Genomic DNA, 559,692 nt, shown 5'->3' with positions numbered 1-559,692 from the left:
TGTAATGTAAATTTAGTCCTCCAGTGAGCCAATATGTCTGGATAGTCTTCCCTAACCCTACTTTCGTTGCCGTAGGGAGGGCATAGCATCTTCTTTTTAGTTTCTTAACATTTAAAATTATATAGTATACGAAAACCTGTTGTTCACGATGAAGTATTACGCAGTTATTTTTATCAGTGGGGATGAGCCTCGGTTAATTACCACACCCAGGGTCCCATCACTTTTGCAGAGGATGTGGCAAACAGAGCTGTGCACTCATTTGGATTGCCTCATACTCCAGGGCCTATTGTACTTGTAAAAATACAGTGTTTCTAGTTCATGTTTCATTTTAGGCAGTTTGAAAGTAAGCGGATTCTGGGACTTAACCTGGTGGTCCAGTGGTTAAGACTCCGTGCTCCCAATGCAGGGGGCCTGGATTCAATTCCTGGTCAGGGAATTAGATCCTGCATGCCACAACTAAGAGCTCGCATGCTGCAACTAAAAAAGATCCCACATGCCACAACTAAAGATCCTGCATGCCGCAACTGAGACCCAGCACAGACAAATAAATAAATAAATAAATATTAAAACAAAAAGAAACCAAAAAAAGTAAGCAGATTTTGTCTAGAGACGTAAGAATTATTTTAAGCATCTAAGTGTAACAGTGGGAGGTAGAGAGAGAATATTGATTTGTGTGGAGTTGCCTCATGTTTGCCAGTTGTCCATTCAATAGATGTTTTTTTTTTTTTTAACAGACGGCTGTATGTGGGTGGGTGTATAACTTTCATTTACACATGAAAGTACTAACTTATTATGAAAATGTCAGTACTGTCAACTGTGCATTCCTCAAAGAGTAAAGGTTTTTTATGGCATGTAGGTTGTTCTTTAATATATTTTTGTAAGCATTTAATAAAAGCTATGACTTATTGAGCACCGACTATATGCCAGGCACTTTATATAGGTTATTATTAACCCTCAGAATAATCTTATAAGGCCGCTTATTATTTGTGCCCACTTTGCAGATGAAGACGCTAAAGCTCAGAAATACAAATACATAGTAAAACCAGATGAAAAACCAAGACTGTTTCGGAGCCCAAAGCTCTTGCCTTATCACATACCATCACTGACACCACCACTCCCTTTCTTTTTCAGAGTGAGTGTATATGTATGAAGAAGGAAAGAAGGGATGGGGAGCATTGCTGGGAATCTCTTGTGAAATTCTGGTTGGCTCCAACATCCTGGTGGTAGAAAGAGTATGGGACTAAGGAAGACACTGGGTTATATCTGAGCTCGCCGTTAATTAGTTAATGATCTTGAGCTAGTCATCTAGGCTTTCCTGGCTTGCTTAATTCATATGTAAAATGGGGGGATTGAACTAGATTTCTAAGTTTGCTATACTATTTTAAAATTCTAGGATTCTATAAGCACAGCCCTGTCATGGGCTCAAAAATATCTATGAAGAGTCCTATTAAACGTTCTTTTAACTGCCCACAATGTTAGAAAAATCAATATCTCTTTGATTTCATGAGCACCCTTGATAAAACTGTGTCAGCCTCTAACTTGCAAGGCTGTGTTCTCTCTTGACCCTGTCTTGTAGAGGTGATTTTGGGTGTGTGTTATCAACACACAGATAATGAAGGAGTAGACAGTGTGATCAGCTCCCTCAGTCTTGATGTGATGTGAATATTAGGCTAATAGTCCCTGGCTGAGTGACCCCCCCAGCACTGGAGTCTTTGGGGGGATTGAATTTAAATGTGTTAAGGGATCTTTTTTTAAATTGAAGTAACACTGGTTTATAACATTACATGAGTTTCACGTGTATAATGTTATATCTTGACTTCTGTATATACTACAGTGTGCTCACCACCAAAAGTTTAGTTTCCATCCATCACCATACAGTTGACCCCCTTTACCCATTTTGCCTTCCTCCCAGGATCGTCATTATTTTAATGTCATTCTCATATGAATATAAAATGAACACATGCCAAAGATTTCACTAAACTTGTTAATTAATGAGGGAACCAGTACGATGTTACAATGAAATAAAAGGAGATTCCAAAGAGCAGTTATACATGTAGGCCATCAGGAATGCTAAAAGTAAATTTGCTTAATATATGCAAAACACTTCTACAGAGGGGTTGGGGGGAGGGAAATCAATTTCACTTTCACAGGAAAAATCCACTTACATGTCCATAGTTAACATTCCTTTGCATTGCATCGTTTATCTACAATTTACAGAGCTGTAAAATAGTTTAAAGATAATGACAGGCAGAGAATAACTTGAAGGGTGCCCCAGACAAGAGACCTAGTGATCTTTTTTGCCCATTTCAAAGTCATTCATAATTTTTGTCACCTCCTGGGAGAGGTCTCCCCTGTCAGCGCATTCTAAAAAGGACCCCTTCTTAGTTTCTATTATAGTCCCCTGCTTACTTTCATCATAGCACTGATTGTTATCTGTAGTTTTTTGGTTGTTTACTTATTTATTGTCAGGCAATCTATGCCTGCCCCAATCCCATATGCAAACTCCAGGAGGGCAGATATTTTGGTCTATCATGTTCCTCATTATACCCTTAGCACATGCCACAGTGCCCAGTATCCAACAGACTCTCAATCAATGTTCTTCTACAGACTGTGATAACACCCAGTTGATCACATGAACGCTGTACATCATCCACATGTCAGTTATCAACTTATTGCCTCTCAGCTCCAAATTCACCTTTTGTGCTTCCTCTGTGTTAATGGAACTAAACTCTGTAAGGATTTCTCCTTCACCACTGGCACCATGTTAAACATTGCCAGTAGAGGGTGCTGGAGGGAAACTGAAAGAGGAAGGGGCTTCTCTTCCTGGTTCTGGTATACTTGGTTTCTTTGTTGTTCCACTGATGCCGCAGGCAGTTGGGGGAGGAACATACATCAGGCTCTTAGGCTCTCTGGCTCTCCGTATCCACAGGTTCCACATCCACAGATTCAACCAACTGCAGATCAAAAATATTTTAAAAAAAAGAAGATTCCAGGGCTTCCCTGGTGGCGCAGTGGTTGAGAGTCCGCCTGCCAGTGCAGGGGACACGGGTTCGTGCCTCGGTCCGGGAAGATCCCACATGCCGCGGAGCGGCTGGGTCCGTGAGCCATGGCTGCTGAGCCTGCGCATCCGGAGCCTGTGCTCTGCAACGGGAGAGCCCACAACAGTGAGAGGCCCGCGTACCGCAAAAAAAAAAAAGATTCCAGAAAGTTTCAAAAAGTTAAACTTGAATTTGCTGTGCACAGGCAACTATTTACATATAATTTACACTGTATTTATTTCTATTTACACAGCATTTACTTTGAATTGTAAGTAATTTAGAGCTGGTTTAAAGTATACAGAAGGATGTGTGTGGGTTATATGCAAATACTGCACCATTTTATAGAAGGGACTCGAGCACCTGCAGATTTTGGTATCCTGGCAGGGGGCAAATGGGAAATGAGTGCTGTATGAGAAAGATAATTATCTTTTCTAAAATAAGAAGATAATATCTTACCTACCCTTTTTGGATTAACTCCAGATTCCTAGATAAGCTTAGAGTGATCTGAGAGTAGAAGAGACTGTGCCAACTTTCCATCTGAAATCTGGAGTCTGACCCCTCACGGAAGTCCCATTACCACTTTACTGTGACCCAGCCCAAAAGCCCATGAGGGATGCTATTGGACAGAGAGGGCCTGGGGAGCCCTGCCAAGCATCCTGCTGGCTAAGAGAACAGCTGGAGTTTTCTAGACATCCCCTCTTCCTTCGAGGGCTTCCTTAGAGTTAGCTGAAAGACAAAACCAGTTAACCAAGGGGTTTTGCCAACGGGTACAGCATGTGCAAAATGTCACAAGAGATTGTGACCAAGGACTAGATGGGGATGTGGGCATCTCAACAGACGCCATCCTGGAGAGATAACGACATCTGAGGACCAGACAGGATGAGACATTCAGCAGATGTCAGTGTTGGCAAGTAAGGAATGACAGATCAACACTCCTTTGCACTGTCCTTTAAATATCTGGGAACTTAAATGCTACCCTAAAGAGAAGCAGAGAAAAGGAGATTTTTTTTTTTTTTTAGAATTGATTGATTTTAAACTTGGGATGACAGGAAAATCCTGAATTGACCAGGAAAATCCTGAATTGACCAAGAAAATCTGGAATTGACCAGACCAGTTTTCAACCAGTGAGCAGACTGAGACCTTAAGATAGAAACTACGTTTAGCTATAGAAAAATAAAGACAGTTACTTTTGGACCATGATTTGTGGACTGAAAAAATGTTATACTTGCTACAAAACCTAGCCAATTATTATAGAAACTCCAAAGACTTTACACAAGCTATCTGGACGTGGAATCTGGTCTGCATCCCTATTCCTCTCACTCTCCCACTTACTCTCTCCTTGCTGTTCCTCAAGCAGGCCAAGAATGCTTCAAGGACTTTGTACTTGCTGTTTGCCTGGAATGTTGTGACCCAAGATATTCTCATAAATCCTTCCTCATTTCCTTCAGATGTCTGTCCCAGTGTCACTTCCTTGGGGTGGCCTTTCCTGTCTACTGTATCTATACTTATCATTCTAAAATCCCCTCACCCACATTTATGTTTCTTCTAGTACTCATCGGTATATGAATTATATATTTATCTATTTGGTTACATGTCCGTATTAGTCAGCTTGGGCTGCTACAACAAAATACCATAGACTGGTGGCTTAAACAATATATTTTCTCACAATTCTAGAGGCTGGAAGTCCAAGATCAAGGTGCTAGCATGGTCGGGTTCTGGTGACAGCCCTCCTTCTGGTTTGCAGACTACCTTCTGTTGTATCCTCACATGGCAGGGAGAGAGAGAGAGGGAGATGGAAAGATGGGGAGAGAGAACTATCTGGTGTCTCTTCTTATAAGGACACTAATCCTATTGGTTCAGGGCCCTATACTTATGACCTCATTTAACCTTAAATACTTCCAGGAAGACCCTACCCCCTACCTCCAAATACAGACACTTTGGGGGTCAGGGCTTCAACTTATGAATTTTGGGGGGACACATTTCAGTCCATTCTATAGAGTAAGCCCCATGCTGTGGGCTGGAATGTTTGTGTGTGTCTCCCCCCTCCCTGCCCCCAAATTCATATGTTGAAATCCTAATCCCCCTCATGAATGGGATTAGTGATTTATAAAGGAGGCTCCCAGGAGCTCCCTAACCCCTTCCACCACCTAAGGGCACAGTGAAAAGTCAGCAGCCTGCAAGTGAGAAGAGGGCCTTCCCCCAGAGCCTGTGCTGGCACCCTGATCTTGGACTTCCAGTCTCTAGAACTGTGAGGGATAAATTTTTGATGTTTATAACCTATCTAGTCTGTGGTATTTTGTTATAGCAACCCAAAGGACGTAAGACACCCCACAGTATTTATACAGTGAACGAATGGATAAATACCCTAAATAATATTAATAATATCCAAGATCAATTCAGTCCTTAATATGTGCCAGACACAGAACTACTATAGTAGACACTGTGCTAAGAGCCTTAGGTATGTGATTTAATTTTCACAACAGCCATATAAAGTAGATATCACTGTTCCCGTTTTACAGATGAGAAAACTGAGGCCCAAAGTAGTTAAGGCCTCATAACTTGCCCTCAAAAGTGGAAAAGGCAGGAAGCAAACCCAAGTTCTCCCAACTCCAGAGGCTTTGTGTTGCCCAGCATACTCTCCTGCTCTCACTGCCCTGGCATTTAGGTGCATTTATATAGATGCAGGACAAGGACTATCAGAGTATGGGGAGAAGGCTGAGTATTTCTGGTTAAGATGAATCTGGGTAGGGTTTTTGTAGAAAGTAGCATTTGCACGGGGGAAAAAAAATTAAAGAAATGAAGAAAGGATTCCAAAGGAGTAGATAATTGTGCAATATAAAGCAATATATTTATTTAAAATAAGACACTGATGAAAGAAATTTCATGTGCTATAAGACACTGATGAAAGAAATTAAAGATGATACAAACAGATGGAGAGATATACCATGCTCTTGGATTGGAACAAATCAACATTGTGAAAATGACTATACTACCCAAAGCAATCTGAAGATTCAGTGCAATCCCTATCAAATTACCAATAGCAGAACTAGAACAAAACATTTCACAATTTGTATGGAAACATGAAAGACCCCGAATAGCCAAAGCAATCTTGAGAAAGAAAAACGGAGCTGGAGGAATCAGGCTCCCTGACTTCAGACTATACTACAAAGCTACAGTAATGAAGACAGTATGGTACTGGCACAAAAACAGAAATATAGATCACTGGAACAGGATAGAAAGCCCAGAGATAAACCCACGCACATATGGTCACCTTATTTTTGATAAAAGAGGCAAGAAGATACAATGGAGAAAAGACAGCCTCCTCGATAAGTGGTGCTGGGAAAACTGGACAGCCACATGTAAAAGAATGAAATTAGAACACTCCCTAATACCATACACAAAAATAAACTCCAAATGGATTAAAGACCTAAATGTAAGGCCAAACACTATAAAACTCTTAGAGGAAGACATAGGCAGAACACTCTATGATATAAATCACAGCAAGATCCTTTTTGACCCACCTCCTAGAGAAATGGAAATAAAAACAAAAACAAATGGGACCTAATGAAACTTAAAAGCTTTTGCACAATAAACAAGACGAAAAGACAGTCCTCAGAATGAGAGAAAATATTTACAAAGGATTAATCTCCAAAATTTACAAGCAGCTCATGCAGCTCAATATCAAAAAAACAAACAACCCAATCCAAAAATGGGCAGAAGACCTAAATAGACATTTCTCCAAAGAAGATATACAGGTTGCCAACAAACACATGAAAGGATGCTCAACATCACTAATCATTAGAGAAATGCAAATCAAAACTACAATGAGGTATCACCTCACACCAGTCAGAATGGCCATCATCAAAAAATCTACAAACAATAAACACTGGAGAGGGTGTGGAGAAAAGGGCACCCTCTTGCACTGTTGGTGGGAATATAAATTGATATAGCCACTATGGAGAAGAGTATGGAGGTTCCTTAAAAAACTAAAAGTAGAACTACCATACGTCCCAGCAATCCCACTACTGGGCATATACCCTGAGAAAACCATAATTCAAAAAGAGTCATGTACCACAATGTTCATTGCAGCTCTATTTACAATAGCCAGGAGATAGAAGCAACCGAAGTGTCCATCAACAGATGAGTGGATAAAGAAGTTGTGGCACATATATACAATGGAATATTACTCAGCCATAAAAAGAAATGAAATTGAGTTATTTGTAGTGAGGTGGATGGACCTAGAGTCTGTCATACAGAGTGAAGTAAGTCAGAAAGAAAACCAAATACCGTATGCTAACATATATATGGAATCTAAAAAAAAAGAAAAAAGGTTTTGAAGAACCTAGGGGCAGGACAAGAATAAAGACGCAGATGTAGAGAATGGAGTTGAGGACACGGGGAGGGGGAAGGGTATGCTGGAACAAAGTGAGAGAGAGGCATGGACATATATACACTACCAAACGTAAAACAGATAGCTAGTGGGAAGCAGCCGCATAGCACAAGGAGATCAGCTCGATGCTTTGCGACCACCTAGAGGGGTGGGATAGGGAGGGTGGGAGGGAGACGCGAGAGGGAGGAGATATGGGGATACATGTATATGTATCGCTGATTCACTGTATTATAAAGCGGGAGCTAACACACAATTGTAAAGCAATTCTACTCCAATAAAGATGTTATAAATAAATAAATACAGTGTTCATGTGGTAAAGTATGTGTATAGAGGAAAAACAGTTGTCAAGTATAAATTGAAAACCTAGTGAACAGTGACAGAAACCTGGAGGGTACTTGCTATAACTGCAACATCAGCATAGGAGGGAAGAGATGGAAAGAAAGGGCAGAAAGATTGCACTGAATTGTGCTGCATATTACTCAGAGTTATCAATGTGCTTTTAAAGGACCCATCTCCACAATTCTTTAGCATTTGATGAAGAATAATCCAGCCACTCCTGGGGTTGCTGTGTTGAGATGGTAGCACTTAGAGAAGGGTAAGGGTAGAAAAGTGGATTTAGGAGTTGCTTCATAGGTTAATCAGGGCCAAAAAAGTTCTGGTAGGAACTCTCTAAAGAAAATACTCATAAATGACAAGTGTTATGAACTCAAGGCAGAAGAGGGAAGAGCAAGTCTTTTGTCCTTAAAGCTAGATTTTTAAGTAAGAATAGTTAGCAGACAAAATTGAGGCAAGTGAGAAGAGGCAAGGTGTGGGAACAGGCATTACCCAACCTGGAACTTCCCTAACCCCAACCTCTCAGAATTACTGGAAAGCAAATTTGCCTGGGGCAACCACCTGGTGATGCCAGCTGGTGGCTAGTGCAAGAACTACAGGCAGTTCTACAAGAATCCATATGTATGTTCAGAAAAATCTCCATTCTGCAAAGAAGCACAGTTAAAACAACGTCTTATGGAAAATATTTGGTTGAACCAGACCACTTAAAACGTATGCAACTTAATAACCACAGCACTAACAACGACAGAAAAACCCCGATCCTAATAAAAATACAATTAAAAGACAAGTTTAACCCCTATAAAGAAATAAGTAATTTGGGACTTCCCTGATGGTCCAGTGGGTAGGACTCTGTGCTCCCAATGCAGAGGGCCCGGGTTCCATTCTTGGTCAGGGAACTAGGTCCTGCATGCATGCCACAACTAAGAGCCCGCATGCTGCAACTAAAGATCCTGCATGATGCAGCGAAGATGCCGAGTGCCGCACCTAAGACCCGGCACAGCCACAATAAATAAATAAATATTAAAAGATGAAATGAGGGCTTCCCTGGTGGCGCAGTGGTTGAGAGTCCGCCTGCCGATGCAGGGGACGTGGGTTCGTGCCCGATTCGGGAGGATCCCACATGCCGCGGAGCGGCTGGGCCCGTGAGCCATGGCCGCTGAGCCTGCGCGTCCGGAGCCTGTGCTCCGCAACGGGAGAGGCCACAACAGTGAGAGGAAAAAAAAAAAAAAAAAAAAAATGAAATGAGTAATTAAATATTGGGCTTTACTTTTAAAAAAATGAAGCTAGCTTGATGTAAAGGGTATAAGAACAGGTTGAATACACACAACTATATATAAAATAGATAACTAATAAGGACCAACTGTATAGCACAGGGAACTCTATACAATAGTCTGTAATGACCAGTATGGGAAAAGAATCTAAAAAACTGTGGATATATGTATATGTATAACTGAGTCACTTTGCTGTACAGCACAAACTAACAACATTGTAAATCAACACTGTACCCCAATAAAAATTTTTAAAAAATAAAGAACAGGTTGAGGCTATTGATTTATGAAGACAAGAATTCAATATACAAAAATGAAGTAGAATTCCACCTCTTAGACTGAGGACGTGGCTAAATCAAGGCAAGAGAAAAACATGGGATGAATCATCAGTATTCTATACAGTACTGTATTTCTCTGTGGCTTGTGTGTGCATCTATGTTGCCATTCGTCTGTTGTTACTTAGTGGAACAAAGTGGAGAAATTTTCGTGGAAGAAAACATTAACCTACAGGGTAAAATTTCATATGAGTCAACACAACTTTTGCCTATCACTGACATCATTTCTCTATTAGACAATCACATATAGGCTAATTTGCATGTCAGAAACACTTGTAGTGGAAGAGCTTGTAAGTCACTTTCCCTTCCCCAACAGTCAAGGAGAGCTTCACCTACTGAGCATTCTCCCCACCAATCAATCCCGCACACTCCGCTCCTATGCTCACGTTTCTTCCAGTATTCGAAACTTAATTCCACCTCAGGCAAGCTCTTTATCACGCTTATTTAGCTGCTATGAATCTCAGACCACACAGCCACATGTACAGAAAAATGATTTTCTACAAATCAGCTTGATTTCTCATGTCATGCTTCTACTCTGCCAAGTTGACAGGAAATTTATCACAGTCATTCTTGGACCTTTCATATCTCTTCCTGGGAGTCATGGCAAGGTTATGTGGCCTCATGCAGGACCCACATTTTGGGGGTCCTCAGTCTACTGTCCATACTCGCCTCTGCAGAGATGGCTATTGTCGCTCTCATGTGGTCCTTTCAGATCTGGGTACTGTCTACCAATTTTTGTGCTTCACTTACAGAATGATGGTTTGTTTTTTGCTGCTGGAATCTCTCCCAACCCCGGCCAGGCAGCCACTTCCCTAGGTTACCACTCCATCCCTCTGAGGCCTTGCCACCTCCTTGGGGCACTGCCACCAAGAGGCATGTAGGATCCCTGCTTCTCCTCCACTGCTAGGGACATCTCTTCTTTTTTAAAAAAAATTTATTTTATTTATTTATTTTTGGCTGCGTTGGGTCTTCATTGCTGTGCATGGGGCTCTTTTCTAGTTGTGGTGAGCAGGCCTCTCACTGCAGTATCCTCTTTTGTTGCAGAGCATGGGCTCTAGGCGCGCTGGCTTCAGTAGTTGTGGCACGTGGCCTCAGTAGTTGTGGCTCGTGGGCTCTAGAGCGCAGGCTCAGTAGTTGTGGCACACGGGCTTAGCTGCTCTGCGGCATGTGGGATCCTCCCAGACCAGAGTTCGAACCCATGTCCCCTGCATTGACTGGTGGATTCTTAACCACTGCGCCACCAGGGAAGCCCGGACGTCTCTTCTTAGACCCTGGTAATCTGAATCCCTCTTCTTGCTTCTCTGAGATAACTTTATTCTCCCTTTACACCCTAATCTCCCTCTTATCAGTTAAGAATCTTATAGTTGTAAGCAACAGAAAATACAGTTCAAACTGGCTTAAAAGCAAACATATTGGCTCAAATGACTGAAAATCTAGATGTAGGCCTGGTTTCAGGTTGGGATTCGGTCAGTCAAAAAAATGGATTGAAGTAGATTTCTATGTTCCTGGTCCTGTTAAAACTAGTGATATAGGGGTGAGCAAGTGTTTTCTTTGCCCCTAGTCAAGCTGACACATGGTACAGAGACAGCTGTTCATCCCAAGCCCTGCTCAAATTTCATACTTGTGAGTAAATTAATGATTATAGCTGTTTTAAGCCACTAAGTTTTGGAGCAATGAAGTATCATCAGATTAAAGTTGAATAAATATGGAAACGACTGTTAGGGGACACAAGAGGATCTTCTGGGGTGCTGGGAATGTTCTGTTTGAGCTGGAGCTGGTTACGTGAACACTCAAGCCGTACACTGACTCTGGCACTTTTCTGTATGTTATACTTCAGTGTAAAGTTTCTCGCTACATATGTCAAATTTGAAATCTTCAGAAATCGTTTTTTCATATTATTCCATTTTTCCTTTATTATTTTTATATTTAATACATTAAGTACAACATATTTAGTTCATACAGACTTCTATAACATATGTTAGGTATAAAGCATAATATAATAAGTAATCCTAAACCTACCATACAACCCATAACTAATTACCTGCATCTAACTATGCATCCTTCTGTGATCCACGCCCTCTGTGAAATCTTTAGAAATCTTTAACTCCTCATTAAACCTGTTTTTCTCAAATGCTAAATTTCAAGATACATTATTTTCTTCAATTTTAGAGATTAGAGTTCCAATTCGAATTCAAAGCTACATTATAAATAGTTTTTGTGGAACAATTAGTTATATGCCCGATATGTGCTAGGCACCGAGAATAAAACTGAACACAAACACAGCTCTTGCCCTGGTGGAGCCCTGTGGCGCGGACCACATTGAAAAGGTATCACAACCCAGATGTGGGTCCTTCCCAACAGGAAGTTCATTAGAATGTGGAAGCTTATAAAGAAAGGAGTTAACCCAAGTGAAATTGAAACTAAGACCTGAAGATTAAAGGTGAGGGGAGGGAGAGGGAGCTGGGCAGAAGAAATGACAAGGGTAAAGGTTCTGCAGTGAGACAAAGCAGAAGTGAAAGCTTGCTGAAAAGTGGAGCGGGCAAGGCAGGGAATGGTAGAAAAGGAGGCTAGGGGCATAAAGAGATAAAGCAGGCCAGCAAAGACCACATTTCAAGAACGAATTTTCTGGTGGAAAAAGTTTATCCGTGGTTATCAGTGGCTTTCAGACCTGCCTGCAAAGAAGTTCTAGGGAACAAAATCTAAATTCAGGGGTTCCCCTTGGGATAACAGGATGTCAGAAATAACCTTCATACAGCAGTGAGATGGGACCTTACCAATTCCCCCGCTACCACCGCCACCTCAAGGGGTGAGAGGTTATAGCAAATCAAGGACAGGGTTTGGAAGTGGAGAGGTCAGGAATCACTGTACAGAGGTTCCATGCCTTGAGCCATTGTTATTCGTGATTCCTCTCTTTCCCAGGCACGCACTTCTTAATGTCCAGCCAGCTTCTTTCCTCTCCCATCACACACAGATGGCCATGGTCTTCCCTTCCCTAGAGCATGCTCTCTCCCCTTCCCCATTCCTTCTTTAAACAGAATGTAGTCTCAAAGTGTTCCCGGGACTCAGTCTTTCCTTGAATTAAATACACATCATTGTTAGCAAACTCAAGTTCAGCTGCTCTCCTCTCAAAAGCCAATAATCCAGGGACAAGTGTCAGTAGAAAGGAAAGGTGCTTTAGTGAGAAAAGCCGGCAATCTGCAGAGAAGGTGGTCTCTCACATCCAGAGACCAACTCTGAAGATTCTGCTCAGCCATGACAATTTTTTTTTTTTTTTTTTTTTTTTGGTGGTACGCGGGCCTCTCACTGTTGTGGCCTCTCCCGTTGTGGAGCACAGGCTCCGGACGCGCAGGCTCAGCGGCCATAGCTCACGGGCCCAGCCACTCCACGGCATGTGGGATCTTCCCGGACCGGGACACGAACCGTGTCCCCTGCATCGGCAGGCAGACTCTCAACCACTGCGCCACCAGGGAAGCCCTGGCCATAGCAATTTTTAAAGGGAAAAGGGGGAAACAATCTCAGTTAACCATTAAGGTAGGAGATCAGATTCTTCACCATTTTTCCATTGAGTGTAGACCTGCTGACTTCTTCTGATCTCCCTTTGGATGCTGTCTTGCCTGTGTGGTCTGCCTGCAGATTCTCTAAGGGGAAGCTACAGGTAGAGTCAGTCATTCTTTAACTACTTAATTCTTCACTCTTATCTCCTTTTTTTTTAAAAAAAATATGTATTTATTTATTTACCTTAACTCCTTTTAATCCAGGAAAGGAATCAACAGGTTAGGCAAGGCGTTGTGTACATTCAGTAAAGGAAAAATCTGGAGTTAGGTTAAATGCTGCCTAGTGATCTCATCTTTATGATTAAGGTCTGAGGAAAACAGAGATGAACAAATAGAAAACGGACGAAAGAACTGCTTACCTGATCAATAAGACTTAGAGACTGAACAGATAGTAGATGAAGACAAAAATTTGAAAATAGTGCTCAGTTCAATCAAAGCAGTAAAAAGACTAGTTGAATCCACTTAAAAAGGTGAGGTAACATGAGGGATGGGGTGGGTTGCAGACTCAAAGAATTAGACAATGGTGTAATTTATACTCCTAACGTGGGTTCAGCAAAACCAACCATTTCCCTTGGAAAGATTTGGATTTAAAGTCCCCGGTTGGAATAAGTGACTGACTTTTAAAAAGGCGAGCGCATCTATTTTTGGTGCTAGAAAAATAACCCTGGAATTTGGATCCTGCCTTGGGCCAGAAATCTCTGGCAAGAAATCAATGCAACTTGCTTAGGATGGGAACATCAACTCATTTTGAGATGCTATAACAGTTCCCTTAGTGTAGTGTGTTCATGTATTTTAGCCATGGGAAGATTTAGAATTAAATATAGACAAGCAAGAGACTAAATCCACAGTATTAACACTTTTGTATTAAATTTAAGAATAACAATCTGTATATTTGGTATTCACAGTATTTATAATGTTTGAAATAATTGGGTGTAGGAGAATGGCTGAGAGATTAGCCTCCCGATTCCAACTTGAAATGTGTAACGGGGTAACTGACTTTAGATTTGTAATTTATCAGTGAAAGATGTAAGAGGATTTTATGGTTTGCAAGCAGTATAGTATTGGAATGTTTAAGAGATTTGTTATATTTACAAATTTAATTTAGTCTGTAAGTACTGAGAATGTTTTGCTTGTCAGGAGAGGTGATAAACATACTTTAAAAAAAAGAAAATGTTAAATTTATTAATGCAGTTTAAAGCATTTAGGGAAAATTTAATTAAACTAAGCTTGTAAACATAACTGGTTGAAGGAAGTTTAGTTTGTTCAACTTGAGAATATTAATCAAAGCCCCCATATTAAAATGTACTAGACTTATTAATAGAATAATGAGATTTGTATTTTGAATTTAAAGGCTTAAGGAATATGGCTTTAAATTTTATCATTTAAAAAATTGAATATAAGTTTAAAAATCATCTTTTCTTTACATATCACCAACCTTCCACCTCTCCTCCATGGACCTCAAGCTAAAAGAGCAGTCTTCATTTTTTCCCTATGAGTCCTTACTATTCAAAAGATTGATGAAAAGGAAAAAAGAGAGCTGTGATGAAATCCCAAGGAGAAGAAAACTGGGAGAGTGGAGAGGGAAGGAGAGCTTCTGAGACCATTAGGCCAATTTAGCTGGATCAGCTTTTCCTACGGGGCTCTTTATGTATAAAAAACACGTGTGTTGTATCTTTCTGTGCCCAGGGCTCCCTTACATAATGTAACAGTATTGTTTCCAACAATTTTCAGTTCAAATGTAATTGATTTCTGCTACAATATGAATGAAACAGGCTTAGGGAACTAGCCTGGAAACTATTTGACAAAATTGTTTTGATTGGAAGGGAATTCCATAACATTTTAGAACTATTAAAACGCGAAACATTTGTAACTTTGAGGTCAAATGTTGACTCACAAATGAGAGAAAAATGCAAGAATATCCAGGCGGAGTATTGTGAATTAGCTACAAATGACTTTCCCTGAAAGCTAATGATGCATCCTTTTGTATATGGCACACTTTTAGAGTCTGTGAGAGCGAGTGTATGTTAGTGTTGCTGCTCTCACTAGAGCTTTTAAAGGACTATAGCTAATTTAAGTGTTGGCAAGGTGATATTGTAAAGTATTAATTAAAGTGTTCTCTCTCCTCAACCCCTATGAAAAAAATCCAATCCTGAATTGGCTTCTGGAACAATACAGACATTAGGTTAAAAACAAAGGAAATCTAAATAAACGTTGGACTTAGTTGATAATAATGTATCAATACTGTAACAAATACACCCAATTAATGTAAGATGCTAATAATAGGAGAAACTGGGTATGTCTGTGGAGGCATACAAGAACTCTTGTACCATCTGCTCATTTTTTTTCTGTAAATCTAAAACTGTTCTAATAGTAATGTCTATAAGTTAAAAAAAAAAAAAAGAAAGAAAGAAATCAGAAGACTGATAACACATACAAGGCAGGATTGGGTTGAAACTGGGCCGGGACATATGAAGAGACTTCTGAGGTAGGCAGCAAAGTCCTATTTCTTAACTTGGTTAGTTGTTACATAGATGCTCACCTTATAATAACTCATTAAGTTATACATTTTTTCTGTGTGGTTTTCAGTATCTGTGGTCTCATTTTTTTTCTTATAATATAAAAGCCAAAAACAAATAAACCAACAATGAGCTTCACCTGTTCCTTTTTACCTGTGTTGTTGTTTTTAATGTGGCTACTAGAAAATTTTAAATTACATATGTGACACACATAATATTTTTATCGGAGAGCTCTGCTGTCAAAGCTTCCAGTGTCAGAATATGTTACATTTTGCCTTTGTGTGAACCTTTCATGCAAGATGCTTGTCAGGCTCTAAAAGGGCAGAGAGAAGGGACCTCGCTGAAATTACGGTGACTGGTCACATGATTTTTTGTGCCAGCTTGCCTGGAACGTAGATCATTGACAAAACCAAGCCCCTGTGCCCGAGGCACAGTGAGTCCAGAAACGTCAGTTTGGAGCAGAGAAAGGTTTATTGCAGAGCCAAGCAAGGAGAACGGGAGACCTGTGCTCAAAAGACCCAAACTCCCAGATGGTTTTCAGGGAAGACTTTTTAAAGGCAATATTTGGCATGACAGCTGCAGGGTGTATGACTTTCTTCTGATTGGTTGATGATGAGGTAACAGGGTGGTGTTCTAGGAATCTCAATCATCAACCTTCTGGTTCCAACCAGTCTGGGGTCTCAGCATGTAGTTACCATCTTCCACCTGGGTGGGGGCTTTAATTCCTGCAGAAGATATGTATCAGATTGATAGGTATTGGGTTGGCTAAAAAGTTCATTTGGAAAAACCCGAACAAACTTTTTGGCCAACACAGTATATCCCTTGAGGAGGAACTGGGACTCGGTGTTATCACTGAACTATTGTTTCTTGACTGCTTTTCCTTTTGTTCCTGGATTCCCTCACTTCCCTTAAGATCATTACTGAGACCTGTTCAAGGGCAAGCATTGTGGCCAGGCTTAGATCACAAAATGGCTTAGGCAAAAATGGCTTCTCTTATATCAAGAAAGCCACGCCTATTTCTCTTTCTCTGGAGACCCCCTACCCTATCTGCTAACAATGGTGAGGATACTAGTTTTTGAGGCCGCAAATGAAAGCTCTGTGCACCATCTGAAGATGCTCTGTATTCTCTGAAGCAAACATAAAATTATTGCCATCGTTTCCATATTTTATTCTTAATATTTCTACACATACTTGCTGTCTCACACCATCACTGGAGAAAATAAAATTGTTCTTAAGTCTTGGGTCCATAAATGTGGCAATGGACCAAATTAATTGGCTTCTAAGATAACGCAATCCCCTGCATTTCCATCTGCAATTTGGCTTTTGTGGCATGCACACCAATTTTAGCATCTTCCCTGGCTTATTTACAGATAAAAAACACTTGCTCTCTTAAGGAACATTGCTTTGGCTATTTCTTTGGCAGTTTCTGTCATATGAACTACTTTCTCTGCAGGCAACCACTGGTGGTTTCTAAGCCCTGTTATATTGGTATTTTAATCTGCAAAGTACTGCATTAAAGAAGTCTTTCATTCAAGCAGCCTTTTAAGAATGTAATTGCTGCTATTTCGTCTTGTTTGAACATCTTGTATAAGTACACGACAAGGCAACTCCAGAATCCTTTGTCTGCCTTGTGGTTTGTCTTTGCTTGAAGGAAAATGATGAAAGTGGCCTGTTATCTTTCTGTTTACAGTCAGTAATTCTGCTTCATTAGGCTCCATGCTAATTACGTTCAGAAAACACAACCGAAGATTCATGGCCTAAATGGAATTAAATAACTAAAACCCAAAGGCAGTTTTAGAAGTTATTTTATTTAATGTTATGAATCTTAGAACACTAGACAGTTCTACAAAGATTAGAATTATGATATAATCTAATCTCCATTATTCTGCCTTGTTATTTTAAAGTTTTATAAAGCTTGTTGATTCAGAAAAGATGATAGTCTTCCTAAAATTTTCTAGTTAATGATCTCTCTATATTAGAAGTTTCTTAGTTTTCTTCCGTAACATATAGAGCTTTCAAAATCCTCATTAATTATTGTAACATTTTACTCTACAACCTAAAAATATTCATTTAGACTTCAACTGAGTGATAGGAATTAAAAATCCAAAGCACACAAATTTTTTTTTGCTCGAGTTACATTAAAATGCTTACTTATATTTGAAAGTACGTATTCAGATATTAATAATGACTCTGAATGATATGTCTTGTTCTATTACTGACATTATTAAGCTGAGTAGCTTTAATGGTTAGCTTTGCAGTCACTTGCAAATTGATCATATGCAAGTTCAAATGAGAAATGAGATTAAAGTTGGCATTCTGCTACTCAGAATGCCAGAAAGCTTTTGACCTTCCAAAGATCAAAGCCAATGCCAAAACCAGATTTTGGCCAAATATTGTGGCTGAAGTCAAACTTTGATACAACCCTCATTCCTAGGAAAAGTACAGGCATGTAGGCAGGCAGCAAAGGGTAGCTACCATAGACAGCTACAGTAGAAAGAAGTATTTTTTGCTCAAATTGATATATAACAGAATATATTAATATAATTAATACAGAATATATTATTAATACAGAATATATTAATATAATTAATACAGAATATATTAATATAATTAATATAGAATATATTATATAATTAATATAGAATACATTAATATAATTAATATAGAATATATTAATATAATTAATATAGAATGTATTGATATAATTAATATAGAAAACATTAATATAATTAATATAGAATATATTAATATAATTAATATAGAATGTATTGATATAATTAATATAGAAAACATTAATATAATTAATATAGAATATATTAATATAATTAATAGAGAGTTAGGCCAGGAGTCAGATTTGATGATCAGGGCTATAGAACATTCTTGTCAATTAAGGGGAAGTTTAGATTAGACCCACCCTTTATGAAAAGTCTGCTAAATATCATACCTATGGTATGTATTTTCTACATGCAGCCCAGATGTCTGCTAGTTTGATGGGCCCTGCTAGTTAGTAGTTATACCACAACCTGCCCCCACTCTCATCAGTGACCCCAGTTATTTCCAGAAGACACCCAAAGGTGTGACTGTCATCTTCCTTCTGTTGGTTGGTACCTTGTGTCCGTGGACATTGTCGATACAGCTGCTGGGAGAAGACCCACACCCAGCAGGGGGGTGCCCAGGACTCTGCCAAGGACACTGCCTCTGCGTTCACTCAGATTCCAACTGAATGGTGTTTGCCAAGGGTTTGGGCAGTGGTGGATGTGGTTTCCTCCAAAAGCCACTTTCCTTATGTTGAAAGCCCCTCAAATCCCCCTTGAACTCTAAACTTTCAGTCTCTTTAGAGATTGAAAACTGGTCACTATTCTATCACCTTTCAACTTCCTGTTTTTTTTCCCCATTACTCAGCCCTTCTCCTAGAAACATCCGCCCACCTTCTTCCAGTTTAAAAAAAAGAAAAAAAATGCCTCCAAATGTTGACAGAGACAAATCAATGCTAGTGTGTATAGAGGATAGGGGGCTGAGAATAGGATATTATTTCTAGCCGTTCCCAAGTTTGGATGTTATTCTGGTTTTCTGTTGCTGCATAACAAGTTGCCACAAGTTTGGTGGCTTCAAACCCCCATTTTATTATCTCACAATTCCATAGGTCAAAAGTCCAGGTAAGCTCCACTGGGCTCTCTCCTTAGGGTTTCACAGATTTTCTCTTCTGTTACTATCTGGAGAAAACTCTGCTTTTAAAGTGCTCATGAGACCCACCCAGATAATCTCCTTTTGGGGAAATGATATCTCATCATAATCCCAGGTTTCATCCCTACTCGAAAGGGATGGGATTATGCAAGAGTGAGGGTCATTGGGGGCCATTCTTAGAATGGTGCCTACCACATAGGCATCAGAATTATCACTTTGATCAGAATCAAATTTACAGATTCTCGGCCATCCCTCTTCTTCTCTGAGATTCTGGTTTAGCAGAGCTGAGCAGAACTCCGGAATCTGTATGTTTCACAGGTTTCCAATGTGATTCTGAGGCAGTCTTTTCTGGGAGAGAGTTGGGATATCAATAAGTAGCCCCAAAGGGTCTGCTATATGTATACCATCTTTTATCCTCACAATAGCTCTGTCATATAAGTCTTGTGTTTCTTCCATTTTAGAGGAGAGGAAACTGGGATACAAAGAGTCTAAGTAACTTGCCCAACACCTCAGAGTAAGTGAAGAGCTCAGGAAGTGTGGTTTACACAACTGCATGGTTCATCATTCTTTTCGAAATGGATTGATAACCCTAGAGTCTTCTGAGAGCCAGGTAGGTAGACTTAAATTTAGAATAACCTGGACTAGGAATCCCAAATTAAGGGAAGTAGTAAATGTACTCAATACTTGTCAAATTTAACTTATGGACCACCCAGGGGGACCACTCTAGGTAGGTAATAATGATGCAGATGGGAGTGAAGATAGAGAAAAAGGAGCAAATTTGAAAAGTATGGAAATGTGGGACCCTCTTCTCTCACCAAAGACAGCCCGTCAGAGCCAGGTGAGGGATCATGGGAATTAGGAAGTGGTGATTAGACATGGAGCCTACTGTGCCAGGTTAATGGATGAGGGCTTTGTAATGCAACCCAGTATCTTTATCATAATAAGATCAAAGTAAGGCTGAGATGGGGGGTGAGAGGCAGTGGTAGGAGGTGGGGTGAATGTCATACACAGATCAGATGCAAGCCACTGAGGGGATTTACTGTTGCCTTCTCAATGGGTCTGATTAACTTTGGGACAAAGATCAGTTAATATTTTTCCTCTCCATTCTACCCTTTGGTTCCAGAAGCTTCTCCCAGATAACCGCATGGCTTATTTTCTCATTTCGTTCACGTCCCTGCTGAAGATGGGGAGAAAAAATTACTGGTGATAACCAGAAGGTTTGAAAAATAAACCCAAGTTGCTCTTTTGTCTAGTTTTTTGGGAAACGAGGAAAAGGGAATTAAATCTGTTTTCAATTTTTTTTTAAGTTTCTTTCTTTTTTAAAAAAATTAATTTATTTATTTGACTGCACCAGGTCTTAGTTGTGGCATGCAGGATCTTTAGTTGCACCCGGGATCTTTTCGTTGCAGCACGTGGGATCTAGTTCCCTGATGAGGGATCAAGCCCAGGCCCCCTGCATTGGGAGCGTGGAGTCTTAGCCACTGGACTACCAGGGAAGTCCTGTTTTCAAATTTTAAACTTTTATTATTTCTGCTATTGCACACTCATCATTCACTATATTCCGTGCATTTTTTTTTTAATTTATTTTTTATTTTTTGGCCTTCCCTACTGACTCATGCTAGGCTTAAAGAATAACAATACCATGAACACCCATGAATTCAATATCTTGTTTAACAAAGGACTATTACCAGTGCCTTTGTAGCCAAGCCCACCCTGTGTGCCTCCTTGCTCTCATCCCTCTGTCTTACCAGGCATAACCGCAATCCTGAATTTTATGCCTGTTGTTCTCTTATTTTTCTTTATGATTTTATCACATATCAATCTCTAATCAATATATTGTTTAGTTTTCTGTATTTTTGAACTTCATGTATGTGGAATTACATGGAGTCTAGTCTTCTGTGATTTGTTCTTTTTCTCACCTCGTGCTTTTGAAATGCAACCAACTTCATACTCATACCTAGTATTCCATTTAAAGAACAAGCCACAATCTATCCATTCTCTTATCAATTGGTTTGGGTAAATTTCATGTTTTTTACTGTTGCAGACATTGCTGCTATAAACATTTTGCCTCCTGATATTTATGTTCAAGAGTTCTTTAGCAAATACAACTGGAAGTGGAATTGCTGGATCATAAGTTATGTGCATCTTTGACATTATTAATTAATGTCAAATTGTTTTCCAAATAGGTTGTATCTACTTCTACTTCTATTAGAAGAGTACACGAGTATCCCTTGTTCCTCATCTGCAATCAAATTTGATATTATGAGGATTTAAATTTTTTGCCAATCTGGTGGATGTAAAATATTTCATTTTAGCCTTGTTTGTTTGTTTGTTTTGCGATACGCGGGTCTCTCACAGTTGTGGTCTCTCCCGTTGCGGAGCACAGGCTCCGGACGCGCAGGCTCAGCGGCCATGGCTCACGGGCCCAGCCGCTCCCCGGCACGAGGGATCCTCCCGGACCAGGGCATGAACCCACTCCCCCTGCATCGGCTAGACGGACTCTCAACCACTTCTCCACCAGGGAAGCCCCTCATTTTAGCTTTGATTTGGTTTCCTGGATAATAATGAAGGTGAGAATCTTTTCATATATTTCTTTCCATTGGCTATGCTTTTTCCTCTCTGAAGTCCCTATTCAAGTCTTTTGCCCGTTTAAAAATTGTGTTGTCTCTGCCTTACTGATGTTTTGGAATTCTTCATATAGAGTCTGTTTCAGGATTGTTTATTCAGCTTCACTGGTCAGTTAGTTTCAATTACTATATAATAGGGCAAGTATTCCTACTTTGTTCTTCTTTTTCACGTTGTCATATAATAGGATTAGCTTACTAGTTTTCACATACGCACACGCGCACTCTTACATGTTTTATATCTTTCTCCATTTATATGCTCTTGTTGAAAGGTAAACTGAGGCATATTAAAATTTTCGAAATTTACTTGAGCAAATATAGGTTTGAATGGAGCACCATTAAACCAGACGTGGTTAGAATCTGCACTCTGCTAATAGGAGTTAGGGGGAAAGACTTTTATAGAGAAGAGGTGGAAGCAAAGCAAGGAAATTACTGGCTATAGCTTAAGTGTTTGCATTATTTTGGAAAGGCTAGTTGGCTGTTTGTGATTGGTTGTCGTTAGGTTTCAATTTCTTAGCCTTGAGGCATTACAGGCTTAGGTTCTGGTTTGCTTACAGAGGCTACTAAGGCACTAATGTCACCTTTGTCTGATGTCCTCCTTGTTTAAGTCTTCCTTAATATTATTTAATTTAATTTAATATTTAATATTAGATTTATATTTCCTCTATAGAGGTCTTACATGTCTTTTATTAGATTTATTTCTAACTAAGTTTGTTGTTGTTATTATATATCCTCTTTGTTACTTATATATACAAATGCAATTTGCTATTGTATACTGATTTTGTAGCCAGAAACTTTGCTAACTCTTTTATTAATTTTTAAACTTTAATATCTTTACTTCTTTTTCTGCCTTAATTTGCTTCTCTGTTCACTTGACTATAAACTTCTTTATATGTTTATTTTATGTTTAATTTCTTGTCTTGCTCTAGGAAGTTGTGCCTATTCTACGTTTGCTCTATATTTTCTTTTGAGCCTCTGAATCCTACTGGGTGTCTGAAACTTGGTGATCTAGTCTACTCTTGCTAGGTTATGTGAAATAACAAACAACCAGCAAGTCTAAGTGGCTTACAACCACAGAGGTTTACTTCTTATTCATCTGACATGTTATTCACTGGTCAGTCTGCTACACATCTTCATTCTGGGATCTAGGTTGGAGGAGGAGTCCATTCCTGGGACAGGCTAGTTTGTGTGTCAGAGGAAAAAGAGCAACGTGTAACTGCTGGAAAGCTCTTCAAGCTTCTGCTTGGATGGTGCATACAACACTTCCAAGTACATTGCAATACGCAAAACAAACCATGTGGCCAAGTCTGATGTCAGGGGGGTGGAAAAGTATAATCAAATCACAGGGAGAGAAGAGAGAATGATAGGGAACAATAATACAATCTACAACACCTGCCTTTTTGGTTTTTTTGAATAGTCTCTACATAGAATTTCTAAACAAGATCTTTTGGTAACTAATTCAGAGCTGCCCCTGCCTGGTCCCAATTATATGCTATATCCAATTCAAAATAGCTGAGCTGGATGATTTGTTTATACTTTGGTTGTACATGCTCTTGTACCTTCTACATGTGGTTTTGTCTCACCCCAACTATTAGACTGAAGATGATTAAGAATCTGCTGAAAACAATGAAAAACACACATACCCAGGGGTGCTTACCACTTAAGGGAATTTTTAAGAACTCCCTGAATATCATGCATGAGCTATAGGTCCCTGCTATTTTTGCAGTTGCCTATTAGCACATCAGTATTCTCCACCAGACTACACTGTGAGGTCAGGTAGCATCTGTTTTGTTCACTGTTGTGTCCCAGGGACTAGCACAACATTTAGCATATAATAGCCTTCAAAAAAATGTATGAAATGAACAAACAAACTAAACTGGCATTAGATTGCAAGGCTAGAGTCCCAAATCAAATGAATAAGGTCAAGTTAGTAGGATAAGCTATAACCATTAGAAGCCCAGGATAAAATAGAGATAATATTTATACTAAATCAACAAAGTCTTTGGAAATTGTCTGCTTCTTTTGTGTAAAGCCATTAAACAACAAAAAGCCTGAATAGATTGAAGCTAGCTTCTAAGTCAGTGTAAGTGAAGTGTTTTGTTGTTGTTTGTTTTGTTTTTTCTTCCCCTTTTTCCTTCAAGGGTTCGTAGGCAGAACTTGTCAGGCTGGTAATGATTGTTTCTATTTTATGTCGTATCCCTCTGAGAACAGCACTATGTGAGTCCCCTAAAGGTAGACAGCCTGGATGAATGAATGGGTGCTTTTAAGAACCAGCCTCTTCTGTATACCCAGAACCACGAGCAGAGGTCAGGCCTGATCTCTGTGGTGATCCTGCTGTCTGCTTTTGGTTAACTGTTTTCATAACAATGTTTTTCCATATGTGGCATGCTTCCTATACGTAGGGCACATTTTCTCTATCACCTCCCATGATCAAGGACAACTATTATGTGCTTATTTATTTATTCATGCAGTAAAGATGTATCATGTGCCTACTCTCTACCCTGTACTGAGACTAAGGTGGTAAGCAAAACAGACATAATCCCTGCCTTCCTGAAGAATTCTACTGGGGAGGACAGTTAATTCAATGAATTATTTTCAAAAATTATGATTTGGGTTATGCTGGTTGAAGTACATGGTACTAGGAGGGTAAGTGTAAGAAAATGGACCAAAAGTAACCTAAGGAACCAGGGAAATTCTTCCAGGGAAGCAAGGTTTCTAGTGAGTTCTAAAAGATATCTGAGTTAAGTAGACCAGGAACCAGTTCTTGATTCACTAGGCTATTGTCAGGATTAAATGCGTTAACTTATGTAAGTGTCTGGCGTAAAGTAAGCATTCAATGTATGTTGGCCCTTATTGTTATTCACTGGAATATTCAGCAATATCCATTGTGCCTCAGTTATTTTTCAGGTTCAAAAATTCTCTGTGAATCAGAATTATGCTACCTCAGTGGACTTCAATCTGCTAAATTTTGTTTCTGAAACATAGCCACTTTTTGGCTTTGATTGTTGTTTATGTGTCTTGTGTAGACAGCACAGGAGAATCTGGCTAAATTTCACATGACAATGTGAGATGTACAACTCCAAGCCACATACTGTAGTTATAAATTGTATAATATAATTTTTTTCTAATCCCGTAAGAAATTCCATAGATAACATGGCCACATTGATAGAAATAGAGTCCTTGAATCTTAAGATAGCAAATCACAGACTTATTTCAAAGTTATTGAGGCACAGCTCTTTGTAGTGTCTTATATCCAATCAGTTTTAATAGCATTTTCATCTCACTTGACAATATAATCCCATCCGTCTCAGAGCTGCACAGTATCTTAAGTCACATAACTTTCCTTGACTGTTTAATGAGGATCTTTGTGGCTGAATTTTGGGGAGTGCTTTGAAGTCTCTTTCCAATAAAGGGAGCACTAAAAAAATGTACAGGGCATAATTGAATGGTCTCAGGTTGTTGTAGAGATTAGAAGCAAAAAAAATGCAAAATATGCAAGTAGACCTGACAGAAAAAAACAAAACAAAACAAAAGACCTCTGAAAAGAAGAGGACACCTTTTAAATTACAAATTATTGTTGTTTTCTGAAATTATACTCTATTCTAGGATATCAGTCACATGCCCTCCTGAATTTTGAACATTTTAAGTTCTAGTTTTCTAACTTGCCCATTATCCACTCCTTGTCAATCTTTTTGATTTTCAAAGTATGCCAGAACTTTTTTTGTCAGAACTTTCTTTATAGCTGTTAAAAAAAAAAAAGTCATAGATTTTAGACCAATTTTATATTTTATTTATTTATTTGGCTACGCTAGGTCTTAGTTGTGGCACGTGGGATCTTCATTGCTGCGTGCAGGATCTTAAGTTGCAGCATGTGAGATCTAGTTCTCTGACCAGAGATCGAACCTGGGCCCCCTGCATTGGGAGCATGGAGTCTTAGCCACTGGACCACCAGGGAAGTCTGTATACCAATTTTATTTACATCTACATACAGATACATAGAAAAATACTATAAGACATTAGTCATGGGTCTCATTGGGTTCTGGAATTAAGGGAAGCTTTTATTTTTCTTGTTATCATTTTTCTGTTTATAATATTAGTTTTGTAAAAAAAAAAAAAAATGTGTGTGGTGTTGGTTTTCTAAGTGGACCTGGATAATAGTTCTCTGTCCTAAGCAATTCCATCTGAACATAATTCACTTATTTTAAAACAAGACAAAGCCAATCAAAAAGTTACCTGGCAGAAGAAATATTAGATTTTATTGGAAAATCCCCCAGTTCCAGAATGCTTTGCTGGTCAAGGGTTAGTATATGAGTTCTACAACTTGCCTTTACATAGTTCTTCAGGGCCTTCCTTACCCTTGGATTGATTCATAATTGAGACCAAGTTTACTTTTCTGGAAAAAAGGAGTCCACTGCTCAGCAGGCTAGCTGCCTTCAGACTGGCTACATTAACTTTACCTATCCCCAGCCTAGCCAAAGAATCAATAAAGGCTGGTGGTATAAAGTCATAAATTCGATTTCTATATCCCAAATCACTTCCATTCTGGGCTGACCTCACATTGGCAGTCTGGTTTGATTACAAGGTCATTTTCCCACATGTTGTATTCAGCCGTTTGAAAGGTACAATGTGTTGGTTCAAATCTGATCCTTGGGGAATATTTGCTCATTTTTACAAGCAGCTCCTCTAGTTGACATAATTCAATCCAATGGGAAGTTGCTCCTCAGGGAACCCGACACGCCAAACCTCAGGGTTGTCCCAACTGGGTCTCCAGGTGCCCTGAGGAAGGCTGCCCGGAGTTCTGCTCAGCCAGGCTGGAGGTACTCAGGCCCTGCTCCCCCTCTCCCCCAATTTCAACTCAAACCTTTAAGAGCAATCAACAAGGAAGTCTTTGTACTTCAAACTGTTCTCATTTATGATAGCTCTAGTGTGGGGGGAAAAACTCAACCTGACAGATTTGATTGAAAATTTCTCCTAAGCCCCAGAATAGTCATTTTTATAATAATAAATTCTTTCCATTACTCAGAACCTTAAAACTACGTTAAAAGCAACGGATCTCATTGATTTTAATTTCAGAGCTGAAAACCAGGTACACTAGCGATTTTATCTAGTAAGTGAAGAAACTGAGGTCCCAAGAGAACCAGGTGGACTGGCCCCAAGTCATATGAGTAGTTCTTATCGGAGCTGGGTAAAAACCTGATCTCCGACCCAATGCCTTTCCCACTGCCTCATTCTGCCCTTCTAATCCCCTTATCAATGCTGGCTAAGGGACTATTGTATTCGATATCATCATTATTAATAATGATCACTACCATTTATAGAGCCCTTTGTAGGTGCCTGATGCTGTGTATCAAACTCAGTCTTGACAACAGCCCAGTGAGGTACGTCTTCTTATTATCCCACTTTATAGTCGAGAAAATTGAGTCCCAGAGAGGATAAGTAACTCTCCCAACATTTTAAATGACAGTGCGTAAAAGGCAGGACGAGATTTAAATCCAATTCTTTCTGACCCCAGAACCCAAGCTTTGAACTATCTGTCACTATGGCTGGATTTCTCAGAACCTTCTTTTCTTACCAAAAGATATAAAAGTATCTTTTAAAGGCTCTTGGCCTTGAAGGCTTGTTATCCTACCTGACATATCAGCATCATTATCAGGCCCTAGGATCTCATTTTAATGCTCTCTCCCAGCCCACAAGTTAGAATATAATTCTTTTAAAAGAGGCTCCTTTTTGTTGTAAGGTAACTAACCCCCCTTAGTCCATCTTACACTAAATTCTGCTCTTTGGGGGATGCGCTAGTAACAAAACCACAACGGAGTCCACACAAAGATTTCAAGCACCCTAGATTGGTAGTTGCTAAAGACAGCATTTAAAAAGCCAGGGATGGCGGGGCAGAGGCTTCTTGCCTGGGAAAGACAAGAGTATGGGGCCCATCTGGGCTGCCCACCAGATCCAGGCAAGCGTAGCACGTCGTAAATAACCTCTTACACAAGCTTCACTGCCAGCTCAAAAAGGGTTTTGAATGTATTTGGTTTGCTTTTAAAGAGAGTGTGAGCTAAAATCTGTCATTTAAAATTGCCCAGAACTCATGTCACAAGAACAGGTGGGTCTGGATTGAAAGCAAAATAAATGAGAGTCTGAATTTACCAAAGCAAACATTATGGAGTGATTATTTTGCTTTAGAACAGGATTACCCTTGGGACTCTTTAAAGCAGGGCTCTCCCTTACTACAATTAAGATGTAAATTTCTCTATTCAAATTTGGTTAACACTCCTGACCTTTCAGGAAAATGCCTGTTTTATTAAGCAAAAGATCCCTTGTGCGGAAGAGCAAATTAACGGTTTGATTCTTTCTTAGAAATACTAAAGAAGGTCTGCAAAGCGTTATTTCCTTTTCCTTTCTGAATGTTAAAGCTGTTAAAGAAGTCTCTTTATGGGAGAATTTTTGTTTTTAAATATTACCCAATGCTCTTTCCTAAAACATACTTATTAAAGCTCGAGATCAGGAAGAGGTAACAAGCCTTGAGATCACATTTTATCTGCTGCTGAAAAGCCCTTTATCAGTAGGTGGCGCTCTAAGAATGAGATTACTATCTTGTGGAGACAATGAAGTCAGTCTAGAAAGCAAAATTCCACCCTTTCTGGGGCACCTTTTTGAAGGAAACAGCTTTGACCTGCCCCGTGAGAGGGCTCCTCTTCCTGAGCTGTCCATCTCTGCACCTGCTGTTTGCACAAAAGGATGTCCACATAGTACCCTTCTTAGAACCACAGACTTTCAAGGCTAGAAAGGACCTCTTATGTAATGGCTTAGCTTGCAGCCTTTTGGTCCTGGTATCACAGGATCTGTAAAGCCTGGAGGAAATTTAGAAGTCATCTTCAACTCTCTCGTTTTTTTGATGAGGAAGTTGAGACCTGACATGAAGGACTGATCACCTGGCTAGTTCTTAGCTGAGGTCATCTAGCTAGTTCTTAGCTGAGCCAGGACAAGAGCCCTAGTGGGCTTGCTCCATGTCCAGTGCTTCCTGGCTTATTGGTGAACATTATGGGGGCATAGAGAGTGAAAAGATACCAGCCTCTCTTTACACTCATGATATAGCCACTCTACCAGGACTCATTACAAATGTCAGCTGATGAGTCTTTCTCTCCATGCTAACTTTCTCAGGTATCTTATTTCTGCCAACCAAATCATCATTTCCCCCATCGCCCAGATTCAAAAACCTAGGTTCTCTATTGGCTAGTCCCTTTAGCATGATTCAATGTGTGTTTGGAAACGTTCTGGGCTCCAGGGTATAGACGTGAACAAAACAGACAAAAATCTCTACTCTCATGAAGGAAACAAAATAAAGAAATTAGTCAGTTATATAGCATGTTAGTGATGAATGCTAAGAAAAAAAAAAAGAAAGCAGGAAATAGGGATGTGAAGTGTTAGGGAAGGAATGGAAATTGGGTCAGGGGAAGCCTCACTGAGAAAGTCACTTTTTTTTCCCCCATTAGATATTATTATTTATTTTAATTTATTTATTTACTTTCTGAAACATAATTATTATTCAAGAAAATAAGATTTTTATACTGTTTGGAGAAAGTCACTTTTGAGCTAAGACTGAAGGAAGGAATGGAGTTAGTTGTAAGGCTATGGAGAGGAAGAGTATTCTAGGCAAAAGGAACGGCAGGTGTGAAGGCTCTGAGTCAGGAGCAGGCTTGGAATTTTTAGAAACAGCAAGGAGACCAATAGATTATTTATAAATTTTTATCAAGTACAGATTTTTTCTTCATCAATGTAACCCACTTCCTCATTCATTCCTAATGTCATCTCTTTAGGCTAGATTCCTAAACCTGGATTCTTACAATTCTTATCTAATTGGTCTCTTCACCTTGAGTCTCTTTCCCAGGATGCCAGATCTTTAACTAAATGTAGTGTGGCATCCTGGGCCTGCTTGGGCCTGATCATGTACTGAATAGTTACCACTTCCATCTGATGATGGAGTGTTGCTGTGTACGCTCAACTTTATGGCTTGTCAGGTCAGATAATACCTAGTTCATTATGGACAGTTCAGGTCACATGGCAACTTGCTGGACCATGGCTAAGCATTCAGTCTCTACTAAGGCCCAGTAGAAGGCAAAGCCCTGTTTCTCAAAAGGAGAGAATCTATCTGCAGATGATGGCAGGGTTTTGCTCCAAAATCCTGAGTCCATGCTGTGATTCACCTATAGGTGCTGCCAAAGGCTCCAAAAAGCATTCCTATCTGCCATTGTTGCTCCAAACACCATCGGATCTGCTGGATTGTATGAACCAACTGGTAGAGTTTTTTGTGCAAGACGTTCTCTTGTTCTGTGCTCCACTCAAAACTGGTACCTTTTGCTCTATGGTAACTTACTAAGGCATTTCTTTCCTCTTAAAATTTTTTTCCTTCCCTCTCTATTTTTCCATACTAGCTTTAGAGACTTGGAGAAGTTAGTTTAAATTTAAATAAATAAATACATAAATAAATGAATGAATAACTGATGAGTTTCACAGAAGGAACTTGGAACTAGTCCATTCAACTCCAAAATCTATGTACTTAACCACTATACTGTATGCACATTTGTAAACTGTCCCCCCCGGCTTAATATATGATGAACATTTTCCTCATAATATTTTGTTTCTCATAACATTAAAAACATAAACATAAAAACATAATATTATGTTTCCCATAATATAAAAACTTTTCATAAACATAATTTTTGTGACTGTTTAACAGTTAGTTGTATGACCTCTTGGCTATTGAAAAGACAGCACATTGTCAACATCTTTTTTCATGTATTCTTATCTGGCTTTCTAATTGTTGACTTAGAATATTCTTGGAATGAAATTGCTAGGTTAAAGGTATGAACATTTCTAAGGCTCTTCATACTTAATGCTAGATTTCTTTCCACAGTGATCTCAAATTCTTTTGTTTTGGGCATCTGTTGCCATAGAGATTATATGATCTGTGGGGTCAGATATCATTTCTAAATTCCCAGGTCCTTTTGCAACACAGGGGATAGCTCTGCATACATATTAGGAAAGTAGTAAATAGTTGACTTGATTGGAATGGTTGGAATTGAGTAACTTGAGTGCCTTGTCTTGTGTGGAGGAATTGAAACCCAGGTGCATACTGGCTGGATGAGAAGTGGAAACTATTCACTTCAACCAGCTTGATCCATGTAATTAAGGGGAAAAGTGGACATAAACACAGATACGTGTCACAACAAAAAGACAACCTACTGAATGGGAGAAAATATTTGCAAATGATATGACCAATAAGGGGTTAATATCCAAAATATAAAAATAGCTCATACAACTCAGCATCAAAAAAGCAAACAACCCAATTAAAAAACGGGCAGAAGACCTGAATAGACGTTTTTCCAAAGAGGACATGCAGATGGCCAACAGGCACATGAAAAGATGTTCAACATCGGTAATCATCATGGAAATGCAAATCACAAGCACAGTGAGATTTCACCTCACACCTGTCAGAATGGCTATCATCAAAAAGAACGCAAATAACAAATGTTGGTGCGGATGTGGAGAAAAGGGAACCCTCCTACACTGCTGGTTGGAATGTAAATTGGTGCAGCCACTATGGAGAACGGTATGGAGTGTTCTCAAAAAACTAGTTTCTCAAAGAACTACCATATAAACCAGCAATTCCACTCCTGGGTGTATATCCAAAAAAAGCCCCCAGAACACTAATTTGAAAAGATACATGCACCCCAATGTTCATAGCAGCATTATTTACAATTGTCAAGATATGAAAGCAACCTAAGTGTCCATCGAGAGCTGAATAGATAAAGAAGATGTGGTGTATATATATATATATATATATATATATATATATATATATATACACACACACACACACACACAATGGAATACTACTACTCAGCCATAAAAAGAATGAAATTTTCTCATTTGCAACAACGTGGATGGACTTGGAGGGCATTATGTTAAGTGAAATAAGTCAGACAGAGAAAGACAAATACTATATGATATCACATATGTGGAATCTAAAAAAATACAACAAACTAGTGAATATAAGAAGAAAGAAACAGATTCACAGATACAGAGAACAAACTAATGGTTGCTAGTGGAGAGAGGCGAGGAGGAGGGGCAATAGAAGGATAGGGGACTAAGAGGTACAAACTGTTATGTTTAAAATAAGCTACAAGGATATATTATACAACACAGGGAACATAGCCAACATTTTATAACTATAAATGAAGTATAACCTTTAAAAATTGTGAATCATGGGCTTCCCTGGTGTCGCAGTGGTTGGGAGTCTGCTTGCCGATGCAGGGGACATGGGTTCGTGCCCTGGTCCGGGAAGATCCCACATGCCACGGAGCGGCTGGGCCCGTGAGCCATGGCTGCTGAGCCTGCGCGTCCAGAGTCTGTGCTCCGCAAAGGGAGAGGCCACAATAGTGAGAGGCCCGCGTACCGCAAAAAAAAAAAAATTGTGAATCACTATACTGTACACCTGTAACATATAATATTGTACATCAACTATACTTCAATAAAAAATTATAAAAGCAAAACAAAACAGATATGTGTCCAATGTTAACAGCAACTGTCTCTGGAAGCCACAGCAGACACTGTCGGTTTCCCATAATCCAGTTCCCAGCCCCCATTCATGATCTCCTTAACCCATCTACAACTCCATACTCCACCACCTTCCAGCCAAGTGTGGCCACAGGGCACAGCTCTGTCCAATGAGATGAGAGCAAAGTCTCCTGGGCAGGACTCTCAGAGAAGCTTTTGTGCTCTTGATTTTAAAAGGGCCATTTTCACTTCTTTCCCCTTCTTCCTGTCCAGAACACTACATGATGCCTGAGGATGCAGCAGCCTTCTTGAGATCATGAGAGGCCAAAGAATAAGAACAAACTGTAACTAGTTAAGGCTGGTAAGACATGAATATTAACAACTGAGATAACACTTACACATTGCCTACTTCACTGTTCCAGCAGTTCATACGTATTAAACTATTAATCCTTTCAATAGGAGGTAAAGGATATTATTGGTTTTATTTTATTTTATTTTATTTATTTATTTATTTTTGGGTGTGTTGGGTCTTTGCTGCTGTGCGCGGGCTTTCTCTAGTTGTGGCAGGCGGGGGCTACTCTTCGTTGCAGTGCACGGGCTTCTCATTGCGGTGGCTTCTCTTGTGGAGCACAGGCTCTAGGTGCATGGGCTTCAGTAGTTGTGGCATGTGGGCTCAGTAGTTGTGGCTCACGGGCTCAGTAGTTGTGGCTTGCGGGCTCTAGAGCGCAGGCTCAGTAGTTGTGGCACACGGGCTTAGTTGCTCTGCGGCGTGTGGGATCTTCCCAGACCAGGGATCAAATCCCTGTCCCCTGTATTGGCAGGCGGATACTTAACCACTATGCCACCAGGGAAGTCCCATAACCATGTTTTGTATTAAGAGACTATTGGCATCGACATGGCCTGGGGCAAGTGGTTTAATCTCACTGGACCTATTTCTCCATCTGACAAATAGACTAAACCAGTGACTTTTTTGTTAGTGATCCACAGCAGAAATATGATTGAGAACAACCAATCATGTATGTGTTTATGTGTGTAACTAAAAGTTTCATAAAATAGCTTTACCCTTAGAAAGACAGGTTTTTTTTCCTTGTCTTTTGTTTGTTTGTTTGTTTTGGCTGCACCACACAGCTTATGGCACATTAATTCCCTGACCAGCGTTCAAACCGTATCCCCTGCAGTGGAAGTGTGGAGTCCTAACCACTGGACCACCAGGGAATTCCCGAAAGACAGTTGTTTTTTTTAAAACAGAAGTTTTAGGTTCACAGCAAAATTGAGGGGAAAGATACAAAGATTCCGCCACCTGACCCCACACGTGCACAGCCTCCCCCATTATCAACATCCCCCGCCAGAGTGGGACATTTGTTACAATTGCTGAACCTACCTTGACACATCATAATCACCCAAAATCTATGGTTTACATTAGGGTTCACTCTTGTGTTGTACATTCTATGAGTTTGCACAAATGTATAATGGCATGTGTCCACCATTATAGTATCATACAGGGTAATTTCACTGCCCTAAATATCCTCTGTGCTCTGTCTATTCATTCCTCCCCTTAGGCCCTGGCAACCACTGAACTTTTTACCATCTCCATAGTTTTGCCTTTTCCAGAATGTTGTATTGTTGGAATCATACAGTATGTAGCCTTCTCAGATTGGCTTCTTCCATTTAGTGATACACATTCAAGATTCCTCCATGTCTTTTCATGGTTTGATAACTCATTTCCTTTTTGCACTGAAAACTATTCCATTGTCTGGATGTACCAGTTTATTCATCCATTCACCTATGGAAAGAATCTTGGTTGCTTCCAAGCTTTGACAGTTACGAATAAAGCTGCCACCAACATCTGTGTGCAGGTTTTTGTGTGGACATAAGCCTGCAGCTCCTTTGGGTAGATACCAAGGAGCTCGTTTATTGGATTGTATGGTAAGAGTGTGTTTACTTTTGTAAGAAACTGCCAAAATGTCTTCCCAAGTGTCTTTACCATTTTGCACTCCCAATGGAATACATGAGAGTTCTTGTTTTTCCCTATCTTTGCCAGCATTTGGTGTTGTCAGTGTTCTAGATTTTGCCCATTCTAAAATATGTGTAGTGGCATCCTATGGTTTTAGTTTGCATTTTCCTGATGACTTGTGATGTAGAGCATCTTTTAATATGCTTATTAATTAATTTATTTTTGCTGTGTTGGGTCTTCGTTTCTGTGTGAGGGCTTTCTCTAGTTGTGGCAAGTGGGGGCCACTCTTCATCGCAGTGCGCAGGCCTCTCACTATCGCAGCCTCTCTTGTTGCGGAGCACAGGCTCCAGATGTGCAGGCTCAGTAGTTGTGGCTCACGGGCCTAGTTGCTCCGCGGCATGTGGGATGATCCCAGACCAGGGCTCGAACCCGTGTCCCCTGCATTAGCAGGCAGATTCTCAACCACTGCGCCACCAGGGAAGACCTGACCTGCTTTTTAATTGGGTTGTATGTGTTATTTATACATTTTGGATAACAGTTCTTTATCAGATGTGTCTACTGCAAGTATTTTCTCCCAGTCTGTGGCTTGTTTTCTCATTCCCTTGACACTGTTTTTTTGCAGAGCTGAAGTTTTTAACTTTAATGATATCCAGCTAATCAGTTATTTCTTTCATGGATCATGTCTTTCGTACTGTATCTAAAAAGGCATCATCATATCCAAGTTCATCTAGGTTTTCTCCTATGTTATTTCCTAGGAATTTTATAGTTTTGCATCTTATACTTCCACCTGTACTCCATTTGAGTTAATTTTTGTGAAGGGTATAAGGTCTATATCTAGATTCACTTTTTCACATGTGGATGTGAAAAAGTTATTCCAGAACCATTTGTTGAAAAGACTACTTTTACTCCATTGTATTGCCTTTGCTTTTTTGTCTATGATCAATTGACTCTATTTATGTGGGGGGCTATTATTTTCATCACTGCTTTACAGATGAGAAAACTGAAAAACTGAGAAGAGGTTAAGTAACTTTGCCAATGTCACACAGCTAATAAGTAGCAGAGCCAAGATTTAATAATGAGTTAATAAGAGCTAATAAATAGCAGCCTGGTGCCAATATCCCTGTACTTAACCACTGTGCCATACTCCCTGTCTAGATAAACAGACCCAGTTTGTGTCCTGGTGTCATGTTTGAGCAGTTGCACCATTTTTGGACAGCCTATATTTATATTTCTATATATGAAAAAGATATCTCTATTTACTTGTATTTCTTATTATGTGTGAAAAATAAATCTCTATTTAAGCCACTATTGCTTAGGGTTTCTGCTATATGTAGCAGAATACAGTCAGTCCTGATATCCAAGCCATCAGTAGCTAATACTCTAAATCCCTTCTATGTGCCTTCATAGTACATCACTCCCCTCCAACCCCCCGCCCCCATTAGAGTGTTAGCTCAATGAGGACAGGGGCTACAGCAATCTTGCATATTATTGTACCTTAGTACAATGTCTGGTACATATTAGATGCTCAATAAATATGTTTGAATAATTGAATAATTCATAAATGATTGATAGCTACAATTGTGATAAATTGAATCTCCTGTTCATGCTTTACTTAGCATCACGCTAATTTGCATTCTCTGTGTATGGGCTAGCCAAGAGAGAGGACGGTAGTTCTGTACTTCATGGTTATGTCAGTCTAAACTGGCATTATAAAAATATATACTGTGAATGAGTCATCAAGTCCATGAACTATTGAGAGGTAAGTATATTTTTTGGCTTTTGTTTCCCTTGCAGTTTTTCTGTCCCCTTTCAGCTTCTTCTTTAGCCATCAGTTTCTTACTTTCTTTTAATTCCATACTGCTTCTAACATCAGTTTATCCTTCTGATTTGTGTATCTCAAATATGCTCTTAATTTCTTCCTTGTCTCTCCTTATTTCCCTGGACATGCTGCATGGTTCCTCTCCACCTCTGATACAGTGATTTCTCTAAGGCATGAAGAACTGTTTGCTACCCTATAATGTACCCTGCCTGTGCCATCCTCACCACTCATTTCAATTTCCTGGTATGATTTATTCAGCAATTAGACCATCATCCACACTTGGCTTTGCAGAAAGGCTTAATACGTTTGTCCTACCCCTTTGGGGACTGCTGCCGATTACCATCCAGAGAAGCTCAGGTCTCCATTTTGCTGATTCTTCACTGGAGCCAGATCAGCCACATGAGCCATTTTGTTTAATAGCAAATTGCACTATTAATTCTCAGAGTAACGTGCAATATGTGGAAGGAGTCGAGTGCCTCTGTTGGCAGGAAGGGATTCTGTTTCTCCCTTGTAACACAGCTCGTTTTTTCTCCCTGTGATGCAGTGGAGGGAGCATTGGAAGACAGGTGAACTGGAGCAGAGGCTGGTCTCATGGAGACGTCGGCCTTGACGTCGGCCTTGAGCAAGCCATTAATCCTCTTGGGGCATCAGTTGCCTCCCAACTCTCTAAGATAACATCCAGCCCTGTAATTTATGATTTTATAAATAAGAAATGGCAAAATAACTTTTAAAAGTCCATATTACAAAGGTAACCTGAATTAAATGTTAGGAAAAAAACCTCAGACTTTCCCCATAACATTTATTATAAAATTAATCATATTCCATCTCATAGGTGGAGTTCAGAAAAATAGACTGTAAGAATCAAATAACAGGTAACATCAGAATCCAGGATTCAAGGTTGGATTCATGGCAGGGATCAAGTCCAACCAGTGACAGGTGAGGCACAGGGGAAAGCGCTTCTAAAAGGTGAACTAGGGCTTCCCTGGTGGTGCAGTGGTTGAGAGTCTGCCTGTCGATGCAGGGGACACGGGTTTGTGATCCCGGTCCGGGAAGATCCCGCGTGCCGCAGAGCGGCTGGGCCCGTGAGCTGTTCCGCAAAAAAAAAAAGGTGAACTGAGTTTTGTGTCTTTCCTAGTTCTGCTGTTTGTGTTCTCTTATTTCCTGACCCCTACTCTCTGCTCTCCTTCCTCTCCCCCTAATAAATATATATTCTATATTTGTTATTTTTGTTAAATAAAAATGTATTCTGTTTTTTGGCAGGAAATTTATAAAATAAGAAAGTATGTATTGTTTCCTTGTTCTCCAATGATCATATTCAGGTGTGTTGTGCCTTCCTGCACTATAGCAATCTAATTAGTAGCTACAATTGCTGTGGCCCCAGGTCAACAGGTGAATGAGCTCCTGACACTCTCCACTTCAAGGTTCCTTCCAGGCAGTGATGCCAATTGGTGGAGCAGATGGAACATCACAAATATACAACCTCATGATCTATTATCTACATGTCGTCCATCTGAGTCAGTAGGAGAAATGAGAACATCATTCAGAACCCAGAAGCTCTGAAGAGCACAGGCTCAATTTAAGCCATTTATACATAGCTCACACATGTTCTCTCTCCTACACAAACCTCTCCCAGACCCCTTCCCTGATCTTGTCCCAACATGTAGCCAATGATACCATGTGTGGCTTTTTGACTTCACTTGTGTGGAGTTGCCTCATTATGAAGTAGTGAGGCTGTTGTGATGGCTAATTTTATGTCTCAAAACTATTATTATGTTTTAAAATGTGCCCAGATATTTGATCCAACATTATTCTGGATGTTTCTGTGAAGGTGTTTTTTGGATGAGATTAACATTTAAATTGATGAACTTTGAGTAAAGCAGATTACTCTCCATAATGTGGGTGGGCTTCATTCAATCAATTGAAGACCTGAATAGAACAAAGGCTGACCTCCCCCCAGCAAGAGGGAATTCTGCCAGCACATGACCTTCAGTCTCGAACTGCAACTCTTCCCTGAGTCTCCAGCCTACGGGCCTACTCCATCAGATTTTGGACTTGCCAAGCCCCCATAATCATGTGAGCCAATTCCGTAACATCAATCTCTCTCTCTATATGCACATCCTGTTGGTTCTGTTTCTCTGGAGAGCCCTAATATAGATTTCCATGGTTAGTCTTGCACATAGAAAGCTCCTAGGAAGAGAGAAACAAACTCCTGTCCTTGAACTGCAGGTACAGATAATGGAAGATTACCCTAGTGCAAAATTTCAAGTCTTGGAACCGGGACCTTAAGCTAAGATGACCTGACTGGCTGAGAAGCCTTATGTGATAATATTAGTTGTTTCTAGCTGCTGCCATGGGGTGTAGAAAGCATTGAGCCTGTGATTCTGTGCTCCTCTGACCTGGCAGACTCATTCAGAATGGGCTAAGTTTAGGTGCACCTCTCTGGATAAAAGAAGAGGGCCAAGTTCACTCTCCTGCACCCTTGTCCTATTTATACTCTTTGTGCTAATTCAGGAGTAATCCTAAGGAGAAGGAATTTTGAACTGAGTCTCAGGTAGTCATGCTTACTTAGTCTAGGATCCAGACCAAATGTTATGGTCCAAGCATATGCAGTAATGCTAAGTCCTACAATTGTCCATCTCACATGGACCTGGTGCTCCTTTCAGTCAAACTCCAAGTGCTCTTGGCTACCTTCCCTTCTTGGTCATAAGGATGCAAAAATTCTGAAATTTCTAGTTTCCACCTCCTTATTTTACCTGTTTTTCCATCAGGTCTTCGCATTTTGTAACCATTGCCTTAAATTCAGTGTCCATACCTACACTTTATTCTTGAATTCTTTCCCTTCTCTAATATGATTGGTTCTTCCTCTGATCAATGCTGCTTATTCAACAGTATAAAGAAAAACAAAAATCACCTGTGATTTACGTACCATTCAGGGATAGCTCCTATTAATATACAAACCTGGGCAACAAGGTGAATGGTAGTGCCCATTTGTTTATCTTGAAAAACTGGGGGAAGAGCATGTTTCAGAGATGGGTGTCAGGGTTTAGGGGAAATGAAGAATCCAGTTTTGGACAAGTTTGAGATATCTGTTAGATATCCAGGTGCAGAAGTAGAGTGAGTGATTTGATATAGGAATCTGGAGTTTAGGAGAGAAACCCAAGTTGGAGCTAGAACTTGAAAGTTATCAGTACATAGGTAAAATGTAAAGTCACGGGCAGGAGAGGTCATCAAGGGAGTATAAAAAGAAAAGAGTAGAGGTTTGAGGACGGAGTTCTGGGGCTCTACAATGTCTAGAAGTGGGAGAAGAAGGAACCAGCAAAAAATGACTGAGAAAGAGTGAACAGTGTGGTAGGAGAACAAGAAAGAGTCAAGTTTCAGAAGCCAATGAAGGAAGAATTTCGAGAAGATGTAAACCATCAACTCTGTCAGATGCTGCTGATAAGGTTTAGAAAATGAGGACTGAGAATTGGCCAATGGAATTGGTGACATGAAAGTCATTGGTGACTTTGACAAGAACAATCTTGGTGGAGCAAAGCCTGATTAGAGGGGATTCTGGAAAGAATGGGAGTAGAGATTGGTACTGTGAGTTTAGATAAATCTTTCTAGGAGTTTTGCAGAAAAGGGTTGAGAGAGATGGAATGTGGGATGGAAGAGGACATGGTGGTCAAAGGAGGATTTATTGATTGATTGATTGATTGGCCTTGCAGCATGCAGGATCTTAATTCCCCGACCAGGGATAGAACCCACACCCCCTGCAGTAGAAGCATGAGCCTTAACCACTGGACCACCAGGAAAGTCACTTAAATGGAAGATATTACACTTTTGAATACTGATGGTGATGATCATAATACTGTACTCCATTTATAAATGTACCATAGTTTACTTAACCAGTCCTGCGTTAGAACACATAAAATTGTCTCCAACTTTTGCTATTATAAATAATGCTGCAGTAAACATTTGCACTATTTCAGATGCAAGTGAAACACAACTTGAAAAATTACTGGCCGTCCCTGGACCAATAAATGATAATTGATCAAGGAGGCAGTGTAGCCAAAATTCAGCCTCTGTACACCTATACCAAATTGAATCTCAGAGACAGAGTTTTGACTGAAGTAGAAAATAGCTTTATTGCTTTGCCAGGCAAAGGGGGCCACAGTGGGCCAATGCCCTCAAAACTGTGTGTCCTGACCTGGAGGGGGTAGTGAGGAGTTTTATAGTGATGGTTCAAAGAGGAGGGCTTGATCAGCTCGTGGACATTCTTTTGATTGGCTGGTGGTGGGGTAAGCGGGAGAGATCATCATCAACCTTTTGGTTCCAACCAGTCTGGGGTCTACATGCTTGTAGGCAGCACACAGTTAACTTCTCCCACCTGGTGGGAGTTTCAGTATCTGCAAATCAGCTCAAAGGTATTGTTCTGTGTATCCCTTGAGGGGGAAACCAGCACCTGCCCCAAGGCTGTATTATTGTTTCCTGACTGCTCCTCCCTTGCTTCCATATCTTTCTCTTCCCTGATTAGCAATTGTTTGAAACTGCCCTTTGGAACTCAGGGGTAGGTTCATGGAGGGTGAATGAAGCCTATTTCCTGCAAACAAGAAATGAGGGACACAGAAAGGCTTTTGTGTCCAGGAGCCCCACAGGGTCCTGCTGGGTTTCAGCGGGAACTCTCACTGGCCCCATTTGGGTCAGGTGCCCAGTCCTGCTTCCTCCAATCGGTGCTGGCTGAGATGAGTGATAAGATGGCATTTCAACCACAGGAGGGGAATTTCCACAAAGGTGAGTGTGTGGTAGTTGCTCTGCACAGTTTTCCAAAAAAGGTGTTTATTACAACATCCTTGAATACCAGTCATTGTTTGCAGTCCTAATTCTTAGGATATATTCCTGAGTGAAATTAATGGGTCCAAGAATATAAACTTTTTTAAAAAACATCTTTATTGAAATATAATTGCTTTACAATGTTGTGTTAGTTTCTGCTGTATAACAAAGTGAATCAGCTAGATGCATACATATATCCCCATATCCCCTCCCGCTTGCGTCTCCCTCCCACCCTCCCTAAACCACTCCTCTAGGTGGTCACAAAGCACCGAGCTGATTTCCCTGTGCTATGCAGCTGCTTCCCACTAGATATCTGTTTTACATTTGGTAGTGTATATATGTTTTAAAAGCTGTTGCTAAGCTGTTTGCCAATCTTCATGCCCACCTGCTAAGTATTAGAAAATCATTCCATGCTCCTTTCCCATCTCAGCGCTGACTACTGTAAAAAACTCAAGTATTTGAGAAGTGGAAAATAGTTTCTCATTGTTATTTTGATCTTACTAAGATTAGCTTATCAGCGAAGTTGAATCCAAGCGAAAATTAGCATTAACCAACACGTGCTCTAACAGTCCACTCATGGGCTACTGAACATGGTGGAACTGAATGATGCTGCCGCCACTCAGCAACTCTTTCCCCCCCACTCAGCAGCTCTGCAGTGGAGTATTTCTAAACACAGCCTCAGAGACCTGTCTCCTTTTACAAACCTCCAGCTTGTATTGTTGGAGAGCACAGGCAGGGGCAACTCCATCCACCTCAGGGTCTCAGCAAAGAGAAGAGACCAAGCAGATGCTTGGGAGCCCGTCTCAATGCACTAGAAAGTAAACTTCAGCCTCTGCTTGGGATTTCTTTTTTTGTGTCCTCCGTTCACCTCCGTGACTTTTGCTGTCAGTTGAAAGAACATGCCAGAGGCCGTGGAAAGCAGCAGCCGATAGTGGCAACACTGTAGGTCATCCCAGCTCAGCCCCTTCTCCTTCCAAGGCACTTGTTCAGCTGTCAGTATGATCCATGGGGCCTGTTTCCATTCCAGGCAACTCTAGACCCAGCAGCCCCTGACCCCCTAACACATGAACATTGTTCCTAGACTATCCGCTGCAGTGAGTGAATTCCTTAGGAGTGAAAAATGGACCTTTATTCCGAAAAGGAGAGAGGAGGAAGGGAAATAAAGTTTCATCTTTAAAAGTTCCTCTTTGGGCTTCCCTGGTGGCGCAGTGGTTGAGAGTCCACCTGCCGATGCAGGGGACACGGGTTCGTGCCCCGGTCCGGGAAGATCCCACATGCCGCGGAGCGGCTGGGCCTGTGAGCCATGGCCGCTGAGCCTGCGCATCCGGAGCCTGTGCTCCGCAACAGGAGAGGCCACAGCAGTGACAGGCCCGCGTACCGCAAAAAAAAAAAAAAAAAAAAAAAAAAGTTCCTCTTTAAGTCTGCAGTTTATGGGACCTTTACAAGCTCAGAATTATATAGAATTCCATCCTTCATCTCACCACTAAATTGCGAGGACTTAGATCCTATGGCTCCCCACCAGAGTGTATTTTGATTCCTTTATTGCATTTGGGTAAGTCTCATGACCTCTGTGCTTCCAAATTTGTAAAATAAGGAGAATAAAGGGTATCACTTTCCTGGCTGTCATTAATACCTCTATGAGTGGATTTATATAGTGTTTGCTTCTAACAATGAATAGAGCATTGAACAACTAAGGTGCACTGCATGCTATCATTTCTTTTGTGACTTTTTAGTAGGTTAAAAATTCAGAGGCCTTGAAAAAGTTTAGAAAAATAAACTCCCTCGGTATTTATTAGCTCTGGAGTGAGACAAACTTGGGTTCAAATTCCAGGTCTCTCACTTTCTAACTACATAGATCATAGGCAAATCCCTTAACCTCTCTTGGCCTCAGTTTCCTCACCTACAGAGCGGAGACACTAGTTGTATTTACCTCATGAGGTTGCTAAAAAGTAATACATGTAAAATGCTTGGCACATGAAAAGTGCTTGATATTGGTTGGCTATTATTATTTTAGAAATTATTTCTAGGTAGAGCTGACTCTCTGGTGTGAGATAGACCTTGGTTCAAATGTCAGGTCTCTTGTTTACTTAATGTCTCTGTGCCTCAGGTTTCTCATCTGTAAAATGATGTGATAACAATACCACCTAACCTCACAGGGATGTTGTGAGGATTAAATGAAATAATGTAAGTAAAGTGCATGGTACAGACTGTGTGCTCTATAAACATTAGTAATGTTACTACTGGTCCTTCACCTGGGCCCACCCTAATGCAAACTTATAAAGCTTGGGAAATATGTCATCTACGCCCTAGTGCCCACTCACCTGTCTCTGCCATGAACTCCTCTCCCTTTGATATTCCCTCTTTCCCAGGTGTTCATCCATATGTTCTTTCCTCAGCCCCAATCAAAACCCAGGACAAACTCAGAGAATAAATTTTAGTCCATGAGACATCTATCTCAAGGGTGTTTGCAACTTAAGCCCTATCTTGAGTGGTAAAACAAGGCTCTGGCCACTATCCCAGGAATTGTAGACATCAGCAACCAGGTAGGTATGTTTCTCAAGCACCTGGCTTCTTCAGGGCTCTTAATGGTGCAGTACTTTGTTGGTGGCTCTTGGAGAAGGGCAGGTCTGAACAGAATAGGAATTCAAAGTCAGGGGTACTAAAAGATGACATATCAGTTAGGAATTGTGTTCAGCTGCTAATAGCAGAGACCGAACTACAACCAAGTAGGGGTTTATTCTCTCACATACAAGAAATCTGTAGGCAAACATTTTAGAGAAGAGATGGTATCTCTGTGACAGCATTAGGGACCTGAGTGTATTTTTTGCTATTCCATCCTCATCTGCAACTTCTCTCTTCAACGTAGCTCCATGGGCCCAATATTGCTACTGGAGGTCCAGCCATCACATCTTCTTTCCAGAAAGGAAGAAGAGGGAGAGCAAGGGTCAAGAGAGAGGCCTCATCCTGCTGAGCTGTCTTCTTTAAGCAGCTCTCCTGAAAGCCCCACCCAAATATTGACATTTATATATCCCTAGCTGCAAGGGAGGCTGGGAGAAGGAGACTTTTAGCTAAACATATTGCTGCCCTGAATAAGATCAGAATTCTGTTACTGATGAAGAAGGTGAGAAAGGATGATGGGTAGATACCTGCTGTCTCTAACACAGATAAAATTTCTTTTAAACGTTCTTTGTTTTGTTTTGATTTCTTAGGGCTGCGTGGGTAGGCATGCAAACTCACTTGTCAGAGTTAGGTCAGCACCAAAAATAAGTGGTTTTCCCCCAGCTGATTAGTTTTCTTTTAGCTATATCAAAGGTCTGGATTATAGGAAATGAAGGGGAAAAAAAAAAAGACATAAATTTCTCCCACTATTCTTAGCTATGCCTTTAGTTTCTACTTCCTTCTTGGTAGTTTCATTGCAATTTGGGTTTTTACACCTGAAGTTGCTCCTATCAAGGTCTCCTTTGGTCTTCCCATTGTCTAGATTTAAAGGTTCCACTTCAGTACATATCTTTCCTGAACTCCTATAGCTTGGCACCAATGACCACCCTGTGGTCTTGAAATCATTGACTCCCTCCTGCTTCTAGCTTTCAATTCTTTTTTCATTGTCTCCCTGACCCCCAGGTCCTATCCCAAACCCCTCTTCTCTTCTTCCTCCAACACACTTCCTGAGGAATGTCAGTCATTCCAATGACCATATGCTAAAGCTACCAAATCTGTACTTCGAGCTCAAACTTCTCTCTTGAGATCTGGAATTATATATTCAAAGGCTCATTGGACATCTCCACTTGGAAGACTCAGAGATCCCTCTAGCTTAAGTTCAAAACCGAGCTCATCATCTTTCCCCTCAAATCTATTCCCTCCATCTTTTTCTGTTGAGGGCCACCTCACCCACTCCAGGTACTCATGCGGAAACTTGGAAACTATTCTTTTTCTTGTCCTCCCTCTCCACAACTGATCTTAAAATCCCACTGTTCTGATTTCCTTCATATCTCCTGAATCTGTCACCTCCTCCTATTTCCCCTTTCATTCCCTGGGCTCTGGTTTGCATGGTCTTTCTCAGTGCCTTTTTTTTTTTTTTTTTGGCCACATCTGCTTCCTTGGCTTGTGGGATCTTAGTTCCCCAACAAGGGATCAGAACCTGGGCCCCCAGCAGTGGAAGCAGAGTCCAAACCACTGGACCACCAGGGAATTCCCTTTCTCAGTGCCTTTTGTAGTAGCTCCCTTACTGCCTTCTCTCCTTCATCTCAAATGCATTCTCCCCACTACTGACAGAGTTTACTTTTTAAATGCAAATATGATTTTGTTGTTTCCCTGATTAAAGATGTTCTTTGGCTCCTGCTTAGGCAAAGATGGAATTTAAAACTGTAACATGGCACACAGGGATCTTCATGATATGCTCTATTTTCCTTGTCTTGCCTAATCCCCTAAGATTCTCTCCTGAGTGTTCCACCACCAAATCTATAACTGAAGTCCTACATTTATCAAATATTTTAATTCATTCATCAAATGAATGTTTATTGACCACCTACTGTCCTGGGTATGGGGATACAGCGGTGAACAAAACAAAATCCCTGGCTTCATGAAGCTTCCATTTCTGGTGGGTGATGGTAGTGGTGGTGAAAGGCATAAACAAATAAATAACCTGTCAAGTGGTGATAAGTGCCATAAACAAAAATAAAGAGACTCAAAAGAGTGTTGGAGGGAGGTTGCTATTTTACATAGGGTGGTCAGGGAAGACCCCTTTAATGAGGTAACTTTTGAACAGGGACCTGAAAATAACGAGACGGGGAGCCATGAGGATATGTGGGGAAATGGCATATGTCAGGGAGGTTGCAGTGATTGCAAAGGCTTTGGGACAGTAGGGTGTTTGGCAAGAGCATAAAGGAGGCCTGTATAGCAGGAGTAAAGTGAGCAAGGGGAACAGTGGCTGAAGATGAGGCCAGAGAAGTAGAAGGGAAACCAGATCATATAGGTTCTTACAAAGCCATGGGAAGGATTTGGATTGGTCTGAGTAAGATGGGAAGTCATTGGGGAGATTTGAGACAAAGAAGGACAAGATATGACAATGTTTTGAAATGATCTCTCCAATGCAGTGTGTGGCATCCACACTGTAGTGGGCAAGCATGGAAGCAAAGATGCCAGATGGAGGACCACATAAGTAAATTGGGCAACAGATAATGGTGGCTTGGACAGGATGGCTGCCATGGAGATGGTGAGATGTGGTCAGAGTCTGTATATAATCTGAAGGTAGAACTAACAGGATTTGCTGTGGAACTGGATTATACGAGAGGAAGAGAGTCATGACTCCAAATTTATGGCTTATCAAGCCACATGGAATAATATGGCACCACTAAAGCCATAATTATGAAGACTGAAAATATGAAAAATATTTATGGTAAATGTTAAGTGAAAAGAGTACAATTCAAAACAGTATTTTTTTTTTTTTTTTTTTTTTTTGCGGTACGCGAGCCTCTCACCGTTGTGGCCTCTCCCATTGCGGAGCACAGGCTCCGGACGCACAGACTCAGCGGCCATGGCTCACGGGCCCAAGCCACTCCGCGGCCTGTGGGATCTTCCCGGACCGGGGCACGAACCCGTGTCCCCTGCATTGGCGGGCTGACTCTCAACCACTGCGCCACCAGGGAAGCTCCAAAACAGTATGTTTTTGATGATTCCAAATCTGTACATTGCCAACAAGTGGTAATATGCCAAAATAATAATAATTCTGTGATAAATAAAATTTATTTAAAAATTTATCAGCCTTGGGACTTCACTGGTGGTGCAATGGTTAAGAATCTGCCTGCCAGTGAAGGGGACACAGGTTCGAGCCCTGCTCCGGGAAGATCCCACATGCCGCAGAGCAACTAAGCCCGTGCGCCACAACTACTGAGCCTGCTCTCTAAAGCCCACGAGAGACAACTGCTGAGCCCAAGTGCCACAACTACTGAAGCCCATGCACCTAGAGCCCGTGCTCTGCAACAAAGTCAAGCCACAGCAACGAAGAGTAGCCCCCGCTTGCCACAGCTAGAGAAAACCCGCACGCATCAATGAAGACCCCACATAGCCAAAAATAAATAAAATAAATTAATATATATATATATATCAGCCTTAAATCCAAGGGTAACAGTGGCAAAAGGTTAGTGTGCCCTTTTCAGGATTTGGCCATCATATAACTTCACAAATTAGCTCTTTTGATCTCATTGCATAAGAAATGGAATCACAGAATTTAGACATGAACAGGGCTTTGAAGATCACCTAGTACAACCCTCTCCTCTTATAGAACTGAAGCCCCTAAATGTTAAAGGGTTTCCATAAGGTCACACTGCTAATTATGAGCAGAACCCAACCTAAAGCACAGCCTACTAATTCCTCACACACTAGTCCATATAAATTCTTGCATCCAATTTTATTTTCTGGTTTTAAAATTATCCTGGAAATATGTTTCGTATAGTTTACTCAAACCTTGTCTCTTGGTGATTTATTCAAAATCACTATACTCAGACTTGTTTGCATGCAAAGTGTACCCTATTTTCAAAGTCGAGACGCTGTGAAATGTCTTTTGCTTTGCAAAGCCTTGCACAATATGTAAATCCTAATATTAGACCTTCAAATGTGGAAACTTGGTAAATCCCATATATGCATAACAAATGCTTACTCCACATTTTTTCAGGGTCTCTGATTTATTCAGCAGGGCAAGTTATTAATAACTCTGTAGTGTTGAGTGAGAGAAAGTTACCTGTCATAATAAATTTGAGTCTGGAAGTAAGTTAAGTCAAAAACTGGGAAAACCCCACAAAACCCACAACAACCTATTTTTATTATATTTCCATCAATGTCACATTCCTGTTACCAAGGTTTTTGAGTGAATACTAAGGAGGAATTGGAGAGAAAACCCCCAATAATAGGATTGGTTACATATCTTTTAGAGGTATTCAGATACTGCAGAGAGAGAGAGAACAATGAGTGTTGAAAAGAATGTAGAACCAAATACTGGTATTACTGGATTTATGATATTGAGGTAGTACTAGGTGGTAGAAAGAGCTTTGGGTTGGAATTCAGCATACCTAAGTCCCAGCCCCTGTTCTCCCACTAGGATGAGCTAGTTTACTCATTCAGCCTTGAATGCCTAGTGCTGACATTCAGTCTACAAATATTTATCAAGCTTCAACTATGTCACAGACTGCTGCAGACACTGTGAGTGGCCAACTCAATATTCATCCCCTCTTCTTACTCGCTCACAGATCCCTGGGTTTTTGAGGGGAGGTAATGTGCTCAGTTAAAAAAAATCTCTTTCCCAAGCTCTCATGCAGCTAGGGGTGATCATGTGACACAGTTTGGGCCAATGAAATAGAAGCAGAAGATGGCTGGAGATTTACATGGAGGTCAGAGGTTCCTGGGATGCAGAGAAGAATTGGTTCCCTCCTACAAGGAGTTCAGAATCTTGTTCTGTCTATTACCAAGTTCTGTGGCAGAGGAAGGGTACCCTGCTCAGCCTGTGAGGGAGAAGAGAAAACTGAGAAAAGTTATTGGAGGAGGTGATACTTAAACTGGGTCATGAAATATCTCTGGGCTTCTCTTTCCTCATTTATAAAACAAGAGGAATGAACTAGATCCACTATTTATGTCTTGAGTTAAAAAAAAACCCAGTGATTAAAAAAAATCATAAACACAGAGGAAATTGAAAACAACAACAAAAAACACATTCTATTGGGAGCCAGGGCAAAGAATGAGCTGTATTGCAAACCATGGCCCCAAGATGTACAGAAGTCATTTCTATTAATTTGTTTTGGACTCATTTTTTAAAATCATTCTTCCTTGGGCCAAACTCAAATTGCAAAAATTCCAAACAGTGAAAAAAACGACTTTCCTGTTAATAGAGGTGAGAGAGAATGGAAGGAAGTGAACCTGACCACCTGAGAGAAAAGGAGGGGGGAATTAACTTGACAGCACCATGACCAGAGAGAAGGAACTTAAGAAGGCAAATGCAACTTTGACTCTCTGTTACTGGAGATGAGAACTAATCTTGTCTAAAGCTTTATTGTAAACAAAATGTTTCCATATCCCTTATCTTATTTGATCCTCACAACAACCTGACAGAAAGACATTATTAATATCCTTGTTAGACAGAGAAGAGAGATGATGGGATCTGAGCAAGGTCAGGCAGCATAAGTAAGTGGTAGAACTTGAACTCATACTCCAAATACTGTATTCTTTACATGATTCCAGAACTGCATAAAAAGAAAACATTTGGATGTCCCCTAACAGAAAAAAAAAAAATCCATGCAAATATTTCCTACACAAAATGGTCAAAACAAAAATCTTGGTTAAGGGAGCAAGTAGACAATTTTCTACTCCAGTCTTTTATTACAGCTATTATAATTTGAAGCCAAGAGTGGGGAATTTGAAAGTGGAATTGCAGGAGGTAACTACAGAGAAAAGTGCCTTACATTAATCAGGATAGGCTAACTGCTATAATAAAGAACCATTAACTCTTACCAAAATAAAAGTTTACTGGTCACTTTCAAAATGTGGCTATCCCTGGTCACGTGACTGGGTGTTTTTTATGTGAGTAGTGATTTAGATATTAGGGTCTTTCCTGTATGACACCACAATCTTTGCACCTGATCTCCAATGTCACTGTGGAAAGAGAGTGAGCATAGGTCACACTGCATACCTAAGTCTTGGCTCTGCAGAGACACACATCACCTCTTCTTTCATTTCATTGGCCAGAACTAGTCACCTGATCCCCATCTAGAGGAACGTGAGGCTGGGTAATGTAGTTCCTGGCTGGGTGGCCGCTTCCCACTACCAAGGGTACATAATGGAAGGGAAACATGGATTTTTGGTGGCAGCTGTCTCTGATGTAGTCTTCAAAGTAATCAGGCATGTGGTTCTTCTCAACCTACTAAAACCTAGAGAGGCCTAAAAACATCGTTCCATTGCAGCAATCTAGAAAGAAGGCATTTTGTACCAGGGATATTTGCAGAATTAGAGGTGTATTGCACCATCCTCATTGGCTCAGATAAAATAAGCAAAGCAAAAGTAGCTAGAGCCAGAGCAATGCTGAGAAGTCTGTGCTTTAAAGATGTGTTGATGGTTACCATTTGGTACCCGCTTCATGTGGTAGTTTTTGAAGCACAGTGTCATTGAGGCTGCATGCTAACCATCTCCTGTGCACCCCCTAGACCACTCTCACCGTTTTCTGCTCTGCTCTGTGCCCTAGGAGCTTCCCTATATGTTCTACGTTAAATGGTTCCATTGCCCTCTGCACCCTAGATGGATTTGGCCAAGGGGAGTCCTTGCAGGAGACTGGAGGGAAGGGACAGGGACTTATGCAACCCCTACCACCATCCTATTCCTGCAAAGTCCCTCTACTGAAGGTTACTGCTCTCTCTCAAGGCTCCTTGCTCTATATGACCCTCTCTTCTTCCAGGTTCTTGTCATCTCTCCTCGGGTCCCTTCAGTCCTAGGTGTGGTAACAACTCCTCTGTTGCTAGCGCCAGGATTTCTGCACCATCTTTATGGTCCCCCTGGATCCCATTCACATTTTCATCCTTAGTTTCTTTGTAAACATATTATTCTAATTTTATTTTACCATTTGTTTCCATTTGTTACTTCTTTTTTTATCTGTTAACATTGTGGTTCCAGCCCCAAGCAGCAGGCCTATTCTCTGTATAAACTGCAAGAATCCTTTTTTATTCTTAGCATTTTTAAATAAGCCTTAGAGATTTGGGGCTTTAGCCTCTCGGACATTATGGACATTATTCTTACTGGCCTTTGCTAGTCTTTGTACATTCAGATTGGTTCTGTGTCCCTCATCCCTCCTCTTGTACATGCCCTTTGAAAATATGAGCTCATCAGCCCACTCTCCATCCAGTCACATGTCTCTCATCATTGCTCCCTGGATCTTCTAAAAGAAGAAATTGCTAACAAGGCAAGTGAAACATTCATCAAATATTTTGCTTTTTGCAGAATGAGAGTTCCATCAGATATGAAAAAAAAGCTGAATTAGGACAAACCCAGTACAGGAGGTAAAAACTTGTTTTGAGATTTCCTGTTACCAGAGAAATCCAGATACATTGGATACCAGAATTCAGCTGTGCTTTGTCCAGTTCTTTTTCTCCCTGATTATTTTAGAAGTCTGTATTTGACTTTTCAGTTTTACTTGTTTCTATCCCAGTTCCAAACTGAGTCATCTCCCTCCCCCAATTCTCTCAAATCTCCAAGGAAGATTTTGTTCAATTTCCAGTTCCTGCTCCTAGCCTACACTTCTTTGATCCTGCCTAGCTGAGAAGCAACTTTCTTCTAGCCTTGACTGTACGGAACCCTCTCTTCCTTTTCATTTTCCTCTTCTTTTTATTCTCCTGAGCAGCAGTGTAGTACAGTGGTAAACAAAAGAGTTTTTCAGTCAGATAGAACTAAGCTTGAACCCTGGTTCTGTTGCTTTCTGAGTGACCTTGGGGTGGTTACTTAACCCAATTCTCAGTTTCCTCATTTATAAAATGGAGATATAAAGATCCTACATTTAGAGAACTATTATGAGGATTCAATGAGAAAATGAATGTACAATGTGTGGCACACAGTAATCACTCAATAAACCTCGGTCATTTTTTTCTTATAACCCTCTGCATGTCACTCAAATACAGGGTTGTAAATTTGATCTGTTGTTCAAAGTGGGACCTGAAGTCTTTATATTGCTTCCAGAAGACCCCATAAGTGTTCTTGTTTGTTCATTGCCCACTGCTGCCCATTAATTACTTCTGGTTATTGCTCTGAATAGAGAATAGTCACTAAAAATATGTTATGCAGAATCAGATCCAATCAGTATTCATGGAGTACTAAAATCAGGTATTTTGCTCATAGATTTTCTACCAAAAAGGTTAACGCCACCACAGAATCAGACACAAATAATGAGTCGCTTTGTTTTGTAGTACTGTAGATAATCTTCAACTCTTTTATTCCTTATTCTGGCTTGACATGCAACTTATCCTAACCATCTGATCCATAGATGATCTTTTCTAGTAAGATGGCAGTTTTAAAAATCAACCATAGGCACATAAAATTTAGATGGGAAGGGATCATTTTGAAGTCAGTTGTTTTCAGAACTCTTTTACTTATCAAAAGACAGCACTTACTTTGAATATAATTTCAAAAGGCTTTTTTATGGTGATTTGTTTCTTGATAAAGCTGTACATTTGTTCGGGTTCTATTTACCCTCTAATTCTGTTCCTGCAAACTTGTGCCAGCTCTTTTCCCTCCTCCATGGAGACCTGGCCCAATTTTCGTTTCTATGGGCATTCCAATTTTCATTTCAGCTCTTTATGCTATCCTTGTCACCTGGTTGATATATCTAAGTTTAGCCACCTCCAATTGTTTTTTCCTCTTTTTAAACTTTTCCTATCCCTTCATATATTCCAGGACAGTTGCCTCTTTTTTTCCCCTTTTGAAATGTTGTTTAATACTCTGATAATTTTGGGCCTGGAAACACCTCTGAAAGTTATCTACTTTGTTAGGAATGTTCTTGGCTGTAAGTAACAGGATATGCAAATAAACTGGTTCAAACAATAGGGGTTTATGTTTTTCAAGTAACTCTTGAAAGGCACTTCCAAGACTGGAAATAGGCTATCCTGGGCTTGTTTCAAAGGCTCAAAAATGCCATTGAGGACCCTGGCTCCTCCAATCTTGCTGTGCTGGATCTTTAGTGTGCATACAATGTCTCCTTTCAAGGACCCAGACAAGCTGCAGCAGCTCCAGTTTGTACAATCTCACATCTCAGAATTCCAAGAAGAAGGAAATGGATAGGGCCCAAAGGTCCTTCTCATGCAGCTTTCTCTTTTATCAGGGAGGACTTTTCCTGAAAGCCTCCAGTAGATTTCCTCTTAATTCCATTGGCCATAACCTGATCACAACCTTACCTTTAGATCAATTAGTGCCATCGCTGGCTTAAGCTAATCGTTATCCCCTGAGGGTGGGCACATTGACACCAACAAACAATTGGGGTTCTGTTGTTCAAGAAGAAGGTGAAAGGACTGCTGGATAGGCATATATTTTCTCCCACCACCATTTATAGATGAGGAATCTGAGGTTCACTGAGGTGAAGGGCTTTGTTAATGACCACGTACCTAGAAAATATCAAAGCCAAGACCAAACCCTTGGTTTTATGTTCTAGAGTTAATTTCTCTATCCTATGCTCTTTACCATAAAAGTTCTGGGGAAGAAGTAGAAGTCAGTGAGCAGCCAGGTCAAGGGGAATTTCTGTTTGTATTTCTAAGTCTAAGACTAATAGGGTGATGAACTTGTCATGTCCCAATGTGTGAAGTTATTTCATTCATACACTCAACAAATATTTATTTTCCTCTTACAGTATGTTAGGAATAGTGGTAGGTGCTAGGGATACAGTTCATTTGGTTCATTTTCATAATTGCCTCCTCAAATATTAAATGGAAATCTAGGGGTAAAATTATAGAAATCATTGTAATTGGGGAAAGAGGTAACCTATACATTTCTCAAATCTATTTATTTTCCTCTTCCTAGTCACATAGGAAGACTCCATTTCCCAGACTACTTTGCAATTGCAGTTAGGTTGGACCATGTGACTGGCATGTGGCCAATGGGATGTGAGCAGAACTAGTGTATGCCATTTCTAGACCTGGCTGTAAAACATATTATACTCTTTTTTCTTTTTTTTTTTTTTTTTTGCGGTATGCGGGTCTCTCACTGTTGTGGCCTTGCCCATTGCGGAGCACAGGCTCCAGACACGCAGGCCCAGCGGCCATGGCTCACAGGCCCAGCCACTCCACGGCATGTGGGGTCTTCCCGGACTGTGGCACGAACCTGTGTCCCCTGCATTGGCAGGTGGACTCTCAACCACTGCGCCGCCAGGGAAGCCCTATACTCTTTTTTTTAAAAAAATATTTATTTATTTATTTGGCTGTGCTGGGTCTTAGTTGAGGCATGTGGGAGTTTTGTTGCCGCATGTGGGATCTTTAGTTGCGGCCTGCAAACCCCTAGTTGTGACATGCGAACTCTTAGTTGCGGCATGTGGGATCTAGTTCCCTGACCACGGATCAAACCTAGCCCCCCTGCACTGGGAGCATGGAGTCTTAGCCACTGGACCACCAGGGAAGTCCTGTAAAACCTCTTGTACTCTTGACAGGGGTCTCAAGGTTAAAGCAAGGCCATCTCTGCTAGTCATTTTGCCAGTTGTTTGGATTGTGAAATAATATCTCCTCCTTTTCCCCCTTTAGCTTCATATGATTTAGAAAACTGATAGCTGTGGGGGTAGTCTTGAACTCTCATAGCTTTTTTTTTTGGCTGTACGCGGGCCTCTCACTGCTGTGGCCTCTCCCGTTGCGGAGCACAGGCTCCGGACGCGCAGGCTCAGCAGCCATGGCTCACGGGCCCAACTGCTCTGCGGCATGTGGGATCTTCCCGGACCAGGGCACGAACCCGTGTCCCCTGCATCGGCAGGCGGACTCTCAACCACTGCGCCACCAGGGAAGCCCTCTCATAGCTTTTTAATTTAAATCTTTCCCATGGATTCCTTTTAACTAATAGCTTCATCTTGTTTTACTTCAGCTTCTTTAAAAAGAGGAAAGGTTTTCCTCTTTAAAATCTTAAACAGAACTAATCTTCTATCCAGGGAGGATGGTCTAGAAGTAATGACCTTGTTAGTGGAGGTTCAAGCCAGTCAGAGAAAGTGGAGAATTGGGTTGAGGCTCCTATTAGGGCTTAGGCTTTAGTTATTGCTTAAAACCCTTTCATTCTTGAGATTCTATGTTTTCAAGCATTCATCCTGTTTCTCCCTCCTAACACCAACAACCCAATGGGGACAGGAAAGAAAGCAATAACAAGTGACAAGATAAATCTAAGCCTTTTAAAGGTCTAAGCTCCTCACCTTTAAAATGGCAATAGCAAACCCAACTTCACTGGGTTGTTGGAAAGATTAATGACATAAAAGATAAGATGGTCTCACAATAGGGCCTAGAATAAAATAAGAGCTTAAAAATGATGTTATTTAAATTATTATGCTGTTGTTGAGAGACCTCAGAGCGCAGAGGTTAAGAACCTGGACCGCCTGTATTCCAATCCCTGCTCAGCCATTTGCTTTTTATGTCACTGTGTATTACACATTGCTCCAATCTCACACTGCATGTTGTCCCCATCTGCAAAATGACAATAATGATATTAACTCTTTCACGAAGTTGTTTTGAGGATTGAGTTAAGCACCCCAAAAATCTTAGCTATTAGTGTAGAAGTTCCATCTCTTTCTCAAATGTGGCAGCATGGCACCAAATAGCCATCATGACTCAATATAAGCCAAGTTATATTGGCCCTTTTGAGTTCTTCATATTAGAAAATGGGAAAATCTTTATTCTGGTTTTCTACATGCAGCTTACTCTTGCTGTGTCTTTTAATTCTCTGTTCAGTGCTTGATATTAATAATAGGTTCATAATCAATTCTGTATTAAAATTATATGCCTATCCTTCTTGATTATATATACATAAATGTTTTTTCATATGAAATGTTTGGTTTTGTGACTGTTTCACATGTTCTAGTATCCAAAAGTGTTAAATCATTTCTAAAATCCATCTAATACTTGTGTGAATAAAAACTACATTCTCATAGAAGTTGAAGAAAATGCAAATTGTTAGCCTTTGAAAACTTAGTGTACCATGAAGTTGTACACAGTGATTCAGTGTTAGCTATTGGCTACATATAAAACATCTCATAGGGCTTCCCTGGTGGCGCAGTGGTTGAGAGTCCGCCTGCCATTGCAGGGGACACGGGTTCGAGCCCTGGTCTGGGAGGATCCCACGTGCCGCGGAGCAACTAGGCCTGTGGGCCACGGTTCCTGAGCACGCGCTCTGGAGCCCGCAAACCACAGCTACTGAGGCCTGCGCGCCTGCAGCCCATGCTCTGCAGCGAGTGGGGGGGCCACCGCAATGAGAGGCACGCGCACCGCGGCGGGGAGTGGCCCCTGCTTGCTGCAGCTGGAGGGGGCCTGCGCGCAGCAGTGAAGATCCAATGCAGCCAAAAATAAATAAATAAATAATATATTTTTTAAAAAATCTCATAAGTAAGCACTGGAGATTGAGTAACAGTCTTAACTAATGTGTCATTAAAATGTATGGGAACATTGAAAAGATAACCGATGATAACAAGTGACCTATGTACTATAGGGAAAGGTTATCCAACTTCTAAGCCATTTATAGCTGATTTGAACGTAAAAAGAAGATAAACTACAATACTTTTGAATCTTTTGAATTGACAATAGAATCAATTCCATTAAGTCTTTGTAATTTGTTCTAATAACACACGTGTTCAAGCTAGCCTGATATGGGTTTCATTAAAGATAATCTATTTGTGGAGATTAAAACCAGGGACAGAAAAAGCAATAGATTGACTCTCACTCCACTTCCTCAGTTTAATAGGAGTCAAGTTCAAGAGGACACAAGAACAACAAAGTCAGTGGAAGAACCCGCAGAAACCAATTATTCATGAGCCCTTGTGTTGCTCTTATCTACCTAACTCAGGAGAATGGGAGACCAGTATTGGTTATTACAATACAATGAGTTATGTGACCCTGGAAATTGTATAGAGTTGTGGCTTTAACATAAAACTAGAACTGGATTTGAGTCCTGGCTCCATTATTTCCTGGTTGTATGGCTCTGGGGCTCACTGCTTCATCTCTACAGTGTCACATTTTCCTCATCTGTAACATAGGGATAACATAAGAAGTATGAGAATTATAAAGCACTTTGCAATGGATTTGTGAAGTAGTAAGTGCAAAATAAATGTATCTATTGTCATCATTATGTTTAATTTTCATTAGGTAAGTTACCTTGGCTCTCTGGGCCTCAGTTTGTCTCATAAGTCAAAAGGAATATGACTCTTTGTACTCATCTGAGGGTACCAGGCTGCATTAGATGACCTTCCAAGGTTATGTTTTTCTTGGATGGATATATATATATATATATATATATATATATATATATATATATTCACCTACTTGTCTTGAGAAGAGCATAGGATTAAGGCTGATTCCATAATGAATCAGGAAATGCACAAAGCCAGCCCCATGATGGGGTCATTTTGATAGCTCTCTTTTCCTCGCACCTCATATTCAATGTATTATTCATTAAACAAATACATAACAAGTATATATTGAGTGCCGGTTGTATGGCGGGCATTATTTTAGGAACTTGGAAAAAAGTGATGAAAAGTCAGACAAAATAAAAACTCAAAGTTCTTGCCTTTTTGGAGGTCATTTCCTACCACCAGAAATGGACAATAAACAAACAAGTAAATGAATACCATGGCAGCAAGTCCTGGGGACTGTATCTTCAAACTATATCTCAAATCTGACCACGGTTACTGCCTTTCCTGATACCAGTGTACAGACCACCATCATTTCTGGCCTTGGTTACTGAGCCAGCCTCCTAACTGGCTGCCCTGTGTCCACTCCTGGTTCCCTAAGGTCTAGTCTCCACCCAGCAACATATGGGGATATCACATCATATCACTTCCTTTTGAAAAGCTGCAGATGGCTTCCTATCACACTTAAAACAAAAGTCAAATTCTTTCTGTACATGATAACCTTTGGCAATCTCTTCAAAGTCTTCTGACCACTCACCCCCACAGAGAGGTCTTCCCAACTACTCTTTTGAAAAAAGGTCACCAATCCATCTCTCTTTAGTCCTTTATCCTGCTTTATTTCTTTTCATAGCACTTATAATCTCATGGCATTCCATAGTTATTGGTTTGCTTGTTGATTGCTGTCTCCCTGCAGTGGAATATAAGCTCCAAGAAGGTCGGGGCTTTGCTTCGCTGCTGAGCCTCCAGCCTCTAGCACTGTCTCTGATCCACTGTGGGCCACCCACACATGAGGAGCACAGGTTCTGGAGCTGGATGGCCCAGGTTTGAAGCTCCTTCCCCTCCGTTGTGAGATCTTAGGCAAGTCCCTTAACTTCTCCTCATCTGTACAGTGGGGATAATAACAGGCATGTAGATATAAGGTAGTTATTATGAGGATTAAATCGGTTAATGTTTGTAAAGTGCTTAGAACAGTGCTTAATGCATGATAGGAGTATGCAAATATTTGCTAAATTAAAAAAAAATCTGTGAAACGAATGATGACATGAGGCCTACCTATCCACAAACATCTTACACAGCCAGACTCAGTATCTTGAACTCTACCATTATTGATGAATTAATGAATTTGTTTTACTGCTTAATGAATGCTTATCATATCCTGCCTTTTATTGTCTAACTTTCCCCTAAGGATATATGTCTTATTTCTCTAGCTGGATTGTCAACTGGTAGAGGACATGGACTTTTTTTTGGCCATGCCACATGGCATGTGGGATCTTAGTTCCCCAGCCAGGGATCAAACCGGTGCCCTCTGCAGTGGAAGCCTGGAGTCCTAACCACTGGACCAGCACAGAATTCCCCAGGGACTTTTTATTATCCTTTGAAACTTTCACTCTCCTTCTAGCTAGCACCTCCCCTTACTCTCCCTCTCACGCCCCCCTCCTCATCCCTGGATACACACACACGGCACCTATTCTTAAGAAATATTCCTAAAAACATAGCACCTCAGGTATGGAAGATCCCTTAGAGCCCATCAAGTTACCATCTGATTTGTGAGTCCCTCTACATCTCTGCCCAAGTGGCTGTCTGCTTTTATGCTTTCAGTTACCAGGAACTCTTATTTTTTAACCAACATTTTGTTTTACTACAATTTATTGACCACTTACTACATGCCAAGTACTGCAATAAGTGTTTGATATGCATTATCTTCTCTCATCCTGACGACAACTCCAGGGTATAAATATGGACATTATCCCATTTGCAACTGAATTGCAGGAGCTCCGTAACGGAACTGGGTTCTGAGCCCAAGCTGACAGTCTGACTACTACGTATTACTACACTGCCCCTAGAAAATTCCTCCTTTATATGATTCCTTTGGTACTGGAAAGCTTCTTAAAATTTCCTTTTAATCTTCCCTATCTACATAAGAGTATCTGTTCTGATATATCTGTTTATCCCATCGCTATGAGCCTTTAAAGCTGGGGATGGAGTCTTATTCATTTTTGCATCTCCACCATCTAGCAGAGCCTGGCAGGTAATAAGCATTCAGTAAACGTCTACTGAACTGACCTCTGTTAAAATGTGAACAAAGCTGGGAGGGGCTTGCTAGGCAGAGGGCAGCCTCAGCCCTTCCTTCCCCTCCCCTCTCTCTCAGTCAGCCTCCCTCATGCCTCGTCAATGCCACACTGTTCAAAAGTTTTCCAGGATGTGGATTTTTAAAACTAAAGATTATAAATAATAGTCACAGAAGTGGACTCTCTTTGGCTCTGCTCTAGTCTGTGAGAGGAATTCAGAACAGCAGTGGGTGGGTGGCCAGAGGAGGAGCGGCTCTGATTTATAAGTTAGGTGAACTGAAAAGTTTGTACATGGTGTATGCACACAGACACACATGTATCCTTTTTATATACAGAGAGAAACAAAGCGAAAGATTTTTCCCATTTCTCCTGCTTTAACCACAGAATGTTGTTTTAGTTTGCTGGAGTGGGTGATTATCTACTCCATAGAAAATTACTGTTTTGGTTTTTGCTAAAGGGTAGTTTGTTCTACAGTAGAGAAGTTCAAAAAGACTAAGTTTCCAAACGGAGTATTTTTGTCATATAGCAGAGCACCAGGGCGTGGAAGAAAGGATGCTTGCTGGCTTGGGGGTCAGGAGTCCTACATGTACACCCTCCTTTGCCCTGGGCAAACTATTGCATTGGGGGCAAGTCTCCTTTCTGGGTGTCAGAGTCTTGCCTGGGATTATTGCTCACCTATAAAAGAAATGTTAGGGAAGTAACCCTTATCTCCCGTTCTCTACTCTGTAATCCGACCTATGGTAACTCTTGGGAACCAGGAGTGCAGGTTTGGGGGAAGATGGAGCTAAGACTCAGCTTGGCTGCTTCATGCTGGAGATTGAGCCTCTGGGAGCCCCCGTGTCCTCCTCTATGAACCTGGTAGTAATTGTGCCCACTTTCTAATGTTGCTGTAAGGATTAAGAAGGGATGTGTGAGAACACTTGGTTCGGTGTTTGACACAAGGTGTATGTCCTTGACAGGCGTTAAGTATAAGAATAGTAGCAATGACAGTAATTATCAAAAGAACAAACTGTCAAAAATTATCAAAATAACAGAATAATTATCAAAAGAGCAATAATTATCAAAACCATGTGCCAGAAAAGAGATGGGAGGTACAAAGCAGAAGACACAGTCCCTGACCTTGAGGAGACAAGATGTATAAAATATGAAAACAATAAAAGCCAATGTGAATTGAGCACCAGGAAGGGGTAGAGAGAGGTGATATCAGGATTCAGAGGCAGCGAGAGCCCCTCAAACTGACCTGGTCCACAGAAGCTTCCCAGCGGTGGTGGGAGAGGAGCTAATATAATAAATATCTGGGTGCCAGGAAGGAAGATGGTGAGATTTCCAGGAGAGGATGTAATGGGCTCTCAGAGGTCAAGACACAAACTGCTTTGACAGACCAGAGGGTTTTTGATAAAATATAAGTGGATCAAAGCCCTGTCTGGCTTTTTTCCCAGGGACTACAGATCAATAGTCATTGTTTTCTTTCTATACAAAATTCTAAATCTGAAATTTACTTCAGTGAAAGGCTGGCTTTGTGCTGGGGATTGTGTCAATATGGCTTGAGCAACGAGATGTCTGCCCCCTCCTGGGGTGTGTGTGTAACTTATGGACACAGCCTGGACCGGCTGGGGGCAGGGGACAGTGAATGTGCTCACAAGAGCCAATGCCAGCTGTCCAGCTGGCCAGGGCCTCCAGGTACACAGAAAATTTGGCTGGAGAGTACTGGAAGGTGAGTCCTTCTTGCTATGTCACTTTTATGGGCTTGCACTATTATCGGTGGCTTGGATCCCCTGTGGTGGCCACCCAGGAGGCCACGTGTCCAGAATTATTCTGTTGAAGAGGGCTTGAGTCTGTGTGTTGAGCCTCACAGTTGTCTAAGATTCGGAAACAGTGTAAGTTATTAAACACACACACACACAAGACTAGCTTAGTTAGTATCTAGTTTCTCCCCCCACCCCTAGGGTCTCTCACTGTGGTCTAAAGGACAGTTGTTGAGTAGGCCCATCCCCTGAGAGCAGAGACTGCCCAGGAACCAGATCAGGTGACAAGTAAGCACGGTGTTTGTGCTTACCAGGCCCAGACGATTCAGTGTCTCAAAGGGTCACGTTACAATTGCAGAATTTACAAAACAAATTTCCAAGGACAATTCTGAATTGTGATCCTTGAATCCCTCAGCCAGATTAAGGGTATAAAATAGGGCCAGAGTGTGGGAGAGGTTTGTTGAGAAGGTACTTTGGGGAGGTACTGTGCAAGTCCTGTCTATTTCCCTAGGAGGGGAGGGGAGTTCAACCTTCTTCACCACAAGTTTAGGTCAGTCACAGCCACAGTCAATTTTACAACATTTTCATCACCCCAAAAAGAAACCCCATACTCATTGGCAGTCACTCTCCATTTTCCCCCAAGCACCTCAACCCTAGGCAACTACTAATTACCTTTCTGTTTCCATAGATTTGCTTATTCTGCATTTCATATAAATGGAATCACATGTTGCATGGTATTTTGTGACTGACTTCTTTCACATAGCATAACTGGTTTCAAGGTTCATCCATGCTATATCATAAATCAGTACTTCATTCCTTTTTCTTGCCCAATAATATTCCATTATATGAATGTACCACATTTCCTTTATCCATTTATCAGTTGATGGACATTTGGATTGTTTCCACTTTCTGGCTATTATGAATAATGCTGCTATGAACATTGGTGTACAAGTTTGTGTTTGGACATATGTTTTTATTTCTCTTGGGTATATATACCTAGGAGTGAAATTGCTGGATCATATGATAACTCTATGTTGTAACCTTTTGAGGGACTACCAGACAGGAGACAAATATAAAATTGTGTTTTGATTATGTCACAAGTTGTGCTTGTTCAACGTACTGACCGCAGTTGAATTCATCCCCCACCTCACCTCAGCCACCCTCTGTGGTCAGGACAAGATCACTAAGTGAAAGAGAGAGAGAGAGAGAGAAAGGGAGAGACAGAGACACACAGAGAGAGAGACAGAGACAGAGAGAGGGAATAAGCAAACAGGAGGCTAAAAACAAGGCACAGAGACAGCAGATGAGACCTCAGGAGTGGTCAGAACTGGATAAGAAGTGGTTTGGATCTAGAGGTCTGTGAATCAATTGAGCTAACAGTATGTACTTGGAATTTAATGTAGCATTTAATGCCTGTGTGCCTACTGTGTGCCAGGTGAGGCTATGATTATGCATACATTGTTTTACCTGATCATCACAAACTATGCTGTGGCTATCATTATCCCATTTTACAAATGAGAAAACTCGGGCTCAGGTAAATAACTTGGTCGGAGTCCTACAACTATAAGTGGCAAGCTGAGATCAGAAACCTGTCTGTCTGACCCTGAGGCCAGTGTTCTTAACCACTATTTACCTCTCAGTTAGCCTGGACTTCTGGGCTTCCCCTGCTAGATCCTGAATTACTAGTTCTGCATGCCTCCCAAAACCCTTCTATGTTGTGTGGTGCACTGGTAAAATGGTCCTCAAAAAGGGGGTGGGGACAAAATATGTAGTATATGCCAATTTCTATGGTGTAAATATTCCCACCACAGCAGATTTCAGGCTACTATCACTTTACAAACTAGCTCACAAAATTCCTGAATATTTAACAATTAGCTTTCATGAACCAGTATTAGCAACTTAGAGCATATCCCTGCTTCTATGCCTTTGAGTTGTGTGGACCTTTGTGCTTAGTCTTTTGAGTGTGATGACCAAAGTTCCTGGATGACATGCATCCTTGAGTGTTCTGGTTAATTGAAGGGTTTAACCTGTAATACTAACTCAACAAACCATCTTTTGGGGGAAGACATGCCTGTAAAACCTGGTGTTTCGTGACCCGCAGAAATAGAAGCAAAGTCATATTAAAGAAATGCACTAAATTTGTATGCATTTTCCTCTTTTACCTCTAAGTAATAGTTAACATATTTTAGGCTGATTCCAGAAATGTCAGTTATAAGCCAGTGACCATATGATAGAAGCTAAAATTGAGGGAAGCCAGATCTTCTTCAACACGGTATTTCTCAAACTGGGGTCTGCATGTTCCACCAGAATTAAAAAATGTTGTACATATTTTCTTAAAAAAACTTTATCAGTTATAAAGATAAAGGTAAAATTTGTGCATGATTCGCAGCCATTTAGTAAAAAGGCTTTAGTTTTTTATGGGAATAAATTCTTGGTGGGGGGAGAGGGGAGTAACAGCTTTTTCCTTTAAAATGGGTGCGTACACCCTTAGAATCTGATCACCTTTTTTTTTTTTAATCACCCTTCTATATTGTTTCCAGATTTTTTTTACAGACTCTTTTCAGCTTCTTTTGTTTGCATACAAACAGGCAACTGGTGACAACCCTCAGCTCTCATTATGTGACAGATCAGTGAGAGCAGGATAAATTGGCAATCTGTAATCCTACAACCAATTTCACGTGGTTCACCAGAGCAAGAGCTGCAGGAATGGTGTTTCCTAACTGCTAATGACCAACTTCATTATCACACCACCCTGAGCTAACATTTTGCCTTTGGCTTATAATGGGAGTCATTAGATTCTAGAAAATTCCCTGTTTGTCCTGTTTCTAAATTTGATTTCCCGAGAATCAGAGAGAATACAAATTCTTCTGAGCTTTGTGTATGACAAGCGAACGTGTGAATGAAACAATAACCTGCATCACCTCGGTGCTGCCTGAGTTCCGCGCCTGATCCAACTGAAAGGAGTCAAGCTCCAAATGGACACTGAAGCTTGGGCTTGCTGGTATAGCACACGTGGGGTTTTCCCTAGGAAGTCAACTAAATAACACTCACATTTTTTCCCTTCTCTCCTTTCCACTCTTCACTTCCCCCTGTAATGAAACAGCTTAAGCTCAGCACTTTAGCTCTCTGGCAGGGGCAAAGCGCTTGACAATTTCATTCTCTTGTGACCCTCCGATCAAAACGTCTCTTCTCTCCTTCACTTGCTTATTCCATAAAGTGCCTCTCATCAAAGCTATTGTATTTCACAGAAGACGCAACTTTCTGAAAACAACATGCCCTGAAATGATAGTTCAAAGATGCATTCCTTAAAAAAATATGGCAAAAGTGGCACTTTAAAGAGAACCCAATCACATTGTAAGTGGATCTGGTCCTGTATTCAACAAAATAATTGTGGCACAGTCAAATAGCAGGTTGCTAATGCCGTAGACATAAAATCATCCAATGAATCAAAATGAGGGTCAAATCTTCCCCAAGTAGTCATTCTCTTGTTTAATGTCTGTGCTCCTTCTTCATAATGAACCCAGTAATGGAAGGTTTAAATGGAAATGTTCAGTAGCAATTTAAAAATATTGATGGAGTGCCTGGTAGGTGCAAAGCTACTATCTATCCACTTTAGAGACACAGTTCAGCATGGACATGACCTACAAGGCACAAAACTCTAACAGGTGATATGGGGTATATGTGTTGGTGGTCCCTTCCCTCAGAGAGTTTGCCATGTAGAGTAGAAGAGAACTAAGTATAGAAATAACCAAAATCAGGTAATTAACCATGCAATGTATATTCCCTGAACTCCTCTGATGGGCCAGGCACTTTGCTACAATGATTGAGACACTGGTGAGCCAAGGAGAACTGGTACCTCCCTTAAGGGAAAATGCAAGTGTTAAAATTCTGTCCTTCTTTCAACAAATATTTATGAGCATGTGCTATATGTCAGTTGCTCTTCTTGGATCTGTGGATATAGCCATGAGCAAAAACAAACTCCCGATTCTCACAGAGATTATGTTCTATTGTGGAGGTAGAAAAACAAGCAAACACATATACAGTTTCAGGTAGGAGTAAGTGCTATGAAGAATATAGAAAGGGGTCAGTGGATTAAAAGTGACAGAAGGCGCTACATTAGATAGAGTGGTTGGGGAAGTCCTCTCTGGGAAGACCTTTGAGCAGGGACCTGGTTGTTGAAGAGAGAAACCCATGCAGATCTCTTAGTTAGAGGGAGTCTCAAGTGTAAAGGCCCTGAGGTGGGAAGGAAGCTTGGTGTGTTTGTGGAAGAGCAAAGAGGTCCCATGTGGCTGGAGAAGGTGGGACCAGGCAAGAGGGAGTTGGAGAGGTAGCCGAGGTCAGATCGTGTGAGGCCTTGAAGGCCTCGGTAAGGACTTTAATTGTTGTTCTGCGGGTTATGGGAAACCAGTGGAGGGTTCTGAGCAGGAGAACGATCTTACTTGATATTATTTTTGCATCATTCTGGATGTTGTGTGCGGAATAGATGGCTGTGTGGGAAACAGCAAGGGTAGAATGCAGGAGGAAGCTAACTCTCCTCCAAGTAAGAGGAGAATCTCCTCCCACCTGACTGCCTTGCATCTTGGGACCTCAGCTTTTCCTGCCTTAGAACTTGCATAAACTGAACCGTTGGTTCTTCCTGAGTCTCAAGCCTGCTGGCCTTTGGACTAGAATGAGGCCATTGACCCTCCTGGGTCTCCAGCTTGCTGACTCATCCTGTGGATTCTTGGGACCTGTCAGCCTCCATAATCATGTGAGTCTTTTTGTTCTATTCAAGAACAACTAATTGGATGAGGTTCCCCCAACATTAGGGAAAGACAATCTGCTTTAATCAATCTACCCATTTAAATGTTAGTCATCCTAAGATACCCTCACAGAAACATCCAGAGTAATATTCGACCAAATATCTGGACACCGTGTAGCCCAGTCAAGTTGACATATAAAATTAACCATCACAATACTGTTGGGGTGCCCCCAACTCTTTTTCCAGCCCCATCTATCAATCACTCTTGTATACACTCTACACCCCAGTTGAACAGGACTCCCAACGCTTTTTAATCAGGCCCACCCTCCCTTCCTTGGTCCAGAGGGGTCCCTGCCCCCGTCTCTGCCTGTCCAGCTTCCTGCCCACTTGTTGAGGCAAATGCCACCTCCTCCCAAGCAGTTGGGGTCCTGCTCTCCTTACTGCTCTGTTGTCTCACCTCTCCTTTGTCCCTCCTTTGTTTTATGTCTCTCTTAGCATTTAACACACTTCCGTCATATAGCCATGATTACATGTTATAATTGAAGTGAGATACTTAGCAAGAAACTATCTTTTTCTTCACATTCTTCTGAGAGATGTTCTAGGGAGTCACCTAGGAACCACTGGAAGGATGGAATCCCTTGTGAAGTTCTTCTACAGGAATAAATCGCCTCTGGCAAATGGTTTGCTGTCTCTTGCTTCCTCCTCTGGAAAGTGAGGATAATGACAGTACATACCTCAGAAGGACTGTTGTGGAGACTAAATGAGATGATGATGTATCGCAGTCACCAAACACAGGATGTGGTGAAGAGTAAAGAGGAATTGTTGCCATGGCCACCGAGGAGAACCTCCCTCTGAGAGGTAGATGAATGGCTCCCACGAGGGGAGTTTCGCACAGGAAGGTGGAGCAAATAGGTGGGGCAGATAGACTGGAAAGGGTGTGAATTGAGAAATACATGTTTTGTTCCTAAGATTGAAAAGGAACTGGTCTGTCCCCTCTGTCTTTCCAGGAAAAGGCAAGTGGTTCTGGATAGGAAAGAAGTTGATGCTTAAATGATTTCGAAAAAAACCCTTATGGGGCAGCTGGACCGTGGAAGGCGGAGGATGGGAGAGAAAGGGCTGTGCAGGGAGCTGAGGACCTGGGGAGGCTGAGGCATCCTGGGTCCTGCTTAGCTTGGGGGAGGGGGAGGGAGTGGAGCTGGCATCACTCAGAGGACCGTATCAGCCTTCTGACACGGGAGCTGAGCTGGGCCACAGAGGCCAGCACTGACATGGGAGTGAACTGGTTTGTCCTCTCAGGACTCTGGCAGGCCTTGCCCCAATCCTATTTATTTACATTTTTTTTTCATTTCATTTATTTAAATGAACGTATTTTGAAAGTCTAATACATATGCAGAAAAGTGTAAAGATCAAAGAATAACAGCTCAGCGAAGTTTTATAAAGTGAACCCATCCCTGTAGCTACCACTTAGGTCAAAAAATAGATCATCACCAGCAACCCAGAACCCTTCTGCCCTTGTCACTCGTCTCCACCCCCATCCCAAGAAATAATCACTAGCCTGACTTCGAGAGCATAGATTAATCTTGCCTGTTCTTCATCTAAATGGAATCATACAGGATGTGTTTTTTATGCGTCTGGCTTCTCTGGCTCAAGTTATTTTCAAGAGATTCATTCATTTATTAAGTATAAGATTATTTCATTCATTCTCATTGCCGAATAGAATTCTACCATATGAATATGTCGCAGTTTGCCCATTCTACTGTTGATGGACGTTTGGGAAGTTTCTGGTTTGGGGCTATTGTAAACAATGCTATTATAAGCATTCTAGTACATTCCTTTTGGTGCCTATACCTTTGCATTTCTGTTGGGTAAATACCAAGAAATTAAATCCTGGGACTTAGGGAATGCCTATGTTTAGTTTTCATAGTAAAGTGGTTGTGCTAATTTATACTCTCACAAAGAGCGTATGAGTGTATCCATTTCTTCATAGCAGTTTCTCTACAGCGTTGCCAATACTTGGGGTTGGAAGACTTCTAAACCTTGGCCATTATACTGTGTGTGGTAGGATGACCAGCTTTTAATAGCGCTGCAGTGCAGCAGTGGAAAGTAATTGCCAGAATGGGTCTGGCCCATTACCCCTGAGGTCCTCAAAGTGAGATGTGCTTCCCTAAGAAGGCCACAAAACAAGAGGTAAGAGGAGGAAAGAGAACTTCTATTGCATATATTTTAAATTTATTTATTTATTCATTAACTTTTGGCTGCATTGGGTCTTCGCTGCTGCACACGGGCTTTCTCTAGTTGCGATGAGCAGGGGCTACTCTTCGTCGCGGTGCGCGGGCTTCTCATTGCAGTGGCCGCTCTTGTTTGTGGAGCATGGGCTCTAGGCACGCGGGCTTCAGTAGCTGTGGCTTGCAGGCTCTAGATCGCAGGCTCAGTAGTTGTGGAGCACGGGCTTAATCGCTTGGCGGCATGTGGGATCTTCCTGGACCAGGGCTCGAACCCATGTCCCCCTGCCTTGGCGGGCGGATTCCCAACCACTGTGCCACCAGGGAAGCCCCCTGCATATATTACAGCTTTATTGAGATATAATTCATATACCGTAAAATGCACTCATTTAATGTATACAATTCAGTGGTCTTTAGTATATTCATAGATATGTGCAACCATCATAGTCAATTTCAGGAAATTTTCATAACCTCAGAAAGAAACCCCATACTCTTTAGTGTTATCCCCACCAGTCCTAAGCAACCACTAACCTACGTTCTGTCTCTATAGACGTTCCTAACCTGAACTTTCATATGAGTGAAATCACGTTCTGTGTGGTCTTTTGTGACTGGCTTCTTTCACTTAGCATAATGTTTTCAAGGTTCATTCATGTATAACATGCACCAGTAGTCCATTCCTTTTTATGACTGAATAATTTTCCACTTACGGACATACCACATTTTGTTTATCCAGTCATTTTTTTGGTGGACTATATGTATTTTTAATCATTTAAATAGTTGATGTTTTTTGTGTCTTGTAATATGACACACTGTACTAATATATAATTTAATATATTAATATAGAAGGACTCATCTGTGATTTATAAATAAGTAAATGTATACATATATTCATACAACCTCAGAAAGGCTTTACTGATAGGAGTTCACAATCAGCAGTGTTTTAAGATTCCTGCTTTAGAACAAATGTTCTCTTTCCCTTGGAGGTTAAAAGTTAAATTGACTTTTAACTTTTGGGCTGCCTAATTCCAAGAGTTTGTTCATTTCAGATACTCAAGGTGGAAAAGGGAAGCAAAAGAGTGAGTATTTCTGCTAATGTGGCAAATGAGAGTTCCAGCTAGTTAAATTTAAACTTAAAAAAATAAAAGAAATATGACCATATTTCTACCTCGAATGTTAAGGAGCTGTTCATTCTAAAAGTATTCTCTCTCTAGTAGCCTCTAATAGCAGAGGCCATGTTTCTCTCAATTTTGTGTCTTCTCAAGTCCAGCCTGGCTCTTCTGTCTGGAACACCCTTTCTGCTGTCAATGATCTGGCAACGCTTAGGGAGCACCCAGCCTCCTCCAGGAAGGATCTCAGTCAAAGCCCTTTGGGGTGCAAATAATAGAAGCTCACTCACTCTAGCACAGTGGTTGTCTGCGGAGGTGCAGCTTTGCCACCTCTCCCATCCCCCAGGGACATGTGACATCGTTTGGAGACATTTCTGATTATTACAACTAGAGAGTGCTATCGACACCTGGTGGGTCAAGGCCAGGTAGAGGCCAAGGATGCTGCAAAACATCCTACAGTGCACATGGTAGTCCTCAACAAGAAAGAATTATCCAGCCCCAATGGCCAGTAGAGCCAGTCTATGGCACAAATAGTGCCAGCACCCATTTCCCCCTGGCCCCCCCGCCCGCCCCCCCCCGCCCCCCCCCCCCCCCCCCCCCCCCCACCCCCCCCCCCCCCCCCCCCCCCCCCCCCCCCCCCCCCCCCCCCCCCCCCCCCGCCAATCTCTGGCTTATCTCTCCATGTAGTAGCCTGGTCTTTGCATCTCTCTGGCAGTGAGTTTTACTTTCTCCCCCTGTTTACAGACTGGCTGTCTGTTTCTCTAAGCAGCAGTAGAGGGTGACCTCCCACAGCTCTTAACTTTCACAGGTTCTTAGTTCAAGTGAACAGTAAAGACTAACGGAGCATCCCTGAACCCAATTCCAAAGGGGAGAAACCAAAGTCATCCAGCCTAGGAGAGTATCCACCTCTTCGATCCCATCTGTTATGACCGATGGCAGGATCACTTGTCCCCACATCTTTGCCAGGTCCTATTCCTGTGGATCAGAAGGGGCAATTTTCAGCGAAATGTAGAGCCTGGGTGAACATACTGTGGTTAACTGTTTCATACTGCCCACCCACACTTTCTAGAAATCTTTTTGCTATACTCTTTTGGCTCCTCTACTAGACCATAAGCCCCCGAGGGCTAATCTCTATAGCTCCAGTGCCAAGCACGGCACTGGCACATTGTGGACCCCCAACAAAGACTCCTTGAATGAAGGGGCATTTACTCATTTGCTTCCAGATATAAATGATCATGGAAACCTCTGTTTACAAACCTCTCAAAACACTGCAAAACAAAATGCAGTAAGTAAACAATGACAACAACCAGTGAGGGTCTTGAGGCACATCCTTTGAACAGAGAGAAAAACAACCTGAAAAGGGCTTGCCTAGAAAGTTACTGGCAGTGGAAAACTTTTCCTTCTAAGACAATCACTGTCAGTCATGGGCAGGACAACTATACATATGAAAATATTGGTGTCAAACCTCATTATGGAAGATGACTTAAAACTTCACTTGGCATTTCCTTCCATTATTCTTAAAACCAGAACTTCTTTACATAAAAAAGAAAAAGACCACAGACATTGCTAGTCTCGGAAACAACTCTGTGTTAGGGCCTCTTACCAACAATCTTCTCAGCCCAGGCTTTACTATCTAAAACCTGCTTGTGAAAAAGTCCCCTGTGTTGAGGACAGAGGATCATAGACATTAAAAAATGAAAACAATATTAAATCACTGTTGTGAGCTGAATTGTGTGCCCCCAAAATTTATATGTTGAATCCCTAACCCTCAGTGCCTCAGAATGGGACTGTCTTTGAAAATAGGACCCTAAAGAGAGGTGATTAAGTTAAAATAAGGTCATTAGGTGACCCTTAATCCCATCTGGCTAGTGTCCTTATAAGAAAAGGAGATTAGGACACACGGAGACACAAGGGATGCCCATTTGCGGTCACAGGGAGAAGGTGGTCATTGCAAGCCAAGGAGAGGGACCTCAGAAGATACCAACACGGTCAGCCCCTTGATCTTGGGACCTCCAGTCTCCAGAACTCTGAGTAAATAATATAGTAAGTAAATAAATAAGTAAATACATTTCCTGTTGTTTAAGCCACAGTGGTGTTTTTCTGTGGTGTTTTGTTATGGCGGCCCCAGCAAAGCTAATACAATCACTCTCCTCTAATGGCTTCCTCATCCTTTCAAGTATAAGGACTTTTAATTTTATTATTTGCTTATTATATAAATTTACTTAATTCAACCGGCAAAGGGACAAGCACAGAAAATTTAACTCCATAATAAGTTTATCAGACATGCCCAGAAAGAAAGCCTGAAAAAACCAAGGATTAGGACCCATCCTAATCTAGGATGACCTCATCTTAACTTGATTATGGCTACAAAGACCCTATGTCCAAATAAGGTTCCCACTCACAGGTACAGGGGTGAGGACTCATATATATTTATGTGGGGTGGGGGACACAATTCTACCCACTACAATGGCAAAGCTTGAGAGGAGTTGAAGAGTGATTGTAAGAAGCACAAAGAGTCTTCTGGAGTGCTGGGTGACGTTCTTGTTCTTGATCTAGGTGCTGGTCTATACTGTGGTTCAGCTTATGGGAATTCATCCAGCTATTCCCTTATGACACGTGCACTTTTCTCTATGGATGTAATGCCTCAATAGAAAAAAAATTTTAAGTCACTTTAGTTTAGAATTCACACTTGTTTATTCTTTTGATTACGTCTCTCTAAAATGTTAGGGAAAAGCAAATCTATCAGTGTCTTGAAATAAACAAAAGAAGACTGTAATTAGATATATCACCATGGGCTTGATTTCTCCCCTGTATCTGTAATCAAGAAACTCTATAATGAGTAAAAGCCACAATGGATTCAATATTTTAAAACTGATATCTTTCTCTTCATAACAGCATCTATATAAATTTGAAAAATATTTGTACATAAATGTCTCAAGTATTATATATCTGTTTGTAGGTTATGCTTGCCTGCCATACGGGTTCACAGACATTTGTACTAGTTCCACGGCCACTCTATAGTCATGGGTCATGGATCACTTGTCTACAGCCCCTTCAGGAAAAATGTACAGTGGTGAAGAGCCTGGAATTTAGAGTTAGTCTATCTGGGTTAGAATCCCAGATTGTCATTTTTTCTGGTATAGGAAATTGGTGTGTGCCTCATTTTTTCCACCTGTAAATGGAGTGATAATAATAGTATCTAACTTATAGATTGTAGTAAAAAGATGAGTTAATACATGTTAATACACTGTAATTGGGCCTGATTATATATAGATATTAGCTATTATTATTATCAAGATTTGTACGCCAGAGTGAGGGTCCAAGGCTGGTAGCTGCCCTGCTCCTGACTGGAGTAGATCTTAGGGGTACCTATTACTCCAGGGGAGTCTTGTTCTTTTGGCTATTGTGAATAATGCTTCCATGAACATGAGTGTACAGATATCTGTTCCAGTTCCTGCTTTCAGTTCTTTTGTGTATACTACCAGACATGGAATTGCTAATCAAATGCTAATTCTGTTTAATTTTTTGATGATTCAATTTGCTAATTATTGATTTTTGAGCTGTCATACTATTTTTCCACAACAGCTCACTGTTGTATATTCCTACCAGCAATGCACAGGTGTTCTCATTTCTCCACATCCTTGCCAACATTCGTTTTCTATCTTGTTTGTGTGTTGTGTGTGTGTGTGTGTGTGTTGGTGTGTGTGTGGTGTGTGTGTGTGCTTGTTTATACGAGCTGTGATGGTTAATTTTATGTGTGAACTCACTGGGCCACCAGTGCCCAGATAGTTGGTCATGACATTTTTCTGGCTGTTTCTGTGGGGATGTTTTTGGATGAGACTAACATTTAAGCTGGTGGACTTTGAATAAAGCAGATTTCCCTTCATCACGGGGCTGGGTCTCATCCAATCCGTTGAAGGCCTGCTTAGAACAGAAACGACTACAAGTAGTGGTGAATTCTCCAGCAGTTGGCTCTTGGCTAGAACTAGAGCACTGGCTCTTCCTGGTCCTCCAGCCTGACAGGCTTGAACTGGAACAGAATCAGCTGTTGACACAGCATCTTTGAACAGCATCATCTGTCCTGGTGCTCCAGCCTCCCGGCCCACCCTGCAGGACTTTTGGACTTGTCAGCTTCTATATCACCTGACTCAATTCCAGAACAAATATGTAATATCGTATTGGTTCTATTTCTCTGGAGAACCCTGACTTATATAATAGCCATCCTAATGGGTGTGAAAGTCTCATTATTATTTGAATATGTATATAAGCACATGGCATATACACACTGTATATAAAACCTTTATTGAGACTTACCATGAGCCAGGTACTGCCCTAAGCACTTCACATGTCTTAACTCATGTGATGTGCACAGCGGCACCCTGAAGCAGGCACTAGCATGACCTCTAATCTATAGAAGGGAAGAATGCCCTGAAGCAGGCATTAGCATGACCTCTAATCTAATCTATAGAAGCAAGAACATAGAGGTTGAATAACACTGGTCTAAAGTCATGTAGCTGGTACGTGATGATTTGAACTCAGCAGTCTGGTTCCGGAATCTTTGCTTTTGCCAAATCATGCTCAGACACCTTCTGTTCTAGTAGTTGTACAAGTGGTTCTAATCATCTTGGTGACCTCTTATGCACTAGATTTCCCTTTCCATCACCTCCCCTCTTCCTGAAAGTCCTTCTGTACTTCTGTTCCCCCAAATCAGTCAAGGCTGGGTGCTACAGTATTCCCTACTGTGGCTTCTGGTGTCAAGGGGAAGAATGATGGTTTCTGGTTCCAACAAAACCCTGAAAATATGCCCTTGAGAAAAAAAAAATTAGGAACTGCTGAATCCTTTACCCTGGAAGGGGAAAAGTTAAATCGTTTAAAAATGAAAATTATTCCCATAGTGTATTTCAGCCAAATAATTAAAGTGTACTCATGTATTAATTACACTTCAAGACTCTCCTTGCCCTGCTTTATAGGGTTCTCCTTTTTCCTGGGGTTAAGTGAGGACAAGCTTTTTGAGGCACTGAATTCCAGTTCAAGAAAAGCCTCACAAGTCTGGTTAGATGAAGATTCCCAACCAAAAGAATTGCCCAGCCAAGCAGTTAAGTCACTTTCAGAAGTTACTAACTTCCAGCTGACTTTTGTGGAAGCCATAGCTGCAGTTATAACTCACAGGTTTGATTTTTTTAAAAGATCAAACTCCCCTCCAGGAAAAATATATCTAGCACTTGACACTTGGAAACAGTACTAAGTCAGATCCCTCTCTTTAGAATTGCTGCAAATGTTTTCACATCCAGTTGACCTTACTGTGTCCCATCTTTCAAAACCAAAGCCTGAATAATTTCATCAACGCCATTTGGTTTGACCTTGATGGATTTCCCAGTATAATTGTCTTCTGCAATGTATCTTGGGAACGTGAACTCCCCCCAGGATGCAAAGCTTTAGCTACTGCTAGAGGCGCAGCAGGGCATGTCACATCTCGAATGGTATCAGAGACTTTTAAATCAGAGAGGGCTCTCAAAAACCATCAAATTATACTCCTTAACTTTACAGATGAGGAAATGGAAGCTCAGGATGGTCATAGGAAGACACTGAAGGATTTTAAACAGGGATGGGCCAACAGGGCTCTTCTGTTGAACTCACTTATTAAATTTATGGATGAGACAAAGCAAAGACTCAGATTCCATTATAGGTTGAACAAACCAGCATGATAAAACTTAACAAACAGTAATGATAAAGCACTGCTTCCAGCTGCAGAACCAGCAAGGCTATCTAATAACCTGAGGATAGGGAACAGATGGGGTTTGGCTGACCGCAATCTCTATATGAGTCTGCAGAGACAGTGGCCAGCCAGATGTTTACAAACCTAATTAAATTCTAATAATGGCACAATCACGTTGTGTTAGTATATGGATGCATTCTAGAAGGACACATAAAATTGTTCATGGTAGTTATCTCTGGGCAGTAGAACTAAGAGGAAGAGAGGGCTGTACTTTTTACTTTAGACATTTAGATATTGTATTACTTGACTTATTTTATGAGGAATACTTTCTTAATTTTGTAGTAAGCAAATCTTAAAAACTTAAAAAATAGTGATTAACAAAACCTGGAGCTGAAGGAGAGTATCCAGATGAAGGAGAGGAATGTGCTAGATAGAGTATATGGGATGTCTACTGTCTAGTCTTGGGTATCCAAGGGACATCAATAATTTTAAGTATCATATTGATCACGGTGCTGGAGGGGGCTGTGAATCAGGTCACAGGGGGAATTATTGAGCAAATTTAACTAACTTCAAATTTTCAAAAACTCAGCATGTAAAACAAACTCATTGACTGTCTCATTCTGAAGAGCTGGTCCACGGAAATTCATTTGTTCATTCATTCATAAAATAGCCTAAGTGTAACTTCCTTAAAAAGGCATTTGAGAACGTATTTCCCCTAGCAAAGAACTGGGCTACTTTCAGAAGAATGAGCTGCTTATTCTGAAACGTATTCAAGGAATGGTTGGCTTGAATTTCAGAGACAGACAGCTGCATTTTTAAGGAGGATGGACTAGGAAATATCTAATGATTCTTATCCATTTATACTTATACCATTTTCCTGCTCAAAAATACTGTGAAGGCTCCATAACAATGTAAAGGAAGGTCAAATTACTCACTGTGATGTTCAAGGCCCTTCAGAATGTTGCTCCAATGGCCTTTTCCAATTTATCTTCTGCCATTCCCCATTAGACACCCACTTCCCAGTCTCACTGGTCCATTTGTCAGGTACCTTCTTGCCTCCTTGTCTTTTCTTTTTCATACTGTTCTTTTCTAGAATGCCATTCTGGCTTTTCTTGACTTAGTGAAATGCAACTCATTTTTCAATTGGGATCATCAAATACTACCTTCCTTTAAGGCTTTCCCTCTCTCCTAGGTATTACTTTTCAAAGCTGACAGTCGCTGGTAGGAATTCACAGTCATACCAGTAATTTAGAGCTAGGGTCCACTCTACTTGGTTGGTCAGTGCCCACACGATAGTAGAGGTTAAAAATGTAAAACACCACCCTGCTGTCACTGTAATATATCTAATATTGCGTTATGGTTAATTTTCTATGTTCCTGTATCTGCTGTTAGACCTGGAGCCCCTTGAGGTCAAGATCATGTCCATTCAAATCCAGAGCCCAAGGGCTTAGTAAAAGGCTTGTCACTCCACAGCTATCTGGAAATCTGAGTTGAATGGATTAATGGACTTTAAATAGCTCTGGTTCTAACAGTCACCAGCTGGTTAACATTTCCAACTTCAGAAAGCAGTTACCTCCTTCATGTTTAGAGACTTTAGCTGAAATTGGTATAATATACCAATGCAGTATGTCTTACCACTTTAGAGGTCTTTGGGAACATCCTGAGAATACACCTAGTTGATGTAGTTAAACTTTCAAAGAGGCAGAGATAGCTATGATCCCCATTCTCAGAAGGGGTAGAATGAGCCCTAGAGAAGGAATCTACTATATAGGACAATCCAAATTAAGAATCCAACAAATTTGAATTCTGTTTATGCCAAGTGCTGGCCATGTGAGCTTGAGTAAGTTATTACTGTATCTAAGCCTCAGTTTCCTCATCTATATAAAGGGGATAAAGATGGTTGTTGGAAGGAGGATTCCATAAGATACTGCATACAAAGTACTAAGCCCAATGCTGGCATGAAAGTAGATATTATTGCAGTGTTCTGGATTTGGCAGCTGTAAAAACAACCTTGGATTCATGAGCAGCTACTACCTGTTGTACCTTCCTCGGCTTCTCATAATACATATACATATTTCTACTGCCTGGTTCCTAAAAGGCATTGTAAGATGTTGAATACACTCAAATATATATTTCAATGTTTGCAGCATTTAGATTCCAAGGAATATGCTTTTATGTTTGCTATGTTTTAATGTTACAGTTTTTGCCTTAAATTCAGCAACAGATTGACTTGACCCATTTGTGTTAAGCCCTTTACATGAGCAGAGCATTGTGGCTTGCACTTACTCAAATCCAAATTAAGATCTAAATCTGAAGAAAGAAAATCACCTTTTTAAAGAACCAAACTCCATGAGGAGAGAAAGTAGGCCAAGCACCTGCTGGACAAACTGTTAGAAGGGATCCATCATTTCTTTTAACTTTTGTTACTTGTTACTGGCACTAAAATAAATCCATTTGTGCCAACACCTATTATTTACCCACTTCCAAAAAAGGTCAGCATTCAAACAATACAGAAGATTCTGGATAGGACCTCATAATAATGATTTTTCTCATGGAAAGTTTAAGTTCTGGTTCTGCATATTTCTGGCTGTGTGATTTTGCCATACCTCAACCCTTTAGAAGACTAAATGAAATATATATATATAAAATATTTATACTATATATTATATATACTAGTAATTAGTATATATAATATATATATACTATATACTGTATGTATATACATAATACATAAATATATACTAATTACTAGTATATATAATATATATATTCTAGTAGATTGTATTATAGCCGTTCTAGTGGATGTGTAGTGGTATCACACTATAGTTTTTTTTTTAATCTTGCATCTAATATTTATTATCTAACATCTTAGGAACTTCTTTTGTAATTTTTAAAATTAAGTATAGTTGATGTACAATATTTTATAAGTTACAGGTGCATAATATTAGTGATTCACAGTTGTTTTTTTTTTTGTGGTACACGGGCCCCTCACTGCTGTGGCCCCTCCCGTTGCGGAGCACAGACTCCGGATGTGTAAGCCCAGCGGCCATGGCTCACAGGCCCAGACGCTCCGCGGCATGTGGGATCCTCCCGGACCGGGGCACGAACCCGCGTCCCCTGCATCGGCAGGCGGACTCTCAACCACTGCGCCACCAGGGAAGCCCCGTAGTGAGTCACAATTTTTAAAGGTTATACTCCATTTATAGTTATTATAAAATATTGGCTATATTCCCTGTATTGTATAATATACCCTTGCAGCTTATTTTATACATAATAATTTGTGCCTGTTACTCCCCTACCACTATATTTTCTCTCTTCCCCTCTCCCCACTGGTAACTACCAGTTTGTTCTCTGTATCTGTAAGTCTTTCTCTTTTTTGTTGTATTCACTGGTTTGTTGTATTTTTTAGATTCCTCATATAAGTGGTATCATACGGTATTTGTCTATCTCTGTCTGACTTGTTCCACTTAGCATAATACCCCCCAAGTCCATCCATGTTGCTACAAGTAGCAAAAATTTCATTCTTTTTACGGCTGAGTAGTATTCCATTTTAATATTTATATACTACATCTTCTTTATCCATTAAGCTGTTGATGGACACTTAGGTTGCTTTTATCCTGGCTATTGTAAATAATTCTGCTATGAACATTGGGGTGCATGTATCTTTTCAAATTGGTGTTTTTGGGGTTTTTCTTTGGATATATATGCAGGAGTGGAATAGCTGGATCATATAGTAGTTCTATTTTTAATTTTTTGAGAACCCTCCATACTGTTTTACACAGTGGCTGCACCAACTTACATTCCCACCAGCAGTGTAGGAGGGTTCCCCTTTCTCCACATCCTTGCCAACATTTGTTATTTGTGTTCTTTTTGATGTCAGCCATTCCGACTGGTGTGAAGTGATATCTCTTTGTGGGTCTGATTTGCATTTCTCTGGTAATTAGCGATGTTGAGCATCTTTTCATGTGCCTGTTGGCCATCTGCCTGTCCTCTTTGGAGAAATGTCTATTCAGCTGTTCTGCCCATTTTTTAATTGGGTTGTTTGTTTTTTTGTTGTTGAGTTGTATGGGCTGTTTATATATTTTAGATAGGAACCCCTTGTCAGTTGCATCATTTGCAAATATTTTCTCCCATTCCATAGGTTGTCTTTTTGTTTTGTTGATGGTTTCCTTTGCTGTGCAAACACTTATAAGTTTGATTAGGTCCCAGTTGTTTATTTTTGCTTTTATTTCTTTTGCCTTGGGAGACTGATCTAAAAAAATATTGCTGCGATTTGTGTCAGAGAATATTTTGCCTATGTTCTCTTCTAGGAGTTTTATGGTGTCATGTCTTATATTTAGGTCTTTAACTCAGTTTGAATTTATTTTTGTATATGGTGTGAGGGAGTGTTCTAATGTCATTGATTTACATGTAGCCGTCCAGCTGTCCCAACACCACTTGTTGAAGAGACTGCCTTTTCTCCATTGTATATTCTTGCCTCCTTTGTTGTACATTAATTGACCATAGATGCTTGGGTTTACTTCTGAACTCTCTATTCTGTTCCATTGATCTATGTGTCTGTTTTTGTGCCAGTGTCTCACTATAGTTGTCATTTGCATTTTATAATGATTGGTAATATTGAGCATCTTTTTATTTACATATTAACTATTTGTATGTCTCCTTTGGTGAAATGTCTATTCAAATATTTGGCCAGGGCTTCTCTGGTGGCGCAGTGGTTGAGGGTCCGCCTGCTGATGCAGGGGGCATGGGTTCGTGACCCAGTCCGGGAGAGTCCTGCGTGCCGCAGAGCGGCTGGGCCCGTGAGCCATGGCCGCTGAGCCTGCGCGTCCGGAGCCTGTGCTCCGCAACAGGAGAGGCCACAACAGTGAGAAGCCCGCATACCGAAAAAAAAAAAAAAAAAGTTTTGCCAATTTGGCAAATATTTTGCCAATTTTGTCTTTTTAGAGCTGTAAGAGTTCTTTGTATACTCTGAATATAAGTTCTTCAACAGATATGTGATTTGTAAATATTTTTTCTCAGTCTATAGCTTACCTTTTTATAGTCCTAGGTGTTTTGTTCTTTTTGATGCTACTGTGAATGGAGTTGTTTTCTTAATTTCATTTTCAAGTTGTTTGCTATCAGTATACAGAAATACAACTGATTTTTGTATATTGATCCTGTTTCTTGTGACCTTGCTAAAATCATATATTAGTTCTAGTAGGGCTTTTAAAAAATTTTTGGTGGATTCCTTAGGATTTTCTACATACAAGATCTTATTTTTTAAATTAGGGTGAAATTCACATAACATAAAAATTAGTTATTTAAAAGTATACAGTTTGGTGGCATTTAGTGCATTCACATTGTTATGCAGTTACCACCCCTATCTACTTCCAAAACATAACACCCTCAAAGAAAACCCCATGCCCATTAAGCGGTCACTCCCCATTCCCCACTCAGACCTCCAGGCCCTGGCAACCATCTGCTTTCTGTCTCTATGGATTTGCCTATTTTGGAATCATACAATATGTGACCTTTTATGTCTAGTCAGCATGTTTTCTAGGTTGACCTGCATCGCAGTATGTATCAGTACTTTATTCCTTTTTAAGTCTGAATAATATACCTTTGTATGTATATATCACATTTTATTTATCCATTCATCCATCAATGGACACGTGGGTTGTTTCCTTTGGCAGTTGCGCCTAAGCACTTGTGACAAGTATCTCTTCGAGTCCCTGTTTTCATTTCTTTTGGGTATACACCCAGGGAGTGGAATCAACATATTATATAGTAATTCTGTGTTTAATTTCTATAATGTTATAAATTATTTCTATAATTTATTTCTATAATTGTATTTTTTATTGAAGTATAGTTGATTTACAGTGCTGTGCCAATCTCTGCTATATAGCAAAGCAACTCGGTTATACACATATAGACATTCTTTTATGTTTAACTTCTTGCTTTCCACAGCATTTGCAGTATTTTACATCCTCACCAGCAATGTATGTGGGCTCCAAATTTGCACATCCTCACCAAACCTTGTTACTTTCTTTTCTTTTTTCATTATAACCATCCTAGTGGATGTGAAGTGGTATCTCATTGTGGTTTTGATTTGTATTTCCCTAATGAGATCATATTTTGTAACTCTATATATTTTTAGTTGTTTTCTTAGTGATTGCTTTAGGAATTATGTGTCTTAACTTATCATATTTTACTCGAGGTTATTCCTGACTTAATTTGAGTGAAATATAGCAAATTTGTTTCAATATATTCCCCCCCTTTTGTGCTATTATTCTCATATACATCATACTTATATATATTATAAACCAGGTAATACAGTGTTATAATTACTGCTTTACACAGTCTATGTCTTTTAAAGACACTAAGGGAAGAGGAGAGACAAAATATGTTTATACAGTTTTTTATATTTACCATTTGTCTCTGTCCATTCAAATTATCATCTGGTGTCATTTTCTTTCAGTCTGATGTACTTCCTTTAGCATTTAGTTTAAGGCAAGTCTCCTAGCAACACACTCCCTCAAACAGTTTATCTGCTAATATTGTTATTTTGCCTTCATTTTTGAAGGATGGCTTTGTTGGATATAGAATTCTCTTTTGACAGTTTATTCTTTCAGCACTTTGAATGTGTTATTCCACTGCCAATTGCCCTCTGTTGTTTCTGATGAGAAGTCAGCCATTAATTGTACTGCTGTTTTTCTGTAGGTGATGTCATTTTCCTCTTGCTGCTTTTAAGATTTTGTCTTTGTTTTTGGCATTCAGTAGCTTGGCTCAGGGGTTTTACAACTTCCCGGATCTAAAGATTAAAGCACGCAGGCTCTGAATTAGCCAGGGATGTGTGGAGAACTTATCTTGCTCTTGTGACTCATTTCCAGGAGCTCCCTATTAAATTTCTGGGTAGTCCCCCATTCTGCCACTCACCCCAACCAGCTGTTTAACTTCAAACTATAGTAACTGTGGGCTTTCCCTGTTTGTTTCCTACCAAGTTTGTTACTTTTACTGACAATGTGCTGGGCGCAAGTTTCTTTTCCTCCACTCCAAATCAAGCCTCCTCCAGCAGCAAAGCTGCTGGTATTTACAGAATACCCCGCCTACTATGCCATGAGCTAGGTGGGAGGAGAGGTGCAGCTCTAGGCAAGAATGCCATGGAGTCCTTCTGTCTCACCCAAAGTTCACCAGCTTTTCATGAATAAATAGTTTTTCTATTTCCTATTTGCCTTTAGTCAATTTCCAGAACTCTGAGATGATCATTTTCCAAAATTTAGTCCAGTTTTATTGTTTTGTTTTTTTTGGGGGGGTGAGAATTTACCTACCTCTTCTCTCTGTCCTAGCCAGAGGTTTTGCCTACCCATGCATTATTTTTTAATACTTTTGACACAGAGAGATAAATTTCTCTCCAGAAAGAATGACACCAATTTGTGCTTCTGTCAGTAGTATGTGAGAGTGCCAATTTCCACATAATTTTTCCAGGATTGGATAATAGCTTTAAATAAATCTATCGTAATTTATAGGTGAAAATCTTACAATACTACAAGTTTAATTTAAATTTCTCTAATTGCTATTATATCAAGGATCTTACTCAAGAATAAGATGAGGGCTTCCCTGGTGGCGCGGTGGTTGAGAGTCCGCCTGCCGATGCAGGGGACACGGGTTCGTGCCCCGGTACGGGAAGATCCCACGTGCCGCGGAGTGGCTGGGCCCGTGAGCCATGGCCGCTGAGCCTGCGCGTCCGGAGCCTGTGCTCCGCAACGGGCGAAGCCACAGCGGTGAGAGGCCTGTGTACCGCAAAAAAAAAAAAAAAAAAGAATAAGATGAGATGATATTATATGTGTTAAAATCCTCTGGATGTAAAAATTTTCTATAGAAATGCAAAGCACATACTATTATCTTGCAATACTTTAAAGTCTGACTGCAAACCAAATTGTTCTCACAAATCCTTGTGTTCAAGATACTTAGGATAAGCCCAGAAAGATCCTTGCTGTATATATGGAAAACTCAGGGTTTAAGGCATGAATCATACTCATCCTTGGGGAACATTAGTGATGATGTTCCAGAAAACCAAGGCTAGAATAATTTCTTAGTAAATGCAGGAACTGCAGGATTTGGCAGGAAATTGGGGGAGGGAGAACAAACCACAATTCCCCCTGACAGCTCGGAGGTTGCAGACCAGTTCTGATATCGATTTAACATATCAAAGTGTCAAGACAACAGTTCTATGACAGTGTCTTATGACCTTCCAGGAATGATGTATGAAATGCGGAAGTGCATTCACCATTTCCTCTGAAGGGAAAAGGGAATAAGAAGGAAAATCCTTAGAAAGTCCATAAAACCTGGAAGATGAGGGCATGGACTTCTTTCTCTTTATAACATAATATATTTTTATTGTAGAAAACACAGAAAATTCAGATGTGCAAAAGAACACAACATCTATTCACAGTCTTGTCACCCAATGATAACTATTGTTATAAGTTTGTGTATACCCTTCTTGGTTTTATATATGGGAAAAGGAAAGAGAGGAAGAGATATTTCACAATCCATGTGAGTTTTTTTTTAAACTCTGCACTTCTTTTTAGCCCTTCAGTTGGGAGAGGAGGCTGCCAAGGAGAAGTCAGCACAGTGGAACCCGAGCTAAGACACAGAATCAATTTTTAAAGACCATGTGGTAAGATGCTGATGAAGAATCTATGTACACTTAGATAATGAGATGTTCCATACCTGGAAAGATAATATCAGTATCTGTAGTAGGAGGGGAGAAGTGTGGAACAACGAACCATGAGTGTGAGCAGTACTTCTCAAATCACCTGTGGTGATGGATCTGTTTTAAATTTCCAGTCCATGCTAGACTGATGCTTTTGTGAAATATTTTAAAAATTATGCATTGGGATGTCACAGCAATTTCAAATTGCTATAAATTACTGTAAATTTCCGAAGTTATTGCATAATAAATAGTTGGAAGGCCAGCACAGGTCTATGGATCACACGTTGGGTAGGACTGTTGTAAGTACTTGTCTTGTTACAGCGACAATTTAGATATCACTAAGGGTAAAGACAGTGTGCTAGCAAATGTTTAACTGGTTCTCTGGGGGGGGAAAACCCCTGATTTTAGCGTTTGATGATATCCGTGGTGTAAATACTCCCACCATGACAGGTTTCAAGCTACTAAGGTGAAGTTGATGAATACAAAGTAGAGAGAGATGAGTACACATTGTCTGAAGCACACTGTTATATAACAAAACTTACAAATGGGCCTCTAGTTAATGGAACCTTCATAAGGACAAAAATAGAACGTATGATTTTTAAACCAGCAGAAGAAAACCCACTCTATTCAATGGAAAGCAGGAAAGCAAGATAAAAAGAAACACCCTTCCTTTGACCGGAGTATTTCTCACATTATACAACCTGCCCCTTACGACAGAAGACAGAATTCACTTTCCAGCTTTCTCTGCAGCGTAGGTGCAGACATGTGACTTAGGCTCAGCCAATCAGATGGCTTCTTTCTAGACCTCTATTCAGAGGAGAGCATCATGAGGAAGCTTTGTGTAAACCTTAGAGACAAAGATGTCCAGATCTTGGCAAGTAGCAGCAAAAGGAAACTAACATCAGTTCCAAACCTCATTAGTGAGAGCTGAAGAGTCTGTGGTGAGTGGTGGTTGCCCTGGAGGAGTTCCCAAGGTGTGGTTTGGGGACTGGCACCTTGACTCTCCTGGAAAGTCTGTGGGATTCCTAATAGCCTTAAGATGCCCTTTTCTGCTTAAACCATCAACAGTAGATTCTGTTGTTTGCAACCAAGAACAATGATTGATACGGCATCTGTATCTCATTTTAAAAATAACATATTTATTGAGATATAATTTATATACCATACAACTCACATATTTAAAGTGTATAATTCAATGATTTTTAGTATATACATTAGCATTACTTCCTAAAAGGAAGCAGATATCAACTCTCTATAAGCTACAATATTCTAATAGTAAAGCTGGAATGGAAGGTGGTGAGCTTCTAATCACTGCAAAATCAAAATCAGGAAATTGGACTGACCAACTGTTAAGATGTTGAAGAGGAAACATCTGCCCTGGATTACATGGTTTCCAAGATCCTCTTCTAATCTAAGATTCTATTCATTCATTCGCTCATTCATCCATCCATTCTTTCTTTGTTCCAAGAAAAATGTTAAGAATCTTACAGGGGGCTTTGCTGGTGGCACAGTGACTGGGAATCCGCCTGCCAATGCAGGGGACACAGGTTCGAGCCCTGGTCCGGGAGGATTCCACATGCCGCAGAGTGGCCGGGCCCATGTGCCACAACTACTGAGCCTGGGCTCTAGAGCCCGCAAGCCACAACTACTGAAGCCCATGTGCCTAGAGTCCATGCTCCACAACAAGAAAAGCCACCACGGTGAGAAGCCTGCTCACTGCAGCGAGGAGTGGCCCCCAACCACTGCAACTAGAGAAAGCCCACACACAGAAACAAAGACGCAATGCAGCCAAAAAAAAATTAATTAATTAAATAAAAATTAAAAAAAAAAGAATCTTACAGGAATTTACACAATGCCACAAGAGAACACAAATTAGAAGAAGTGAGAAATAGAAACAAAATAAGCCAGGTTATAGATATTAAATGAAGTCAGGAGTTAGGCAAATACAAAAGGGCCTGTCTTACCAGCCTTTGTGTTGTTAGATGTAAACCCACACATCTGGCTTCCAGTTTTCCAGTAGTCAAGGCCAAGAGGGAGACTTGATCAGCTACAAAATTTACAGTGTCCATTAGGCACAATTCTTTTTGGTTCTAAGACCAGAAAGAAATGTCCCCTGATCCCAGCCACACAAAAGTCACTCCTTTATATGACAGTATTTCCTTTTCCAGTTCCCCTTTGGGCTTTTAATCACTTTTGCTAACTGCCTTCTCTCTCATATTGGTTGGCACTTGGGAATGCTGACAGCTCTGAAGCTGAGAGCTATTGCCCCACAAATGAAAATAATAAAAATGCCTTTCCTCCTGAGAGTCCCAACACTCAAGTCCTCCTTGAATTGGCTCTTATGGTGATGCCTTTTGGGTGATAACCACAACTACCATTTATTAAGCATCCGGGCACTTTACTGTCTTGACCTCTAGTCTTCATAATAATCCCGAACAAGATAGCATTTCCCTGTTTTATATATGGGGAAACAGACTCAGGGAAAATGGTCTGTTCAAGGTCACAGAGCTGGTAAGCAGCAGAGCCAGGGTTCAAATCTAGGCCTGTCAGGCTCCATAGGCTGCCTTCTTTCAGTACAATCCCACTACTGTTTCTAACGTTTTCCCTGATGATAGTTACTTTCTAACTTCTTAGAGCTTTATCTAAAGACCTTCATGTTAGTTAGGCTAAAGTTAATCTGCTGTAACAGGGAGAGCCAAATGTAGTTTCTCTTTTATTTTCTTTTTAAAAAAATTTTTATTGGAGTATAGTTGATTTACAATGTTATGTTAGTTTCAGGTGTACAGCAAAGTGAATCAGTTATACATATATCCATTCTTTTCTTTTTTTTAGATTCTTTGCCCATATAGGCCATTACAGAGTACTGAGTAGAGTTCCCTGTGCTGTATAGCCGGTTCTTATTAGTTATCTATTTTATATATAGTAGTGTGTATATGTTAATCCCAGTCTCCTAATTTATCCCTTCCCCTGCACTTATACCCTGGTGGCCCTAAGTTTGTTTTCTACATTTGTGACTCTACTTCTGTTTTTTATTTTTTTGTGGTACACGGGCCTCTCACCGTTGTGGCCTCTCCCATTGCAGAGCACAGGCTCTGGACATGCAGGCTCAGCTGCCATGGCTCACGGTCCCAGCCACTCCACAACATGTGGGATCTTCCCAGACCAGGGCACGAACCTGTGTCCCCTGCATTGGCAGGCGGACCCTCAACCACTGCGCCACCAGGGAAGCCCTGTACCCTTCTTTTTAGATTCCACATAAAAGCGATATCATATGATATTTGTCTTTCTGTGTCTGACTTAGTTCACTAGTATGACAATCTTTAGGTCCGTCCGTGTTGCTGTAAATGGCATTATTTTGTTCTTTTTTATGGCTGAGTAATGTTCTATTGTATATATATACTACATCTTCTTTATCCATTCCTCTGCTGATGGACACTTGGGTTGCTTCCATGTCCTGGCTATTGTAAATAGTGCTGCAATGAACACTGAGGTGCATGTATCTTTTCGAATTATGGTTTTCTCTGGGTATATGCCCAGGAGTGGGATTGCTGGGTCATATGGTAATTCTATTTTTAGTTTTTTGAGGAAACTCCATACTGTTCTCCATAGTGGCTGTACAAATATATGTTCCCACCAACAGTGTAGAAGGATTCCCTTTTCTCCACACCCTCTGCAGCATTTATTGTTTGTAGAGTTTTTGATGATGGCCATTCTGACTGGTGTGAGGTGATACCTCACTGTAGTTTTGATTTGCAAAATGCAGTTTCTTTAACAATGTAGGAGTGTTTTTTCTCTCTCATGAAGAAGTGTAGCCTTGAGTGGTCTGGGCCAGCAGGAAGGCTTTGGCACTCATCACATAGCTTCTCTCATCACCATAGATCAGGTAGTGGTAAATGGGAAAAAGAAAAAGTCAATCAAGGACAAGTAAATTTAAGGAAAGGGTGTAGAAATTGCACACAACATTACTGCTCATATATCATTGTGATGAATGGACCATTGTAGCCCATTCTTCAAGGGCTACAAGGAACTCTGGGAGATTTTGGTTCTAGATGGATGATCAAGTGCCCAGCTAAAATTTGACGTGTTTGTTTGAATGGGGGTGAGGTTCTCTAACCTAAAAGAAAAAGGGGGACACAGTCTGCTGGGAATGGTTACAGGCTCCATCACAGTCCCCCTAGGAATAATCTTCATCTTTCTTCTGAATTCTGAATTTTCCCATGAATCAGCATTCAACCACCAGTGACCGGAGAGCCTTTTTGCTATTTGCTTTATATCTTGCTGAGAAAAAGATGTTGTCTCTTGTTTTTTGCAAGTTTTATTCCTTTTTTATTTCTTCCCTCTGCCCTTTAAAGCAAAGCCATTATTTACATAGAAATTTGGAGCTAGAAAAGACTTTCTGATTTTACAGATGGAGAAATTGGGATTCAAACTGAGTGACTTATCCAGGGTCACTCAAATAGTTAGTAACAGAGGTAGGACTTCAACCTGGGTAGTTTGGTTCCACCCCATCAGATGGATATAAGTCCTTCTCCACCTAAGCCCCTTCCTTTGCCATTTTTTTTTTTTTGGTGGGGGACAATGGCAGGAAAATTAACAACACATCTGGACAGCTCTAAAATTTTCCTTAGAAAATCATTGAAGATGAGGCTAATCAGAACACAGACAAAACCTTCCACCTGGATAAAGCACAGTCATGCTCATTTGAAAACTTGTAGAAGCACTCCAAAATAACTCCTAGTCATTTCCAGGCTTCCTACAAATCCTCCTGACACACCTGAAGGTATCCTTCCTAACCAGTCTTGTAGTCTTGTCTCTGTTAACTGACCTGTAAAAGGTTACTGGAAGCATCAGACATTCCTGCTCCTGTTAGCACCCAAGATAACACTGCTTTTTCTCCTTTGCTTTCTACTTTTCTCAGCTCAAATTCAATGCTGCCTGAAAGGCTGGAGGAATTCCACGAGCTCTAGGGTCCGGATGAACTAGCTCCTCAACAGCATTGAGATCAGATGGGCAGCCATCAACAGGGCTGCTCAGCCTGGCATTTCAAAGGCTGGCTTTTCTTCACTGAAGAGGAGAAACAAAGAACAGAGGGAGGGATGCAGAGTGTGATAGACACTCCGCTCTAGGGGTGTATGTGTGAGGGGATGTGGGTGCAGTGTGTACAACAGGTGTGGGTGAGGGTGTGAAATGGGTCTGTGTATTGTACAGAGGAGAGAAAGAGAAGAGGAAAAGAAAAAAAAGAGGAGAAAGAAAAAGAGGAAGAAGGACTTCCCTCGTGGTCCAGTGGTTAAGCCTCTGTGCTTCCACTGCAGGGGGCACAGGTTCGATCCCTGGTCGGGGAACTAAGATCCTGCATGAACCTCGGAGCAGCCAAAAAAAAAGGAAGAATTCTAGAATGTGTGTCAGCAAAGTAAGCTTAAGGGGAACACAAGCGGTAGAGTGAAAGTGAGACAGCAACAGAGAGCAAGTAAGAATGTGTGGGAGGAAGGAGGGGGAATAAAGCACAGCTGGGGGAGCTCTTGATAGGGAGAGGCCCAATTTAAGAGCAAATACTCCTTTAAGAGACTGGCTGTCAGCCTGTCTGTCCGTGTATCAGTCAGTCACTGGCAGTGTTGTACAGGCTGTAGGAATGTCAGATGTTTGGGGGTCATGGTCCCACCCACAAGGAACTTATAAGGAGATGGGGAGCTCCAGGAGAAATACCTGAGGGCTCCAACACAAGGGGTAAGTGAGAACGAGTATCAGCTGTGGGGCAAAGTTGTTAGTTTGCTGGGGGGCAAGGGTTGGGGAGGGAAGAGGACTCTAGTCCAGCACTGAGTTCAACAAGAGGGAACTGTTAAATAAATTATAATCTGCCATATAATGTACCACTAGGAATAATGACATAGATGCATATTGATTGCCATAGCAAGAGATCCACAATTTAATGTGAAGTAGAGAAAAACCAGCAGGTTGTGAAACAGTACATATGGTATGATGCAATTTTATTAAAAAACTATACGTTTACGTATATGGAAAAGGATACATGTAGAATTGTTAACAGTGATGATTTTTGGATGGAGGGATCTTGATTTCCTTATTTATTTTCTTTTATTTTTTTCAGTAGGCATGTATTTATTTTACCATCAGGAAAATAGGAAAGAATGTGTATGAGAGAGAGAATGAGAGGCTGTGGATGGGATAAGAGCAAGTGAACATTTATCAGTTCTGTCTTGGAGGGTGCAAAAGGCTCTACTTGAAAGCCCAGAACTAACCAATGACCACCCGTGGCTGATCAGTGACCAACCAGTGATGACACCATTGTGTCTTCCATCTCCCCCTCCCCCTCCTTTTCTCCTACCCTCCCTGGTCCCCTGCTTCCCCCTCTCCTGGCACTGGGGGACAGTCCTGCTGATCTTTGGGAAGGTGCCCCCCTAACCCTGTGCTGAGTTGGACCCAGATGGAACATGCCCTTGACCCCAGGGAGGAGGAGGAGAAGGAAGGAACAGTGGGGTTCCCTTCAGGTTTTCCCTCTCCATTTCCCAGGAAGCAGAGCTGAGCCAGACCCCAGGGAAACAAGGACACACATTCTCCTGCTCAGATGGACTCAGAAGATGACTTTGTCCTGCCCCATGTGACACCTAGATTAGAAGTTCTTGTGGAGAAAAACCAGGGAGCACGTTCTCGGCAGCTGACTAATCTGATTAATTCTTTTATAGTTTGGGTCTGAGGTTGGCTCACACCGTTGAGGCTGTCTGCCAAGTAGGCAGGGGTAGCTCAAAAATCAGCACACTGCGGGGCTGGTGTAAAGGGAGACTGTGATAAACACCTTTTGGGGCTAACCGATCTCAGAAGGTGGACTTACTTTGGGCTCTTCTTGTTCATCTTGTTCAAGCCCATCACTGGGCATACAAGTGAGTTTTTTAAACTATGCATATCAAACAGAAAAACAGACCCTACTTAAAACACAGTTGCTAACAGCTGCTTCTGCTTGCAGTGATATACATTCTCTCTAGAGCAGGTAGCTTTTTGGTTAGCAAAATTCAATTTAATTAGGAGCTCAAGCAAGCACCCCTCCCTGTGCCCCCTCCTGCCCCAACCAGGGGTGGTTGAGAAAGTGACAAGAAAGCAGAGAGAGTTAAACTGTCTGATAAGAAATGAATAGAGGGAGATGCAAGAGGGAAGAGAGATGGGAACATATGTATATGTATAACCGATTCACTTTGCTATAAAGCAGAAACTAGCACACCATTGTAAAGCAATTATACTCCAATAAAGACATAAAAAAAAAAAGAAATGAATAGAAACTTTGGAGAAGGGAGAGCTTAAAAATGAAATGGTGGCACCGTAGAAGCTATGGAGAAACATGCCTAGAAAGGTCCTAGTGTCTAAGGTGGCTTAAGGACAACTAAAACCAAGTGTATTTTATATTCAGTGGTTTTGTTTTTGAATAAGTTCTGAGACTTTGTAGCCCCCTCGGTCGCTCTATTATAAAGAGCATTGTTCAAGTGACAGAGTGAAGCACCAGTGGTTTAGAAATTGGGTTCTGGGTCAGGCTGCCCAGTTTGAGACCCGGCTATGCCACTTGGGGGCTCTGTAACTTTGAATAAGTTCCTTTACTTCTCAAAGCCTTAGTTCTTTCACCTGGAAAATGAAAGTAATGGTATTTGTGAGGATTAAATGAGATCAGCTGTATAAAGCACTTAGTACAGAGCTTGGCTTATAGTAAACGCTTAGTGTCAGTGGTGGTCGTGGTGATGGTGATGGTGATGGTGATGTTGGAGGAGGAGGAGACAATGATAACACAGCAGCTGTAGCTGCTTTATATAGTCTTTCATTTGCCAGTATTTAATATCAACTAGAGAAACCATAGAAGACCTAGCTGGACATTGGACTTTAGATGAATTTGTACAGTGGTTTTCATAGTGTGGTCCCTGAACCAGCAGGATCAGCAGCCCCTGGGAACTTGTTAGAAATGCTGGTTCTAGGCCCCACCCCAGATCTACTGAAACAGAAAATCTGGGTATGGGTCCTGTAATCAGTATTCTAAAAAGCCTTTCAGATGATTCTGGTGCCCACTTTAAATTTGAGAACTACTGAAGTCGTGAACGCTGCTTTAGTGACTTGCAAGAAAGGAGCCACATTGCCAGTGGGTTAATTTTTTTCACACGTGTTCTAACGTGGCCAGTATACAATCATCATAATTTCACTGCATGCGATTATAAATAAATATATAGTGGAGTCAAAATTTATCCAGGTGTGAAAACTAGTACTTCCGTTTTCTAAAACTGATCTCATCTTGCTCTGGAGTTCCCATTCTTCTGGGGAAAGTCTTTTTCAGTTTAGCTCATTGATTTACTTCATCAATTCAAAGTTCAAACTCCTGTTGGGGAAGTATTTTGTCCTCCCCTCACCACCTTTCTAGGATGGCATCTGGTGCTAGAGGGAGCTAAGGCAGCCTCATGGTAGCAGGGAGAGGTCTTTGCACATGCTGGGTGTCCTCCCACCGTGGGTGTTTCTTATCCCTCTGGGCTCACAGATGTGACTTTGCTCCAAGACTCTGGGCTCCGGCCATTCCCACCTGCTGCTGGAAGCTGTGATCCCTGTCACAGTTTGCCCCACTGTAGCCTTGTCATCCCAATCCTACTGCCTAGACCTCCTTGGATCCTGGTGACCTGGACAGCAGACAGAGCCCAGACTGCTTCAAACCAGGGAGGAGGCAAGGGAGAAATGCAGTTAGTAAGAAAGGACAAAAATCAATTTATCCCATGGCTATTCACCCTCCTCCCTCTCTTCCTCTTCTCTCTTTCTTCCTTTATTTCTTTTTTAAAAGAATTATATATATATATATTTTTTTATCAAAGTATAGTTGATTTACAATGTTGTGTTAGTTTCAGGTGTACAGCAAAGTGATTCAGTTATATATATATATATAAAAATAAAACCGATTCTTTTCTTTAATGAAAAGCCAAAAGGGAAGACATCTGTCTTGGAAATTGAGATTTAATAAAAGCAGGTAATACTCGGGGAGGACCTGGTTGCTAAAATTGCTGAAATATTCAATTCAAGATTATTCCCAAGAGCTCAAGGTCTAGGTTATATGACAAGACACATCAGGAATTCAATTTTCTTTCTACTTAGGTAGAACAAAAATTAAAGTCTTGGTAATTTGGGTTTAATATAAAACCAGACCTTTTCTAGTTATTGTAGGACAATCTCTTTCTCTTCACTGCCTTCTAGAATATGTACTATATTAAAATTTTTCATTTATTTAGCACTTCTAATAAGCAGTGAAGACTTATTTAATATTTCATTTTTCTTAAGTCTTGCTTCTGTTCTACAGGAGTTATAAGCTGCTCAAGGGCAATGATTGTAATAATGATAGCTGATAGTAATTTGAGAGGTTGCTGTGTACCAGGTTTGTTAGGCAGGGTGGATTAGGTTATGCTGTAATAACAAATGACCTCAAAATCTCAGTGGCTTAACACAATAAAAGTTTTCTTACTCATTGTGTATGTCCACTGGGGTCATCAGGCAGCCTCTGCTCCAGATAGATTCCCTGGATCCAGGTTGGCAAAGGGACCTGTGCTCCCACAGTCTCCCCAGCAGAGCGAAGGGGATGTGGAAGATCGTACAGCATCGCTTAAAACTTCTGCCTGGAAGAGACATTTCAGTCCTGCTCACATTTCATTGGACAAAGCAAGTCATACAGTCACACCTTACTTTAAATTGGGAAGGTACAAACTTATCGTTGCTTGGAAGGAGGAGAGAGAAAAATATTTGGGGAGTAGCACTAATGATTGTACCAGGCAATATGTTAAGCTCTTGATTCATGTCTCCATCCTTACAACTCCATGATGGAGGAACTGTATTAGTCTCTTTTTATAATATGAGAAACCAAGGTCTCATGATTTGTAAATGGTCAAACAGGATTCACAACCAGATCTGCTGGATTCCACTATTTGTGCTTATAACCAAAAGGTTATTCTGCTTCTTAAAGTATAGTGAGTTAACTTTTATTGAGCTCAGAGATTATCGAGGCACAAAATCTAAGTGTTTTGTACACTTTATCTCATTCCATCCTCACAGCTTTGTGAAGTAGATTCAATTACTGGTCCACGCTAAGGGAAACCAAAGCTTAGAGAAGTTACAGTCTCACAAGGAAACTTCACCCTTCTCTAACTCCAAAGACTATTCCCTCAATCTACACTGAACTGCACTGTTTCTCAGAGTGAATGTTCTTTATGAGAAGCACAGGGTGCTTATTCACTGCTGGCTCCTGGACCCCCTACTGACCCACTGAATCAACCTTCTAGGGAGGGGCTTGGGAATGACAGCTCTGATGTTCACAGGAGTTTGATATCAACAATCCTCTTATCACTCTCACCCATGGTTGTCCCACTGCCCTGGCATGGCAGTTTGCTTCAGGTGGCAACTAAGCAAGCAAAAAACAAACAACCCTCTATCCCACCACCAGACCAAAAAGAGATGATCATTTCTTTGCCACTTGGCCGGCACTTATGGGAGAAGATGAAGAAATGAATACATTCAGCACCGGGCTCCTAAGCAAAATCCCCACCATCAACACTTTTTAAGACTTAAAGCAAGAAAGGAGGGGGGAAAATGAAAATTATTTCTCACTGAAATTAACTCCACAATTTAAGTCATAATTACAGAACTCATTACTGACCTAAAGCAAAATCAAAAGACATTAAGCTTCTGTGAGTGTATACGGTGGGTCCCTTTCTCCCTCCATACCCTACATGAAAGCAGCTAGATTCTGATGCTCTGAACACAGAAAGGGCAGGTCCATTGTACACAGCTGTGCAGGCTGAGCAGTGCATGATGAGGATGCCATTCCCATAGCCTGTGATGTACCTGCCCTGAGGAAGGGTCACAGGTGTGGTTAAGGGACCTGATTTCTGAGCCCGTCTTGGGCTTACACCTTTCTAGGTGGTGTGGCTTGGGCAGACTCTTAACTTTTCTGGACCTACAAAATGTCATGATTTTGTGAGGTGCATTATATGGAGATTTTACTGATTAACACATTTACTGAGTACTTTATATGCCCCAAGCCCTATTCCAGTACTTTGTCATATAAATTTCAAAATAACCCCCTGAATTAGGTACTATCTCCTTTTCACGGATGAGGAAACAGGCACAGAGAGGTTAAATGATTTGCGCAAGGCCTCCCAGCTGCTACGTTATAGAAACAGGATTCAAATACAGGCGGTTGGCTCCTTAGCTCAGGTCTAAATAGCCCTTATATGCTCTCAGCTCTATTCTATGGTACCCAAAGGCAGCAGGTGTAAAACTTGGCATCCAGAATGAACTAGTCCAATTTACTTGAGCAGGCCAGACCACAGTCAGTGGTAGGCTCAGCTCTAGGTGATTTACTTTAAAAGAGGCGTGGACTAATTGGAGGTGATTCAGAGAAGGCTGGTTAGTACAGTAAGGAAGCTGGAGCCCTGTCATCAATAATAAACTCACGGGCTTCCCTGGTGGCGCAGTGGTTGAGAGTCCGCCTGCCGATGCAGGGGACGTGGGTTCATGCCCGGGTCCGGGAAGATCCCACATGCCGCGGAGCAGCTGGGCCCGTGAGCCATGGCCGCTGAGCCTGCGCGTCTGGAACCTGTGCTCTGCAACGGGAGAGGCCACAACAGTGAGAGGCCGGCGTACCACAAAAAAAAACGAAAAAACTCACACTTACTTAGTGCCTGACTATATGAAGTGCTTTACCTGGATTGATTTATTTAAGCCTTTATGACATCCTTGTGGAGTAAGTCCTAAAATTATTCCCATTTGATAGAAAAAGAAACTGAGGCACAGAGAGGTTAAATAATCTGCCCACACACAGCTAATAAGTATCAGGGCCAGAGTGCAAACCCTGGCAGTGTGAATCTAACCTGTAATTTAAATCAGTCCTGTGCACAAATCACAGGGGGATCCTGTTAAAAATGCAGTCTCTGATTCAGTAGATCTGGGGTGAGTCTGAGATTTTGAATTTCTCACAGTTCCCAGGTGATGCTGCTGGTCTACAGGCCACACTTTGAGTAGCAAGGCTTTCAACTACTCTGCTTTACTGCCCCCCAGGTGAGAGGAGATGGGAGGAGCCAAGAGAGTTTAGCCTTCAGGCAGCTCAGTAGGTAGAGTTGAAGAAGGTCATGGCTGTCCTCAAGTATTTAAAGGACCTCTGTGTGAAAAGCAAATCAGACTTGATTTATAAGCCCCAAGGGTCAGAACGACACTGACATATCCCTGACCTTGCCCCTGAGCTTCAGACTTCTATATCTAACTGCCTACAGGACCAGCCCCCTGGGTGTGTCCCTCAGGCAACTCTAACTCGATGTGTCCATGTACACCCATTGACTTTCCCCTGATTTTCCACCCCAGTCACCCACATCAGGAACTTGAACCATCCTAGACTACACTCAGCCACCCCAAATCCCATCAGCCGTCAAGCCCATTTTACCTTCTATTTCTTCTTTTTTAATTTTTAAAATTGAGATATAATTGACATATCACATAGTATTCGCTTTAGGTGTACAGCATAAGGATTTGATATATGTATATGATGTATGTATATATGTATTACAAAATGATTACTACAAGTTTAGTTAACATCACTACATATAGTTACAATTTTTTCTTCTCATGATGAGATCTTTTCAGATCTACTCTCTTAGCAACTTTTAAATATAAAATAAAGTTTTGTCAACTACAATCACCATGTTGTACATGACATCCCTAGGACTTATTTGTCTTAAAATTGGAAGTTTGTACCTTTGGATCCCTTTCACCCATTTTGTCCGCCCCCGACCCCTGCCTCTGGTAACCATCCATTTGTTCTCTGTATCTATGAGTTAAGAGTTTTTTGGGTTCCACATATATGTGATATCATACAGTGTTTGACTTATTCACTTAGCACAATGCCTTCAAGGTCCCTCCTACCTTCTATTTCAACACATCCTCCCTCAGTTTCTTTGCCTCTATCTACTGTGATCCTTGAGTCCCTTAGCATTTTTTTACCTGAACTACTATTATAGCTTCTACACTGACCTCCAATCTAATTGCAACTCCTTTCTCCACACTTTGCCAGAATGATCTTTCTGAAGTCCACACCTCACCATAGATGTTCTTATTTTAACACCTACCCACAGCCCCTCACTGTTCTCAGGATAAAACCCCACCTCCTTAGAATGGCCAAGACTCTTCTTGGCTTGTGCTCTGTGCACTGTTCCAAACTCATTTCCTTCCACGTCCTTGCACACTCACTTCTGTCCTACCTGGTGCTTAGTGTTTTCCTCAACACCTCCCTAATTTTCCTGCTTCCAGGCCTCAGCCAGGCTAAGTCCAACCCCCTGGAAAGATCTTCACCTGCCAACCTTACAAACCCAAGCTTCATATAGCTATTTCTCCCTTAGGAAGCCCTTCCTACCCTTTTCCTGGGTTTCTAAGTATATTCATTTTAATATTTAGCCTATTTAATAGTCTTTAATGTTACTGTTTTTTAATCTTGAAAATAGAAACTTTTAAAACTTTTTTTTTTTTTGCAGGGTCTTTCATATATTAGGCCCTAATATATAAAAATGATCTGGAAATGTGTCTGTCTCTTTCTGGGGAGTACATAAACCAACTGTGTTTTATTCATAGGGTATCCCCACCATCTTACACGCATATTTGTTGACGTAAGGTTGCTTGTGGAATTATCTCTGACTCTCCTCTCACTTTCATACCCACATCTAATCCAACAAGTCCTGTTGGTTCCACCTTTAAAATAAATTCAGAATCCAACCACTTCTAACCCATTTGCTTCCTGGGCAACTACAGCAATGTCTGCACTGGTCTCCCCTCCCTCGCTCTTCCTCACCCTTCTGTTCCCACACAGCAGCTGGGGTGATGCTTTGAAGACATCCGTCAGCTCATGCCACTCCTCTGCTCAAAAGCCTCTGGCAGTTTCCCACGACTCTTAGCGTGAAATCCAAAGTCCAAAGCGTGGCCTTGAAGGTCTTCATGCTCTGCGCTCACAAGCTTCCCTGACGTCTTTCTCCTGCCTTTCTCTCCCGTATTCACCACTGTCCAGTCATCCTGGCCTCCCTGCTTTCACTCAGATGTGCTGAGCAGGCTTCTGCTTCAGAACTGCGCGCTTGATGCTCCTCCATCTGGAATGTTCTTCCCTCAGATATTTATAAGACGCCCTCTCTCACTTCAGTCGGGCCTCCAGGGTCACCTCCCCAGGGTGGCCTTCCCTGACCATCTTTTTAAAACTTGTACTGTCCTCACTCTCAATCTCCTTGTCTTGATTTATTTTCCTCATAGTTCTTAGTACTATCTGTTTTTATCTTTATATATAAACTGTGCATCTCTCCCACTAGAATCTAAGCTCCTTGGAAATAAGTCTTTATCTGTCCTGCTCTCTGTTGTGTCCCAGGACTTAGAACAACGCATGGCACATAGTAGGCCTTTGACAAAGACTTCATGAATATTTATTTCATGAATAAGACCAGTGAGTGGAAGACTTTGTGTCATGGGAGGCTGAAGATGGAAAGTACTGGCTCTGGATGGGGTAAATCCCCTGTCATGGAGACCTTTCATTCACAGAAAAGCTGGGCAACAACTGTGTCATGGGCTTGCATACAGGAGATTTAGAGCAGCTGGGGGGCTGGACGGGACAGTCTCTATTACCCCTCAAGGCTTTGGCTGTATTCGGTTTCATGCACCAGCAAATGATCCTCAGAAGAGCCTGATGGGCACCCTTGAACTTGACTGAAGGAGCCTGGATGCCAAAAAAGTCACAGTTAAATGCTTTTCAACATAAAATTTATTTTTTCAGTTCTTCAAGGAAATATATGATTATTCAGTAAATTCAGAAGAAAGGGGAAGGAAGAAAACATATACACATAATCCCCCTGGAGATGATCACTGTTAATACTTTGGGGTACCTGCTTCTTGTTTTTTTTAATGTGTTTTTTAATGTATTTTTTGCTGTTACTTTATATAGTTATATATTTTGTATACTTATATATTAGCTATCTATTGCTGAATAAGAAATCGCACCCAAACTCAGTGCCATAAAACAGCAACAGTCATTTATAATCTGTGGGTCAGGAATTCAGGAGCAGCTCACCTGGGACTTCTGGCTGGGGTCGTTCACGTGGTTGCAGTTTGACTGGGGCTGGGACAAGACTCCTTTCAATGGCTTCTACATTCATGAGTCTGGTGCCTGGGCTTGAAGACTCAAGTAGCTGGGATTCCTCAGGCATCTTTCTCTCTTTCTGGTCTGGCCACATAATCTTTCCAGCATGGGCTTGGGGGACAAAATGGACATCTAGATGGCAGCTCAGGTTTCCAAAGGTACTTGTCTCAAGAGAGAGAACCAGGCAAGGTTCTTTAATGAGCTAGTTTTGGAAGTCAATAGCATTTCTGTCACTTTTATGGGTAGAGGCAATTACAAAGTTCCACCAAGGGAGGAGGGTTAATGTAACATTGTGAAAAAAGTATCTGTCCATCTATCCATCCATCCATCATCTATCTGTCTATCCATCCATTCTCTCTCCCTCCCCCCCACCCCAGCTTTGGAAAATCCAATGCCTATAAGTTATAATCATAAAATGTTTCCTATATTTAACAAATTTATTATAACATAAGCCTCCCCTCAAACTATAAACCCTTTTAAACATTTTAATTGCCAATAATATTTTGTTCTAATTAATTGTACCGGGTTTTGGACCTATATTTGGTTTCTAGTTTTTTTCCCTACTATAAACAATCATGCAATGAACATATTTATTAATTATGAAGCTTTTCCTTCTTTATCTCAACAATCGGGGATATGAAACTATTCTATAAAATTACTGGTTTAAAAAGTATGAACATAGGGCTTCCCTGGTGGCGCGGTGGTTGAGTCTGCCTGCCGAAGCAGGCGACGTGGGTTCGTGCCCCGGTCTGGGAGGATCCCACATGCCGCGGAGGGGCTGGGCCCCTGACCCATGGCCGCTGAGCCTGCGCGTCCGGAGCCTGTGCTCCGCAACGGGAGAGGCCACAACAGTGAGAGGCTTGTGTACCACACACACACAAAAAAGTATGAACATAAAATCTATGTTTCCCTCTTCTAAATAGGATAGAAATGTTTCTTTTAATATTCTCAGTACATATTACCAAATTAATTTCCCAAAGTGTTGTGCGACCAATTTATATTCCTGCTACAATGTACGCAAGTGACTGTTTCACCTGACCTTAGAAATTACCACTAAAATAAAATGGTTGCTAATTCGACAGGCCAAATAAGTATCTTTCGTTACATTTCTTGAATTACTAGCAAGAATGAGCATGTTTGCCTCTGTCTGATAGCCTGCAACATTCTCTTCTTACAAAACATTTTATAATTGAAAACGTAAAGCATTCAGAAAAGTAGAGAGAATATTGTAGTGAACCTCCATGTACCCATCATCCAGCTTTATGACATCCAACCCATGGATGGATGGATTTCATCTATTACCTGCTTACTCTGCCTCCTACATTAGATTATTTTTAAGGAAATCCCAGATATCATATCATTTTCCTTATAAATATTTCAGAATGTACCTCTAAAAGATAGATTTTTTATAAAATATAACCATAAAACCATTATGACACCTAAAATATTATTCTAATGTTAATACCAAAATATTCTTTAATGTTCAATATCCAGTCAATATTCAAGTTTCCCTGCTTGTCTCAGAATATTTTTTTAAAGTGGAATTTGCTTGATGTGTATCTTAAGCCTCTTTTAAATTTATAGATTTCTCCCCCTCTCTCCTTTTTTTTTTGCAATTTATTTTTTTAAGAAAACAGGTCACTTGTCCTACAGAATTTCCCATATTCTGATTTTTGCTAATTGCATCCTTCTGCTGTTCAATGTTGCTCTGTCCTATGTATTTTTTGTGAATTAGTAATTCGATCGATAGAACTGGTCTGGTTCAGGTTTGAGTTTTGGCAAACAGTAATTTATAGATGACATTGTACACTTCCATTAGGAGCCATGATGTCTAGTTCTCTCTTTTTGTGATGGTAGCTGCTGTTGATGACCATTGCCTGGAAACATTGTTTCCTAAAGGGCTTTGCAAAATGGTTATTTAAAAAATGTTTTCATCCCTTCTTGATTTATTATATGGAAAATATCCATATAATATCCATATCCATAAAACATAGTTTTCTTCATCAACTATTTGGTTACCTCGGGGTATATAGGAAAGGCAGGTTAACTGCTTGATTCTTTCCCTTTATTTACCAAATTTCAGAATTATGAGTTGATGTATTAGTTTGCTAGGGCTGCCACAACAAGTACCACAGACGGGGTGACTTAAAAAACAGAAATTAATTGGGGCTTCCCTCATGGCGCAGTGGTTGAGAGTCCGCCTGCCGATGCAGGGGACAGGGGTTCGTGCCCCGGTCTGAGAGGATCCCACATGCTGCGGAGTGGCTAGGCCCGTGAGCCATGGCCGCTGAGCCTGCGCGTCCGGAGCCTGTGCTCTGCAACAGGAGAGGCTGCAACAGTGAGAGACCCGCGTACAGCAAAAAAAAAAAAAAAGAAAGAAATTAATTTTCTCACAGTTCTGGAGGCTGGAAGTCTGATACCAAGGTGTTGGCAGAGTCGGTTTATTCTAAGCCTCTCTCCTTGGCTTGTAGGTGGCTGTCTTCTTGCTGTGTCTTCACATGGTCATCCCTCTGTGTGTGTCTATGTCCTAATCTCCTCTTCTCATAAGGATAGCAGCCATTTTGGATTAGGATCTACCCCAATGATGTTATTTAACCTTAATTACCTCTTTAAAGGTCCTGTCTCCAAAAATGGTCATGTTCTGAGATACTGTGTGTTAGGACTTCAACATATGGGACGCAATTCAGCCCCTGAGAGTTGATTTCCTATCATTCTCCAGAGGTGACCAGTGAGAATTTGCCCCCCTAGTATCATTATGAACTCATGGATTTTAATGTATTTGATATACTTTAATTAATTGTGGTTATTATTCTAATTGGTGCTTAAATTGTCCCATCTTTGACTAGTGGAAGACTCTTAAAGTTGACTCCTGAGTCCTTTAGACATAGCACAATTGTCTTTGATAGATTTCTTGTGTTTTGGCATAACAAAATGTTCCAGGTTCATCTATATATGTCTTGCCTCAGACAAAGAATCAGCCATTTCTCTGAGTAGCCTTGTTCCTTTTCAGGGGAAATGGCGATCAGGGCCCACAATATAGGTATAAGGGATGCTCAATACTACTGGGTTGGTTATTGAAATATTCATATTTTTACAAGTAAAATGCCAAAATATTGATGGGAGGTGATGGGATTATACAGTAACTACAAAACCCAAACTCCTAGAAGGGTGGGAGACAGTCCTTTCCTCACAGCAGATCTGCTTCACCGATTCACACTTTCATTGCTGTCAATGTCGTTTGGCTTTATAAGTATGAACTGAGTGATCCCTAAGGCCAGGGCACCTGCAATGTGCTGGAGACCCAAAGATGAGTAAGGCATGGTTCCTCTTGGCAATTTGTTTTCAATCTAGTGGATGTACCCACATACCATTATTTTCTTTGGGTTGCTTCAATTATGTTCAATTACTTCAATAATAGGTCTAACATTGGTTGAGTGCTTCAAACCCTGCTTCTGTGAGTTGCTAACAGGTTTAAATGAATTAATCCATAAAAAGCACTCAGCCCAGTGCCTGGCTTATGGTGAGGGCTCAGTAATGTCAGTATTTGCTGGTTAACTGCCTGTTTGCACTCAGATTCCCCCCTGCCCTTCTCTTGCTCTGCTCTGTATTTCAGGGAACAACATTTTCCCAGCTCTTTGACCCTATAGCTCCCAGGGAGGTTCAGCCATGAAAGATTTTGGTGGAAACCTGGAAGACAGGATTTGGGGAGAGGCCAGAGTATTTCTCCTCTTTCTATCTGCATCCTGTGGCATCTCCTCCATGGCTTCAGGTCAGACCCTGCTGTGTTTTCAGCCCCTGCAGGACAGCCTCCTACTGTCCCTCCAGCCCTAACAGTGTCCCACTGTTTCTAATGTCTGAGTTGCTTTATGGGCATCCGTTTGGTGTCTCAGCTCTGTTGTCTCCTGGATCACTTATTTCCTGTATTAAATTCTGGTTGATTGAAAGACCTAGAGTGGTTCATGTTTCCTTGCTGGAAGAGTTAGATGCTAATGTTAATATTAGTATCTCATTTAACTGTATAATCACTCTATCTGGTGAATTCTATTATTATCCGCATTGTATAGATGAGGAAACTGAGGCAGAGGGAGGTTAAGTCACTTGTCTCCAGTCAGATACTTAGTAAGTGGTGGAGCCAGTATATGAGTCCAGAAGTATCTGTCTTCAGTCTGGTTTTTGACGTGTGTGATTAGGTAAGACAACCATCTTCCCACTCACTGTGCTTTAAGAAACCTCTTCTTATGCTTTCTAGCCAGTTCCTAACCTGAGGAGAGGCACCTCTTGGTATCTTGGGGTTATTTCTCTTCTGGGGGTTTTTCCAGGCCATTTTCTCATGAAGCTCCTCTCCCTGGAAATTCATGAATGAATAACATGTCATGGTTCATTTCTGCATTGTTCTGTTTTAGTGATTTATTGATAATTTAGAAGGCTTTGCTATCTAATGTACAGGCATATAACGGAAAGTTGATTAAGCACAGGGTTTGTGGTTACATCTATAAAACATGGAGTACCAGCCCTCAGAAGGAATGTAACTCCACATGGTAAGTGTTTCCCTCATGTACCTAGAATCAACTGACAATATCTTTTTCTAAAATGCCATCCATAATAGTCCCAGGAATGCCCGTTTTATTCAGACACTCAAAATTTAGAACAGCTGCCTTTGAGTGGGATGAAAAGTGAGAGAAAGCTTTACAAAGTGGAAAATTACTATTGTTCCCTAGAGCCCAGTATGAGAAATGGAACATCAGATTAATCTCACACACGAAATAAAAAGTATTAAAAATCCCTATCATCCCAGAAAGGCATTAAACATGGACACTGATGAAAGATTACTTTCTTTCAGAGAACTGGGGCTTTTTCCTTACAACTGATAGATTGCTGTAAGAAGGCATTTTACCACTTTAATCATGAATCTACTCTCAGATCTTGCCAGTTAGGCGGGGACTAAATTTAGGGTGAGCTGATCACTCAGGACTTTACGAGAGCCCATGTCACCTTGGCAAGTCTGGTTGAGCCCGTTGTGTAACAGGGTTGCTGGGTTCTGCCTTCCTAGGCTCCAGCCATGAAAATCATTTCTACCCAGCACCTTGGGTGATCTGAAGACTGGATACATCCTCCCTAGTTTGGTGTTTCTACTGTAAACAATACTGGAATGAAAGTCTTTAATGAGGACTTTTGAAACAGGATCCAATTACAACGGGATGCTAGAGAGGGTCAGGAGAAAGACACCCCATCCCATACATCACACGCCCTGCTCCCTGCCCCAGGAAACTAGTGACTCCTTTCTTTATGGTCTTTTCCTGTTTCTCAATTCAAAGTATCCTCTGTTCACAATTATAATAAAGCTGATAGGGCTCAAGGCCACATTTAGATAGTATATTTAGAGAAACCATTCTGCACTTTTAATTCTTTAGCATTTTCTTTTTCCTGACCACTATTCATGGTTGCAAGACACGGTAGCCAATTAATTTTCACTTTATCACTCACCTGATAATTCTGTTGGCTCCTTTTCTGTGGTAATTCCAAAGGACCAAAGTTGGTTCAAGCCCACGATCAGTCTCATTAAATCCCAAACTCACCAAATTAGAATTGTGGGGCCAGGCGTGATGTACAAGCCCCTGCTCGAATGAGGCATTAGAAGCTGGCTCACTGTGCTGACCTTTCAGAGTCTCTGCCATCTTATCAATAATGCAAAGAGCAGCCCTCACAGCTTAGGGCAGGCACAGAACAGATAACTCCTAAGGATCAGAATACATCCCTACTGCTGTTCCAGACGATAAATATGGAAAAGGGGGGCCAGCGTGTATCAAGAGAGCAGGCTGCAGCCAGCACCTTGACCAAGCCCAGGCTGACCCTGACAGTAGCTAATTAGTGAGGAACAGAAAGAAGTTATTAGCCTATTTGCACGTCACAGTATGACACCATCTCAATTTTTAGCACAAGGCAGAGAACTTTTCCAACTTATGACCATCAAGCTCAGAAGAGAAGAATCTCCAGGCTTCCTGCTTCCAGTCCCATCACACCCAGTGAGCAGAGATCTTGAGGCCACTATGGGGATAAGACTTTGCTGTAGTAGTCAGTGATTGCTAATAAATGTAAATCTCCTCCTTTCAAGAGACATTCAGAATGAACTAAAATCTTCTAGTCCCAATCCCAAACACCCAGGATATGGATTCTGATTTGTTCAGCATGAGTCACGTATTCATAATTGGTCCAATCAACTTTGAGTAGGGTGACAGAAGCCTCATAGAACACACATGGCTGCCTGGGCCCATTCCTGTAGGTGAGGGGCAAACTAGGATCCTTGTGAGCTGAGGAGAACATGCAAATAGTATATACTATGATTGTTTGGCAAGAAAAGTCTGGATAGCAATTCCTGTTCTTAGAATAGAACACCACAGCTCTAACACTATATCTTCCTTCTTTAAATTCTCCACTTTCTGATTTAATTGTACTTTCAGAATTCAGAGCATCTACTGTTAGATGGACACAATGCTAAGGATTCCAGATCCTAGGTTTTGAATTCTGCAACATGGCTGCACATTTTTCTAGGCTCAGTATTAGCTAGGTCCACCCACACAAGAGCCACATTAAATGAAGAGCCAGAGGGCTTCCCTGGTGGCGCAGTGGTTGAGAGTCCGCCTGCCGATGCAGGGGACACGGGTTCGTGCCCCGGTCTGGGAGGATCCCGCATGCCGCGGAGCGGCTGGGCCCGTGGGCCATGGCCGCTGAGCCTACGCGTCCGGAGCCTGTCCTCCGCGACGGGAGAGGCCACAACAGTGAGAGGCCCGCGTAACGCATAAAAAAAAAAAAAAAAAAAAAAAAAAAAAAAAAAATGAAGAGCCAGACTGTAATGTTTAGGTGCCAAGGTATGCCAGACATTTTCAATCTCTCATCCTTTGTTCCTGCTGTCTTCTCAGCCTGGAATAGTCTTAAATAATCCAGCTATTGAAATCCTATTCATTATCCCTCGAGGCACAATTCAAACGCCAATTTCTCTCTGAAGTCTCCCTTGATCCTCCTAAGTTTAGAGTTGCCAGATTTAGCAAATAAAAATATAGGATACCCAGTTAAATTTGAGTTTCAGATCCACAATGAATAATTTATAAGTATTCCTCAACTATTTCATAGGACATACATACACTAAAATTTTATTTGCTGTTTATCTGAAAATAAACTTTAACTGGGTATCCTATATTTTTATCTGGTAACTCAACTTCAGCTGGATTTAGGTACAATCTCTTCTCACTCCCATCATTTAGCCTACACTCTTTTTTCACGTTCATTTTATTCTGCTGTGGATTAGTTGATTGTTCCTGTTTCCTTCTTTCTCACTAAATTGTAAGGTACTTGAGGGCAATATTCTTCCTTATTTTTTAAAGACTTTTTTAGAAGGGCAGTTTTAGGTTTACGATAAAATCAAGAGGAATGTACAGAGATTACCCATATAACCCCCTCCTTCCCCCCGTGCATAGTTTCTGCAATGTCAACGTCACTCATCAGATTGGTACTTTTTTTTTTTTTTTTTTTTACCAAGAAGGAACCTACATTGACACATCATAATCACCCAAAGTCTATAGTTTACCTTAGGGTTCACTATTGGTGTTGTATACTCTATGACTTTGGACAAACGTATGATGACAATTATCCATCATCATAATATCACAGAGTATTTTTACTTACCCTAAAAATCCTCCGTGCTCTGCCCATTTATCACTACCTCCCAGAAGCACTGATCTCCTTATCATTTCTGTAGTTTTGCCTTCTCCAGAATGCCGTATAGTTGGAATCAATCATACCGTATGTAGCCTTCTCTGATTGGCTATTTTACTTAGTTGTTAATATGCGTTTAAATTTCCTCTATGTCTTTTCATGGCTTGGTAGCTCATTTGTTTTTAGCGCTAAATAATATATTCCGTTGTCTGGATGTACCGCAGTTTATTTATCCATTCACCCACTGAAGGACATGTTGGTTGCTCCCAAGTTTGGGCCAGAACTTAGGCACAGAGCCACATCTTGCTGCAAGAGAAGCTGGGGAATGTCATCTTGTGGTTGTCCACATGCCCAGCTAAAGCTCAAGGATTCTTTACAGGAGGGAAGAAGTGGAGAATGGGTTTGGGGCGCATCCAGCAGTCTCTGTGATAAGCGTCAGAGTAAAGGAGGCAGAGGAGCTGTTAGAGTATGAGACTATGAATTCTGGGAAATGGAGAGTCAGAGGGACGAGAATATAGAGAAAATAAGGGAAGTCACAGGTGAACGGCTTAGTCAGAGGCTGTGCTGGATTTTCACATCTCCCTGAGCTCCCTGAAATCTACTGTGAAGGTGGGTGTAGTGGACATTTGCCATCCTTTATGGCCACCCAATACCTTGAACATCCTTCCTATGCTTGAGAAATTCTATACTTAATGAGTCAACTTCCCCACCTTCATCCTAGGTAGAAGCCAGAAACTTGCTTTTGCAGCCTCCTTGGTAGCCAGGATACAGTCAATGGGATGCACCTGCTCTAAATAGTAAACTGGAAACTAGTGAAGCAGAAAAGCAGTTTCTGGGTAGAATCCATTCTGATGAGAATGCTGGCAAACACCTCCGCTTACAAGAGGCAGTAAGGACAGGGGTTCCAGGAGTAGCATCTAGGGCCCAGCATTGGTGGTGTAAACTGAAGAGGATAGCCCATGGGTGGCAGCATTGGGAGTATGATAGACTGGAAAACTGTCTCCACTCTTCACTGTCTCCCTATCATAGAATCCGTGCCTTTGGACCGGTAACTTGCAGTGCCTCCCATGACAGTAGACAAAGTCTACATTCCAGACCCATTCACCTTGAGCTGGGCTATATGACTTATTTTGAGCCATGGAAAGTAGATGGGAGGGATGGTGTCTTAATTCTATCTAGGCTGAGGGTTTTAGAAGCATGGTGAGTTTCCATTAGCCCACTGGAGCCTCCACCCTCACCATGAGAAAATCATGCTCCATGTAGCCGTTGTCCCTTCAGCCTGGGTCCTAGGATGAAGATACCTGAAACAAACCTGAACCTGACCCGAAATCTGGACCCAAATCCCAACTAAGCTCAGCTGAGCCCAGCCAAGATGAGCCAAACCACAACTGATCCGCTGCAGATAAAATAAAATGCTTGTTGTTGAGATTGGAGAAAAATTTGTTATGTTGCATTATCATAGAAGAAACCTGACTAATACAATATTCCTATTGGAATGTGTCCAAAGTATGATTTGGACAGGGCTGATATCCAGCGATTATGTTCCAGAACAGCTGTAGAGGTTATTTACCATGTTCCACTATTCTGATTAGTTGGAGTCTATGTCAGATGGTTGTCAAATATTTGACAATCATCCCTAGGTTCAGTTGTCCCTGGCTATGTGGCTTCTAAGCCTGGTTCTTTAGCCTTTCTGGACTTCTGTGATGTACCTAATATCCTTGAAGAAATTAAGTTTTCTGCTTAATAAAAGGAGTAAGCATGTGTTGATTTGCAACTTAAAACCTTGACTAAAAGAGGTGAGTGCCAAGGTCGAGGCCATTGAGAGGGTCTCTCATGTCCCTCAGTGACCACAAAACATTTTCAAATTTGTTTCATGAAAGCATTTCAGCACTTTCTATCTTTGGACTTTGGGTAAAAATGTCAACAACCTAAGAACTATGATTCCACATTTTACAAACTTGGCACCAGTACTCAAGACTCTTCTCTTTGGTGCCCCTGGGACAGATTTCCAGTTCAGTGGAAAGAAGACTTGGCCATGACCGAAGAGACCTAGGCTCCAATCCCAGTTGTGCTAGCAAAATCTGTGTGACCTTGAGAAAGTGACTTTACTTCTTTGGGTCATAGTTTCCCTGGATGCAGAATCCCAGGACATGAACATCTGCTTTCCTTTTTATGATGGTGGCCAGAGAAAAAGAAATGATGGCACTATGTCATGGAAAGTCACAAGATCTAAATATATGCAAAGTATATGGCATGCATCTCTGTTTAATATGAAGTCCGGCACTAATTATGTACAAATGTATGTATAAGCATACATAAATAACAGTCTAGAAGGAAATGTGCTAATATGCTATTTATGGTTTCCTCAGGGCTCTGAGATTATGGGTGATGTAAATATTCTTTCTTAAATGCTCCTGAATTTTCCACATTTTCTATAAGGAGCATTTATTACTTTCATAATGAGGAGATTATTTTTTAAAAGAAAAGGAAGGCACTAATATACTATCTTAATGTAAGGGATTTATTATAAGTTCTCTTGAAAGCGCCTTGACTCAAAGTGGGACCTCTTTTCAAGTAAAAGTAAACATAAGGAAAGGCAGGGGAAATGGAAAGAGGGAGCAAGAAATGGTAGCAGGGAAGGGCCCCCATTTCAGTCAGGGGACTGGCCCCTTGCAGGAAGGGAGATGAGGAGAGGGAATAAGGATCCCCCTTGTAAGTCCAGGACCCCCCTCCCCTTAATGTGGCACTTTGAGTCGTGGAATCATTCATTAGCAGTTAGGCCACGACCACCAAATGTACAGGAAGTCGAGCAGAAACCTGACTGCCCAGCATTAAGCTATAGTGACTGTTATTCCTGTCCCCCAGCACAGGGCCATAAAGGATCTGGTTACACACATCCTCAGGAAATCCTCAGGAAATAATCTGGGCGCATGACCCCGGTGAAGAGGGGCCAAAAACTTTCTCTTGGTCTTGGGTTTTTCGAGATGCCTGCAGCAGCCAACTTCCAAAAAGCTTTCCCATTGTAAATGCAATGGAGATGAGGGGAACTGAGGCTACAGTCTGAGAGTGGGCAGAGGCTGTAGAGTTTTGTTGCCACCTGACCCTTACTTTTTCATCCCATCAAGACAACTCTGGCCCTACCAAAAAAAAAAAAAAAAAAAAAAAATGAGAGAGGAAAATCAGTTATGGGCATATTGCTTCTAAGCCTAAGGACAGCCCTCTCCTCCCCTCCCTCAATGCATGCTTCCTGAAAAGTTGCCAGATTCATTCCACAAACCTTTATGGAGCACATCCTGTGTTCCAGGTGCAGGGCAAGGCTAGGAGTACAATGGGTGTGTCAAGATTATGGTCTGGTGAGAGGGATAAACAGACACACAGGTTTCAATACCAACTGGTGGGTTCTCTAAGAAAGAGTTAGTAATGATAATTGCTAATATTTAGTGAGGGTTCAATATATAGCAGGTATGTGCTGGGTTCTTCACATGGGTTATCTCATTTAAGCTTCACACCAATACATGAAGTAGGTACTATCATTGACCCAATTTTACAGATGAGAAAACCACAGCTTGGGGAGTTTAAGTAACTGGCTGAGGTCACACAGTTTACTAGTAGAGGAGGAGATGTGTGAATCTAACTCAGCTGGCTCCAAGCCCACTTGCCTAATCCCTCTGCTCTACAACACAGAGAGGGAAGACAGAGGAAGAGCAGTCCAATTGGCCTGGGGAAGGTCAGAGAAACCTTCATGGAGGAGGCGACTCTTGAGCTGGGTCTTGAAGGATGAGCAGGAGTTTGCTTGAGGACAAGGAGGCAAGAAGGACATGCCAGGCAGGGGAGCAGAATATTGAGGCGAGGGGTGGAGAAGCAACTTGGCTTCTTCTGGAAATACCACATATTCTGGTACAGCTGGAAGGTAGGGGGCCAGCAAAGGTAGGCTGTGTAGATGAGGAGCTTGCTGAGACCCTTGGCTCAGCAACTCCTTGCACCTGGTGGCTTCTCCTCGGAATCCTCACCGATATGTGGCGATGCCAACAGGCAGGGTGTGAGCCAGCAGTGGCCTGTAGGGTCTGGCGCTCCCAGCCCAGTTGGGGCTCCTTTCCAAGGAGCTAAATTGGGTGTTTTCCAAGATGTTCCCTGGTGAACCTGAAGGCAGCCTGTCTGAGTGCCAGATACAGCAGCGGTATTGGAATGTGAGAGGGAAAGTTCTGGCAAGGAAAGGCAGGAGAAATCTTTCACCTGACTGCAGGCTTTGCCTACAGAATGGTGGACTGGAAGCCCAGCTCCTCCATTTACCTACTCTGTGACCTTGAGCACGTCACTTAGCTGCTCTGCCCCTCCCTGTGGGCACCATCACACCGATTTCTTAGGCCATTTGTGAAGATTAAATGAAGCAATTCATATCAAGTACTTAGCCTAATGCCTTGCACAGAATAAACACTCAGTTTATAGCGGTCTTTATTATAAGCAGTCATGGTTACTCATTCAACATTCATTCGGCAAAGATTTATTGAGTGTTTTCTCAGGCCTGCACTGGATTATGGCCATGAACAAGGAACACTAAGTCCTTGTCTTCCTGGAGCTTATGTTCTAGGGAGGGAGACAGACAATAAGCAATTAATATGTATAATAATTTCAGATAGTGATGAATGCTATGCAGATAGTAAAAGGATAAAGAGTAAAACGTGTATGTGTGTGTGCACATGTGGGCTTTAGATAAGATAATCAGCTAAGGTCTCCTTGAGGAGGTGACATCTGAGCAAAGACCTGAATCAAAGGAGTTTATCTCATGAAAATGTAGAGCAAAAATGATGCAGGCAGAGGACACTGCAAATGTAAAGGCCCAGAGGCAGATAAGAACTTAACATATTCAAAGAATTACAAGAAAGCCAGTGGCCTGGTGGGGGGGGAGAGTGATAAGAAATGAGGGGGTAATGGTAATAGTAATAATAACAGTAACAACAATGATAATAATTTTACGGAGATTCATACTCATCTTCACAACTCCTCTGTGAGGACAGGGATATCAGGGTTCCTTTGTTTTGTTTGTTTTTGCGGTATGCGGGCCTCTCACTGTTGTGGCCTCTCCCGTTGCGGAGCACAGGCTCCAGACGCGCAGGCTCAGCGGCCATGGCTCACGGGTCCAGCCGCTCCGCGGCATGTGGGATCTTCCCGGACCAGGGCACGAACCCGTGTCCCCTGCATCGGCAGGCAGACTCTCAACCCCTGCGCCACCAGGGAAGCCCTAGAGTTCCCATTTTTAAATTGGGAAATTAAGGTTCATCAAAGCAAAGAAACTTGCCCAAGGTCACACAGCCCACATAGGACTGCAGAGCCAGGATTTGAGCCCAAAAGATGGCTCCAGAACCCATTCACAATCACTGCCCTATTCTACCTCCACTGGGAAGGCACTCAACTATGTATCCAGACCAGTGTGTAGCAGAGGGATGTGCAAGTGTGTGTGTGTGTGTGTGTGTGTGTGGGCATGCACGTGGGATCAGAGGAGGTGGAGGACAGTGAGAATTACAGATGTGTCTGAGCTCTGAGTTGTGGAGGCGAGACTAACATGCCAGCCAGCATAGTGACTAATTCAAGACAAAATACTATTAGGTGACAAGTTTCCCCTAGTACCTTAGGAACTCTCTAGAGAAGGGGGAATTGATGAAGGGAGCAGAGGGAAGCAGTACAGTTTACTGATAAAAAGAAAGGACTCCAGACTCGATGGATAGGGCTCAAATCTCAACTGCTCCCCTGTCAGCTTAACCTCTCTGCACCAGTTTCCTCATCTGTAAATTGGGAATAATAACAATATTGTGAGGATTAAGTGAATTAATCTACATGAAGTACTTAACATAGTGCCGAACAGAGAGTATTTGCCATTAAGATTTTTTTTTTTTTTTTTGCTATTTGGTTCTAGATTTTTAAAACTCACTTCACCAATAAAACATACATTTTCATTAATAACCTCTTTACTTATAATTTATTAATTTATTTCTACTACCGCTCAGTGCTGCAGTTTCAATACGGATGATCCATCCCCCTTCCCCACCACCTGACACCTTGGTGTTTCAATTCCTTGAACTTCTTTCCTCCAACAACCTTCTTCTTCACCCTCTGTCAGTCCCTCTCATAGCCACATCCTGTAACCGCACTCCATCCCTAATCTTAATTTCTGTGTCTACTCTCTAACCACTATGGTCTTTCTCTAAAGTTCCCCAATGCCAACAACACTTTTTCCCCACTGGGACCTCCAGTTTATTGATCCTACCATGTCACTACCCATGGCCAACAATTATAGTACTATAGTATGTCATGTAGTATATAAATACCATATATATAGTATATACACACATATGTGCTATATATTACATACTATTACATGTACTACCACCCTTATAGTATATAGTATATACTATATACAGTATATACTTATAGTATACTATATATACTATATATATAGCATATATAGTATAGTATATACTGTATACACTATAGTATCAACTCCCTTGCCCTCTTTAGCTCTGTCATCCTTTCTGGGCAAAATGAAACCCTGGTTAAATCCAGCACCACTGACTCCATGTCCAAACCCACGCAGCTAAATGTGGCTGGAGAGAATTCACACAGACTTCTTGCTGGTTTCACTTTAAATTCATGACCACAAACTTCACATGATATGTCTCTAGTGAAATGTAGATGAACTTTGGCTTCGATTTAAAGCCAGTCCCTCCTCCTGTACACAAAATCTCATCCCCTGTATTGAAGAGCATCATTTCAGCAGTTCTCTCCTTTCTCTCCTGGATTTTTCCCTCTACAAGATCATTTACAACAGCATACAAACCTGTTTTCTTTCTCTCTTCTTAATAAACCTTTATCTAGCCCCACTATATTAGGTATCTATTGTTACTTACCAAATTACACCCCAAAATTCACAGCTTAAGGCAATAAACACTTATCATTTCACAGTTATTTTGGGTCAGGAATCCAGGCATGGCTTAGTTGGATGTCTCTGGCTCAAGGTCTCCCTCAAGGCTGCAATCAAGATGTCCACGGGGCTACAGTCATCTCAAGGCTCGAAAGGGGATGATCCGCTTCCAAGCACACACACTTGGCTGTTGGCAGGCCTCGGGTGCTTCTTGGCTGTTGGCTGGACCCATTAGTTTCTTGCCATGTGGGCCTCTCCATAGGGCAGCTCCCAATATGGCAGTTTGATTCCCTCAGAGTCAGCAGACCAAGAGTGTGCCCAAGACAAGCCTTTTATAACCTAACGTTGGAGGTGACAGCCTGTTATTTCTGCCTTATTCTATTTGTTAGAAGCAAGTCAGTAAGTCAGCCTGGGAGAAACTGTGCACCGGGAATGTAAAATGGTGCAGCCATTGTGGAAAACAGAATGGTGGTTCCTCACAAAATTAAAAAATAGAATGACCATATGATCCAGCAATTGCACTTCTGGTTATATACACAAAAGAATTGAAAGCAGGGACTCAAATACTATCTATAAACCCATGTTCAAATAGCATTATTCACAATAGGTACAAACAACCCAAATGCCCATTAATAAATGAACAGATAAACAAACTGTGGTATGTGCATACAACTGAAAATTTTTCAGCTTTAAGAAGGAATGAAATTCTAATATATGTTACAACATGGATGAAGCTTGAAGATGTTATGCCAAGTGAAATGAGGAACTGGAATAGTCAAATTCATAAAGACAGAAAGAAAGTAGAACAGTGGTTACCAGGGGCTGGGGGAGAGGTGGGGAGTGGTGAGTTAGTGTTTTATGGGTACAGAGTTTCAGTTTGGGATGATGAGAAAGTTCTAGAGATGGATAGTGTTGATGGTTGCACCACAATGTGAATATACATAATGCCACTCAACTGTACACTTAAAATGGTTAAAATGGTAAATTTTATGTTACGTATATTTTACCACATTTTTTTTAACTGGTAGGGGAAAAAAGTCAGCCCACACTCAAGGGAGGGAATGAATATGTGAACACAAGGTCATGAACACCAGAGAGCAGCTCTAGTTGGTGGGTGGTAAATGTTGGGGTTTACGTTGGTGGTAAATGTATACTCCCATCTGTTTCATCTGGTTTGGATGCCCCCAACTAGATGAAAGTTGATTCTTGGTGGGAGAGAGAAAAATCTTACTTATTTTTTATGTAAATGTAAAGCACAGACACATACATAGTACCTAACCAGATGGACAGTATATCTGTATTATTGACATTTCATGGGAAAGCTATTAGAAAAAGATGTTTTCAAATGCTCCTTTGGGGAGGGCCATAATAACACTGGGTTAAGGCAGAAAGCTGGCCTCTTCCGGCCACAGTTTTGTGAGGTGGGGTTGTGGGAACCCAAAATCAATGATGAGAATCCCTTATAGTGATCTTACTCAGTAGAATTTACCAAGGGCTCTTGAGTATGGCGGGTGTTCTTAACTCTAGATCTGTGGACTTTTAAGTGACAGTGGATGGGCTTTAGGTGGATAAATCTGTGACTTTCCTGAATTGTAGGCACAGCCTAGGTACCCCTGTATGAGGAGCAGTGAAGCATCGTCGTTAAATCACTGAGTTTAAGTCAGATGACCTGGGTTCAAATTCTGGCCTTGCTGCTCATTGTGTGATTTGGACATGTTACTTAAACTCTCTGAGTTAGTGACAAATCATAGGTTTGCTGTGATGATTAAATAAATGAAACTGCTAGAACATAGTTAGGTATTTAGCAAATGTTAGCTATTATGTCCACACATGCTAATATTTCTGGGAAGAGAGTATACAGATTTCAGAAATTCTGAAAGGGATCCATGACTTCCAAAGGTTAAGAATCTTGGAAATGCAAGAGTTATTCTCATCAGAAACCCACAAGGAATATACAATTCTCACCCTGCTTGTCCATAACCAAAGAACCACCATGTTCTGTCCATTCAACTACTATATCATCCACTACCTTAGCTCAGTCACTCACCATCTCACTCCTGGACAATTTCAACAGCCACTTCCCCCAATCCCTCACTCCTACCACCACTTCATCCCTTCATCTCCCATCTTGCCCTCTTTCAATCATCTGGAATTGTTATTAGTTTATTGGTTGGGTTTTTAAAATCTTTCAACTCCTAGCCAATCTCTCCCCTCCTGAAGATTCTTTGGTGGCTCACCATGACTTTTAGAATAAAGGCCCAACTCCTTTGCATGACATAGTCATGACCTGGCCCCATCCACCCCTCCCGGCTCACGGTGGCCACTCCCGGCTTCCTACACTATGCTGGAGCTGTCCTGAGCCTACTCCTCTCCACCCTTCATGCCTTTGCAGATGCTCTTCTCTGTCTAGAATGCCCTTATCTCTCTAGAAGCAGGTCTCAAGCTCAAAGCATTGCCTGATATAGTCCGCCAGACAGACTTTTGTGCTTTCTCTATACGCCTGTTGAATTTTTTTTTTTTTTTTTTTTGCGGTACGCGGGCTTCTCACTATTGTGGCCTCTCCCGTTGCAGAGAACAGGCTCCGGACGCGCAGGCTCAGCGGCCATGGCTCATGGGCCCACCCGCTCCGCGGCATGTGGGAACTTCCCGGACCGGGGCACAAACCCGTGTCCCCTGCATTGGCAGGCGGACTCTCAACCACTGAGCCACCAGGGAAGCCCTCCCATTGAATTTTAAAACAATTTTTCCCCTGTTTTTTAATTTATTTTTTTGTCTCCCCAAAAGACAGGGATCAAATAGTTTCATCTTTCAGCCTCAGTGTCAAGTTCAGTGTCTAGCACTTAATATATGCTCAATAAATACGTGAATAAATGAATAAAGTTTAATAACTTGCCCAGGCTCATATATTAGTAAGTGGAACAGCTGAATCTAGAATTCAGTAAATTCAGAATCTTTTGGATCATAAGGGACAGCAAAACCCCAAGTCAGCATAGCTTAATTGAAAAGAGCAATAGGCCCCAAACAGTGGGTTTCAGTCCAGGTGCAGCTGGGCCCTGGGGGTCCAATGACAGCATCAGCATTCTGTGCCTCCCTCTCCACCCCTCAGCTCTGTTTTCTTCTCAGCTCTTCAGTCTTCCATAGGCTCTGTCCACTGCTGATGGCCTCTATCAGCAACAGGCGTAGTTCATCGTTAGAGCTCCATGACTCTAGAAGAAACAAAGCAACTCTCCCTGCTGGCCATCACAGATTGAATTACAGATCTTCCTTGACTTACAGTGGGGTTACATCCTGATAAACCCATCGTAAGTTGAAAACATTGTAAGTCAAAAATGCATTTAATATACCTCACCTACCGAACATCATGGCTTGGCCTAGCCCGCCTTAAACCTTAAACGTGCCAGAACACTTACATTAGCCTACAGTTGGGCAAAATCATCTGACACAAAGCCTATTCTATAATAAAATGTTGACTATCTCATGTAATCTATTGAATATGGTACTGAATGTGAAAAACAGAATGGTTGTCTGGATACAGAATGGTTGTAAATGTGTCTGGTTGTTTACCATCATGACCGCATGCTGACTCGGAGCTGCATGAGAGTATTGGACTGCATGTCCCTAGCCCAGGAAAAGATCAAATTCAAAATGTGAAGTACGGTTTCTACTGAATGTGTGTCGCTTTAGCACCATCATAAAGTTGAAAAGTCGTAAGTCCAATCACCATAAGTCAGGGATTGTATGCACTTGGAGGGGCTCTCCTTGGGTCTTGTGTCCCCCCACCCCACCCCATTACCATGAATCACTGTGAGAAGGAGCTGAGGTTGGCCAAGCCTGAATCACAAGTCCATCCTTGTGGCCTCTGTCTGATGAGGTGTTCTGTGTAGAGGATATGGGTGGTTATATGGGGGCAATATTGAGCCTCATCTTGATCCCCTCTGCGCTGCGGGGATCTCTTGGCACCATCGGACAGCCCACGTCTCCTACCCTTTCCTCTAACCCCTGCTGCCTGACAGGGTGCCTTGGGAGTCTCTGACTTCCTCTTTTACACTCTCAGATGGCTGCAGGAAACTGGGCTGGGGTAGAGGATGCCCCATTCTCTTCCTGTGCTCATTATGCATGGCCTCCTTCTCTCTCAGCCAACACAGGCTACTCCAACAAGCCTCTTGCCTTCAGAGATCTCCAGGCAAGAAGCCCCTGGGTGCATGCCAGACCCCCCCACCACCACCGAGAGCTTCCACTAAATACACACTCTGCCTTATGCAGACCGTAAAAGGGCACCCCATCTGAGTGGACAAATTACCAAAAAATTTCCCTTTCCAATTGCTCCTCAGCCCCTATTCACTCCTTCAGCCAGGCATCCTAATGCAGGGCAAAAATGCACAATCCTGTACTGCGGCCTTTGCAAATTCTGGGGGGAAACACACCAAGTTCTCCCAAGAATCCCCTCGCCTCTGATGGCAGCCCACAGTTTGCCTACTGACTGCAGTTCCTCAAGCATCCAGAGAGGGAGCCAGTCTCTACTTCTTACATGCACCTCCTGCTCGATGATTTTCTGGATGTTTCACCTTCTCTCAATTTGCTAGGACAGTGGTTCTTATAGTGTGGTCTGTGGACCCCTGGCGGTCTTCAAGACCCTTTCAAGGGGTCCACAAGGTCAAAATTATTTTAATAATAAAATATTATTGCCTTGTCACTGTGTTGACATTCGCACTAATAGTACAAAAATAATTGGTGTGTAAAACTGCTGGTCCCTTAGCATGAAGTAAGGCAGTGGCACCTGAATGTTCTAGTTGTTATTGGATTCTTCACCACCACGCATGGAGCAGTAGAAAAAATTCCAGTGTCACTTAAGAATGTCTTGATGAAGCAGTAAAAATGGTTAAATTTAATCTCAGCCCTTGAGTATGTCTTTATAATAATATTTTGTGTGGCAGAATGGGAAGTACATGAAAAGCATTTCTGCTACACGCTGAAGTATGATGGTTGTCTTAAGAAATGAACACTTTTGCAACTGGGTTGTGGCCTGAACTAGACTCTTCTTTCACGGAACACCATTTTTTACTTGAAAGAAAGACTGACATATAAACTATTGTTATCCCGACTTGGGTAGTTGGCAGTTATTTTCCTGAAAATGTACAAAGAGACCTTGTCAGTTCCAGAAAAAATAGCTGACAGTATTTGTCACTAGTGATAAAAGTTGAGTTTTCAAACAGTAATTGGAATTTTGCAAAAACTTGCATCTTAAACCATGAACTTGATAGCTTCCTTTACTTAAAAGACTTCTCTGGGCTTCCCTGGTGGCGCTGTGGTTGAGAGTCCGCCTGCCGATGCAGGGGACACGGGTTCGCGCCCCGGTCTGGGAAGATCCCACGTGCCGCAGAGCGGCTGGACCCGTGAGCCATGGCCGCTGAGCCTGCGCGTCGGGAGCCTGTGCTCTGCAACGGGAGAGGCCACAACAGTGAGAGGCACGCGTACCGCAAAAAAAAAAAAAAAAAAAAAAAAAAAAGACTTCTCTGATGTCACTGCTAGTGATGATAATGAATGTGATTTTTTTAAATAGTAGATGTAATGTTTTTATTTGAAAGATCTACATAACTCAGTGAACTAATATTTTCAAATGACCAATCAATGAATGATGTTCCAAAAAATTGGTAAAAGCTCCATTCCTAGTAGAAGATAGACCAATGGATTAAAACAATTTTTTAAATTGAGACATAATGACATATAACATTATATTAGCCTCAGATGTATAATACAATGATTTGATATATTTATTGCAAAATGGTCATCACAATATGCCTAGTTAACATCCACTACCACACGTAGTTTCAAAATTCTTTTGAATTTTGAAGATTACTCTGTTAGTGACTTTCAAATACATATTTGCTAAATGACTACCATGATAAGTTTAGTTAACATCCATACCACACATAGTTACAACTTTTTTCTTGTGACGAGAACTTTTAAGACCTTTTCTCTTAGCAACTTTCAGATATACAATACAGTATTGTTAACTATAGTCACTATGCTGTGCATTTACATCCCAAGGACTTATTTGTCTTAAAACTGGAAATTTGTATCTTTTGGCAAACTTACCCATTTTACTCAGTGGATTTTAATATAACAAAGTACAAAAAGGATTGAAACAGTTTCAGATTCCACTTAAGAAATTACCACTTGTTGAGTTTTGGTGTAATATCAAAGGAGAATATCCACAGTTATATAAAAGGCTATGAAATATTACTCTTTTCCAGCTACGTATCTGTATGAGGCCAGATTTTCTTCATATTCTTTAATCAAAAAAATATATTTCAACAGATCAAATGCAGAAGCAGACATGAGAACCCAGTTGTTTGCTATTAAACTAGACATTAAAGAGATTTTCAAAAATGTAAAACAATGGTACTCTTCTCATTACTTTTTTCTTTTTTATTGAAATATAGTTGATTTACAATATCATGTTCATTTCAGGTATATAGCACCATGATATATATATATATTTTTTATATATTTAATATATATAATATATTTATATATATATATTCTTTTTCAGATTCTCTTCCCTTATAGGTTATTACAAAATATTGAGTATAATTCCCTGTGCTATACAGTAGGTCCTTGTTGGTTATCTATTTTATATATAGTAGTGTGTATCTGTTAGTCCCAAATTCCTTATTTATCCCTCCCCCACCGCTCTCCCCTTTGGTAAACCTAAGTTTATTTTATATGTCTGTGAGTCTCTTTCTGTTTTGTAAATAAGTTCATTTGTGTCTTTTTTTCTCTTTTTTTAGATTCCACATATAAGCAATATCATTATATTTGTCTTGCTCTGTCTGGTTTATTTCACTTAGTATGATAATCTCTAGGTCCAGCCATGTTGCTGCAAATGGCATTATTTCATTCTTTTTTATGGCTGAATAATATTCCATTATATATATACCACATCTTCTTTAGCCATTCCTCTGTTGATGGACATTTAGATTGCTTCCATGTCTTGGCTATTGTAAATAGTGCTGCAGTGAACACTGGGGTGCACATATCTTTTTGAATTATGGTTTTCTCTGGATTTATGCCCAAGAGTGGGATTGCAGTCATTAATTTTTTATTTTTGGAAAATAAAATTATTTTTCACTAAAATGTTATTTATGTTAACATGTAATATATTTATTATTTTTTAATGAATTAATAAGTGTATAATTTAAAATTTTCTAGTTTTAATTGCTAATACTATGAATATTCATAGATAGAATTCATGTAAACAAAAGCTCCTTAGGGTCATCAATCATTTTTAAGAGTATAAAGGAGTCTTAAGTCTAAAAAATTTGTTAACTGCTGTGCTAGGAAATGAGGAAGCACCCCTCCCATCCACTGTAGAAGAAAAATTCTCTGATCTCAAATCAGTAGGACCCACTAGGCCTGTGACTAACTACCCAAACCTCCCACAACTCCTCCCCTCCGGTATAGAACCAGTCCTTCTGTGGCTCTTATGAAGTCCTGGGTGGTTAACTGGCCCAGTTATTTGTGGCTCTATTTAGAAGGTTGGGTATGTGGAACCTTCATTCCATCTTAGTTATCAATTCCAGGAACTAAGAAGCTTCCTGCTTAATATCTTATTAAATAATCTTTAATAGTTGGACAGTAATTATTTTTGTTCCTTTGTGGGAGAATAGTTATTCTGTTGTAGTGTAGACTCACTCTCATTTAAAAATATTCATATTATTTGGTATGACAAGGAAGAGAAGTCAGAAGATAGGGTAGTGTTTTGAAAAAAGCATGGGCTTTAATTTAGAATCCCAGCTTCGCCATTTACAGAGTAACTGACCTTTCTAACTTTGTTTTCTTATCTGTAAAGTTGGGATAAAAATATACCTGCCTTTCAGGTTGCTTAGGGATAATGCATATAAATTGTCTGACACATAATAGCCAATCAAATGGACTATCATCATCATCATCATCATTATCCTAGTACAGGAGCTGGGAAAGGGTTTCTGTTGGAATCCTCCGAGACAAGTATGATAAATCCTTTTTGGTGCCCTTGCTCATTTCCTAGTGGCCTCTTATTTACTTTCTCACCAGAAACTCAGAGTTTCTCTCTGAATACTGGGGAACAGCAGATCGATTGGACAAGATGAATATCTGCCACCTTCTTCCACATTCTGTCTTGACAAAGAGGGATTGTTTCACCCTGATCGAAGGGTCATTCTCCCTAAGAGCCTTCTTACCTCTAATGCCCCTCAAGGCAAACACCTTTCTCTGGGCTTCTCCTAAATTCTAGGCCTCAGTGTAGGCTAGAATGAACCAAAAAACCACCACTGAATGCCATGTTTGGCTGACAGTGGAAAAAATAAACAGCTGGGTGGATTTTATGGGGCAAGATTTGCTAAATAAAGAGCTTTGTGAAGCTGCAGAGAATGTTCCCTTGAGTTTGTTTGTTTTTTTTTTTCCTTAGATAAGGGCTCCAGGAGGGGATTTTTTTAATGGAATGATGCATGGGAATGGTATGCTTCCTCATGCTGCTAAAATGGAAGCCCTGGGTTCCTTTCGTGGCTAAGGGAGGCAGATTAACGGGTTGGGGTGTGTGGCTCCTGCCTCCCAGCAGCTGGCTCAATTACCTCTCCTGCTCGAGTTGGGCTGTCGGCCCCGGCACACGAGCCTGATGGAATTCTGACCTTGCTGGAGGACTTTGCTCCTTCACCGAGGCTGCCTACTTCTAGCTTGAATATGTCCTTTACTTCTCATAGATAGGTTTGCTGGAAACATGGGTGTGAGGGAATTGTCCAGTGAGTTTCTTTTTAAAAACAAGGAGAGTAAATGAGATCATGAGGATGTTAACAAATGAGAAGCTCTGGGAAGAAAAATTATATCTATTTGGGGAAAGAATCTTAGTACACTTTATTCTAATGAAGCATTTTGGTGGGAGAAGTGACTTGTCCCAAGAGGTTGGTCAGAAATCATTTGATTGCAAGTGACAGAAACCCACTCAGATTAACTCAAGTAAAACGTGGCTCTCATGTAAGGCATTAGGTACACCTCATGGATTCCAAATACAGAAAGAAGAACTGAGAATTAAGAGGTTTATAGCTCTATGGCTAAGTGTAGGTTTCTAACTCAAGTTGCCTGGTTTCAAACTCTGGATCTATCACTTACTCTGTGTGGCTTTGAACAAGCTACTTCTCTCTCTATGCGTCAGTTCTCTTCTCTGTAAAGTGAGGGAAAATAAGAATTTAAGAAATAAGAATTATATTTTAGAATTGTGTTGAGGTTTAAATGAGTAGATACCCATGAAGTACGTGGAGCAGTGCCTGGCACATGTTAAGCTCTTAATAAATGTCAGGTATAGAGGATTTCCATAATAGCTATCTTGTTTCACCAAAGACAATGAGAAAAGCTGAATGAAAATGTCAAAAATCATTCCAAAGATATTGGAAAAACTATCAAGGCTGGGAGGCCTTTAAGAGCCTAAGATCTCAGAACGGAAACAGAGAACAATGAGCCTGAGATTCTGTGCTGCTTTTCCTCCAGGGCATTTGCTAGTTGACAAGCATTACCTAAGATACTGAGAGGCTGCAGAGAAAAGACTGACAGGTGAAAAGCTGAGCATCACTTCTGGCAGTTTTATGGGGGTGGAGGAGACACCAGTGAAATTTAGGGCCTACCAAAGGGGGGGAACCGTGGTGTTTACCCTACTCTTCCAGTTAGAACTCCCAAGGGTTATAATCCAGAAATATGGATGAACTATAAATACATCAACCCTTATAAAGACTGAAGCCTGGTTCTGAATCTGTTCACTGATTTAATTAAGGTGGGCCCATCTTGCCAGAAGCAAAAATAATCCTCTCCAGAGGAAGATAACACCATCCAGAGCCTTATATATCTCATATCCAATCCAAAATTACCAGACTCACCTGGAGGCAAGACAAAATGTCCAAAAACTATGAGGGAAAGAAACTAAGACAATATAAAGAAACCAACAGGAAATAAAAAATATTGGAGTTAACACAGACACTAAAACATCTGTCATTAATGTAGTCAAGAAATTAGATGATGAAGTGGTAATTTTCAGCATCGATTAAGAAACTATTCAAAATGGCCAAATTAAAATACTAGAACTGAAAAATACAGTAGCCAAAATTAAAAAAAAAAACAAAACTCAATATATGGAGTTACTAGCAGGTTAGAAAGAGCTGAGGAAAGGTAGGTGAACTGAAGAATTTGACAGAAGAAAACATCTGGACTGAAGCATGGAGAGATGAAAGAATGAAAAATACAGAAATGAACCTAAGAAACATGGGACAGAGTGAAAAGTTGAACAAATAAGTGGTTAGAGTCACAGAAGAACAAGAGGGGTAGAATGGGGGAAAGCAATGTATGAAAAAGGGATAGTGGATGAAATTTTTCCAAAACTGATCAAATACATTGCACCACAGATTCAAGAACTTTTATGAACTCCAAGGAGGATAAGTAGAAAGGAAACCACACATAGGCACATCATAGTAAAACTACTCAGAATCAAGGATAAACATCTTAAAAGCAACCAGAGGAAAAAGGCATACTACCTTTAAAGAAGCAACAATAATCTGATAGATGACTTCTCACAAGAACAATGGAAGCTCCACAGTAGAAGAAGACAGGTGAATGACATCTTCAAAGTGATGAAAGATAATAGTTGGCATCTAGACTTCTGAACCCACTGATAATAACTTTAAAAATAAAAGTGAAATTAAGGCATTTATAGACAAAGAAAAATGAGAGAATTCGTCACCAGCAGACCCTCACTAAAGAAATACTAAAGGGTGTTCTTTAGGCAGAAAGTAAATGATATCACAGGGAAACATGGGAAAACAGAATGAAGATTAATGGAAAGCAAAATATGAATATATATCTAAATGAATGTTGAACATTTAAAACAATATCTTATATGTTTGAAAATAATTATAGAATTAAAGTATATGACAATAATAGCATTAAAGGTGGGAGGGTGGTGAATGGAATTAAAGTGTTAAGTTCCTTGAATTTTCAGGAAGGAGTAAAATTACTAATTTATACTGGACTTTGGGAAGTCTTTCTGTATAATTGTCTTCAGGACAAGCAGTGACAGAATAAAGAATAAATGTTTAAAACTATGCTAATGGATACGTGGAATAATTAAAAATACACAATTTATCCAGAAGGGAAAAAACTGAAAAAGGAACACAAAACAGGTGAAACAGTGAAAACAAACTCATAGTCAAATTTAAAAATTAACCCAAATGTGTAGGTAATTCCATGAAATACAAAAGACATACTACTCTGATTAAAAGCCAAAGGTTGTCAGACTAAAAAAGAAAATAAAGCCATATTCTTCTTACAACACACACTTTAAACACTAAGATGCAGAGAACTGAAAGCAAAATGTCAGGAAAAAAAGGTATACCATGTAATGCCAACCAAAAGAGAGCTGACATAGTTATACTAGTAGCAGACTAAGTAAGTAGACTTTAGGCAAGAAGAATTACTAGAGATAAGAGGAGCACTTCAAAATGATAAAACAGTCCATCCACAGGAAAATGTAAATATTCTGTTTGTATGAACCCATTAACAACACCTCAAAAAATATGAAGCAATAATGACAGAACTAAAAGAAGTAGACAAATCTATAAGCATACTTGGAGATTTCAGCATTCATTTCTCAGTAACTGACAGAACAAGCAGACAAAAAGTTGACATGGGTGACGCAGTGGTTGAGAGTCCACCTGCCGATGCAGAGGACACGGGTTCATGCCCCAGTCCAGGAAGATCCCACATGCCGCGGAGCAGCTGCGCCCGTGAGCCATGGCCGCTGAGCCTGCGCGTCCGGAGCCTGTGCTCCGCAACAGGAGAGGCCACAACAGTGAGAAGCCCACATACCGAAAAAAAAAAAAAAAAAGTTGACATGATTATAAATCTTGGCCTAGTTGAAATATCTAGAACTCTACATCTCAAAACTGCAGAATACAAACTCTTTCCAAGTACACATGGACATTTACCAAAATTGGCCATGTGCTGAGCCTTAAAGCAATTCTCAACAAGTTTTAAAGGATTGAAATTAAAAATATATATATATTGTCTAGCCACAATGGAATTGAGCTCAAAATAAATAACAATGGGCAACTAGAATATCACCAAATATTTGGAAATGAAGCAACACACTTCTAAGTAGTCCATAAATCAAAGATAAAAATCACACTGGAAATCAGAAAATATTTAGAATTGGATGGTTATGAAAATATGACATATCAAAACTTGTGGGCTACAACTAAAGAAGTGCTTAACAGGAAATATGTAAACTTAAGTGCATATATTGGAAAAGATGAAAGGTTGAAATTCAATTATGTATGTATCCATTTTGAGAAATTTAAAAATATCCAGCAAGTTAAACCCATAGAAAGTAGAAGGAAAGAAGTAATAAGTATAAGAGCATAAACTAATAAAACTGAAAATAAATGTACAGGGACTTCCCTGGCGGTCCAGTGGTTAAGACTTCGCCTTCCAATGCAGGGGGTGTGGGTTCGATCCCTGGTCGGGGAGCTAGGATCCCACATGCCTCATGGACAAAGAAACCAAAACTTAGAAGCAATATTGTAACAAATTCAGTAAAGACTTTAAAAATGGTCCACATCAAAAAAAATCTTTAAAAAAAGGAAAGAAATGTACAATAAAGGAAATCAAGAAAACCAAAAGTTATGTGAGAAGACTCATGAAATCAATAAATCATGTGAAGAAAGAAGAAAAGAAGAAAATAGGTACAGATTTCAGGGATAGAAAGGGAGATGTTACTACAGATTCTGTGAGTATTAAGAACATACTAAACAACTCAAGACTATTTGAAAACTTGGAGTTTTAAAGGAAATGGACAAATCCCTAGGAAAACAAAGCTTAATAAAATTGACATATGAGGAAATGAAAGATATGAACAGTAGTATACCTATAAAAGAAATATAAATAATGATTTATAATTTTCCTACACTTTAACCTTCAGGCCCAGACAGTTTCATGTTGAGAGTGGTGGAAGAAATTTTCACATATTGAGGTATAGGGAAGTCATTCCTGCTTATACCTGATTTGGCTTGAACTTTATGCATTGTGCATCTGCTTTAACCATTAAAGAAAAGAATGAATTTAAAAATCAAAATGGAGTAACTGTGGTTCAGGCATTCAAAATGGAACCAGGTGGCCATTGTAGATGTGGTTTCAGACACGTTCCTGAATCACTGAGAACCTGAGTTTTCTGAACTGTATCAAATTCAAGGATACCACCAGCCGTTTTCTAAACAATGTCTGCTAGCAGCTACCAGCGGCACCTTTATGGTCTTAAGGTCTCCCCTTGTAACTATGCAACCATTTAGGACCCCAACCAATCCTTGCTTAACAAGCACGCTTACTTCTTGCCAGCTCCAATCCTAATTCTTGACAAACAACTTATGTAGCTTTGAGATTTTTGCGTATATAAGCCTCCCCCACTTTGTAGTCTGGTGGAACACAATTCAGGTGCTTCTTCAATCTGTGTCTCCAGGACTATAGTCCTCAGTTTGACTTGAATAAAACTCTCTTCTATTCTTATTATAGATTGTTGACTATTTGCATCAACAAGAGAATAGGCAAAGCAGGAACACCTCTCAGCTTCTTTGTTACAAAAAAGAAAAATCACCAATGAATTTATCTAATAATTGTAGATCTAAAAAAATCCTAAGCTGGAACATCCCCAGTGGTGCAGTGGATAAGAATCCACCTGCCAATGCAGGGGACACGGGTTCAATCCCTGGTCCAGGAAGATCCCACATGCTTTGGAGTGACTAAGCCCATGGACCACAACTACTGAGCCTGCGCTCTAGAGCCCACGTGCCACAACTACTGAAGCCGGCGTGCCTAGAGCCCATGCTCCACAACAAAAGAAGCCACCACAAGGAGAAGCCCGCGCACTGCAAGGAAGAGTAACCCCCGCTTGCCGCAACTAGAGAAAGCCTGAGCACAGCAACGAAAACCCAACACAGCCAAAATTAAAAATAAAATTAAATCTTTTAAAAAATCCTAAGCTAAATATTAGCAAATCAAATTTAGCAACATATTAAAAGGATAATACATTACATCTAAGTTAGATTTACTCCAGGAATGCACAGTGGATTTAACAGTAGAGAGTAATCAATATAATTCATTATATTCACAGAATAAAGAGGAAAAATCATAAGCATGAAATAGTTACAGAGGAAATTTGCTAAAACATCCAGGAGCACATCAGGCTTTTGTAAGGCCCAAAGCTGGTACAATTTCTAATATTAATAAAAGTGATATAAAATTACCAGCAAAAACCAAAAGACATGGAAGTGAAGGTTTATTTAGCATGAAAAAAGAAATCCCAACAAGTTACAAATAGTAAAAAGCTGACAAATCCCACAAGCATCACAGAGCCCAGAAAAATTTTAAATTACTTTGATTATTTGTCTGACATAACTCTACAATATTTTTCCTTACATTTTTTGGCTGAATAAATCTTTGGTCACTCCTTTTTATGATAATTATTTGTGCAATACTTTCTATAGAGAAAATAAAAAGATAACTTGGTCTTTTTTCTAGCATGATTTATTTTTAAAATTTTATTACTTATTTAGAAAAAATGTATTTTATCTTTAAAGCTTGTTATCAGCAATGAAATGTAAATACCTAGGATTGTTGTCAATTTGGGGAAAATCTATCAAATTTCTTTCATATAAAATTTCTAACATTACAGGGCATATGAATTTTTCTTCTGTAGTGGCTCTTCTAAAGAACTCTTTGAATTGATGACATTCATTAATCAATAGGCATATTCTCAGAAGTCATTCCTACAGTAGGACAGCAGCAATGACTCAACTATTCACAGATCTGACTGAAAACTACATAAATATCCCATTAAACACTAAGTATATTCCAAACTCAATTGCTACCTTCCCTACATCCCCGCAAATGCTCATGGCCACTTCAATGCTACCTGACATAAAGGGAAGTATAATGGGAGCAAGCTGGAATGGAAAAACACGCTGATCTTAACTGACTGTAGTGAGTATATCTTTTTCACATTTAACATAGTACATCTTCATGTAAACACATTGGTAGGGCCTTTCTCAGAGCCCTAAGGAAAAGATTAATGAATGGGTCTATATGAAAAAAATGAATTTTTGTTCATCTAAAGACACCATTAAGAGAGTGAAATGCGAGCCAAAGAGCAGGAGAAGATATATATATTAGATGTAATCAGCAATGGACTTGTATCTGCAATACATAAAGAACTGCAAACCAAAAGGAAAAAAGCAGAGAACCCAATTTTAAAACTGATGGCTTACAAAGAGGAGGATATTCAAATGTCTAACAAGTATATGAAAACATTATTATAACAATTTATTAATAATCATTAACATTATTCACAAGGAAATGTCAATCAAAACCACAAAGAGACACCCATAAACACCCACCAAAATGCCTAAAATGAAGAAAGAAACACACCCGACTATATCAAGTAGTTGTTGAGGATATGGAGTAACTGGAACTCTCATACATTGCTGATAGGGATGGAAATTAGTACAACCTCTTGGGGAGACTTCCTGCAGTGTCTACTAAAGCTGAATGTATCCATAAACTAAGACATCCATAAACAACCCCACCCCTAGGAGCATATACTCAACGGAACGGAAATGAGTTTATATGGACACCAAAGGACACAAAGAAGAATGGTCACAGCAGCATTACTCTTCGTAGCTCTAAGTAAAAACAATCCAAATGTCTACCAGTGATAGAATGAGTAAATGAGAGGTGGTATTTTCATTCACTGGGATACTAGAGAGAAATGAAATTGAGTGAACTAGTTCTACGTGAAGTAACACGGGTGAACATCATAAAGATAATATTGAGGAGGAAAAGCCAGATGTAAAAGAATACACATGATATGATGCCATTTATATGAAGTTCAAAAATGGGCAAAACGAAGAGAGAATGTTGGCTACCTTTGGAAAGGATGGAGGGGGTAGTCATTGGAAGGGGACATGGATGCTGGGTAATGTTCTATGTATTTAGTTGCTTATTACATAGATGTGTTGATTGTGCACTTTTATGTATGTATCTTACACTTCAATAAGAGTTTTATGTATGTATGTTATGTTACAATAAGAATTTTATTTTTAAAAGGTTAGCTATTATCATCATCATTATTATTATAAGGGACTGGTGAGGAAAGCAGCTTAGGGTTAATTCATACTATATATGTTTCCTCAGACCCTTCCCTAACATTTGAGGGGCCTGGAATGAGGATACCTCTAGAGTATACCCAAATACCATTTATATAAATATTTAAAAGTTATAGATCAGGGTGAGACTGTTCACTAAAATATGCTCTATCTTCCTACTTGGAGAAATATGCCTTTATACTGCCCTGGAAGGCTGGGTGAGAATTTAGAATTCTCAGTTTCCTCCAAGTTCAGAGCGGTCAGTAACAGCCCAGGGAGAGGCAGCCCTCAGTCCCCAGCCTCCAGCCCACTCTGCCTCTCTTCCCATCTCTGACTCTCTGCAAGGAACCTCCTGCATTCCCGTGGACATGCCAGCCTGCACAGGCAAGCTCCTTCCACACTCCCAGCAAACAGCTACCCCATGGCCACCCCTCAGGTCCAGGGATACATAAACCGTCAGCGTGGCTCAGCTTTGGGAGGACAGATCTGAAGAAGCCTGCAAGGCCCTGGGGACAGACTCAGGGACATTGTGGCAGAGGATACAGAGTCAGGGATACCAAGAGCATGGTGCAGGAGGATAGCATGCAGCTTTGGAGTGGATGTATGTCCTTGGCCTCATGGACTCCTCTCTCGGTGTGCAGGCACATGGGCAGAGGAAGGTCAGAACAGGACCCTCCAAAGTGTGGGCCAAGGGTAGAGTCTCTTGCTCAGTTGTAAGGGAAATAGTGCATTTTCTTATAAAAAGCCAACTATGCATTTTCAACCATTAAAGAAATAGAGGGAGACAGAGATAAACATACATAGAGAAACAGTGAGAGAGGCAGAAAAAGATTTCTAAGTAGAGTGGGGAATACCACTCAATAAGCATATGTCCTGATACAAATCTCCCTTCAGGTTATAAATACAATAAATATGGGAATTTTTGATTCATTTTTCTCACTGCTATATGCACCCAGAGCCTGTTCCTGGTAGGACTCAATAAATATTTGACCAAAAAATGGATCTGCATTTCCCTCAGTTGTTATCAGGTGCTTCTTCTAGCATCAGCATCTTGCTAATGCCAGTGTTTAAAGACACAGCACAGGTATTTTGAACAACAGTGAAAAGGGGGTGAAGTCTGCTGGCCCCAGATTGAAGAGTTTGGGATTACAGACCTGAAACCTGGAAAGGCCCTTATTTGTCCTTTAGGCAAGCATCTCAGGGAATCCAAGCACCCCAGAAGCTGGGTGCAAATCTGAGTGTACAAATGTTCATTTTTCTGGTGAGATGTCCAGAGCTTTCATACAATTTCTAAGGTGTCCATGACTCCCAAAATGTCAAAAGCAGAGCTGTCAGTGACAACTCTTGTTTCACAGATGGGAGGTGTGTAGCACGAGGAATTGAAGTAATTCAAGTTCACTCAGAGCTCTACTTACATCTACTGATTCCTGAAGCTTCTTTTTATTGCCTCATAACAGAACTCACGTCCTCAGGTGGAATGGGGTAGGAGACATTATTAAGCTCTCCTTTGCAAAGGTTCTCAAATGTAGCCACACATTAGAACCATAGTGATTTCAGGTGGGGAAGGTGTGTCCCACGTGCAGCCTGGGTTGCAAATCACTAGGTTAGAATATTTCCCTCAGAAGTGTGCTGTGGACATGGTGGGGTGAGATTGTAGTGCCAAATCCTGTTCCAGGAGTCTCCTCATCCAGATTTTGACTGTGAGAATCCAGAGTTTAGATAACAAGGAAAAAGACCTAAATGAAAAATAAAGTTCCACTCTATTAATGGATGAGCAGGTGCCCCCATTACCCCACGGTCAGTCATGCAAGTTAGCCGTTTCTGGTAAACAGAGCCCAATAGCTGAACTTTAGCTGGGAAACCCAACTAATACTTCCTATTTCTTTGCCCCTGAAAGATAATATAGCCTACAGAGCACACCCCCACCTGGCTGACCTACGTGGGTACAGGTGAAGAGGCTGGCACAGGGATGGGAGGATGGCTGGGCTTGCAGGGCAGGGGCTGCCTGGTCTCTGTCGTACCCAGGGCTGCATATTCTCTTACTTTACCAACTGTACAGAAGAGAAGAAGTGGAAGAAAGAGAACGTTGACCAAGTTACCTCCAGACCCTCTGTTGGTGGCAGAGGAAGCCCAGAAAAGTCCTGACCCTCTTCAGGAAGGATAAAGATTTTTTGACCATGGCAACCTCACTCACTAATGAAATGTGGCCGAGTCAATATCTCAGGTGCAATCAAGTTAGCAATTACTTTCCCATTGGGTGGGGGAGGGGAAAAGGTGGGAATTAGAAAAGAGTGACCTGGCATGGGAAGGAGAAGAACGTCTCACCTCAACAGCAAAGAGTGATGAGAGTTAAAGTCAGGCTTTATTGGGCCGTAGAGGAAAGAGCTACTGACCTGTGTGGGGCGGAGAGTGAAAGGCCAAGGGCGGCTTTATGGAGGAAGTGCCTTTCTAGCTGGATTCTGAAGGAAGAATGCAAGTTTTCCAGATGAACAGGTGGAGGGAAGTGAATTTTCACATGCATTATGGCATAGAGGGTGAGTACTATGGTATTTGAGGGGACTGTAAGAGCTGAGTCTGACTAGAATGTAGAATGCGTGAAGGTGTATTTGTAATGGGTTATTAAAATCTAAGAATTAGGTGTGGCAACCACTCCATGAATATTGATTAGGATGAATGAATTACTTAGCTGAATTAAGAAATTCCTTTCATCTTCTTGGTTTGGAAATTTCCACTAATTTTGATCAGCTTCTCTTTTTTCACTAGACTTTGAATATTCTCTAAGCACAAGACTGCTTTGAATTTGACCCAATATGAGTCACAAATAACAATGCCTGACTTTTCATCAATTCTGAATTAGTGCATTTTAAATACACTTTCTAGGCCTGAACCTCCACAGGAGAATCTCAGAATTACCGAAAGCTCTTGAATTGGCCCATGTATAAACAAAACGTAATCCCCAGAGTGGAGATGTCTTGCGCAGGTTACAAAGAAAATGTTCTTGCGATCAGCTGTTGATGCCAGCACTGACAAGGTCCCCTATGGGGGTGTGTGGTGAAGAAGTCTTTGGAGCCAGACAGGCCTGGGTTTGAATCCCTGATCAACCATTTACTGGCTAAGAGCTTCAGCAGGTCATGTTGCCCCTCTAAGCTTTGGTATCTACATTGATAATGAGAAATAGGGCTTCCCTGGTGGCGCAGTGGTTGGGAGTCCACCTGCCGATGCTGGGGACACGAGTTCGTGCCCCGGTCCGGGAGGATCCCACATGCCGCGGAGTGGCTGGCCCGTGAGCCATGGCCGCTGGGCCTGCGCATCCGGAGCCTGTGCTCCGGGACAGTAGAGGCCACATCAGTGAGGGGTCCGTGTACCGCAAAAAAAAAAAAAAAGAGAAATAATACTTATCTCATGGAATTGTTGTGAGGATTAAGCTGGAAAAATGTTTTGTGAACAGACCATCCTGGCCAAGGCTCTTTTATTGCAACGAACAGGAAACCACTGAAACTAGTTCAACTGAAATCAAGGAACAGGAAATAAAATAGTCCTTGGGGAGTAACCAAGAACTGGATTGCTGGAATCCCCAGATACATGCTCCGTCTCCCAGGAGCCACAGAGTCTGCCTTATGGGGTCTCCATCTGTTCCTCTTTGCACATTCTCCCCTCTTTGCTCTCCACAGACTGGTGTCCTTAGCTTTCCTCAGCTCCTTTCCACCTCTCACTGCTTCCCCCTTCTCTAGACCTTTCTACACCCCGGCCTTTCCACAGAAAGTCCTGTTCAGTTTTCTGGTGATCAATGCTATATTTCTGGGAGAAGAACTGGATCAACTGAGTTTAGGTCCAGTGTCCACCCCTGGTCCAATGATCTATGACCAGGATATGAGACTGTCACGTAGTATAACAATGGCCCTGTCCAGCCCCACCCCTTCAGCTCTGTATGGGGGTGATCCTAGAGACACGGCCTGCAGTGAGTGCAGACACCAAACATTTCAGCTGCATCTTGCACAACAAACTTATCCTCCATCTCTTTCCCCTCTCCTTACTCTACCAGCGCAGGTTTCCATAATGAGCCCCATACAAATTTACGATTAACTTAGGTTTTCACTTTTACTTGGACTATACCTCTCAGTAGGATATCCTACTCAATCCACCCCTCCCTCCATCCGCCCCTCCCTCCATCCACCCCTCCCTCCATCCCAATCCATCCCCTCTATCCATTCCATCCCTCCATCCCTCCCTCCATCTATCCTTCCATCCACCCATCCCTCCCTCCATCTATCCTTCTATCCACCCACCCACCCATCCCTCCATCCATCCATCCCTCTATCCATCCATCCCTCCCATCCCTCCTTCCATCTATCCTTCCATCCACACCATCCCTCCCTCCATCTATCCTTCTATCCACCCACCCACCCATCCCTCATCCACCCCTCCCTCCATCCATCCATCCCTCTATCCATCCATCCCTCCATCCCTCCTTCCATCTATCCTTCCATCCACCCATCCCTCCCTCCATCTATCCTTCCATCCACCCATCCCTCCCTCCATCTATCCTTCTATCCACCCACCCACCCATCCCTCCATCCACCCATCCCTCTATCTATCCATCCCTCCATCCACCCGTCCCTCCCTCCATCTCTATCTTCCTTTTATCTTCTATGTCCTCTAGGAAATCTTCAATGATATCTTCAACCCCTCTTGATCCTCTTCGTTTCTGACAATTCCTTATAGTCTGTAGCATGAAATTTCACACAAAATTATACAATGGTTTGGATTTTTCTCTCAATCACTTTTAAGGTGTTAGTCTTCTAGTTTCATCTAGATTATAAATGCATTCAGAGCAGAGAGTACCATGGGGCTAAGAACAGAGAGGAACAAAGAACGAATGTTCAATGAATGGAGAAAATTCCAGCACAGTAAAAATTCTATAGCTGGAAGGGATTTCAAAACTAATTTAGTCTAATCTCCTTGATTTCAGAAGAACTGAGATCAAAATAGAAGAAGTACTTTGGGTTGGTTGAATATAAAGAATGAAATGGAGACTAAGTGTTATATACGTAACAGAAGAATCCTCTGCGATCGTGCTGTGGAGTAGCATCTGAAGAATCACAATGCATGTGACCTGGAAGGGAACGTAGAGGTGTGCTAGGATGTGCTGTTCAGACTTATGGATGAGGAAGGTCTCTCCCATGAAAAGGAAGTGATTTGTCCAAGCTCATCCACATATTCAGTGGCAGAGCTGGGATCAGGCTCTACATCTCCTGCTCACTCCTATGATTTTTCCTTGCCCTCCACTGTCACCAAATCCTTGCCAGTAGCATTAGGTATTCTCATTCCCTCCCTAAACCATGCACCTGGCACCACAAAAGAGGTGAGCACCAGACTCATTGGCCCTTCACAGTCATTTTCTGTATTAGCTGCCCTGACCCGTTCCTTGCACTGTAGTCCTTTTTGGCCTCCTCTTCCTCCTGTCTGTTTTTACCTCTGCTCTCCTTGTCACATTTTGCCTTGCCTTGCCCTGTGGACTAAATGGTTGGTCCTGTCTCCTTGGCTATAACTGATTTTGCTCCTGACCTCTGGCTGGTGTAAATACCCTTCCCAGTTCAGCCTGGCCTCAGGAATGGGTATTGCCCACTATTGGCTGATTTGTGCATTGATTCAATACAAATGTACTGTGCATGTCCTCTGTGAAAGGTTCTGAATTCTGAGGGATTCAGAGATGAAGAACACTTAGTCCCCACCTCAGTAGGCTCACAATCTGGTGGTGAGAGGTAGACATTTTAAGACAATGTGACGTGTGTATTCATTTCAGAGCTTTATTCATAAGGGAGCCCCAAACAGAGCCTGGAGTGGTGGAAAGGTGACCATTCATGGAAGACTTCCTGGATGAGGTGTCCCTAAGATGAGGCATTAAGAACAGATAGGTGGATAAGTGTTAGCAGATTGGGCAGTAGGGTGGGGGAGAATGGATATGCAGTCAGAAGGAATAACACAAGCAAAGACATAAAAGTATGAAATAGCAAGGAGCATGAAAGAAATTACAAGCATCCTGACGTCCTTGAAGGATAAAAGGAGGGCAATGGGCAGTGTGAGATGAAGCTGATGAGGTAGGTAAACCAAGTGAGAGGGCCTGTCTGCAAGTAAGATAATTCTACTGTTGGGACTTAGGGCACTAATAAATGACACCCCATGTTCCCTGCCCAGGTTCCTAATTAATTGAGAAAAACCCAAAGAAGTCATCCAGATGGAAATTAAAATGCCAGGTTTATTGCTGATGAAACAATAAGCATGGCTTAGATCTGGCCAAATTGCTTGCTAACACTTCCCAGTACTGAACTTAATTCCCAAACACAGGCGTCTCCTACAGGGACAGACCTGCTTAGAGCTGGTGAGCATCTGGCCCCCAGAGAAAGAGAGAGATGAAACTGAGCATGCCCACCTCCTTGTCCTAAATTTGCCAATCAGATAAGGCACTCCTCATCTGGGAGAAGAGGGAAGAACTGTTACTTGAATGGTGGTCCCTCTACTTGGAAACATGAAGCAAGGGGAAAGGAGGTTCCCACTTAAAATATATGCACCATTTACTGAGCACCTGCTGTGTGCTGCCATGCAGAATGCCCTGGTTCCACAAACTGGAACTGGACAGAATCAGAATTAGGTTGGGAAGATTCTCTAACAGAATGGGTAAAAGGACATGGAAACCCCCACCCTAGAATGTCAGGATTGAAAGAAACCCAAAAACTCATTGAATCTTGTTTTCCATCAATGCTTGAAAATATCTATAGCATCTTATCCTTGTAAAATGGCCATTCACCCTCTGCTTGGATGTGTCATTGACAGGAAACTCACTATCTCCCATAGCACAGACACAGCAGAGAAAATGGCTGGGGTGGGGCTATCTACCTTAGATGGGGTGGGGCTCCCTAGAAGATAATGCCTGTAGTGTTTGTTTTCACCTTCTACTTTGCTGAAATTTTCACAATTTTATTTTACTGTGGAACAAATAGAAAACACTGCTTTATAGTTTCCATTTTTGCTTTGGCGGACTTTTGACAGGTCTATGGAATATCCAGTTCTTACCATTTTTTTCCTTCTAGGACAGTCAGACGTTATTTTGGGATGTTGTAGGAAAGGCAGCCCCACCCCCACAGAGCTCCTGCCGCTGGGTTTATGTGGATCTACAACAGTCCATTCTATCAACAAACTGTTCTGACTTTAAGAAAGTTCCTCCTGACTTTGAATCTCCATGGTCTCTTTGTAGCTCTCACTGTGGTCTTGGTTGCAGAGCCTGAAGCATTGTGGGCTAGTTCTGGCATCCCCCTCTCCTCTGGCAGACCGAGCTGGTCTTCGAGATTCATCAGATGTTGAGAAATACAACACACGAGTTCGTCTCCTGAGCCCAGCCCAGACTGTCCAGTTACAACTCCTTAGAGATCCACATGGAGACCAGACTAGACATGGATGGCACAGGCCTCTACGCTTGTTCAGTGCTGCAGCCAGAGTTCTATGACCTTGCATTAGAAACCTTCCTCAAAGGAGGGGCTGCAGCCCATTAATCAATATCCTTTGGGCACAGTCATTTGGCCAGTTATACATCCACCTAATCCAACTACCATCCATACTCTACAGCTCTATCTAATCTCTAAATCTCAAGGATATATCAAGAGACCCTGACAAACCCCCGTCTTAACTGCTTAAGCACAACTACAGGAGACTTGGAACCAAATAATCCAGGTTTGGATTCTAATACCAGCACTTACTTTCTGTTGTGTTTCATGCAAATGACTTAATGTCTTTCAGTCTCAGATTCCTTATCTGTAGATTGAAGATAAAAAATATTTCCTGCTTCCTAGGATTATTGTGAGCATTAAGTGTGGTAACATACCTGACTCACAGGGTTGGCAGAGCAGAGTGGTTACGCTTGCTGTTGGCTTCAGAGTCAGGTCACCTGGGCTCACAGTCCATTTCCACTGCTGACTTAATCCTGAGGGACAGAGGTGAGGGTGTGCCCTTTAATAAATGTACTTTTTTATGTTCGTGTTATGTGAAACCTTCCAAGGAGCAGGGCCCGGGGCAGAGGTCCCATCAGGCCAGGTCTAACAGAGGCACTGGAATTAAGAGCGGAGGGTGACGTGCAAGGGTGTGTAGCAATCTTTTCTTTTGCTTTATCTTGGTGAGAGAGCTTTGGTGTGGTGATGTCTAGTACAGTGCCTGCCTGGTGGTAGGTGCTCAGTAGTAATAATAACAACAGCAAGGATAGCAGCCAATATTTCTTGAGTGCCTACCAAGATCCTGCATTGTTCTAAGTGCTTTATATAAGATTCTATCATTTAACACTTGCAACAGCCTTATAAGGTAGAGAATATTAATTGCCTAATTTCGTTAGAAGTTAAAACACAGAAAGGCTTTAATTTACTCAGAGTCATATATAGCCAGTAACTAGAAAAGCTGGGAAACAAACCTATGCAGCGTCATTCTAGAGCCATACTCTTAAGCACTTTACTATTCTGCCCCCATCATTTTTGTGTTGTTATTGAATTGCTGAGCAGGAAGAGTGCTGGGGTGGGGTAGCTTATTCTGAGGATGGGGGACAGGGTGATGCCAGGATGCATGGGTTCGTTCCAAATTGACAAGTGAAGAAAAGTAGCTCTTTGATTTTCCTAGAGAATCAGTGTAGGTTGCCATAGGAGGGAAGAAGATGGGAGTACAGAAGGGAATTCTATTTGAGTGGTGCAGACTGTATTTTACTGGAGCGTCCACCTCCCCTATTCCATCGTGGGCATGTCCAATCAACTCTACCTCTGCAGTGTTTCCCAAAGCCTTTTCCGCTTTAGTCTCCAGCCACTGCCCTAGGTCAGGCTTTTATAATTTCTCAGTTGGACTTTTGCTTTCATCTCTTAGATGTGATCCTTGCTTCCTGTCTCTGCGCCTTCTAATCCATCCTCTGCTCAGCTACATATAAAACCTCTAACGTCTCCCCACTGCCTAAAAGACAAGGTCAAATCCTGGCATGAAATTCAAGCTCCTTTGAGGACCTTCCCTAGCCCATCATATTTACCATTTCAGATTCCTCTTTAGATACTACTGGCATCTCCCTTGTAACCTGAAACCCAACCACAGAAACTTATTCTTTGTGCCCCTAATACACCACACTTCTAGGATTTTGCATAAGTCCCTCCCTCTTCTTTCAATGCCTTTTATCTCCCTTCTCTGCCTAGTAAAGTCCTACAGTAGCAAAGATGATTAGCTGGTCAACAGAAATGGCATAACCCTTCTATACTGCAGAGTTGCTGCCCATGGAGATGGGACCATGCAACTAGCACCAATGGAATATAAGCAGAAATGTACAGCACTTCAGGCTGATGTGGTCTCTGTTTGGGGTTCACAATCCTTTGCACACTTTCTCTTCACTCAGTGGCCACTGGATTCAGAGTATCTGGAAAGGACTCTGAGGCCTCAGGGGACAGTGGAGCCACTAGATGGAAGAGCCTGCACCCCCTGAGTCACCAGGTGATGGAGAGGTACCCAGGAGAGCCTCCTGACCAGTTATGTTTGTATTCGCTTCTGCGTGAGTGTGAAACTTCTATTTGTGCTAGTCCCCTGAGATTTGGGGATTTACTTGTTACCACAGCACAGCACACCCTATCCTGACTTACACTTACTCTCTCTTCGAGGTCCAGGCCAAAGGTCACCTCCTCTCTGAAGCTTCCCCTGACTCCCCTGTGCAGGTGGCGTTAGCTACCACTCCCTGGACCACGCTCCTATTGTTCTATGAACCTACAGCTAAAACCCCATTCACCAGATTTATATTGTAACAGTTTCTTTTTGTCCATCTTCTTCATTAACCTGAGAGCTCCTTCTGTGCAGAAATCATCTCTTAGTATTTCTGTAATCTCACATTGCTTAGCACAATACCTGGCAATTCGTTGACTGGGTAAATGAATGAATAAACAATTAATGAATTAACTGATTAGTTAATTAATATTTGTCTGTAACTAAGTTTGATAGGAAATATAAGGTGAGGCCCTTTGGGGTTCAGATAAACCTGCCGAATGGAGGTTAGGAGTATAGCAAGCATTGCTCGTTTCCTGTCTAATATTCATTCTCTGTCTTCCTTACTAAAGAACCCTGATTTTCTTCAGGGTAGCAACACACCCAGATGAAAACAGCTACATTCCTAGACTTCCTGCAGCTATATTTGGACATAGAATGTATAAACTTTTATTAGGAAAGCTTTTATATTTATGATATAGATACCACCTCTTCCTGCTTCCCTCTGCTACTCCTTGGATGGAATGCAGAAGTCATGGCTAGAGTTATAGCAGCCATCTTGTGTCCATGAGAATGAAAGCTAATCATCTATGGCTAGCAGAGCAGACAGGAAGATCCAGGATCCCTGATGACATTGCAGTCTCCACACAGCCGGAATTGCCTTCTTCCAACATTCAGTTGTGCGACAAAGGTAAACATCGTGTGCTTAAAGCTACCACAACTTGGAATTTCTGTTGTTTAAGCTGACGCAAACCAGTTGATATTAAAAGGAGAATTCTGAAGCACTGGTAATCCTACCCTCTACTTGGCCAAGTTTAAATTAATGACAACCCCTTCAAATGAATGGATGGTGAGCTAGATCTAAATCCTTTGATTCTCTAAGGGAATTTGATAAATCTGAGTAAGTTAAGGATAGATTAAGTCCTTAGATAACTGGGTAACCTGGAAAATCTTATGTTTCTCTGATGTATAATATGTACATTTGGAACTGTCATTTTCTAAGCACCTAGAATATAGCAGGCTAAACGAGTTACAATAGGTTAAGTTACACAACAACCTGATAATGTAGATATTTTAAACTTCTATTTGAAGATATGAGGAAATTAGGCCTCAGCAAGTTTACTTACCCAGTGCCACAGAGAGGTGAAGCCAGGATTTGAACACACAGTTTTGACTCCTAAACTGTACCCTTAATCATCATTATACTTGCTTGGACTAGTAGGCACTTGATAGATTTTCATTTAATGATCATATGAATAAGTGAATACAACTATCCCTTTCTGTTCTAATATCTGATGTTGCTATAGTTATGGGGGGTCAAGGCTTAATTAACCTGTGTTGGTCAAGAATATTTCCCTGCAAGTAGAAGAAACTCAATTCAAACTAGTTTAAGAAAATTTTTAAAAAGCATGGGGTGAGGGAGGGATATGTAATTTTTGGCCCTGAATAATCAAGGAGTTGTACAGGCTAGTCTCCAAGACATCTGCCCCGAGGAGGCTCAAATGCTATTATGTCTCTCTGCTTCTGGTTCTGCTGTCTCTCCTGTGTGGGCTCTATTCTCCCCTAGTGGGGCATCAAGCCACCAGCAGCTGCAGGTTCCGAATCTATGACCAGAATGAATGAAGCTGAAGGGCGATAGGTTCAGCTGATGTCACATGCTCATCATTGAACCAATCACTATGACCGGAAGAAACTGGCCTTCTTATTGGTCCATCTTGTGTGACTGTGGCAACCCCAGAGGCCAGAGTATGGAACATGGCTAGTAGCCTCTGTCAAGGGGTGGTCCCTCAAAAAAGGGAGGAACATCTATCAGTTGCAAGAGGGGAACTGTGGAGATCTCCAAACCCCCATTAGTTGTCAACTACAGAACCCAGCCTCCAGTGTCTAAGTGTCTGTCATCCCTTCTAATTCTGAGAGTTCTTTCCTGCCACAGAGGAAACGGTTCAGAAAAGAAAAAGCCAGTGGGAAGCTAATTCTTTGTAGGAGCAGAAGTTGATACAATGCATATTAATACAGACTCAGAGAGTATGTGCTGGGGCCTGACTCAAAGAATCCAAAGCTGGGTGGAGAATTCTGAAGGAAGGCAATAGCTGAGTCAGCCTTGACAAGAAACCCAAGGAAAATGCCAGAAGGGAAGACAATGAACCGGTTTAGCAAGAAGTTGGGAAGACCTGGTGGATGTGATTTTGCTTCTATTCACAGAACTCATCAAGTTCCAGTAAATAATCAGCTTGTGAGCAGGTTAAAGGGCAGTGGAGGTGGCCTCTGGTTTTGTACCTGTGCAGGTTTTCAAGGTGTACAAGTCTTTTCCTTGACAGCCTTCATCTCTGTCCAAATAAAAATGAAAGTCCCCTTTCAATCCCCTTTTGTAGTGAAAGTACAATTCCTTTCACTATCCTTTGCTTTTCTTTCATTGTGCTTGGACCAGTTAGGATGCTTTGAACAGAACAATCAGGATGTTCCTAGAAAAGTTAGGTTGCAGTGAACAGAACACCTGACTAAATGTAACTTAAATAACAGCATTTTGTGAGTCTCATGTAATACTAGGTTTACAAACAATGCTAGGGTTGGTGCAGTGGCTCAACTGTGTGGTTGGGATGAGGGACAGGTGCCTTGTGCCCCTTCCTGAAGTTTCCTTCCATTTGAAGGAAGCTTCATCACTGTAACTCCTGTTCTCTTTCTTCCCCTTTATTCTCTCTGTCCCTGGCGGGGAAAAGTGGCTTATCTGTTTGGTAAATTTGGACAAGCTCCCCTTGGTACGGAACTTACCACGCGCAGCCCTTGGTCTCTGCTGCTCTGGGTGTGATCTGTAACTTGGTGCTAAGTCTGCCTAACCTGGGGGCTCAGACCCAACTGGTTCTTGCATTAAGTTACATCCTCATAGTTAGCATTTATCAGCAACCAAGGTGATATTTTCCCCTTCATCTCTGCCTCCATTATCCGATTTCTCAATTTGTTCAGAACTCAGAATGGGAAAAAGGGAGCTATTCATTGGGTTCCAACAGATGCTATCAAGAACCAAGCTATGTTCAGTCTGCCTGCTCTGCCATCATCAGTCTGTCAACAATGTGTCCCCCTGGTGTCACAAGATGCCTGCCATAGTTGCAAATATCACATCACCACATGACTGCATCCCAAGCAAGAAGGATGGAGAAAGGGGCAAAAGGGATTTTCTCTTGAAAATATTTCTTAGAAGCCCCCAGTAGACTCTCCCTTACAACCTATTGGTCAGAACTGGGTCACCTGTCCACTCCAGACCAATGACTGGCAGAGAGAAATGGAAGTATCATGACAGTTTAGTTCAATTCAACTAAATGATGTTGAGTCACTCAGAACCGGGGATGTGGCCTCTCAAACAAAGCAGGGCTCTGTTAGCACAAGAAAGAAGGGAGCGATGATCTCAATAGGCAGCTACTAGTGTTTGTTGCATTAACTATTCACAATTTATGGTTGACTATTTATTGGTTTGACAATTCATTAATGATCTGACTATCCTTTCCAGCCTAAGTCCCAGGAGGCAGGATGGGCGGCTGTGTTGTTCAGTGCTGTGTCCTCAGCACCTGTTATAGTGCCTTCCACAAAGTCGGGGCTCAATAAATATTCATGAGAACGTATGAATAATTACATGCTCAGAATTGCTGGGCACTGTAGTGAATACCAAGCGAAATGTCAGACACACTCCTTGTTTCAAAAGACTTTATGGTACAGATGAAGCAAGACTAATATATTTAAATCCTTTTCTATCAACATGAGACAAGGTGTCTCCCTTCCTTCTTCCAAATAATACTTATCAGGTGTCTACTACGTACAGACACAATGATAGGTGCTGGGGATGTAAGCAAGACCCGATGGTGAAGGGTTAGTGAGGGAGATGAATGAAGAAACCACCATGATAAAGACAAGTAGGTTGGCTGGGGGAGCATAGGAGAGGAAGTTCTGTATTTCTTCTTTGCCCCCAAATCCACAGGTTCCAGCCCAGGGCCTCGTACCTCATAAACACTCAAATAATAGTGGCTATTGATTGTTGCAGGGGAAAAAATACACACACACACATAAACTTATCAAACATTTAGAGCAGGCATTGTTGATCCACTTTGCAGATCAGGAAATTGAGACCCAGGAACACTAAATGGCCTTCCACAAATAACAAGGGACATAACCAGGAGGAGATCCCGGCTCTGTTCATGGCTTGTTCCTTGTTTCTGCTCCTCCCTGCTTTCCTGGTGAGGTGACCAGCTGACATCAGATTCTTAGTCTCGGGAGTTGTTCTGTGTCTGACATCCTCATTTGACCCATGAACTTCTAGACCCATCTTCTCACATGAAGTGCAGAAAGCAGCATTCATTTCCCTCCTGTCATTTCAGCTCGCAGCCCAGCACACGCAAATGGAAACAGCCAGTGCTGGGAGACCAAGGTCTAAACGTGTAAGATTTATTTTTCTCCTTTTCTTTTAATGACAGTATGTCTTTTGTATTTAAGCACTAGTTATACTTAGTCACTTCCTAGAAAGTGTGCAAACATCACAGCACAGCTGGGAGCCTGCATAATTTAACCACGATTGCTCATTTAACTTCACAATCTGAGATTGTATGGGTTTTACAAAAGATACCTCCAACCCTGGAAGGTGGGGAGGAAAGCCCTTTATTTGCTTATCAGAATCTTTCTCCTAGTGCTCTGCACAAGCCTTTGTATGGATTTATAAGATTTCACATGAAAATGCTAACAATCAAAATATTTAAATACTATTATTACACTAAGCTTTCAAAGAGGCTTGGTTTGCCAATTCCCAGCTATAATTTTTATACTTTAACGGGTATGAATAAACTGTTCTCTAACTTGGGTATACAGGAAATAGCATTTTTAAATTTCCTTTAAATCACCTTCATTATGACACTAGACCCTTATTCCCCTGGGATGTGGAAATTTTAATCTCAGACTTTATTGGAACGTCTTCAAGTTCCAAGCTCTTTAACAGGACCTGGGAGACTGAAGTGGTCGGACGTCCTTACTGTCCAAGCTCGCGGGGGAGAGGGGACCTTGAGGTCCAGAAGTCCCTGTTTCTGGGCCAGTCATGGGGTTTGGGGTTTTTTTCCTGATGGGGCCAGGGTTCCCCTGCCTCAGGCACACCGAACGGTCATCCTCTCTGAAGCTCTTCCATCTTCTAGACTAGGCCACAGAACAGTGTGTGGGGCTCCGTGCATGGAGGATCCACGTCAGTACTCCCCTCCCTGGCTGGGCAAGTCATCCTCTTTCCAGAGTCTCTCTATCCTCCGTTCTCAAAGTCTCTCTGTCCTCCTTGGCGTTTTCTCTTCAAGTGGCTGAGGCTTCAATAAAAGATTGGAAAAGCTCTCAGCTCCAGGTTGCTTCGGCTCTTCCACCCTGTAAGCAAGCACGCAAGTCCACCTGGCTCCCTGCTGTAACTGCAAGGAGGGAAAGGTTTAGGAAGAACAAATACAAATTCATCTCTTGATATATGATCCTGCCACATTAGGTAATCCTCACCAACCAGTAGTGTTTTTTCTCAACCTAGAGAGATTAATTTACTAAGAATACCCTATATATTTATTCAAGCAATATTAGCATCTCATGTGCAGTGCAGTGTGCTGTCTACTGCAGGCACAGCCATGTAATGCAGTGCATTATTGTTCCCAATTCTTCACCCATCCCTGTACCTGCGCCCTTTGCAACTGTCCCTACTAGAGGCGGAGTATGTTACTCCCCATGTTACTGAGGTCAGGCTTGGCCATGTGGCTCACTTAAGCCCATGGGGTGTGGACAGAAGTGACCGTGTGCCAATTGCAAGACTAGGCCTTGAGAGACTTTGTTTGCTTTCAATGCCTCTTGCACTTCTGTCAGTGCCATGAGAAAAACACGCCAGTGGTTCTAAAGAATAAGAAGTACTGTCAGCTTGGAGTTAAGTTCAGTGGAGACCAGCCTAAGTGTATCAAACTGCAGCCAACCTGTGCCTATATGAGTGAGAATAAATAATTGTTGTAAGTTACCATGTTAGGGCATTGTTTATTATGCAGCATTAGCTGACTGATACAAGTGGTGAATGAAAAAGACATGATCTCTGCCCTCATGGAATTTATAGTCTAGAGGGAGAGGCAGACATTAAACCAATTATTACACAAGCAATTTTTAAAATTATAATTGTCATGAGTGTCATGAAGGAAGTACACTAGAATACATAGTGCTGAAAGAGTGTGTGACAGGAACATCTAGCCAAGTCTCTTTTTTTCCCCCCAGGGGGAAGATAGTTCTAGAAAGAGTAACACTGAGGTTTCCTATCTGTAGCTAACTAATTATACTGTCAAATTCCTTCAGATAGTTGACATTGTTGCATTTGTATGAACGTTTTAAGCTATCTTAACCCTAAGAAAGAAAACAACTAAAATACACGAATAGATACTGATGATGTGTACATGTCTATGGCGGAGCTCTGGAGCATTCAGGTAGTATGAGATTTGATGTGCTCTCTAGCTACTGGGGTTGGGGGAAGCAATATGCGAATTTAACAATATGAAGTGGTATACTATTAGTCTCAGAGTGTCCCAGGTAAACCTTGATGGACAGGTGAGCTACACATCGCTTGTGGCCTGCTTCTTTTCTTTCCCTTTTCTGTCCTAGGAGAAAGCAGTGTGTGTGCCCAAAGATTTGGGAGTTGAGAGCCTTTTTAGGCAAAATCCCATGGGGATATGCCAATAACATATTCTGCAGATGCAAGTGGTCTTATGGGAGTGGGTACTTCAAATTCATTACTGCCCACAGTACAAGATGGAATAGGAGATGCAAATAGAGCCAAGTGGGGCAGTGAATAAAAATGGATGTCAGTGCCAGACCAGCCTAGGTTTGAGGTGCCACTTAGTAGTATATGATCTTAGGGAAGTGATGTAACTTCTCTGAGTCTCATTTTCCTCCTCTGGGAAATGGGAATGACGACTATGGCTGAGGCTGCTAGAGTTTACCGATATCTGCTTCTGCTCCTTCCTGGGCACACAGCCTGACTGTACTTGATTGAGTTCTGGTCCCTAGAATGTAAGTGGAGGTGATGTGAGCTCTTCCAGGACTGGTTGATATAACCCTCCCATGTGCTGTCCTCATTCTCTCTCTTTCCCCATCTTGCAGCTGAATAGAGAGGATCCTGATACCCTAAAGGAGGGTCCAGCCACAAGGTGGAAGGATCCTGGGTCCCTAAATGACTGCATAGAGCAGAGCTTCCCCTCTTAACCCAAATGACCTAACCCTTGTGAGGTGAGCAAGATATAAATTTTCATCGTGTTCAACTGCTGGAATCTTAGGGGTTGTCTTGTTGTAGCAATAAACTTATCCTGATTAATCCAGTCATCTACTTTGCGTGATTGTTGTGAGAAAGCTTGTGAAATGCCTAGCTTAGGTGTTCAATACATGGTCCCCTTGTTACTGTTAAGATTATTAATAAGTCCTATAAGAATGGTGCCAAACAAAGATCTGGGGCTTCAGGGGAGCATAGTGGTTTCCTGTCTGGCCCTCAGTTCCTTGAGTGTGGGCCCTGCCAAGCCACTGAGATTATACGAAGTTTAAGAAGCTGGGAGACTGGGCCTCGGAGTTTTCTGCTACCTGCCCAGAGGCCAGCAGAGTGATTGCTCAGTGCAGGAGACAGAGGAAATGAGAACAGCCTCGGAAATCGATGTACTCAGAAAAAAGCAATGCCACTGTCTCCAGAATACAGACAAACAGAGAGTTCCCATTCTCAGAAAGCTCTTCCCTCTTTTCCCAGATGATGATTGATGCCAGAAATGGGGAGCCTAGACATGGCAAAGCCACAAAGTGCCTTCTGAATCAACCCCAGAACCAGCCTTAAATGCATTGTAGGATGCTGTAATTCTTGGAGAGCCAGCCATCTTTGACTGAGTATAAGTCTGGTATCTGGTAAGTCAATTAACTAGCATTTTTCACTTAAACAGAATACAGTATTCTCCAATCCCACACTTCCAACTTGCAGCCCAACTTTAAAAAATTGAGCTAGTTGCCAATTTTTAAAAACCGGAAGATTTCACATAAACATTTATATTTCTAGCATCACTCTAATAATCCAGTGACCTGGTAATGCTGGGCCCACATTTCCAGCAGGTAGCAGTTGGCTGCCGCTGAGTAGAAGCTGCCTCCGTGAGATATGACAGACATCGTAGCATTGGCCACTGCACTTACCCAACCCTGTTTTACTATTTACACTACTTTCTTGGCCTTGATAGTCTCCCGAGTTTGCAACCCCTAGATTAACTTATGATAAACATGACTTCAGTATATGGTATAATTGTTGGCGATTATGACTTATGGTTATCATCTTTATGCCAATGGTATTTTAAATACACTCATTTATTTGTTCAAGAAATGCTAATCGGGCAGTTGTTACGTGCAATGCACGTACAAAAACTATACTAAAAGCTACAAAGTATCCATTTCTAGGGATGGAGAAGGGAAAGATTGCTTTCTCCTGAAAAGATAAAATAAGCCTTATGGAGGAGGAAGTATTTATGCTGGGCTTTGAAGATTTGGTATGAGTTAGGTGTGTAGAAATTGCAGGGATGGACTGCTAGGAAAGGGAAACTGCATGAACAAAGGCACAGAGGTATTCAAGTACTCAGTATGCACAAGGAATAAAGAATAATTAATTTTGATGGGACATAGGACTCATGAATGAATGTGGTGGCAAATAAACTGGAAAACTGGATGAGCCCAGAGCATGAAGGTCTTCGAGATATCTAGAGAATTCAAACGATTTCTGTGGACAATGGGGAGCCACTGAGAGGTTTTGAGCAGGAGAAAGCCAGGCTCAGAACTGTGATTCAGAGAGAAGAGTTCAGAAATGATATGGAATGTGGATTAGTAAAGAAAGAGACCAGAGATTATTGCAACTTCCTAAAAAAAAAAAAAGTATCAAAACCAAGGTCATAGACATCCAAACAACAAGACAATGGAAGTGAGAGATATTAAGGATGTAAAGTCTCTGGGCTTTTATAAACAGTTGGTTGTTGGGGACCAAGAAACAACTAGAATCGAATGCTTCTGAGAAGTGAAGGCAAACATGGAGAGCTAGGAAGAAGTGGGACATGTAGGCAACTCTCTGAAGAAGTGTTGCAGGAAAGGAAGGAGGGCAAGCATGGCCCGGTGGAGAGATGATTTTGTAATAGGGGTGCTTGAGCACGTTTGGATTCAGGGAGAGGCAGGGCTTTAAGAGGCAAGAGGGAGGAATCAATGAGGCAGGGCCTTGGAGGAAGCAGGAGGTGGGATCAGAGAACAGGAGGAGGAACAACCCTCAGATGCTGTCTGGCTGGTGAGCATGACCCTTATCCAGATCAGCCGCTGTTGGTCTCAGGACCGTGTCTAACAGGTAGGACACATTGACCATTTGCTTCTGCTGAGTGGAGCACTGCTGGTTGATGCCTCCTTGTGCTGTTGTGGATGATGCCAGCCTGGGAGGCCATCTCTGGGGTGCTGGTAACACCAGCCTTACAGTTTCTTAGCTTCTGGCTATCCTTTTCAATCCATCACCTGAAAAGTGATTTCCAACCAAAGCACGTCATGCCCCATGGAACATGTTATGTTCTCTGGTTCTTCCCTACAACAGATGCAACTTACTAACCACAGCAGAGTGTCAACACAAGGCTCTATAAAAGTTCTTATATATCCTCCCCAGGCCATGCTTTCCAGGCTGCTTCTATTTCCTTTTTGCTTTTATTCTCTGTTCCCCATATATGAATATGTTGGTGATTACAACTAAAAGCTGCAGAGAGAGTGTTTAACATCTATAAAGTGTTTTCTCATTTGATTCTTCTAACAACCTATGTGGTGGGTATAATCATTAAACCCATCCTACAGATAAGGAAACTGAGGCTCAGAGAAGTGAAATATTTTGTGCAATCATTGACAGGTAATAAATTGCAGAGCTGGGATTTGAATACAAGATACAAGTTTCCAGAGTTCGTGTTGGAAGGAGCTAAACCATCCAGACACTCCATCTGAACGATTGATTTTGAGGTTTCAGGAGTTTAGATTTAAGCAGCTTCAGTTTGAAGTATATGTCAGTTATCTATTTCCACTATAATGCTGTGTAACAAACAACCAGAAAACCTCAATGACATGTGACAATAAATATTTATTAGCTAACAAGTCTGCACGGTCAAACTGTCCTGGGCTGGGCTGATCTTGGCTGGGCTCACTCACGTGCCTGTGATCAGTTGTGTTTTGGCTAATCAGTTCGCTAAGCTCACTTCCAGGTATGGGAATTGGCTGGCTGTTGGCTGATCTAGGATGGCCTTGAATGAGATGACTGGGTCCCAGCTCTGATCCATGTCTTTCTCCTTCCAGCTAGCCCAGATATGTTTTATGATGACAGAGGAAGTAGAAACATGAAAGTGCTTTTCCAAGTCTCTGCTTACATCACATTTTCTAAAAGTCCTTTCAAGGTAAGTCATATGTCCATCCCAGATTCTAGGTAAATCTTTATGAGAAGAATTGGAAAGTCACATGAAAAAGCACATGGATATAGAGAGGGGTGAAGAATTGAGGTTATTAATTCAATCAGCTACCATGAGATGAATGTCCAAATTGAGACTTTCACATTTTCTGCAGATTTACTATAACATCAAAATACAGCTAGAAAGCAATGCATTTCAAGTTCAGTGGCTTCCTGTGGCACTCAGAGTAAAACCTGGCTCCTTCCCATAACTACAAGGCCCTCCATTAGCTGGCTGACAACCTCTGCAAACTCAGCTCTGACCACTCTCTTCGTCTCTCCCTGTGCTCCAGCCACACTGGCCTCCTTAGCTCTTCAAACAGGCCCAACTTTCCTGTCTCAGGGCTGGCACGTGCTGCTCCCTTTACCTTGGAACCTTCCCCACCCCAGCTCCTCACCCTTTGTTTGCCACTCCTCTGCATCCTTTAGGACTAGGCTTAAATGTCACCTCCTCAGAGAGGCCTTCCTGCAACTCCTGAACCAAAGTTTCAGTCCTCTTGTCTCAGCTTTCTAATTTGGACTCCTACTTAATCCTCATCACCCTTTGCAGTAACATGTTTTATTTGTATGCCCATCTTTTTTGTCTGTCTTCCCCATTGGACCGCAAGGCCTAGGACGACAGGAACCACTTCTATCATGTTCACCATTGTATCCTTGCACCCAGCACAGCTCTTCTTGATACATAGCAGACCCTCATCACACACTGGAATGAATGAATGAATGAGTGAAGATCTTGAATAGAGTGTTTTCTTTCTGATAAACTCCTAAAAATAGAGACCAAGCTCTCTGGACTTGGAATTCAAGGTCCTGCATCCTCAGAGACACCCCCATGACCTTAGACAGAATTTCTAGATGCTTGGCTTATCAGGGAGAGCAACATTACAGAATGTCTCTCCTCCTGTGTGGTAGGGATAGGTGGTAGGGATAGAGCAGGACCAGAGGAGCCATCCCAAACCCTTGGCCATGAGCAGGGGGGGAGAACCATGGAATCTGTGATGGGGGCGGGTAAGTGCCACAGAGCACTAGAGATGGATTCAGGGAATTGGAGCTCTAGCCCTGCTCTGCCCCTGTCCTGCCATGTTTCCTTGGGCAAGTCCCTTGGAACCTGTGTGCCTCAGCTTCCTCACCTGTGAAAAGGGAATAAGAATCTCCAGCCTGCAGGATAGATGCGAGGGTGAAATGCTCATGTCATAGGCACCCCTCTCCAAGGATCAAGTTCAGGGCCAGTTCAGTGAGGATCAGGTCTCCATGATTTCTTCTTCCCCGCAAAGGTTCAGGGTGTTTCCCTTCCTTTTCATACCTTCTCTGGAGCACTCATCACTCTGGATCTATTTCCTAGCGGCCCAGGGTTGCCAGACACTCTCATGTCAGACCAGGGAGCTGCACCTACTGCAGACAATTGAAGTCATTTCTGAGCAAGTGTAGGATGTTACTCAGCACCATCCCTAAGCCCGTGGACAGACTGGGGAAATGGTAGGAACATTGGCAAACACTGGCAAACAAGGCCCTTAAAGTTGCCCTGCTGATCCCTCCATGTTCAACAACTGGGTGTGGGGAAGAGAGTTAAACATATTGAGCACCCACTGGTGGCCTGACCCTCTGCTACACACATTCACACACATTTCCTAGTGCAAGTCTCACAATAATCCTATTAGTATCATCCCCATTTTACAGATCAAGAAGCTGAGGCTCGGGGACATCAGGTGTCTTTAGTCACTGTCCAGCTTTTATACAAATGACCTGCTGAAAATGTGTTAAGTTAAATGTCATAAGAGATGAAGGAAGGGAGGCTTCCTCCCAGTTGCAGAAACACAGTGGAATTTCTAGCCATGTATCACCTGTGATGATATGGCTCCCTTACTTTGCATGTGTTCTTTCATCTTATTCTTTTCCTTCACCAATGGATATGGTTGGTCAGCTTTCATCAGTAAGCGTCAACATGAGGCTGAAAATCCACTGATTTGTCTGCTCCATGTTCTCCCTCTTGGTTCTTAATATTGTGTTACAGTTCTGAGAGCCATGTTTCTTAGTACTAATACCAATGTTATCAATTTTCTATTTTCCAATCATTTTTGTAGAACAATGAGGGCAAAATGAAATAAAATAGCTAACATTCATTAAACGCCTTACTGTTTTGTGCACTACCCGTAAAAAATGTGTAGTGCATTCACAGTCACGTAAGCTGCATGATCAAGTATTTTCCTGAAAAGAGAGAAATCCTGGTTTGATTAGACTTGGCTGAGAACCCAGTCCTCCACTAAGAAATTGACATGTCTGATGCTTCAAGGAATTTTCCGCAGACAGGGCAATGCCTTGCTACATTAAAGCCTGTTCCTCCCAGCCACCCACTTGCTTCCAGTGCCAGGCTCTGTAGGACACTTTCCTGACACTGTGTCATCTTTAGCCCTACACCTTCAGGTTGCAATGATGGACGGGTGCCACCATGGGTCATAGGAGTGCTCTGGAAGCCATTCCCACACTAGGTGGCAGGCAATAGCCTAACCACACACATATATGACTGTGAATTGCAAAAATATCCCCCTGGAACCAAATTAAATTGTTCCTTTTAGGCCAGACCCCCAAAATGCCCGTGGCCATCTCAATGCCTCCTGCATGAGGGGAAGTAGGAGGAAAAGGAGGTATTGTTAAAATATATTTCTTATGCAAATTAAATATATCTATATCTGTATATATCTCCCTCTGCAATTCCACTGCTAGAGACCCACCTAGGGCCTTAGAAGAAGCCTGTACAAGTGCCCCGATGTAGCTGAAACTTCAGTAGCTTCATAGTAATCTTCCTGTGCTGTCACGACTGAACTGGAGTCATCTGGACTCTGTATGTCACCAGGAATGGGCATGGTTGTAGCAGGTGGTAGAAGCGATGGGAGAGCTAATAGGAGAAGCAAGTGAGTGATGACATAGTGCAGAGGTCAGCAGACTATATGGCCCACAAACCAAGTCAGGCCCACTGCCTGTTTCTGCAAATAAAGTTTTATTGGAACACAGCTACACTCATTGTCATGGTGAGCTTTGCACTGCAATGGCAGAGTGGAATCATTGTACCAGAGACTTGTCCATGAAGCTGAAAATATTTACTATCTGGCCTTTTATATTAAAAGTTTGGGGAAAATTAGGAAGGTCTTGAAATAGAAGAAAATGAGGCAAGAAGAAGCTAGTGCTAGATTCAAATTCTTGAGATTTGATTCTGGCTCCATCATTTCATAACTATGTGACTTTGGGCAAGTTATTCAACTTTTGTGAACCTCAATTTCCTAATCTGTAAAAGGGGATAACAGTTCTTCTAAGGAAGCAGGAGGTGGGATCAGAGAACAGGAGGAGGCACTTTCTATGAGGATTAAGTGAAACCCTGTGTGTAAAGTGCTAGTACAGTGCCTGACATAAACCCGGGGCTCAATACATGTCATTGGCTATTATTAGCTGACAGCCACCAAGATACCAGTTTTTACTGTTGGTCCAGGTAGAGGATTTTATGTGTGCCATGAAGGCCTATGGTTCAATGCCAGTGCTTTTTCCCTTGCGAAGTTCTCATTGCTGCATTCCTGTTGTCTCTCCACCAATTCATTGCTCCATGTCACAACCAAAGTCTAGATCATTTTCCTCTTCTTTAGGACCCTCACCATTTTCCCAGAGGCAAGTGAATTCTGCAACTCATTCATTCATTCACCTCATCTTAGAAGAATGGCTGGATTTTCCAAGGAAACATCAGCTGTGCAGACCCAGTTGTTCTGCAGTTACCACCTTGCCTTGCCTTTCTTTTCTTATCCCAGACAGATCTTCTTCATCTAATGCATAACAGAGAATGGGGTTGGCAGATGAAACCTTTTCAGAAATAAATCTGTATCAGTTAAAACACTTTGGGTTACAAATAAAAGAAGGTCCAACTAAATTTGGCTTATGGAATAAGAACATTTACTAGTTTGTTAGCTCTTATAACCCTAAATGCAGAGATAGGGTACTTCCAGAGTTGGAAACTCAGGTAGCTCAGAAACATCAACAAGCATGTGTTCCGTCCGTTGTGTTGGCTCATTCTCTTGGGCTGGCTCCCCTCATGGTCCCAGGATAGCTGCCCCAGCTCCAGTCATCACATGTTGATGGCAACATCAAGAGCAGAGGCAGATTGCCGTGAAGCTAATGAAACTTAAGCTTCAGTGTCCCTCACTTTCATAGGACCCTTCAAGGCTTAGCAATGTACTCAAATGGCCGTATGCTTTTGTGAAATTTTCAAAAATAAAAAGTATATGTATCCTTTTACATAAAGAAGGTGTTTCAAATTATGTAAGCTTTATGCTCCACAAAATCTGGACCTATCCCTAGTGCTAAGACAGAAAAAAAATTGTCCTACCCTGAATCCCTTTTCTAAGAACAAAGACAAGCTTCCTGGAAGCCACTCCTCCCACCCAACTTCCCTTTGCATTGCATTGGCCAAAATTGTATCACATGCCTACACTTTAATTGTTACTTGGTGTGTTGGTTCAGGTTCTCTGAGAAGCACATGCTGAGATAGGATTAAACAAGCTAGAAATTTATTAGGGGAAATGCCTGTGAGAGAAAATGGGGAGGGAGCTGGAGTCTGGGAGAGCCATCAGATAGCAATGCAGGTCTGACCCTGAGTGAAGAGGGGAGAGAAGCAAGGGAGGTTGGGTGAAAGCATCTTACCCTGCAGTGCAGCCTAAGGAAAGTTTGCTAAAACATTTGGGGAGCACTCAAGGTGAAGTGACCTGCCGGAGAGTCCTGTGTCTCCCAGGAGCAAGCCTGCCTTAATATCCCTGCCACATACTGTCATTGGCTGGGAGCAGCCCATGGGAAGCATGAGTCATGACCAAATCAATGACGGCTTTTCAAGCACAGCAGGTGGGCCGATGTCCAGTTATGCTCCCTGCATTAGAGGATCTAAGAGATGCATTCTCGTGGCCACCACACTTACCAAGGAGAACAAGAACCCACAGCTGTCAAAGACCAATAAAGAGTCATCCCTGGGGCAGAGAAGGGCCCGGCTTGCACAGGGACTTGGCCATTCAGAGCAGAGAGGATAAAGGTGAGGATTCCCCTTAGTGGAAGGAAGAGAGGAGTGGTGATGGGGAGGCAACGAGAGTGTCTGCCCAGAGAGATCAGACTTCTGGTTGCCAAGGGGGAGGGGGTCAGGAGAGGGATGGACTGGGAGTTTGGGGTTGGTAGGTGCAGACTAGTACATTTAGAATGGATAAACAACAAGGTGCTACTGTATAGCACAGAGAAGTGTATCCGATCTCCTGGGATAAATCATAATGGAAAAGAATATTAAAAAAAAGAATGTCTATACGTGTATAACTGAATCACTTTGCTGTACAGCAGAGATTGCCACAACATTATAAATCAACTAGACTTGAATTTAAAAAAAAAATAAAAAAGAGTGTCTGCCAACCTCTTCCCCCGACTCCACCACTCAACAAGTCTCTGGTACCAATAGATGGCCATTGAGTACATCTGTCTCAGCCAGACCCAATCAGATATGACTGCCAATTATCAGGAGACTTTCCTGACCCCAGGCCAGCTTAATATGTGCAGTAGAAGGGGGGAAATATCTCTTCTTTTTGGCTATCCAAATCTCAATATTTGTGATGCACCCCTTCTATCATGAAGTCAACAAAAAGCCTTGGTCCCAGGTCTTCTCTGCAGATCACCTGAGTCTGGGGCTGGGCTGCTTTTGTTTTTGATTTTTGTAGGGGGTGTGAGCCTTGTTGTCCTGTGTCTATTCTAATTTGGCTAATTGCATGTTGCCTATTTAAAATCTCCCCCACTCTTTCAATTAGATAAGGACTTCTTCATATTCTGCTTGACAAGTCAGGTTGCAAAGCACTTGGGGTCCTCCCCTTTGGAGGGGAGGTGGGTATCATTAATTGTGCATGAGGTGTGGGTTGAATAAATCATTTGAGTAATGTTGTCATACTCTTGTCGATAATTTGGAAAGCAAGGAAACATTTTATGTGGCACAAACCTGGATTATTGCAGTTGTCTCCTAACTGGTCTCCAGGCTTTCACTCTTACCTCCCACTCTCTATTTTCTATTCTCTACTCAACACCCAGAGCGATCCTGGTAAGATGCAATTCAGTTCATGTCACTCTTATGCTCCTACCAATCGCTAACCAGTTACTTCTGGTAAAAGCCAAGGTCCTTATACTGATCTACAAGGCCCTGCATTAGATCAGCAAACTATGACCCTCCAGCCAAATCCAGCTGCCTGCTGCCTGCTTTCGTAAATAAAGTTTGGGAACGTGGCCACGCCCATTTGTTTACTTAGTGTCTTTGGCTGCTTTCTTGTAGAGCTGAGCTGTTGCAGCAAAGACCACGTGGGCTGCAAAGACTAAAATCAAACGGCCCTTTACAGCAAAGGCTTGCCAACCCCTGCCCTATACGATCGCCTCATCCATACTCCCCACGGTCACCTCTCAGACCCCTGTCCTCCTACCCTGCTCACTTTGCTCCATCCACGCACTCGGGTCTATGCTAGTCCCCTAAGTTAGGACACATCTTTCCACCTCAGCCTTGAAAGGCTGGTCCACATCTGTGGGGATATCCTTCCCCTCAGTATCCTCATGACTTGCTCCCTAACTGCCTGCAGGTCTTGATTCAATGAGTCTCCTCACCAAAGACTTTCCCGGTCACCTCATTTAAATTGCAACCCTCCCTCTCCCAACAGCCTCCATCCTCCTTTCATGGTTTACTTTCCTCCTTAGAGCTGCGCACTAACGTAATACATATTTCACTGCTTGTCTTGCTTATACCCTTGACCCCAAAAGTAAGCTCCTTGAAGACAAGTATTTTTGTCTTTTTTGCTCTGCTCTATCCTCAGGGCTTAGAATAGTGCCTGGCACATAGTAGGTGCTCATTAAATGTTTGCCAGATGGATAAATATAACATCAAAGGCTCATAATTCTGCTGCCCAGCAGAAGACCCAAACAATATTGGCTTATTCAGTGATATCATATGACATTTGTCTTGCTCTGTCTGACTTACTTCACTCAGTATGACAATCTCTAGGTCCATCCATGTCGCTGCAAATGGCATTATTTCATTCTTTTTTATGGCTGAGTAATGTTCCAATATATATCTTTAATATAGTGGCTTATCCAGGTCGTAGGGCGGCTTCGCCATCAGGACCCCTTGGCCCCTCCTCCACCTCCCCTCCCTGCCATCTTTGGTGGGTGGCTTTCTTTTCCCTATGGTGTCCTCTTGAACACAGGATGTTCACTCCATTCTGGCCTCCCCTTCATGCTCCAGGCTGGTTAAAGTAGGAGGTGACAGGGAGGAGGAGGTGACACTTACATCAGGAAAGAAATCTTTCCCAGAAAGGCCTAGCATGTTCCTGCTCACATCTCTTAGGCCAGAACCAAGTCCCACAGCCGCCCTCAGCTGCAGGAGAGGTTAGGAAGTGTGGTCTTACAGCAGGACACATGACTATCCTAAAGAACATATCAAGTTTCTAGGAGTAAGGAGAAAAGAGAAATGGATATTGGAGAGGTGACTTATAGCATTTGCCTCATCTGCCTTTTGATTTTTTTTTCTCAGCTGGGAGAAGTATAGAGGGTGGGGCTTGGGAGAACTTCCAGGACTTTGGAAGTTCTGATTGATGATTTTATAAGAGTTCAGCCCGAACTTTCCCTGTAGTGTAGTCTCCTAGCTTGCTGAATGTCCCTTGTCATCCTACTTCTTGTGAGCTTTATGTCATGCTCGCCACTAAGCATGCCCTCAGCAGTGTGTGTCCCATGAGGTAGATGCTCAAGAACTATTTCTACGTGAGTTAATAAATGAAGTGAAATGTGTATACACCCTGAGGAGTGTATATACACACACAGGTACATATATGTGGGTGTCTAAATGCCTATATTTCATTTATTGCATGTTTCCTATATGCCATCACATATATTCAATTCTGCCAACAATCCTGGGAAACCAATAATAGCATCTCCATTTTTGTGGTGAGGTGTCTCTGTTCCAAGGCTCAGTAACCATAAGGAACGTGTACAGCAGCACACAGCTAATAAGTGTTAGAGGCAAGACTCAAACCCTAAGTCACTGAGTCTAAAGCTTATGTGCCCCTGATCACATTCATTCAGTGAATCATTCAACAAATATATACTCACTGCTTCCTGTGCGCCAGGTACTGTTGTAATAATCATATTTCCTATGTCAAGAAAATATTGCTCAAATCAAAAGACAAATTTTGGCAAGTAAAGGGCAGTATGAAGAGATTGAAATATACATGCCCTATCTCTCTCTTTTTTTTTTTTTTGCGGTACGCGGGCCTCTCACTGTTGTGGCCTCTCCCGTTGCGGAGCACAGGCTCTGGACGCACAGGCTCAGCGGCCATGGCTCACGGGCCCAGCCGCTCCGCGGCACGTGGGATCTTCCCGGACTGGGGCACGAACCCGTGTCCCCTGCATCAGCAGGCGGACTCTCAACCACTGCGCCACCAGGGAAGCCCCCTATCTCTTTTTTATCTGTGTGTTTCTTCTGAACATTTCTAGGTAAAGAACCCACCCATGTGCCTTCAGGGTCACATGACTTATTTTAAATTTCTTAACTAGTTTCATTTAATTCTCAACTTGTATGCATATTATTTGTTTAAAGAGACTTTAGGTTACTTGAGATGAGGTGTGTCTTATTCATTACTGAGTTCCCATTTTAAGCTTGCCTGAAGTTAGGACAATGATGGGCACTCTGGGCTCAATAGACTCCTATTGCATGAAAGAGAACTAACTAGTATTAGGCAGGGTTTGGGGCTGCAAGCCACGGAAACCTGCCCTGAGTGATTTATGCAGGAAAGGGATTTATTGGAAGGATATAGCTTGCAGGAAGGAAGCAGGAAGGAAGTGAGTGTAGGTAGAAAAACTACAGCCAAAACCATGGCTGGTTAAGCTACTACCACTGGCAGCACCACTGCTGGACACTCAATCTACCATTTGCTGGACATTGAATGCTGATGTTCACTGCTGGACTACTGTATCAGTGAGATTATGCTGCAGTGACAAACAGCCCCAACATCTCAATGGCTTAGATGACAAAGGTTCATTTCTCACTCCCATTATATGTCTACAATCATGGGCCCAGGCCAGCGGATGCCTCACGCTTCCATGATCTCAGAAACTGGAAAAGGGAAAGGCATGAAGCCGATTGCAGCTAGCCAACCTAACAGCTCTTAAAGCTTCTTTCTGATGTAGCACATGCTACTTTCCCTCACATCTAACTGACCAAAGCAAGGGAGGCCTCATCTTTTACAGGATGAGAAAATACAATTCTACTAAGCACCCAGATTGAGAATGTTTATATTTGTCGTCAGCTTTGATGACTCTGACAGTTCCAATAACACTCCTACCATGAACACTTGCTCACTAGCTTTGCACTTTATGGGACTCATTTAGAATTCAAAATCCTGGTGGGAGCATCCCACCAGCCGAGGTAAGGTCATGTTCAGTGCTCCATCAAGAAGGCACATGAGGGAGGGCACATGCTCGTCAGTCAGAAGGCTACAGTGTGACAGAATCCTTCCCCATCTTTTTCGGTTGGAATCTGTACTGCTGATCAATTAAGCCTGCTTCTTCTAGGATGATGCATTCTCAGAGGGACTCCTCAAATATGAGCTAAACTCTGAGCTCTTCAAGGAGGCATTGCTACATACTCAAAACATATATTTTTAAAAGGAATAAATTTAAAAATGAACTGTCTTATATATTCTTATGCCTTAGGACCTAGCACTCAATACATATTAGTTTTGCATGTTTCCTGAAGTGTTTTTCTAAGTTAAAAGCTATTACTTGAAAAAAGCTAGGAGGTCAAATAAGTATGGAAAATGCTGGGTTCTTTCAGTCATTCTTTGTGGTAGGCAGCCTCTAAGCTGGTCAGTGACCCCCATCTCCCAATAATCACACCCCGTGTAAGCCTCTCCCCTGGGGTGTAGGTTGGATTTATTGACACATCTAACAAACAGAATATGACTGAAGTGATGGATGTCAGTTCTGATGTTAGGTTATAAAAAGACTGTGGCTTCCGTCCTGGGTATCTTGATCTTTTGCTCAGAGAGCAGCCAGCTGTCATGTTGTGAGCTGCCCACGTGCAAAGAACTGAAGTCTCCAGCCAATAGCCAGTTAGGACCTGTAGGCTTTCAACAGCTGTAACTAATCTTGAAAGTGGGTCCTCCCCAGACGAGGCTTGAGATGACTGCAGCCCAGCCAACACATTGATTGCAACCTGGGAGACCCTGAGCTAAGGACCCATCTAAACTGTGCCTGGGTTCCTGATGCACAACTGTGAGCTAATAACTGTTTGTTGTTTTAAACCACTAAGTTTTGGGGGTAATTCTTTATCAGCAACAGATAAAGAATTCAATAAATATCTAACAGCAGTGTGTGAAGCTCTTGTGACACATTAATGAGCACAACAGACCTGACTTATGGAGTTTAAATTAATTTAAATGTGTTTCTATGCTGTGGGAATAGACAGAGCCTTTAATATGCAAGTGTACACCATCAATCTCTAAGAGGGGGAGGATGGGTCTCTTACTTTTAAACTTTTTTTTTTTGCTCTGCATTTCATAGGGCTAATGTTTTATGGAATACACACTGGAAAATTCTCTTATTAGCTAAATGAGTAAATGAATTAAAGTTGTAATTTTAAAGGTTTAAGCTCCCCTGCAAAAATTTCAGAGTATGCCACCCTTTGTTCATTATAGACTTAATAGCTATTCTTCTTTTCCTGGACCCCATGCACATTTTCACTAATTTACTTAAGCAAACATTGACCGATTATCTACTGCAGGCACCGAATAGTTACTTGGGCGATGGGGCTGCTGTATTTCTCCTGAAGTGTATTTGGAAATGCACTAATTGTTTCGTTTTGTGAGTAATGGTTTCAGCCACAATATTTGGACAAAGAGCCAAGGAGAGAAAGAATGGGATTGGTTAATGTTAAAATCAAAGCTTTGCTGAAAACTGTAACGTGTATTGAAGCAAAGCATTGTGCTCAAGGAGAGAAGACATAATCTGTATTGAAACAGTGCCTGAAACACTTCATCGGACTGTATTTAAAATGTTTGAGGAACTCTTGGAACAAATAAAGCCCTGAAAAGTTCTTTCAAATTGAAATGAATTCTTGGCATGCTTTCCCCTCAACTACCACCGCTCTCCACACAATAGCCTGCTTCAGAGAAGCCTGTGGAAGCCGGGCTTTTGTCTTAATTGTCAAACATGTGTCAAGTGTTTCATATTTTAGGTGAAAAGCAGGAGAGAAAAAAGGTAACTCATTTATGAAACAGATTGAAATGGCAATCCTATTTTGTCTTTGGTACACCGCTCCTTGGGATTGCACGTGACATTTCCAGATTTAATGAAGTAAGAGATGTCCCGGGACCAACCCCTCAGCAAACTGTGTACCATTTCTATCCCTGGTAGGCATGAGGCAATGCCGGTGTTGGCAAAGACACAGAGAAATGGGATGGGTTGAAGATTTAAAAGTAAAATGTGAAGATGTAAGATAGGATAATATTTATCCTCTTGGGAGGAAGGCAGATTTTCTAACTTACCAACATTAAATAAAAGAATTGACAGTTTGGGGCTTCCCTGGTGGCGCAGTGGTTGAGAGTCTGCCTGCCGATGCAGGGGACACGGGTTCGTGCCCCGGTCCAGGAAGATCCCACATGCCGCAGAGCGGTTGGGCCCGTGAGCCATGGCCGCTGGGCCTGCGCGTCTGTGCTCCGCAACGGGAGAGGCCACAACAGTGAGAGGCCCGCATACTGCAAAAAAAAAGAATTGACACTTTTAACTGTGAGAAAATTAAAATCTTATGCTAAACAAACAAACAAATAAATACAAATGGCAAGCCATGGAGCATTACCTGCAGTGTATATGACAGACAGAGTATTTTTATTCTGTAAGTGGTTCCTAAAAGTCATTAGGAAAAAGATAAACATCTTAGGATGCCCCCTCCCCACTCCAAAAAAAAGAAATGACATAAACGGGGAATTCTTTTTTGTTTTTTTTTTTTTTTTTTGCGGTACGCGGGCCTCTCACCGTTGTGGCCTCTCCCGTTGCAGAACACAGGCTCCGGACGCGCAGGCTCAGTGGCCATGGCTCACGGGCCCAGCCACTCCGCGGCATGTGGGATCCTCCCGGACCGGGGCACGAACCCGTGTCCCCTGCGTCGGCAGGCAGACTCTCAACCACTGCGCCACCAGGGAAGCCCATAAACAGGGAATTCTTATGGGCAAAGATATAAAAGACAAACAAGTGAAAAAATTCAACTTCTGGGGTGATTAAGTAAATGTTAGACTCTATATTGAAAGGTAAGAGTATAAAGCAAATAGTGGCACAGTCTTTGGATTCAGGTTGCCTGGGTTGCTGCCTCAGTCTCCTCATTGATATCATACAATTGTAATAGTGCCTGGCACACCAGGAGTGGTATATAAATGCTAGTTATTATTTCTCTTATTAAATTGATAAATACAAAAATGATAATAGCCAGTAGTATCAAAGGAGTGAGACAGGCACTCTTGTACACTGCTGGGGGGTATAAATTGGTACAATCTTCTTGGAGGGCAATTTGGCACTGTGCATTAAGCTCTTAGAATGCTACATTGCCTTGTGCCAAACTCCATGGTAGGCATTTTCCCCAAGGAAATGAGAGGTCAAATATATAAAGAAAAAGCTGCTGTAAAGACTTTTCTTCTGATCTGGATATAATTGTGCAATGCTGGAAAGAACTTAAATGTCTAACAATAGATTCATTGAACAAATTACTGGACATCCATTAGGTAGAATTCTACGTAGTCATCAAATGACATAAAGACCCACTAAAAGGGCATTTGAGGAACAATTGAAATATGACTTAGATAATGTTATTGTGTCAGTGCCATTTCTTGAGTGTGATAATGGTCCTCCAGCTCTTTGTAGGAAAATGTAGGATACTTGCTGAAATGCCATGATGTTTACAGCTTACTTTCAAATGGTTCAGGAAAAAAAGAACATAACACACCATACACACACACACACACACACACACACACACACACACACACACATCATATATATATATCCATAAAGATCTCACAGAGAGAGAAAGCAATGGTGAATCTGAGTGAAGGGTAGATAGGATGTTTATTTTATCTATCAACATTTCTGTCTGTTTGAAATTTTTCAAAATAAAAAGTTGGAAAAATGTAAGAAAACATTTAAGGACAGGAAGAAATGATATATTTTAAGGAAAAATGTAGTTTACAAAACAGTATATGCAATATGATCTCAATTTTTTTGTTGAAAGATTAGGATTAGCTGGTATTTATTGGAGCCTTCCCACATGCCAGACACTGTGTTAAGTGTGCATTGTCTCACGTAGCTAAAACCCTATGAAATTCTGAGACATTATGATTTTCCCTGCATAAAAGATTAACAGATAGAAATTCAGAGATTAAAATCTTACTAAAGGGGATTCCCTGGTGGTCCAGTGGTTAAGACTTGGTGCTTTCACTGCTGTGGCCCGGGTGCAATCCCTGGTTGGGGAACTAAGATCCTGCAAGCTGTGCTGCATGGCCAAAAAAAAATAAAAATAAAAAATAAAAACTTACTAAAATCACATGGCCAGCCACTTGTACTCAAACGTGGGTCTTTATGACCTCAAGTCCACACTCTCTTTTTTTTAATTGAATGAACGATTCTGTAAATTTTATAGTGCTTTACAATTTTCAAAAGTTTCACACACATGATTTCATATAATCCCATAACAACCCTTTTGTTCTCCCTACCCCTATCTTGCCCCTCCCCCCTTCCCTTTCCCCACTGGTAACCACTAGTTTGTTTTCTATATCTGTGAGTCTGCTTCTTTTCTGTTTTATTCACTAGATTGTTGTATTGTTTAGATTCCACATATAAGTGATGTCGTACAGTATTTGTCTTTCTGTGTCTGGCTTATTTCGCTCGAGTCCACACTCTTAACCACCACACTGTTGCACAAAGAGCAGGAGGCTGCTGTAGCTGCTGACTGTGAGATTGATTATGGCTAATAATTATTGATAAGGGCTGTAATGGAGAGACATAGTCAATGTTTTCAAGAAGCAAAAGCAAAGGGAGAGGCTGGTTCTATCGGGCAGGAGGACAGGAGGAGTGTAGTACTTACTACAGTGGTACCATTTGGGATGGGCTTTGAAGGATCCATAGGAGTACAATAGGGGGAACAGCATGAGTAAAGACACTGTATTTAAGAAAACCAGAATTAGTTTGTAGGGAGTGTAGGGGCAGTTAACCAGGGAAGATGGCAACTTATAAGACTGGACAGGGACCAGCATTCCTCCCTTCTGATGGTGAGGGGAAGTGCTTGTGAAAAATGACCCAGGCAGCAGAGGAGTCCGGATGGGAAAGTGAGACTGTCACTGGGGAGACCAAGCGAGGGGCTTTTGGGAACCATCCCAATAGGAGGTGATGAACGATTCTACCAGAGTAAGAACAGTGGGAATGAAGAGGGGACAGAATCGAAGCTTCCTCCTCTGAAAGTTTACAGTATTACTCGGGGACATGCCATAATAGATACATGTCTTGAAATATCATCTTATCTTCCTGAGTTGGTCCTTTGCTTGTTTGTGCTCATATCCATCTAGTTTGTATCACAGGAACTACCTTTCCCGGACTCCCTCACCCTCCAACTTCTTGGTGGGTTTGGCCAGCGGGAGACACTGGCAGAAGATGTGGGGCAGAAGGAGGGGTGAGACCGGGGCTTTTCTGTTCCTCTCTGTCTGCTACAGGTCGTGTTCCTGGCAGCAGCTGTGTCTCATCCATGAGCCCAGATCCTGCTGGGCAGCCCCTCCCAACATGGAGCTACCTTTCCTGCTCGGTCTCCACTGTAGCTCTAGATCCTAACAGACGGCTTGGCTTCTGGGCTCTGGTAACACCATCTTCTCTCTGTCCTTCCAGCCCTGAGCATGGCAGAAGCTTCTTGCTGATGCTACTTTCCCCCTTGTCTCCTTCCTGTCCCACTTAGCTCCTCAGCTCTCCCATCCTCTCTGGAACTGATTCCTTGCATTAGATTCCTTCAGATTGAAACACCTAGAGTATTTCTGTTTCCTGGCTAGACTCCCCACCCAGAGCAGAATTTCCTAATGGACAGGCACTGTATCTCTCCATTTTTATAATTCTACAAGGAGAAAGACAGAATTACTCAAGAAATATTTGATTGATACCTGGCCTTGGATCCCAACAGTAAGGATCCCAACAGTAATCCTCATTGGCTCACTTGTGTGGGATCTGAAAAGAGAAGACACGAAAGAAATGAGTTCTAATTCCTTCTTCCAGGTGCTTAGCTTGGATTATGGTGTAGTTTCCACCCATTCATTGATTCATCCAATCAACAAACATGTATTGAATGCCTAGCAAGTACTAGGCACTTTCCTAGGTGCTGGGGATATAGCAATGATCCTTTCCTTGAGGAGTTTACATTTTAGTAGAGGACTTTAATGCACCAATAAGCCACTGGGGAGAAGGGCCTGGCTTATTTTTTCTAGTCACTGCCTGGAGATTCCCCCATCAGAAAATCTGGTTAGGAGATGGAGACTTTCAGGTAGAAAATAAAAATAACAGTAATATCATTTGGGGGGCAGATTCTGTGCTAAGACACCTCTCCATCCAATCCAATAAGCATTTCTTAAGTACCCACTATGTAATAGGTAATGTGGTTTACAGAAATGAGCAAGACAAATAGGTCCACACCCTCTGGATCATATAGTCTAGTTGCAATGAAAGACATTAAGCAAATAGTTAGGTGAATATATAATTAAAATTAGGGCACACGCTCTGAAGGAGAAGTAAATGTGCTATGAGAGCTGATAATAGGGGAACTTGACCTAGCCTAGGGGTACTGGTGGTCAGCTAAGGCCCCCCCCCCCCCCCGCCAGGGAAGTCAAGTTTTGGCTAAGCCTTGGGAGCCCAGTGGGTTGGGTGGTAGAAAGTGTTCTGGAGCAGTTTTCATTTGCCATCTCATTTAACACTGCCATCACAGGGTCCAGAAACTCGAGAAGCAATTTCCTATTTTCTTACTGCTCTCTAAGGGCTTGTCACCAACATTCTCAGATTTTAACAGACCAGATTGCTTGCAAATAATGAACTTGGAAAGATCAGCATCTCCTCCAGAGTCTGTCAATTAAACTGTCCTCCTATGGAATAACACTCCTAGTAGAGCAAAAGCTGCATTTGTGGTAGCCATTATGATTGTTCACAAATATTCCAGTTTCCTTTCTGGGTACATGTGAGATTATGCTTTCAAGTTCCTTTGCAATTAGATGCAGTCATATGAATGGTGTTAGTCAATGAAACATGGGCAGAAGTGATGTGTGTGTAACTTCCAGGTGAAAACTTTGAAAGTCAAGAGTGTTACTCTTATGTCCTCACCCCTTTTCCTGCCTCATCAATTTTGGAAGCATGTGTTGAGATGGTGCTTCCAGCAGCCTGGGTCCCTAAGTGAACGCTGTAAGTAGTGTAGCCAACCCTATCGACCCACATTGCACATTGGAGCCTGAGCAAGAAAGAAACCTTTGCTCTTTTAGCCTGCTGAGATTTGGGGACTGTTTGTTACTGAAGCATAACCTAGTATATCCTGACTGATACAGGATTGTTTGTGTATTTTCTTTTCTTCTTCTCAGTGATGAGTGACCAGTTGCTCTCAAACAGACAAGCCAGGCATATTACGTACCTTATGTTAATGAACTCTCCTAACTCTAACAGTTTGAGGTAAGCATTATATTTCCCAGTTTTGCAGCTGGAAGTCAAGAGCCATCACAGATAGGGCTGCCACTGGGCTTTGCACACAGGACCCTACAGTATCACCTGGCTCCTAAGGAAGAAGGGCAAGGGGTTTATGGAGCTGAGAAAAGGGAAAACCTTTGGCTCGGGTAAGGCCATTTACAGCTTTACCTAAAATCTCTGGGCTCTTATGGGCGTAAGGCGAATTGGTTCTGAGTGATTGTGGCCCTGCCTTCCTTCTCATAGTTAATCTTGTAGGTCTACTGATTTTTGGATTTCAGGGAGGCAGGGCATATTGGCCAACCGTGGTCTGAAATTGGTTCAGGATTAAGTCCAAACTCCGTAAAATACCCTCTGGGACTTTACGCTGACCTGTGCCTTCCTTCTCCGTCTCATTTTACAAATCCCTTTTTCTGCCTCTGAGCTCAGCAACACTGACCTTCTGCCAGTTCCTCCAAACGACTGAGTTCTCTTTTGCCCTGGGACCCTTGTATGTCCCATTTCTGCTTTTTGGGAATATTTCCCATAGTGGGTAAGTTCCTACTCGTTCTTAAAGTCTGACCATCTGTGTCACTTCTTCCAGAAATCCATCTCTGACTCATCCACTGTGGGTTAGGATCCCCTCCTCAGAACTCCCTTGGCATACAAAATGTCCCCTATCACAGCACCGTCGTACTGATTCAGGAAGTGGAATGGAGTTGGAATGTCTGGGTTAAAATTCTATGTCCACATTTCGTAGCTCTTTGACTTTGGGTAAGTTGCTCAGCTTCCTTGCACCTCAACTTTCTCATCTATAAAGTGGGGATTCTGTGGGGAAGGTACATGAACGGTGCATAGAACAGTTGTCTGGCACAAAGTACATTCTCAATAAGGGTTAGAGTTTATAATGATTATCATATTAATTGACAATTAGGACAATAACAGGTGTAATCTTGGGGGTCAGTGAACCCCAGATATTGTATACCAGTTGAATACAAATAATGTTTATGCACACGCATGCAGCTCTACCCATTTATCAAAGGATGTATGACCCTAAGACATGAAGACTCACTGCCATGAGGGTCATGCTTGCACTGGGATCCGCTCTCAGAGCTGCCTTGTATTAAGAGGTGCAACTATACCCCTTGCTTAGAAGTTACCTCTTTATAGCTCCTTGAGTTGTGTGACCTATCTGCTCTGCAAATGAGCAAGCCATTATGTTGACTCTGTAATTCTTTCTTTCAGGACAAAGTTCAGAAGAAGTAGGCACATACGTCCCTTTCTGATGTGGAGCAGATTGAAATTGGGTTGGACTCATCAGTAGTCTTCTACCTAGTGATAGAGTCTTCCACTCACAAAGACACTCACATGGCAAAGGGCTCATTGCAGAGCTTTATACACACTGACTGTACATCCAGGAAACAGCTGGTATTTGCCAGGGGCTTGCTCAGAAATGGTGCAGTGAAACATACACAATCTGTTTAATTTGTGTGTGTAATTCTTGAACTTCCTCTTTCCTGAAACTCATTGCACTTGCAGCTTTTATTAACATCTGTCTTTCAACTAAAAGCTCAACGAGGGCAGGACCCAGAAGGAAAGCTGAGTCCCCATTGCCCCCAACAACCAGCACCGTGCCTGACCCATAATAGAAGTAACCAACCCTAGCTGAGCATTTACAGTGCTGGCCAGACACTGTTCTAATGATCTCATTTAGTCCTCACAGCCAACCGGTCAAGGTATTGTTATTATCCCCAATTAAAGATGAAGAACGGAGGCATGGAGAGGCACAGAGAGGCTAAGAAACTTGCTCAGGATTACATAGCTAGAAAGTAGTGAAGCCAGGCTTCAAACCCAAGCGGCCCTGTTTGCTCCTGCACAGAAAGCACGTGACGAAGCTCTCAACACGTGTGACCCTAGCTAAATGAGGCTGGCTCACATTATGGTTGTCGGGTTGGTTGCTATGCTTGCTGCTTGGTTTCTAGAATGCTGAAGGACGAAAGATTATATTAATACTTTGATTGACAGGTAGGCTTCAGAATAATGGGCAGAAAATTATATAATTTTCTTCGGAAAATAGCTTTCTGGCTCTGGTAAAAATGATCCCTATTTATTGTAAAAAGTTCAGAAGTATGAAGAAGAAAGTTAAAAAAAGATCATAAGAAAACAAAAGAAAAAGAAAAAAAACATCAGGGATAGAACTAGAATCAATAAATCTCCTTTAAAAAAAAAATCACCAGAAATCCAACAAACTAGTTATAGCTATTATTTCCACCCTTTGAGGCAAGTTTACATATTTATATACATATTTAGCTCTACATAAAGTATTTTACATAAATGGGATCATATTATATGTGCAATTCCAAAACCTATTTTTAAAAACTTCTTCACTCGCCAATATGCTGTGGAAATAAAGATCACCATCGTTATTCTTTGCAACTGCTAAATATTTCCTTGTATGAATTAATATAATTCATTTCATCAGGCCTTATTGAAAGACATTTAGGTTGCTTCCCAAAGTCCTGTGTTAAAGCAGCATTACAAAGAACATTCTGTATACTTCTGAAAAATTTACAAGGGTCACCTTAGATAATATCAGAAGATATGACTTCTGGGAAGTCCCAAGGAGTGCACACTGACATTTTGATACATATTGACAAACTGCCCTCCCAAAAGATTGCCCCAATTTATGTCCCATTGTGACACACATTCGTCACGACTGACTTTATAAATCTTTGCTAATCTGATAGGCAAAGTAACCCCAGTAATTTATTTCTGTTTTCAAAAAATCTTTAGTATATGTTTATTGTTGATCTGCATTTCTCCAAGGATAACATAGATAAAACGTCTAGTTTTGAAGAAGAGAGTTATTTATGTACAAAGAGGTTCATCCCAGCATTACTTACACCAGTTAACAACCAAATAGGGAATCAACCCACCAGTTAAGGTATAAACATATGTTGGAATATTTCACAGTGACAAAAAAGAATGTTTTGGATGAATATTTACTAGCATGGGGAAATGATTATAGTATCAAGTTTGAGAAAACTTCTTAAGGAAAAAGTCGAAATGCAAAATGATTTACAGAATAATTCCAACTCTGTTAAAATATATATGTTAAAAGAAAAAGATGGGAAAAAATTAGAAAGACTTGAAGGAAACACAAGTCATCAATGTTGATCTCTGTAAGATGGAATTTGGGATGATTTGAATTTTCTTCAGACTTTTTTGCAGATGCCAAATTTTCTCATAGTATGGGGCTAATACTGAACACATGGTTGGTGTGTTTATTATTCTCAGTGCTTGGGCTCACTTGCCCTCAGTCACTTAGCATTATCATTAATGATCTATTTCAGTAAACTAAACAGACATATGCTTTGGTTTATCCATAAGACTAACTAAGGGACATGCTCATTATTACTGGAACTGTGTTGGGGGCAAGGCCTGGCTTTCAAGGAGTGTGACTTCTGAAAGGGGAGAGGAGCCATCTGCACATCTGTAGCATAACAGGCAACAGCATGTCTACCAAGATATGGCAAAGCCTCCTAGACAAGGTGGCATTTCAGCCCAGCCCTGAAGGATCATTTGGATTTTATATGTAACATTTGTCATTTTTTTCGGACTCTATAAGCAATGTGTTTATTACAGAAAATAGGAAAATGTATAAGATAATAACAGACATGTATAGGGTTATTATCATGTGTGGAACACTGTGCTAAATCCTATATACAGAAAAATCTCATTTAACCCCCCAGCAGCCCAAAAAGATGGGTGTGATTATTTGTGCATTTCAAAGGCAAAGGAAGAGACTATAAAAGAGATTGAATATACATGATTGGAAAACTGGCAGAGGCAGTAATGGAACCCAAGTTGACCTGGTGCCATCAAAAAGGTAAATAAATCAATGTTAAGCCCGTTGCTTTCAGTCTCTTTTCTTCCCTGTGCATGAGCTTTTCTTGGGTTCTCTTGCCGCTTACACTCTGAGTGGTCATCACTCAAGCATCATCGGCACAGAGGTGAGGACTGAAGGCATACAAGTGGACGAGATCACCAGGGAAACACACAGAGAAGAGAAAAGGCTCTGGGAACAAATCCCAAACAACAGAGATGGAGACACCCTCCCAGGTCTGGGCTGGGCGGACAGGAAGCAACATAAGGGAAAACTTCACTGTGGTGGTAACCTTGGAGCTGAATCTTAGAGGATGAGGTTTGCCAGGTTCAGAAGAGGAAGACAAGGTCTTTGAGCAAAGCGAGCAAAGGAAAGAACATCTGCAAAGACTTATCGGATGCAAGGGACAACACGTTAACTTGGAAAACCAGCAAGTGATTTCAGTATGGCTAGAACGTAAGCGTGTGTGTGTGTGTCTGTGTGTTCATGTGTGTGCAGGTATCTGTGTGGGTGTGCATCTGTGTGTTTATGTGACTGTGAATATGTGTTCAGGAGGCTAGGGTGATGACGGAGAGCCTAGAGGGGGAAGCAGGGTTCAGATCATTAAAGACTGTGTATCCTTGTATTCGATGGTATATGAAAAATACATATAGAAAAAGACTTATTATGAGGAATTGGTTCATATAATTATGGAGAATGAGAAGTCTCACGATCTGATGTCTGCAAGCTGGAGGCCCAGGAAAGCTGCTGGTATAATTCAGTCCAAGTCCAAAGACCTGAGAACCAGGGGAGCAGGTGATGTAAATTCCAGTCTGAGGACTGGAGAAGATGAGATGTCCCAGTTCAGTCCGTGATGGGGGGTGGGGAGTGATGAATTCTTCCTGCCTCCACCTTTTGTTTTATTCAGTCCCTCGCAGATTGGATGATGCTCAGCCACATTTGGGAGGGCAATTTACTGAGTCCACTGATTCAAATCCTAATCCCACCTGGAAACACCCTCACAGACATACCCAGAAACTATGTTTAATCTGGGCACCTGTGGCCCATTCAAATTGACACATAAAATTAACCATCACAGTCCCTTTTAAAAGGTTTGGAATGTTATGGAAAAAGTCTGGGAACAAAATGTGGAGATCCCTGAAGGCCACTAATCAGCATAAGCTTTATTTAGGTGGAAGGCAAATGGGAACCTTTGAATTTTTTTCAAGAGAGAAATGACAAGATGAGAATTGGGCTTTTGGAAGATTCTCGGACTGGATGGTTTGGAGAAGAAAGAGGCAGGAGAGGAGGCCAGTTGGTAGAACATTATAATAGTCAATAGGGAGAGTTGATGAGCATATGCATTAGGATGATAGCTACAGGGTGATGGTAGTATACTGGGGTGAAGGGATGGGTGATGGTGGATTTGGGCTGACAGAGATGAGAAACATCAGACAATCTCCTGGGTTATCTGGCAAAATCCATTGTTGAACATCAAACCAACAGTTCAAAATCATGTCCTTCTTTCCTTTCATGCATTTACGACAGATATTTACTGATTGACTACTCTGTGTCAGGCCTGTGCATGGGGAACCCCTAGTTCAGTGTGGAATCTAACAAGTAACCAGACTGTAGTATCCTAGTGTTACAAGGGGCCAGAAATCAACAGCCTCAGAAGTGGGGGAGGCAGCTGAAACACCCAGGACAGTATTGAGTGTTAACAAGATACCAGGCCCCAAATGGAATCACTTATGCTAAGCTCCACTTCACCAAATTGAGACACTTAATTACAGTTTTGGCTCTCCCAGAAATGGAATCTTAAACTAGTCAATCAGGAATCACCTGATCAGCAGTAGTTAGGTAATCTGCCTTATAGACCCCCGCCATCTCCTAGAGGAAAGTAAACTTGCAATAAGCAACCTTCTTTTTCACCTAGTATAAATTCCTTGTTCCTTCTCCATTGTGTCTATGAAAAGTCTTTCATTTTGTACAGCTCCTCCAAGCTCCCTTCTATCTGCTAGATTGGATACTGCCAGATTCGTGAATTGTTGATTAAAGCCAATAAAGAGCTTTAAATTTTACTCAGTTGAATTTTGTTTTTTAACATGAAGGATATGGGCTACCTTCTTGTAGGATGGCACTTCTAAGCTGGAAACTCAGAGGAGAGTCCCCTACAGGCAGAGACAGTGGGAGCTGGTGATCCCCAGGTGAATAAGATATGGTTTCTGTCCTGGTGGATGGGGACAAATAAATAAGACAATGCCACTGGACATAAATGCAACTAAGTCATGCATATATACCATTCTTTATTCAAAAAAGAAAACTCTCCTCTGTGCAAATTTATCCTTTTTAAAGCTGAGCTCTCTGGACCATTACCCACCAGAACATCAAAGTGGGACATAAGCCTTCCCTCCAGTGTACCCCCAGGCATTTGAAGGATGGGCTCAGCGTCCTCCTTGCTACTGAAGGAACGTAGTTAATGAGTGCTGGTGGCAGACGTCTAACGTCCAGAGACTGAGCCTTCCAGTGATGTCCACTTCCCTGATCCCTCTGCTTGCCTGGTTTCTTAGTTCCCTCTGCTCTGGGGCAAACTGGGGCTGAAAGAGGACCGTATTAATTGGTTTGGGGACCCGAAGGTGGGGGAGGCTGGAGAGGGAGAAAAAACATGCTTTGTGTACTAGAGAAAGAAAAAGGAAAGTGAAATCCGAAACGCAGGGGCAGAAAGCGACCCCAGGCAGACAGTTTGTGAACCGCTGGGGGGAGCACAACTCGGTCGGTGGGTGGGTGGGTCACATGCCCAACCTACCATTCTCCTGTTCTGGTATCAAAGCCGAAGGCTCAAGGGCAGGAACAGCAGAGGAGGGGTGGGGTAGCATCTGCGTCTCTACGCTCCCACAGGTCCCCCAATTCTCAGGCCCTGGCTCCCCACTTCATGGAGCCTCGGTCACGGGCCGGGGGCGTGTATGAGGGGCGGGGCTGCGTGGAGCTGAGGAATAAAAAAAAAGGTAATTAGCATCCTCCAATCCCATTGGCTCTCCGCCGGCCCTGCTTTACATACGCCCGCCCCCTTGGGCTGCCCGGGGCTTGCGGGGTTTTGTAGGGTTTGCAGCTGTCGCGGTCGTTGCTGCGCTTCCGTGCCGGGCGGGCGAGCGCCGAGCGAACCCCGGGCCGGGAACCGGGAGCCGGGGAGCCGAGAGCCGAGAGCCAGCTGCCGGCAGAGGTGCTGCCGCGGGCATCTGGGTCGATTTCCGTCCTACGAACACCGAGGCCGGCGCCCAGTGGTTTCTGCGCCAAGCCCGGCCCGGTGGGGAGCGGGTCAGACAGTTTTATTTTATTTTGGAAGAAAGGGACGAGTCCGGCGTGAGCTTCTCCCCCGGCCTGGCTCGCTCCTCAGCGTGTCCCAGCTCCGGCCCGGGCTCTGGAAGATGACTCTCTGCTCTGCCCTGCGTATTGCAGCGGCGACGGCTCGGGGAGGCATCCGAAAGTAGTAACAGTAGGTAGTAGCGGCTGGTGGAAAAGTGAGCCGAGGCGGCGCGGACTCGGTTCTTCCTGCGCCCCGGCGCCCGCTTTTCCTCGCTGCTGCTTCCCCTCGGCTCCCCGGCGGCCGCAGCATGAAGTGGCGCAGCGATGGCCAGGAGAGGTAAGAAGCCCGTGGTTCGGACGCTGGAGGATCTGACGCTGGACTCGGGTTATGGTGGCGCGGCGGACTCGGTGCGCTCCTCCAACTTGTCCCTGTGCTGTTCCGACTCGCACCCGGCGTCCCCGTATGGCGGGAGCTGCTGGCCGCCTCTAGCTGACTCCATGCACAGCCGGCACAACAGCTTTGACACTGTCAACACTGCCCTGGTGGAAGACTCCGAGGGGCTGGACTGCGCCGGCCAGCATTGCTCGCGGCTGCTGCCGGACCTCGACGAGGTCCCCTGGACCCTCCAGGAGCTGGAGGCGCTGCTATTGCGCTCGCGGGATCCCCGGGCAGGCTCGGTGCCCCCCGGCGGCCTACCCAAAGACGCGCTGGCCAAGCTGTCGACGCTGGTGAGCCGGGCGCTGGTACGCATCGCCAAAGAGGCGCAGCGCCTGAGCCTGCGCTTCGCTAAGTGCACCAAGTACGAGATCCAGAGCGCCATGGAGATCGTGCTGTCCTGGGGCCTAGCGGCTCACTGCACGGCGGCCGCGCTGGCCGCGCTGTCCCTCTACAACATGAGCAGTGCCGGTGGCGACCGCCTGGGCCGCGGCAAATCGGCGCGCTGCGGCCTCACCTTCTCCGTGGGCCGCGTGTACCGCTGGATGGTGGACAGCCGCGTGGCGCTGCGCATCCACGAGCACGCAGCCATCTACCTGACGGCCTGCATGGAGAGCCTCTTCCGGGACATCTACGCGCGGGTCGTGGCCTCCGGGCTGCCCAGGAGCTGCAGCGGCCCGGGCCCGGGCTCCAGCTCCAGCTCCGGCCCGGGTCAGGGCTCGGGCCCCGGAGCAGCCCCCGTGGCGGATAAGGAGCGGGAGGCGCCGGGAGGGGGAGCGGCGAGCGGCGGCGCCTGCAGCGCAGCCAGCAGCGCCAGCGGGGGCAGCAGCTGTTGCGCCCCGCCGGCCGCGGCTGCCGCCGCCGCCGCCGCCGCCGCAGCCCCACCGGCAGCCGCCGCCAACCACCACCATCACCACCACCACGCGCTCCACGAGGCGCCCAAGTTCACCGTTGAGACGCTGGAGCACACGGTCAACAACGACTCCGAGATCTGGGGGCTGCTGCAGCCGTACCAGCACCTCATCTGCGGGAAGAACGCCAGCGGTAAGTGGCTGCGCGGGTGCTGTCCCCTCCCGCCCAACCGGGCCAACTCTCGTCGTAAGTTTGCCTCCCGGCCCCCTCCCGCGCCCTTCCGGCTGCCCGCTGCTGTCTTAAGCCTCCGACGGAACCGCCGAGCTGGAGGCGGCTAGAAACACCCCTGGTCCCTCCTGCTTTCGGGATCCGCGTACTGTACGCCGCTGGTAGGGTCCCAAGTCCGAGAGGGCGCGGTTCCGCCCCGGATTCGGGGCGGGGCAGCGGCTGCCTCAGTCAGGCGGTGGGAAGAACCCAGCATCACTTTGGAGGCTCAGGTGTGCGATCATTTGCGCCTACCTAGTACATATTTCTGCCAGAGCCCTGTGTTTCGTTGTTGTTGTTTTTTTCATTTTAAACATTTTATTTATTTAAATTTATTTTTGACCTTGAAGATGCCAAATACTCGGGCGCAGGAGTTCGGCTCCTTGGGAACTCAGGAGGAGGCGCATTCCGCCCTCGCCGCCCAGTTAGCATAGTTCCCCGCGCCCTCGGGGACACCGTCGGTGAGCGCAGGAAGGCAGGGCCCTGCGGCCGTAAAGGCAGAATGTTTGAGAGCTCTCGGCCTGGAAACAGTCGGGGAGAGGTGGGACCTATAAGCGGGAAGGCTTATAGGTCCCGAGCTTTTTCCGGGGCAGTTTTTGAGGGCCAGAGCTCACAGCTGGTGGCTGCTGCGCAATGGGCAGACCCCCCCAGATTCCGACCTCTTGCCTCTGTCGGTTGGCTAGGAGGTGCAGGCGTCACCACTTGGCTTAAGGAGCGCCACAAGGGACCCGGTCAGGATGGGAGTGGGGCGGGGTTCCGAAGGGACTGTCAGTTTAAGAGGTCGTTTCCAGCAGGTTCTGTCATTCCTTCCCGCACCCCTTGCTTTGAAGGCCGGAGCTGGGTGGGTTTGAACCTGCAGTTCTGGTGGCGGAGGGGTGGGGCCCGGGGCTCTTGTTTTGGAGAGCTCCAGCTGGCGGTCCTGCGTGTCTGCGAAAGCCGGAGCTAGACACTTCAAAGCTTCAGTTTTCCACAGGAAATGGTAGAAGCGTAACTGGAGACTCCAAAAGCGAAATAAAACTTTGTTGCATATTCGGCGGTTTGGCTGGAGGTTGCGTGGTTGGAGCTGAAATGCAGTCTTTCTGGGCAGATTTCATTCATGTTGCTGCCTGTCGTTTTCCCCGGGGCTGCAGCAGAGATGCAGCGGGCGCGGCCCGGCCTCTTGTGGGTGCCAAGTGTGTGCATAGGAGTGTGTGCGTATTTGTGAGAGTCTGTGTGCGCGCGTCCATGCGTGTGTAATGTAAGTGTGCCTGTGAGTGTGCGCAGAAGCAAGCAGCTCCCGCAGAAGCCCTTCGGAAACAGAACCTCCAGTTGTCAATCCCCTCACCTGGCTTTGGTCATCGTTGGGGGAGGGGAAGGAAGAAGCAAAGCTTGTGTGTGTGTGTGTGTGTGTGTGTGTGTGTGTGTGTGTGTGCGCGCGCGCGCGCGCTCGTGTGGTGGGGGCAGGATGGCGACCTCCGCGTTGATCGCCAAGACTCCTCCGGCCTCCTTGGCAGAGCCCTTCCCCCTCTGCTGCCAGTAGAGGGTTAAACCTCCAAAGGGAGGGTACCTGTGAGGCTCCCCGTGCCTGCCCACCTCCACCCGTGAACTCCTGATGAAATAGAAACACCTGGGAGAAGGCATTGGTCTTTGTGTGTGCTTCTTCCGGAGGAGGAGTCGGATTCACCTGCAAAACCCAGGAGCTTTGGACTGGACAGTTCTTTGTTTGAAGCCCTACCCCAATAAAAAAGTGCAGAGAGGCGTAATTTTCTTCCCTCCGCATGCACCCACCACCCCTGTTCTTACCTCCCCATTACAATCTACTGGCCCCCCAGACCCTTACCTGCTGGAATCTCCTCCCACTCCTGTGTGTCCTTTGGGAAGAAGGAGCATTCCCCTTTGGGCTCCAGTTTGGGACGCTGGGTGCCCTGGTCCAACTCTGCCTTGGCCGTTCTCTTGAAGTTATGACTGTGGGTCATAACTCACTTTCCTTCTCTGGGTCTCAGTCTCCTCATCTATAAAATAAGGGCCTAGATCTGTAATACACCCCCATGTCCTCTTGTAGCTCTGTCTGTTTTTGTTAGTAGCCTCTGCATTTTTTCAAATTGGTTTTACTTTTATGATCTTTAACATCTTTTAAAGACAGATTTTGTGTTTATCCTTTTCGGAATAAGTATAATTTGAGGAAGGAGAAGACCGCAGAGCTGGTTTGGGGCAGGGTGAATGTGTGGTGGTTAGGGTTTGCTGCCATCACAGCATTTCCCACACCACAGAGCTTAACTCCTAGGTTTCAGGGCCCCTTCGCCATCTCTTGGTATGAGATATACTGTAATTTCATTGTAATCTCTTCATCTCTTTTCCTTGGGCTTGTTAAAAATGACAGGAAGCAGTAAGAAATGAACAGTTAATTTCTTAGGTATCTGAAACATACATTAAACATCAAACCTATTTCTTCAACTACTTTGCATGACGTTCTTTCTGATATGCAAGCTTTATTAAGGAGCCCATGCTTTACATAATCTTTTTCCCCCTTTAACTCAGTAGCCTCACTTATTCATTCGTTCATCAATATTTATTGAGCAGCTACTAAATCTAGGGCCTGCACAAGTACTGACGTACAAGCTAATAACAGCTAACATGCATCCAACACTACTCTCTATATTGACCCATTTACTCTTCAACATTCCCTTGAAGAAGTACTGCTATTATCCCCATGATACAGAGGAGGAAACTGAGGCACAGGCAACTTAACTGTTTTTCTCTTTAGTGACAGATGAGTTCCCTGCCTTCAGGCCATCCTCCCTGCCCTTCATTACCTACTCAGTTGAACCAAGGCCCTTGATAGCCTGACAGTCCTTCTGTTCTAACACACCATATGTTCCTATTAAACTGAACTGGGCAGTACTGGATTTCACGTTTTTATATCCTCTGTCAAGTCTGAGAGGGCCTGGTACACAGTTGGAGCTTTTTAGATGCCTGTTGAGTTGAGCAATCTATTGTGTAATATTGTACAATGATATCCTGAAAGAAACTATTGAATTCTGAGTTCCTTGGATCATCTTTTCAAGTCTTTTTACCTTGGTTGCCCATTCTTACTGCCATCTCTGCACCTGTCCACCTTTCTAATTTGCTGCTGCTACGGCTCGAGGAATCAGGAAACGGATCACATGGGACTCATGGGGTGATAGCAATGTCCCTTCTGTCTATAGCGGTGTGGGTTCAGGGGTACTTGCATTTGTCAAAATGCATTGCATTGTAACTTTAAGATATGTGTGTTTCGCTGTATTGCAAATTACACGTCAGTAAAAAAAGGAAACATAAAAAAGCCATAGGCATCCTTGGATGAAATTTTGTTTTAAATGCAGAAAGAATTTGAAGGGAAGACTGCGAGAGGCAGTGTGGTGTGATGAAAGGGAGAAGGGCTTTACACTTAGAGAGATCTAGCCTCAAATTTCGGCTCTGCCACTTTCTAGCAAGTGACTTAATTTTGCTGAATTTGTTTTTCTCATCTGCACAGTAAGGATTACAAAACAAAAAAAGACATGAAAAAGGAAGAAAACCCAAACCTACCACACAGGGTGATTAAAAGCATTAAATCAGATCACATATGTGAAAACAACTGTCACATAGTAGGCACTCGATAATAATGGCTCTTCCTTAAAAAACAGATTATTCAGGCTGGTGATAATAATAATAAGGGTGATTTGGAATAGTCTCTTTCATTGCTGGGATACCCAATCACTTTATAAACTTTAATTAACATGAGCCCTCACCTCACCAGCACTGGTTTGGTGGGTAAGTTGGTGTTCAGGTCTTTTGCTTTTCTGTTGCTCATAAACTAAATGCTTACTCAGCAGTTTTGCTGCCTGCCCCCCAGCCCCGCCCATCACCCTGTCCACATCCCCGGAGCTGGTCGCACTGTTCCATGGTACAGTGTTGCTCTGCTGGACAAAGACATCACAGAAGAAACCCAGCTTTTTACAAAGAACTGCAAAAGCTATCTCAGCAGCCAGCCATGTCAGTGTCTGTGCTCACAGAGCATGTTTTTAATTAACTAGCTTAATGTAAATTAAAACTTGGAATTCAGGTCAGTGGAGGGTTATTTGGTTTTCTATTCAGATTTGCCAGTTCAGTGCTGGGGCATTTGTAAGTAGAATGTTTCCTGAAACACACCATAAAAATAACAACAAAATAAACAATGGCGGACCAACCTGGAGATCTGGGGTCAGGGGCGGGGTGGCTAATGGCCTTTGAATAGAAGAAAGGCCTCTAATTCTGGGTCTGTTATTATTTGAGACCTTGAGCCAGACACCAAACTTACCTATAAAATGGGTCTGATTATCATTTACTGAGAGGTAAATATAAAATAGTAATTGACTTTGGAGTCAGACACACCCATAACTTGCAGTTTCCCTGTCTGTAAAATGAGTATAATAATAACAATAGCTGCACTTGTATAGTGCTTATTATGTGCCAGGCACTGTTCGAAGAGTGCTATATGTTATGATTGTTGTCGTTACATTAGCTATTATAGAAGGCAACCCCCAAATCTTAGGAACTTAACACAATAGAAGGTCCTTTCTTACTCACTAAAGTCTGATTGTGGGAGGAGTGTGGTGGGAGGGTGCTGGAGGGTCATTTAAGTACCACCACTGATGGAGAGAATGCTTTCTTTATCTTCAATATGTGGACTTTAGGGCCTTCCTTGGACATTTATCCAGCCCGTAGGTAGAGAAAGAAGGAGAGTATGGAGGATCTTAAGAAAGGTGTTATGGGCTAAGCCTGAAAGGACCCTTCATCACTATGCCCATATATCATTGGCCAGATGTGTCACTGGCCCCCTTGGCCACCAAATATCTATGTGCCTCCTTCTTCTCACACACAAAACATGCTTCCCTTCCCCTAAGGGAGGATATTCATGTTCTGGCCAATCAGTGCTTCCAACTTAAAGTGCAAGAGCTTTGGGTGAATTCCTGTCCTATCCATGGGATTGAATAGGGCTTCTTATGGTTCAGAGACCCATGAGCTAAAAGAGACTCATTATCTTCCCCTCTGTGCCCATATACCATATTGGAGGATAATCCATTAGGAAAAGGCAACAGTGGAAGACGCACAGAAGTCACCGGCCCTTAGTAGTTATGAAATCTTGCCAAGCAGACACTGTGTGACCATGCCCTGGAAGTGGATGAGGTTCCTTGCTTAAGCCCTGATTCTGCTCTCTGGAAGCAGTTTCCTGGTTCACTGTCCTCCATGGTCATGGCTCTGCCCTGTGGCAGGATTTTCTTTGTCCATTATTCCTCTCGGCCACACTTGAAGTGGGTCTTGGGGAATATGACCTCCTTGAGGCTCTAAATCTTGTGTAACCTAGCTCCTGCCCTTGAACTTTAAGGGGCCCAAGGATTGTTTTAATGCTTTAACAGTAAAAGGTTTTTAAAATCCAAGCTTATAGATTTTGCCAGAACAGTTCCCACAACAACTTAGTAGGATTTTCATCTATGACGTCTAGTGTGCCAGCAGTCAAAGTTATTTCCTAGACCTAATTCTCAAGCCTGGATTATTTCTTGGCTTTCTTAACCCCATACCTCAATTTCTCACTCAACTTAATGACAGCTACCTTGAGGCCATCAGGCTTATGTGGTGGGAAGCTTATACACTTCATCTGATATTTATTTCACTTAGAAGTCTGCTCAATCTTTACTCTTCTTGTTTGGGATCTAGGAATATCGTCTTCTTCATGTCTACACTATTCCTTTCCAGTTTTACTTGCAAACTGACTAATTCATGCCTGAGATCCTCTCTTTCCCTAATACCTTGCTAAACTCAGCCAGGAACGAGCAGCAAACTCTCCTACCATTATTTTTCAGTCCTTTTTCCTCTAGCACTTACAGGCTCAGTAGACATGAGTTCTGCCTTCTAAGTTGTGATAGGTGACAGTTTAACCAAACCTTTTATTGCTGTATAACATGGTGCTCCAGTTTTCCAGCCTCAAACATCATAACCCACCATCTGACTTCTAAGCCAATGCCACATATGTAAGGCGCCCACTTACGGTGTCAATTTCTTTATTAGTTAGGGTAATGCAAGCTGTGGCATCAGATAAACCCTAACATCTTAGTGGCTAAACACAATAAAAGTTGCTTTCTCATTCCTGTTGAGTCCAGTTGAAGGTAGGGGAGGGAGGCGCTGTGTTCCATGGAATCTGATGGAGGGTCTGCCCTCTGGAACACGTGACTCCCAGGAGCTTCCTTGATTGGGGTCAACAGTGTGGAGGATGGCGATGTTTTTATAGGAGAGTCTGGGATGTGGGTATATTAATTGCTTCCACATTCCAGACACCAGAATTGAGTCATGTGGCCTCAACTAGATATCAGAGGCTGGGAATTATGGTCTCTGGCAAGGCAGCCACTCCCAGCCACAATTCTGTACTGTTAGAGGGGCATCAGTTTTTGGTAGAGTGCTAGACATCTCTGCCATCATATATTAACTATTTGAATCCTCACCACAACTATATGAAATAGGTGCTATTATTATTATTGTTCCCATTTTACAGGTTAGGAAGTCAATTAGGAAGTAAATTCAAGAATTTGACTAAGGCGACACAGCTAGCAAGTGTTTGGGTCACATTTGAACCGGGGCAGTCTGGCTCTGGACTGCCTTATGGAATGTTTATGAAGATCAAAGTGATATTAAAATAATAATATGGTGGGTGCAACGTGTTTTCCCCAGTGTCTCGTACATGGTACATACTTAACAACTGTTATCCTTTATCTTTATTATTCTTGTTATTATCATCCTGTTCTGGAAGTGGGATGCTATATGGATTAACAACGAATTGGTGTGAAGCTCTCAGGCATGGTTAAAATATGAATCCTAAAGAGTGGGTGCTCCAGGCAAATTGTACTACATGCCTGTCTTCTCCCCTCTGCCACCCCCTGCATTTCATCCACTGGGGGAACTAACGGTTGCTGAGCCAGGTACTGCACGGGGCCTTTCACACACGTTAGCTCATTTAATCTTCACACTGTTCTTGTGAGGTGGGTGTTTCTTATCCCCATTTTATTGGGGGAGGAAACTGAGGCTCAGACAGGTTCAGTGACCAGTCCGAGATGCCATAGCTACTAAGGGGTAGAGTTGGAATTTGGGGTCCAGAGCCTGTGCTCTGAACAGCTATGGCACAGTGGTGAAATCCAGTTCAAATGAGACTCTGAGAGGATCCCAGATGGACTCCAGGGCAGCTTGAGGAGTGTGTGGAGTGGAAGCGGGGCTTGCCCTGGTGCTGGTGGACATGGTTGATGATGCTCCTTTGTATAATATGTGGTCATACGTCTTTTTTTAGCCCCTGCTGGCTTCCTCTTCCCTGGCTGCCCCGTGAGTCACTGCCCAGCTGTCCATGACGTTGCTGTGTAGCCTCCTCAGCCGAGACCCCGGAGCAGCGAGTGGCTTTGTGGCCTCCAGGGGACAGCTCCTTCCATATCCTGTCTAGCTGGGTAGGCTCAGTGCCAGAAGGAGCTCAGGCCTTCTTACCAGAACTGAATGTAGAAATCTGAGGCTTGGTGGGGAATCTGTCCTCCCTGAGAATCACAGACTGGGTTTTCCCAGACTCTGGAATTAGGTGGACCAAGTCTCTACCACCCATAAGCCAGGTGACCATGGGCAAGCCAGTTAATCTTTCTGAGCCTCAGTTTCCTCATCTGTTAAATGAGGATAATGGTAGTGCTCCCCCCTCCACCACTGAGGGTCATTGGGAGCATGAGTTAATTTATGTAAAATCCTCAGAATAATATTGAACACATCATAAAAACTCAGTCTGTTAGCAATTATTATTATTATTAAATGCTTAAGAAGTGCCAGCCTCCTTGCTTAAAGATCTGTCCCCTGTCCCCTGCTCCATTTATTGAGTGAAAGGTTTTAAGTAGTTTGCCAGTAACCAGACTTACATGATTTGACCACTCACTAGCTGTGTGATATTGGGCAAGTTACCTAACCTCTCTGTTATTCAGTCTTCTCTTTTTTTAAATGAGAAAAATAATAAAACCTAATTCTTAGAGCTTTTGGGAGGTGCCTGGCATGTAGAAATTGCTTAATAAATGTTGGCATTGTTGGATTTTATTATATTCATTAAGACTTTTTCTACAGGCACTGTGTTAGATGTTAAGCAACACGGTCTCTGCCCTCATGGAGATTGCAGGCCTGTAGTGGACTTAGTTTTGTCATCAAACAATCAATCATGCAGATGTAAATTTACAGCTGTGGCAGTAGCTACAAAAGAGAGATGAATGAGGCCGTAAGAGTCTTTACTGAGGCTCTGGATATAGTCAGGAGTGAGGAAAGGAAGCAAGGAAGAGTGAGGCTTGAATGAGGTTGAAGAATGGTGTATTTGGTTGAAAAGGTAAAAGAGTACTCCATGAATGCAAAGAGAATGTGCAAAGGGCCTGTGGCAGAAGGGAGTTCGGTAAGGAGGAAAGCAGCCAGTGTGGCTGGAATGGGAGAACCAAGTGAGTGGAGCTGGTTAGAGGTTGGACTGAGCATCTGCCAGATTAAGGAGTCTGTCTTTCCCAAGGACACTGGAGAGCCTTTGGAAGATTTTAAGGAGGGAGATGCTGTGATCAGATTTGTGTTCTAAAAAGCTCATGTTGGCTGCAGTACAGAAAGCAGACAGGAAGGGAAGGGTGAATGTCGGAAGGGCAGTCAGGAATTGTGATCACCTCCATCTTACACAAGAAGAATCTGAGGCTATGAAACATTTAGTAGCTTTCCCAGAGTTGCTAAGACAATAAATGGCAGAGCAGGGATTTGAACTTGAGCCTGAGGGACTTCACATTCCACCTTCCTCCCACCTGTGCCACGCCTCGTCCCAACGGAGCTTCTGGTTCAACTCTCACATTTTACAGATGGGAAGACTGAGGCCCAGAGCGAGATACTGCCTTGCCCAAGGTCACAAGGTCATATGGCAGATCTGGACCAGTATCCCAGGTTTCTGGATTCTTAGCCCATCTCCCCTCCACTGTGATGCATTGTCTCCTCCAAACCAGATCACTCCTGGGAGGCAGAGTGGAGTGAGAGGCTGCCTTGACGACAGACAGCAGTTTTGGAGATTAATTTGCCACCTGGGTGTAACATTGCGGGTTTTACTCTACGTACGTCTCACAGCCGAAGGGAATGCTAGTCTGGAAGCTTGCAGAGGTCTCCATAGCTTGAGCCAAGGAAAGCAATTACTGTGCAGATCAGGTGTGCCGAAGGTAGAATCAAATTAGTGGTTCCCCAGCGCGTTAACATCTGAAAGCAAATCAGAGAGGCAGCTCTACAGGGTGAGTGGAATCTTAAGGAGGCTGAGGTTGCTTGGATTCAGCGGGGGTTCTTGGGTAGCGTGTGCCATTGTTTCTTCCTAATCCCAGCTCACAGTGCCACCCAGGGGCGCAGGATGTGTGTGACAAACGCGCACACACAGATCACCTCCTGCCTCCCTCTCTCTCTCTCTCTCCCCCCCCCCCGTCTCCCTCTGTCTCCCGCTCTCCGTCTCCCTCTCTGTCTCCCACTCTCTCTCTGCCTCTCTGTCTCTCTGTCTCTGTCTCTGTCTCTCCCTCTCCCTCTGTCTCTCTCTCTCGATACCTCTAAAATGTCAAGTACCGGGGAGCATACATGGATACATGGTTTTTCCCTCCCTCGGCCTCCTCCCTCAGCCCCTTCACTTTGAGGGTTAGGGCCTGGGTTCACTCTTGTGAGCAAAACTACACATGGTTCCTGCCCTCATGCAGCTTGCAGGCCTGAGGCAGGTTTAGTTTATTCACAAAGAATCACCCAGATGTAAAACTGCACCCATGGCAGGACCTACTTAGGAGCGGTTCATGGGGCCCGAGGACAAAGCCCCCTCCGATGCGGGCTGAGTCCAGCTGCCCCTCCCTTGTGCTTCTGGGCTGGCTGTGGCCAGCACAGGGAGACTAGACATTTGGGGCCCGGTGTGGGGTTGGGGTTAAGACTCAAAATTCTCTTCCCATGTTGGAGTTTGCCATCAGGGCCGGCAGGGGGGAAGGACCGGGCATCTTCTCCGCGGGTCGGCGTCTCCGAATTCTGCATCTGTTCCTCTGTCTTTAGAAACCTACCCTCACCCCCACTCCTGCTCGCTCCGTCCTGCAGCTGCCATTTTGGGGGCCAGTTTATGAGTCCCTCGATGCTTCATATTCAGGTCACTGGGGCAGGCTGGTGCAGGTGTGGGGCCAAAGGCTCAGTTCCAGGGGCCAGGGGTGGGGCCCCAGCCTCTCTCTGCATCGCGACCTCCCCCACGCCTCCCCACCTGCTTCCACTGCTGTTGCTGGTTTGGTTGCTGTTCTGAGTCCTCCTTCCTCCCAGCACGAGAGCTGTGGATTAAGGAACAGACCAAGAGCAAGCTGGTGATTTCATGGCCTCTGATGGTCCTGTCATGTGGAACCTCTGGGGGCTGCTGGGAGCCTGGGGAGGGGGGAGGAGGGGGTACAGGAGGGGAGATGAGTCCTCCAGTGAGTGGGAAGACCTCGGCTCAGGTGTAGCAGGGGGTGCCCATGCTGTGCGACCTTGGACAGGCTGTGATCCCTCTGAACCTGTTTTCTCATGTAAGAATGGGAGATCATGATACTACCAGGTTCTGGTATTCATACAAAGTTACGTGTCAAAAGAGGCAACACTTTGGAAAACCATTACCAGCACTTAGTAATGGTAAAAGCTAACACTGAGTGTTTACCCCTGTGTTAGGGTTCTTCAGAGAAACAGAGGTATAACAGGAATTGGCTCACGTGATTATGGAGGCCAAGAAATCCCACAATTTGCCATCTGCGAGTCAGAGAACCAGGGCCCCAGGGGGTCTCTGGTATAGGTCCTGGAGTCTGAAGACCTGAAAACCAGGATTTGCTGCCCTTGGGTTTCCCAGTAGCCTGTGCAAAAAAGGAGCCATCGTGAGCAGATACACAATTCAGTGTGATGGATGAGACAGAAATAAACTAGCTGCTGTAGCTGTTCCTGGGGCTCAGGCCCGGAAGAAATTTCTCAGCAGGAGGCTAGAGGCAGTTATTAAGTTGTACTTGTGACCTCACATTTCAGCCTCTGATTGGTAAGAAAGAACGAGGAGGACCTCTTCTTGTTTTGCAGTGTCTCTCTCCCCTCCCTGCTGCCCGCACCTCCTCCCTCATTCCTTACAGAATGTCCAGTTGTGGTGATAATGTGTTTTCACAGAAGCCTGGGGGTGGGCAGCGTATCAGTGTCCCTCCTGTGTTCGGGAGGAGGGTCTTGGGGTTAGAATCTGGCCTTGGAAGCTGATGTCTCTGTCACATGGCCCCTAGAAACCAGATATGAGTTCATTTGAGTGAAAGTGTACAAATGCTCCTCTTGGTGGTGGTGGGGGGGAAGCATCCTGTGTACTGAGCCTGTAAATGTGGTCCCCAGCAAGCCGGGCTATGAGTTTGGGGAGGCAGGTGGGGCCTGGGCCTTGGAGAGATTGGCACCAGTGTGGTCAGATCAGATGCACTTGAGGGTTTAAGGACAGAAGAGGAGGGCATGAGACCCACTGTGGAACAAGCTGTGTGATCTCAGGCTAGCGATTTAGTCTCTCTGGGCTTGTTTTCTTATCTGAAAAAAACCAGCAGTTTTGAGGCTCAAATGAGTCCTCAGATGTGAAAGTGATCTGCAAGCTGCAAGATAATCATGCATTCATTCAAAAGATGTTTATTGAGAGCCTATTATGGGAGAGGCATGGTTCTGGGCCCTGAGCATACATCAGTGCGCGAACAGACAAAAATTCTTGCCTTCGTAGAACTTGCGTTCTAGTGCAGGGAGACCCTAAGCAATCAACATAAGTGAATAATATAGGATGTTAGAAGCTGATATCTACCATGGAAGAAATAAATCAGAGTAAGGGGGATCTGGAGGGCTGGTGATGGTTGGTTGTAATTATAAATAATGTGGTCAGGGTGGTCCCACTGACAATGTGATGTTGGTGCAGGGAGAGGTGAAGGTGGTGAGGGATTTACCATGTGAGTATCTGTGGGAAGAGTGTTCCAGGCAGAGAGAATAGCCAGTATAAAGGCTCTGAGGCAGGAATAGCAAAGAAGCCATTGTGATGGAGAGAAGTGAGTGAGCCCAGAGGGATAAGACAGGAAAACAGAGAGTCCCGAGGAGCCAGCTTGGGTAGGTCCTCATAGGCTATTGTAGACTTTGGGTTTTGCTCTCAGTGAACTAGGAAGCCACTGCAGGATTTTGACTCAGGATTTGAAGGTCTGACTTAGGATTTAAAAAGAATCACTTTGGGATCTTCCCTGGTGGCACAGTGGTTAAGAATCCACCTGCCAATTCAGGGGACACGGGTTTGAGCCTTGGTCCAGGAAGATCCCACATGCCAGGGAGCAACCAGGCCCACGCGCCACAACTGCTGAAGCCTGTGTGCTAGAGCCCGTGCTGCGCAACAAGAGAAGCCACCACAATGAGAAGCCCGCGCACCGCAACGAGGAGTAGCCCCCGCTCACCGCAACTAGAGTAAAAGCCCACGCACAGCAATGGAGACCAACGCAGCCAAAAATAAATAAATAAATAAAAGAAGATCCCATTCTTCCTTTAAAAATAAAATAAAATAAAAAGAATCACTTTGGCTGCTGGTCAAAAGTAGACTCTAGAAGAGCAGGAGGGAAGACAGGGAGGCCGGTGTGTGGAGGCACTTACAGTAATCCAGACAGGAGATGATGGTGGCCTGGACCAGGGTGGTAGCAGTGCAGGTGTGCTAAGAAGTGATTGGATTTGGGTCATTAGGGAAAGGAAGAGTCAGCAAGATGTTGCCGCCCTGGGTGTGGGGTGTGAGAGAACTAGAGGAGTCAAGGATGCCTCCAGGGACAGTGTGGAGAAAAGGGAACCTCCTATACTGTTGCTGGGAATGTAAATTGGTGCAGCCACTATGGAAAACTGTGGAGCTTCCTTAGAAAACTAAAATCAGAGTTACCATATGATCCATCAATCCCACTCCTGGGTATATATACGGAAAACTCTAATTCGAAAAGATACATGCACCCCAATGTTCATAGTCGTACTATTTATAATTGCCAAGACATAGAAGCACCCTAAGTCTCCATCAACAGCTGAATGGATAAAGATGTGGCACATATATACAATGGAATACTGCTCAGCCATAAAAAGAATGAAATAATGCCACTTGCAGCAACATGGATGGACCTAGAGATGATCATACTAAGTGAAGTAAGCCAGACAGAGAAAGACAAATCTATGACATCACTTATATGTGGAATCTAAAAAAGAGTGCAAATGAGCTCATTTACCAAACAGAAGCAAACTCACAGACATAGAAAACAAACTTATGGTTACCAAAGGGGGGGGGGATAACTTGGGGAAAAAAAAAAGGATGTCTCCAGGGTTCAGTCTGAACAAAGGGAAGGGTAGAGTTGCCATAAACTAGGTGGGAAAGACCTTGGAAAGAGCAGGTTTGGAATAGTGGAAAGATCTGAAGTCGAGATCGGGATGTACTAAGTTTGAGGTGCCTTTCAGACATCCAGGTGGAGATGTCAGGTAGTAGTTGGATAGCCATGGCTGGTGTTCAGGAGAGAGGATGGTTTGGAGATACAAATTTGGGAGCTGGGAGCATGTGAGTTGTTTTAAAAGCCACGAGACAAGAGAAGGTCACCTAAGGAGTGAATGTAGAAGAGACCGGAGGACCAAGGGTGGAGCCCTTCCTTGACCTGGGCAGAAGAGGAGAACCCAGCAAAGGAGACTGAGAAGGAACAGCCAGTAAGATGGAGAGCCAGAAATATCCTAAAAGTCAACAGAAGAAAATATGTAGGAGGAGGAAGTGATCAACTGGGTCATGTGACAAGCGAGGTAGTTCCCACCACTGCTCCCCGAGCTGTGGGAGTATTTCTGCCTGCTACCCCTGGGCACTGTTTGAGGCCCAGTGAACAAGCATCATTGATGTGCTTAATGGGAATCACACTAACCGTAGTGAACCAGAAGGATGTTTTGGGTGTTTTCTCAAAGGGATGGAGGCAAAATGGCCTCAGTGTGTCATCTATAAATTGAGGGAATTAGGCCAAATTGGTGACTTCAGTCTGGGCTTTCTTGAGTCTTAGGTTCCTGTAAAGGGCCTTAGGGAGTCCTATAGGGGTCACATGGGGGAGACTCCCCGCACACACACACATTTCATCAGAGTTGCTACCCTTTCATCTGTTTTTATATCGGACTTTTGCATAAGATGCATTTGAAAAAGGGATTCTGTTGCCAGATCAAGTTTGAAAGGCACTGGCCTGGAGGATTAGCAAGTCCTTGCTGCTCTGACATCCCAGGAGGCTCAGGCTACCCAGGGAGCACGGATCACACAGTGTGCTTTGGCTTTGGCTGTGGAGACAATCCAGGAGAGCATGTCCCGCTGAGGCTTGGAGAAGCACTGAGAGAGGTTGGGTGGCGAGAGGGGAGAAAGCTAAGTGCTGTGCTTGGAATCTTGTAGAGCTCCTGGACCCAAAAGAGATGGAAAAGAGAAAAGGGGAATGAGAGGAACCAATACTGGGAAGAGACAGAACTGGTAGAATGCAGGGTCCACCAACCAGATGTTTCAGAGTCGAACATGACTCTCCTCTCCCCATCCCCACAATTATTTGCAGCTCTGCGTGCTGCCTGATGCAAAGCTCTTCTTTTTGTTCCTCCTCCGCTGACTGCTGCATCCTCACCTCCCAGGTGGCATTTCTGATATGAGGGAGCAGAGGTAGAACTCTGCTATCAAAGCTGTCTTGTTACCCAAAATAACCCTGTCCAGCCAGACACATTCCAACTTTCCACGCCAAAGGGCTTGCTTTCATTTGTTGAAGTCGGCACATTCACCTGTGGTTTTCAAAGGTATGAGGTTCAAACTGGCTTGCCTCTGTATTAAAGAAACATGTATATTTTTTCCTAAGGGGTTTTGTGGCTAAACCAATTTTACATAAACAGAAAGGATCAGTCCTGAATTCCTAAACCCCGACATAGGAGATGGTGACTTTAGGATATTGTGACTCACGGGGTATTAAGTTATTTACTCACCAAAATGTCTAATCTGGTTGATGCTTTGGAGAGCAGTCACCATGGTGTATCATGCCATGTAACCAAGGGTCTGAGGCCAGAAGCCTGGGTGCCCATCCCAGTGCCATCCCTTACTGGCTATGCCACCTTGGACAAGGTCTTCTCTCTCAGCCTCAGTTTTCTCCTCCGTAAGAGTGGCCACCTCGTAGGAGTATCTTGGGGATAACAAATGAAGTGACATGATATTTATATGCACTGAGTTTGGGGTAGTGAGTGCCCGATGCATGTCAGCTTTTATTGTTGGGATTATCATTCCCCAGTCATCTGAAACCTCTATTATTATTGCACTCATCAGGTTATACTGAATAGTTCACTCACCTGTTAATCCTTACAAGTCAGACTATGTCTTCTTCATCTTTGCATCTCTGGTACCACATCTGGCACATAGTAGGCACTTAAACATATTTGTTCAATGAATGAAGGAGGCCATAGAATGTAAGCTCCATTCAAGCAGGGGAGCTTGTCTGATTCATTCACCACAATCACCTGGCATATAGTGGGCATGGAATAAATACTTGTGGTCTGTGAAATGAACCATGAATCAATGGAACTTCATGGACAGGAAGGCCGGTGCTAACCATTGGCTAACTGGCTGGGTGTCTTCCTCTGTTTCTGAATTCTCCGCACTGAAAATCTCTCCTTTTCAAAGCTTGCCTCTCTTTGAAGAACAGAAAAGAAATGATTGCTCATTATTCCTTTATACCCGGTTTCTTCCTGTGAGATGGCACCTTGCCCTAATTCAAAGTTGAAAGCTGTGTCTGCAGAGACTCTTGCATCTTAGAACTGGAAGGAGCCTGCCCAGCTCTCCTCATACAGCATAGTCTGGGTATCAGGCGGATTTTTCAAAGCAGACACCTGAGAACCACAGGGATGAACAGACGTGTGTGAGGCCACACAGCCACCGGCAGATGAGCGAGCTCAGTGGGTGAGACAAGATCCCGAGTATTAGAGGTAGAAAGTTCTGAGTTCATGGTGGGGCCAGCCTCAGCTCCCTGAACCCCCAGGTTGGCATCTCTCCACGATGCCATGCTGCCCCAGGAACAAAAGAAACATGGCTTTGTTTTCTTTCCTTAGTTGTGATTAACCCCGGGTCCCGTTTATGGAGGTCTGCTGCGCCAGGATTTGTGCTGAGCAATTTCCCGGTATTCTCTCATTAAGCCCTCCAACCCCGCCGTTGAGGTCAGTGTCGTTAGTTCCACGTCTCAGTCAGGGAAACCGACTCAGGCAAGCTCAGGGACTCACTCCAGGCCACGCACTTGGGGAGCAGGAACTGGGATTCCCACCCCAGTCACCTGGTGCGTTATCCTCAGGCTTTCCCATTAACCCTGTTGGCTGCTCTTTCTGTGCTTCCCAATACCACTCCATGAGCATTCTTGGCGCTCAAGTATTTTGAGAACTTGGAGTGACTATCCCAAGGGGATGTGTGAATAGTACACAGCAGCCCCACCTGAAGACTGATTAGGATGTAGAGATTAGCCCAGCCTCTGGATTCCCCCAACCTTTGGATGTATGGAGTTATTCTCTCCCTCCCCTGCATCCTCTCAGGTCTCAGTGGAACCTTGAGTCTGACCCTGGCTCCCACCTTTCCATTTTCAGCCGTAGGAGGGACCACCCAGACCATTCTGATTTGGGCTTCAGATGCTGCTCCTTGAAGGTCAGTAAGTGTGTGGAGTGTCCACTCAGAAAGAAGAGAGAGGGGACCGTGGGAGGAGGTAACCTCTGGATTATCAGAGCTTCTGTGGGCTCTGCAGACTGCAGATGGACCCTTCACCAACTTCCCACTGGCCCCAAAGGAAGGGGCCTCCATCATGGGCTACTTGAGCCTCCCCCATGGTGGAACTTTCTAGAGGAACAGGTGGCCCAGCCTGAGCTCACTCTTGCTGAAGGAAAACGCGTGTAGAGGCTCACAAAGCCCAGGGTGCTCAGCTCAGCTGTAAAATCCATTCCGTCCCCACACCAAAGAGGTCTTTCCTGGGTACCTGGAAAGATGGGTGTGCCCTGTGGTAGACATGCTGCCGGCTAGGTCTTCAATTTGCCAAAAGTTTTCCATTGCAGGGACTGTCACAGTCAGAAATCCTTATGTATTCCAGCCACAGGGTCTCTGTTCTGGCTCTTAATCACTCATCATGTTTGCCTTAAAGTAAAATGAGTTTTCTATGAAAAGAGAAGTGGGAGGTTATCGATCATGCATCGTACATCAAGGAAAGCTTCAGTTTGTTTTCGTTTGGATAAAGTGAAGGGAAGTAATTGTTACTGCAGCAGAGACCCGGGAAACAGGCAGCCACTGTGTGTCTGTGTGTGTGTGTGTGTGTGTGTGTGTGTATGTGTATGCACGCACGTGCACAAGTGCCTATATCAGCTCAGCAGAATTGTCAGAAATCAAACATTTGCCATACCTTCTGAGTTTTGATAGCTAAAATTTTGTAGACTGTCATATAGGTGGTTTTAACATTTTCCAAAACTCTAGCCACCCTATCTTTGGAGCGACCATCCCGTGTCACCCTCAAACATACCCGTTAAGTGTGTGTTATGGCTGGAAAAAATTGTACTGGTTTTACTTTGAGAATTATTTTGCTCTGTGTGTATCTTACCTGTTTTACCGTGGGCTTTGATTTCTCTCCCATCGTCATGTGTCCTCAGGAATTCTCGCAAAATGAGAAAAACCTAACCAGCTTCCCTACCCTCACCCCAACAGTAATGAGACTGTTAAGAATATTGAAGTCAGCAGTTCATGATGTTGACTTCATGGTACGTATTTTAGCCACTTAATTACAGTTATTAATTATGGCCTTGCAGTTTTCTTTTCCTGTTTTATAGCCGATAATTTTAACTTATAAGGCATCAGATAGTTTTGTAGGCCCAAGAAGAGGCCCTAAAACTGAGTTGCCCAGTGGATAGAAAAGGCCCTGTGTGGTGACATCAAGAAACTGAGTTGAGACTGGCCTCAGAAAGGTCATTCTGAGAGTTTCAATGCCCAACTGAGGTATCCCACACACACACACACACACACACACACACACACACACACACACACACACACATGCTATATAGTTGTTGAGGTCATTAGAATCTCATGCAAAGTCAATAGTGAGTCCTCTCCTGCATCTCCCGCTCCCTGTGGGTGGTGTGGCGTGTCTTCTACAAATCTGGATAGGAAGTCTGGTTCTACAGGTGTCTGGGCTCAGAGATATGGAATGAAAACACAGTTGGTGCCTGCAATGTGATTCCTTGTTTATACAGTTCACCGGGCTCTTTTCCTACAACTACATGGAGCATTGATGCTGCCCTCAGGGGTTGATTAAGGCCAACCTTCCCATTTTAGAGAGAAGAAGAGAAATGAACACTCAGGCAGGAAAAAAAAAAAAAAAAAAACCACTCCTGGGAGATTCACCAGAGATTTCCCAGGATGGAGAATTTTTCTAACTTAGTAACTTTACCATCTGCACGTTCCCAACTGCATTTTCAAAGACTTGCCAACTGTTTGTAAAAGATCACGAATTTGGTGAAGAGAAGCAGAGAGGCAGTGCTGAGTGCCTGTTCTTGGCCAGGCTTGGTGCTGGGGAGACACGATGGATGTGATGCAGTTGGTGCCCTTGACGAGCTTGAACCATTACTCAAGCATAGGATGCCGTGAGCTGTAATGCAGGTTGGAGACAGTGGCGTGGGAAGGCCTGGGGCACAGACTCCAAGCCCTGCCATAGGTAACTGGGAACTCTGAGTCAGGGAGCCAAGGATGCCCTGTTAACCACGTGCCCGAGCTCGGTCGCCTGCAATAACTGGGCGCGGTCCAGGCTTGAGTAACCGTGGCTCTGCCACTGTTGCACTGAAAGCCACCTCCAACCCCTTTCAGTCATAGCTCTGTTTAGTAGATGCTTATGGAACACCTACCTTGTGGTGGGTTTTGTGCCAGGAGCTGGGGGTCCAGCAGTGAATGGGAATAGCCTTGCCCCAAACTTGTGAGGCTGTCTAGGAAATGTAAATGTTAGCTGAGTCATTACAAGTTCAATGGGGGTGACAAAAAAGGGAGTGCACCGTTCAGTGGGCTTCAGTAAGATGAGGGATTTGCTTTTAAAATCACTCTGGTTGGTAAAGGGACTGTAAAAGAAATTGGCATTGGACCAGAGTTGTTTGTCGGTGGCTTTCAGACTTGGTGGTGACCCTTTGGCTTGGAATACAGCTTTTTGGGGAACGTCAGTACGTGAAACAGGAAAAAGCAGAGTTGTTTTGCTTTGTGTATAGGGGACCCTACTGCTGTACTGAGCCCACTTTGAAAACTGGTGGGTGAGATAGTCCTTCAGGAGCCTTCCAGGAGCCCATGCTATTCTAGAATTCTGTGACTTCTTGATGACAGGTGAGGTCCCTTCCATTCCAAGTCATCACGATCTTGTGTCTGGAATCCTGAACTGTCAGTTGGAGGAGGGCTGGCTAGCATCTTTCTTGTATGGATGCCAGACTCACACTCTTTATTCTTCCTTGGGGGGCTGGAGGAGTATGAATGTCAAAGCTTCCATCCAAGGAGCCTGCCTGCAGGGGAGGAGAAGAGGGATGATGTGCAGTCAGTTTGCTCTGTCCCTCTAGCTGTCCAGAGTGACCCTCAGCCGGACAGACCGTGGTGGTACCGTTGCTCCTGTCATCCCATCTGCTACACTGGCCCCACCCCCACTCACAATGTCCCAGGAGCCCACAGACCACAGTCAGCCTCCTTACTGGAGCCTCACCTTAGTCTTGTTTTCCACCTCCTCCTCGTCTCAGTTTATTCTTCCTGACACCCCCGATTAGCCTTGCTCTGATAGTATGGTTTCCGTCTTGGCTGCACGGTCAAGTCCAAGCTCCTCATCCTGGCACCCCCTAATCCTGCCTCAGTGGAACCTCTGTAGCCTCCAAGGCTACTCTCATCCTCCCGTGAACACTTTCGTTCCTTATTCTAAGCTTCTACTCAGGCTATTTGTCCACCTGGAATGGCTCCTTTCCTACCCTCCTTTCAGTTGCACTGCTCCAAGCCAAGCCCTTCATCTGTCCTGGGGCTGCCCCAGAACAAGCAGCTTTCCCTGTCTTTGAAATCCCACAGCATTTGCTTACTGTCTGAAACACTTCGGCTGTGGATCATACAGGTCCTTATGCTGTTGGAAATCTTTTGCTGTGACTGTGACCTGCCTCTCCCATTAGACCATAAACTCGTTGAGGGAAGAGTCTGGATCTTCCAGTTCTTTTGTCCCCTTTTCTGCCCTATACACAGTGAAGCTATTACTTGATCAGCTCGCCCTGAACTGGAGCACAAACCAATGTATTCAGTTAGAGCATTCTGATTGCTAAAGGTGACCAGAGGTGAAGGTGCCATCCTTGACCAATAAGAACACTTGATTTTAACTGGCCAATCTGATGTCAGGTTGTATTTGACTGCTAGTGTCAGAGACCAAACTAACAGTGGCTTAAACAAGACAGCAAGGTGGTTTTCTCTTTTATGACAGTCCAAGGCATGTAGGCAGTCCAAGATCGGGAAGGTGGTTCTACAACATCTCAGGATTCCTTTGTCTTTCTTCTCTGCCATCTTTAGCATGTGGTTTGCATTCTTAAGGTACCCTCGTGGTCCCAAGATGGCTGCTACAGCTCCAGTCATCACTTCTACATCTTAAGCAGGATGAAGAGTGATGAAGGGCGGGGGAAAGGGTGCCTGCCGGTGGAGTCAGCCCTTCTTTTAAGGAACTTCACCGATGCCTCGCCCAGTAATCCTGCTTTTTATCTTTTTGGCCAACAATTAGCCCCCCAGCCACAATTTTTCCAGGGGAGGCTAAGAAATTTAGTTCTTTAGCTGGACATATTTTTCTCACCACCACTACTCAATTGGAGTTCTCTTAGTAAGGAGGAAGGCAGGGAGGAATATTGATTGGGTTGGCAGCCAGCTGTTGTAGCTGGTTAATGACACTGTTGTGTTTCAGGCTGAGTAGGTGTCTGTCAAAGAAGGCAACAGATTTTTCCAGTCCGTGCTTTGCAGTTTTCTGCCAGTGGATCCAAGGACTTCAAAGGTTGGGTTTCTCCACAACCTCATCCTCAGATGAGTGTTTCTTGAATGATTCACCCTGAGCCCCCAAAGTCACTGAACTGTAATTGCCCTCATAAAGGGGTGATGGCTGACACCCTTGTCATGGCCGGCTCAGCCTTTAGCACTAAGGAATGGTCCTGGTGTTCTGGATCACTTTAAAGATTTGCTAAAGCCAGGCCACACCCTCTACATTAAATTCATTGTCCCTAGTACTTGATTATGAGCATAATCTTGATTACACACAGCTATGAGCTTCAACAAAGATTTCCTTTAATATTTCTGTAGATTTTAATTTGACAACCTGATTAACAAGAGTAAATTTTGACTTTTAAAAATGATCGATTTGCTTTTAAAATCACTCTGGTGGGTAAAGGGACTCTAAAAGAAATTATTGGACCAGAAAGCACCCCACCTCATGATTTTATGGTCAGACCTTGTTTATTTCCAAAGGAAGACAATGATCTTCCAGCCTGTCATTCATCCCAGCTCACCGAATAAGCCTTCAGCTGGATCCCACCCCTGCTTTTACCGTTGTTTATTATGTTCTCTGCCTGGAAGGAGAGTCCCTTTTTACCCATCTCTGTTTTCTGTTTGCAGGGCGTTTAGTGTTGAGAGTAAAGTATCTTGTTTGTGGATTACCATGGTTTGTCTCAAGGTTGAAAAGATGGGCGAAATCAAGTGTGATGGAGGCAAGAGATCCTTTATAAACAAGCAGGCACTTCGGTGGGCCTGAAAAATGTATCTGTGAGGCCACTTGTAAGAGAAGTAGATGCTTCATTCCCTGGCTTTAGAGCTCTCTGTGAAGGAAGAGTTCTATAGGATTTGTCTAGCAAAGAGAATTGGTTTGGTCCTTGGATAAAAAGGGCCTTGTGTCTTCGGATTCTTTCAGATGTGAGTGATGAAATATCCAACCCAAACATCCATGTAGGGGAGATACTGGCTCATGTAAATGAGAGGTCCAGAGACAGGGCTGGTTCAGGGGCTGCTGGATTGAGGCTCCATCACGTCCTCGGGCCTCAGCTGCTCTTGGTACCTTTCAGCGGCCCCTTCCTCCCTGTGTGGGTTTATCTTCAGCTCGTCTTCTCACGTGCTAGCCAGATGGCTGTCAATACCCCAGACCTGACTCCCTCATATCATATCAGGAGGAGAGAATGACCTTCCCCTTCCCAGACATCCTGATAAACATCTGGTGTTCACTGGTCCTGACCGAGTATTGGTTGGGCCCATCCCTGACCCAGTCAGTGTGGTAGGGGGGTTACCCATGCTGGAATGAGGTTTCCTCCAAAAGGAGGGTGGCCCCAGAGAGCTTTCCAACATCCAGAAATCCCAGAAGATGGAATTGGGATCTAGAATGGCCAAGAAGGGAAGTTTTGTGGGGCCCCAGAGCCTGCAGCAAGAAAGCCATTCCTTCAGGGCGTCGTGTGCTCTGTTCTCACCAGCGTGTCCATTCATTCATTCATTCAATTGTTTGCTCATTCACCGCCCTGCCCCACACAAATGCTGGGCCCCTGCTCAGGCCAGACCCTGTGCTAGGCTCTGGGACTATGAAGATGAAACATTCATTCCCTGACTCTGAGAACTTACAGCTAAGTGGAGGAGACAGGGCACCTGGGCAAGTGCGATAAGAGACTCAAAAGTGTGGATTAGGAGCATGGAAAGGGAGGTTGGGAGGTGGGGGGTGGCGGGATGAAGGAAGTTCTGTATTAGACCAATCAGGCTTTGAGGAGGGAAGCAGAAGGGCAGGGGTGCCTTCTCCCCCCTAATTTGAACTGACATTGGGCAGGTATTGGGGGTGGGCCTCGGGGGGTGGGCAGAGCGCAGAGGGAGCTAAGCAAGAACACTGGGGAGAAGAAAATGAAGGGTGAACCGGACAGACTGCTCATAAGCGGGGAGATGGTCTCCCACTCCTGGTCTGTGCCGTCTGTTCAGCTAGAGCAGCTCCTTTCATTGAACATTTACTACCTTCTAAGCATTTCACAAGACGTTATCTCACGCAATCTTCATAGTAGTCCCCTGAGGTATGAGCTGTCCTTGGCCCCCCGTGGACCCAGTGAGGTCATGTGACTTGTCTCAGGTTCCATCGTCTGTAAGTAGCAGAATCGGGACTCACACCTGGGGCTGCTGAGATGGAGTTTGTACCTGTTCCCTCTGCCGCCCAGCACACCAGAAGGGTCCGGTTGAAAAAGGCCGGGGCTCCTGAGCAAGGATTCGACCAGGCCCTGGCATAGGGGGTCCCGAGGGCCCTTTTGGTGCTGAGTTTATGATTTAGAGGAAGCTGGAAGGTCTGGATTTGGGTGGGGCTGAACTGAGAGGACTTGGGAGGCATGCTGGTGCAGAGCATGGCCTTGTGATGGTCCAACAAAGGCATCCTGTAGCCAGATCTCTCAGCTACAGGCAGTATCCCATGACAGGAAGCCCTTCTAATTGAGGCTGCCTCTAAATTTTTACCAATAAAAAGCAAATGCAGGGCTTCCCTGGTGGCGCAGTGGTTGAGAGTCCGCCTGCTGATGCAGGGGACGCGGGTTCGTGCCCTGGTCTGGGAAGATCCCACATGCCGCGGAGCGGCTGGGCCCGTGAGCCATGGCTGCTGAGCCTGCACGTCCGGAGCCTGTGCTCCGCAACGGGAGAGGACACGACAGTGAGAGGCCCGCGTAACGAAAAAAAAAACAAAAAAAAAAAGCAAATGCAATTTTCCTGGAGGCAGACACCCTGACTTGCCGGACAGACTCTGTCTCTGAATGCTTGGGAGTAAATAGCCAAGGCCATAGGAACACATCTCCGTTCTAGTCCTGCAGGCAATGAAGAAATTGTCAGGGCTTCCTAGTACCAGACACAAAAATGGGGTATTCTTATGCGATGTTTTTATAGTAACTGTCATAACCGGCAATATTCCTAAAACTTACTGAGGGTAATCATGGTTTTACTTCATCCCTACAAAAGTCTTTTGTTTAGAGCAGTGAATATCTCCACATAAATGCTACCCATTCATTTTTCACATGGGCCAGGTAGTAGCTTCAGCTGATTGCTGAGGACAGTTTAATTTTATTTATTGAAGTAGTCCTCCTAACTTGGGGAAAATTTAACACGTCATTACTTGTATTTAATGTTTTATATGTGTGTGTATGTGACTATGTATAAATATATGTGTATATTTACATAGGTGTATATAAATATATATATATATACACATACCCATATAAGTGTGTGTGTGTGTGTGTGTGTGTGTGTGTGTACCGAGACCTCCGTTCAGTCTTTCACTCAGCAAACATGTCCTGAGCGCCTAATGTATGCCAGACGGTGTTCTAGATGCTGAGGATGTGGTGGTGAGGAAAACAAAAGCGGTGAACAAGAGGCTGTTCTTGGAGCTTACATGTTATGCGGGAGACCAGCAGTCAACAAGTGGACATTTCAATCGTGATGTGATTTCGGGTAGTGCTGAGCCATAAGGTGGAGATCTTATCTGTTTTGGACAGAGCAGCTGGAAAGCCTCTCTTGGGAGGTGACACTTAAGCAAAAGTGGGGATGCTCTTGGGCAGAGAATTGCGGGAAGAGGGAACAGCAGGGCCTGTGTGAACTGCTTCGGCACGTATTGTCCACCTCGCACCCTGGTTCTCTCTGTAAACCTGCCTTGTTGCACCGTGGGCTCTCTGAGGTCACAGGCTAGAGCGAGGGGTGGGAGACCCCTGTCCGGAGCTCTGCTGCTCTGAGCCAGAGGAGGGCAGCTGCAGGTGGGGGATGGTCAGCTTCCAGGCCTCGAGCTCCAGGGTGATGGCTTCCCAGGGTAGTGAGCAGCCTGTTCTGTCCAGACACACCCCTCACTCCACCCTGCCGCCCCCCGCTGTTCTGGCACCAGATTTGTTTTCACTTAGGGAGAACCTGACCTCATCTACAGCATCAGTGTTGTTCTCGGGAAGCTGGCCCTTTCCCAAGAGGAGGAATGTGGGGCAGGGTCATTGCGGTGGGCAATCCTGCTAATAAGGAAGGGTGGCTGGGATTCCAGAGAGGGAGGGAATGATGACTCAGAGCAAGGCACATAACAGGTTCTCTAGCTACTCATCTTCTGCAGGTGTGCATTCATTCGTTCATTCTCCAAACTGTCTACCAAGCATGTAGATGGAAAGTTAGAGGTTCAGATTCAGCTCTGCCACCTACTAGCTGTGTAATCTCAACAGGTTATTTAGCCTCTCTAAGCCTTTGTTTCTTTAACTATAAAATGAGTATTATACCTATTTTTCAGAGCTGTGAGGATTAGATGAGAAGAAGCCCTGGGGATAAGATTGCCAGATTTAGCTAACAGAAAGGATGGGATGCCAATGAAATTTGAATGTCAGATAAACAAGGAGTATTTTTTAGTATAAGTTATGTGCCCAATATTGCATGCTTATCTGACGTTCACTTTTAACTGTTCATCCAGTATTTTAACCAGCAGCCCTACCTGGGGATAAAGATGACGGGAAAAAAAACTGCCTGCCTTTGAGGAGCCCGTGGTAGTGGTCGGACAGGCATGAAGAACGTCACTGCCATGCTGGGTGACGTGAGTCGTGTCAGAGGTACAGACAGAGTGCGGTGGAAACAGACATCCCCCTCTGGGCTCTTAAGAAATCCAGACTCACTCACCCTTGCGGATTGCTGCCTTGCTTGTTGAGCCCCCACAGTGACTGTAGGATTGACGCCATGAGAGCACAGGGTGTGAGCGATTAACTGAGACGGACAATTGAAGTTTGCTTTTCTATCAAGTAATTGGGAAGATGAACACTTCTTCCCTCTCAAAGCAAAGGGTGATTTTTGTTGATCAGGAAACAGACAATCCGTTACTTATACTCTTTTTCTATAAGCTATTTAAAAATAAAATGAAATTAATTTTAGGGGGTTGTTGCCCGACTTTATGGTCTGTGCATCTCTCAGATAAAATGCTGATAATTCATTATTCTGCTTCCCTGCAGATCTAGAGATAAATTTGCCATGCGCTACCCAGGGATCTAATAGGAGACACACAATTGGAGTCTGGCTCCAAACTACAGTCTACCCAAAGCCTCTCTGGGTAAAGCTGCAAACATCAAAACGCGGGGAGGAGAGTTTGGGAATATTTTGCAGAAGGCGAAACTGCCAGACACATTCTTGTCTCCCCTTGCAGATGCACCGCCTGGGCTGGAACGTGGTCTGATCAGCATTGCTGAAGCCTCCCTCTTCTTTCCCAGATGTGGCAGGGGATATGTTAGGTTTTTAAAAAATTTTTTTGCTGTTTTTTTTTTTTAACATCTTTATTGGAGTATAATTGCTTTACAATGGTGTGTTAGTTTCTGCTTTATAACACAGTGAATCAGCTATACATATATCCCCATATCCCCTCCCTCTTGGGTCTCCCTCCCACCCTCCCTATCCTACCCCTCTTTGTGGTCACAAAGCACAGAGCTGATCCCCCTGTGCTATGCGGCTGCTTCTCACTAGCTATCTATTTTACATTTGATAGTGTATATATGTCCGTGCCACTCTCTCACTTCGTCCCAGCTTACCCTTCCCCCTCCCCGTGTCCTCAAGTCCATTTTCTACATCTGCGTCTTTTTTCCTGTCCAGCAGGAGATATTTTAGATAGAGGGTTTTTTTTTTTTTTTTTTGAAAACCCTGGACGCCTCAAGGCCATTTTGGAGTCCCCTCAGTTGCCTGAAGCTGCCCTCAGAAACCGAACCCGCTGTGAGGTTTGAGTCTTCCCCTGTACCACGGTGAGCGATGGGAGGGAGTCAAAGGTAGGATTTGTGCTGATGGGATTGGCAAAGGGGAGAAAGCAGCGCCTGGGGTTGAGTCCGGGGTGGAGGGAGGGTGCATCATGGGGTTATAAAAAGCATTGTTCCGTTACAGGGTTCACAGATAGTTTTAATTGACTAGTAAGTGTCCGGCACTGTGCTAAGTGCTTTTCATACAGCATCTCTTTGATCCCACTCATACCTCATGCAGTAGGTGCCTGGGTTCCATTTTACAGACTGGAGACTCAGTGTTCAAATTAGCTGCCCAAGGAAACATGGTTAATAAGTAGCCCCGGGCTTTCTGATTGCAAAGCTGTTGTGCTTAACCACTGTGTTCTACTGCATTTTGCCATCAGAGTTTCTCTAAAGGAGTGTTCCGTGTGCTTCAGGTACTTCTGCTGTCTCTGTCTGCTGTGGTAGGTGGAGGATTGGCCTGGCTTCTAATGCCCTCTCCCAATGGACTGCACATGCGTGACCTGAGGAAAGACGTGGAACCTCCCTAAGGCATCAGCCTCCTTCTCCATAAAATGATGGGTCAGGCTGAGTCAGTAGGAGTCTTCTGATCCAAAATCCTGGTGTGTCCTACCAATGACAAGCAATTTTGTTTCATTCACTTACCTCTTCATTAGTTGATGAATTCATTTATTCAATAAATGTCTCCCTTGTGCCAAGTATGTGCCCCAGATACAATGGTGAATTGGTGAATAAGCAGCTGGTTCTCGCCCTTGCAGAGCAGTGGGTCTGGGGGAGAGACAGCAGAGTAAACAGGCTATCGTGGTACTGGGTGAAAAGAGCTTATAGGAGGGAGGTGCCAGGTGCCCTGGGGTCACCCATCTAGGACTTGGTGGGGTGAGGGGAGGCTCTAGTGAAGTGGGGGACATCTAAGGTAAGGGCTGACGGATGTGCAGGACTTGGCCGGCCTTGGAGGGAACAGTTTGTGCAAAGGGAAGGCATGCATGGAATGCTTGGGGGATTGAGAACTGTGCTGACTGTCTGGATGGAGGATGGAGTGCAGTGGGGAGGGAACAGACTGGAGGGGGAAGAGCATGCAGAAATAGACAGGGGCCACATTGTGCAGGACCTCAGGATCCCCTGGCAGGAGTTTGGTGTTTGTTCTCAGAGCAGTAGGCAGACACTGTAGGTCAGGGCCGCCCTGGGCGGTTTCCCAGGTTGTGTCCTGCACAAGGGTGCCAGCTAAGGGGAGCCCCTCCACCCACCAGGGCATGGGCCCCAGTGTAGGGCCCGTGTCTGCCTGGAGGAGGGCATCTTTTTCTCATTCTTATCAAGGAACCTTAAGGGTCGGTGCTTTCCTTGATACCACGAGAATGATGTGATCAGATTTGTGTTTTTGACCCTTTTCTCTGGTTGCAGCATTTGCTGGATGACGGATCAGGAGGGAGGGGGAGAATGGTGGGGTGGGGGGAGGGTTGGGCATGGAAGAGATGGTGGCAGCCTGGGAGGCAGTTAGGATGGAAACAGGTGAATGGGTCTGAGATGCAGAAGTCGTGGCCTGTACGAACCACCTGGTTCTCATTGCCTCCTATGACTTAACGAGATGAGGACATTCTTTCTGGAGCAGAAATACTAAATCACGAAGGAACACAGCCTACAGGATTAGTGTTTCACCCCCTGGCTCCTGAGAAAGCCAGAGTTAGGTGTGGTCCCCTGCTCTCCAGCTCACACTCAGGTATTTAATCCAACGGTAGGAGGCCCATCAGATGGTGACTGTGTGGTCTAGTGGCCAGACTCAAGGCCGAGTGCCAGGGGACCCAGGCATGGGGTTCATCGTAGCTCTTCTACATTTCTGAATGGCATTTTCCCTGCCTGTCTTTCGTTATCCCCTGATTATACCCAAACATTCGTGCACTGCCTGCTAAGTGCCTGACTGTGTGCCCAGCGCAGTGGGGGATACAGAGTCCAGAGGCACGGTCTTGGCCCTCAAGGGACTCACCAGTGGGGCAGTAATGAGACTTCTGAGAGGTGCACAAGGAATGTTCCAGATTATCAGTGTGCAGGCGGGCAGAGCACGTGGGATCTGGAGTCAGAACTGAGTTCAGAATCTGGCTTTGAAAACATTTCCTAGTTGTGATCCTGGGCCAGTCACACAGCCTCTCTGAGCCTCAGTTTGCCCACCTGTAACATGGGGATAGTAATACTTCAGTGGTTTGAGGATTAAATAATTCGAGGCATATAAGGTACTTAGCAGAGTGTCTACTAGAGGGCAACCATTTTTAATACCGATTAGGTTAGGCTTTTTTTTTTTTTTTTTTTTTGTAGCTTTGGTGTAGAGTTCTGAATTTTGACAAGTTCATAATCATGTAACCAGTACCACAAACAAGATACACATTACTCTACGACCTCCCTCCAGATTCCCTTGTCTTATCCCTTTGTAGTAAACCCTCCCCCTACTCTTTTTTTCTCTGTGATAATTTATTCTCTTAGTTTTTGCAACAGCTTTCTTGAGATGTAATTCGCACACTGTACAGTTATTTAAAGTGTACGGTTCTGTGGTTTTGCAGTACCTTCACAGAATTGTGCAGCCATCACCACAATTTTAGGACAGTTTCATCACTGCCACAAGAAACCCTGGACGCTTTAGCGGTCACAGTCCTTTCCTGTTAGCTCTCCCCTCCTCCCCTGCCCCAGCCCCTGACAAACACTAACCTACTTTCTATGGATTTGCGTGCTCTGGACACTTCGTATAAATGGAATCATACACTATCTGGTCTTCTGTGACTGGCTTCTTTCACTGAGCAGAATAGTTTTCAAGGTTCACCCATGTTGTAGCATGTATCAGGACTGCATTCCTTTTTATTGCTGAATGATATTCTATCTTATATGGATATACAGCATTTTGGTTATCTGTTTGGGTTTGGCTATTATAAATAATGCTGCTGTGAACATTAGTGTACAAATTTTTATGTGGACATATGTTTTCCTGTGGAATTGCTGGGTCATAGGGTAACTATGTGTAACCTTTTAGAGGAACTGCCAGACTGTTTTCCACAGCAGCTGCAACATTTTACAGTCTCTCGAGCAGTGTATGAGGGCTCCAACCTCTCCACATCCTTGCCAATACCTGTTATTATCTGTATTTTTTATCCTAGCCATCCTAGTGGTTGTGAAGTGGTGTCTCAGTGTATAATCTCCCCATACATATCCTTCTTCCCTGGCAACCACTGATTTACTCTCTGGTCCTCTCGTTTTGCCTTTTCCAGAAGGTGATGGCTGTAATCATACACGATGTAGCCTTTTGACTCTCCTTCTTCCCCCCAGCATAAGCCACTGGAGATCCATCCATGTGGTTGTGCGCCTTTTCATGGCTGAATTGCATTCCTTCCCTCGCATGGATGTACCACCATAGGAACCCCTGCCCCTATGCACAGTAGAGTTAGACGGACCCCTTGCCCAGGGAATCAAAGACTAAGCCTCACTCCTTGCCAGGGCCTTTTATAATTTGGGAGGCCTTTTCCCAGCCTCCCTGGGCTGCCAGCATTGCAGGACACCCAGGCTGTTCCTCTTAGAGGTCCCTCTGAGCTGCAGAGCTGAGTCCAGTGAGCTGGAGCCGCTAGGGAGTGGAGACCCACCCGGGATTAGAATTTCTGTATCGTGGCTCTGACATGCCATTCTTGGCACAAGGCCTCTGTTTGGGGGCTGCAGCCCAGTGAGACAGGTGGGCCTCGACCACTGAGGCATCTGCTGCTGTGGACCCTGGGCCTCCGCTGCCCAGCTGTCTCCCTTCTCATCAGGGAGCCCCGGAAGCTCCTTGGGCTCATAAATAAAGCCATTTTCTTGTTCCCTTATCTGTCCGCATGGCTGGTGCACAACTTGGAGCATTTGCCAGCCCCCTGCCCCAAGTACAACAGTTTCCCCACTCTCTGTTATAGGCACAGGGAGAATATAATGTAATGCTAATAAACTAATAATGACTTTGCACCTACCAGGTTTATTATCTACAGCAGAATCCACAAGGTAGACATAATCACTTTATGCAGGAAGAAATCAAGGTCCCAGGTGGGTAAATAACAAGTTCAAAGTCACCCTGCTGGTAAGCAGCAGGCTTGGGATTTGAACCCACCATCTGCGCTTTCATCCACTCCCAGTGGGTTTCAGACCTCAGTCATCTGCAGCCCACCTTTGTGAGTTCCTTCTACCACCTGCGCTCTAGTTATCTAACATTTTTATTATCATCAACTTCGCAAGAACGGTTTTTGTTCATCAAAAACAAGGCCAGTGCACAAATTCACATAACACAGAGGGTTTGATGTGCTCGTTGTGTTTTGGGGGGATTATACATGAAAACAAACACATAACTCAAGATAAAAATGTTCATCCCTATAGCACGTAAAACCAGCTCATGTCTACCAGTGCTATGTGGATCGCACTTTGGGGAAAGAAACACATGATGTGCAGTGATTTGCTTACAGGTCTGTCCTTCCCCCTCGATGAGGAGTGACAAGTCGGCTGTGCCTGTGATTTATTCATCTTGGCATCTTCAGCATCCAGCACCGTAACAGACCCATTATAGGCGCTTGCTACATGAATAATGGGTACGTGACAGAATGAATGGAGCAATAAAGAGGAAGGGGAAGAGTGAGTGGCGTTTCCCCTTCCTTATGGAGAAGACCGGAAGAAAGCCTCTTTCCCTGACCGTTGATGAGATGGGGAGGCTGGCAGGGAGCTGGAGCCTTAGCACCAGGGGTACAAGAGTGCTTAGAAGCTATGATGCCTGTGGTCACCACGGAGGTGTTGGGAGGCTGACATTCTCCATGTGAAGTCCTTCCTGCTCTCTCAAGCTCTTGGTTTGTGGGACCGTGGACACTGTCATCTTCCTCCAGTCCATCTAGCCGCTTTGATCTCTGGATGTGGAAGGATCAGCCTGCTTCTGGCTGTTTCTCTTGCCAAAAGAGTTCCCACCCTGTGTACCACTGGCTGCTTTCCTTCCTCCTCCAGCCTCTTCACAAAGTCTGACAGTGCTCCAGGCAGATTCTGCACCATCTCCCCTAGCGGAAAATGCAGCAGCAACTATTTCAAGAGCTGGTGAGACCACAGAGTCCTGTTCGATATCTGGATGAGTCAGAGGATCTGTCAGTGAACTCACCAGCCAACATTTATTGAGGACCTACTATGTACCAAGCACTGGGCTAAGTGCCCCTAATTCTCTCCTACTTTAGAATCAGACCATCTAGGCATAGACGTTGAAGCCAGAACTTGATTTCTGAGTTGAAAAGGAAAAACTCAGCTCAACAAATATTTATTGAAGCCCAACTGCATGGGGGTGGGAAGGCTGAACTCAGACTTGAGAATACAAAGATAATAAGTACCCGCCCTCAAGGAGCTCAGAGGACCCTGAGGAATCTTGTTGACTTACAGCTTGGGAAGTTGTATGTGTGTTGGGCAGTGTCTTGAAATGTCATCATACTTGCACCCTTAGACAGCCAGCATATTATGGGCACATTCAACAGGCAAATGCCATGCATGAGTTCAACCAACACTTACGGGGCATCTTCTGGCAAGTGTATGGCTCACGTGTGGTCCCACTGTCACCATCTGCCCCACAGTGGGGGTCCTGGAGGTGGCCTCTGCATCCTTTAGTACCCTAGGCATTCAGAGTTGGTATTTGAAGTGAAATCTACAGCCCTTTCTCTGATACTTGAAAGGCGCTGGGACTAAAATGTCCTTTCTTTAATGAAATGATGGTGCTCAGAACACTGTGTGGCACCACACGTGCTGTGTATCGTCCAATTCCTGGGGCACTATTCACTCAGGCTACCATGTGCTCAGCAGCCTCTGGTCCACCCTGTGGGGTCCTGAAGGGATAGGAGATGGTAATTGATGTTTCTGGGCTTTTAAAGCACTTACTCCGCAAAATAACAAAGTCAGTACCCACATTGTTGATCTGCAGCTATTACAAGAATATTACTTGCCTGTGAAATTCCTTTCTTCCTTCTTTGCTTCCTTCCTCCCTTCTCACTCTTTTTCCCTCCTTCCTTCTCTTCTCTCTCTTCCTATCTTCCCTGCATCCCTTTGCCCTTTTCTCTCTCCCTTCCACAAATGCTAGATTATCTACAATATACCAGATACTATTCTGGGATACATCAGTAAATAAAATAGACAACCCCTCTTGCCCTCATGGAGCCCACATTCTGGTGGGGTGATATAAAAATAAATAAAATCAATGATATAGAATATATAGTATGGGGACTTCCCTGGTGGTCCAGTGGTTAAGACTCCACACTCCCAATACAGGGGACCTGGGTTCGATCCCTGGTCAGGGAACTAGATCCCGCATGCATGCCGCAACTTAGAGTCTGCATGCTGCAACTAAAGATGCCGTGTGCCACAACTAAGACATGGCATAGCCAAATAAATAAATATAAAATAAAATAAAATAAATAGTATGTTATGCGGGGATAAGTGCTACAGAGAAAAACAAAGCAGGGAATGGGGATAGTAAATGTTGGGAGATGGTGATTGTAGATAGGGTGGCAGGGGAAAGCCTCATTGACAGAGTGACATTTTAGTAAAGACCTTTAAAGAGGTTAGGGAATGAGCTATACAGGCAACTAAGGAAGGGCCCTCTAGACGATGGGACAGCACATGGAAAGGCCCCTGTGCCTGGCATGTTTGAAGAATAGTGAGGAGGAACAAGGGGAAAGTGTAGGAGACGACTTCACACAGGTAATGAGGGATGAGGGCCAGACCTTGCAAGGGTTTGGGAATTCTATCCAAATTAATGGTCCTCAAAGTGTAGTCTCTGAACCACCCCAGATCCACTGAATCAGAAACTCTGGGGGTGGGGTCCACAATCTTTGTTTAAAGAAACCCTCCAGGGGGTTTCTGATGCCCGCTGAAACGTGAGAGCCACTGATAGCGAACATCTGGGCCACTCCTGACCATCCCCGCATGGTCTGCTGTTCCCTCCGGTGTGCGGTATAAAACAGAGGGGGTAATCATCACTGACCTGACCTCCTCACCCCAAGAAATGCCATCATCTTAGTGTCTGGACGTTGACATTTAGACTAATTAAAAAAAAGTCAGATGCTGCGCTCTGTGCTCAAACTGAGGTCAGGCGAGTTCGAGGGACAGAAGGTAGGAAGAGAAGGCAGGGATGGGTGGCCCAGTGCCTCTGTGCTGGGATCATTGACTGTCAGGGTGGAGAGACCCTGAGGATATCCGGTCCTGTCCCCAAATTTGTCAGAAAAGACTGAGGCCTAGAAGGGGGAAAGGACTGCTAATTGGATACACGGTGGGTTCCTGAGGGCCCTCTGGACTTCTAGGCACCTTCTCCATTTCACATTGTGCCTGTAGGCTCAGAGCTTTGTGGCACCCAGACACCATTGCTGCTGGATAGATGTAGGGGATGTCGGCAGTATAGGGGGCGTTAGTGGTGTAGGTAAGTGTAGGGGATGTAGGTGGTGCGGGATCAGAAAGAAGTGGAGGATGATGAGAAGAAACACTGCATCAGGGGCTTTGAGGGGCCGGTGTCTGGACCATTTGAGGAATGGCTAGAGCTTTGTGGAGCTGAGCCAGTGGGGTAGGGATGAGGGCCAGATCCAAAGGCCACGAATGTCGTGCTAAATGGATGGGACTTTAACCTTTGGCAGTGAAGGCCCCAAAGTCCCAGGTGCCCATTTCCTGATAGTTGTTTCCAGGCTGTTCTAAGCCCCTTGCTTGGGTCATCACCTCCCCTACTCGGCCACTACTGACTATCCCACAGGGATCCTATGGAACGCTGCCCCGACTTCTATCAGAACAGTCAGAACAACCAGACCTCAACTGATAAATCCGGGAGGACCCCAGACGATCTGAGCACAGTCCCGTTTACCTAATGGCTCTGTTTCCAAAACGAGACCATGTCCATCTGCGGCTGAGAAGTACAGGTTGAGCTCTCTGAAGGAGTTCTTGCCACCAGCCACTGCACCCTTGGCTTCTGAAAAATGAAAAATACGTTCTTTTCTTACTTTGAAGGAAACACATGTATGTTAATGGAAAATGGAGCATTTATATAAGCAATAAAAGAAAAAATTTAAATGACCCACCATCTCACCATCTAGAGAGAAAGTGTTAACAGCTCGTTGTATATCCTTTCCAAACGTTTTTACGCATTTCATGTTTTCCTTACAAAATAGAATCATCTCGTACATATTGTTCTGTACTTGCTTTGTTCACTCAGATTATGAACATCTTTACATGCTGTTACATACTGTTTGGTAGCATCGCTTTAAATGGCTGTATGATGTGCTATCTCACAGTCAGTTCCCTAATGTTGGACATTTAGGTTGTTTCCCATTTTTCGATTCTATAATCAGCTCTGTCGTGAATTGCCCTGTAATATAACTTTCACATGGGATTGCTTGTATGCTAAGGTTAAATTTCTAAATGTGGGATTGCTGGATCCGACCAGCCAGCTCATAAAAGGCCTTGAATGCCCACCAGAAAGATTGCAGTGACCATAATCGAGGTTGGAGGCAATCCAATAAACAGCACTTCTTTCTCTACGCCAGTTCTCATATAACTGAGATAGACACGGGAGAGATCAGGTAGATGGAGGTGAAAATGCTGCTTTTATTATTAATAAAGACTAGTTAGGAGAACGTGGCTTAGATGTGCAGCTACGATTGGCTTTCTAATACTGGACCCTGCCACTCATCAGAGGTGAGCACCTACCTACTCGTGGGCTGTGCTGGAAGACTGCAGACCTCACCCTGGCAAACTATGGCAGAGCAGAAGCTCAGAGGACCACTCCCTTCCTGTAGGCAGCTGGCCTCCCGGGAGAAGGTAGGAGGAGCTAAGCGAGGCCTGCCCAGCACCTCCTCCCACGCTCACTAACAGGATGAGTCATTCCACCTCCCCAGGGAAGGAGTAAGAGGGTAAAGAAAAGCCAAGACTGTTATACAAATGGATGTCCCTCCACATGGCAGGAAAAGAGCGAGGGAGGGCAATAACCGTTCTCTAGTAATAATTATAAAAATGATAGCTCATTTGTATTGAGTACTATGCTAGGCTTTGTGCATGCATCTTCTCCTTCGATCCTTCTAACAATGAAATAGCCATTCTGGCCATGTCTATCTTGTAAATGAGGAAACAGGCTTAGAGAAGTAGGATGTCCCCAGTCTTCTAGCTGAGGGGGAGGGGGAGCTGGGATTTGAACCCAGACAGTGCGACTCCAGAGACCAGTCATTAGGAATCTGCTTCCCACCATCAGCATCACCTGACTTTTGAAAGGTTGACAACCCTTAAACTTAGAGGAAGAGTGAGCTAAGAGCCAGACCTGCTAGCCTGTGAGTGTCCCCAGGTTGAAAAGGCATGCCCCTCACTGGCAGGCCTTCTGACCAGCCCTGTTCCCATGGAATTCATTAATTGCTTTTGAGAGAACCACTTAACCAAGCGTCCTGAATTATGACGAGCGGCGATTATGTTGGACCGCACAGGACAGAGAGGACCTTGACAAGTGTCCTTTTTCACAGAGGACTCAGAGACACATTCAAGTTCACGATGTGAGGTTTCTGATGATTCCATTTTATCTTAAGGATCTCAGCAATTCATTAAGGATTTGCTTGGATTTAGGGAGAAAATAATGAATCTGTTAAAGAAAAATTTTTTTCAATCAGAAAGAAAACATGTAATTTGGGGGGATGGGGTGAGAACACTAATTATACTTTTAATTGTATCTATTGCCCTTTAGGGTAAACTCTAAGGAATTGGGTAAAGAAAGAGAAACTGAGTTTTTCTTTAAGTGGCTTACAATTGTTCCAGGCAATTCCCTAAAGAACAGTCACCTCTGTTGCAACCCATTTTTGGTTTTAATTGCTTTACAAGCAGAAGCTAGGCTTTTTTCTTCTTCTTCTTCTTTTTTAAAGCAAGCAATTTTGGTGCTTCTTTAATTATATGTTCTTATAATTCCTTTGTTCTTTAAACACTGGCTAAGATTTACCAAGAAACTTATAGACCTTGATCTTTATGCATTAGTATATCTGACTGGTAAAAATGTTAGTGAGGAAATGTAGGGTACTGACTAAGAACATAGATTCTGGAGTTTCCATTCTTGAGGTTCACAGTTGCTCTACCTTTTATTAGCTGTGTGATCTTTGGCAAGTGACCTAACTTCTCTGTGCTTTAGTTTCTTGTCTATAAATTGGGCATAGCAACGGCGCCCCCATCATAGTTGTTACAAGGATTCAAGATAGTCAAGATGGGCTAGGTTATGCTGCAGTAAAAAATCTCAAATCTCAGGAGTTTGATGCTACCAAAGTGTATTTCTCACTCCTGCAGAGTCCTCCAAAGATCTGGATGATTCTCAGTGCAGTTGCTGTCCATGTGTTGGCTCAACATATTCTAGGCCGCTTCAGTTTTACAGCCCCTTCATATCAACATGCTTCCATGCTTGCTACAGTGGAGAAGACAGATGGGGAATTATGTACTGGCTCTCAAAGGTTTTGACAGGCAGTGGCACAAATCATTTCTGCTTGTGTTTCATTGGGAAAAGCAAACTGCATGGTGATACATAAATTCAAGGTGGCAGAAAGGGCCTAGAAGCAGAGGGAAACCAGGGACATGGGTGAGCAGCGGTATGTCCACCACCATGTGCATAGCGCTTGTTAGAAATAAGCATGAAATAAGAGTAAGCTGTCATTGCTAATGGTTAGCACTGCCAAATTATAATTTTAGTTTCTATTGAGGCTGTTTTTTCTTTTAAAAAAAATAAATTATTTATTTTCAGCTGCATTGGGTCTTTGTTGCTGCGGGCGGGCTTTCTCTAGTTGCAGTGAGCGGGGGCTACTCTTCGTTGCGGTGCATGGGCTTCTCATCGCGGTGGCTTCTCGTTGCGGAGCATGGGCTCTAGGTGCACGGGCTTCAGTAGTTGTGGCATGCAGGCTCAGTAGTTGTGGCTTGCAGGCTCTAGAGAACAGGCTCAGTAGTTGTGGTGCACGGGCTTAGTTGCTCTGTGGCATGTGAGATATTCCCAGACCAGGGCTCGAACCTGTGTCCCCTGCATTGGCAGGTGGATTCTTAACCACTGTACCACCAGGGAAGTCCCGAGGCTGTTTTTTCTTTCTTTTTAGATTTGGTCTAAGGAATAACTTCTACATATTCAAAGAGGCCCAAATAGACTCCCCTGGGAGGTAGTGGGTGTAGCTACTGACACAGTGGTTGCTTTAGTGTCCTGTCACTTAGTAGGTGGCACATATTTGAAAGGTAGCATTAGTTGTGTTTGAGAACGTGGGCTTAGCGTCAGGTCGACTTGCATTTGAATCCCAGAACTAACACCTACTGAATGTAATCTTGACAAGGTGATTTAACCTTTCCTGGACTCAGTGACTTCCCAGTTAAATGGGGTCGTCTTTCTAATTTTGTTATTCATTTTTCATTAAGTCCTTTTTAATATCTGTCTTTTATTTTTCATTGGTTTATTTTTCATTATTTTATCTTTAATGGCAAAATTACCTTACAGCCAATTAGTTATGCAGTGAAAATGTTGGTGGCAAAAATGTTGGCAGCAAAGATGTTTACAGCAAAGAAGTTCACAGAGGTAATACAGGACACAGATTAACAGTTTCCTGAACCCTCAGCTTGCTCATCTGCAAAATGGGAATAATAACACTAACAGTTTAGAGCTTTTTAGATCACATACGTGGACACTTAATACACAAAGTGAACACCAAAAAATTTTTTTTTCCTCTTCTCTCCACCTGCTTCATAATTGTGTCAGACTGTGATCCTGATCTAGCTGTAGGAGAGCCATTTGGGACATCTGCAACTCTTCCCTGCCTCTCAAGGTTGCTGAGGGGTAAACGAGCTGATGTAAACATTTACCAGTGTGGGTGCATAGCAGCTGCTCAGTAGATGTTGTTTTCCATCACCTTCCTCCGTCCCATCACGTCCTCTTACTACAGTGCTCTTCCCACAATGGGATGGAGTTGCAAACATCAGGGAGGGAGATGTTTCACGACATTGGGTGGGTCCAGCTTGGCACTGCACACATCTCACCAGAAAACTGCCCGTTCCACCTGCTGCAGTGAATTGACCCAGCACAAAGTGAAAGGTTATATTTCACTCACAAATGGGCGGCATTCATGGAATTCGACTGCCTTTGAAAGAATACTGGCAGCCAGCGACCACCTCACACTAAGACTGACCAGTAGTTGGCTGAGGTGCCCACGGGTACCCATGGGAGCTGATGAAGCCAGAGTGAGGATCATGTAACGTGAGAACACATCACACATCCCTGATAACATTCCTACCACCAGCACCTTTCCACACTGTGTCTTCTAGAAGGATTCTGAGAATGTTCCCCGCTTCTCTGAAGCCCTTTCCTCCCCTTCCCGGCCAGTCGGCCACTCCTTGCTTTGTACCCTACTTAAACATCTGGTCAGTATCCATCAGTGAGCCTTCTGGAGGGGAACTGGATCTCATTCATCTTGGCACCCCAGACACTAGCACACAGTAGGCAGTTAACAGATGATTATTGAATGAATAATTACGGGAGGAAATCAGGGACCTTGAAAACAGCGATTTTCCAGAGAAAACATCTTACATAAGCCCTTTGGATATAATGAGTCCCCTGAGAAGAGAAGAGTGAATATTTTCCTTCTTATCTAATTTTGTTTTTAAATAAAGAAAGAAAATGAAAGAAAAAAGGAAAAACTTACCACCAGGAAACTCTGCAGGGTACCATTTGAGGCTGCGGAAAAGGTTCAGTGATTGATTAGTCATGCCTGCTGGGGAGAGGGCAGGGAGGAGGGCAGCATTCATGCCTGACAGCTGCCATCTCTCTTAAACCTTTAACTAGTGACCAAATTAGTGAAAATGCAGCTTAAACAGTGAAGTATAGCCTTTCCTTCAATGTTTAATTGGCACATTTAACAAATGTGTTTTACTATTAGAACGAAAATGGGGTGGAAAAGAAACTTCATTTTGTAATCCATTTTGAGTATATATTGGTATCCTATCAACAGAAAAGATTCTGAGAAGGAATGCAGCCCCCTATATCTGAATGACTGATTATTCTTTCTGGCTAGAAAGGGATCTGATGATAGTCCTGGGGACAGGGAGGAGGAATGTTGCTTGTACACCAATAGCCACCTATAGGGGTGGGTCAGTATCCCACGTTATCCTTGGCCTTAAAATCACACCACCTATGTTTTCCTCCCAACTTTTTTTTAATTGAAAATTTTCAAACCTACAGAAAAGTTGAAGGACTAGTACAGTAAATACCTGTATACCCCTTATCTTTAGCTTGATTCACAAACTGTTAGCATTTTGTCCCATTTGTATGCTCCCCTCCCTTTCTCTCTCTTTACACATACACACGCACACACATTTCTCTTTTGCTGAACCATTTAAAAGTAAGTTTGAGGTATCGTGACACTTTATCCCTCATCTTCACTGCATATGCTTCAGCTGCTTTTCCTCACGACATGGATATTCTCCTACATAATTATAAAACCATTACCACAATCAAGAGATTTAACATTAATACAATATTATCATGCCTCAGAAAATTATTTATTCATTATTCATACTGAATGAAAATTATTCATTCAGTTATGTCATCTGTTATTCAGTCTTTATTTAATTTTCCTGAAATGGCCCAAGAATGATTTTTATAATTTTTAACAAATCTAGGAAGCAACGTATTACATTTGATTGCAAGATCTCTTTAGTCTCTTTAAACCTAAAACACCTCCCCTGCCTTTTTATGTTTTCATGACACTTTTTTTTTTTTTTTTTTTTTTTTTTACTTTTTGGCCACACCACACAGCATGCGGGCTCTTAGTTCCTCGATCAGGGATTGAACCTGCACGCCCTGCAGTGGAAGCGCGGAGTCTTAACCTCTGGACCTCCAGGGAAGTCCCTTCATGATGCTGTTTTTGAGGAGGAACAGACCGTGTGTCTTGTAGAGGGTCTCACATTCTGGATTTGTCTGATGGTTTCCTCGTGGTTATAGTAATGTGAAACACGTTTGGCAGCAATACCCCCAGGTGTTGCTTTGTATTTGTTAATACGTCCCTTTGGGAGCACATAGCATCAGGTTGTCCCACAGTTGGAGACATTAAGTTTGATTTCTTGGCTAAAGGTAGCGACAGCAAGAGCTCGCCACTGTAAAGACACATTTCCCTTTGTAACTATTAATCTGTGAGTGATATTTTGAGAGCATGTGAATATCCTGTTCTCCAACAGTTTTCCTACCAGAAGTCTTAGCCTCTGTTGATGATCCTGACCTGAGTCAATGATTACGCTGAAGACTGCAAAAGGGTGATTTTTCTAGTTCTATTATTTCTTCCACATTGATTAGCTTACATTCCAGAAAACTGTGGGTTGATTACTTACCCTCTTTGAGCTTTACCCTACTTATCTATATTAAAAGCATAATAAAAGAGTGTTGATATAAGGATTCATCTTGATAGTGAAGAACCTTGTATCACATGTTTGACAATTGAAAGGAATTACTATTATTTACATTCTGTGTGTGGGGGTGCCTCAAATAAAATGAATGCATTTATCTAAGTTGGTGGTTTCTAAAAGAAAATGACTAAGAAGCATACAAACAGTTCAGTTCAATTCAGCAAATATTTATAAGCTTCTGCTGTGTGCCTGACACAGTGCTAGGCATAGAGATAAATAGCTGCAATGTCCTGAGTTAATTGGATGCCTAGGGGGAAGGAAGATGTGTAAACTAGAGATCATTGGAAGAAAAATTAATTTGTTAATCAGTTAACTCATTTGCTCATTCATTACTTTATTCATTCAATAGACATTTGATGAGGTGCTAGGGATGTTAAGTCAAGTAATCCCTGGTCCCTGCCCCCAGAGAGCCAACAGTCTGGTACAGAGACTTACAGCTTCTTTCTGGGGCACCCCCTGAATTCAGACTCAGGTCTGCCTGACTCCAAGCCCAGCTTCTTTACAGTACTCCAAGGAAAGAAACGATGGCAGGGACCTTCTCCGGTGAACTGTTTGGGCTGAGCTGTGTTTGTTGCACAGTCACTGCTATAATGTGTCTACATAGTGGATTTCCAAGCCAGCCTACTCCTGAACCCCACTTCCTCTTGGGACCCAGCAAATTCAGACTGAAAGTCTTGCATCATCTCCTGCCGGTGCGCACCTGAGCATGACTTGCTGGCTCACCTACTGGCTGACCATTTGTTCTCAGCTGAGATCCTCTCAGGAGCCGGGATCACTCCCTACAAGAGGGGGATGGAGCCCATCAAAGCCATCGACTTGTGCCATTCGGGTCTTGCTTCTCCAATCCGCTTGTTTGCTGCTCTGTTCCCTCACAGGGGCGCCTTTCCTTAGATCATGGTGAAATGAGGTATTGGCAGTAGCTGCTGTGGCTGTAATCTTTGTACCAAGGAAGCGTAGTAACCGTGGAGGTTGTGAAGTGAAAGTCTGTCTGGGTCAACTAAAACTTGGTGGGGAAAGGGAAACTCCGTGCTTTCAAGTCTCATTGGCATGAAGACTGATTGGCATAAAATGCATACAGAAATTAAATAAGGAAAGTTATGTACACCTCTTCTCCTTGCCTTTTCTCCTTTGATCTCAGATATAATGGAGAGTTGAGTAATTCATACTCATAAGTTTATGGAAGTTTCATTTTGATCAATGCAAAGTTCTCTCTTGTTTTAGTTCTTAATTTTTTTGTCTTCATTTGTGATCCCCACTCCCCTGTAGGTACCCATGTAAGGTGTCTAATATATGCCCTCAAAAGGGCGTGTGTCCGAAAAAATACAGTATTGTTTTGTGTGTGTGTATTAAGGATTTATAGAAAGGATATTCTGTCAAGGACCTTGTTTCTCTTCTTACCATTTTCACCCATGTTCTCACTAAGGTTTTAAGATCTGTCCATGTTGTTGGCTGTACATCTAGTTTATTGCTTCTAACAGCTGCATAGTTGTATCAATCAAGGTAGGCTATGTTATGGTACAGTAACACCACCAAATTCTTAATGGCTTAAAATGATAAAGGTTTACTGCTTGGCCATACTACATGTCCATCAGGCTTCACATCTCACTCAGGTCATAGGCTGATGGAGCCTCCACCATTCACCATGGCAGGGAGAGGAGAAAGTGGCAAATAACACACTGGCTTGTAAAGACTCTGTCCAGAAGGTAGCAAATAGCACACTGGTCCACAGGTGGCCACAACAAGTCACATGGCCATTCCCAGTTTCATAAGGGATGGGAAGTATAATCCTACCATGAACCTAGAAGGAGGAAAACTGGAAATAATTGGTGAAAGGTGCTGATAACTACCACAAAGTAGGTGCCCACCATATTTTGCGTTTATCCATTCTTTAGCCATAGGCAACTAGTTGCTTCCAATTCCCCATCACCACAAGCAGTGCTATCACAAATACCCTTTGCTTGTCCCCTTATAAACCTGTGCAGGTATCTCTCTGAGCTCTATCCCCAAGTGTGTGTGTTTTTAGTCATAGGGTTTATACGCACTTGGTTTCAATAATCATTGCCAGATGAGTCTCTAGAATGGTCACACCAATCTAGACTCCCACCAGTGGTGTGTGGGTTCCCATTTACCCATACCCTCTCCAACATTCAGTATTAAACATTCTAATTTTGCCAATCTGTTGGGTGTAATGAGGAGTCTCGTCATTGCTTTCATTTTCATTTCTCTCATTACCATGAATTTGAGCATTTTCTATATATCTGTTGAGCAAGCTAGAATTCTAGTTTCCACTTTTTTGTACTGCCTATTCATATTCACAGACCATTGTTCTGTTGTTTCCTGTTGATTTATTGGTGTTTCTTGAGTAGCTGAATGTTAATCGTTTGTTGGGTGTAGATGTTGAAAAATCTATATCTTTTTATACTGTGCCACTTCTCTGTTAACTTTGTCCATAGTGCCTTTTGTTGAACGGAAGCCCTTCATTTTGATGTGATCAAATCCATCTTTTTTTTTTTTTTTTTTTCTTTATGGATTGTGCTTTGGGAATCTTGTTTAAGAGGTTCCCCCATACCCTAAGTTCATGAATATAGTCTCTCACACTTTCTTCTATTAGCTTATAGATTTCTTTCTCCACATCTATATTTTTTATTCATTTGGAGTCTACCTTTATATATGTGGGGTATGGGAGGTATCCAAATTCATTTAGTGAGTCAGTTTTCTCAACATTATTAAAGAGTCGGTCCTTTCTCCATTGATATAAGGAGCAACTTTATCATAAATCAGGTTCTTGTGTGCATGCATGGGTTTGTTTCTGAGCTTTTTATTCTCTTCTGAGATCTCTGAACCTTACCATTTGAAAACTAAAGAAGAATGAGGTTTTTGTTTTGCACAATTTGTATGTTGTGTCCTGAGCAAGGGAGCCTTGGCAGTTTCCTGTAATGCTGAGAGGTGGTGAGGCATAACGAAAGCAGCAGGGTTCTTGGGGTCAGATAAACCTGCCCTCAGCCCTGGCTCCACCACTTCCCAGCCACGTGAACTTGAGCAACCCCTCTGAGCCTCCATTTCTTCATCTGTAAAACAGGGAGGATAATATGCACCTCCTAGGATTATTGTAAGAATTAAAAGCTATAATGTATACGAATGCATAACACTCAATAAATGTTATTTCCCCTCAGATAATCATCATCAATGACTTAAAAAAATTTTTTAATTGAAATATAGTTGATTTATAATGTTGTGTTAGTTTCAGGTGTACAGCAAAGTGATTTAGTTTTATTATGTGTGTATATGTATGTATAATATACATATATATACACATACATATATTCTTTTTCAGATTATTTTCCATTATAGGTTATTACAAGATATTGAATATAGTTCCCTGTGCTATACAGTAGGTCCTTGTTGTTTATTTTATATACAGTAATGTGTATCTGTTAATCCCAAACTCCTAATTTATCCCTCCACCTGCTATCCCCTTTGGTAACTATAAGTTTGTTTTCTATGTCTGTGGGTCTATTTCTGTTTTGTAAATAAGTTCATTTGTATCATTTTTTTAGATTCCATGTATAAGTGATATCATATGGTATTTGTCTTTCTCTGTAAGTGTTTAACTTACTTCACTTAGTACGATACTATCTAGGTCCATCCATGTTGCTGCAAATGGCATTATTTCATTCTTTTTCATGGCTGAGTAGTATTCCATTGTGTATATGTACCACATCCTCTTTATCCATTCATCTCAGACAGTGCCTTTAAGGGTGCTCCGAGCTATTTCCCCAGGCCTCACCAAGGTGTGGGTATAAATGGGGGAGCATGTTACCCTCAATCCCCCCAATGTCATTGCCTCTTGCCCCCACCTGCTAATCCATGACTTCCACTCAATTATTTCCGGTGTCCCATGTTGTCCCACGTGGGCTCGTGAAAGCTTCCGCTGGCCTCTCCACCAGCACGTCTGTGGGCACCGCCAAGGCCTCCACAGAGCACCTGCTCTGTCCAGCCCCATGAGGCTCTGAGACGAGGGCCTGAAACATGGCAGATGCTTAGCTGGGCCCGTGGAATGAATCATCCGAATGCTCGTCTTGCCTGGCCATTTCTGCACGTGGGCTTCAGGAATACGTAGTATTTCTGCTTGGCTCCCCTGCCCCTCTCAGCCCTTTCTCCTGAAATGAAAATAAAAATAGAAACAAAATAAAGCAGGGTCTCTGGGCCACAGGTTTGAGAGCAGCACCAACGACTTCACAACCAGGCTGTGGGCTGCTCAGCCTGTGCCTCTGGAAATAGTTTGGTTTAAAGGTGGCACAGAGCTGCCTCTGTGAAGGCACTTTTGTTTGGCTGCCTTTCAAAAAAGGACTTTTTGAAAAAACTTTTGTGATTTAAGCTTTTGATCCCTTGGTTGCGGCTCTGTTCTGTCCCCTTCTTTCCTGAGCTTTGGAGGGCTGTCCCTCTAGGTGAGAGGACACATGGTTCCTCTTCACTTGGCGCACTGGCCAGCAAGGGCGACTGCCTCCTCCCAGCACGGCTGCGCTTGGAGGGCGAAGGGCGTGCCTCTGGGGGAATCCCCCTGACCCTTCTCTCCCCTCCCTTCCCATTGTGTGTGTGTGTGTGTGTGTGTGTGTGTGTGTGTGTGTGTGTGTTTTTCCCATTGTGTTTTGAAGTACCGTTGGCACAGCAGAGCCAGAACACTCTCTTTCCCCTTTCACTTTGCGATATTAATAAAGCAATTCCATCTCTCTCTGGATCCTGAGACCCGTGTGCTGCCTTTGGCTCAGTCCCAGCTTGCCTAGCAAGTGGGAATATCATTCTGGAGCTTTGTTGTGTCAGAATCAGACTCAATCCCATCTCTGGGCTGCTGTGCGGAGCTCACGGGCCTAGGCGCTCCGGGGCACGAACCCGTGTCCCCTGCATCGACAGGCGGACTCTCAACCACTGTGCCACCAGGGAAGCCCTGGGCTGCTGTTCTTGAAACAGCCTGAAAAAAAGGGCAGTGGGCAGAATCCCAGAGATAGGAGACTTGGGAAGTTGGCCCCAAACCTGTTGCTGAGCAAGTTTGTGAAGGACCAGGCAGTAGCAGGGTATCTTGTCCTGTCTCTCCAGGCCCTGGGAGGGAAGGATTTGACTAGCAAATCCAGTTCTCAGAAGAGATTTCACTGCTTTCCTGCCAGACTCCTCAATACGGCCTCCTGTGGAGCTCTGGGGAGAAGAGGTGGGAGGGTGAGGTGTCTGGGGAGGGATCCTCTGTCCAGAGCTCGGCCCCCTGATTTTAAGTGGTGACACCTTGGCTGATTCTTACTTGTAATGAATCATTTAGTAGCAGAGAATTCCTTGCTCTCTCTCCTATTTCTTAAATACTCCTAGAGTTGAAGAGGTAAATAAATGTACACTCAATGTTATGAAATTGAGTTTTTTATGCTCCTCTATTTCCACTTCAGTAGTGTAGCATATTAATTATATTTCTATGTTAATCATGAAAAGGAAGGACATAATTCACTTTTAAAGCTACATTTCCACTTATTTGGTCTCCACTTAAGCTTGGATGACAAAAAATACTTGGAATGTCTGCCACCTGGCTTCCTTGTTCATAGCAGACCCAAGTAACTGAGCACAGCACTTTTTCTCACTGAGTTCATATAGGATATCAGAAGTCTTCTTAACACTGTTCTAGGCACCTCTGTTGATCAGTTGGCAAGTGAGATGAAAGCTTATGCTATCCAGCCTTATATGTAGTCATCTGTTCTTCACAGTTCTTTGTTACTTCTCTTCAACTGGTACTTTGTACCTTATATTATTAATTAGATATACATTTTAGCTTTTCTACTACCCCATAAGTTGCTGGAGAGAAGAATCTGTGCGTGATTCAGTGTTGCATTACCCCAGCTCTGCCCTGAGGTTATCTCCAATAACTACTTGTTGGATCAGTGAATAGATAGATGCGTCTTCTCATTAGGACTAAGAGGACAGTGCGGAAATTCTATTCACAACCAGCTCTGGGGCTTGTGACTCCCTCCTCAGTGATACTTATCATTATATTCTCTCTCCTGAAATGAATGAAAGCCAACCAGCAATCACACAATGAAAACTAAAAGCACATTTAAACTCATTTCCTGCCCAAACCAGAACAAAGTAGGGGCAATTTGTCTTATGCAAATTTCATAATACAGGAAACTGCCTTCCCTGAGCCAAAATACAATTCAGCTTGGCGTCTTCCTCAGCTTGGTTCCAGCAAGTGTGTGGCACTGAGAGGTTGCATACAAGGGCATGACCTCTGTCCTCAAGGAGTGCACCACCCCTGGGGGCCAGAAGATATCCACACAACTAAATAAATTGTCCCAGTCACTTTCTGACCTCACGTCCGACCACTCACTCCCGGCTTGCGGGCCTCCTGCTCCACCTGAGGACGCTCGTGTGTCCTACCCGGGGCTTTTGCCCATCACACCAGGCAGCTATTGGTTCACTCCTCACTCCCCTCTGGTCTCTCCTCACTGTCCCGTTTGTCCCTGGTGAACGTGTCACTCTTCCCTCCTGTCCTACTGTGTTTTTCTCCTTAGCGCTTTGTACCGACAGACCCCATTTTCTGTCCACTGTTCTGGGATGTGAGCTCCAGGAACAATGGCCTGTTTGGTGCACCACTGGATCCCCAGGGCCTGGAGCAGAGTTTCTCAGCCTCAGCACTACTGACACTTTGGACCAGATAGTTCCCTGTTGTCGGGGGGCCGCCCTATGCTTTGTGAGATGTTGAGCAGCATTCCTGGCCTCTACCCACTAGATGCCAGTAGCACTGCCCCCTCCAAGTCATGACTTTGGATTCCAGGTGCCTGGGCTGTACGTGCTTGAGAAAGGGATGATCTTGTAACTCAGCATCCTTCACAGCTCCCAGCCCAGTGCCTTCTTCATGCTCAATAAATATTTGTGGAAGAACTGAGTGCACAACCCAGCAAATAAAAGGGACAAAATCACCTCTGGTTGAGAACCACTGGCCTAGAAACATGTCGCACATAGTAAACATGAGTATGTGTCTAGAGAATGAATTAATTCAGCATTTATTCACACTCCCACCATGTGCCAAGCACCGTGCAAGATCACTCCCATTTACCATTGCGTCTGTGTGCAGGCGGAACAATTCCCACTTTGTGGGGTGATGGTGGGGTTTAGGAATAATATCCATAAAGCAACTGAAACAGTTCTGGACACTTACTAGTAGGTGCTCAATAAATGGCAATTATGATGTTGTGCAATGGCCCTGACCTGACCCCTGTTTGCCCTTTAGGCTTATCACTCCATATCCCCACCTCCAAGCCCCTCCATTCTACAGAAAAAGAACTGAAATTGAGACAGCTGGAGGAATTTCTTCAAGATCACACAGTTAGGAAGTCTTGGAGCTGGACTTTGGATCCCAGGTGCCTGGGCTGTACCTCCTTGAAAGAGAGATGACCTTGTAACTCAGCCTCCTTCACAGCCCCCAGCCCAGAGCCTTATTCATGCTCAATAAATATTTGTGGAAGAATTGAGTGCACGACTCAGCAGATAAAAGTCAGACAGGATAAATGCTGGAGTGGAGTTTATGCAGGGAGCTCAGGATACGCGGGAGGGAGATATTCTGGCAGAGAGGACTTTTAGTGAATTATTATTATTTTTTTTTAATTTTTTTGTGGTACGCGGGCCTCTCACTGTTGTGGCCTCTCCCGTTGCGGATCACAGGCTCCGGACGCGCAGGCTCAGCGGCCATGGCTCATGGGCCCACCCGCTCCGCGGCATGTGGGATCTTCCCGGACCGGGGCACGAACCCGTGTCCCCTGCATCGGCAGGCGGACTCTCAACCACTGTGCCACCAGGGAAGCCCTAGTGAATTATTAGTGAGTGTCCTGGGCAGCAGCCTGGCCTCGGGTCTCCGTGTGTCTCCACGGTAGGAAGGGATGCTCGGCTCCCGTACCACTTAGCCCCGGTGTCTGTGGGCGTGGGCAGGGGAGGGGCTGCTGGCAACTCTGCCTCTGCTCAGCCTGCCTCCCCAGCACCCCTCCCCCTGCTTCATCAGAGCAATTCTTTATTCTTCCCCCTCTGCTCCTTTTCCAAATCAGAAGCTTTGAGTCCCGCTTGGTCCTTTGCGCATTCTACTTCCTGTCGCTTACGGCCGCTGCCTGACTTCCCGACAGACAAGCCCCAGCTTCAGAACTGCCCTAGATGCCTAACCTACATTTCCTTCCCCTGCTGCGCGCACCTGTCAGGCCCCTCCTGGAGCTGCGAATGATTTCTGCCCTGCCCCACAGTGCGGGGTAGATTCCGAGGCCTGGCGCACATCCTCACATCATTTCCCTGCTCCTCGCCCTCCAGGGCTGGGACCCTGCCCACCCTGAGCCCAAGACTGGGCTTTCAAACCTTTGCACGTGGGTGGGCTGGGCGGGGAGAGGGGGGTGTGTTGGCGGGTGGACTTTTCCTCAGTGCTCTCCTTCCTCCCGGCCTTCTCCACAGGAGCTGCTGTGTTCCGGTCCCTGACGTGGTAGCCCCTCCCATTCTGCTGGGACAGGGATTGTCGGCTGCCTTGCTTGCAAGTGATGATTAATGTACAGAAAGTGAACCTCAGGGGCGCATTTGCTTTCTGGGCCCTGGCAGAGTAAAAGGGACTCAAACTAGCGGCTTCATGGCTTATGGCCCTGAATCTTCTCATGCTTTTCTCTGCAGGCACCACTCAACTGGAACAGTTAGGAGCAGAGCCCCTCCGTGGTGAATTGTCTGATTATTTCATACATTGGAGACTCTCTGGTAGCCACACTCACCTGAGAGTTGGGCTGTTTTCTCTCTTGGGTCTTGGGCTGGACCCACGGATGGAGGAAGCAGGCAGCTCTTTCCAGGGAAAGGTTAAGTCTTTTTGGCCTCCTCCCATGTTTGGAACAGAGAGTGTCTGGTCAGAGGCCACAGAGAAACCATTTAACCGACACCTCAGCTGCTGTGACTGAGGAACCTCCCTGAAATGTTTCTTTTTACAGCTTACGTTAGTGTTAGGGCTTGCCTTAGAACAGAACAGCAACAGCAACAAAAACCAAAACCCATTCGGTCCTCAGCGTGGGCTGGCTGGCGGAGCACTTCCAGAGGAGAAGGAGAGTCCTGGCCCCCCGTTCTGCCTCTCACTGGACACAGAACCCTCGGCAGATCTCTTGATGTCTCTGGGCTCAGATTACTCCTCCACGACATGGCGATATTCATCCCTTAGTTGCTGGAAGGCAAGGAGCTGGGCCAGATGCTCTCAGGAGACTTCTTACTGCTCTGGGATCTGGGATCCTCTCCCTTCTTCCTCCACTGACGGGTGATTTTTAGTTATGGGACTTATCTTGTGTCCTGGAATCCCATGCACCCCAGCAGGGTTCCTCTCCTGCTCAAAAACTTGCCAGGGGCTTCCTTCCCATCACCCTTGGAAGAGGAGCCAGAGTTCTCACCCGGCCTGAGGCTCTGTATGGTCCAGCCGGGCTGCCTCTTCAGCCCCAGGGCCCTCCCCCTTGTTTATGGTTTTCCGAGCCCCGGGGGCCCTTTTTGACATTCCCCGAATATGACAGGCAGCTCCCAACCACCAGGAAGGCGTCCCCCAGACGCCCTGCGGCTCCCTTCCTCACTTCCGTCTGGAGTTTGCTCACTGCCTGAGATGCTTCCCTGATCATTCTGTCCAAAACAACCCTCCCCTTCCCCACCATTCCGCCCCCAGCCAGCTCCCTCTGTCCTCTTGCCTGGCTATGTGTTCCTTCTTAGGGCCTGTGTTACAAACATACAGTAAGTCCCCTACGTATGAACCTTCAAGTTGCGAACGTTCAAAGATGCGAACGTGCGTTCACATGTCCAGTCACATAAGTTAGTTCACGTGTCTGGTGTACATTGTCACATGTGTGCATCCTCTACCAGTGGTTGTGCTTTTGTGTACTTTACTGTACAGTTCTGTATAGAGTACAGGAGTACAGTATCTTTATTTCAAGCCCAGGATGTCCAGAAGCAAGCGTAAAAGCAGCGGTGATGTAGCTGGTACTGCTAAGAAGCGCCAAGAGAGACAAGAGGAAGAGGTAACTGAAGAACTGAAGAGATTCACGACGCAGGGAATGGCGAGGGGATTTTCTTTATTTGACGAGGCACTGTTAGTTTTTGAGGCACAGGATCCGAACATAGAACGGTGCGCGAAGGTTGCAGCAGCCGTTCGGAATGCAATCCAGTGCTACTGTGTCATCTATGACGAGAAAAAGAGCTACTACCCAGACATCACTGGGTCATTTTTTCAAGAGGGTGGATAGAATTGAATCCAGCAAGGAACCAGAACCTGTGCCATCCACATCAGGCGTGAGTGGAATTGCAGCTCGCCCTCTGTCTCCTATTGCTGACGATCCTTCAGCTCTACCATCTCCCACCTCCTCTCCCTCCTCCGGTCAGTAACTCTTCTTCCCTGTTCACTCGATGCCAGCTCTTGTACTGTACTACTGTACTTTTCAAGGGACTGTACCGTAAGATTAAAAATGTTTTCTTGGGCTTCCCTGGTGGCGCAGTGGTTGGGAGTCCGCCTGCCGATGCAGGGGACGCGGGTTCGTGCCCCGGTCCGAGAGGATCCCACGTGCCGCGGAGCGGCTGGGCCCATGGGCCATGGCCGCTGGGCCTGCGCGTCCGGAGCCTGTGCTCCACAGTGGGAGGGGCCGCGGCAGTGAGAGGCCCGCGTACCGCAAAAAAAAAAAAAAAGTTTTCTTTATTTTTTGTGTTTGCTTCTTTTTTTATGTATTATTTGTGTGAAAGGTATTATAAACCTATTACAGTACAGGACTATATAACTGTTCGGTTATAGTTGGGTACCTAGGCTAACGTTGTTGGACTTACGAACATGCTCTCAGAACGGAACTCGTTCACGTGTAGGGGACTTACTGTATTGGTTCTTTTGTTCCACTCAACTCCACGAGGGCCAGGCTTTCTCCGTGGGTCACTACAGTACTCCTGGGACCTAGAATTGTTCCCTGTATATAATTGTAGGCCCTGAATAAATTTCTGATGGATTTGCACATATGCTGCAGACCCTGTGAGACTGAGAAATACACGACTGCTGTGCCCTGAAGTAAGCAGCGTCTGCCTCCATTGTGGGCTTGTAACAGTGACCAGAGTTGCCTTTTATGGAGTGATTACTGTATTCAGGCACGTGTGTTGTCTTGTCCAGTCCTACAGCAGCTGAATGTGGAGATGTTATTAGTGGCCTCCTTTTACAGGTGAGGGGCTTAGAGGTGTGAGGGGCAGGTTCTCCACTGGAGCCCAAGCCTGTCTGATTCCAGAGCTCAACATCTCAACCACTGCCCTGTTCTGCTCTTCAATGGGGAAAAAGAGTCAGTGGCTGTCCCTAGGGCTCTCGGACTAGAGGTGTGCTACTGGGGACCCCTTCAGGACTGAAGGCCACTCCTCGCCGTTTGAAGTGCTGCTGGTACAGCCCTGGGCTTGCAGCCGTCTTCGGAAATTGCCTCTGTTCAGAAGAGTATCTGGGCCTGCATGGTATCACTTATATGTGGAATCTAAAAAATACAACAAACTGGTGAATATAATGAAAAAGAAGCAGACTCACAGGCAGAGAGAAGAAACTAGTGGTTACCAGTGGGGAGAGGGAAGTGGGGAGGGGAAATATCAGGGTGGGGGAGAAAAGAGTTATTATGGGATTATGTGAAATCAGGCGTGTGAAACTTTTGAAAACTGTAAAGCACTAAAGAATTTAAAGAATCTTTCATTCAATTTAAAAAAAAAAAAAAGAGTATCTAGGCCAAAGTCATGTCCCTTCTGTAGGCAGCCCTCACTCAGCGACCGTGAGTCTGCTTCTTTTTTGTTTTATGTCGGGGATCTAAAACCTGGGCCACCACTCACCAGCTCAGGACAGCTCTGAAGGGTCACCCCAGCTTCTGAGCACCCAGTGGGCTGGGCTGAGGCCTCCGCTGAGACCGCATCGCAGCCCAACTTCTGCCACTGCCCAATCTTGCTTCTCATCTTCCCTTACGTGAGGCCGATCCCAAGAGCACTGCTTTGTTTCTGTGCGCCTAAGTCCTACAGATACACCTCCACACGCTCCACTCCATCTGCTTTTCTGCGTCTCAGGGAACCCACCTTGCCACGTGACTCCCCCCTGCATCCCCTCAGAAGTGTCTTGAGTCTTGGAGGGCCAGCATGTGCTGGTTGAAGCCTTGGGACTGTTCATTGGTAGCGATGACCAGAGGGAGGGGACCGTCGAGTGTGAGACTCAGCATAGTTTCTCCTTGCGGTTCTGAGTTGTGATGGTCTACTGATGAGATGAATAACTCTTTGCTGTGAGCCACTGTGAGCCCATACTGTGGTCTCCTTTGGAAATGCCTGTTGAGAACTGGGAACAAGAGAGGCAGAAATGAAATTGCTCTTTTAAGATTTCACACACAGCCCGCACAGGAGAGGGAAAGACCGTATTTTGGGTGGGCAGTGGGATGTGGCCAAGTGGAATGCATAGGTCACCTTCTGGTTGTTCAATGCTTATGTCCGGTTGCTTCATTTTCAGCCCTGTCCCAGACTCCTTTTAATACTCTTCTAGTTTCCAGCAGTACCACACCAATAGGTGGTGTGGGAGCATCTATTGGTCTCCACCACCAATAGATGCTCAAGAAGTGTGGGAAGAAGATCAATGAATCAGCAGGGAGGGGAGTCATGGGAGACCAAGCCAAGGGAGAAAGTAGGGAATATAATCTCACCATGGACTTTGGGAGACCCACCACTTGGACATTTCTCAAACCTTGGTGGAGTGCTCACTCTGCAAAGGCGATGTCAGGGACTGGAATATCAGATGATTCAGCCGCGGTCCCTGCCCAGAAAATGCTATGACTCAGCCTTGGGCATGTTCCTTAATGACGGTCTTTGCCTTGGCTGTATTCAGACGTAGTCTGTTAACCTCATGTCACTTAAAGCTTGGGGGGTGATGCCACTGCGCCTTCTTACGTCTCACCTGCTCATGCCTTTGCCTCCCCTTACTTTACACACCAGTTACATGACTGGATCACCACCACTATTACTGGTTGAGCACTTCCCATATGCCAGCTCCTGTGCTTGAAGCAGTTTATATACACCAGTTAATCCTTATAACAACTCTGTAAGGTAGGTACTATTATTATCCCCATTTTATAGATAAGAGCCTGAAGCTCTGGGAGGTCCAAGGTCTCACAGCAAGTGAGTGGCCAATTGATGTAGCCCATTTCTCTTGGTGCTTCTTCATCCGTTGAACCTCCTGGTTCCAGCTCCACACGCTGGCTTGTCTTCCCTGTTTTTCCTTTCTCATCTGCGTCCTGACTGTTCATGCCCAAATCTACAACTGCGCTGGCTCCTTTTGCCTTTGGGAATGAGAGTGGATCTTCTGTCACTTGTGAGAATGTCCCCTGACAGGGCTTTGGCTGCACGCCCTGCCCTGTAGACAGACAATGGGGTTCCCTAGGGGTATCACAGGAGTCACCGAGTTGCTGCCTCCACCCGGTGTGAGAGCTGTTCCCACCCTTACAGCACAGAGTAGCAGAGGGTGCCGGAAAGAACTCAAGAAGCACGGTTTCTGCTCCCAGTGGCAGGCAGGGTGGGGTGGTGGTTAAGCATCAGAGCTGTCAGAGCTGAGGTTCTGGGTTGACCACGTACCTGCTGAGTGACCTTGGGCAAGTTACTGAACCTCTCTGTGCCTCCATTTCCCCTTCCCCTTCTAAACAATGGGGATTGCAACAGTACCCTCCCCAGAGACTGCTGGAAAGAGTAGCAGAGACATTGCTTTTAAAGCACTGGTTGCTCCAGCTGATGTGAAGTAAGGGCTCTGTGAACGACTGTTTTTAGCACTGTTCTTAGTATTGGCAGACAAGATATAAACTGAATTTCCCTCTCTCATCTCCCTCCATCCCTTCCTCAATGTTAGTCACCTTCTCCTACCAGCAAAGCCTTGTGCTGGGGAGTGAGAGGCAGAGATGACAAAGACCGACCCAGCCTTGAGCTTACAGAGCCTTCTAAGGAGAATGAGGATTCGTGGGTCAGGCTGCCAGGAAGCCTTGGCCTTAAGTCTCGCCTCCACTCCTCGCTGTGCAACTCTGGGACAAGTTGATTTCTTGGAGCCCCATGTTCCTGAACCTAACAATGGGCTTTACTCGCATCCACCCTAACCCCTCACAGTACTGTCTGGCCACAGTCCAGGGATCCAGCAAACCTCCACCATCTACATACTTTGCAGCAACAGAATTCCCAGGCCCCTGGCATCCCTGGCATTGACGATGCTGAGATTCACCTGTGACACTTAAAGAACCTGCCCTTAACCCCAGCGGGCGTGCAGAACAGAATGGGTTCTCAGTGCCAGCAAATGTGCTCTGAGCTGAACGCCAATAAACGGACCTGGGATTTCTGAGTGGGCGTCACTGGCCTGCTGTTTTGCGTTTTATCACCAAAGAATTATGGAAGATTGGGAGCTCTTATTTCAGCGGATGCTTTATGGTTTTCATTACTCTCTTGAATGTCTGCATAATTCGCTGGGGTTAGAGATGGAGTGCCTTTGTTTCTTCGTTTGCATTTTTTTCCCTTTCTGTGTAAACCAGTAAAAATCAACAAAAGGCCAGCAAATGAAAGCCCCGCCCACACCAGAGCCTGGTTGAGTGTTGCTCCAGGACCAAGTGGGCCCCCTTCTAGGTCGGGGAACAGTGGTGCGGTTCAGGCTGAGGGAACCTGAGCCTGGGTCTCTGGGCCCTTGGGGATTTAGACCACACCCTGCGTTTACAGATGGGGAAACTGAGACCAAGAATTAGGAAATGACTGTCTGGGGCTGACTTACCTAGCGTCTACTGAACCCCATTTCCTGAGTCACCTGACAGATTATTTTGGGGTGTCTGCTTCGTTTAAGTAGCCAGGATCAGGGAGTGGCCTTGTTACTTTGTTTGCGGTTTTCCTTTTTAACGCTAAGCGGAGCTGACATTCTGGCACGGTGGTCTCTAAATCAGGGTACACGCCTGAGCGTGCAGGGTGATGCACCAGGAGGAAGGAGGAACGTGCCAGAACGCCTCTTCCTCGTCATTTTATTCTCATCCTTGTGGTATTTCTGTATTTTGTGTCTATTTTATAATGAACTGAGAAGAGAGTAGTACAGCAGTGATTAGGATAGTCTACGATTATATATGTGTTCATATACTGGAGAGGTACCCTCAAGAATTATAGGGTAGATTCCATATGGACTTGAGGACACCGGGAGGGGGAAGGGTAAGCTGGGAGGAAGTGAGAGAGTGGCACGGACATATATACACTACCAAACGTAAAATAGATAGCTAGTGGGAAGCAGCCGCATAGCACAGGGAGATCAGCTCGTGCTTTGTGACCACCTAGAGGGGTGGGATATGGAGGGTGGGAGGGAGACGTGAGAGGGAGGGGATATGGGGATGTATGTATAGCTGATTCACTTTGTTATACAGCAGAAACTAACACACCATTGTAAAGCAATTATACTCCAATAAAGGTGTTTTAAAAAAAGAAGGATTATAGGGTATATGATCAAAAAGAATTGGAGACCATTGGTTTAGTGAATGGATGGCCATCCCCAACCATGCTAATATAGCCTCACCCCATTACTATCTTTCCCTCTCCTCTGCCTTTGTCTCCATCGTTCTCCCTGACATTATATTATATTTTTGTTTCTTTCTTATGCGTCTCCTGCATTAGAACGTCAGGTCTGCATGGTTGGAGATTTTGGTTTGCACACTGCTGTCTCCCCAGCACCTGCAAGGCTGGGCATGTAGCAGGCATGCAGTAAATATCTGCTGAAACAAATGAATGGTTGGGGAGCCACTGCAGATGGGTGAACACACATGCCCACTAGAGTGGGCTACACACAGGGTTTGGGGGAGTGCAGGGTCCTAGGAGGACGCCAAGGGGGCACCTGACCCAAGCCTTTGGGGAAGCTTGCTAAGCTGGAACCCTGAGCTGGAACCTGCAGAGTAAGAAAGGAGTTGGTCAAGAAGGATGAGAGCTCCAGGTAGAGAACGGCAAAGGCAAATGGCAGAAACAACAAAGGACAGGGTCTTCCAGAAGTTTCCTCGGGACTGGAACTTAGTGTGTGCATCAGGGAATGGCCAGAATGAGGCTGGAAAGGAGACTAGGTCTGATCACCAAAGGCTTCCTCATCGTGTCAGGGAGTTGAGGCTGCATCCTGAGGGCTAGTGAGAACTGTTCGGACCCCTGGGTGGTGTGGAGCAAGGACTAGGCAAGCAGACTGCCTGGATTCTCATCCTGGCTCTGTCATTTAGGCGAGATATTTAACCCCTTCTGCCTCCACTCCCTCATCTGTAAAATGGGGAGGTAATTAAGACCAGCTGCAGCAGGGTGACGTGAGGATTAAATGAGCTAATTCATGTTCATCACAGAGCTTGTTCCTGGCGTGGAATAACTGCTCTGCAAGTCTTATTATAATTCATTCAACAAATATTAACTGCATATCCTACCGTTCTCCAGGCTGGGGTTACATCGTGACCAAATTATACATAAACCATCGTGGCATGGAGCTTGTATTCTAATTAGGGGAGAAAAATAATAGATGAATAAATAAATGAACAGGAACAAATCAGCCAGCGATAAGACTAAGGGGAGAATTAGAGCAGGGATGTACAGAGGTGCAGGGGGCTCCCTTGGGTTTGGTGTCCAGGAAGGACCTCCCGGAGGAGGTGACTTATCTGCAGTGAGATTGTGAGATTGGGTGTATGCGAGGGCCCAGAAGAATCAGAGTGTTGGAGATGAAGCAGGGGATGGGGAGGGAGGCCAGGACCTGGTCTGTGAAGGTAAGGGGTTCGGGTAGAAATGCACTGGAGGGCTTAGGAGGTGATGGGATTTGGCTCCTTTTATTTTTTTTCCATTTTAGAAGTTATTTAATGAATAATTTGCATCTGTATTCTCATGTAGAGATGAGTACAGGTTTCACATTTGACTTTATCAATTAATAGAGTCTAATATTAACATTGTCAGACTCTTCAGTACATTTTTTTTTTTTTTTTTTTTTTTTTCGGTACGCGGGCCTCTCACTGTTGTGGCCTCTCCTGCTGCAGAGCACAGGCTCTGGACGCGCAGGCTCAGCGGCCATGACTCATGGGCCCAGCCGCTCCACGGCATGTGGGATCCTCCCGGACCGGGGCACGAACCCACGTCCCCTGCATTGGCAGGCGGACTCTCAACCACTGCGCCACCAGGGAAGCCCTCTTCAGTACATTTTTAAATCACTAATCATGTCTTAAGTTGAAATTTAGCTGTAAAATAATATATATATTTTTTAAGTATGAAAACTTTACTACAAGGAAAATAGCACATATATTTTACAACAGCTATTAAATATTTCAGTTTAGTCAGTCCTCCCTACCCCCTTTTTTCTTAACATCTTTATTGGAGTATAATTGCTTTACAATGTTGTATTAGTTTCTGCTATATAACAAAATGAATCAGCTATATGTATATGCATATCCCCATATCTCCTCCCTCTTGCGTCTCCCTCCCACCCTCCCTAACCCACCCCTCTAGGCGGTCACAAAGCACCGAACTGATCTCCCTGTGCTGAGCTGATCTCCCTGTGCTATGCGGCTGCTTCCCACTAGCTATCTATTTTACATTTGGTAGTGTATATATGTCCATGCCACTCTCTCACTTGGTCCCAGCTCACCCTTTCCCCTCCCCGTGTCCTCAAGTCCATTCTCTGCATTTGATTCTTTATTCCTGTCCTTTTGGTTGCTTTTAAAAAGACGCTTGTGACTGCTGCCTGAACTCATTGCAGAATGGGAAGCAAAGACGTGATGGAGAGAAAGATGTGGTTATCTGTGTCGCTTTTGCAATGGCACTTGGCCTGCCATTGCTACCAGTGCCCGAGTGTTGTCTCCCTGACCCCGTGTCATGCTCTGATGCTCGTTCTGGCAAAGATCTGAATGTCGGCAATAGCCTACTTAGTGGCTCTTGGTTTGAGGCAAGATCAGCCAGCAAGTGAAAGCCACGTTTGGGGCACAGACCCAGTCCTGAAGCTGGGGTCGTTGGACTTCCCTGCTCCTGCATGTATAGTTGGTCTGAGACTGTTACCCTCTCTGGCATGTCTTCTATCCACAGCTCTGACTTTTGCTTTTGTCCCTGGTGACACTTTGCCTCTTGGGTTTTGGGAGGCCACCAGCTGCAGGGAGTAAATGAGCAGTCCCCTGGGTCAGGGCCTGGCCTGCTTCCACTCCTGCTGGCTGGGTGACCTTGGCAAATTCCTTAACCTCTCTAGATCTTAGTTGCCTCTGTAAAATGAGGATAACAATAGAGGTAACCACTTAACAGAGTTATGAGTGAATTAAAATTTATAAAGCCCTTGAAACAGGGCCCAGCGCAGAATAAGTGGTCGGTGAGTATTGTATCTGCCATTACTGTCAGTATTATTTTCCTACCTATTCAAGGGGAGAAGTGCCTGTTCTCTGCCTACCTTTCAGAGATGGCTACAGGATTAATGAGATAATGATTGTTGACTGTCTGGAGGTTTGCAGAACAAAGGCACTGCATAAATACACATGATTATCATTGTCATCTTTATGCTTTGTGGACAGGCCGATTGTGTGGTTGGTTGATTTATGGAAATGGCGTGTCCCTAGTTGATCTGAATCAGTGATAAGCAAATTTCAGACAGTTCAAATAACAGTATTTTCCATGTGCTCCGGGTCTTTCATTCTGAAAGCTTCTAGAAGGCTGGTAAGGAGGAACAGCAAGAGGACACCCATGCAAGCATTGCTCCTAGCATCTAGGCACCACTCCCAGCATCTAGGCATGCGCGCATCCATTTACCATCCACCCAGTGATGAGCGTCAGGCCCAGGCTGTGGTGGGCTTGTCAGGCTGCACCCCTGCATACCTGCACCCCTGCACACTGGCACCCCTGCACCCCTGCACATTGGCACCCCTGCACACCGGCACCCCTGCACACCGGCACCCCTGTACCCTGCACCCCTGCACCCCTGCACACCTGCAGCCCCTCTAGGAGAGAAAAGACAAACATACACCTTGTAGAATTGGCCACAGCTAAGAGCTAATGTGTCTGGGGCGCTTGCGGTGTGACGTGCTGTGTTCTGAAGACTTCCTATGTATTGATGTGTGTGATCTTCAATGTCCCGTGACAGAGGATTTCGTTTTACGAAGGAGAAGACAGAAAAGACCTAGGCGTAGGCTCATGTAGCCAGGAAGGGTGAAGCTGGGTTTTGAACTCAGGCAGCCTGGCTCCAGAGGCAACTATGTCCTTAACTAGCCCAGGGCCATTTCTAGCCAAAAACAAAAAGCCCTCAGGTCTCAGTGGGCTGAGGAACGGATTGCCTGGGAGCCATGGCACTGACCCAAAATTGAGGTCCTGGTCGGGTTTCCTTGGTTTCCAAAGTGCATCTTGGGAGGTGTCTTAGGTTGGGTTTCCTGGCAAGGAGACTCTCGGATTTGCCTTCAGGAGGATGGGTGGAGCGTGCTCCTGGGATCGGCATGGGGAAGCAGAAATGGACAGATGCGGAGGTTGAACTGCAATAGAGGTCTCTGCTAGTGCCCTGGGGAGCCCCAAAGCTGGAATGTCCCTTCAGGGCTGTCCCCAATTCAGGGAAGGGGGCCAGGCCATTGTACCTGCACGTGGACCAGTCATTAGACACAGCTGTCCTGTGCTGGGACATGATCGTGGGCAAGGCCCTTCCTTACGCTGAGCAGTTCCTGGAAAGGGTTTCAGCAGCTGGGGGCAGGGTGCCTTGAATCTGAAAAGGGGGCCTTGGGAGGAAGCCCTACAGACTCCATCTATTACATGAGGCATTACTGACTCTGACCAATTTTGTATCTTTTATTCACTATGGAGTCACTGTGGAATCAGGAGTTATAACCAGAAACCAAGAGAATAGCTTGGACTTCGTGTCTTTCTCAGCCCTGTGCTGCACCACCAAGTCATGCCATTTCTCCTCGGGCACATCCTTCCTTGCCGCCACTCCTCCGCATCACCATCCTTGGGCTGGGTTCAGCACTTCTCCCTGGACTGGACGTAGGCTCCGAAGCTTACTGGGCATTGGGAATAAGTCCAGCCTTTCGGGGGGGGGATGCGCGTTAGTGGGGTAATGTATAAAGCTCTCCCAGCCCAGGGCCTGGCATGTGTACAAACTCCACACTAGTTATCTTTCTTCCTTCCTTGAAGGCAACCTCCCTCCCTCCCTCCCCCCTCCCTCCCTCCTCCCCTTCCTTCCTTCCTCCCTCCCCCCTTCCTTCTTTCCTTCCTCCCTCCCTCCCTCCCTGCCTCCCTCCCTCCCTCCCTCCCTCCCTCCCTCCCTTCCTCCCTCCCTCCCTCCCTCCCCCCTTCCTTCCTTCCTTCCTTCCTTCCTTCCTTCCTTCCTTCCTTTCTCTTTCTTTTTATTGTTCACTCATTCCACAGCTATTTACAGAGTAAGTGCCGGGTTCTGGGATACAGCAGTGAGAAGGCAGGCAATATGGCCTGTCTTCATGGCGTTTACCTTCTCCTGGCAGACAAGTTAACACGTGGGATAATTTCCAGCAGTGATGAGTGCTGTGATGAAAATAAAGCAAGGTGTTGGGGGTAGTGACTGGAGGGCCTCTCGGTGACAGAGACAAGTTTGTGGCTTACGCATCTTTGCATTCCCTGCTGCCTAATGCAGTCTCCCCTTACATGATAAATATTCATCATTTGAGTGTAGCTGAATGACACGCTGGCTTAACTGTCATTGTCAAGGCTGGAAAGCCTGTCCTTCCTTCCTGCTGGCTAGGGTGGGGCTCCACAAAGCTGCTCCGGGGGTGTGGTGCCTGCTCACTGGGCTGTCCTCTGCCTGGCAGGGCTGAGATGCTCCTTGGAAAACCTCCCACCTTGGTCCTTGCCCAATGCCTCATGTAGTACCCTAGAAGTGAGGATCAGAGCAGCTGTGCCATGAAGACAGCTCTTGGGGCCTGATGGCGACACATACCCTCCCTACCACCCTCCCCAAGGCCAAACACAAGTTGGGCAATCTTGTGAGAATGGGCGTTCTCTGCTGTTTCCTGCTTCTCGCTGGCCTGGAATGCCTTGTGAGAACAGCCCTGCCCCTACTCTGCTGCCATCCCCACCAGCACGCCCAACCTAGCCTGAGCCAGGACCATGGCAGACCCGGAAAGGGGATCCTGGGGTCTTTGAAGATTTCATGGAGTTTCACAAAACCAGGTTTTGAGTCAGAACTCTTGAGTTCTGATCCTGATTCTGCTGTGTGGTTCTCTGGGTTTTAGTCCCTCATCTGTAAAATGGGGATAAGGTGAATACAGCCTTACCTGCCTCCCAAGGTATTCTTTCCTGCCTCAGTGCCTTTGCACAGGCTCTTCTCTCTGTTAGAATGCTCTTCCTCACCCCTTTCCCTTTTACCTAATGGATCCCATTCCTCCTTCATGTCTCGGTCAATCATCACACCTGCCTAACCGGTCAGTTCCCCATTATCCACTCTCATGGGCCTCCACAGAGCTGCATTCCTTCTCTTGGTCACTGATCAGTTGTCAGCCGGCATCTGTGGGATTCTTGGATCAGTGACATCCTTATTTGCCCCATTGAAGGCAGGCACCTTGTTGTCTTGTCCGTGGCTATATCCCCAGCATGCAGCAGAGTGCTTGGCGTATAGTAGATGCCCAATAAATGTTTGTTGCTGAATGCCTATTCAGATGAGATTATGTAGGTGAAGACCTTTGTAAATGAAAAACACTAAACAAAAGGGAGGTGTGCTATCAACAGGATCGTAACATCGACCTGGGGGAAGCATCTCAGTATCTTCAGGGGTTTGGGTAATTCTTCTAGAACCTAAAAGAACACTTGTCCAACTCTGTCTTGTGTCAGCCTGTGCTCAGTGAGCTGACAGTACTGACCAATCATTCCTTGGCCCTTGTTGCAGACCAGGCGAGGGGAGGTGTTCCCGAGGCCCTGGCAGATCGGCTTGCTCAGCCGCTCCCTACTCCGTCCTTTGACTGCAGCCACCACACACAGTTTTCTAATTGCATCGTGTCACAGTGATATCCTTGGTATGTCACAGCAGCCTGGGCCTCCCGGGGTGGGAGGCTGAGAAGTCAAAGGAAATGGAAAGTGTGTGTGTGGTGTGGTGTGGTGTGGTGTGGTGTGGTGTGGTATGGATAAGACACGCAGCTGCATTCCAAACCCACGTTAAACCTTCACATCTTCGCAAGCCCAATCCTGCAGAGAGGGCTCTTCTGCCCCTCTTAATATTAGGCAGTCTCTGTCCCTAAGTCAGTGCGTATCAGTGAGTACTGTGTGTCAGGTGCCTGACTAGGTGCGGAGGACTCCCTGGTGACAACACAGGCAGGATTCTTGCCAGCTTGCAGGGGACTATTCAGTGAGAAGACAGATGTTAAACGAATCACGAGATGTAGTTGTGATTCGGTCTCAAGGTATCAAGTGTTCCAGGTGCTGCAAAGAAAGGCGACAGGGTAGGTCCGTTGTTTTTAAGTTCATCCGTTCATTTGTTCAACAATCTCTTGAAGCACCCACTCTGCCAGGAAGGGTGTTAGATAATTAATAAGCATATTTCCTTCTGGAAGCTTCCTAGACCACCAGGCCAGAGTAATAACTCCCTTTCCTCTGAACAGCCCACATCAGCTGCATCTCCCATTTGAGATGTGGCAACTTTTGACTTATGCCAATTAGCACTGATTTAGCACTGATATAAGCATGCATATATATTGAGAACAGTCAACATATCAGGCCCTGAGTTCTGGGAGATGAAGATGTGTAAGAGCCTTTCCTGTCCTCCAGCATCTTGTACAAGAGCTTTGTTGCCTTTTTCGTGGGTTTGGTTTTTATTCCACCAAAGAGTTTGAGGATCCTTTCTTCCTTCTCTTCCTCTTCCCCCTTCTCCTCTTCCTCCCTCCTCCCCTCTTTTTTTTTTTTTTTTTTTTTTTTGCGGTACGCGGGCCTCTCACTGTTGTGGCCTCTCCCGCTGCGGAGCACAGGCTCTGGACGCGCAGGCTCAGCGGCCATGCCTCATGGGCACACCCGCTCCGTGGCATGTGGGATCTTCCGGGACCGGGGCACGAACCCGCGTCCCCCGCATCGGCAGGCTGACTCTCAACCACTGTGCCACCAGGGAAGCCCCTCCCCCTCTTTTTCTCCCCCTCCTCCTCCCTTCTTCTGGAGTCCTGGCCCAGCTGTTCTTGAGCTCTTGACGGCCTCTGCTGGGGGCTGGGTGAGTGTCATCTCTGTAGCACCGAAGGGTCTCCTTTGCTGAGTGTTCCTTATCTCCCCAACGTCCATAACCTGGATGGCCCCAGGGCTCTATTAATAGATATAAAGTGCTTTGCTCAGTGTCTGGCACATAGTCAGTACTGATCATGTTGGTGACTAGGGTGATGGTTATTAGGAACCAAGGTTTCCTCTTCAGTTCTTTCATGGATACGTTCCTTGAACAAAGATCAAATAGGTTTCTCAGATCTTGTGTTCCTTGGGGGAAAAGCATTCAGTGTTTATGTTTTCCATGTTGGAGTGAATCAACATTAAACATCAGAGTTCAACTTTTTGGATTTCCTTTTTCAAAGAAACAGGCATGGGCTGCAGTTGAGTATTAACCCATGGTAACTGGGGCTACACCTCTGTACCTTGGACATCACAAGCCAGCTCTGTTTGCATGCTTGGGGATGGAAAATGGAGCCAGAGGGTAATGGGATTGACCTCAATAAATTGGCAACAATATTTGGGAAAATTTTTTTAATTAAACAAAGACTCTTCCAAGAAGCTGTATCATTCAAGCTGTAACTCCCTACTTCCTCCAGTCTTTTCCCCATAATAGCTAACAATTTTTATTTCTTATGTACCAGGCATTTTGCATCTTTTATCTCATTTATACTTCCAAAAACCCTATTTTTCTGTTTTACAGGTAAGAAAACTGAGATATAAGCAGGAATTCTTCCCAAGGGTCACATAGCATATAGATGACAGAGCCTGGACTCACACCCAGGCAGCCTGACACCTGAGACTCCACACTCCCTCACAGTGACATTCTGCCCCCCCAACAAGAACCTGTTAGCTTACAGATTCTGAAACTGGCATGGCAGTTGTCTCTCCTCAACTGACAGTTGAGTTGGATCTCCTCCCATGGTCCTGTCCAGAGTGAATATTTTGGTTATCAATTGCTACATAACAAACTACGCAAACTATAGTGACTTAACAGTGTCTTATCTCTGGGAGTTCTCGGTGTTGGCTGGGCTCAACTGGGTGGATATTCTGCTTCAGTGATGTCAGCTGGGGCTGCGGTCAGCTGGGGGCTCTGCTGGACTGGCACCTCTAGGACAGCTCACTGATGTGTCCAGTGTCTTAAATCTGATTTCAAGTGGGATGCTGGGACACCTGGGGTGTGTGTCTGTCTGTTCCCGTCCCCTCATAGAGGCCTCTTCATGTGGCTTTCCACGTGGTCCCTCCACATGGTCTTTCTAGCACAGTAACTGACCTCCTTACATGGTGGTTCAAGGCTCCCAAAAGCTCAAAAGCAGAAGCTGCCAAGCCTTAGTCTATGGCCAAAGTCCTGTCTAATTCATTGTGGGAGGAGACTAAACAAGGGCATGACATTGGGAGGGATGGTCTTTCCGGGCCCATCTCTGGAGCCCAGCTAGCATGGTCAGGCTGGTTAGTGCTGACATGGTACTTACTTCTGAGGATGGAGAGAGAGTCCAAGGACTGATGACCTCAGATGATGCTTCTTGGAGGCAGTGGGACTTACACTGGACCTTAAAAAGTGATCGGGATTTGGAAAGAAGTCTGAGTCCAGGGTGGTGATCATTGAACTTACATGTGCTACACAGGGCACTTGTAGCTTTATATGAATTAATTCATTTAACCCTCAAACAACCCAAAGGACTGAGTGCCACCATTATTGCCACTTTGCAGATGAGGAAATTGGGGCACAGAGAAGTTGTAGCTTGGCCAAGTACATACAGCTCCTAACATCATGGAGCTGGATTCAAACCCAGTCAGGCACCCAAATCGGGATCCTAATCATCGGGTCTCATAAGGGAGGCTGGCTTTAGAGGGAGGTCCTTGTGGGGGGCTCGTGGGTAAACCAGCTTGACCAAAATATTAAGTGCTTACAGGGCAGGAATGGGCAGAACCATACTCAGCACTTAAATAGTGTCCGATTAATTCCTGATAATGCCTGTCTCCTCTGTAAGACCGTATACTCCCTGAGGGCAGGAATCACATCCATCGATGAGCCAAGTCCAGCGCTGGTCACAGAGTAGGCATTTAATACGTGTTTACTAGAGTGAATGGAAGTGTAAAGTATAGGTTGTGTTCACAGGGAAAAGGTCAGTCCTTTTTTCGGGTATCAGAAAGAGTTTCTGTGATCCGGGGGAGGTCTTCCTCCCAGTAGGAGCCCTGTTACAGACTCACGGTGGACAGGTCACCAAAAGGCCCAAGGAAGATGGCGGATGGAAAACTGTGAGGTGCTTTGGTTCTTTCTGGATTTGGCCTTCAGAACAAGAACCGCTGGTGAGGTGAAAGAGGAGGCAGGTGTGCAGGACGTGCCCATCCCAGGTCCCCCTTGGTGCCTCTGCAGCAGCTGTTGAAAAAGCTGTTGATTGGCATGTAGGTGACTCAGGAAATGCTTCCTTGAGGGACGCCGGGGGCGATCGGGCAGCCACGGGAGCTCCTACTCAGCAAAATGCAACCATCATTCCTCGTCTTAAAAATAAATCTTCTGTGGTTTATAATGAGGTCACAGGAAGAATGCTCTGCGCTTTCTAGTAGGAAGGGTGAGCAGGGCAGGGAAGATGATCTCTGAGTCTCATTTCACATCTCAGGCAGAGGCGCACAGGGGTGTGTAGGTGTCGGGGAGATGGAAGTCCAGAAGCATCTAGAGCCTCCGGCAACTCATGCACTATGGAGCAACAGGGGCAGGAGACAAAGAGCTCTGAGTGATGACGGGGACCCTGGGCTCTAGCATTTACAGTAGTTTCCCCAACGGCACTGACTGTGGCCAGGCAAGGTGGGATGCCCTCCGCGGAGGTGATGTCATTTAATCTTCACTGCAGCCCACCCCACTTTACAAAATCACACCTGTCCTGTGTCTGGGTCGTAGTAGGTGCTCGGTAAATGCAAATGAATGAATGACAAGACCAAGGCTCAGAGAGGTGAATTCACTTCCTCAAGGTTGCACAGCCAGCAGGGTTCAGATTCTCACCCAGGGCCGCCTGACTCCAAAGCCAGGGTTCTTAACCATATGGGACAAGGCCCATACTGGCTCATTTTTTCAGACGGGAAAACTAAGGCTTAGAGAGGATCATCCACTTACCCAGGGTCACACAGTAACTGGTGATAGAATTCCAGAGTCGAACCAAGTATTATAAAGACATTTCTTTAGGGAAGTTTGCATCCTGTTAGCTTAGTTCTTCCTCCTGAACCAGAATTTCTGTCTGTTCTGACCCCAGCCAGCCAGGTAATGGTGGGTACAGCATCACTGCATTAAGACCACTTGAGGCTCGAATGAGGAAATGAATACTGATGTGCTTCTGTTAACACTAAAGTGCTGTTCAATGTGAACTGGTTTTTATAGCCTGACTGTCGGAAAATGGGCTTTCGAGCCAAACCATGGGGTTCACATTCCAGCTCTGCTACCAGTGGTGTTACTTAACCTGTCTGTGCCTCCGTTTCTTCCTCTGCATGATAATACTACTTTCCTCGTGAGGCTGTTGAAGTTAGTTAATGCGTGTGAAGCGTTTAGAACAGTGCCCGGCACAGAGCAAGCTCTCAGTAAGTGGCAGCTCTTGTCACCTTCACCATCATCATGATCACCAAGAACATTATTATCCTTCAAAATACAGGTGGGCCGGGTCTTCCCTTGGGGTAGCGTGAAGGCTCCCAGCAGAGCCTGCGGTCAGCCCTGGAGGCTGCTCTGGGCAAAGGTCCGGGGGCTTTTACCAGGGCTCTTGTTCTTACCATTATGTTTTACTCTCCTCTGGCCTTTCTGTGGAGCCCTGAGCTCCCGCCCACCTGCACACCTGGCCCAGCCCAGTCTCTGACCTAGGTATTTGCCTTTGCAGCCCCCCTGCCCCCCATCAGCAGGTGGCATCTGGAAGTGCTCCTGTTGTCCTCACCTGTCGGAGTCCCAAACACCCACCTGCACCTGCATTGAGCTTTAGTCCCTGCCCCACTGGTTTACCTGTTCATATGCTGGGGCTTCCTGGCTTTGCCTTTAGGTCACCTGCTAATGCTCTCTAGAGGTCTAGGTTATTTGCCTGTGGCCGTGACACCCCCTCCCATACACACACACCCCTGGGATTCACCTGTGCTGCTTGCACGCCTAGCCAGTAGCTCCAAACTGGTTTGTTAAGTGTGTTTATTGAACACCTACTCGGTGCACTGTTTGAAGCCAACTGTCTGTGCCAGCTGTGTCCAAGCATTTCCTCAATTGCAAGCACCTCCCTGCTCAGGTGGGTGCTGCCACCCACCCATCAGAGGATCTTTCTGTGTATGTCTATGGCCTCCCTAATCGGCCATACTCCCAGGTGCCGTGGGGATGCCGACCACCCCCAGCAGGGCCAGCCCTAGTCACTTCCCTCACTCCAGGCCCGTCCATCCCAAGCTGCCTTTCCTCTCATACCCAGTGTCCTTTAAGTTCCCATTTTTTTTCCCAGAAGGGAGCCAAGGCACAGAGAGTGTAAGTAATTCACAGAAGGCAGCACGGAAACCACGTGTGGGGCAAATGGATGGTGACCAGAGACACTCAGATCACGGTGTGATGGGCACCAGAGGGCTGGGCCGGGAAGGATGCTGGAAATGATAGGACCAGGACCTGGGCACTCTCCCAAAGTGGGCAGGGAGCCGTGAAGGTGCAGGCGTGGCCAGGGCAAGCAGGTGTTTCCTTTTAGCTCCCCACTCCAGCCGGACCTCAACCTGCCTAAAACCTGGGAGGTCCTGGGCCAAGCGTGCCCAGCCTTTGCATTTCAGACCCTTTACAACCCAACCCAACCTCTCTCTGCCTCTCCTCTTTGTCCTGTGCTTGTTAATAATACTTTCCTCGTAGGGCTGTTGTCTTGTTTTAATAGGTTACTGCATATGAAGAATTTAGAACAATGCCTGCAGCTCATGTGCTCTGCCCCACCTTCTCCCCAGCCTCCTGCTTCTCGTGTAAATGTATGCCCTGAACTTTGCCCACCTGTGTGGAGTTAGATCCAAGTTCAAAGTCAGCTTGCCTTGTGGGCTTCGGCAAATCTCTTCACCTTCCCAAACTGTAGCTTTCTCATCTGTACAATGGGGGCGCTTCAAAGACTGCTGTGAGGACCAAATGAGGTAATGCATTAAAAAGCTCCGTTCAGCCAGGACCGCAGACTGTGGCCAGCACTCTGCGGAGGTCTGCATTTGTACCAAAACACAAGGTCCCAAGCTCCGCCCTCCGGGGAGGTGGACCCGAACTAAATAGTGTGACATGGATGATTTTTTCACACGATGAATTTTAATTTTATTTGCTTTGGGATTAATGTTCTTTACAGTAATCAACAACACAGAGTATATGAAAAACCCAGTAGAATTAACAGTAGTTAATAATTTCTCATATTTGCATGATTTTCTCAGATAAAAGAAGGAACACATTTTAGTAAGAGCTGAAATCCCTTTTGTTAGCCACACCCCCAGTCCTTCCCCCTTCCCTAGAGGCAACTACGATCTTGAATTTGGGGCAAGTCTTCCAATCTGTCTTTATACTTTGCGCTCTCTCTCTGTGTTCATAATTCATGGATGGTCTTTTCTGTGTTATATTTACAATATATAACATCAAACTGTGGGTGATATTCTGCAACTCAGCGTTTTCGCCCAGTATTGTGTTTCAGATCCATTCATGTTGAAACATTGAGTTCGCTCATTGGATTGCTACATGCTATTCTGTCAGTTCCCCACCTTTGCCCTCTCCCAAGGCTGTCAGTGATCAGGCGGGTGTGCCTCTCTTCCAGCTCCCATGGGAAGTATTCCTAGAGGTAGAATTGCTGAATCACAGGGCGTGCGCGTTTGCGGCTTGGCTGGACAGCGCCAACTTGTTTTCTCAAGTGTTTGTACCGATTTACTGTAGCAACATATGAGAGTTCTTGTTTCTCCACATTCTCACCAGTGCTTGGTATTATTAGACTTTTTAATTTGTGCCAATCTGATCGGATGTGGAATGGCATCTCATCCCTGTCTTCATGGTCACATCTCTGATCACTAGCAAGTTGGACATGATTCTAAGCTTTCTGAATATTCGGGTCTCCTATTCAACAAAATACCTGTTCATATTCTTTACCCACTTCTTTTTCCTGTGGGTGTTCCTGATACATCTTGGGGACTGATTCTTTCTCTGTTGTGTATTTTTCAAATGTCTTTTCCCAGTGTATTGCTTATTGCTGAGCCTTATTCATTAGGCTTTTTGTCATGCAGAAGGTTTTAATTTTGTTATGGTCAAATTGATCAGTCTTTTAGGATTACAACCTTCTTGTCTTGATTAAGACCAAAGATTGTAAAGTTACTCTCCTATGTTTTCTCCTCCTAATTTTGAAGTTTGTTGTTTTAGTTTCACGTGTGGGTGGTTGATCCATTGGGAACTTATTTTCGTGTGTAGTGTGAGGTGGGGATCTAATTTAATTTTTTTCCCCTAAGGAAAGCCATTTGTCCCAGCACTGTTCTGTAACACCACCTCTGTTCTATACTGAGTTGATATGCTTATGTGGTCTTCTTCTAGGCTCACTATTTTGTTCTCTCTATCTAGATGTAAAGTATTACTGAATCATAATTGGGGCAAATGTCATTGTAGAAAAGCCCAGGATGCTATGAGAACACACAGCAGGGGGACTGGCAGGCCCTTCATTCCTTTGCTCTATTCTGCTGCTTTCTTAGCTTTTATATGAGTTACAGACCTCTTCATTACACAGCCTGATCGCCTTATGTAAACGGTCTGCCCTGACGTGGGGGTGGGGCTGGATGGGAGAAGAAAGCCTGACCCATTGAGCAGTGACAGATGCCACACCAGCCTGGGTGGCCGTGTGCAGGCAAGGTCCAAGTTTGTTTGCAGAAGCCTGGTGTTTATGCCCACCTGTCCTCACTGCCATAGAGTAATTTTTCAGAGCAATTTAACCATGGCCACGGGCCTGTCCCCACAGAGACTGGATAACACAGACGCAGGACAGCACAAATGGGCTCCCACAGAAAACTTTAAGGTCTGTGAGCTCATCGGCAGGACAAGTGGGCATCTTCCGACTGAGCGAGGAGGCCAGAGGTAAACTCCCAGGATGGGTTCTCCCATCGGTTCCCAGGAGCAGAGCCCATCAGTTGGAAAGCAAGCACGCTGACTGCCCGGGCCGCGCGGAGGCTGCATTTCATGTGCCACATCCCTCCCTCAGCACTGGCCTTGGCCCCGGGGTGTCCAGAACCATCTCTTCATTTCCCGCTTCTGGCTCTTGCATCCAGGGCGCTGCATCGCACGCAGTCCTCACGCTGCTCAATCTCACTTTACAATCCAGTGCGTGTAATTTAGAAGACCACTAAATTGGGGCTGACGGGGACTTGGAGGGGGCGAGGGAAGGTGATTATTTATATTTTACACTGAGGGTCTAAAGTCACACAGGACTGACTTAGCAGGGAGTTCCAGGGAGCTCTGTACAATTCACAAGGCACAGTCTGGCTTCCTAGTACCTTCTAAGAATCAATACGATCAGTAAAACGTTAAGAGCCTGGACTCTGGACAGCAGACCAGGGTTGAGTTCTGTGTGATCCTAAACAAGCTACAGTGGGGTGTGGGCAGGGGGATTATGTCTAACGTCAGTGCATTAAGTGAGAGTCCACACTATGCTGGAAAAATCCCTTACATTATCTACAAAGTGTGACGTATAGACATCCATTCTCAAAACAGGTCCACCGCAGCTAGTTATTCCTCTGTTATTGGAACAGATCACCGTTTCTTTGGTGGAGCCCCAGATTCCCCAGCAGGGGCACAGCTCCCCATCCCCAAGCCTCTTCCTTCTAGTGTTAGAACCTGGCTCCGCCTCTGTCTTTGAACACTGGGCTGACACTCAGGGCCAGGAGGGGAGCCCATTTAGGGGGAGGGGAGCCCTAGAGGAAGCAGAACACTCAAGACCCCCATCTCCCCTATACTCCGGGCATGAGCTTATCGATTAGAAGAGTGGGTAGAATCACCTGCCCCCAAAATGATAATGAAATCATACCACTGATATTATTACAGCTGATGCTCTGTGTCCAGCACTGTTGTAAATGCTCTCTCTGTATTAACTTACTTAATAATATGTATGTAATAAACACTGCAGTGTGCTCCATGATAAGATCGCCTGGAGTTCTCATTCACCAGACAGGTTGCCAGGCCTCTCTGCTGGGATTTCTGATTGCGTAGATCTGGGTCAGGGCCCAGAAATCTGTGTTTTTAACAAGTACCCCAGGGAATGCTTGTATACAGGCTGGTTTCGTAAATGCAGAATTATTTCTCTCTGTTTGTTTGCTGAGCTGGCACGGTGAAGTTTGTGTCAGTTTCCACGCGTGTGCCTGTTCCCCTGAACTGAGCCTTTCTGAGCCTGTCTCCTCTTCTGTGAAATTCGAATGGTAACAGGATCTACTGCCCAGTAGATGATGAAGATGAAGAGATGAAGTAGAGATGAAGCATTCAAAGCGTGAGGTCTGGTACCTGGTAAGTGGCCAGCGCTACCATTGTTATTGCTCTTATTTAGAGGCGTACAGAGCCCTAAGAGAGGCTCACACGCCTGCATCAGTGTTACCGGTTGGAGTGGCCTTTACCCAGTTTACTGCCAGGATATGCCCAAGCTAATCTCCTTTCGCCGGTTCTCACGTGTGGATCTCGCACCTGGAGGAAAATGGATTGGCAGAGAGTTAATTACTTCCTAACTCCCTCAGCAGCCATGTTTCAAAAGGTCCCGGTCAAATTAAAATGCATTAACTGCGTTTGTCAAGGAGCCACCAGCCATCTGGGAAGGCCCGTGCCCCGCCTGCCTGTGCCAGGCCACCGACCATCCACGTTCACATGCAGGACCATGCAGTTCCAGGACCTTTCCTGTGGCTGTAGCCCGGCTCCCATGGAAACCTGGGGTTTGGTTCTGAGCCTGGAGACAAATGAGGTGGCTGTCTGTACCATGTTCCCAGATGGGTTCTCTTTCATGTCCAGTATTTTCCCTGCCTATTGTAGAGGCTCAGCCTCAGAAAGCAAAAGCAAAAGCACACAAAAGCCAAACGGAGAAATAGAGCAACGGAAAGGGAGCCAAGGAGAGATGATTACATAACCCGGCAGCTAGGCTGTCTGCAAGCCGTATGACTTATTTAGCTGTCTGTCTTTGCGGGACATCAGACTCCATCCTTTCCAGCTGGCTCTCTGCTTCGGTGATTACATTAACACTCAGTAATTATAGGAAATAGACACCTCTCTAGTCACCAGCATTCCCAAGTGGTGGGATGGGGGAGATTCAATACCAGGAATGCCTGGTCGCTGGTCCGCACACTGGTCCCCTACCCAAGGTCTTGACCATCTGTGGCAAAATGAGACAGAAATAAGGGGAGAGTAGTGAGTTTGCCTCCGAATACTGCAAAATATATACAGCTTGAAGGCTGGTGTTTGATCTTGAGCTGATGTCAGAATGTCCTTTAAGAAATCCAAAATGATGGTGATAATAATTAGTGGTTGCCTCTGTCATTTTGATACGACACAAAGTTGGGCGCTAATAATGGTTTCTACTTTGGGGAGAAATTCCTGATCTATGAAATCCTCAAGTCTGAGAATCACTGCTCTATATAGAAAGGAATAGTGTAATGTAATAAACCAAATGAAATAATAAGGTATAAAAGCAACCTCTCTCCTTTTTTAACCCACGTGCATAGCATTTTTAGCCTTGACCTCTGCTCTTTACACAGTAGGTAATGCCCGCATAGGGAATGATTCCTGCTGGCTCCTCCTGCTTTGTTTCCTGCGGCCCCCAACCCTGCCTTACCCCACTGAAGACAGAATTTCTAGCTAATGACATCCTTGCACTTCTGCTAACCCCTAAATTCCTCCTCTTCCTGGGTTTACATCTCTGTGGCTGGCCCAGTGGGTTGGAAACCTGTGAGGCCAGCAGTTTCCAGGAGGGTAACTGTAGCTCTTGGGTTTGTTCCCTTCCCAAGCTGTGCTGTTGGGAGCTGGGGAGGGGTGGTCCCCAGCCGCAGCATACCTTAGGCACAGATCCTGGGTCCTTCTCCCTGCTTTGCCGCATGTTGCTGAGAGGGCTCCTGTAGGCCTTGGGTCCAAGTCACGCATCTGTTTGCATGGATGCCCTTTAGTGTGGCACCTGTGATGCCTCAGACGTGGTCTGTAGATCACATATGTAAGTGAATTCTCCTGACTGCTTGTGAGGTGGGTCTCACTGGTTCCATTTGACAGAGGAACACACCGAGGCCTGGCAAGGGCAGAGAGAGATGTGCATATCGCTCATAGCCCATTCGCGATAGATCTGCCCTTGCACAGCCTAAATATCCCTGTGCCTCATATGACACAGGCCAGAAATGCAGTGGGTGTTTAACCAGGCTCCCTCAATTTCCAGAATCCATAAGAAAGCTTGGGGGATGGGTGGCCCCAGCTCCCTACCAGCTCCATCTGCCCAGGGTATGCCTTCACCTCTCCAATGAGCCTTGGTTTTCTCATCCCTCAAGTGGGTCTACAGATGCCTAATAATACCTCCTAGGGCTGTAGGGAAAATAAAATGAGATTGTGTCTGCAAAGTGTTCACCAACAGCAGACATTTAATAAATGCTATTCTCCTTATTCTTGTTAAAATCCTCCATCCTCCAGCAACATTCTTGTTTTAAAAAAAACAAACAAACATACAGCTCTCTGAGGGCACAGACTGGGTGGTCAGGGAGCCCTGTGCAATCACAGATCCCAGAGGGCAGAGGAATTGCCAGGCAAGGAATACACTTCTCCAAAGGCTGCCCGTTTACTCGAAACTCTGAGGATACCAGTGAGAGACCCTATTTTCCAGGCCTCCTCCCCAAATCAGAAGTGCACAGTTAGAGGTGACCAGATAAGATGCCTGGAAGTCTTTGGGATTTATGGATAAACCGAAGTCAATGGCGACCAGATTTTATTCTAATGATCCACGTCCCATCTGTTGGAAAGAACTTGTTCCCACAAGTTCTTTCTATGCTCTCCTAAGCAGGGTGAGAGGGGCCAAAGAAATTGCAGTTTTGGAAATTGGCTCCATGAAGACACGGCCTCTGCTCCAGACAGGCAGTGTGGCGGCTGTGCTGTCTCCCCATTGCCTCTCACGAGCCCTCACTGCCTCCTGTCTCTTTAAAATGCGTAATCGAGACAGATCTGCTCAAGACTGCCTTTGAAAGCAGCTCCAGCATCTCACGTAGCACCACAAAAGATGGAGTATTTTGAAACTGCCTGCTGGATTTGACTCTCCTGGGACTTCCTCTGGCTTCTAGGAATGATGCATACCCAGTTTTCCTACCTGCTTGGGGAGCACTGATTAGTGGAGCTGTGACGCTCACTGGAAGCAGGTGCTTTTTCACTGCTCAGCTGGCCCTGATGGATGACACAGCCTCTTCCCTGGCTGGGGTGACCTCAATCAGGGCTCCCTCTCCTCATTCCAAGCTTTATTCGTCACAGTAGCTACTATGGCCCAAGTGCCGGCTGCATTGGAGGCACTGTTCCTGTGTCTGTGCTCCTGTAAACTTCATAATCACCCACAGGGAAAGCACTATTATTATGGTCTATTTTGTAGTTGAGGACAGTAAGGTCTGGTGAGGTTTAGGAACTCCCCCAGGCCTTGCATCCGTATAATGTGGCAGATCCACGGTGCAAACTCAGGTTGGTACGAGCCCAGGGCCCTGCTGTTTTGCTGCAACACTCTGCTTCGGTGAGCAGATCTTGGGAGTGATGTAGACAAAGTGCTGGTTTGATTTAGCTGCCTTAGGAGGCACCTCTGTCTGGGCCGTGGCATACAGTTGGCCAGGTTGTACACTGCACAACCACAGAGGGTATCAATCACAGTGTAGTTTTTTGTGAATAGCACCCTCTAGAATTGTGCAGTGCACAAGCTGCACAACCAAACTAGTGGCCCTGGAATTCTAGCTGTTTTCAGCTGTTTACTCATAGGTGGGCTCAGGAGAACGTACACCATCCCATCAGGTCTGGGTTGGACAGCTGGCTCTCTGCTTCCACTCGTGTGACCTAGGACAAGTTCCTTAACCCTTCTGTGCCTCAGTTTTCTCATCTATGAAATAAGGAATGAGAGCACTGTCTTTCTCCGGAGGTTGGTGTGACGATTACATGAGTTTATCCATGTACAGTGATTGGGACAATCCTGGCCTATAGTAAACGCCCCGTGAATGTTGGCTGCTTATGTTTGCTGTTGTTTTTATAACCTGCACAACTTTACCTCCCACCGTCCCTTTCTCTACCCACCTTCTAGACAAATGAATTTCCTCACACATTCCTCCACTTTCCTACCTCGGTGCCTCTGCTCATGTTACTTGCCTCATGTAGAATGCCATTCCTCATTTTTACCGTGTCCAAATTCTACCGTCAAGGTCTTGCTCGGGTGCAGCCTCTTGCACGAAGCCTTCTCTGATCCCCCCTCCCCTGCTCTAAGCTTTCTTATCACATAACTTGCTTGTCTCTGACAGTGATCACATCACAGCTATGCCTTCTGTGTGAGGTGTCTCCCGCACCAGGCTTTGAGCTGGTTGAGGACATGACCAGTTGATCTGGCCGTACGTCTTAGTCCCCACATACCTTTGCCCAGGGCTTAGCACATAGTAGGTCTTTAATAAATGGTTTGCATTTTTAGTTGAATGAATAGATTAATATCACCCTAATGGTAACCTAACAGCTGCAGTTTTGTATATAATGGGCACAACCATATATCTTTTCCTTTTTGTTTTAAAATATAAACAGCTGTCATTTATTTCACCTCATCTTATTTTTCTTTTCTGAATTCTTTTTAATTTTTTCAGTGTAGAATTCAGTTGTTTTTAGTATAGTCACAAAGTTTTCATAACCTCAGGAAGAAATCCCATTCTCATGAGCAGTTCATCATAATCTTCCCCTCCCCCCAGCCCCTGGCAACTGCTAATCGACTTCTGTCTCTAAGGATTTTCCTTTTCGGGACGTTTCATATAGGTGGAATCATACAGTATGTCGCCTTTTGTGTTTGGCTTCTGTCACTTGGCATGTTGTCAAGGTTCATCCGTGTTGCAGCATGTGTGAGAACTTCATTCCTTTTTATGGCTGGACAATATTCCATTGGATGGATAGGCCACGTTTTGGTTATTCGTTCACGAGTTGATGGACATTTGGGTTGTTTCCACTTTTTGGTGATTGTCAATAACGCTGCTATGAATATTCACGTACAGGTTTCTGTGTGCCCTTTTCATACTGCCCCTGACATCTCTACATGTTCAGAAGAACAGTTTGAAAGGGACTGTTGCAGAGAGTGGTGAGAAGGAGGAAGTTTTGATTGAGATTGCCTCCCAAGTGCCAGGCTCTGTGCTGGGTGGTAGGTATCAGCTGTCAGCCATCTGCTTTCGTCTTCACAAAGCTCAGTGAGGGTCTCAGAGAGGCCGAGTGCCATGCTTAAGGACCTGTCATGGGTAGGATCCGAACCCACACTTCTGTGTCTTTGAAGCTTATGTCCAAGCCGCTGCCTGGCCGTGGCTGCCTCTGTGAAGTGAGCAAATCCACTTAATGAAAGATGCCCCTTTCTTCTTCCCAGAGAACTCATGCCTTTCCAGCCTGGCCCCAAGCAATCACGGATGGGGGTGCTCTTCCCTGTTTGTCCTGGGCCACCCCAGCCAGCATCCTGGGCCTCTCAGGCATGGGCCACCTAAAGCCCAACATTCAGGCTGCTACCTGCCAGTGTTCATAAGGATTGATGTGGTGTGGAAGAAACCAAGTATCTGTCCCAGCTGGGAGTGCCAACTGTGACCCAGCAAGCAGTTAAGAAGCTCTGCCAGACAGGAGCTCTGGGCAGGGAGGGCCCCCCGTGCTCAGCAGACACCATGACGCCAAGTTTATATGGCCCAACCTTAAGAAGACGGACAAGGGCTGCAGAGACTTCTGCTAGGTTTGGCTTACTCTCTGTCTTGGCAAGTGGTGACATTAACTGAGCATCTGAAGGGGGCTCACTTTTCTCTTCTTTTTGAAGTAGGGGATACAGGGCCAGAGGCTGAGGGTTGGTAGCATAGTGCAGTAAGTGCCATCAGGGTCCAGAGGAGGGCAAGGTGGGGTCTGGGCAAAATTGACAACCGTGTACATTGTCACAGAATGTCAGAGGCCCGTGCAAAAAGACACAGGCAGAGGACCGCACTGTGGCCAAATCTTCCACCAGGTGGGGAGGGCAGCAGGCCCCTTCCAGAACACTGGTGATTCCTGCAGACCCAGCGCTGAGCTTCTTGGCCCAGGAAAAGCTTAGGATCACAGCTTCCAAAGGATCCATTTGAGGTTGTGAAGGGAAGGTGATCTGTTCCCTGGAGGGTGGGTGGACTGGCCCACGGTATGTGTGTGTGTGTGTGTGTGTGTGTGTGTGTGTGTGTGTGTGTGTGTGTGTGTATGAGAGAGACAGACAAACAGATAGACCCTAAGCCAACTGACGAATGCACGTGGGCTCTATCTAGAGAAGGATCAGGCTGCGGCTCAGAGGCCATCGTAACGGCTGACATTGGTTGGACGCCTACTGTGTCACGTGTCTCAGGAATGACCACATCTCGTTTATTCCCTACAAACAACCCTATGTGGTGTTAACATTCATTTTATTTTACAGCTGAGAAAATTGAGCGCCTGGGAACAACTCCTCTAAGGCAGCAGAAGCAGTGGTGCTGCAATCTGGACCCAGGCCATGGGGTGCCCCACCCCAGCCCCTTAGTCATTACCCCCTCCTCCCTCTGCAACCCTGGCCACGCCCAAGGCTTTGCCAGCCTGCTCTTGGCCCGGCTGGCCAGGAGGTTGCCTGGGTCTGGCCCCAGCATGGTTACTCAGTTGCTGTGTGACCTTGGGCAAATCACTTCTCCTCTCTGAGCCTTAGTTTTCTCATCTGTAAAATGAGGGTTTGGCCCCAAGCAGTGGTTTTCAAAGTGGGTTCCCCAACCCGCAAGGATCCTATGGGGACTCAGAGACCACTGACACTAGAGCACTGCCCGTGTTATTTGTTTTGTTTATCAGATTTCTGAGGAAGACTTTAATTAAAGGCTTCTGGTAGTTATAAATAAACAAATAAGTAAGCATTAAAAAACCCTCCAAACTAGATACTAAGGAATTTCCCAGCTTTGACTACCTGAGATTCAGAGAAGCAGCCCTGAACTCCCCACCAGGAGCTCCAGGGGAGACTGGACCTGTATGCTGGGCTGTCCCATTCGGAGGGGCTGCATTGGTGTGAGGGTGCGGCATCCCCAAGGAAGCCAGCCATGAACGGGCTGGGACAAGACAGGTCTTAGGATGACCCTGAGGTGGTGGAGTCACCTGAGTGGCCACAACAAACCCAGGCAGTGTTTCCCCAGCTCCAGTTATTTGAGCGCTAAGCCATGATTTTTGCTGCGTCTCCGGTACAAGAGGCAGTATAGCCTGATGGTTAGCAGTCAGGCTCCCTGGGTCATCTACTCATTATCTGCTGCCTTGGGCAAGGTACTTAATCTCTCTGAGCCTCAGTTTCCTTCTCTGTACAATGGGGATGATAGTAGGGCCTGTCCATGGTGTTCTCATGATTTAAGACATGCAAAGCATTTGGCACGGTACCGGGCCCACTGTTAGCGCTGATTATTACTGAAGTGATGTGACCTTGGCTCTTTCCTTCTATTTCCACATCTGTTAAATGGGGATAATGATGAAGGCAACCTATCAGGTCTTTGTCAGGATTGAATAGAAAGTCATCATTAAATGGTCGAAATGGTCGCTATTTTTATTTACTTGTATTTTTCTTTAAATCCATGCACACCTTCTCCTTTGTTTAGCCTCATCCTCTCTTGAAAGCAACCACCATCTGAGCGGTGGGCACAGGTGAGTGGTCAGTGCTGGTGAGGGTGCCCAGGGCTGTCCTGCCGGGCAACTGAAGGAGAGCCGCAGAACAGCAGACGTGGAAATCCTCATGTCTGGGCCAGAGCCACAGCGGCCGTCTGACCCGCCAGCTCACGCTGGGAGGGGAAGCCAGTCCCTGGGGGGGGGGTGCTGTGCTATAGACAGACACAAGCCTGGCATGGACGCTGGCCAAGGAAGTAAGTCCTCCCTGCCTGGAGTTGGTGGAGTTGGCTCCTCTGTTTCCCTGCCTTCCCAGGGCCCATCGTCCGCATGTCCCATGAAAGAGGGATTGAGCTGGGCCTTTAGAGATCCAGTGCAGGTCCCTTTTCTGCTCCTGACCAGCGCCCTGACTTGGGTGTGATGCTCCCACTCTCTGTCCTCAGTTTCCCCATCAGTAAGTGAGGGCGTGGTCCAGATGACCTTGGAAACTCTCTTCTTTCCCTGCTCTGGTTTGTTTGAGGGGCAGCATAGGGTAATGGTTAAGTGAAGTGGAGTCATACATACTCCTGTGTTCTAATTCTGGTTTCGCCACTTCTTAGCTGGGGGACAGGTTACTTCACCTCTCTGGGTATCAGTCTCCTCATCTGTAAAATGGGTTGGTGGTGGGGCTGTGATAGTACCTATCCCAGGGGCTTGTTGTGAGGATTATGAGGGTGCTTAGAATGATGACTGGCACCAGCGGCGCTCCACCGTTGGAGCTAGTTACTTACCAGGCTGCTCCTTAAAGATCCCCTGGTTTTCCTACTTGAAGTGTTAGGTCCCACCGTCCCAGGCCTCAGGGTCTAGTTGCTGTTAAGTCCAGGAGTCGTCAGCCTTAAGTCAGCTCAGTATGCTGGGGTGGTCTCATGCAATCCACGGTCTTCATTCACCGAGTACTCCTTCATTCATTCGTTCAGGGCTGCCTAGTGAGCACCTGGGGTGTGCCAGGCCCTGTTCTAGGCACTGGAGATGTGTCTGTGATCAGAACAGGCAGAAATACCTGTTCTTATGGAGCCTGCAGTCTCGTGGGGGACGACAGATACCCAACAAATAAGCAAGTAGAATATAAACAGGAATCTCCACGCGTTGCTTTGGAAAAACCATAGGTGACTTTCTGATTCCTGCCATCCCCATCACCGGTTGAGACTCATTGATCTAGAAGCCCCTACTGTATTCCTCTGGGAGTTCTGAGTCCCCCTCCTCCAAACTAGGCTCTCACGCCATTATTCCTCCTGAGCTTGGGCTCTGGAGTCAGACGGCCTGGGCTTTGGGTCCTGGTTCTGCCAATCCCTGGCTGCTTGACCTTGGACAAGTCACTTGACCTTTCCATTCCTGTTTCCTCATCTTTAAAATAACATCGCCCACATCCTAGGACTGTCAGGAGGATTCAGGGAGTTAATACATGTAAAGCATTTAGAACACTGCTTGCCCCTGTATGACCTTGGGCAGGTTACTCTTGGAGCCTCAGTTTGCTCATCTGTAAAATGGGTGTAAAATAGTTCCTAACTCACAGTGGAAGCCCGAGATGTGATAATGTATGTGAAACACTTGGCTTAGCACAGAGTGGTGGTTTTTCCTCCTCTCCTGTATTGATTAATTATTGCTGCATAACAAATCACCCTGAAACGGGGTGGCTTATAACAACTATTTATAATTGTTTACATACCTGTGGGTGAGATAAGGCAGCTGAATTATTCTAGGCTAGACTGGACTGCTGTGCTTTAAAGCAGAGATCTAGCAGGACTTGGCTCCTCGCTGGGGTTTGGGCTCAGATCTGCTCCACGTGTGGTCCATCTTGGGGCTTGTCTCAGAGAACAGGAGCTACCCAGAGAATATGCTTCTCATTGCAATGCAAAGGTAAAAGAGGGCAAACATGCAAGGCCCCTGAAGGCTCAGGCTGGGACAGTACTGTCCCTCGCACCTCATTCTGCCTGTAAAAGCAATCACATGGTCAAACCCAATGTCAGGAGGTAGAGAAATAGATTCCAGTCTTTTAGTGGAAGGAACTGCAGTCACATGGCAGGGGGTGTGAAGAATCTCAGGGACATTAATGGGCTCTGCTGGGCCTCCCAAGAACCCCCAGGAGAGGACCAGTGTAAGAACTGCCAGCGAGGGGCAGTGATTTGGGGAGTCCTTTATATTTTCAATTGTACATGGGGACAATAGCCCTGAAACACTCACTGGATCATCGCTCCAGAAAATTGCTCCCATCTTGCACCCAGATTGCCTGGGGTTGTAGCCTGGGATTTTTTCCCCAGGAATGTTGTGCAGAAGTGGAGGATGGGTACAGGGAAGCTGGACTGCAAAGCCCTGGGATGCCACCCTCTGACCCCCCTCCCCATCAAACCTGTCTTCGCCACAAAATGAATAAAACTGTCAGCTGGAAAAATGAGGGGCCAGCCGACCAAATATGATAAACTGTCTCTAGCTGTGTATTGTACTCTCCACGATAAAACCCCAAGCAGATGCTAAAAATGTATGCAGCTTTGTGAGGAAACAAGCATGCTCTGTGCGGCCGCGATTTCTGAGAAAGGTAATTTAACTGCAACACGCATAAAGGAAAGAAATGCATAGAGCGGTAATTTGGAAATTGTACATCAGGTGCTTTTAAAAAATTGATATTGTTGGTTATTTTTCTTTTATTAAAACCCACAGTCCTGCATACTGCTGTCCCATCCTTATCTAGTTCATTGGAGGTGCATGTTGACATTTCTAATTTGCACATTTAAAGATTGTCAGGAAATGGTTTAAACATGTTGGGGAGCTCTGTTAGTGAGGAGAGCATCTCTGGGAAGACGGTTGGGTACGGGCGGGGCAGGGAGAGCTGGGCTGGATTTAGGGAGACTTGGGAAGAGCTAACATTTACTGAGCACTTAGTGTCAGACATTACTCTATGTGTTCTACACATATATTTTATTTTACATTAAACCTGTGATTTCCATTTTGCAGATAAGGGCCATGAGGCACTGGAAGGTTAAATAACCTGCCCAAGGTCACGCAGCTCCTAAGTGGCAGAGCTGGCATTGGAACCAGGCGTTCCAGTCATTTCGCTCCCTGAACATTAGTTTTCTCCTCTGTGTAGATATTAATACCTACCTCGTGCGTGGATTAATTGCGTTAAATGCCATAATACGTGTAAGGCGCCTGGTACGTGCCTGGCCGTCCTTAAACGTTGCCTGAGTGAATGTGGGATATTCACTCGGTAGGCACTCAAACATTAGCATCCCCTTCTTTCTTACTTTCCTTCAGAGCCTCCAACTGGCAAGCTCTGTTGCCTTGGTGAGTCTTGTTACCCCTCTGGTCCTCACTTTCCCCATCCGTGGGAGGAGTGTCAGCCTCTGGGCCACCATCTCTGATCCTGTGGTCCGTCAGCTGCAGGGTCCTATGGAGCCGGACAGATTCATGCCCGTGGCTTCCCCTCACCTCATCCCTCAGCCCTGCAGGACTGACTGACCAGTGGTACCCAGTGGGGTGCATATTAACTGCACTGACGAGTGGATGGCGTGGTTTCTGATCTGAGCTCCATCAGCTCAACCGGTGGTTCTGGCGGCTGAGAGCAAGCGAGTCCCCTTGTGGCCTGTAGCCCTGGGAGCCACAGAGCAGTGACTCGCTTTGTGTTGGGAGTGTTTGCTCCTGTGTCAAGAATGCCAGGGCCCCAGCACACCCTGACTCAGCAGGAAAGACGAGCAGCTTCAGTGTCGTTTAGGAACTGTGGGCCTTATGACAGCCATTGACAATGTTTAGAGGGTGGCCCTCTATTACTCTACCTCACTGCCACCATCAACAGCAGACATTTATTGAGCTCCTCATGTTTGCCAGGCACTCTGCTAACCCTCTGTATACAACCCCTCTTTGTATTCCTGCAACTGCCTGTGTGGTGTGCGTAACACACTTTTCTGTATTTTGTAGATGAGGAAGCTGAGGTTTGGCAAGTTCAAGTTACCTGCTCCAGGCCACACAGCTCGTGGTCTGAGCCTGGCACAGATGCCTGAGCCAGCATTCTTCCTGTTGGATATTATTCATCCAAGCAGGACACATCAGTCTTACAAGGTTGAAAGAGGCAGTGGAGTGGAGCCATTTGTGCTTAGCATCTTCCAAGGGGTGATGCATTCATGAAAATGCATTAACAGAGGAACGCAGAGATGTAGGAGGTTGGAACAGGGCCTCAGAAATCCTTTCATTATTTTGCGAATGAGAAAACCGAGGCCCAGGTTGATGAAGGGCTGTAAGGTGATACACACAGATGAATGAAGACGCATCCTTCCCTGACCACGGTCAAACTCGAAGCCTAGTTCCCTGCTCAGTTAGGGTGCTCCTGCTGGGGGCAGCAGCATGGGGTTGAGGTGGTAGGAAGGTCAGAGACCCCCATATTAGAGGAGCTCTGAGTTGAGGGACTTCACCTTCACTTGGTGGCCTCCACCCTCCACCCTACCCATCTGGTGCCTGAATTATCTAGATGGATGGCCCCCAAACTCATGTATCATCAGAATCACCTGACAGACCGGTTAGAACTGCAGACTCCCAGGCTACGGCCCTAGAGCTCCAGATGCGGTATGTCTGGGCTTGCATCTGGGAAATGGAGCTCCTTTAAAGGCCCCGCTGATTTTAGCATGCAGTCAAATTTGGAAACTGTTGGCGCCTTAGTCCAGCATTCCTCAAAATGTGCTCCACAGAACACCAGCTCAGCTCAGTTCCATGGGGAGATGAATAAGTATATGTAAAACAAACAAACAAATTTCCGGGCAAGCAAGCTTGGAAACTGTTGAGTGAAAGGAGTGATTCCCAACCATAGCTGCAAATTGGAACTACCGGGGAAGCTTCGACATCTGCTCCTGTTCAGGCTACACCCCTGAGTCCCTCTTTAGAGGTGGGACTCAGGCATGAAGATTTTATAAGGCTCCCCAGCCACTAGGTTAGACAAAGTTAGACAGGTGTTTTTTTTTTTTTTTTTAAACTGCAGAACTGCTCAGGGCCTCTAATACCCAATGTGCACCGTGGATCTCCAGAAAGAGAAATAAACAGAGGATTTTCTGATCTGGTGATCAGGGGCATAGGAGAGCAAAGAAGGCGTGGCTGGAAAAGGAAGGACCCTTTTAAATATGGAGAGGGTATGTGTTAGGAGGAGGTGATGGTAGCCATGTGAAACTTAACAGGCCAGTAGAATTTTTGAACTCAAATGAGCATGAATGTTTTTTGTTAGACTGTTTTGTGTAATGGGGATAATTTGGTAATTGGTAACAGTTCTAATACATGTTACGCTATACAGACAGCTTTTCTGTAAGCGATAGGCACAATGTTACCTCTATCATCTTGCTGGGGGCTCCAGACACACTGGGTGGGTCTTATGGGCCGGACAATTTGCTCCATTCTGTAAGGAGTGATGCTTTAAATTTTAAAGTTTAAAAATATCAACCAGCTCCTCTCATTCTCCCATTTAAAACTCGTGGAAGAAAAAAACCAAAACAAAACAAAACAAAAAACTCGTGGAAGGCTCACTATCCCGCTCCACACGCTTTTTCACAAAGTTCTACTTCAGCGATGTCTAAAGTGTTTTTACGTACCCCGCCCCCAAAATTTGAGCACGCACCTTCATTATATGCCTATTCATTTAGAACTTAAATACCTGTACTACCAGCAGTAATATAGTGAAATTCGCTGAGTTTAATTTCCTTCTTAGATTGTTAGATCTGCAAATCAATGTAGCCGGAAGTTCTCATTTTTTCCTGCACCCAGTCATCATAGCGTGCACCCCAGTTTGGAACCCTCACGTGATTTGGTCCCTTCCTTTCTCCAGCATCACCTTTCCCCACCTTATCCCTCGCCCACTATACTCCAGCCCCACAGCTCCTATCCAAATTTTCAAGTGTGGCTCAGCCTTTGGGCCTTTACACTAGCCATCCCCCCTTCTTGGAATGCTTCTCCTCCTGCTTTCTGTGTAACTGGCTGCTTCTTGTCCCTCGGGTCTTATTTACAATGTTACCTCCTCCGAGGGGCCACCACTCCATCTAAAGCTGCAGTTCAGCTACTGTGCCCACCCCTGCCCATTTTAATTCTCTGAATAGCACTTATCGCCATCTGGGATTTTTCTTGTTGTTTGTTTATGGCCTGGCTCCTTCAGCAGAAAGGAGCAGTGCTGGCCACAGGGTGAGAGCTCAGTAGCTATTGAATAAACACACAGACTGAGACTCAGAGGTTAGAACATTGGTCTAGGCCTTGCTGTCAGTAAACGGTGGGGCTAGGCTTTGAACTCCAACCTGTGTGCCCCCAAGTTCAAGGTTCTTTGCATCACACCAAGCTGCCTCTTGTCCTTCAGAGGCTGGCTGAGCGTTGTTTGAGCCCAGATTCTGACAGTTTGAGTCTGAAATCTGTTATGATGTCAGACGACTATGGAATGTGAAAGAGAGAAAAAATAAAAATGACTGGCATTTTACGCTCTGTTTCACAACCAGCCGGTAATGTGAGTTTGGAAAAAATTCCAGAGTCTGAAAGAATTCAGGCAGGCCCAGCAGCAAACTGGAAAGACTGGGGTCAGGAACCGCAGTAGGTAAACGCAGCCTGAAGAAATGCCTAGTCTGCATTTCATATGAAGCCCAGAATGGGAGGAGAGGCACCGGGGTCCATGTGTTTGTTGCAGGGAGAAGAAAGTCCCTCCATCTTCCTTTCTGTTTCTTGTGCAGTTTTGAAGTGTGATGTCAAGAACTGAGCCCTAGATAAAGAGGTATTGGACGTCCACTTCCTTCTTGAGCACTGCAGCTTGAGAACATGTACCAGGTTCTGGAAATCCAGCTGGTCGGCCCTTCCTCTAACTGGAAGCCACCGCGCCCATCCCTGAGGCCTGGGGAAGGAGACAGTAGAAAAGAGGATGAACTCCCGAGGCCCTTGACCTTTGGGAGAATGAACAGCTCCTTGTGATGCCTAGTTAGGTATGCGTGTTAAGACACCTGTCACTTCTTTGCATGACCTCTTTATCTCCTTCCAGAGGAGCTGGAAGCAGTTGGTTGCCTGACTCAGGCTGGTGTTCATCTTATTTCACTTCATGGCCTCTTCATGCAAAACCTGCTCTTCCCTTCTTCCCTTTCTGTTGAGCACGGGGAACCCTAGTGGTGAATGAACAGGCAGAATTAAGAGTGTTAAATTTGACACCTGAAGGCAAAGAAGTGCAATTGAATTTTTTTTTTTTTTTTTGGCCTGGATCTCCCTCCTTTCTATCCTGTCACTGAAACAATGTAGATCTTCTGCTGTAGTGAGGTTTCCTCATTCATTCCTTCCTTCATTCATTCGTCAAACCGTGGATCCATTCATTCATGGTTAAAAGCACAGCATTTGGGGTCAAACGGACCCACCTCTGCCACCCACTAGTTTTGTGACCTGCATTAGTGTCCTAGGGCTGCTGTGGCGAATTACTGCAATCTTGGTGCCTTAAAACAATAGAAATGTATTCTCCCAGTTCTGGAGGCTAGACATCCAAAATCAAGGTGTCGCCGCAGGGCTGCACTCCCTCTGAAGGCTCTGGGGGAGAATCCTTCCTCGCCTCTTCCAGCTCCTGGCAACTCCAGGTGCTCCTTGGCTTGTAGCCACAGTTCTCCAAGCTCTCCCTCTGTCTTCTCGTGGCCTCCTCCTCGCTGTCTTCTCTTCTGTCTCTTATAAGGACATTTGTCATTGGATTTTGCGCCCTCCCAGAAAATCCAGAATGATCTCAAGATCCTTACCTAACTACCTCTGCAAAGACTCTTTTTTCCAAATAAGGTCACATTCGCAGGTCCCACCATTCAACCCACTGTTCAACCTTAGGGAGGTTATTCAACCTTCCTGAGCCTCAATAACTTTAGCTGTGAAACGGAGGTGCCCCTGCTATATACCTCATAGGAATAATGTGTAGAAAGCTTTCTCAGTGCCCATTCATAGCTCACACTCCATCAATGGCAATTACTCTTACTTACTGAGTGTCCGGTGTATGCTGGGATATTGTGCTGGGCCCACACGGTCTCCCCTGATACCCCTTTCTGATACAGTCTGAAGAACCTGTGTTTAATTCCTATGTGCATCCAAGGCCTTCCCAGTTACGCGAGTGCCCAGAAGTTCTGCAAAACCCAGTTTTCCTGTATACGTGTGGAATGACCTACGGCCCCACCTGTAGGGACAGTTCTAGAAAATTCCTCAACTTATCGTAGGATACCTTTCTGGGGATTGTCAGGACAGGGGAAACCAATGCTTGACTTTTGGAAGTCATTCCAGCCCTGCATCCTGTCCCCCTACCCTAGCCCCGAGGGTCTTTTCTCAGTGTTTGGAATTGATGAGGATGCTTCTCATCCACCACCTGGTGGGTATGGCACAGATGACAGGGCTGTGAACACTCTGAGAGCAGGAACAGCATGTTGTAGCCTAGAAACTGGACAGCTGAGAAGGAGTTGGCCTGATGGAGAGCTGGCAGGAGTGTTCAGCCTGCTCTGCAATTTCCTTGTATGACCTTGGGCAAGATTCTGAACTTCTAAGGCCCAGATATTCAGCTGGAGGTGCACTGGGGCTGCCTTAGAGCGGAAGTTCTCCTGCTTTTTAAAAAAGCAGTAAAGCTGCTTTAAAAGCTTTCCCAGAATCCCATTTTGCATAACCAGATGTCCACTCAGGGCTCCCTGGCCTCAGTCCTACCCCCTGTGAGAGTCCACTGGTTTCCCCATGATTTTTTTCAAGTGTCCGCACTTGCTTCCTCATTTGCAAGTACCTTCCTTGATATCAGAATGCAGAACTCACCTCCCTTCCTCTCTGGCAAGAACTCCCCTCACTCTGAGAATTTCTGTGGACTTTCCTGAAGGTGAAAGAGGGCCATGAGAAGGGGTCACATCCTGGCCCGAGCTGGACTGTCACCCTCCACGTGCCTCACCTGTACCCTTTTCCTCTCTCTACTGCCTGTCTTAATGCCCCATCATCACCCGCTGTCTCAACATCCCCTCACCATCCCCACTCCCGACCCGCACCACCACTACCAAGGGAACTGCCACATTCCTTCCATGGTCGCCCACAGGGCTGTTCTACCCCTGCACCATCCCCGCCAACAGGCCCAGAGCAGACGTGACTAATCCATCACAGCACTTCTTCCCACAGACCCTGAGTGTGGTGAACACGACCCTCCAGGTGGTCCTGGAGCCGGCCCTTCAGATGAAACCTCTCTGCCCTCCCATTCATTCATGAATGGGAGAATGGGGACTGGTGTGTGGCAGACACACTGCAGGGCTGCAAGTTGGCCTCCGCAGCTTGTCAGGAGCAGGATTTCTCCTTGTTATGGGCCGTGATCCCCAAGTTATGGGTTTTGGGGTTCCTTGTGCTTTACCTCCTTTCTTCCCATTTTTCTTTCACACTGCTTTCACTACCACCACGAGAGTTATCTTTCTCAAGTACAGATCTGATCAGCTCACTGCCCTAACTTATCAGGCTTAAAAATCTCCTGGCACTCCCTAGTGCCCACAGAGATATTCCCAAGTTGCAGACATGGCATCAAAGGCCTAGAAAGCCCAGCCCCAAATACTTTTCAGTGTCACCTCCAGCCGATCTCTGCATGTACCCTATGGCCAAGCCCCCTCTTGGTTTTCTAAACCCAACTGTGCCTTTTAGGCCTCTGTGCCTCTGTGTGTGCTGTTCCTCCTGCCTGGGAATGCCCTTCCCTACTGCATTAGTTTCCTATTGCTGCCATAACACATCACCACAAACGCAGTGGCTTAAAATAACACAGATTTAGTATCTTACAGTTCTGGGGCTGAGAAGTCCAAGGTGGGTCTCACTGGGCTAAAATGAAGGTGTCATCAAGGCTGTGTTCCTTTTGGAGACTCTTGGAGAGACTCTGTTTCTTGCCTTTTCCAGGTTTAAGAGGATCCTGCATTTCTTGACTGGTGGCCCCTACCTCCATCTTCAAAGCCAGCGAAGGCCCATCTAGTCTTTCTTACATGACATCACTCTGACTTCACATCTCTTTCTCTGACTTTGACCCTCCTGTCTTCCTCTTATAAGGACCTTTAGGATTACACTGAATTCACCCAGATAACCCAGGATGATCTCCCCACCACAAGATCCTCAGTTTAATCCCATCTGCAAAGTCCATTTTGCCCTGTAAGGGAACATAATCCCAGGTTCCTGGGCTTAGGGCATGGACATCCTTGTAGGGCCGTTATTCTACTATTCCACCCACCTTTTTCTGTCTGTTGAATTAGCCCTTTAGGGGCATTTCAAGTGTTCTCTCCTGCCTATAGCATCCTCTGTTTCTTCGACAGAATTACTCTTTCATCTTTTTTTTTAGTCCATGGCGTTTGAGCGTCATTCTATTAGACCATCTACTGCCTGCTATTATGGTTCCTTGTATACAGTCTTGCTGCCTTGGCAGACTGTGAGCCCACTGGAGGCAGAATCCTGAGACCATCGTCTTTGGGACTCAGTGTCTTCCATAGTCAAATATTTAAGGAATTCATTGCATTTGTCTTTCCTTCAAGAGGCATCTCGTGTGCCACCTCCCCCGCTATGCTCTTCCATTCCCTTTAAAATGAACTTTCCCCTCTTATGAATCCCAGCACTAACCACATCCTGGTGCAGAGCCAAGGCCCAATGGATCCGGAAGAGCTGACAACCTCTTCTAGCCTCTGATTACACAGTGGAGCCGCACCTCACCCAGGCATTGTGTTCAAAAGTGGTGTCACAGTCAAAATTACCCTTGACACGGCAGAATCACGCCCAGGATCTAAGATGCTCCCCTTCTGCTGAGCCCGTGGAAACCCCAGGTTCCTGTCTCCCATCTCTCCCGTATTCCCTGGCATCTGCACATCGACTGGGATTGTGGATAAATCTGCCCACACTGTCTGGATTAGTTTTTTCTCTCCCTCCCTGCGTTGCTGGGTGGGAATGGTTGGATTTGCATGAGGAGAATAACTGTAGGAGGAAACGCCGTGGACATCCACTTCCCCCAACTCAGGCTGCGTCCCCACTCCTCTGTTCCCAGGTAGCAGATGGCCTGCTAATTTAATGCCATTACAGGGAGCAGGTCACTGAAATTTAATTAAAAAACAAAAGTACTTTGAGAATGCCTGTTCTCAGAGACAAGTGTGAGGACAGGGTGAGCAAGGTCACTGGGCTTCCCAGTCCCAGGGGCTGCATTCACAGCAGAGCCCAGGTGCACAGCTCCCCCACAATGTGGTGTGGAGCGTGGCCTATGTGGCTATGTGCAGTGGCCTGCAATGGAGGGAAAGATGTTTGTTCTGAGACCTTTTCCTCTCCCATCCCACTCCTCAGAGCACGACCTGCTTGGTCTCCTAATAGGCCAATGGGACGCTTAGAATAAAATCCAGATCTTTTTTAATGGCCTAAGAAGTCTGGTCCCTACCTGTGTCTCCAGACCCTCCTAGTACCAGTCTCCCTTTGCTCACTACACTTCTGTTTCTCTAACATGTGGGATGATTCGTGTCACAGGACCTTTGCACCTGCTGTTCCCTCTGCCTGGATTGTTTTTCCCCAGATATTCCCGTGACCACCCCACACTCCTCATTTAGATCTCAGCTGAAATGTTACCTCCTCTGAGAGGGCTGCCTGGAGTGCTCTATTTTTGCTGCTCCCTATGTTAGTCAGTTTAGGCTGCCCTAACAAAATACCATAGACCTGGTGGCTTAAAGAGCAGAAGTGCATTTTCCCACAGTTCTAGGAGGCTAGGAGTCCAAGATTAAGGTTGTGGCTGATCCGTTTCTGGTAGGAACTCTCTTCCTAGCTTACAGATAGCTGTCTTCTTGCTGGGTCCTCACATGGCAGGAGGGAGAGAAAAGGAGGGGGGAGCACTCTGGTGTATCTTCTTATAAGGACACTAATCCTATCAGATCAGGGCCCCACCTGTATAACCTTAATTACTTCCTTATAGGCCCTATCTCCAAATATAGTCACTTTGGGATTAGGGTTCCAACATATGAATTTTAGGGGTACACACACATTCAGTCCATAATATCCCCCATTACCACCCTGTCACTCTCTATCCTGTTACCCTCAGCTACTTAACTCCCCTGTGCCTTGTCTTCTCACCTATGAATTCGTGACACCTTACCACCCGGGATGGTTATAAGGGTTGAATGAGTTACTACGCGATGAACACTTAGACCAGTCTAGCACAGAGTGGGTATTCCATAGTGTTAGTTAATTTCATTGTCACTCTCGTCGTTATTTCCAGTCCAGACTTACCCTGACTTATGGCTTCAAAGAACGCTTTTTTGAACACATGCTGCAAGAACAAGAGTATTACTGTAGGTACAGGAGTTAAGTGAGGAGTTGGGGGAAGGGCCTGCCTGGCAGAGGGAAGAGCATGAGCAAAGGCAAGACGCAACATCGTGAGCTGAGAGAGCCCAGTGAGTGACATTAATAAAGTGGAGTGTTTGAGGAGGGAGAAGGGAGACGAGGGTGGGGGAGTCCCCGAAGCCCCTGTCGGCCAAGTTGGGAGGTTGGCCGTGGGGAACGAGTAAAGGGTTTTCAGCAGGGTAAGTTGTGGCCAGATTTGTGTGTGGAATGATGGCTCTGCACCATTTTCCCCACACGAAGATGAAACCCAAGACAAGGGTCCCCATTACTTCACTGCTCTCTCAGGGACCCCAGTTCGCTAATCCAGCGGTGGGTTTTCAGTGATGTCCTTCTTGATCTTTCTGCCGCACGTGATGGTTGACCACACGCCGTTCCTCCCAAGCCTTCCACATCCTTGGCATCCCTGGCCTTTTACTAGGTTTCCTGGGAGGTGGTGCAGAGTGCTGGAGAGAACTCTGACCTTGGTCCTGAGGTGGAATCACGGCCCCATCCCTGTCTCTGCTGTGGGACTCAGGCAAACCCCCCTACCTGTCTCCTTCAGAAGCTCCTTCATTCTCTGGAGATGAAAAGAACTGCCTGGGGATTGACATGAAATAAATAGAAGTCATTCCCCAGCCCCCCTTTTCTTCCATCTCCGGCATTCCTTTCTCCTCCTGCCACCGAATGCGGGTATTCTCCAAGGGAGCTGCCTGAATCAATACTGTTCAAATTACATAAGCCTTGGTTCCCAATTTTGCTTGTCTTCTCTGCCAACTTTTTGAGCTATTGTAAAAGAGGAGTGAGGTCTCAGAGCCCCTTTCCTGGGAGAAGGCCACTGAAGGGTTATTGCCTGAGGTTCACAAGGTTAACAAGGTTATCGCCTTGTTTTTCTTTTTTCTTTTTCATGTGCTCAATATGCTGAGTCTATGGAGGAAAATTTTGCCTCAAAGAGAAGGTGCAAGAATAGGCAAGAAGCACAGCCCTACTGAGAGGCTTCTTAATTAGCCTCATACGTGGATCGATTTCCTCTTCCTGTTTAAACTTAACGTCTCTGCAGTTTTAGAGAAATTTGCCAATTTCTCTAAATTGCATGCGGTAAAAGAAAAAGGAGAGATTATTTTGCCCAGTAAGGAGGAGGGAAGGGATTTCCTTTAAACACCCATAACACGGGGATCTCTCTGCTGAGACCTTCCATGGCAGAGGGGGTTGGTTGATATTATATTGTATGCCAGATAATATATTGGCACCAGAAGCCAATAACCCCTCTGTGCTACTTTAATGAAAGGAAGGAGAATCTGCTTAGACTTTCTCAGAATTTCAGGCAAAGAGAAAAAGCCTGCAAAGCTTTTCTGCTACGAGAAAATGTAAAAAGTGCTGAAATGACTTAGAGAAATGGGAACTGTGGACTCGTAGGCCCAGCACTGAAGTCATCCAGCCTGTCTCAGCCACCTCGTAATAGCGGTACACTTTTGTTTCTTCTGTGGAACCCAATATATAAAAATAAAAATTGAGGGGCTCCGTCGAAGCAGGGAGGTGGCCCCAGAGTGCCCCCCAACCCCACTCAGTCTAAAAGTGAACTATACTTTGAAAACCGTAGATCTCATCTGATCTCTTCCTTCACACATGGAAAAACGAATGGACCAGAGAGGCTGCTAATTGCCCAAGGTCATTCAGCACACGTTCAGCACTTACTCAGGCTCCTGACAAAGACTTATTGAGCACCTGTGGTGTGCCAGGCACTGTTCTGGGCCCCGGGCTACAGCAGCGCACAGGACCAGCCAAGACCCTGTCCTATGGAACCTACACTCTAGTGGGGAAGACAAGCAGTATACAAATGGAAAAATGGATTATGTCAGACAGTAGAAAGTGCTACGGAATAAAGTAAAGTAAGGCAAGGGAGTAGGAGTGAGGGGGGCTAATTTGGATGAGATGGTCAAGGAAGTCCTCCAGGAGGTGAAATTTGAGCAAAGAGAGGGAGGCGGGAGAATATGGGGAGAAGAGGGTTGCAGACAGAGGAAGGAGCAGGTGTACAAACACAGAACAGCAGGGAGGCCAGCCTGGAGGACAAGGATGGGAGAAGGGTCAAAGAGGAAGCTGGGCTAGCTCTGCCTGGGTTTGCAGGTCGTGATAAAGTCCTACAGGTGCTGGAAGGCCTTTGGATTTTATCCAAAGTGGGATGGCAGCCATTGAATGGTTCTGAGCAGAAGAGTGACGTGGTCTGAGATTTTAAAAGGCTCTTTCTGCCTGCCTACCTGCCTGCGAAGTGGAGAATAGTCTGTAGAGAGATAAGAAGGAAAACTGCGAGACCCAGTGGGAGACTCACGGTAGTTTAGGTAAGAGATATTGGTGGTTTGGACCTTGATGGTAGCAACAGAGGTGATGAGAAGTGATAAAATTTGGGATACATTTTGAAGACAGATCCAGCATGATTTGCTAATAGAATGAATGAAGACATAACTCCTTACAGTTCCTCTGTGCAAAGCACTGTAGTATGTTATATGGGTCAGGACTCTTGCTTTGTAAGAGCAGAAAGCCAGCTCAAACTGACTAATCACTGAAGCTGTACATGGGCTTCAGGTATGGCTGGTTCCAGGAGCATAGATGATATCTTCAGGATTTAGTCACTTCTCTCTTTTCATATCTTAGTTTGGCTTCACTTCTCACATGGTAGCCCCCAGCAGCTCCAGGCTGACATGAACCTTACAGATAACAATTGCTGTAGGAAAGGGGTATTTTTTGCTCAATGGTTTCAATAGAATTGATTATTTTTTGCTCAATGGTTTCAATAGAATTGACAGTTCACCCACCTTAAGTCATCTGCACATCACTCTGTCCAAGGAAATAAAATACACTGATTGGTGCCCTGTATCTTGTGCTCCACCTGGAATCAGGGCTGGTGGCAGGGAAGAACACTCTCCCTTCCCCAAGAAAATAATCGTGCATCACTAGGAGAAGGGAAAATGAATGCTGTTTAGGCAAAAATAACCCTAGCCCGAACCCTAACCCAAACCCTAACCCTAACCTTAACTCTAACCCTAACCCTAACTTTAGCCCTAACCCTAACCCTAACCCAGGCATAATGAGGTTTTTTTTTTTTAAATAAATGAGAATTGTGCCTTCTCGTTTTTCTTGGGTCACAGAATATGCTTTCCTGGAGACACAGAACGTAATTGTAGCAATGAGAACTACAATATGCTGGATCCCAGTTTTCAAGGAACCTCCCCACACAGGATCCAGCTGCAGAGCATGAGAGCTCCATGCCAGGAAAGGAGCTTGAGACTGAAAGGCTGATGGTCACATGTTCTGTAGCCACCTGATGAGCCCAGTGAGAGCAGAAAGAAGCACAGTATTTCCCGCATTCTGAAGGGACAGAACACTGTATTGTATAAGGAGAGTGGAGAATCATAATCGCCATGGTGGGGGGGGGAGGGGCGGGGCAGGAGAGGAGCTGGCTCAGACAGCAGGGGGGACCATTGCACAGAGGTCCAGATTTGTAGCCTGTGATGCCTAATGACCCCTGGACATCAGGTTTTCTGTTTAAAAAAAAAGGATGGCTGAGTCACTTTGAATTATTCAAATGCAAGTTCAGTGATAACCTGATACGGTTCCAAGCCTGGCCCTCGGAGGCCTGGGCTGTTTGGCCTTGAGAATGCAAGCTGGACTCATTTAAAGAAGCATTCCGAGAAGATGCTGTTTTTGCTTCATTAAAATAACGGTTCCTCCATTGCCTCTCTTGCTTTGAATGATACCTGATCACGTCCCCAAGTTGCCTTCTTTGGGTAGTTTTGCTCTTGCCTAGGTTTTGTTTGCTTCTGGGGCTGCTTTATTCGTGCCAGTTAAGAAGCTCCCCAAAGCTCCAAATTTGCCCGTGAAGTTGTTAACTTGTGTCTTCCTCCCCACCGTGGCACCGTAAGCTGAGCCACGTGACAGGGGGAGGGAATCAGCTAACACCATTACCTTGAGAGGCCAGAGTGGGCACTTAAGTGGTGTAAGAAACATACATAGTTCTGACTCTCCAGCCTGGGGACGTCTGCCTGGTTACCTTATCTGAGGCTGCTTCGTCCTTGTGACTCTGGGGTCTGATTCAGGTTCAGCAGCATCTCCAGTGCATCCCGGCAGATTTTAAGTGTTTACTGGGAAAACGTTGTCCTCCCCATTGTCTTTCCATTCTCCACCACCCTCCCCCCACCCACTGCACTTGAACGTCAAGATGGCAAAATTGCTGCTCTGTGGTATGGTCAGGCCCATACTCCTTCTCCCATGGATGTGCTGAGTGGATTTAGAGCTTGAGGAGAGGAATGGGAGCTGCCAGGAAAGGATTGAAAGGCAGCTGGGCTTAACGGAAAGTTCAGAGGCTTTCGAATCAACCAAATATGGGTTCACACCCCAGCTCTGCTATGTGAAAAAAAGCCGAATTGCACTTCTTAGCTCTGTGGCCTTGCGTATGTGGCTTAATCTCTCTGAGTCTCTGTTTTCCCATCTGTAGAATGGGAATCCCATCCATTCTGTAATGCAGACTTCTGTAAAGAATCAATGGAGCAAGATTCATAAACGTTTCTCTTCAGCCCAGGCTCTTCTCCTGGCCCAGACCCAGGTGCCACCCAACTGCTGCAGGAAGGGTCCACCTGGACGACCCACAGAACCCTGAAACCCAACTCGCCCAGATCACCTCAGCTCCTCTCATTTCCACCCTCAGGGCATCTCCTCCTAGAACTCATCTGAGACTCCTGCATCTCAAGGTCCAAGGTGGGTGGGCCAAGTCTGCTAGGTTCGCCTGCCTAACACACCAGCAGCCGGTCCGGCCTCTGTGTCCCCACAGCTCCTGCCTTAGTCCTGGCCCCATCACCTCCCAGGAGCCGCCCGACTGGTCTCCCCGCATCAGTGGTCCATGCCGCAGCCGGTACTTCTTTTCTAAAATGCAAGCCTGGTCATGTCACAGCCTGGTTTGCCTTCCATGGCCCCTGTTACCCAAGCAGAGAGCCCCTTAGCTTGCTCGGCCCGGCCTACCTTCCAAGCCTCGTTGTTTGCTGCACATCACCCCTCCAGCCATCCTGACCTCCGTGCGGTCCCCAGAGGATACCTGGGGACCTCCATGCCTTTGCTGGTACCCCCTCCTCCACCATGAACGGCCATCCCTCCTTGGTCTCCCTGGCTCACTCGCACCTACTCATTTTTCAAGATCGGCTCAAGAATCAGAATCACCTCCTCTATTATTCACCCATGAAAAGGAGTGAAGTATTGATACATTTTACAACATGGATGAGCCTTGAAAACATTATACCGAGTGGAAAAAGTCAGACACAAAAGGTCACCTATTGTCTGATTCTATTTACAGAAATGACCAGAAAAGGTAAAAAAAAAAATACATAGAGACAGAAAGCAGATGGGTGGCTGCCAGGGGCTGGAGGTGGGGGGAATGAGACCTGTTTAATGGGTATAGGGTTTCCTTTGGGGGGTGATGGAAATGTTTTAGAGCTACATAGAGGTGGTGGTTGTACAACATTATGAATATACTAAATGCCATTGAATCGTTCACTTTAAAATAGTTCATTTTATGTTTGTGTGAATTTCACCTCAATTAAACAAACAAAAAGAATCTCCTATTCTATAAAGACTCTCTGAACCACCCAGGTGAAACAGACTTCTCTTTCCAGGGTGGCCCCTATGCCCACCATATGCCGTCTAGATTTTTATCAGATCCCCTCCCCCCGCAGGACTTCACTGCACTCATTTATTTCCACATCTGTGCCCCCGGCGGCCTGTGAGCATCTTGAGGGCATCCATCCAGCTCCATCCAGCCTGCATCCTCTGCTTTAGCACAGGGCCAGGCACCAGGTGATGCTCAGATGTTGAACCTCCTACCCCACCTTGTCTTCCTAGGAGGTTGTAACCTTTCAAGTCCTCCTGTCCTGGAGAGAGGAGGCGCCCTCTGCCCGCTTGGGTCGGACCATCCATCACAGCCTCAGGAGATGCCCAGAATATAGACTTCCAAGGATCTCTCCTGCACTGAGAAGGCATTTGCATCTCCCACACGGGCTTCCAGACCCATCTCCCTCCCACCCTCTAGCAGGGGGATTCACAGAGCTCTGGCCTAGTTGCATAAATGCTGGCATCTCCTTTTCGCCTCCTCTCCCAGGCGTTTCCTTTCTATTTACTATTCTCTCCAATTCTGTGCCATCAGCACTTCACAGCAGAGCTCCCTCCCACTTTTTGGAGCAGTTTAAACTGATTAAGGACAGAACTAGGGCCAAGTAGTGGCCCGCTGGCCACATTGTGTCTGGCCAGGCTGAAGGTGGATGGATGGGGACAAGGGATGGGTGACTCCGTGCTTGTGGTGGGGACTTTGAGCCTGCTGTGAGTCAGTGCAGATCCCTCCGGGCCGCCTTCCCCATCCCTGGTGTGACACAGCCTGCGAATCGACGCATGGTCTGATTCCACCTAGAGGTCTGTAGTGGGCTCCCAGCCTGCTGTGCAGGGTCAGCTCCAAAGCTCGGGTCCAGGGGCACTGCTGGCCTCTCTTCCTGCTCTCCCAACCCAGGCAACATCCAGATGTTGTTCCTGCAGCCTCCCACTAGGGTGTCTTGCACAGCTTGACTGGGTTGGTTTTCTGGATTAGCTCCCTGGCATGCAGTGGCCTTGCTGAGGGTCAGGGTGCAAAGAAAGGCAGCCATTATGGAGAGGGAGGGTCAGCACTGCCTTGACCCCTGGGGGCAAGAGGGCTGGAACTTGAGTCTCCCCCAGGTAGACCTCAGCCTCCTCTTCCTCCCACCATCTTCTGCTCCCTCACCCAAACCAGAAACCTGGGCATAACTTTGCCTCCACCATCCCCCTACTCTCCCACCTCTGCCAAGCCCTGGGGGGTCCTGTCCTCATAATTCCTTTCCAGTTACCCGCTCCCCCATGCCCCTATGGCTTCACCCTTAGGTCACCATCCCCTGAGACCTGGCAGCAGCCCCCTTACTCTCCTGCTCTTTTCTCAATTTCATCCATTTTCCCCACTGCCCCCAGAGCCTTTGTATCAGTTTTCTTGTTGCTGTTGTAATGAATTATCATAAACTTTGTGGCTTAAAGCAACACAGGCGTATTCTCTTATAGTTATGGAAGTCAGAAGTCCAAAATGAGTCTATGGGCCCAAAATCAAGGTGTCAGTAGTACTGGCTCCTCCTGAAGATTCTCCAGGAGAGAATTTGCCCCTTGCGTCTTCCAGTTTCTAGAGGCTGTTGACATTCCTTGGCTTGTGGCTACAGCACTCCATCCTCTGCTTCCAACATCACATTGCCTTCTCCTCTCTGACCTCTGACCCTCCTGTGTCCCTCTTATAAGGATCCTTGTGATTACACTGGGCCCACCGAGATAATCCAGGTTAACCTCCCCCATTTCAAGGTTCTGAATTTAATCACATCTGCAAAGCCCCTTTTACCGTGTAAGGTAACATATTCACAGGTTGCAGAGATTAGGTTGGGGGTGCCCTTGGAGGCAGCGGGTCGGGGGTCATTGTGCAGCCCACCACAGCTATCTTCCTAAAATACTCACCATTCTCCCTTTAGAAATCTGTGGTGGCTCTCAGTTGCTTACAGATCGAAGTCTAATTCTGACAGCCGGGTGGACGGAGTGTTCAACGTGTGCCTGGTGTGTCCCCAGCACATTAGCTTCTCCTCTCAAGAGTCAGAATCCTCCAGGACAGCCTTAACCCCCTTGCCCTCCTTGTCCCCACCTCATTTTTTCATGCGTCCCAGGTCCAGCCAGGCTAAACCACTTGCTCCCTCTTCCACACCACTGGGGCTTCTCCTCTGAGTCTTTGCTGAGCTGGGCCCTCTGCGTGGAATGCCTTTCCCTCTCTTCTCTGCCTTTAAAAACCCACCTCCTTCCTCTTTGACTCTCGCAGTGTGTCTGGCACAGCAGTCAGTAGGTACTCATTAGGTGCTTGGTGAATGGGTGGACGAAAGATGCAAGAAATGAACAAATATATGAACGGAATAAGGAAAACCAGCTTACCTGGCTAAGCCCTGAAATGGCTTGCAAATTTCAGCATAATTGACATCCAGGGATTGCATTGGCCAACACCACCTCTCCCACTGTAACAGGTGCAGTCAGTGTCCCCCCTGTGTCCTCAGCTCCCTCCTGAGTACTCCTGCATGTCTGCCCTGTGTGTCCTCTGGCCACTGGGACGTGTTCAGTCTGGCAGGAAGTAGGGGAGTTAACACCCCAGGAGTGACCCTCCACCAGTGAAGGATGGGAATTGGTGGATAACCCTCTGGCATCGTCACCCTCTTGGTGGGACAGTTCTGGGTGCATTCACACATCTCAGAGGGTCCCCAGCAAGGCTGAGACCCAGTTCCCTATAGTGTAACCCTCTCATTAAAGCGACCTTGGGCTTTCCTCTCTACTCTCTTACCTCCCAGAATGACCTCCCAAATCAATGACTCACACAAAAACCCCTGCCTCAGGGTCTGCTTTGGGGGACTCCAAACAGAAATATCACACACTGCAAAGAGACAGCATCAGGTTAAAATAATAAAATCTAACATCACATGCCAGGCACTGTGATTAGCCACCAGCACTCATGTCGTTTGATCCTCACAGCAACCCTGCGAAATGGCTGCTGTTGTCAGTCCTGTTTTGTTTTTTTTTTTTAATTTTTATTGGAGTATAGTTGATTTGCACTGTTGTGTTAGTTTCTGCTGTACAGCAAAGTGAATCAGTAATACATATATATATATATGAACTCTTTTTTAGATTCTTTTCCCATAGAAGTTTTTACAGAGTATTGAATAGAGTTTCTTGTGCTATACAATAGGTCCTTATTAGTAGTCCTCTTTTATAGATGAGAAGACGGAGGCTGAGAGAGGTGGTGAGACTTGTTCAAAGTCATGTAGCTGTCATATATTGCTTCACCAAGCCTCCAGTCCCAGCATCCAGGGCAGGGAGGTCCAGAGGAATGGGGTAGTGGTGGGAGGGAACATCCTTCAAGGAGGACTTGTTGCCAGGGGGAAGGGGGTGTGGGGTTGTTTTTCTGGTTTAAAGCACAGAAAGCGCTGGTCTTCTTTTACCATTAGCTGGCAGGTGTCCACTCCTTCTGTCTCTGCTCTGCTTCTGAGTTGAGTCAGCCTGCTCCAGCCTGGGCGGTGCCTATGGAAGGTGATGGGACCAGCTGACCCTTGGCTGCCCCCGTCCAGGGGCTCACACTCCCCTCCCCTCCCTTCAGCCTCGGAAGCCCAGGTCAGTAGCCCTCTGGGTCTCTTCCTTGCTCTGGACTTGAGATGAGAACCTCTCCACTGTCCGCCTGGTTGACTCTACTTCTCAGCCCACACCATTTAAAATTTTTCACTCTCTATTTTATATACAGTAGTGTGTATATAAAATGTTTGTATATACACACTACTGTATATAAAATAGATAACTAGTAAGAACCTGCTGTATAGCACAGGGAACTCTACTCAATACTCTCTAATAGCCTATATGGGCAAAGAATCAAAAAAAAAAAAGAATGGATGTATGTATATGTAAAACTGATTCACTTTGCTGTACACCTGAAACTAACGCAACATTGTAAATCAACTATACTCCAATAAAAATTAAAAATAAAATAAAATAAAATAATTTTTTTCATTCTCTTGCCTGGTCTGCCCTCTTCACTGGGAGGCAGGGAAGTGAAGTGTGCAGTGAATCACAGCTGTCTCATCCTCTCACCCGGGCCAAACGGTTCATCACCCTGCGGGCTGGGCTCTCGGAAGTTCTGGCATTTGTCCTCGCCTGCCAGGTTCAAATTGCAAGGTCAGCTCCTCGGAAACTGCTGATTTCTTGGAACTCCACGAGCTGCCCCGGGGTGAATGGAGATTTATGAGAGATTCGGTCATTGGGTTAGGTTTTCTTCAAGGCTCAGCACACAAGACAGTCTGTTTTATGATTGTGTAGATCTGGTTTTTCTTCACAGATATATAGGGCCTGAGTCAGCCACGATGCAGAAAAGGCTGTTGGCTTGTCACTGGCCACCGACAGGGGTTGCCATGTCTGGCATTGGGTTCCCATTGTGGGTGTGACCTTCTGAGACAGAGCATGGCAGACTACTTATTTCTTAGATAGCATGTTTTGTTTTCTAATTACTTACTAATAAGCTCAAAGCAAAGGTAAACAAAACCACCAGAGATAATCAGTTTTCACACTTGCTTGGGAGTCTTTCTAGTCTGTTTTCTATGCTTATAGCTGTAATTTACAAAATCGGATTATCTTAAGCATACCGTTTATATCGTGCCTTTTTCATTTAGTGATGTATCATGACCGCTTTCTTGCAATAAGTATTGCTCTCCTAAAATATAATTTTAAAGTACTGTTTTATATTCCATCTATCTCCTAGGGAAATCATAATTTATTTACCCAGTCCCCTTTTGCTGGAAATTTGAGTTGTTCCTGCTTTTTGCTTTTATAAATAGCATAATGTTGTACATCTTTGAACATAAATATACCCATGCAGCTCAGACTTTTTCTCCTGAAGAAAAATTTCTAGATTAAAAGGTCCGAAAAAGACTTTTGCTTTTAATGTTTGTTGTTTCAGTATTATACTTGAAAATTAAGAGCACCCATTTCCCCACACTTTTGGCTTTCTAAGTCAGCTGTCACCACACCTGCATATATTCATGACTTGGGCCCCTACTTTCTAATATTTGTCTTTCTTCCATCTATCCTTCCATCATCCTTTCCTCAATGTATTAGCTACAATTTCTAAAATAATCTTAAAAAGTTACAGTGAAGGGTCACTTATTCTTGTTTGTGAATTTAGTGGGAATCTCTAGTGTTTCACCGTTAAGTATGATGTTGATTAGTAGTTACAGAGACATTCCCCATAACGGTAAAAAAAAAAAAAATTTTCTGTGCTCTTAGTTTTTCAAATCAAAAAGCAGATTACAAAATACCTTTTATCATCCACAGAGAAAATCCTTTGTTTATCTCTTTGGATCAGTCGGTGTGATTGAACCATATTATTTCCCTAACATGAAACCACATTTTATTATTGGGATAAACATTTCGTAGTCAAGACTTATTATGATTTTTAAATTTTATTTTATTTTATTTATTTACTATTTTGCGGTACGCCGGCGTCTCACTGTTGTGGCCTCTCCCGTTGTGGAGCACAGGCTCCGGATGCGCAGGCTCAGCGGCCATGGCTCACGGGCCCAGCCGCTCCGCGGCATGTGGGATCTTCCCGGACCGGGGCACGAACCCGTGTCCCCTGCATCAGCAGGCAGACTCTCAACCACTGCGCCACCAGGGAAGGCCCTATTATGATTTTTAGAACATACAACTGTGTATGTTTTTAAGGTGATGTTCGATTAACTTTATAAAATAAATGGAAAAGCTTCCTGGCTGTCCGGTCTCAGAGACACTCACCAGAAGCATGTGAACATGTAAGTGCTTGTGCTCCTTCTGGATATTTCCAGTAAATCAATCAGGGTCTACCTGACCTGGATGAGTAGCAGGTGAAGCCTGGCAGACCCCAGGGAGAAGGGGGTATTGTTCTGTGCTGAAAAAATGACTCACTCAATTTGATTCCTTTTCCTGTTCCTGGCTGACCAGTGTGGGTGGCAGTGCACAAAGGATTGCACAAATGCTCATTCTGTCCCATAAGCAGGCTTTGTTTAGTCACCTCTGCACCCCTGGGAGTTCTGGCACATAGTAGGTGCTTTAAAAAAGTCAACCCAAAGAATTATAAATGGTGACTTTTTTTCTGGGCAACAGGTAGGTAAGTCAGATCCCTGTGTTCAGACACATCTAGGTTGTGTTGCCTCCCTCCAACCCGATTCTCCCTCCCTTGTGTAGCCAGAGGTGGTCCTGAGGATGGAAAGCCCTAATAGCAGAAGTCACTCTGAGGCTTGAGGGGACTGACGGGGGTTGGGATAGAAGGAAAGAGCCGTTTTTGTTTGTGAGAGTAGGATAAAGTGTGTGAAGAAAGTGGCTTATGAGCTGATTTTGTGAAGAAGACCCTCTGGTACATTTTAACGTCTTGGAGTCTCCATAAAACTATTAAGTCCTCCGCGAGGCAGTCCCCCAAACTCCTTTCTTTACCCTGGGAAGGTCCTGGCAGCCCTTGAGTCTTCATTGAGGACCTCCTGTGTGTTTAATGCTGGCTCCCAATGTGTTGAAAGTGGCAGATATGGATCCTGTTCTCATTTGGCAAACATACGGTAGTCCCAGTGCACAGTTTTGTGGCTGGGACAGAGGAGGTGTGCAATGAGAGATGTTGGATGGATGAGTGGATGGGAGTTTACACTGATCCAGGCGCTGGACACTGGGGAACGTTGGTGCCCAGAAAGAACAAAGAGACCATATTTCTTCAAGTGTGTCCTGGGAGGTCCCCTGCTTCAGAATCCCTTGGGAAAATTGCTAAAATGCAAATTCCTGGGCTCCATCCAGATGTTCTGTATCAGAATTTCTACAGAGGGACCCGGGGATATGCATTTATAATAAGTTAACCCTGGGAGGTTCTGATACACCCTTCAATTTGAGATCCATGCTCTAGGTGATCTTCTTTAATGAGATTATGTTGTGGAAAGCTTCCTGTTCACAGCCCACTCATTAACAAGCACACCTCTTTGCATGCCTCTTTTTCACAGTAGAATGTGGTTAACACATTCAAGACAAGACGAGGAATAGAGGTTTGTCAGAGGTGGCTCTAATGGATTTATCCAAATCATGAAGATGAGTTACAATTAGAATCTGTAATTACCCATCAGCTGCTGGGGAAATAGTAGAGCATGACATGGGCATCCCAGGAAGGCTTTGTGGGGCTCGACGGACAAGATGGTGAAGGGAACAGATAGAACTAAGGGGAGCAGCGGTCCCCATGGAAAGGACGTCTGATTTGCTGAGTGCCTACTGTGTGCCACTCTGGGTGTGCGATGTCTGTTCTCTCCTCTGAATGCTCATAACAGCCTTACATAGGGTAGGTTTCTAACCTAACCTTGTCTTAGGTTGGGTTTCCCCCAGAAACAGACCCTAAGTGAGGATTTGAGTGCTAGAGATTCATATGGGAGGTGAAAGTAGAGGAGTGGAGACTGAATCAAGGAAGGGAAGACCACCACTAAAGGGTGTGTTAGCAAGCCAGCTACCACGGTTGGCGCCTGGGACTTATTCCCACCAGGGAAACTGGCAGCCAGCGTAGAACGTATATCTCAGAATTATCCTCCCTGCAGGGCAAGGCACCTGGGGTATTTATACACCAGCTTCTGTCAATCTCAGCTGCTCCATCCAAATAGTTAAAGCAGACCCAGGAGACAGATGCTAACTATAATTCGGTGTCCAAGAATCAAATCTGTGTTAGCAATAAAGGCTGATGGGAACATGGAAGAGAAAATAATTCATTCTGCTCAGGACGGGTAGCCTAGGAAGTGGCAAGTTGGCTCCGGAATGTGACCAGCGCCACCCCTAGATGGCCACCATGTGCCCCGTGAACATGTCAGCATGGCCCTAATTTTGGAGCCCTTTATACTCAGCTGAAGTTTCTTCTTTGAAACTATGAACTTCAACAGCATTGCAAAAACACGGACCAAAACCGTGCTTGCCAAATGTTAATTAAACATAAGCACCTCTGGGGACTTCCCTGGTGACGCAATGGTTAAGAATCTGCCTGCCGATGCAGGGGACATGGGTTTGATCCCTGGCCCGGGGAAGATCCCACGTGCCGCAGAGCAACTAAGCCCATGCGCCACAACTACTGAAGGCTGCGCTCCTAGAGCCCGTGCTCCGCAACAAGAGGAGCCACTGCAATGGGAAGCCCACGCACCGCAATGAAGACCCAACGCAGCCAAAAATAAATAAAATTTTAAAAACTTAAAAAACAAAAACACGTAAGCGCCTCTGGATTCTCTTGCCGTGTTGCTGCTCCGTGCACGCATGTTTCTCTGGAAATTTAATTGTTGCATGCTGGCCATTTCTCCTGCTGCTTACACGTGACAGTGTGTGCACACGTTCCCAGGCCCTGACTGTAATCCACATTCCCCGAGAGAAGCCACTGCATCCTCACAGGGTGAGGGAAGCGATACACATGAGAACCCTTTATAAATAGCACCTTCCCCCTGGCAGCCCCCATCACTCTCTGTGGCTTCCAGCTTTTTATTTCTTTGATGTACTTAATACATTTTTAAATAATCTTCTTGATTCATTCATTGACTTGTTTGTCGCCTGGCTCTCCTGCTCTGGAATAAAAAGACCACAAGGACAGAGATCTTCTCTGCCTTGTTTGTCACCTACCTCCTGCACTTGACACAGGGTCCGGTGCACAGTAGGTCCTCAATAAATATTTGTTGAATGAGTGAACAGATACAAATATGAGGGTCATTATTGTTTTCTTCATGTTAATACAGTTTGTTTAGCCAGTGTCCTACGTGGAAAGCATTTGGGATGTTTCCAGTTTTCCCTTGTTTTAGATGGTGCACCCTGTCAACCCTCAGAATGGGAGAAAATATTTGCAAACGAATCAACGGACAGAAGATTAATCTCCAAAATATATAAACAGCCCATGCAGCTCAATATCAAGAAAACAAACAACCCAATCCAAAAATGGGCAGAAGACCTAAATAGACATTTCTCCAAAGAAGACATACAGATGGCCAACAAACACATGAAAGGATGCTCAACATCACTAATTATTAGAGAAATGTAGATGAAAGCTACAATGAGGTATCACCTCACACCGGCCAGAACGGGCATCATCAGAAAACCTACAAACTACAAATGCTGGAGAGGGTGTGGAGTAAAGGGAACCCTCTTGCACTGTTGGTGGGAATGTACATTGATACAGCCACTATGGAGCACAGTATGTAGGTTCCTTAAAAAACAAAAATAGAACTACCATATGACCCAGCAATCCCACTACTGGGCATATACCCTGAGAAACCCATAATTCAAAAAGAGTCATGTACCACAATGTTCACTGCAGCTGTATTTACAATAGCCACGACATGGAAGCAACCTAAATGCCCACTGACAGACGAATGGATAAAGAAGAGGTGGTACATGTATACAATGGAATATTACTCAGCCATAAAAAGGAACGAAATTGGGTCGTTTGTAGAGACGTGGATGGACCTAGAGACTGTCATACAGAGTGAAGGAAGTCAGAAAGAGAAAAACAAATATCGTATATTAACACATATATGTGGAATCTAGAAAAATGGTACAGATGAACCGGTTTGCAAGGCAGAAATAGAGACACAGATAGAGTCTACGTTGTAGAGAACAAACGTATGGACACCAAGGGGAGAAAGTGCGGGTGGGGATGAACTGGGAGATTGGGATTGACATATATCCACTAATATGTATAAAATAGATAACTAATAAGAACCTGCTGTATTAAAAAAAAATTAGAAAAAAAAAAAAGTTGGTGCCCTCTGTACAGGATACTTTGCTCTTCTTTTATTGTTTCCCCAGGATGTAATTCCTGAAGTGGAATTATGGGGCCGGAGGGCATAGCCCTGCTCTGTCCAGTAGAACTTTCTGCTCTGACGGGGGAATGCTCTGCTCTGTTCCATAGCTGTGCTGTCCAATGCAAATGCCTTTCGCCCCATATGGCTATTAAGTACTTAAGGTGTGGCTAGTGTGACTGAGACATTGAATCTTTAACTTTTTAAAATTTTAATTAATTTAAACCTAACTAGCCCATGTGGGTGCCACATTGGACAGTGAAAGTATAGTCTGTTTTCAACACTTTCTCTGCATTTCCAGGGCATTCTCCTCCAAAAAGCAGCCAAGGCACTGTGCCACCAGCGCCGTCCATGTGCATCCACATACCCACAGCTGCCCACGTGGAGTTTTTATGGTTCATCTTAAGCCAAGGTGGAAGGAATGGGAACAGGGACAAGTTCACTGGCTCACTTCTTCATTCAGGAAACATCTACTGAATACTCTCCGAGGTGCCAGATACGGTACTGGGAGATGAGAATTCAGAACTGACACTCAGCCCCTCCCTCGAGCAGCTTATCAATGAGTAACACTGTTCCTTTTAGGCATGATGTGACAGACACAAAAGAGGCCTAATTAAAGGCTGATGGGAGTACTGAGGAGGGAGGGACAAACTGGGCTTGGGGATCTGAGTTTGGCCCCTAGTTAGCTCTGGGATTGTGTTTTCTACCCCAAAATTGGGTCACATGGTCTGAACAAGGATTAGGGACTACTTCTGGGTGAGACAGGCAGTCGGGAGTATGGTCGCCATATTGGAGTTTCTGGAGGCTTGTAAGGGTGTGAGGGCTTTTACCTGGTAAGATAGTCAAGCCTATGACTGACTCAGAGCATCCGGGACGCTTATCCCGCCCGTCACACTCTTCCAGATGCAATGAGCGGTCCACAAGCCCTAAAGGGATTTGTGGCAGAAAATCCGGATGTTGGACTCTCTGTGTGTGTGTATTTTCCCAGCGTGTAGTGGGAAATCTATCAGCTCTGCTTATATAGTACACAGCTGCACACCTGGCACATTAGGTGCTTTATAGATCTTTGCAGGATGACTTCTAGAATAAGTGAGTGAATAAATGATGAGCTGTGTGACCCTGCGCAGCTCTGGGCCGTCAGGGAGATCTGTGGTGTTTGGTAATTTCTGGGGTCCTGGTCCCATGTGAGAATCTGACGAAAACTGTGGACACTTTCCTCTCAAAAAGGCACGACTGGTTAGTCACACAGAATATGTATATGATTTCGGGGAAGAAAGCCGTCCCTGAGCTCGTAGGGGTCCATGGATCCCTGTGGATGGGCTGTGGATGGTGCTAAGCTCCTTTGGGTAATGTCCTCTGATTGTGTGTATTAGTTTCCTGTAACTGATGTAACACCTTACCACAAACTGGGTGGCTTAAAACAGTAGAAATTTGTTCTCTCATGAAATTCTGGAGACTGAAAGTTCAAAATTGAGGTGTCAGCAGGGCAGCACTCATTTGGGGTTCTAGGGGGAGAATCAGTTCTTTGCCCCCTCCAGCTTCCGGTGGCTGCCGGCATTCTTTCTCTTGTGGCTGCATGGCTCCAGTTTCTGCTTCCCTGGTCACATTACCTCTTTGTTCTCTGTCTGTCTCCAAGCTCCCTCTGCTTTTCTCTTATCAGGACACTTGTCATTGGCTCAGGGCCCGCCTGGATAATCCAGGAGGATTCCTCATCTCATGATCCTTAATTTAATTACATCTGCAAAGAACCTTTCCCCAAAGAAGGTCACATTCACAGGTTCTGGGAATTAGGATGTGGACATATCTGTTTGGGGCGCCACCGTTCAACCTGCTCCAGTGAATATGGGGGCTTGTTTGGCTTTTCTTACTGTTGTCCCAGGGCTACCTCCAAACAGCCTTGACCTTGATTGGAACTGTTCAGTCAGAAACCACAGACACTGGTTTGCATTTTTCCTGTTTCTTCTGGTCCCAGCTGGTCTCTCCTGAGGATATTCTCTCATGGGGAGGCCATTCAGAGGTGACACAGAGACCCTGAGCTGGGTTAGGCTCGGCTCTAAGGTGATACAACCAGGCTCAAGGCACTGAGTTACTCCTGTATCCCTGTTTCTGCTCTGGGTTACAGTCACTGTGAACCCTCTATGTGATGTTATTTTCTGGAAACATGAAGGGGGATTGAGTTGGGGGACTCACATAGCACACCCTTTTCGTGCATTGGCAAGCATGGATGAGACTGTCTGTAAGCCATTCTCCTGAGGATGGTGAGTCATCAAGTCCTACCTTTCCAGGCCACAGAAACAAGATTGCCTTTTAAAAGTTGTCTTAGATCAACTCTGCAGAACCTCTCGTTGGATTCCTTTAGTGGGGGTGTGGCGTTTAACTCAAATGCAGCTGTGTGAATGAATCAATTCTCAGAAGAAGCCTGCACTGCTCCTGCTTCGCTGCTCTGTCAGAAACTTGAGTCCTGCAGCCTTGAGAGACGTTGGAATATTCTTTACATGCTTAATGCTTTGTCCTCAGGAAATGCAAATACCCGTGCTTTCTGGAAACACATCTCCCAGCAGATAAAAGGCATCAGCCCTCTGAGAACGTCTCCCTCTCTTTCTCCCTCTCTCTTTTTTTTTAAACCGGTAAACTGCTATGATTGTCCCTACTCCCCATGAATTCTTGGAGCCATTCCACTTAGTGACCCCCAAGTTCTCACCAAAGATGGACTAAAATGACACATTAGCACCAGATCCTTTGTAGTGATTATCTTGGTGGAAAAATAAATTCTAGCCTCAGAAGGCTACATACAGCTGCTTGCCGCTCAGAAAGCAGTTGCTCCAGGTGAAATAACTTTGAATGCCAAGCAACGGCACCACCTTTCCAAAATGTCTTATTTAATATCTGTTTAGCTGAAGAAAGCACCCGTTTGTGCCAATATTAGGCAATTAGCAAATGGAAATGCGTTTTGCAAACGTAAGGCATCCCCCGTTTTATTTTATTCTTGTGGTGGCTAACAGCCATGGAAGTGTGGCTGATATTTGTCTCTGGAAGAACAAACCATTTGTTTGGGGCTTGAACATAAAGACCATCACCCACGCAGGTGAAGTGCTAATAATTGCGCGTCTTTAATGGTGCTGTAATTTGTAGATAACAGCACTTCAAATGCCTATGTTTTTAATTCTTCCAGGATTTAACCTTAGCTAGACATGCCTGGCTTAATAATAAGGTTGACTGTCTCGTTTTGGCACTAGCTGGGTCTGAACCTTGGCTGGGGAAATGTTCGGAATGAATAAGGAAGCATTCAGATCACTTAGCCTCTCACTTCTCACCTTAGGCCTCTTACTCCCGGGGAGGGATCTGCAGGTCAGAAATCTCACCTCCACCTGTCTGTTCGCTTGCTGGCTGGGATGCTCAGGCCACACATTCCCCTCTGCTGAGCCCTTGTGGATGCCCGGAGCCCATCTGTGGGGCGGGCTCCAGTGCACCTTGGGTACCCCACAGGCAGGGCTGAGACCACCCAATAGCCCCACCTCTCCTCCTCCACTGCCCCCTCTCTGGCCCCCCATCTCTCCTGGACCAGCACAGAGGCCTCCTCCCTGCTTCCCCTCCCACTCTTGCCCCTGCCATTCATCTGCATACAGCAACCAGAGGGAGCTTTTAAAAATGTCCTCCTGCTGGTCTTATTCCCCTGTTGCTTTGCTCATCCGTGGCTTCCTGTCGTGCCTGGAATAAAATCTAAATGCCTTCATATGATTTATTTGACAGCCTGATACTCAGCTGGTGTTCGTTGTTAAGGTGATACCGGGTGTTAGAAGTCTTATCTGGCTCATTACCTAGGGACACCTCCACCCTCCCACAGCTCTGCATAATCCATCAGTGAAGGGTTAACACCTGGTGCCTTTGGGGCCTCCAGGCCCTGCTTCAGCACTGTGGTCAGCATCCCTTCTGATGCTGTGGAGACCTGATAAATATTCCGCCCATCACGCAGCTTTTAAGGCTCTGCACCAGCTCCCCGCTTCATACCTTTGCCTTCTCCATCCGGCCACACTGACCTCTTTCAGCTCTCCAAACACCCCAAGCTCATGCCTGCTTTCCTGAGCATTTGCCCCTGCTGTTCCCTCTGCCTGGAAGGTTCTCATCTTCAAGACCTTCTTATCATTCCAGCCTCCGTTTGGCTGTTGTTGCCTCTTCAAAGAGGCCTTCCTTTACCACGCGTCCTCCTTAGGGTTCCTCTCTCACTCTCTGTCTCTGTGCCACCCTTATTTCATTCATAGAAGTTAGCCCAGCCTTGGTTATTTTGTGTGTTCACTCTTATAAACTCTTCCCCATGAGAATGTATGTTCTACTGGGCCAGGAACCTTGTCTGTGATGACCACCCTTGAACTCCCCAACTACATAACACAGCGCCAGAAACCCACAAGTCACAGGGCGCGTCTCTCAAATGGAAGAAGTAAAGAAGGGAGACAGGGAAAGGAAGGAGGGGGAGAAAGAGACAGTGGAAGTGAGTGGAAGGGGTGGGACCCCACCAGACGGAAGACAAGAAGGTGACAGCTGCACTGAGTGAACGCTTGCACCACGCTGGACCCTGAGTCAAAGGCGTGACGGACACACCCCTTAGATTCTCACAATGACCTTTGCAAGTTTTTAGTATTTCTCCCATTTTGTGGATGAGGAGAATGAGGCTCCATATTGGAAGTGGCTTTTGCCCAGAGCCACAGCTAGGCAGTGCTGAGGTTAGGGGTCAGTCCAAAGCCGGCCTGCTGCTTTCCCCCTGAGCTGGGCGCCGGAGGAAGAGACAGAGCCAGGCTTAGCCACGGCGGGCCAGTTGTTCTCAAACATTAAGTTAAGCTTCTTAAGTGCTTAAGAATTACCTGTAGTGTTTACTTAAAATGCAGACTTCCGATTTCACCCCAGAAGTTCTGATTTCAGTAGGTCTGGGATGGGGGACCTAGAATCACTTTTTTTTGGACAACCTTGGTGTACAGCCTTTTCTTTTTTTTTTTTTTGCGGTACGCGGGCCTCTCACTGCTGTGGCCTCTCCCGCTGCGGAGCACAGGGTGCGGACGCGCAGGCTCAGCGGCCATGGCTCACGGGCCCAGCCGCTCCACCGCATGTGGGATCTTCCCGGACCGGGGCACGAACCCGTGTCCCCTGCATCGGCAGGCGGACTCTCAACCACTGCGCCACCAGGGAAGCCCTCTTTTCTTACTCTTGAGGACAGCGAGGGCTCATCCTACCTTTGCATTTCCAGGGTCCGGCGTGGGGTATGTAGCTGGTGTTCAGTAAGCATTAGCTCAATGAATAGATGAGTGAATGAATGAATAAGTAAGTGGTTTCATTTTGGATCCTTTTTTTCCCCCCAGTTAAGTCAGAAATTTTGAAAATAATTCGGGTCCTGTTGAAATTTAATAGGGTGTTAGCTCTAATCACTTTCCCCCTCTCTAGGCTGTAACCTAATTTATGTTTGAAAAGTAGAGAAAACTGTAGATTTCATTTCCTTTTTTGCCCATTGGAAGCCAAACACCTTTTGGTTGCTGTTTAATTGTGTCCTGCTAACGGTGGAGGATTGATTTTGAAGGCTTTTTTGATATTATTTATTTGGCCAAATAGCTTTTCTTCAAGAGGTTCCAAAATTTTAGGAAATAGAGTAGCAAATAAAGAGGTCTATGGTGGTGGTGGGGGGTTCTTTCTCCCATTTTTCCTTCCTTTCTCTTCCTCCCAGCCAGTCATAGTTCCAGGATAGGTGATAAGGGACTCATGAAAAGCTTAAAGCATGTAAATCCTGGGAGATAACTGTGCTTTGTGGACACCCAGGAGGACTCTTAGGCAAAGAGCATGGAGGAGGGGCGGGACACTTGGCCTGCTCACCATCCTGGATCTTCTCTCCTTGACTTGGTGTACATGATCCCCAGGGCAGCCACACTGCTATTAAAAATCTGCAGAAGGGCTTCCCTGGTGGTGCAGTGGTTGGGAGTCCGCCTGACGATGCAGGGGATGCGGGTTCGTGCCCCGGTCCGGGAAGATCCCACATGCCGCGGAGCGTCTGGGCCCGTGAGCCATGGCCGCTGGGCCTGTGCGTCCGGAGCCTGTGCTCCACAACGGGAGAGGCCACAACAGTGAGAGGCCCGCGTACCGCAGAAAAAAAAAAAAAAAAAAATCTGCAAAGGATTGGGATGCATTTGGTCAGAAGGAGTTGGAGAAAATGACATGGCATGGCTTGTCTTCTTAGGTTTCTCAAGAGCAAAGGAGAAACTTGGGAGGACCAGGCAGTGGGCAGGGTGGAGGGACTGGGATGCCCCACACTGCCCATCAGGTAAGCCAGAAACTAGAGGAGCCGCCTTGGGAAGCATGTGACCAGGAGGATAGGCACTCACTTATTCACTCGTTCGTTCATTCATTCATTCCACAACCATTTATTCCATTCCATTATGCTTTGTTCGTTGCTTTAGCCTCAGTGCCTAGAAAAGGATACAGCCATGAACATAACAAAGTCCCTGCCCTCACTGAGCTTATATTCTAGTGGGGGAGACAGAATATATGTAAGTAAATAAGCTTTTTAAAAATTAAATAAATAAATAAATTGCAGGCTATTGGATGGCGATAAGTTCTATGTAGAGAAAGCAAGAAGTCGGGGAGGCAGAGAGTTTCTGGGGCAGAGGAAGTGGACATTTTAATAGGGCACTCCGGAAAAGTCTCCTTGAGAAGGTGACATTTGAGCAAAGACCTTGTAGGAGGTTAGATTCCTGGAAAGCCAAGTCTGAGACTCATGGAGAATGGTCACAAATTTCGTGATTTTAAATAACATAAATGTATTACTTTACAGCTCTGGACATCAGAAGCCCTAAAGTCAAGGTATCGGTAGAGCTTTGTAACTTCTGGAGGCCTTAGGGAGAACCTACTTCCTCACCTTTTCCAGTCTCTAGAGACCACATGCATTCCTTGATTTGCAGCCTCTAACTCCATCTTTAAGATCAGTAGCATAACATCTTCAAAATCTCTCTCTCTGACCTCTGCTTCTGTCATCCCCTCTCCTTCTCTGTCTCTGACCCTGCTGCCTCCCTCTTATAAGGACCCTTGTAATCACATTGGATCCACCCAGGTAATCCAGGATAATCTCCCCACCTCAAGGTCCTTCATGTAATCATATCTGCAAAGTCCCTTTTGCCCTGTAAGGGGACATATTCACAGGTCCTGGCCCCATCTTCAGGGGCTATAATTCTGCCTACCACAGATGGGAGGGCATTTCAGACAGGAGAAACTGCTTAAACAAAGGCATAATAAACATACTGCCAAGTGCTACGTGAATGTGTGGGAAGAAAAATTAGAGCATTTCGGGGCCTCCTCTTAGGTGAGAAGCGGTTTTTGGCTCTGAGTTCTGTGATAGGAGGGGCTGGGGGCTTCGTCTAGGTAGAACCGTGAGCCAGGGGATGTGTTCTGAAGCTACCATATTGTGTGCCAAGCACGCTGTCTTTACTTAAATGGTATGTCTGTTTGTGGTGGCTTGTGGGGGGAGGGATGGTTTGGAGATTAAGAAGGGCCTAATGCCATGCAGACTGGGAGGGACAGTGGGTACATCTATGTCAGGTTTTATAAGCTACAGAGACTGGAAATCCACTGTGTGCTAGAGCATGGACACAATAAGTGAGACACCAAGGAAGCCAGGATCGTTTCCTCCCTTGTCCCCCACCATATGGGCAGGGAGGCAAACCCCAGGAGACCATGAGGAGATCAGAGCAGCTCCTGGGTCCCTCCTGGGGTCGGCAGGGCTGCAGCGCAGGCTCCAGCTGCCTCTGTGTCTGTCCCCAGAGTGACCACTGAGGCCGACAAAGTACTTAATCCCAAAGAAGATAATTGCCTCTGTCAAATGGAGTATCTAGTAGACGTGGGGTCACAGGAAGAGGCTGCACCCAAATTCTGAAGATCTGTACGGATTCCAGCTGTCTTGCAGGCAGAAGAAGCAGACCTGGGCGTTACTTAACCTCTCAGAGTCTCAATTTCCTCATCTAGAAAGTGTGGATAATAACTTCTACTCCACTGGGCTGTTGGGAAGATTTGATAATGTAATGCTTTGGAAAGTGCCTTCCAAATAAAAGCTTTATAATTTTTTTAAGTGTAGAGTTTTTGGAAGTGGATTCTAACTTGGAAGGTGTTCATCCTCTTAGGATCCCATAGCCCCTCTCAGTTAACCAGAACACTCTGTTTTCCAGAGCAGTCTGTTCCAGGACATTATGGGGGGACAGAATATATGGTCCCAGGCATCTGTCCCCTGGCTGAGAAGAGGAGGTGGAGACCCTTAAGGTTGACTTTTTCTCCCCCTCTCTGAGCCCTGCCTGGTTCTTCATATTCTCAGGTTACCTGAGAATCCAGGTACTCCACACCCACACCCCAAGCCAGTGGTTGAGGGGTCCAGGAAGTGAGACAGTGAAATGTACCCTCTCCTGCACACGGGGATGCTTCCAGCAGCTTTGCCGTATTTGAAATTCAAATAGCTGCAGCACTTCCTGCATTGTATTAACTTTCACGATTACCAGGGAGAAAGGCTCCCGACAGAACTCGCGGGTCGACCATGTAATGGTTTTGTCTCCATGAATTATGGAGCCCGCCCCAGGTCCCCTCTGCTGAGAGAGGGGGAGATCAGGGCAGCCAGGCACAGCCTCTTCGTTAAGGTGTCCTGCAAGCTAAAAACGCAATTTGGAACTTGCTTATTCAAGCCCAGAGAGAACTTGAACCTCGACCTCTGACCCACGGCCAGGTGGGCCCAGGGTTCTTGGCCAGGGCAGGTGTCAGGGGCCCCATGCTCAGCCCAGGCTTGGGATATCGTCCTCTCCTCCCAAATATTTATGAAGGAATTGATGGGCCAAGCATGGGCTAAGGGCCTCTCCGTAACTGTCTTCAGTGCACTTCAGAGCAACCCTGTGAAAGCAAGTTCTGTAATCCCCATTTCAGAGATTGGAAGAATGAGGCCCAGATGGAAATGGAATCATACTGACCTGAGTTAGAAATCCATCTCCCAAACCATGCTCCATAGGCGAGTGACTTGCACTGATCCTGGCCCTCTCAGCTTCGGCTTATTCACCTGCAAAAATGGGGATCGTTTACTGACTTGAAGGATTGCTGTGAGAAGTAAATGAATGAAGGTGTGTAATTACGGTGGGAACTCCATGAGCGGCAGCTGTGTGATTGACCTGCCTGAATCTCCTGGTTCTGTGGAGCCCCCATCTTTGACCACTAGTTCCATGCTCTGCCCCCAGGGGGCGTCATTCAGAGCCTTCGTTCTAACACCCACGCCTTGTCTCCGTAAAAGGCACCCAGAAAGAAAGGAGGGCAGTTTCCAAAGAAATTAGAAGAGATGGGAACAAAATAATTTAAACTTAAAGCAAAACTCCAAACGGAACCCAAAGCAAGGCCTTCAAAGCACCCACCATCTGCTACATCTGCAAGGAGCACCTGGACTGGGGAAGAGCCTACAGTTTGTTCATCGTAAGGCCTTAGGACCTCACAGGATAGGAGCTCAGTGGTGGGTTCTCGAATGAATGAATGAATGAACCCAAGCAGTATCTGGAGGAGCATGAGAAACAGTTCTGAGAAGTAAGAGGCATTAAGAAGGAGGCCTTGGCCGGGTGACCCTGGGCCACCCTTGTGCTGCCACCTGCCAGTCGTGTGACCTCGGGTGAGGCAGTCATGTGCCTGGGCCCTTAGGTTTCCTGCTTGTAAAATCGCAGCTGGGGGCAGTCTAGACTCCAGCACTTTTGGACCCACTGTCTGCATCCAGGAAGCCCAGACAGCACCATAGGGAGAGCCTCTGCCGTGGGATTTCTTTTTGTCCTGTGGTGGGTCTGTTTCCCAGAGCAGGGACAGGCCACACTGCTCTGTTGAAGCAGAACTCTTAAATCTGAACTGCTCATGTCAGCATCTTATCTCCAGATGGCATGTGGGACCAGTAACAAATGGACATCCCGAAATGTAGAAATGTAAGGCTGCGGGGAGCCTCTCCCCCACTTCTCATTTCTCTGCCTATATCTTCCTTCCCAGCCCAGGAGACGCTGAGCTACGGGAGTGAGGGGCCCCACCTTCCACTTCGTTGGGATCCCTCCAAGTAGCACACTGTGTTGGCCATGGAGCATAGTAACATCCACAGTCCCGTACAGTCTGCATACATAAGCCACATCACCTCATTTTCAGACCTCTGTTTTCGCATCTGAAGATAAGGGTAATAAGATTTCTTCATTTCTGAAGGAAAGACGTGAGGTTTAACTGAATTGATGTTTAGCACAGTGCCTGGTATGCAGTAGGTGCTCAATAAATGTCAATGCTCTTCTTCTCTTCATAGTAAATCTTCACTGTCCAAACGATTAATGTGTGGTTGCTGGAATTCTGACTCATGAACAGCCCACGGGGACAGGTAGGAAACGATTTGAGGGATTTCTTGGGGGTCACCTGTCTCTGGTCTACCTTATTCTTACTGATTCTCTCTCTCTCTCTTTCTCTTTCTCCTTCCTCCCTCCCTCCCTTCCTTTCCATTTTCTTCTCTTCCCATAATAGGGGGGAAGAAAATTCTAATTCCCCCTCTGGATTAAGGTATGTTTTCTAAACAGTAGGGGGTCACGTGAAATATTTCTACAGTTTCTCACGTCAAGGAATTCAATATTGGAAATGGTGCCCTTTCACAGAGCAGATGGACCCCATATAGCAGCCCCCGAGATATTATGCAGCGTCATGTACAGCATGCTTTGCTTTGATAGGTTTGAAAGAAGTGACATTAAAGAAAGAAAACTATGGCACCATAGAGGATGGATTTCCTTCCTCGTGCTCACGACATAATCCGAGACAAGATTGGTGAGCTTTGATAGCTCTTTTCGCTTTCTTCCTTGCAATGTGCAAGGTGGAAACCTCTTTTTCGGCTGGGGTCTGAGACTCCGAAGGTGAGCCTGGTTAGAGCATGTCGAAGGCAGGGCTGTCTGCGATGCCTGCCACCCTCCCGCCGCCTCCCGTGGTCCTGAATACTCCTAAGGATTGCGCGAAATGGATGCGTGTGCTCCCTGGAGCTCGTAAATAACTGTCTTCGCCTGCCCCCTTCTAATTCATCCTCCACACAACCGCCACAGCACACTATTAGACACAGATCCTGTCTTGCTTTAAATTCTCCATAGGTTTCCCACTGCCCTCAAAGTCCGGGCCCCTTAGCGTGGCTGACAAGGCCTTTGGGATCTGACCCCTGCCGGCTTCCCCAGCCCCATCCCTTGCTGCTGTCCCTCTACCCACCCAGTGCTCCTTCCAGATAGCCGGACACACGTGCTCTTTCCTGCCTCCCTGCTTTCTACTCATTCATTCATTCACTCACTCAGCAGACAAGTATTGAGCACCAAACATGTACCAGGCACTGTATTTGCTGCCAGGGTTAAGAATGACACACAGAGAGATCAAAAGGTCCCTGCCCTCACGGAGCTTACAGTCTCCAGGGGTGGACCATGGAGGGGAGATTCTTAAATCTTTAGAAAGATGTATCAATGAAATAATCACCAATGGTGATAAGTGATGGATAAAAAAAAAAACCAAGATGAGATATGGGATAATGGGGCGGGGCTGAAACACCCTTAGACAGAGTGGTCAGGGAAGGCTTCTCTGAGGCTATGACATTTCTGTTCAGAAAGGACCAGCTCATATGGAACAGCAAGGGGAACATGACCCAGGTCTAAGGAACAGCATGGGCAAAGACCCTGAGATGCAGAACAGTTTGATGTACTCAGAGAATTGAAAGGAGGCCAGGTTGTCTGTAGAGTCATGAGCAAGGGGGGTTGGAAGACCAGATCCTGAGGCTCTGAGGCCAAGGTTAGGAGCTGAGATTTTTTGCCCCAGGCAAGAGAAGGTGATTAGAGGGCTTTAAACAAGGGAGTGATATCTTATTTTCATTTTAATTCCTCTGGTAAGAAAGAATGATTGGGCTGGGGCAAGAATGGAAGTGGGACCCCCCCACCCCAGATAAGAGGGGATGTGGCCTGGAGGAGGGGTACTAGTGGGGATAGAGAGAATGGAGATTGGAGCTAAATTTGGAGGGTAAAACCCACAGGACTTGCTACTGTTCTGCAAGGGGGGCAGGGGGGTAGAATCCAGATGACTTTTGGCTTTCCAACTGGAGAGATTGGGAGGATGGTGTCACCACTTACTGAGTGGGAGAGGTACAGGGGCAGAAGAAGGGAGCAGGTTTAAGGGAAATCAAGAGTGCACTTGGGATGTGCAAACTTCTTGAAACACCGAGTTCTTGTGTTATTCATTATACATACCCCAGCTCTTAGCCCTGTACCCAGCACACAGTAGGTGCTCATAAGTGCTTGTTGAATGAATAGACACCCAAGTCTACCTAACCAGTAAGGCTACAGCTTTGGTCCCTGCTGATGCAGATCTGTCTGGGGGTACCCAGAGGATCCACACTTGCATAGGCCCGAGGAGGACAGTCTGCATGGTTCCCAGGGCCCACTGCCACATGAGAATGCAGGCCCCTTGTTCGAAATTGTTAAGAAATTCAAGATGGTGACAGGAGAGCATTAAACCAAACAGGAGGTACTGTGTGACTGCACAGGCCTTGCTCCTAGGTAGGAAGCCGCGAACACTTGAGGACAAATGTGGGTTCATCCAGGGTTTCTGAGATAAAGTCTGATGTAGAACTTTTTGAGAGGCAGCAGAAGGAGCCCAGATGTTCAAGGAGCCCAGTGGGGACTGACTGTGTGCAGCCTGCAAGTCCTGGGAGGAAGTTCAGCCATGCATGTCTGCATTTTCACTCCTTTCCTTTAGTCTCTTTTTCCCTGTAAAATTTGTATCTCTGTTAAATTAGGTTGCTTTCAATTATAATTATTCACTATTATAAATAATAATAACAAACGGCTTCTAAGTATTCAGCTCTTGGTATGTGTCACCTTATCTGCAGGTCATTTAGCAAGTGAGGGGAAAAAAAGAAAACAAAAACTAGTGAGGGGTTTGAACCCCTGTCTCTGATTCCAGAGCTGGGGCACGGTGCCACATTGCTGGGAGATGATCTGTACCACCTCTTAACTCTGTGGTTTGAGGCAAGTCTTCTAATTTCTGACAAATCTTACCACCTAAGTTGTTGAGATGATTACATGACTCCATTTAAAGTGCCAAGCTCTTGTGTTGACACAGAGAAGGTCATTTGGTACTTGTTTTTCCTCCCTATTCCTTCACTGTTGAGGTATGGGATGCTCAGATCCCCTGCTCATTGGAGAATGGCAATAGGTGGGAGAGAGATACTTTTATGCCTCTGTGCCTTTGCCCGTGCTGGTCTTTCTGCCTGGAATGCCCCTTCTCCTTGGGAGGGATCCTTCAAGGCCCAGTTATGATGGGATTATTTTTTTGGTGGTGTTTCCCCGACTTGATAGCAGACTCCTGAAGGTGTGAGCAACATCTTATTCAACACTGTTTCCTCTGTGTCTACTACAGCTCTCAGTAGGTAGTTGGTCCTGTATCAGCTAGGTATTGCTGTGTAACAAACTATTCCCAAACTCCAGATGACTTAAACAAAAGCATTTATTGATACTCACAAGTCTGGGGACAGCTGGATGGTTCTTCTGGTCTCACACATCCTCAGAGTCAGCTGTCATTTGGTGCATCAGCTCTGCTTTCTGGACTGGGCTGTCTCTCAGGTTTGGGAGCTGGCTGGCTGCAGGCAGGTCTGGGATGGCTCAGATGGCACATCTGATGGCCCAGAGCCTCACCTGAGCCCTCCTCACAGTCACTCCTCCTGCAGCAGGCTAGCCTAGGTTCATTTACTTGGCTACACTGGGGCTCCAAGAGAGGGAGTGGAATTGAACAATATTTCTTTAGATCCAGGCTCAGAACTGGAGCACCGTCACATCTACTGCATTCTCTAATGAAGTCACAAGGTCTGGCTCAGAATCAGTCGGGAAGGGCACTCCCAGAGAGTATGGATCAGAGATATGAAAAATTAGAGACATAATGCACAATAAATGTTTATTAAGTAAATGGATATGCCCTTACTTGTGGGGACCATTTTAAGCCTTTTCCATTGCTATAGGCTGAATGTTTGTGTCCCCCGTAAAATTTATGGCTTATGTTGAAGCCTAAATTCCCAATGTGATGATGTTTGGAGGTGGGGCCTTTGGAAGGTGCTTAGGTCATGAGGGTGGAGCCCTTGTGAATGGGATTAGTGCTCTTATAATAGAGACCCAGGAAAGCTCCCCTACACCTTCTGCCGTGTGAGGTGAGGTTATGGCAGAAAGATGGCCCTTTATGAACCAGGAAGCAGGTCCTCCCCAGACACTGAATCTGCCAGTGCCTTGATCTTCCAGCCGCCAGAATTGTGAGATTTAAATTTCTGTTTCTATGCCACCCAGTCTATGGTATTTCGTTTTATGGCCCAAATGGATTAAGACATCCATATTAACACATCTGATCATGACAACAACCCCCTGAAGTAGTTACTAAATGTTATCCCCTCTTTATAAGTGAAGAAACTGAAACATGGAGGGGTCATGTAACTGGCCCAACGTCACACAACTAGGAGGTGGTAGAACCTGGATTTGAACTCGGGCAGTTAGTTGGCTCCAGGGGCCATGTATGTGGCCACTAAGGTAGTCTTACTGCCTCTCCACAATCCTGGGTAGCCCTTAGTATTGTTCACAAGCACTTACGTTAGCCTGGAATAATTGTTTGACAAGCTTGGTTTTGGTGGCCGTGGTTGTTTTTAATCCGAGGATGTGGAACTTTGAGATATGGCACTCACGGCTCATTTAAATACAAACTGCTTCAAAGGCTGTCCCAAATTTTACTGCCTGGCAGCAGAGCCGGCTTGCCAAAAGACTCCGAAGTTTTATTATCTGTCACCGTAGCAATTTCAAAGACATTGGTTATGCCGAAAGATTTCCTGACACTTCTTATTCATAATGGCGCTGGCAGGTCCCAGGCAGGCTGATCTATAGCTTTTAATCAACTAATGGATAGGATCTCCAGGTACAGACTCACAGCATTCAATCTTGTTAGAGCAGAAAGAATTCTGCAAGCTTAGAGCCATCCCAGCTCCCAGCCCAGAGCTAGAGTCTTTCGGGGCAGACAGTGGTAACATGGCCCTCTTTTGCCCGATAAAAAGCAACAGTGTCACCTGCAGCCCTGGAAGCACGGCCTCAGCTCCCTGCTGTATGCCAAGCCTCATGCCCTGTCCCTCCTTCTGTACCTTCTGCTTAGCCATGTGGACCAAGAGAACCAGTGACTCAAGTGTTCACCCCATGAGAGGCAATCAGGATGTGACAGTTACAACAAGGTCTTTGGCAACAGAAAAAAATGATGTTGGGGTCCTGCCACGTCCGTTAGTGGCTGTGTGACCTTGGGCAGCTTGCTTGACCTTGCCGAGCCTCAGTTTCTTCATCTGTAAAGTGGGAATAATAGTGCTGTGAAGATTGAAATGGGTGATACATTTAACTTTGCAAAAGGTTCTCTGCTGCTGTCTCCTTCGCTTCTTCCTCCTCGTCACTGCTGAGGCCGTCTGTTCCTCCCAGGCTAGATAAGAAGGGAAGTAATATGTACTGAGTCCCTACTGTGTGCCAGGCACTGTTGTGAGTGTTTCGTGCAGGCTCTTTTATTTCACTGTCACAGTTCCCTGTGGGATATAGGGGTTTTATTGTGGTTTGACAGGCAAAGAGAGTGGGATCAGAGAAGTTAAGTGACTTTTGTCAGGTCACTCAGCAAGCAGGAGCAGAGCTGGGCCTGGAGCCCAGTCCATGCTAAGACCAAGGTCCACACCCTCTGGGCAGTTGGCAGTAGGATTGGACCCAGATCAGCAACCTCAACAGTACTTGTTTAATGAGACAGGACAGAATCTGGTGGTATGGGTCTCCTCCTGAAAGTCTTCAAGGTGGAAACTCAGCATGGTTGGGTCAATGGAGACCACCAGGGACCCGAGAGTGTCACAGCTAGAAGGGGCTCTACTGCCTCACACTGCTGATGGGGACACTGAGACCCAGAATGGTCAAGGGACTTGTCCCAGAGACATACAGCCAGCTGGGGGCAGGGCCAGGACTTAAACCGAGATGTCCCAGGAAGCTTCTGTAGCCAGGAGGGCTCTGTAGGGCAAGGGAGAGCCTACGGACAACCTACTCCATCTGGACACACCCTCTCCAACTCCCCTCACCACCCAGTTATCTGCTGTCTTCCAAGGATGAGGCCATGGAACACAGAACCATCCTCTGTCAGGGGTCCTGGGATGATGCACTTCTGTTCATTCATCTGCCACTTCCTCCACGCCCACTCGGTGCCAGGCACTGGGATAGATGATGGCGGCTTGGTGGATGCCTGGAAGCTCTAAGGTCCCTGAGGATGGGGGGCATGTCTCCCTTTCCTCATCCTCCCCTGCAAAACTTTGCAATGTTCTACCCCAAATGGTAATAAAAATCCAGTAGTAATAAAAATAGCTGATATATATGTGGGGGCTTGGCAGTGTACCAGGCACTTCAGATTCATCTCGTTGATCCTCCTCACAACCCTATGAGGTAGCAGTGTTATTATCCCCTTTTTACAGATGAGCAAACTGAGGCCCAGAGACAGTAAGTGATTTGCTCAGGTCCCATGCCAGGCAGTGAGGAGTTAGATTCAATTTCTAGAGAATCTGAATCCAGGGCCTCTTGTTGCTGCACTGAATCCTGTCGTAAATGCTTTCATCCGTGTGTTGATTTATTTAACAAGTATTTATTGAGTGCCAGGGAAATATGACAGACACTAGAGATTCAACGGTGAATAAAATGGACAAAAATCCCTGCTCTCATGGACCTGCCAATCTGGAGAGATAGACCATAAACAAAATTTAAAACTAAAATACATAAGATGTTAAGAGAAAAATGCAGGGAGGGAGCTAGGGAGTGCTGGGGGTGCAATTTTAAGAAGGCTGGTCAGAGATGGCTTCCAAGATGAGGTGATTTTCAGCAGAGCCTTGAATCAAGTGAAGAAGTGCCCATATGCCTGGCTAGGGGAAAAGTATTCCAGGCAGAGGGAACAGCAGATGCAGCAAACCACAAGGCAGGTGGGGGCAAAGAGGCCAGTTATCAAACTCTAGCCTATAGCCATTTATTAAACCACAGGATTATGCCTGCTCTGCCTTCAGGGGGAAACCTGGGCTTGCTGGCTGGCACTTGTGGCCTTTTGTGGTCCAGCCTGTGTGATGCAGTGTTGAAGGGATGCGGCCAGACCCCAGAGCACCCCCCTGCAGGCTGGCTGGCTGAGCAAGATCCTCCCACCCTCCAGGCACACATCAGCTCCTCACTTTCATCTCTCAGTAGATTTTTAAGCTGCACTGGGGGAATAAAAAGAGTTAGCATAATGAACCTGCAGCAGGATTTTGAGGAGAGCTAATCTGAGAGATCGATGGGAAAGGGGACCCAGCAACGTCTGGCTTCTCTTGATTTTCTTCTTTCTTTTTTTAAAGTTCTCAGAAACCGTTTATTCATAAATTCTTTTTTTTTTTAAAACATCTTTATTGGAGTATAATTGCTTTACAATGTTGTGTTAGTTTCTGCTGTATAACAAAGTGAATCAGCTATATGTATACGCATATCCCCATATCTCCTCCCTCTTGCGTCTCCCTCCCACCCTCCCTATCCCACCCCTCTAGGTGGTCACAAAGCACCGAGCTGATCTCCCTGTGCCATGCGGCTGCTTCCCACCAGCTATCTGTTTTACACTTGGTAGTGTATATATGTCCATGCCACTCTCTTACTTCATCTCAGCTTACCCTTCCCCCTCCCCCAAGTCCATTCTCTACGTCTGCATATTTATTCCTGTCCTACCCCTAGATTCTTCAGAATCATTTTTTCTCTTAGATTCCATATATATGTGTCAGCATACGGTATTTGTTTTTCTCTTTCTGACTTACTTCACTCTGTGTGACAGACTCTAGGTCCATCCACCTCACTACAAATAACTCGATTGCATTCCTTTTCATGGCTGAGTAATATTCCATTGTGTATAGGTGCCACATCAAGGGAAGACAGCCTGGCTCCCTTCACCCTGCCAGTGCTCTGCCACTGTGTCTGGAAAGTGGCTAATGTCTCAAGAGGCAATTTCTCCCCAGATCCCCAACAGGTTTCCAAGCCATCTGTTTTCTGTTACCAACTCACCAGCCCTGTTCTTTCCTTGGTAAGAAAATGGGGAAAGAGAAAGAGCCTTGCACTGGGGAGAGAAGGCCTGGGTTCTAGGCCCAGTTCTCCACATAGCAGCTGTGTGACCTTAGGCAAGTGGCCTAACCTCTCTGAGCTGTTTCCTCATTGGATGATGAGAAAGTCCACTCTCCCTCTGTGGTCATTATGAGGTTATACTGGTGTACTAGCTGGGGGAAATTGTTTGAAAACTCCAAGTTCTCCCTCAGTGGGGCCACAGCATTGCTTCTGTTGCTAACTTGACATCTCCTTTTGCCATCTTACACTGGGGGGCTGGAGACTGTGCAAGGCACTCAGAGAGGGTCCCAGTGTGGGCAAGGTGCTAAATAATTTGTTTAAATTCTTGCCCCCTCTACTGGGTTGAATAGTATCCCCCCCAAATTAATGTCTACCCAGAACCTCAGAATGTGACCTTGTTTGGAAATTGGGCCATTGCAGATGTCATGAGTTAAGATGAGGTCATACTGGACTAGGGTGGGCCTCTAATCCAATATGATTGGTGTCCTTATAAGAAGAGTGGACACACAGAGGACAGACACAGATGGGAGAAGGCCATGTGAAGACGGAGGCAGAGATGGGAAAAATGCAGCTACCAGCCAAGGAATGAACGCCAAGGCTGCTGGGAACCCCCAGAAGCTGGGAGGGGCCTGGGACAGATTCTCCCTCAGAGCCTCAGAAAGGGGCCACCCTGCTGACACCTTGATTTCAGACTTCTGGCCTCCAGACTAGGAAAGAATGGATTTCTGTTATTGAAGCCTCCCAGTTGGTGGCAATTCGTGATGGTAGCCCTGGGGAACAGACAACCCAGCTCTCCTCGTTTTTCAAATCCTTGATTCTGTGGCTTCTGAATAATCAACTTTCTACTTGAGACTTCTCTGGCAGATTTGCACAGCAAAAGAAAGACAGTTTTTCAAGTGGGGAAGTTGGGGAGAAGAAGGACATGGATTAGCCTGGAGTAAGAAACCCAAACTTCAGAGATTCACAGCAGCCCCACAGCTTCCAGAGAAAGAAAATAAATCAGGCTTGGAGCTGGGAATCTTGAGTGTGGCGCCCCTGGCATAATCAAGTGATCCCCCCGGTGAGATTCCAAAGTCAGCTAGACTTAAAAGTGTGCAAATGAATAAATAAGGAGAGCCAACAGGAACCAAGGTTTCTCTGGAGAGTTCCATTGATTTTGCGTTGTGGGTGGGGACAGAGAAGAGGGCGTTCCAGGAGAAGATGTCTGCGTGGGGAGAAGAGACTGAGCCCTTCCTGATTGATTGTTTCCCTTTGGGCCCCCGCGGAGAATCCTGAGATTGAAATCTGCCTCAGTTTAGAAATCTCTTCAGTAGAGGACAGAGTGGGGCTTTGCAGCCCTGGGAATCTTTTTGCACTGACTTTTTATTTGCAGAAAATGTAAAGTCTATTTTTATTAATGCCTTTAAAAAGAGGTGAGATTTTAATATTGATTTAATATTCAATGAATAAAACTATCTAGCGTGGATCTTTCAGCCTTCCTGTGATTTCTCTTATCTTTGGAACAGTTTTGTTTTGTTTTGAGTGTTGAGAAATCCTCTAAGCAAACGTTTGGGGAGAAGCAAAAGCTTCCTTGGGAATCAATGGGTGGGGACTTGAAAGTCAGTCAACAAGTAGATTTGTGGAGCCCTTCACTGTGCTGCATTTCATGTCAAGTTGGAATGGTGAGAATGGCGATGATGGGAATGATGATGATGATGACACTGATAAGGTTGATGGGATGATGATGAAGATGGCGATAATAGTGATGATGATGATGATGGTGATAATGGTGATTGGGATGATGGGGATGGTGATGGTGACGATGATGGTCATGGTCATGGTCATGATGATGATGGTGATCATAACCTTTAATGACTGGCCATTGTCCTGGCCACCCTGCTAAGCACTTTGCCCACATGATCTCCTTTCATCCTTACAAGCTCCCTATGAGGTAGGTTCTAGGATTTACCTCTATTTTATGTGTGAGATAACTGAGGCACAGAGGGGTTAAGTAACTTGCCCAGAATCACACAGCCAGTAATCAACAGAAATGGGATTTGAACCAAGACACTCAGACTCCAAAGCCTGTACCTAAACCACATAAACTTGGTGTGAGACAAGTGCTTGCAACAATTATGACGACACCAGCAATGACAAATGTGATCTGTTAAGCTCCTACTTTGTACCAGGCATGTGCTGGGCTCTTCATAAACATTCCCATTTAATCTCAACAACCCCTCAAGGGGCTTCTGTCCCCATTTATCAGATCAAGAGCTTTCCCTAATGCTGTGCTAAGGGACCTCAACCAGCCTCTCTTTCACTTTTGCTTCTAGAGACCGCCATTCCTGCCTGGGATCAGAGAAGATGGGGATTCTGGTCCCTGGATTGCCACCAACTCTCTGTAGGACTGTGGGAAAATCTGCCCCATCTCTGGGCCTCTTGTCATTTCATCTGAAAACGAGGGGGAGACACAGATGATCTCCATGGCTTGTCTGATTCAGTCCAGGGAGGGGAAGCACAGTGGGGCCCCACTGGAGCCACGTTTGGGGGCAGCTGCAGCCTAGTTTTGCACTTTGCCATGCATCGGACCCTCAGCCTTCTGAGTCAGGACAGCTGTAACTCTGGTCAGATGTAGAGAAGCTACAAGGTGGAGGGTGAAGAGGAGCTTGAGAACCATGAAATGTGTATGGTGTGTGTGTGTGCACGCGTGTGTGTGTGTGTGTGTGTTGCATGTTGCAGTGGTCAGAAGCCTCTCAGAGGAGGTGGTGACATGTGAGCAGAGGGACTGAGCCAACCTAGTTATCTGGGGGAAGAGCATCCCAGGTAGAGGGAACTGCAGGCGCTAAGACCCTGGGGTCTGTGTAGGCTTATTTATTTGAGAAACAACCGGGAAATCAGTATGTCTCGAGCAGTGATTCTCAACTTGGATCCTTTTTACCTGCCCAGGGGATGTTTGGCAATACCTGGAAACGTATTTGGATGACACAGCTTGCGGGGGGGAGGGGGCATTGTTGGTGATGCCACTGGTATTTAGAGGCCAAGGATGCTACTAAACATCCTACAGTGCACAGGACAGCCCCACCCCCAGCCCCAAGCACACACCACCCAAGTTTATCTCTAATCCCAAATGCCAGTCATGTTCAGGTTGAGAAACCCCAGTCTAGAGCGAGTGGGGTGGGGAGAGAGTGTTAAGAGCTGAGGTCAGAGAGGGGCTAGGTCACTAGCGCCTCAGGGGCCACAGCAACCACTGCCATAGCATTTGTCCCAGGGTAATACTATTTACTAGCATCATTAGTTGCAGTAGAATATGAAACTCATGCAGAACATGCTGCAAACCGTACAGTGTTCTGAAGACTGGATACATAGTCACTTGTTTGAAACTCCCGAGGGCCCAGTGATGTAGGCATCATTCCCAGGGCGCATATTAGGATCAAAGGGCCTGAAGCGCAGAGGTAAAGTGATTTTTGCAACGTCATGCATTTAAGGGATGGAGCCCAGTGTCAACTGAAAAAGTGCACAACTTAGAAGTTGAAAATTGTGTTTTATTTGGAGGACTTACTGAGGACTTAAGCCTGGGACGCAGCCTCTCAGGTAGCTCTGAGGGATTGTTCAGAAGAGGTAAGGGAGGAGCCAGCACGTATAGGAGTTTTTGCAAAAACAAAACCAAAACACCCAGGTAGTCTGAACATCAAAAGATGACTGCTAATTAAAGAAAACCGGACATTTCACGCTCATGAACTTAGCAGGTTTCTATGTATGGGAAAGATGCAAGAATCTGGGCTCACTGAAACCATTCCTCTTGTATGCACCTTGACTATCGAGGGCCAAGATCCTGTTTTTCTCTGTCCTGAATCACCTCAAGGTGCACCATCAGGGGCGGCTGTAGTGGAGGACAGCTCAATGGCTGCAACATCCTTTACCAATAGGACAGGTGACATTCTTTGTCCACACCGGCATCTTACTAGGCACCCTGGCTCCGGAGCACAAGTTCATGGCCACTAGGTTGCACTCTCTGTGTTAGGATCATTTGTTTTTGTCTGGGTTCCCCTACCCCACAATTGTAAGCCCCTTGATACCTTTGTATCCCCAGCATGGGTGCGCTCAATAATGTCTTTTTGGATGCAAATGGGCATGCAGCTCTTAAATTTAAAAACAAAGGCGGAGTCCCATCATCTGAAAAGTGTAGGCATCCCTCTAAGGGGAAGGGGGTGCTGGAGGACAGACTTACCTGATGATGCTCTGTCCTCATCTACATACCAGAGTGGAAAAAGTCACAACCAGGACCACTGCCCTGGGGTCAGGCTCACCACTGGTGTCCCTTGATCACTAGGCCACCTTCTTTGACTCAAGCCTCAGGTGCTAGGCTTGCCCACCTGATCTCATGGGCCTGGCTTGTCTCGTCTCTTCCTACCTCACATATTTCCAGGCCCGACATCCATGACCCCACTTCCAGAAAATACACACACGTGTGTGCGCACACACACACACACACACAGGCTTCTATTTACGTCTTTCATGCTCCTGTACGAAATAAATCTTCTCTGCATTTTGTTCTGCCTCTCAGAGCTATTCTTCATTCATCATTAATTCATTCACTTCACCATCGCTTATTGAAGCCCTACTATGTGTCCAGCATTTGCTAGAGACTGAGGACGCTCAGCTGAGCAAAGCAGACCAGTGCAGGGAAGACAGACAAGTAAATAACTCTAATAAGCTGCACCATATTTATAATTCGAGCTGCTGACTTCAGCATCCCCCGGGCGGATGCTGATCACTTTGAGGAAAAGCCTTGATGAGCTGCTTGTGATAGGAAGTAGAGCCTGAGGCCCAGGGGATGGGGTGGGAGGGTATTAGGAGGGTCTAGAAAGGGAAAAGCTGGTCAGTTTCTCTGCAAGGAGGAAACAGGAGCTGGGCCTTCTCCTAAGAGGGTGGAGCAGGAGCGAGAAGGCAGAGTAGAGGGGAGGGGAGGGGAGGGGAGAGGAGAGGAGGGGAAGGACCAGTGAGATAAGGAGGCTTGGAACCTGGGGTGGGGGGAGGACCAGAAAATTCTCCTGTGGGGACATTTAAGAACAGGACCCCGCATTCAGCTTGAGGTGCGTTGTGTTCCTACAGTGTGACTATCCCCTCTGCTCCGCCCACCCCAACGGCAAATGTCCAGCAAAGGCTTCTCTTCTAACATATGCTTTGTGTAGTGGATTCAGGTGGGCATCGCTGAAAGGGCTGGTTATCATGTGAATGAGACCACTCGGAGGAAGAGGAGCTGGAGGCTGCAGTGATCACAGATGAGACCCACCCCTGGGAATCTTGCAGACAGCTTGAGGGAGTGTCTTCTGAGTGGTGTGGAATTGGGCCTTGGTGCCTGGCTTGTCCAGATTCCAAAGAGCAGACAGGGTCCCCTGGCATCTGGTTAATGCTCAGTGGAAAGTGTTTCTGGCGAGTTAACAAGGAGCCATGCAGGTCTGAGCAGGGCCGAGAAGGATATAGCAATTCATTCTGGGCCAAGTGAAATGAGCATGTGCCTCACCAAGGAAGGGGTTATTTGAGTGGCTTTTGAAGGATGAATAGGAGTTGGCCAAACAGTGAAAGAAGTTGGGAGTATTCAAGGCAGTAGGAAGAGTATTTGCGAAAGACAAAAGGAGGGAAAGATTCTGGTGTATTCAGAAACCTGTGTGATTGGCTCCTAGGGTAGGAAAAGAAGTGTATGAAAAGCGGTCTGCTGGGGAGGTATGGTGGGAGAAGAACCTGCAGGCCTTTGCATCTCTGAAGGTAATTTTTTAGTTCTCACGTATACATGAGGGAGGCCATGCCGTGTGTGAGGCTGAGAGCCCAGATCCAGAGCCAGTTGGCCTGGGTGTGAAGCTGGCCCCTACGCTCACCAGCTTTACCTCTCAAGTTTCACTATGCTCTGCAAACAGGGCTTCATATTCCATTATCTGCAAATGCAAAACCCCCAAAGCTCTGGAAACCAGAGTTTTTTTTCATAAACTTGGCACAAATTCATTTGGCAGCTGAACCTGGCCCAGGGGTCATGAGGCTGTCTGTAGTCTTCTTGTTCCAAGTGGGGAGAGTCCTACGAGTGGCTGCAGGAGCGTTAAGGGGGTGGATCCTCTGAGTGTTAGTAATCTACAGCACATCCGCGATATCATCTTTCTAAAATTCAAAAAGTTCTCAATTCCAAAACACATCTGGGCCTCAGGGCCGTGGAAAAGCGATTGTGTATCTGTAGCATCTATCTCATGGGGTTGCCGAGGGGGATAAAAATCAGTTTATTCAAGTGAAGTACTGAGAACAGCACCTGACAGCACGTGGGTGACAGTAGATGGGAGCTGCCTGTGTCATTAGTTGGATGAACTATCAAACTCTAACATCCTTTGGTGCCAGAGCCCACTGTCTGCAGAGCTGGGGTGCAGCGAGCAGCCAGGTAGGGAAGGAGAGCCAACTGCAAGGCGGTTGGCCTCAGCTTCGAGGGGACCAAATGAAAGCAGGCCTTTGTGCAGTGCTGTTTCGGAGACCAGCAGGCATGCCCACTTCTGGCCAGCGCTCCCAGTGGGTGTCCTGTGCCTGCAGCAGGCCGGGCCTGGCCTGGCGTGCGGCAGACAGCCTGTGAGCTCCTGGCAGCCCCGGGCTGTCTTGTCACTCTCTTGTCCTCAGCACCAGCTGGGACATTTGATAATTGTTCACTGAATTGCATCCATCTATTGACTCTAGAAGCAACTAAGTCGAGGCCTGCTTGGGAGGCTACATTATTCTCCAGCCCAAGATGCAGGCACGTACACACACACACACACACACACACACACACACACACACACACACACACACACACACACACCAAGACCCAACCTATATTTTGACCCACTCAGGGCTCCAGAGAAACCAGTTTCTTGAAGCGACACTGCTTTTCCTCCTGCTTTTCTTTATCAGAGACTTTTAGAGAAAGGACCATGCTTTGTTTTACATCAAAGGTCATCCCCTCCTTTTGTTTATGGTAACTGTTTCCTTGCACACTTTCCCTTTCTGGAGCCACTTCACTGCCTGCTGCCCACCAGTCACAAAGAGCAGAGGCATGGCTGGCTCCAGGCACTCCAGAAGTGGCCACCAACCATCCCTCCAGATGGGATCCTCGTGACCAGGCCAGAAGTGGCCCCCCTCACCGTGTGCAAAAGCAAAAGGAGGTGCCTGCAGAGACCCTTTCCCCTCTTGTCTTTGCCTTGATTTGAAAGATTCTTGGGCTTTGCTAAAACTCATCCAGACTTTTTACAACCAGGACATGTCCAATCCATCCTCTGCCCCTGGATTTTTGCATATGAGCCCTTCCTGCAGGAGCTGAGGTCAGCTGCATTAAAAGCAAATACGCGCCCCTCAGAAGACTGAGCAGCAGGGAATTGTCGTTCTATTAATCAAGCAAAAAAGGGGAAAATCTGAAGAGCAAGCGCTCCCTGGCAGCAGTGAAGGTGGAACTGGAGCCAGCCAGCACGGGCTGTTTATTTTTCACTTCTGTGGACCTGGCAAGGGAAAGGCGCTGATTTGCTGGGAGAGAGGGAAGCTGGCCAGACAGTGACCTCGTGAGTGAGTTGAGTTGAAGGGGGCTCTGGCTTCTGGCAGAGGACCCCCAGGGCCACAGGAATTGCAGACAGCCAGGAAAGCGAGTGTGACCAACGTGCTGCAGGGGGGAGCTATGGGCCGGGGCAGGGAGCCTTGGAGGGTGACCTTGAAAACAAACAGCACCTCTTCAAAGACCCACTGTGGATGAGGCTGGATGAGAAGGGATGATCTATAAGATGAGCTGCTCTGGGCTATGGATTGTGAGCTGAGTGATGCTTCATACTCTGTGAAGGGAAGGGCGTGGTCATTTATTAATACACTATGAGTATTTACTGAGTAGCTACTATGCCAGGCACTCTTTTAGGCAACACGAGTAGAGAGATGAACAAAAGGCCCTGCTTTGTGGGGCTTACATCTTGGTGGGAGGAAAATAATAAGTAAAGAAATCCATAAATACTACATGTACTATGGCAAAAATAGAGGGGGGGGGTCGAAGGAGGGGTAGGTGTTCTTCCTGTTTCTGTCTCTCTGATATTTAACATTAATGGACTATTTGCATCAAACAGTTTTCTAGGAGTCTTGAAACTAGGATGTACAACATTTAACCCTCACAGCCACTCTGTGATCTGAATGTTGTTGTTCTGTGTCATCTTCGGGGCCCTGACCCTGGGCCCTGAGGACGGCCCTGCCACCCAGCAGTGCTGTGGTACCTGAAGAGCAGGTGTGAGAAGTGCAGTCACAGGAAGCAGTGTGGATGCAACCCTTGGCAGAACTGGACGCTCCCAATTTATCACTCGGAGCCGAGCAGGCAGCCATCTGCGGGTCACCCTGGGGCCGCAGGCCCCTGCAGGTCACTTAGCGCGTCTACTAATTAAAGGCAAGATTAACCGACCCTGGTCTGGTGGCACCTCTCCCGGTGCCTGGCTCTGGCTGGCTGGGCCCCAGCTGGGAGAGGTTGCCTCTGCTACTTGGGATGGTGGCCAGAGAGGAGGAAACCCACCCAGAATGGAGGCTCGGGGGAGAAAGCACCGAGCCATCTGGGAAGCTGTGGATAGCCCGCTGCCTCACTGGCCACCTGGGTGAAATGAGATCTTGGTCTAAAACGGGAGCGACAGGGGAGGGAGGCTGGCATGTGGGCATCTTATTCCCATTCGTATCTCCAGCACCTTACAACAGTTGTTGGGAATTGTTGCTGTCAGAGAGAACAGATGTGAAGTACTGAGTGTGCCAGGCACAGAGGAGGCATTTAATAAATAATAAGTTGTTGAATGGCTTGATGCATGGATGGTGGGGCTATAAGTACACAGCGGGTCCTCTGTGTTTTCTGTGTAAATTATAACAGCAAACCCTTATCTGGCGCTTTGAGTCAGGTGTTAAACTAAGCATTTATTTGTTTGTTTAATTACATACTTACTCAATGGATTCTCACGAGAACTCTATGGAAGATATTATTACCCCATTTTACAGCTGAGGAAACTAAGGCAGAGAGAAGTTAAGTAGCCAGCATAAAGTCCTTCAACTAAGAAGTATTAGGGATAAGAGAGGAATCACAATATTTAGGGATCTAGAAGGATTGTCTGGGTGAACTTAATCTTCCAGACTTAATTCTTCTAGACTTCTTCCAGAATCTGCTTTTCATTTACCTGGAATCTTAGGATTGGGAACAGAAGTAGGGGCTCCCACTGCAATTCAAGGGGAGCAAAGAAAAAAAATAGAGTGTAGAGGATAGGAAGTAGTTGGATTAAAAAAAAAGTACCTAGGAGTTATTGAGCCTTTTCTGTGTGCTGAGTTCTATACTGAGCCCTTGAGCTGGTTCATCTTATTTAATCCTTAGAGCAGCAATACTTTGAGTTGGTGTGAATTTTGCCCCCAGTGTGTAGTGTAGCTTTTACAAATGGGACACATGGCAAATGGCCCTGGAGACCCTGGAAAGGAGATACAGCAGCAGCTTCTCGCTCTGCTATCCAGAAGGTCAGGCTTTAAGGTGGCCCCCTGGGGCTCCCTGGGCTCATCCATCCTGACACCACGGTGAGTGAGTTCTCTATGCCTCAGTGTCTTCATCTATGAGATGGGACTAAGAATGCCTCCCTCACAAAGCTGTGAGGCTCGATGGCACAGTGGCGCTAACTACCCCCTAGCACCTGAGTTGATTCCCTTGCCTTAAAGTTTTCCATGCAATTGCAGATTGACCCTAGCCATTGAGGCTCCTGGACTGTCCTGGTGGACCTGGTTATAACCCCGCCCCCTGCAGTAGACAAAGCAGACATAATCTCCCCACTTCTCAGGTGCAGAAACTGAGACTCAGGGGCTGACTGGAACCCAGCACTCCTCAACACCTCTTGAACCTAAAGACAAAATAGCTGGCCATTACCAGGAGGGTTGTTGGGACCAAAGAGAAAACACCGAGGGGCCCTTGAACATGTCTTGTGCGACAGAGCCTAGAACGCAGCCTGTGCATCCATTCCTGTCATTTCTGCAGCAGAGACAGAGCAAGGAACTTAAACAATGAAGGGCTCTGAGCAGCTGCCATGGGTGTGGACTGGTAAACCTTAAAGGCCTCTTCAGTCTAGGAGGATAAAGGCCAAGAGGGGCAATGATGGACACCTATACAAGGTGGAAGGGAAAGTGTGGATGGAGCAAACAGGACAGTAGATGCCTTGGCCTTGCCAGTGGCCAGGACAAATCAAAGGCCAGCCAGCTTTAGGGAGAGGGTAAAACACATGAACTCTGGAGCCAGACTCCCTGAGTTTGAAACCCCACCCTGACATTTACTAGCTGCGTGAGCTTAGGCAGTGCAGTCAGCCCCTCTGTTCTTCAGTTCACGAGTGTAAAATGGGCTGGTAGATAAAACCTGCCTGGAAAGGGCTTAGAACAGTGCCTGGCACAAACATAGGAAGGGTTGTATGTGCGTGGGCTGTTGCTGTGACTGTTACTGCACCTAGTGGGAACGTCAGCAGTTCAGGTTCAACACAAGTTTATCTGGTCCTATACTTAGAGCTGGGCCGTCACGGTGCACAGAGGAACGCTCCCCGGAGGGACTCACAGGCTGGTGGGATGAGACGTAAAGACAAAACTGAGCATCAGGAAGCCCATGAGGCTTAGCTGACTCCAGGGATGTTCTGTGGAGCTGTCAGAGGACGTCGGAGGTCTCTGGGGTTTGACCTTGACCTTTTGAGCTCCCTTAGCACCCTCAGCAGAGACAGTCCCCACCAGACCGCAGAGGTCATCCCATCCCATCCCATCCCATCTGCTCTGTAGATGAAAGATGACACTCAGACCCTGGGAGACCTAGGGACCGAGGGGAGGCCACAGCAAGCCAGTAGCCAAGAGAGGACAGAGGAGTACCACGTGGAAGTTTTTTGGATCCTTTGTACCTTTTTTTTTTTTTTCATTCATGAACATCTCTGGGGTGAGATGTTTTTCACTTGAAGTGTAATAGACGCACAGAAAATACACATATCCAAAGTGTAGAGCTCAGTGCATTTTCACCACCAGAGCAGACCTGTACGCTGCTGTCCCGACTCCTACAGCATAGATTAGTCTCGCCGCTCTGTGATTCCATAAATGGAATCACACAATACGTACTCTTTTGTGTCTGGCTTCTTCCGTTCAGTATTATGTTTATTTGACTCACCCATGTTGTTGGGTGTAGCTGTGTTTGATTGCATGGGATGAGGAAACCACATTTTGGTTTATCCATTCTACTGTTGATGGACATTAGGTGGTTTCATATTGGGGCTCCCATGGGTGGTAATGCTGTGAACATTCTAGAACATGTTTCTAGTGCCAGTTTGCCTGCTGTCCTGCTGGGTATATTCCTGGAAGTGGGATGGCTGAGCCCTCTGGACTTGACCTCTAGCATGGGGCTCAAGGACAGCCCCTCAGCCCACATTTATTGGACACAGATTCTAAGCTAAATCCTGTGCAGGGCTCTCGTCCATCCTCTGCATCTGAGAGCCACCTCAGCTCACTGTTTCTCTCATGAGGGTGTGACCCTGAGTCAGACCCCTGGGACGGAGCAGCATGGAAGGTTTATAAGATCCTGACACATTTAAGGGAGACACTTCCTGCAAACAGCAGGCTCTTTTCAAATGATTAAAAGCTATGGGCGGCAGGGATACTTGAGCAAAGATATCAGAGCCTGTTTTCTTAAATGGCTCAGCCCTGGGGCAAACAGGATGGGACCGTGGACCTGTAGCTGGACCAGTGATGTTGGGAAGGAGAGTGGTCAGCCATGCAGGAGAGGCAGGGCATTCAAGAGAAATCCAGAAAGGTTAAAAGTTAGGATGCCCTTGGCCCTAGGGGGACAGGTAAGAAGGGGATGGCCAAACATAAAATGAATTAGAGAGACTAATATGATGAACCTCCACTTGTTACCACCATTTTACCAACCCTCCACTCAGTGCTTGGCACCCAGCCTCCCAGAGCAGCAGAAGTCCCTTCCTCACCCACCCCAGAGTTGAGGTTAACACAGACATCTGGTCCACCACTTCCCACTGAATCATATTCTCCCAGGCTGGGACCAGAGATGCAACATTTTTGTACAAGTCCCAGTAGTCATTCTGATTCTGATCTGGAGACTACTCTTTTAAGATACCAGTCTCTTTGGCCCACACTGGGCCCCATCACAAAGAGGCTCAAGCTTTCCCGACTCACAGCCTCCGCTCACTTCCCGATTTTCTCAGCTCTCCTGACACCGAGTTTACCCTTCACTTTCAGGATCTCTTTACCTTGTGCCTTATCTGACTGCAGCTTTAGTGCAACTCTGCAGTGAAACTCCATCCCAGCGTAGCTTCTTGAGGTTGGTTTTTTTTTCCAATTGTAACCAAAGTTCATTCTTGTTTTACTGAGTGATATTTCATTGTCTGATTATACCACAGTTTTTCTTACTGAGATATAGTTGATGTATAATATTATATGTTTCAGGTATACAGCATAGTGCTTCACAATTTTTAAAGGTTATATTTTGTTTATAGTTATTATAAAATATTGGCGATATTCCCTGTGCAATACAATATATCCTTGCAACTTATTTATTTTATACAGAGTAGTTTGTACTTCTTAATCCCTTACCCCTATCTTGCCCCCCTCTCCTTCCCACTCCCCACTGGTAACCACTAGTTTGTTCTCTATATCTATGAGTCTGTTTCTTTTTGTTATATTCACTGGTTTGTTGTTTTTAGATTCTACATATAAGTGATATCAAACAGTATTTGTCTTTCACTGACTTATTTCACTTAGTGTAATACCCTCCAGGTCCATCCATGTTGTTGCAGATAGCAAAATTTCATTCTTTTTTATGGCTGAGTAGTATTCCATTTTATATGCATAGGTATATGTATGTGTGTGTGTATATATATATATATATATGTCTCCTTTATCCATTCATCTGTTGATGGACACTTAGGTTGCTTCCATATCTTGACAATTGTAAATAATCCTGTTATGAACATTGAGATGAAGGTATGTTTTCAAATTAGTGTTTTTGTTTTGGGGGGATAAATACTCTGGAGTGGAATTTCTGGGTCATATGGTAGTTCTACTTTTAGTTTTTTGAGAAACCTCCATACTGTTTTCCGTAGTGGCTGCACTTTTAAATAGCAACACCCCTGCATGTTGACTTCCCTCTGGTACCTTTTATGGGAGAGTATCTCCCTGGGTGCAAGGTCAGGAATCAGTAACTGCATGCGATTGGGTTCAGAATGGAAATCTGACTTGACCTAGATCTTCTTTGGCCTCAGTTTCCTCACCTATAGAGAAAAAAGACCTAGATCAGCAAGTTGTCATGATTTCCAAAGGATACGGTGGACATAAGTTGCCAAGCATGGTTTATCTGATCAGTTAGGTACTCAGAGCAGCCAGGAGCAGACAGAACCCAAGAGTGAGTGTGAGCCATTTCCTGTCTCACCAGCCTCCTGCCCAGTAGCCCTGTGTCCAGTTTCGTCCCCTCTGGTCCTCCTCCACACAGCTCCCAGTGAGATCCTAGTAGAACCCAGATCTGACCCAGACCCTTCCTGCACTGTAGCCCCTCAGGAGCAAGAGAACTAGGGTGAATCCTACAGCATCCACAGGCCAGACCCTGTGGTGTAGGGACTTTACATGGGTTATTGCATTTCCTCTTCAGAGCAAACGTCTCCAGACAGTATTATTGTTCTCTTCGTTTTTAAAAATGAGGAAACTGAGACACAAAGAGGTCAGCAATAAAGCTAGGCCTTGCACCCAAGGCTTCTGACACCAAAGCCCATGTTCTTGCCTTTATGCAGATTGGTTCTCTGGCCTTCCCTGTGTACACAGGCCACGGTGGGTGAATGTTAACAGCAGCACATGCCGCGCCAGCTGAAGGTTACAAAATGCCTCAGGATAGGACCGCCTGGCCTGGCCAGAGAACATTCTTACAGCCCCCAGGTCCCTGGAGCTCACCGTGTTGGCGCCTGAGCCATTGGTTCTAGATGGCTGGGGATTAAAGCCATAGATGACATTTCTGCAGGAGGGGGCAAGATGCAAACATTCTTCCAGCAGCTACAGCCCTGATTTGCCTACTTTGCGGTGTCAAACCACCACTTCCTTCAGTAGGCTAAGGAGAGAGACAAGCACAGGAGGGGACCTGGCTGGGTGAGAGCTAGGGCAGCCTCACTGGCTGGCCAATGAGGGCCCCTGGCTGGCCCAGGCCCAGCAGACTGTGCTCAGGGCTGACTCAGGATGCTGGGCCCACTGCCTGCCCCTCCCTGAAGGGGCTTCTGGACATGGTGAGATGTCAGATGTGAGCAGGGAGCTACCCAGCTGGGTCTCCACCACCCCCAAAACCTTCTAAATTGTGATCTGAGACTTCGATTTCCTGAAAATAATCACAGAAGCAAAAGTTCTGGCCAAAGCCAAAGGCGAGTACCTTGGAAACCGTCTACTCATTGAATCCCTCATTTTAACCTTTCAGTGTTAGGAGGCCTGGATTCAGTCCCAGTTCCTCCTTTGCCTGGAGGTGAAACCTGGACATGTCAGACAACCTCCTAGGATCTCAGTTTTGCCGTCTGCAAAATGGAGATGATAATAGTTCCCAGTTCGTAAGGCTCTTGTAGATAAGAATTAAATAAGATAATATGTGAAAAGCATTTAACACCATGCCTGACTCACAGTATCAAAAACGATACTTCTGGTACAATGTTGCTAGGGAAACAGCAACATCATTCATTCACTCACTCATTTATTCACTCGCTCATTCACTCCTTCATCCTGCAGATATTTATTAAGCGTAACTTGCATGTCAGATGTACCCCATAACATCAGTAAACTGTCACCAGACCCACACGACACCTGACCTGCTTGGGAGGAGACTTGGCCGAGGTATCAGAACAGGCTTCCCAGGAGGAATGAGGCTTAAGCTACATTCTAGAGCCTCTGTAGAAACTAGTGGAATATAGAGAGCAAGGATTGTAGGCGGGTGCCTATCCCCCTGCCCCCAACTGGATGGTGAGCTCCTTGAAGGCAGGGGAACGTGTGTAGGTATGAGGGAATGCACGAAGTGTGCGTGCATGGATCTACTCGCTAGTTTGCTTATTTGTGCATATGCACAAACACACATCTGTACTCCTTGTCCATTTCATGTCTGTATGCTTGTGTCCAATAGGATGTTCACATAGTGGGTGCTCAAGAAGTATTTGTTGAATTGAGCCACAGAAAAGCAGCTTTGTTTTCCAGTAGGGGATCGGCTTTTGGGAGAAATTCACAGCAGCTGCGTCCACAGGACTGCTGGTGCTTGGCGCTGGCAACTCAGGAGCATTTAAATAAAACTCTGCCCTGTGTCTGAATATGCTGGGCCTTTGTGCTTAAAAGCGGAGGCGCTGGCGCTCATGCCTTAAAAGGTTGCAAAAGGCCACTTGTGTCTCTCACCTCTGGCCAAAGTATGGTCAAGGGGGCCTGTGGCCTCTCTCCTGCTGTTGCCTCTAGCATGTGTCCATGATACAGAGTTCAATGGGTAGGTGGAGAGACATCACTGTGAAAAACAAAGGAACAGAAAACTGACTACCTCTTAATGCTGGTTAGTGGGAAAATGGTGTTGAAAGCTAGTTTTTCTTGGGCTGGGAAGGTCATGTGGGTAAGCAGACACACTGGCACTAAAACTTGCTCCTGCCAAATGCATCAGTTGAGATGGGACTATTAACCCATCAGTACTGATGGGCCTTTGGAAAGAAGATGCTAGAATATATTCTGTATTTTAGTGTGAATTCCAGAGGTTAGGGTTAGGGTAGACCAGGAATTTTTCAAAATTTCGAACTCAAAACCGTTATTTTATTTTATTCTACTTTATGCTATTTCATTCCGTTCCACTTCGCTCCATTTTATGCACCATCATGCTCCGAAAAGGACTAAAGTTTGCTTTCAAGGTTATATAATGTGTGGCAGGATAAAGTAAATGTGAACTTAATGACAGAGATAAAAGGAAAACAAGGATGAAGACACCAAAAGGTACCAGGAATGAGCTGAATTTTAAAATGAACATTCTACCACTCTATATGCTTGTTCTGCCAAGCTACCAACAGGGCTCCGAGCTTCCAAGAAGGCATTGTGAAAAGGGAAATGCAGTCAATTACATTGTCCCAGTGATGATCAGACAAACCTGTTGATCAGGACAAGCAAAACTCTGGCTGATACTGAGACCTGAGGGGATCTCCTCTGAGCCCTTTGTGGAGAAGACCCAGTGTCTTCTCCAGCCCCGTAGAAGAATCCTTACAGAGAGCCTGACATTGCACTAAATAGCTCTACTGTGGTAATGTGCAGTCTTGACCTTCCTCAGAGCACAATTCGGAGGGATATGTTATGGTCCAGATGCCCAACTCTGCCACTCCTGCTAAATTACTTGGGCTGGTTTAGCACAGGTATTCTTGTCCCAAAGCTGAAACTATTAGTGTTTAGTTATATGTCATACATGTTTTAAAGAAGACATGATCTTCTTTGAATTTTGAAAGTTGTAACTTTTGGATGGAGAGGAGTTAGAAGGGGCATATAGAGCTAGGAGCCCATCAAACCAGACCACATGGTCAGGCCCACAAAACTCAGGGCCACATGGGTCCAGTGTACTGCTGTGCCTCCCACGCCTAGTCTGGCATGTGACACATAGTAGGTGCTCATAGGAGGTGTTTGTAGAATGAATGGGTGGAGACATGGCTTGAATAAACAAATGAGTAACTGTCTAAAGAGAAGAATTAATTAATCCAGTCACATTAAGACAGTCAGAGTGGACAACTGCTGAGCGCTTTTTCTTTTCCATCATTTGAAGAGTCTGAATAAAGGGACGATGACTTAAACTTAGGAAGGATTGCATCTCAGAAAATAGTCTCATCCCTCCCCCCATTTTTATATATTATATAACTAATATATTTGTGAAGTGAGCTTCAAACCCCTCTCATCTCACCTCTTAAAGAAGGGACTCTAGGGCTTCCCTGGTGGCACAGTGGTTGAGAGTCCGCCTGCCGATGCAGGGGACACGGGTTCGTGCCCCGGTCCGGGAAGATCCCACATGCCGCGGAGCGGCTGGGCCCGTGAGCCATGGCCGCTGAGCCTGTGCGTCCGGAGCCTGTGCTCCGCAACGGGAGAGGCCACAACAGTGAGAGGCTCGCGTACCACAAAACAAAAAAAAAAGAAGGGACTCTAGGGACTTCCCTGGTGGTCCAGTGGTAAAGAATCTGCCTTCCTATGCAGGGGATGCGGGTTCGATCCCTGGTCAGGGAACTAAGATCCCACATGCTGCGGGGCAACTAAGCCTGCGTGCCACAACTGCTGAACTCGCGCGCCTCAACTAGAGAGGCTGCGTGCTGCAACCTACAGAGCCCGCATGCCCTGGAGCCCGCGCCACAACTAGAGAAGAGAAAAACCCGTGTGTCACAACTAGAGACAAGCCTGCGTGCTGCAACGAAAGATCCTGCGTGCCTCAGCAGAGATCCCGCATGCCACAACTAAGACCCAAGGCAGACAAAAATAAATAAAATAAATTAATTTAAAAAAAAAAGAAGGGACTCCAGGTGCTTTGTCATCTGGAATCCCAGAGTAGTCTCCTGCCTTGGCAGCCCTGGATCCCCACCTTCTCAGCCTCTGACCCCTCAGAATGGCCTTGAGCTCAACCAAATTCTAGGTTTGCCCTAAGACACACTGACCCGGGAGCAACCTTTGAACTGCCTGGTCCTCCAGAACTTTGAAACTAACAGGGGAAATGAGATTTGTTTGAGATTCTCCCTGAAGATGTTCTTTGTAACTCTGCTCCGCACCGTCCTTCTTCCTCCTTCCTACAAAGTATTTAAAATGCTTTGAGAACCGACAAGTTTTGAAAATTGTGCATACATTTACTTGGCCCAGGGAGTGATGGACACATCTGGGCTCCAGATGTTTTCCAGCCCTGCAGAGTGGTAGCTGATCGCAGGTGGTTGTGGACAGAGCTCAGACTAAACAGTGGATAGCCCTGCATAAAGGCATCTTTCAGATTCCTGTATGGCCTTTGCTACCGCCTTCTCCAGTTCTGGGATGCCCCTGAAGAGCCTCCCAAGGCCTCTGTTCCAAGAGACATCACAAATGCACCCTGTTAGGATGCAAGTGTGAAGGGGCTCAAGAGCCACATGACCTGGGATTGAATCCCAGCTCAGCTGTGTGATCTCAGGTGAGTTATTTGCCCTCTCTGTGTTTCAGTGTTCACATCTCCAAAAGAGAGCTAACGCTTTCTACCTTATAGGGCCGTGGTGAGAATTATAGAGTAAATGCATATAAAATGCTTAGGACAGTGCCTGACCCATACTCAGCACAAAGTAGGTGTTTGCTGTTATTATTTCTAATTTCCTTCTTCTCCAGGGGCCACTGAGGGAAAATGGCCCATGTCCTCTAATTGGTCGTTATCACCTTAGCCCTGTGGAATGGTCTTTTTTCCTAATCCTTCCCCAGGGGCTGGTAATGATGGCTATGATTGTATTGAAATTTATTGAGTACTTCCTCTGTGCCAGGCACTGTGATATAAGCATTTTGTATATACTTACTTGACATATATATCCTACATGAGATCCTATACCTTGGCTCAGTGCCTGACACAGAGTTTAATGCATACAATAATTCTGTGAAGTAGGCAATGTTATTAGTTCTGTTTTTCAACTGTGGAAAAGAAGGGTGATTGAGGAAGCAGGTGGTATCCAGGACTTGATCCAGGGTAGTCAACGCCAGATCCCATGTTCTCAGCCACTACACAGAGTGGGATCCTTAGGTAAGAAGCATTGGTGTGGGATACAGGCAGAACAAGTGACGCCAAGTGCTATAGGAACTTGGGGGAGGAGCAAGCTGTGTGTACCTCCAGAGGAGGTGGCCTTAAAAAGGATGGGTAGAGAAAAGAATTCCAGGTGGAAGAAGCAGCAGGAACAAAGATACAAAAGTAAAAACCCCAGAAAATGTTTAAGCAGAAATAGTTAGCTTTAGCTAGAATTTAGGCAAGCAGAAAGCTAACACACGACCTGACTGTGGAGGGCATTGGATGAAAAAAAGGATGTTAGCCTCTAGGAAGTAGGAAGCCATGGAGTGCTTTTAAGCAGAGGAGAATATGCCCACAGCTGTGCTCTAGGAAGATTAACCTGGAAGAGGAACGTCAAGTGGAATGAAAGGTGGAGGGGATGGACACTGGCAGATCATTGGATTTGATGGTGCCTGTTTTTCCTTGCAGCCCTAGAGCAATGAAGCATTCCCAGTTTCCTAGAACTGAGGTCAGATGACTTGTCCAAAGTCACATATCTAATGAAGTAGTAGAGCCCAAACTCCAGCCAGGTCTTCTGACTATAAATTCTGTGTTTATTCTGCTGCAACGGGCAAAGACATGGCTGAGTCTGTTAGGTCTGAAAGGGTTAAGTCCCCTGAACTCTGAAGGGTCATGGCTCTTGCAATAAGGGGTTTGAGGACTACCTGACGTCGTAGGCAGCATGGGGTGTGTGTGTGTGTGTGTGTGTGTGTGTGTGTGTGTGTGTGTGTGCGCGTGTCCTGGGAATGTGCGCACAGGTGGCATTTGACTCGGGAGGTGGTCCATTGCATCAGCTTCTTAGAGGAATCCATGATCCATGACCACAAAAACAGTGTTGACCTGCTGGGATGCATCAGGGATCACACCCAAAGGTGAAGCCCGGGATTCTGCAGGAACAATTCCTGGAATCCAAAAGCAAGGATAAAGAGAATAGAGATGATAGATAGATAGATAGATAGATAGATAGGTAGGTAGGTTTCGGAAGGAAGGTTAGAGGTGAAATGAACACTCCAGGCTTAGGAACCAAGAGTTGTCCTCTGGTCTGTCAACATGTTTTAGAGCAGTGATTCTCTACCAGGGGTGACCTTGCCCCCCCAGGGGACATGTGGCAATGTCTGAAGACATTTTGGGCTGTCGCAGCTAGGGGAGATTGTGCTATTGGTGTGTCATGGTTAGAGATCTGAGATGGTGCTGAACACCAAAATGCGCAGAGCGGCCACCAACAAAGAACTATCCAACCCACGTCAACAGTGCTGAGGATGAGAAACCCTGCCTTAGAGAAAAAAGAAGTCTTTCCTTTTAACTATGCACAGAGGCTCAGCCGGACCACTGGGTTCATGCCTTCCCCTGTAAGCTTCCAGAAGAGGCTGAGGGCTAATTGACCTCCTCTGGAGTGACAGACTTATATCAGAAGCAGGCACCTGGAAGGCTTTGTGTTATCCATTAACCCTCGGTAAAAAGGGGACCATGCAGGACCCAGGCCTGGTTCCCTCTGGACACCAGCTCACATCTCCCCCTCATCGTTGGGAATTCAGGACTTGAGCCGATAGTGGTGGCCCTTTGCACAGACCCATAGGGCAGAACTGGAGGGGAGCTGGGAGGTCATCAGGTTCCCCTCACCCGCACTCAATACTGAGAGAGGAAGGCACCGAATCCCGGGGAAGTGAACTGACTCGCCCTAGCCTGTGGCTGTGCATCCACGAGGACTCCTCTGGCACAGAGGAATCCTGCTCAGACTGGATTGATTGAGGTGTCTTCATTCAATAACCACAGCATTCAGGGTTACAGCTTCAGACACAGCTGGATCCAGGAGCCCTGACAATGTCACTAGATCCCACCGCTGCCCACCTCTTGGCTCTGCCTTCCTGTCCTCAGCTCTGCTCTCACCCGGGACATTCTGAGTCTTGCCCTTCTGGGCGGCAAGATAGTGGCTGGGTTTACAGGCTATACCTTCACAGCTCCCAGTGAGGAGGAAATAAAGTGCCTCTCTCTCAGCTGTCCCTACATGTACCTTTTGGCTCTGAATTAGCAAACACATCCATCCCTGATCCAACCCCTGTTGCTGGAGGGAAAGGATACTCTGAACGACCAAACAGGTTGGCCACAGTGCCTGCACAGGGAGTGGGAGAGGGGTGCTCCTCCAGGGGAAGTTCGGGGATGCTGCTACCAGAAGCAGTAGGGGTGGACGCTGGGGGACTGAAATGACACATGGTCACCACCCCAGCCAGTAAGTGGCCGAGTGGGCACTCAGCCCAGGTGTCCTGTTATCTGCCTGGTCTTTCATCTCTGCTATGCTGCCTCCTGAGGTCCCACCCACGGCGTTGACGCTTGGCCCAGGGGAGCGGAGTTAGAGGAGAGGGTGAGAAGGTGGTCCAGGGCTGGGAGCTCAGCCCAGTGGAGACTGAGGTCTGGCCCCATTCTCTTCAAGGCTCGGACTGGGGCTAAGGGAATAGGGGCAGGTGGCCGTGATTAGGCAGTGACTCGGGGAGACAGAGGACCAGCAGGGCCTGGGTCCCAGACTTGGGAAATGACTTCACAGTCATTTATGGCCTTCCTTCCAGTAAATACAAACTGCACGCATACCGTCTGCTCCCTCACCTTCCCCTCCGGCCGGGGGGTCCGGTGTAGGATATCTCCTCCTCTTATCAGCCCCTCCGGAGCTCTCTTTGATGCTCACTCTAATCCCCTTTCATGTGTAAGGCAAGTCGGAGGGGACGGCTCCCACCTGTGGTCTCCTTGGCCCCTGCTCTTCCCAGGACCTGTGGGTGATCGGACCCTCTGGCATTACAGATACTTCCCGCCCATTCCCGGCCCACTGCCCGGTGCCAGGCCCCCCAGCCTCTGTCCTGCAGCCTCTTCCCCTGCCCCAACACACCCCTGGCAGCTCCCTGACTGGCATCAACTAGAAGCAGAACAAACTTGTTTGCTCGGATTCCAAAATGCCTGCCTGAAGCTCCTTCCTGATGTAGAGGAGAGGGTATTGATGAGATGGGTCCAGGTTTGCTTATAATCCAATACAAACAGGCATATCAAGGGTGCTTCCACCTCATAAAGAAACATCTGTAAGTCCTTCCACGGGTGTCCATTGAGTCTTTACTCTGTGCCGTACATCATTTTAGGCTCTCTCCGGGGATGGTGATGGAAACACGAGACATCCCTCCATGCCTTCGTGGAGCTGCCCACGAACATGTTAAGGTGTCAGGTAGATAGCATGTCAGATCAGAAAGGCTCAGTGGAGAAAAACAAAGTGGGTTGAGGACGGAAGATAAAGAGACAGAAGCTGCGACTTCAGACAGGGAGTTCCAGAGCCTGTGAGAAGGTGACGTTTGCACACACACCTGAAGGAGGGGAGGGAGAGAGCCGTGTGATGTCTGGTGAGAGGCTCCAGGCAGAGTGATGAGCCCACGTCACTGCCTGAGGGTGAGTTCAGGAGGTGGCAGCCGTGCCCCAGAGGTGAATGAACCCTCTTCCCAAAGGAATTGTAAGGACTTCAGCCTTTCCCCCAGTGGGATGGCAGCCATTGGAGAGTTTTGAGCAGAGGAGGGACCTGGTCTGATTTTTTTTTTGTCGGAATAGCTCTGGCTGCCGTGTTGAGAATAAACCTGGGTGAGGGTGGGGACAAGGACGGAAGCAGGGGGACCACTCCTGACGGTACATCTGTAACCCCAGCCAGAGATGGGATGGCAGGACTGGAGGCAGCAGTGGGGATATTGAGAAGCAATTGGATTCTGAGGAAAGAGGCCACAGGATTTGCTGATGGACTCAATGTGGAGTATAAGAGAATGGTGGAGTCAAGGCTGACTCCCAGATCTTTGTCCCAAGCATCGAAGGATGGAGTGGTTGTTTACTGAGATGGAGAAGCAGGTTGGGGGATGGGCATTGATCAGCGGTCAATGTGGGATGTGTTACCTGTGAGATGCCCTTGAACATCAAGGGATGATGTCCAGTCGGCATCCACCAAGATGGAGAAGGCTACAGGAGGCATACTCTAGGGCTTACAAAAAGACCTTCATACATTTTCTTTCCTTTAATGCAGGTAAGAATCGTGGGCTGGTAGATCAGTTTATACCCATTTTAGAGATGAATAAACTGAGGGTCACAGGGGTAAATAACTAGTCAGAGGTTATAGAATGCCTATGTGGCAAAACAGGCCAAGCCCCTCTGATTTCAAATCCATTTCCTTTTTCCTTTCTGTCATTCTGCTCCCTCCAGATTTCCAGGAGATTTTAAAAATTGGTGGGGAAAAGCATGACCAGTGAATGTCAGTCATCATTGTCTCGAGCTAAGAGAGAAGAACCCCCAGCTGCACCTCAAGACCCCAGTCCTCCCTTGCTGCTGCCGTGTCTGGTGCAGTCTGGGCTGTGGGTGACAAGGGCACAGGCACCACTCCCGAGATCAGAGTAATGGAGCTGTTTGGTTCACATGGATGCTCTTCCTTTAATGCCTTTTTCTTCTGGCTCTCTGCCACTTGCTTCTTGACAAGGAAGTTCTTTTTGGGGACCCTGAGTATGTCTGTCTGTGTCTCTGTATCTGTTTTTGTACACTGTAGGCTAGAACAGTGAAAATAGCAGAATGCTTGAACTTGGGAAACGAATAACCCAACCTTGCAAATAAATCAACTATTCTACCAGCCCAAGAGGGATTACACCTGTAGGGCAAGAAATGAGATCATTGTTTTCTTCTTCTTATTTCTTTTATTTTTTCATATTCTCTTGACATACAATATAACTTTTTCTGGAAGGCAGTGTTTCCAGGACTGAAACATGAAAGAAAATATATTGTCTCTATGGTTAACCTGAAGAAATGACTTTATGTATCTGTCTTACTCTCTTAAATGTTTCTCTGAGCGTGCTGAGGTGGCAGGGACTTTTCTGATTCCAAGTTCCTAATGACAGAATACTTGAGCCGTGGAGGGCAGATACCCAAGTCTGGAGCAGGAAAATAACTGTTCGGAAGGTGTATATCAAGAGCATAAAGATAACCGACATCCTCAGATTTTCAGTAATGTGTTTGACATTGTTACTTGGTATCCATTACCTCATTAAATTCTCATAACAACCCATTTTACAGGTAAGAAAATGAGGCTCAGGGGAGCCCTAGATCACTTACCTAGGAAATGGCAGAGCTGGAATTTGAATCTGGCTCCAAAGCCTATGATTTTTCTACTGCACTGCATTTATAAATCCCATCCAGGCTCCATGGATGACATTGGAAAATTCTACCCAGGTGTGGGGTCAGGGGACACAGTGAGTGGCCCTGACGCTGGGGGACACACACATTATCCCCCAGGCCCAGCCTTTCCATGTAGCAGCTCTGCGGGGTCCCACGACCAGCTGGGCCATGAAGGGGTTTTCTCAGCAGAGGCTACCTAGCACCTGCGTCCTGCCTCCCTCCTCGAGAGGGTGTGTATTGAGGACTTCTGGAAGAGGTGGCCTTCATGCCATACACAGCTACCATTTTGAAATCCATGGCTCCCAGGAATGATGTGAGTTAGGAAGGAAAGATGTTGGGGTATTTTCCAGGGATGGCCAGGGATGCAGGTCTCTCTCTCTCTCTGTCTCTCTCTCTTATACACACACACAGCACAGCACAGGGATGTTTATCTGAGCATTAATTTCCCCTCTAGTTGGTTTTAAGAATTCTGAAAGAAATGTTTACAAGTCAACTGTGTAAAAGAGCCATGCCTGAGGATCAGTTCTGCAAAAGACACCATTAACCTCAGTGGGCATGGCCAGGTCTAGTACTGCCATAAATCTGGGTTTGTGTCCCGTTAGTCCTCTAATTCAGGGATTGGCAAGCTATGGCCCGAGGGCCTGTTTTTGTAAATCAAGTGTTATTGGAACACAACCACTCCTATTCAACAGCAGAATTGAGTAGTTATCCAAAAAGCTGAAAATATTTACTGTCTGGCCTTTTATAGGACAAGTTGGATAACATTTGCTCTAATCCAGTATACACACACACACACACACACACACACACGAATTTTATCTAGCAAACTTCTATGCATACTACACGGCCCAACTTGTAGTATTTTCTCTACTGAGAAGCTTCTGTAGCCACCCAAGCCCAAAACAAAGGTAACCACATCCTCCTCAGGCCCCCAAGGGACTTTGAATAGCAAATAATCACTGATGTTCATAGAACAGCATGTGCCAGCCACTGTTTCTAAGCATGTCACATGGACTAACTTAACTTTCATAGCAATTCTAAGTAGTAGGTACCTTTATTACCACCTTTTTACAGATGGGGAAACCAAGGCACAGAGAGGTTAAGTAACTTTCACACAGTCACACAGCTGGTAAAAAGGCGAGCTGGAGTTTGAACCCAGGAAGTCTGTCTCCAGAGGCCAGTTTGTTCACCGTTTTGTCATAGATGTTGTTATTATCTCCATCTTACAGATGTAAACAAAAACTGTTACACAGCACATATTCCATTGTGTTATAATAACGTGCATCCACATCTGCATCTTCCCAGTTTTCCCTCGAGGGCAGAGTAACGCTCTTTCTCACCCCAGACCCTAGTGCCTGGCACACAGCAGGTGCTCAGTGGATAAAGGCTTAGATGGGGTCACTTTTTGGACTGTAAGCCCCTCAGACCCAGGGAGGTCATGTCGTTTATCACCAGATCCCCAGTGCCCAGCACTGTGCCTTCCTCAGAGAAGTGGGCTCAGCAAAGGGACAAGGAAGAAAGGAATTTTTCCAGAATATTCTTCATTCTTTTCAGCTCATCATTTCTACACGGTGTTGGCCATTGAGGCTTGAGGCCTCTACCTTTCAGACTGACTGCTGTTAGGAAGAGGTCAGCCGCACCTCTGTGCCAGAGTCTGTTTAACTTGGCTGGGAGCATCCTCAGAGAAGGAAAGGATGTTACCTGCCATGTTCACTGGTGCTTAATGTGATCTGGCCACCTTCTCACTGATTGCACTTAAGGAATAAGTCAGCATAAATTCTGCTGGCACCAACCAGGAAATATTTCAGCAAAAATTTAAAAAATTTACCCCCTTTCATTCCAGTGAGATTGATCTTTGAGGAAACGAGTTGATTGACAAAGACCCCAGGTACACTTTTGCATTCACAAAACCACAGGCATTTTCAGAAAAACCCTCAGGGATCATCTGGTCCTTTGGAGGGAAGGGACAGTTTTTTAAAAATCACCTAAATACAAACAGTATTTGATCACCATCAATTGAGTATTTATTTGAGCAGCGAGCAAAGGGTGACACAGATAACAAGGTGGTGGACCTCCAGGGGAGAGGTGGCCTGCCCTTGGGCTGGCTGGGTCAGGGCAGAAAGATTTCCTGGAAGAGAAGGATTAAAGCCAGGCTCCCAGGGAGGAGTAGGTCTAGACCAAGCAGGAGGGACGCCATTGTGGTGTGGGAAGCAGCGTTTACAAAGGTGCAGAGTGGCAGGTAGAAGGTATGGTTCAGGTACAAGGGGCTGGCTTCAGGGGGACACATCCAAGGAGGTACAGCTGGAAGGTGGTGGGAGATTTGGGGGGATAGAGTGGCTAAGAGCTTGGTTCGGGATCAGACCTGGGTTCCGCTCTCAACCAGTTCCTTTGCAAGCTTCATACCCTTAGCTGGCAACTTCAATCTTTGTGCTTGGGGATGATAGAAATGTACTATGACTTTGTTACCAAAAGTGTGGTCCGGCTGCTCACCGCTCTAAAACCCACACTAGAGAGGCAAGGTTGGTGGAAAGGAAAGTTTGCTTTATTTCAGAGGCTGGCAACTCGGGAGAGAGTAGACTCGTGTCCAAAGGCCAATTCCCCCACTGACAATCAGTGGGCAAGAACTTTTAAAGGGGAGTTTCAGGTGTGTAGAGGCGGAGGGAGGGGGCTACATGCAGAAACAGCACAGTCAGCTCTGACAGTCTTCTCAAAATTGGTCATGCGGTGGTCTGATCAGCGTCATCTTGTTTTAAGTACAGTTAGCCTCTAGTTCCGGGGTCTATTGGTTCCCATTTCTTTGAGGCCAGTTCTCGGAATCGTGGCCGCTTATGTCATGGCTACAGTCTGGTCATCATGTAGTTAACTTCTTCCACCTGGTGAGGGTTTCCGTATCTACAAAACAGCTCACAGGATGTGGCTCAGAATATTGTCTATAGCCCTTGAAGAGGAACTAAAGGTCCTTGACTTTGCTTAATGACTAAACTATTATTATTTTGTTCTGTTTGACGGTTTTCCTTTGCTTCTGCATTTTCTCATTTCTCCGATTAAACTTATTCTTTGGCTAAAGTTTTTCTACACACAAAAGGCAGGCAGAGGTAATTGGCCTGGGGGAACATAGGGTCCTGCTCAGTTTCATCAAAGATGGCTGTGATTTCCAAGAAAAAGACATCTCAAGTTCTCTTTGTGATACTTCTATTCACAACATATTACTTGGCTATGATCTTGGCAGCCCTGATAACACTTAATGCTGGGAAAGGTGTGGTGAACTTGGCACTTATGGACGTTACTTGGGGTACAACCTTTAGACAACTAATTTGGCAACACATGTCAAAGGCCATTTAAAAAATGATTCTCACCCTGATCCGGTACTTTGACTTCTGAGGAATCATCCTCAGAGCAACACAGATTTCACAGGACTGTGTGCGTGTTGATATCCATGAACCTCAGTTATTGTTGTTTGTAATAGCTCCCAAGTGGAAGCAACCTGGGTGTCCCCGATTAATTGAAGAGTTCAAAAAAGCATGGTATTGAATCTTAAGAAAAATGTTTTTTAAAGATTTACTGCAGATAGCAGGGCTCTGTTCCATTAGGAGATGCCCTGAGGCATTTAAAATATTGTTTGACAAAAATTATATTTATATACAATAGTTAGGGAATAATAGGCCCATTGCAAACATAAAAGCCACTCATAGGTGGATCTCTGTCGACTCTTTAATCTTACCTTGCTCCAGGCACACTGACATGACTGGGAGAGTAACCCCCAAATTCCAGGGAATGCTTGGGCAGCTGTTCCTTAGCTGTCCTCCACTTTCCTAGGTTTATTGCCGGAAAACGGGACTGCTTAAGGAGACTGTGGGTTTGCACTGTGGGTGCACATTCCCAATCCCCATCCCAAGGTCAGCCAGGGCTCCCGAGAGGGAGTATATCACAGGCAAGTGGTAGAGGGTGACAACCCTGTCCTGGGTGACAGTCCAACCATCATCACTGAGACTGGAAATCACCCCCGCAATGGACTGAAGAGGGCATCTTCTACCCACTTTGATAAGAATATTATTCCATCTGGACTGGGGGAATTGGCAGAGATGGTGGCCTCTGGATTTCTTGGGCTACGGGAACAGAAATGATAGTGTCCCGGAGAGAGGGATATGGATATTCACCAGGATGAAGCCCACGCAGGAAGCTCTCTCTAATGCCCTCAATAATTGAATTGGAGCAAATGGCGGTTGGAGTTAACCACAAAATAAAAACAACCCCTTTCGGTGCATTTATGCTTACAAAGCACTTTCATTTTCTTTTTTGTAAACAATTTTTTTATTGACGTATAGTTGATTTACAATGTTATGTTCATTTCTACTGTACAGCAAAGTGATTCAGTTATATGTATACTGTATACATTCTTTTTTTAATACTCTTTTCCATTATGGTTTATCATAGGATACTGAACATAGGACCTTGTTGTGTATCCATCCTGTATATAATAGCTTACATCTGCTAACCCCAGCCTCCCACTCCATCCCTTCCCCAACCCCGTCCCCCTTGACAACCACCAGTCTGTTGTCTATGTTAGTGATTCTGTTTCTGTTTCATAGGTAAGTTCTTTTGTGTCATATTTTAGATTCCACATATAAGTGATATCATATGGTATTTATCTTTCTCTCTCTGACTTACCTCGCTTAGTATGACAATCTCTAGTTGCATCCATGTTGCTGCAAATGGCATTATTTCATTCTCCTTTTGTGGCTGAGTAGTATTTTATCGTATATGTGTACCACCATCTTCTTTATCCTTTCATCTGTCAATGGACATTTAGGTTGTTTCCATGTCTTGGCTATTGTGAATAGTGCTGCTATGAACATAGGGGAACATGTATCTTTTTGGATTAGAGTTTTGTCTAGATATATGCCCAGGAGTGGGACTGCTGGATCATATGGTAATTCTATTTTTAGTTTTCTGAGGAACCTCCATATGGTTTTCCACAGTAGCTGCACCAATTTACATTTCCCACCAACAGGGTAGGAGGATTTCCTTTTCTCTACACCCTTTCTAGCATTTGTTATTGTATTTGTAGGGTTTGTAATAATGGCCATTCCGACCATTATTAAATGAGGTGGTACCTCATTGTAGTTTTGATTTGCATTTCTCTAATAATTAGCGATGTTGAGCAGTTTTTCATGTGCCTGTTGGCCATTTGTATTTCTTCTTTGGAGGAATAGCACTTTCATTTTCTTCATCTCATTACAACAGTCCTGTGAGGGAGGCTGGGCAGATGTCACTGACCCCACTTCACAGAGGGAGAAACAGAGGCATGGTTGGGCAAAGCAATTTGCTTCTCGACCTACAACAAGGATTAGGGGAGAAAGGGTGCTCTTGTGTGTTGGCCACATTCAGCGTTTCCAGGGCTGCGCTGGGAACTTTGAAATAATTGCCTCACTTAATTCACTCTTTGCAACCATCCTGAAGTCTCGATAGCCCCTTGTGTAGGTGAGGAAAGAGGCACAGAGGTTGAATCACTGGTCAAGACCACACAGCTTGTGAGAGGCAGAGTCAGGATTGGAAGTCAGATCTGCTGGACTCCAAAGCCTGCTGGGACCACACCTCTATGTCATCATCACATAATAATAACTGTACATCTGAGTAGGTGGGCCTCTGTGGCTGAGGAATCGTCCTGCCTTCAAGACTAAGATAAGGACTACTGGGCATATACCCTGAGAAAACCAAAATTCAAAAGAGTCATGTACCAAAATGTCATTGCAGCTCTATTTACAATAGCCAGGGGGTGGAAGCAACCTAAGCGCCCATCATCGGACGAATGGATAAAGAAGATGTGGCACATATACACAATGGAATATTACTCAGCCTTAAAAAGAAATGAAATTGAGCTATTTGTAATGAGATGGATAGACCTAGAGTCTGTCATACAGAGTGAAGTAAGTCAGAAAGAAAAGACAAATACAGTATGCTAACACATATATATGGAATTTAAGGGAAAAAAATGTCATGAAGAACCTAGGGGTAAGACAGGACTAAAGACGCAGACCTACTGGAGAACGGACTTGAGGGTATGGGGAGGGGGAAGGGTGAGTTTTGACAGGGCGAGAGAGAGTCATGGACATATACACACTAACAAACGTAGTAAGGTAGATAGCTGGGGGGGAAGCAGCCGCAAGGCACAGGGATATTAGCTCGGTGCTTTGTGACAGCCTGGAGGGGTGGGATGGGGAGAGTGGGAGGGAGGGAGACGCAAGAGGGAAGACATATGGGAACATATGTATATGTATAGCTGATTCACTTTGTTATAAAGCAGAAACTAACACACCATTGTAAAGCAATTATACCCCAATAAAGATGTTTAAAAAAAAAAAAAAAAGACTAAGATAAGGAGAGGAACAGCTTTCCACACTTCATTCATTCATCACCCAAGTGAATAGCTGCTGGGTTACATGCCTCAGCATCTTGGTTGCCCTGTTGGTGAGAGCAGGCCCACACACCTTGTTGTCACACTCTGTTCTTCGGGTCTACTGACAACGTTAATAAATAGGAGGGAACATGGTACCAGAAGTGTGCTGTTTCCTTTTATTTATTTTTTATTTTTTGTTTTTTGGCCACACCACACGGCTTGTGGGATCTTAGTTCCCCGACCAGGGTTTGAACCCGGGCCCTCGGCAGTGAAAGAGCAGATTCCTAACCACTGGACCACCAGGGAATTCATTCTTTCTTTTGCTCATTCATTCATTTATTCATCCAACAAACACCAGCCAGGCATTCCCTTTGTACTGGCCCTTGAGCTAAGAGCCAGCACTGCCAGCTGAATGGAGCCCAGTCCTTCCCCCACAGAGCACAGTCCAGTGGGTGGGATGGAGGAGTTAGCAGTGATACACCATTGCATTTAAGAACTGGGTTGAGTCATGGCTTGGGCTTTGGGGAGACGGTTATAAAATGGAACAATTCTCAGACTTTATCAAATTATGTTTCTGAAGCCCTTGGATGAGAATTTAGATTTTGGGAGTGAAAAGAAGCCCCTCCCACTTTGCCCCTTTCCTGTGCTGCTGCATTCTCACCTCCAGGGATGGACACCTCCCAATAATTCACTGACCATTTTCTCACCTGAAGAATGGGGGTGATGCTGCCGACCCCGAGATGTTGCCCCATCCGGGTGCAGTGTGTGCTGTCCTCTCTCCACCTTCAGATGTGGAGGCTGAGGGTCAGAGTCCCTGGGGTGCCTTGCTCAGGGTGCCCCTTGGAAAGCCAGAGAAAGGATATGCACTTGGCTTTTCCTGGCTCCAAAGCTGGACCCTTTCCCGCCACACCACAGGACCCTCGTAAAGCCAGTGGCCCAGGTGCTGTCGTCCAAGCCTGCACCCCCTCCCATTCCAGCGTCCTGTGCCCCTGTCCCTCCGACCGCCCCCTGCCTGCTTGCTCTCCTGTCTTCATCCCCCTTCCATCGTAGGCATTCCCCCACACCCTGCACCACCCCCTAGGACTCTTTCAGACCCTCTAGAGGAGGCCGACCAACCCCACTCAGCACAACCAGAGAAAGCAGTGTCACAGTTCAAGCCAGCACATGCGGGGACCGTCGCGGGGCAGAACCTGTGCTGACCTCTCTGCTTATTTTTAGCTTTGTGCCCTTGGGCAGCTGCTCGCCTTCCCAGAGGTAACCCGGTGGGCAGCTGCCATGCAGAATGAACAGAGGGCCTGGAAGGAACTTTGTGCTAATAAGTGCCACCCGGCATCAGTGTTTAGTAGGTATTGTTTTCGCGGTGCTGCTGTTAAGATCAGAATGACGTTCGACAAACAGGAAGCGTGGTAACCCCCAGGGCTGGAGAAATGAGCTAAGTTTCCCCAGGACCAAGCCACAGAGAAAAGAATTCTCTTCCATCATAGAAAATAGAGGGAAAAGGCCAGGCTCCAGCCCAGAGGAGTCACCTGGGGACTGAGGTAGCTCTTGGGGCCTCCCAACTCAGGGTCTCTGCAGGGAAGGATGAGCAAGAAAGATGGAGAGCGGGTTGGCCTCTCCCTGCCAAGGCTTGGCCCTCTCCCTACACTGTCCCAGGCGGCGGGAGCCATGGTGTAGAAGATACCCTCTGTGTGGGGCAGGGAGGCACCCTCTGGGGCAGGACGTCCCTGATGGGTAAGTCGGGCTGGAGCATGAAGGGAGAACTCTGATGGCACTTGCAGGCAGCAGCAAGCAGAGCCTGCAACCATCAGCAAAGCAACCCCAGAGTGCTGGAGCCTTCTCTCAGCCTCTGAGGCCAGCTCCTCTTTCATGGGAGAAGGAAAAGGGTCTGGCATTTTTTGAGAATCCATCCTATGCTTGGTATCTTTATGTATGTGTTATGGTTTGAATTGTGTCCTCCCAAAAGTCTTAACACCCAGCACTTCAGAATGTGACTTTATTTGGAAATAAGTTCGTTGCAGATGTAGTTAGTTAAGATGAGGTCATACTGGAGTAGGATGGGTCCCTAATCCAGTACAACTGATGCCCTTATAAAAAAGGCAAATTTGGACACAGGCATACATGCACACAGAAAGAACACCATGTGACAATGAAAGCCCAGATTAGGGTGATGCTTCTTCATGCCAAGGAATGCCCAGGATTACCAGCAAACCACCAGAATATAGGGGAGAGGCATGGGACAGATTCTCTGTCACAGCCCTTAGTAGGAACCAGCCCTTGCCAACACTTTGATCTCAGATGTCTAGCCTCTAGAACCGTGAGATAATGAATGTCTTTAGTTTAAGCCACTGAGTTTGTGGTACTTTGTTATGACAGTCCTAGCAAACTAGAACGGTATATTACCTTCTTAGACCTCACAAGAACCCTGCAAAGGGAGACATTATTATCCACACTTTACAGACATAAGAACTGAGACTCAGAGAGGTCAAGTGACTTGCCCAAAGCCACACAGTAAGTAAGAAAAGAGGACAGGTATGAGCCTAGCTCTGTTCAGCTCCAAGCACACAGACAGTGTAGGACCCACTTGAACATTGAATCCTGGGTCTTGGTTGGAAGCAAAGGAGATCTGAGAAGCACTTCGAGATTCCTAGGATCTCATGCAACAGCCTGGGATTCCTGGCCTACAAAATGAGTCCTGCCAAGACCTCCCCCTCCCACAATAAGTGGGGCTGGGAAAGAAAAGTCAGGATGAGCCCAGAGCGTATGGAGCTGAGTCGCTGATGAGTGGTCTGGGAAAGTCAGGGGTAAGGAGCTGACCAGAAAGCAGAGGGTAGGGCTTCCCTGGTGGCGCAGTGGTTGAGAGTCTGCCTGCCGATGCAGGGGACATGGGTTCGTGGCCTGGTCCGGGAAGATCCCACATGCCGCGGAAAGGCTAGGCCCGTGAGCCGTGGCCGCTGGGCCTGCGCGTCCGGAGCCTGTGCTCCGCAACGGGAGAGGCCACAACAGTGAGAGGCCCGCGTACCGCGAAAAAAAAAAAAAAGAAAAAACTAAGGGGCTCCCGTCCCTGAGTGCTCCCTGAACTTTGGGGAAGCCCTTCCTATCTTCAGCTGGTACTGCTGAAGGTACCAGGGCCTCTTCAGGTATTAGCTCCGATGTCCATTTCCCATGGGGTCAGCCAGGGCAGCTCCTCACTGTGCCTAATTATAGTCTTTTACAAGCATCCAGGTCTTGGGTCTCTGGGTTCCAATTGTAGCTTTGCCCAAGTCACATAACTCTATCCTGCCTCTGTTTTCTCATCTGTAAAACGGGGATAATAATAGTAACTACCTCATATGGTTACTGTGAGGATTAAATGTGATAAGACTCAAAAGTATTTAGAATGGCACATAGTAAGTACTAAATGAAAGTAACTGTAAGAAAGATGGTGATGATGATGACGTCTGAGTTTCCACAATGCTGCTGCTATTACTCCTACTACTGTGATCGCTGCCGTGACTATTAATGCCATTATTCCTACAGCTACCTTTTGTAGTGGTACTAATGCCACCACTAGGATAAGGGTGGTACTAATGCCACCCTCCAGGATATGCATAACAATTATGGGTTTATAAACCTTTGGAAATTTTAATGGCTCCCACTGAACCTGTAAAATGTTAACGTACTGGTTAAGGGTTTTCATCCTATAGTTCTGCCTCCTGCCGCCTGGGCTCCTGCCTTATCCGCAGGCACCGCCTGCTGCCTGGCATTTCCCCAGGAATCACCTCTCTCCCCTACTTTCCCCCTCTAGCCAGACCAGCTCCTTCTTCCTTTTTTATTAACTCCCTCTCTTTTTAAAATTACACATTCCTATTACTCAGCCATAAAAAGAAACGAAATTGAGTTATTTGTAGGGAGGTGGATGGACCTAGAGTCTGTCCTACAGAGTGAAGTAAGTCAGAAAGAGAAAAACAAACACCGTACGCTAACGCATATATATAGAATCTAAAAAAATGAAGAACCTAGGGGCAAGACAGGAATAAAGACACAAACCTACTAGAGAATGGACTTGAGGATATGGGGAGGGGGAAGGGTAAGCTGAGACCAAGTGAGAGAGTGGCATGGACATATATACACTATCAAATGTAAAATAGATAGCTAGTGGGAAGTAGCCGCATAGAACAGGGAGATCAGCTTGGTGCTTTGTGACCACCTAGAGGGGTGGGATAGGGAGGGTGGGAGGGAGGGAGGTGCAAGAGGGAAGAGATATGGGAACATATGTATATGTATAACTGATTCACTTTGTTATAAAGCAGAAACTAACACGCCATTGTAAAGCGATTATACTCCAATAAAGATGTTAAAAAAAAATTACACATTCCTAAGGACTCAGCTCAGATGTCATCTGTCTGCTGAAGTCTTCCTTGGCTGGGGAGAGATAAAGATGCAAAATAGGAAATCAGGTGTGGGGATTTTATTGTCCAGAATGGCAGCAAGAATGGAGGCAACAAAGACTCCTCATTAGATTCTGAGAACTGGTTTAGGAGAGAAGCCACATTAGGAACCTGAAGCAACCAAATCTGCCTTCGAGTGGCTTAGATGAATTCTGCTGAGCATCTTGTAATAACAAGAAACCAGTTATTGAGCATCTACTGTGTGCCAGATACCGTTCAGCTATGGGTACATGCAAAACAACCCTATGAGGTAAATGCTATTCTGATCATCCCCACTTTACAAATGAGGAAACTGAGGCACAGAGAGGTTCATTAATTTGGCTGGAGAGTTAATAGAAAACAGAGCTAGATTTAAACCCACTACTCTGTCTTTTTCTATCACAATTACTGTTTCTAGTTCTATTTCCCCTCACCCATCTTCCCTTCATTCTGTGAGCTTAGGGTGGTAGAGACCAAGTCATTCACTATTCATTAATTCAGCAAATAGTTCATGCCCACCACCTGAAGATATAAAACATGTGAGTATATGAAGAGTACTTAGAAAAAAGTACTTAGTGCCTGGCACATAGTGGGTGTTAGCTGCAGTCATCACCATCATCACCGTCAGTACCATCACCATCATCTTCATCGTCTATACCCCCTGCACAAAATCTGGCACTAAGAAGGTTTTCAGTGAATATTTTGTTGAATGCTGGACGATGAGGCATTTCTCACAATCACTCATGTTCCCAGGAGGGACAGCTTTTCTGTGTCAGAAAAATCAACGCTCTTATTCTCTGAGTCCCCAGAGGAGCCATTTGCCACCATCTCCCTCCCTTGAAGTGGTGGATGCATCCTTCCTTCTCCTGGAAGGGGCTCGGTCCCACCTCAACTCTCTGACCCTAGTGGGCAGGAGTGATTCCCCCTTCTCATGCCAGAACACAGAGCCTGGCCCCGCTCTGTAAGCCCCTCTACCTTCCCTCCCCATTAGGAGGACCTCGAATCATAAGCACATCCGCAAAGCAGAAGACAGTCTCCAAACAGAAACTAACAAATGAAAGGAGGCTGGGGGCCATGGGGAGAGCAACACTAACCCTCAAGGTCACTTCTTCAATGGGCTGCAGGGGATAAACGCCAAGAGCATCTCTGAAAACAAGTACCAGATGCAATGATCTAAAAGCAGAGAGAGAAGTGTCTGGAAGAACAGAGGAAGAAAGTTATGAAAAATGGCATTCTTTGGTCATCTCTATTTCTGCGTTAAATGCTGGAATTTACCCAGAGGAGAAAAAGACAAAGGCTGAGAAGGTATTCCGACTGAAAATAGATAGTATTTTTTAAAGTGAAATTAGATGTCTGGACTTCTAGAAAGATGATGTTCATTTCAGAATGGTTCTGTCAGGCGCCCAGCACCCTGAGGAGTTTTGTAAGGCTCGGTGTAATTATAGGGAGCTTTAGCCTCCTAAGTCTGCTGTAACAAATTACTACAAGCTCAGTGACCTAAAACAGCATAAATTTCTTCTCTTACAGTTTGGGAGGTCAGAGTCCAAAATGAGTCTCACTGAGCCAAAACTAAGATGTCAGCTGGGCTGTGTTCCTTTCCGGAAAAGCCCTTTCCTTGCCTTTTCCAGCTTCTAGGGTTGCCCGCATTCCTTGGCTCTCGGCCTCCTTCCATCTTCAAGACCAGCTGTAGCTGGTCCAGTCTTTCTCACACGGCATCTCTCTAACACTGGTTCTTCTGCCTCCTTCTTCTCCATTTGAAGGACACTTGTGATTACACTGGACCCACCCAGATAATCCAGAATAGTCTCCTAATCTTAAAATCACTTGATTAGCAACCTTAATTCTATCTGCTACCTTAATTCCTTCCACCCTTGCTATGTAACTTAACTTATTCACAGGTTCAAGGGATTAGGAAGTGCACATCTTTGGGGACCGTGATGTTGCCTACCACATGGCATTATGCCTATAGAATTATATGCTAGTTCTTTCAAAATTGGTAATTCATGTGGAATATTTCTCACCCATAAAAAAGAATGAAATAATGCCATTTGCAGCAACATGGATGGACCTAGAGATGATCATACTAAGTGAAGTAAGTCAGAGAGGGAAAGACAAATATCATATGATACCACTTATATGCGGAATCTAAAAAAATGATACAAATGAACTTATTTACAAAACAGAGACTCACAGACATAGAAAACAAACTTAAGTTTACCAAAGGGGAAAGGGGGTAGGGATAAATTAGGAGTTGGAGATTAACAGATACACACTACTATATATAAAATAGATGAATAAGGTCCTACTGTGTAGCACAGGGAACTATATTCAATATCTTATAATAACGTATAGTGGAAAAGAATCTGAAAAAGAATATATATATATGAATATGTATAGGAATATGTATATATATACACACATATACATATATAGGACATATATATACATATAGAAAGAAAACTGAATCACTTTGCTGTACACCTGAAACTAACACAACATTGTAAATCAACTATATTTCAATTAAAAAAATTTTTTTAATTGGTAATTCATCTCTGGAACTGAAAGTGGGTTTTCATTATCCATAAATGGGATTAAACCAAGTTCATTTGACCTCAGGAGAGTTACTTAACCTCTCTGGATAAACCTGTGTTTCCTCACCTCTAAAATAAAGAGTTTAGCGGTAAGCTCTGGTAATGAGCGACTATGGCTTCACTATCTCATGCCCAGGGCCCGGCACACAGTAGGCACTGAGAAAACGTTTGTGCTGACTTGGGGGAGCCGGATTCGTGGTATTTGAGGCTTCCCAGCCTTCAAGGTCTGTGGTTTCCTGACTCACGGTTCTAAATAACAGAACAGAACACAGATTTTCAAAATGGGTATTCACATCTGTCAGGAAACTCCTCCTGAGCAGAAGGTGTGTCATTTTTCTCTGTGGCACAAATCTTTGTACAAGAAGGCACCCGATGACACACACACACAAACTAAACAGAAGGATGGACAACTGTGAATGTGTGTGTGTATATATACGTATACATGTATATATACATACACACACAGAGGGGGAGGGGGGAGAGAGAAGGAGAGAGAGACAGAGACAGAGACAGTGTGTGTGTGTGTGTGTGTGTGTGTGTGTGTGTGTGTGTGTGTATGGTGCTCAGTTTTGTCATCTGTAAGCTAAGAACAAGAATAATAATACCAACTGCAGAAGGATGTTGTACGGATTAAACGGGTAGTTCATAGGGAACTCCCTGGTGGTCCAGCGGTTAGGACTCTGCGCTTTCACTGCCAAGGGCCCGGGTTCAGTCCCTGGTTGGGAACTAAGATCCCACAAGCCACGTGGTGCGGCCGAATAAATAAATAAATAATATAATAGTTCCTACATGTGAAGAGTGGCTGGCCCCTAACAAGTGCCATATAAAACCTGAACTACTGTTTCTCATCAGTATCATGATTCTCCTGCCACAGTACTGAATGGATGTGGACGTTCTATGCGTCACCCTGCTGTGGGAAGAGGCGGGGGTCCCAGCCACCTGGGGCGATCTGGGGCAGCTGCTGAAGGAAGTGGCGTTTACGTTGCGCGTTGAGGAAAGGGGGACGCGCTCCCTGTCGAAAGCCGAGGGCAGGGCGTTCTGGGTGAGAGGAGCCATGGGGGCACGCGTGGAGGTGGAGAGCCGTGCTGAGGACAGCGTGTCCCTCGGTCACTTTGGGAGTGGTATGAAGTTCAGTTGGACAGCTAGGTTAGGTAAAGGTCGCAGGGGTGTCTAAATGCCTGGTGAAGAAGTTTCCATCTTATCCTCTAGGAAGTGGGGAGCCACTGAAGGTTGTTCGAGTGGAGAGGGTGGCCATGGGCTTAAGACTTTGCTCTAGGCAGTACGAGACATTTAAAATCACAGAGAAATAAGTTAGTCCTAAGGCTGCCGTAACAAATTACCGCAAACGGGGTGGTTTAATACATCTGTGAGAGAAATGTATTCTCTCATAGTTCTGGAGGTCAGAAATCTGAAATCAAGGTGTTGGCAGGGTTAGTTCCTACTGCAGGCTCTGAGGGTGAATCTGTGCTGTGCGTTTCTCCCAGCTCCTGGTGGCTGCTGGCCATCTTTTATCTTTCTTGGCTTGTAGACACATTACTTTAGTCTGTCTCCATCTTCACATGGCCATCTCCCCTCTGTCTCTGTGTCTCGAGTGGCCCTCTGCCTTTGTCTTATTAAGGACACGTCATTGGATTCAGGACCCAGCCTAAATCCAGGATGATCTCATCTTGAGATCCTGAATTACATCGACAAAACCCTATTAACAAATAAAAGATGTCCCGGGCTTAGGGCTCAGATTTCTCTCTTGAGGGCCATCATTCACCTTACTACAGATGATTAAATCAATTGTCATATACACACTATTATATATAAAATACATAACCAACAAGGACCTACTGTATAGCAAAGGGAACTATAGTCAATATTTTGTAATAACCTATAATGGAAAAGAATCTGAAAAAATAGATATATATGTATGTATAATTGAATCGCTTTGCTGTACACCTGAAACTAATACAACATTGTAAATCAACTATACTTCAATTTAGAAAAAGAGAAAAAACAAACAAACAAAAAGAACACACACACACAATTGTCCAGCACATGTCTACACATAAATATACATTCCTGCCATCAGCAGGTTAGAGCTGTCAGAAGTATGGAAGTGCCATGGAGCCCTGAGTCATTTGGTTTTTTCCTGTGGTTCTTCTTATCTGTAAAAGTCAATGTGGTGTGTGAGGGCAGGCCTGGTGAGGGGGATGGAGGGAGCAACTGTGATTTGGGTTAACTCAGAGGTTCTCCACCTGGATGCCCATGAGAGTCACTGGGGAGAACACTGAAAAAATACCAGTGCCTGGGCCCTGCCGCCCTAGAGATTCTGATTTTATTGGTCTGGAGTGGGGACTGGGTGTCAGTACTTTTTAATACTCTCTAAGCTATCCTCACGTGCAGTGCAGTTTGGTTCACTATGGGTATTACAGTGAGGGCAATATAGAGCCGAGGGAGTGAAAATTGGCTCTTGGGAGGCAAAAAAGCCCTTAGGATTACAATGGTTTGTGACCCTCCAAAGGGCCCCAGAACATAAACAGATACACAGTGTATAGATGCTATTAAAATTCCATGGGGTGGGATGTTTTACAATATAGTACATTAATAGAAAATCTGAGGTACAGGGAGGCCAGCGGATTGGGAGACAATTGCCATTGAAAAGGTAGTCTGTTACTCTCGGCTCCTAAGAGGAGGGGCATGCCACCCGGATGGGAGGGAGGATGGGTGGACACAGGGAAGCACCGGGGTGGGTCAGCAGGCAGAGGAAGAGGGGGAAACGTGGGCAAGACCCTTTATTGTGGTCTTCAAGCAAAGGAACTGGCGAGGCAGGATAAACAGATTTAGGATTGGCTAGTTTCAGTGGGCTCAGGGGCAGAGGGGTGTCCCTAATTGTTCTGGTACCTGCTGGCAGGGGGTGGGCGGGGTCAGTGATTAGGGTGGGTGGATAGTGGTCTGGAGCATGAGAGCCGGTTTAAGGAGGTGATTGTGAGTGTGGGCTCTGGATTGGTTGCTTTGCATTTGAAAAGCACGTTCACTAGCAAGTTGTTTGCTATCTCTAGGAACTGGCTAACCCTGGGAAGGATGGACCCTCCAGGGTCAGCAAGGACCCAGACGTCAAAGCATCAGAATATAGAAATAAGAGACATGGTGAATATAATGGAGGTGTGGGTGGGGGACGGAAGAGAATGTCCAAAAAGACTTCTTGGGCAGAAGGAACCATAATAAAAATCGGTTGAGAAACATTGAGTTGTATCTGGGCTACATCATAGATTTCTTGATAGAACTCCCAGAACAGGTGCTAGGAGGAAGCATCTCCCTGGAAGCATCCTTATCCAGATGTACAGCTGGATAGGGCCACTCTTTGCCAGCAAGGACCATGAGCTTTCTTCCCCAGGGGCCCATGGCCTTGTCAAAAGTGCAGTACCTTTTTTTTTTAGAAGCAAGGAAGGGGCGTGAACTTTGTGCCTTTTTTTTTTTTTTTTAATTTATTTATTTTTATATTTATTTTTGGCTGTGTTGGGTCTTCGTTTCTGTGCGAGGGCTTTCTCCAGTTGCAGCGAGCGGGGTCTACTCTTCATCGCGGTGCGCAGGCCTCTCACTATCGTGGCCTCTCTTGTTGCGGAGCACAGGCTGCAGACGCGCAGGCTCAGTAGTTGTGGCTCACGGGCCTAGTTGCTCCGCGGCATGTGGAATCTTCCCAGACCAGGGCTCGAACCTGTGTCCCCTGCATTGGCAGGCAGATTCTCAACCACTGCGCCACCAGGGAAGCCCCCTACAGTACCTTTTAGCAGCAGCGACAAATGAGAATTTAGAGTCCTCTTGAGGTTGATTTTGCTCTGTAATCAGCTGCTGAGTTTTGGGCCTAATGGAATTCTAATGTTTTTAAAAGCCAATTTAGTAATCTTTGTATTTTCAACAGACTGTGAAAGCCCTATGAGTTATTTATATTCACTGTACACATGCATGCCTGCAAATGGCAGATTTATGCTTTTATGTGCCATTAATATCTACACTATGTTAACAGCAGCATTTAGCCAGCTCTCAGAATGTTGGCCTAATCTCCTCTATGCCTGTAGACACACATACACATACACACACACACCTCTGTCATTCTATGTGGTCAGCCATAGGGTATTTCAACTTGTTAAAGATCCTAGTGAATAGTTCCTCACTATATCGTATCAAATAAGTGATAAGTCTATAGTCACCAGGCTATTTAATTAAAGATAATCAGTCTTTGAAGACTTAGAATACAATTAAATATACTTAACACTAAAGCTCGGTTGAACATGATTTAATCTTTCTTGGGTGATTCAGGATCTTACAGGCCTTGAGGGCCTTTGTTATGAATACAAACGATCTTCATGCTCTTACTCTGCAGAAGTTCCATCCGAAAGAAATTTCCAGTTGAAATCCTGCCAAATACACAGACTTTCACTGTAGAAGGTACCCTCGCAATTACCTGGAAATGGTTTCTAGACATCCCAGGGATGACAAATCTGTGAATATTTGTCCTTGGCATAAAATGTTCTGATTGCTTCTGTGAAATCTGTTTTCCAGCCCCCTTTTCTTTCTCTATCAGGGAGAAATTCTCAGTGGGGTGCTAATGTATCATTAACACCATTCTTTAAAATGTACTAATCTTTCTTTTCCATCAAGAACTCTACCCAGGACTCATTCATTAATTCAACTTGTGTTTAGCAAGGAGGTCTCAGTGAGACACAGTAGAATTGAAGAGTTGGCAGCAGAGAAAGGTACAGCTAAATTTGTTTCAGGGCACATACTGTATATTCAAATAATGAATCCAGAAAGTCTCTTAAATGGATATATACGTCCTTACCACTCCTCCTGCCTATCATTTCCTTCCTTCTTTTTCTAGTGTGATCACCTTCACTCGTTGAACCATATTCAAATACTTAATGATTCAGAATTTAAATTAATCTGGGAAAGAAACAGCTAAAAATAGCCCCAACATACGTTGTAAAAAGAAAAGGCAAAAACGGATAGAACTGCAGGGAGAAATAGATAAATCCATTCTAATTGTGGGAGACTTTAACACCCCTCTATCAGAAATGGACAGATCCAACTGGTAGAAAATCAATAAGGACATAGTCGAACTCAGCACCATCAAACAACTGGATACAATGGACATCTATAGACTACTTCATCCAACAACAACAGAATACACATTCTTCTCAAGCTCACATGGAACATTCACCAAGATAGACCACATTCTGGGACAGGAAACACACCTTAACAACTTTAAAAAAATAGAAATCATACAATATCTGTTTCTCAGACCACAGTGAAATTAAACTAGAAATCAATAACAGAGTGATAGCTGGAAAATCCCAAATACTTGGAGGTTAAACAACACACTTCTGAATAAGACATGAGTCAAAGAAAAAAAATCTCAAGAGAAGTTTTAAAAATATTTTGAACTAAGTGAAAACATAACATAAAAATCTGTGGGATGCAGAAAAAGCAGTGCTTAGAGGGAAATTTATAGCAGTAAATTCATGTATTAAAAAAGAAGAAAGATGTAAAATCAAGGATCTAAGTTTTTGCATTAGGAAACTAGAAAGAGAAGAGCAAATTATATCAAAAGTAAGCAAATGAAAAGAAATGATAAGAATTAGAGCAGAAATCAATTAAAAACAGGAAATGAATAGAGAAAATCAATGAAACCAAAAGCTGGTTCTTTGAAAAGATTGATAAAATTGATGAGCCTCTAGCCAGGCTAACTAAGAAAAAAAGAGAAATTACTAATATCAGAAATGGAAAAGGGGATATCACTATAGATCCCATAGACATTAAAAGAATAATAAAGAAATACTATGAACAACTCTCTGCTCACAAATTTGATAACTTAGGTGAAAGATACCAATTCCTCGAGAGACCCAATCTACCAAGACTCACACAGGAAGAAATAGACGATCTAAATAGGCCTGTATCTATTAAAGAAATTGAATCAACAGTTAATAACCTTCCAAAACAGAAAGCATCAGGCCCAGATAGTGAATGCTACCAAACATTTCAGAAAGAAATTATACCAATTCTCTACAACCTCTTTCAGAAGATAAAAGCAGAGGGAATACTTCCTAACTCATTCTATGAATCTAGTATTACACTAATACCAAAACCAGACAACAATATTACAAGAAAACTACAGATGAATATCTCTTGTGAACATAGATGCAAAAATCCTGAACAAAATATTAGTAAAACAAATCTAATAATGTATAAAAAGAACTCATCAGAGTCCTTCAATGCACCAGGAGTATTCTTGCCTCTGTGCCTTGGCTTTTGCTGCTCCCTCTGGTTTGCCTTTTTCCTATACCCTTCTCTTCCCCACCCCCACCCAATTCACCTAGTGAACATCAGCTCATCTTTTAGTACTGATCCTAGGACAGTTCATCTATGAATCCTTTCCTGACACACCACTCAGTTAGAATATCCAATGTCTATTTGTGCTATTAGCGTAGCATGTACGAGCTTCTCTTACAGCACCGGTGACACTCATGAGCATGTGTACTTATCCCGCTAGATTATGAATTTCTTAAGGAGAAGGTCTGTGTTTTACTTTTCACTATAGTCCCAGTCTGGCACCTTATATGGGATGGATGGATGGAGGAATGGATGGATGGATGGAAGGAAGGGTAGGTGGATGGATAATTAGATAGATGAATGGAAGTTAAGCTCCATGAGAGCAGCTACTCTGTATTGTCTTCTGCTGTATCTCCATCATTTAGCACAATGTGTAGCACACAGCAGATGCTCAAAAATTAATTAATTACCCTTTAATTAATTAAAGGATGATCCAATTTAAAAGTGGAAGTTCGATCCTTCTCAAACTCTTCCAAAATAGAGTTTGGGAGAGGAACACTCCCAAACTCATTCTCCGAGACCACCATCACCCTGATACCAAAACCAGACAAAGATGTCACAAAGAAAGAAAACTACAGGCCAATATTACTGATGAATATAGATGCAAAAAATCCCAACAAAATACTAGCAAACAGAATCCAACAGCACATTAAAAGGATCATACACCATGATCAAGGGGGATTTATCCCAGGAATGCAAGGATTCTTCAATATACACAAATCAATCAATGTGATACACCATATTAACAAATTGAAGGAGAAAAACCCATATGATCATCTCAATAGATGAGTGCCTGCCTGCCTGCCTGCTGGAGAGAAAGCTTTCGACAAAATTCAACACCCAGTTATGATAAAAACCCTCCATAAAGTAGGCATAGAGGGAACTTTCCTCAACATAATAAATGCTATGTATGACAAACCCACAGCCAACATCGTCCTCAGTGGTGAAAAACTGAAACCATTTCCACTACGATCAGGAACAAGACAAGGTTGCCCATTCTCACCATTGTTATTCAACATAGTTTTGGAAGTTTTAGCCACAGCAAGCAGAGAAGAAAAAGAAATAAAAGGAATCCAAATCAGAAAAGAAGAAGTAAAGCTGTCACTGTTTGCAGATGACATGATACTATACATAGAGAATCCTAAAGATGCTACCAGAAAACTACTAGAGCTAATCAATGAATTTGGTAAAGTAGCAGGATACAAAATTAATGCACAGAAATCTCTTGCATTCCTATACACTAATGATGAAAAATCTGAAAGTGAAATTAAGAAAACACTCCCATTTACCATTGCAACAAAAAGAATAAAATATCTAGGAATAAACCTACCTAAGGAGACCTGTATGCAGAAAATTATAAGACACTGATGAAAGAAATTAAGGATGATACAAATAGATAGAGAGATATACCATGTTCTTGTATTGGAAGAATCAATATTGTGAAAATGACTCTACTACCCAAAGCAATCTACAGATTCAGTGCAATCCCTATCAAACTACCTAGGGCATTTTTCACAGAACTAGAACAAAAAATTTCACAGTTTGTGTGGAAACACAAAAGACCCTGAATAGCCAAAGCAATCTTGAGAAAGAAAAACAGAGCTGGAGGAATCAGGCTTCCTGACTTCAGACTATACTACCAAGCTACAGTAATCAAGACAGTATGGTACTGGCACATAAACAGAAATATAGATCAATGGAACAGGATAGAAAGCCCAGAGATGAACCCATGCACATATGGTCACCTTATGTTTGATAAAGGAGGCAAGAATATACAGTGGAGAAAAGACAGCCTCTTCAATAAGTGGTGCTGGGAAAACTGGACAGTTACATGTAAAAGAATGAAATTAGAACACTCCCTAACACCATACACAAAAATAAACTCAAAATGGATTAAAGACCTAAATGTAAGGCCAGACACCATCAAACTCTTAGAAGAAAACATAGGCAGAACACTCTATGACATAAATCACAGCAAGATCCTTTTTGACCCAGCTCCTAGAGAAATGGAAATAAAAACAAAAATAAACAAATGGGACCTAATGAAACTTAAAAGCTTTTGCACAGCAAAGGAAACCATAAACAAGACGAAAAGACAACTCTCAGAATGGGAGAAAATATTTGCAAATGAAGTAACTGACAAAGGATTAATCTCCAAAATATACAAGCAACTCATGCGGCTCAATATCAAACAAACAAACAACCTAGTCCAAAAATGGGCAGAAGACCTAAACAGACATTTCTCCAAAGAAGATATACAGACTGCCAACAAACACATGAAAGAATGCTCAACATCATTAATCATTAGAGAAATGCAAATCAAAACTACAATGAGATGTCATCTCACACCAGTCAGAATGGCCATCATCAAAAAATCCACAAACAATAAATGCTGGAGAGGGTGTAGAGGAAAGGGAACCCTCTTGCACTGTTGGTGGGAATGTAAATTGATACAGCCACTATGGCAAACAGTATGGAGGTTCCTTAAAAAACTAAAAATAGAACTACCATACGACCCAGCAATCCCACTACTGGGCATACACCCTGAGAAAACCATAATTCAAAAAGAGTGATGAACCAAAATGTTCATTGCATCTCTATTTACAATAGCCAGGACATGGAAGCAACCTAAATGTCCATCAACAGATGAATGGATAAAGAAGATGTGGCACATATATACAATGGAATATTACTCAGCCATAAAAAGGAACAAAACTGAGTTATTTGTAGTGAGGTGGATGGACCTAGGGTCTGTCATACAGAGTGAAGTAAGTCAGAAAGAAAAAACAAATACCGCATGCTAAGACGTATATATGGAATCTAAAAAAAAAGAAAAAAATGGTCAGAAAAACCTAGGGGCAAGACGGGAATAAAGATGCAGACCTACTAGAGAATGGACTTGAGGATACAGGGAGGGGGAAGGGTAAGCTGGGACAAAGTGAGAGAGTGGCATGGACATATACACACTACCAAAGGTAAAATAGATAGCTGGTGGGAAGCAGCCGCATAGCAGCGGGAGATCAGCTCGGTGCTTTGTGACCACCTCGAGGGGTGCGATGAGGAGGGTGGGAGGGAGGGAGATGCAAGAGGGAAGAGATATGGGGACATATGTATATGTATAACTGATTAACTTTGTCATAAAGCAGAAACTAACACACCATTGTAAAGCAATTATACTCCAATAAAGATGTTTAAAAAATTAAAGTGGAAGTTCGGATGGATGGATAAATGAATGGATGAACTGATTAAAGCATTTAAATTATAAGTATTCAAGAAGAAGATGCATGGCCACCTTGATGTAGAGCAAGAAAGTCTCCATCTTCCAGAAAGCTGCCTCCTCATTGTTTTACTCTGGCCTGTTGCCATGTGTTAATTGAAATGTCAAAGACTAGTTTTTCACTCAAAATAGTCTAACACACAGCTTCGCTGTCAGTAGCACCCAGTGCTGAGTTTTATCACCACCACATGAAAGTATGCCCACGAGTGTCACTGCTATATAACACTGGTAAACAAGGGAGACAGATGCTTTTCAGAGAACCCAAATGGCCAGCCCATGGTCCTGGGAGCCAGATGATCTTCAAAATCTGATCAACCTCTGACACTTCCACAGCTACCCAAGACCTAGCTGGAGGTGGAAAATACCTCTTAGGAGGAGTCAGGGACCGAAGCAGAAACTCACGAGCCCTGCAGATCCCCAGGTGCACTTCACTGCAGAGATTAGAAAACTGGGAAAATGAGTCTTTCTCTCTCCTCTTAAGCCCCTGCGAGATGGATGTAGCTCAGAACTCTATGGGGAAAGTTGCAAGGATAATGCAATAAAGACAGAACGCTGGGAGAGGAGGGAGCGCACAGGAAGTAACCAACAATCTTGTAAGGATGTTTAACTGTGCTTGCTAGTGACGGGGAAGAGGAAGAAGAGGGGGGAAAGCACAAACCACAGTGGGGCTTACATGATGAGGCTTTACATCATGGGAGGTCAGGAGAGAGAGCAGGAAAGCCTGTACAGCATCTCCACGTGGGTGGCCAGTGGGTGTCTCAAGTTAAACATAACCAGAACTGAACTCCTGATCTTTACCCCAAACTTGACCCTCCTGCAATGTTCCCTGTTTCAGTAAATGGTAAACCCCTCCTTTCAATCATGCAGGTCAAAAACCTTGGACTTGTTCTTGTCTCCTTTTTTTCTTACACCTTGCACCCAATTGGCAACTCCATCAGCTTTTCCTTCACTTTTCTTTTTTTTTTAAGATGTTTTTTTGATGTGGACCATTTTTTAAGTCTTTACTGAATTTGTTACAATATTGCTTCTGTTTTATGTTTTGGTGTTTTGGGCCCCATGGCATGGGGGATCTTAGCTCCCCGACCAGGGATTGAACCTGCACCCCCTGCGTTGGAAGACGAAGTCTCAACCACTGGACTGCCAGGGAAGTCCCCTCCTTCACTTTTCTAGCATCTCCACCATATCTACTCTGGTTCTGCCCTGGCCACTCCCTACAGTCTGTTCTCAACCCACCAGCTGGAGTGACCCTCAAAAAAGGTCAGGTCACACACCCCCAAAACTCCAAACCCTCCGGCGGCTCCCATCTTGCTCAGAGTAAAAGCTAAAGTCCAGAGTCGCCTACGAGACTCCACCCAGTCCTCCTTCATCACTTCTCTTATCACTTCACTTCACTTCTCACTTCTCTTACCACCTACTGCTTTCCGCTCACTTTCTCTGTTCCTTCCTCTAACAAGCCAAACCCACCGCCTCAGACCTTTACCCTCACATCCCCCCTGCTTTTCCCCCAAGATATCAGCCCTGCTCCCATGTTCACTCCCTTCAAGTCTCTCTTTGAATGTCCCCTTCTCCGTGTGATGCCGCTACCCCACCCAGCACTCCCCATCCTCCTTTCCTACTCTGTTTTTCTCCATGGCACTTACCACCCAGCTGGCTACATATTCTAATTATGTATTTGGAACACACATACCAAGATGGCAAGAATTTCCAGTATTTTGCTGCTGGATCCTCAGTACCTAGAACTGTACCTAGCGGTGTACCTAGTAGGTGCTCAGCTAATACTCACTGAATGAATGAATGAACAGAGTATTTTCCCTTTGTTTTTCTGCAGCTTTTCTTATTTATGCCATCAGTGTTAGAGCCGCACCATCACCCCAGTGTCCCTGTGTGCCACGCACCACGTACAATGCCTTAATAACATCATGGCTGCCTCCGTGCCCTGCTCTAAAGGCTGACACTCCCTGACCTAGACTTTAATTAGTCCCCTTCACTCCTGAGCTGACTGCGAGGGAAAGCTGGCTGCATCTGGCTCATGTGGGGAGGGCCGCGTGTGGGGTCACCTTGGACTACTTCCTCCTTCGTGACCCCCCCCCCCCCGTCCCCACCTTGTCCCTGCCTCTCTGCCTCAGTACCCAGCATGCACACCGGGTACAGTTTTCTTACTGCCTCAGGATTTCCTCTCTGGACTGAGAGCTTCCTAAGAACAGGGACTTCTTTGAGTCTTGAGATCTCAAAAGTGGCATTTGAGTTGGGCCTTGAAGGATGAACATGAACTTGCTGGGCACCCGTCAAAAATGGAGATAATAGGTATAGAGATGAGGGAGAGGAAGAAATGGGCATCGTGGGTGTCAACCACTCTTTCTAGAATTTCAGCTGAGAAAAGGGAAGAGAGAGAAACAGGGTAGCTGGAAGGTAAAGGTTTAGTTTTTAAGTCCAAACTTCTTTTGGCCCAGTGCTCTCAATGGTTCACCCCTGCCTCCTGGTCCAGCCCCTTCTCCCAACTTCTGCACCCTCTTGTACCCTCTGTTCCAGCCACTCTTATATGCAAAGCACATACCTCTGGGCCTTTGCTTTTCCTTGGAATGTCCTTCTCTAATCATCATCATCTTTTTTTTTTTTTTTTTTTGCGGTACGCAGGCCTCTCACTGTTTTGGCCTCTCCCATTGCGGAGCACAGGCTCCGGACGCGCAGGCTCAGCGGCCATGGCTCACGGGCCAGCCACTCTGCGGCATGTGGGATCTTCCCGGACCGGGGCACGAACCTGTGTCCCCTGCATCGGCAGGTAGACTCTCAACCACTGCGCCACGAGGGAAGCCCCACCATCATCTTTATAATCATGATCACATTTGTTGAGCTATTTATAGGGTCCAAGATTTACATGTATTAACTTATTTGATCTTCCAGTGGCCTTACAAGGATTGTACAATGACCATTCCCATATTATTCACAAGGAAACGGAGGTACAGGGAGGCTAAATAGCATCCCTGGGCAACGTTGCTGTGAAGTAGCACAGAGGCAATTCAACCTGAACGTTCATTCGGGCTCCAGAATCCACACTCTTTCAACTCTGCTGTAAGGCATCTGCTTCCCCAGGCCCTCTAAGCTCCCCTGGGAAGCTGCCCTGAAGCTCCCAGGCCAACTTGGGTTCACCCACTGCGCTCCACGGGGACTTCATTAACGTCTCTGCTCTGGTGTTTCTCCCATAGTGGTTCAGTTGGTGGGGGGGTGTCTCCCCTGCCAACCGGGAGCCTTTGAGAACAGAAATGTGTCCTACTGTCTTCATGGTGCTCAGTATTGGTGGCTGAATGAATGAATGGTCCATAGATATCTTCATATTCTTTTTTTTTTTTCATATTCTTTTAAGGTTGGCATGCTTATTCCTTCTGTGTACTTCAGCTTCCACGGATGAGCATGTTATTGAGCCCATTCCTGAAAATTCTCCATCTTTGTGTTTTCTACCTCTTATTTCTTATGATGGTTTGGCTTCAGACTTCCTAAGAACTTTCCCTTTGAATGTAATTCATTATGGGGCGGGGCAGGGCATGGAAATGAACCATGGTCTGGACGTATCCTAATTGGAGTACGGCATGCCTCTCACAGATGAATGTGCTTGCCAAGCCAGCCCTGAATTTGTTTCCCACTAGCCAGTCTCTTAAAATAAAAAGGAATTTCCAAGCCGCTTGTGTAAACATTAAAAAAATCTGATAACTTCCTATCTTGTTTCTTAATAAACTGAAGAGTAAAAGAAAACACTCTGGCACCGTGTCATTGAATTTCACTTAGATTATTAGCAAACATTTCTCGACCCCCTTTGTCGTGACAGGTTGTCCATGTAGATTATCCCATTACAGCCTCCCAACCGTGCTAGGAGGTAGATAGTATCAAACATGTTACAGAGGGAGAAACAGAGGCTCAGAGAGCCAAGTCGCAAGCCCCAGGCCACACAGCTGGAAGTCGGCAAGGCGGGAATCTGAACCCAGCCAGGTCTGTCTGGTGCCAGTTTGAGGCTGGTCTGCTGCACCCCAGCTGCTTCCTTCCCATTTCTTAAAGCTGGGACTGGTGCCAGGATGCTCCACTTTAAATTCTGGGGATAACTTAGCAGAAGACAAAGCCTAGCCTGGCAAGGAGGACATAGGAGAATCTGTTCCCTTCTCACAGCCAGAGACAGGCAAGGCAGAACCCCAGCCTGGGCCCAGGGTGCCAAGACCTACGTAGCCTCCTCCTCCATCACCACCGTCAACATCAAGGGGAGAATGGATGAGTGCTGATGGCTGTCTTATTTGGTTTTCTCTCAGTGGGTAAATAGCATCCTACTCCAGTGATAGCATGGAGACACAGAGAAAAGCTGAGAGGAGAAAAAGGATGGCGTGGTTATATTTGCCAAGGAGCCATACAATCATATAGGAAGGTAGGCATTCAGGGAGGCAGAATTGCCCAGATCGCCCCATCGGAGACAGAATGCCACATGTGGTTGGTCCAGGGGCCCACCCAGAGGAGCGGTTTTCATATTTTCTGTTCTAAATGCCCTAACCAAAAAGTTGTCTGTCTCCAGTCGCACAAGGTTTTGGAAAGATGATCTGCAAGACTATTTGAATCCAGACATTAAATAAACAAAACTGCACATTTGTGGGAACAGGCCATTTAGTAGACGCTTACTATAGGCTGGAGGCCTTAAATATTTATCTAGTTTAATCACTGCAATAAACTGATGCAGTAGATATTTTAACCCCTCTTTGCAGACACAGAAGCTGACTGGGGATCTGGGAAGTGCTTTGTCCAGGTTGCCCAGGAGACTGGGGCAGGACTGGAGCCTGGCTCTGTCAAGAGCCCATGGTCATGCCTGGCCCCTCTGTCCCACCTACAGCCAGTCAGTCCCAGGTTGCTTATGGCTGGAAATGTGGACATTCAAAGGCATTGGTTCATCCTCTTTTAGCACTGGCCAACCCCTTTGAAAATGTGAATGGATTTTCCCTTAGACAATGTACAACCCACCCCAAAGTAATAGATTTCGGTAAGACCACGACCCCTTCAACATAGTGGAGCCTCTCCTGTGATCACCTGCTCTCCAGGGGAATTATTTCCTTTAGGTCCAAAGTCATATTTGAACCTTAGGTTCCCCCTGTTTTTAAACTTGAGTCTTAATCACCAGGCTGTGGCTGTCCTTGGCTCCAGTAATGGAAATTGATGAGTGGTCCAAAACGGAGACCTGCAGCTAACACTAAAATATGATACTGGGACCTTCTTAATGACCTAGTTGATTTTTATACAAAAAAATAAATGACTCTAGTTTATGTGTGTACTCCATATGAAGTCCTCAAAACAAAAGAAAAGAAAAAAAAGGAAAACCCTGGTATATAATCTTTGCATAATAGATTAATTATAGATTTCCCAAATCCTAGTACTCTAGCTTTCAAAGCTTCTTGGAATAATTATATTTTCGCATTTAAATTTCATAACCCTCTAAAAGAAGGAAGAATAATTCCGAGAAATTATTTATTCTTATGATGAAGCATAAAGTAGTCCAAAGCTGGGCTTATACACAGTAACTGATTTTCATCTCAGTTAACATATGTCGAGCACATACTATTACTCAGCACATTGTCTCACTTCATCCCCACCCGCAGCAGCGCCATGAGGGAGGCAAGGCCATTCCTATCTCTCCCATTTCACAGAAGAGGAAACTGAGGTCCAGAGAGGCTCTGTGACCTGCCCAAGGTTAAACATGGGTGGGAAGTGGCAGAGCCAGGACTGAAGCTCTGGGTTCCAGACTCCACGTCCCGTTTGCTTGTGCCTCAACCAGCATGTGAAGCAATGTTTGAGATACAGGCCTGGGATAAGAACTTGCTACACATAATGCAATTACCAAGAAAGCAATCCTGTGAGCACACGTCAGGGCCATTTGTGCTTCATCCTCCCTGACATTCAGGGCTCACTCGCAGGCCTCCTTTGCTGTGAAGCCCCTGATCACCACCCCGTCCCCCAGCGGAGGCCCTCATCCCCTGAACGTTGGGTCACTTGTCACACTGGGTCGTGGTCATCTGGTGTCATTTGCCGTGAGCACTTTTAAGGGTAGTAAATCTCTGAATTAAGAGTCAGGAACATCAGAGGCGTCAGATGAGGGATTGGCCCAACATTCATTGCCTTGGCAATGGCTACTTGCCTTGGCCTCTGACCAGATGTCTTGGCAGGTGAGCAGGCAGGCAGGAGGAAACAAAGATGACTCAGGGCGTCCCTGCCTGGGGTGACCGGGGGGATGACTCAGCTGTTAAGAGAAAAGGACAGGCAGGAGGCCGGCCTTGGATGGTGGGCATTTCTGTGAAGGTCTTGTCTTTCCTGAAAAGCTGCGGGTTCCTGAAGCGCAGGGATCGCCTCTCAGCCGTCTCTACGTCCCGTGTGGAGCCCAGCCCAGCGCTAAGTAGTAAATCGTCAATCCGTATTGTCCAATTAATGCCAAGTTGTGAACTGGCCCAGCCCACAGTGTTTTTCAGACTGCCAGTCATGACCCACTAGTCAACCATGAAATCACTTCTGGTGCTGCAGACAGCAATTTTTATTGATAAGATAGAAAAGAAGTGAAAAGAAGAAATTGAGAGTGCCTCATACATAGTAAGGATCGGTGTTATTCTTCATGAACTTTTTCATGGAAAACATGAAAAATGTGTGTAGTAGTAGTGGTGGCGATGGTGTGTGTGTGTGTGTGTACTGGGTCATGATGTAAAATACATTCTTTTTTTTGTAGTTTTTTAAAATTTTTATTGGAGTATAGTTGCTTTGCAGTATTGCGTTAGTTTCTACTGTACAGCAAAGTGAATCCACTATACGTATACATATATCCCCTCTTTTTTGGATTTCCTTCCCATTTACGTCACCACAGAGCACTGAGTAGAGTTCCCTGTGCTATGCAGTAGGTTCTGATTAGTTATCTATTTTATGCATAGTATCAGAAGTGTATATAGTGTATCAATAGTGTATATACTATGTCAATCCCAATCTCCCAATTCATCCCACCACCACCCCTTTCCCCCTTGGTATCCATACATTTGTTCTCTATGTCTGTGTCTCTATTTCTGCTTTGTAAATAAGATTGTCTATACCAATTTTTTCAGATTCCACATATATACATTAATATACGATATTTATTTTTCTCTTTCTGACTTACTTCACTTTGTATGACAGTCTCTAGGTCCATCTACGTCTCTACAAATGACACAATTTCGTTCCTTTTTATGACTGAGCAATATTCCATTTTATATATGTACCACCTCTTCTTTATCCATTCCTCTGTTGATGGACATTTAGGTTGTTTCCATGTCCTAGCTATTGTAAATAGTGCTGCAATGAACACTGGGGTGCATGTGTTTTTGAATTATGGTTTTCTCAGGGTATATGACCAGTAGTGAGATTGCTGGGTCATATGGTAACTCTATTTTTAGTTTTTTAAGGAACCTCCATACTGTTCTCCACAGTGGCTGTACCAATTTACATTCCCATCAACAGTGCAAGAGGGTTCCCTTTTCTCCACACCCGCGCCAGCATTTATTGTTTGTAGATTTTGTGATGATGGCCTTTCTGACCAGGGTGAGGTGATACCTCATTGTAGTTTTGATTTGCATTTCTCTAATGATTAATGATGTTGAGCATTCTTTCATGTGCTTGTTGGCAATTTGTATATCTTCTTTGGAGAAATGTCTATTTAGGTCTTCCACCCATTTTTGGGTTGGGTTGTTTGTTTTTTTGATATTAAGCTGCATGAGCTGTTTGTATATTTTAGAGATTAATCCCTTGTCAGTTGCTTCGTTTGCAAATGTTTTCTCCCATTCTGAGGGGAGAAAACATTTGCATTTTCTCCCATTTTTGTCTTGTTTATGGTTTCCTTTGGTGTGCAAAAGCTTTTAAGTTTAATTAGTAAAATACATTCTTATTGAGTCTAAAATTTTTGAAAAACAATGGTTAGAGAACAATCTCAGTATCTTGAACAGCTTCCTGATTATAGGAACATTAACATCTAATGGTCATTTGCATTGTTCATCCATTTATTCATTATTCATTAAAAAAAAAAATCTACTATGGTTGCCTTCTCCACCGTGTCAGCCTGTTAGGTGTGAAGGTGAAACATTCAGAACAAGTGACTGGTTCAGTGTGGCTGGAGCCACTAACTAGGCAGCAGGGCCCAGAGGAGGTGTGTGTTGGGTGCCACCTCGCGCCTGCCCATCTTCAAAGGAGAAGCCTTTGGTTGTTTTTTTTACCATCTTTATTGGAGTATAATTGCTTTCCAATGTTGTGTTAGTTTCTGCTGTATAACAAAGTGAATCAGCTATACGTACACATATATCCCCATGTCCCCTCCCTCTTACGTCTTCCTCCCACCCTCCCTATCCCACCCCTCTAGGTGGACACAAAGCACAGAGCTGATCTCCCTGTGCTATGCAGCTGCTTCCCACTAGCTGTCTATTTTACATTTGGTAGTGTATACATGTCAGTGCTACTCTCTCACTTTGTCCCAGAGGAGGCTTTGTTTGCTGAGCTTTTGTGTTTGGAGCAGGGTGAGAAATGGACTTGAATTTTTTTTTTTTAAACATCTTTATTGGAGTATAATTGCTTTACAATGGTGTGTTAGTTTCTGCTTTATAACAAAGTGAATCAGTTTTACATATACATATGACCCCATATCTCTTCCCTCTTGCGTCTCCCTCCCTCCCACACTCCCTATCTCACCCCTCTAGGTAGTCACAAAGCACTACCAAAGGTAAAATAGATAGCTAGTGGGAAGCAGCCACATAGCACAAGGAGATCAGCTCTGTGCTTTGTGGACTTGAACTTTGACCTTTGTGTTCTGTCTGTCCCCTCACCCTGACAGTTGGCTTAAATAATTCAGCACCTGTATATTGATACTGCTTTATTGTACCCCAGTTGTTTTGTCACTGGCAGTCTTGTTTCTCCAGTGAGTTTATACTTGAATACGTCTTCTGCTTCTTTTCCATCTCCTAGCAGGATTGGGAATACTGTAGGCATTCAATAAGTGCTTCCTACTTATTGACAACTACTTTTGTTCAGGTCCCTGCTAAGATATCCCTTTATTCCTCATCTTCTCTTACCATAGAGCATGTGTCATTTGGCTTTGTGGTTATGTACATAACAGTCCATCTCCTTCACTTAGACTGTGAGCCCACTGAGAACAGGGAGTATGTGTATTCTGTCCATCACTGTATCCTCAGCCCCTAACTTAGCACAATGCCTGCCTTGTTCATTGTCTCCTCAGTGATTGACACTTGGTAGGTGTATCTGTTAGTTATCACCATAATAATGCTGAGTAGCAAATAACCCCAGTGACATATTAAATTAGCATTTGCTTTTATGGGGCAGCTCTAAGCTACAGATTGTTACTGCATTGGCTCTGTCTGTCTCTCACCTTTCTTAGACCAGCAGGCTAACCAGGGTGTGTTTTTCTCATAACAATGGCAAAAACACGAAAGAGCAAGTTCAGCCACACAGGTGCTTTTCAGGCCTTTGGTTCCATCATGTCTCTTAATATACCTTGGGCCAAAGTTCGTCAAGCCCAAAGTCAAGGAGCAAGAAAGGGCACTCTGCCTATGGAGGCTGGGGAGGATATGGGAACAGTGATTATATCTGAATAATCAACCAAAATAAGTTCTCAGGTTCTCGCTAAATGTTCATGGAATGGAAAGGACGGGATGAAAATAATTGGATTCCAGGGATTCCCCATGGGTATTCACCATACAAGTTACAAAAGTCCATGGGGACTTTTCACCTCCTGACATATAGCTCTACAGAGAAAGCCAGGGCCTTGTCTAACAGATAACAGCCCAGCCACCCAGAGTTAAATTTGCTGGGCAAGTAAAGCAAGCTCTCAGAAGAATCCCAGCAGAGACTTCCTCCAGGGCGCTCTGGGAGGCAACTGCCTCTGGGACAGAGAGTGGGACAGTGACCGCTGGGTTCTCTGCGTGGAAGGAATCCCTGCCAGGTCTGAGGAGATGATTTTCTTTTGTGTCCTTTGGAAATGTGTGCATACAGACGGATGCCACCGTGTTTGTTAAAATCAGCAAAAGACCTTTTAAAAGAGCTAGACATCATTTCTAAGAGGATTCAGAGCCTTGGTTCCTGTGTTGGCTTTGTGGTACCAGCCCTGGTGCGGTTTGAGGCTGTGCAAGGTTTTGCACCCCTCCTTTGGTTAACTGAACAATAACAATCTATTTTCCTTTCACTCTCTCTCCCCACCAACCATAGGGGTACTCTGCCTGCCAGACAGCCTGAACCTTCACCGAGACCCGCAGCGGACCAGCAAACCGGGAGAGCTGCCCATGTTCAGCCAGTCCGAGCTGAGGACCATCGAGCAATCCTTGCTGGCCACCCGCGTGGGCAGCATCGCGGAACTGAGTAAGTGGACGCTGGTTCTCTTACCCTGTCTGTTCCCAAGCGACCAGCTGCCCTTAGGGCAGTGCTTTGTAACCAGCCAGGGGATTCCTTTTATTGAGCACCTGCTGGGTACACACACCTGTGCTGGTGGCCGTGGTGAAGGCAGCAGCTCTGGAATCAGGCAGACTGGTAAAGTTCCTGGCTCGACCTCTGATGTAGGTCAAGTTCCTACCCTTTTCTGAGCCTCGATTTCCTTTTCTATAAAATAGAGAAAACGATAATACTGAATAGTTGTGGCGATTTAGCAAGCTAATGCCCATAAAGGGGTTCACCACGGTACCTGGCACACAGTAAATCCTGCAAATGCTATTAATTTCTACAGTGGGATCACATCTGTCCTCTATTCAGAATCCTCCACGGGCTCCGCATCTGATCCATAGGAAAAGCCACAGTCCTCAGAATTACGTCCAGGCTCGCCCTCCTGTATTCCTCAGACATCTTCTTCCACTGTCTCCCAAGGCCCACTTAACTCAGCCACACTGGCCCCTGTTGTTCCTCGGACATAGCAGGCACACCTTAGGGCCTTTGAACGTACTGTTCCTTCACCACTGTCACCCTCCAGATACCCACATAGCTTGCTCCCTAGTTATCTTCAAGTCTCACCCAAATGCTACCCTTACTGAAGCTTTCCCTAACTACCCCTATTTAAAATTATAGCACCCTGAGGACCCCTAATCCCTCCTCACTGCTTTACCTTTCTTCCCAGCTGTTACCTATGACATACTCTATTTTTTGTTTGTTTTTCAATAACAGCTCCACTGAGATAGAATTCATATCCAGTTCACCTACTTAAAGTGTATCATCATTCAGTGGCTTTTAGTATATTAACCAAGCTATACAAACGTAACCGCAGTCAATTTTAGAACATTTTTATCACCCCAACAAGAAACCTGAAAACCATTAGCAATCATTCCCCTCCCTCCTTCCCCTAGTCACACTCTATAATTTACTCATTAATTTTTTTAAATTGTGTGTTTCCCACTACTAGAATATTTTTTCATGGAGAGTACACATATTTGTTTTGTTTGTTGTTGTAACCTCAACACCAAGAATACTGCTTGACACATAGTAGGCCCTCAGGAAATATGAAGAAGGAAAGAGAGAGAGAGAGAGAGACAGCGAGACAGTGGGAGAGAGAGAGAGAGAGAGAGAGAGAGAGAGAGAGAGAGAGAGAAAGGGGCAGAAAGGTGGAGAGAAGAAGGCTGGGGTGTCCCAAGTTTGAGCAATGATTGCTGTGCTTGTATATCCCCTAATTCGGGGCTGTGCTTTCTGAGTCTGGCCAACCAGAGGAAAATAAAACTGTATTTACTCATGATCCAATTGATTGTCAAATGACATAGCCATGTGTTAGTTCCGTATGGAACTGGAGCATTGATCTCAGAAATGCTAGAGTATGTTAAATTATGAGTCGGTGTGATATTCTAGAAAATTCTGAACTATGAAAGAATTCAGGACTCATAAAGCAACTTGTGCCTCTTCCCCAAAATTCCCTGTACACCCGGGACAAGCATCCACCCTTGAGTATATGACATGCACCTCTGAAAAGGGAAGCAGTAACCGATTCAAGCCATAGGGGGACCTTATGGTCACTAGAGTTACTTTCCTGGCACCTGAATTTGGAAATTGTGCTTGCATTCCCATCAAACCCCTGAAGTCCTAAGATGCCTCCGATTACAGGGTCTTCCAGCCACTGGTCAGTTGTACGATTGTTCTTAAACTTTTGCCATGGACCCCTTTGGCAATCTGATGAAGCCTATGGACCCTGCCTCAGAATAATATTTTTAAATGCAAAAAATAAAGTGCATAAGTTTATAAAGGAAGCTAATTATATTAAAACACAGTTATCAATATATTTTTACCTCAATTGTGATACAGTAATTCTATGCCTTTTTTATTAGAACATTATAAAACAAGATCTAGCAGCAGCTCTGATGGCCCATTATTTTGAGGTAGTGATGTGTGTGAAAGATATTTTGAGATATCTGCAACAATTGGAATGGGATAAGGAAAGGTCTGCATTTTAACAGCTCCCCAGGGATTCAAATGTAGATGGTCCAAGCAGCTCCCCTGGGGAAACATCTCAAAGAAGAAATGCCATACTGTTTGGGACTCTGCAAATTTCCAAGACATGCCCGTGACCTTGGAAAGGCCGAATCTGGCTACAGGGTTGGTTCATGTCTGTGTGGGCGCAACCTGGGAAGAGGTCCCCACGCATTCTTCGCTGGGGTCTCAAAAGTTTGTCTGGCGATATTTTAAGGGCCCCTCCTAGCACCTGGGCTGGGGCCCTGCTCAAATCCGGTTCTTCTCTTTGAGGAAAGGATTTGCTAAACAAATCTGCCCTTCACCTAAGAAGGCAGCATGCAGGAGTGGCTTGCCACGTAAATTGTTTCTAAGGACAGTTTGCTCTGTAAATTAAATGCTGTCATTTTCGTTGAATGTTGACTTTCGCATATGAATTGTTGGCACACAGATGGGTGCTGCTAATTACGAATAGGTTCCCTACGTCCATTAAGTCAGCCCTGTAGAACGTGTGCACATGGGCGACAGAAGGTAATAAAATTGCCTTCTTTTCTGATCTGACTATAATTTAGACTGGCTTGCTCTGTGGTCTGAATCAATACAGCCTTGCTCTCTCTGTGTACATAGAGAGCTGTTCTTCATATGCAAAGGTTACTCTGCCAGTGTGGATTCCAGAAACCACTGTTGTTCCAGCAAAGGCGAGATGGAAAGAGTTCGTTCCCAGCCATCCCTGCTCTTCTTGAACCAGGCTGTTCAGGGTTGAGGGCAGAGCCCCTGACTATGGCCTTCTTCATGGCCAACAATAATAATAGCAGCCCCCGATGCTGTTGACCTGGTGATCTATGAAAAATCTACGTGAGCTATTTCCAGTGTAACCATTATTATCCACATAGATGTGGGCATGGAGGCAGGAAGGGGACAAACAACTTGTCTAAGATCAACCACACCTGTGAGCTGATGGCTGAAATTGAGTCCAGTTCTCAAGGCAGAGCTTTCAACACTAGGCGTGACTCCCTGTCTCTGGGGGAAGCCCAGGTGTTTCTATATGATACAGGTGGAATGAGAGTCCGCCTCTGTAAGATCATCATGTTTGTCAGATCTGTGTTCCTTCCAGGTCTGAGGATCGCAGTTTGCTCTGCAGGATGTATTGGGGATGCTCTCCCCAAAACTAAAGTGGAGACATGAGAATTCACAAAGGTTACCTAGTATTTCACCAGCGCCTAGATTGGCAGGACCCCGCTGCCCCCTGAGACTTCTGCCTGTATTCCCCCTGCTTCTATCCTCAGGGCATCTTATTAGAATCCAGAACTGTCTTTGATTAGTGGTGACGTCCAGAGCACTTTCTCTGTCCAGCCTGTTATGGCTTGAGGTAAAAATATATCTACTACTTCCCGACCCACCTACTGCATGCCAAGTGCTTTAAATATATTAAAGGTATTTTTATTCTCATTTCATAGATAAGAAAACTAAGACCTGGAAGGATAAATGTTTTGCCCAGAGCCACACAGCTAGGAAGTGGCAGAGTCACATTTCAAACCATTTTTCTTTTTCTACTTTTCTGCATCCAGTTCAGCTTTGCATTCTAAGCAACTAACACATCGCCTGTAGCCTAGGAAATATCTGTTGAATGTCAAATGAAGACATGAATGACCCACAGTGAACTAGTCTGTGAAACAAAAGCTGAAGAAAATGCTACAGGGGAGGGGAACTCTTAAAGAAACTCTTGTCAAATATTAAACTGAATTTTGAACTCAGAGAATTAGAGCTGAATCTCTGTATGTCAAATTATTTGAATGAGAAGCTAAATCAGGAGACCACAAAGGTCCACAAACTGACACAAGCCTGGTGATTCTTAACTGTGAGCCCGAAGAGATTCTCAAGGCAATGCTTAGAGTCTGGTGGGCAGACCAAGTCTTCTTACCTGAACCAGGTCAGGAGTAGGTCTGGGGGAAGCTGGTCTGTCCCGTCTCCTCCATTGAGGCCACAAGGAAAGCAGAGGCTCTGGCTATTCTCACTTTTTTTTTTTTGAGAGAACAGAAGTTAAGGCTACTTTGTTTTATTGGTTTCCTTTTTTTTTTTTAATTTTTATCAGGGTATAGTTGATTTACCATGTTGTGTTAGTTTCATTTGTACAGCAAAGTGAATCAGTTATACATATACATATATCCACTCTTTTTTTTTTTTAGGTTCTTTCCCCATATAGGCCATTACAGAATATTGAGTAGAGTTCCTTGTTCTATATAACAAGTTCTTATTAGTTATCTATTTCATATACAGTAGTGTGTGTATGTCAGTCCCAATCTCCCAATTTATCCCTCCCCTCCTTATCCCCTGGTAGCCATTAGTTTGTTTTCTACATCTGTGACTCTACTTCTGTTTGGTAAATAAGTTCATTTGTACCCTTTTTTTAGATTCCACATGTAAGCAACTTCACATGATATTTGTCTCTCTCCGTCTGACTTACTTCACTTAATATGACAGTCTCTAGGTCCAGCCATGTTGCTGCAGATGGCATTATTTTGTTCTTTTTTATGGCTGAGTAATATATACCACTGTATATATGTACCACATCTTCTTTATCCATTCCTCTGAACCAACTCGACTCTGCATTTGGTCCCATCAATCCCACATTTGTGTCCTCCAAGATCTTGCTGCAGCCCTTCTGCCTGACATTCCCTGCCTTGCCCCCAAGCTCCCAATTAAAACTGCATTGGACAGTCATTAATTAGAGTAATTGCTTTCTGCTGTTTAAAGGGGAAAAAATGAGGGCTTCATCGAAAACTGCCTCTTTCTGTTTTTTCACACTAAACTGTGAACTTGTTGTTCCCACTCAATGAGTTCATCAAAGTGGGGCCATTAATTTACAACTGTGCCTAAAAAGGTTTCTGCGTTGTCTCCCCTTGGTGTCACCAGAAAGAAAAACAGCCCTTATTGCTTGGACAAGGGAGTCTCTCAAATGCAAATGGGATCTTTTCAGAAGGTCCTGCTGCCTCCAGCCCCTAGAATGCACTGTGACCTTTTCAGGTGGTCAAGTGGCCACTGGCCTCTTGGTATTTCTTGAATGTTCCACTCCACAACAGGGCCTTTGCACTTGCTCCTCCCTCTGCCTAGAAAGCTTTTCCCTTGATTTTTACAAAGCTCCTCCCTCATTTCATTCAGGCCTCTGCTTAAATGTCACCTCCTCAGAGAGGCCTTCCTATGACAGCCCCACTCACTTAACCCTCCCTGCATCACTGCTTTCTATACACACTTCCTGCTTTAATTTTCTTCATAGCACTTAGCACCACCTGACATATTATATATTTGTTTATTTTCTGTCCACCTCACCAAGACTGTAAACCCCATAAGAGCTCAGACTTTTTTTTAACATCATTGACTGTATCCCCAGTGCCTAGAACAATGTCTGGCACACAGTAGGATGCAATAAATATTTAATGAATGAATGAATGCCTGAATGGTAAGTTTCCTGCTGGATCCAGAGTTCAGTCTTCCCTTGTCCATCCCTGTTTCTCCAGCTCTCCTTCTCCTTTAAAACAAATCTCCTCTCGTTACTTTGTACTGGGCTATACATGGTCTTTCTTTTTTTCAAGGGGAGGAGTTTCAGTGAGGCAAGTTAAACCGCAGTTTATGATGGTGGTGAGTGCCTTGGCTTCCTCATCTTTGCTGTGTGACCTAGGGCAAGTGACGTGATCACTCGGATCCCCAGGGATCTGTGAAAAGAGGGTGATCATACCTCCTACCCCAGGGTTGTGTGAGGTTTTGAAAACGTACTATAGTAAGTGGTCTTTGACCGAGGATGAAGAGCGGCGAAGGAATTGAAGGTGCTGTCACAGCATCGGTTTTGGCAGAAGGAGCCCATTTTGGAATGTGCAGCCCTTTGTCTCAGGGGGATCACATTGGCATGCAGGAAGATGGCTTAGAGGGAGCTACACTGATAGCTTGAGTCTGGCAGGTTAGAGCAGCGTTTCCCAAAGCGTTGCATGGGAGATGATTGTAGGTGATACGCAAAACACTTTCTATTTTTAATTGCTATGAATTTTTCACGGGTACTAGAAAAATATTGGTTTTCCTTTTATGGCACTGATATGAAGTTTCCTTTTAAAATGATTTATTGTGTGAAAGAATTAGCCAATTTAAAGAAAAATATTAAGTAAATAAACTGTACCTGTGGCACACAGGTATGAGAATTCATGATGCTGATTCTCAAATGGCTGACATTTGGAAAACCTGGTTATAAGCGGGTTCTCAAGTAGGTTCCTAGAACCAAACTCCAGACACCCAAATCCAGTGCAGCTAGTGACACGTGGATTTGTTGTTTTGGGTTCATGAAGCTGACAGGTGAAGCAACAGATAGCACATACATAGAGTGGGATTTGAAATGGAGCTTGTGATTACAGAATCCCCGTGCCAATTCCATCTCCTATGGCCAGCCCTCATCAGAGACATCCTTTCGGCCTCTGATCCAGAGACTCGGCTGATAACAATGATGAAGATGATAATGATGTGGTGATGATGATGGTGGTGATGATGATGATGGGATGATACAAAGTAAAAGAAATAGTGCTGAATACTTATATACACTTAGGATGGGCCAGACCCTGTTCCAGGTGCTTTAAGTGATTTGTGATTGCTTCATTTCATATTATGAGTTAGGCACTATTATTATCTCCATTTTTCAAATGAAGAAACCAGTGCTGGGTACTTTATACATGTTATCAATTTAATCCACACAACAAATTCACAAAGGTCATAATCATCCCTGTATACAAAGAAGTAAACTCACCCAAGGTCATGCAGCTAGTCAGTGGCAGGTGGGAGACTCAGACTCAGACAGTCTGACTCCAGAGAGCTTATCCCTAACCACTACACTACACTACACTGCTCCTCCAAGAACAGGACAACGAATGAGTCATGTCTCTGCCTGTGAAGCTTAGTAGGGGAAGTAGATGTGTGGGCACTTAAAACACATCTGAATTAAACAAGTAACATGTTAGACTTTATAAGCAGGTGTTGTGTGTACACAAGGGAATGGGAAGTTGATTCTGATCTGTGACATCCTGGAGGGCTCCAGGGAAGAAGTGGCATTTGATCACAGCCTTGAAGGTCGTCAGTAGTTGAGAGGATGAAGCGGGGTGGGGGGGCACTCTAAGATGAGAAAACAACAAGAGCAAAAGCAAAAGCAGGGAACCTGGAAGTGCAGGGTGAGCTGAACGATGCTCTGAGGAGATGGTTAGCCCAATCAAGGCCAAAGCCTTCCCAGGGTCTTGGGGAACTTGAGGGGTGATGCACTGCCCCAAAACATGGATCCTCTTCTCATCTCCACTCCATTTTGATTTTCTTATTTTGAGCTTTTTTTTTTTTTTTTTTTTTTTTTTTTGCTGTACACAGGCCTCTCACTGCTGTGGCCTCTCCCACCGCGGAGCACAGGCTCCAGACGCGCAGGCTCAGCGGCCATGGCCCACGGGCCCAGCCTCTCCACGGCATGTGGGATCTTCCCGGACCGGGGCACGAACCCGTGTCCTCTGCATCAGCAGGCGGACTCTCAACCACTGCACCACCAGGGAAGCCCTTATTTTGAGCTTTTTTATGAGTGCTTTCATGAAAGACAGAGGGGGACTTCCCTGGTGGTCCAGTGGTTAAGACTTTGCCTTCCAATGCAGGGGGTGCAGGTTCAACCCCTGGTCGGGGAGCTAAAATCCCACATGCCTCCTGGCCAAAAAACTAAAACATAAAACAGAAGCAATATTGTAACAGATTAAGTGTACCCCAACCTGACCCTAGATAGAAGGTACAAGAAATTTAAACACCACCTCGGTGAGCTTATTATTCCGATAATACCAAATAGCACATGCCATAATTCAAAATTCAGAAATGACAGAAAAGTTGGAAGGGAATGTCACCCACAATCCCACTAGGCAGAGCAATCCTTGGTCAACATTTTGCTTTTTTTTTCCTCCTGGTATTTACTCAGAGCATATATTTTAATAACATAATCCTGATCACACCGTATGCAGTTTTGAATTTCACTTTTTCCCCCACTTTTACCATTTTAACACAAAGCTTTTCATCGTTTATTGCCATTCTATGTAAACATTTTTAGTAACTGCATAAGTTTTATCACATACCAGAGTTTATTTAACCACGCTCGGATTTTCAAACATTTGTTTCTTTGTCAAATTTTGGACCCTGTAAATAAGGTTTGGGTGAAAATCCTTGTGCATGAAGATTTTGCTGCATTTTGGATTCTAATATTGGGACAGAGTCCCAGAAATGGAATTACTGAATCAAGGGAAAGGAGCATACGTGAACACCTTGGCTACATAATGACAAATGGCCCCATCATAGACTTGGAGCTGGCCACAGATGCAGCAGGATGTCTCTGAAAGAAGGACTCAGGTCAGTGTAGGGCGATGAGCACAGACATTAGAGTCAGACAGACCTGGGTTGGAATCTTATCTCTGCCTTGTGACCTTGAGCCTCAGTTTCCTTATCTGTAAAACAGGATTTCTCAACCTGGGCATTATTGACATTTGGGCTAAATTCTTTCTTGTGGGGACTGATCTGTGCATTGTAGGATGTTTAAGAACATTTCTTCCCTCTACCCATTAGATGCAGTAACAGCCCCCCGGACATGGCACCAGAAATATCTCCAGATATTGCCAAACATCCCCTGGGAGGCAAAATCACCCTGGTTGCAGATCACTGCTCTAAAGCTAAAATAATATAAACATACCCTATAGAGCCTTGTGAGGAATAGAAACAATGCACGTGAGGTGCTTTTTCACAGTACCTGGTATAGGGTAGGCGCTCAATGAATGGCAGCTGGGACTGTTCATGTAGAGCCATGTTTCTCCACATTTTCCATCTGCAGGTCCCCTGGGGATCTTCCCTGCCCACCTGCCACTAAAAGAGAATTTCCTCCTCTGATTCTTTTTTGAGGTTCTTGCATATATTTTCCTGCTGTGGCAAATGGAGAGAAGGAGGGTCAGACTCTAGGTTAGGCTTGATAAGAGGCAGACGGATGTAGGGAAGCAAACCTTCCCCCCCACCCCGCCCCACTGCTATCTGTTTAACTCCTGCATCACTGTTCAGATATTAAGCTTAGTGGATTGTACTCTGGTTAGGTCGTCTTGATGAGGCCTTAGGACTCTGGCAGCATAGAAGTTTCCTTTCCTCTGACAACTCCTATCAGAAATAGTGGTCACTTGGAATCTTGCCTCAAGAAGGATTTTTAAGGCTGCATCTACACTTAGTGGATACAGGCTCTGTGATTGACTAAGCATGTCTGCCATGGGCATGGAAGAGCAAGGGGAATATTTGCCATTTCCACCCTCAGGTGAGACCTCATCTCCATAGTCTCACTCCCACAGAGGGGGTGAATGGTCCTCTTGTCAATTTTCTTTTGAAGAAGTGGCCCTTTTCCTCAGATAGGAAATGGGAACCTAGAAGGCAGGCCCTGGGCCTTCAGAGGAGAATCTCCTGCCTCTCACTGAGCCTCACTTTCTTGGGTTTGGATTTTAGGTAGAAAGTGTCATGTTAAAAAGTACAGCTGGATGGCAGAGAACTGGTGGGCTCTGCAGGCTTGGTTTCAGCTGGGCAATGAAGGATTGGGAATGGGGGCTTTAAACTCCAGTAGGAGTTGATGTTGCAGTCATGAGTCTGAAGGCAGAATTCCTTCCTCTTCAGGGTCCTCTATCTTTTCTCCTAAGGCCTTCCTTCAACTGACTGGATGAGACCCACCCACATTATGGAGGGTAATCTGCTTTACTGAAAATCTACTGGCTTAAATGTTGATCCCATGTAAAAAACAGCTTCACAGCAATATCTAGTCTAGTGTTTGACCAGCCAACTGGGCACCGTAGCCTAGCCCAGTTGCCACATAAAATTCACCATCACAGGTATCTTAGAGGAGTGTCTCCCCAAGTGTGCAACACCTCCCACTGTGCATGAGGTGATTTCCAGTGGGACGGGGCAGTGCCTTAAATAACATTGGTCATGGGAGTGACTCTTTTAAATTCTATTTTAATGCTAATTACTTTCAGAAGAAAGGCTCTACTTGATATGAGCCCCTAACAACGCTCTCACTCATTATTTATAAGAGTAGAAAGCAGGACCAGAATTCAGCTATAAATTGATTACGCTGTTTCCTTTTCATCAGGTTAACTTTCACAATGACCTTCTGTTTATGGCAGGTGATACTGATTTTCCGTTTATGGCAGTGACATGATGTTTCCTTTTTAGATATATGTATTTTTAAAAACAAAGGGAGTCCATTGAAGATTAAGTAGATAATGGTACGGGTGGTGTTTGGATTCAGCTACACTCACGAAGGTTGCTTACAAGCAATCCAAGTTTGAGAAACACAACCTTAGCCAAGAAAAGTCAGGGCTTCAGGCCCAGCCAGCATCCCACAGGAGGATCTTCCCTCCATGGCCAGTCTGGGAGCATACAGCTTTGGTTTGATTAAGGAGAAGGCTGGTTTCCTTCTGAGAAAGCGTGAGAAAGACCAGAGTGTTCTCAAGGTTTGCCAGCGTTGAGAAAATTAAAACATGCCCCTCAAGGAGCACAGTTAAGTGCATGGATTCTGGAGCCAGACTGCCGGGGTCAAATCCTCCCTCTGCTGCTCATAGCTGTGCACCCCTGAGAAGTTATTTAACCTCTTTGAGCCTCTGTTTACTCATCTGTAAAATGGGTTTATAAAGGTACCTACTTTATAGGGTATTGTGAGAATCAAATGAATTAGTGCTGTCGCATAACGAGTGTCATTTAGGACTGAGTCGCTGTTGTTGGGAACGACTGACAAAGAAAAAGAATATTGTGACACAGTGCTCTGAATGCTGTACCCAAGAAAGTACAGTGTGATATGAGACACAGGGGAGTGCGGGAGATTCCAGGATGGCTTCCTGGAGAAATTAATATATAAGCCGATACCTGGATAATCAGTAGGAGTTAGCCTGGAAAAGAGGAGAGAGAGAATGTTCTGGATAGAGGGAATAGCGTATGCCCAGGCTTAAAGGCAAGTGACAGTTCTTGTGACTGCAAAGAAGGCAGTGCTGGTTACAGCAGAGGATGTGACAGAGGGTGTGTCCCAAGGTGAGGGAGGCCAGAAGCAGACACATACAAAGGGCTTTCTGTGCCTTGTTAGAAACAAGGGGTCCCAGAAGGGCAGGACTGGAGTTATCTTAGCAGCCCTCTGTGCCTGAAACAGCACCCCAGACCTGGAAAGCCCTTGACAGTCGTGTGGCGAATGAACAAATGCTTTCCTCTCTGCTTGATGTGTGGCCTGGAGGTCTCATGGGACCACTCCCATTGAATGAGGGAATCTCAGGATGGAAATCTCTGCCGAGATCTCCAGGCACATCTTCTCTGCAAGTCTTGGCTGCCTGAAGGATCTGAAATGTTACTTCTGTCCACAGGTGACCTGGTGTCCCGAGCGATGCATCACCTGCAGCCCCTCAATGCCAAGCACCATGGCAATGGCACCCCCCTGCACCACAAGCAGGGGGCGCTCTACTGGGAGCCTGAGGCCCTGTACACCCTCTGCTATTTCATGCACTGCCCGCAGATGGAATGGGAAAATCCCAACGTGGAGCCCTCCAAAGTCAACCTCCAGGTGGAAAGGTAAGACTTGTGTTGGCTTTGGATGGCCAAAGAGAGGGGCTCCCTTCTGGCCAACACCACCTTATGGTGAGTAGGTATTGCCTCCAGGGTGGTACAGGAGTGGGGGAGGAGAGGGATGCTGGGGGTCAGAATTGCCCAGTTTCCAGAAACTCACTGGAGGGGTCTAGATGACCTTGAGGGGTTATCTGAGACCTGGGTGGAATCTTTGAAATGGGTTTGCATAGGGCTGGCCCAGTTTGGGATAAAAGTGGCCTGGGTCAGAAGAGAGGGTCTTCACATCTGGAGGGATGAGGCCTCTGCAGTGCAAGGGGGCTTCCTTGTGAAGGCAGCTTAGGGGGATACCAGCTCCTTGGGTGGGAGATGTTTTATCTTCATTTCACCCTGTCTGCCCTGGGGATTCCAGGGGGAAACCATAACACTTGCTCAGCCAGAAGTGGGCCTCTCATGTGGGCAGGAGACAGCATAGCAGTTCCCATGAAGCAGAATCCTCATGGCAGAGAAGGAAGGGAGGGCTCCCTGGAAGAGGAAGCTCCCTCTGACCTGGCTTCTGCTGCTCCCCAGCGCCATCCGTCCACTTCCCCGTGCCTCAGCCTCCACATCTGTAAACGAGCAGCTGCACTAAGAGCTTTCCAGGTTGCCTTCTACCTGGAAAATCCCAAGATTTTCTGAGGATGGTTTCACCCCCTCAGAGGCAAGGAATCCAAACCACCACCAGGAAAGGAGGCTGCCTGGAGGCGTCCCCTCTTCCCCTGGGAACAGGTCCACAGAGATATGGACCTGTTCCTAAGGGAACATCTCGTCCCAGCATCTGACAAATCAGGCCCCTCCTCCTGTGTACACAGGCTTGTTCACTCTAACTACTGCAGTAGTGACGCTGTTTATCGAGTGGTTAAAGAACAGGCTCTGTGATCCAGACTTCTGGGTTCAAATCCAGGCTCTTCCAATTAAAAGCCAGGGTGTCTTGGAAAAGTGCCTTTAACCTCCCCGTGCCTCCGTTTCTATGTCTACAAAATAGAGGTCCTAAGAATAAATCCTTCATAAAGCTGTTTGAAGATTGAGTGCATTGAACAGTGCCCAGCACGTAGTAAGTGCTCAATAAATGTTCCCTTTTATTATTGTTGTTGGAGATCTTATCCGCAAATAGCTGAACAACTCCCAGTTTGGGCTCAATGCACTTTTCTTTGTTAAATGGTTCCAAGTGGTTTTAAAACACTCACTGGATGCTCTGTTTCTGCCAGGATGGATCGGGCTTAATTGGGCTCCTAAACCATGTCTCTTGGCTTTCAGTTTAGAGTAGAGGATGGAGGATGAGCGAGACAGAAGTTGACTCTTTTTTTTTTTTAATCCCAAGTTAGCATCAATATTTCAATCCAGTCTGGAATTAACTTAATCAGAGGATTACTCATGTCTCCCGCCATCCAGGCCAAATCAAGTGGGTGCCGTGTGCATATTTTCATGTGCCAAATATGCCCAAAGAGGAGAGGTGGCAACATGCCCGTGGTCCCTGGGCAGAAAACAACCTCAGTCAGACACACCAAGACGTTGCTTTCTATGAGTATGAATCGTGCCGGCTGGGAGGATGGAAACTATCGGCCTTGGCCTTTGGGGTACCTAGTTCTTCAGTCCCCATCCCTACCCCAGCAGCCTGTAGAATAGGGCAGTTTCTCTGACTCACCTACCCCGCCACTCTTCAATTCCCGCCTCTATGCAGATGACAACCCCTCCATCTCCAGCCAGACGTCACCACCTCTGAGCTCCAGAACCTGATCCAGCTCAGCCTTCCAGTTTCCACTGTCAAGTCTCACACTCTCAGGCTGGTTCTTCTCAGGGCACCTTATTCTCTTCTGCCCAACACAGCAAATGTGTGTGTGTGTGTGTTTATTGCCTGTGAGCTTCATAAGGGCACGGAACACATCTGTTTTTGTTGTCACGCCACACCTAATGCCAAGCTCAACATCTGGTATATATCACAAAGTCAGTAAATATTTGTAGGATGAAAGAAGGGACAAATCCGTTGATCCAACTGCCTATGGAACATTTCCATCAGGAGTGCCCACAACCACCTCAAAACTAAAGCCAACATCTTTCCCCCCAAACCGACTGTTCCTCCTTTCCCCCCCACCCCCAGTCTCTAAGAATGGCATCACCATCAACCCATTCACCTCGGTCAGAAAACTGGGACTCACTCTACACTCCTTCCTCTCCTTCCCTCCTTCCTACAGCCAGCTGGTCAGTAGGTCTCACTGATGCTACTTCTGTGCCGTCTCCCGTTCCTCTAATCCTTCCTCCCCAGATTGCTGCCTCACTGCATGGTTCAGTCCCTCGTTTCCTCTTACTGCTATTACTGCATTTGATTTCTAAATGGTCTCCCTGGACGGGAGGCTTAATATTCTCTGACCAGCTCCATCCTCATGGCCACCAGATTGAAACTTCTAAAATATACATCTCATCGTGTGACATACCCCCTGCCCCCAACTCAACACAGTTTCATGGCTCCTGTTATATTTTCTGTTATGTAGTTTCCATCTTCCCTTCCGGAATCTATTTCAGGATTCAGAGTGTAGTTGAAGTGTCTGTAAGTCTAGGGAGACCATCTAAGGATTCCAAACTTTCTGGGACAAGTTTTAAAGAGGCATGAGCTGCAAGGGGGAGCCGAGTAAAGAGAACATGTCCTAGAATTTGTCAGAGTCAATTATCTTGGTCTTTCCATTCCTCCTTGGACGACACAAAACAGAAAACACTTGTCATTTTTTGAGTTCTGTTCACTTTGGTCCTCTGGAAAGAGTATGGATTTGGGAGTCAGATCGACCTTTGGGTTTGGATCCCAGCTCTGCTTCTAGTTCTGGGACCTTGAATGAGTCATTTCACCGCTATTGAAACTCTTCTCCTCAACTGTGAAATGAGAACAAAACCAGCCTCTTGGGACTGGAGGAAGCAATGGATTAGATACTGTAGCTAAGACATCCAGTGCCATGCCTGGCACAAGGGGAGCTCCCCTCACCCCCACCAAAAAGGAGCTGATACAATACATCTTCTTTTTATTTTTTGGCTCTAAAATGTTATTATCGTTGTCCCTGAAGGAGCCTGTGTATGATTCCTTCCAGACGAAAAGCTGTTTCTTCCCGTTCCACGATAGGCTAGGCATTGATATCTATTAGCGTCTGAAAACACACAGGTAAGGGCTTCAGAGGAGGAGAGGACTCTTGTTTCCAGACAAGTGTTTACAGCAGCTTCATACCAAAACTTACAAACAAGACGTTTCCAGTGGGAGGTAGGATTCTAATTTGGAGCTGGTTTTTTTTCTCTTTTTCTGTCTTCTTTTTCCCTCCAAATCAAAAACATTTCCTTGACTCTCTATCTCTGTTCTGGCAAAGTCAAGTAAGGCCATGGTGTTTATATGGTTTTCCATAAACTCTTCAAGAACAGGAGCTGAATATTATGTGCTTTTTGTCCACGCCGAGCAGAAGGCCTGGAACATATTTGTTGACTGAAATACGGATTGTGTTGTGCCTCAAACCATCTCTGCTTGTCAGAAGAGCCTTTCTTGGCTGGAGTACTTGGAACTAGGCCTCCGTATACCATTTGACTCTTTCATGTGGGCATAGCTTTCCAGTTGCTACGTTGGTTTTGGATAGCTTCGTTTTTCACTGTGGGGTTTTGAAGAAGCCCAGTACCAGTATAAAATTTCTGTAGTTTAAGTTGTTCCAGGACTTTGGCTACTATTTTTTGAGCTTCTGAAATCTTTCAGTCCCTCAGATACTTTATTTAGGGAAAAAAAAAAAAAAAACTCAGATAAATCTTGTATGATTATGATTAGGCTATATTCATTTTCCAAATAGTAATGATAAATGTAAACACCTCAGTTTTGAGGATGGGGGTCATGTGTAGCTACTACTATTTTTTAATAGAATCATCTTAAATCTATGACAAAATTTCCCTGCCCCAAATCATTACTGGAAAGACTAGTGATTCCTAGATGTGTTTGGCCATGAATGATTTCAGTAATTTGTCATCATAAAATTAAAAGGAGTAGGATAAATAGGAGTGTTTTGTTGCCTGCAGTAACTGATCTTGCCCGAGAGGAACAGAGATCAGCTTCACCTAGAAGACTAGACTCTCCCCGAGTCTCATGGGAAACAAACCAGAATTTACATCTAGGCAGTGGCAGCTTTCGCCCCTTTTGTAACAGAGCTGTGTAAACAGATGTGGCAGACATCTCTTTCCCTGTGTCTACCAGGGAAATCTCAACCACAAACATGAGTATCCAATCACCAACTATTTGAGGAAAACGAATGGAAGAAACAGAACAGTCTTAACAAATGGAAGAATTTACACTTGAGGAAATAGAGTTAATAAAGAAAACCTACCAGATATTAGAAGTTAATGGTACCCAAATACATCTTCTAAGAAACCCTCCCAAAAGATCACCCCAGCACATCAGTATGTGACAGGTGGTATCCAAATTTTAACACACGCCAACAGACATACCCAGGGTTATGCAAAATTTCCAGCCTTCTAATTAGAACCCTTCCCCTTTCTTTCCCATCAAGGAATGTATATCAGAACACAAGTGAGCAGAGGTATCCTTGATACAAGCAGCACTACTAGTAGGAATGCTTAGTTGCAAGAGTTGAACCTGCTGAGCAGAAAGAAAACCTCTGGGAGGCCCAGTGTAGGCAGAGGGTTAATAAATCCTTGCCACTCCTGCATGAGAATCTGACGTTGGGTTAATTTTCTCGCTCTGTTCCCCTGGAAAAATGATAAGAACTACAATATCAACTACAATATCAACTGTGTTACTAAGCAACATTGCTTATGGACAGAATGACCCTAGGTTGGTACATTAGATCTGGCCTTGTAGTACTATAGATGGTATAAATACCAAGTATCTATAGTACTTGGTATAGTACTTCCAGAGCTTTGGGCTTCCTTGAATTCACTGATCCTTATAACTGGCAATGTCCCTTGCAGGGACCTTGAAAGCTACTTCTGTGGAGTTGTTACAAGAGATATTGGGGTTCGTAAAGCAGGGCGGTTCTCACAACCACCCAACTGGATCTTATCTCCTTGCACCTCAGTGTCACTCGGGCAGAAGATAGCTCTGAGACGGCTGGGTGAATCGTTATAAAGACTCCCAGTAAAAGGAACGTCTGATGTTGTCATGCGGGACAAGTGTGGCCTATGCTGGTCCCATGAGTCTAAATGTTTAGTGGAGCTTAAGAAGACTTCTAGAGGGCATTGAAGCTGGAGAAGCAGGCTTTGAGCCCACACAACCTGGAGCAGTGCCCAAGTTGCACCCCAGGATTGCTCAGAGCCATAGACACTGGAATTTATACCACTGAGGCTGAACTTTGCCCACTCCCAGCAGGACCTCTGTCACCATTACCCCTGAAAACTGAATGTCTCTGCTACCACTCTTGTCATGTTCCATCTATGTCACACCACTTGCCTCTAAATCAGTGGAGCCTGGGTCACATCCCTGCACCCTAGTAGCAGGGGTGTCTGGAAAGGTGAATTTCTACCTTGTTGAACTATGGAATAATAATATGGGAAATTCTCCAAACAGTAAGGTCATCAGCGGTTCCAAGCACCCAAAAAAGTTGACAAAGGTTCACTACACTCTTCTACTTAACTCTTTTTTAAAATAAATAACACACAAGTGAATCATTTGCACAGTTCAGTACCTCTGACCATTATTAGCCACACAGCTCACAACTGATTGGCTTACACACCACAGTGAATGCTCCCCAACATAAAGACTGCTTGGGCTGACACCCTAGGAACCTCAACAGCAAGAAGGAGGAGACAGGAGGACTGTTTTTTCCTGACATCTTAAGCAGCAGTGCAGAACGCCTTTCCCCAGAGGAAGAATGCTACTTTCTCACCTTCTTGAGGGCAGTGATCACATCTGGCACAAAAGTCCCCTAAAATGTCCACCCAGTGCTAGTGGGTCCTGGAGAAATTCATAGTCAATATATGAATGGGGACAACCCAGAGTGGGAGAACCATATATTAGACCTGTTTTCTGCAGGGCTACTTGTGGGCTTTTGTGGGCTCGCCTGGAATTCCAACCATTATATAAATGGTTCTAATGAAAAACAAAATGCATGTTGAATTCTAAATAATTAACTTAAGAAACAAAGTTTTAAAACATGACCTATTTGTGAAGAAACAAAGTTTTAAAACATGATCTATTTGTGACATGAGCGTTGCTGCAATTTATTTCATCTGGCCAGGGTAAAAGCAACTCTAATCCCAATATTTTTCAAACTGTAGGTTATAGCCCATTAATGGGCCATTAAACCAATGCAGTGCAGAGATTGGCAAACCATACCCCACAGACCAAGTCTGGCCTACTGTCTGTTTTTATAAAGTTTTATTGGAACACAGCCATACCCACTTGTTTACATATTATTTATGGCTGCTTTTGCACTTGTGGTTAGTTGTGACAGAGACCAAATGGCCCACAAGGCTGAAAATACTATTTAGCCCTTTCCCCTGATGCTGTGGGTTATAACCTGCATTTTTAAAAAATTAAGTAGAATTGAATTAAAAAATAATCAAAGTAGCTTGCATTGAGGGAAGGTAACTGTGTTTCTTGAAAGTTTGTTGGTTTTTTGTTTTTGTTTTTTTTGGTTACATTAACTTAACTGGAGTTGATTAACTTGCCAAGGTCATGCAGCTAACGTTGCAGAACTAGTGTCTGAACTCCTGGCATCAGGCCCTGCTCTGTGCTTGTCTTCGTTAGTCTGTCTTGCTGTCCATGGACTATGGTTTTAAAGAAATAATATTTGAAAGCCTCATCGCTAATCTCTAGAATCTTTTTATAATCTATATGAATGTTTACAGTATATAAAACTAATATACTTATTAAATAAAATATAAGTACACAAAAACTTTAAAGAAGAAACTTTGAGTCACCCATAGTCTCTGCATCCAGGAATAAGCACTGAGACCATATGGGGTATTTCCTTCCAATCTTAGTTTTCTGTGTATATTCAAAACGTGTTTTGTTGTTTCACAAAATAAGGACTGTTCCATCATTGGATATGGAATTTAAAGTCAAGAGAAAAGCTGAGAACAGGCATGTCAAACATGCTTCATTCCTGTCGAAGATGATAAAACTGAGGCCTAGAGGGATGAGTGGACTTTTCTGGAGTCATAAGCATATTTTCAGTGGATTTGCAAGGCAGTGCCACAGTGCCTTGCACATGCTTTGCCCTCTTCTTGGACCACTGCCTCCCCTCTGCTCCGTCATCTCACTACCCCCATCCGTTCATCCTTCAAGACTCATTTTAGGCATCACCTCCTCCAAGATCCCTTTCCTACAACCTCAGGATGCACTGAGTGTCCAGGGCCTAGCTCAGTGGATAGCATATAGTAAGTGCTTAATAAATGCTCGCGGAACTGAACAGAGCTGGGTCTGAAACCTATATGTTCTGGCTTTCGGCCCAAAGAGCCATGTTGCCAGTGTCAACTCAGACAGCCCTTAGATTGCCACTGGCTCTGCTGATCACATGCTTCAGGCCTCAGTTTTCTTAGCTGTACACAAAAAATAATCATTCCTACTTCATGGAGCTGTTTCAATGACTAATGAACTAACTTATGTAAGTGCCACACACAATCACTGACACTTAGCAGGTGATCCGTCAACGGCAGGGATTATTATTTACTTCTTTAAACCAGGTTGACCTCCTCTTAGACATTATAAGAGGTTTTGATCAACACTTAGTATGTGGCAGGTCCTGCTCTATATCTCGTGTGTATTAACTAATTCAATCATCACAGTACCCCTTGAGGCAGAAGCTAGCCTCACCTCTCCTCATTTCACAAATGAGGAAACTGAGGTGCAGTGAGGTTAAGTAAGTTGTACACTTGGGCAGGTCTGGGAGTATCAAAGACATCAAATGAATGCTGCATCGCTATAGGGAAGGAAGCTCTCTGCTAAGGGAACAGAATGCATACCATGGAGGGCAGGAAGGTGAGAAAACAGAAAGCAAGACCTTGTTCTGAAGAGGTGTTGGGTAGCGCAACAAATTAGACAGGAAAGAAGGTTGAGAGACCCGCCAAGGTGTCAGGACTTTCTCCTATAAGGAGTGAGGAGCTGGAAAGGATTCTGAGAAGGGAGGTAAAGAGACCAAAACTGCGTCTGATTCCTTGTAAGCCCTCCCTTGATGGAGGCATAAGGATGCCCGAAGGAAGGTAATGAACATTTGATGCACCTACTATGTGCCATGTGCTATGTGAGCTACTTTACTTTCAGAGTTTAATTTAATCCTTACACTCAACTTTGTGAGGTAGAAATGCCTTCGTCTACAGATGAGACGATTAAGTCTAGTTGCTACTAGTAGGAAAATGCTATTTGGAAGCTATTTAGGTAAAGCTAAGGACCTTCACAGCGCATTAATTATATCTCTGGATATTTTTTATTGTGGAGCCAGAGTTTATATCTTGGTTCTAACACTTACTAGCTCTGTGACCTTGAACAAGTTACTTAACCACTCTGAGCCTCAGTTTTCTTATCTGTAAAATGGGAGCTATCATAGAATCTGCTTCAGAGGGCTGTTGTGAAACTATTATGTGTTAATATATAGAAAGCACTTAAAATCCATCATGCATTAGTCTCTTTATAGATAATGGCCATTATTATTCTCACTGTCATGGTGCTTATATCCTAGGTGTATACTATAGCAGGCCTTCTCAAATTTTAACGTACATTTGAATCCCCTGGGACCTCATTAATATGCAGATTCTATTCATTAGGTCTGGGGTGGGGCCTGAAATGCTTCATTTCTAATAAGCTCCCAGGTGGTGCTGATGCTTCTGGTCCATGGAGCATCACATGAATAACAAGATACTGTGTTGTCATTCATTTCCCCAACCTACTCCACCCCCTATTTTCAGTTACATAAGGGCAAGAAATAAGCCTTTTGTTGATTTTTGTCTCTCTAGTAGAGCTTAGCACATAATAGGTGCCTAAGAAATATTTCTCAGGCTCTGGGGGCTGGATTGAGCCTTGCAGGGCCTCTACTCTTACCTCATGAGGTGCTGGATCCCTCTGCAATTTGCCGAAATGAATGGATTTCAGAAGTCAGATGTGGCCAGCCTGTGGAACTCTCAGGCTTTGGAGAGGCAGCCAAGGGAAGGTGCTGAGCATCCAAATATAATGATCATCTTCCACTTAACAAGGTGGCCAGCTCCTCTCAAGAGGCTTGGGAACAGCAAATTAGCCACAAGTGTGCAGGAGAAAGGTGAGGCAGGATTTGACAAGTGTCCTACCCGGGGAGAGGCAGCAGGGCAAATCCTAAACCACACCAGCTAAAGGGCTGTTAAACATGTCTAGACAAAAAAAAAAAAAAAAGCCTTCCCTGGTGGCACAGTGGTTGAGAGTCTGCCTGCCGACGAAGGGGACACGAGTTCGTGCCCCGGTCCGGGAAGATCCCACATGCCGCGGAGCGGCTGGGCCCGTGAGCCATGGTCGCTGAGCCTGCGCGTCCGGAGCCTGTGCTCCGCAACGGGAGAGGCCACAACAGTGAGAGGCCCACATACCGCAAAAAAGAAAAAAAAAAAAACACGTCCAGCCCTCAGGGCTTGTCAAACTGTTTACACGCAGTTGCCCAGGAGTTTTCTCCCAGCCAAAGGGGGTGCAGTTGCTCCTGACCACAGGTAATAAGCTGGGGGCTCAAGTTTAAAAACAGCCCCCTCTCCTGATATGGGAGGTTAGTCTGAACAAATGCATGTGCTTCACTTGTTCATTTCAAAACCCAGGTCTTTTCTGAATCCCAGTTAACTGGCTGCCACAGCAGTCTGGTCTGGTCTGACACCAGCTTCTCTTTATTTAAAGGAAAAATAAGGGAAACCTTACCTTTATGATACAAAGACTAAGGAACTAGTAGTGCTGCCCTATCCAGTATAGTAACCACTAGCCACGCAAAGCTGTTTAAGTTTAAATGAATTTAAATTGAATAAAACTAGAGCTTCAGTTCCTTAGTATCACTCGCCTCTTTTCAAATACTCAATAGCTAGATGTGGCTAGTGGTTCCTGCGTTGGATTCCGCAGAGATAGGACCTTTCCAACATCACAGAAACTTCTATTGGACGTCGCTGAACTAGAGACTCAGTGCACATAGTGTCCCCATTGCAGGAAAAAGAGCCCATGATAATCCCACTCCTGAAGCAGTAAGGTAGGAAGTGTAGAGACCAGGGACCAGCTCCCCTACCGAGGCATTTTGTATGTTTCCATGTTTTGATCATCTTAGAGCTGAGTTTTTCAAAGCGGCCATCATCATCATCACAACCAAATTTTACCAAGTACTTACGACATGCTAGCCTCTCTTCTAAGTGCATTAGTCATTGGGTCCTCACGAGAATCCTGCAAGTGTAGTAGCATATCTTACACTATCGCAATCTCTTATCTTTTCCTGAGTAAATTCAGGCTCAGAGAGGTTGTGTAGCTTGCCCAGGTCACACAGCTAATCGGGGCAGAACTGAGACACAAAGGTAGGAAGCTTGAGTCCAGAGTTTACTCTGTCAACGGGGTGCCATGGCATGGGGATGAGAAGGATGTCGGATGTGATGGGGAGGACATAGGATTCCCTGCAAAGGTTAAAAGTCTGAAAATCTCCCAACAGGACCATTCTTGTTTTAATATGCTTCCTCCACCTCTACCCTTTTCCTTCTAAGATTTTCCCTGGCTTAGGCTTTAATAAATATCACTAATATAAGTGGAATAATGGTAATCAAATCATTTCATCAGATTAAACAACAGTTAAAAACCTTTGAGAAACATGTTAACCTCCTGAAACAAATTGCTGGATGTGTATATACAGACCCTGCCTCTTAAACCTTTACCTCAGTGTTACTTGAGCTTTTCATTTCTTATTATACTTTTCAAAATTGTTAATTACTTGTTTTATTTACTACTGGACTTTTTATTCAGTTGTTCATTCTTCATTCGTTCATTGAACATGCATTGAGTGCCTGCCCTAAGCATAGTAAAAGGAAGAGCTTGTCTTTTTCGGAGTCTTATGTGTACCAGGCACCATTATAAGCACTTTACATGAATTAACTCATTTATCCCTCGTGATAACTCCAGGAGGGAGGAATTGTTATTGTCATCCCCAGTTTATAGATGTGGAAAGTGAGGCAGAGAGGATAAGCAACTTGCCCAAGTTCACAGGGCTCAGAAGTGGCCCCGTGCTGGGGAGGCGGGGCCCAGGGACCTCTCAGGACTCCTGCCTGAGCAGCTCATTTATCATCAAAGATAGAAAGTGCCAAGGTTCAGAAGGGAGGTGCAGATAAACTGCTGAGGAACTCAGGGATGATGGTTTTTGAGTCAGGCTTTGAAAGATGGATAAGATCAGGCATTCTAAGGGGAAGGAACAGCTGGCAAAGGCTCCAAGGTAGGAAATTGCAAGGTACATGGTGGGAAGCATGTACCATAGACCAGCTGAGTTGGGCCAGAGGCCAGACTGACCTTCAGCTGCTTTGCAAAAGTGCAGATGGTTAGCCAGTTGTTAAAATGCTAAAATAATTCTCTATGAGTTGGTAAAACGCTGCTGCCCCAAATGTCCCCTCCACTGCCCTCATCCCCCACCTCATGTCCTGCAGCTGCCCCGTAAGAGGTCCTGTCTGCAGCAAGACCATAGGAGTTAGGTGGTACCTGGGCCTTCCCCATAGCCAAGTATTTAAAAAATCCTCGCTGAGTTGAAAGTCTATGGGAGAAATATACATCCTGCAGGTGTTGATGGGCCTCTGTTCCTTCCACAGTGGGGTTAGGGTGAAGGTTTGAACAAAGGAAGAAGCATAAGCAAAGTACAAATGCCTGCTCATCCTTCAGGACTCAACTGCATCCTCACCTGTGCTGTGAAACTTTGTGCCCCTCACCCCCAGTCCCCATGAAGCCCTCTGCGAATAATTATAACAACTCTTGAGTGCCAATGTGAGCCAGACCCTATGATAAGCTTTTCTAGATTATCCCACTGAAATGTCCCAATCACCCTCTGAGATACTGTAACTCTGACTATTCTACAGATGAGGAAAGTGAGGCTTAGAGAAGTCCAAGGATTGGACCAAGGTCACATAGCTAAGCTAGTAAGTGGCTGGGCTGGAGGCTGAGCCCAAGCACTGTGATTCCAGAGCCTGTGTCTTCTTGACCCCCTACCGTGTGGCCCCAGTCATCACTCTGGCTTCCAAATGGCACTCGTTTGCTTCCAAATGTCTGTCTTTGCTGCTAGACTTTGAGCTCCTCGCCAGCAGGGACTGGACTTTGATCATCTCGTGCTCTCTCAGGCAGCCAGCCAGGCCTGGCACAGAGTGGACGGGGATATAAAGATCAATGTGAGTGCATGGCAGCAGGAGGATGTAGCAGAGGGTGATGTAGGGACCAGTCAGAAGATTCCTGCAAAAGTCCCAAGAGATATGACAAGTGCATGGCTTGGCGGAGTGCCAACCTCTCTGTCCCCTAGGCGAGAGATGTCACCAGTGGCCTCCTCCTTTTGCTGAATGGCCTGGAAGAAAGCTACATTAGCCTTCTTGGATTTTTGATTCTTTCTCATTTGCCTAGAACCGGCAGCCCTTTGCTTGCCCTGTGTCTGGGGCCTCGGGCACCATATGTGAATGTTCTGAACGTGCAGGAAAAATCTTTTTGAGGAACATTAAAAGGGCGAAAATTAGCCCTTGAAGCTGCCTAGTGTAAACTGAGGGCTGGCCCAGGATGGCAAAGGCAAACGAGAGCCAGGGTGCGTGGGACCAGAAAGGCCTGCAGAGAGAGGGAGAAAGAGAGAGAGAGAGGAAGAGCATTCTCTGAGCTCAGCCTGCTTTCAAACCATCTGCCCCTGTGCCAAGTTTTCACTCTTTTTCATCCTTTCCGAAATAGTGATATTGACAGCTGCCAGCACATAGCTGGGTTTCACATGTTATGGTTTCCCAGGCAGTAAATCTGGTCATTTGCCCTGAGCATCAGAGCATCTGAGTTGCCCTTTCATTCTTCAAAGTCTGACTTCCCAAACGAAGCCTATACATGTCTCCGTGTATCCTAGGCGACAGTTTTCCTAGGTTTCTTGATTTAATCACATTTTCCCCTCTGTCCATTTTTCTCTCCTCATGGACTGCATATGTTTACAACTACAATACAGGTGCTATAAATACAAATTTTTATATGATCGTATCTTTTTACTGAAAAGCTATATATACTCCTTTTTTTTAATTTTGGAAAATACAGAAAAATGTAAGAAAGAAAATTAAAATTATCTACAATTCTACTACCCAGAGGTAGCCAAAATGATTATTTAGTCTATTTTCTTATCTTTTTTTTCAAGACAAATTAGCCTTTTTAAAATAATTGTACTGTGTATATATAATTTTATATCTTTTTTATTTCACTTATTAGTACACCATAAGCACTATCCTGGCACTACTACAGAACATTCATAAACATCATTTTTAATGACTGCAAAATATTCCATCTTGTGAAGGCATCATAATTTGCCTAACGGTTCCCAGGTTGCCAGGCATTTGGGTTGTTTCCAATGTGTGAATTGCTGTTCTTTTAAAACTGCCCATAGTGGCATGACTAAAACACCAATGTTGAGGGAACAGATATAAAAAGAGTAGTCTGTCTGGAGCAGAGCAACTGAGGGGTTAATTTATGAGGCCTCTGATAGCCCGGGTGAGGGAGAAATTACAGAAGAAGCAGAGCACCAGGAGGTGGGCTTCCCCAGCCCCATCCCGTGCCACTTCTTTTTCGAGGAAGAAATGCCTTGTGGGAAACATCAGGAGTGGCCCCACCCAGCCTGTAAGGTTTCCAGCCACAGTCATTATCAAATCTCCTGGAGTGAGTGCTTCACGGTTTCCGGGGGTCTTCCACCCTTGCAATCTCCCTGGATTCCGGAAGTGGGAAGACCAGCCGAGTTGCTTTTCACAACTTAAGAGACTGAAAGGAAAGTCTAGAAAAGTCGTGAGATTTGTCCAAAGCCATGAAGTGGAGTGGTCAAATTGAAACCAGAGGGCTGCTCTAGGGATCCCTGGAAATCTCCACCCTCCTTCCCACACTGCTTCTAGAATGGAGAAGAGCATTCCAGCATTATCAGAAAGCAAGTTTTGAGTCTGACCATGTACAGAGTTCATTGCACATGTACTTGGCCGTGTCTATAGATATGGAAGTTTCCACGATTCCAGGAACTGTTTGTTGGTTGGCTGGTTGGTCGGTCATGTTTGTAATTCTGGATTTAAAGTTTTTGCTCTGTTTTTAGGTTTTCCCCGCAGATAAGAAACATTCCCTGGGAAGGCTTCCTCAGTTCTTTCAAATTGGTGTGAGGAGTTCAGTCAAGATTCAGTAGGTCACGTTCAGGCCTGCCCAGGAATTTAGGCAGAACATGCTGGCAAAAGAAGGTGACTATTTTCCCAGGCTTTGTTCTCACTGAAAAGTTTGAACTCCAAGGCTGGAGCTAGCCCTTTTGGCAGTCCTTTGTCACACTGCTCTCTACGAACTCCTTACACAGAATCCCACCCATCACGTGGCCATTCCCCAATCCATTATGGCAGCAGGGTGTGGGAAGAACATTTTTATGAAGAGAAAGGGAAACCAGGAAAGTATTGTCAAAGTCAAGGACCAACCTGTTGAAAACACTAACACAGACTGCAGATTCCACTGCCTCCAAAATCCAGCCCCGGAGGCACTGTCCTTCTTCAGACCCCAGGGCACTTTACAAGAGCATCCCACAGGACACTTCTCATGGTCAGCCTTGCGTCGTGGTTATCTGCCCTTCCTTCTTTGATGGCCACTTTACGCTCCCATCCACCAATCAGAAGTCACGGTCTAACAAGTATACAAGGATAATTAAGGGCAAACAGACATTGCAATTGGGGCTGCCCTGGGAAACTGGGGATGTGTGACTTGAACTCCCTTGCTAGGTTGAACATCAGGGTCCAGGTTTTAAATTCTTGCTTCTTCCACAAAACTCAGCATGGACCCTTGCTCCAAGGAGATAGTCAATAAATAGGGAACAAGTTAAATGATTGGCCTGCTCCATGAATGGCCCTCCCTGTTCATGCCTTATCATCCCCCAGGTTCATCGGCCACCATACCTCCCATCCTCTTATCCCTTCAGCTACCCCAGTCCCCACAGAGTCCCCTGAGCTTGCTCTGCATTTCCTCATCCTGGAATCCATCCTCTGCCTGGATTCTTCTTCCAAGCCCTTCTGGCTCTCCCCCTTCCAGGCTCAGGATGGCATTTTACGACATGCTCTTACCCCCTTCGGCTCCAGCTGATTTTGATTCATTCTCCCGTAAGACTTTGTACATTTCTTTATCAAAAGACTCTTCAGATAAGCTCCTTTTCTCATGTTTTTCACATTAGACCATGAGTTTGTTGAGGGCTAGAATCTTTGCAGTATCACCAAGTATAGAAGCTGGTATATAGTAGGTGCTCATTTTATTCATTCATCTATTCGACATATATTTATAGCACATCTATTCTATGCCAGGCAAAATACCTGTCTTCATGGAGCTTACCTTTTACTAGGGGCTGCAGATGAGGAACAAGTGCATAAATAATAAAATATCAGGCACAGGTAACTGATACAAAGAAAAACAAAACTGGGTACTTGAACCAGGTACAGGTGATGAGAGGTGTTATTTTAGCGAGGATGGTCAGGGAAGTTTTCTCTAAGGAAATAGAATTTGAGCAGAGAAATAAAGGAATTGAGGCAGTAAGCTATGTGGATATCTGACCAAAGATCTTGCCAGGAAAAGAGAGCAGTAAGTGAAAGGCCCTGAGACAGGAACATTCTTGGAACATGCAAGGAACAGCAAGGAGTCCAGTGAGGCTGGAAGAGAATGAGTGAGCATGGTGGGAGATGAAGTCCAAGGTGGGCAAGGTTAGATCTTGCAGAACGTTTTGAGCATATGGAAGAGTTTGGTTTCTAGTCCACGTTTTTGAGAAGCTCAGTAAATGTTTGTTAATCTGAATTATTTGAGTCAGGTTGAATTGAACTGACCTGAATTGGGTTTCGCTGAACTGAACAGAATTGGGTCCCATCTTGGTATATAGACCGCATACAGTTTTTGAAACGTGCGAAATCCCAAGTCTGCCCTTATTACCTACAAATGGTAAAGCACTATGAATAGTCCCATTTAGCAGTTTTAAAACCTGTTAGTGTGTGGGTTCACCTGTTCTGGAACCGGCACAGCCTTGTAGATTGTTCCAAAAGTCTGTGGCCAGTGACACTTTTGCCAGCCCCTCCTACATGCACTAGTTTCATTGTGGTGGCAGATTGGGCACAGGGGACATCTCAGCTCAAGAGGAATGTGGTCCTAAAGCCTGCTCATCATTTATGTTTCATTTCTGACTTTCCCAGAGTCTGAAGTCTTTGATGCTCACTGGCATTTATTTGGGGCACTTGGCCAAGGTCTTGAACCTAACTTTTAACAGAGTTTTTACCCAAGCCTGGTTCTCACTGAATTTTCTTTTAATAGATCTTTATTGGAGTATAATTGCTTCACAATACTATGTCAGTTTCTGTTGTACAACAAAGCGAATCAGCCATATGCACACACATGTCCCCATATCCCCTCCCTCTTGAGCCTCCCTCCCACCCTCCCTATCCCACCCCTCTAGGTCATTGCAAAGCACCGAGCCGATTTCCCTGTGCTGTGCTGCTGCTTCCCACCAACCAACTATTTTACATTCGGTAGTGTATATATGTCGGTGCTACTCTCACTTCACCCCAGCTTTGTCCTCCCACCCCATGTCCTCAAGTCCATTCTCTATATCTACCTCTTTATACCTGCCCTGCAAGTAGGTTTATCAGTACCCTTTTTTTCTTTTAGACTCCATATATATGCGTTAGCATATGGTATTTGTTTTTCTCTTTCTGACTTACTTCACTCTGTATGACAGACTCTAGGTCCATCCACCTCGCTACAAATAACTCAATTTCGTTTCTTTTTGTGGCTGAGTAATATTCCCTTGTATATATGTGCCACATTGAATTTTAATTATGTGGATTCCTACCCTTAACACAACTGAAAATAAACTACATTTAACTATTTTTATCATTTTACTTAGTCTTTATAAAACCATCCCAGTTACCTGTCACCCACAGTAAAGTGAGAAACCCACCAGAATCTAAGCTAAGCAAATTCACAGGATTCAATCGTACATTCATTGATTCATTTAACAAACATTCATTCATTCATTCACTCAAAGAATATTGGTTGAGGACCTAAGCAAATTCACAGGATTCCATCGTACATTCGTTGATTCAGTTAATAAACATTCATTCATTCATTCACTCAGAGAATGTTGGTTGAGGACCTATGATGTACCAGGCACCACACTAAGTGCTGAGGATAAAGCAGAGCACAGGATAAGTTCCTGCTCTCATGAAACTGACAGTCTAGTGGAGGAGACAGAACAAACCAGGAAGGGACTTCCCTGGTGGTCCAGTGGTTAGGGCTCCACGCTCTCACTGCTGAGGGTGTGGGTTCAGTCCCTGGGCGGGGAACTCAGTTCCCACAAGCGGCCAAAAAACAAACAAGCAAACTAACAAACAAAACAGGACAAACCAGGACACTAACATAAAATGTCATCCTGAGTGGCAAGGGCTACAATATGCAAGTTTGGGGTATATAAAGATGAATAGTTCACATCCCCATGGTTAGCTGGGATGGTAGTAAAGACATAAATGATAACAATAACATGATATAAATGGTATTATGGAATTATGTACAAAATGCTTATCGAGTTAGAAGGAAACAAAGGACTAACTATATTGTGGGTATGGGGGTGGAGGGCTCCTGAGGAATAGTTCCCAGAGGAGGTGCTATTTGATCGGTGTCTTAAAGATGAGTAGGACTTAGCTCGATGGACAGGATAGAAAGAGAGAGGGAACAACCGCAGGAGCAATGCGGGGAGGTGTGAGCAGACACCTGTGTTCCGGAAATGGCTGGCCGTTTGGTGTGGCTGGAGCACACTGGTGCTGGACAGGCATGGAAGGGGCACGGGAGAGTGAAGATGTGGGTTGAGGCCAGTTAACATATGCGCAGGCTGAGGAATTTATACTTTTATCAGATGACCACATTTACCGGTTAGCACATTCATCATGGCAGCAATGTGAAAAGATTGAAGAGAAAAACCAGAACCCGGAAATTATTATGAACATAATGCAATGATCCGATCCTAGGAAGAGTCTTGTATCAGTGGCCAATCAGTTAAATGTGGAGTGTTAGACTCTTAGGGTGGGGAGGGACTCCAAAAAGTCATCTAGTCTAACCGCCCATTCGATGTTTAAATCCCCTTCCTAAGGTCCTCCCCAAGGGACTGCCCAACCCAGGCACCAGCCCTTGAGGCTTTCTTCCCATCCCAGCTCTAGAGAGCTGAGACTCCTCTGAGGTCTTACTTAAGTGAGCCGAGATCTGCTCCCTGGAGCTACCACCACCACTCCTTCTTTTGCTCCTTGGGGCTTTCAGAGCCAACCAGTCCAATTTCTAACCCAGATGCAACTTTTCACCATTCAAAAACAGTTGTAATTTACCGAGGACCTTCTGTGTGCCTGGGCAAGCCTGCAGGATGTGAATTTCCCCATTTCCCAATTGGACCCTGGGGCTCGTTGGCCATGTGACTTGCTGAAATTTGGTCACTGATCCAGGTAAGTGACAGCACCAGGATCAAAACTCACAGCTGTCTGACACCTGCACCCTTAGAAAAAGCTATCAGTTTAACTTGACAAACTTTTTTTTAGCACCGGTTCCTTTGAATCCCCTGTCCTGGGTATCACAGAAGGGGAAAACTTAAGGTGAATAAGCATGGTTAATGAAGTCCGGCACTCCCCACTCTAGTGGTTTGGACAGTGGAGTCAATACCCAAGCATTGTGATAATGTATGCTTGACTTTGGCCTGCCGTCTGGCTATTCCAGAAGACAAGTAATTCATGTTTGGCCCATTTCATGGGCCTGGTTCCTGCTGGTAGCACTGAGGCAAGCCCAGTGCAGGAGCTGTGTCTGGGAAAGAAGATCTCTATCCCGGGAGGACGCAGGAGGGGGGATGTACCTAGAAAGGTGGAAGGCATGAGACCGATGTTTATAATCACATTTGGGTAAAGCAAAGCTTCAACTTGGAGGTGTCCCAGTGATAGGCGAAGAGGAATACAGCAAGACGGAGAGGCTGGAAATCTGGAAGCAGAATGAGAACAGGTGTGAGGAACTGATAGGAAAAGCCAGGAGAACCCAGCCTATGTGCCGAGCATGTGTACAGGAGCTCCCGCTAGGTGGTTTGTAGCATTGCTACAGTTGTAGCTGGAAAACCCTGACAAGATGAGGCTCTGGTTAGCAGAACTACCTTCCTCTTTGTGTTTTTCTTCATCTGTTGTTTAAGTAGGCAGCAACTTAGACTAGATGTGTTAGATGCCTGGTGTACATGAAGACACCTGAATGTAAACCTTTCATATAACAGTATTTCTGTACCTGTTACCTCATCTTCTCAGTGACCCTGTAAAGAAGGACCAATGGACATTATCCTCAGTCTTTAGGTGAGAGAGGAATCTAAGGGTTAGGTGGCAACTTTGCCTTATCCACTCACCATGCACCCAGCTTCCATTCAGAACCGCACCCCAGACAAATATGGACACACACACACACACACCCCCATACCCGCCCCCTCACCCCACCCCCCAACCTCTTTGCCAGCCCATCCCTCCATCTCAGAGAAGTGCTACTCCTGACTTGGCCAGGCCTCCCCTCCCCAGCCTGGACTCATCCCTGGTTAGGATTTGCTTTGGTTACTCTCCCTCCCTCGGGGCTGGCCCCCAGAACATGACCCCTTCACTCGATGATGGGGCGAGAGAGGCTGCAGGAATTCTCCCAAGAGGATTGGACAGGTCATGGTATGTGGGTAGGGGACACACCCAGACCCCTTTCCATCTCATCAGATAATCAGCCCTGAATATTTTGCCTGTGTAGATGGAGAGGGTCGCCCTGGAGTACTGACCTAGACAAGGAATCCTTTCCTAGATAGCACCAAAGTCCAGCTTAATAAATAGCCCTTTTGGTTTTCCTTTAATTAAAATCACAAGCTTCCTTCCTGGTTTCTGTCATCTTCACTTCCAGATTCAGTGAAATGTAAAATTGGTAACATTTAATCCAAGAAGTAAATTATGCATATGTTTTCTTCTCACGCATATGGAGAGTCCATAAATCTGCTAAATGGCCAAATGGTTGTTTTGTGTAGGCAGCAAAACTGCCTCCCTTCCTCCTCTAGTCTCTTCCTTGATTTTTTTTTTTAAATATACATTTTGCAGCTGTATTTTATTTATTTATTTATTTATCTATCTATCTATTTAGGCTGCGCCAGGTCTTAGCTGTGACATGCGGACTCTCAGTTGTGGCATGTGCACTCCTCAGTTGCAGCATGCAGACACTTAGTTGCAGCATGCATGCGGGATCTAGTTCCCTAATCAGGGGTCGAACCCGGGCCCTCTGCATTGGGAGCACAGAGTCTTACACACTGGACAACCATGAAAGTCCCTCTTCCTTGATTTTTTAGGCTCTCTGGGGATTTCTCTTTTCTTTCCTTCCTTTCTCCATGTTCCTTTTTTATTTTTCCTTTTGCTGGGCAGTTCTATCCCATTTCTATCCCCCACATTTTCAGAGGACTCCCCCTCATTCTACATGGTGACATTCTCTTTTTTATTTTATTATCCCAGTTAATCTTGGGGCTTTGTCACAATCTGAGACAGATGATGTTTATCCACTCATCACTTATAATGAATCTAACTCTGAAGAAGGTTAGAACTAGAGTCACATTATGAGTTAGATAAAACAGAACCACAAAACAAGGATAACAATACAAAAACATGTCATTAACACTAAGGAAGACCACTGTACCAGAAAAATCTCTCCTAAGGTTTACTGTTGCAATTGAACACAAAATTTAGCTTTGAGTTTCCTGGCCTCCAAGGCAAAAAGAGAAACATGCATTATAAAGCTCTCATTATCTTATTTAAAAAGGATCTTTTCTGACTTTAGCAAGTTCAGTCCAGGACTAGGACTCTTAGATCATTCTGGTGATCTGAACCACCTGGGGAGTTTTTAAAAACAATGTATAACCAAGTCCAGGGTCACACTGAGGGAAATCATTGAACTGTGCTGAGAGCAGTCAGGTACTTTTGGAGTCACATAGTCACATCTGTAAACAATAGCATTCATTATATATAAAAGTGGCCCCCTGGGTGAGGGGTGGGGGTGGAGTTTAGGAATCATGACTTTTTCCTGTGTGAGTGGATCTTAGAGTTCATATGGCTCAGTTTCCTCCTCCACAGACGAGGAACTGAAGCTTCTCAAGGTCCCATGACTCAGCCAGTGGCACACTGGTCTTTGGAGAAGCCATATAAGAATGGCTAAGCATGTGGACTTTGGATTCTGGCAGACTTGGGATCAAATCCCAGGCCTGCACCAATACCTGTGGTATCCTATAGTTACTGAGTCTTGCAAAGCCTCAGTTTGCTGATCTGTAAATAGGGATGATAATAATAATAACTTCCAAAGTTGTTACTATAATTAAATGAAATAATATACATTTAAGCTTTCTGCACAGAGCCTGAAACATTGTAAGCACCTGAGTAGATGCTATAAAATCCTGATAACAACGGTGATGATGTAGATCATGACAATGGAAAGAAAACGGAGTCAAATATTAGGTTACCTAATATCTACCGTAGCCCTTTTTCCACTTCCACCAGGATTCCTGTCTGGAACTATAGTGACCTGAAGGACATTCCTTACAACTGCACCATCCAGTAAGGAGGCTGCTAACCACATGTGGCTATTTAAAGTTAAATTAATGAAAACTGAATAAAATTAGAATTTAGCTACTCAGTGGCACCAGCCACATTTCAGGGGTTCAGTAGCCACAATGGCTTGTGGCCGTTGTATTAGACAGCACAGATTCAGAACATTTCCATCATAGCAGAAAGTTCTATTGGAAACTCCCTTCATGGCTTTTTCCCCCCCAACTTCCTCGTGGCAGTATGTTATTTCTTTCTTTATTTCAAAATATTATACTATTATTCTACGCTAGAAGGGAGGGTTCTCTGGTCTCTTAACTCTACTGTGAGTATACTGGAGGCCCACAGAGCCTCAAGACACACAAGTCACATGGCTAGTTAGCGGCAGAGCCCGCTCCAAAACATGCTTCTAACTCAATGCATGAGTCATTCCATGGAGGCCCGGGGAACCAGCTGTCTTAAGTCTGTGTTTTGATAAGTAAGGTTCTGATTGATCAGTGCTGGAGTATGAATTTAATCCATCCTGTCAGACTGCCAAATGCAGGGGAATGTGAGTTCAAGGGGTTTATTACAAGAGAACTAGAATATCATTTCCTCAAAGCCACAGCCCAGTGGCAAAGACACCAAGGGCATGTAGGGGAGCCTCTAGACTATGCCCAGCCTCACTTTACCTCCTCTTTTTGTGTGTGAAGGAAGACATTCTGCATGGTGTTTTCATTGATCTGTTAATGGAATATTATTCAGCCAAGAGAAAAAGAAAGAAAATCCTGCCATTTGTGACAACGTGGATGGACCCTGAGAGCATTATGCTAAGTGGAATAAGTCAGAAAGACAAATCCTGTATGATCTCACTTATAAGTGGAATCTAAAAAAGCTGAACTCAGAGAAACAGAGAGTGGAATGGTGGTTGCCAGGGGCTGGGGGTGGGGGAATTGGGGAGATGTTGGTCAAAGGATACAAACTTCCAGTTATAAGAGGAATAAATTCTCAGGATCTAATGTACAGCTTGGTGACTATAGCTAGCAATATTGTATTATATACTGGAAAATTGCTAAGAGAGTAGATTTTAAATGTTCTCACCACCAAAACAAAATGGTAATTATGTGAGGTGATGGAGGTGTTAACTAAACCTACTGTGGTAGTCATAAAATATGTGTATCAAAGCATCACACTGTACACTTAACACTTACACTCTGGTGTATGTCAACTCTATCTCAATAAAGTTGAGGAAAATAGCTAACATAAGCTAGCTATTTTTAAATAGCTTTTTAATTTTAATTCCTTACAAGAGAACTTTTGCAAGCATAAAGACTTTGAGATATGTTTCTGTCTCCAAGAGTATCTATATTGTGATTTTTTTAGGTTAATTTTGACAAGCTCAACACCATTGTCAGGAAAATTTCACAAGGTTGATGAACAAAATCAACTTCCTATGACATCGTTTACACCTTTAAATGAACAAACAATTCACTATAACAAATATTTTAATAAATGTAGTTTCTGGGAACAAACACAATCTCAAGGTTAAAATTTGTAGTCTTTAGAAGATAACTACTGAAAAGAAATGTTTCTGTCTTTTTTTGCTAAACAGAGAGAAACTCAAATCCATGGTGACACAATAAAGGAAAAATAGAGATTTAATGTAAATGTTATGGGAACTGATATGAGTGTCACTTAGAATTAGATTTAGCTATCAGTGACAGAAAACTCAAACAGCAGGTGTTTACAGAAGATAGAAGCTTATTTCTCGTATAAACTAAGTCTGGAATTAAGAATCCAGGGCAGGTATGGCCACTTAACCAATCATCCTTCTACTATCCTTTTGCTCTGCTGTCATCACATGTGGTTTCCACCTCATGGTTCAGTTTGGCTGCTTGAGCACCAGTGATTATGTCTACATTCTCGTCAGCAGAATGGAAAAAGACCAGAGAAAATTGGGCCTCCTCTATTTAGGGACTTTCCTAAGAGTCTCACAAGAAACTTCTGCTTATATCTTTGTAAGAACCAGTCTCCTGGCTGCAAGGGAGGCTGAAAAATGTAAGCTGGGTAGTCCTGCTTACAGGACTGAAGATTGGGGGTTTTATTAGTAAGGAAGAAGAGAACACATATAAAGGGACCCAAGCAGTCTCAGCCAGAGTATAAAAAATTCTCCACTAACTTTCTAAACAAACAGTTGTAGTGAACCTTTTGTTTTGCATTCTCAGAGGTATTTTTGTCAACCCATTTTTGATGTTTCTTTTCAAATGTTTTTCTGATTTTGTGTTTTTCAACTGCAATTCTCAGGGAAAATTAAAGTATTAGGAGTTTACAGTTTTATCGCAGGAGTTACAAAGCCCTGTGTGGTTCTTCTCCTGTCTCTCTCCAGTGTTGCCTCCTACCTGTCCTACCTCCTACCTCCCTCTACCACTATCTCCCCTCCATCTCAGCTCCAGCCACACCCAGCCTGGGTACACTGTAGCCTCTGCCTGGAAATGACGTGGTTACTAGCCCCAGGGCTGTGTCCACCTGCCTGCATGTGTATCCCAGTACTGCTGCTTATAACTGCTTGCCCTTAGGCATGCTACATAACCTCTCTGTGCTTCCTTTCATTATCTGTAGAATGAAGACCATAACGGTACCTACTTTATGGTTCTAGTCATTATCTAATGAACCAATGAAAGAAAACCGCTCAGAACCATGCCTAGCATGTAATGAGCCCTCAATAATAGCTCCCTTTGTTGAGCATTTACTACGTGCTCAGCACCTTACAGGGATGCTCTCATTTAATATGCCCAACAACCCTGTTGGGTAGCCTTACTATTTCTCCCATTTTATGTATGAGGAAACTGGGGCACAGAGAAGTTCAGTAACTTGCCCAAGGTCCCACAGCAAGTGATGGAGCCTGGGCTCAAATGTAGGGCCTTCTGTCTTCAGGCTGTGTGTCCGTTCCACCACACCAGCATTAGATTCAAAGGTGCAGTGGGTTTCTTTGTTAGGCCGTGTGCTGCCTTTTGGAGACTTTTATAATAATCCTCTTGAAGGCAGGGGCAGGCTCAGATGACCCCGGGAGCCCATCTCTGGCTTTTGCCTCTCGGCTTTGATGCGGCCAGGCCCTGCCTTTTTAGGTTTCTTGAGCCTCTGCTACTAGGATATGAAGCTGTGCGGCCTTTGCCACCTCCCGGATGTTTATCTTTTGTACCCAAGGCTGCGAGGAAGGTTCTGCGGCAGCGTCCAACAGAGCCTATGGCTTCCCCACTTCTGAAGCCACGGCTTCCCTCCCAGGGCCAGTTATATCCCCTCTAGGCCCCATCATCATTCTACGCACTTGAGATCAGGTTCCCACCACAGAGGCCTCTGCACCCCTAAGCCAGGCTCGGCTGTGCTGTAGCCAGCAGCCTAGAGAGGAGAGGTGCAGGCTGGTCTCTGGGCCCTGCATGATGTGTGAGGAGGGACTTCGGGCTTGTCAAGCATCCCTCAGCTCAGAGCTGGCATTCTCTAGACCTGAGAGTCTCGGCCTCAGGTAGTCACCAGAAACCCCTGCAGAGAATGGACTAGATGCAGATAGATGCCAAGTGTTAGTAGACCGAAGAGTGGCCCCCAAAGAAAACAGGTCCTAATCTCCTGCAACCAACAGATGTTATTTTATAAAGAAAAAGGGTCTTCGCAGATGCAATTCAGGCAAGGGTCTTGACACTGGGAGATTATCCTGCATTATCTGGGTAGGCCCTAAATCCAATCACAAGTGTCCTTATAAGAAAAGGGAGATTTGACACACACAGACAAAGGAAGAAGCGATATAAACACAGAGGCAGAGATTAATGTAGCCACAAGCTAAGGAATGCTAGCAACCACCGAAAGCTGGAAGAGGCAAGGAATGGGCTCTCCCCTAGATCCTCTGGAGAGAGCACAGCCCTGGGGACACCTTGATTTTGGACTTCTGGCCTCCAGCACTCTGTGAGAATACATGTCTGTTGTTTTAAGCCACCACGTTTGCGGTAGTTTGTTACAGCAGCGACAGGAAACTAACACACCCAGCAAATGGCAGGAACTCAGGACCCTGCATTTCAACCAGTTCCCCGGGTGATTTGTTGTTGTTGTTTGTTTTTTGGGGTTTTTTTTTGCGGTACGCGGGCCTCTCACTGTTGTGGCCTCTCCTGTTGCGGAGCACAGGCTCTGGACGCGCAGGCTTAGTGGCCATGGCTCACGGGCCCAGCCGCTCCGCGGCGTATGGGATCTTCCCGGACTGGGGCACGAACCCGTGTCCCCTGCATCGGCAGTCGGACTCTCAACCACTGCGCCACCAGGGAAGCCCCCCCGGGTGATTCTGAGCTCCCCCTGCTGAAGATTGAAAACTAGATGGAGTACCTAGACTGAAATTCCTGGAGGACTGTGAATTCTTACTCTCCATCAGTTTTTCTCCTCTCCTATTCAAATTGTGAGAGACGGGAGCATGTTGCGTGTTTAAATGCTGATGGGAAAGTCCAGAGAGGAAGTGGAGGTTGAGTTATGGGACCGCCGGGAGAGCAGTGATGGGGCCAGTGCCCAGGGAAGCGGGGGCGGGGTGTGTGGAGGAGGAGACCTTCCTCTCCAGGGTGGGAGGGAAGATGAAGACTGGGGGATGTGCAGCTGTTTGTCCTCAGCGAGGACACTGTTACTATTTGTATATCATTTTTGCTCTGCTTGCGCCTCCGTGCTCCATTCATGGACCCCGCAGCCCTCTAAATCACCTTCTTCAGAATGTGTGACAGGAAAGCCAAAGAAGGCTGGGTGGTCAGTCACACGCACCTGCTGGCACTATTAGGGGAAGTCACCTCTTCACCAGTACCCCTTGGCACTTGTCCCATTTCAGGGGATTTATATAATCACCCGTTGGTGGGGTGGACTTCCACACAGCAAGGGACTTGTCCTTTGGTATAGCATGGCTTACCCTTCCCTAAAAGCATTGACCATACCCTACCCATGATGCCTTTGTCTCAGTTCCCAAGGGATGTGTCTGCACACTTGGGAAACCGGGAAGCGGTCCTCTGTGTGATCTGGCCCCCAAGCTCCCTCCCTGCCCCTGCCAATTGTGCATGATGCGGAAGGGGGGGGGATCATCGTAGAAAGAGGAGGCTGCATCACTGCAAATAATTAAGTCCTGTGGCACCAGTTGCAGGTTTGTATTAGGTAGGGTTTTCCAGAGAAACAGAACCACTAGGTTGTGTGTATGATCCAGGAAAGAGTCAACGTTGCAGCTCAGATCTGAAGGCAGTGAGCTGGGAGTTTCCCTGTTTTTCGGAGGAGACCAGTCTTTTTTTCTCTTCAGGCCTCTAATTGATTGGATGAGCCCTACCCACCTTATGGAGGACAAATTGCTTTACTCAAAGTCCACTGATTTAATTGTTAATCACATCTAAAAAATACTTTCAACACCCAGCAACATCCGGACTACATATCTGGGTAATATATGTTTGACCATATCTCTGGGTAGCTGTGGCCTAACCAAGTTGACACATAAAATCAACTATCACAAAGTGTATTTTTTAAGCATTTACATTCCCGGGATGATGCTAAACACTGTCATGAATACAAAACACCTATCAGACAATGGGATGGGAGCTTAGTTCATAACAAACTCCCTAAGAATGGGATATGATGTTTCATAAGATTACTGGAAAACTAAAGGAGAATCCTGGTGGGAGGCAGAACCCACCTCCCCCACTAAAAGCCGAAATCACCAAACACCTGTTCTCCCAGCCTCCCCTACAGCTTGGTGCAGTCTTGTGACCTAGGTTCAGCCAATCCGACAGAGCCCCCAGGTTTAATCAGGAGGTCCAGGTACAAACAAGCTCCTTCTTCCCTTCTGTTGTCTCCTGGGCCTCTCTCCCCTCTTGCAGCTCTCTCCCTCCTTGCCTCACCTTCTCCCCCTTAAACATGATAACCAAATTCACCGTCCCTGGTTTCTGGCTTGAGTCATAATACTTCCTAGGGCCTCGTTATTTAAATGTGGTCAATAGATTGGCAGCTGCATCATTGCCAGGGAGTTTGATAGAAATGCGGAGTCTCGGGCCCTTCCCCAGACCCACTCAATCAGAATCTGCATTTTAAAAAGGTTCCAGACTATTTGTACGCACATTAATATTCGGGAAGCACTGACCTAGCCCACACCATTGCCGCCTCCTACTCCGGGCTGTCTGCATGAACCACCCCCTCAGGCAAGCCCACCATACTTTGCACAGTTGGGCTGTCACTATAGTAACCAGCCATGGCCACCTCTGACCTCTGCCATCATCTTCCTAGCTTTGTTATCACAACTACAGTGAGATTACAGTGAATATTGCTATAGAAACCAGCACTGGATATTGTCTACTACCAATGCTGCTGCTCGTCCTTCACTCCCTGTTTCTCTGAAATTGTGAGCCTCCCAAACCACAGTCAAATATCTAAATTCCTCTCCAGCCAAAGAAAGACTCAACAAATAACAAACATGAAAAGTCGGAGCCACACAATTTATAAAGGAAAAGCATGGCAACTGCAGAGATTTGCTTTGATTTGAAAAGAGAAGACGGAAGCGTTGCTCTGTGTAGCAAGGCCTTTTCTTCCATCTGGCAGAGAGAAGGTTGACTGATGCTAAAAACGTTGGTGATGATGATGATGATGACAGCTACCGCTTATGAGCACTTTCCTGGTACCAGGCACCAGGCTACATGTACCTCATCCCATCCAGTTCTTACAATAACCCTCTGTGTTAGTTTCCCATGGCTGCTGTAAAAAACTGCCACAGGGGGGCTTCCCTGGTGGCGCAGTGGTTGAGAGTCCGCCTGCCAATGCAGGGGACATGGGTTCGTGCCCCGGTCTGGGAGGATCCCACGTGCCGCGGAGCGGCTGGGCCCGTGAGCCATGGCCACTGGGCCTGCGTGTCCGGAGCCTGTGCTCCGCAACGGCAGGGGCCGCAGCGGTGAGAGGTCCGCGTCCCACAAAAAAAAAAAAAAAAAAAAAAAAAAAAAAAACTGCCACAGGGACTTCCCTGGTGGTCCAGCGGTTAAGACTTCACCTTCTAATGCAGAGGGTACGGGTTCAATCCCTGGTCGGGGAGCTAAGATCCCACATGCCTCGCGGCCAAAAAACCAAAACATAAAACAGAAGCAATATGGTAACAAATTCAATGAAGACTTAAAAAGATTTTTTTTTTAATTTTTAATTAAAAAGAAAAAATCTGCCACAAACGTGCAGGCTCAAAACAACACAAACTGAGTATCTTACAGTCTGGGGGTCACAAGTATGAAATCAGTTTCACTAGGCTAAAGTTAAAGTGTCGGCAGGGCTGGTTCCTTCTGGAGGCTCCGGGGGAGAATCTACTTCCTTGCCTTTTCCAGCGTCTGGAGGCCACCTGTGTGCCGTGGCTCCTGGCTCCTTTCCTGCATTAGTCCAACTTGCTTCTGTTGTCACATCTACTCCCTCCTTTGACCTTCTTGCCTCCCTCTTCTAACTTGGCTTGTGATTTCATTTGGGGCCCACCCGGATAATTCAGGACGGTCTTCCCTACTCAAAATCCTTAACATAATCACATGTGCAAACTCTATTTCATCAGGTAACATTGACAGTTTCTGGGGATTAGGATGTGGACATTTTGGAGGGCCATTACACACCCTCTGACATAGGTACTGTGTCAGCCACACCCTCTGACATAGGTACTGTTATTATCCCCATTTTCCCGGTGAGAGAAGTGAGGCATGACCATCGGAATACAGTCATCCTCCATATCCGTGGGGTCCACGTCCACAGTTGGTTGAATCTGCAGACGCAGAACCTGCGAATACAGAGCACCAACTGTACCATGCCATTTTACGTAAGGGACTCGAGCATTCTCGTACCTGTGGAGGTCCTGGAACCAATTCCCCATGGATACCAAGGGACAACTGTCCTTTGTTCAAGGTCATGCAGCTTGAAGGTGGAGCTGGAATCCAGCTCTTAGTCAGCCTGTCTCCAAAGCCCAAACTTCTGACTTCTGCATGGGACAGCTTTCAAATGGCTTTAACTTATCCACTATTGTCCCTAGGAAATGAACAGAAAACCATCACACTCTAAAGAGTGTGAGCTTCCAATAGAAGCTCCTCTACCGCAGACTAAAACCTCAAGGGCAGGGCAAAATGTAAGTCAAGCCACAGGCATATTAGTCTGCTGGGGCTTCCATAATAAAAAAGGCGGCTTGTACAAAAGAACTTTATTTTCTCACAGTGCTGGAGGCTGGAAGTCCAAGATCCAAGTGTCAGCGAGTTTGGTGTTTTCTGAGGCCTCTCTCCTTGGCTTACAGACTGCTGCCCTCTTGCTGCATCTTTTACATGGCTGCCCCTCTGTGTCTCTTTGTGTGTCCCAGTCTCCCTTCTTATAAGGACACCAGTCACACTGAATTAGGGCCCACCCTAATGGCCTCATTTTAATACAGTTACATTCTGAGGTTCTGGGGGTTAGGGCTTCAACATATGAATTTGGGGTGGACACAGTTCAGCCCATATCAACAAGTAATGCTTGGACCTCAGGAACAAGGCAGTGTAGGCATCCGAGATGAATTCCAGAGCCCTGTGAATGCCCTCATTCCCAGCTTTAACACTTGATTCACATTCTCCACCCCCATGTCTCCAACCTCACCTGCAGCGACCCTGTCAATACCCTGGCTGAGTCTCCTGTGGCTGCTGTGACAAATGGCCACAGACTTGGTGGGTTAAAACAACACACATTTATTCTCATACAGTTCTAGAGGTCAGTAGTCCAAAGTCAGTTTCACCAGGCCAAAATCAAGGTGTCAGCAAGGCTGTTTTCTTCTGGAGGTTCTGAGGGAAGAATCCATTTCCTCATCTTTTCCAGCTTCTAAATCTGCATCCCTTGCATTCCTTGGCTTGTGGCCCCTTCTTTCATCCTCAACCCAGCAGCAGAGCATCTTGCTTCCATATCACCTGTGTTGAATCTCCTTCTGTTTCCCTCTTATAAGGACCCTTGTGATTGCATTTAGGGCCTACCTGGATAATCCAGGCTAATCTTCTCAAGATCCTTAGCTGGGCCACATCTGCAGACTTTCTTTTGCTATCGGTATTCATAGGGAACTGACCGGATATCTTTGGGGGCCATTATCCAGCCAACCACAGTGATCCTTCCTCACACATGTCCTGGCTGCCCCATCTGTCCTGGAGGGCCAACTAGGACATGATGTGTATGAAAGCCCTTGGTTGAGCTGTAAAGGTCTTTTCTGCCTCAGGGCCTTTGCACAGTCTGTTACTGCCACCTAGAACATCCATCTTTATACACACACATTCACGTATGGCCAATTCCTTCACATATTCAAGGTTTTGTCACCTCCTCAGAGAGGGCTTCCCACCAATCTATGTCAACCCTGTGTATTCTCTATCCCAGCACCCTGGCACTGATCACAGTTTGTAATTGCTTTATTACTTGTTAGTTTATGGGTTTCTTATCTGTCTCCCTGTTAGACTGTTAGCTCTATGAGAACATGGATGCATCCTGTTCTCCACTCCATCTCCAGCTCCTGGAAGCATACCTGCAATATGGGTGCTCCCTAAAGGATTGTTGGATGAAAAAATGCTATTAATAGATGACATTTTATCAGTTACACACCCATGGCCAGGTTTGGGTTTTATCCTTGAAGGTTCTGCCTCTGAGTATGCCTGTGGCTCAATATTCCCCAGATCCAACCATGACCTCTTTTTGGAAGGGTCCTATTTTCTAATCTCTCCAAAGCTTTCTGTGCCCATCACTAGGACCTTCATGTGCTTCTTCCCATTTTCCCTGATCTGCACACTAGACTCACCCTAAGTCCCCAGGCAGCTGACTATTTTGATAGAATCAAAGAATTTCAGAGTAGGAAGGAATCAAACAGACCCAGGGTTGGCCAACTGTGACCCACCATCTGATTTCGTGAATAAAGTTTTCTTGGAACACAGCCAGCTCTGTCATGTATGTATTTTCTGTGGTTGCTTACTTACTGCGAAAGCAGAGTTGAGTAGTTGCAACAGAAATTGTATGGCCCATAAAGCCTATGTACTACCTGGCCCTTTACAGAAAAGGTTTGCCAACCCCTGAAATAGACCCTCAGATCCAAACCCGCCCACTTTACATATGAGAGCCAGAACTTGACAGACCAGAACCAGGGTCCTGCTGTGAGCTCTTGGCAGATTCAGGACTAGAGTTCAGTTCCTCAGAATCCTGAACAAACCAGGCTCTCGCACATACCCCACCATCCTCTTTAGCACCCAGCCCCTCCCCCGCGAGACTCCCTTTCCACTCTGGGTGGTCACCCTCATCACCAGCGCTCTCTTCAGCATTTCAGAAAGGCCCCACCCATGTATGTCCTTGAATCTGGGCCCAACAACCTTCCTGAGCCGACTTGTTCTCTTGACGCTGCAAGAAACCCATCTAGGCTTTCTTTTCCCTCCTAGACCCTCTGGTCCCACTCCTACAAACCTTCTCTTCAAAAGCCTTAGCGACAATTTTTTTTAGGGTTTACTTCTTTTTAATTTTTTATTGAAATATAGTTGATTTACAATGTTGTACCAGTCCCAGGCTCACAGCCAAGTAATTCTTTTTCAGATTCCCTCCCTACTACAGGCTACTACAAGATACTGAGTAGAGGTCCCTGGGCTATACAGTAGGACCTTGTTGGTTATCTGTTTTATATATAGCAGTGTGTAATTCTAATCCTAAACCCCTAATTTATCCCTTCCCCCCTTTCCCCTTTGGTAATCATGTTTGTTTGCTATGTCTGTTGGTCTATTTCTGTTTTATAAGTAAGTTCATTTGTATCTTTTTTTAGGTTTCACATATAAGTGATATCATATGATATTTGTCTTTGACTTATTTCATTCAGTATGATAATCTCTAGGTCCATCCATGTTGCTGCAAATTGCAATATTTCATTCTTTCTATGGCTGAGTAGTATTCCATTGTGTATATGTACCACATCTTCTTTATCCATTCATCTGTCAGTGGACATTTAGCTTGTTTTCATGTCTTGACTATCATAAATAATGCTGCTGTGAACATTGGGGTGCATGTATCTTTTCGAATTATAGTTTTCTCCAGATATATGCCCAGGAGTGGGATCGCTGTATCATACGGTAACTCTATTTTTAGTTTTTTAAGACCATAGCAACAGTTTTAATGGCCACTGGCCTGTTGAATGGACCGTGTCTCCCCTCTGTTCACCTCAGGCCACCTGCTCAGGGGTTATTAAACCTGGCTTGCTCCCAAATTTCCAGAGGCGCTTATTTAGAATACAGATGCCCAGGCCCCATCCCAGACCTGTTGAACCAAAACTCTGGTGGTCAAATTGAGGCCTTGGCAATTTTCACACACACACACACCCTTCCTAACCTCCCCCAACCCTTGACCCTGCAAGATTCTGAGGTTGAATCTACTTCACTAAGCCATGAGCTTCTTGGGCTTCCTCTAGGTTTTAGTTACTACAGACAACTTCAGAACAAAGTCTGTAGCCAGTGGAACATTGTTGTCTTAAAAAATATATCAGGAGAATACAGTATTCTCCACCCTCTCCTTAACTCAAGACCCTAGCATTCTTTCCCATCTCCAGCTCCTCCAAAAGAAACATCACAAATAATACTATTTTTCTTTCCTTCTGAGTAGCCAAGATAAGAAGATTTTTAGATGAGTTGCTGGCAAAGAATTCATGAGCTTATGAACTATTGAGGTCAGAGTGACAAAAAGAAGGCAATGATGAAAGGGAAAAATAGGTACATAGAAAATTCCAGAAGAGGCCGGAATCCTGGGATTCAAGGTTTCTTACTCTGGTGCTCGCCGGCTGTCTTGGTAAAGGTGTTATTTTGAAGGCACTAGAGCCTCTTTTTCTCCTCTTTGGTATTCATCAGAAGTTGGCTGTGTGCCCTGGGCCTCAGCATCTAACATGAAAGGCAACCGCTGAAGGGCAGTCTGTGCTAGAGACGCAGCGCCCCCCGGGGCCGGGAGTTGTGGGCTATGCTTTGGGGGGCACTGAGCAAAGGAAAGGCAGACCAGGGCTTGGGGGTGCTGCCTCTGAAAATACAACCCAGAGGGGCATTCTCTGAGTACCCGGGGCTGGTTTTAGCAGCGATGGAGACATGGTGACCAAAATAAGTCCTGCTCACCTGAGACTGTAGAATCCAATTCAATTTCAAGTCAGTGTGTTTATTGAGCGCCTGATTAGGTTTAGGTGATGGAGAGGCTGAGAGAATGAGGACGACAGCCTAAGCAACAGGCTGATCTGGGCAGAAATTCCCTGGGAGCCTGCCCCACAGGTCCATGGGTCCAGAAGCTTGATTTTATCTGTTTCACCCAGTAAGGAATTGATAAATCTTAGTCCATTTCATGAACACATTATTTATTAAGTGCTCACAGCCTGCCAGGCTCTGCCCTGGGAGTAGGGATGGGGCTGGATTGGTGAACCCAGCAGTTCCAGGTCCCTGCCCCATGGAGCTTACATTGTAATGCGGAATCTGCAAGGCTGATGGGTAAGGCCACTGGGGTGAGGGCTACCATGGGAGGGGTCCATGCTGGGAGGAGTCTTCAGGAGAAATGTTTAGGGAGAGGTGGGATTCGAACTGTGGTTTGAAGGTTAAGTGGGGTGTGGCTTTTTAAAGGGCTGGAGGCCTTACAGACAGGGTTTTGAGCTGCAAAAGCAGGAATGAAAATGGCATGCCATCAAAGGTCCAAGACAAGATCAGCTTCCCCTGGTGCTGGGAAGGAAGTTGGACAAGAGAACGTGGATGGGAACCACATGGGGTTATAGCACATAGGCTATGTAGTCAAATGTCTTGGGTCTGACTCCCAGCTCTCGTACTTGCTAACCTTGTGATCCAGGGCATGTTACTTAACCTCAATAAACTTCATTCTCCCGATCTAGAAAATGGATAACTAGCTTGTAGATTGGTCCTAAGCATTTAGATGAGATCACGAATGGGATTAACTGAGATGAATGTAAAAGCTGTTTAATCTTAACATTGGATAAATAGGTTGCTTTCTAAGAAAACTGGAACCTGCCACCAAAACGGCGGCGGGGGGGGGGGGGGGGGGGGGGGGAAGCTCGTGACATCTACATACTGTGAGGGGGTTGCTGCCTTGGGTAAATAAACCCTTTATTTACCAACCTTTTCTCCCTCCCGTGGCAGCCATGCTGGACTGAATGGCACCATCGGGGCTAGGGTAAGGCAAGTGGGCTGCTAGAACATATTTACTTGATCTGACCCTCTTAAATTTTGCACCCAGGCGCCCCATGTGCCTCACCCTGGTCATAACCATGTTGAATGGTAGGACACCTGTTTGATCTACACCATGCGTTTCTCAAAGTGTGGCCCTTGGTCTACCTAAATCAGTATCATATGGGCTGCTTATTAAAATTATATTCCTGGACCCTATGCAATCAGCATCACTGGAGATAAGGCCAGGGAATCTGCATCCCCCACCACACACACACACTCACACACACACACTCACACACTCAGTCTCACACACACACACACACACACACTCAAGATCAGGTGATTCTCAGGCCCTATACCATACCTTAGAGCAGAAGTTCTTCGAGTTTGCCCCTCCAGCCCGGCAGCATCAGCATGGCCCCAGAACTCATTAGAAGGGCAGATTCTTGGCCACCTCCCCTGATCTACTGAATCAGACCCTCTGGGGGTGGAGCCCAGCAATCTGCATTTTAACAAGCCCTCCGGAGAATTCTGATGTGCGTTAAGGTCACCTGGGGGATGTTTTTAAACACTACCAATGTCCAGCCCAATCCTAGATAAATTAAATCAGAATTCCTGGGGTAGGACTCAGGTATCAGTATTTTCCAAAAGCTCCCCTGCCCTCAATCCTAACGTGAGGATGGAGTTTTTGATAATCACCGGAAGAAATAAGAAGATGGCACAAATGTATTACACTTCGAAAGTTATAGCTCAGCCTTAAGCATTATCTCGTGAATTCTGGCGGTGAGTTGCACCACTGCTGTGATCCCTTGAGCCCGTGGGAGCAGGAGACTTCCCAAAGCTTCAGCCGTGCGGCCGAGGCCCCAAAGTGCCACCCCTTCCTCCCCCGCACTTTGCTGGCAGTTCTGGGCTGCCCGGTCTCTCCGGGAAGGCTCCTCGTTTCCAGACGCTAAAGCCTGCTGGCGGCTTGGTGCTTGGGCAGAGCTGAGGCCTGGGAGAGCTCCAGAATGATGACAGGGAGCAGCTAGGGGTGGAAAGAGAGAGTAGGAGGACGATTTACGATTGGCCTCACCATGGGGAGCCCCAAGTCCTAAAAACCCCAGGAGTTGATTGGATTTTATACTAAGCACCCGACTCTGTGCATGGTGCTTTAAGTGAGTCATCTCCTTTATGTTCACATGACCGCCGAGGAAGATTACACTCACAGAAGAGTCACATCGTGGCCTTTCAGTCACATTATCCCCGTTTTGCAGATGAGGAAACTGAGGCCCAAAGACTCAGGACAGCCTGCCCCGAGGTCACCAGTGCGGTCCGGATGTCTCCAAAGGTCCTCCCACTTTGAATTGAGAGACAGGGTGTCCAGGGAAAAGGGGGTGGGGATAGGGAAGTGGGGGGGGGTCGGCGATGAGCGGTGGGGTGGGTCTGAGCCGGCAGCTCCCACCGCGGCCCCCCTAACGCGTCTCGTTCCCTCCCCCGCCGCAGGCCCTTCCTCGTGCTGCCGCCACTGATGGAGTGGATCCGGGTGGCCGTGGCGCACGCCGGCCACCGCCGCAGCTTCTCCATGGACAGCGACGACGTCCGCCAGGCCGCCCGGCTGCTGCTGCCCGGCGTGGACTGCGAGCCGCGCCAGCTCAGGTAGGGCGGCGGGCGGGAGATCGGGGGCGGCGGGGCGCAGGGAGGGCGCCCTTCCCCGCACACCCAGCCCGCGTCCGGGTGCAGGGAGAGCGGCCGCAGCCCGTGGGGCTCGGGGCTGGTTGCGCCCGGGGCGGTATGCGCCGGCACCCTTGCCGTCGCTGAGATCGAGGCTTCGCTGGTTTAAAGGACAGACGCCGGCTTAACAATGACCAGGTTCCTCGAGTTGCAGGGATGGAGGAGGACGGGAGCAAGGCTCTGTGGGAAGGCTCCTGATTCTTCGATTGCAAGATATCAGTGTGCCTTGATTCGATTCATATTCTTTCTTTTCTATTCTCCTTCTTCCTCTCTCTCCCTCCCTCTTCCCCTCCCTCCCTCTCCTTCCCTCTCTCCTTCTCTCCATTAGAAGTAAATTATTGTCTTCCTGTAGTTTTCTAGCAAAACCTTGCAGAGTAGAATTTCTGGCTGGGTCAGAGCCCGCCTGTGCTTTTTCACTTGCACGGGGATGGAGCGACTCTCCCACCATCTCTCACGCCTGCATCCAGGTCTCTCCTGCATCAGGGTGGGAATTATTCGCGGGCTGCTCAGAGACCCCTTGCAGGGGGGCTCACATTTATCCAAAGTGAAAGAAAGGAAACAACTCGCTCAGCTGAGTCAAAACCTTGTTCTAAACGCAGAAAATACAGACACACAGACATAGGTGTGTGTGCATATGTGGTGTACTTTCTTGACTGCCTGCACTGTTGTCCAGGTGGTCATTGTCACCATTTTCAAATCCCCATTGCCCACCAGATGAGACACTGTCCTTCCTCTAAAGTTCATCTAGCTTGTGATGTGGCCAGGCTGCAGAGATGTCCACCCTTCCAGGATATGATTGGAGGTCTTCAAGGAAAGAGAGGGTTTGCAGTATGAAGTATAGCCCATTGAAGGCCCAGAGATGCCCTGCAGCCCAGGAACATGCAGGGGCCTGATGGACGTCAGCAAGCATTTATTGAACGCTTACCATAAGCTGAGCACTGTTCTAAATGCTTTACACAGATTAATTAATATCGAATATTCTCCAACCTGTATGAAGTGGGCAGTATTATTATGCCCACTTTACAGATTAGGAAACTGAGGCACAGATAGGTTAAGTTACATGCCCAAGGTCACAGGACTTGTAAGTGGTGGAGCCAGGATATGAATTCAGGCAGCCCAGACCCCCAGGCCCCCATAGTTCTAACCACTGAGTCGTACTTTCTTCAGGTTTCTGTCTAGACAGAATCTGTCTATGCCACCATCCCTTACATCTTGTCACCTAGAATAACAAGAGGTCTCAGGGAGAGAGACAAAGGAGCAGCCACTTATTGAGCACCTACTATGTGCCTGTTATTAATTGCAACAAGAGATTTGCATTCATTACTTGTCTCCTTTGAGCCCTGGGGCAGCCTCCTGAGGTTAGTATAAGCTTCCCATTTTAACAGATCGGGAAGCCGTTGCTGGGACAGCTTATAGGTGGAGATATCAGGGATGCGATCCTTGTAGCTCGTATTCCAAAGCCCATCCTCTGCCCACCAGACTCTCCTGCCTCCTGTTTCATGGGCATGGCTACGCTACCTGCAGGCTCACTCCCACTGCCCGTGCTCACTGTCCCCAGCTCCGACCTGGGATGACCTTCAGACTCCAGCTCTCTTCCTTGCAGCAAACCTGAAACTGCTGGGTGGCAGGGAAAGTAAGATGCTTCCTTAACTCTTGCCGACAAAGCACTTCTTGTTTGTCATGCTCTCAGGAAACCCCACAGCCTAAAGGTTAGGAGTCTGGGCTCCAGAGTCCTGTTGCCTGGGTCCAAATCTCACCACCATGGCTAATTAGCTGTGCAACCTTGGGCAAGCTCGTTAACCTCTCTGGACCTTTTTCCCTACCCATAACTTGAACATAATAATAGCATCCCCCTCGGAGATTGGTGCAAGCACAAAGCAGGGTCATGAACGTGAAGGACCCACACAGACAATGCCTAAAAGGAAGTGAGCATTACCCTAAACCTCTACTATCCCTGCAGTAATAATGCAGGCTCAAACCTAGGTAGTGCTTTATCTTTTCTTTTTAAATAAATAAATTTATTTATTTATTTATTTATGGCTGTGTTGGGTCTTCGTTGCTGCGCGGGCTTTCTCTAGTTGCGGTGAGCGGGGGCTGCTCTTTGTTGTGGTGCGCAGGCTTCTCATTGCGGTGGCTTCTCCTGTTGCGGAGCACAGGTTCTAGGCACGTGGGCTTTAGTAGTTGTGGCACGTGGGCTCAGTAGTTGTGGTGCACGGACTTAGTTGCTCTGCGGCATGTGGGATCTTCCCTGACCAGAGATCAAACCCATGTACCCTACACTGGCAGGGGGATTCTTAACCACTGCGCCACCAGGGAAGTCCCGGTATTGCTTTATCTTAACACTTTCTCATGTGAGCCTCAAAACAAACACTCTTGCTATCTGGGAAGGTAGTGCTTCCCCATTTTACAGAGGAAGAAATCAAGGCCAACAAGATTAGGTAACTCTTCCAACGTCACACAGGTACTAAGTGACAGAGTTAGGAGCCGAATATCAAACCCAGACACCCAGAGATATAACCAACTTTTCTGGTCCTCACCCTAGACCTAGAGTCAGCCCTCTTGGTGGATGCTGATAACCTTCTTCCAGACGCTTCTATTTCATATGCTAATTCCATAGACTGAACAGGAGCTCCAAGGGCTGCTGTCATCTCTATGCTCTTTCCCCAACACAGAGCTTTTGCTACATGGTCTAGTGACCAGATATGTGCCGTTTGACAGTCACACCAAGGATTTCCATTTCAATGTCTGTCCAGTTTGAGGCATCAGCCCTGCCATTCGGGATGTGATTGTGATCACCTGGCAGGCCAAGGTGCACACAGTTAGAGCAGCGAAACAAAGGAAGTCAGTTCCACTTGAGTCTCTAGGCTATTTTTAGTGATTTACCTCGCAATTCTTGACTCTTTTGTCTCCAGGATGATGATTTGTGTGTACAAACTATACGAATTGATTGTTCCAGCCAAATTTTCATCATTTGGAAATCATATTCCAAGAGAAAACTAAAATATAGTGTTTCATTATAAATTTTCGTAAATCGTAAGTGTAAGACAAGTTCCATCAACTAGACCAAATTCAGTACATGATACAATGAGCCAGTTTGTTTTTGTTTTTGCTTTTTAAAGAGTACCTATTTTTCAGTCTGGTCAACATACAGATACATCTATACATATATCTCCCAATCACATTTAGTGTGACGTGAAGTAGGAATTACTGTCTCCAGTTTTCAGGGGACGGGATCAAAGAAGTTTTGTTCATTCAGATAGCCAACAAATTGGTATTGGACGCCTACCTTGCACTAACAGTCTTCATGGTGTGCCATCCCCAACAATTCTGCAAGGCAGACTTTATTATCCCATTTTACAGATAGAAGCACTGAGGCTAGTTGCGGTTATGGGACTTGTCCAAGGTCACACAGCTACTGTGAGGCAGATGAGGTGTAGGATGGAGGACTTGGCAAGTGGACTTGTCTTTCTACCCTCCCAGACATTCATCTTCAAAGTTGCCAGGCAGGCTCCTAGTTCTGACTCATTTGGAGCCAAACATACCTCTCTAAGTAATCAGCCTTAGAAAAGTGTGGGTAGTTTGGTGTTCTAACAGATGCGGGAACTTGGGACGTGGTGTTGGCAGCTGGAGTGTCAGTGACTGTTAGCACATGTAATTACCTACCAGCTGGCTGAGGCTTCCTGGTGGGGAGGCAGCCTGGACACCAGCCGGGACAGAGCAAGCAGAGTCAAGGAATTCCAGGTCTGATGCTAGCGCTACATTGGTTTTCACAGTGACCTTGGTCAGTCCTATGGGGGCTCTGCTTTTGTCTTTATTCCGCTACAGTAAAGCCTCACCATGGCTATTGGGTTTATACCGAAGGAACACCATTTAATGCAGCTGTAGATTGTAAGCTGACAGAGGTGACCCATTTATTCTTCCTTAATTAAAGTATCAGATCATTGAAACCTGGGAATTTGGGCCCTTTCTTTTCTTTTTCCTGTCCTTCGGGAAGTGGGGGAGGAGGGAAGTAAGAATAAAGGAAAGAACAAATAATACATCCTGGAGCAGTTTGTACATTTTCTTACTAGGCTTTGTACATTTTCTTATTAATAACTGGTTTTGAAACATTTCAGAAATACAAAGAGTGAATACTGTTGTTTTCCCCATATTTTTAAGGGGCAGTTTTTCTGCTCCAGAGTGAGGCTGTGTTAAAATAACAATAGTAAGGGGTGTTCTCAAATCCTATCTTAGCTGATAAACGGCACCTACCAACAAGAATTGGGGGTTGTTAGAACGATGAGCTCACTCCAGGAAATGGTTAATCTTTTTGCAAGTGTTTCTTAAATTCAAATCAGAGTTTGAGCAGTCCAGAATGGATGTTTGGGGTGATAGGATGCTCAGAGTATCAGGACGGAGACCTGGGTCATTATGTTCTTTCCTTTGCTCTTCTGGTACATTGTTTTTGAGCACCTAAGCCCAAACCCCACACTAGATGCTCTCATCTGGGTCTGTTGCTTTCTAACGGGTCACCTCTGGCAGGTCATCTTGCCCATCTGACAGGGCCAGGTTCATCTCCTGTAAAGACGGGGGTGACAACTGCTTCGTGGGGTGGGGAACCTCAGTAAGAGGTCACATATGAATTTTTTAAATTGCACCACTGCTTGGTCTGCCCCTTTTAACCCTTCCCAGGTCTCCTTGGCACCTCTTGAGGTTAATAGGTTTTGTTATTTGTCTGGTTTGGGTCAAGGTAGGTTCTGAGCTGAAGTTTATGCCACAGCAGCACCTGAAGTGAAATTCTGGTGCCTCTGAGACAGAGGGTTCATTTGCCAAACATGGGCCAAAAATGTATTGGGTGCTGATGGCCCATCAGAACCTGTGTGGGACCCAAGTCAGGGAAAACCCAGCTGCTGCCCATCACATAGGAAGCAGGCCTGGTGCTGCTGGAGCCCCTGGTCCTCGTTCCTGTAAGCACCTGTGGCCCTTTAAGAAGAGGAGCACCCAGATGAGGGGAATTCCAGCCCTTGGTGTCAGAAGGAAAGATGCTCTCCACCCATTCCTTGCCCCATCTGTATGGAGCCAGGTCTTATTCTGGGCTCAGAGGAGACGGAGTCCCTGGGACTTACTTGCTGCTGGGGAGACACCAGTAATAGACAGTAGCCAACGGATTAGCAAAATAATCTCACAGAGTCTGAGTACTACAAAGAAAGTGAAACAGAGTCTGGGGTAGAGAGGAGTTGAGGAGAAAAGAACAGGGCACCTTGGGACCTCAGAGAGGAAGGGACAGTGTCACAGGCCTGCTGTAAAGGAATACTTGGTATCCTGGCCAGGGGCTTATGGAGAAAACTGGGGGTCGGGGGGTGGGGGGAGATCTGGAGCTGCACCCACGCCAGCCATTTCCCTTCGTCAAGTCCACATCGACCCCTGAATTCAGACCTGGGCCTCCCTGTTCACTCCCTCAAAAGGTCACCTGCAGAGGCCGAGCACCTGGGCCCTGCACGCGGCTCTGTGGGGCCCTGGAAGGCTCCGCAGCCTCTCAGAGCCAGACCCACGCTCTCCTCTCCCCTGGAGAGCCCTTGTCCTTGCTGCTCCCCAGCCTCTCCGGCTTGAAGTGCAGCCTCGCGATGCCACAGCTCCTTCACCTCCAGCGGGCATTAGGCCTGTACTGCCAGCCCCCGAGTGACCCCGTTGGAACCACTGCTGCCCCTGCACTGATGTCAGTGCATTAGCGCCTCCTGCAAGACAGGAAGCCGCCCTCTCCCTGACCCCAGGAGGGCTGCTCTTGGGCTCAGCTGTCCTCCCTAACAGTGTCAGGGACAGGCCACAGCACAGCTCCAGGAGCCGAGCTGGCGAGGCCGCCCTGCACTCAGCAGACACAGGCCAAGCACCCGCTGTGCACCTGGCCTATTGTGAGTTAGACTGGAGGTTGGTAGGCAGAGAGGTCGAAGGAATTACAGAAAAATCTGGTAAATGCTCTAATAGAAGGCAGTAAAGATCTAGGTCTGGGAGAGCTCGAAATGCAAGAGGTACCGTTTGATCTGAATACTGAAGAACAAACAGATTTATCAGGTAGAGAAGGTGAAGCTAGGAGAGGAATGGAGAAAGGGCATTAGAAAAAATAAGTCTACACAGAGGGAACCATGTATGTAAAGGCCAAGGTGAGAATGTGTGTCGGAGGAAACAAGGAATTCAAACTGAGAACACAGGATTCAACCAACACTGCTCTGAGCACCTCCTGTAGGCCAGGCCCTGGACCAGGCATTGGCTACAGTGCAGAAAGCCGGGCTGAATTCCGCCCAGGGAGGGCCTTGTATGCCACGCTGAAGACTTTTGACTATATCCTGCGGGAGGTAGGATCCGTCACAGATGATTAAGTATGGGACTGACATCAGAGTTGTATTTTAGAAAGGGGGGCTGGTGGTGACAGGGAAGATGGGCTGAGGTGGGCAGGGGCCTCGAGTCAAGGAGTTCTTGCAGGGATCCAGGTGAGAGATGCTGACAGCCGGAGTGACGCAGAAGCAGTGGGGATGGAGAGATGCTAGAGAAACAGAGAAGGTAGAAGCAGCAGGACTTGGGGGCACATGTGGGGGGAGGGACTGAGCAGTGTTAGAGGTGGCCCTGGTGGGCGGGGGGGAGAGGGGCCTGGGGAGTTAGTGTTTCATGGGTACTGAGTTCCAGTTTGGGAAGATGAAAAGTTCTGCAGATGGATGGTGGTGATAATTGCACAACACTGTGAGTGTACTTAATGCCACAGACCTGTACACTTAAGATGTTAAAACGGTCAATTTTTATGTTATATATACTTTACCACAGTTTAAAAGATTAGTCCTGGTGTGTTATCAAGTGAAAAGGATCATAAAGAATAGCGTATGACATGTCACCCTGTGTGAAATATATACATGAGTATTTGCTCTCCGTGGTCAGACTGTGTCTGAGAGGGTAGGTATGAAACCAGTAACCAGAGTCATAGCCAAGGAAGGGAATTAGAAAACTGGATATATCGGTTTTCTATGGCTGCTGTAACAAAGTACCACAGACTGGGTGGCTTCAAACAGCAGTCATTTATTGTCTCACCATTCTGAAGGCTAGAGTCCAAAATCAAGGTGTCGGCAGGACCGTGCTCCCTCCGAAGTGTCTGGAGGCGGATCCTTCCTTTTCCTTCCAGCTTCTGATAGCCCCCATGGTCCTTAGCTTGTGGCAGCATCGCTCCAATCCTTGCCTCCTTCTTCACATGGCTGTCTTCTCTCTGTTTCTCTGTCCAAATTTCCATCTTCCTGTAAAGGTCACCAGTCATGATGGATTAGGGGCCACCCTAACGACCTCATCTAGTTTGATTGCATCTGCAAAGACTCTGTTTCCAAATAAAGTTACATTCACTTCACACATGCAGGGTAGGGTGGTTAGGACTTCAACGTATCTTTTGGGGAGTACATAATTCAACCCATTACACAGGAGTACAGAGATGGGAGGGAAACTTACTTGACTGTTGGACTTTGTAGCATGTACGTGTGATACCTCTTCCCCTCACCAAACTTTTATGTTAAAAATTGACTCGGAGGGCTTCCCTGGTGGCGCAGTGGTTGAGAGTCCGCCTGTCGATGCAGGGGACACGGGTTCGTGCCCCGGTCCGGGAAGATCCCACATGCCGCGGAGCGGCTGGGCCCGAGAGCCATGGCTGCTGAGCTGGCACGTCCGGAGCCTGTGCTCTGCAACGGGAGAGGCCACAACAGTGAGAGGCCCGCGTACCGGAAAAACAAACAAAAAAAAAAATTGAGGGGAGTGTGTAGCTAGGGATGCTTTTAACAAATACAGGACAAGGATAATGTCAGAGTAGTAATAATGGGGTCAGTTTTGAAAATGTTGAGTGCCAGATGCCACCCACTTGGTTGTCCATGGAAATGAGAGTCTGTGTCAGGCTCCTCCATCGGAGGAAGGTTGCCAGGGAATTAAGTGCTCGTGTTATCATCTAATTAGAGAAGCAGAACAGAGTGGCTAGGAGTGCAGGCCCTGCAGCCTGACTGCCTGGGTTCCAATCTTGGCTCGACTGCTTACGCTCTGTGTGACCTTAGGCAAGTTACTCACCTCTCTGGGCCTCAGTTTCTGTGTCTATATAATAGGCACAATAGTATACCCACCTCATAAGGTTATAGGAAGAATTAAGTAAGATAATATATATAAACCATTTAACACCATGTAGCATGAAAACCATGTAGCATACTTGTGTCATAGTAAATGCACATTAAATATTAGTGACTATCCTTACTGCCCTACTCTGGACCAAGAAGGTCAGCTCCTCTCGATTGCCAAAACCAATCGCCTCAACTTCCTCTGAGAGAGAGGAGAAATATATATCTTGAAGAGATGTGCTAGTCTACCGTCAGGAATATGGTTTGTAGCCCACACTGCAGTCAGGTGGTCTTGGCCCTTCTACCACTGCTGGTGGCTCAGTCCCCCCAGCGTGCAGGAAGACAACCGGGGATGACTGGCTTGGGGGCCACTGTCCCTATTCCAGCGACTTTAGAGTTCCTCTGGATACTCAAGTTTTATATTTTCTCTGATGTGTGAGATTTTTGAAAGCCATCATTGGCTGGAGTCCTGAATCTTGTCCAAAGCAGTTGATCATACATCACCAGCTGCATTTGCAATCTTGGATGAGGTCACTAGCAGGAAGAGATAAAAGAAGGGAAGAAAGACACATAGACAACAAATATGGTCCCTCATCAGTGGGGTCTTGTCCCAAGTGAGCAGAGGTTAGGGGAGGGGGGCATAGAATATTTCCGAAGAAAGAGTCACAGCTTGGACTTTATCTCAGAGAGTAGCCTCCTTCTCTCTTTAGGGCTGGGCCAGAAATCAGTTTCCTTGATTGGGGTACCTACCACAGGGCCTGGCACATAGCTGGGGCCCAGTAAATCCTTGTCGAATGAATGAATGATGCAAAAGGCTGTCATCAAGTGTGTTGGTGATACTAGAAGTGACAGACTAAGACGTCCTGGACTAATTCAGAGGCTAAAAGGCTTCAACATGGAAACAGTGGTAGGTAGGTGAGATGCAGGCGTGGAACTCAGAAGAGAGGTCTTAACTAAAGAGGCTTTTGCGGGGTATGCTGGCAGACTAGTGGCCCCTGAAGTCATGGGTGGGGCCGAAGCCCAGGAAGAGGACCAACGAAGAGGCGTCATCATGAGATGAAGGAAGAGGACTCCCAGGTCCAAGAACAGCCTGAAGAAAGCAAGGTAGCAGACGTAGGAAACTAAGATGGGGAGGGGTCACCAGGATCCAAGGCTACCCACAGGCAGAGACAATGCAGACCAAAAGGAGGCCACAGGGCTTGGCAGTGCAGGAGCCACCAGCTCCCTTAACGGCAGTTCCGACAGCCCAGTGTGGGCGGAGACCAGATCGCGGCAGCAGACAGTTTGCCGACACTTGGAATTTGTTTGGCGTTTCCAAGTGTTAAAAGCAAAAAAAAAAAGAAACACATTTGGTGCTTACAGCAACACAGAGAACTACATCTTAAATGGCATTTGGGGCTCACTTCCAAACTGGGGCTTCGGATTCAGGCTGGCAGCTTGAGAGTATATAGTTTGCCATATGGGATCTGGCTTCCTGGGAACAGGGATTTGGGGGGGGGAGGGGTTTCCCCTCTTGAGTCTGTTAAATTTCTGTCAAAGACGCTTAGTTACTTATCTGTGAGCAAATCTCCCGAACTCTAGGTTAAAATATTAGTTACACAGGAACATTATCTGCCCTTAGCAATTAGCCAGCCAACCAGTACTTACTGCAAAGCCATGTCCTTATACAAAGTCCTTCATATAAGGTCATGACAATGGTGTTTTGGGGTAACAATGGAAGAGTGGGTACTATCCTTCAGAAAGTTTGCAGTCATCACAACGTTTGGAGCATATGTGCCATTTTTCCAAAGTGAACTAGCCTCTCATCAGCTCATTAAATCACCCTATGAAAGGTTAAGAGCCACCAAACTGGGTGATCTCCAAAGTCCTTTCTAACTCTGAAGATTATTCAGTTTTGTGGTCTGATGTTCTGTGTGCAAATGGTGGTAACACTTTTCCCTGTGCAGGAAACTGAGGCATGCAGAGGGTGAAGGAAACGAGTGGAGCTTCAGCTCACGTCTCTCCCATATCCCACAGAATAACAGAGGGAATGATTGCGAGTTGTGGGCCAGACACTGTCCTGGGTGCTTTTTGCACTGCGTTCAGTTTCCCCCAACTGCGTGAGAGACTTTATTTTCCTCTTCACACCTGGGGAAACCGGGGCTCTGGGAGGTTGGGAAACCTGCCCACCATCACATGTAGAAAGAGCCCCATCTTGGATTTGAACCAAGTCTGTCTGACTCCAAAGCCCAAGTTCTCTCCACTAAAAAAGTAACTCCAATCAAAGAATTGGCATTGGGAAATGGGAAAGTAACTTTTGAGTGAGGCCCACTGGTTCACCTTGGAAGGATTAGCTTGCAGCCTTAGTTTCCCTTAGGAATTTGGATGCCTGTCTGTCTCTTGTGTCAACCTACACTGTCAGCATCGTCCGAGGCCAAGGATCCCTGTGAAGAATTAACATAGAAATAGTCCAAGAAATGTATGAAAAAGGCTCAACCTCACTAGTAATCCTAGAAATGCAATTCAAAACCACACCCCAGTATGCATTTCATAACCGTTAGATTGGCAAAAAAAATTAAAGTCTGATGATATCAGATTTGAGAAAAGATATAGAAGCGTGAGAACTCTTAAACATCACTGGAGGGGACTCTGAATCCACTTTCAAGTAAACTTGAAAACACACACCTAAACACATATCTAAGTCTATACCCTACAGAAATTCTCCCATATGTACAAAGATGTTCATAGAAGCAGTGTTTGTAATAGCAAAATACAGAAAAAGAGAAAGGAACAAGCTTTCTACAGGAGAACGGATGAATAAATGCTGGTATGTTCATTCACGGGAATACAAAGTAGCTACGAAAATAAATGAACTAGAGCTACATGTTATTATATAACTAAATCCCAGAAACATAATATTGTGCAAAAAAAGCAAGTTGAGGCAGGATTTGGGTACAGTGCTAACATTTATATAAAGCTTACCAACATGCAAAACAGTCTATATATTATTAGGAATTCATAAAAGTAGTAGAAAGTATAAAGCATGACAGTGATGATAAATGTCAAATTCAGGGAAGATGGTAATCTCAGGAAGGTAGAAGAGATGATGGAATCAAGAAGAGTGTGCAGAGGCCTTTGTACTTGTAGTATTTTATTTTTTCAGCTGGGTTGGGTGGTGAACATGTAGGCATCGTTGTACTACTCTATATTTTATGTATGCCTAAAATAACCTATTAACAATAAAAGTTACTTAGCTGGTGTTTGCAACAGCACACTCAGAAGGCCAATTCTGGGATATTTATAACCATTATTTTAAAAGTTGTAAGTGGTTCAATAAATTTGGGAAACACTGGCTTAAATAAAATTAAACAGGCTTTTAAAAAATTCTCTGTTTTTTATTTTTTGTTTTATGTTGTGTATTTTATTTATTTATTGGCTGCGTTGGGTCTTCGTTGCTGCGCGGGCTTTCTCTAGTTGCGGCGAGTGGGGGCTACTCTTCGTTGCGGTGCACTGGCTTCTCATTGAAGTGGCTTCTCTTGTTGCGGAGCACGAGCTCTAGGTGCTCCGGCTTCAGTAGTTGCAGCATGCAGGCTCAGTAGTTGAGGCATGCAGGCTCTAGAGCATGTGGGCTTCAGTAGTTGTGGCACAGGGGCTTAGTTGCTCCACCACACGTGGGGTCTTCCCGGACCAGGGATCGAACCCGTGTCTCCTGCATTGGCAGGCGGATTCTTAACCACTGTGCCACCAGGGAAGTCCCTCTCAGTGCTTTTAACATCCCGTCTTTCTTGTAAATCCCCAAAAGAAGGTTATCCTATTAAATTCTTTTACCATAGATGAGGAGTCAGCAAACTAGAGCTACCTGCCACCTATTTTTGTAAAAGAAGTTGTATGGGGAAATAGCCATACCCCTTTGTTTAGCATTGTTTATGACTGCTTTCACCACCGTAGCACAGCTGAGTAGTTATGGCAGAGACCACATGGCCCACGAAGCCCAAAATGTTTACTTTGGCCCTTTACAGAAATAATGTGCAGATCTGTCATAGAGCAGTTTACAGGACTGGTGTTACTGGGAATTAATTTTGGGATTGTAACACTAGAACTTTGCCCTTACACCTCAGGAACTGGTATGTTTATTTGTGAAAATTGTTATAAAGAAGACTATCCATTCTTTCTAGAATTCCTTGGAAGATGGTGTTTCATCTTGGAATCTCCAGCACCTAGTGCAATAGCCCGCATATATTTAGTGCTTCCTGTGTGCTTCGTTGAATTGATTTAAATTAAAGAACCATTTGTGGAATGGATTAATTAGGATATAGATTCATTAGCTGTAACAGACATGCGAAGTACCTGTGGCTTGGATAAGATAGGGGCTTAAAATTTTCCTCATCTAACAATCCAGGCATAGGCAGTCTGGGCTGTTATGGCAACTCCAGGTCAGGGTCCCAGGCACCTTCCCTCTTGTTGCTCTGTGGTCCCTTAGGTGATACCTTCCTCTGCATGGCCGGACATGGCTGCCCCACCCACCAGAACTACATCTATCTAGTGGGAAGAGGGAATGTAAGATAGGGCATGCCCCGGAGATTGCACACCATCACTTCCCCTTACTCCCTATTGGCCAGCACTTAGTCAGGTGGCCATGTCTAGCTGCAAGGGAACCTGGGAAATGTAGTCTTTATCTGGGCAGCCATGTGCCCAGCTGAAAATTCAGGTCCTACAACACATAAAGGAGGTAAACGATTCTGGGGGAGAGCAATGAGTCTCTGCCAAAAAGGGATACATTAAGGGCTGCCAAAATCAAAGGTGACTCCTTTCTGTAGGGATAGGCTTTATTTTCAACTCTTAAAATAAGCCGTGGGCTTCCCTGGTGTCGCAGTGGTTGAGAGTCCGCCTGCCGATGCAGGGGACACGGGTTCGTGCCCCGGTCCGGGAAGATCCCACATGCCATGGAGCGGCTGGGCCCGTGAGCCATGGCCGCTGAGCCTGCGCGTCCGGAGCCTGTGCTCCGCAATGGGAGAGGCCACAACAGTGAGAGGCCCGCGTACCGCAAAAAAAAAAAAAAAAAACAGAAACAAACAAAAAAAATAAGCCGTGATGCCAGAGCAAGAGACATGTAACTCTGCTTCATTATTTTCTACTCAAAATAACATGACAGCACGTTCAGATGTAACACGCTAGTTTTGTTCTCCTAGCCCTTGCATTTGAGATGTCTTTTTTCACGTATTTGAACAGACCCAGAATTTCTTTTTTGGTGAGGAGGTAAACACAGTGGGTTTTGCCACTAACTGAGCATTTACTTCTAAGAAGGAGAAAGCTTCCAGGTCCCTTGCTGTGTCTCACGAGGCAGAAGAGATTGGCTGGGAGAAGGACGTGGAATCACACTTTTGTTACATTATTCAAGGCAGGTTTAATGAGCTGGCTCTTTTCTGTACTTTAGTAGCAGCATTAAACAGCAAGCGGGCACGATTGTTGGACAAAGATTTCTCCTAGGAACTTTGCAAGCATTGCATGTTCCAGTTGCAACAATCATATAATTTTCTTACAAAGGTGCACGGAGATCTCAGTGTGACTTACTTGCATACAAAGCGGTCTCAATTTGTTCATCTTTTTGCTACCCAGAAGAGAAGGAAAAACTCATTACTGGGGGGACTTGAAGGCTCTGAAAAGGAATTTGGCTTCCTTGGGAAAATGTGTTGAGGAGGGGGGCCAGGGGCCTCTATCCAAGTGAAGCCTAGAGTCCTCTGATTTTCCATTTCACGATTCATTTCTGAAGGTTCCATTTTATTGTCACGGTTACAGAATCCTGTAATGGGAACTGCCCACTACATAAGAGATGATGCAAAAAAATTGTATTTCCCTCCACCAGGGTTTCTCAGCCTCAGCACTGTTGACATCTTGGGCTGGATCGTTCTTGGTAGTGGGGGATGTCCTGTGCATTGTAAGATGTTTAGCGGCATCTTTTGCCTCTACCTACTAGACGCCAGTGGCAGGTCCCTAGTTGTCACAGCCAAAAATGTCTCCAGACAATGCCAAATGTCCCCTGGGAGACAAAATCACCCCCATTTGAGAATCACTGCCCTGCAAAACCTGCAGTTATCCATCCATAGAGAGACTTGCTAAATGACCTTAAAAGAAGACATGAATTCTGCTCCTAAATATATCTTTGACCCCTAAAAATTAGTTAACCCTTCTCAGGCTTCCAGTTTCCTGATCTGAAGAAGGTAGAGAGTTGAGCTGAGTGCTGTCCTTCAGCACTGACCTTCTGGGATTCTGCAGGTCAGAAGCTGCGATCTGGGACTTGGGTCTAGAATACAACTTGAAGGAAAGCAGATTCAGGGGAGAGAATTTGCAGTGAGGGACACACCATGCATGCAGGCAAGAAAACGGTAGGGAAATGTGTATATGAAGTGGAAAGAGACCCTGTGGCTGGAGTGGTGAGAAGGAAGAAATGGTTGAGAAATGGGGAACTTTCCAGAGGGGCCACTGCAAGACAGCCTTGAATTTGAAGCCTGTGGCTGGGAATTTAGATTTCTTTGGCACCCGGCTCAGGACCAGGCGTCTAGTAGTTACCCATGCAGCATTTGAACAGAATCTAAGTGAACGTGGAAGGCCTTTGGTAACACAGAGAGGCAGGGGAGTGAGGCAGTAAGAGCAGGGCTCCAGCAACAGTCGGCCTGGTTCAAATCTCAGTTCTACTTACTACTTTCAGGCTCTGTGACCTGGGGCAAGTTTCTTAGCCTCTCTATGCTGCAGTTTCTTCTGAGCAGCGAAGATAAATTTTCTAGGGTTAAAGTAAGGATTGGATAAGTTCACATATATGAATGAGTATATATGTGGGTGTGTGGGGGGGTGTGGGTGTGTGTGTATATATACACACACATATAATAAAATTAGAACAGTTCCTAGTACACAATAAGTACCAATGTGTTTGGTATTGTTATTACTAGTATTACTATTATTTGAGAACCAGTAAAATACTTTTAGTATGCCTTGCATACTGCTTGACATACAATAGGTGATCAGAATGAATTAATGAAGATTTCTTAAAACATTAGCTCCTTAATACCCATCTATGATACTAGAACTTATCCCATATCACCCTTCCCTAGTCCACGGTCCAAACTCAGATTCCCCAGAGCCAGACAGGGAACACCAATGAGTGGACCCAGCTGGAAGCGAGATAAGAGCGAGGCATATGTATGCCCCACATCAACGTTTTCCAACTGTTTTCAAGCCCTGTGCCAGTCAGCAGCATAGGTGCTAGGACTGCACTGGCCTAGAGTTTGCCCTTCTGCTCCCAAGCCCAGCACCTCTGCCTCCTTCCCGAAATTCTCTTCCAGGCAGACTCCTGTGCTTCACAGCAGGGACAGAGTGTGGCTTTCTTTGTTGTGCTTTGAGAACCACTGGTCTGCTTTTAAATGAAAGTGTAAACTGGCAAATTCTTGGCCTTGTTCCTCCTCAAGCTGACCTCATCCAGGTGCCCAGTAAGCTGGGAAACTAGACGCATTTCTTTCCCAGGTGATCCACTTGGCCACAGTAATAAGTGTTTGCATGAAATTAGAGCAAAAACCAAGAAGCTAAAATGTCAGGATGGAGTCAGGGAGAAAAGCTGTTGCACAGTAAAGAGTGGTACGTGAACACCGGAAAACATGTGATAAACTCAGAGAATGTCCGTGCTTGGAGGCACCCAAGAGCTTGACTAGCCCAACATCCTCATTTTATAGATAAGGATACTGAAGCTGTCAGTGGAAATGTGATGTATCCAAGGTCACAGCTAATGGGTGGTACAGCCACGACTTAAACCAGTGGCCCTATTCCTGCCTTATCAGTTGCTTTCAGAACCATTATGTAGGCCCCTGTTCTGTAGGGTTCCTCTTTCTTGGCTAAATCTGGTCATGGCCTCAGAATCCTGCTTAACACCTTTACGCTAATCATCCAATGAATCAGAGTTTGCCCAAGATGAACCCCGTTCCATCCCTAGCTTAGGTGTTGTTCACAGACAACACAACATTACCCTGAATTCCTAAAGAGGTAGTGGGAGTGCTGACTCTTGTAATGTTTCTCCTGCATTTCCGATGATTGACATAGGCCCACATCTTCTAGAAATTCATAGTCTGTGTCACATATCCCACATCTCCAGTTACGTATCTGTATTCAAACAGTACCTCCAGCATAGCAAGAATAGATTTGTATGTACCCTCTCACTGATTCCTCACAAAAACCTTGACACGTATGTACTTCCCTCCCATTTCATGAATAGTTTTTTCTGCCACCCTTGGGTGAGTTCCAGGGTCGGCAGATAAATGAAATCAGCATTGTCGTCTGCTCCTGGATGTCAGAAAGCTCCATGCCCACAGAGAAATATGAAGGGATGGCGACTTGATCCGCAATTACTATTTTGAGTCAGTGTTGTACCTCAACCCTAGGCAACTTCATTTCCAGTTACATAGTCACCTATGTAGCCAAACATCTTGCTTAATATCCTTCTCCATGACAGCCTGGGAGGGCAGGGCCCATGTCTGGTCCACTTGCTGCTGGACCCCAGCACCTAACCCAGCGCCTGGCCTATAGCTGGTGCTCAATACGTGGAACGAATGAATCGTGGCACTTCGCTTAGCCTCTGAGGTTCTCCGGGGCCGAAATCTCATCCTATTGGCCCCTCTGTATTCCCAGGGTGTGGCTCGTGGCATTCGATAGTGTTGGATTCAGAGGAGTTGGCCTGGGACCAGGTGTGGGACTCCTCACCAACCCGAGTCTTACTTAGGCCTAACTTTGTGATGAGACAGGTCTGGTGACTTGGAGATAGAAGAGCCAAGTGACTTTGGGGCAGGTTACTTAACGCCTCTCGGTCTCTGTTTCCTCACCTGTGAAATGGGCATGTGGAAACCTGCCTTTTGGGTTTAACGGTTTTAGCAGGAAGTGAGCACGGGCTCAGGAGTCGGACCACCTGGGTTGAACCAGGCCTTGCCACCTACAAGCTGTGTGACCTTGGGCGGGTGACATAACCTCCACGCCTCTGTTTTTTCATCTGTAAAATGAAAAGAACAGTGCCCAGTTTTGAGGGCCATGTTGAGGATGAGATGGGTTATTACATGTGAAATGCTTAGCACGTGGAAAGCTATCTATAAATGTCAGTTAGTAGTAGTAGTATTATATTAACTATAGTGTGTTCGGAAACTGTAAATATTTACTAAATATTTACCCCAGGCCACTGCCTCTGAGAGGGGTCTCGAAAGTTGCTCTGTCTCAGGTTGCCAGCCTGCTGGCGAGACCTTGATGAACAAGAATAGAAACACGGGGAAAGGGAAGTGAGAAGCCATGAGAGAAACCGCAGAGCTTTCACAAGGCCCAGCAAACACGAGGCTGCAGGGAGGGCTGGGCTCTGGGGGGCCGGGCTCTGGGATAGCTGGAAATCGCCTCGGGGGCCAAGGAAAGACCTGCCCTGGGACTGGAGGATTGTGTGGTTGGAGGATGGGGGAGGGGGAAGGGGGAAAGGGGAGATTCCAGATGGCCTGATTAAATCCCTAGAAAGAGGACCTGCAGTTATAAAATAATAGTATTGTAATAAATATGCATCCCGTGTATCAGACAATTATGATCACACACTGTGCTGAGTGGTTCGAAAGTATCATCTCCTTTAATCCTCATTGCAGATATAGACGTTAAGTACTGGTGTTGTCAAGCCTGCTTTGCAGATAGAGAGACAGAGGCTTAGAGAGGTTAAGCTACCTGCCCAAGATAGCAAGTAAGAAGCCAAACAGGGATGTGGACTCTGGTGCTGGGGCCTGGGCTCTGCCTGCTGTGTAGGTGCACAGGCTTTGGTGTCAGACACTCAAACCTGGGCTTCAGCTTCCAGCAGTTCCTTCAAGGAGAGAATCCATTGAAGTGGTGGGAACCAAGCACTTTGTACAGCGCTTGGCATATAATGAGCGTGCAGTGAAGAGTAGCTTTTTTTATTACTAATGAGAAAGTCATGGTTATGGGAACTGCTTAGGCCTTTTGGAGTTCAGATCCCAGGGTCATGAAGAGTCCCTTTGGAAGCCCAGTGGTTGCCAGCACATCACTAAGAACTGAGCAGTACGGACTAGTCAGTGGGACTGACCCCGGATCCAGACTGTCTCAGTTCACATCCTGACTCCTCCTTATTAGCTGTGTGACAATGAGCAAATTAATTAACCTCTCTGTGCCTCATTTTCCTTATCTGTAAAATAGGTTAGTAATAATAATGCTTTCCTCATAGGGATATCATGAGAGTTAAGTCAATATTTGTAAAAAAAAAAAAAAAAAACCTTACAATATGCCTGGTCCATGGTCATTGCTTTCTAAGTCTTTGTTGGATAAGTAAAACATGTAATGTTAGTGTCCCTGTTTTACAGAGGAGAAAAATAAAGGAGATTGAGTAACCTGTGCAGCATTACCCAGGGAGTGAGGGCAGAGCCAAGCAGTGAACCCAGGCAGTCTGGCTTCTGAGCGCACACCCTGGGGGACGGGCTTAGCAGAGTTCCACTGGAGCTCAGGGATCCTGGGAGCTGCAGGTTACCTTCTCGTACCAGCGGAGTCAGGATTGGTCCTGGTGGTGGAGGAGGAAAGAGGGTGTGGGAGCCTGGCTGGGCAGGCCCATAGCATCCTGAGAGGCTCTGGCTTTTCTTGCTGTTGAACTGTTCCAGAAACTGTGCTTTCATCAAGTGTGACTCCCATTCCCCCCTCCCTCCCCAACCTCTGTCGTCATTTACAGTTTGCTTGCAGAAGCATACAGGACAGGAGTGACAGCCCTTCTGGGGGCATGGTTTCCCCACTAGGAAAAGGACCGCCTTTATTCTGGTAGAATTCGTTAAATACAGTGTCTAATCTGAGACCTTAAGAAGTGCTATTCCTAAAACATTCTTTAGTCTCTGTGTCTCTGCATTTGCTTCTTTGAAATACAGTGTATTTTCTCCAGTCTGCACCTTGCTTTGTGATTTGTAATAATGATTATGGTATGAGTTCTCTAACATTTAATGAGAGCTGTGTGCCAAGCTCTGTTCTCTTCCACACACTGTACATGGCTTATCTCATTTAATCCACACCCAAAATCCTACAAGGAAGGTATCGTTACTAAAAGCTCATTTTACAGATGAGAAAACTGAATAACACAGAGGTTAAATAACTTGCCCCAAGGTCACATAGCTGCTAAACAGTAGAGCTGGGAAAACCAGAGTTCATGCTCGTAACTTCTGTGCTAGCTTTTAAAATTCATAAATGCATAAAATGTGTCTGAGGCCTCACCAGCTTGCATTTGTCACTTGGACTGCATCAAGATATCAGCAGAATGTATCAGCTCTCACCTCAACGCTGCCTCCTTCCCCGGGGGAGAAAAGGCAGTGCAATCACTGCTGTCCTCAGGCCTGCAGGCCTCCTGGAAAACATCTTTCTGAAGTCATGTTCCTGAAGTAGTGGGAAATATTGAACCAGTCTCTTGGGGCCGGGGTCCTTGAGAAACCAGAGAAATTGACCACCTTGGTAGCTGACCACTCTTACTTAAATTGATCAGATTTTTTTATGGCATCATTGAAAGCCACTCAGAGGGAAAAACCACAAAGTTGATCACCTTCTAGTGAAGCCCCAGGTGACCGGCTTAATAGATTTCTACATAACTAAGTCCCGTACTTAGGCAGGCATGCTCATTTGTCCAGGCCACGGGGAACCTGCTGGTCTTCCGGGGCAGATCCCTCAGAGACTTTCCAGAAAGAGTAAATGGAGCTCTGAGTCATGTCTGCAAGAATGCTGCAGGAATTAAGACTTTGCAGAGTTAAATTTTCTAACAAACCCAGTTGAACAGAAAGCCACATTTTCACATACCGCTATGGAAAATGTTTCTTACCTGTTTCAGTTTGCTGGCCTGCACTGACTGGCAGAATTCAGTAACCAGAACCATTACTTACTTTGTATGGCCGAGGGATTCTTGATGAACAGATGTTTCCTGGGGTCTGCTCTCAAGGATGAACAGTGGGTTGTGCGTGGATCATACATCTGTTAAGGCCGTTATGCTTCAGGCACTCTTGGGGATACAACAGACAATAAGGTAGATGTGGTCCTGCCCCCAGGAGGCTGACATTCTCATGGAAAAAACCCCAAAAAACAAAAAAACAAGCTTTTTCAAGTGAAAAAATAAATTAATAAAATAGTCACAGACTTTGAAAAGTGCCAAGAAGGAGACAGATGAAATTGACCTGGAGCCAAGGTGTACAGAGATAGGGGAGAAACTTACCCCCTTTAGATGGTCAGAGAAGACATCCTTTGGACATGACCTCCAAGCTCACACTTGAGGGGAGAGAAGGAGTCAGCCCTGCAAAGAGCCAGGGGAAGGGCATTCTAGCCAGGGGGAACAGCAGGAGTAAAGTCCTCTGGGCAGGACAGACGTTGGCCAGCTGAAGGTACAGAAGAGAGAGGAGAATTGCTTATACAGAGTGAAGGAGGCAGGGAAGTGCTGGAGAGCAGGGCCGGGCGGGTACCCCAGAGCCCAGCAGGCCATGCGTGGAAAGCTGGATTCTATTCTCAGTACATGGGAAGGCATTGAAAGGTGTTAAGCAGAGGCAGAACATGGTCCTATAGACTTTTTTTTTCCTTGGCCATGCTCCATGGCTTGTGGGATCTTAGTTCCCTGACCAGGGATTGAACCCAGGCCCTCGGCAGTGAGAGCGCAGAGTCCTAACCACTGGACCACCAGGGAATTCCCCTTACAGACGTTTTAAGCTCACTCTCACCTTGTGTAAGAGACTGGTTTGGATAGAGAGAAGAGTAAAATCACACAGAAAACTTTTTTAAATTTTATTTTATTTATTTATTTTTTGGCTGCGTTGGGTCTTCGTTGCTGTGCACGGGCTTCCTCTAGTTGTGGCGAGCAGGGGCTACTCTTCGTTGTGGTGCATGGGCTTCTCATGTTGTGGAGCATGGGTTCTAGGCACGTGGGCTTCAGTAGTTGTGGCATGTGGGCTCAGTAGTTATGGCACATGGGCTTAGTTGCTCCACAGCATGTGGGATCTTCCTAGCCCAGGGATTGAACCCGTGTCCCCTGCATTGGCAGGCGAATTCTTAACCACTGTGCCACCAGGGAAGTCCCTCACACAGAAAACTTTTATTAAAGCATTTCAAAACACAACTTTCCAATATATAAAAGTCTAAACAACTGTCCCTTCCCAACCCTCCCCTGCTAATGACCCAAGCCAAAGCACTGTCATGAGAATTTGTCATAACAAATTCTTACGCCTATGCTTGGTGCAAGGCAGTCCTTGTTTGTCAGCAGCTGTCTAGGATATCACAGGCCTAAGAATTAAAATATGCCCAGACCTGAAAGTCTCTGCATTATGAGCACTTTAATAGGACTGAAATTATGACCTCTAGGCAAGAGATGCTGGTGTTGTATGGACACCAAGGGGGGAAAGCAGGGGTGGGGAGGTGGGATGAATTGGGAGATTGAGATTGACATATATACACTAATATGTATAAAAGAGATAACTAATAAGAACCTGCTGTATAGCCCAGGGGACTCTATTTCACTTCGCTGTATGGTAGAAACTAACACAACGTTGTCAAACAACCATACCCCAATTAAAAAAAAAAGATGCTGGCGTTTAGAAGCAGGGTACAGGTGGTGGAAGTGGAGAGAAGCGGGCGGATTTGGGATTTGGGTGGGAACATTAACAGCTGATGGAATGAATATGGGCATGAGAGAAGGTTCTGGCCTGAGCGCCTGGGTGGACGGTGTTACCATTTACGGAGGTGGGACGACTGGAGGACAAGGATGGAGGGTGGGGATGGACATAAAAACCTCCATTCTGGACGGGCCCAATTTGAGGGTCTGAGAGCCATCCAAGCAGTTTGGTCCAGTAGATGGTTGTATATGTGGGTATGCCAGCATGATGGAGAAGTGCCAGTGTCAGGCTGGGGTCTCAGATCAGCCAGGTCAAATCCTGGCTCACCACTTACCAGCCCTGTGACTTGGACAGTTTCCTCATCTCTGGAACGGGGCTCCCAATATCACCTACACTGTGGGCTTGTTGTACTGATCGTATGAGTTAATACATGGGAAGAGCTTAGATTTCAATAGTCAGTATTCAATAAGCGTTGGATTCCTATAATAACAATTATCATCATCATCATCACCATCATCTTAGCGACAGTAATTTTCTTGCCATTTCTCTCTTTCTAATTAAAACCAAGGACCTTTGTAGCTGGTAAACGCTTCTCCTGCTGTTCCAGGAATTATCGCTTTACCAGTCTGGGAGCTCCGTGAACACGGGTAGGGTCTGTGTCTCTCCTCCATAACCTCCCCTCCTGGTGCCCACACACAGGATGTGCCGCAGTAACCCTCATCCAGTCACATGGAATTTAGCGTGATTCCGGAAAAGATGCTTATTTGAGAGAGTCAGTCAGGCATTGAAGAGAGCAGAAGGGGCTTGGACACAGACAGGAGAGAGGAAATTGCAAATTCAGTGAAGGGGACGATTCACAGCATCTTTGCTCCCCAAGAAGGAGGCTCTTGATGTCACAAAGCAAGCTCTTCCAGAATTAGTTAGTGGTCTGTTAGAAGAAAGGTTTCCCTTCCAATTAGTCAAATCAGATACCTCCCCGAGATTTGCACACACACACCCCCATCAAGGCTCCAGACACCTCGGTGTGACACCTGCAGGCCCCCATCTCTCCCTCTCCGGAAGCCTCTGTGATGTGTGCCCCAGGATCTCACCCTGTTGCTCTCACCTTCTTCTCTCTGTTGTGTTCATTTTGCCTGAAGCATCTGCCTTAACCAGTTTTGGGGGAACATGGGTCCCTTAGATGAAGCCCACTGCCACACCAAGCACCTCCCCTCTTCCCCTGGAGATAGGTGCTGTCTACATTCAGTGGGATCCATGATCTCACCGTGTGTTCTTTTCAAATCATGGCACGTGGCTCTGCCCTTTCCCAGATTTTTTTTTTAAGTTAAAATTCAATTTCAGATACATAGTGAATAATGTTCTAGTATAAGTTTGTGTCACTCAGTATTTGCTAAAGTATATTTATTTGCTAAATCTGACCACCGTAGCTGTAAGAATCCCAAGTCCAAATTCCCATGAACTGGACCAAGAAGCCCTAGAGCACAGCCCCATTATGTGTCCTTAGAAGTTCACATCTTGGGTGCTGATGCCATGGTCTAAAGCCAGACCCGGAGACTTCAGCCCTTCCCTACCCACACCTGGAGAGCTCTCAGGCTTCCTCGGAGAGTCTTCCAACTGAGGTAGTCTTGGCTCCCCGACCTGCCATGAAAAGGTCTAATCCTGGAGTCCAGAGTCCAGGTCCAAGTCTCCTAAATACCTTCCTTAGTTCCTCCCAGGGTTGTCATACAAACAAGCCCTCGGCTGGCCTGGCCTGACACGCGGTTCCTGAAGCATGTATGCAGATTAGACCCCACGTCAACACCAAGCTTCCTCCTTCTCTGGATTCCATCGTCACTGCATCAGCGCCCTCTGGTCCTCTAAGAGCCCTAACGTCTCCTGTGACTGTGTTCCTATTTCTGGACAGCCTTCCTCCAAGGCTCCTTTGCCAGCTGAGATGAATGATAGGTCAGGAACCCAGTGAAGGGTCAAGGGCACACCCATCCCACTTGATTCCTAAGGTTCCCTCTGTTCTTCATCCCTCAGGTCCTCTGCCCCAGATCCTAGCCGTACTGAGGAGCCTTAGTGCCATAAACTTTCAGAACAACAGTCCGTCTCATTTCCTTCAAGGATTAACAAGAAGCTAGTTCCCTGGCAAACTTAACCCTTCCTCACACCAGAAAGTGGGTTATTTAGAGGCAGGAGTGGAACCAGGCATTCTGGAGCCCTGGCTCCTTTCCTGGGTATCCATGCCCAGCATTAGCAAAGAGCAGGAATACGAAGGGGTCCGGGACAGCACAGACTCCTGATGATGCAGGGCGTGTAGCTCACCAGCCTGAGGACAAGGGCCATCACCTGAGGAATGGGCACCTGCTCGTAGAAAAGACCTAATCCTCGTCCTCTGCTCCGTCCCAGCACCCACTGCCTTCACTCAGCCCCTTGTCACTTCACACTTGGGCAGTGACTTCTTTCTGTTTGGCTGTTTCTTTTAGCACTAACATCTCCCCACCTCTAGGGTCAGCTCCCCTCAAATCCATCCTCCACGGTCTCCCAGAGTTGGCCATCCAACCGTATCACTCCCCTGCCTGCTTAGAAACCTTCAGTGGCTCTTACGGATAAAGTCTTAGGATTAAGTAAAGTTCCCCACCCTCAGCTTCTGGCCCTCTGCCTGGAAGTTTATGCCCCAGAAACACTAAAACCTCCATAGTTAGCTCTCAGAGCCCGCCATGTCTCGTGTCCATACCTTTGCTCACGCAAGCCCTGCTCCAAGTTCTCCTACCCTCTGTCCCTCTCTCTCCTTATTTAAGACACAGTTCAGTCTGTCATACAGAGTGAAGTAAGTCAGAAAGAGAAAAACAAATACCGTATGCTAATGCACATAAATGGAATCTAAAAAAAACGGTACTGATGAACCTGGTGGCGAGGCAGGAATAAAGATCGAGACGTAGAGAACGGACTTGAGGACACAGGTGGGGGAAGGGGAAGCTGGGATGAAGTGAGAGAGTGGCATGGACATATATACACTATCAAATGTAAAATAGACAGCTAGTGGGAAGCAGCCGCATAGCACGGGGAGATCAGCTTGATGCTTTGTGATGACCTAGAGGGGTTGGATAGGGAGAGTGGGAGGGAGGCTCAAGAGGGAGGGGCTATGGGGATATATGTATACATATAGCTGATTCACTTTGTTGTACGGCAGAAACTAACACAACATTGTAAAGCAATTATACTCCAATAAAGATATATATTAAAAAAAGGACAAAGCTCAGGGGTCACCTTCCCCAGGAAGGCTCTGTTTAGTGTGTGTCTCTGAACACCTCAATCACTGCAATTGCCACATGGCATTATGGTTGCCAGGGCCTGTGCCCTCTCCCCTTCCAGGCATTGTGCACCTCTTGCAAACAGGTGCTCAATAAATGCTTGGTGATTTGATTTGACAACTCACCATAAGAAGGAAGCAACATCCTTTGCAAGCGTAGTTTGTATCCCCTTCTTGAATTCCTTGATTCTCCTCCCCACCCTTCCCTAACCTGGCTCACTTCGCCCAGCTGGCTCGGTTAGTTTCCAAAGCATCTCACCACTAGTACTCCTATTTCATCTTGCCAGGTCTCCGCCCTGCTTCCACTTTGAAAGTAGAGATTCCAGCCATTCTGTGTTCACTCGGCTAACGTTTTTAACACCTCCACGTGCTGGGTGCTGTCTGGACTGTGATGCAGAGACTTGCTGGACAAGGTCCCTGCTCTCAGAAGTCCCCAGCCTGGAGGGGAAGTCAGACAAGGAAAGAGGCAAATAGTATATGCTGTGATGGGGGGACAGGGGGACACAGTATATATACCCAGGTCAGCTCTCCACAGACTGCCTTGGGCTCACATCCCAGCTCACTGCTTTTTGCTGTGTGGCCTTGGGCAAGTCCCTTATCTGTGTCTGTTTCCCATGGTTAAAAGAGAGGGTAATGATAGTACTTACCTCTTAGGGTTATGTGGGGAGTAAACGAATTAACTCATGTAAAGAGTTTAACCATAGTGAACAGTCAGTAAATATTAGCCATTATTATTCTTAGCTCAATATGCTGTGGGAGCAGAGGAGAGAGAAGACAGATAAGCAGCAGTTATAAAAGACAAGGATCAAGAGATATCCATATTCTAACCGGAGCCCAGAAACAAGCAATTGACATGAAGAGCAAATGGAAAGTCTCCTTGGTGCTTCCTAACTCGAGAGCCAGTCCTGGCGAAGCTGCTGCACACACCTGACCATCTCTCCCTTCCTTAGGGCCGACGACTGCTTTTGCGCTTCTCGGAAGCTGGACGCAGTGGCCATCGAAGCCAAGTTTAAGCAGGACCTGGGTTTCCGGATGCTGAACTGTGGGCGGACGGACCTGGTGAAGCAGGCAGTGTCTCTCCTGGGGCCCGATGGGATCAACACCATGAGCGAACAGGTACAGGGTCCTCGGAGTGTCTGAACAGGCACCCCACCTCCACCACGTGCCCTGCCCCAGGGCAGGATGCAAACAGCAGGCACTGGACAGAGGCTCCCCCTTCTGGTGACGTAGGGTGATTGTGTTGTTTTTTTTTTTAAGTTTTTAAAATATCTTATAAAAATATCCTTGTTCATCTGTACAGAAGTTGCACGTGATCCTTGCAGCTGAAATGGAAAATAGAGAAAAATAGACCTATTCCAGAAAGGAAATCATACCATCATCATCCACCATCATTTATATTTAGCTTGTGTCCTTCAAGCCCTTTTTCCAGCATGGTTAAAATTAGTTCTCTGCATCACAGAACAAACCCAAGCAGATTTTCACCAAACTTTCAGGGTGTGTTTAAGATACACAAAAGTCATTCTGAGGGACCCTAGGAGACACCTCAGAGACAGGCAGCCATCCCCCAAACCACTGAAACAGGTACAGTGAGAGGCTTGTGTATCTATCAGGGAGACACCCTGGGTGGGTGAAGATGTCACGGATGGAGAAAACAAACAGCAGCTTTCAATGTGAGCCCCAGATGGAAAGTCACAAAGGACAAATGGAATTGCTTCTCACATGGGCAGCTCATGCAGCAAGTTCCAGGGAAGGGATAACAGCTAATAATTTTCTTGAGCAACACAAAGGAGCCGTAATACACACACACACGCATACACACACACACACACACACACACACACACATTATTTTTTAAGAACAAGGATTTATTATCCTTCTGGTTTTCGTATTTTGTATTAAAGATACTTTGCAGTATCATTAAATATTCTTTTTTTAACTCACCCTTAATGGCTACATAAAATGGTCATATTATTTGTTCAGTGAACCATACCTCAGTTGTTGAATACTTAGATTGTTTCTAATTACTTGTATCAGTAATGCTGAGCTACATATACTTACACAAACCTTTGTTCAAATCTCTGATTATTTCATTAGGGAACTTTTTTTTAAGTGGAAATAGTCACTCAAATGCATCAACTTATCTTAAAGTGTTTGATCTCAAGTTACTTTCCCAGAGACTGTTTCCTTGTACACACTCTCCAACTATTTATGTGTACCCTGTTAATCTTTTACTTAATTTAATTAATCTTTTGCCTGTTTTTCATTAGAGCTTAAGTGTTTTTCTTCTTTATTTCAAAGATCTCTTTACATATTAGACATATAACCCTCTGTTACAATATGACAAATATGTCTCAATTTATTGTTTACCTCTTAATTTTGTTTATGTTTTCAGTTGCATGTCCTCAACACTATAATGATTTTCTTTTGTGATTTCTTCCATTACTTTTATGCCTAGAAACGGATCCAGTTAGATGTCTTTTATGGTTTTAATTTTTTTCTCTATATCTCTAATCAAACTGGAAATGATTTCGGTGTATAGTATGAGATAAGGCTCTAACCTGAACATTTTCCCAAATAGCCACCTTCACAACACTGTTTATTGAAAAATCTATCCTTTACTTCTGTTGGTTGTGGTACTTTGTAATAAGCAGGAATCGTGGGCAGATATGGAATTCCTGAAAGTCATTCCTCATTCCCTTGCCTTTTGCTTGTAAATGATAATGTCAAAGCTGACGTCGTGCTGGGGTCATACTCAGAGGCACCAACTTCCCTTGACACTGACCAGCAGCTCACATAGAGCGAAGATGACACTTATATTGTGAAAGAGAAAATGTCAAGGAAACAGTGTTTACCAATTAGATAGCTTAGGGCTGATAGTGCAGAATCCAGAAAGTTCCTAAGAGCTTTCAGTTGAAACCAGCCACTTGTTTTAGCAAACGCTCTTAGATCTGTTGCACCCTAAAACGAACAAAAAATCCTCCGCCTTAAGCCAAGATAAATGCAAAAAAAAAGGCAATGTATGTTTCCCTTCTTGCTTCCCTTTTGGTTTTCAAAATATGGAGGATTATGACCTTATAGGGCTGTACGTTTACTTTAAAATGCTGGATTTTGAGTACAGTTATAGCCTTCTTCACACAAGTAAGATTTTCCGTTTGTTTTGTCAAGTGACACCTGGTAAACCTCCATTCTCTGGTTTTTAACTCACTGCAGGGCATGACCCCCCTGATGTACGCCTGCGTCCGCGGGGACGAGGCAATGGTTCAGATGCTGCTGGATGCCGGAGCTGACCTGAATGTGGAGGTGAGGGTGCAGAGGGCTGCAGGGCCCCTGGGCCTGGCAGTCCCTGGGGAAGGCGAGCAAAGAGAGGGGGGCTTTATCTCCCAAAGAGCCACCGCTGAGGGCGCTCAGTCCAGCAAATAGGTCAGACCAGCTGTTGGATTCCCTCCATCCTGAGGCCCCAGCCCAACCAAACTCCAAGGAGCTGCCCCAAAACATTTTTCATTTAAAAACAACCAACGAGGCCACAAGGAGCCCTAGCTTTTCCCTCAGTTCAGCTGCACCCAATCTCTGATTCTTCTTGCTGATCCATTCCTTCTGGGGTCGGGAAGAGAGAGCTCTCCTGAGCCATCGGCCCTTTCCTCTGCCAAATACAAAGTTGGTCCACGTACCCTGAGCTAAGGTGTAGCTCCCCCAGATCTTCCACCCTCCCCCACTGAATCCCGATTGGCTCACCCAGTTGGCCGGTTTAAACCACAGGTCTTAAAGCTAATTGCAAAGCTTCCATGAGGCAGTGTGGTATAGTGGAAAGCACACCCCCTGGAGGCTTTAGAATTTGACACATGGGTTCAAATTCTGAAACTGCTGCATCTTAGTAACTTGCTTTTCTGCTTGGGCAAATAGTTTAACCTTCCTAAGCCTCAGTGTTCCCCTTTGCAAAATGGGAGAATAATCACCACCCATCTCAGAGAGTTGTTGGAAGAAATAAATACAGAGTAGCATCAATTTAGGACTCAGTTATTATTGGTTCCTGCCCCCGCCAAGGCTTATAATAGGTAAAATTACACTTTTTGACCATGTTCTATGCTGACTTAAGACCCACTCTCACACACACAAAACAAAGACCCACTCTCTTCCGGCAGCCTAATATTGGCAGTCTCAGAGGCTGAGAAGATCGATTGACATGCTGCACTCCTAACTCAGCCACCCCAGGAAACTTTTTTTAGTTCAAAATTAGATGCTCTTGTAGTCTTAGTACTGTGGTTAAAAAAAAAAAAAAAAAAAATTAGCATGCTTTATATTCATCTGAGGAAAGCAGGCAATAGACATGGTTTTGGATCCAGAACCATTTTGGATCTTATAAATTTCAGGTATTGGGGATTTTTTTTCCTGCTATGAATCCCCCAAGCACTGTGCACATCCCTGCAAGGGCTCGTCAACTTTGGGTCCTGGTGGGGTTCTCTGGTCCTCTAGCCCATCCCACAGCTCCCAGCTCAAGGTCCTCCCCCCACCGGTGATTAGTGAAATCAACCGCTATGAAAGCAGCAGGCATCGCGGCTATATGGCCCCAGGAATGTTCGGAAGAAAAGCCATGCGTAGGTGGCAACCCTGCAGGACCCCAACCTTTAGCTGTCCTGCAGCCTCTCTCTTGGCCTGGGGTGTTTTGAGGTCCCAATATGGGAAGGCCAGTATCAGATTGCTCATTCGTGGTGTGCCCAGGGAAGGTTTGTGCCTGGGTTTCCAGTAGCATGAGGGTCCTTGTCAACCAGGAAGCCAGCAGAAGAATGAAGTGAGGACAGTGTGGGGTGAGCTGTGACCAGATGGTGATGTCCTCCATCAGAAGGCTGGTGGTATTGCTTGGCTTGAAAGCTCGAAGCAGACCTCCTCTTGCATGGGGTTTGCCACTGCCAAGAATTTCCCCTAAAGATGCGGATGTGATGGTAGTGGCCTCACACTACCTGACATCCCGTAGCTCTCAGAAGCATCACCCTCCCTTAAGCAGGAAGAGGAAACAGGCAGGGGAACAGGCTCACTGTAGCCACCATTACAGCTTCTCCAAGGCTCCTTAGAGGTGGTCAGAAATCATCCATTCAGCTGTTTTCAGATGAGGAGAAAAGGAGTCCTTATTGTGACGGAGGATATAAAGTCACTACCCCACATCTCCAGTGTTTCCCGAGGCGCCTTCTAGGACATCCTTTTGTACATATCTAGCCCACATGCCCAGCCACAGATAGGTCAGATTTGCTGGTCTAAGTATTGTGAAGGTCACATTTTGAAAATAACTTCAATTTGTTTATAGGTTGTCAGTACTCCTCATAAATATCCATCCGTCCACCCTGAGACCCGCCATTGGACGGCTCTGACTTTTGCTGTGTTGCATGGACATATTCCTGTAGTTCAGGTATTAACATATTTCCCTATCCACATCTGACCTTTAATTTTACCTCTTTCATTATGCAAATTTGTACCTCTCCCAGCATGCCTATTCCCTAAGAGATTCATATTGGTTAATTGCAGCTAAATATAGCCCATTCATATCATATGAATGAAAATATTATATGTAATGCTCTATATGGCCTGGCTCTAACCAATATGAACTTAACACATACCCACATGCAGCCTCACACGCAGAGTGGCAAACTTATCAAGTTGTTCCCAGTTGCTCGGGGGTGGGGCCTGAGCTGTGATTTTGTGGATTTGTTCATTTTTGCTTGTTGTAACATGAACATAAGACCTGGCTGGTGTGAGACCTTAGAACCTTCCCTTAGGTGTGACCCCAGTGTTTGCACAGAGTCTAGTGGTTTCCAACCACTGGAAAGAAACATCCAAGTCTCCAAGGGAGTGGTTCCAAAAGATACTTGCTTGGATCCCACTTATGGAGAATCCCATCCAAGAGGTCTAGAGTAGGGTCTTCACATGTGTCTTCTGAAACAGCTCCCCGAGTATGTCCTCATCTGAGGTCCTTTGGGCACATAAGTGTGTTTTGCTTGCACCTTCTCTGGCTGTTGTAGAGTTGGTGTTCAATGAATAGCCATCTAGTATATTCTAGATCTTGAGCTCGGTTTATTCTAGATCTTAAAACTTTACTTCATTGGAAAAAAGAGATCAGCATCCAGGTCCCTGACCACATCTGACCCCCTAATAAATGCTGAGCTTTGGGTACATCGGGAACTCACCTCCTTTTATGTGGTCCAAGCCTCTTAGAATTATGCAGAGCAGAAAATAGTGTGCTAGGGACCCCTCGGCAATGTTGGAGTGCCACAGGAATCCTTCGTTGTTTCCTAGGTCGTGGGAATCCTTAAGACAGATCCGAAGTCATGTTTCAGGAGGTTGAGTGTGTGACATGTCACACCGAGAGCTGGCTTCTGCCTGTAGAATGTCATGACCAGCCCACTCCTAGTGGAGGGATCTAAGAAAGGAGGGGTCAGAGGGTGGCCTAGTGGACACCAATGCCATCCCTTAACATGCGGTGGTATACCCAGCCTTTAAATCAGGAATAGGAGCAGTGGGTAGCCAAGCAAAGCCAAACAGAAGCCAGGTCACCTCTCTGCAGCAGGTGCACACATCATGGAATGCCAGGTAGGCAGCGCCTTCCTGGCTGTGCCCTCAGGTAGCCCTGAACAGGTAAGACAGATGTTTCCCCCTCATTTTACATCAGCAGTGCTGACAGCACGTTCACTGTGAGATCCAGCATGGACAGCATCTCTCTGTTTTTAGGAAGCCGGATCTCTCAGAGTTGCACAGAATGGAATCATATTCAACAGCGCTCTTGGAAGCTCACTCTGCCAACTTTACTCACTGATCTTGCTGGCCAGAAAACTCAGCATCTGCTGAGCTGTCCTCAGAGCCCTCCAGGATGTTCTAGAAGCGATTCTTGTCCTGGTTGGCCCTGGTGGTCCCCGAAGAGTTCTTCAGAACTCTTGTACTTGCTATGGCTCTAAGAGACCCCACTAATACCTCTCCGAGGCTTTGTGTCACCAACCCCGAAAGGAAGTCCTCCAGCACTCTGGTGCCACGAGCTTCTAGCTCAGTGCTTCTAGAAACTTCTAATTGTGCATATAAATCAGTTGGAGAACTTGCTGAAGTGCGATTCCCACCATTCGGTTTCTGGGGTGGAGCCTCGGAGCCAGCATTTTCAAACAAGCTCCCAGGGGATGCCGATGCTACTGTCCGTGGACCACAATTTGAGTGATCTGAGGCTCTAGAAGATACGAGAGGCTCTCGGTTTTTTCCTGAGGTGCAATTGCCCCTCCCCCGTGCACAGGCTCACAGACCCAGAGGGAGGGCTAGGAACACTGACGTCATACTGATTTCCACCACCCTTTCCTGACGTCTCCTCACATGCATGTCCTTTAAACATCTCAATGGCCACTCTTCCTCCGCAGCTCCTCCTGGACGCTGGGGCCAAGGTGGAGGGCTCTGTGGAGCACGGCGAGGAGAACTATTCAGAACCACGCCCTCCAGCTCGCAGCCGCCGTAGGTAAGGGTTGCCGATGCTCACGCCGGTCAAGGGGCTCCAGCGCGCTGGCCCCTTGATGTGTCTGTGACTGTGTGTTTGCTTGATTCTCTTATAAAACCCCCTTCTCTGGGCTTGCAGGAAATTTTGAGCTGGTTAGTTTGCTGTTGGAGCGTGGTGCGGACCCTCTGATAGGAACCATGTACAGGAATGGAATTTCTACCACCCCCAGGGTGATATGAACTCTTTCAGCCAGGCCGCAGGCCCACGGACACAGGTAGGCTAGGATGGACCCAAAGCCCACGAGGGTCCCAAGTGGTGCTTGTTAAAAATGTAGATTCCCAAGCCTACCCCAGACCCACTGTATCTCTGGATGTGGGACCCAGGGGCAGACCAGGCCTGGGCAGCCAGCTTCATGCAGCATACGTCCACTCAGACTGGCTTGTCTGGTCCTCTCCCAACCGGCTTTCCTATCACAGAGACGTCACTCTTTGCCAGGGTTGGTCAGCACTCATCCTATCACCTGTCGCGAAGTGAGAAGAATCCATTTTAAAGAATTGTCAAACCTCTCATGTTTGGTTACTTCCTATCTACATTTCCTTCAGGATTTACCCCATCAGATTTTACTACACGTAACCCCAAGTGAAGCAAATTCACTATTGGGGGGGGTGGAAACTGCAGGCAGACGGTTCTAGAACCTTCTAGATATTTGGGGAAAGCACTTAGCTCCAAGTTGTCCTCAAGGAAACACAGCCAGACCTGCCCCACCATCTCTTCCATCCACCAAACGTAGCACCTGTGGTCAGGCCTCTGAAACCGCCACCCCAGAATTGGTCCCGTCCTTCCCTTGTCCCAAGTGAGAGGTCTCCCCACTTCCCCTGCCTAGTCCCTGCCCTGGCACAGCCCTTCCATCTCTGAGTGTCTTCATCTCTGGGTTTATGATTGACAGGAATGTGTTCCGCAAACTGCTCGCTCAGCCAGAGAAGGAGAAGAGTGATATCCTGTCCCTGGAGGAGATTCTGGCCGAGGGGACAGACCTGGCAGAGACAGCCCCGCCCCCGCTGTGTGCCAGCCGCAACAGCAAGGCCAAACTCAGAGCCCTGAGGGAGGCCATGTATCACAGCGCTGAGCATGGCTACGTGGATGTCACAATTGATATCAGGAGCATAGGTCAGTCCGGGGACCCCCCAAGGCTGGGCACAGAGCCTTTGCCCAGCTCCAGGTCACACGTACGCGCACACACACACACACACACACACACACACCCCACGCAGCCCAGGGAACTTCTCATTTGCTGGTTGGAGCACTTCCAGGCTAAGTTCCCACACCATCCCCATAGACAGCAGCATCCTTCCAGCCCCAGAGTCCCATCCTCAGGTCACCTTTCCACGATTCCCAAACTCTGGACCCTGAGTTAGACATTTGAATCACCTGGGGAGCTTGTCTGAATACAGATTGCCAGGCCCTACACCCAGAGGCTCTGCTTTCAAGGGTCTGGATGGATAAAGGCTGGAAATCTTTATATTTAACAATCATCCCAGGTGGTTCCCAGTGGTTGGGGAATCACTGCCTGAGAGCCCCCAACTCCATGAAGCGGCCGCCGGCACCAGCTAGGATGAGGGCATCTCTTCCCTAGCAAGGCTGCACCCACTGCAGGGGCAAAGCCGCCTTCGGGAAAAGTTAGGGGTGGCTCTCCCTTGAGAGAGCCATGCCGGAGCCATCTCCTCCGTGCGTCTGGGGAACAGGCTGGCCTGGCCTTCACCCCTCCAATGGCACTAGCCCCGGCCCAGAAACAGCAGGATGGAGCACGGGCTGTAAACACAGGCTGCGGCAGCTCAGGGTAGGCTGAGGCCCCAAGGAGGGGCCCCCGGTGCTGTTCTGGAAACTGGTCTCTCTTGGAGGGTGGCCGTTTAGTGTGGCGGATGTTTATGCCATCGCCCTGGGAGCCTGTGACGCTTGATTCTGAAGCTCGAGACCCCTGAACCGTGTGCTTGTTATAAACAGTAGCGAGTGCCTCAGTCTCACAGTGAGGGGGGGAGAAGCAAATCACAGCCATCAGCTGCTGGAGAGGCTTCTATCAAGGGAGAAAGACCCGATGAAGTGCCTGCAGATGGAAATGTTGTTTTGCACATGGGATCGGCAGCAGATTCCTCCTGTGTCTTCACATTCAGATGGAAATACCTGCCCTGACCAGAGCAGGGATGGTGAGGTTTCACCACCTCTAAGCTCTGGGCAGGGATGTAGAGGGGATGGAGACAAAGGAAGTCAGAACTCAGAAGGATGGAATCTGCATAAAGAGTGTACGTTATAATGCCAATATTCTACACAGGATTATACCTTGTAAAATGCAGCCCCTGATAACATGAGTAGCATGCAGAACTAAACACCCATAGTGAAGGGAATCGAATTACTACCTTTAATTTCAACTTCTGCGGGTCTTTGGCGGGGAGAAAAAGCAACACTGGGTCTATTCATTGAAAGGCAGGCTCTTGGTCTCATGATGTGGTAATGTCCCCCGGAAAGGCCAGCTTCCAGATAAAAACACATCTTCTCCTCTGGTTGTTTTCTGCCCTCCCCTCCCCTCCCCCACCCCCACCTGCCCCCTTTCCAGGTGTCCCGTGGACCCTGCACACCTGGCTGGAGTCTTTGCGGATCGCCTTCCAGCAGCACCGCCGGCCTCTCATTCAGTGCCTGTTGAAGGAGTTTAAGACCATTCAGGAGGAAGAGTACACGGAGGAGCTCGTCACCCAGGGCCTGCCCCTCATGTTCGAGATCTTGAAAGCCAGCAAGGTACGAGGGCTTAATGCCGTTGTGCTTGTGGGCAGAGAGAAAGGCTGGGGGCTCTGATCTCCGTGCTCCCTGAGCCTGACCCTGTCCCACGTGGTGGGGGGGGGTGGGCTGCCTGCAGTCACAGCACTGGCACAAATGTACCCCAGCTGGTTACAGCTATTTGTAGAGCCTTTCATGGGGCAGCCGCTTTACTGAACACCTGTTATGTCCCAAGGCACTTGGGCACGTGGGACAAAGTAAAAGATACCTTCCAGCCTGGGGAATTTGCATGAAAGCTGGGGAGCTAAAGCCCACCCATGGGCCCCAAGGACATCTGAGGTGGTTTGTGAAACAATGTTAAATTGGGTGGCACAGGCTCTGAGGGGTGTGAGATGCTCAGGGAAGGGGTCACTGAGGCGCTGAGACCAGGGCAGGCCGGGATGGACATTAGGAATCCAGCAGGAAGAGAGAAATGGGTGTAGCTCTCTAGGTCGACAGGATGCAGACCCTGCCAAGGTCCCTGGAAAGCCAGGCCCTGAGAAGGCTTTTCAGGTCTGAGGATCGCATGAGCCTAGCGCTTGAGGCTCACGCCTTCCTCAAGGGCCTCTGAATCCCTGCTGGCACTATGTTCCCAGCAACAGGGAAATGCCGCAACCCCTTCACAACAGGCTTTGCAGGACCCAGGGGTCCTAAGATAGCTGGAGCCTGTGAAGTATCAGGGAAGTAGGCAGGCCTCTGAACCAAAAGGGCAGCGTGGGTTCCCCTGCCAGGCTTGGCCAACAAGCTGTCACGAGTGGAGAGGGGGAGCAGCCTTCTCCAGGTGGCAGGGATGGCCCCACAGCAAAGCAGCAGCAGCAACACACCCAGCTGCTCCCTGAGCCTTGGAGCACCTGGCCTGGGGTCCAGAGCGGGTCCCATTAGGTATTCTCATTAGCACCAGAGTCTCAGCCTCTGGGGGCCGGATTTGTGCTTGATGTCAGGCCCCACTGAGACCCAAAATGGGAGGAGGTGTGCCGGCCCTCGGGTAATGAGCCTCAGTGATTCCACAAAGAGCAAAACCTGCTGGAAGTATTTCAAAACCAAACTCTCCCTGCCCCTCACCCCGCAACTTGAAAAATAAATAAATAAGGCCTGAAACTACCTAAGAAACCACCTTAGAGAAAAATCATTGCTAGGTCTGTTCCCAGGGTCTTGGTGTTCTAATTGGTTTTTGGTTTGGTTTTGTTTTTTTCTCTTCTACGGGCTGTAGTGGGAGTTCCAGAAATTACTAAGGCACCCTATGTATTGAGGGAAGCTAATCTATGGATTTTTTAAAGTAAACTTCACTTTGAAGAATGAGATACATCAGAAAAGTACCCAGATCGTAACTATAGATCCTAATGAATTTTCACAAGATAAACTTACCTGTGTGGTCAGCACCCAGACTGAGAAATGGAACATTGCTAGCACGCCAGCAGGCCCCTTATACCCCACTCAGCCACCACCCGGAAAGGGCAGCCAATAGCCTCTGAAAGTAGCAGCTGGAGGCCTGGAAGAAGCCAGGGGCCTTTGGCAGATGTGGACTAGAGCCTGCTCCCTGTCAGCTGTACTGATCTTGGAGGGTGGGGCGAGCCAGGGATGGGGCAGGAGCAGCGCGTGGTCAGGAGGGGGGGCAAGTCTGGGGGAAGAGGGTGCTTTCAAGAGTCAAGTTTGCCCTTATCGGGGGTGGGGGGGGGTGGTCAATGGTAACCCCTACTGGTGAGATGTGGTATTACACCACCATGTACAGTGACCACAGGGGACAAAGAGGTGATCAATTTCCCTTGGCTGCCGGGGCAAGTAAAGCAGTCCCCAAACATGGTGATGTTCCTGGGGTCAAAAGATGTCTGGAGAGAGACGGTGGCAGAGAAGTTCAGAGAGGTGAGAAAGTGCTGCAAAGCTCTGCCTTCAGAAAGTGTCCTATTGGAGGAAAGGAGTAGCCATGCATCACACAACTAGCTAGCATTGTCCCTTCTCCCTCCACTAACGGATTCCTGTTCAAATCATGTCTGCTGTTCTGTGGGCACAAATACCTGGTTCTATCAGAGTAGTGGGTAAGAATATAGAATTCCTATAAATAAATCCACTTTATGGTCAACTCACAGAGATACAGCCATCCTGTAAAGTGAGGCGATGCCTTCTCCGCATCCGTGACTCGTGCTCGGTCATACGTTACTTGAAATCTAGTTGCAGATGTGCTTTTTTGCCCCCAGTTATAAATTTTATCTTTAAAAGGGTTCAGTGTCTCTAGAGTTCCCCAGGAGTAGAACAATACAGTCATTTTTTTAAAATACATCTATTTAAAGAGAGCTCCTGGCCCGTTTCTCCCACACATAACTCCTCTGGGCATTTATTCATTCTGTAGTCATGAGTGCCTCCTAGGCTACAGGGGTGACAGGACCTTCTTTACCTTCTTTATGGAACTTACTGTGGCCAGGGGAGGGGCAGACACATAGTACGCAAGGAAATACGTCAGCAAAAGAGAGTGAGAGCATGATAAATACTATGAAAAAAATGAACTTGGACAACGATGTAGTCTCTGGTAGCACGTGAACAACCACCTAAGTGAGGAAAAGCTTCCAGCCACGCAGAGGTCTGAAGGGAAAGCATTCCAAGTGGGGGAACTGCAGGAGCTCAGGCTCCAGGTGGGAACGTGCTTGATGTGCTGGGGCAGCAGGAAGAAGTGGGACACAGGAGAAAGTGTAGGAGATGAAATCAAATGGCACGGAGCCTTTCTCAGAACATGGTGGACATTTGGGGTCTCTCTCCATGTGAACTGAATAGAACAACGCTGGAGGCTAAAGCCTCCAGCGTTGTTCTATTCAGTTCACATGGAGAGAAAAAAAAAACAAAACACATAGCTCATGTCCAGGGTGAGACATGAGCTATGTGTTTTGGTTTTTTTTTTTCCTTGTGGTTTATACACGTTTTTAGGGGTTTTCCCCACTGTTTTAAAATTGAGTTTTGTAAATTAAACTTTTTATTTTGAGACAATTGTAGAGTCACATGCAGTTGTAGGAAAACATACAGAGAGATACTTCATTTCCCCCATTGGCAATATCTTGCAAAGTGACAGTTAAATATCACAACCAAGATATTGACATGATACAGTAGACATGCAGAAAACTCCCATCACCATAAGGATCCCTCATGTTGCCCTTTTACAGCCACACCCATATCTCTTCTGCCCTCATTCCCTCCTTATGCCCCAGTAACCACTAATCCGGTCTCCATTTCTCTAATTTTGTCATTTCAAGAATGTGATTTAAATGGAATCATACAGTATGTAACTTTTTAGGATTGGATTTTCTCACTCAGCATAATTCTCTGAAGATTCTTCCAGGTCATTGCACGTGTTGATAGTTTGATTCTTTCTATTGCTGACTAGTACTCTGTGGTATGGACAGATCACAGTTTATTAACCACTCACCACTGAAGGACATCTGAGTTGTTTCCAGTTCTGAGCTATTACAAATAAAGCTGTGTAAACATTCCTGCACAGGTTTTTGATATGAATATAAGTCTTCATTTCCCTGGGATAAATGCTCAGGAGTGCAACTGCTGGATTGTATGGAAGTTGCATGTTTAGTTTTTAAAGAAACTGCTAAACTGGTTTTGAGAGTGGCTGCACCATTTTATATTCCCACCAGCAAAGTATGGGTAATGAAGTTTCTCTACATCCTCCCTGTTTGATGCTATCGCTATTTTTTATATTAGCCATTCTGGTAGATGTATAAGTGGTATCTCATTGTGGTTTTAATTTGCATTTCCCTAAATGGCTAATGATGTTGAACATATTTTCATGTGTTTATTTGCCATCTGTATATCCTCTTCAGTGAAATGTCTCTTTGTGTCTTTTGCCCGTGTTCTAATTAAATTGTTTGGTTTTTCACTGTTGAATTTTGAGAGTTCTTTGTAAATTCTAGAAAATAGTCTTTTGTCAGATACATGGTTTGCAAATACTTTCTCCCACTCTGCAGCTTGTCTTCTTATCCTCTTAACAGGGTCTTTCACAGAGCTTCCATTTCGAGGAAGTCCAATTTAAGTTTTTCCTTTTATGGAGCTTATGCTTTTGATGACAAGCATTAGAATGCTCTGCCTAGCCCTAAATCATGAAGATTTCCTCCTGCATTTTTTTCCTAGAATTTTTATAGTTTTCTGTTTTACGCTGAAGTCTGTGATTCATTTTCATTTTGAGTTAATTTTTGTATGAACTGCGGGACTCAGAGCAAAGTTGTTTTGTTTTTGTTTTTGTTTTGCCAGTGGACGTTCAATTGCTCCAGCACCATTTGTTGAAAAGACTATCTCTCTTTCATCAAATTACTGTTGCAACTTTGTCAAGTCAGTTGGGCGTATTTGTGTGGGTCTGTTTCTGGGTTTTCCATTCTGTTCATTGATCTATGTGTCTGTCCCTCCACCATTACCACACAGTCTTAATTACTATAGCTATAAAATAAATCTTGAAATTGGGTAAATTTGTTCCTTCCATTTTATTCTTCTTTCACAAAATGAATTTAGCTATGTTAGTTCTTTGCCTTTCCATATAAATTTTGGAACAAATTTGCTATATGAACAACAACAGAAATCTTGCTGAGACTGATAGGAATTGTGTTAAACCTCTATATCAGTTTAGGGAGAATTGACATCTTTTCTATGTTAAGTCTTTCAATCCATGAACATGTTAGTCTCTTGGTGTCTTTAGATCTTCTTTGATTTCTTTCATCAATATTGTGAGTTTTCAGGGTACAAGTCCTGGACGTGTTTTTTTCTTTTTTTTTTTTTTTTGCTGTACGTGGGCCTCTCACTGTTGTGGCCTCTGCCGTTGCGGAGCACAGGCTCCGGACCCGCAGGCCCAGCGGCCATGGCTCACGGGCCCAGCCGCTCCACGGCATGTGGGATCCTCCCGGACCGGGGCACGAACGCACGTCCCCTGCATTGGCAGACGGACTCTCAACCACTGCGCCACCAGGGAAGCCCCTGGACATGTTTTATTAGACTTACACATAACTATTTCTCTTTTTTTAACAATTGTAAATGGTGTTATATTTTTAATTTTTTGTCCATGTGTTCATTGCTAGCATATGGAAATGCAATTGATTTTTGTATGTTTATCTCGTATCCTGTGACCTTGCTGAACTCATTTATTAGTTCTAGGAGTTTTTTGCAGATGTATTGGGATTTTTCTACTTAGATAATCATGTAATCTGCAAGTAGAGATGGTTTCATTTCTTCCTTTTCAATCTGGTCTTGGAGATTTCTTTAAGGGAAGTTTTTTACATTATAAATTCAATTTCTTTAATAGTTACAGAGCTATTCAAATTATCTACTTAATATTGAGGTGGGGTACTTTGTGTTTTTCAGGGAATTGGTCCATTTCATCTACGTTGTCAAATGTATGTGTGTAGAGTTGCTCATCACATTCCCTTATTACCCTTCTGATGTCTACAGAGTCTGTAGTGATAGCCCCTGTTTCATTCTTGATTTTGTTAATTTGTGTCTTCTCTCCCTACTACTCTTCTTTTTTAAGTTTCATTGATTGCTGCTCTTATCTTTATTATTTGCTTGCTTTGGGCTTATTTTGTTTTTCTTTTTTGTTCTTATTTTGTTTTTCTTTTTCCAGGTTCTTTAGGTAGAAGCTTAGAATATTAATTTGAGACTTTTCCTCTTATATATGCCTATCTTTCTCAGCACTACTCTGGCTGTGTACCACAAAATTTGATACCTTTTATTCTCATTTTCATTCAGTTCAGTGTGTTTTTTATTTCCCTTGGGACTTCCTTTTTGACTTATGAATTATTTAGAAATGTGTTGTTTAGTTTCCAAGTAGTCGGAGATTTTCCTGTTATCTTTCTGTTATTGATTTCTAGGTTGATTCCATTGTGGTCAGAGAACACAGTCTGTATTATTTCAATCCTTTTAAAATTTTGAGGTTGGTTTTAGGCCCAGGATATGGTCTATCTTGGTTTCATGGGCAATAGAAAGAATGTTTCAGAAATTCCCTGGTGGTCCAGTGGTTAGGACTCAGTGCTTTCACTGCCGGGAACCTGGGTTCGATCCCTGGTCTGGGAACTAAATCCCACAAGCCATGCAATGTGGCCAAAAAAAAGAAAGACTGTTTTCTGCCACTGTTGAGTGGAGTGTTTCCATAACTGTCGATAAGACCCTGTTGGTTGATGGTATTGTTGAGTTCTTCCATAGCCTACAGATTTTCTGTCTAGTTATTCTATCCGTTGAGAAAGAACCAAACAGTAATTGTGGGTTTGTCTATTTCTTCTTTTGGTTCTGTCAGTTTTTGATTCACATATTTTGCAGATCTGTTGTTTGGTGCATACACATTTAGGACTGCAGTATCTTCTTGGTGAATTAACCCTTTTATCATTATATAATGCCCCTCTCTGCTTCTGCTAATTTTCTTTGCTCTGACATCTACTTTATCTAATATTTATAGAGCCACTCCTGCTTTCCTTTGATTAATGTTCATGTGATATATTTTGTCCATCCTTTACTGTCACCTTTGCCTGTTTTATTAGATTTGAAGTGACTTTCTTGTAAAAAGCACATAGTTGGGCTTTTCATCCACTCTGTCAATCTCTGTTTTTTAATTGGTACATTGAGACCATTTATGTTTTACTCAGTTATTGCTACTTTAGGGCTTAAGCCTGCCATCTTATTTTGGGTTTTCTGTTTGGTCTCTCTGTCTTTTTTCTCTTTTCTTTTTATGCCTTCTTGTGGAGTTACTTGAACACTATTTAAATTCCATTTTTATATGTCTGTAGTGTTTTTGATTGTATGCCTTTGTATAGTTTTTCTAGTGGTTGCTTGCAGTATTATAGTGTGTGTGTGTGTGTGTGTGTGTGTGTGTGTATAACATCATAGACTACTGGTGTCTTCATTTTACCAGTTCAAGTAAAGTACAGAAACATTACTTCCCTTTATGTCCCTTTACCTCCCCCATTTATGACATAATTGTCTTTAAATATTTCATCTACATATTTAGAACCACATCAGACACTTATAATTTTTGCATCAACCATCAAACATAATTAGGAAACTCAAGAGAAGAAAGAAAACCTATTATGTTTATCCATATTTTTGTTCTTTCTTCCTGATGTCCCAAGATTCCTTCCTCTATCCTTTCTGTTTAGAGAACTTTCTTCAGCTATTCTTTTAGGGTAGGTCTCCTGGTGACAAATTCTTTGAGTTTTCCTTCATCTGATAATGTCTGATTTCCCTTTCATTCCTCAAGGGTATTTCCACTGATATTTTTCTTTAAATCAATTTGCCTTCCATTAAATGTAGTTAGAAAGGAAACATTGTATTACTACCATAAATTGAAAACCTTCCTCACTTGACATGAATAAAAGGTACATATCAAAACACATGGATGACTATTTAAAAGCACTTGAGTTCATTGTGTGTTCAGTTTCATCTTGTACACAACTCCAGTGGGGCTACATGCTGACCTCGCAGAATCCTCTGGAGGTGGGGACCCTTCCCACCTCCACCTTTCCCAGGGGTGTGGCAGCGCAGAGCAGCTCACTGCTCACAGGTCAGTGCATCCCGCAAGGGAGGGGCCTCTGTAGGGAAGAGTCAGTCGCTGTTGACAGTGGACTGCGGCAGAGAACTCCCTGCCAGTGTCCCCAGATAGTAACAGTAATTCCTCATTTTCTTGATTCTGAGACACAGCTTTTTCCACCTTCCAGCATTTCTCAAGTTAAATGGATCTTAAAAATGGGTGTGTGTGTTTAATGTGGTGAGTTTCTTTTTCCTCTTCCTAAAAGCTGCCATTAATTTTATGACATTTTAGGGTCTAGAAAAATAGGCATTCGTCTGAATTATGGGAAATTGCTGTTTGGGAGGTTAAAAATGGTCAAATCTCAGCACTTTCCTTTGGTTCAGCGGTATATTGGGATGTGTTATCCTTTTTAGCTCTCATAGCAACCTCACCAAGCAGGTAGTTTTGATCCACTTTAGAAGAGAATACCAAAACCCAGAGAGGCTGAGTCACTTCCCTAAGGTCACAGAGCTAGTGGGTGAGGAACCAGGACTGGGACCCAGTCCCATCTGGCCCCCTTGTCCAGGTTTTTACCACTGTGTAGAACCCCCGCCTAAGCCACCTGAAAAGGACCTTTGGGATCAATCCTAGCACTCCTTTGTGAAGAAGAGAAAGTGTTTCAGTATCTTTTTAGGAGAGGAGTGAGGGGTTAGAGGAGGAGAGGAAGGATGTCAGCCCCAAAATCCACAGGAATCCATCTCAGGGGAGTCTCTGATAACCCTGGTGTTAGGAACTTGGCTTCATTCCTGTCTAGTTCTGTGTAACCGCACAGTTCCGAGTCCCGAGGACCCAAGTTCACCCCACGAGCACACATACCCAGCATTTTCCGTGAGAAACCTGAATTCCAGGGCCCCAGCGGCACGCCAATAACAACTGCTAACCGGCTGCCATGTACATGAGCCTGGCCAGACCTACCTCTCCCAGCCCAGGCCTCCCAGGTCAGGGCCTACATGCTGAGCACTCCTGGATCTGGAAATGCTTCAGCACCAGAATCAAATTCAGAAGAAAGCCGAATCAGGAGCATTTGTATCTTGGTCATGGAGAGCACGAGAACAGGACCCAAAGGGCTTCCTGCTGTGATTTTCGGGATAATTACCTGCTGCCAGAATTTTGGAGTATTAATAAAGGTGTGTTTAGGGTGAAAAACTTATTTTCCATCCTGTGAGTTACAAAACTTGTTTTCTAATGGATAGTAAAGAAATGATTGGAGCAAGAAAGGATTTAATTACAAATTAAACTTCCACCAATGAACCTGCTAGAAATAGTGGACAAACAGAGCAAGCGAATCCAGGGCCTGAGGGGGCAAAGTGAACGTGTGATGTCGGGGGAATTTCTCTGAGAATCTGCAGTAAGTCTGTGGGCTCCTCTCGCCTGGGGGGAGGAACCCATTGTTACAGCACAGCTTGGATGAGTGCACAGCCCCCAGCAGTGTGAGCTGTTCTTTCCTTTGCACAGAACGAAGTGATCAGCCAGCAGCTGTGTGTCATCTTCACTCACTGCTACGGGCCCTACCCCATCCCCAAGCTCACAGAGATCAAACGGAAACAGACCTCGCGCCTGGGTAAGTGCTTCCCGGGTCCTGCCCTGCGCTGTTGCTTTGTGATTTGAGGGCAGGGAGCAAGCAAATGCCATAAAAGAAGGTGGGAGTGTTGGAGGGCAAACGAGGTGGAGACTGGAGTGAGGTAGGTGGAGATCGGATGTTACCTTTGTTATGCGATTAAACTGTTTGGAGAACATACCTTGGGGGTGTGGACAAGGGAACTCGCCCAAATCTCATCCCTCCGTTGAGTGCCTTTCTACTGCAAGTCACCGACAGTGACGGGCTGCCCAAGACCTTCTGAGCCCACGCACTTCCAGCAGCCAGGTAAAGTCCCAGAGAAGGCTGAGCTGTGCATGCATGGCTGCTCTCCCCCAGCCTCCCCTCTAAGAAGTCCCTCCTCCCTGAGATGGAACAAGCTGGGGACAGTGACAATACTTTTCACCCTTCTTTGACCCTGGCATTGAGCTGGCCACAGCAAAGCCCCTCACCTACTCTCTGTCAAGCAATCCCTGGGCCACCACAGGAGACACAGTGTCCTCCTGGTCAAAGCTGAAGAAAGAGAGGCTCTCAGAGGCTGCAGCATCAGTTCAGGTGGAACTGGAGCTTGAACCCAGGTCCCCCCAAAGCCACAATTCCATCGTTCTCCAGTCCGGCTTCTGGGGTTTTCCAGAATAAACCTTTCCATCAGGCACTGATTTCATTCGGAAGATCCTGAGTCTGCTTGCAACCTGGTTGATCAGCCTGGCAAGAAGGCAAACACCCAGCTGCCTTGAATCCTGAAGCATGAACCTTCTGTTGTGAGGGCCTCTCACTGCCTGGGGGTTATAAAATATTAAAGATAAAGGACTCCCTTCGCCATGAAGGTTGGGGACTTTCCTACTTCCTGTTTCCTCTTCCTGGAAAGACCAGGGAACTTTGGAGAAATGGAAGCATCTGAAAAATTCTACCCTTTAGCAAAACCCCTACTTTTGAAACAGGTGAGCTAGTTTAAATTAATGAAAAGGCTAAATTCATGAAACTGTTTTAAAGTATTTTTGTTCCTGTCATGAATAACCTGTTAATTTAAATGATACAACTTTTATGCTAAAATGAAAAACTTAGCAGTTGAATCCAAATTGTCTGGTTTTCTTTATGCCCATTCATGTAGGCAAACCAGAATGTACTAAAACTGCTAGTAGTTCGTACCTTGTAGAAAGCAGGTGTTAATTAAAATATTATCAGGGCAACAAATTATAAAGATCAATCAAATTAACAGACTTTAGAGATTGAAGGTTACATTGCCAGGGCATAGCAATAATCTCTGACAGCTGGTGCCTTACAAGACACCCTTGTTAGAGCAAACATTTGCAAGGGCTGTTTCACTGATGCAGCATAAAATCTGCTTTCCTGTAGCTATAGGAGAGGAGGGAACATTTTTTTTCCTCCTGAACTTGCTGAGATTTCTTTCACCAGCGATTAAAAGGGCCTGGTTTTCAGCCCAAGCATTGGAATCCCAAGGGTTATTAGCACCAAGAGAATAAAGGCAGGCCTGAGAGGCTCAAAGCTCACAAGACGAAAGAAAAAGGACATAATTACTAATAAGTGGAATATGGAACAAATAGTGTTTTGCATCTTCAATACAGCATTTCAGGCTCAGATAACTAAAGGTGGCCAAATAGTAGCTCCTTAGGAATCTACTTGAAAGGAAAGATAAGAGTAGTGACAAAGGTTCCAAACTGGCATCTCTGTAGAGCCAGGCAGGTCATAAAAATGGTTGAAATGAGTTTGGTGTAAGACAATAGGGAGTGGTGGGGACTATGGCAAACTGGAGAGCACATGCCTTATTTTTTTATAGTATGTTGTCCTCTTGCCCTCCCAGTGAATTCTGGGAGAGAATGGTAAAAAGAGCTAAAGGTAGGAGATATTAGCAATTTGGGAAGCAGGAGTGGGGGCTAGTTGGAAGTGGACAGTGAGAGTGAGAGAAACCCAGCAGAGGGAGGCAGGTGGCTGAGAAGAGGGAGAAAGTCACTCCAACCTGTTAACAGTCTTTAAAGCAAGTGGAGAAGTGTTAGTCAACGCTGGGACCTTCCCCTATAGCCTCTCTTCCCTTTACCTGGAGAGTTTTAGAAGTTTGGGTTTTGTTGTTTTTTTGTATTTTTGTGGTATGCGGGCCTCTCACTTCTGTGGCCTCTCCTGTTGCGGAGCAACAGGCTCTGGGTGCGCAGGCTCAGCGGCCATGGCTCACTGGCCCAGCCGCTCCGCGGCATGTGGGATCTTCCCGGACCGGGGCACGAACCCGTGTCCCCTGCATCGGCAGGCGGACTCGCAACCGCTGTGTCACCAGGGGAGCCCTTGTTGTATTTTTTTTTTTTAATAAAAAAAATTTTTTAAGATAGAGGGATTACAGGTGATTTTGACTTTTTAATGCTTTTTTTGATATGTTTTAAATTAAAACTTTTTTATTGGGAAGAGGTGAGGTGGCTGTAGGTACGGACAGAGAAATATGAGTGGAGGACATCCAGGACCACCCCCTGGGGCGAATCAGCCAGGAAGGCAAATTCTGGGTCCAAGTTACAGCAGGGCCTGGGCAAAATGGGGCCAGGCCAGGGGTCTGACTTAGAAGCCAGGTGGGGTGGAGCCGTGTAGGGGTGCACGGGAGTGTTGGTGGATTTTCCCAGTGAGACAGAAGTGCTGAGCTGAGGACAGACTGGCACCTTCTGTAGCCCCAGGAAAAATGGCCAACATGACAGGCAAATCGGAGGATCCCGGTGCTTAGCAATGCAGGCCCTGGAGTCAGAATGTCTAGGTTCACATCCTGGCCTCTCCACCTGCCATTTGCTTGGCCAAGTCACTGTGACTCCTGGCGTCTGTGTCCCCAGCTGCACACCTGACAGCCGTCCCTTTCTCCCAGGACTGAATGAGTTTACACGTGTAAGTGCAAGCTCAGTAAGTACTAGAGTACTCGTTGTACAAGTAGTTATACAACTTCTTTATTCTTGGAGTTGTGGGCAGGGGCCTGGCTCGTTTGCCTCTGACCCTGAGAAAAGGGCTTGGATTTCGGATCTCCTGGAACGCAGCAGCAAGGGGACAGCCCTTCAGAAGCACTTCTCTCCGGCGGGAGGGCGCTGAGCTTCAGGAGGAGCGAGGTGGGGGGGTGACTTCCTTGGAGGTCAGCGGGGTGGATGGTCACCTTCCACACCTGACAGTCATCTGAACTCGGGCTGGGGGCGAGGCTTCTAAGGGGAAATGCTACTTTTAGTCGCGAGTAAGCTATGAAGTTTTCCTACGAGAAACTGAATTTCAGTGATTTGAGTGTTCCTTTAACTGATTCTGTCTCCTGTTTGGTCACTTTCTCTCCAATGAGTATTTTATCGCCATAGCCTCCCTGTCAGCTCTTACGGGCACTTTTCCAAAAGGGGAATACAAACCTCACTCTTCTCTCTTCTAAAGCTACCCTCTCTCCCTTTCCTGTTCCAGATCCTCATTTCCTTAACAATAAAGAAATGTCAGATGTTACCTTTCTGGTAGAAGGAAGACCATTTTATGCCCACAAAGTGCTGTTATTTACAGCCTCTCCAAGGTATGTGTCATCAATTTTGAAAGCACTGAATTACGAGGGTGGCTGTTACTGTTCTCTGAAATTCAATTTGGGTGGTATCGTCACTGAACCGGCAGGTTTTCTTCTCAAAATCAAGGATCCAAGAGTACAGGGCATTTGTACACGGTGTTCAGGCAGCATGATTCACAAAGACAGAAGGGGGAAGCCACCCAGGAGTCCATCAGTGGAGGAATGAATTAAAAAATACATAGTGTATACATGTTGTTCAGCCTTAAAAAGGAAGGCAGTTTTGACACACGCTACAATATGAATGAACTTGGGAACATTATATGAAGTGAAATACGCTCGTCACAAAAAGACAAATACTGTATGTTTCCACTTATATGAACCTAGAGTAATCAGCTTCATAGGGACAGCAAGTAGAAGGGTGGGGATGGTGGAGCTGGAGAGGGGAATGGGGAGTTGTTTAACGGGGACAGGGTAAGTCCTGGAGACTGATTGCACAGCGATGTGAGCACACTTCACGTGAACATTACACTTAAGAATGCTTAATACAGTAAATTTTATGTTACGTGTTTAACCACAATTTGGAAAAAGAGTACAGGGCTGGCACTAGCATAATCATCAGCCTGATTATGTGGCTTAGACAGGGCACCATTCCTCTAGGCAGATGAGGCACATATCGGCCAAAGAGCTTCGTGAGCAGAGCGTGGATTGGATTGTAGCTCCCTCAGCCAGGTGTCCTCATGCAGCCTGAAAGCTCATACACAGAAGCCTTGAAAGGCCTGCTCTCCAAATATTAGGGAACTTTGACATAAGCCACCCAAAACACGGAGGTCCTGAACCTTACTTTTCCCTGACTCTAGAGTGACAGTAGTATAACACCGTCCCTGCTAGCTCTGCTACAGCCCTTGCTTCTCCTTTTGATTTGAGTAGAGATAGAGCTGACCATTTAGAACTGCATTATCCCGGGACCTGAACAGGGATCGGTGAAGGTGGGCAGAGAAGAAAGTGATGCTGAATGAGGAGAAGGCAGGCTGCCAGGGGGTGAGCAGAGGGTAAGGACACTGGGATCCAGAAACCCACTTCCAGGTCACTAATGAAGCTGTGTGGCCAACACTCCCTGGGTTCCTAAAAGCCTCCTGGCATCTCCAGTGTCCCCCCCAAAACCTAATACCCCAAATGTCTGCTTTGCCACTGCAAGAAAAATACACTGTCCCTTGCAAGATTCTCGGTTGTGACACCATAGAAGAACTAGATCAGTATTGGACCAATGTTAATTTCCTAGTTTCAACAAAGGTACCATGGCTGTGTAGGATGTAACATCGGGGGAAGCTGGGTGAAGGGCATCCTGGAAGTCTCTGTATGATGTTTGCAACTCTTCTGTAAATCTAAAATTATTTCAAATTTAAAGTTTAATTTATAAAAAGAGACACAGCTTAGCTTATTTCTAAAGGTATTGAGTATCCATGTGTTCCACTGACTGAGTCTCTACCCACAAGGAGCTTAGTTTAGTCAGTGGCAGGAAAATGCACCTCAAACCCCAGACAGAAGATCACCCACATAGGGAGATGGTTAGGTAATCCACAGGTGTTGATTAAATACCTACAGTACGTCAGGTCCAGCCTGGCCTAGGCCCTGAGGAGGCAGCAGAGGCAGAAATGGCAGAAGCCCCTGCCCTCTTGGAGCAAAGGTTGTGTGGGAGGGGGAGGAAGAGGGAGGTGGAGAGCTCCGTGGGCGCCTGAGGAGCTTGAGGCCTGAATCAGGAAGGACTCCAGGAAGAAGGCAGCCTTTGTGATGGGCCCTACAAGGTGGACGGGGTTTTTAAAGGCATTTGTTCTTTTCCAATCACCTGTTTGAGAAATGATTTAACAGTTCCAAACACTGTTTTTTAACTTTAGAGTTTTAGTTTTAACTTCAGATTGAATTATGGTATCATGTCAGAAGGGGGAGCATTATGTTAAACAATCTATGGATATGTCATTGTATTTCAGAGTGGGAGGGGATACAAGACATTACGTGTTCTGTCATCAGAGAGCTGAGTCTCTTGCAAGCTGTTGATGTCTTTTTGAGTCTTCCTATCTCCCTTTTTATGTTCCTCCTCAGGTTCAAAGCCCTCCTCTCTAACAAACCAACAAATGACAACACCTGCATAGAGATCGGATACGTGAAGTACCCCATCTTTCAGGTGAGCCCCTGCTGTGGCCTGGAACCCTGCTGGTAGGTGCGGGGCACCGGTGGGTCCCTCCAACCCTCCACCTGTGGATCAGCCACTGTACTGAGTCATCAGCTCCTGCACTCTTGGCCCCCATCCACACACTGCCCCTCCCACGTACCATCCATTCATGCCCACAGCATTAACTGAGCACCTACTATGTGCCCGACACTGTGTTGGGACCTGGAGACACAAGGATAAAGGACATTCTTCTCCTGGGGACTCACAGTCCAGAGGGGGTAACTCTGAGTTACAGTATAAAATGGGCTGTGCATGAGAGAGGGGTGAACCAACAAGCTATGGTGACTCAGACCCGGGAGACTGGGGGAGGCCCCGGATGAGGTGTCGCTGAACTATTGCAGGCTGAGGAGAAGCTGGCAAACCATGGGGAGGCTTAGGGCTTAAGAAAGGGAGTTGGAACATTCCAGGCAGAGAACAGCAGGTATGAAGTCCCCAGAGGCGGCTGAGCCCAGTGTGATCAGGAACCAGTGGACTTCAGGGAATCCAGTGTCATTTTAACATGGGTCTGAACCTAATGTAAGTAGGAAAGGAAGGTTTGTCAGAGGCCAGATGACATTGCCATATCTCCCTCCATTTGAAATCAATACTGTTTGGTTTATGGGGCACCTCTAAGGGGGCACAGCAGCTGTCTTCCCTTTTCCTCCATTCTTCATGCCTGATTCTTTTTTTTTTTTTTTTTTTTCTTTTTGGTGGTGGTGTCTTTGTCTGGTTTTGGTATCAGGCTAATGGTGGCTTCATAGAATGTCTTCGGGAGTGTTCCTTCCTCTTCAATCTTTTTCCTCTTCAATCTTTTGGAAGAGTTTGAGAAGACTTGGTATAAGTTCTTCTCTGTACGTTTGGTAGAATTTGCCTGTGAAGCCATCTGGCCCTGGATTTCATGCCTGATTCGTAAATCCAGCCTTGCAATGACATTCTCGCCACTAGGAGAAATTCACACCCCCATCTGGCCTTGCAGCCCTATCTCTGAAGCTCTGAGTCTCATTGGGGGCATGGAGGCTGGTGGGCTGCTTACGTCCAGCAGGGGGCCTACCGGGGAGACTGTGGCCCCCTCTGTGCTGTCTTCCCACAGCCAGGGTTAGTCGGCCAATGTGGGTGATCTGGGGATGGGGTTTATAGGATTCTGAACAGGATCTGTTTCCTCTGGTTCAGTTCTGGAAGGACAGCCCTGGGGAAATGTGGGTAAGACTCAGGCTGGCCCTCGGGAGGCTCACATTCCAAGAGGGTTGAGGAGACCACTCAGACATAAGCAGGAGGCAAGCATGGCCGTAACCAGGGTCGTAGGGCGGGGGTCCTGATCTAGGCTTTGAAGGACAGAGCTGCGTTTCAGGATCTAAATGCTACCTTCCCCAGTTTAAACAGCTGCATTCCCCTGTTTGAAACCATTGTCCCTCGTGTGACCTTGAACAAATTACCCAGACTATCTGAGCCTCAGCTTCCTCATCTGGTGAATAGGAGAGAGAGGGTATTCCAGAGGGAGAAACAGCATAAACAAAGGCACAAAAGTGGGAAATCGCAGTGTGTATTTGAGGGAAAGTGATAATAGTCCATTCAGCTGTGTCTTAAGGTATACTGGAGATGGAAAAGATGCATTGGAACCACATACTATAAGCCAAGTGTGGCTGGCCAGATGATGGTTCTTCCCTCCACTGGTGATTGACCCTGGTCCCCCAGATCCTGTGATTCAGAGGGCTGCCAGGAAGCCACCATGACCTCACACTAAAGCCCTAAAGCCCACTGAGGTGTCAGTATTTCCACCATTAGAGATGCATTCCTTTGGTTATGTTGAAACTTCAAAATAAAGAATCCTTATGGAATAACCATGCACAAGACACTGTCTTCTCTGAGCCTCATTTTCCCCATTTTTTAACTCCAACTATGAATGAGGCACTGACCTTTGCTTGCATGTGGTTATCTGGATTAATCTTGCCACTTTTAGAGGTGGGGAACTGAGACCCAGGGAAATTAGTGCTGGTCAGTGACAGAGCCATTATTTGCACCCAGTCTGGTCCAAAGAGGAACAATAATAAGAGCAGCTCCCATTTCATGTGCTCCAGCTACGTGCAGGGCTCGAAACCAGTGGTTCTCCACCTCAGCTGAGCAGTGGAATCATTTGAGGAACTTTGACGATCCCCAGTGTCCAGGCTGTAAATCAGAATCTGGGCTGCGGCCCAGGCATCAGCATTTTGAAGTAGCCACCCTCTGCCATCATCCAGAGGCATGTGCAACCAAGGTGGAGAACCAGTGCTCTAAGTTACAGTCGTTCTCGAAATTTAGGAGGCATCAGAAACTCCAGGGGAAGTGCTGGGGGGGTGAAGGGAGTTGCTTGTTAAGATGCAGAAAACTCGCTAAGATGCAGATTCCTGGGCCCCGCCCCCCAGAGTTCCTGATTCTGCAGGCCTGGGGTGGGGCCCGAGAATTCATGTTTCTTACAAGAACCCAGGTAATGCTGATGCTGCTGCAGGGAGCCACTCTGAGCACCACTGCCCCACGTCGTCTCCTTCAGTCCTCCCAGCTCCCCCTCCAGGTGGCTCTTCTCCCACCCAGCAGACAAGGTAGAGGAAGTGGCCCGAGCTCCCACGGCTCATCACAGCCAAGCTGAGCTTCAGACCCAGGCCTGGCTGACTCCCAGACCTGACCTCTTAACTGCCTCCCTGCTCTGGGGCCTTGGGTCCTCCCTAAAAATCGCCCAGCCCGGAGGAAAGGCCCCTTAGCATTTGGAGCATGAGCCAGATGCTGGAAACCATGCGCCCCCCCCAGCTCTCCAAGTGCTCATGGAGAGAGCACGTACGCCATCAAGCATGGGACTAACTGGGGAGGTTCTTGTCATCAGAACCCGGCTTGTAGTAGGCACTCAATAAATGTGTGCTGTGGGAGCTGGTTAAATGAGACACCTACGTGGAAAGGCACAGCCCCAGAGGAATCATGGGCCTGTAATTGCTTTTGGCTGGATTAGGCTTCCCGGCCACATTAGCCTCCAGTTACTGTAATGGGCAGAGAAGATTGAGCAGGCCCTGGGGACTTCTCCATGTGCCTGCCCCTTCCCCATAAAAGAAGAAAAGCCTCATTTGTGGCTCAAAATAGGCCAAGTAGGGCTGAATCTGACCCAGAAGGAGGCTCCCAGGGGCCTGCTCACTTCACTTCCATGCTGAACAGAAGAATTTTAGTAAATGAGGCAGCTTTGAGTTTCCTCCCTGCAAGAATATTTAACATCATACACGGGCCAGAGCCCCATGCAGCTGAGGCTGCACCTGGGAGCAGGGCCTCCACGAGGCTGTGGACGCCGTTTACATCCTGCTTCGTGCAGGCGGACAGCTGCCAAGAAAAACAACTCCATAAACAGGCCCTTTGGCCTAATAAGGGTCCATTTCGCCCCCTTGCAGGAAAGGCTTGTGCTGGCTGAGTCTGAAGGTGACATGGCTCAGCCCAGTTTAAATTCCATTAGCCCCAGGTTCTCCATCCATGCTCTTGAAAGAAGCATTTCAAGTCAACAACCCAACCGTGAGGAAATGAGATAACGTGCTTTGTAACTGGAGTGGCCCTGTGTTCAGGACAGTTATTATTATGGCTCTTACCGTTATTATTGTTGGTTTGGCCTTTATAAAAGAGAGGTGCTAGGGGAATAAATGGATTTTAATAAAGCAAATGTCCCAGCATTCACCGATGTGGTGTTTTAGATGCTTATGACCCATCAGGTTTGGGGGGGCGGGGCGGGTAAATAACGCTACAATATCATTTCACAAAGCCTCAGCCATCACCATTAAAGCACCGCCATCTCTGCAACAGGCAGGTGGCCAGAGCATGGGAGACTCAAATGCAAAAGAGGAAGGGCAGGCACTGGGGAGGCAGAGATGGACGAGACCCAGTCTGTGCCCTCAGACTCCAGCGGGAAGTAACACTGCAGTCACGCGTGATGGGCTGCCTGGCACGGGGTGGGAGACAGCTGAGAGATCTGAGGAGACTTCACAGAGGTGACCACTGAGCTAGATCCCGAAGGAGGGGCCAGAGATCAACAGGTGGAGAAGAAGGGAAGGGCATCCAAGCAGAGGGAACAGCGTGGGCAAAAGCAGAGGAGTGAAAGAGACGGTGGTGGTAGGTTCTGATCAAGGCAAGTGGTTGGGAGCGGTCAGAGTGAAAAAGTCAGATGTTATCAAGGTTAGGAGGCGAGACGGGCAGAGTGGCAGGTGAGACCTGAAAAGGCAAATTGAGCCATAGTAGCCGTATTCATAACAGCAAACAAGTGGAAACAACCCACATGTCCGTCGGCTGATGAATGGATACACAAAATGTGGTACATCCACACAACGGGATATTGTTCAGCAGTAGAAAAGAGGTGAAAGAGTGATACACGTGACAGCAGGGTGAACCTTGAAAACATTCACACTGAGTGACAGAAGCCAGACACAAAAGAGCACATGCTGTATGATTCCTTCTGTATGAAATGTCCGGAACAGGCAAATCACAGTGGTTGTCAGCACAAGTAGGAAATGGGAGAGACTACTGGTGGGCATGGGGTTTTTCCTGGGGGTCTTGAAAATGTTCTAAAATTAGATTGTGGTGACGGTTGTACAACATTGTGAATATTCTAAAAACCATTGAACTGTATACTTTAGATCAAAGCATTTTGTGTCATATGAACTCTATTTCAATACAACTAAATAATATATACATATACGTATTTTTTGAACAATTACTGTTTTACTGAAGTATAGTTGATTTACAATGTTGCGTTTGTTTCTGGTGTACAGCAAAGTGATTCGGTTATACATATATATACATATTCGTTTTCATATTCTTTTCCGTTATGGTTTATTACAGGATATTGAATATAGTTCCCTGTGCTATACAGTAGGACCTTGTTGTTTATCTATTTTATATATAGTAGTGTGTATATGTTGATCCCAAGCTCCTAATTTATCCCTCCCCCTCCCCCTTCCCCCTTTGGTAACCATAAGTTTGTTTTCTATGTCTGTGAGTCTGCTTCTGTTTCGTAAATAAGTTCATTTGTGTCATTTTAGATTCCACTTAATAAGTGATATATGGTGTTTGTCTTTCTCTGACTTAACTTCACTTAGTATGATAATCTCTAGGCCCACCCATGTTGCTGCAAATGGCATTATTTCATTCTTTTTGTGGGTAATATTCCATTGTATATATATTCCACATCCTCTTTGTCCATTCATCTGTCAGTGGACTTTTAGGTTGTTTCCATGTCTTGGCTATTGTAAATAGTGCTGCTGTGAGCATTGGGGTGCATGTATCTTCTCGAATTAGAGTTTTCTCTGGATATATGCCCAGGAGTGGGATTGCTGGATCATATGGCAACTCTATTTTTAGTTTTTTAAGGAAGCTCCGTACTGTTCTCCATAGTGCCTGCACCAATTTACCTTCCCACCAACAGTGTAGGAGGGTTCCCTTTTCTCCACACCCTCTCCAGCATTTCTTATTTGTAGATTTTTTAATAATGGCCATTCTGACCTGTGTGAGGTGATACCTCATTATAGTTTTGATTTGCATTTCTCTAATATTTAGCAGTATTGAGCATCTTTGCCTGTGCCTATTGGCCATCTGTATGTCTTCTTTGGAGAAATGTCTGTTTTAGTCTTCTGCCCAGTTTTTGGTTGGGTTGTCTTTTTTTGTTATTGAGTTATATGAGCTGAAAAATGATTACTTTAAACACACATGCAAAAAGTAGATTGAGATCAGTCACAAAGGATGTTAAATGGCCTAAGAAAGTGGCAGCACATGGCAGAAGCACTCCTGGAAGAAGATTTTTCAACCGCAGAGAAAATTGAAGAGCTAACACTTCTTGAGTTCTTGCCATGCACCTGCCAGGCCCGTTAGGCCTGTTACATCTATTAACTCATTTAATCCTCATCACAACTCATGAGGTAGGTCATATTATCCCCACTTTACAGATGATGAAACTGAGGCACAGAGAGCCTAACTTAATTCAGGTCACCCAGCTTTTAAGTGGCAGAGCCAGATCAGAAACTGAGGCAGCCCAGCTCCAGGTTCCTTGCTCCTAACCACTGTTCTATATTAGTCACAGACTCTCAGAGCCTGAAGGGACCATAGAGGGCAGCCCAGTCCAAGCACCTCATTTTATAGGCGCCCCAAAATGGAATGTAACAGTCTACAGATTTTTCTAACACACCTTTATTAAGCCCAGGCAGGTAAAGTCAGTGTGTCATACAGGCAGGCAGAAAACATTAGAGAGTAGTGGAGACAGTAGCCAACTGGGAAGGATACACACCACCTAAAAAATTTATACTCAGCTCCATGGGAGGTGGTGACAGCCAATACTAACGCATCCTTCGGCTTCATTCTACTTGAGGGACACCAGTTTGCAAAGCTCTGGGACTCTGCACACCACCCCGCATCCTGAGTCACATGTACAAAGCCTGGCTTGGACAGTTGGACAGTTCACACCATCAATGAAACGTTGAAACCCTGGACCCCTGATGTCAAGTTATAATGAGCAGGTGGCTTCACCGTGGCTCAGTCGCCCTCTGGAGCTTAAACAAGAGGTTTCTAATCAAACCGGGCCATGTTCCCGGGGCACTGCCGCTGGTGTAGGGTCTTTAAGCCACACCACGTGTGCTGCAGCTCTGGGCAGCTCGGTGGGGTGGGAGGTAGGAGGACAGCCCGTGATTATCACTCATAGATGGGGGAAAACCATCCCGGAGAGCAGAGCTTAGAATTGTTTAATTTGGCCCTGAGGATGAACCACAGGGAGACAGATGGTAGCACGGTGTAAGGAAAACTATCCAGCCTATAAAACGTTTAGAGGGAGCTTCTCCTGAAAGGCAGTGATCCGGCGGGAATGGCCGCCCTTAAAAAGGGGTGTCATACAGGGACTCAGAACCAGCCTGAGGGTTTGAGTGGATGGCTTTAAGATGACTGTGTCTGTGTGCCATTGACACTTTGCTCACTGTGTTCTGTCTTCCAGCTGGTCATGCAGTACCTCTACTACGGTGGCCCAGAGTCGCTTCTCATTAAAAACAACGAGATCATGGAGGTAAGGAATCCGCTGTGTCATTGAGTGGGTGGCACGCACAGGCGGTGTCTGGGGGGAGGCCGTGCTGGGTCTTCACTTGGATGCAGGCTTTGGGGTCCTGCCTGCCTCCTTAGATCTCCCAAGGGCTTCTCATCAGAGCCCCTCCCCTGGAAGGCTGGGGCACTGGGTGCGCTAGTCTGATCCCTTTCAATAGCAACTGAGTGAAGCTGAGTGAAGCCCAATTTTAACGGGCTTTGGCAGGTGGAGGAAAGGAAATTTACTGAAGAGTCTGAGGCTAGCGCTAGCTTCAGGCACAGCTGGGGCTCAAATAGCATCATCAGGAACTATCTTTGACGACTTCTCCCTTGTCATTTGTAAGAGAAATATATGGTCTGAAAGCATTCCTCAAATCTCAGCACGTCCACTGAGGCAGAAGCCAAGAACCAGTTACAAAGCTCTCCTGGCCTCACTCAGGCCCCTCATTCCTGCAGCTCCCTGGCTCTCCCTGTCTCCTGTCCACCTCTAGTAACTCTGCCTCTTCTGCCCTCCCTGCTCCTTCCTAGAAGTGGAACTCGTGTCAAAGCTGGCAGCTTTGAACCAGAAGCCAAAATCACTTTGATATTCCTGAGCGAGAGAGCCAGGAGCCCATTCAGGTGCCTGAAGTCCAGGGTGGCTGATGAGAGATGTCAGAACACTATGAGTTGTTCAAGAGGTGACACCACACTGTGGTTCAGACGTGGGCTCTGGGCCAGACTGGGTTCAGATCCAGGCTCTACCCCTTCTGAGCTGTGTGATCTTGGAGCAGTAATTTAACCTCTCTGATCCTCAGTTTCCCAACCTGTAGAATGGGGATAACAATATCTACCCCATTGGGTTTTGAAGATCTTAAGAGTTTCTATTTGTAAGGTGCTTACTACAGTGCCTGGCTTGAGTCACAGGGGCTGTGTGTTCACTGGGGGCCATTTATCCTTTTGTTCTTACTCTGTGAAAACTTCTGTGGTCACTCCCCCGCCCCCCAAAGTTACTCTCCTGTCTCTCTGGACGTCTCCTCTGACTCGTCACAACCTCAGGACTAAACTACACTCTGAGGACTCAGACTCTTTTGTAAACCTTTTTAAAAACTATTTTCAAATTGAAATAATGAACATACATTTCAATCATGTAGATAATAGAGAAGAGCTTTACAGTACATAAAAAGCACCTCACCCAGCCACCCCCAACCCCATCCTCCCAGTCCTTTCCCCAAAGGCAATCCCTTTGAACTCTTGCTTCAGCCCTTTCTTCCCCTCCCCAGAGCCTCTGTTCAGCATCTTCCACGGCCAGGTGCCGTGCTCAGGGCTGGAATACAGCAGCTATGCAAAGGGACAGAGATGCCTGCCCTCCTGGTCTCTGGAGAGGGCGACAGGCATGACATCATGTCTGGTGTGAGAAGGGCTGTGAGGAAAACTCAGACAGGGTAGGGGGGCCAGATCGTGATGGAGGGAGGAGTCCTGAGGTGACATGTGTGTGGAGACATGGATAAATGGAGGGAGTAAGCCACATTGATACCCACCTTGCTGAATAAGAGCGTCACCCTTATTTCTGGATGTAACAATTTTAGGCATTTCTGCTTGACCTCTTGCTGTAATAAATGTAAATTTGATTCACTTCGACCCCACCCCTCCCCCCTGCCATCTTCCCCTGCAGTTGAATTCTGTCACTGAGTCTTTAGTCCTCTAATGCCAGCAACAGCTCTAGTGTAACCTTCCGGCTTTAGAGTGATGTCCGACACTTTATTCCCGGTGCCTTCACCTTGGGTACCACTGTGGGAGGTGAAGAGTTTTCTCACCATGGGCGTTGCTTTCCTTCCACCTCCCAACCTCTAACAGGCTCTTTTCATGGTTTTTAGCTTCTGTCTGCTGCTAAATTTTTCCAGCTGGAGGCTTTGCAGCGACACTGTGAGATTATCTGTGCAAAGAGCATCAATACCGACAACTGTGTGGATATTTACAACCACGCCAAGGTAATCGATCTCATTCTCGCTTCCCGAGCACCCCCCATGCCCTGACGCGGGAGAGGCTTTCTTTGCACACACTCTGAGTCCGGGTAGAGCGCGGATGCTGGGCCTGTGCATTTAGGCCAGCCGTCATCACTCCTCCCAAGGTCTGCTTCCTGCTTAGAAGAGATGTCTTTCCCTTCATCCGCCCCTCCAGAACACAATGAAAGCAAGCAGGCAGAAGTTTCAAAAGCAGTCATTCTCAAACTGTAGCATGCATATGAGTCTCATCGCAGACTCTGATTCAGCAGGCTCTGGGGTGGGCGCTGGCCCTGCGTCTCTAACAGGCTCCCGGGTGAAGCCTCTGCAGCTGGTCTAGGCCACAGCTTGAGCAGCAAGCTTCTCGAACAGTGGTTCTCTAAGTGTTGTCTCCAATCCAGCAGCATCAGTATCAACCAGAAACTTGTCAGGAATGTATACTGTAGGCCCCACCCAGACCTGCTGAATCAGAAACTTTGTGAGTGAGGTCTGGCCGTCTATGGCTTCCCAGGCCCTCCAGGTGATTCTGGGGGTGTTCACAGGTGAGAACCATTATGCTAGAACTGAGGTTCCCGATGCTGGCTGCACGGTAGAATCACCTCATTTAAAATCCCCATGCCTGGGGCTTCCCTGGTGGCGCAGTGGTCGAGAGTCCGCCTGCCGATGCAGGGGACGCGGGTTTGTGCCCCGGTCCGGGAAGATCCCACATGCCGCGGAGCGGCTGGGCCCGTGAGCCATGGCCGCTGAGCCTGCGCGTCCGGTGCCTGTGCCCCGCAATGGGAGAGGCCACAACAGGGAGAGGCCTGTGTACCGCAAAAAAAAAAAAAAAAAAAAAATTCCCCATGCCTGGGACCTATCACAGACCAATTCATCAATTTCTGGGGGTGGAGCCTGGAAAAAAGGTATTTTTTTCATAGCTTCCTGGGTGATTCTCAGATGTGCCAAGATTGAGAACAGGCTGTCAACACTAGAGAGGTCCAAGGATTCCTCCTACTCAGGTGGCCCCAATACCTGGGGAGACATTTGGAATCTCGGTGTGGCCCTTCACCCCAAAGATCTCTGCAGGGAAGCCCAGGAATCTGTATTTTTAACAGGCTCCCAGGGCAACCTTTGTGATTTCAGCCCTAAGGCCAGTCTTCACTCCAGTTTCTGGAGTAAAATCAGTGAACCACCGATTTCATCCAATTCACTTCACAAGTGGGGATACCGGGACCAAGAGAATTAAAATCATGTGTCCAGGTGCCACTTCATTTTGGTTCATGCACTCAGGACAGGGAGATTAGCATCTGCTGGGAAGAAACAATGAAATAAATTAAGATCAGGAGTTAATTTAAAACGAAGCACTCTTCTTTGGTATAACTGGAGCTCAGCACACATGCCTCCCACATCTACGGTTGTAGAGTGACAACTGATGTGAATAATGGTTACTCTGCTCGTTGTGAAAACACAGGTTGCGTTTGAGATGTTATTTTCTGTTTTACACCAACATTCCCTGAGTCCTTTCCAGGTGCAGGCCTCTGTGCTTAAAGCTTTGTTGCATTACCTTTTTAAATCCTCACCACAACCCTTTCATTAGTCCCATGTTATAATAAGGAAACTGAGGCACAGAGAGGTGAAGTAACTTGCTTAAGGTCACACAGCTATTACAGAGATTTTTTTCCATTGTGGTAAAATTTACGTAATGTGAAACCTACCATTTTAACCATTTCTAAGTGTACACTTCAGCGGTATTACGTACATTCGCATTGCTGTGCAACCATCACTGCCATCCATCTCCAGAATTTTTCACCTTCCCAGACTGAAAATCTATACCCATTAAACACTAACTCCCCATTCCCCCCTCCTCCCCAGCCCTTGCAACCATCATTCTACTTTCTGTTTCTGTGAGTTTGCTCTAGGTACTTCATATAAATGGAATCATATGGTATTTGTCTGGCTTATTTTTGAGGCTGGCTTCTTTCAGTTAGCAAGCACAGTGTCCTCAGGGTTCATCCATGTTGTAGTGTGTGTCAGAATTTCATTTCTTTTTCAGGCTGGATAATATTCCATTGTATGTATGTACCACATTGTGTTTATCCATTCATCCATCAGTGGATACCTGGGTTGCATCCACCTTTTGGCTCTTGTGAATAATGCTGCTATGAACAGGGATATTTGCTCAGAATGTAAACCTAGATTTGCCTCACTCCAAAGCACAGGTTCTTCCTTGTGTTTATTGTCTGGCCTAATAAATGTTCAAAATATTTGCAATAATCCTTGCAATAATACTCAAAAAAGATTTTCTGATTGCTCATCAGTAAATCAAAAGGTTCAGTCAGGCTACTTTCTACCCACACACACTGGATGTTTGGGTTAAGTAAGGGTTTTACCAAAATCTGGTTTCTTGGGACACAGCAAAAAAAAATTTTTTTTAAATCTTGAACTGGTTACTTTGCAAAAAGTAACCAGAGAAACTGGTTACTGGCATCCAGAGAAATGGCATCCAGAGAAACTCTCTACCCAGGAAGGGGGCCCAATTAGTCTCACGGTCCTCTGCCCACTCCCCTGGCCATTGGATACCCAGACTGCCCCACATCCACAGTGGCTTTGCTGTGACCTATCTCCTCGGCAGCAAGGCCTGCGTTCCACAGTCCCATTTTAATAACTTCAGGATCCTTGGCAGGCAGCTTCTGTAGCTCTCTTTTTATTTAATAACACACCGGATGCAACGTGAGCCCGGGCTGGGAATACATTAGTGCTACAGGCTTGGAACACCTATGGCAAAGAACTGCCTCTTCCATTGATGTGCCTCTGCAGCCAGAGCTTGGTCTTTTGCAGACGCCAGCCTCTGTCTACCCTCCCAGGCCTCATCCTGGAATGTTTCCAAGGTCAACGCCTGCCCTTCCTGATACTTGCATGGAGAACGGGACAATGCTGCCAGCACCCCTTGCCCTTTCTATGTGCTGCTTCCCCTGTGCCGTGGATCCTGCAGCTCCCGCTAATGATAACCTGCCACGTGGATTCTATTACTGCCAGATTGTGCTGCAGACGGAGGCTAGTTTAGTAAAAGAGACAGAAAAGAAACCAGTACTCGGTTTGGAACCCCAGGAAATGCAGGCATTGAGATACTAACAGCCATGCTTCAAAGGTCAACAAGTTCTTGGCAACATTACCTCTGTTCTGCACCTGACCATTGGAGACAGCTGTGGAGTTTTCCAGCCCAGAGGAGAAGCCTAGCCCATAAAGGCATGGCTTCCTCATCTTTCTTTTGCTAGCAAAGCTGTCCCGAACTATTCAGTCATGAAGAAGAGGCCCTGGAGCTTCTGATGGCCCTTTCAGGGTGTCTTTCAACTTGAGAATGAGAACAAGCTGGTTCATCAAATTGAATCTAAGCTAACGCAGTGAGATTCCCATCCCGGGGCACTGTGATGGGAAGAACATGTGTTTGGAAACCAAGGGATTCATTCCCTAGTGTTTATTGTGAGCCCACTGTTTACCAGGAGGTGTATATACATCTGAATAAGAAATCAGTAAGATATGGTCTCTGCACTTGAAAAAGGTACTGTCTAGGACAGGGGTCAGCACACTTCTTCCGTGAAGGTCCAGATAAGTATTTTCACAGAGGCCATGCTGTCACTTTGATCCTACTCAATTCTGCCATTGTAGTGAAAAGCAGCCAGAGACAATATGTAAATGAATGGATGTGGCTGTCTCCCAATAAAACTTTATTTACAAAAACAGGTGGTGGGCCAGATTTGGCTCACAGGCCTGTAGTTTGTCAACCATTGGTCTGGAAGGTGAGAAGTCTGGTCCCAGTTCTGTGTGTAATTAGCTGTGTAAAGGTAGGCAAGCATCTGATATATACTCACCATTCAATAAATATCACCAAATATCAATGTAAGTACTTATTTTGCTTATTCTTCTCCAATTACACTAACTTGTGATGAGAGACACCCCTATACAAAGCAAGTGGCTAGGTGTGGTAAGGGGAGAGGGTCTCTCTGTGTCCACAGAATCAGAGATAGGCAACTCTGAGCCTTAGTTTCCCCACATGTACAATGAGGCCTTTTCTCTGTGACTCTAAAAGGAGAGTTCATGTTGAAAGAATGAAAGCATTCCTAAGAACTCTTCCAGCTCCAGGATGCTATGCATCTCTGTGAACATTTGTGTGATAACAAGCCTGCTCACCTGATAAAGCTCACCAGGCCCCCTAAGCCTCTCAGAGACCACAGAATTACCTGGTGTGTCCGTGTCCTAAATGCACAGAGCATGGTACCCTCCAGTTCACACCCCCTCATTCTGTAGCTTGGGGAACTGAGGCCCAGAGAAGTGATTTGACTTGCCCATAGTTGCACATGATTTTTATGAAGATAAGTCATTGGCTCAGTGAATTAGCACATGGTGTCAGTGAGTTCGAGGTACAGGCTTGGGGGAGTTCCCTAGTGGCCTAGTGGTTAGGATTCCAGGCTTTCACTGCCATGGCCTGGATTCAGTCCCTGGTCGGAGAACTGAGATCCCACAAGCCATGTGATGCAGCCAAAAAATAATAATAATAGTTAAAAGAAAAAAAAGGTTACAGGCTTGGTCCTTCTATGGGCCAGTTAGCTGAACTAGGTTCCATAGATACAGTCAACTCCTCTTATCCCAACCTAGGCACCTAGTTTGTCCACGTGGGTCCCTGGATTTAAATGAGTGAGATGAGAGTAATAATTATGAATAGTTTACATTTAGCATGCCAGCTAACATTGAGCACTGACTACAATCAGCCATTGTTCTGAATGTGCCATGTATTATCTCATTTAATGCCAGTGACAGCTTATTAGGTAGGTATTATTATCTTCCCCCATTTTAAGGACAGGAATATGGAGGCACAGAGAGATTAAATAACTTACCCAGCAGCAGATGGCGGGGAGTGGCAAAGTCTGGACTAAAAACTCATGCAGATTCCAAAGCCCCCTCCCTTAGCTCCCTTCCTAACCTGCATCCCCTAAGTGTGACAGATGACAACTCTGCCATCAGTTATGTTCCATTCAATCCCCTCAACAGCTCTATGATGCAAGTGACATAGTTCCCATTTTGAAAATGAGGAACCTAAAGCCAGAGGCCAAGTGACCCAGCCCTGGTCACATATTCAGAAAAGTGGGGGAGCCTCAACTTGAATCCAGGTGTCCCGCTCATTCCACCATCGCCCTGTTGCCACTGCCTCGTCGTAATTCCACCATTCCACATGGAGCAGCTTAAAGTGCATCTCTGGCTTAAGGACAGCATATTGGGGAGTTCAGAATGAGAAATTCCACATTTAGATAATTTAGATAATTTAGCATCTAAATAAAGCAGCAGGATATCATCTCAGGGAACATTTAACTACTGAGCATCCAGCTCATTGCAAAAGAGAGACTTACAAGCTTTGAAAACTGCAGAAAAGGTCTGAATACGGAAACAGCTGACCCTCGTATGCACATTTGCTTCTGCATCTCAAACAGGAATTCCTCCACCAAGCACGCTTCCAAGGTTGAATGGTATCAGGCCGGAGGCAGTGCATCCTAATGGTTAAACACACAGCCTTCAGGACTTGAGTTACCAGGGTTCAGCTCCTGGTTCTGTCCTTGACATGTGTGAATTTTTGTCAGCTACTCCCTTGTCTCACTTTCCTCATCTATAAATCGAAGGTGGTAATCGTACCTGCCTCAAGGAAATTTGAGGACTTTGAGAGGATGCACGTGAAGTGCCTAGCACGGTGCTCAGCACATGATATGCTGTCACTCGGTGTTTGCTGCTGGTGTCACTACTCTGAGAATTAACTGTTCATTCATACATTCAACAAATCCATATTGTGTCCACTGTCTACCAAGCCTTCTTCTTGGGCTTGTAAAGTGAGGCAGGTCAATGTCATCCCTTCCGTATTGGTTTAGTCTGTCAGGAACTATGTCTCTTGATCAGTTTCTCAACCTTGGCACTACTGACAATGTGAGCTGCGTAATTCTCTGCCAGGAGGTCTGTCCTCTGCGTGGTGGGGTATTTAGTGGCATCCCTGGCTTCTACCCACTAGATGCCAGTAGTACACACTCCACCCCTGCCCCCGAGTTGTTGACAACCAAAAATGTGTCCAGACTTCCAGATGTCGCCTGAGAGACAAAATCACCCCTGGTCGAGAACCACTGCCCTAAATACAGGGGGTAGGTAGGCAGTGCCCACTCACAGGATGGTTGTGAGAATTAAGTGAGCTAATTGATACTTGTAAAGAGATTAGAACCGTGTCTGCAACTCCGTCAGTGCACCAGTTATCTGTAGTGGAGCAAAGAGACTCAAAACCCAGTGTTAGAATAGTGAGTGCTTGTTTAGTACATGAGTTGACAGCATGGGTGGGCTCTTCGGGTCTCAGCCAGCCTTGCTTCTGAGGTCAGCAGGCCGGTTGGCTGTGGCTGGCTGTGCTGATCCTGGCTGGGCTCTGTCGCTGTCGGGTCAGTGTCATGTGGTTGTTGAAGCTGCAAGCAGGCTAGCTCAGGCTTGTTTTTGAGGCAGAGGCAGGGTTCTGAGAGAGAACACAGAAGCACACATGGCCGCTTGAAGCCAGCTCAGAGCTGGCAACTCTCACTTCAACCACGTTCTCTTGGCCTGAGCAACTCACAAGGCCAAGGCAGGGAGAAATGGACTCAGCCCTTTGACGGGAGGAGCTGCAAAGTCACATACCCTGGGTGTGAATACAGCAAAGGATGCAGAATCGGGGCCACTGTCGCAGTCTGCTTTAACAGGTGTTCGCCATCAACACGTGTGAAAACAGGTGCTTTCAGAAACATAACCATCTCCTGCTTCTTCTCCACTCTCCACAGTTTCTTGGAGTCATGGAGCTCTCAGCATATTGCGAAGGCTACTTTCTCAAAAACATGATGGTCCTCATCGAAAACGAAGCATTCAAGCAGCTCCTATATGACAAAAATGGCGAAGGGACGGGCCAGGATGTGCTCCAGGACTTACAGAGGACGTTGGCCATCAGGATTCAGTCAATCCACTTGTCATCTTCCAAAGGTTCTGTTGTATGAAACGTCCAGTCCAAAGAATGTTCCCCGGGGACTTGCCAGTTCTGCTGCTGCATTGGCTTCACACGAACATACGAGTCTCACCTGGCGTCTGTTTTTGGCTGGGCCAAGGAGCTGCTTTTACTGCCTCAGCTGCTCTTGAATAAGCAGATGCAGCTCCCATGAGCTCCTGTTGAGAAACAAAGGACATGCCACTGGCCTGCAGGTCAGATTACAGCTGGATCCAGAGCTAGAAGGCCAACGTGGGGCAGCCGAGCTGACCTCATCTGAAAGCACCCCTGGGGCAGTTGAACACCCCTTGCCAGGGACCGCTGTCCAGCAGATAGACTGAGAACTAAAGGTCGTTCAGGTTCCAGGTTGACAGTTGGAGAACTTCACTGCACCGACCCTGAAAAGCATTATATTTATTACACATTACCTTAGTAGCTGCAATTCCGCAAGAGTTAAACCATGGTAGCAAATTGGTGAGACTGTTACCAATGACGAAGACATCACTTGGCGTATTTTTAGGGGTGGGAACTTTTTAAAATGTTCATTAAAAAAAAAACCCCAAAACAGGGTAGCCTTGTAGTTTAAAATACATTTCTAAAAGCTTAACAGTTCATTTTCAACTGGATTGCGTTTAGGGATCTGTGTTTTGAGATTTCTTTTTTTAAAAATACAGTTGCAGGTCTACTCTGTATAAACATGCATCTGAGAAGATATTACTATATTCTACACAAGGTGAAATAATAACCTTGCCTTAGTGATCATGGTTACCCAAAAGAGCTGCACTGCCAATAATTAACTCAATAGTTGAAAAAACCTGCATGCTAATCGTGATTTCGGGGTGAGAATAAAATCCCCCCACATAAAAAAAAAAAAAAAACACGCATTTGCATGGGCCTGAACCTGTAAAATGTTATGTTTGTGCTTCATTTTTGCCAAGGTAAAAATGTCCCATCACTTCTTGCTAAAAGTCCATTTGGTGAAACTAACATGTCCATTTCCTTTCCTAGTTAGGAATGATGCTGGGATGCTTTTGCAGAAATGTGTTCATAGATGATGCTGCATAGGGGATGGGGGGGGCACGTCAGAGAATTTACTATTAATCCCAGAGTTTCCTCTGTATTCTCAGAAGATGTTAATAGTTTGTTACTAGCCAGAGGATATGACTATGTTAGATTATTTTTAGAGACGAAACATGTATGATAGGATGGATTCTTTCTGTATTCTGAGAGTGTACAGTATAGGGTTATCTATAATGAAAGTTTATATCGACAGGGTTCTGTTTGCTTTGCCATATATTATAAGCAAAAGAGATTAGTGAAGTGCCACAATATTCCAAATAATTTTTGAGTCGCTGCCTTTTTTTTCTTGTCCTTTCATTTGAAACCTAGATAACATGCAGTAAAAACTAGGAGAATGACTCTTACCCTTTGGGATGGCAAAGTTTCGTTGACAAAACTATTTCCTAGCATGCCTTTGGGAACTTGTGCGCAGACCCCAGAGTCTAAAGGAGCTGCTGTTCAAATGTTGTACTAGCTCCCTGAGCCATTGTTCAGAGGACCAATGTCAAGTCGTATTTCATGGGTATGACCCATGGAGTACTCGGGCCACATCTGTCTACAGCATTGGCTCTTCTGTGATGCTGATACACAAGGCCTCTCTTCCACTCGGTCATTTGCAAACCTCCCCAGCCCCCAGCATCCGATGAGGAAGGGGAAAAACAAACTGCCTACAGAGGAGTCCAAGTCACAGATACACAGCACATCCTGAGTCATTGCTGTCTCTCGCCTCCTCCTGTCCGAGATGCTGCGTGGATGTTTCCTTAACCGCGACTGACTTCCCTGTGAATGTCTGATGCTAGCTCTGGGCCTCTGGGCATTGATTTGTACAGTGGCAACTCCTGACGGGCTTCTGTCATAGTTTGGTGTGCTTTCTCTGTCATTAAAAGAAATGATTTTCCCAAGCCGTGCATTGTTTGTATGGTACCAGTGAGCTCTCACCCCACAGTTGGAGCCTGAGAACTTCACTCAGTTAAGAGATCGGAAAATGTGACCCTGCAGAAAAAAAAAAATCAAGGGAAATGAAGATGCTAGATAAAAGATGGGTGCTTGTGTCGCTGACTGCCTTCCACTCTGCCAACTAGAACTTGGCTAACCAAGCTCTAGTCCCCTGGGTCTGCAGACACCTCTGGGTGCCACCCTTGGATTTCCTTCCCATCAGGCAGAGGACATACAGGTGCCGCCTGTCATTGCCTCTTGCCTCCTGCAGCTAACTCGCCTGCAAAGGATGGAGTTCTGACTGTCATTGTGTGCCTTGATGAAGCTTTTGGGGAGTGGGGGAATGGAGAAAAACAGGTTATCTCAACCTGGCATGTCCCACCCCAAAGGGCAGCAGGAAGTGATATTTGTGGATGGTGGCAGCATTCTGGGATTAGGGGTGAGGGTCATGGAGGGACAAGCAGCTCTCCCCTTGGGGGTCAAACCAAGTCCCCAGCTGGTCCCCTCTGGCTCCTGACCCAGCCTGGGCCCAACCCAGGCCTGGTGGAGATGAATACCTCTGGCCTATCCACAGAGGCCTACAGGAAGCCAGGGAGAGGTCCAGGCAGCCCCTGGAGCCCTGGGCCAGTGAGGCCTGGTCAACAGCTGACATCACAAGCACCTCTGGCAAAGACTGATCACCCCTGCTTAGCAGTCGAGGTCTGTTTCTTCTTTAGGAAGCAACCCAGGCAACTGAGTGCCAGGAGCCAGAACCCGGAGTCAGGCCAGGAGAACGGAAGGTCAATTTATTTTTGTCTGTGCATCACCCCCTGTGTAGCCTCGGGGTGAATAAGGCATCTGATGTGTTCCTTTTGGAAAGATAAAGCGTGTGCTGTGGCATTTGCCTTTTACTTGTCGGATAGGGAGCTTTGTCCCTCTGTTCTTAACGACTGCACAAGGGCCCCTTAGCATGGGGGGGTAGGTGTAGGCGGGGGAGCCTACCTGCCTGCCACGTAGCTCCCCTGCGCCCCTTCCATTCGCAGTGGAAAACCAGAAGGCTCGTGTGCCTGCAGCCCCGGGAATCAACATGAAGGGCTTGACTTGGCTTCTGCTACCCCCTCCCCAACTCAACGTGGGAAGGGTCTTATATACACCATGCTTGGGTGCCATCCGTTCTCCCCAAAAGAAGGAGGATTCTCCACCCAAAATAGAGATCAAGGTGTGAGCTCCCAACACAAGAGGGGCCCAGGCAGAAGCTGGAGGAGAGTGCAGTCAGGCCTCTGGTACGGCTGGATAGAGGGCCTCTACCAGAGTCTCTCCACCCCTGGGACTCTGGAGTTCTGTGACTCTTGTAGCTTGCGTTTCTTTCCTGAGAAGCCCCAGGCAAAAGTGTTACTCCAGCTGGGTGATATGTCATCCAGAGTTGTCTCATCAAAGCTGTTATCACACAGCGCTTACTAACCTCAGGCCTCGTGCTTTCAGGGTGGGTGAAAGGTAAGAATCCTAGGCAATTCTTTGAGGAAAATCTCCTCTTTCACCCATCTTGGGCTCCCAGCCTTCTTCAGAATCCAGTGCGCAGCTCCCCCGACCCCTCGCCCTACGTTCGCCAGCTTGAGTCACCTATGAGTGGTCAGAGAAGTGTTCACAGCCTCCCACTCCTACCTCCCCTTCCCACCCGCCCCGACGTGGACACCCTCCCCCGCTAGCAGACGGTTTCCTGAGCTTGTCAGCTTCAGCGTTCAAGTCGGGGAGAAATTCACCCAGCCCTTCTGTGCAGCGCCCACTGCTGGACGTCAGGCTCCAGTGCAGGCCTGAAACCTTCCCTTTCCCAGCTGATTCAGCCCCTGACTCACTTTGAAAACAGTGGACAGGTTATTACGCCATCTAGTTTTCATTTTCCTCTTTTGAGAAATTGGGTTTAAAAATAACTAGTGAACAGGGTTGTTGGGAGGATTAGAGGAGGTATTCTGTACAGGGCCTCTGCTTGTAGTAGCGCAGAAAAAGCGTTCCGAATTTCTAAAACTGAGCAGAGAGGAGAACGTGATGACTCACACAAGGAAAGGAAGGTTAATGGTTTTACCATTCATTTCTAGAACTTTTTTTTTTTTTTTAATTTTTTGGCTGCGTTGGGTCTTCGTTGCTGCACACAGCCTTTCTCTAGCTGCGGTGAGCGGGGGCTGCTCGTTTTTGTAGTGCGCGGGCTTCTCATTCCGGTGGCTTCTCTTGTTGCAGAGCACGGGCTCTAGGCGCGCCGGCTCAGTAGTTGTGGCTCGCGGGCTCTAGGGCGCAGACTCAGCAGTTGTGGAGCACGGGCTTAGCTGCTCCACAGCATGTGGGAACTTCCCGGGCCAGGGATTGAACCCGTGTCCCCTGCACTGGCAGGCAGATTCTTAACCACTGCGCCACCAGGGAAGTCACTTTCTAGAACTTTCTACGGCAGAATTTCCCATGGTGGTTTGTGATTCTCTGAGTTTTGTTGCTCTTCCAGGCGACGTGGGGAAATTGCCCCCCCAAAAATTCTATTGCCAACCTCGTTCCTACTACAGTGCCTTTAACACAAAGTCGGTGATCAAGAAATGTGTAACTTAATGGAAGCCAAGTTCAACTGGATTTCCTTTCAAATAAATACTCGATTTCCTAAGTACTAGAGTTGCAGGGGTTTGCTCTCCCAAACTCCTCATCAACTCAAGAATGTGAGGCTCACGTTTGTGACTCATATGACACAAGGCCCCAAAAATGACCGGGCAGGGAACAGACTCATTGCGGCCGACTCTCAGTTCAGGTCTGGCGACCAACACTCTTTGGGGAGGAAGTGAGAGTCATAAATTCCCAAATGAAACAAACTGCTGGATGTCACCACCAAAAAAACCCTGGATCTCTGTCCTCGCCAAGTCAACAGCTAAGCTCAGGTCCTTTGCTGCCACTTGAGTGTGTGGACACTCATCCCCAATCCCTCCACCAGGAAATCTCCCTGGTAAGACTTCATGCCACCCCTGTTCCTCCGCAGCTGGCCAATGCCTTGAATAAAGTAGCACGTGCCTTTGGACAGGGCCGTTACAGAAGCTGGTAGGATGCCTATTTTTTCACCATCTTAAAAAATAACCCAGCACATTTTAAACTTCCTGCTTCACAGGAAAAAAAAAAATAGAACTCAAACTCAGCAATCATATTGCACGTTAGCTCTATTCCTGATGAGGCAGTCAGATAACGAGAACCCTGCAAAAGGACATGTCTCCAAGTTTAGCTCTGAATATGAAAAGTCAATCTGTCCACGTGAATAGGCAATTAAAAGAGATGCCCTGATGTCACTGATATGTTCTTTGGGTGTTGCTTTTCAGAGTTAACCTTTGGATGAGTTCTGCATTTTAATGCCGTCTCAAACCTCTGGTACTAAGCTGCAGGTGGTATGACAGAGGGGCTCTGGGATGGGTACCAGACCTCACCTGTGGGCTCCCTGCTGCCATCAGCTACTTGGGTAACCTTGACTGGGCCTCTTCTCCACTCTGGACCAGTTTCCTCAGCTCTAAATGGGAGTCCTTCTGAGATGATATTCTGCCACCTAGACTGGCACATGTCACACACACTCCTCTTACTACATATGTATATTATATATTACATGTATTAGAATGGTGGTGACGCTGTTCAGTGCGATAGGACATTCTGGATTGCATACAGGATGACTTCAGTAAAGGGATCTCAGTGTTTGATGATGTCTTCGGTAAAACAGGTGGGAAGCCAAGTAAAGCCCTACAACCCGACTCCAAGGACATTTTACTCTGAGGATGCATCTCACCAGATCATGGCCTCATGACTACCATCTCCTTTTGTTTTTCTCACTTTTTGTTTTTAAATAATTATAGATTCACAGGGAATCACAAAGAGAGTACAGAGAGGTCCTGTGTACCCTTCACCCAGTTTCCCCCAATGGTAGCATCTCAAGTATCTCTAGTATAACATCAAACCAGGAAGTGGACATTGGCACAATGTGAGTTTATAGCTCTATGCCATTTTATGACATGCGTAGATCTGTTTAACCACCACCGCAATCACTATTCCATCACCACAAAGATCTCCTTCGTGCTACCCCTTTATAGTCACTCCTACCCCCTTCCTCCACACATACCATCCATAAGCCCTAGCAATCACTGATCTGTTTTCCATCTCTATAGTGCTGTCATTTTGAGAATGTTATATAAATGGAACCCTACAGTAAGTGGCTTTCTTCACTCAGCACAATGCCCTTGAGATCCATCCAAGGATGTTACGTGTATCAAGAGTCTGTTCCTTTTTTATTGCTGAGCAGTATTCCCCGGTGTCTCATCTCCTTTTTACCTAGTGCTCCAGCATGTCAGGAAGTATGGCAGTGAGACATACTGCCATACTCTGCCAGAGAGGCTCTGGCAGCTGCCTCTCTGGTCAGAGATCCCAGAAAACAGTTATGTCTCCTGAGAGCTGGACATGACTGCCTCACCCTGCAGCATGGAGGAATGTCCCATGATGTTAGTCCCACAATGCAGTGTTGGTGATGGATCACGGAGGTCCACTGCTCTCACTTGGGCTCACCTGGGTCTTTCAGCTCTGCGGTAAGGTCCTTCTATGATTGACTGACTTTTCCAAACATCTCACTGATGGTATTGGGAAAGGCTTCTCACACTCACTCTGTATACATATCACTGGGGATCTCGTTGATATGCAGGTTCTGATTCAGTGGGGCTGGTTCGGGCTTGAGAGTCAGCATTTTGAACAAGCATCCAGGTGGTGCTGATGCTTCCGGTCCAGGGACCACACTTTGAGTAGCAAAGGTGTAGAGTATAGAGATTCATCTCAAAGACTTTCTCCTGCCAGACCAACCTGTGGCTTTTGTCCTATCATCTGGCCTTTCTGGAATTTCAATCTTGTGGATTATTACGAGCCTTTCTTTCTGACCCAGACCGTGAAGACATTTTAGCAATGTATCTGGGGGAATCATTTCAAATTATATTTTTCTAGGTGGTTCTGCATTATGCCTGAGGAATTATTCTCACAGAACTCCATACTACCCTCACCTTTTCGTGGTAGTATTTAGACCCTGCTTTGGCTCTAAATCAAATGTATTTATCTCACAGGTATTTACTGATGTCGTAAGCTGCATAAGGGACCCTCCTCTCTGCCATCAAGTACCCAAACTCTCCCCCTTTTCTTTTCCCTTTTTCCTTCAGGGATGGCAGTAGAAGGAAAGGAGAAAATTCTTCTTTATTTTAAGGCTGTTTTATGAGGCTTCTTGCTGCACTCAAGAGTCACCCTGGGACTCAGGAGGATGGAGAAGGGAACAATCAAAGACAGCTGTCCCTTCTATGTTCGCTTGAAAACTCTTTGATAGTGGAGAGGGATGAGTGAGGCATCTGGTTCAAATGGCTGCCGGGTGACCTTGAGACTTGACAGCATGTGCTGCAGGGGAAGGAGGGGGTAGGATTTCATCCTTAATTACTCCTCTTTCCTTTCCTTGTCAAGGGAATGAGTGCATGTTTTCAATACTTCAAAGGAATCACTCTCATATACTAAATATTGTGATTGGAGGTGGGGGGAAAGCTCAGACACCGTTTTCTGTTGAACACATAGTAAGAAAGTACACGAGCTTCTGTTTTCCTAGAAATTCCTTGGACCAGGGAGTGACTCCCTGCCCTAGAAGTGTGAGGGTTTCAGTTAACCATTAAATTGAATGTAAGTCAGGTGTGTGATGTGGTTACTTAGGAGAGTTAATTTGGCTATAGGCTACGTCCGTCGAAGCAGGATCACTGGAGTGAGGCCGTGATGGTTCTCTCTGCTCCAGAGAGATCCCCACTGGAGCTGTGCGTTCAGTTCAGGGCCTGGATGAATCGGGGTTCCCAGCAGCAAGCAACTCTGACTAATTTGAGACAAAAGGGGATTTATTCAAAGATATTAGATGATTCATACAATTGTTGAGAGGGCTAGAGAAACCATCTTAAAGGCGGGGCTTTTAGGAATAACATAAACTGTGATACAGAAAAGCCCTGATGATATCATTGCTGTCACTGCCACCACCAGATACAACGAAGGCAGAAATCAATAATGGCAGGTCTGCAGTTACCAGGAGCTTGATTTCTAAGACTGCTACGGCCGTGAGCACCAATACCATTCCTGCATCAGGAACTCAGCCTGCTCGAGAAGCTCAATGCTTTTACCTCCACCTGTAAGAACAGAGTTTCACCTCAGTGCATCCCACTGGCAGAACCTGGGTCATGTGACTGTGTCAGACACAGAGGAGGTTGGGAATTTCAGTTCCTCCTGCTGCATTAGGGAGACAGGACCTACACCATGGGATTTCTACAAGTATAGAAAGATGATGGGTAGCCATGAACATGACACATGTCCCCTTCATTTAATGAAGGTCACAGAGAAACTGCAGCCTCATCAGAAGGAAATAGCCAGAAAGTGAAAGAACAGCTGAAGAAAATGGGATGTTTGGCCCGTAGAAGAGAAGACTTGGGTGACCATGATGGTTGCCTTTAAATAGGGGGAGAGATTTCATAGATAAGAGGAATTAGCCTGATTCAGTATGGCCACAAGAATTAGAGCTGTCCTAATGATGGACTCCTCAAGGATTCAGACTTCATCTAAGCATAAACAAGAACTTTTAAAAGATCAAAGCCTTCCCAAGACTGAATGACTTCTCTCAGGGGGTAGTGAGTTCTCCATCACAGGAAGCATTCAAAAAAATGCTGGTCAACTGCAAGCAATAAAGCAGGGTAGAATTTAAAGGTCTCTTACAAGTCAGGGATTTTGTCATTATTAGTTCTCTCCTTCTGATAGTAATCATCCATTTGACCTCAGAAAAGAAATCAATCTTGATAGATCTTATGTAGAATTTGTAATGACCTCCCAGCCTTTGCTTTTTGCCAGGGCTGCATTGTATTAAAATCTGCCACCTATTTATCCTCATCCAGTTAGTGAAGCAGCAGATCTAGTCATTATTATTACTTATCTAATACAGAAGGAAGAGAAATGTTCTATAAAACCTCACCAGCTGGCAAGAAAAAAAGTAGCTAGAAGTGATTCAGTCACTGAAAAATGGGACTTCTTTTTATAAAGGGGAAAAAAGTGGATTTCAGTAAAGTAATCAAGTTAGGGAGGGCCAGTTTTGAGAGTAGAAAGAAATCCAGGTATGTGAAATTGCATGTGTCAACACCACCCCTGTTATGCGTTTTTTAAACCAGACTCAACAGAGAAAAACCGTGAGTGGTGCGTTAGTTTGGCCACAAGTCCCTGGTGAGTGAGTTCCCCTGTCAGCCTCAGTCTTCCCACCTGCAGAATGGGAATGCCGCTGCATTGACAAAGCCAGAGGTGGAGAGGCAATCTTGCAGTAGTGCGGGGGGAGGGGGGTTCTGTCAAAATGCAGAACGCGGTGTTCACCAAGGTCTGGACAAGCAGAGAGAAGCAAGAGGGAAACTAGGGTTTGTCCCTACCCTGGAGCTGGCCGCCTCCAGTCTTCTCGCTGATTGGTTAAATCCACCTCCCCCGCAGCCTTGGGTCCCCAAAGGCCAGCAGGTGCTCTGTCAGCCATCCAGCCCGGAACAGCCTGACAGCCCCCCTCTTACTACACTATTGAGTTTGAGGAGTCACCCACTAGATTCCAGTTTGATTCATGACACCCTCTTGACAGCCTCATTCCCCGGAGTCCCCAGGGACTCCTTCTCTGAGCTCTCAGGTGGGGAATCTTACTCTGAGACTGTGAGCCGCTGTCACATTTCATTCCTGAGGCGATGGAAGCAATACCTGAAAATGGTGCCCCTGTGTGCTGCTTCCATGTGACTGAAATATCATTTTCAATGCACGAGAGAGTTGTGTGTTTCCCATTCCTTTATATTTCGCGTTCCTCTTTTATATCTTTGCAGAAATTGGCATGACAGGACAGGGCTGGTTTTAGAGAATGACTTCTTGACAGGTAAAGGACCACCACAGGGCAATCGTATACATTCCTACCATGGAAAGATACTCTGCAATGTGTGTATATATATATATGTATATATATATATATATATATATATATATATATGTATATATATATGAACAGGTAAAACCCAGCATTGTTCTGACTTGGACAGAATAGTGAGATCTAACATTTATGGAGCTTTTGTCATGTGGCAGATACTGTACCAAGTACTTTACATGCACTATCTCAGTCCTCACTGTGAATCCTACTTGATAAGGATCTGTATTTCCATTTTACAGATAGGGAAACTGAGGTGCAGAGAGCAAGGCTAAAAGATAAGTGCAGAGCTGGGCTGTGGATCTGGTCTGGTCTGACTTCTAAGCAAGCCCAGTCCTCTTAGTTTATTGCATCCTGTAAAGAGAGGTGGGGAAAATATGATGCTTCTGTCTTGTCCACTGCTTGAAAAATGACCATTCAGATAACTATTCAGAAGAGGAAGATAAAGCCTTATGGGCTAAGACAAAGGTTAATCGTGTGTACCTATGATGAGCTATTAGGCCAAGGTCAGCTGCCTCTGGATGTAGTTTTTTTTTTTTTTTTTGGATGTAGTTTTGTTGTGAGTTTCGTTTGGGGGAGAAAGGATTGTTGAGTGCTGTAAGGGTTCCATTCAGATCAGCCAATATTTAACGGGTATTGATTTCACTGGGAACAGAGATGAGGACGATGCATCCCTCAAAGGTGCTCCCTGACACACAGACACAGCCTAGGTACTGAGTTGCTGCCAGGCTGACTCGGTGCAAAGTGAGATGGTGGGAGGTTGTCAGACAGCCTCCAAAGACCCACCACCCTGTCCAAGGACCCACCACCCTCCACACCTCGTTGACAGAGGGATCACCAATTATCATCATTCTCAGCGAGGTGATGGGTCAAACAGGAGACGTGATTGGTCCCCTGTGCCTCTGAGCCCGCCCCTTTCCCATCTCAGATTTTTGGCTTTTCTTGGGCCAGGGTCCCACTGACCTGAGTTCTCAGCCTTGTTGACAAATACAGAAAGCAGTGGGGGAATTTCCCTAAAGGCTGACTTCACCCCCAAACAGTGACTCAGTGATGGGCATCATTTTCCCAGGGGCATACACTTAAGAGGCATCTCCTGGACTCCAAGACTCTGCTACCTCGGGGTGCAGGGAGCAGAGTATGGTTGTGTTAACTCAAAGCGGGACGTAGTCCCCTTTCCAGGCACAGGGAACAACCTGAATTTGGGAGGTTTGGGTTTTAGTGTCTTGTTAGAGCTGAGAAAGACTTCAAAGGCTCAGCTGCTTCTTAGAGCTTCATAAACGAGGAACGGCCCACAGAGCCAGCAGACGAAGGCCCCCTTTATTGCCTCTGAGGCTGCAGAAGAAGGCGCGCCCCGTGGCCCAGTTCCTGCAGAGCAGCAACCAGGCTGCTTATTTTGACTTCCACGTGGAGGACAAGAGACTTGTTTGCTTCCTGTTGCTGAGACTGCCCTAACCACAAATTTTGCTCTCAGTTGCAACCTTTCAGAAGCATCTCAAGAATAAACCACCAGAAACTCCTCAGGCTTACACAGGCATTCTAATTTTTTCCTGGTTTTTGTTTGTTTTATTGTGTTTCTTTCAGTAGATCAGCTTGAGCTGAAACACGGTTCTGTTTCTCCCATTTTCTACTGTACAAACAGCATCTTCATCTTCAATACATCTGTATTCAGGGGAACAAGAGTGGATTGAGAAAGCCCAGGAGGTACTTTTTCTTTCTTTCTTTCTTTCTTTCTTTTTTTTAAGCAAAATCGGGAAATAAGTAAATAGCTGTGATGTCCAGGCTGTGGAAAATCAGGACATTGAACAACTTTGGTTCAGCAGTTCAGGGCTGAGCTGTAGGCAGGTGTCCTCAGTGCCAGCCTGGGGTTAGACGGACCGGCCTTTGTTTCTGACTTAGTGTGTAGGCGTCACTTCAGTACGCAGTGCTCGATAGTGTTAAAGGAGGGCAGTGGATGACAGGCAGGATGCAGCGTGAACTGAGGATGTGTATCACTGGGTAAAACCCATTAACTGTCCAATGAGGAAACAGTCCAGCTACTGCGCCTTCTGCTGTTGCTTCCACTTGGAATGAGGAAGACAGCACAGGAGAGACGTGGACACCACCAGCTCAGGAGCCGAGAGCACCGGCCCACACTTCACTCACTCTGGCTGTTTTTGGCAACTTTGGGCAAGTCATAGGCTCTGCTTTACCCCTGCTTCTCCACCTGTGCAAGTGTATACAGCTCTCTCTAAAAGAAGTGCTCTGCTCCCTTGCTTCTCTGAGTGGGCTCCACAGACAGTAGCATTAGCCTCATTGGAAGTTTGTGGGAAATGTAGAATCCCACCCCTGCAACCCCAGACCTACGGCCCTGGACTCTGCATTTTAACTGGAGGCCCAGGTGACTGCTGAGCACACTGGGGTCTGAGATGCTGCTCAGCATCTCCCAAGCTGCTGTGACTGCATCAGGCATCTCGCAAAGGATACCGCAAAACACCCGAAAAGACCATCTATAAATGGTCAGAACTTGGGGAGCCGACCAGGGTGGGATGTGGGAGAAGACCTTTAAAATGTTTCATTTGTTCATGGGACTTCCCTGGTTGTCCAGTGGGGAAGACTCTGCGCTCCCAATGCAGGGGGCCCGGGTTCGATCCCTGGTTGGGGAACTAGATCCCACATGCATGCTGCAACTAAAGATTCCGCATGCCACAACTAAAGATCCCACATGCCACAACAAAGATTCTGAATGCGGCAATTGAGACCCAGAGCAGGCCTTCCCTGGTGGTGCAGTGGTTAAGAATCCGCCTGCCAATGCAGGGGACACGGGTTCGAGCCCTGGTCCAGGAAGATCCCACATGCCGCGGAGCAACTAAGCCTGCGCGCCACAACTACTGAGCCTGCACTCTAGAGCCCGCGTGCCACAACTACTGAGCCCACGTGCCACAACTACTGAAGCCCATGCACCTAGAGCCCATGCTCCGCAACAAGAGAAGCCACCGCAATAAGAAGCCCGCACACCGCAACGAAGAGTAGCCCCCGCTCGCCACAACTAGAGAAAGCCCGCATGCAGCAACGAAGACCCAACGCAGGTAAAAATGAAAAACAAAAAATTAAAACAACCCCCCCCAAAAAAAGACCCAGAGCAGCCAAATAACTGAATAAATATTTTTAAATTTTTTAATGTTTTATTTGTTCAGCTGTAATAAGTCTTTTTTTAAAATAAATTTATTCATTTATTTTGGCTGCTTTGGGTCTTTGTTGCTGAGCGCAGGCTTTTCTCTAATTGCGGCGAGCGGGGGCTACTCTTTGTTGCGGAGCACAGGCTTTAGGCACACGGGCTTCAGTAGTTGTGGCGTGTGGGCTCAGTAGTTGTGGCTCGTGGGCTATAGAGCACAGGCTCAGTGGTTGTTGTGCACGGGCTTAGTTGCTCCGCGGCATGTGCGATCTTCCCGGACCAGGGCTCGAGCCCGTGTCCCCTGCATTGGCAGGCGAATTCTTAACCACTGCGCCACCAGGGAAGTCCTGTAATAAGTCATTTTAAGACCTCTGTGTTCTCAGAGACGTTTTCTTTCTTTCTTTCTTTCTTTTGGCTGCGTTGAGTCTTTGTTGCTGCACGCTGGCTTTGTCTAGTTGCAGTGAGCGGGGGCTACTCTTCGTTGTGGTGCGCAGGCTTCTCATTGCGGTGGCTTCTCTTGTTGTGGAGCACGGGCTCTGGGCACGTGGGCTTCAGTAGTTGCGGCACGTGGGCTCAGTAGTTGTGGCTCGCGGGTTCTAGAGCGCAGGTTCAGTAGTTGTGGCACATGGGCTTAGTTGCTCCACCGCTTGTGGGATCTTCCCTGGCCGAGGATCGAATCCGTGTCCCCTGCATTGGCAGGTGGATTCTTAACCACTGCACCACCAGGGAAGTCCCTCAAAGACGTTTTCTGATAGTCATTTGTGCATCACTTTTTTACTGCCAATCACTTCTCCCCCGACTAGAGGTGTGAGATGTTTTTCAAGTCTGCTGCAGAATGTCTGGTCAATTACCTTCCCTGCTGGGTGGCTTCTTTCCTGCTGTCTCTCACCAGGGGCATATTGTGAAGAAAGCTTTGGAACACCATATATATAAGCAATCATCCTTTCCAGCCCCCTGTTTCTGCTGACAACTCTAGGAATTACAAAGCATTAGGTGTAAATCACTCCATTCTGGGGAGAGATGACACAGAAAGCTAAGGGCGTTTTATAAAACCACATATGCATGCTTGAGATTTGCCAAAAGCAGCTTGTGTTCCATGTGGGACAGACAAGCCACTCAAGGGGCAGGAGCAGAGAAGGGAATTGAAGGGAGGGAAGTGTGATGGCTTGAAAGAGGATGTTTCAAGGGTACATGGGCAGGAGGAGGGGGAGCTGACAATCTCAAACATCTTCCTTAGAAATGTCCTTTGAGAGCATAAAAGTTAAAACAAGAAACTACGATGTGTACAGATTGCCCTAAACTCCTAGGATTTCAGCCTTTAGATTATGTCTCTACATACCTATTAATGAAACATGATCTTTTTGCTTTTTGCAAAATTGCTTTTTTGTAAAAGCAATTCTTTTCATCCAAAGGAGATCAAGGCCCTGCCTACAATGCAGCCTACAGAAGGAGTACTGATTAATTATCCAGATAAGCCACAGCCAACCTCCCCCAGCCCAACCACCTCTGTACACAAACCATCATCATGGACTTTTCCAAAAATATCTGACCAGAGGCCCTAACCACGTGATTGGGACTTGGTTTAGCACAGGGGTTCCCAACTCCCGGGGCCGCAGTCCGGTATCAGCCCTCAGCCTGTTAGGAACCGGGCCGCACAGCAGGAGGTGAGTGGCAGGCGAGCGAGCGAGGCTTCATCTGCCGCCCCGCAACGCTCTCCATCGCTCGCATTACTGCCTGGACCATCGCCGCCCGCCCCCGCCCGGTCCGTGGAAAAATTGTCTTCCACGAAACCGGTCCCTGGTGCCAAAAAGGTTGGGGAGCGCTGGTTTAGCAAACCGGCTGCCTTGTGACTCCCACCATTTACTCTATGCTGGTGGTTCTCAACGAGGGGAGGGGGCTGTGAGGTTACCCCCGGGGCATTTGCCAAGGTCTGGAGACATTTTTGGTGTCACGAGAGAGAGGGTGCGGCTGGCATCTAGCGGCAGAGCTGGGATGCTGCTAAACATTCTACAATGCACAAGACAGGCTCCACTGCAGAATTATCCAGCCCCGAGTGTCCGTAGCAATGAGGTTGAGAAGCTTTGTTCTGGGGAGATGGGTTTGAGTCTCCATTCACCGCTCAGCACGGTGGTATTGAAGGAATTTGGGTCAGAACTTCCTCCCGTAGTTTCTTGGATCACAGGCAAGTCGGCATGAACAGGCTCAAGTGATGAGCCCAGGTTGCTTCGCACCCCAGGGCCAGGTCCTGGCCACTCAGCTGTGTCACCACACGGCCTCCTTGGAGGGCAGAGCCCCTTCATTTATATTTTAGTCTCCAAAGGGATTTCTGGGGTTTAGCTTCTTCCAACCCTGGTACCTTGGCCTAGATCGGGGCCTCTGGGAGGTCAAGAGAAACCCAGGTCATGTCTATTTTAGAAGCTCCAGGTATAAAAATGAAGAAAGGCAAAAACAAGATTACAAAAATATCAATTAATTTTAAATATTTGCATATAAGGAATTAATATTTCTACCCTGGAGTAATAGAATGCAATATACTTGTGCTATTAAAACATCTATAAAATTCATATATTATTTCATAGTACCCTACAGACAAGGTTGTCCCATAATGGGATACAACCTTATAGGTACACAGTGAAAGTTTTCTTCTCTTCAGTCTTAGTGTGTCTCTGTAGCTATAAATATACTTTACTTGGAAAAATATTAAAGATCTAAATTTACAGCTCTTTGAAGCTATGTCATTAGGAGCAGCAAAAGTTCAAAGGCCGAAAATAATAGTTAAAACATGTAAAGACTTACTTACATATGTATATATGTATGTGGCTAACTATATATTTATAGTTAAAACATATAAATACTGGGTATCCTGGGTAGTATTCTGAGTTAACTAAGTAATAAATATCCGTTGTTGTCAATCCCATTTTACAGATGGGAAAACTGAAATGGAGTGAAATCAAATGATTTGCCAAAGGTCACATGCTTTACAAGTAGGTATGTTCATAGAATCAGGTATGTAAGTAAATTTAGGATTCAAACTGAGGGAGGTTGGCTCCAGGGGCCACACCCTTAAGTCTTTTGATATACAGCCTCTCAAAAGGAGAGACACAGGTTCAAGAAGATGTGCAGAACCATCGAATGGCTTTAGAAAGCGTCAATGCAATGCCAGCAGTATAGGCACTGGAGTCAGACAGATCTGAATCCAAATCCTGATTCTCACCCTTGTTAGCTGTGAGGCCTTGGGCTCCTCACTTAATCTAAAGCAGATTTCCTCTGCTGTAACATGGGCAAGGTGGTCCCCACATGTCCAGTGAGGCTGTGCTGGGATCTGAAGATTAGCGCAGGGGTACAAGGGGTACACAGCTGTGTGATGATAAAACTGAAGCTCAGAGAGAGCAAGTCAGTTGCCCAAGGCCACACAGCAAACTAGTGACAGTCCTCTGGACACCTGGTCCAGGGTTCTGGGCACAACTTCAGCCACTCTAAACCATTTCATATAGCTGGTCCCCTCCATCCCCTAACAGCATCTTTCTCAAATTGCTCATTTCAGGGCTGCATATAGGTTCTGCTCACCTGCAGGGCTAGACTGCCACACATGGTGGTCCGTGCCAAACTGGGTAAAGTGGGGACAAGTAATTAGAGAAGCTACAGTTCAGGAACAAGTGGGGGCAAAATGTTCAAACTCCAGGCACAATCCTCAAGTATCCACTAGGTGGAGCCACACTTCTATTGATACATTCAGGGGGTTCTCAAACTGTTTCCAGAGTACAGCATGAATTTGGCCCGTAAGTGAGGGATGGAGGAGGCTCACTCGTTCACTCACTCATCCATTCATCCAATAAATATTTACTGAGCACCTACTCTGTACTAAGCATGGTGATACAGCAGTGAACACTGTATTTACAAACCCTGTGCTTCTGGAATGTCTCATAGCCAGGCAACAGCTACATCATTCTACTCACTCCATCCTTAACAGAGGTCCAGAGATATCATTCTCCCATTTCTTATTCAAATATTCACTTAGCATGTATTCTCCACCAAGCTCTGGGAATCCTAAGAGGGATCAGGCACAGTCTGGTGGACAAGAAAAACACGTGCGTTCAGCTTGACCGGTGTGATGCTTGCCAAAAGCTAGCCAGAGGAGCCCAGAATTTGACTTTAAAGGTCTCCTGGACCCTTTAAAGTCAAGTCATTTCTATGTTGGCACCCTGAAGTGGGGAGATCAAAACCTTTGCCCCACCCATCCTTTCTTTGCTTCTTGTGAACAGCTGGATCCATTTCCCAATCCCTGTTCTCATGAAAATGGAAATAAAGTCCTGTCTCCTCAGAAACCTCTGTTAATGCCACTAGGTGGGGCTTGAGATGGCAGGGATGTGATTGATTTCTTTCATCTGGGGCTTTAGTGAAGCTTTGCTCTTCCCCGGGCACACATTTCTGCCTTCTCTTCTAGAAGGGGCTGTGTGGGTGTGGAGGGAGCCACATAAGACTGAAGTTGGAAGACTCAGGCTCTGACCCCCATCTTGACCCATATGTGGTGTGTGGTCTTGGTTCAGTCTCATCCTTTTTCTGGGCCTCAGTCTTCTCATCTGTGGTAAATTAAATACAGCCACCAGTTCTTTACAGACCATCCCATCAGGAGATGGGGACTTTCCCCACTTCCCTCCATCCTACAGTCAGCCATGCTCTAGTCCACGTGGCATCATCTCCCCCTAGATTAGCCATACAGTAGCCTCCTAATGGTTCTCCCCACATTCACTCGGCTCCCCCCCAACATCACACATTCTACACACAGGAGATCGAATGGCATGAAAACATAAGTTAGATGTGCCCTTTGTCTGTCCTATGCCCCCTACTCACAGCCCCCAGTGTCCCTCACCATGAATTGCAAGATTGTCACCATCTGGCTGCCCACCCCCTCTCCACCTGTCTCCTCCTTGTTCATTCCGCTCCAGCCTCATGTGTGGGATTGGGACCCCAATACCACACAGCTGGTCACCTGGAGAGAAATTGGAGCAGAAAACCAAGGTAGAACTGGAGTTAGAAATCTTATGGTATTGAAGTTTCAATTTAAGACAAATACTGAAGTGTTACCCAGAACTACTCCTTGAACCTGGGGAAAGGTTTTTTTCCTAAGAGGTGGAGATGGTGGTGGCATAAAGGAGGAAGAGTTTGGGGAAATGCGGAGTTTCTGGTGGAAGCTAAGGGGTCAGAAACCTCAGCTGTCACTTAGCATTTGGACAGGGAACAGGGTGAGTGAGTCAGCCATCAGGCTGCTGCAACCACATGTGCTTGCACATCTTAGTTTTCCCTTGACTTTACACCTCTAGTCCTCCATTAGAGTATAAACTCCTCTCAGGAGAAGGACTATGGCATATTCATCTGTGTAGCTCCCTGTCTCTCAAACAGAGCTCTGCACAAAGATGGCAGAGAAGACGTTTGATGAATGTCCTGAGCATCGGTTCTTCCTGCCAGCCCACTGACGGGAGCAGCATCCCAATTCTGTCTAAAGAACTCTCCTGTCCCCACTCCCACTCACGTGCGCCATGTGACAGCTGACTCCTTCCCTGGCTCCAGAGCTGGACATATGCTCAGCCCCAGCCAAGCAAAACATCACCTTCACCTGACCACAGTGACTGCTTCACGAATGGGCAAGTGACCATTCCAGAACTGAAGAGACAAATGAGGCAGACAGAGGCAGGGATAAAGGCAAGTGCTTTTCTGCTAGGATCGCAAGTAGTAAGGATACTGCAAGCTGGAAGCTGCTGAAGGCCTGAAATTAGCCAAGGCATTGGAAGATGGAGACAGAAGATGGGAGAGGGGTCAAATCCTGATGACATGGGTTAAGCCCCTGGATCCAGTTGAGTCTGAAGCCATTTATGTCATTGCATTCTTGAGTCACCCGAGCACATAAATTCCATTTCTTGCCTAAGGCAATTAGAATTGGGTTATCTGTCACTTGCATCCGAAAGAGTCCTGACAGGCAAATGAATGAATGAATGAAAGAATGAATGAATGCACCCACCGGAAAACTTGAGGCATAGAGGAAAGGATTCTATGCTAAAAGTCAGCACGGTATGTTGCCATTTACTGTGTGACACTAGGCAAGTTGCCCGAAGTCTCTGGACTTCAGTTTAGAACTCTGATATCATTCATTTATTCAACAAATATTTACAGTATTTATCGTGCCAGGCACCATGCTAGGTGTTGGCTCTGCTGTACTAACAAAACCCTCATGGTTCCTATTTTCATGAAAATGGAAAATAAGTTCAGTTCTAGAAAAATTAATTTGATTGTGTCACTGTAAAATCTGTTTGTGGTAGATAGAAGTCTCTAGCACTTAGTAACTGGTAGCTATTATTCCTTCCACTCCTTATCAGCTAATATTGCAGGGTTAGCTATAGGAGGGGCAAGAAATAGAGCCTAGTGTAATGGCGGAGGGGGTACCACACACTTCACTCCCTTCCCTGGCTCAGGACCAATCTGAAATCATGTTTAGGATCCTAATTATACCCAGCACTGAGCTAGAGGGTGTAGTGAGAGCCTTGCATGGGCCTGGGTCCAATCCTCTGGGACCTTTAGCTATAAGAATAGCCAACATGCTACCAAGTACATTTTTTCTGGCCTCTGGCAAAGAGACTTTTCTGAGTTAAATATGCTCATCAGTGTGCCTAAGAATCAGGCTTAGAAATGGAACTACTTAAGCTCAATCTCTTTCTATTCTTGTAATAAGGAACTAATGATGCCAACTGCAGTTGGATTTTCAATTCTAAAGGGAATTCACAGCTTGGGTTGAAGTGGCAGAATGTCAGATCTAAGTGCAGTAAAAGAGTATAAGTTTAGTAGCCCAAGGTTGCCAGAGCCCTGCTGCACCTTCTATTATTCAATTTATTCATCCATTTTAACAAATATTTATCAAGTACCTACTCTGCACCAGGCACCATCATGCGGCAGCAGCTGGCTCTGAAGAAGGCAGCCCCCAGAGAAAACAGATCTAGAGGCAAATACTCGAATATGATCCCACTGCCACGTAGCAGGTGTGCACACCTGACTAGGCTCAGCCAGGTGTTAATAAATCAGCTTTTTATATATATCAGCTCATGTGCTCTGTTCTAAATATAGCCCAGGTTCTTGCCTGTTCCAGGTATTATTGCTGCATTTTAAAATGACCTCAAAATAAAACAAAGTGACCTCAAAACTTAGTGGTTTGGTATTTAATGCCACTGATTTATACACTTAAAAATGATTAAAATGGTAAATCTAATTATTAGATTATACTATGTATATTTTACCACAATAAAGAATTATGGAAGGATAAAAAATACTCAATGGTTTGAAACAACCATTTAACTATGCTTACAGATTTGGGGGTGTCAAAATTGGGGACAGGGCACAGTGGGGAGGATTCATCTCTGCTCCACGGTGTCTGGGCCTCAGGTGGAAAAACTCAAAGGATGGGGGTGAGGGATTTAGTGTCTGGGTGCTGGGATCATCTGAAGGCTCTTTCAGTAACGTGTCTGGGTTGACTCAAAAACTAGGACTGTCTACTGGGGCACCCACATGTGGCCTCTCCACGTGGTTTGGCTTCCTCACAATATAGTGGCCTCAGGGTAGTCAAACTTTTTATATGGCAGCTCAGAGTACCAAACATGAGTGTGTCGGGGGGAAAAAAAAGGCAAAACCTGCATCCCATTTATGACCTAACCTTGGAATGTCTGTCATATTCTATATTGGTCAAAACAGTCATAAGCCTATCCAAACTCGAGGTTGGGGGGTGGATAGAATTACACTCCATGTTTTGATGGGAGAGCATAAAGATCACATTGTGGAAGAACACGTCTGAAGGAAAGATATTGTTGCAGCCACTTCTGAAAAATAGAACCTGTCATACCACCTTTCAAAATGGGCTGAAAGCAAAGAAGCTACAGAGGAATCAGTTTAGATGAACAGAGCCCTGGAAGAGCTGAACACAGTCCACCAACCCTAAGGATTAGCAATTCACACCTGAGAGGATCCCTTCTCAGGCCGCACAAGTGCCAAAGGCATCCGTCTGAGTGTACAGAGTTGCCGGTGTCTAGTTGTAGTTCTGTCGGTCCCTAACTGTGTGTGATCTCACAGTAGTAAGGCTTTTCATCACTGAACTTCCTCACCTTTAAAATGGAGGTAATGCGCGATCATGTTTCACCAGCATTGTTACAAGAACCAAGCAAAATATTGTATGTAAGAAAAATGTGTTGCGAAAGTGCCCACAAATTGACCCCACAGGTGGGCAGCCCACTTTGACAATGCATCTGGGGCAAACCACATGCTGCGGGTTCACCTTTGCCACCACTCTCTCTCCATAGCAGCCACCCTCCTGTTTTTGCTTGCCTGTCTCAGAGGTAGGAGAGAGAGATGGAAGCTCAGAGAGGGCAAATGACCTGGACAGGGTCACACAGCCAAGAAAAAGATCAAAACCTAGACCTTTATGCAGTGCTAAGACTTTCCATTCTAAAGTCTCCAGCCACTGACATTTTCTAGTAGGTGACTCTGACCTTAGCTGAGAAGCCTGACAGATTATAGCCAGCATGTAGAGTCACACTGCCTGGGTTCATATCCTAGCTACTTACTAGCTGTGTGACCTTGGGAAAGATAATGTTTCCCCATATGTAAAATGGGAGCAAGACCTCCCACACAGGGTTAAGAAGTAACCAAGTTAATAGAAGGCACTTAAAACGCTATCAAGCACTTTGTGTTTGCTACTGCTAGCTACAACCACTACTGTATACTTAGTATATAAGTAACATCCAAGAATGTAATGAAATATAAAGGGCGGAAGTATCTCCTTGAAATGATAAATTCATTTCGGGGGAATTCCCTGGTGGTCCTAGGGTTAGGACTCAGCGCTTTCACTGCCAGAGCGGGTTCGATCCCCGGTTGGGGAACTAAGATCCCGCAAACCGCGCGTCTCGGCAGGAAAAGAAAAAAAGATAAATTCATTTTGGAGAAAGCTTTAAAAATAAACCAAAAACCTCTACCATTTGTCAGCTTTTAGGCTATGGAGGCAAAATAAAGGTCGGTGGAAATTTGCCTCTGATCCCTACAGTTCCATTTTCACTTATTTAGTCATTGCTTCCACGAAGCCTGCACACACCGTCACAGGTGTCCTGTAGAGCCCATTCACATCATCCCACACAGCACAGTCCAGCCCACGTGGATTCCTCGCCCAGCTGCTTCAGCTTCCAGCCCTTGCTCCACCCCTTTTCCGTTTAGGCGCCTTCGATTGACGTCAGAAGCGGGCGCCGACGCCGCAGGGACCAGGGACCAGAGCCCCGCGCCTCTGCTCTGCCGAGGCGCCTTCTGGAGCCCGTTGGGGAGCGTGTGGACCCCAGCGCGGCGTGGCTTCGAGACCCGTTGGGGCCAAGTCTTTAGCTTGAGGCGTCGCTGCGCTGAGGACGATGAACCGCAGCCGCCAGGTGACGTGCGTGGCCTGGGTCCGCTGCGGCGTGGCCAGAGAGACGCCAGACAAGGTGAGGCCTGGTCGCTCCGAGGTAGGGGTAGCGGCCTCTTTGCAGCACCCTGAGTCAGCCCCACCTGGGGACCTGGACCCGGAACGCGCGGCCCTGGCGTGGCTGGTGGGACTGACGGGGTGAGGCCCGCTGTGGCCTGTTTGTCGTGATTAGGGCTGCGGCTCCGAGGGTCTAGGACTCCTGGGCCTGGTATCGGGGGCCCCGCCTCCTCACGGTCCCTTCCCCCAAGCCCAGCCCCACCCCCAGTTTGCAAACACGTGGACCTCACGGGCTGGAAGGGGGCGGGGTGTTGCTTGGAAGGGGAGCTCCCCCAGAGCCTTCCTGACGACACCACGTCGTCTCCCACCACCCCAGTGCGTTTCCAGGCATAAGGGGAAGAGGGGGCACGTATGGGAAACTCCACTTTCCACTCCTCCGCTCGGCGTTTAGAGGAATAAACTGGATGAAAGTTGTGGTGTAGAAAAGCTGGTATGGAGACCACGGTGTCGTGGGAATTGCTCACGTGAATTAGGAATTGCTCGCAGTAGTCCAAGTGAGATGTTGATGTGGCAGTGGGGATGCGAGGTAAACGCGACACGTCATGAAGGGAAAGCCTACAGGAGTGAGAGACTGAGTCTGTAGCAGAGAAGATTACTTAAGTTATTCAACAGATACTTACGAAGCGCTTTCTCTGTACTAGGCATTGTTCAGTGTCCTGGGATAGGCATGAACAAAACAGGAAAAGTCCCTGCCTTCGTGGAGTTGATACGTGCATATATGATACTCTGTCAGTGGGAATAAATGCTATGAAACAAATAGGGACGGGAGAGTGTTTGTTTCAATGTTACTGAGCCAGTTTCACCAGGGCACAGACTGTTTTTTTCACCAGTTTCTTCAGTGTTTGGCTCACAGTAGGCATTCAGTGTGGTATATGTAGAATAGGGACAGGAAACCATCTCATATTAAAAATTATTGAAGGAGGTAAGAGTTGTTGTTTAAAAAGAACATACAGCCTTTCAAATACTTGAAGACAGTGATTTCCAAACATGTCTACACATTGGAACCACTTGTGGAGCTTAAAAAATACCAGCTCCCAAGTGTTGTGATTTAATTAGCCTCGAGTAGAGCCTGAAACTGTTAAAAGAGTCCCCCATGTGATTCTAATGTGCAGACAAATTTGGAACCATTGCTTGAAGACTTTATAGGAAGAAGAGATTGAATTTATTCTACAAAGTCCCAGAAAGGATAACTCAAATCAATAAGAGAAATTAGAAAACTAAGTATCTTTTGATTAAACTTAAGAACCTTTAGTTTCTGGAGCTAACAGTAAAATGTCATCACCCAAGAGGATTTCCACATTATTAAAGGCCTTTTAGCACAAACTGCATGATTGTTTGATTCATCATCTATCATCAGGTATCCCTACCATGGGCAGAAAACACAGTGACAAGGAGCTTACAGTTTAGCAGTGATGCGGGCGTCTTTAAAAGGTACTGAAGCATTGATTAGGTGAGTGAATGCCAGTTTGTAAGTAAAGAGAATGACTTCAGTTTTGAACAGGATGTCCAAGTGGAGAGTCTTACAGGCAATTGGAAAAATGGAACTACAGTATACAGGGCTAGAGAAGGGAAAGTTTGGAGTAATCTGTTCAGAGATGGTGGTTTTAGTCTTGAGAATGAATGAGCTTTGCAAGGAAGTGACAGCGTAATGAGTGAATACTTGGCAGGGATACCAGGGGAAAGAGCAGAGGACCAAGGCAAGGGTGGTTTGTTTAGGAGTATCCACAGGAAAAATGGGGAGAAGTGGCCAAGGAGTTGGGGTAAGTGGAAGAAAATGAGATGGGGTTTCATAGAAGCCAGTTTATACAAGTCTGTCTTTTTTGAAAAAGACTGGAGAGGTAGACCGAACATGATTTTTTTTTTAACAGTTTTAGGTGAGAAGGATCTTAATTTGTAAGGACCTGTGAAAACTCCATTTGACTTTTCATGTCTTTTGAAGCTATGTTTTATGTTAGTTTGTAAACTTCTTTTAAATTCAAAGGCTTAAAATGATTTCCTTAAATATATCATAATGAAATGTTTGGTCTTTTATAGGTAGAGCTTAGTAAAGAAGAAGTGAAACGTCTCATTGCTGAAGCAAAGGAAAAATTACAGTAAGTTTTGGGATGTTGACGCCTGTAGTAAAGTCCAGATGAAATGTAAATCTTAAACGATGACGACAAGGCGGTCTTGTTATTGAACGGTGCCTTTTGGGTGATCTTTTTACTTTTTATTTTTTCATTGGCATAGAGAAGAAGGTGGCAGTGATGAAGAGGAGACAGGCAATCCTTCAGAAGATGGCATGCAGAGTGCCCGTACCCAGGCCCGACCCCAGGAGCCCCTGGAGGATGGCGACCCAGAGGATGACAGGACGCTGGATGATGATGAGCTGGCCGAGTATGCCTTAGATAAATATGATGAGGAAGGCGACCCAGGTTAGAATTCACCCACTTCTACTGGTTTTTAATCACAAACTCAGTGCGTTAGATCATGCTTCTAGTGTTCCACCAAAGCTTTACTCTGAGAATCTGTTGTCCTTTATGTCAGTCAAATAATCGGGCTCAAGGAAGACAGCATGTTTCCTAAACTGATTTAAAAAAATCAGTTCAGCCCTCTAAGATCTAAAAAACAGGGGGCTTCCCTGGTGGCGCAGTGGTTGAGAGTCCACCTGCTGATGCAGGGGACGCGGGTTCGTGCCCCGGTCCGGGAGGATCCCACATGCTGCGGAGCGGCTGGGCCCGTGAGCCATGGCCGCTGAGCCTGTGCGTCTGGAGCCTGTGCTCCGTGACGGGAGAGGCCACAGCAGTGAGAGGCCTGCGTACCGCAAAAAAAAAAAAAAAAAGATTTAAAAAACAAAAAAATGTTAGTATGGTATGTTTTATTGCAAGTAGTGGTTATGATAATCTGTAATTCATTTTTCTTTACCTGCAATGAGAGAGGAATTATTACCTCCATTTTACAGAAGAGAAAACAGGCTTACAGAGATGAAATAACTTTGCCAGTATCATGCAGCTGGTGATTAATGGAGCTGAGGTTTGAACATTCTCTGGCTCTAAAGCCTTCATGCTTTTCAGTGTACTTCACTAGATGCAGGGGATAGTTTTTTCCATTGGACTCTGGGTTATGGGCCCCTCTGGGTTGGCTTCCATCCTACTAGGACAGAGGCCATGGGAATACAGAGAAAGAAGAGCTAACCAGCCTGGAGAAAAGCCATTCAGACACTACTCCCTGAAACTCTCTATACCCTGCAGAGTATTCACTCTGTCTTTCTCATCCAGTAGAAATTCCCCTCTCTGTTGCCTGTCAGATGTTTAAGATATATTAGCCCTGCCTCCTTAAAGTAGCTTCTCCTGAAAATTAAGAGCATCTTCCTTCTTCTGAGTTTCATGTTATTCGGGGTCTACTCTATGTCATCTTTGCAGACATGCCGTAAAAGAATGCCATAAGTTTGGTGAAAAGGGCATGTAGTATCCTCTCTTTCAGACTCATTAGGCAAGTTAGCATATCAGTGGTTATGAGACATCATGCAATAAAGAAACCTATTTAACTTTATGAGACTCATTATTTTTCAATTTTATTTGACCAAGCAACCCTTAATTCATTGTGTTGATACCAGTGTTTTAGGGACCTATTTATTTCCAGGTCTGCGAGGCCACCTCTGTGTAGCACTTTTGAATAATGATTACAAAGAGCAAACTAGAGGATCTGAGTAGAGTTCTAACATTTTCTAAAAGGGAGTTTCTTGGTTTGATTTGATTCTTTTAATGGAAGATTGTGTATTCCAAGACTATCAGATGTGCATTCCAGGGCCAAATATAAATGGCTTTTAAACTCCTATTTATTATTATCCACTATTTCCTTTGCCAATTGTGGATGATCCAGTGTTAGTTATGAAATAGACGGTTGGATCTAAGTCTAAAGATGGGATGCCTTAGGAAAAATGCTTTTGTCAAAATGACTGTTTTATTCATTTTGTTTTATGAATTCTTACAGATACTGAAACTCTTGGTGAATCTCTTTTGGGTCTTACAGTCTATGGGAGTAATGATCAAGATCCTTATGTTACTCTGAAAGATACGGTAAATATCTATATGGCTTTTCTAATTATGCTCCTTAAGTGTTTGAAAAACCTTCCCAAATATCTGATTCTAGTCAGTGACTTTTTCTCTCTCCACTTAGGAGCAGTACGAACGTGAAGATTTCTTGATTAAGCCCAATGACAATCTCATAGTTTGTGGCAGAGCTGAACAGGACCAGTGCAATCTAGAGGTACATGGTAAGTGGGATACATCCCTTACTAAAAAGTTTTCTACTTAAGTGATACTAAAATAACCATCATAGTAACTATTATGGATTTCTAAGCACCAGATCCTTCTGTATTTCCTTTAAGTTGGTTACCTAGTTAAATCAGACTTCCTGGTTATTGTGCCTGGGCATGTGTAGTCCAATGTGTTAGTTTGGTACTTGACTTACGGAAATAGGTCACCTGAAAGGTTCTAACTGGGTTTTTAAAATCTTTTGTTTAAATATTTTTGCCAGTTTTTAACTTTTTCCCCTCAATGGAGAAAACCTGGAAGTAAAACTATTTTAAAATGCAAGAAAAAATTATAATCTCATTAGCGTGGGGTAACTTTTTACCCTGGCTCTTTACTCCAGTTTGCTTTCTGGCTGCTTTTTCTTTATGTGGCAAAGATTACACTCAATATAATTTATCCTGCTTTTTTTCAGAGTCATTTCAAATAGAACCCCTTTTGCAAAACATTTTATTCTTTTCATAAAACGTCAGCATAGAGGCCCACATTTTTCTTCAGAGACCAAAACATTTTGGTCACCTTTCTCGGTGCAGAGAATGTTTGCACTAAAGCCAGAGGTGAATACAGTTGAACCTTGAACAACACGGGGTTGAACTGCATAGATCCACTTATATGCAGACTTTTGTTAATAGTAAATACTACTGTACTACATGATGCGAGTTTGGTTGGGATACAGAGGGTGGACTATAAGTTATACAGGGATTTTCTACTGTGCAGAGGGTCAGCATCCCTAACTTCTGCATTGTTCAAGGGTCAGCTGTACTTTGAATCTGAAGTAGGCAATGATTTGAATTTTTCTTTTTTATTGGAATTCTTAAATCAGATATTTCTTAATGTTGATATTTATTAATTCAACAAACATTAATGACTATTTTCTTAAAATAGACCTTTAAGATATCTGGAATATTCTGCCTCCATATTTTCCCTTTTTCTTTTTTTTGCCCCTTCCTGTGTGCACACGTCCTCGGACAGGTCCATTCGTGCCCAGATACTCTCCTTCCCCAACACTCTTCTGTTCATCTGTCTTAAAATTTTGAAGCTTTAAAGAGATTAATAGGCTAATGCATTTTCTTATAGGAAACACAGTTACACAGTTTGAAAATTCAAACCCTTGGGTTTAATGTTTTACTCCATTTTTTAGCTTGGATTTCTTCAAGACTGCCCTCAGGAAGCCTATCAGGCCATTTTTATTCCATGGCCCATTGTGATCTATTTATAGTCAAAAAGGCTTTAAATAGCAAATACGTCAATGTGAAGTTATTCTCCTAATTATCTTTGAACCATTTACATATTTCAAATGTAAACCATGATGATGGAATTTTTAAAAGACCAATTCTAATTTCAAAAAATTGCAACTATTACGGTTTGTCATCGTTGATTTTTATGCATTCTTATTTGAGAATTTACTGTAGTCATTCCTTTGAATCTCGTGGGCCTTAGACAGGAGCTGAGAAGTTGAAGCAAAGCAGTTGTATTCCTACGTTGTTCTAGGTTAGGTCATTAATGATATATTTTACTTGGATTTGGTGTGAATCTCCAGATTACCTAGTGTATCTCTGTTCAAGAATAATTTCAAAATTGCACTCTAAATCAAATCTGAATAATAATCTGACATGGTTAAAAGAAGATTATTTTAAGGCATCATCATCATTTTTATTTAAAATGTAAGCTGAGTACATTGACCATAGTTGAGGTTCTTGCAGGGCCACAACCCAATCATTTTGAACACATTCTTATCATAACGTGATGTGATAGAGCATTACTTGGAATCTGCTGATCCCAAGATCTGTCCCAGATGCAGTGGTCTGAAGAATTTTTAAAAAATCCTTAGCTTATCTTAACATTGCTTCTTTCTAGTAAAAAACATATTGGGGGAAAATTCTGACTACTTGGGCTCTATTTTTATCAGTGTTTCATTATATAATTTTTAAAAGGCTTCTTATTGATTTTAACAATAAATATTAAAGAAGCAATTTTTGACAGGCATTTAGACTTCTAAAATGAGTTATTTCTCTCCAGTGCTGATTTGTTCTTCTTTACTTATGACCAGATAGACCTTTAAAAGATAAAATAATAATGAAGTACTTCTTATGGAGACCTCGTTTGTTTTCTGTAATTGGTGAACCAGAAGGTAGGACCATTTTAGCCAGGGAACATGCAGATGGAGTATTCAGGCAGATGTCAATTCTCTCTCAGTGTTCCTGTTCCCCTTTGGGGAACACCAGATGCTGGGAATATATTTGACATGAAAAATTTTTGCCTAGCAATAAATACTTTGGAATGTCTTTAATGTCATAAAATATGTCTCACTTTAAGCAAGTGTCTCCCATAGGTTTAAAAGGGAGAATCTTTTCTTTTGAGTGGGATATGATTTCTTATTCTGATGTAGTGAAGTCTCTTTTCCCAATCTTCTCAGTTTATAATCAAGAAGAAGATTCTTTTTATGTCCACCATGATATCCTGTTGTCTGCATACCCTTTGAGTGTGGAATGGCTGAATTTTGATCCTAGCCCGGATGATTCAACTGGTAATTAGAAAACTTGAGATTGCTCAATGGTTCTACTCCTATGTGTTTTTCCTAGCCACATAAGTTAACCTATTTTGTATGAATGTTTTCATAATTATTGATGTTTTATGAAGTTAATGTTATTTTATGAAGTTATATAGTTCTCTAAACACAATCACTTAATTGTTTTGGGTCTGTGTGTCTCCAGACTTTGGACAGGCTAAGGAGGTTGCTGCTCCACTATAGGCAGAAGGACAGGGCCTGGAAGCTTTGGGTCTGCAGAACTGTGTGAAGGTCTCCTAAAAACCCAAACCTATAAACTGGCATGGTGTGTCTGATGTTACCAGCTAGAGTTTAGTGCATGACCCTTTTCAGAAAACATCAAGGTAAACCAAAATGAAGAAAGAATTGGACTCTCGTGTTAGTCCCTTTGGCCATAGCTGCACAGTACTAGTTGCCCCTGCATACTTCTTAACAAGGATAAAAACTGTTAATACTCATACCTTACATCTTGTTTGCAAAGCTTGTTCACATTCATGATCTAATCAAATCCTCATCCTCACAACAGTCTATGAAAGTAGGAAGGGTTTTCTCATTACGTAAGTGAGGACCCTGGGACCGGGAGGCCCTTGTTATTCAAATTGTGGTCTGAGGACGGCAGTACAACATTGCCATCACCTAGGAGCCAGTTAGAAATGCAGTTTTGGGGCCCCACCCAAGACCTGAAACTGAATCTGCATTTTAACAACATTCAGGTGGTGTACACACATACGAAAGTATGAGAGAAGCTGCTCTAAGCCATGACTCAGTTAATCTGAAGTGTAATGTGTTTCGTTAGGAGTTGTATTTTAAATCGTAAGTATATCATCTCCTCCTGTAGGAAATTACATTGCTGTGGGAAACATGACCCCCGTTATTGAAGTGTGGGACCTTGATATAGTGGACTCTTTGGAGCCAGTCTTTACACTTGGAAGTAAGCTATCAAAAAAGAAGAAAAAGAAAGGAAAGAAGGTAAACAAGCTAATAGATATTTAAACTCTGATGACAAACAGGTTTGTGGGGCTGGGGATGGGGGATGGGAACATGCACTTTTTCAATTAGACACTTTTGGTGAAATAGGACAGGTAATTATGAAGTTACTCTAGTTTCTAGTTTTGAAAAGCCCATCCAAAGAAAAATTGACTTCTGATTATATAAAACCTCCACTGGCACGTTATCCATCCTTACACAAAACAAGTTACTCTTAAGGTTATGATCTTCCTTCATAGAGAGTAGCTATTCACACTAAAATGCTATTTTTGAACTTTTAAAATATTTCTATTTAGCCTTGAGTACGTTGAATTCTAAATATCCATGTATTCCTGTAGCTTTGAAAACTGTCAGGTTTTTGGTGAGGGAGAGATGGGTGGGGTGAGGATTGACTTGTAGAATTATAGCACCTAGGTTAAGAACTACTATAGTTTCTTCCCTGTAAAGAACATTTATCACGTCTCTCAAGTAAGAGGAGGAAGAGGTGTTTCTTTCCCTAGATATTTGGGCAAGTTTACTTAAAATCAAAATAAGGTTTAAAGAATCTTTCAAATTAATATACCAATTTTATTTGGGGGTGTACTTTAATACCAAAAGTAATTAAACAATTATTACAGAATTCCTCAGCAGATGGGCATACCGATGCTGTCCTTGACCTTTCTTGGAATAAGCTGATCAGGTAAAAAATACCATTTGCAGGACTGTTAAAGACGGTAACCAGCGTGATTTTACCTCCTGTCTACACTTATCTCTCTACATTATGAGTTTCACATCTTTGTGTCCATGTTTTATTTTCTTTTCCTGCAGTACAAGCTGCTGGAAGGCAGGAGCTCTGCTGTCTGTATCCTCGCACCCCCCAGCATCACCTGCCAGCTCTTCACTTAGTAGATGCTCATTACATATTTGGGGACCAAGTGCCCTCCTCTCCAACACCACTGGGAAAAAGCAGTATGTACTGCAGTGCCAGTGGTGCAGTAGAATTGTTTCTTTAGGGAAGACGTTTTTCTCACTTCATTTAGTTTTCACATCTCATCCACGTGTTCTTTATATATATATATATATATATTTTTTTTTTTTTTTTTTTTTTTTTGCGGTACGCGGGCCTCTCACTGTTGTGGCCTCTCCCGTTGCGGAGCACAGGCTCCGGGTGCGCAGGCTCAGCAGCCATGGCTCACGGGCCCAGCCGCTCCACGGCATGTGGGATCTTCCCACACCGGGGCGCGAACCCTCATCCCCTGCATCGGCAGGCGGACTCTCAACCACTGCGCCACCAGGGAAGCCCCTATATATATTTTTAACTGGTAAAATATATGTAACATTACCATTTTAACCACGTTTAGGTATACAGTTCATTGGATATTTTTGCACATTGTTGTGCAAAACGATTACCACCATTCAACTCCAGAACCTTTTCATCTTCCAGAACTGAAACTATATGCCCATAAAACAGTAACTCCCCATTTCCTGCTCCCCCCAGGCCCTAGTAACTACCGTTCTACTTTCTGTCTCTATGAGTTGACTCCTCCAGGTACCTCTTTTTTTTTTTTAACATCTTTATTGGAGTATAATTGCTTTACAATGGTGTGTTAGTTTCTGCTTTATAACAAAGTGAATCAGCTATACATATACATACATCCCCATATCTCCTCCCTCTTGCGTCTCCGTTATAAGTGGAATCATACAGTATTTGTCCTCTTGTGACTGGCTTACTTGACTTAGCAAAAGTTGTAGCATGTGGCAGTATTTCCTTCCTTTTTAAGGTTGAATAATATTCCATTGTACGTATATGCCGTATTTTGTTTATCCATCTGTTGATGGACACCTGGGTTGCTTCCACCTCTTGGCTTTTTTGAATAATGCTGCTGTTATTGACACAGATATAAATAACGTGGGTTTATGTGTATCTGTTAGAGTCCCTGCTTTCAGTTCTTTTGAATATATAGCCAAAAATGGAATTGCTGGATCTAATGGTAGTTCTATGTTTACCTTTTTGAGGAACCACCATACTGTTTTCTACAGCAATTGCACCATTTACCTCCCCTCCAGCAGTGCACAAGGGTTCCAGTTTTTCCACATCCTCTCCATCACTTGATACCTTCTGTTTTTGTTGTTGTTTTCATAATAGCCATCCAAACAGGTGTGATGCAGTATCTCATTGCAGTTTTTTTATGTAAATTTATTTATTTTTTATTTTTATTTATTTATTAGTTTTGGCTGTGTTGGGTCTTCGTTGCTGTGCGTGGGCTTTCTCTAGTTGCCGCGAGCAGGGGCTACTCTTCGTTGTGGTGCGCAGGCTTCTCACTGCGGTGGCTTCTCTTGTTGCGGAGCATGGGCTCTAGAGTGTGCGGGCTTCAGTAGATGTGGCGCGTGGGCTCAGTAGTTGTGGCTCGTGGGCTCTAGAGCGCAGGCTCAGGAGTTGTGGCGCACGGGCTTAGTTGCTCCGCGGCATGTGGGATCTTCCCGGACTAGGGCTTGAATCCGTGTCCCCTGCATTGGCAGGCGGATTCTTAACCACTGCGCCACCAGGGAAGCCCTCATTGCAGTTTTGATTTGCATTTCCTTAATGATTAGTGCTGTTGATCATCTTTTCAAGTACTTATTGGCCATTTTTATATATTCTTTGGAGAAATGTCTATCCAAGTCTTTTTGTCCATTTTTCAATTGGTTGTTTGGTTTTTTGTTGTTGAGTTGTGTGAGTTCTTTATATATTCTGAATGTTAATCTCTTATGAGATTTATAATTTGCCAATATTTTCCCCCATTCGATTGGTTGCCTTTAACTCTACTGAAGTGTCCTTTGATGCACAGAAGTTTTTCATTTTGATGTAGTACAGTTCGTTTTTACTTCTGTTGCCTGTGCTTTTAGTATTATAGCCAAGAAATCATTGCCAAATCCATTGTCATGAAGATTTTCCCCTAAAAGTTTTATAGTTTTAGCTCTTAAGTCTTTGATCTATTTTGAGTTAATTTTTCTATACTGTGTAAGGTAAGGGTTCACCTTAATTCTTTTGCATGTCATCCACATATTTTTCATACTTATCCTTAAACAACAATTACTGCAAAGGGGCCATTTTCCTAATAGTGTAGTTGGTTTGAGGGGCTGCTAAGGCAAGGGAGGTAAGCATTAGGTTGAGTACAGCTTACTTAAGGGGAGTAAGAACAAACTGGATTACCCAGGGCACTTTTTTTTTTAAAGCATTTCTATTACACTGGACACTTTATAATTATGAGCATTCTAAGGAAGATCCCAGAGTGCTGGCTTAACTGAAGGATATCCTATCTTGTTTGTGTTCAGACCTCTTCAGAGTTACGACTATTTGGGGAAATGGACCTGAGAAAGTTGTTTAGGTTAGTATTTCCCAAACATAGCTGCAAATCAGAAACTTTTGGGTAACCCTTTAAGGTACAAGTTCCCAGTCTCTAATCCCCCCAGATTGAGTCAGTTGTTCTGGAGCAGGGGCCCAAGAATCTGTTGGTGTTTTTGTTCTTATTTTCAAAGCTTCCCCAGATGAACCTCTTGCTGCCGGGCTACAGGCAGTTGTTTGGGTTTTGCTTGAATTGGCCCTGATCCTGACGAATGGAGAGATAAATAAGAGATATAATAATGAGTGTACCATGCTTTTAGAAACCCAATTTTATATATAAATTCTTATATAGCAACTGTTACTTTGAGCAACTGAGAGTTCTTTCTAATGGAACAACCTCTCGTCAGTATTCCAACTGACTCATCAATTCCTTTCCCCAGCCACAATTCCCTTCTTCCATTTAGACCCTTATCAGCACCTGTACTCCCTTCCGTCCCCATCTGCACTCGCATCTCTCTGATTTCAGTGCCACAGATTTCTTTGCTCCTTCACTCTCCTTTCTCAATCTTATTTTAGATCTTCGTTCTCCTTTCCCCTTTCTTTACTGAAAAGGTGCAGTATGCTTTAAAACATGTCCCATACTCTGGTGCACAGAGTTCAGGATTATGGTGAGGAATAACATGTTGACCTTGTTACTGCTGGGGCCCTTAGTTTCTAGTAAAATCCTCCCAGGGAAAAAAAAATGCATGTTCTCTGCTAATTCATACTCTTGTTGGAGTGCTCTTCTTGCGGTTGTGGTGTTCAGAAGTTTTGTTTGTGTTTTTTTCGCCTCATACAATAAGAACTTTAATGTGGGAGGAATCTCAGATATTTTTGGAATGCCTAGGATGAAAAATGTACTGTGGAATTTTAACTTTCTGCTGTTGGGAGACATAGAATATAAATAAACTAGTTACTGGGAATTTAAATTAATATTTAATTTATAAAATGCTAAGGACTTAAAACATTGTGACCTGTATGTGGGACTTAATGGTAGAAAAAAGCTAGCATGACCTGAATATACATGATCCTCCTAAGAGACCTTGCATATATCACTGAAATATGAGTTACAAAACTGAAAGTAGTTTGTATAATGGAAGTAATTTATTGAGGAAATAATATCTGAAAATGAGTCCATCAGCATTTTATTTCAACAGTATATTGGTTTTCTGAACAAAAACATTACTGTCACTAATGGCCTAATTTTGTTTTGAGCCATGTTAAAGTTCGATGTTGAAGAATGAGCTTTCAATTTCAGGAGTAGCTGTAGTTTTAGGAGGCAGCTAACATTTATCGAGGGCCTGCTATGTCCCAGTTACTCAGCCAGGTTCTTGCATAGCAGCTCTTTGAGGTTGGTTGTTTCATTCTCGTTGGCAGGCAAGTGGCAGCACCAAGACTCCATTTCAGGTTTTCTGGGCCCTAAAGCCTGTGTTCCACTGTAGAACTACATTATTAGCGCTTGATCCCTAAGAGGTAGACATATTGGGTTTTTTCTGTTAATAGCATTTAATGCTCTTTTTTAAGGAAGAAAAAAAAAACAGTTGAGATGTAATTCATAATATATGACCTAGCAAGTACACGTCATAAAATCCACTCTTTTAAAGTATATAATTTAGTAGTCTTCAGTATATTCACAAGGTTATGCAGCCGTCACCACTGTCTAATTCCATAACATTTTCATCAGTCCAAAAGCCATGCCATACCCATTAGCAGTCACTCCTCGTTCTCCTGTCCCTCCAGCCCCTGGTAGCTACTCATATGCTTCCTGTCTCTGTGGATTTGCCTATTCTGGACATTCCCTAGAAATGGAATCATATAATACATGGCCATATGTATCTGGCTTCTGTTACTTAGCATAATGTTTTCAAGGCCCATCCATGTTGCAGCGTATATCAGTACCTCATTTTCTATTGCTGAATAATACTCTCTGGTATGGATATACCACATTTTGTGTATCCACTCACCAGTTAATGGACATTTAGTTTGTTTTGGCCTATTATGAATAATGCTGCTGTGAACATCCATGAACAAGTTTTTGCATGGACATATGTTTTCATTTTCTTGGATACATACCTAAGAGTTTAATTGCTAGGTCATGTGGTAGTGTCTCCACCATTTACATTCCCACCAGCAATGTAGGGGGGTTCCAGTTTCTCTACATCTTGCTAGCCCTTGTCTATCTTTTTCATTATAGAGATCCTGTATGAAGTGGTAACCCATTTTTTTGATTTTCATTTCCCTAATGACTAATGGTGTTGAGCATCTTTTCACATGCTCATTGGCCATTTGTATATCTTCTTTGGAGAAATGTCTGTTCAGATCCTTTGCCCATCTTCTGTTTGGGTTTGTCTTTTTATTTTTTGGTTGAGAGTTCTTTATGTATTCTAGATACAAGCACTTTATCACATATATGATTTACAAACATTTTCTCCTGTGGGTTGTTTTTTCTCTTTCTTGGTAGTCTTACTTGCAACACAAAAGTTTTCTTGCTGGTGATATCCAGTATATTTCTTTTGTTTTTGCTTTTGGTGTCATATCTAAGACCATTGCCTAACCCATTGTCATGAAGATTTATACCTGGGGTATTTTGGGGTTTTTTTGAGTGCTTTAGAGTTTTAGCTGTTATGTTTAGTAGACCTGTGATCTATTTTGAATCCCTTTTTGTGTATAGTGTGAGGTGGGGCTCTATCTTCATTTTTTTGCTGTAGAATATCCAGTTGACCCTGAGTCATTTGTTGAAGATACTGGTTTTTTCCCCATTGAACAAAGAATAAATACTCTTGGCACCCTTGTCAAAAACCAGTGAACATAGAACATAAATTTGAGGGTTTAATTCTGGACTCTTCTGTATGTCTGTCCTATGCCAGTACCACATTGTTACGATTACTGTTGTTTTTCAGTCAGTTTTGAAATCAGGAACTGAACTTTTCAACTTGCTCTCCTTTTTTCAAGATTATTTTGACTAGTCTGGGTTCCTTGCATTTCCATATCAATTTTTAAAACCATCATTCAGTTTTCTGCAAAAGGGTCAGCTGGGATTGTGGTTGAATCTATAAATCAGTCTGTAGTTGCCAATATTTCTGTCTTAATGTTAAGCCTTCCAGTCCGTGAGCATGAAATGACCTTCCATTAATTTAGATACTCTTTAATTTCCTTCAACAATCTTTTCAGTATATTAAAAATCTTTTCTTTTGTTAAATTTATTCCTAAGTATTTTATTCTTTTTGATGGTATTGTAAATGGAATTCTTACATGTAATCCTCTTGATTTTTAAAAGGTTACCTGATTTGTTTCCTCCCTTTCTCAGAAATGTGCTGGCCAGTGCATCAGCTGATAACACTGTTATTCTGTGGGATATGTCCTTGGGGAAACCAGCAGCCAGCCTTGCCGTACATACAGACAAGGTATGGTGATTTAATGGATAAAAGGGATTCTAAAAAATCTGAGACATATATTGACTACAAATAATCCCAAACATTTATATATGGCTTTTTGTGAATTACAAAGTGCTTTGACATGCTATCTCACTGGATCCTTCACAGAGCCCTTTGTGATAGTTATAATTAACCACCTGAGAGATGCAAAAATGGGTGCAGAAAGGTGAAGTGACTAGGAACATTAGTGCTTTGCAGCATTTTTACAGAGGCTCCTAAAAAGGGATGAAGGGGTATCAGTCACCAAATGGGGTTAAAGAATTTAACAGATGTTACTACAGAACCCAGGGATCTAATGTGCTGATGTACATTGTGAAACTTCCGGAACGTGTGGAGTTGTCCAGTAGGTTTGACAGCTCCCGTTTTTTCTTTTGATTATAGTTTAGTATGAGGGACATAGGTACACTGCCAAGCACAATTTGGGTAGTGCTGCATTGTGTCTCTTTAAGTGTCAGCCTTTATTCGGAAGTATGTTTTGTCCTTTTGATTATGCAGTACATTTACGTTTCTTTAAATAGTACTACATTTCAAAGGGAAAAACCTGTAGAAACACTGCCAAATTGAATTTCAACAAGTATAAGGCAGTTTTACCAAACCAAAACAAACATTGATCTATTCATTTATGTTTCTTCTTTTTAGGTCCAGACTCTCCAGTTTCATCCATTTGAAGCACAGACTCTGATTTCTGGATCATATGATAAGTAAGAAAGCATTTCAGAAATTATTGCTGTCGTTTTTATCCTCTTGAACTAATTCAGAAAGTGTCACTTGATGCTCAGGTAGAATTTATTACTGAGGCTTCTGTGTGTTTAAATTTGTAGGAGTACTTATTTGTCCTTTCAACTTGATCCTTTCAATCTGCAAGGGAATATGGTTCTGTTATAATGTAGTTCCTAACTAGCAACTACTTTGATTTTTTTAGAGGGTGTATGAGTTAGACATTGCTGTGAAATAAGCCATCCCAAAATTCAGTGACTTAAAGCAGTGAACATTTATTTCTTATCACCTGCAGGGTTGAGCTAATCGAGGCTAGATTCAACTGGTAGCTCTGCTAATCTTGGCTTGTTCAGGCTGGGCCCGGAGACCTGGCTCTCCTCCTTGTGTTTCACATCTTCCTGGGACCAGCGGGCTGGCCCACACGTGTTGGTCAGGAGTACAAGCAGAGACACCAAGGCCTCTTAAGACCTGGGCTCAGACCTAATACACGTCTGTCTTACTCTTGGCCAAAATAGACATCACATGGAGTGGGAAATGAACTCTGCCTTTAGGGGAGGAACTGTCAAATCACTGACAGAGGGCATGGATGTAGGGCGAGGTGAAGAATTGGGACCACTATGGTCAACCACAGGGGGGTTTCCAGTCATATGTGTGCTTTTTACAGATTGGGTCTGAAGGTAGGAGAGGTAGCTAGTAGAAACAGAAACCAACTTGCAGTCTTTATTTTGATTCCTTACCCTTTTGAAGAGTCGTATATTTACATTTTTTAGTTGGGATTCATGCAAAAATTGCAAAAGTCTTATTTATCAGTTCCCCCAACACAGCAGCCTGCTTGTAAAGAGTAAATGTGGCTGAGATGTGAGTTATCTGGCTCTGAGCACTACTGGGGAAGGGGAAGTTAGAAATTGTCCCATTCTTTTGGAAATAGAGAGGATTCATCTTGGAAGTAGAGGATTCAGTCTGGGGGAGGTCAAGGCCACTGTGACATCCAGAGCTACCAGTGTCTTCAAGTGACAGGACCAGAGTCCACCAATTAGTAAAAATCAACTCTTCTACTTTTAGATGAGTTGATTTTTCTACTTAAAATAGGCTTTAAATAATTGGATCTTGATTTCATGGTGTTGTTTTATTACCGTTTCATTAAAAATAAACTAAAACATACAGGAAAATTGAACTCTTAAGACCAAAACCCTACTTTGTCTGAACACGTCCAGGTCGGTGGCTTTGTATGACTGCCGAAGTCCAGAGGAAAGCCATCGAATGTGGCGATTCAGTGGGCAGATCGAGAGAGTGACTTGGAATCACTTTTCACCTTGTCATTTTTTGGTAAGAGTGTGCGTATCACTGTTCATTTATCAGGTTATTAATGACTTTTTTTCTTTACTTCCATTGTAGAGAGAATCTCTGAAAAGCTTTTTCTGTATTAACAGTGTGAAGTATTTGGGTTTGGGTTTTCTTTAAAAACAAAAAGATATTTTTAATAAGAGAACAGTGGATTTGCCACAAAAAGACAGTAAACATGTAAATGATTTTGCGAATTTCCAATCATTCCAAAGTGTCACGTTTTATTAGTTGTAATTAGTTGATCATTTTAAAATTACTTTGAAATACTAAGCATGACTAATATTCTTTTTATGTTTTTTAATGGTTAAAGCAGTCCAAAAAAAATTCCTTTATTTATATGTTTGTTAGTACTTAAATGGAGCTCCAGTGATGCAAATGCTAGCCTATTTAATTAATATAGCACTTAATGTACCACCATCTCCCAGATGGAAAGTTTACGATCATTTTGTAAATACCTTTAATATCTGTAGGATAACAGTTTTCCACGTAGGATCCAAAGATGCCACTGACATTTCAATCCATGGAAAAATAAAATCCCAGCTTTTATCCAGAAGGGAAGATTAGAGAAATTGTGATACATCCATATATTGCCTAATTTTCCTAAAGCAAATACGTAGTGCTTTGTAAATGAGGAAAGGAATTCTTTAAAAAACAACTTTCTTAAAATACGTGAACAATTTAAAAAAGTTTCCTGCACTTGTGGGAACATTTAATCTCCTTTGTGTGGAGTTGCATGCAGTTCCCAGCTGAGCTCCCTTAAGCCAGATTTCACCTTACAGTTACCAGGAGTGAAGTCCCCGTTATATTTGAATGTTGTACTGTACTTTGGCTCTCAGCAGGCAGGCACACATATTTCCTGAGGTTATTTGCTAACAAATGGTTATCAGTACTAAATTCACAAATATTTAGGGAAATGGAAAGTAATCAAAATGGCTTACCTCTTTCCCTCCAGTCTCAAAGGATGGGATCTCCCTTTTCTGTTTTTATACCCATCCGCAGCTCCACCTTCAAGACTGCATCAGTTGTCCTTTTTTCCCCTCCCTTTTTCCTGTCCTGGCTATTGCCCTTGGCCTGTATATAGGCTCAAGTTTCTGTCTCCTGTCCTTGACTAGGTCTCTTAATTCCTTGAAAATTTTCTCTTCCTTTCTTCAAAGTGGAACTGTGTAATCTGCCTTTCAGTCCTTATCTGATTAAATCTCTTTGCCAGAATATTGACAGCATTGTCACTCCTTTCTTCAGAACCCCTCTTTCCTTGGCTTCTTTAACATTGTTATTCCCTCCTCCCTCTTTGATTCTTACTTCTGTGAGCTCCTCCTCAGCCTCCGCCGTAAGTGGCTGTGCTCTCCAGGTCTCTGTCCTCAACGCAGTGCTCCCGGGGTGTATCCCCTCTGTTCTCCATGGATGTAACTTCTGCCTCTGCGCTTCCATATCTCTGCAGTCTGTATCACTACCACAGCTTCATACTCATATCCAACTGCCTAACAGACATGTCAGCTAAACTAGTCCTTGTAAGAACCAACTCAACCTACCCACAAGTAAATTCTTTATGTCCATGTTAATTTGTAATAAGCTCTTCAGGTAAGTCAGGTACACAGCTGATTTTCACAATGATTTATACTATTTACCCATTGCTAAATTTTATTGTCATGTAATATTACCTTGCCCATCTTTTACCCTTTCCAGGCCAGTACAGATGACGGCTTTGTATATAATTTGGATGCACGTTCAGATAAGCCAATTTTTACACTTAATGCACACAATGATGAAATTTCTGGTGAGCAAGAATACTGTTTCTTTCGTCTCTATTAACCTATGATGAAGTAAATTTATTTCAAAGTGAGAGTCTCTGAACTTATCTTCGTCTAGGTCTTGATCTAAGTAGTCAAATCAAGGGCTGTCTTGTGACTGCATCAGCGGACAAGTATGTGAAGATCTGGGACATATTAGGAGATAGGCCAAGCCTAGTTCACTCTAGGGACATGAAAATGGTAAGCATATCCCTGGGCATCTTGGTTTTTTTGTTTCTGATCTGTCGTTTGTCTTTCTCTAGGAATCATTGCACTAAAGAATATGGATTTGTTGGGAGGTTAATTTGGGGCTTAGTCAAATTTGTGGAAGTTTTATAACTTAGGACAGTTTGGGGAGAAATCAAGGACTAGCTGGTTCCTTTTCCAACTCACATGATTAACAGTTGCTGGGGAAAACAAAGATGATGAGGGGGTGGTTTTCAAGGACACAAGTGGAATGGCCACATTTTTTTTTTTTAACTTTTTATTTTATATTGGAGTACAGTTGATTAACAATGTTAGTTTCAGGTATACAGTAAAGTGATTCAGTTATACATACACATGTATCTGTTCTTTTTCAAATTCTTTTCCCATTTAGGTTGTTACATAATACTGAGCAGAGTTCCCTGTGCTATACAGTAGGTTCTTGTTGGTTATCCATATTAAATATAGCACTGTGTACATGTCAACCCAAATTCCCTAACTATCCCTCTCCCCCTTTCCCCCCAGGTAACCGTAAGTTCCACAATTTTTTAACCTTAAAATCAGAAATCTTGAACCTTTATAGGGCACCATAGTGGTTGAGGTCAGTTTATCACCTACTTCTTTGTATAACTAGTTCTTACTACACTGGTTACTACATAGTAGCAAGAGTTTTAGAAGTAACTGGAATTCAATAATTCATTCATCAAATATTTATTGAGCATATACTGTATGCCAGGCACTAAATTATAAAAATTAAATTGCAGACATAGAACACTGCACCCAACTGTTTAAAATTGTATATATGTATGTATATATATAAATATTTGTGGAAAGGCAGGTTACAGAGCAGTTTTTATAGCATCATTCCATGCATATATTTAAATACTTACGTCTTTGAATGCTTCTATTTAAATCTAGAAGACCCTGTCCCAAAACATGAACAGCTGGTCATCTCAGAGTGATTTTTATACTTTTTTGTATTTTCTATGATGCAAATGTTATCTAGTAATAAGGTTAAAAATTTTAAATGATTGAATAATGACATCTGGTATCAGCATCATTATGGGAATATTTAGCAGATTAGATTAATTAGGAAATCCCTATTAGAATGACAGTGGAGATGAGAGACCTGAGTGGTCAAAGCATACACCTGTCCTCCCAGAATGTCCATCATGCTGAACTTGTCCAGCTTTGTATTATAGAGATAGATAGCCCTTCCAACTTGACTGTGAACTACCTTTGCAAGAGCCTTGAAAGAGATTCTGGTGAGTTGGTTTCGAGTAACCATTCCAATCATAGGTTCTTGTAGACAGGAGTAGGGATCAAGATTAGAGCTTTCTGGAAAGACTGAAATCACTGACTTTGTATTCTCTTCTCAGGGAGTTCTCTTCTGTTCTTCCTGTTGCCCTGATTTACCCTTTATTTATGCTTTTGGAGGTCAGAAAGAAGGGCTTCGGGTCTGGGATATAAGCACAATCTCTTCAGGTAAGAATCTTAATTTCCTGCTTTTTCTGGATGAGTTCTATAAGAGCTAAAGTAGTAGAATCTGTGGCTTGAATACATTAAGGAGATAACAAAGGTGGATCCAGTGTTCATCCTCTAGTACAGTCTGCTTAGGAAACAGATATGGTCAAATTGTAATTTGGAAATGTTCATGTTCACAAATAAATTTGTCTTCACACTTTAAATGTAGATAATTTTTAAATATCTTTATGACAAAATTTGAATTTTAAAAACGAAAGATTTTATTGGAAAGCTGGAAGGATATATATAGTGTGGTCTCAAAGAATGGCCCTCCTCTTCCCAGTTCCCAGTGTGACTAAATCTGCCTTTTTTCAACTACTTCCTAGAAAATCCAGCTTTCCTGAAGGGGCCACTCTGTTCCCTTCTACTACTTACTGATTCTTCCCTCCACTGGGGTCCTAAATCCACAAAATTCTATTCTGATCATGATACAGAGAAAGATGAAGGTAGGAAACAATCAGAAGTACAATAAGGGAAGGATAGAGTCACTGTTATAAGGGCTTGGACATCGGTTATCAAGGTGGATTTGATAAATCCAGGACAAGGCAAAGAAAGTATTAAAAAAAGGACCCATTTAAAACATAGTTAAAACTTCAGAACATTATCTTGGACTTTTGAGCTGGTTACTTACCCATTTATAAAGTGCTAAATATATATTTTTCAAAACAAAATCTCCACTACAGGGTAGAGAACCTCATTGCTCATGTCTACATTTTAGTCTCTTTTTATATTATAGGTTCTTAGTTTTCTGATCTGGTAGCTTCTTAACCATTTATTTATGTTTCAGTAAATGAAGCATTTGGAAGACGAGAGAGGCTTGTTCTCAGCAATACAAGAAATTCATCTGTTAGTGGCCCTTTTGGGAGCAGGAGCTCAGCAACACCAATGGAGTCTTAATGAAGAGCATACAGTTTCCTGTTTTATTTACCCTAACTCAGTTTTTTAAAGCTGGCCTAAACATGTTCCCTGCTGCAGCCATCAAAAAGACTGAAACAAAATTGCCAGACATTCCTCTCTGCAGCTGTGGTGGCAGCACAAACAGGGCTGGTCTTTGTGCATGTGGTATATAGGGCTCCACTTGCATTTCTTGAAAGGGATAATAAAAAAGGTTTTTTAAAAATAATTCCTTAAGTATGCCATCTGTCACAGGTAGTCTAGGTTTGTAAAACAAGTAGTACTTCATAGAATTTTAAAAGAGGAAAATCCTCTAACCTTAAAAGATGGGTAAACCCAGGCCTGGAACAGTGGTAATTAGGCCAAGATTGCACAGTAGACTATGAGCACAGGCAGGTCCCTCTGGGACTACACTTTCCTGACCAGCTGTTCTCCAATTAGTGCTCATGACTTAGAAATGTTCTTAGTGCTGCTCTCCTAAAAGTGGCATATGCCTTTTTTTGTCCATAGCATAGTATTCAGTGTTACCAAACAAAAGAGGCATTACGTAATGATAGTCCAACAAGAGGATATAACATTTGTAAATAAATTTGTAAATAAATATTCAGGTACCCTTATGTTGGGTGAATAAATAAAGCAAATGGTAAAAGAGCTAAAAGGAGAAGTAGCAATACAATTACTAGTAGGAGACTTTAGTACCCTACTTTCCCCAAGGGGTAGCTCATTCAGACAGAAAATAAAGAAACATCGGCCTTAAATGACACATTAGACCAGATGGACTCAGCAGACATATATAGAATATTCCACCCAAAGCAAGAGAATACACATTCTTCTCAAGCACACATGGAATATTCTCCAGGACAGATCGTATGTTATACCACAAATATGAGTCTCAATAAATTTAAGAAGACTAAAATCATATAAAGCATCTTTTCTAACTACAGTTATGAAATTAGACATAAGTTACAAGAAGAAAATTGGAAAATTTCACAAATATGTGAGGATTAAACAACATCCTATTGAACAACTAATGTGTCAAAGAAATCAAAAGAACAATGGAAATACAACATACCATAATTTATGGGATGCAGCAAGGGTAGTTCTAAGAGGAAAGTTCTTAGCAATGCCTACCATCAAGAAACAAAGATTTCAAACAAATGACCTCACTTTACACCTCAAGGTGCTAGAAAAAGAACAAAGCCCAAAGTTAGTAGACAGAAGGAAAAAGATCAGCATGGAAATAAATGGAATAGAGGCTAAAAAGACAATAGAAAAGATCAATGAAACCAAGAGCTACTTTTTGAAAAGATAAAACTGACAAACCTTTTGCTTGACTCAGTAAGGGAAAAAAAAAAGAGATGAGGACTTAAAATCAGAACTGAAAGGGGAAATGTTATACCTCAATACCCCAGAAATACAAAGGATCATAAGAGACTACTATGAGCCCTGTACATCAACAAATTGGACAACTACCAAGACTGAATCATGAAGAAATAGAAAATCTGAACACACCAATTACTAGTAAGAATGTTGAGTCAGTAACCAAAACCCTTCCAGTAAAGTCCAGGACCAGATGTCTTCAATGGTGAATTATACCAAAGTTAATACCAATCCTCAAACTTCCAAAAAATATAAGTGGAGGGAATACTTCCAAACTCATTTTAGAAGGCCAGCATTACCCTGATACCAAAACCAGACAAGGATGCCCCAAGAAAAGAAAATTAAAGGCCAATATCCCTGATAAATATAGATGTGAAAGTCCACAAAATATCAATATTAGCAAACTGGATTCAACAATACATTAAAAGGATCATACACCATGACTGAGTCAGATTTACCCCAAGGATGCAAGAATGGTTCAACATCTGCAAATCAATTAATATGATACACCACATTAACCAAAAAAAAAAAAAAAAGGGTAAAACTCACAGGATCATCCAATAGATGCAAAAAAAATCATTTGACAAATTCAGCATCAATTTATGGTAAAAACAGGGTGGGTATAGAGGAAATGTACCTCAACATAATGAAGGATATATATGACAAGCCCACAGCTAACATCATATTCAGTGGTGAAAAGCTGAAAGCTTTTCATCTAAGATCAGGAACAAGACAAGGATGCCGCCACTCACCACTTTTATTCAACGTAGTATTGGAAGCCCTAGCCAGGGCAATCAGGAAAAATAAAAATCCAAATCAGAAAGCAGTAAAATTGTCACTGTTTGTGGATGACATAATATGTACAGAAAACTCTAAAGACTCTATTAAAAAAATTAGAACTAATAAATTCAGTAAAGTTGCAGGATACAAAATCAATACACAGAAATCTGTTGCATTTCTATACACCAATAACCAACTATCAGAAAAAAAAGAAAGCAATGCCATTTACAATTGCATCAAAAAGAATAAACTACCTAGGAATAAATTTAATGAGGAGGTGAAAGACCTATACAGTGCAAACTAAGACACTGATGAGAGAAACTGAAGACAAATAAGTGGAAAGATATTCAGTGCTTGTGGAGGAGATGAATACAGTTAAATAAATAATCCTGTAATTTGTGGGGAACCACAAAAGATCCTGAATAGCCAAAGAAATCTTGAGAAAGAACAAAGCTAAAAGCACATGCTTCTTGATTTCAAACTATATTACATAGCTATAGTAATCAAAACAGTATGATACTGGCATAAAAACAGATACAGATCAATGGAATAAACAGCCCAGAAATAAACCCACGCATATGGTTAATTTACAACACAGGACCAAGAACATACAATGGGAAAAGGGCAGTCTCTCTTCAATAAATGGTGTCGGGAAACAACCACTATCCACACCATACACAAAAATTAGATTAAAGACTTGACTAGTAGACCTGAGACCATAAAACTCTTAGAAGAAAACATACACAGTAACTTCCTTGACATTGGTCTTAGCAATAATTTTTTTGGATCTGACAAAAAGCAAAGGGAACAAAAGTAAAAAACAAGTGGGGCTACATCAAACTAAAAAGCACCTAAACAGCAGAAGAAACCAACAAAAAGAAATGAAGAGGCAATCTACAGAATGGGAGCAAATATTTGCAAATTATATATCTGCTAAGGGGTTAAGATCCAAAATGTATAAAGAACTCATATAACTCAACAGCAAAATCACCCAGTTTAAATATGGAGAGAGGATATGAAAAGACATTTTTCCAAAGAAGACATACAGAAGCCACAGGTACATGAAAAGGTACTGAACATTACTAATCATCAGGTAAATGCAAGTCAAAACTACATCAGATGTCACCTCACCTGCTGGAATAGCTATTAATCAAAGAGACAAGAAATAATATGTTGGCAAAGATCTGGAAAGAAGGGAACCCTTGTGCGCTGTTAGTGGGAGTGTAAATTGGTGCAGCTACTATGGAAAATGGATGGACGTTCCTCAAAAAATTAAAAATAGCACTAACTTATGATCCAGCAATTCTACTTCTAGGTATTCATTTGAAGGAAATGAAAACACTAAAACAGATACATGAACCACCAGTGTTCACTGCAGCATTACTTAAATAGCCAAGACATGGAAACAACCCAAGTGTCTGTCAATGGATGAATAAAGAAAATGTGGGGACTTACCTGGTGGTGCAGTGGTTAAGAATCCACCTGCCAGGTTTCCCTGGTGGCGCAGTGGTTGAGAGTCTGCCTGCCGATGCAGGGGACGTGGGTTCGATCCCTGGTCTGGGAAGATCCCACATGCAGCGGAGCAACTAAGCCCGTGTGCCACAACTACTGAGCCTGTGCTAGAGCCCACACGCCTAGAGCCTGTGCTCTGCAACAAGAGAAGCCACCGCAGTGAGAAGCCCGCACACCACAACAAAGAGTAGCACCCACTTGCTGCAACTAGAGAAACCCTGCGCATAGCATTGAAGACCCAACAGCAAAAAATAAAAAAATTTTTAAAATGTGGTACACACACACAATGAATCATAAAAAAGAAGGAAATCTTGCCACTTGTGACAGCATGGATATCCCTTGAGGGCATTATGCTAAGTAAGTCAGAGAAAGACAAATATTGAACTGTATGATCTCACTTCTGTGTGGAATCCAAAACAAAAACCCCACTACCACCCAAGCTCATAGCTATAGAGAACAGACTGGTGGTTGCCAGAGGTGGGGAGAGTGGGTGAAATGGGTAAAGGGGGTCAAAAGGTATAAACTTCCAACTATAAAATTAAGTCCTGGGGATGTAAAGTATAGCATGGTGACTATAGTTAATAATACTGAATTATGTATTTGAAAGTTGCTAAGAGTAAATTTTTAAAGTTCTCATCACAAAAATTTGTGTGGAGTGATGTTGACTTATTGTAATCATTTCACAATATATACAAAATCTAATCATTATGTTGTACACCTGAAACTAATGTTATATGTCAGTTATATCTCAATTTTTTTAAAAAAGGAGAGAATGGGGGCTTCCCTGGTGGCGCAGCAGTTGGGAGTCCGCCTGCCGATGCAGGGGACACAGGTTCGTGCCCCAGTCCAGGAGGATCCCACATGCCGCGGAGCGGCTGGTCCAGTGAGCCATGGCCACTGGGCCTGTGTGTCCGGAGCCTGTGCTCTGCAACAGGAGAGGCCACAACGGTGAGCGTCCCGTGTACTGCAAAAAAAAAAAGAGAGAGAGAAAATGTAAAACCGAAAGTAAAGATGTGCCCCCTCAGGCAAAAGACAAAATATATCTTTTAATTGCCTCTGTCATAGCCGAAGTATATCACTTCTACCAAATGTTCTATTTCTCCTAACACAACTTCCTCTCCTCCTTTGTTACATGAGTTAAATATAACAAAAAGAAATGCTATGACTATATTAAAAGCAAAGTAGTGACTCATAAATATGGTTTTCTAGAACTCTGTGGTAGGTTAATTGGGAGTACTCTCTGAAACAAGACCTGTAAGGAAAGAGGGATGCAGAATTATGTGAAGGGATAAGCTGAACTGATAGGAACTTTCCACAGATGTCCCATTCAGATCTCTAACCCTAAAGCTGAGATGACCCTCCACAGAAGTCCTAAACTGAGGCACTGTCACTGAGCCTTTACCCGTACACCAACCAGTCATTTGGTTTAGATTGCGTGCAGGAATGAGCAGGCATTGTCTCCCTGGGCAAGGCAACTGCCATAAGCTGAGAGCCATCTCCAGAGAAGAATTCAGCTGTGAGCAGTCATAGGCCAGCACCTCTGGAAAGAGCTTGTTACTTGTGAAAGGGATTCTGGGTGGTTCATCCCAGCATCCACTACACAGTTCAACATCTATTTCCACAAATGCCAGACTAAGAAATACAGATCATAGAAAATGATCTACATCCACTACACAGTTCAACATCTATTTCCACAAATGCCAAACTAAGAAATACAGATCATAGAAAATCCCAAGGAACTAAGTCATTGAAATACTGCAGCAACAGCCAGGAGAAAACAAAAAGAAAGTTGTACCCAATTTGGGGACTATTTTTTTTCTCGAGGAACATGTGCGAATTACAGAAAGGTAGCTAAAGGCCTGAAAAGCCAAGCATAGATTTTTTTTTTCTTTATTAACAGTGAAGTGCTAGTGGGAAACAACTGGTATTGAGAGGCATCAAGTAGGTAGGTGGAGCCTGAATAACCTCCCAAGGCTTTGAGTTGATCTAGAAGTAATGACTAACCAGAAACTGTTCCTCCCACAAACAGATTGAAGGCCAGTTTTGAATCTGAATTATAATTCATTAATGTAATCCAGGATTGCTAATACCCTTAACCTGCCTACCAAAATGACAAATCATTTGGAAGATAGCATCATATGGGACCACACATTTTTATTATAGTTTGATATGTAATAATCAGGGCATAAAAATAACCAGGTACAGAAGGAAACAAAACATAATTGAAAACTGGAAAAAAAAAAGACAATAGAAAGAAACACACAAGAGATCCAAATAAAGGAGTTATTGGAAACAGATTTTGCAATAACTATCTTTAATATGGTCAAGGAAACTTAAAAATGGAGAATCTTGGCCAAGAACTAGAAATTATATTTAAAATATAGAACCTAGAACTGAAAGACATAATAATAGAAATGACAAACTCCATAAATGGCCTTAACAACAGATTAGATGTAACTGAAAAGAGATTCTCTAGAAGTAGAGGAGAAAAAGGAGAAAAATGGGACAGAAGCAATATATGCAAAATTATTGGCTACAAGTTTTCCAAGAATAATGACACCAAATTAATGATTTATCAACAGACAGATTTGAAGGCACCAGTAACCCCATGCAGAATATACCCAAAAAAACCGTATCTAAGCACATTATGGTAAAGTGCTGAAAACTATAGCAAAGGCTAAGGCACAACCATAGTGAGGCAGGGAGGAGAATTTAAAGGAGCAACAACTCACCTTACAGATGAATTCGTAACAAAAATAATGGAAGCTGGAGGATAATAGAAGTATATAGTCCAGGTACTGAAAGTAAATAGCAGCCATATTTGAATTCTACACCTAGCAAAATGATTCTTCAAGAACAAAAGTGAAAGTTATTTTCAAATAAAAAACCCAGAGAACTTCCTGTCAGGAGGCCCACAGTAGAATAAATGAAGAGGCAAATATTAAAATACACAAAAGATAAATAATTCTGTGACAAAGAGAAATTGAATCTAAATGAAAGTGCCTGGAAAGTATTGGTCAACACGTTTTTATTATAATTTTTGATATGAATAAGGGCATAAAAATAATCAGATAAACAAAAAAACATAATTGAAAACAAAAAAACATCTGCTGAAAGAAGATAGTAGCCAAACTTGAATTCTATACCTAGCAAAAATGTCCTTCAAGAACCGTAAGGTGTTTCCTGATCACTATAACCGAAAATGGGGGTTGGTGAGTTTTCCAAAAAATAGCTAGATAGTAAACATTCTGGATAGTTAGCCAGCTGAGTGTCACAACACTCAACTCAGTTGTAGCACAAAAGTAGCCATAGACAATACATAAATGGACATTAAAAAGTGAGAGAGAAACAAAAAAAAAGTGAGAGAGAGAAAAGGGAGACTGTTCTTTCATTTTCAAATACTGAATGCCTATTCTGTATCTAGTGCCGTTCAGGCATGGGGAGATTCAGTGTGAATAAGAAAAGTCTTTGCTTTCCACCTAATGGGACAATTCTAATTACAGATTTTCTTCCTATTAAAAGTGAATTTTAGCAAGCAGTAAAAATTAGTTTGATTTATGAGAACCAATCCTAACTTGATAGAATAAAAGAGCTATCAGTTCATGAACCATTAATATTTCCTGTTTAATTCATGAATATGACTTCAATCATTTCAGTGTGAATCCTGCAGAATATCACTCCAAGTCAGACACTGGTATAAAGGTACAGCAACTTGGGTTCACCAAAATCTCTCTAGAAAGGACAACAGGTTGAAGGACGGAGTAACTATTTTGGTCTTCTTTGTTTTGATTTGGCTTTTAATTCAATATCAAAACCAGCCCCAGACTAGTGACAGCTAGAGGCAGACTTCTAATAGGTTTAAACTCAATAGTTAATTTTCTCTCAAATTTTGTATTCTCCTGTAAAGAATAGCTATAAAAAAATGCATCTTTCCTGGACTTCTCAGGAAAAGTTAGGTATAAAAAGTAAAGAGGGCTTCCCTGGCGCAGCGGTTAAGAATCCACCTGCCAATGCAGGGGACACAGGTTCGAGCCCTGGTCTGGGAAGATCCCACATGCCGCGCAGCAACTAAGCCCATGAGCCACAACTACGGAGCCTGCGCTCTAGAGCCTGCGAGCCACGACTACTGAGCCCGCATGCCACAACTACTGAAGCCCATGCACCTAAAGCCAGTGCTCCACAACTAGAGAAGCCACCGCAATGAGAAGCCCCTCAAGGAAGAGCAGCCCCCACTCACCACAACTAGAGAAAGCCCACGTGGAGCAACGACCCAACGCAGCCAAAAAAAAAAAAAAAAAAAAGAAATTTCACTGTTTTATATAGACATGGCACTGCCTAAATATATATATAACTCATTATTATACATATTAATATAAGATTTCATATTTAACACATTTTTGACTGGAGATGTATTACAGCCACAAGCATTAGCTTCTGCAAAAATTTGTTAATACTTATAAAAATTTTAAATGGTAAAATAAGGGTGACATTCGTATTTCCAACTTGGAAAGTACTAGGTCTGATGAATGCTAAGCAAGGAGGTGCATTCAGAGCCAAGAGAATGTGCCTCTGAAGCTATTCCTTAGAGTAGATCTGGACACCTGGGATCAAAGAACTGGCCTAGGCTTGCAGTTGCTGCCAAAAGCCAGCACAGGCAGTGGGTGAGACATCTGAGCAGACAGGCAACAGAGGCAGTCAAACCCAGGAGACTGGGGAACATGGGGATTCAAATACAAGTCAGGATTGTAGATTTAAAAGGAAGCTCAACTGTGCCATGTGGACTGAGAAAAAAATTCCAATTGTTTCCTACCATAGGGATATACCACTCTTAAGTGTGGATAGATCTAAGCCCAAAGATGAGTGCCTATCTGGAATGGAAAGTGGGAAAACGAGATGTAGCATTATTTTCATCATTGGTGGTTTGTTGGTGATTGGTGTTTTCATTAGGTAGTACGTGGAAATACTATGGGGTTGATCCTGTCTGTCAAAGTGAAAAATCAATACTAACTTAAAAAAACCTAGATATAGGTAGGCTCCAGCTAATTATATATCAGAATTCAAATTCACTGAGACCAATTATTTTAAAAGCAGAATCAACTTATTTTGCTGGGGGGACGCATTACACAGGAGTAATGATCAGGCCTTAACTGTTCAGGACAACCCCAACTGTACGTTGTAAAGTTCATTACATCTTAAAGCTCATGTTATAAACATGACATCTTAAAGGTAGTACATACTTTTTTTTTCCTGGTCTTTTCAAGACAAGTAAAGTAAAACAAAAAAACATAACGTCAGAGCAAACATCCAGAATGTGGGTTCAAAAATAACTCTGTTTCCATTTCTAACTATGACAAATTAGTTTGTTATGCTCTTCCACTGAAAACAAGAAAGGCTGAACAGAATGCATGCAACATCTATTTGAAGTCATTGGAGAGTTCCTAAGGCACCCGAGACTTGAGGGGCAAAGATCCTGGGAAAAGAGACCTGTAGAGAAGCAACCTAGGCTGGTTTTCTTCTCAGGCATTTACTAATTTTTATGTTGTATGAGGTGAGCAAATAAAAGGGGAAAAAAATGTAGGTGAAAAGTACAGCAGAGCATTCAGCAGTCTCACAATGCTAAAAAAAAAAAAACCAAAAATTGAACTTAAGGACCTCAAGGAGGGAGGTTTCCAAACACTTAAGGCTCTTATTGTGACCCCTAGACTAGAAGTTGAGGTGAACCAGACACAGAGCCAGCTTTATAAAATCAGAAGCCCAGCCTCGAATAAGATCAGTTCTTGACTGGATTGAGATGTTCCTGCTCTAGTTGTTTGCTAGAGAATATGGTGAATCCTCTCTGGAAGAGGATAATTTCATCCACAGCTTCCAGTTTTTCATATACAATCTCTAGCATCCCATCAAAAATTACCAAGCATAGGGACTTCCTGGCGGTCCAGTGGTTAAGTCTCCGCGCTTCCACTGCAGGGGCACAGGTTTGATCCCTGGTTGGGGAACTAACATCCCGCATGCCGCTCAGCGTGGCCAAAAAAAAAGTTAACAAGCATACTAGGAAATAGGACCAAAAGAGAAATGGACCTGAAAGGAATTCACACAATTGACTTCTACTGGACATGGACTTCGAAACAGCCAAGATTGATACATCCAAGAAAAGAGAAAACAAGATTGACTGTGTCACCAGAAAACTGAAATCTGTAAAGAATTAAATGAGAATTCTAGAACTGATATATTAAATAGGGGATTTTATGTATGGGATTAATGAAAAATTAGACACAGGTGAGGAAGGATTAGTGAACTTGAGGGTAGGTCAACAGTAAATATCCAGGCTAAGTACAAAGAGAAAAAAGTATTTTTAAAAAATCGTAAGATACATATTGGACATGGTACAAAAGTCTAAACTACATGTAATTGGAATCTGAGAATGGAATGAGAGAGAGTGATATTCAAAGAGATTATAGCTGAGAATTTTTCCCAAACTGATGAAAGGCATCAAGCCAATAAACACTTGTGGAAAAATGCTCAACATCACTGGCCAGAAGGGGAATACAAAATAAAAACACAGTAAGATACCTCTTCATACCCACTAGAAAGGCTATAATTAAAAATACAAGTGTTGGTGAGGATATGGAGAAGCTGAAACCTTTATATATAACTAGTAGGAATGTAAAGTGATGCAGCCACTTTGGGAAACAGTTTGGCAGTTTCTTAAAAAGTTAAACATAAATTTACCATGCAAACCTCCTAGGTATATACACAAGAGAAATAAAAATATATCCACACAAAGACTTGTACGCAAATGTTCAGCAGCATTATTCATAATAGCCAAAAAGTGGAAATAATCCAAATGTCTATTAACCGGTGAATGAACAGACAAGATGTGGTATATCCATACAACAGAATTCTGCGATAAACAAGAATGAACTACTGACACATGCTGCAACACGAGTGGGCCTTTAAAACACACTAAATGAAAGAAGCCAGACACAAGGGGTCGACCACATATTGTATGAATTGCATTTACATTATCAGAAAAGGCAAATCTATAGAGTCAGTGGAATAATAATTTCCTGGGACTAGGGGTGAGAATGGGAATGAGTGCAAATGGACACAATGGATCTTTCTGGGGTGATGGAAATATTTTAAAATGGGATTGTGGCAATGGTTGCACACCTCTGCACATACTAGAAACCATTAAATTGTACATTTTAAATGGATGTATTTTATGGTAAGTAAATTACCCTCAATAAAGCTGTTTTGTAAAAAGATAAAATAAAGACATTTTAAGACAGAATGTCTTAAAACTGGGAAAATTCATTATCTTTAGACCTACATTAAACTTAAAAATGAAAAATGATCTCAGATGGGAACATGGAAATGCAGGAAAGAATAATGATCAATACAGGTAAATTTAAATAAATATTATTTTGTAAAACAATAATAATCATCTTGTGTAGAATATAAGATGTCTGTAAAATTAACATGCCTGGCAACAATATAAGAGGCTGGAAAGGGACAAATAGAGTCAGGTATTCTACAATACCAACATTCTTTTAAAAGCAATAAAAGTACTAATTGATATTACACTCTAATAAGTTAAAGATGCATGTTGTAATTTCTAGGCTAACTACTAAGAGAATAAAGAACATACAGCGCCAAAAGGGGGGAGGAGGAAGGAACAATAAATACTTGATTAATCCAAAAGGAGAGAAAAAGGAATACAGAATGGAATAAATAGAAAACAAATTGTAAGATGGAAGATTTAAACCCAAATATATCCATAAGTATAATATATATAAATGATCTAAGTAATTAAGGGCAGATTATCCAAATATGTAAAAAAAACATAACTGTATGCCGCTCACAAGAGCCACACTTAAGCATAAGGATACAGAAAAGTCCAAAGTCCTCAAAGAGGGGAAAATACACACTAGGCAAATATCAAGATTAATGTGATGCAGCTATTTTAATATCAAAGTAGACTTCAAGGAACGACATTATAAAAGCAGTGTCCTTTTTACAACGATAAAAGGATCACTCCAACACAAAAATACATTTCTAAATTTTTAAACATCCAGAAACAGAGCTCCAAAATACATAAAGCAAAAAGGACGACTAAAAGGAGAAACAGACAAATCTACAATCAGAGTGAAGATGTTTAATATACCTTTCTCAGTAACTGATACAACAAGCAGACAAAAAATTCAGTATGAGGCCTAGTTAACATGATTATCGAGTTGACTTGTTATTCATAGAACACTGTACCCAAGCAAAGCAGTACATACATTCTTTTCATATGGAACATTTTCCAAAATTGACCATATGCAGGGCCCTGAAGCAAGGTTCAACAAATTTTAAAGAACTGAAATTATTCAGTGTGTTCTCTGATCATAATGGAATGAAGCTAGAAATCAATTAGAAAAGATCAACTAGAAAATTCCTGAAAATTTGGAAATTAAGCCATTCATTTATAAATGATCCATGGGTCAAAGGAGAAAGCACAACAGAAATTAGAAAGTATTTTTAACAATGAAAAACAATGAAAGTCTAACATAAAAATATAGGATGTAACTAAAGCTATATTGAGAAGATGATTTATAGCCTTAAAAGCATATTAGAAAAGAAATAAAATCAGTTATCCAAGCAGCCATCTTAAGAAGAAAAAGAATAGCAATTTAAACCTGAAAATGTGGACAGAAGGAAGTAAGAGTAGAAAGTAATGTCACAGAGACAGACATACAATACAGAAAATCATCAAAGCAAAAAACTGGTTCTTTAGAATAATACTAAGAAAGCTGATAAACCCAGGAGCAATACTGATAACAAAAGACACACACAAGTTATCAACACCAGGAATAAAAAAGGGAACATTGTTACAGATCCTAGAGACAAATAATTAATAAGATATGAACTTTATGTGACTAAATTTACACATGTATTTAAGATGGAAAACTTCCTAGAAAAACATAACTTACCAGTACTGATACAAGAAAAAATAGAAAATATGAATACTGAAACACACTATTCATCTCAAACTGCCTGATAGACACATAAGCTACGTCAGAGAACCATGGAGTTATCCCTGACTGCCCTAAAAGAATATCTTCCCTCTTGTAGCCGTAAGGCTGACACGGGGATAAACCAGAAGCAGTCTGATCCTGCAGGTTACTGACTTACAACACAGGTTGAATTCATAGCTTCAGCAGATTTCTTAAGTGAAAATTACAGTATTTGGGGGTAAAAGTACAAAACTGAAAAGTAGAATGGTAATATTTGAGAGGATTCTAATAACTCCAATCACCTCCAAACCCCAAAGATTTCCTTAGTCAACAGAAGCAGCTCCTCCTCCACTATCTAATGAGAATGGCTTTGACTTTCTTGAATACCCTGTAATGACCACACCAAAATAAAATTCCAATTCCCCTCATTTACCAGTCCTACTACCTCCTACTGCCTCTAACCTATGACTAAGACAAACCCTCAAATTCTGTATAATTCCAAAGACAAACCTTGGAAAAGAAAGCTTATATATTAACAGAATTACAAGAATTTCCTAACTCTTGAGGAATATGTGTCCAAAGGATTCTGAGGATGCTGGACCGGGAAGGAGAAACATAATTTAGATGAAACTGAATTTATTGTTTTGGGCACATTTCAATTCAAGTGGTCACAGGTGATGATCTAACTCACGTCCCAACCATGGGGTCCAGGTACAATTTTGTACCCCATCCTCTAACAGTAGCTGGATCCTCAGTGCCTTGAAACCCAGCGAGGTCAGACAACTAATGCAAGATCCCATTTCCTTGTGGATCTATTTCCTGTAATATTTCTGGATACCAATTACTTGATCAGCATTCTTATTTTCAGAAAACAGAATCCCCTCAAGCTAGTTTAGGCAAAAAGAATTTATTATGCAGTATAGATAGCTCATAGAATCACTGAAAAGGTTTCAAATGGAGTCCAGGCTGAATTCTAGGAACGACTCCCAATCCCATAGCACAGAAGTGAGCTTGCAAGGCACAGTGCTGCTCCTACAATCAGGAAGCGACCTGCCACACCAGAAGGCCTCCATCCACACAGCCACCAGCTCCAAAGCCACATCAGCCTTGGTAAGATCCAAGCCTGCATATTAAATGGACGCCTCAGGCCCTGCTTCTGTCCCCACATAACTCACTTCCGAATCAAAGTCTCACACAAGTGCATCCGATCAGAGAAACTGTGGTTTTGTTTGGAATCTTAGCGCTAAAGGAGTCTGGGAAGCAGGCATCCTTTTTCATAACAACGTATTGCTCAGTATGAATGTGCCATAATTTATTCAACATTTCCTTTCTGGAAGACACTTAGGCTTCTTCTGTCTCCACTGTTAAAAACTCTGATGTATACCTTCATCCTAACTACACACCTGTAAGAAAGGACTATGATCCTGAATATATATATATATATATTTTTTGCATGTGTGTATGCTTCTGGGCTTGAGATTGAATTTCCTGGTCATAAGCCATTGTTTTTTCATCTCCCTCCCCTACACTTTATCTCCCTCCTCTACCCCTCTTAAAGTCTAACATGTTCCTTTCCCAAAGAGAACAAATATATACTGAATGAATGGGTCATCCTGCTTTTCTTTGGCCTCAAAATACTACTTGCATTTGGGAATTTCAGATGCAAAATAGCCTGGCTCACTTTCTTTTTGCTACAGCATATCTGGGTCAGGCATCTTGAAAAAGTCCCTAACAGAAAATTATGTCATCTCCCACACTTTTGACTAATTCATTTTTCATAGCTGAGTGCCAGTTGTCTGTAACCAATTAAGAGCAATGGCCCATAATGGTGCTCTCTGCTTATAAAAATGCATTTCACAACCCCAGCACAAATATGCAACTAGTAGAGGTAGCAGTGTGATGCACCCTGAAATGAGGTGTCAGAACAGCAGCACGTGGAGTCACATGGAAGAGAACCCTGGAGGAGAAATATTTACATACATTTTAAAATGTACTTTTTAAGAAGTGCTCCCAGGCAGTGAAGTACTGAATATGAAATGTGGAACATCTTTATTTTTCTGAACTTCATTTTCAATAACCATAAAATGGGGGTAAAATCTTTTATAATGCTCTACGAGGATTAAACAAATGTTAAACTAAAATATACTACTGCTGTTACAAACGATATCTGCAAATAAATGTGTCACAGATGTCCTAGAACATGTTAGCTAAGAAGGGCTGGAAGTTGTCTACTGACCAGTGATAGATCAGTCAAGAAGTAAATTTTCCCAAAGTTAGTACCCTTCTCCCTAAGTGATTTTCTCTCCTCATTCTGGCCATTAACAGATCTTGATGTTTGTCCTACCCCAAAGCCCAACTCTAGCCTGTGCCTCAGCAAGTAGGCAGCAGCACGAAGTGGGTGGAGGGTGGAGAGGGCTGCTGCAGCAGAGGAGAAAACAAAAACCAAAGCATGCTTTCCACGAGCTCCCTAACTCGTGTATATAAATATGTTTTGTCTAAATAGAATAATTTAAATGTTCTGTGTGACTGCCTTTAAAGACTTGTAGCCTGCCTATATGCCATGGTGAGATCCCAATTTTAGCCAGGCCACTACTGAAGAATCAGTAAAGCTTGGTGGGCTAGGCGCAGACTGCACTTAACAGCCATGTAACTGTGTGTCAATTACTTAACCTCTCTTGCACCTCTGTTTCTTCTTTATACTAGGGATCATCACAAGTCTACCATGCAGGTTAAATGTGTTATTTAGAAAACATTTAGAACAATGCCTGCCACAAGTAAACACTACCAATGCAATTAAAAATAATCAAAAAGCAGCTATTGATTTGGTAAACTAGTCATTCTAAAATTTTTAGCCCTGGGACTTCCCTGGTGGTCCAGTGGTTAAGAATTCCGCCTTCCTTGGGGACTTCCCTGGTGCTCCAGTGATTAAGACTTTGCTTTCCAATGCAGGGGACGTGGGTTTGATCCCTGGTCGGGGAACTAAAATCCCACATGCTGCGGGGCAACTAAGCCCGCGTGCTCCAGAGCCCGCGCATCACAACCAGAAAGAAGCCCACATGCCACAACGAAGATCCTGCACGCCCGCAACTAAGACCCAATGCAACCAGATAAATATTTTTAAAAATAAATAAATAAAAATTTTAGCCCTGTTATCTCAAATGTATTGCCCCAGCCTTATTTTACTACACCACAGATCCAGGATTGTTTTATCCACTTTTCCGTACTATTCTTCTCTTAGCATTACATTTTCACTCCTGCTCCTAGATTTTACTACTTCTTGTACCTGTAACACTTGCCATGGTCTGGCTTGCCTTGGGTATAGGTGTCTGCATCTGCATCTTGTGGGGTCTCCAACATTTAAGACGGCTGTGGACTGCTTCAGGATCACCTGGGGAGCCCAGGAGGCTCATCAGTAGGCCTGGGGCTGACCTGGACACCTGACTTTTCTCATTTCCTCAGGTGATCCAGCTGTGCATTCAGATCTCTGCAAAATTTTGAGTTTCCAGAGGACAAGGGCATAAGTTCTAACCATTTTTCTGTTCCTTTACAATGCCTTAATTTGTGCCAGCACTCAATAAGTGTTTCGGGGTTTTTTTGGTTTTGTTTTTTGTTTTTGCCAATATATGGTTTTTGAAAGAAAGTTGTCCTTATCTGAGGATGACATAGGCCTGGGGGCTTCATGACTGTCAAGTGCGTATATGCAAGAAAAGCAAAGGAACAAAAACATAGCTGAGGAGCAATTCTATCCTTTCAGCAGTCCAGAAATCTGCCAGTGGCAAAACACACCACTACAGATTGTTACTGCCATTATGTTGTTCACGATTTGTAAAACTGAGGTTAAACTGTAATCACTACTCTGGAAGCTGCTCCTCTATGAAGCAATCACCATAAAGATGGTCTATTCGGTTGGACAGTATTTAGTTTGCCAGGGCTGTCACAACAAAGTACCACAGACAGGGGGCGGGGGTGGTGGTGCTTAAACAAGAGAAATTAATTTTCTCACATTTCTGGAGGCCAGAAGTCCGAGGTCAAGGGGTCAGCAGAGTTGTTTCTTCCCAGGCCTCTCTCCTTGGCTTGCAGATAGCAATCTTCTTCCTGCGTCTTCACGTGATCTTCCTCCTGGGTCTCTCTGTTCAAATTTCCTCTTCTATAAGGAGACCAGTCATACAGGATTAAGGTATGCCCTAAGGACCTCATTTTAGCTTAATCACTCCTTTGAAGACCTTATCTCCAAATATACTCACATTCTGAGGTACTGGGGTTAGAATTTCAATACATGAATTTTGAAGGAACACAATTCTGCCCAAAACAGATGATATCATTTATATACCTGAAGTTGTTTTTGAGTGTTTGACTCTAAGATGCAGCTTGGTGATCAGGTAATATAAGTTTACATACTTAATAAGGGGCTGATAGCTCTGGCAACGTTTATGTTCCTCAAGACACACTAGCAAGTGTGAATATAAGTCAATAGGCTGAAAAGGCTGAAGCAGACTAGATCCTGTCACCTCTTTGCCCTCCGACGTACGGAGGAACTCAGCACACATGCAAGATTGAAACTTGCCTTTTAAGGAAGGAAACAGCAAACATACATGTACTGATCTACAAGAAGACTGCAAACTAAAGTTTCTAGGCTTTGGCCTTGAAAACTCAAGTCACGTCAGTTTTACTTGTCTCACTAAAATCTAGGACTTCTTGGGTCATGAATAGCCATATTTTAAGGATAGAAATCTGTGCTAGGATAACCTAAAACTAAAGAATATTAGCCAGTGCTCACTGTATGTTGAGCACTGTGCCAGCCCTTTACATGAATTAACATCAAATACTACTATGAAATGGGACCTCTTAGTAGTAGTCTCTGCTTACAGTTAAGTAAAAAGAGGCACAGAGAGGTTACATAACTTGACTGAGCTTCCAAACCATCGTGCAGCAAAGCCCAGATTGGAGAACGTTCAGCAGGGCTACAGAGCCCACACTCATAATATCCTGCCTCTGAATGTGACCATTTACCCAACAGCAGACTGATCCCAGCAGCAGCAACAGATGAGGGCACCTGCAATGGGCAAGGAAGGCTCAGAGTAAAATCTTGTCAAAGGGGCAGCTACTAATTTACTCATCTTGTGAGAATGACTTATAATGTGTCACTTAAGTCTAAGAGGTAAAAAAAAAAAAAAAAATGGAAGACACAGTTGTAAAGCAAGCAACAACAGCTACATTTTCACCTAAACTATTTCCCAGAATTCCTCTTTTACTGTTTTACATAAGGTTTATCTATCTTGGGCAGCACTTCAACTAGCACCTGGAAATGAAGAAATTTAACCCAGCGTGATCCAGAGTTAAAGGGAGAAAGGGTGCTTGTAGTTCTAGCACCGATGGTTTCCTGGGAACAGGAGTCGCTGCCACCAGGATGCCTTTACCAGCTCAAAAGGCTGAGATTTGAGTTGCCTCAGTCCCACCAGAGCTCCCTGATGAAGCCTTCATGGCCCAGTGTTGACAGCCACCTCTAACCACCATACCTCACCAACTCCTTCAACTGTAGACCTGTAGTTCTCCAAGGAGACAGCAAAGTAAAGGCACCACCTTAGGAAGGAAGAGGGCAGGGATGAGAGCTGGAAACGCAGGGAGCATAGTTTAATTAAGCGCTGTTATGCAGAAGCATGCGAAAATATAATTTCAAAGCTACAGTACTTAGGAAATACTTTCTCCACTTCTGACCTTAAGAAAAACTCAAGTTGTACCTCATTTTCCCTAAAAAGACTCATTCCTCTCCGTCCACAAAATGAGATTACAAGAGGAATCGTATTTTTTTAAAAGTTTTTATTTTAATCCTTCCTAGAGGAATACAGATTTGAATGAAATACATTCATTCCATAAATACATTAGCAGCAAAACCTTCCCACCAAGGTTCTCTCTACTCCAGCCCAGAGGTCGTGCCTTAGAGCAGGAGAGCATGTTCCATCAACCGTCAACTTCACGATGTGTTTGCTTCTTGCTGAAAGCAGGAGATGCATGAGAGACAAGATGAAAAGATCAGATGGGTAGATGAATTAAGCTGGGACCCTGAAAACACACCCACGTGGTGACCATTTAACCTTCTGCACTTCCCAAATCCTTTGGCATCCACCGTGCTTAACTGATGAGGTCCTTCATTGTAGACAACTTGGAAGGCCTAATCTTGCAAATGCACCAATATGTCATCTGTCATTCTGAGTTGGCAACATTTTAATGGTGTCTTGATCCTTTTCATAGGGTAAGCCAGATAGGAAGGATCATTCCCTCCTTCCTTCCCTGGGCCAAGGTACCACTTTGCCAGCTGAGTCCACATGTCCTTGTTATCAGGAGACGATGCAGCAGGCATTACTTGGCTTGCTACACCCCCAGATCCCCTTTGTCTGGGTGCTGGAGGCTTCACTGGAGACAGAGACATGTCTAAACCTACAAAGACCTCTAAGGAACAACCACCAGATCTCTTACCCCAGCTTCAATCAAAGCTAGCTTCTTGGACAGTGGCCCAGGCATCTCTCCTTTTCTTCTCTCCATCAGTGCCTACTGCCTGGCTGCTCCCTTTTTTATCTGTCCTCTAGGTACCTGCTGAAATTTTGGGAAGCAAGACCTACCCTGAACTCCCAAGCAGCCAAGAGAGATTAAGGTAGGTGGTGCTTTAAACTTGTCAGCTGCAGGAAAGAGTAACAAGCTTACGTTGTTATATTCCAATCCATTCTGGGATAAGCTTAAGTCACAAGTCTGCATAAAACAAAACACCAGAACCATAATCAGGACGACTGTAAGGCAGGGACCAAGTTTAGAGTGCTACCAAATCAGTGGCTTGGGAGAAAAATGGAATAATGAAAGAATTTAAAATAAATCTGATTTGTTTGGGCAGAGAGCAGCTCTGACTCAGGCATAAATGTATCACCCAATTATGTAAATAAAGAATGGATCTCAGGGCTTCCCTGGTGGCGCAATGGTTGAGAGTCCACCTGCCGATGCAGGGGACACAGGTTCGTGCCCTGGTCCGGGAAGATCCCACATGCCGCGGAGCAGCTGGGCCCATGAGCCATGGCCCCTGAGCCTGCGCATCCAGAACCTGTGCTCCGCAACGGGAGAGGCCACAACAGTGAGAGGCCCGTGTACAGCAAAAAAAAAAAAAAAAAAAATCCTCAAAAGTTTACACTTTCCTCCCCATACGCCACTTAAAAATAGGATACATGCTCTTTTCTCAATCTTTCTTAAAGTGTTTTCATTAGGATACTCTTCTATAAGTGCTTCATCCGTTCCCATTTAGTCTATTTTGACTGTTGGCTGGAAGGAAATCAGAAATTATTTTATATAAAAAGCACGGTAGTGGATAACTGGTCATGTGTGTTTTTCCCTTTTGTATTTTCCATCCGAAACAGCTGGCTCCTTTTCCTTTCATTTATGTGTAGACAGAGCCTCGTCCGCGGGATACACAGCACTGCTAACCCGGCAGCCTTCTGCCCCCACAGGGTCCGCGAGCTCCTCCTCCTCCGAGTCGTCTTCCTCCTCCTCCTCCTGCGCTGATGAACTGGACGTGGGCCCTTTGCAGGTTTTCAGGTGTCGGGTGAGATGATATTTGGTTAGATAAGCCTTTGTACATTTTTCACAGACATAATCCCGTTTTCCTTCATGTGAATTGAGATGTTTCTTTAAGTGATTTGTTCTCAGGAACAGCTTATCACACTTGGGGCACTTGATCTGGCGTTCTCTGAGAGGAACACAAGAAAAAAACATTTGATTTGGGGTTACAAATGACAACTGAGGCACACACTTATTCTGCACAACCTCAGACCTTTGTCAGAGAAGCTCTACCCAAGTAGAATCAAACTTTTTTTTTTTAAACAGGAGATGTATCATATAGAAGAGTCATAAAACATTTGTAGTTTAAACACCACAGACTGATTTTGCTTGTTTTAGAACTCTATGTAAATGGGATCGTACTGTATGTATCTCTCTTGTGTTTTGCTTCTTTCACTCAGTATGATGTTTCTGAATTTCAATCAAGTTGCTGTATCAGTAGTTTGCTCCCTTCCACGGCTGTAAGCTACTTACAAATATACCACAACTTATCTGTGGCACTGGCTCTGTTGTTAATGGGTATTCTGGTGGTTTCCAGTTCTTTATCACCACAGGCAAGACTTGCTATGAACATTTCTACACTGGTGTGTGATCTGCATACGCATCAGTTCCTCTAGGGCAGGGGTCCACGGCCTGTTCAGAACCGGGCCGCACAGCAGAGGTGAGCAAGAGAAGCTTCATCGGCCGCTCCCCATGGCTCGCATTACCGCCTGAACCATCCCCGTCCCCCATCTGTGGGAAAACCGTCTTCCATGAAACCTGTCCCTGGTGCCGAAAAGGCTGGGGACCGCTGCTCTATGGCATATACTCAGGAGAGGCATAGCTGGATCAAAGGATATGTACATCTTCAATTTTACTAGATAATGCTACGCTGTTTTCCAACATGGCTGTATTGATATACACATCCATCAACAGCCATTTGTGAGTTCCCGCTGCCCCACATTCTTACCAACTGGAAAACTCAAATTTGAAAACATTTGCCAACTGACCAATACACAATGGTATCTAACTATGGTGTTACGGTAGCCCCTACAACAAAAAATTATCCGGCTAAAGATGTCAGTAGTGTTAAGGGTGGAGTAAATTTGGCCTAGACATTTAGAGCTGAAAAGAAACTTAGGGATCACACAGAGCAGGAATTTTTTAACTCTTTTTTTGAGGAGCTGAACCCTACGTCTTAATGAAAGTCCAATATGTGAAGCAAATAAAAGGGGGTTAAAATCCTTGATGGAGTGTGAGGGTGCAGTGGAAAGTTCTGAAGCCTGGTCTCCTTAGCATTTCTACCACCTTCTCCCAGCAGGACGTGGCAGAGAAGAATTCTGTGGAGCTACAGGACAGGGAAAACTCAGTCCCTGCCTTCATGGAGCTTACATTCTAGTGGAGGACTCACACCATAAACAAATTAAAAATATATAATGTGATATCAGATAGTAATAAATACTATTAAAAAAAATGAAGCCAGGTAAGAGTGACAGAGTCCTGTTTTAGATGAGATAATCAAGGAAGGCCATTCTGAGGAAATGACAAACTTAAGCAGAAACCTGAATGAAGTGAGGGAGGAAGACAGGGAGATATCCAGAGGGAGAAGTTTCTAGGCAGAGGCAGAACAGTGCGAAGGCCCTGAGACTGTGTTCAGTATGCTGAAGTAGTAGCAAGGGGAGGCCCAATGTGGGTAAAATAGAACAGTATGAGAAAAGCAATAAAAGATGGAGTGGGACACGTAGTCAAGTACCACTACCACATCATGAAGGGACTTCCAGTCAATGAAGAATCATGACTGGAGATGTGCACAATCTGACTTATGTTTTAAATATATCACTCTGGCCACTGTGGACGAATACAGCATGTGTGTGTGGCACCTGTGTGTGTATCTGTGTTGGGGAGTGGATGAGGAGAGAGAAGAGCAGCAGGGAAGTCAGCTGGGACACTACTGAAGTTGCCCATAAAAAAGATGCTGGTGGTCTCAACCAGGCAAGAGCTGAATGAAGGAAAGAATGGAAGACTGAGTTGAGGATGACTCCAAGGTGTTTGGTTTGAGCCACTGGGATGAATGGTGGTATCATTTTCTGAGCCAGTGAACACTGGGGAAAATCAAGTTTGTTGGGTTAATACGAAGAGTTGAGGTTTGAACTTATCAGGTTTGAGCTGCCTAGCAGACATCCAGAACTCAGAGATGCTGAGTGAATGGTTAGTTATATAAGGCTGGGGATATAGATCACAAAGCCACGGGACTAAGATAACGACCTAGAGAATAAGCGCCCCACTCGTACTCTCAAGTTCCTTTCTTAGAGGAAGGGCAAAGTCCCATGCCTTATACTCCCAGGGGAACACTGGGAGAGGAACAACTCCTACATTTGGCTTTAGGGGCTATAGTTCTTTACTAAGCAGATAAATAGAATGAATTCCAATACTAACATATGCATTTTGAAATGCCTAAAAGTAAGGATACAAACAACTGAAAATTTTACCAATGATCTCTACAGGAAGTCTCATTCAAAAATATTGGTTGGGGGGGCTTCCCTGGTGGCGCAGTGGTTGAGAGTCCACCTGCCGATGCAGGGGACACGGGTTCGTGCCCCGGTCCAGGAGGATTCCACACGCCGCGGAGCAGCTGGGCCCGTGAGCCATGGCCGCTGAGCCTGTGCATCCGGAGCCTGTGCTCCGCAACGGGAGAGGCCACAACAGTGAGAGGTCTGCGTACCGCAAAAAAAAAAAAAAAAATCGGTTGGGGAATTCTCCAGCAGTCCAGTGGTTAGGACGTTCACTGACGAGGGCCTGGGTTCAATCCCTGGTTGGGGAACTAAGATCCTGCAAGCCGTGTGGTGCAGCCAAAATGTGTGTGTGTGTGTGTGTGTGTGTGTGTGTGTGTGTGTGTGTGTGTGTGTGTGTTGAATGGTGCTTCTTTTATGAATGACTTATACTAGCATAAAGTCTTGACAGTCCTAAAACAACTTTTATACCATGGGAGTTTGGCAGAGGCTTATTATATTTTGTCATCATGAGAAAGTGTCCAGATCCACATTTAAGAAAACTGCTTTCACTAGTCGACATCTGATAAAGCCAATTTCCACCCCAGAAGGAGATAAGCAGTTATGACTAATTTCAAAATAATTTCTATTTCATTATGCTGTGAAATGGCTACCATAAAAGCAAGTGCAAATTTACACATCACTTGAAAGAATAGAAAGTTAAGGTCAAGGAAGATAACTCCTCTTTATGTGTGGTTTTCAAGAAGTAACAATATAGCCACTTGCCAGAGATACTGTGAAACAAGTCTTTCATTTGGATCAACTCAGTAGCACTAAACACTGACTGGACATTAGACTCACTTGGGGAGCTTTTTAAAAATACCAAGGCCAGGGCTCTACCCCGGACCAACTAAATTAGAATCCCTGGAGCTGGGGCCCTGGCACCAATCACTGTTTTTCACATTTCCCAGCTTATTATCATGAGCAGTGTTATCGTTTGGATATTTGTCATCCCCCCACCCCCCACTCCTAAATTGGTATGTTGAAGCTGTAACTCATAATGTGATGGTATTTGGAGGTGGGGGCCTGTGGGAGGTAATCAGGTTTAGATGAGGTCATAAGGATGGGACCCCCATGATGGGATTAGTGCCCTTATAAGAAGAGGAAGAGAGACCAGAGCTTGCTCACTCTCTCCACCATGTGAGGACACAAGAAGGCAGCCATGCGCAAGCCAGGAAGAAGGCCCTCATCAAAACCTAACCATGCTGGCACCCTGATCTCGACTTTCCAGCCTCCAGAAGTTTAAGAATATAAATTTCTTTTGTTTAAGCCACCACCCAGTCTATGGTATTTTGTTAATGGCAGCTCAAGCTGACTAATATAAGCAGCTAGACTAAATGATCCCAGAGATCTCTTTCAGCTCTAATTAATTACACTTGGATCCATGCAATAAAATCCTAATAGGTCTCCCAATACTTGGCCTTCTCCTCCTTCAATCACCCTTTCCTGCTGCCAGAGTAATCTTTACAAAATGAACATCTCAAAAAAAAAAAAAAAAAAAAAGAACATCTCACCATGACACTCTTTCCCTTAAAATCCTTCAATGCCTGTGCAAGAATGTGAATGCTCGTAACATTACTAACTATATACTTAAAAATGGTTAAGACAGTAAAATTTGTGTTTTATGCCATAATTAAAATACACACATGCACGCACACACACAAAGCACAGAATAGTTCCTGGTACATAGGTAGGAAAAATGCTTCGGTAACTCTCCATTATTTCCAGAACAAAATTTAATTTTCTTAGTTGGATAAAAGGCTCTTCATGATTTGGCTGCTGCCTCTCTCTCACTCGCTCTCATATACACCCAATGCTCTAACTATAAAGAACCACTAGCGGGACCTCCTTGGTGGTCCAGTGCTTACGACTCTGTGCTTCCACTGCAGGAGCACAGGTTCGACCCCTGGTCAGGGAACTAAGATCCTGCATGCTGCACGCGCAGCCAAAAAAAAAGAAAAGAAAAGAACCACTCGCATTTCACAGTCCTTTTCGCATACTCCGTTTCATCTGTCTAGAGCAGTATTCTCATCCCTTACCCTTCACTGTCTCCCTGAATAACTCTAATTTATCTCCTTTAATGCTTGCTCAAACTACCAGGACACTTTCCCAGGACACTGCAGGCTGGGCTGGGGCCTCCTCTCTGGTCTCTCAGGACCCAGCGCTTACCCTGACATCTGCAACACAGTATAGCAATTACTCTTCTGTCTCTTAATGCTCTCCAAGCTCTTTAAAGCTCATCTTTGTATTTTTACCACTTAGCACAGTGCTGGGCATCAAGGAGGTACTTAGAAATTTGTTAAATTAATGAAATGATGTTTTGAAAATATGAAAAAAAAGGAAATACAGAGAGTAGAGGTGAAAAATAAGAAAAACAAACAAGTGAAATCTTCCAGGATAAACCAAAACGTTAGTTTTCCAACCTCTGCTTGGCTACGTGGAACACAGGAGGCACCGACGGGTGCCAAGGCAGGAGACAGATGACAAGCCTCGTTCCCCGCCCGAGGGGTGTTGGGCAGCGGGCGACTCACTGTGTGTGGATGAGCACGTGCTGCTTGAGGTCCTGCCTCCGCATGAACAGCTTGTCACAGTAATCACACTTGAGGTTCTTCTCGCCCGTGTGGATAACCATGTGGGACTCCAGGTGAGCCTTCTGGGTGAAAGACTTGTCACACAAAGTGCACCTGTAGTTCTTCTGACCTGCACATCAACCCGAATTACCATACCATGAATAAAACTGCCACGAGCATTCTCAGGATGAAGAGGCACACTGTATGGGTATGTAGCAGAGGCAGGAATAAAACAGAACTGACTGTAAACTGGAACTTCACTTTCTGGGACTGTCTACCCAGAGCCACTCAGAGCCACTCAGAATTTATATTCTGCAACTAAAGCTAGTGAAGCTAACAAATCTGACCTCCTAGGACTGCTTACCTACACACACACACACACACACACACACACACACACACACACACACACACAGAGACACACACACACTTTTTAATGTTTATAGCTAACGCATGATATAAACTCTGGAAAAAAAATCACTTATAACCCCAGTGCCCAACTTAATTCAATTATTTTTTTTAAAAAACTCATGAAATCTAGTACTTGCCTATAAGCAAACATATTTTTACAACCTACATTTTAGTATTCTTTTTTAAAACATTTAATATGACCTCATAAACCAGGGATGAAATAAAATCCTTTTAAGAATGCAGAAATAGGGACTTCCCTGGTGGCTCAGCGGTTAAGAATCCGCCTGCCAATGCGGGGGACACAGGTTCAAGCCCTGGCCCAGGAAGATCCCACATGCCGCGGAGCAATGAAGTCCGTGCACCACAACTACTGAGCCTGCACTCTAGAGTCCGTGAGCCACAACTACTGAGCCCACGCACCGCAACTACTGAAGCCTGTGCACCTAGAGCCCATGCTCCGCAACAAGAGAAGCCACCGCACAGCAACCAAGAGTAGCCCCCACTCGTGCCGCAACTAAAGAAAAGCCCACACGCAGCAACGACCCGACACAGCCAAAAATAAATAAATAAATTTATATTAAAAAAAAAGAAAGAAAGTTACTCTAAGTCAGGGGTTAGCAGACCTTTTCTTACAGGTCGGTCAGAATCTTAAGCTCTGTGAGCCATATGGTCTCTGCTGCGACTACTCAGTCTTAATGGAAAAGAATGAGGAAAAGCTTTACTTTCAAAGATTTGGAGAATGAATGACCCAGCCAAGAAAACGAAAACTAAAGCAGTTACTTTATAGCAAAGTAAAAAAGTAAGTGAAAAAAGTAAGTGCTAAGAGAAAGGGGTTGGTTTGTATGGAGTTTAGAAAATAGAAACTCAACAAATTTTGGCAGTGTTTACTGAGCAATATTCAAAGGAAAGAAACTGGCTGTGGCTGGTGACCAGGGGTGAGCTCTAATGGGAGGCTCAGGCTGTTTCTGTAGAATTCCCTTTAGGGCCAAACACATACATCAACTTCCTGATTATTAACTGCATTTTTCCAGTCACCTTCAAACTATGGTGGGGGCACCTGGAAAGTGAAGCAACTTAATAACGAGAAGTAATACTCTCTGAGGAGGCACAGTTATCCCACCAAGATTTATGACCCAACAAAGTCCTGCTGACAGCCAGCTGGATTCCTTCTAACATCTGATCTCAACTCTACCTGCAAGACTATCTTGCTGCCAAGGCCTTACTAATTTCTAATTTTTCAAAATTCCACTTTGATGGTCCAACACAACTTACCTGTATGTATCTTGAGGTGGGTCCGCAGGTTGCTGGGATCACTAAAAGCCTTGCTACAGAAATCACACTTGTGGGGCTTCATACCCATGTGACCCATAAAGTGAACATGAAGTTTGGAAGGAGAGATAAAAGCTTGGGGGCACATGGAGCACTTCCACTTCCTTTCTTTGCTGTGGCTTGGCCCATGGCTGCTGCTGTGGCCCTGGCTAGGAAGATGGTTATGGATGTGGCTGGTCAGGTGGGCTTTGAACTCTGTATAGGAACTGCACTCCTTGCCACAGTTACAGAGGTGCACATCTGGGTGTTCAGGAACACCTTAAGAGAAAGATTATTCAATGTCTCCTGATACTTAAATTTAAAAACTTGTTGATATTAGTAACTATTGCTTATAATTCTCCCTTCTACCAAAATTTCCAGCTTGCCCGCTACATCTTGTTCAATGCTCTAGTCCTAGCATCTCAGATAGCGTGTCAGGCACATACATAGGGAACACTTGGTAAATACTGGATTATAAGGCACCTTTCCTAGGAAAAAAACTTAAGATTTTGTAGTATACAAACTCCTAAACATCACTTGTCATCATGACACAGTGCAAGAAAAAGCCTATGAAGGTTAAACCAACTCAAGAAGCTTTGCTGTCCTTTATGAAATTAAATTGTAATGGTTCAAAAGGAACATAGGAACTTCAAATTCCACAAATCAAAGTCCTAACACAAAAGTTCATACTGTCTGGTCAATAACAATTAGCTTATGAAGAATCTCACGGATTTTAACACTTTTAACATGGGGTAATATCCTGCTTTTATATACACAAAGGTATGTGATTTGTTTCAGCTTACATGTAAATCATTACCAAAACTCTGCTACTGGTCCTTGGTGCTTTTACTATGCTAGATTCATACCAAACCAAGTCTTACATAAACTTACCAATCTGCTGAGCATAATCCCGGCTGTAATAAAAAAGCAGTTCATTTTCAGGAGGGATATCTTGTGAGGTGCAGAAATAGATTTTTCCATCATGGGGATAAGCCACCAAATTCTGCTCTTCCCGATTCCTAAGTTATCACATTTAACAGATGAAGCATATTAAATTTATTTTATTAATTAAAAAAAATTTTTTTGGCTGTGCCACAAGGCTTGCGGGATCTCAGTTTCCCGACTAAGGATTAAACCCAGGCCACAGCAGTGAAAGCCCAGAATGCTAACCACTAGGTCACCAGGGAACTCCCATCAAGCATATTAATTTTGAAATATACACTAAACACATCATATCCCTACAGCAAAATCCTATATGAAAACTTAGATGTACTATTTCTCTGGGTCATTTCTCTAATTCCCTATACTACCTATTAGGAGTAACTTGCATAGAAACAGAATTCTTACTTCAATATCATCCTTTATAGTCAGAAATACTACAGTCTGTTACTGGAAGAAAAATAAAGTCTTAAAACAATATAACAAAGACACAGAAATAGATAGCTGAACAAGAATTAACCAAAAGAGCAGCCTAAGGGGTTGACTAATAGCTAATATAAAGAAAAGGTACCCGGGCTTCCCTGGTGGCGCAGTGGTTAAGAGTCCGCCTGCCGATGCAGGGGACACAGGTTCGTGCCCCGGTCCAGGAAGATCCCACATGCCGCGGAGCAAATGGGCCTGTGAGCCATGGCCGCTGAGCCTGCGCTCCGCAGCGGGAGAGGCCACAACAGTGAGAGGCCCGCATACAGCAAAAAAAAAAAAAAAGAAAAGGTACCCACTTGCAAGGTCAATGGTAATTGTATCATTCCTTACTGCATTAGTAAGTTGAATGAACTGTTCATAAAACAAGGATAGTTTCTTATATTTTGATTTATAATAACCCTTAGTCAACAACTACTGGGATGAAAAAGGTGAAAAGTCTTAGGCTTTAAAGTATGTTCAGATATCACTGTCATTTGGATTCTTCGATTCTTCCCTATTTTATTCAAAGCTTCCTACTGAAAAACATCTGAAGCGTAACTATTTCTTTCATCCAAGTCTACTCTTACCTGGCTTTGCGCACAAACATCATCCAATTACATTCATTTTCGTCAGTTGTAATGATGCAGAATTCTAGGACACCACTGTGGTATATCTGTCAACAAAAGGCAAACATACACATCAGATGAACTGAAAAGTGATACACAATGCTACTAAGTTTAGCCTAGCAATAATCTCATTTACTTTGCAGTAGGTACCAACTTTCCTAGTCAGTGTGAAAATACATGGTTGTCTTCTCAAATGTTTGTCATTTCACCAGTCCCCCTATTTCCAGCAGTACAATAAAGACCACTAGGGACCTACAGTTAGTGCTCAGTGTATAGAATCATGTTGCTCTTGATTATTCACATTTTGGCTTGACTGGAAAAGACATAAGAAACAGTCTGCTTGTCTTCACCACCTACCACATGAATGGACATTAAGGTCAGAGAACCACCTCTTCTCATCATTTCTCCAATGCACGTAGCATTCCTCTATGTTTACTCCTGGATACCACAATTAAAGTCCCCAATGCCAGTGGCACTCTACCTTTCCAACTATCACAAGACCCATTTCCCCCTTACTTCAATTTTTGCAGGCATCATTCTCAACCTATTGACTAAAATTCTATATAAACATGTTATAGGAATAGCTGTTTATATCAAAAACTTAAGTTTCTAGCCCCTTCCGTTAGAAAACTAGAGAAATAATCTTAGCTTCAAATTCTAGAATTGTTTCCCAAGCTAAATATTTGAGGAATGTTTTAGTTGATTACAAAATAAGACTTTCAACATATAAACAAAGTCCATGGCCTCAGCTGCCACAAGTAATAAAAATGAATAATCATTGAGTTATCTAACAAAATGGAGACTAAAACAGTTTATCTTCCATATTCAACACCTGATGTTTTGCTATGTATAATAAGTTGGCTACCAAGAACAGAGAGAATGCACTATTAAATGACTGATAGTGAAAGGCACTGTATGAATCTTGGCTACGTTTTTAACTACCTCATTACAGTGAAAGCAACCAAAAGTCACAGAAAAGTTTCATAAACACTGACCTTCCAGATATGATTAACTGCCTTGTCTGTCCATTCTGCTACTTCCATGGAGTGACTCTGCTGGCCAATAAGAGGCCCAAAGCAAGTCCGCACAGGAATGGTTTCTCCAGTCCATACACCTATCAGTGGAAGGACATGAACTACACAATCAATGATTTAAACATCTAATCAGATAAGAAGAGAGTAGCTTAACTCATACAAAGAATCTTATTTTCAATGAACCTAAGTACTACTGATATTCTAGCACTCCTGAGAGGTAGATAAGTGTTATGGGTCCTATCCTGTAAATAAGGAAAAAGTAATAAACAGATTAGATAGGGGCTCAGAAGAAATAAGCAGAGTAAGAAGCAGTATCAGAAATTCCTGAACCATTTTTATATACAAGGAACCAAACCATGTCCCTCCAAATACGTTATTTTGGAGTTGACACATAAAAAAGACTAGAGAACATCATTCTATCATAAAAAAGTAAAGCAATTACTACAAAATAAATCAAACGTCTAAGATCACTTGTGCTTAAAGCACTGCTCTTTACTATCTAAGCTGTTTAATGCTTTCAACTGACCCATGCCTAAGTTACACCTGAAAGAATAACGAACCTAGTATTGTATTTTCGAAGAATGGCACAGTGATTCAGATACCACGTTAAGTTCCAATATGGATAAGCATACTTTGGCAGTCTACATTTCTTATTACCTTTTCCTAAGGAGTATTAGGCAATTTACAAACATCTGATGTAAATATCTTTAGTGATAAAGAAGTTATCAATGGTGAATTTTCAATGTTTTATAAAAGAAACTAAGTTTCAAGGAGTGCTTTGTCATGATTATTGATAGTGGATGATACAGCTGAAAATAAAAGTCAAGTCTTCAAAGACTCAGGCTAGGATTCTCTCCTCTATTCAATTCTGATTCTAAGCAAGGGGAACTTTCCCAATAAAGTTTTCAACTTGATGTACTGCTGTCACCCCTGGACAAGACAAATATTCCGTAAAAGGATAAATCTCAGCTATAAACTGACTTCTGGATCAACCAAATAATCACTAAATTACACACATCCACTTTTACAACTTCACCCTACAAAGGAAGAAGAACCTCTGATGGGGTTTTATGGTTCCAAGAGTCTTACCAACATCTGCTCCCACAATTGACTGGCGGAGAACAAGCTGCTTTGGGAGAGAAAGCCTCGCTCTGCTCTCTATTGGAGTGTCAGGAACAAAAGTCACCGGTCCGTGATCTGGGCAGTCTGAGGGATAGGCTCGGTCACAGAGAGTGCACCCTGAAGATGGGAAATTTGAGACATAAATGGGGTCAGTTCTAGCAGGCAAATGAATGACCACCTGCTTTTTTATTTAAATACAAATTATTAAAATGTAACCAGTACGAAGCTAGGTTCTAGTAGAAATTCTCTGATCAAAGAACCACTTTCTTACACTAAAATATATATCCACTGTTATATCTCTCTTCAGCAACATTTGATAATTTTCTTTTGATCCAACTGGACAAGTTTTCTATTCAATGCGTAAGAGAAAGACTGATCAAAAAATAAGCCTACATTACTTCAAGAATCAAGTATATTATTCCTTACATTGAGTAGATAAGTAATACCTTGAGATATGATGTTCTAAAGTCCAAAAGATTCCAATTCTACCAAACTATAAGAGGAAACTGAGTTGAAATGCTGTAGCGATGCAAAGCCAAAACAGAGATGACAATAGAGCACAACAAAGTCAGAGCCAGCTGCACCACTGCTCTCTTTTGCTTCACTATTAACAAACTGGCTGACCACGCTTTTGATGACAAGCTCTTAAGACAAAAAAAATATGCAACCTGCTCTTGGGACAGCAGGTGAATCATATTCTTGCAGACATATTTGCTTAACGTTCTTAATTCTTATTGTTCATGCGGTCTTTTTGCATTGTCAGAAAAAATGCTGAATTCATATTCTGTTTTCTGTGCTTACTGTAACTTCACTTTTACAAGCTCAGGAGTGTCCTCCTTCTCTATAAATCTTCTGTTCTATTCTTTTACTTTCCTTTCTCACTGTTACCTTAACAGTAGTATTAATGACCCTATTTAGTCAATGACTGTGTTCAAACTTTCCAAATTCATTCACAAAATAGTTGTAAATACATAAACCTTAGAATCGCAGCCTTCTAGGTGCCTTTTTCTCCTCAGAAATCCATTAGAAATTACCGCTTAAATGGCATAAAATATCAGTAAGTTTTCATATTTAGCCAAAGCAGTAATAATATATTACTTCTTCGAGTACTACTTGATTAAAAATTCTTTGAATATCAGACTAGAGATCCCCTACACTCTATGAGAACTTATTCTCCAATGCTCTTAACAAGAAACCATGTTAACTCTTCAAACAAAGGAGATTCAGAATTCATACTGCAAAAAATGCTTACAGGTTTCCTTCAAAGATATACAAATGGCCAATAAGTACATGTAAGATGTTCAACATCATTAGTCATTAAGGAAATGCAAATTAAAACCACAATGAGATGCCACTTCACACCCACTACAATGGGTATTAGAAAAAAAAAAGTCTTGGCAAACATGTAGAGAAAATGGAACCCTCATACACAGATGCTGGGAATGTAAAATGGTGCAGCCACTTTGGAAAACAGTCTGGCAATTCCTCAAAACGAGGAATTCCACTCCTAATATATATCCAAGAAAATTAAAAACGTATGTTCATACAAAAAACTTGTACGTGAATGTTCCTACCAGCATTGAATATAATGGCCAAAAAGGAGAAACAAAATATTCATAAAAGATAAATGGATACACAAAATGCGGTATATGCATACAATGGAATATTCTTCTTCCAAAAAGAGGAATAAAGTACTAATACATGCTATAACATGGATGAGCCATCACAACATTATGCTGGAAAGAAGCCAGACACAGCCACATAATGTATGATTCCATTTACATGACATGTCTAATAGGCGAATCCAGAGAAAGTAGATTATTGGTTGCCTGAGAACGGGGGGCAGGGGTGAGAGTGACTGCTAATGGGGTTTCTTTATGGGGCGATAAAAATTTTGGAATTACACAGTGGTGATGGTTGTACAACCTTGTCAATATACTAAAAACCACTAAACTGTACACTTTAAAATGCATATGTGAATTATATTACACATGATCTAATAAATATGTCTTATGTTGAAAAAGCAAATGGCATGTCACACAGAATACCTTACTGAAATTTACTTCTATAATTAACTATCTGTGAAATCTTGGGAAATACCTTAAGCATTATTAGGCTAAGCTTACCTGTAAAATACAGAAATGACTGTTTCCTTACTTCAGGAAGATGCTATAAGAACCCACAAAATGTCTATATACTGTTTGGCTTACCTGAGGAAAAGGCACCACATTAATACAAAGGACAATACAAAGGCAAATAAAAGTTCCAAAGTCTAGTTACTTCCTATACTCCCTTAACACCTGACTTTGTGACTAAACCTGTTAAGGATGATGGCCCTCTCTATCAATATCTCCAAAAGAAAAAGGCTAAGCACACTCACAAATTGTAAACAAGGTTGCCATATTTTCCTTGTTTGAATTGGAGTCTTCCATTTGCAGTGAAGGTGGTACAAAAGAAAGACTGTCTGAAGACACATCTACATGACCTGTCCCCATAGCAACCTCCTGGGTGATGGAGGAGACAGCCACAGGTTCTAGGCTTAGGCCAACTTCATGGAGGGAAACAGATTCTAGGGAGGCGAGGTTGTGTGAGGTAGAGAGTGCCACGCTTACAGAGTTGGTGCTCATGGCCACGGTGTGGATGGAGTCACTGAGGGCACTGTCAGACATTCCGTTGACCCGACTTGCAATGTGGTCTGTCTCCATGACCACAGGGAGCTCCAGGCCATTCCCATGAATGGGTATCACACCACCATGTCCTACAGTTTCTGCTGCAAGGTTGTTGCTCACAGAATCCACAGAAAGAGGTTCATGACTTCTGGAGCCATTTGGGATTTGGGTATGCTCGCCTGCAACACCATCCATGGTAAGCTCTTCTGCCATTCCATCTGTAGAGATTGGGCTGGTGACCCTAGAGACGTTCTCCATAGTGATTGTTGTGTCCAAGGCCACCTCATGGCCATCAGTGGGATGAAGACTTTGGGCACCATGTGTGTTCACAGAGCGAGAGTCTATTGAAACAATGCCTGGTTCTAATCCAACATTTCCATTGGACTGATAGGGATCTAGCGCCGAAGGGTTATTGGTGATAGATAATGCTGTATTACCATCAACATTTATAGAGTTAGGGTGGATATACTGAGGAGGTGGTCTGTCAGCTAAATAAGATAAAATGCCTGAGAAAAGGAAAAGATGAGATATCAGGAATTTTTCAGTATATTGTTAAATATAAAGAATTCCAAATTCCTTACAAATGTAACTAAACTAAAATAATCTCCTACCTATCTCTTTGGTTTGATATCTATATACTTTATAAATAGCAACATACATATACCACAACTCAGTTTTTCCTGTGAAACTCAGAATTCATAAAAAATTAACTATGTTCCTTTGAAGTCACTAGAAATTAATCACTTATAAATGCTGCCTTTAATATATACATGGCTGGAGTTCCTGAGTCTTTAGATGCTGAAATCTGCTCTATAAGAGTTAAAAGGTAAAATCATTTAAAAGATTTTCCATGTGAAAAATAAAAATTAAATATAATTTTTAACTTATTAGACTATCATAAAACATTAGGCTCTATTCAAAACAAGTCACAATTATACCTGCTTTATTAAGACAGAAAAAAACATTTGAACACTCGTGCTTATGAAGATGTGGTGAAATGGTACTTGCTGCATTGCCAGTAGGAGGCTAAATTTCTAAATCCTCCTTGGAAAGTATCTATAATAATAACCTCAAAAATGTTCATACCCTCTTGCACAAGAAATTCCACTTATGGTAATCTCACCTAAATGCATTTTGTAAGTATTATACACAAAGACATTCATATATGATTATTAAAAAAACTGGAAAAAACTGTCCAACAATAAAGATATAATAAACCATGTAATATCCACTCAGTAGAATATAATGCATCATTAAAAAGGATAATTATGAAAACCACACAGCAGTTGGGAAAAATAACTATGTAAAAATAGAGAAAAATATTAAGTAAAAAAAAGGGTACACAATTGTATAGAAAGCGCTATATAGTGTTAATTATGAAAAACAGTAAAAACCTATACATAAAAATAAAAGACAGGAAGGAAGTAGACCAAAAAGATGGATGATGGGACTATGAATGATTCCCCTTCCTCCTTATTTGCTAAATTTTTTGAAATGAGTATATAATACTTCTAGAATAAAAATTCAATAAACTTTAATTTATAATAAACAATGACACTTGTAAGCAGGACATGTGGTTGATAGGAATTACAACTGCAGAATTATAAAAACTGAACCAAGGAGATGCTAGAGGAGACAAGAAAAATTGTTTATGTGCCATTAAGAAATTAAGCTTAGGGCTTCCCTGGTGGCGCAGTGGTTGGGAGTCCGCCTGCCGACGCAGGGGACGCGGGTTTGTGCCCTGGTCTGGGAGGATCCCACATGCCGCGGAGCGGCTGGGCCCGTGAGCCATGGCCGCTGAGCCTGCACTCCGCAGCGGGAGAGGCCACAACAGTGAGAGGCCCGCATACGGCAAAAAAAAAAAAAAAAAAAGAAATTAAGCTTAGTCAAACTGCTATGTTAATATGTTATCTATATGTTCTAAGAGGAAAAGTACATAAATATGAACAATTTTTTTCCCACAAAGATTAATGTCTAATAGTGACAAACAGAAAAAAGTGTTATTCAAGCCTTCAAGAACTGAAGTTAAGAGTTGGCTGAATTCTTTCTCCTAAATTCCTGAATAACTATAACACTTACCAGGTAGAATGGTTCTGAAGTAACTGCTCTCAAGGTGGGGGTAAGGTGGTGGAGGTAGGGTGTAGTTTCTTTCAGGTAACCCACACATCACCCCTCGATCCCCAATACCCATTGGGAGCATGAGTGACAAAGCAGAAGGCAGAGAGCTCAGGGAGGGACCCAGGTTTGGAATCGCCACTGGCAGCCCTACAAAAAAAAATTTTTTTTCTCCATTAAAAGTAAGTATCTTAGGGCTTCCCTAGTGGCACAGTGGTTAAGAACCCGCCTGCCAGTGCAGGGGATATGGGTTCGATCCCTGGTCAGGGAAGATCCCACATGCCACGGGAGCAAATAAGCCCATGCACCACAACTACTGAGCCAGCGCTCTAGAGCCCGCAAGGCACAACTACTGAAGCCTGTGTGCCTAGAGTCCGTGCTCCGCAACAAGAGAAGCCACTGCAATGAGAAGCCCGTACACCGCAATGGAGAGTAGCCCCCGCTCTCCGCAACTAGAGAAAGCCCGCTCGCAGCAACGAAGACCCAACACAGCCATAATTAAATTAATTTTTTTTAAAAAAGTAAGTACTTTAAAATTCTGTAATCACTTGCTCAACTCTTAGGAAGGTTTTTGCAATGGGCAAAAATCTCACCTAGCAGCCCTTTACATCCACAGATAGGTAGTGTTGTGCAGACATCCACAAACAAGTCCTACATTTAATCAAGTTAGTTTTAAAATGCCAACTTGATCATCCAGTTGTCTATTGCTCTTAAGTATCAAAGCATTTAATTACAATTAAAAACCTAGTTTAAATACAATTTAAGAAAACAAATTATTAGAGATAAAAAGAATGGGAAGAAACATACCAAAGATCAAAGAAATATATCAAAGTTCAGAGTGGTCTCTGAGTAGTGACAGAACAGTTGTTTGTTTTTCTAAGAATTTTCTTTCTTTCTTTATTTGGGTCTTTGTTGCTGCGCACAGGCTTCCTCTAGTTGTGGCGAGCAGGGGCCACACTTCGTTGCAGCACGTGGGCTTCTCATTGTGGTGGCTTCTCGTTGCGGAGCACGGGCTTCAGTAGCTGTAGAGTGCAGGCTCAGTAGTTGTGGCCTGCGGGCTCAGTAGTTGTGGCGCAGCACAGGCTTAGCTGCTCCACGGCATGTGGGATCTTCCCGGACCAGGGCTTGAACCCGTATCCCCTGCACTGGCAGGCGGATTCTTAACCACTGTGCCACCAGAGAAGTCCCCAGAGTTTTTAAATTTATTTTTGCACTTTACTATATTTTCCATTTTATATGGTGAGAACGTTTCACTTAAAAAAAGATATGCTTCTGGGGGCTTCCCTGGTGGCGCAGTGGCTGAGAGTCCGCTTGCCGATGCAGGGGACACAGGTTCGTGCCCCAGTCCAGGAAGATCCCACATGCCGCAGAGCGGCTGGGCCCATGAGCCATGGTCGCTGAGCCTGTGCGTCCGGAGCCTGTGCTCCACAACGGGAGAGGCCACAACAGTGAGAGGCCTGCGTACCGCAAAAAACAAAAACAAAAACAAGAAGGCCTGGGCGCAGCAACAAAGACCCAATGCAGCCAAGATAATTAATTAATTAATTTTTTAAAAAATGCTTCTACTTGGAAATTAATGTAAAGCTAAATGTAAAACTGTACATACATATTTTCATATAATCTTTTGTATATATGCTGTACTTCATGATTTTTAAAAATTTGTACTTTATATTTACCTTGGACTATATCTATCCGCAAGTGCTAAAGTGACCCTGTGCCTACGTATCATAATGAACAATCACCAACTTGGGCAGTGCTGATTCGCATTATTTTTGCCAGTGGCAGTATTTTTTAATAGGTTCTTCCTCCTCAATAAGAGTGTCCACTAAATGGAATGCCTAAGAGATAATCAAATGAGTTAAGAAGTAACAGTTTTTTAAAAAATTTCTTTTGTGGACACTAAAAGAAATGTGAAGACACCCTAGTTTAGACAAACCTTATTTAACGGCTGCATATTAGTAATTAAGCAGGTAATTCTCTATAGAGAACTAAACAACTTAATAGATTTAAAATACTCTTAAACATTAACTCTTACTTTGATAAAATCCAATACATTACAATGTCAAAGACGGAAGAATCACTATCTTGCCACTGTAAGACTCAATGGCTTACTTGTTTCATTTCTATTTCAGTAGAAAGAAAAAATTGAACTAGCCAGATAAAAAGGTTTTAAAAGTACAGCGATGGGGAAAAATGAGCTTTTCCTATATTTATTCTGTCCCAGTACTGAGGCTCAGGGGGAGTTCTACGTAGGAGCTCCATCTCTGAAACCTCCTCTTTGACCATAATTCTAGGCCTGGTGTGTTTGCAGCTGTTGCCAGTTTGATATCATAGAAAATAAAGCTGAATTTCCCATGTGTTCTAGGAATAGTTATTACAGTAACTTTGATTCTCTCCTAATAACCCAGGGACAGAATGCCAAGGGGAAAAACAGATGAATGGGTAACCCTAGATAAAATGCCAAATCAACTACAGCTCTACAGACAAAAGGCCACCAACCCAAGAAGAGGACAACCAGAAAAAAACCACTACTGCTATTCTATCCACTAGGACTTCAGTACTCTAGAAAAATTGCTGCCACATGTGGAACCACCATTTAGACCTGCTGGGCTTCTCCCTTCCACTCTTAAAGGGGCTTTCACCCCGCTGTAGGCTCCATTTAGAACTGATAATGCAATTAAGTGCTAAAATTCAGTCACTCTCCCTTACCACTCACCTGGGGCTGGGATGGCATTGTGAGTGGGTGAGGCAGCCAACCCCAGGTGACTCCCTGAGACTGGCAAGGCATTGCTCACAGAGGATGAAGTCAGCTGCTCCATCCCCACTGGGCTCAGGTTCATTTCATTCATCCTAAGAAAGAGCAGACACAACCAGTTATGCAAAAAATTACCTCAGTGACTCTGTTTAAGGTACTGAAGAACCTGAAACAATGGAGGTGGGGAAATGGGACTTAACCAACTATGACTTCATTGCTATGCTCACAGCTCCCTGATAACTAGTGTCATTGGGACTCAGAGATGTTAACTCAGCCATCATACAGCAGAAACAGGATTTAACTCAGGTGTGCCTTGCTCCAAACCCTAAGCACACTATCTAAAGCAAAGTTTGCAATCCTTAGAGCACACTGGCAACAAGGGTTTGTTTTTTAAATTCACCTAAGTTTCTTCCTTCACAGTATTTAGCTTCTCCAACCGGCTTATTACTTTAAACCAGGAGTTTTATAGACAGTCTGTTTTAACTTACTCAAAGAATTTTTACTAATTCCTTTTACCAGGAGTTAAAGTGATACTGGGTGTGAATTAGATTACCAATCGCATAAAGAAGCACCAAATCTTCTCCATGGATCAGCATTTTATTAAAATCCTGTATAGATACCTTAATAATTAATCAATAATTTTAGTAATATCCTCCACATATCAAGGTTCATTAGGCAAGCTTTGCTAGCTACTTTATTAAAAATTACTTCATATTTGCTCACCAATTCTACAAAATAAGGTAACCAAGGAAACACTGGCTCAAAGAGGGCTTGTCATATGCCCCAAATCACACAGCAATGAAATAACACAGATCATGCTGCAAAATACTGTCAAAAAGTTTTTCAATACACCAAACTTTTTTTTTCTAGAGACCATTTTTGGCTGAAGAATCTGAGAACTGCTTTTTCCATAAAATCCATCTTGTAGTGCCATTGACAAAGTCATTAGAATAAGAGTATACTGATTTGAATAAGATATTACTAGAGATTGTTATCAGTAAGTATTAGTTCCTATGTCAGAATTTAGAGACTGCCATATTATAAACAACTTCAAGAGGCCAGCCAACAGGCTATCCAAAGGAGGTCACCAAGTGACCTCCAATGCTTATACTGAGTTATCAGTGATTCAAGTTCATGCGCAAGCACCTATGTACAAGGGAGGGGTGAAGAACAGGAAGGGGAGTCAAATCGGTCTACACACTCCTTAGCAGTGAAGGCAAAACTTAATAGGTTTTTAATCTGAAAAATGGCAATATCAGCTACCAATCAACATGAAAATAATAATAACTAATACTTATTACTCCCTTACCTTAGGTGTTAGGCACTGGGCTAAGTGATAACATGTAAAATTACCTCACCTAATCCTTATAACTACTGTGAGGTAGGTATTATTCTTAATCCCATTTTAGAGATGAGAAAATTGAGACTCAGGCTAAGAAACTTAACCCAAAATTACATTAACTAGTAAGTGGCAGAGTCGGGATTTAAATCCAGGTCAGCCTAATTTAAGAAACTAGTAAGTCGCAGAATTGGCATTTAAGTCCAGGTCTGCCTAATTTAAGAAATCTAAACTCTTAACTATGACTAGAAAAAGACAATTACAATAAAAGAAACTTTTTGCCTTTTACAGTTCCAACACTTATGATCTGTGTATTTATATTGTGGAGTATGTTTAAAGTCCCACATAGACCTATTCCTGAATTATTCTCTATCCATAAGCTTCAACCTTACTCCGGGCTAGGTATCTCATACAACTAGGATCCCAGACGTTAATAAAGTGTACAAAGCTGAGAGCGATACCCTATATAGAGTAGGCATTCTGAAATATGTATTTGATTTGGATGAAGCAATGCAAACTCATCTTTACTAGAAAGACAACTAGCATCACATGGCAAATGAGATACACCTTATGAAAGACAGCACATTAATAACAGTATTTAATTATGCTATAAAAGAATGCAAAAATCCTTATAGCCTGAAGAAGCGATAGCTAACAATTCTGAAGGTTTCTGGGTTTGGGGTGGTTTAAAACAGACTTTTCCTGTGACTTTTTATAGCTACAAACATTGACTAAAACTTTAGAACCACTGGAGCAGTAATGACCTACAAAAAAATGGTTACGATAATTTTTTTAAGTACAATTAAAAGTCTGTAGCTTCAATTTCCATGCTGAAAATTTCTGAGTATTAATCTGTGCACCTCATCTCAAGACAAAAATCAAAACGGTGCTTCTAGGTTGACTCTTAGGCCTTCTCAGACCAGTTCAAACAGGAGTTTAATGTGAGAGGCTCAGCAGATTTCTGCTTTGCTGTGAGTCACTAAAATGTGATGATCTCAGCAGCCATAAACCAAAGGTAACTAGTATCCCACAGAGAGAAAGCAGATGAAGGGAATTTACAGTATGAGCCTCAAAAGACTCCCTCATTCCAAAGTGCAATTCTATTCTAGCTCCTTTTCTCATATGGGATGCTAGGAAGCAATCTTGGGAGAAGGGCCAGAATCAAGATACTAACTAAGCTCGCTCTTCTTCCCTATGCATTCACTGTAGAATCATATCCTTCATCTTCTCTAGTTTATGTGACCTATGTATGAACCATTTGTTGATCTTACGACTTTTTCTTAGAATGACATAAGAAGCTAACTGAAATGCAGCCACTTTGCAAATGCAACAGACAATTTCAGTGATTTGGATGAACTTTTTTTTAATCTTCCTTATCCTCAACATACAGCCTATGAAAGGGCTCATAAAGAATGGCCAAATGTAACTCTTTCTTTGGCACACTTCTGTACTGTAGTGGCATGGTACCACACTGTACTGTAGTGGCATGGTACCACAAAGTACTTTCAACATTAACACGGAGCCTGCACAATTAATAACTTAATTTCTCTACATTACCAGCCAAGCCAGACGGTAACCAGCAAAATTCAAGGTGAAACATGGTTTTGAGCTAAAAACACACTTCGAAATCCAGATAAAAATATTATTAAGCGCGCAAATAACTCAAAGGCAAGGATAAAGATGTCCAACGAGCCAACAATCGACGTAACGGCTATTCGGAACAACTACTCACATTTGGAGTAAATCAAATGTAATGAGAGTATATTCAACCCAATACTGGTTTCTGGATGTTTTGTTCCCTTTGGGACAAACCCACTTGCCAATCGCACCTGTAACCTGCCCAATGGCACCAAAAACAAAAGCACTCTTAAGTCTCATTTGCCAAATGTTTTCCAAAGATGTCACCAACGCTGAGCTCACCAAGCTACTCACCTGTGATGCATCTGCTGGGGGCCAAGTGTCAGAGAAAAGCGCACACGGGTGGCGGAGAACCGGCATCAGGGTTTGCGTTCCAGGGTCACGTGCTACCGCATCTTGCTTACAACCGCTGCACAAACGCGGCCATTCGTCCCCGGGGCCGCCCGGGGCAGCCCAACTTCTCCCGAGGGCCGGCGGCCGCGCACCCCGCCGTGAGATAAGGCATGCCGGGGGACACCCGGGGCCTTTCCTCCAGAAGCTTCGGGAGGGGGGCTACCTAACCTGAGGGGGAGGACAAGGGCGGTCACCAAAACACGGGAAGGATGCAGCCCCCGTCGCCTCGCCGCCAGAGAGCCCGGGCCTGCTGACACTGCCTCCCAAGGGCGGCCAAGTCGCCCGCTCGCCGGCATGGGGCCCGCAGGCCGCCCTCGCCCCGCCCCGGCCGGGCCCGCGCGCAGCCCACCTGCCGGCCGCGCGGGGGTCGCGCACGCCTGCCCCACCGCTTTGTTCTTCATCCGGGCAAAGCTCGCCTCGGGGCCCTCCCCGCCAGCACGACCCCCCGCTCCGGTGGCCGCCCGCCTAACGTTCCCCGCCCGGCCCGGCCCAACCCGCAGTGTCCTCAGGGCCGCACCCTCCAAGGCGCGTTTCCGGCTCCTCAGCCACTCTCGGCGCCCGCTGCCCCGCCCCTTGTGCGTGCGCCCCTCCCCGCCACGGCCCGCAAGCGGCGCCAGCGCACCGACTCCCCTCCCCCAAGCCACCCCGTTCCGCGCTTGCGCGCCGCGGGGACTCGGGCCGGAGGGGGAGGGCCGTGAGAGGCTCGGCCCGGAACGCCTCGTCTCAGTCCGGCCGGGTCGAGTCGAGCGCCGAGTGATCGATCCCGTTGCTAAGTAACCAGGGCTGACGTGCGCGCAGGGAGTGA

The 559,692-nt window shown here is 44.6% G+C and overlaps 3 protein-coding genes across 7 annotated transcripts; 2 read left to right on the top strand and 1 right to left on the bottom strand.

Annotated features, from left to right (window-relative positions):
• Window positions 1–173,266: 173,266 nt before the first annotated feature.
• Window positions 173,267–474,942, top strand: BTBD11 (BTB domain containing 11). The gene is given in 20 exon segments (XM_032647116.1): window positions 173,267–174,943; window positions 358,379–358,528; window positions 370,003–370,207; window positions 406,633–406,785; window positions 432,818–432,983; window positions 435,078–435,167; window positions 437,164–437,265; window positions 439,250–439,318; window positions 439,320–439,344; window positions 439,462–439,542; window positions 439,545–439,582; window positions 439,584–439,597; window positions 440,270–440,490; window positions 441,932–442,110; window positions 451,118–451,223; window positions 454,659–454,761; window positions 456,847–456,928; window positions 463,926–463,994; window positions 465,862–465,975; window positions 472,797–474,942. Coding segments are annotated over 20 exon segments (3,333 nt in total). The 5' UTR covers window positions 173,267–173,787; the 3' UTR covers window positions 473,007–474,942.
• A 20,399-nt stretch (window positions 474,943–495,341) lies between these two features.
• Window positions 495,342–516,946, top strand: PWP1 (PWP1 homolog, endonuclein). The gene is made up of 15 exons (XM_032646425.1): window positions 495,342–495,605; window positions 497,678–497,736; window positions 497,873–498,057; window positions 499,616–499,701; window positions 499,802–499,898; window positions 502,352–502,462; window positions 503,322–503,452; window positions 504,088–504,149; window positions 510,121–510,217; window positions 510,887–510,948; window positions 512,179–512,290; window positions 513,992–514,082; window positions 514,175–514,296; window positions 515,679–515,784; window positions 516,611–516,946. The coding sequence occupies exons 1-15, from the start codon at window positions 495,534–495,536 to the stop codon at window positions 516,718–516,720; spliced, it is 1,503 nt and encodes a 500-aa protein (XP_032502316.1). The 5' UTR covers window positions 495,342–495,533; the 3' UTR covers window positions 516,721–516,946.
• An 18,233-nt stretch (window positions 516,947–535,179) lies between these two features.
• On the bottom strand, window positions 535,180–559,434 carry PRDM4 (PR/SET domain 4). 5 transcript variants are annotated; one of them, XM_032646278.1, is made up of 12 exons: window positions 559,237–559,390; window positions 558,789–559,055; window positions 555,479–555,612; window positions 552,727–552,912; window positions 550,359–551,153; window positions 547,946–548,095; window positions 546,818–546,957; window positions 545,784–545,869; window positions 544,687–544,814; window positions 543,760–544,074; window positions 542,038–542,206; window positions 535,180–537,108 (listed from the first exon to the last, which is right to left on the bottom strand). In XM_032646278.1, exons 2-12 carry the CDS (start codon window positions 558,797–558,799, stop codon window positions 536,796–536,798), a joined length of 2,427 nt encoding a protein of 808 aa, XP_032502169.1. In that variant the 5' UTR covers window positions 558,800–559,055; window positions 559,237–559,390; the 3' UTR covers window positions 535,180–536,795. The 5 variants fall into 5 exon arrangements, with proteins under 5 accessions (XP_032502169.1, XP_032502173.1, XP_032502171.1 ...); XM_032646280.1 differs by lacking the exon at window positions 559,237–559,390 and adding an exon at window positions 559,405–559,434 and having other exon boundaries at window positions 535,191–537,108; window positions 546,818–546,936; XM_032646279.1 differs by having other exon boundaries at window positions 535,192–537,108; window positions 546,818–546,936; window positions 559,237–559,414.
• Between the last annotated feature and the right edge of the window lie 258 nt (window positions 559,435–559,692).

This window comes from Phocoena sinus, chromosome 10 (genome assembly GCF_008692025.1).
Source record: "Phocoena sinus isolate mPhoSin1 chromosome 10, mPhoSin1.pri, whole genome shotgun sequence".
NCBI classification, from domain to species: domain Eukaryota; kingdom Metazoa; phylum Chordata; class Mammalia; order Artiodactyla; family Phocoenidae; genus Phocoena; species Phocoena sinus.
The sequence above is the reverse complement of the archived record's forward strand: the minus strand, read 5'-3'. Positions and strand labels throughout refer to the sequence as shown.

Excerpts from the sequence above, each read along its gene's own strand:
- PWP1 (XM_032646425.1), top strand. The coding sequence starts at position 495,534 with ATGAACCGCAGCCGCCAGGTGACGTGCGTGGCCTGGGTCCGCTGCGGC. Across the intron at positions 498,058-499,615 it reads TGATGAGGAAGGCGACCCAG|ATACTGAAACTCTTGGTGAA; the intron begins GTTAGAATTCAC and ends GAATTCTTACAG. Across the intron at positions 514,083-514,174 it reads ACACAATGATGAAATTTCTG|GTCTTGATCTAAGTAGTCAA; the intron begins GTGAGCAAGAAT and ends ATCTTCGTCTAG.
- PRDM4 (XM_032646278.1), bottom strand. Across the intron at positions 551,154-552,726 it reads CTTCAGAACCATTCTACCTG|GCATTTTATCTTATTTAGCT; the intron begins GTAAGTGTTATA and ends TCCTTTTCTCAG. Across the intron at positions 537,109-542,037 it reads CACGTGCTCATCCACACACA|AGAACGCCAGATCAAGTGCC; the intron begins GTGAGTCGCCCG and ends TGTTCCTCTCAG.